This window comes from Haemorhous mexicanus, chromosome 5, assembly GCF_027477595.1.
Source record: "Haemorhous mexicanus isolate bHaeMex1 chromosome 5, bHaeMex1.pri, whole genome shotgun sequence".
In the NCBI taxonomy this organism is placed as follows: domain Eukaryota; kingdom Metazoa; phylum Chordata; class Aves; order Passeriformes; family Fringillidae; genus Haemorhous; species Haemorhous mexicanus.
The window spans coordinates 61,731,580-62,291,359 of NC_082345.1; the positions used below are offsets into that span (position 1 = coordinate 61,731,580).

Sequence of the window (559,780 nt, forward strand, 5' to 3'; positions counted from 1 at the left end):
GTCCTATGTGCTGAGCACTCTACAACTAGACAATCTTATGGCAAAATCCACTCTCACCTTGTAATTACAGGAAAATTTTCAAGGGTAAAACCCAACAACCTCAAACTCTTTCAGTTCCATTTTTGTGGCTATTACAGCTAAACCCAGCAAGAGACACAACCACCTGGGCTCTGCAGGGACTCAGAAGCAGCTGCTGCAGAGCAACTGGTGCTGCTGAGTGAGTCTGAAATCTGCTTTGCTGGCCAGCCTGGCCAGCAGCTGTTTGCCATGGCCTCCTGTCCCCAGACCACACCAGGGTCCTCCTGACCCCAAACCAGTCTGGCTTTCTTTTCATTCTTTCACAAATAAAATTACTGGTCCTGCAACTCTGCATATTTCTATATGCAGGGCATAACAAAAAAACCACGAACCAAGCCACAACGACATTTTGCTTGAATTTTGGTAAGTGGAAGCCCCACAGAGACATATGTTTTCCGAGCATGCCTTCAGCTCTCACCCAGGGGAGGCTACGCTACCCAGCCTTGAAGATTCATATTTTGATTAATTCATGTACCAGCTCTCACAAAACTCCTCTGGAAGGCAGGGAAAGGTGACACTGCCTTTCTCCTGGGCCAGCAGCAATCAGAAATGCTTTGGAAATTATGCTAAGCTATGGCAGAAAATATGAAGTATTTCACATGCTTTTATCTAAGCCAGCTCAAATGCATGCCAGTGCTCTAGCAAGCACTGTGTGGAAGAGCAGATGGTGGACAGACCTGCACCATCAAACCCTTGCCAGTGCACAAAAGGCAGCAGGCAAAATCCCTTAAGGCTCCTTGAAGCATTAATTGCTAAACATTAACTTTATATTGCAAGCATGGACATTTTCTCTAACCAGCAGGTCCACTGCCAAGGCCAAATATCAGACACAATTTGCATTCACTGAACACTGGCAGAAAAATAATGTCTTTACAAGAATGTCTTTATCTTTGCACCAATCTGAGTAAGGAAGGTGCAAATAAACCCCAGCTTCAGGGGTGCCTTTTAGAAACAGGGGTCTTAGAAAGTATCCCCAAACTAGTTGTTCTCCTTCCCTATCTTCCCAGAAGAAAGCTGCAGCACTTGGCTGCCTCTGAAGAAACAGGGAGCAAAGAGCTTTATTATCATCAGTGCCACTGGAGATGTGACAAGGTGATCACATCCTCCTGCTTCAGTGTCACTGCATCATTACACAAGACATCCTTAGCAACAGATCCTCTCCCAGAGAACTCAACAGCAAAAAGACAAGGCAACAGCTGCCTCCCTGACCTTGGTTTGGTCTGTTCAGTTAATCACAGATGCATGAACACACCAAATATAATCTGCCTCTAACCCTTCCTAAGCAACTACGCCCTCTACTTAGGGCTTGGTTTGTGAAATCAGTCTCTGAAAAAATCAAAAAGATCCTGCACAGGGCAGGAAGGAAGGTCATTGCTCAGTTCCATGCAGACTGATTCCATCAGCACATGTCCCTGTACTGCCATGGGCCACCCCAAACAGCCACCCCAGGCAGAGCCAGCGGCTGCAGAGAAAGGCTGAGCCCCATACCTGCAGTACAGGTCCTCACCACAGAGCTTTTGAGAGGGAAAGAGGTGAATTTTTTTTCAAATTACTTCCCTGTTTCTAGGATAAGAATGTCAGGGGAAAGCAGGTTGGGTTTGCTTTTTTAAAAAATGGCTGCTACATCTCAACCTAATCCCCTTCCAGCTACAGACAGACATTCATTTCCTCCCCATCTCTCTACTAGCAAGAGTTCCAGAACATCTGCTAGAAAAGTCAGGGACAAGAAGGAAAAGAGCCAGATGTAGAGAAATTTCCATTCCTATACCCACTTCACTGTGTTCTTGTGGTGTGTCCTGCAGCAGGCACCAATGCACAAAACAAAGGAGGTAAGAAAGATGGCAGCTATAAAGTACAGTGGCATTCATGCCAGCCTGACTCCCACAGCCTCTCCATCACACTGCCCACCCACACCCACTGCAGCCCCTCATACACAACTCAAGAGCACAGCACACTCATCTAGAAGCACTATTATTATTATACATTAATTTACCCCTTCTCTCAGCTCACAATTGATTTTTCCCCCTGATGTTCTCTCTCACAGCTGCAGGTTTGGATCAGTCTGCCTCTGCCCTGCCAGTTTGCTTTTTCTGACTTGTCAACGGAGCAAGTACCTGCCCCCAACAGCCTCCCTGCACACTGAAATCTCAACCCATCTTCTGCTGTACCATAAAGCAGCAAGCCCTTACTGAGGGACTCCTGGAGTGCCAGGGATGGATGGCTACAGTCTTGCCTTTTCCCTTCTCTAATCAGAAACCTTTTGCCAAGATACTTCCACACCCAGGAAGTATCGTCATAATTCAGATTTTATAGTAACTTCTTGTCAATGCTGTGTGGTGCTGGCTTGCAGGTGACATGGCCAAAGATGGTCTGTTCTGTTAAAAACCCAGATTGGTGCTTCCCCTAGAGCCATAAAACTGTCACTGGAGCAAAATCTGCTCCCATCCCCTGCCCATCCCTTGGGTCTGGCACAGGCTTCCCACAGCACTGGGGTGCACTGGAGGGCCCCAGGGGACACCCCACAGGCACACACTCCAGGTCTGAGAGGCAGGCATGGTGACAGGGCTCTGCCAACAGCCTCTCCCTGGGGGAGCAGGGCAGCAGCAGGACACAACCCAAACCACACTGGCTGGGCGTGAGGAAGAGTTGTTGGCCAGACAGACACTGGTGTGCAAATCGTGAGCTGTGAACACACCTGATAAAGGTTAAAACTGTCTTCCCCTGGGCTCTCTCTCCTCACCATCGTGTAAGAGGCAAAGGATAAAAATACATAATTTTGACCATCTTTCTAAACCCCAAAAAAGGTATTTTCATCTGCTATCCCCCTTTCAGAAAATACACATCACATTAACCTCTGGGCTTCTCTTTCCATTGGGACACCCATTCCTCCCATTTTTTCATCCTACACTCACTTTTGCATAATGCAAATTAATGTTACCCAAAAGAAAGTCCCTGCAATAAACTATTATTTTCTCCAGGACTTCCCTGCACATGCTGGTTAAGGTGCTGATAACACATGGTACCAGGGTCAGCAGTACTGCTCCAACTACCAAACTAGCTGTGCAGAGAAAGCAAACAGCACAGGGTCAAACTGATCCTGCATTCACTTTGCAACGCAGCAGCTCACATCTGATCATAAATTTTCTTCCATTAGCAACCAGCCCTCACACAAGCTTTTTTTAGATAAAACAACATGAATATGCCACAGAAGGATTTAAGACACATCAAGCTGCTTTGCTTTTTTATGTGAGAATAGAAAACATTTAAAGTTCTGCTACAGAAAGTCAACTGAGATCAGTCTCTCCCACCAGTACAGTCTGTTCCAGGCAGATAAGAAACAAGTGTTAGGAAAAGCCCAAAGCAGAACCAGTCTCAGCAGAAGTAGGGAAGAAACCTCAGAAGGAAATCCCAAAGAGAAATGTGAACCAAAGAGTTTCTCAAGCTGCTGGAGTTCGATTAATCAATGTTAAAAAAACAAAGCACAAAATAGAAAACCTCAAACCTGGCTGTCATCCCCAAGGACCCAGCTTCCTTGAACTTTCTTCTCAATAGCCAAATTCAACAGTTTTTCCTTATTTCCCACATTTTATTAACTATTTCATTTCTTTTTAGGAAGCCCTTCACTTTGCATAGCAAATCAGCTATGTTATTAACACCATGCTCATCAACAAAGTCCAAGTGTCCTAGAAAGTACATTAATGAAAGTCAGCAAAATCTGACAATTCAACAGATATTTTTATTTTTCTGTAATTAGTCCTCTTAATTAAAATATTAATTCCATGGTGAGTAAGGCCAGGATCAGCATCATCTTCTAACATATTATTAAATCAGTTTTACTGAGAAGGAATCATATTAATAATTTTTTACACTGGTGGAGTAACTGTTCAACCACAGGTGTACACCAGTATTTCAGCAGTAACATGATGTTCCATTTCCCAAAGCACCATTTGCATTAATAACATTCTTTCTCAGTAACCTATTTACAATACAATATTGCTCTCTCCGTTTGATTTACCAAAACCTTAATGAACAGCAAGGATTCATTCTGCAGATCCTGTCTCATCACCTGTCTGCAGCAATATGATTCAGATTCCCTGAAGTCACCTACTACCAGCTCACATCCCGTGCCTGGCCCAGCAGACTTCCCAACCAGCCTGAACTGGCAGCTTCTTGCCCCCTTCTCCCTTCCCCTCTCCATTTCCAGGATGTGGATGCTCCCACGGCTCCCACATGAGCAGCACAGCTACAACAAAGACTCCATCAGAGCAATTTCTTTACCAAGAAAGAGGCCTACAAAGATTTCCTGACTTTTTTACTAGGGAGTCTTGGCTTCTATCAAGATCACAGTCAAAAGCCTTACTTAAAGGGCTTCTTATTCCAAGTCCAAAAGCTGTCCAGGCTGGAGCACATTCTTGGAGTCCTTGGGCGCTTCTGCACCAATGCCAGCAGTGACACTCTCACTGTTGGCACAGTGGCTGTGTGGAAACACAGAGGCACTCCTCTGCTCCACGTTTCTTCCACTAAGGAATGGTGGGGCTGCACAAAGGCAGTGGTTGTGACCAACATCACAGCTTGGGCTCCTCCTTACTTACTCTCTTATTCCCATCTTCTTCAGGATTTTCTAGGACCACTCCCTAGCTGTATAAAAGACATCTGAGCCCTCAGCCCCAGCATTATAAAAAAACAAGAAAAGCCAATCCCCCATTTGCACACTTAAGAGAAACTCCAGCTCTGCTACTGTCCATCTGTGGCTGCTACCAGCCCTTCCACACATCCCACTTGTACTCTTTTCTCCTTGAGGCCTGCAGCCTTCCCAGGCATCACTAAGATCATTTCAGTGGTTACGGGCAGCCTCCACAAAGATGTTCAGCTCGACCACGAATACTGTATTGGCAGCAACACTCCTTCGCTCTCCAGAAGATCATCCACCTCACAGGTCTCACAATTTCCTATGTCTCCATGTGCACTCAAAGACAAAAATTACACAAATTGTTTTGTTGGAGATTTTTTTTTTTGTAAAGGCTCCAATTTTTGCTGCCCATCAGCACTGTCTCGGGATATTGCACAATGTTTTTTTTATTATAAAAAAAGTCTGTATCAGGCAGGAAGAAAAAAATTTTCTCAGGAGGCTAATGTGTATTATTGTCTGTAATTAGAGGTAAGTGGTTGCTTGTGTGGCCATCAGGAAGGGGAACCTGGTGAAAGAAAAACAAGGTGTTATTAATGGCTTGACCAGAAACAGAATCTCCATCCTCCCTCCTCAAAAGTATGCATGTCTTTATCCTTGCACATTTCCTGGATGCCTTTTATCCAGCCTCTCACAGAAATATTACAAAAATTTGGTTGCCTTCTTTCCTCTCTCCCCTCTCACATAACCTTGCCAGCTGGCAAACTTCAACCAAATTTGAGAGAAAGGCAGAGGTCTCACAGGTATCTACAGGCTTAAATGGGAAAAATAAAAGTAATGTAAAATCAAGTAGTTGCTAGAGAAGTAATTCTCTTATAGCCTAAAGAAGGGAAAGGTGAAGGCTCAGCTCTTTCACACTGCTTGGCAGTAGCCTGCAGAGCAATAAGGAGCACCACTGAACCCCACCAGCACACAGTGCCTCTTCTCCAGTGTGCAGATCAAGCAAAAGGAGATGTGAAACCAAAACCAGGACAGGGAGATCAACCAGACCTGGGAAACATGTAATTTTTGGAGCAATATGAAAATAAAAAGAAGACAGTAAGGACAGTGAAGGGAATGTAAGACATCTAAGAGACTCAGCTGCATTAATTCAGTTTGTTAGAGAACTCTACTTCCTTATGTTTTAAGTTTTCCAGCTATTTTTAAAAGCTGTTGAATCTCTGCTAATATGAATGTCAAGGGGAGGGTCTATTGCAAATATCTTAAATTCTACTGGGACCAAGTCCCAAAGCTGTCCTTATCATCCATCCTCAGCTGTACAACTTAGAGAAATACTTAGAGGAAGTTCTCCTTACCGATGTGGATCTGTAAGAGCCCAGTCTGAAACGGCAAAAAATAATTTCTGCTACAAATCTTCCAAAGCCATGTAAAATTCCTGCAACATCAAACAAGATTTAAACAAACAAGGAGTAAAAATGTATTATTTATGGAAGCATTGCAAGAAAGCTATGTACCATACTTAGATAGGACACAGTACAGTAAACCCATACATAAACCACTGAGAAATTAACATGAAGAACGGATATATCAAGGACAGGGCAGGGCAAAATTCTAACATTCAGAAATGCATCAAGAAAGCAAAGCTACCAAGTAAATGTAATTCCCTCTGCCAGCTTTCATGGGTGAAAATACATTGTGTGGGACAGAAATATCTACTTTGAAAAGCAGCTCTTAGTTTGAACCTCTTTACTGAGCTCTCTTCCAATGAGAGCCAAGGAAAGAAATAACTCATAATGCAGACTCTCTATTATATCTTGACCAGTAAGTGAATTGTGCCTTTTCAACTTAGTTTACTTTCTTTGATGAAGTAAATCCAGCAGTATACTGACAAGGAAAATCTTCCCAATTACTTCAGATGGAAATTTTATCTCAACTTTTGTCACTGATTTAATTCCTGGATCCCAGCAATAGGAAATACACAGAATATCAGTATGTGTGTGTGTGTACACACATATACATAGATATCTGTGTATCTATAGACAGATATAGCCTTCCTGTTCCAGAAGTAAATTAACTTTGCTATAGTTACCAAAAGGGAAACAACCGGCCCTCACAACACCAGAAATGCCATACTGGGACACCAAAACTGAGTAGCATTCATGGCATATTTCAATGCACACAAACGAGCACTTTGTCTTAAACCTATTAATAGGACTCCCTGTAATTCATCCATAGCAATCACCACAATAAAAAAAAGGCAATAGAACATAAGAAGGAAGGCACTGATAATCACCTGTAGTTGAAAAAATTCCCCCAATAATGCCACAGAGCCTCACTAAGAACTGCCAAAAAGGCATGTGTTCTTCTGTCACCGTCACCATAAGTGAACTGATGTCGTATTTCATGAATATTCCTGACACTCCATGGCTGCCAGCTGCATGGTTAATTACTCTTTCCTGAAAGAAAAGACAGAAACACTTGTTAGTCACACTTGTTATTAGTAATAAGAAAATCAGTGTTACAAGATGGGATGACTGAGTTATTTAATCATAGTTAGGAATGAACAGAAGATTGGGGAGTATCAAGGCCACTTTGATCAGTACCTTCTAAAAGTCAAACATCATGAACTAAAAATTTACTTTCCTGGTCACTGGTCTGCTGTGCTGCATATCAATATTCACTATTGTGTTTTGGTACCATTCTCTCAATACTTGCTCACGTGGTCCTTTAAACAGGAATTTATAACTGGATTGGTGTTGATACCTATGAGGAAAATGCCACAGTCTTGGCCTAGCCTGTGAACTCAGGGGAGTGCACTGGTGTAATACTTGCCACAGCTCTTCCTACCTCATCAGCCACTATGAATCACTTAACTCAGTGTGAGACCTTAATGACATTTACTTTGTTCAACAGCTTTAGCAATGACAGAATCCCCAGAGGATTTATATAAATCATAGAATACCAGGTTGGAAGGCACCTTGAGGAACACTTGATTCAACCTTTCTTGGCAAAAGCCTCTTTTCAAACTCTTCGTCAGTTACATCATATCACACAGCAAGAAATACACAACAATAAATAAACACCCCAAACTCATTATGACTACCCAGCACCTCAGCCCTAATCTGAGAAATTTCTAGTTTCTTTTCATTTGCCAAATTCTCAAACCAAAAGATACCAAGGAGGAGAGTGTGGCTGCTATAAATACCTACTTTTTAAAAAAGGTTTCAGGGCAGAACACACCTCAACACAAGCTTCTTTCAAAAGTCTGCTGTCATTTTATTGTTAGTGAAAGGTGCTGATAAATGCGCTGCCAGGTAAGTCTGGCTGAAAATACATAAGGACAGCAGAAAAGAACATAATGGATTGAAGACAAACTCAGCCATGCCTAAGCAAGTAAAAACCAAAAAGACAAGATAAACAGGACTAAACAGAAAAGCAATATATCACAGCTCCACTTCTCTGTATATTTAATAGTTTGTGCTCAAAAAACACACAGAATATGGTACAAAATAAAAAGCAGAACACCACTTTGGAAATTGCAGATTAAGAAACTTCTTCAGTTAGCTAACATTGTCAAAAACCATATTCCTCTTTATGCTACCACACCAAAATTAAAAGGATGCCAAAATAATGTATCAGTAATGATAACAGGTCCCAAAAACTTTGCAGTGGTTAAATAAAACAGACCAATAGGAAATATTTCCATATTTCAAAGCATGACAACTGTCAGCATTTGGACATGCATGATCAGTCATACTAAAAAGGAAGAGAAGACTAAAGGTAGTTAAACAGAACCTCGCCACTGGCAAAGTACAAAACAGTACTTTTGTTTGTTTTTCCTCTGTTATTTCCCTAAGCCTTACTGGTCTTTTGAGGTCAAATGGTGGAAAAAGAATACGAAGTTAAATAGAAAACCCTACCCTTAAAAGAAACAGAATTTTTTTTTTCTGCAAACCATTTTGACCTGCTTCCAGTTTCTACTGCTGCAGAAGATTTAACTTCTAAAAGTCTTGCTAAAATCTGCTAAAAATTAACTAAACTTGCATCACAAAGCTCAGTGAAGCATTGCTAGAATTAAATCTTTTTAACATAAATAACTACAGTATCTCAACCATCAAGAATAGTGGAGAAGATTCGGCCCACACTTCTCAAACTCTGCTTCCTGATGTGCCCAACACTGGTAATTAAACCTCAATGCATTTCAGTTTGAGCCATGGCTGCCTCACCACCTTTTTCCATATCTGCATATGTGGCTACACTTTCAAAATAAGTGCACTAAGGTGTTCAGTGAATTGTTCTTCTTTGTAACTTTCTCAGCTCATCTAACAGAAGTATTTGGTTCCCTAAGAGTAAACACAAATAAACTTTGGAAGCAACAGGGTTGCCTACTGAGGTAGCAAGAGCAAACAAGTACATAATGGACACTTTATCTCCATTATTTACAAGATCTTCTCCAAAATCATGTGTGGTTGTAGCAATTTTTATAAAAATACATCCCCACTAAAAACTGAACAGCTAACTTAGACTGGACAGTTAATTGAAAGAACCACTGTTACATTAGAAGAGAAAAAAAATGAACACAAGACATAAAGGAACAATAAGACAAGCTGTTGACTGGCTTGCAGAAGTCTAAGGGATGCCTTAGTTGTTGCAGATTGTGCAGAGAAAACACAAAGCAGATTGCTAAACCAGCAGGAGGTGGGAGTATACTGCATGATGAAATTCCTCTTCATTCTCTCCTTAGTCCAGCTTTCATGAGTTCTGGAGCAAACCTTTCCCTTCCCTGCATGTCTGAAGCTGAACACCAAGACATCGCCTCTATCCTACTTCTCCTACCTCAGTATTTTTCAGAAGCACAACATGGAATTTTGAGGAAATAAAAAATTATTCTCCCTTGGAGAACATCACAAGCAGTAAATACAGTGAATTTCCATCCTACTAATACCCACATTTTCTTTCAGCCCAAGGCTCTCTTCTCACCTCTCACTTTATTTGTCATTTTTAATTAAACTTTTCACAAAGATTTTTCTTCTTTGACTTTTGAATAAAAGATGAAAACAGAGTTCAGTATCTGAAAATAAGACATCTAGCCAGCACATGGAAGGCTTTATTCCTATTCACAGCAGTCTTTAAATTAGTACTTTATGATATATACTATGCTGCATTAACAACCCTTGTTATGGATTCAGAATTAAAAGCCTCTCAAAACTCAGAAGTGGAAGCTCTCTAGTCTTGATAGTAATTAAATTTGGTGGTTCAACAAAGGTTAAACAAGACAGCTGAGACACTTACTGTGTGATCGGTTTTTCATACAAACTACCTGTTTCTGTTTTTTATGCCCCACAACCAAGTTCAGGGTATTCAAGCAAGCTGCATGTTTGTTGGCTTCTCACATGGATAAAAAGCTAAAGGTGAATTAACCTACACACTAGGTTACACACCTTAAATATTGGAGGATTTCACCACTACTGCTATTCCAGTGAAGTGGAAATTACTGTCTACCATCAATTCTAATATCAGACTCCAGATTTATAGACACAAAACATAATTAGAAGAAGTTTGCATGTGTCAACAAGCATATATATATATATTTCTTTTTTCTACCATTACTGCTGTATGATTTACAGATGAATCTAGTGTATTAGAATGTTCTACAAACAGTCTATTCATGCTAGAGTACTTTTCAAATCCATGGTACTATGTTCACATTTGAACTTTTGTTATGAACAATCACTTTTAGATTTTTTATCTCTGTTTTTTTTCTTTCTTCTACTTACCCTTTCTGTCACTGAAAATTGATGAGTTTCTGCTGAAATTTTGTATGTATGGAGTTTGGTTGGCACAACTGTGATAAAATATTGGAACATCTGATTATCTAGAAGAAAAAAAAAATCTTAGACTGTTGAATCAGGAATAGAGTCAAAGGCCATCTGAGATATTCACAAAAACATCATAGAAATAATAAATCAGCTAAGCCATTTGCACTAGGGACATTCTTCAAGGAATGCCAGCACTGCCAAAACTGCTTCAGCACTATCTGCACAAAGTTAGTTTCCATGGAAAAGACATATAGCCCATTTATACTCAGAAATTTACATTTTTTCCATGTAATGAAAAAACTCACTAAGGTCAGGCCACTCAAAGCTTCAAATGAAACACACAAATAGTGTTTTCCAGAGCTCTAGAACAAGTTTCACACTGTCACATGTTTCATGATGTATACAAATCTCAAAGTGGTCTGAATAGATTTTGGCCATTGAATTGTATCTACAGTGCAGGAAGCCTTTCTAAACTGGTTACATATTTTCTCTCCATTCTAGTGCCATCAGCATGCTCATCCATTTGCTCTTTGTGCAATTCCCTTAAGGAACAAACACCATAGACTGAAGCAATATATTTCAACTACACTAAACCATTCTGGCTGTAAGAGCCAAGGAACTGATTGGCTTTTAGACAACAGTGGCTGTAGAAGCTTCTGGGCTTCACTCTCACAGGGAATGCCAGTGGTGGGATGAAGCAGGTTACTACTCTCCTTAATTTATACATGAGGAAACAAAGTGCTACACAAACCCATCGTGTTTCATCACAAAACACACTTTGGAAAGGACAACCAAATACAGGAATGGAATCCAAGACTCTGGTGCTATTTTTAAGCCAAATCAGGCTTATTTTTTCCCCATCATGACAACAATCAGATCTATGATTCTCCACTGTAACATACTGCTGCAATATGGCCAGACATAGTGCAACTTCAACATAACAAAGCTGGAAAAAACCACAAATCACCTTCAAGGAAACAGCACAGAACAGCAGTTCAGGTATAAGAAAGAAATGACATTTAAGATGCCATGTAGGTAACTGAACAGGGCATTGCTCACTACCAAATTTAGCCTGACACACTGCTTGTCAATCACAACATTTATGAAAAATGATAATACTTTAAATGTAACTATTGGAAAATTCAACAAAGCAAGATGTTTTTTTAAACACACAACACTTACGATCTGATGCAATTTTTTCTGTTCCATCCAACGGATTAATAATTCCTGGAATAAGCTCTCCAAATGACAAATGATCTATTCTATGGGAGAAGTTATAGGCTGAAAGACAATACAGAGAAATGAAGCATTTTTAAATGATGAAATTCTGTACTTAGAGAAAAAGATACACCCATTTCCAACACTGAAATATTCTAATTAATGCATTTACCAAAAAACACTGTACTCATCATTGGATCTACCCCCACTTCAAAGAAAACTCAAATCCAAAATATTTAACACAAAAGTTAAATTTTTCTAGAAAAAAGCTTCTGAACCAAATTGTAACTATATTTGAATAAATGGTGAAGATGAACAGAGTTATAATTTTATAACAGAGAATTTCTAGTTGGCCAAATACTTATATTATTCTGCAGTTCATTTTCTTGTAAGCAATTGCATTAAAAAGATGAAAGTTAAGTAAATCAATTGTACAGAGGAAGAATAAGGCAGCTGCCAAGTCACTACACTGCCTGTTTGGCAGGTACTTAAGACGTATAAAATTATTAAAGTTGTGTTAAAATAAATTCATGGGCAGACATTTGGACGGTTAACCAACCGTAACTGTTTTATTCAAGTTAATTTTTCACAGTAAGTCATCTTTGCTTCACATTAAGTAAGGCAGCAAAACACATTTAATATCTAGACTCATAATACAAAAATGAAGTTTCTAAGGAAGAAGGTTAGAAATTTTTAACCTTTTAAAAAGGTCTTCAAGGAAAGAGGTAGTTTGGACTGAAATACAGGAATTTCAAATGGTATCTATGTTACACCAAAGTACATCTGAAATTCCAGTGTTATCATTACTACAGAAGCAACCTAAAGACAATCTTAATAATGTCAAATGTATGAAAGCGAATTGTTATGGAGTCAGATCATTGCAAAGAATATTCTTCACTTAGGTTTTGCAATGCAATTGCACAGCTAGAGCATCTTTAAAACAGCAACCTAACATAAACTAGGAGACAGCACTCTGACTGAAATGAATCATGTTGGTATGGAAATGACAGAAGGAACTTACACTCATGGCTTACAAGGGCTGCCAAGTGTGCATGGCCTCGAGGGTGTGGTATTGCCCTGAAGAAAGCAACAAATGTTTTATGAATCCACAGAGGACCATGTAGAAAAATTGCCTTCCTCCTCTATTTCAATAAATACTTTATAAAATATGTACATATTTTCATATGTATAACATAATATATATATGCTTAAGTATATTTAACATACATATATTTATATATAAATAGATATAGATATAGATATAGATATAGATATAGATATAGATATAGATATGTATGTATGTTTTAAAGACTGATACCTATTGTGTATATCTATATAAAACCTAAATATGACATTTTTATTACTGTCAATTACAGACAGACTGAACAGTAAGGTCAGGAATCTTGGACTCACCAAAACCCTCTTACACAAAACTAGCGTCTTGAATTTTTAGAAATATCAAGAACTCATCAAGTCACTACACTTCTGGAAGAGTCACCAAGTCCTATGATATGAAAAGCTGCAGAATTGCTCAAGTGACTAACAAATGTTTGACCATATTTGTTCACTCTGTATTTGCTCTCTGACAAAGCATTTCAAGAGTTTCCATCCTATAAAACACTGAAATTCGTAATGACCAATTACATGCAACAATGCACTGCACTGCATGGTTTTGGCAATTTATGAAGAAAATTAACAGTGCAAGAATAGGTATTACATAGGAAAAAATACTAAGCATGAGTACAGAAAGATCAATAAAATCCAGTTATTAAATGAAGCATAAAAGCACACACACATATACATACATGCACTAAACAGAATATAGAAGTTAAGGGATTTTTTTATTTTCAGGAATTGGACAGAACATACTTGCCCACAGTTATGTGAAAGTTCCCTGCCACTTTATTGACATAGAGATGACCATGAATTCTGCATGCATCTGGAGACTGTAATGAATTATCTTCCCTGTTTAAATAAAAAGAACATTGGAAGTACTTGAGAATATCCACTGTCTTGCAGAAATAACAGCAGCACAGTTAGACCTCTAAAAAAGATACAGCATTATCATCTATCTGTCCTTATTGCATTCTTCTGGATCTATAGCATAGATGTGTGAAGGGAAGGAAACTAGTAAAGGTCAGTTTGATGAAATCAATGAGCTTTCATTCATACTTGTATTCAGAGATCTGGCCTACAAGGCTGGCTTATGATATCTGAACACGCAAACAGAGAACATCAGACCATCCCAGGGATTTCTATCTTTCTACTTCCTTCTACCAAAAATGGCTCCTTGGGAAAATTTTCATGCTACAATGAACAGAACCAAACACGTTTTGGTCACATGAACAGCACTGTAGCAAGAAGAGCTTTCAACTTTATTCTTTACAAAAGCTTCCACTCTTTACTCACGTTGTGATGTCCACAACACAAAATCTATTTCCAAATCTGCTCTTTAGAGGGAGATGAAAACCAAACTTTTTTTTAAACACATCTCCAGCATAAATACCATTTAAAATACTGCAATAACAAGCAAGAGAGAGGCACAGAAGGATTTAATTAATCTAAAGACATCAAGCAAATGAGAAAAAAAGATTTTTTGAGCCATCTTCAGGCTTGCCTTAGGAAGGAGGAACACATTTGATCCTCAGAAGGGAGATTACAACACAGGAAGTGTGTACGGCAGCTTTGGTGTTTGCTTTTATTCAGTATTTTTTTGTTAAGTGCTGTTTCTAAGCAGAGAGAATTTCAGCTTTCATGTAGAAAGTGTTTTTCCCTTGGGGGGAAAAATAAAATCACATAGCATCTAGATTCAGCAGACCAAACATTCTGTGCACTAATCTCTTAACATTTCTGAGTAGCTAGAATTAAGTCTTAACAGCAAGCTTTCTCCACACAATCTTAAAAGTGTTATGTTAGACACAGGAATTAATTAACAAAACACATGTGTATTCAAAGGCTGGTTCTTTTAAATGTATGAAGCATTATGACAGGGGTAATAGCAGCACTACTTACAGAAAGGTAGTTTTAAAAAAAGACTCTTGTTTAGTATTGCTGTGGCATTACTAATTCCCATTAAGAAGGAGGCATCAAATCACATGGAATAAAAAGGTGTGTGCCTGTATTGACTTATGTCTATATCAGTACATGTAAGCACACACACAACCTGGAATCCTTCTCCAGTTTGGAAACCCCAGAGGTTTTCATAAAACAACAACTCACCAAAGCAAGTATCAAGTACACTATTTTAAAATTCATTAAAAAGCAGCGAGATCTTTTCTTACAACCTTGTCTTCTGCGGGTAGGTGGAATCATAACCACAATAAAATGTTGAGTCTAATTCACAGGGTTGGAAGAAAGGGCAATAATTTCACAATTTTACAAAATCCCAGTTTTTCTTACCGTGGTGGCAGTGCTGTAGAAGCACTTTTAAATGCACTTTTGAATATCACATCTTGAAGAGAGTGTTCTTCCTGCAGCCTACTCTGAATTAGTTGCAGCATCCTAAAGATTAGAGACAAGTGTAAAAGCAACAGTAAAACAAAATCTAGCTACACAATTCATCATTGGCTTCAACTGCAGGTTGCAAGTCAGAAACTTTGCAAAATTGACTACAGTAATAAAGCATTATATTAAACTTTGGGAATAGTACTTTATACAGAATTTAAAGTTCAAGTGTTCAGAGAAGTGTTATACCAAAATACTAAAACTAGGCAGACACCCAAATAAGCGTCAGTACTATTACAAGATTACCACTATAGCGGGCACACACAACACCAAGATATTAAAGTGATAAACACTGTATCAATTAAGTTACAGGAAATAATTAATTTGTTTTTGCAAGAATGTGCCAATTTGTTACAATGGCTCAGCCTTGACATTTAGATAAATTTTAACACATTTGATTCCTTGATTTTAACTTGTGCTATCAAGAGTTCATTTGGAAACAGAAGCTGAGCGAGTTGATACATCTTGGCTTGCAGCTACATGATCCCATTGAACAGTTAAGTCCTAAGCCAATCTTCTTTTTCCATAGCAGAGATCTTAAATGATGAGGAAAGCAAAGTAACTTAGTATCTTTTTGCAGGTCCGCATTCTTAAATTACAAGCGGGAGCTATTAGACTCAAGACAGAGCTGTGTCATATACTTCTGGCGTACTTGAAAGTCACTTCCAGTACAAATAATACAAACCATAAACATGCCTCTCAGTGATTTACCTTTGCAATTCTTTTTGTTGTGGTGTGAGCTCAAACGGTACCTGAAACAAAAATAACACATCTAATAAAACACACAGAATGCATCCCTTCCATGAAACCCAGAAGAGAATTAGGGTGTGGGTATAGAGCTATAATCAATTTCACACTTGGTACCACAGAATAGTTTATGAAAGGACTTTGCAGTTTAAATAATACATTTTGTGCTCAAGTATAAAAAGTTCTGTCCCTTCCCAACCAGAATTGCGAAGGAGCAATCTTTGAAAGACAAGGGTCCAGGTGCAGATTGCATATTTCTAGGCTCATCCCACATGAAGCACTAGAGACAAGCCACCAGATCTGCTATGTTTCATCAGCATTACAGGATTCCTAGTACCATCTGCTCACCAAGTTCAAACCCAAATATTGGTTAACACAAATGTACTCAGTAAATTCATTTGCAATTAATGCTAGAAGCTGAGATGGCCAACAGAGATCAACTACAGAATGTTCCTCTAAGAGGTTGGTGGAGAAAAAAAAACACAAGCAAGCAAACCAGCCCAGTAGTGCTTTGCACCAAGAGGAATTAAATTTTTAAATAAAAAGGTCAGAATCAACTTACTGGTTCATAGATTAACCCATCTGCAGAGGCAACCATTGTTTCTGCTAAATCCAGAACATCAGCCCCCACATCTATTTTAAACAGAGAGAAATATTAAGTCACACAGACAATCAAGGACAAGCAAAAAAAATTCAAGTTGAAATGAAGTTTCACAGTGATAAACTTCAGCATATGTTATTGTTCCTTCAACCTATTTAACCTTCAGTATCAGCTGATGGACATTGACTAAAAACTCTTCATATCTGCAGTATTTTCTCACTGATTTAACACCTACAGAGAAGTTGTATGAACCACACATACAAGCTTTCTAGGATCTGCTATGCATAAATATTCTCTCCTGCTTTACAAGCACTGAACAGAGAACAAGACTAGTCAAATCAGAAGATAAAAGTTTGTTTGCAAAAAATAACAAAAAAAACCACTAACATACAATTAATGCTAATTACACTAATTAAAATTAATGCAAGATTTAAGCTAGGCAATAAAAGTACGTCCTGAAAATTTGCTTGCATTCCTGGTAGAAGTAGTATTCTCTCTTCTCTCAGGACAAGCAAGAATGAACACAATTTAAGCTCATTACCTAAATTATGTCAAAATAATACTGACTATTGCCTTTAATAAGGAAGGCATCCCTCTTATGTTCACTAGCAGGATGAAATAATTACGTGATGGTTTCAGTGCTGTTAAACAGCAGGCCAGCTTAATACATCCCAAGTTCATAAATAAATAGAAATTGTTAAAAACTTCTGCTGCTGATTTGTGTCTCACAATGAGCTTTTAGAATTTTTCAGCTAATGAGACACTGAACAACAGATCCTGTTCTTGCTAAAACACAAAGCAAGGCTCTGCAAGATAAGAATGAGATGGCACAGATACTCTTCTTTACATTTCTTACATTTCTTCAATGAGTCACATGCCATCAAGATCACTACATGCCATTAAGATCAGAAGAAATGACACTGGTAAAACATTCTGAACAATATCCAATTATATTGTGAGCAAGTGTGCTCTCTGAAGAGGATTTAAAGTGTTTAAAAACTTTCATTGATGGAATACTTACATTGACACCTCATGGCAACTGTAATATCAATATTGATCCTTAATTTACTGGAAAGAAAAAAAAAAAGGCAAAAATACATTAAGCAACACTGAATACAAGTATCAAGAAAAAAATCTCAGACTACTTGCAGAAATACAGTAAAGTATCAAAATTTATACTAATAAATATAAAGCTGTTTAAAATTTGGGTGAAGCAACATGGATTTTTAGAGCACCTTAAAGCACTTGTGACTTAAAGAGATAACCTCCATCACACCAAAAGTCTGAGTGTGTGGCATTCCCCAATATTCTGGGCATTTCCTATTGGTTTTCATGTTAGTTTCACAAAAGTAATTTAAACTATAAGGAATAAACTCCCTCACTATAGTCACAGGGTTCTGTTCTCAGGGAGCTTCCTCCAGGACTTAGCTGACCTCAAGCAAATCACATAAGCAAGGGCTTCAACACTGACTCAATTCGGATCAGACAGGGTCAGCAGAGAGGAGAAAAGCAGTTAAAATTATACCAGTCTCCATTGGCTCAAACTGTGAAGAACCATAGGCTGAATGATTAGCCCACAATCAAACTGGGGAATCTGTAGTAGGACATACCCCAAACCCCGTAAAAGCCTCTTAACTGATAGACTACCCTTCCCATGTGATGGCTTCACTTGGGATATAACCTACATTAGCAAAGACCTAAATGTGAAATCCTAGCTGTCTGAATGGATTTACTATCATCTGAGTTTTTGATTCAGCTCCTTCAAATTTTTTCTTTTTTGTTTTTCATTACAGAAACCTTCTTTATTTCTGATGTGCAAGACATCCAATCAATATATGTATCTTTAGCCTGTTACCACAACAACTACCTAAATGGCTCTAAAGGTTATTTCAGTTCAGTTTCAGTCAGTTCAGTTCGTGGGTGCCAGTGTCAAACCATGACACTGACACATAACATTTAAAGGTGTTCAGAGCACAAAATCTGCATTAACTACACAGGGACTCCAGGGTGCCTGACCAGCTCTGGAAGAAAGGCAAACAAGTTCCGACAGGCACATGAAACCAAGAGCAAACACATCTTCAGGGGGGCTGTATCTGGAAACAAAATTAGTAGCAACCTCTAGATAATACGGCAAAGTTCTGAGCGCCTCAGGCTCACCTCGAACAGCACAAAGTACAATGGCAACATACTAACCACATGAACTGGAGAAAGCCACAAGGGGTGGGTTTACCTACCTGATGCAGAGTTACATCTTACAGCGATCTCTGAATTGTTACCAAGTAATTCCCAAGGGAGCTCCTCCAATAACCCATACTACTTTGACTTCTTCATAGCAGAAATATAAATTTATCTTTTTTATATATTACATGGAAGAAAAAGCCCCAAAACAATCGACACACGAAAAATCAAATCCTTGCAGTATTTAATTTGAAATTTCAATTATTAATTGCTTTCAAGTCACATGAACATTTTAAATCTATTCTTTCCTGAAATGCAGGCAATTAACATTTTAAAAAGAATTATAAAAAATAATGTTACCTAGTAAAATCCTTGTCTACTTCATATTCATATTTCATCCATGTGTCCCGGTACACCATGAACTCCATTATAGTCAGGAAAGCTATCGTTGTAAATGCTATCAGAGAAACTGGTGAGAGGAAAAAGAAGTAGAAATTCAGACTGAGAGAAATATTATTCAGAAACATAAGCAGAACAAAATTCTAACAATTCCAGAAGTTGAACATTACCAGTACAACACTGGTCGCTTTGATTTAAAAACCCAAAACCTGCTCTTAGAAAGTTGCTTTCATAATTATAGTATTTGTTTTTCGACAGGAGTGGAAAAGAGTAAGTCCTACCTTTGCATCAAGAAAGTACTTTTAAAGCACAGTCAAATACTGGAATGATTAGAAAGCTGTGAAATCTCTGTATGGAAAATCTAAGAACAGGCTAGATTGTCCTCCACATATAAAGTACACACAAATCACTCTCAGGGATGGTCTAGGAAAACTCAATCCTAACTTCCAATGAAAGAAGAAGGTAGTGCATCTTGAAATTCCTTCAAGCATCCACTTGTCTACAAGTTAAGTTTTTATAACAATTTTTTTATATCAAGTTTTAGACTCAATAAGCTAGCAGACAACAGAAATAAGATGCATTATATTATTTGTGTATTGCAGCATAGTCATGACTCCCACCCCAATATTTCAAACAAGTCTCTCTCTGGCAACAAGCAACAGAGAGAGAGTTCTTCCACCAATGAGTGAAGAACTTGAAATTATTTTTAGGATGAAAACTAATTGGTGTATTTTAGCGGTACATGCGCTTCACTTATCTCCAAGGCAGCCTACTCATCGCATTTGCAAAGTTGTAAAGTGCAAGGGGAAGATCGCCCTGCTGCACAGTCAGAAACACAGTAATAGATGCACAGAAGCACCTGCTATGCCCTTTTTATTAAATCATGGCTTTTACAAGCTTGAAAACACTTCAATTATGGCGCATAGTAGCAATCTGTACAGCTACTGGCAGTGTAGGCTTTTTCATTTACATTCCGTGGAATATCTCTATGGAATCCGTGAAGGGCAAAAAACAAGACAATTGTTGATAGGCTTCAACTCCCTACACAGTGGTCCCCAACCCAGAGGTGGGAGCAGAGAATAAAGGTACTGTCCTTGGGGATCAGGAAAGAAGCTATTGGCTGTTATATGGATCAGCAATGTTTCCAGTTCCAGCTTTCAGCTGGCACTATGTAACAATCACACACATGAAACCTTTCATGTCAACTGCACTAATCAGTTAATTATTCTGGCTCTCAATTGCCTTCTGGGACCAGTAGGCCAGGCTCACCCCGGCTATGCAGCAATAGGACAGCTGGAGCCATATCAGCTATCCAGAGCCACACAAACACAGTAAGAGCCATAGCTGCTTTCTGGATAATTCTGAGCAATTGTATGTGTGGATGCGAACAGGAAAAGAAAGTCTTGCAGAATTTTCTTTCCTGAAGGGTCTCCGAGCCCCAGAGCTGGAGTCTCAGCCTGTTTGAGAGACCAGTACTCCTTCTGCAATGGGTTTGAAGGCCGTGAAAGTCTGAGAATAGAGTCTTGGAATGTTTTAGATCCCTATCACATCAGAAAGTAAGCCTGACACTTTAATCCTGAATAAAGGAGGAATACTATACTCAGATTTCACAACAGCACAGAAAAAGACAATCCTATATTGTCATTTATATGGTAACTGGGATAAAACCAAAGAATGTTAAAGTAACTTCTGGTGTTGAGAAATCCTTAAGGCATCATTCACCAAAGCAAAGGTCTCATGAAGGATGGTGCTGTACTACAAAAAAGGATTCTCTAAGCATTTGGTGTCTTTATGCAAAATACAACATAGAAACAATACACCTGTTTCCTCAGGAACTGGGACTGACATTAACATAGAATTATTTAAATACTTCTTAGACATTATTTAATATACAATAATCATGTAATTATTAACAGTGCACTTGAGGAAACAGCAAAGTAATATAGAACCTTCTGATATTTCCTTCTACACTATAAGAGGCATAACAACTTCAAAGGCTTATCTGTGGGTTGCAATTGCTTCCTCAACTTTTTTATTTAACTGAGTTTCAGGCATAGTCACACACAAGAGAGATTTTTGTCCTCCACTTCTAAGTGCTATCAGTTTCCTATCTGCAAATAATTCCAATAGTCCAAGAGATTAAGTCACTATTTTCAAATCAGGCTACCTCTAACTCAGCTCAACTTAAAGACAGAATTTTATGATCAGATACATAAAGAAAGGTCTTTTTTACAGCTTCAGCTTTTTCAGAGAAGCTCAAGTGACTAAAAGGGAAAGTACAAGCACATGTCCTGGATTAAAGTGTTTAGTTCTTCAAAGGGCTTTCCTTACTCTTAAAATCTAGTACACCTTCAAGAGAAAAGCTTTAGAAAACTGCTCTTCATCCTGATGCTCAACTTGTCTCTGGAGAATATTTTTCTACTGTTGCAAAAGCATAGTGTTGAATCCCACCATCATTTCAGGTCAGGTTCACTCAGTCTCACACAGAAACCTGACACCAAGAAAAGAGCTTGGTGAGACAACAAATGAGAAAGTTTTATTACAGCCTTGGCACAGTGCACTTCCAGTTGCAACTGGTTAGAAGTTTTTATTTCTAACTTTTACATTGGGTTCAGTCTCACCAGCTTTATACAAAAATCTCCCTTCAGAGAGCTTGGATGAACAGATGGATGCATCAGCTTGCATAAGATACTATGCCTTTACTTGAAGGGATGAGCTCAGTCAGTCCACCAAAGCATTCAAGAAACGAATTTTGGCTAGTTCAAGTGAACAGAGATGCCTGTCTTCCTCATGCTGAACTTTCTATCAGTATCAGCATCTCAACAAGGCCTACCTGTGCCTCCACTGGCTGAAGTCTCCACATAGCTCTCAGGAACCTTTGGAAAGGCATCCAATTCTTTCATCAAATTCAAGGTCTTCTTCCGATTCAGTCGCCTCATCTTCAGCACACTCCTCCACCTCTTCCTTCATATATTCCCTCTAATGTCAGAATAAATTGTGATTAAAAGACACAAGCAAGATTGCTCAAACTGACTGGCTTTAACATAAAGCCATTCAAACCCCAGAAATATGTTTTCAAGAAATACATGCTAGTCAACTGGATGGTCACTCTAAGTTCAAGAAAATTGTTAAGACTGGCCTGGACACTGCTGCTTACAGTCCAGCCACATCCAGCACATTCACCATTTAATTATTAATTTCCTTCTCAATTAAGTTCTTATTGGTAGTATATATCACATAGATATATATCACATTTCAAGTTAAAAAAAATCAAACTCAGTCCTGAAGTAAATTTGCTAAACAGACCTGACGGTGCACAGAAGTCAATGACTTAGGAGGAAATATCTAACAGGCTGCATAAACTTCAGAGGATGTCAGACAGCTCTGGGCTCCTACATTTGGCCAATGCAGGCACAAATTATATCTTAACAGAAAAGAAGAATGTGCATTTCACATTTTTACAGGTGTAGAATATTATGATTGTAAAATGACCTTTTTTTTCCCTCTATAAAAATACTTCCCAAAGCAAGTCATGGATCAAATCCTAACTCCATCCTTCAGAATAATGTCGGTACATGATATGATCTCTGCTTAGAGTCATGTTAAGCAGCAAGATGCTGAGAAAAGCAGCTTGCCCTGGAAATACTGTCTAAAACCACTTCCAAATCATACAAATATGCTCACAGCCTGGTCCTGCCAATACACTGCAAGTTTTAACAAGTTGACACTGTTGTTTTTCTTCTGGGGAACTGCTGAACTTCACCCTGAATTTCTGAAGCTATGAAAACCATCATGCATTTACTGAGAATATGTCTTCTTATTGTTCATTATTTAAACACAATAAGGTGGGCAAGCTAACCTACACCGCCAACACATGAGACAGCTCTCATCATCATCTTGTAGAAAAGTCTGAACCCATCTACCCTGTTTCAAGAGAACATCAAGTCTCTGGCATGTCCTAGTGAAATTACTCAAGATCTATTCCCTGCTCTGCCCCTTCTGGTGCTGAGCAGTCTCTGTACCATGCAATAACAAAGCAATGGGCTCTACTGGAAATGAAAGTTCATACAAGAAAAATCATCTATGCCTGTAACTTTCTCATTACACAAATTGACTTCAGACACAGACTCTGCACTTGGTCAGGCTACAGAGATCAACAAAATCGTACCGTGTGTGTTGCACAGGATTCAAAGAAACACCAACTGGAGTGGGCAGAGAAGATAAGTGCTGGAACAGGCTTTAAGTTATATAGCATTTAAAAAATAATCAGGAAGCTCAGATAAGGCAAAGCAGCTGCTTGGACACAACTGAAGTCATAACATGAGTTAGCACAGAGGAAACACCAGCGGGGCTTGCCTGTTATCCTACACATATAGCAAGAAAGCCAACATAGCACCCTTTCATCTTCTGCATATCTTCCCTGCTATCGCATGTGTATGAGCACACCGTAAAGAGGCACAAGATAAACACAGGGAATCTGAGAGCACTTTACTAAAAAACTTTCTAAATCACCCTGCATCGGCAAGTATGTGGATTTTTGTAACCCAGCTAGAAATATGCAATCTGTTCATTGGTTTCTTTAATCCCACACAGACTCACTTTACACAGACTCACTTTCAGCTACAAACCGAGGTGGAGACCTGATGCCTTCCCCCTGCCCATCTCCACACATGTACTACAGACACAACAAAAATATGAAGTCCATCGCTATGAAAGTAAGGTATTATGAATCCAAGAGCCAATTGCGTTAAGAAACATCATTAGTATTATTATTCACGATAAATAAGGGACAAAGCACAGCACAAATGCCACTCAAGACCAGAGGCCCGCTCGAAGCCACGGCAACTCCGTCCCAGCTAACGGGCACGGGCAGTTTTCTCTTTCCCAGACAACTTGGCAGCAAAGCCGCCCCGGCGCGTCCCAAAATCCGCTCCCACGGGCGCGGAGCGGACCCACGCCTGAAGCCCCTGCCGGGGGCTCGGGCCCAGCTTCCCACGCCGAGGGAGGCCCCGGCCGCCAGCTCGGAGCCTTCACACCTGTGCGGGCCGCGGGCGCTCCCCGCCGCCGCCACGCACCGGGCAGCCGCGGAACGGGACAGGCCGCGCCCCCGCCCTCCCCTACCTCTCGCTTCTGCCGCCGCTGCCCAGCGCCGCGGGCGAGGCCAGACGGGTGAGACGAGCCGCAACGCGCTGCCCGACGCCCGCCCCGCTGAGCATGGCACCGCCGGCCGGGGCGGGCTCGGTCCGCCGCCGACGCCCGGCGGGAGCCGCGGGCCGACGGGAGCGGCGGAGCGCCCCGCCCGCCCCCGCGCGCATGCTCGCAGCCCCCGGGCATGCGCCGACCGCCGCGGCCCGGGACGCGCTGGGACGAGCGGGAGCAGGCGCACATGGACACGGCGGGGCTGGGCGCTGCCGGGGAGCGGAGTCGGCAGCAGCCGCTAGCTGAGCCCCAGGAGCCGCAGGGAGTGCGGCCCCGCGCCGCTCGCAGGGCTCCCTGCACAGCCCAGCAGCCGGTCCCGCAGGCGCGTGGGCTCCCGGGCGTGACAGTGCCACCCCGACGTGACAGTGCCACCCCGACGTGCTGCTCCGGAAAATCTGTGACCGCGCGAGGTACTTAGTGATCTTTTAAAGAGATGGATGACAAGTACCTTCCAAAGCTAACCGCTGTCACGCGGCTTGCACTGTTAATACTGGTTTGGCCACTGGATATAGAAACAGGCAGCCTTTGAAAAGAGGCAGCATCTTGGATTAAGTAGAAAAAGACTTTAAAATAGTGGCCTGTAACAGTGGAGAAGGAAAGATTTTAAGCCCACAAGCCAGTCTTCAGACTTTAAGTGAAAAAATTAAGAGGGCTCACGTATACCCAAAATCTCAGTCCTTTTCCCTGTGCTAGTGGAATTAACTAATAGGCACTGCCTCTCCACAAGCTTTATGCCTTAGTAACTGCAGCATTAGTTTATCTCCAGATTTTTCCTTACAATCCTAGCAAGTCATATCATGCTACTGCCACCCTGCCCACAAGTAGCTAACCCAACCTAGACACAGCCAAAAAGGGAGCTCTCCCAATATGTTCCAGGGCATAATGAGATCTTAGATTATATCAAAATGATTTTAAAAAGTTGCTCAATATAAGGTGTTAAAGAAAAAGAAATTATACTGGACATCTATCTTCATAGATCTGAAAAAATAGACTGAAGACTCCAGTGGTTTTGATAGCATGGCAAGCAAATAAAACCCACACCCTAGAAACACAAATAGTGGTGAATTCCACAGCATTAATTCAGATTTGCTCTTTTTAATGATTTAGAGGAAAAAGTAGATCAATGACAAAGGAGTTTCAATAGCATGTCAAAGTATACACAATTTAAATTAATTCTTTGGGTATCTACAGCATCTGAGAATAAAAGGAGCCTGAAATAAGAAAGAAGTATGAACAGATTCAGAGTATTTTGTGCTTTTTAGGGGTAGGCAGGAAGAAAGGAAACAAACATGCAGCAACATGCCAGTGTTCTCACTGAATTGTGATCAGTCTGTTTCCATCATTTTAGGAACTATAATAACAACTGGATCAGACAGTCAAAAAGAAAAAAAAAGAGGAGGGGGGAAGTATGATATTAAAGAGATAAATAACCAGGCTAAAAATATGTTTACTGTACATTTGTTCCCTCATCTCAGAAAGAGCAAGCAGCTTTAGGCACGTAAAGCTCTTATTTTGACATGGCTAGGTCCTAGGGTATAAAATCCTTTAGCTAGGGATTTTTCTGGCTAAGCTCTATTTTCCCTTGAAATGCTCTCGGCACTGAGGCTTGGAAGGAGAAACTGATAGATCTGGTTATTAGCTCTGCAGCAGAGATGCTCAACAGATGTTTTCACAGGCAAACAATCTCATCTGCTCACAGACAAACATGGGCTCAGCCCATGTTGCTCAACATCACACTGAGATGCTTCTTACAGAGCAATGGCACTTCTGCCACAAAACTGCTTGCAGCTTTGCACCACTGTAGTCTTATTCATCACTACAGATGTCTCCATGAGATTTTATGAGGGAAAACACAGGGAAAAAAAATCAGAATTTAGAAAAATCAGAGAAAGTTTATATAATGATAACATTGTCCATTACACTAACGCTATGTATTTGACTGCACTGTGCTAAAGAGACACAACAGTAATTGCACTGCACCCATCAAGTACCAGACTACTTTAATTCAAGCCTTGCTCCTTTCCCTACACCCGAATGTTTTCTGCTCTCCTGATCACACCTAAGTCGTGGCAGCCTATAAGTATCTGCCAAATAACCTCAGGGAGCCTGACAAGGAAGAAGAAATTCAGCTGACAAGAGCAAACCATGCAGGTAAGCCAACAGGCTGCCCCTCTGCTGCTGCTTTACACGTTTGATTCAGTTCAGTATTTAACAAGATCCAAAGCACCCCCAGACTTAAATGCAGCCACCTATGCAAAAATACGACTGTCTTCCCAAAAACCCCAGCACTTCTTAACACTGGTGATTTATGAAGTCCCTTGATGTGTGTAAAGAGAGGAAATCACATCTCACGCCTATATGGTTTAGCAAACCACAAATTACGTAGGACAGAAAAAATATTCGCAGGAGTATGGGCTATGAAGAACATTGATATCAAAGACAATAACAAAGAGGGTGGTAGTAGACCAAACAAGAGAAACAAATGTAAACATGCACAGAAATCGCCCACCTGTGCTTCAACCCACTTCAGCATTAGTTAAAAAGCTGGAAACCATGTGCGGGATATAAAACTAAAATCAAAACCTGAATAAAGCGTGTCGAGACTACCATGACCCCATCGTTTACTGCTGCTACAGTTGCCTGCACAGGCGGTTCATGATAGCTGAAAAAGCATTTTGTTAGCGGGAAAGGGCGAGAGAAAGGCTGGATAGCAGGAGTGGGATCGGCCAGGAGCGCCTGCAGGGCGTGAGGCGAGGCAGGGATTCAGAGAGAGAGCAGCCGCTTTACCGGAACGTGGAGGCACCGAGGTGGCATTAGGAAGGAAAAGGAGGGGCAGCGGAAACAGGTGCAAAAGAACGAATATGGAGATGAACGGTGGGAGTGGCTGGAAAGGGGGTGGAGGAGAAGAAAGTCCTGGAGGTTGAGAGATGAGGGCTGGGAAGATTGGAAAGGATTTGGCATGAGGGAGGGGCAGCAAAGGGACGACGAGGGCGGACAGCGGCGGCCGCAGTGTCTGTGAGGGCGGCCGTGAGGGCCGCGGGCCGCGGTGCCCTGGAGCGGGCTGGGGCGGGAGCGCCCTCGGCCAATGAGGAGGATCCACGCTCCAGGAACCTGGAGAAGGCGAAGGGAGCTCCGGCCGCCCGCGGGCTCGCCCGGGGCACGCCCGCTGCCCGCGGCTGAGGCGGCGTGTGCCGGCCCGGAGCCGAGCCGTGCCGTGCCGTGCCGTACCGAGGGTGGTCACTGCCGGGGGGTTTACTCATGGGCTGCCATGTTCTTCGTCTGTCGAGCTGCTATCAATAAAAATAAGCTGTGTATGGAAGACTTGGTCTTTCTGTAACATCAGTTTTCCAACTCAACCCGACTTCTGGTCTTCTGAGAGATCCTTTTTTAAGTTATCCTAGTGAAGATTTCTTGTCATAGGGCCTCAGAAGAAGACCAGTCCTGCTCACTGAAAGGAGGACGATGTTAAAACTACTGAGGCAACCTGAAGCAATCCCACTCCCCATTGTGTAAACAGAATGGCTTTGTTCTACATAGTGGCCACTGTTTTCATACATAATTACTTACTACTACAATTTTTTTTAAGATAAATAATCCCAATTCTTATATAGAATATTTCTGTGACTTAGCTAACATTTAAGATGCAATTATATATTTCAAATATACAGCTGGATTGCATATATACAGCATATAAATATATATTGCATATTATATATTGCAGCAAATACAGCTGTTTCATGACGCTCGTGGGGAGCTCACAAGTGAGCTGAGGTAAGAACTGTGCTGTGTTACAGCGAAGTACTGTGAAATCTGTGGTTGAAAAATGTTACAGCGTAGTCTTCCTGGGTTTTTTGTCCTTTTCCTAACAGTTTAAATTGTTTAGTGCAGACAGATAGCCCTCTCGAAGTTGAGTCTTTCATTCAGCAGAGATTTGCTGTATGCTGTTGATAGATTGTATGGTATCTGTGGGGAGGAAAAGAGCATTGCTCACTGAATTGAATTCCTGTCCAGATTACAAATGTCAGGTTGTAATAAACCCGATCTTTCACTGCTTGGCTATTTTTAGTAATTAGATCATTATTACAAAACAGAAACATTTTGATAATTGATTAAGTTACATAAAAACGCTAATCCTTCCACATAATGTTCTTGAGTTGTCTAAATATAGCACAAGGCCATGAGGAGACCAAGACACACTAGCATATGTTGTGACCTTCAGTATTTCTTTTATTTTAATGTTCTATTTTCTGTTCTTTGGAACACTGTTTTCCTGAAAAAAACCACATGACCATTAATAAGTAGGTTTCCGAAAATTTCTTTGAAGCTGTATTCGCAAATATACTGTATTTTACTCCTTTGCTACAAGCTTGTGTTCAGTTTCAGCATAAACTTATTATTGAAAAATATCACTAGTCTTAAAAACATGTATGGTAGGAGGTATTTGGCCTTCTGCAGGATTAGCTGTTTGGGAATGGTGTTAGCTGGCATAGTGGAGGGACAAGAACCGTTTGCCTTGATAGAGGAAAGACATTGCTATTTATTAACTGCATTAAAGACACTAAAGTCTTTCTCAGGGTTTGGGAGAGGTCTGGATAAGCTGTATGTGAGGTGATAGTGATACTAGTATATTCATAAATAGTAGGACATGGTTTTACTAGTATTTTATAAAAAAAAATACAAGTTGTAGTGACACTTGTGGTGTTAGAATTCTATACTAGTAGTATTCATATGAGGTGATGCTTAGTCAGCAGAAATCAGCATATTTCCCCCAAGTTATTGTTAACTCTGTGTACTATGCACATTTTTCTGTTTGGGCTCTGTAAGTGTCGTAGACAGGTAGGATTATAAACAAAGGCCTTATGAAATCAGGCCTCACTCTGCTAAAATTGCCAAAGCTGGCCTGTCATTTCTTCTAAGTGCAGCTAACAAGCAATTTGCAAGTTCCCATGTGAAGCTATGTCGAGAATGAGAAGTTCATTTAACACAACAATCTGTTCTGAGGGTGAAAAACAAATACACCTGTGTGAACAATAAGATTTGTCCCATGGGAACCCACAAAGGAAAAATGTAAACATATCTAGGATAGGACATTTGATAGACATATGCAATAGCCCCTAGTGAACAATGAACTGAGTTTCACTGTATTGCTGACCAATTAGGTTGAACACCTAACAGTGCCTTCTGATATTTCCTATATATATGAGCTTTGTAAATAAAGAATTGTCTTTCTCCATGAAGAATCTCGGCTGATTTATTCCAAGATATAAGAAATTAGACTTTAGAGTTTTCTTGTGAGTTTGTCTCACAATATTCCAGCAGGCCACATGGATTATAAGGAACTCTTGACAAACTGGGACAAAGGTTTTGCTTTATAAGAATATTATTTTGATTTTTATAATAAAGAACATGAACTCCATATATTGCTGAGGGATTTAAAAATTTATTTTATCATGCTTGTTGCTTTCTGTAACAATTTGGATATGACTGGTAAGACCTGAACCTTGCAATAACAAGAACTGGTTGTTAAGCTTTATCTAGCCAAGGCGTAATCTGGCAATTACAAGGGTTTCAGTTAATTTTCAGGACATTTCTGCAAGGCAATCTGAAGGGGAAGGATACTCTTAAGTGAGCAATTCATCATGGGCCTCAGTAGCTCCAATGCATTCTAACTCTTCAAATAGCCACTGTATTTCTGACTTGTCCTCTCTGGGAATGGAGATCTTGTAGCCGTGTGGGTGGATTGCCCTGGTGCATTTTTAGCCTCTGTTCCTGCATGGCAATACACTTTTATGAACTGCTAGCACATGGCACTTTCATGCCCATCTGTCTAAACAACAACTTTCAGCTACAACTTTGAACATATTCTCTGTAAACTCCTGCCCAACTTTCTTCACATCTTTCTTGCCCAGTCTATGTCTCTATGATTGCCTGTGGACTTTTTCAAAACATTAAATCTTTTTGCTACCAGGGTACCTGAATCAGCTGCTTGTCTTCCCTCTCCCCAACTTCAAATTGATCCACACTTCCCCAAAGCTCTGGTCCTTTTCTGTTTTCTGTTTCAGGCTACTTACCCTGTGAGATATACCAGAGACCCTGAAGTGCCATCTGGCTCAGGGTTCACAGACATTGACTCCCTTGACCCTGCTGCCAGGACCTTGGGGTAATGGTCACAAACTATCTGGTGAGAAAGGACAGGAAGCATGAGCAAACCAATTGTTGTTGAAATGTCCTCCATGTAGGTGGTCAGCGGGGGAAAGATTGCTTCCTGCCTTCTTCTGATGAAAAGGAACTGCCTCAATAATGGCTTTTGAAAGTAAGAGGCATTTCCTGCTCCAGCTTTGCTGCTGGCATTTTCTGTGCTTGGCTGGGTTTCCATCATACCCAGCTGCTCCTTCCTGGTCATGACAACACTTTCCTTCCATTTGACAAGAGCAGATCAGCAAAGTGAAGTAAGACAAATTTTTTCCACTTTCTTCCATCTGGTATAATTAAATACTTGAGAGAAAGCAGGGCTTATATATTCTTGATCCTCAGGAAAATATATGGTCCACCAGTTCCCATCTTACTTGCATGCCATGTTCTGGGTGTGCTACTGTTATGTTGGTTATATGGTTAGGGTCCATGACAAAATCTAATTATTCTTCTCACTTATGTGTGACTTCTGTGTAATGCTGCCTGTGTTTGTACAGATTTGGGTGTTACAGGATAGACACAGTTAACACTAAACAGCTGATAGTCAGCCAGCTATCATTCTGTCATGCTTTTGGGTAATTAGCATGCACATGTTGGGAGATTTCACAGAATCTCAAAATAGTCTGAGTTGGAAGGGACCTAGAAGGATCATCAAGTCCATCTTTTAACTGGATGGCCCATATGGAGATTGAACCACAACTTTGGCATTATCAGCACCATGCTCCCACCAACTGATACCTCTGGAAGCCTTTGTATCAAAGCTCATTTGGGACTGAAAATGAAGAATCTCCAAAATGTCAGTTTAGCTGTTTATATTGCCAGGATATTTATATTTACAGGATCATCTGACTCCTGTCTGCTCTGTTCTCATTCTTCTGCAACCAGGAATCTTGTGGGTGACCACGGGAGAGGGGCTGTGTAAGAATGCTGTAGTGGTGCTCAGCCAGACACCATGCCTCTAACAGGTGTTGGTAACATCACATTTACCAGTTATTTCTCCATGAAGACAGATCTTTCTGAAGATTATTCATCTCAGCCTAAATGTGCTTTAGTGATATGCGACTTCTAGTGATATGTGCTACTTTTATTTTTCCTATTATATAAGAAAGACACCATTTCTTACAGCCAGTGAAGTAAGGAGAAAAGTGGTTTCAGTCCATCTCACATTTACTAACCAAAATGAATGTAAATGAACCAAAATTGTTGTATTCCATGTCAATCTGAAACAAAATATTTAATTTTGAAGTCCTTGTAAAAAATAAACAGAAACTATGAGGGCAGATTTCTTTCATTTCAGAGACCAGTAGTTCAGGTGCTTCCCAGGAGGGTGGAAAAGGTGATTTCACTTTGTGCTTCTGACTTAAGGACTAGAGCCAGTGGCTCCCATGGGAACTCTTTAATCACTGAGATCTGGTAGCTCTCAGTGAATGCTTTTGATGCTGCTGTCACTGCTGTTGTCCTCCAGTGGACATGATCTCTCTGCTCTTTGTACTTCCCAAACCGAAGCTGTCATCCTCCTGTCTTCCAGGTTCTTTACCTGTTTATCTAAATTTCCTAGGTTTGTTTGAGGGAACTTGTGGAATTGACTGCTTTTCCTTTGATTAATTTTTAAATTGTGGCCTTTTGGCTTCTTAGTTTTTGTTTATTCACTCCCCCCACCTCCACCAATAAAACCCCCCAAACATACATCTGACTTCCCAAACAGACCATAGTGTGAAAGTTTGTTGCATTAGTAAGAAAATCTCTCTATGCCCGTGGGCCAGGGCTTCCTCAGGGGCCAGAGAGATTTTCTGAGCTCAAGATAATTTCTAAACAACATCAATTCAACATTTGCAGAAGAATTTACTTTTACCTAGAGAAAAATAGGACAATTTAGGCTGATATGCATGAAAAATCTAATAATAGGGACATAAAACAGGACATGGCCATAAATTTGGACAAATAAAAATAGAACAATCTTTTCTTAGCATTTTCAGCAGTACAAAGACCATTAGCAGAATAAGGACACTGTTATGCCCTAATAACAGATACTGTGGTGCAACAAGCTTGCTGGTGAGACGCTTCTTGTTTAAGGCTGCAGCCACATATTCCTTTTCACTTTTCTTTCTAGTTTGCTCTTCCAGATTTCATGCGCAGTAATCCATTTTTTCCTTCTTAAATTTAGGGAGAATAACTATATCTGACTAACAGGCCAGCAAAGCAATGAAAAAGTTAAAGTTTCAAGCCATTGTTTATTGAAATGAGAAGGTTCTTAGGAGTCCTGTTGTACTGCATGGCCTCACTGAGAAAACTTAATACGAGACTGCCTTTGGGTATGTGACAGATTTCTCATCCTCCCAGCCCCTACTACCAGCAGAGAAATATCAGGACCTTAGGAAATAACGTGAAACTTTTATCTTAAATATACATAGCTTGACTATGACTTTTAAAATCACACTGGTATTTTAGAATAAATACACTGTCTTTATTGTGCTTCAGGAACGTTATTCTTCAGTTTAGTACTCCTGCCAAAACCACACTGCTGCTTCTCCCGCCCACCCCTCCAGCTGGAGGCGCAAAAGGCAAGGCTCACAGGTTGAGATAAGAGCAATTTACTGGAAACAGCAATGAGATAAGACAGCCGACAGTAAGAGCAACAATAATAACAACAGAGGTATACAAAGGAGGGAGTGATTCACCTGCAGAAATGCTCCCCATTAACTCCTTGACAAATAAACAATGCTGGAAGGATTCCCCCTGCCATGTTTACTGCACTGAAGAAAAGAGAATCCTCGCCTCCTGCCCCGACCTGAGCTGGTATTGAATAGTATCGGGGTCCTGGCCACTCCCCTCCCATCTACTGCAAAAGATTAACCTGTCCTGGCTGAAACCAGGACAGTCTTTAGGGTTGATTGCTACTATCAATGCTGTGCCTGCCTGGGAGATAATATGCAAGTTGAAGCTACATTTCTTGTTTTTGGTGGAGAAATCAAAGACTTCAAACTTGCACACTAAAGGTGAAGGGCACTGTGGGGTGCTGTGACTGTAAGAAAAAGAGGAAACTTCTCATAAATTACAAATAGACTTGACATCCTTTTGAATTGTGAAAAAGCTCTTTAACAATATTTATTAAATACAAGTTTTAAAGTAGTTGTTTCCTTCAGAGTACACAAAATGGAGCAGAAGCCAGCCAGTCGGATGTGGAGGTGAGGAGGTTGAGGTGTAGGATAGCCTTTCTCTCCTGTCACATCTAAGTTCTGTAGCCTATCTCTTTGCTGTCCTTAGCTCTCTCCTGGTCAAATTTTATTAGAAAAGGCCCTAATCTTACCTGGTTGCAAATTTTCTGAAGTAAACAGGGCAAGAGGTCTTACCCCTTTTAATGTCGTTACTAAAAGTGATCAGCTCGGGGAGGTGGATAGGTCCCATATTCCCTGCCTCTGCTCCCAAAGGTGACTCAGAAAAGAAATAAGTGTAGGTACTGCCCCCCATCCCCTAGAGAGCAGAGCTGACAGTCCCGTCGTCATTAAGGCGATAGAGCTACATCCCGGGTTCAATTCGAGAGTGCTGGTCCAGGGGGTCCTGGATCCAACTGACATCTTCTTAAGCGGGCCGAGGGACGACCGAGGTTTTCAGCGTCTCTGCTGGCTTCGGACCTCGCCCCTGCTGTCCAAACACTACTTTGATCTCTTAATTCTGTTTTGGCTCATTTCTTTTGGGGCATTTTCCGGGATTTGGTGGGGGTCCCATCCCGTTGCGTTCTGGGTTTTTGAGACTATATTTGCATGTCTCCTGAGATCTCCTCCCTTCCCCCCTGTCATCCTCTTGGCAGCAGGCAAGGGTGGTACTGAAAGAAGAATTCTCCACAATAGAGGGTTAACGACTTGATACTTAACAGGTGGTTACAACATTCAGCTAACAAAAGAACTCTCTTGGCCAGTGATCAGCTCCCAGCTCAACTTCAAACTCTGCAACCCTTTTTTAAAAAAATGGGTAACTCTTTTTTACTCATAACACTTACAATTCATTCTGGTTTTATTATTCAGTGCTACATTCTCTCAATATGTAAACCCACAAAAAGCTCAGTCTTTGACTTTGAGAAATTGTACTTTAGGCATAAGATATAGTCTTGAAGAAATGAAGGCAGAAACAAAAGAGGCGAGAGAGACTGTAGGAAGATAATTTTGATTTTCACAACGTTAGATTTTGTTCAAGATTTTGGCCATGGATGGGATTCTTCTCAGTACATTTTAGTTGCTTAAAGTACAAACATCTGTCCTAAACTAAGGAGCTGGGCTGCTCATGACCAAAGGAGAGCAGCAGATACCTTCAAAAGGGGATTTACCTGTTCCTAAAGATGGTGGTAGGATGAACTCTGTGGGTTTCCCTGTCTTTCTCCATTGACATGAAGGAAGCCCAAGTGATTTGTTTAGATTAAATACTTACTTTTCACACAGCAAGAATAGTCCTAGGCTCAAATAATTTAATTTCTTGAAAAAAAGTATTGAAATTTTAAAGTGGTGGCTCTACTCCTGCCTCTTCCCTCACTGCCGGCTGGTATCTGTGCAGGGAATACATGCTGCAGTGCTGACAATTCCCATCCTTTGTGTGTACTGAGGATATGCCTTGGGCCTAAGCAATGACAACCCTCAGACCTGTGATAACTTGAAAAATCACACACCAGTGCTATCTACCCTCCAGCCAGCATGGGACGAATGATGCATTATAAATCCAGATCCTTTACCTGTGCAGAGATTAAAGAAGCAAGAAAAAAGTTTCTTAATCCCTGCCTCAAGCAGTTTAAAACCTCCTTCTTGCTTGGGGTCCTACATAAATCAGAACAGAGGACTGGCTATATTCTGCCAATAAATCTTCCTTGATATTTATTTCTTGCATAAATTCTCTGTAACAAATTCTGAATTCCCCATGAAATATGTTAATAAAATGTCAACCAGTTTATAATTTAGTAGCATCATAGTAGTAATACTTTCTTCAGTTATGTATGTCTCTTTCAGGCAACATTTGACATATTGTGTGCACATAGAAAGAGAAATTAATATCTTAATATATCATTTAGTCTTTTTCCTAATACCAAAACCCACTAAGTATAAACCATCTGTACAATAATTAATCATGCATAAGTGCAAACCAAATGCAGATTAAATCAGCCTGAAAAAAGTCTCTCACAAGTAATTTCCACATGCATTTGAGGAAAATAATTTCAAAAAAATTAAATGTATGAATTATTTCCGCTAGAGTTAATAATTGTAATAGTGGCAGAGGACACTTAATACAGAGAATTGCAATAGGATTAAAGAACACACCTTTCTTTTTTTCCAAAAGAATAGGAACAACCAAAACAAAATGCAGTGATTAATTTATAAAACATATTTTGCTCATATAGAGAACCTCCTGTTTAAGGATGTGTGATGATACTTGACAGACTATCATGAATTAAGCCTTACAAACAGTCAGAGAAGAACTGATAACATATACGTCACCTCTAAAATTGTGTATCAAGGCAAACTGCTATGGTGAAAACTGGAATCACAGTGCTACATGTTTCAACAAAGACACCAGAAAACTGTAGCCAGTTCTGCACATGAGCTGTTGAACACTATTTCAGAGCTGCTCCATCACCGTGTTGCCCGTGACTGTGCTGTACCCCACACATCAGTGCTGTCCTGTGCTTGCTGCTGGGGACAGTTACAGGCAAAACTTGGGCTGAAATGCAAAGCCATGACTCAAGTTGCCATGTTGTCTTCAGCTTTAAATTGAGAAAAACCTAGTGCTCACACTGATGATCCAGAGTTTGAACTATTGCAGATTTGGCTCAGTATGTCCACATAAGTGCAATCACAGCTGTCTGCCAGGCAAGTTTACAGTCACCTCAGAACCCCAAACAGCCCTCCAGACCATTCACACTCCTGCTTAAACTCCTCCCAGGAGTTAAAGGATAACTCCTAGAAGGAGTTATCCTTTTTAGCCCACGGTCAGATAATCCAGAGCCACTAGACTTCTGATATTAACTAGTTATAAAGACTTTGATATTTGATTTCAAACCAGATCAACTGAACAGATGTTTAATTAATCAACAGACAAGATGTTGTTCGCCAGCACTTTAAGAATCCCAACCTTCTGTTTTCAGTTGCATGAACTTTTTCTGCCATGAGCTTAACCTGTCACAATTGTCTTTCAGTGAATATATTTGCTGATGCCAGAAGCAGAAGGAGTTCACAAATCAAGCTTTTGACAGGTTGCAGGCTGGGTCTCATTCTCACCTACACCTTGGTGCCTCGGGGGACATGCTGTCTTCTCCAGCTGAAGTGCACAGGTATGCCTTTGCTTGCTTCCCTCACTCAGCTCTGTTCATTCCCAGCTGAGACACTTGGCTGCCTGGAACCCAGGTAAGATCTCTTCAGTATTTAATTTTCCTGTAAAGCATGGAATCAAAATTTGTTGGGGTTTTTCTAGTCCTTGTTTGTCCATTACAGGGAGTGAGGTTTAGAGAGTTTGTGTTATGTGTCTCAGTATTAAGGTAGGAATTGGATGTGTAACTGCCAAGATTGCTCACCAGGGGCACCTGTATTTTACTACAGTGCTGTCACAGTGGTTGCAGCTTAAATCATCTCTGAGTCTGTACATTATTCTGACAGAGTATAAAATTTGAAGTCCAACACAGGGGAAAACATTTTCTCAGTTTTGCCTCGGATAGTGGATCTGTGGCCAGGTCTCTCTGTAGCCAGGCACAGCAGCATGGATGCTCACCAGCATTCCTGTCACATGCGAGGCTCTCTGTGGTTGTGGTAGGTGAGAATAGCTACAGCAGGTGAAAGCCTGGTGACCCTTGCTAGCTTTCCCTGCCTGTGGTTGCTGAAGTACTCATTAAGGCACAGCTGTGGTGTCAGGTGCTGCATAGAGCTGGGTGCACCAAGCCCACATGGAGCCTGTAACACCTGAAGTGCTTTTGTTTATGTTCCCACTCCTCTGGGGGTGTATTTCATTTAAGCTCACTCTGTACAGTGAAGGCTGTGTGAAGGTGAGGAACAAGAACACAGCTGGGTAAGCGGTGCTTGGGGCATGCTCATACAGGGCTGCCCCAGCAGCTGGAACTGTTTCAGGGCACACCAGCCTCCCTGGTTCCTACAGGTGGAGAAAGGTGGAAGATGCAAAGATGGGGGCAGGTTTGGTTTGGGAGTTCTACTTGGTGGTAGTATAATGGATTGTCTTTTATACCCATGGCTGCCTTTTGTTTTTCCAACAGTTTTGTGTTGGCAAGTTTCACTTTCTTCCAGGTAAATAGGAAGAGGAAGGGTGTCATAATGCCACAATCAACCTCTCTTGGACTCATGCTGAGTTTCCCCTGTACATTATTTTTTGCACTGATGCTGGCATTACTTGGTTTTCTTCACTACCCCTTAAGATGCACTTATATCAGGTTTCTGACAAAATTCATAGCACCTGAAATCAGGCACTTCTCAGTGGCATCTTCATTAGGACCTCTGACTGTCTTTTAAATTAATGAAAAAAAACCTAGAACCTCCAGAGAGAGAGCTAGATCTCTGCAAACAGCCCTGCTGAATCCACTTGTTTTTTTTGTTTTTGTTTTTTTTTTTTAATTTGAATACTATAGTATTTTAGCTGATAGCATTCTGGTTATATTTTATACTAAGTGTGAATGTGTTTTCAAGGTCTTCTCTGGAAGCCTTTGTGAAGTGCTTCTCTGCTTTCATTCAAGATTTTTTTTTTTTTTACAACTAAATCAAACCCAGGGCTTCCTTTTAGTCTTTATATTTTTATTATGTCTCTGTCACTTCACTAAAGGCTGGTTCTGGGTATACCTGTGTGCCCTGGTGAGTGAGAGAACCAAGTGATGGACCAGTTTTTCTCTTGCAGCAGTACCAGTCAGAGTTTGATGGGGAGGCATGATGAGGCTGGGGCTGGCCATCCTATTACACCTCAGTAAGTACAGATGCTACAGTGACTCAGGCCAATTTTGAAATATTATCATGTGATTTACACACCTTTCCAAGATTTTGTTAAAGCACTTCTTTTAAGAAAATGCTACTGAGAAACACGTGACAGTGAATCTTTATTCCCCACTCTCCTGCCAGTGGGGGACCTATGAGATATGATATCTTCAAGTACAAAGAAAACATACATGTTGTAATTGAGTCTAATTCAGGTCCTGAAAGGGGCAATCAACATCTGCTAATGAATAATCAGCATGGATTTGTATAACTAAAAAGAGCAGGCTAACTAAACATAGGCATTGCTTTACATCTGAAGAGTCGTGTCACTCATCATCTGAATTATAGCCTGAGCCATAGAGTGAAATCTGTCTATAAATTGCTGTATTTTTACTGTTGTAGTTGTATTTCTAATGTTTTGTGAGATCTTCAAGTATCAGTTGTAGGGATTTTTTAACTGCACCTTTTCTAACAAGTTGAGCCAAGTAAAGCTGAATGGATATAGCCTCCAAGGTACCCATTCCTTTGCAGAGTTTCAGGACAGAACTTGTTTAAAAGGAAAAGCCCTGTAAGGGAAGTCTTAATATAATAGGGAAAATACTGAAAGTTGTTTCAGGCAAAACAAAGAAATCCTGCAATTATTCAGAGAATTCAGAATTACTCTTTTAATTTATTAATGACCACTTCATGGGGTCTGACAGGGCTCTGATATTGGACTAGGGATTCATTGCAAATTAAAAGAAAATCTGGGGGACCCCTGATATCAATTCTGATCTCAATCCTGGTCTCATTTCCACCATTATAACTTGGAACACTTATTTCAACAGAAATAAGAGGAATTAATTAAAATCTGTTTCTATTCACAGAGTCAGTTGAAATGATCTTTTGTAGGATTCCTGGCAATGGGTATGTCAGGGTGGGAAGCATAATAAATTATTGCTCATGGCACATTACTTTTCAGTAAAAATGCCAATGTGCTGAAAATTAAAGTTTTAGCATAGATTTGCAATATGGTAGCTATATTTTTTATTATTATTTTACAGCTATTGTGTTCATTACTGAAGTTCTTTAAAAAATGTATAACTAAGGACAAAAAGGGTGCAGGCAAAGGATAATTGAGTTTTCTGCTTGTGTTGGGATTTGACTGATTTTGTCTGGAGAATACTGCTGGTTACACAAAAAAAATTAATCTTTCTTTGATCTTCTGTTCTGCTCAGTGCTGATAAGACCCCAGCATGCACAGCATGACTGTGGTGCTGGGTCCTGCCACCCAGCCCTTGGTGACCTTCTCCAGGGCCGTGGCAAGCAACTGACAGCCTCATCAACCTGTGGGATGAGCAGCCCTCAGAAGTACTGCATTATAGGCTACCTAGAGGTTGGTTTGCTCTTTCTTTTTTAATAAACTGAACTCTCTTACTAACCATATTCTCACTCTTCCTACTAACCTTATTCTCATCTGTATAGGGAATTTGCCCAGACTGGGAAGTTCCTGTGGGAGTTATCTGAATAATTATCAGACAGTGTGACACTAAGTCTGGTGGAAGGCTGTGCCTCACTGCAGCACATATGGAGGGTTTGGCAGCAAACAGCCTCCACAGTGATGTATCTTCTCAAGGGGGAGAAACATCCCTGAGATGCACAGGGATTGAGCACAGGAATTTCTGAAGGGGCTTTGCTCTGCAAGTCTTCTTCCCCCTCAGGCTCCAGAGGTGAAGCCCATGGTCTGTGTGTGTGAGTACAGGGGGAGTGGGGTCCCACAGGCTGCAGGACCTTCTCCAGAGGACATGTCCATATGGTGTTGAGACCTGAGGCAGCCTGTTAAGAGATTTACACCATACACTCTCCTCTCTTTTGATCTGAAATGAGGCCAATGTTGCTGAGAGCTGAAAGCTGCCTCTGAAAAGGAAAGACCTAATGCTGTGGTCCAGGCTTTGGCCATGTGGGTGGGTCAGCAGATCCAAAATGGGGCTGCCCAGAGGGATGCCTCTCACTCCATGGCTGCAGTGAGGAGGGGAAACCACTGGGTATATGGAAGGTGTGCAGAAATGAGGACTCCCCTCTTGTACATCCTGGAGGACTTGGCCCCACTGAGCTAATGAATTGTCACAAATAGAAATATTGTCACTATATAACAGTCTAGGCTGAAGAGGAAGTTAAAATACAGCTTAATTTATAATCAATTGAAAATAATTACAGTTTATGATCTTCTAGCTTAACGTTGTGACACATTTGCAGAGTAAAGTATGGACATACAAGCCCTGATTCAAGTTGCACATTGTATCCAGTTTTCTACAAAATGTAAATATCTCTTTCCTTTGCTAAAATAGTCTGAATCCTCTTTCTGGTCCTAAAGCTGGATGATTGCCTTTTATTCTTGCTTTTTAGGAGGAGATCAAAAAGCAATAAAAAAATTCATATTTTCACTTGCCTGTACTTATCCTTTGAATTATGTAAATACAGACTCATGAAAAGGAGCAGCTGTTCTGCAATAATCCCTGTGATTTAATGCTGCTTCAACATATCTTGACCCCTGGTGGCTGTCTCCTCAAGAGGGTGAAAACGACAAACTGCTGCTTTGCAGAGCTTGAGAGAGAGAGGGACCCTTTGTCAATGTGTTCTGCTCCATCAGCTTGCCTTAAATGTGTTGTCACCTACAGTGCATCAGAGTACCACTTCACTTTCAATTTGTTTTCTCACCAGCCCATCTTGAATTCTTTGCTGGAGGCAGACCAGGAAGTTTTGCATCTTACATCTTGTAAACCAAAGTTCTTCCTCTCCTTTCCTCATGACCTGTGCCAGATTTCTTAAGAGCAAACCTTACTCATGAAAGTGGGTATTAGTCACTGTGGCAAGCTACCAAGAACAAGGATTTAGCTGGGATTCAGATGGGGAAAAAATAAAATTCAACTGCTTTGTGTTTGGAAAGAAGCACTGCAAGTAATGTTTCATCTTTAATATGTCTTACTGTTTTTAAAATGTAGGTTAAGTGGGTTTTAGCTCAATGATTGGATTTACTACTTACATATGTTTTGAAAGGAAAAGACAGGGCACTCAGTGTTGAGGAGAGTATAAAGCTGCACAATTCAGAGGCAAATAGGATCTGCCAGACATGGACGTGCACATGCTTCTCCTTTGGAGCAGATTTTTATGGAGCAAACTTAAATATAAGTTGCCCCAGTGTCATATTGTTTGTCTATAAAAACCAGAGTATGAGAGTGCATGGTCCTTCCAACTGCTTCAACAACCTGAGCTCTCCTTACCAGAGCTTTGTGAAATGAGATGACAGAGTGTGTTTTTTTTTTTTTTAATTTCTCGCTCATCTGCTAAAATGTGCATTCATGCATTTGTCGAGTGTAGTATAGAGTGACTGAATATCATACATAATTACCATGTTTAAAATACATTAATTATACCTGTAAATCTATTTCTCTTCATTTATTTAAATGCAAATAATTCCCAGGTGATTTCATAATGCAAAGATATTAAAACCATTCCCAATTCTTTGTGGATCCTGAGTGTGCCACCCATCTCCTTCTGGGTCATTTCCAGTCTCCCAGCCATGGGCACTGAACTCATGCCTCCTCGTTCAGTTCCCTCTGGGAACTGTGTCATCCCCTCTTCCTCCTGCCACTGTCCCCATGAGCCAGGCACACAGCTTGGGCATCACCTTCTGCTGTGGCTTATTCCTGCATCCTCCCACTATGCTCTGCCCAAATCTCCTGGAGTCAGTCTGCGCAGTGCATCCACCCCTGCCCACCCTGCTGAACACTTCCCTGGGACCCTGCTGGCTGTGATGGCTGCTCAGGCTCTCCACATGGCCCAGCACAGGCCATCTCCCAGCCCAGCATCTTAACCTTGTCACCTCTTCTTTCTCTCCTGCTCAATCCCCATTTTATCACCTTAAACAGGAACTTCTTGCCTCACTATCAAAGCCTCTCATTCAGAACTGAGATATATCAGTTAATCATCACTCCCTTCATCTTTTGCTTGTAACATCTTCAAATGTTATCCTTGTATCCTATTGATATCCTGATTTTCCTTTTTGGCATTGGCTTTAAACTTTCACTTTAAAGTTCCCCTATGCTTCAAAAGACACTGACAGCAGTCAGGGTGGTGGTGTCATCCCAAAGCAACTACTTATCTGGAACCTGGTCTTTCTGAGATCCCTTCTCCACAACTGAAAAAGTGTAATGTTTATAAAGTGTAATTTTTAAGGAAGACCATGACCAACACTTACTATGTGCATGCTTCGTGCATATGATGGTTCTCTTGGGCTTGTATGTGAAAAGCCTGAGTGATTAAAAGCACAGGCATCCAAAGCAACAAGACAGGTTCTAGCCTTGCGATGGCATAAATATATGTAGATCCACTTATTTTTTAGTGAAGAATCCAAGTTAAGCTTTTATTCTGCTCATTTTGTTTTCCAGGCTGAAGAGAAGTGCTTTCTCTGTGATTCCAGATACCCATATAATCCCTATACCCAGCACAACAGTCACATGGTCGAAAATGTTATCACAACGTTTGAGCCCGAAAGGAAAAAAAAGTGGTGGCAGTCAGAAAATGGTAAGTTCCTTAGAGAAAATATTACTGCAAAATGTTTCTGTGGGGTTTCTTTACATAATGGGCTTTCACAAAGTTGCCTTCATGAAGAGATGAAAAAGAAACACTTGCTTCTCTTCTTTGATTAGGTAATACTGAGTGATTTAAACCCATTTGTGTGTAGCAAGATAAGATTTCAGGAAGTTTGTGTTTCTATGGACAGGTTTTAAACTCAGCACCTCCAAGAGCTGACCAGAGGATGTGTGGCAATGCTGGGTTATACATGAAAGCCATATATTTTCCACAGGGTGTCTTCCCTGACAGAAAATTTTCATTTGGGGCAAAATATACAGATTGAATGTAAAGACAGTCTGTAAAACACAAATACTTATTTTAAAAAACTATTTTTAAAGAACTAATAGTTTAGGAAAAAAACTAAATTAAGCCTGGCTATCAGCTCCCTTATTCTGATATTCTCAAGTTCCTTTTCTGCAGGGCTGTTCTTGATCCATTCATCCCCCAGCTTGTATTGATTCTGGGGATTGTCCTAACCCAGGTGTAGCACCTTGCACTTGGATTTGACAGATCTCATCAGACTGCCAGAGGCCCACATCTTGAGCTTTTCCAGGTCCCTCTGGATGGTCACTGATCCTTCACATGTGTCAGCAGCACCACTAGGCTTGGTGTCCTCTGCAACTTGCTGAGGATGTGTGCAATCCCAGAATTGATGAAGAGAGTATCCTTACAGCTTCTCTGGGAAGACATGCTAGGAGGAATAACATTTACTCTGTCTTATTTGACCTACAGTGATTATGTGAAAAGCATTTGACTGGTTGGAAACTAAGACATAGAAAAATAAGATAACATATTATCTCTATTTTGAGTATCCAATTGAAAATCCATAAGCCTTGTTTTTTCATGGAGTTTAGCAAGGATCTGTCACCAGCTTTATTGGACACCACAGCCAACAAAGCTGTGGGCCAGCTGTGAGAGCTTTCCTTGTAGTTTCTATTTTTCTTCTTGGGATGGTGTCTCATGCACAGCCTGGTCAGGAGGAGTCCTCAGATGGTGGATGCAGATGTGAACAATGGGGTATCAGCTGAGCTCCTGGAACTCTCTACAGAGAGTGGTGACTTCTGGAATTTCTTTCCGTATTTGTTGCAGTTTTGGAAGATGCCTGGTGCAGTAGTTCTGCTCATAACAAATTTCATATCTGGAAGTATAGAAGGGTTTAACAGTTCTGTTTAGCATTAAGAAAACACCTCATTTTTTTAGTTCTCTTTTTCTTTCTTAGCAATAAGTGAATTATTTGAATGGATTTAAAAAAATAAACCTAACTGGATATAGAAACACACAAACCCAGAATCCTACCATGCCCATCATTTACAGTCTGAATTATGTGAGCAGGACCTTCAGCCGCCTCCTGCAGTCTCAGTGACATGCAGCATTGCTGGTGACAGAGCCAGGAGGGCAGCACATTGTATTGCCCCAGAGAGAGAGGTCCAGCTGCACGGGTTTGGGCAAATAGGATGCCCTAAAGGGTCTGGCCACTCTGTTGGAAAAGGTATCTTTAAATCATCCATGGGAAAACTGTCAGCAACCCCTTCAATGTACACCTTGTGCACTTCATTGTCATTCTCTTTTCAGGCATTGACCATGTCAGCATTAGATTGGACCTAGAAACTTTGTTCCAATTCAGCCATCTTATCCTGACCTTTAAGGTACATCTTTTACCAGAGTTTTATGTAATACTATACACTAATTAACCACAGGAATAAATTGCTTAGAGAGGCAATGAAAGCTCCATTCTTAGAGGTTTGTAAGAACAGGTTAGATAAACACCTGTCAAGTATTGTTAAATTATAGTTGATCCTGCCTTAGGGGAGGAGGATAGACTGAACAGCTTCCTATTTTTGTGCCTTCTGAATCAATTTTCTATAAATTCAAGAATTAAAACTGAAAAAATACTTTGCAAAATTACACTCTAAAAATGTAGGACATATCTGAACTGCAGTTGTTCTTTCAATTTAGTTCCGTTCATGCATATCAATTATGATCCAGATTATTACAATTTTTTTTACTAAATTCCTAATTGTTATGGTAAACTTCCTTACTTAGAAACTAATCACATATCTGTATGAAATGTTACCTTTCCCTTTTGCTAGAGAGAGGTTCTAATGAGCTTTTTCAGAGACGCCTGTAACCATCACAGTACCTGTAATGAGCCTATAAACTCTCAAATACAAAATTTTAGCATCCTCCAAAGAGAAATATCAATGTTACAACCCCTGAGGTGTCTTATTAATGCTGGCTTAGGGAATTCTTGAAATGTTTCTTGCAGACATTTCGGCCTGCAGCGATGCTGGTTGAGCGCTCTACTGATTTTGGTCAGACCTGGAAAGTGTTTAGATATTTTGCACATGATTGTGCAGCTTCTTTCCCCAACATCTCTTCTGGTCCAGCAAAAAGTGTTGGAGATGTTGTTTGTGATTCAAGATATTCAGACATCGAGCCCTCCACTGAAGGCGAGGTACTGTCAAGTGTCTGTTTGTATGAGTTCAAATAATTTGTGGAACTGAAGTTCTCTTGTCTGTGTCTGCTAAAAGCAGAGGCCTGTCCTTTGATCCCTTTGGTGGCTGCTCATCCCATCTCTAGAGCTTTATTGATTTGTTTTGCAGGTTGTTTTAAAAGCTTTGGATCCCAGCTTTGAAATAGAAAATCCATATGTGCCATATATCCAAGGTATGGACACTACATGTTTTGTCCAGAGACGCTTTGCTGGTATTTCTTGTTTTGTACACTGAAAGGGTCAACAGCTCAGCTGGTGTAAGTCAATGATGTTGAAAATTAGCTACCTAAAGATCTTAGGGACACATTGTATTAATAAATTAAATGGGCCAGTCTTGTTGTCTAGTCCTGGGGGCAAACAGCAAAGCTCTGCAGAGCATATCCATGAAGCTAAACTTCTTTCCCTCTGGATTTAGGCCCAATCCACACTGCTTTTTGAGAGCAGTCCCAGAGGTACACATGAACCCATGAAGACAGTGGCTGGGAAAGTGCAGAGCAATACCAAGTAGGATGGCACACACTTACACAGCTGTGTGCCAGGAGTGGGTCCCTGCACTGCATTGCCACTGTAGGCATTACTGATCTTGGCCAATAGTGGATCATTTTCATTATTTCTTCACTATAGGAAAATTCTTGGATGACTGATTCAAGCTTAAGATTTCATACTGTACATTTTAGACTGAACTCAGGCTCCTGATCTCTCTTCTTTCCTTCCAGATCTCATTACACTGACAAACCTAAGGATCAATTTTACTAAACTCCACACCCTTGGAGATGCTCTGCTTGGGAGGAGACACAATGATCCCCTTGAGAAGTACTACTATGCCATCTATGAGATGGTTGTAAGGGGCAGCTGCTTTTGCAATGGCCATGCCAGCCAGTGTGATTCCATGCAGAACCTACGAGGAGATGTTTTCCATCAGTCTGGGATGGTGCGTCCTTAATGCTGTCTCCAAAAAGAGGAGTCTCAATTGGGTGTTTTGTGGGAAGGAAGAGATGGAGGGAGGGAGCTGAAGGAAGATCTCTGATAATCTTTGGATTGGCCATTTGCAACTGCTAGTTGTTAAATGTTTCAATGCAGACTCTTCCTTTGAAACCCGGGGTTGGAATGCACAGAAGCTGTCTTTGTTGACACTACTGTGGTGTTTCAAAAGCAGCTGGGACAAGACATGTTGATAATAGCAGCAGAATTCCAGAGCTGTAATGGTGCAAATGTAATGCAGTAAGTAGCCTATGGCATGTGCAGACTTGAATGGCCACTTGTTGGGTGCATTCCAAACTCCAGCTGGGCTTTGAGGCTCTGCAGTGGGAGAGGAGACATTGGCACAAAGAATAGTTGATAATGCAAAGCTAACCCATGAAAAATGGATTATTGAAAATTCCAGTAATGTGATTGCAAGTTTTTTCCCTCTGGGAAAAAGAGTTTTTTCTCCTGGAAAATATGTATCACAATATGAAGACATAGGGAGAGAGAGAAATAATCTAAAATGTTGATGTCTCCTTTGATATCTCTATAAGTAATTTTTTTCTAAATGTTGCTCAGTGGCTTTAAAACTATTTGGTTAATGTTTGGAGGTATTCTCCAGATCTTTTACTCAAATAATTGAAAATTATGTCAGCTGAGGGAGCCAAAGAGCTTCAAATTTTCCTGATCTTGCTGACATAACTTAAGCAAATACTTCTCCCTCTCCCTCTCCCTCTCCCTCTCCCTCTCCCTCTCCCTCTCCCTCTCCCTCTCCCTCTCCCTCTCCCTCTCCCTCTCCCTCTCCTCCCCTCTTTTTTTGTCACCTTATCTGCTCTCTGTTCTCACCACATTACAGGTCCATGGGAGATGTATCTGCCACCATAACACTGAAGGTTTCTCTTGTGAAAGATGCAAAGATTTCTACAATGATGCTCCCTGGAGGCCCGCTGAAGGGACACAAGATAATGCTTGCAAACGTAATATTTTCCTCAAACATGATATTTTCCTTTTTAATAGCCAGGAGTGGGTGTGGCACAATCCTAGTCCAATCCATAATGGGATGGCCAGGTTTCTGGGAGGGAGACTTTTTCATGCCTCCTCCAGAAAAACAGATTCCTGCATTCACAGGTGCAGTGTTATCCTATAAAAGGAAGAGCACTGTTTCATGTTCTTATTCTTCATACAGGGAAAAAAAAAAACCACCAACAAAGAGGGGAAAAAGCAGCTAATGCAAAAAAGATCATTCATTGGTTTGCATGGTGTTTTTCATGTGAGTGAAAGAATTTAGACAAGGCTAAATTATTCATTTCCACAGTAATGAGTAATGCAGTATACACAAGGATAATATATTAGGATCTGTAACAAGTATTCAGCTAGAGATTTCTTCAGCAGAGCAGTGTTCTCCACTGCATATCAGACACACTCACCTGCATTTCCAAGTTTAGGATACAGTTCAATCTGAAGACTCCAATTTTTTCCCCCTAGCTGTACAACACAAGGCCTGGGAATAATCTTGCTGGGCTCTGAAATCATACAAGTAACCAGTAACCCTGTGTTAAGTGTAGACAGCAATGTGGTCAGAGCACGGCATTTCCATGGTGTGAAAAGCCCACTTGTTTGCTTTGGTTTCAGGTTGTAACTGCAACAGCCACTCCAGCAGGTGTCACTTTGACATGGCCGTGTACCAGGCCAGCGGTGGGGTCAGTGGTGGCGTTTGTGAGGACTGCCAGGACAACACCACCGGCCAGCACTGCCACAGGTGCAAACCTTCCTTCTACCAGGATCCACTCAAAGCCATCTCAGATCCTCAGCCGTGCCTCCGTAAGCTTCCCTTTTTAACCTCTGTATGAGTGACTTAAAGAAGGGCTGTTCTGTTAGTGCTCAGGAGCTCTTAACCACGGAATGATTGTATGCAGGGGCTTTTATTGAAGAGCTCTGGGTGTCAGGGTACAGACCCAAATCTGACTCCGACATGGCTTCAGGATAAACATGTGTTTATACCCTTATCATTATATAACTACATATTAATTATTAAACTTATATTATTCTATTGTATGCACTGATTTTATCCAAGCACAGATTCTTGTAATTTCCATCAAAACCCCCAAACATACATTCTCATGATTCTTGTTACAATTAAACAATAATTATATCCAATTACCAAACAATCATTGTACTTAACAATGATATCATATCATATAACAATCATATAATTTATCATAGTCATTAAATGATTATACAGGTGCAGTTTTGCATGATCCAGTAAAGCCTAACATTTCCCCAGGGCCTACCAGGCCCAACCTTTCTTTCCAACTCTCCTGAATATCCCATGATTCTAGAAATATTTTATCCCTATATATCAGTTCTGGTTCCCTTTGCTCTGAGCCCTACAGCCATCCCCATGCTTAAATGTCCACATGGTTGTAAAAATGTTACCAAACCTATAACACCCAAACTGCCTTACTAAGTAGCTGCATGACAGTATCCTCCAACCAGCATTGTGAAAAGAGCTGCATATTCCAACTCCTTGCTAAACAGAGCTTAGAAATCCAGCAAAGCTATCATTTTTCTTGACCAAGGTCAATATAAATATGAATAGCAGTAGTGATGTTACTTCTGTGACCTTCAGCAATTACAGAAGAGGCTCCAAAATGATGGGAGGAGTAAATAACTTTTGCTAGATACCTGTCATATGCACGAAAAATAATCTTTCAGACATGAAAACTCTTCTTCTGAAAGATGACCTAAATTCATTATTAATAGGATGGAGAAAACACTCTGAGTATTATTTAATTGTAGCAATTGATAGGCCTGAAAAGTCCTTAAGGAGGCAAGGGCAGATCACCAGTAGCTCTGTAATTGCATTTTCATGCTCACATCTACATATGCTTTTTTTTGTGTGTCTCCCTGACCCTGCCTGCAGCATGCAACTGTGCCCCCGAGGGCACCTTGCCCGAGGGCGTGTGCGAGAGCCGCACGGACCCCGCGCTGGGCACGGTGGCAGGGCGCTGCCCTTGCAAGGAGAACGTGGAGGGCGCTCGCTGCGACAAGTGCAAGGCAAACTACTACGGGCTGAGCAGCAGCGACCCCCTGGGCTGCCAGCGTATGTAAAACACCTCTTCTAGTCTCCTTTCCAAAGCGTTTGTAAGGCATGGAGGTAGTTGAATGCACAGATCCACACACTAGTGCTCTTGTGACTTGAGTCACAAAATAGCCGCTTGCCTACTGTAATTGAACATCTACAAAATTCAAGTTTTCTGGTGCAGCATCCAAGACTGAAACAATGCAAAATCACTTTCAGAATGCACAGTATAATATAACAGATCAGGCTATTGTTAATAGAAAGGTTATTAAATATGCATCTTAATTGAAAAGGGATATTGAGATGGCAGGAGCGCTGCCTTGCCAAGAGAACTTCCAGCCAACCATTCCTCTGAGAAAGGCTTGGTGAAAGCATGTCCCACCCCTGCCCAGGTGCACTGTGGGTTTGTGAGCACATTATGCCCACACCAGGTGCTCAGCCACACACAAGGACTGCAGTGCAGATCAGCACACAGCCCTTGGCAAACCACTGCTGAGGCCTTCTGCCAGTGCCTCTGCTCCCCCCAGAGAGGGACCCACCGAGGAAATTGTCCATTTCCAGGGCAGTCTGAGGGCTGGAGGGTGCAGGGGCACATTCATCTGCAGAGTGTCTATGTGGAGGATGGAGTCTGCCTGTCATGCTGATGCCACATCTAATGTCAATGCCAGTCCTGGGCTGTCACTGGGCCCTGCAGAGGTAACTGCACTTTTCTGTCTCTGCAGCCTGCAACTGCGATCCCTTGGGCACTTTGCCCTTCTCCGTCTGTGATCCTGCCACGGGAAAGTGCCTCTGCCAGAGGTTCACCACAGGGCAGCGCTGTGAAAGATGCCTTGTATGTACTCAGTTTTTGGGTTTGCTTCTGCATGTTGTTGTGGAAGTCTCTTCACCCATCTCACACCTTTTCATTGCCACAAAAGTAAACAATTAGTCAAAATTCAAAATAATTTTATAGCTGTATGCTCCCAATTTGCATTGACACATCTGCTTTTCTTTCACTGCTCCCAAATATTTGTGTAATTAAATTGCAGGGGAGGAGCACTCCCAGGAAGGAAAGGAAATGCAAAATTATGTCCTTGATCCATTTTAGCTGTTTACAGAGCAATTTGCTTGTACAAGTGGGTAAATATCTGGCTCTTGCAGTGGCTGAGCACCCCTGGTATCCGGTAAGAGGAGCAATCTCCCATGGCCAAGCGCAGTAGCGCTCCATTGTTCATCCAGCAGAACAAGTTTTGTTTTGCTTTGCATACTTAAACATTTGCCATAAAAGAACTTTTCTTTTTATACCAGGCAGGATACTGGGGTCTTGGCAACAACTTGTATGGCTGTTCTCCATGTGACTGTGATATTGGTGGATCCCAGAGTAATTTGTAAGTTAAAGTTCTTCAAGTTATTTCTTGGCTTTAATTTTTGTAAACTCTTAGGCTAGATTTTCTGGTTAGGTTAATACAGCCACAGTTCAGATAGGAAAAGAGAATGTAGATGGAATTTCATCATATACAAACAGTGTAAACTTGGGTGGAGATCTTGGAAATTTATTTGTGGTAAAGGGATTTACCTATTTCCTTTGAAGCCAACCTTAAATCTGGTTGAGCCTAGATGTGTTTAATATGAAATATAAAACATATGCCTCGAGAGAACCAGAGGCCCTAATATTATTAGAAATTAGAAGTCGGAGATGAGATTTTTAACTTGGCCTCCTACTTTAAATTCTAGAATTTTTTTTCTGGGTCCTATTTGAAATGTATGATTTAGAAGCAAGGTTGGTTTTAGTTAGGCTCCTCCAAAAATCTGTTGGGCAGGGTTCTTCACTACTGCTGTTAGGCTTCAGACAGAGGAGCACACAGTCCCATGCTGTAGAGCAGCTCCTTGTGGCCGAGTAAATCACTTGGTGTGTTAAATATACATGTAAGCATATGAAAACATTCAATATCACATCAAAGGTCCTTCTGATCTCATGTCCTGCCTCCATAATTGTGGGTGACAGATTATTAAGAATCGTGATATAGTGATTCTTATAGAAAAAGATACAATAAATGATACAAGAATAGAAAGTAACAGATGCTCAGGAAACAAAAGGATCAGTGCTTCAGGTATGGAACAAAGACAAAGGAGGCTGTGAACTCTGAAGTCATGGAAAATAGCATTGAATAAATCCAGCATCAGAAACAGAGGAGGTGGGTGATAGGAAGAAGTTTAGTAATGGAGGTAATCCAGCAATGGGAGAAATTAAGCAAAGGTGGAACAAGGGTGGGTGTGAGCTGCCCTCATGCTGTGAGGACCCAGCTGTGCCACTCTGATGTCCTCCCTTTTCCAACCCCTCCCGTAGGTGCTCACTGAAGGACGGTCAGTGCCAGTGTCTGCCCAACATTGTGAGCCGCCAGTGCAACGAGCCGGCTCCAGGATTCTTCTTTCTACCCCTGGACTATTATATTTATGAAGCTGAGCATGCAAGGCCCCTTTCTGGCTCTGCACCCCTGGTAGGTGTTTGGCTTTCTAGGTGTTGTACTGAGAGGGGATCATTGCAGTGGTGACATGGGAGCTGAGGCTGAGGAGGAGAGCGCTTGCTTGGGGAGCAGCTCTTTAGCAGGAAAATGCAAAACAAGCCCCATGGCCATTGTCAGTTTGTTTTTCATGGACATGACTATCCCATAACTGTGGCTGTTAAAAAGGTACAGTCACTGCAGTGTGGTATGGCCTGCAAAGCTGCCCTTGCTTCTTCTTAAGTGCAGGCTGGTCTAGCATGAATTAGAGAAATAAATTTAATTATTTAAATTAGAGGAAAGTATCTGAGTTGCCAATAGCTCTCATGAAATGTTTTATTTCTGGAAATCTCCAGCAAGGGAAGAAACAAATTACTCTCTGCTCCATTGGACTAATTCCTGCTGCCTTATATAACAGCATTGATTGTAGCCTAATTTCCTCAAGAATTTGGCTTCCATCTGTAAAGTTTTTAGAAAAATTAATTTTTTCCCTCCCCTTCAACATGGGGGTAGTTGTTCTCCATGGTGAGTGCAAGCCTGGAATGCATCCCTTCCTCTGTCTATGCTTTTGCTAACATTTTTTCTCTGACATGTGTAGAAACTATAGATAAAGAATAATAAAAAAATGTTTATTTGCATGTCGCATCCACAAATATTTAGCTATAATCACAATCAGTAATTATCCTACAGTCCAATAATTAAATGGAAAGCAGATGTCTGGGACATAGCTTATGAGGGAAAAGTGCAAGTTAATTTTAAAGGAGTGAGGGAAAAAGATTTCCAGCAGCTGCTGGGCCACAGTTTAGAGTTTCTCCCAGCGAGACTAGATCTTGTTTTAAGAATGTGGACTTTCATTTACTTGCTTACCACCCTTCAACATTGTTGAGACAGTGCTGCTCCTCTTTTATTACTCCATAGATTCAGCCAAGCACTCTTCCAAGGTGTGACATCTACTTCCAGAAAAGAGGCTATGAGTTCATGATTGAAAATGGAAAGATTGTGTTAAACAAGAACAAGAAACGAACTGTAAGGAAATCTGGACTGGAACAGGTAAATTAGTAGTTGAGTAGTTACTTAAGTTTACACCAAATAATAAAATTTTATTTTGTAACAAAGGGCAAGGAAATGTCTGAGCACATTGGATTTGCAGTCTTAGACATTTCAATCCTGACACAAATCAACTTTTTGGTACACAGTTGGGTTGGACATTTTATTATTCATACTGACAGTCTTGCTCTGCTATATCCAGTGCCTTTGTATACTCAAGTTCCATTAATTTTTGGAAGAGAAAAGTCCTTAAGAAAGGTAAACTTTTTCTTTGGTTGCAAGACATTTTCAGCAAGTTTACCAAGACATTAGTGTGATACTTCCTGCACTTAAGTGCAGCCATTGTAAGTACTGATATTTATGTATCTAGCTTATAATGGAAAGGTCCAGGCATGTATGAAATCGGGCTTACTCAGTTTATGGTTTGCAATGTGAATGTTTGGAGATGCCAGATATTCAGAGGTGAGTGTATTATTCTAGTCCCTCTTATTGCTGTTGCTGCAAAGTTATAGGAAGCTTCCTTTACATATGTGCCTAAATATCCTACCTTTGGGAGAGTTCTTAGATTGTCAATCTCAAGCTTGTTCAGAAAATGAGATTGATGGCTAAAATAAGCAAACAATGTGGCAAAAATATTTCCTTTCTTTTTTCTGACTTTGTATTTGTTGTAATTTGACTCTGTGTGTATTTAAAATGCTGATGTGTCTCTGCAGGGTGCGATGCAGTTTGGACAGGACTCAGATTTGGCAGTGGTGTTCCGGCAGCCCAGCGCTGGCCGGGCTGTCACCTGGACAGGACACGGCTTTGCCCGTGTTCCCAGGGGAGCTGGGCTGAGATTTGCCATCAGCAATGTTCCCTTTGCTATGGACTTTGATATCACAATTCGCTATGAGCCTGAGGTATTTGTGATGTCTTGTGTGTCTTGTGATGTTGTGATCAGGGGTCTATTTTGTGAATATTAGGATGAGCAACTTGTCCTATTCTTTATATCAAAAATTAAAATTGCTTGGTTTTTCACCCAGTAACAAATTGCCTTGCCAACCAAGTAATATGTTCTCCACTGACCCCCTTAACCCTTTCTACTCAAATACGACAAATCTGCACTAAAAGCGTTTTCTAAGCATTGGCCAAAATTTCATCTTCTGAGTGTTTCTATTTTGGCAGCTTTACTTGGACTGGACTTTTACTCAAAAATCAAACACATGGAAAATGCAGTTCGTTTTAGACAAGCATCATGTATTCCTAGCTGGGTTTTTTGGGCAGTTAAATGTGTACAGACAGGAGTCATCTGCATAGATATTTATCCAGGCCCTTTGCAGGCCTCCTGCTTCCCAGTTGTTCCATCTGGACTCTGAGATGTGTGAAAATTGTAGGAAAATAGCCAAATTATTATTTTTTTGCCTGGAGAAGATTTCTTAATGATGATGGCATGTCTAGGGACATTGTTAATCCAAATCTGGTTAAACTCAGGCCCTTACCCATGTTTTCAAAAACACACGCAAGTGTTTTATTGGTACCAGCTTTTGTAAACTCCTTACTCTTTTGCAATTCTCTGGGACAGTCCCCCAACTCAAGATTTTCCTGCTGTCTATTGTGTTCTGTTCTCTGACTGGCACTCTGAGGCAAAACAATCTCCCAGTGTCTTAAAACATGGGAACAATTTTTCAGTGGGCTAGTTTGAGGTAGCTTTTTCTGAATAAGGATTGAAGAGTTGGGTTTTAAATATGTTTGATACAAAGTCTTTTATGTTTACTATTTCTTATTAGATGTGTGAGAAGGCAGCTAATGAAGGATATCTCTAGAAAAACACTATGCTAAGAAAAGAAACAACTCCGATGACTCTAACAGAGCTGTTTCCATTTGAACCAGCTGAGGTCTCATTTCCGTCTCTGCTTTTCATTATCTATTGCAAATACAATGAATTTTTCACAAATAACACTGTTTTTCAGTGCTGTAAAGAATAAAGAGAAAGTCTGTCTCGTCACTGCAGTGTGCAGTGATTCAGATGGCTTTCATTTACACTTTCAAAGAGGAAGCAGGTTTTTCAGATACAAAATATAGCCATAATTTTTGTCTTTTGTTTATAGCTCTTGGAAGACTGGCTTGCAAGTGTTGCCATCCAGCCTGCTGGTATCTTGTCAGGTCAACACTGCAAAAACAAGGTCCTTTCACAGGAGCCACATGAGTTGCCTCTCCCAGCTACAAAGAGGTCTGACTGTTGCTGACTTTTTGCCTGCAGATCTTCTGTGTACAAATCATTTACTGAAGCACTGCACAGCAACACATGTGTGGGATAGTGGGAATATCAGAAACACATGTGTGGCCTTTTCTGTTGCTGGCACGCCACAATACTACAGAGGGTCTAAGGAAGAGTCTGATGCCCCAGTCCTTGGTTTGCCACACCCAAGAGAGCAGCCTGAGATCCAGCTAGGGTTGGTTGCTCTGGTGAAAATCCAACTGCAGCTGCTTCAGAATAGAAAGGAAATATTGACTTAAACTCACTGTCCTAGTCTACTTTCAAAACCAGCTTTTCAGCTTGGACCTGTGTAAAGAATAGAGAGAAGCTAAGAGGATGTGACCAATGTCTTGATCAAATAGGGACAGGAGAGGATGAATTTGAAGAGTGAGTTGCAAACCCCCTTGCTAGAAGCAGTAAAACCTGCCATTTTCAGTTTAATCTCCCCAGGATTAAATGGCTTTTAGTGAATCATCTGGCAGAAGTCCTGCAGCTTTCCCAACGCCGTCAAGCATGGGGCTGGCTGGGTGTGCTCCTCACTGCAGCAGGGCTTGCTCCAGGCTGCATGCATCAGTTTGCAGGCACAGAGGGAAGGGAGAGCTCACAACATTCAGTAAACTTGCCTTGTCCTGACTCCTGGCTATAACTGTGCTTCATTTCTGCTAAACAGGATTGCAATTCTGCAAACTCCAGTCTGCCTGGAGCCGGGAACAGAATATTTTGTGGATGTGTATTTTTCCCAGCCCTCTGCCTCTGACAAAAATTCAAAATCATTCATCTTGATTGACTCAGTGAGTAGTTCTGTCACAAGTCCCTTGGGGTTGTATTTATACACAGTGGTATTTTTTTATTTTTTACAGACTTACTAGAAGTATTTTTAAATAAGATATAATGTGTTTTAATAGAAATTCAGCTTCTGTTTTTCTCCATTGGCATTGTTTGCATATTTTTGTATGGAAAGGCAGAATTGTATCTGGTTAAATTTTCATGGAGCAATTTAAGTCATACTTGTTACATACGTGGCATGTATCTCTATCTGTTGCTCATTGATCATGAGCACAGTCCATATGTATTTACTGATAAGATGCTGTGGCTATGAATATAAATTTGTACAGCTCCTCATCACTTAAGTTTTTTAAAATATCTCTAATTTGTTGGGATCATGGATATTTTTAAAGATTATATTGGAAAAGTAAAATTAGTCTTGTACTTCCTGGGAATCAGGTCTAGATATTTCCCAAATTTCCATCAAGTCAGGAACCGGGTGTTAGTTTTGGGTCCTTCTCTTGAGAAAAATATTTTTAGGTCTGTTTCTCTAATTATTCCTGTAGAACTGGACCAGGCAAGGGCTGGCTATACTTGGACATAGAACCTTCAGCTGATTTTTCCCTATCACAGTAATAAAAGTAAAAATTTTGGCCAGACACTGCTTTTGGAGTCACTAACACAGCACAGCAAGACCAGTTCTGAGCATATATCAGAGGTCTTATTATAATTTTATTTTTTTAAACACAGTCTCTCTTATTTGAAGAACTCAGGGAATGTTTAGACCTTGAGAATAAATGTGAATTTAGATGACAGAATGGCACAACTGCAGATTTGGAAAGCAATGCTCCAGGCCTCTGTTGCTGCAATGGGAAGCACATTAAGAGAATGTGGGAAATTCTGGTTTTCAATATATCTAAGCAAAAATATTTTCTTTTCTCTCTTAACGACAAAGCTTGGACTTATTCCCAGAATCGGGTCTGTGGAGAACTTATGCAGTGAAAAGGATTTAGATGAGTACCAGAAGTATCACTGCATTGAAATTGCATCTGAAGTTGGGCCTCACGTCCTGCCCGAAGCATGCGCGCGGCTCATAGCGAGCCTGTCAGCCCGAATCCACAACGGCGCTGTCGGTAAGGACCAGCCTGCACAGGCAGCTCTTCTGGGCAGCTGCTGGCTTTCCCTTGAGTTTGTAGGATGTGTTGACTGTAGAGCTCTGAGCCTGCAGTGGTGTAGAAATGAAGCTGTCCAGCATGCAATATCCATGGATGTGCAGGGTATATCCTGCTGAACCCTGCGTGGCCTGCAAACATTTGGTGGCATCAATCTCAGAGTTCATCACTCCTGATGGGCTTCATGAGCAGCATGAGAGGGACCGTGGCAGTGTTTTTGTGTCTTCTGAAAAGCATTTGAATCAGATGCCTTTACCATACGGCCAAGGCAATAATTGTCCTTCTTTTCTGGCTGCTCTTAAACGACAGAGAAGTTTCTAAGCTCTCTCTCTAGATGCTGTAGGCTAGCTGAATGCCTTAGTAAGATTCCAGACATGATGATACATAAGTTGGTGTCCTGGAAGAGATTCACCAAGAAAACCTTGATGATATTGCAGCACAAAGGCAGTGGCAGGTGGGGTTTGAAATTCCTAGGCAGCCTCCTGGACCCATCATTAGCTGGGCTCAGTAGCTCAGGGAACTTCCAAAGTGTTTGGCCCAGAGAAATGGAACTTCTCTGCACTTCCAGAAACAGAAGAGGCCTTTCTGGGCTACTTTGGTGGCCAGCTTCTTTCAGGGAGCCTAGCAGCAATGCCTCCAAAGTGATAGCATCTGCTTGGATTGGACAATTTTTAGCATTGATGCCTCACTCTAATATCAAGCAATGAGGTCACAGCTGTGCAACCAGTGAACCCTTCATTTAGGCTTGGGCTGTGATAACTTCCTATCAGCCTGATTCCTAAAGTGACAAGATTCTCCCAGTGAAATGTGGCACTTTGGTTTTCTAGTGCTTTCCAGAGCATCCTGGGCAAACCTCTGTGGGTTAGTGGAGCATTTTCACCCAACAAGTTAGTCCAAGCTGTCCAGAAGGAAACAAACAGTACACAGATGCAAACTAAATACAGCTTGTAAGTTATGTCCAGTGCTTCAGCTAGATGCAGATTTATAGCAAATCTTTCTAGACTTCACAATGTCTTTATTTGGATCTATGCTTTGCTACTCCCTTTCTGTCCTACCCCAAATGTGTGCTGAAAGCAATGCCTTGAATGTGGCAATGGCAACACCAAGACTTGTGCTGGCGCCTGATATACCATCACCACTGGTGCTACACCATCAAATGATCTAAACTGTGGCATCATCAGTTTAGTGAACCATGAGAAGAATAATCAAGCTCTTTCCTACCTATTTTAAAGTGTGAAACCTGCAAGCTGATGAGAGCAGTAGAGCTCCTTGACAACCAAACATGTTTTGATTTTCTTTCCCCTTGACAGCATGCAAGTGCAATCCCCAAGGGTCACTGAATGCCAGCTGTAGTAAGCTGGGGGGCCAGTGTCAGTGCAAAGCCAACGTCGTGGGACGCTGCTGTGACACCTGCTCTGCAGGCAGCTATGGCTTCGGCTTCCATGGCTGCTATGGTGAGTGCCTTGCAGCCAGCACCACTACCAGTACCACCAGCACACCCCAATGTTTTAGGGCTTTGAATCCCGGATTATGTGTGAAGCAATATAAAAAATGTTCCCACGAATAACAAATTTTCCATCGCTGCTGCCTTTGAGCAGCGTCAGTGATGATTTGGGTTGGCAGGAATGCTTTAAGGACCCAGCTTTGCTTTCGGTGTTTTCCAGCGTGCGAGTGCCACCCGCAAGGCTCGCTGAGCACGCTGTGTGACCAGGTGACGGGGCAGTGCTCCTGCCGCCGAGAGGTGGATGGGCAACGCTGCAGCCGCTGCCTGCCTGGCTACTTTGGCTTTCCCCACTGCCGCCCCTGCCCCTGTCATGGCCACACGGAGCTGTGCGACCCTCTGACCGGAGAGTGCCTCAACTGCCGCGGCTTCACCGCTGGAAGCCACTGCGAGAGGTCAGTTCATGGGCACTGCTGCACAGCTCCAACAGACACTCGTGGTCTCCAAAGCCCCTGTGTAGCTGAGGGCCTGCAAATGCACCAACGACCTTCACAGGTCTTTGACATCAATAACCTTAACAGGCCATTGACATGTAAACATGGAACTGGGCCTGGCTGCTGAATGTCAGGTACCTATTTCATTACTATTGCCTATTGCATGTGGGAATGTGCATGCAATGCCTGTGGCTGGACTGCAGGCGGGGCATGCACCCAGCATTGCAGTGGTGAGACATGGACGCCATGGCACCATGTACTTGGAGACATGCACAAAACACTGTGTGTGGGATAAACTGACTCTTGCCAGGTTCCAAATTGCCAGCTTTCAAATTTAAAATTCAGCATGAGGCTAGCCAAGAGGGTGAATATTGTGCTGAATACTCATTTTAATACCTGCAATTACCTTCAAGGAGTTTAAGTAAACGTGCCCTCTTTGCTGGTGATATTAGTTCCGTGTCACCAGAAAATTACTTTTCCCACATGTTCCAGCTCCATTCAGAGCACTGCTCCTCTTTTTTGTTTTGTACACTGGCAGCAGTATCACAGTTCAACATGGACATCGAAATTAAGTGTGTTTAGTTTGGTTTGGCTGGACTGTACCTTGTCATTAATTTTTAAGAGATTTTCCTCATGAAACCTGTTGAGCTTTTCCTGCAGTGCTTTTAGATGATAGAGTCTTTGGCTGTTCTACATCTACTTGTAGATGGCAAACAGATTAAAAATGGGAGACTGAAACACTTTTTGCCCCGTGGTTTTGCAGGATCTCCAGACCCCAGGGGAAGGATAATCAGATAGCCAAGTCTTTTAGCCTTGCCTGTATACAAGTCTTTTAGCCTTGCCTATAGGGAGAGCTGTGTTCCCACTTGCCATAGTAGAACAGATCAAAGACTGAGGATGCTCCAGAAGCCTCTGTGTAGTCGTTGCTGCAGCTGCAGGACTGCAGGGTGTTGGGATGTAGAGACAGCGGTGGTGGGCAGGGTGGTTGAGCCCCCAGAGAGCAGTTACCAGTTCGGGTAACAGCACAGGCACCAACACCTTGAAAGAGCCATTACTCCAGGTTTGCAGAACATGTCAGAGCATGGCTTAATACATATGTTGCATCTAAAATATGCAGTATTCTCTGAGTACTCTTGAGGATTCATTGCTTTTTTTGCCTGTGCCAGCACTTTTTACTGTCATGCCAACCACTCTGTGCATGTGTGGATGGAAGTAGATGAATATATGTGCTGATAGGTAAATATACAGAATTTTTATATGGCAGCTTTTAGCTGCCTATGCAGAGCATGTGTGATATGCCATAATCTGAGGAGAATCAGGAACGGGACATCATGCCATGATCAATATGATCAAGAGAAGCCAATTTATTGCAAAAAGCAAGATATATTTGTACTGTGTTCTACTGTTCACGCCTCAAGCTAATACATGTTTGGTTAAATCCTTCTGTTAACGCGTTTTAAGCTTTCAGTTAATTTTAGTTAGGTTTTCTTCTTCATGCGTCTCGCTGTGGTTTTCTTGTCTGCCTTTACATCCTGAACCGTCTGCTGCTGAGTGTGTTCTTCTTCTTTCGTGTCCTCCAAGGGCATTGTGACCTTACTCAGTTTCTATGAAGACTGCATTGTGCATATATATATATATCCATTGCAAAAACCCCTCAACAATAATCATTCAGTTTAAAATTGTTCCAGAGTAGGTGAAAGTCTTCACAAACATTTATTGAAAGGAAAACATATGTCTTTTTCCTTTTGCTTAAGATTTTGAGAATGCAGCTCTGATTTTCCATTTTAGAACACCTTTGAAGCTTGATATATCTCTACCAATTGATGGAGATAGCATTACAATGATCTGGAATACTAATTTCAAAATATACATGTATATTGATTCACCTGCACGAAGCACTTGACAATTTGTCCTGCTTTGTGTTGACTGCTTTGGCAGGTGCATGGATGGCTATTATGGAAACCCTCTGGATGGAGAACCCTGCCACCCATGCATGTGCCCAGGGGCACCTACGAGCAATAGGTATTTTGCACGTTCCTGTTACCAGGACTCCCAGTCTGCACAGCTTGTCTGTAATTGTCTCGAGGGATATTCAGGTATGAAGCAAAATAAGGATTGGTTTTGATACTACTTAAATTAATGTAAGAGAAAAAAATTATCATCCTCCACCTGTCACATGTTCAGAAATGACAATGAGGTAATGCTAATAAAACAGCTAAGAAGAGTTAGCACTCAAGTTTACTGAAATTATGTGGCTAAGTTCTGACTAGGAAGAATGGGAATTGTGCAGTTAGCGTTTTCAAAAGGGATTCACTTATGTGGATACAGTAATTTAATGTTCTGATGTCACTCTCTGGAAATCTCCTCCTTTCCAGGGGCATTACGCTAATCTGGTGGGGAGAGGGAGGGAGAACTGCAGTTGCTTGTTACCTGAAAAAGAAGCATTGCAAGCCCAAATGGGAATGATTAGGGCAAAAAGAGCTGGTAAGATTTCCTAATTAGAGAAAGTTTTTCTCCATATAGAGGAAATTCTTTGACATTAGGCCTTAAAGTAACTGTTTCATGGTTCAAATAGTCATTTTAGAAATGGGGTTTCTGTTCTCAGCTGTATGAAATGCAGATATTTTTGCAGCAAACTGATTCCTTATTTCCTAAGATCTTGTTGACTTAGGTTGAATTCCTGAAGGGAAAGCTGAAGGTATTTCCCTTCCCTTGGGCATTAGAAAGATCTCTGGTGGAAGCAAAGCTTAATGGGAATCACTGCTGAAAATTAAACCAATGTTGTCATCTTTACTTAGGCAAGGTTTCTTTATAAGTCAAGAGTGGTTTTGCTTGAGTAATTGCTGTAGGGTCAAAATTATTCATGTTGGTGTTCACCCAGGGGACTTCTGTCCTCAGAAATCACTGCACTCCTCACTTTTGGACTTTATTGCTCCTGCTCCTTTCCAGCAAGACTTGGTCACCTCTGTAGCAGTGTTCTCACTTTCTCAGAGATTGAGAAAGGCTCTGGGTCCTGAGGAGCACAGTGAAGGAAGAGAGTCCTTGGCTGAAGATGAACCAGTGGATGTAGTTTCAGAAACACCAGTCTGCCCAGAATGGTTTCTGAGATGCAGAGGATGCACCCAAATCAGGGCAGGCATTGAGACAAAATGCAGTACTAGTTGTAATGCCAGCAAGCAAGGACAGAGCATCAGAGTTCATCTGAACTCCTGGGTATCCCCCACCCTCCAATGCTGCTGTTGGAGTGAAGGGCCAAGGAAAATCCTGCAAATATGGATAACCCTGTCTACTGCCATTGAATGGGTTTTGATGGGAAAAGGTGCTTGGAGGTATTGTATGATGTGGCACCTAATTGCTCTTACTGAAAGGGCTTCCTTGGTATAAACAACTTGGGATGAGAAGGGTGTCTTACCATCAGACTTCAGTGAGGAAGATATAATTTAAACTGTTCAGAGAATTAAAGTGCAATGATCTCAAACAGGTGGATATTTTCCACTGAAAACGTGCATTTGAACAGACAGTGAATCTTTTAATAATATTACTGGAAATTGCATGTTTCACTTGAATTCCATCAGCCAGCAATATTCTTACCTTCCTCTGGCAGGCAATCAGTGTGACAAGTGTCCTAGTGGGTTCTACAAAAACCCCAGCAGCCCTGGGCTTGACTGTGCACCGTGTCCCTGCAATAACAACATTGATTTGACAGACCCAGAGTCCTGTAACAGGGTCACTGGGGAATGCACCAAGTGTTTACACAACACCCATGGACCAAACTGCCAGTTCTGCAAACCAGGTTATTTTGGCTCAGCCCTCAATCAAAGCTGTCAAAGTAAGTAACAGCACTGCAACTATGTTTTACTACCAATAAAATGTTTTTAAAAAATGGGCTATAGGGAAAGGCTAGACCTTGGAAGGAGGACAAAAAGCAGATAAATAGAGCAAAACATAAGAATCACAAATATATTTCTCTATTTACTAAATATAAATATATCAGTGATACAAATAACTTAATATGGCATTTATTAAATTCTTTGTCATCCAAGTCTCACTAGCTCTCATACTGAATATCACTCCTAGGAAATACTCGTTTGTGAAATGAAAGCAGTACTCTCTGTTAGAAAAATAAATATGCATTCAGCTTCTTCAGGAAGGAATCAAAAGTAAAGGAATCAGTGATAATTGTTTATCCATGTTGCTGGCTGACACCAGCTAAGCTCAGAGCTCAGTTAACCAGATGATCCCTTGCTGAACTTCCTGCCTTGCCAGCTGTTTTCATTAAGTGGCTAGAGTGAGAGCATTCAGGCAATTGAATGGATTCCATGAGGACACAACAGTAATTCAGCTCTTTGAACAGAAGAGTAGGAGTGTAAGGAAAAGCAAGGCACAAGCTTCTTCCCAGTTTTTCTCTAAACTCATTTTCACAGAAGATTGAAAGATTTCATTTTTATGGCCAAGATAACTATAAGCATAGTCAAGAAACAATTTTTCTGGGAATCTCTAAAATTCAGTCCAAGCCTATCCCTTGTTCATTCTTGGAAGATGTCTGTCAGAAATTGTTAAGCAAGAACTTTTGGCTCTTCACAAGGAGGGCTTCTTATCTTACTTGGCTTACTGGGGATTCCCACGCTGGATAATGCCTACTGTAAATCAACTTATCCTTGCCCAACATATTTAACATTGCATTCTAATAAGATTCAAAATACACTGAGTCTTCATTTTCTGTGCCTGTATTCAAAGGGTTGAACATTCACAGTAAGTTTTCTCAAAGCCATATATAAATTATTACAGAAAGACAGGTAATGTGTATGAGACTAAACATGTTCAAGGTCACTAAAAGTGAACCTGCAGCATGGGCTTTATATCCAGCTCTGACTGTCCATCAGCTGTCTGTATTTCTGTCTGCTGTAGTAATTGTCCCTCTTTTTCCAGGCTGCAGGTGCAATCTGGCAGGTGTTCAGCCTGCCATGTGCCCGGGGGGGGATGCAGCCTGCCTGTGTGACCCAGCCACAGGAGCTTGTCCTTGCCTGCCCAATGTGCTGGGTGCCACGTGTGACCAGTGTGCCTCTGGCTACTGGGACCTGGCTAGTGGAAAAGGATGTCAGACGTGTGACTGTGATCCAAAAAACTCCCAAAGCAACCAGTGCAACCAGGCAAGAAAATTACTCTGTTTTCCAGGAACCAGGGTGCTGGTGTTCTGACATGGCAAAGTGGGGACCCTCTTATATATGAAGATTGCTTTTTTGCCAAATACCCTGAAACAAAAAAATTCTTTGGAAATTTGTGGTTGGTGCAATCCCACAGTGAGTCATTAAATCAAAAGTGTTGTTCTGATAACGTGGCTTTGCGATTTCTCTTTGCATGTTGTTTCTTTGTCAAGTGGATCTTAGAAATACATTGTAAAAAGATGTCACAGGAAAAAGCTACCTCATAACTGTGTATATAGGGAAGAAGGAAATCCAAGCTTGGACCCAAGAGTCTGATGAGTATTTTTTAAGTGTTTATTTTCATAAAGTAGCAGCTGTGGCCATTACATTAATCAAGCCTCATCTATCGTACTACTAGAGTACCTTTTCTCATCTTTAATTCCTGTGCATATTTCAGGGCTAGAATGTAGAAAAAATTAAAAAGCATTTCAGAATATAGAGATGAAATTGTGGTCCCATGGAGTCAACAGCAATTTTGCCATTGACTTCAGAGCACCAGGACCTTATCCTCAAATCTTGCTGATGTGTTTGCACATTTTTCTTTCAATATGCTCTCTGTTTGTTCCAGTTTATTAGATTTATTATTTTTTTTATATCAAATTTAGTTCTTGACCTCAAAGAACTACTAGCAGTTATCAAAGTTGTAATTCCCTGGGAATAAATTTAATAGCTGAATTTCAAAATATTTTTTCTAGGGCAACATGCATAATATACCCTCAAGGTTTTCAGTTACAATTGATATATTGTGTAGTTTACGTTGAAATGTTATGATGAGTTCTTAAATCTAGCAAAAATAAAAAATAATTGTTTTGCAAAGGAAAAGAATCCTCTCAGATCATTGTCAGAGGATGAACTCTCAAACAGCATCAGTAGAGGAACATACAAAATCTCTGACATTAGTGAAGCAAAGCCATTTCTCAGAGTGCATTTTGTTTTCAGGACCTTCAGGAGGAAGGTAGGAAAGCTGGGCCAATACTGTGTAAACCATGGTGTTCAAAGACTGTGGGCAAGCAGTGTTGGTGCAGTCCTTGTACAGCTGAAATAATGTGTATTCAGCCCTATGGCTCTGCTGGAAGTTATTCCACCCTATCTGTCTTTACAGCTTACAGGTCAGTGTCCATGTAAGCCAGGTTACAGTGGAAGATGCTGTAATGAATGTGAGGAAAACTACTTTGGCAATCCCCAGATGCATTGTGTTTGTAAGTATTATTGTGTGGGACAACTGCAGTAGAAATTGCCTCAACATAAAGGCTTACCTTTTATATTCACAGAGGAAACAGGGCATTCATATGTTTGTGTGTATGAGATGGACAAGTGTTTATATGATTTATCTATATTGCTATTTCAATGGTTAAGATGGAAATCAGAGATGAAGAAGAGCCACTACTGTGCAGCCCACCTTGCTCTAACTCAAACACTGCTTTGCTTTTATTATCTTGAAATGGGACTTTTTCATGCATTAATCCCACAGAAAAGGAACAACTGGATGTAACCTGCTGTTCCTTTCTTGCAGCATGTGAGTGTAACCTGGAGGGGACCCGCCAGCCCACGTGTGACAAAGCCACCGGCGTGTGTAACTGCCGTGCTGGTGTCACCGGCCGGCTCTGCGACCAGTGTGGCCGCGGCTTTGAGAAGGACTTTCCCTCCTGCCCTCAGTGTCATCTTTGTTTTGATCAGTGGGATGCTGAAATTGCTGCTCTTCTTCAGACTGTGCAGAGCTTAATGAGGTTTGCAGCAAAGCTGGAAGACAAAGGAGGACGGATGCCCAGCTGTGACATGCGCTTCAAAGCCTTCGAAGATGCCATTTCTGAAACTGAACACATTTTGAGACATCCTGTCCTTTCACTGGAGGCCCTTTCAGGCATCAGGGATTTTCAGGGCTACCTTCAGTAAGGGCTAGGTTGCTCCTAGAAAAGTCCCTTTGCTGAGAAACTGTCTTTCCCCCAGACTCCACCAGCCATCCCTACATATCAAGTTACACTTCTGATCAGCACACAGATGCTGGTCTACTAAGTCACTGTTTTCAATAGATCTGTGGACAAAATAATTCTTAATATATCCCTAACCCATAGAGACATATACTTAAATGCTGGAATTTTCCAGTTCATACTAAAGGTTTTCTAAATAAGTCATAATTAAATGGTTTTGCTTATTTATAAATGTATCTCTTGCCCTCTAAAATATTGTGTCACTCAGTTCTAGTTTAAGAACAATCTGGTCTGACTTCTGCATAACTGTCTTATCCCCTTCAGACAAAAAGTAGCACAGATGGATCCCCTTCACAGTTCACCCTTTGAGTTTCCTGACCTCAACAAGAGCATAGAAGATATAGCAGAAGAAGCCAACCTAGTGTTTGAACTTCTACAACAAAAAATACATCTGCACCAAAGTTTTCAGTACTTGAACTTCAAAGGTAAGTCAACAATTAATTAAAATGGGTGGACATTTTCCCTGAAATTTTGGAATGCTTTCTCATCATTAAACCATACAACATTTCAAAGATCCCTTAGCTTCCTATGGTAGCACAAAAATGTTGACATTAATAACATTTTATACTGACTTTCCAAATTCTCTTTTGTCTTAAAATGCTGTGATTTCTGGCATCCCAAATCTCAGATGCATGTGCCAGGGTCACATCTGTCAGAAGTCTCATAAATCCGAATGCTTACATCAGGATATAAAAGAAATCCACTTTCACAGTACAGACTCACATGTAATGGAACAGCAAAGTATTCCACCACCAAGTTTGACTCCTCTTGCTCATAGGAATACTCAAAGAATCTTGTACAGGAACAGTTTATTTAATTAAAGCATAGTGTCACAGTGCAGCTTCTTAGTGTTCCCATGGGAAAATACTTGACTTTATGTGGGACAGAAGTAGCTCTCCATCATCAAAAAATGTGAAAGCAGAACTGAGCTCCTTGGCATTTTTGAAAGAATTACATCCTCTCTGCTTGAGCTAAGTATAATCTCCATCAGCTGCTAATAGCTGTGATGATGATGTCCCACACTGGTTTCTGGAGAAAAATGGGGCTGCATCAAGCAGGGATCTTGAACAGATGCTACATTACCCACAATGGCAGGAGATGGTCAGCAGAATCCTCTCCAAAGAGATGGCTGCCAAGATATGAACCCCCAGAAGACAGGGTGCTCACCACAGAAGACACAAGCTTAAAGCAATGCACTCCCACTTACAGTTCCTCTGTGTTTCATTCAGGCAAGAAAAACTTGGCCCAGGCAAGTTGGTTCTTTGTTTTGGTTTGGTTTGGGGTTTTTTTTTTTTTTTGTTTGTTTTTTAAATAAAAACAAAGGAAAAAGAAAAAATAAGGAAAAGTCAACAAAAATGCGAAGTGGAGGGAATGGGAGAGGGGAAAAGAGGGATTAACTAAGATTTAGGGCTCCTGTGCCCTGTTGTAGTTGGCAGTCCCCTGGGGCAGCTCCTGGGCCCAGGTCCCTCTGCAAGCAGCCAGCACAGCTGTCCCAGGCTCCACTTCTCCATTCAACTGAGTCTTGCACAGGCAGAAGGGCAGAAAGGCAAATAAATAATAAATCCCAGGGAGGTCAGTGGACACAGACCTGAAACATCCATGGTGCTCTCTGGTCACATTCCAAACCCACTTCATCTTTGGCCTCTGGAGACAGATAAACAGCCCTATAAAAAGCACATGGGAGTGTGGGAGGGGAAGACCTTGAATTTAAGATGAATTTCCTATCAAGGCCACAAATATTCATTGGTTCTGCTACCAAGCATATAATAGCACAAGAATAACATTTCCCTCAAGATAAACAGCTTTTCTGATACCCAGGAGAGAGACTGGCTCCTCAGCCCATCTTCCTTTCGGACCAGCAGCATATCCTAGCTATGGCTCTGTCTGCCTTTTCCTCTCCTTTTTGCTGGGGTAGATGCACCATCTGGGGCACATCTGGCACTTGTGCCCTAGACACACACAGAGAATGAGCTCCTGCCTATGTCTCTGTGCAGAGGATCAGGAGTTGGAGTCCTCCTCACAGGCATACATTCAGCTAGATGACCTGGAAACATCAATATCTAATGATAAATTAAAACAACTGGAAAAACCAAGATGCAGCTGCCCTTAAAAGAATGTTTGCAGTCTATGAGATTGGCCCCTGGCTTTGCAGCAGCTGAGGTGCCATAATGCAGTGAGACAATCTTCCTAGGCTGTAAATCAAACCTGTGCTAAGACGCTGTGTTTAATGAAAAGGAACTTGGAATCTCTACAGCTCCATCAAAAACCAAATGTGGAAAATGCATTTAGGCCACTTAATGGAGAGCTGAACCACTGTGAAATATTCCTGCAATGGAATTGTTGCACAGAAAAAATCTCTGGCTTAGAAGAGACGTAGCAGTCTCTTGCCAGGTATTTTGTATTAAGAGCTAACTTTAAACTGTGTATTGTTTCCAAGAATTACAAGATAAATAAATAGCCCTGGTTCCACATGATAACTAAACATTGTTCAGCTTCAATCAAAGCACAGCCAAGGGCTTTAGAGCCTGAATCAAAGCACACAGGACTTGAGTGTCTTGTCTTTAACTTCAGCTCGTAACTGAGTCAATTACCAGCACAAAGAGGGATGTTAATCAGAGACCTCTAATACTTTTTCACTGCTGACACATCAATTCTGGCTCTGGACATATTTCTCCTAGGAATGTGGGCACAAATCTGGGCTCTCCAGAGATATGGGAAACCTCGACAGCAGCAGTAACAGCTTTAAATTATGTATGTTGCAAAGGGTCTGAATCCTTTTCTCAGGCTATTAATCTCCAAAAAATGTAATATTCTCCAACCCTTTTGAGCCTACTTAAGGAAAAGTTTTCACTAACTAAACAAGATTCCTGCTGGAAAGCATTTTTACCCTGGCCTATTAGCTTATCACAGAAGTGCTTTTTTTAAATTCATCAGTTCTGAAACTGGATTTTCCAGAGAGAAAAAAGCCCTCATATATTCCCATTTGTAATGTCAGTTTTGGTCTCACTCTAGCAGACCACTTACCTGCTGGGTGCTATGCTGAGCAGAAAGGATGGTTGCTTTCCTGACTCACAATCAGGCAGCTGATCATTTCATGACAACTGGCAGAAAGAATTTTCCCGCCTAAAACATAATAAATGTCAGGAGCTTTTATCCAATTAACAATGGCAGCTACTGATGAATGCAGATCAGCAGCAGTTAGTGTCAGTAATGGCATTTCCTTTATACTTCTGTCTCTTCTGTTGCCTTCTCAAAACACCTTGGCATCCTGAGGCTGACATAGGATCCACCCGTTTTTCATCTAGTTTAGCAGGTTTTGTGAGCATTGATAACTACTTCTATCTGGCAACTGGATAAGTAAAGGATTAAAAGGCTTGGTTGAGGAAAGGCAGTTCCTGCCCTTCTCTGCTTCCCAAATCAAATGCCAGTGAATCACCTGTCACTCAGCAATTGTCCAGAATTGAAGTAAACGCACAAACTGAATGCAACCAATTGCAGTTGGTACTAAACCCTATTTCTGTTGGTACAGAGGCCATCAGCAACATTAGGAAACACTCTGAAGTATCTTTGCTGGCAGAACAGAGGACCAGGGGGACAACCCCTGTTGTAAGACACTCAGAGTACATCAGGAACGACGCCCTCACTATGTTGGACCATCAGGTCTTAAACACAAGCAGTGTGCTGCAACAGCTCAGAATGATCAAGAGCCCTGACATCCAAAACCTGAATGAAAAGGTAGGTGCTGTGGATTTTGAATGAAAGCTAAAGTAAACCCAAAACACTCCTTTTTTGATGTTGTAGTAGATTTTATTTTAAAAGGGTGCTTACATGCATTTTTAAATCTGGAAAATGGCACTTCCTTGCCACAGCCAATCACATCAGAACAACTGCACTTCTCAGCTGTAGTTATTTCCAACCTTCTGGAAGCCATTGTTCCCAGCATTAGGAACTGTTTAAGCACTCTCTAGTCTCAAGAGGTCATCAGAGTAATTTCAGAAAGACTAAGGCAAACCTCCTCCATGAGTAAGTTAAACTAACCAGAGACAACTAACTTTGTCCTGGAGTGGTTAGGGAGTGCTCACATATCCTTTGTGTCACCTCTGGGAAAGAAGGGGATTTCTGTTCTTCTGCAGGGCAGCAGTAAATACCTGATAGCACCAAATCATGACAAATCTGGAAGACATCATCCACCTAAGCCTATAGGTTCCATATCTGTGCCAAAATACATGGAAGACTAGACATGGCACCTTGTTCTGTTAGAGGTTACTTGGATCCTTTAGAAGAGGCCATTGACCCATGGGCTGGATATAGTTAGGGAATGGTTTCAGCCCTTTTGCTAAAGAAGAGTGAAGCAAGGGTTTCGCTGCAACACTTGGAGCCTAACAAATGGCTCCTCAAGGATGCTCAGAGCCATGGATGCTGCCATTGCATCCTTCAAATCAGAGGAGAGGGACCTCTAACTGGCAGTGACACCCATCTTCATAAAGACCAGATGCTGTGTCTTAGGGAATATCCTATCCTGTATTCAATGCTCATATGATGTCAAACATCTTCCTTCCCTCAGGAGTGTATCTGAGGCCCCCAGAGGAGTCCTGACATAAGCATCTTCCCTCTTGCAGATCTGTGGTGTTCCAGGAGACCAGCCATGTGCCACAGCAGCCTGTGGGGGAGCTTTGTGCCAGGACAGTCATGGACTAAGGCAGTGTGGTGGCCCAGACTGCAATGGAGCTCTTCCTCTCTCCTCTGAGGCCTTCAGGAAAGCTGAGGAGACTGCTGTGATGCTAAATAACTTGACTACTCAGCTACAGGAACCTGAGAATCAGGTGCTGTATATCAAACCTAAATTTGTTCAGTGAAATGGATGGAGGATGAGATTTGGGAGGTCTCAAATCTACAAAAACTCACCTGCTCTTTGGACAAAGAGTGGTGATAGAGTGGTGACTCTGTCCCAGCATCATAGGCCTATCATGATTGAGTACCAGGTGCAAGCCCCACAAAGCGATTGGCTTTATCTAGATCTTCCTCATAGCTGCTGATTTGAAAAGTCATGGTGCCCTGTGTCTATGGCAGTAGGTGGCTTCAGGCTAGAATTGTCTAAATTTTTACTGAGAAAGATACAAATGGCACCATTTGTCAGTAGCCTGACATGCTTATTGCAATGAGATTACTGCTGTGCATGGTGTTAAGCTCTATTTATACAACTTCATACTATTCTTATGTTTGCCAATAAATTACTTTTGAAAATAATTTCAAGATGAAGCATTTCTGCCCCCAGTAATGTTTAAGAGGGCATCAAATAGTCGGCTGTACTGCACAGTAGCAGTGAAAAGTAATTCAAATAAAGTGTGGCCAATGCAACATATGCCAAGGAAACAAAACAGACAAATCCCAAAGCAGCAGTAAGGAGTTTGTTCTTATTAACAGTCAGAGATGATGCCTGTTACAGTTATAGGCAAAGCACATTTTCCAGCAGAAATTACATTCTGCTGTGGCTTTGTCCTGTCCCTGCAGGATGCCTGGGCATCCATTTCCTCTTTTTAAACTTCCCTCGACGCTGCATCCCAGCCAGCCGGCCTGGAAATGAGCAACTGGGGCACCGCCCTGGGGCCGCGGGACACGGAGCGGCGGCAGCCAAAGGCATCGCCGAGCCCGGGGCGCCTGCCGGGCTGCCGGGACATCGCCTGGGCTGCGCACAAGCCTCAGGCACCTCCGTGAGAATCTGAGTGAACCATTCTGAGACATTTCAGAAATAAAAACATCAGCATTTTTCTCTTTGCATGGGGAAAGACCAAAGCTCTTCTCTCTGCAGACCACAGATATACCTGGGCCATTCTTGAAGGCAAAGCACCTACCAAAGTAAAATACCATTGAAATTTGATAATTAGTCTAAAGTTATTGTTTAAATTATCAAGAATACTAATTTAGTGGTGAAACAATTTTTAAAGACAAGCCTTGAATTCTACCTTCCTTGTGTCCTCTTTAACTGTTTTTTTAACAGCAAGTCCAGTATGAAATGACAAATGAAATTACCTTTTCTCTAATCAGATCTACATTTGATAAGATTTGCTTTGATCTGAATCTGATCACTGACAAGCTACAATACTGCAATAACTGTCAGTATTCTTTTTTTAGAAACAGGAGGGGGATGTGGTTTAGCAGTGGTTGCAGAGAGGAAAAAATGCTTGATTTAGGCTATTTCTGAGGCCAGATGAAGCCCAGGTTGTAGCAGCTTCTGGAGTTCCCCAAAGAGATCTCCTACTACTTTTCAAAGCCACATCAAGTGATTCCAGCTGAGGCCTGATCAAAATTACCTTTGTGTCAGAGCCCAACTTGTAAAGCAGAGGCAGATAACCTCCAGAAAATGGCACTGCTGTTTCTAATAATATTTCCAGGTTAAAAGCTTTAGAAAAATGGCAGAAGACAGCAAACTGAAAGGCTCACAATTTAATGGGCAACTGGAGACTGTTATGAATCAAATTGAAGTTGATGGAGAGATCATTAAGGAGTTCATCCAAAAAGTGAAAGACTTCTTGTTAGGTAAATATGCAATGTTCTTCTTGACTCATTTTTCATAAATATGTTCCAATATAATACAGCGTAATGGACGGCCAGAAGATGATCTAGCTGTGTGTGCATGAAATTTCTCATCTGCATCCTGAGCTGTGCAAACTTTTTCAATCCCTTTTTTCTAGTGCTCCTTTCTCCCAGGTGACAGTACTTTGTATCAATTTTACAATACATCTGTTACATTCTGATTATCATGTTTTATTACTGAGTTTAATTCCAATAAACTCTCTCTGTTCCAAGTTTATCTGGGTAAAGGACTACTAAGATAATTTAGTACAATATATAATGGCCAGGCATGTCCAATGCACCCTCAAATTGTTATTCCCCCCCCTTCTTCCAGGCCCATAAATACAGGGTCTCGGTAGGGAGCGTGGGAATTAGGACACATCCCACTCCATCCTCTCCATAAAGCTCGAGGAATCAAAGGATTCTGGTAGAACTTCACAGCTCTCCTAAAAAAAAAATAACAAAACAACCGTATCTACCCCAAAAAATTTCCACTCTCAGGATTGCAGAAAAATGCTGTAGGAAACAGATCCAAGGTTTTTTTTAGCAGATGCACATCAAGGCGTTCAAATGTGACAGGATTTTCTTTAATCTCTTCAATGTAGCTGATCTCATAAATTTCTACGGATTGCAGTCTTTTGGCATTCATATCTCTCCGTCCAAATGGGAGCAAGGGCAGAGGACAGAGGACTTCTTTTGTTCAGAAAAATTTACATTATTTTATTGATTTAGAAGATTTAGGTCCATTTGATTGCCTAAGAGTCTCAGATTTTTTAATGATAGCCACTGAAAATTCCATCTTTCACTCTTCTTTATGTTTCTTAGTAGATATACAGCATTTATTAACAATTTTAGAAGAATTTTTTCAAATCTTTGTTTTGTTAATTGAAGTTTAAGAACAGAAATAGCTGAGAAGCATACAGTTAAACACTAAAAATACATTAAATCTGCTGTACTTGACATTAATGTGAATGGTGATACTGGATGAATATATTTCTACAGAAAATAGCTCTCAAGAATGCACTATTGTTTGCACACTAAATGTCTTCTATTTAATTCTTGCTGTCTTACTCTGGAGATTAACACAACTATTTAACATATCCCAACTGCTTTATCATACAAGGTCTTGTATAAAAAGAAGTGAACAGAAGACAAAACTGATGATGTGACTTCTCGAGACATTGACTACACTGTGTGTGCCTCTGCCTCTTAGCAAAAAGCTAGGACAAACTCATTTGTAATGGGAATTGTCAAAATATGGTTTTTTCTATGGTAAATTCCCATCCTATGCAAGTCTGACCCAAGTTCCCTCTGCAGCTTAGCCTTTCTCATTAACCAGCAAAGGAACCACTTTCTCAATATTGTGGCAACTCCAGGTTAGGGATTACACCCACTGGCCAGCCTGGAAATCTCCATTCACATCCCAGCCTCACCAGCACCTCTTTGATCTGTGGGCCAAGGGAGAAATGGGCTCTGACACATCTAGCTGTGCTGGGCACTGATTTAAAGCCCTCCACAGGCTCTGTCCTACATCAGAATTTTAATAACTCAGTTCAAAGTAGGTTCAAATCCTCATTTCAGCCAGTTCTGACAACACTAACAGCAGTATCTGGAAGCATAATATTAAATTACAAAATGTTGGAGATAATTCTCTTACCCCCTTGCTGTGCCTGTCAGCTTTATTCTCCCACATAACTCAAAGGGTAGGCAGCCATAATGACCATTTACTGGGAGGAAGGAGCTACTTCAGGATACTCTCAGCTCCATTTCTGTTGCAGATGAGAGTGCACCTCCAGAAGACATTGAGAAGGTGGCAAATTATGTTCTGCAAATAAACCTTCCCCTGACTCCACAAGAGCTTGCAGGCATGCTTGGCAAGCTCCAAAGCGTTATGAACCACTGTGAGAAGTACAAACTGAATAATAAGAGAAACAAAAGAAGGAAGGATGCTCAGACACTGCTGGTGGAGGCACAAGAAGCTGAGTAAGTAGAGTATTCTCATGCTGGTGTGTCATCCCCAGCTGGGGTGGCACTGTGCACAGTAGGACTGCTCCATTCCCCTGGCAGTAGCACTGGAAGGAGGGTTCAGATGGAAATTCCACCTTGCCTTTTCCACAGGGCCTCTCCAGCAGGAAGGAGCCACTGCCACTCAGGCTGCAGCAGCCAACATGCTGAAAGGAGCCAGCTCCTGACAGCTCTTGGCTCCTCTGCCTGCTGAGTCAGAGGGGCCAAAGCAGCTCCTTAACTCCACTTTGAACCTGGTGGAGCATTACATCTGGCTCACTGGGTGGTTTGAATAAGGGTGAGAAAAACCCAACAAGAGAAAAAACTTTTTCACCCATGAGTCTTCCCTACTAGCTGTGCACCACCAGGCAGCCAGCAGCATCCAACCTCACCCTGAGTACAGCAACTCAGGTGCCCCCCCACAAAGTCCTTTTCTGAGGTTTTGCTTTACCAATTTACCACAATTTTAATGGTTGTTGTTGGACTTGAGGAAACATTCCTGTATGTCAGCATGGGTGCATGTGAAATGTGTTCTTGCTTTGCTCACCACACCACGATACTACATATACTTCCCTTTTTCCATTTTAGCAAAGCAGCTAAAGCTCTTCTGCCAGTGGATGAAATTAATAATAAACTAAAAAATGTTGTGAAGTCTCAAGGAGACTCCAAAAGCACCATCATAAAGTCAAATGAAGAGATACAAGGCATCAGAACACAAATCTCTCAGGTATCTTGCTGCAAATATTTTAATTTATTTGCTAGATTTATTAGAAAGAGATACTTCATTCTAAAGTTTCCTTAAGATAAATAAACAAAACCAGAATGTGACACAGATTCCATACTGCGTAAGTGTCTCTTAGTCCATTGACAGTCCCTCATTACCACGCTCCACAAGCTGGATGGACATTGCATAAGAAATCACAGCCTTCAATTGCTCTGTTTTAGGCTGAGAACCAAGTGAACAAGACAAACAATAAACTAAATGACTTGTCAGCCAAACAGACTGAGGTGGAAGATGAAAGTGCCACATGGCAGGCAAAAATGCTGATGAACAAGAATCAAGCTACAAAGGCAAGAGCAGAGGCAGAAGCAGCTCACAAGCAAGCCCAGAAAATGAAAATTGTAAGCCCTTCTGTCACATGTTAAGGGGAAATAAACCTTCCTCCATATATAACAGTATTTTTGCTTCAGAAGCATTGCCATGCTGTCATACAAACTTAACATTTTCCTTATGCCATACAGTGTAAAATGCCATGGTTAGGAAGAATTTGTGTTTTATTTTAAGGTTTCTGGCATACACTTCTGTTTGCTTGAATGACAGAAAACATACACATTTCTCTGGCTACTTCATGACATTTTTTTCTTGCACTGTGTATAAGACTTGTAGTCACCATGGGCACCAATAAACACAACAGAACAAATCACAAAACCAGATATTAAAATACATGAGTGATGGAAGCACCCTGACAATTCATCCTGTGGCATTCTCCTTCAGAGAAAATTGCTGTGGGAGTTACTCGGAGTTTTTGATTGGCTTGGTGCTTTCCAGTAGTTCAGTTTTTTTAAAATGCAGCTAGAAATTTGCTACAATGGCAAGAACCAAGTACCCACACCACAAGCTTGGAACATGGCCATACTTCCAAGTTATAAGAACCATAGGCAAAATCTAAACTGCAGCCTCAACAGCAACCTAGATCAGCAGGTAACAGATTAGCCAGTAAATATTACTGCAATTGAAAATGTAAAAACCTCAATGCTGTTACAGATAAGTCATCAAATTTTAATTAAGCCTTATGGCAAAATGAAATTTACAGAAAAGCCCTATCAACCGGAGCAAAACCAGCATAAACTTAAATATCTTAAATAATATTTTCTTTATATCCTTACCACTCCCTCTCCTTTACATTACTTCACTGGCAGTTTGTTTTAATTGATTTCTATCATGTTTTGCAAAGCATTTTTCAATGTCTACAAATTAGGATATATTTTTTAATATTTAAGAGAATGGGGAATCTAAACTTTGGTTCAAGAAGGACGTTAAAAAAACTAAAAACTTCCTTCTGTACACCAGATTAATTATGAGATGCTCTTAAACTAAGTAATGACATTTTGTTACAGGAATTTACTGATGTTAAAAGAAAGTACACCATTCTTCAAGAAAAGCTAAAAACCCAAGGACCTCCAAAAGTAACACTAGAAAAAGCGAAGCAGTTGAAAGAAGAAGCAGAAAAACTGGCTGAAGAGACTGAAAGGAAGATAAAAAGAATAACAGGTGATGTTCTCACTTCCACAGTGAGTGGTAAACACTGTATAGTCATGAATTCAAGGCTAAAGTCCTTGCCCACAGACACTAACACACTAAGTTCACCCAAAATTAGGTTCAAAACAATTTACCTGGTGAAAATCCCTGCCTGAAGCTTCTAATTTTAAAAGCAATTGAATTGATTTGGCTTATATACTTTTTCTGACTTCAATAGATTGCTAGGAGCAAGGGTTAAGAACTGTCCACACAGGGACTTGCAGTGATTTTCTTCAGTTTAAAAACAGGGCTAATGCAAAACCTGCATAAAACCTGGCTGCAGATTTAGCTGGAGGCCCTGATTTATGCATTTGCTTTGGGCACTCTGACCTTCTATCCTTCCTCGATGCTATGTCTTTCCCCACATCACCCAGGCGAGGGCTCATGTGACAGAGCTGTAGGGCAGCTGTTTTCCATCAGTCCGTACTTGTTCCCCTTCAGACATTATCTCTGAGCAATGGCAGAGCAAACCAGCTACAATTACAGCTTGTGGAGACTGAAGCTGACGTGCCCTGAATCAGGGGGGCCATGACTGTCAGGCAGAGGGGTCATGGGCACTGCAGACAGAGCTGCTGTGGCTGTCCCGGCACCTCTGCTCACACAGGCTCAGAGGGTCAGCAAAAAGGAGGAGCACATCTCATGTCCCTGCACACAGGGAACCTAATTCTCCTTGTAGTGGAGATCTGGGCATTCCCACTGGGAACCCTTAGGCCTAGGATCCTGCCAGGCTCAATATCAGAAAATACCACATAACATCAGCAAAACTGAAGCAGAAACTCTATCCCAGGAGAAAACTCTTCAGGACAGGGTCCAAATAAATATTTTGAGCACATACCTTGAGGAAAGGCATTAAGATCATCCAAGTCACCCCAAATGCCTGAACGATAAGGACATTAGAAACAGGCAGTGAATCCTGTGGGTTTAACTCATTACCAATATGTTTATATTGGTGTAGCTTCACAGGAACCAGCAGAAAACAGTTACACAAGTGAGGGAGACCTAAGCCAATCACACCCAAATTGTCTAGGCTTTACACACATCAGTGGACATGCTGTTCCTCTGAATGCTTCCATTTAAACCCAGTCCTGTCCCATCCTAGCTGATGGACAAAAGCACATGCTGAGAAATTAATTTCTTCAAGGCTATCATGCTCCTCTTGCTATCCAGAAGCCTGACTTTTCCCTCCAGTTGCACATTTAACATTCCCCATTCAAAATGGGCTTATTGCCTCTAAAACTTATGGGAAAAGAAATGCCGCTAATCACTGGATTTTACTTACACAACAAATGTGAGCATCATTGCTCACATCATTGCATGTCTCTGCTTTTCCAGATTTGGAGAAGAAGCTTCAGGAACTGAATCAAACCAAACAAGATAAAGCAGAGCAACTGAGACAACTAGAGGAACAAGTGATAGCCATTAAAAATGAAATCATGGAGCAGGAAAGCAAGTATGCAACATGCAAGAGTTAGGGTCTGAACAGACCATCAGGTAAAATGAAGCTGAAATCATGGTGATTACCACATCCTGAGCATCCTGGCACAGGCCACTGTCCCCTGGAAATACATCTGAAGTGGCCTAGAGAATAATGTAATTTTATCTTTTTGTCTTTTTCTTCTTTGGTCCAGTTGAGTTTATATGGAAATAGGAAATACCTTGTAATAAACCATCTGATTTAGTAATCAGGTGTAGTCTTTGAGGGAGCTCTACAATATACTCCTGTGCACAGTCTAGGGCTTCTTGTGGTGGGGAGGGTTGCAAAAGGAGGATTGCTCAGGGAGCAGCTTGTAGCTGTCTCAAAGACAGACTCCCAACACCCTGTGTCTTCTGCCAACCCCTACAAACCGAGGTTGTGCCACGACCCTGCACGGGGCTGCTCAGACTCGGATGGGGCGATGCAGGTGAAACCCTGCGGGCTCCTGCAGCCGCCCCTGCTGACAACCAGCAGCACCCCCAGGCACTGTAACTGCTCCAGCCCCACCTCCTCACTGAGGCAGAGCAGGGTTCCCCCACCAGAGCCCTGAGGATGCGAGGGTCCCGCTGTGCTTGGAAATGCGGCGGGCAGCAGCTCCATGCAGCGCGGGGCCGTGGGCGGTGGGCCACAGAGCCGATCCCCCGCTGCCCACTGGATGGCAGTGCTCTGCTTATCGCAGAAAACAACTTAAAAATCTTTTCTCTGGCATTGGCGCTCCTGCAATGCACGTTTTTCTTATGCTTATAAGGGGTTTCACGCGTTTTTCATTAATGTAACCAGCAACTGGAGAATAACTCCAGCTCTTAGGTATAAGCTGTGAGTCTAGAGGGCCAGAAAGGTCGAAAACCAGTTTATCTGCTCTCGTTGAACTATGCAGCACTTCACAGAAGTCAGGGTTCACTCAGCAATTTCTTTTAGCCATCAAGAACACACGAATTGGCCTAAATTTTAGTCTGTAATTATTTTTTTATATATTAATAAATAAGGACTCTGTGGCTAAGCAAGTGTTACAGACGTGCCAGAGTTTAAAAAAGACTGAAGTGAGCTACGCCACAGTTTCAAACTCCCACCCAAGGTATACATACTCCTGCAGGTCGCAGAGCAGACTAATGATGGGTTTTCCTCAGTCAAAACCAATCGTGTCATTCCTGGCTCGACTGTCCCACAGCGAGGGACTTCATTCAGCACGGTGCTGTTTCAGAGCTCGGATGCAGCCCAGACCACATCTGTAAAACTCAGGAATGCTCTGCGGGAACACAGGGCTCTTAACACGCCAGCGGCACCCGTGAAACAATCTTATCGATCCAACGGAGATAAACACTGCATAGCTATCACCCTGTGTTTACAAGAGCTAAAGTAGCATTGGTATGCGCTGGGGGCTTGGGTGGGAATTGCTGGCAGATGAGATTTCAGAGATACTCCTCTAACTCGAACCAGCTGTGCTCCAGGGCAATGTGCAACATGCATTACATTGTGACACGTTCTATTGTGAAAATAATGGGATCGAATTATAATTTTGATATAATCTGACAATGCCACCTGAACGCAGGAATGCATGGAATTTGTGGGTTAGCACTTTCTGAATTTTAGCAGTTAGGAAAAATCACCTGTGAGGTGTGAGGCTTCTTTCTAAGTTACTAGGCTGTAATAAGATTACTGTATTTAGGCTGACTTTGACGTAATGAAATCAAACATCTCTGTTTTACTCGGAGCACTCAGAGCACCAAGCTGCTCACATGCGTGTCTCCAGGAAACGAAGGATTTTTCTGCAGGTTTCAATGCATCTGGACTGCACTTGGAAGAGGCAAACTGAAGCTCTTTGACAGAAATTCCCAATTGCATATAAACCAAAATTAATTTCGTTCATGGCTTTAAAAATCTGAATTCACAAGCAAAAAGCTGAAAGAGAACTTCCTCCTAAAATCCACTGTTGACTATGAGAATTGCTGAATGGCTGCACGGATGAGAAATCTGTAAACACAAGGCAGTTAAACAGGGCTGGAGAGGAGATGTATCCATGGGGGGAAACAGAAATTGCTGGAAGGAAAGCGGAAGCAGGAACAAGAAATTCAGCACAGAGTCTAACCTCCCCTCCCTGCCCCCAAGCATGTTCAGACACACAAAGGAAGCAGATCCGATGGAACCAGTGGCCACAGAACTCCCAATCCATCCTGTGACATCTCCAGAAGTTTACAGCAGTGCAGCATTTCCCATTGGAAGTGATGCAAAAATTTCTAAGTGTTTTTTCAAAGTTAATTTGTGGGGAAAATGCTGTCTTTAGATAAAAAGTACCTATTTTTAGTTCCCCCTGGACCTCTTCCTTGAGGGCAGAAATTGCTTCATAAAACTGTTTCTTGAAAAAGAATTGAAACAAGTTTCTTGCTGTAGAGCATTTTTACTTCAATAGCATTAATCAAAATGCAAACAACACAACCAAACTGACATATAAAGTGTCTATATTTTTAAATATAAAAATATATTTAATCAAAATCATATAATCAGCTCTGTCTACCAGGCATTTGACCACTGCAGTGTTTTTAGAACATGGGTGATCAAGTGGGTCCCACTGGGGTCAAATTCTGAAATTTTGTCTTTTGAGACTTCCAACCACGCACAAACACAGACACTCCAGGGAGGTGAAGGTGGTTCACCAACCACAAGGGCAGGGCACAAGACCAAACTGAATTTATATCATTTGAAGAATCAAATTAAAATACTCCCACTCACTATTTGTCACGAGCTCTGCAGAGAGGGAGGGACACAAGTCCCCTGTTCCTAATTACTCACACACTGAGTGTGGTGGTTTCTGTTATGTCTGAAAGAACACCACAGTTATGGGTGATGGTGGCCACCCCAGGCTGTGGCTGAAGCTCCAGCTCAACCCCTTGGGTCGCACGGCAGGGTCACCCCCAGGCTGGAACAAAGCACGTTTTCATGCTCTCTGTGCCAAGGCACAAAGGAGGCTATAGGGGAGGACAGGACTTCTACAAGGCTATGAAACAAGAAAAAAAAAACCAAAAGGAGAAAACTTCAATCAAAGTTGGAAAAATATGGGACAGAAAAAGTCCAGAGGCAATGAAAGAGTTGCACATGGGATGATGCTGCTGCCCATCTGCCATGGGCCAGAGGAGGCTCTACCAGCAGCAAAGTAAAACATTTTCTGTTAGTGGGGAGACAAAAATGTTTGGTGTACTGAAGCTTAAAAAATATAACAGGGCTATGAAACTGAATTTGTTTTCTGAATTTAGAAGACCACATTGCAGAAGAAATTTAGAATATTACAATTCCTGCCCTGTCAGTATAGAATGATTTAATTTTATGGATTTCTTTAATGAAACAGCTCCACAAAGTTCTTTAATCCAGAGTCTTGGGTTATGTTTCAAACCTGGTGTTTAACCTTTAGGGCAAGTCACTTGGTATCTCTCTGTTTCTGCTTATCCATCTGTAAAATGAGAATGAACATATTTACCTACCTCGGCAGGGTAGGCCAGACAGACCATGGTGTGTTTTCATTCTGGCACTGCAAACAGTGAGGGCAAAGTGTTCTTGGGGGGCACTGGTACCTGGTAAAGATTTACACAAGTACACGTGTTGCACGTGTGCAAGCAAAACCTGGGTATATAAACTCAGGCATTTGTCCCAGCCACATCCATCCTTCATACACACTCCTAGGCGTTTATTTAACAGCAAACATTTTCCCTGGGTGCTGAGGGAAGTCTGCCACCAGCCAATGAAGCCCCCATGTTCTCCAGCAGAGGCCAGGGCACTGTCGTGGGAGGCTGGGGCGCAGAGGCAGCTCCAGCACAGCCATTCATTCCTTGCAGCTGCCCCAGTGCCCGGGAGGGCAACAGTGCTATGTGCTCCCAGGGAATGTGACACAGCCTGGCAGCATCTAGTCTAGGCTTGCTGGGCCTCTCTGCCTGTGCCAGAGCCAGACCTGGCTATGCATGGCAGCCACCATCCCCGGGAACGGCACTCCTGAGCCATGTGTGCTGGCACCACAGCACCAGGCAGAGTGGGGCTACTGAGCCTTGTGTGGGACAGCTGTCAACTCCCCAGTGCTTTGCTGGGTTTTGGGCCTACCACACAAGTATGCATCACTGTCCGTCCGTCCGTCCGTCCGTCCATTCATCCATCCATCCATCCATCCATCCATCCATCCATCCATCCATCCATCCATCCATCCATCCATCCATCCATCCATCCATCCTTTCTTTCATCGCAGGGGCCCGGCTCCATCCACGCTAGCGGCAGGAGGCAGGATTAGGTCAATAATCCCGTTCCTTCATTGTTTCTCCACGGACAGGGGCAGAGAGGAGGGGTACCCGATTGGTGATTCCCCCCACCTATCCGCCACCCCCTTCCGATTGTCGCACGCGGCCCAGAGCCCGCTCCCGACACTGGAAAGAGCACAGCCTGCGGGCCGGGGGGCTGGAGTCCCCGGTGCCCCGCTCGGGGCTCCCTGTCTACAGCGGGACAGCATCTCTCCTCGCCTCCCACCTCGACTGAGCCGCCCTTCCTCGACGGCGGCAGTCCCTGCCCCGGCTGAGGGCCGGGCTGCCCCAGAGCAGGGGGCCGGGCGGGAGGGGCTCGGCCCGGCCCCGCGGATGCGGAGGGGCGGAGGAGGAGGAGGAGGAGGAGGAGGGCCGGGGGGCACCCGGCGGCGCGGGCCGCGGTCGGGAACGGCGGCGCCTGCGTGGAGCGGCCGGAGCAGCGGCTTTCGGCGGCGCGTGGAGGGGCAGCCGCGTCCCGTCCCGTCGTGTCCCGTCCCGTCGTGTCCCGTCCCGTCTTGCCGCCCGCCATGGGCCGCCTCCTGCTGTACCTCTGCTGCTGCCTCGGTAACTCCCGCTCCGCTCCGGCCGCCGTCGGGGCACGGCGGGCTGGGCGCGCCTCTGCAGCGCCCGCCGGGGCGGCGCGGGGCGCCCAGCCCGGCCGCGCTCCCGCTTCCCTCTCTCACCGTGTCCCCCTCTCTCCCTCCGCGGCCGCGCAGCGCTGTGGCCCGCGGCGGCACAGGAGCCCGAGTACAGCTATGGCTGCGCCGAGGGCAGCTGCTACCCCGCCACCGGCGACCTGCTCATCGGCCGCGCCGCCCGCCTCTCTGCCTCCTCCACCTGCGGCCTCCGCCAGCCCGAGCCCTACTGCATCGTCAGCCACCTCCAGGTGAGCGCCGGGCGCGGGCGGGCAGCGCTCCCGGGCACCGCGCCGGCCGCCGCGCTCGGTGCCGGCGCTGGGGCGGACATCGCTTCCTGCGGGGGCTGCGCGGGGGCTGCGCGGGGTGCACGCCCGCGGGCAGCGCCCGGGCCGGCGGGACGGGACGAGCACCGCCCGCGGGTGGGAAGCGCGGGCAGCGGTGCCCGGCGGGGCAGCATCGTGCCCCGTGCGGGACCCCGCACCCTGGGTCCAGGGAGTCCCCCGCGACTTTCGGCTCCGACCCCCCTTTCCCGATCGAGGCCAATAAGCAAGAATGTGCCGCAGTAAGTTCAGTTAATGCTTTATTTCCCGGCTCACTCGGAGCCGTCTAGACAGCTTCCTAAAGAGAGTGGGCTGTAGGGCCCGGCAATGTTTTGTCCACAGTCCCCGTAATGTAATTACATGTGTATGGTTTCGGTGTAAAAGGATGCAAAGAAGGTTGTCTCAGCACATCTGGTGAGCTGCTGCTTTTTAAAGCCAGAAGCAGCTCACCAAACTTAAAACCTCTGAGAGAGAAGGGATGGTGGAGAAGAATAAACTATCAGTTATACGTGGAACTCTGTTGAACTGAAAGTAAGGGGATAATCTCCGGACGAATTACTGTGGAGACAATAGGGCCGGATTCTGGCACTTGGAAGGAAAACCACAGGAAGCAGGGGAGGCTGTAGCACTTGACTCATTTGTGCCCTGAAATTACCAAGTCTCCCTTCATGCTTTCCCCACCTTTCGTTTTACCATATAAGTTCTGTCTAATAGCGTTAATACTTTATTTGACGTGGGATTTAGCTTCACTGAACATTTTCAGTGTATGTTGGGATTGACTTTAACAACATAAGCATCCCTGGTAGAACAAAATAACAAAGGTACTTTGTTACATTTTCTTGTCTCAAAAAATGTTGATGTGCCGTTGTAAAAAGCATCACTTCAGAAGTTCACATGTGCCCATATTCCTGATCTCCCAGCCCCGGTTCAGCATTTGGGATGTCCCTGGTTATTGTGAACCATAGTGTGTGGTATTGAAGAAATCGTGGAAGTTGCCAGTATCCTCTCAGTAACATGGGGCATGTCCACATTGAGTGCTTGGCAGAATTAGGTCTTCTAGGATTCAGTTTTGGTCAGAGAAGGTGCATGACGTGTGGGGGGAGAGAGGCCTGGAGCAGACGGTAGAGAATGTTCTCCCTGAGACCCCTGCTCTTGCCATTCTTTCTGCTGGAGCGGTGTTCGAGGGCTCGTGGGAGGTGAAGCCCTGAGCTTGGGAGGAGCCACTGAAGCCAGAACTGGTGAAATGGAAAGCCTGTGTGGTGCAGACCTGCCAGCTGTCACATTCTTGGCTGATAAAGAATAGCATTTGTCTCCATAAACGTGCTGGAGGAATGATGCCGGTGTAGCTTTGGGCAGGGATGACTTGTTGGTGTGTTGGGGCTCCTTCACTGCCATCCAATGAGCTCCCCTCTTCATCTGCCCCTTCCCGTTGGTCTGGGCAGGAGCCCTCCCTTTTGGTTCAGTTTGCACCCTGCCTTGCAATCAGAAAGTGGTGATTTTAGGCAGAAGGACACTGCAAAAATAGCACTGTTTGTAGTAATAGCCATGATGGGGTTTTGTCCCCTGGTGAAGAAGCTTCTGGCTTTCCCAACCAGCACATCCCAGACTTGTTCTGAGCTGGTTTTGCTTGGGCAGACCTTGTAATGTGTGCAAATGGACCTTATGTACACAGTTCGGGTAGCAATACCAGCCGAAGACGCAAGGTTTGGGTAGGACTTAGACAAGCTGAATTCAGAGAAAAGTGCTAATTTACTGAGGGCCCCTTGATGTGCACTGAATCTCAAGGCAGGTATCCCTAATGTAGGCAGCTTGCATCTCCAAGCCAGCTTCCAAAAGCCAGAGTTATTTCTCACGAGTTGTTAAGATGCAGTTTTGCATGTGTGCATTTTTACAGAAGCAATTCAGCAATTTTCTGGCTGCCATTGGTTTTGAATTCCACTGGAGAATACGTGCCCTGGAAGAGATCTCCTGAAACTGCAATTTTCATTGAAAGCATGCTTCCCATAAAAACGAAGTTTATGGAATTCCTGGCATATTTTCCATTTGGCAATTTGCATTAATTCATAGAAGTAAAAACACTTAGCATTTCAACAGAAAAAAAAATCTTTGATGACTCCAGGCAAAATGAGTGGAATGTGATATGGATGGAAAATACCCTTATCTGCAGGAAGCAACTATTGCCCCATGGATGAAATCAGTAATGCTGATTTATCGTGTTGTTTCAGGAGGACAAAAAATGTTTCATATGTGATTCAGAGGATCCCTTCCACGATATTTTCAATCCCGACAGCCATCGCATTGAAAATGTGGTCACCACCTTCGACCCAAATCGCCTGAAGCTCTGGTGGCAGTCGGAAAATGGTATGTGGTTTGTCCAGAGCAATTTCCGGCGCTGGGAGCTGTTTTCCCTCCTTTTGTTTAAGGGTACCTGTGGGTTTACTCTTCTCTCTGGCCTGGTGATTACTGCCCTGTGAAGGATCATGCTGTGTGAGGAGCCATGAGTAAAACTGGCTGGTTTTGTGTGTCCTGGAGCGCTCCTTAATCTGTAACAAAACCCCTCGAGTCCTCCAGGAGTGTTGGAAACAGCCGTCCAAGCACTCTGCAAGAGTCCTTTCCTAAAGAGAAGAGTTTCCCACACTAGCCTCATATTCTCCCTCATATTTGGGCAGGAAGAGTGGAGCAGCCTTCCAGGAGTAAATATCCCAGGGCTTCCCCACGCCTCGGGCTGGAGGCTGTGCAAGGAGGGGGTTTGGGCGCAGAGCTGGCTCTGCCTGCAGATCTCCAATTTCCTTTTCCTACCCTAGGACAGTAAAGCCAGGGATATCTCTTACCCTACAAGCTGCCTTCTCCCTCCTGAGCTCCCTGAATTTCTGTACCATTTGCCAAACAATAAAATGAACTGCAGAAACAAGCCAGCTCGTTAAAAAGAAAAATTGCATATTAGTTTGGTGGGGCTTTTGTTTTTTCTTTTAATCCTTCCTCTGCCTGTTTTACTTTTCTGGTTATGCTTTTGCCATGCCTTCATGCACAAAACAAGGCAGAGAGGGTTTCTCAAACAGCAGTCCTACCCCGAAACCTTAAAGCCAGCTGGACAGGGTGGGATTTCTGCAAATTCGTTGGCAGCAGCTGCCTTATTGTATATGAGGAAAAGAAGGTAATATTTGTAACAGTTCTGCTGCCTGTTAAAGAAAGATTTTCACTTAATCCTTTTTAACCATTTAGATCAACTGCTTGCCGCCAGCAGTTCTCTTCCAGCATTCCAGATAATTCATGTTTTTTGCAACAGGCTTGGCAGCATTCACACAAAAAAAGTTTCTTAGCTCATAAGGTCATGAAAATGTCCTTCAACAATAAAAAACAAATGATTCTTTCTGTCCAATTCATGTTTTCAGGCATACAGCATAAGGAACCATTGCTGCATGCTTCACAGAAGGTTACAGCTGGTCAAAAATTTAAGTGCCTTATTGTTTTATTATTTTCATTTCTTACCCTTTCTCCTCTCTGTAAATCTTGATTTTATTTTTTATTTCCAACTGCAGTATAATTAGTATCCAGCTGCTTTGAGAGCCCTTTTCACAAGGCAAAATAATATTTCTGGCTGTTCCCAAACAGCAGTTTGGAAAACCTTTTTCTACTCACCATTTTCTTAACCCTTGGAACTGCAAAGCAGGGCTGTGATAGTTGCTTTAGGAGTGTCTCAAAACCAGGTTATAAAGGAGCTGTCCTTGTGGACAGGAGAGTCCAGATTGAGTGAAAATGGTGAGTGAGTGAGTGAGTGAGTGAGTGAGTGAGTGAGTGAGTGAGTGAGTGAGTGAGTGGCCCCCTCCAGACATCAGTGAGACTGGGGGTGTTAGGGCTGCAGAATCTTGTGCTGCTGCTGCTGCCAGAGAGGCTGGGGTGTGGGAGAACAGCCTGTGACTACCACACAGGTCTGGGCTCAGCATCCCCAGCTGGGCTGGGGGCTTTGGTGCCAGGGCCCAGCTTGTGGTGGTGCCATGCTTGCCCCAAGTGCAGCAATGCCAGCCATGCCTCTGTCTCAAATAGCACTGCGGGCTCACGCTCCGGGTGTAGCGCTTTCGGTGCTGATCGTGCACAGGAATTCCATATGTGATACTCTTTAGCAGGCTCTTGGTGTCTCCCCCTCTACCTCAGGCACAACTAAACCATCATATTCCTTTTCCACAACATAACCAAGTGGTAAAGAAAATAGTCTCATGCCAGCAGAGCAAAGAGCTTTGGCAAAATTTACATGTAGGGACTGGCAGGTGTCCTTGTTCGCTGAGCACCTTCTTTTCTCTGCCCCTGCAGGTTTGGAAAATGTGACTATCCAGCTGGACCTGGAGGCTGAGTTTCATTTCACTCATCTCATTATGACCTTCAAGGTAAGGAAGCCACAGCCTTACCCTGAACCCTAAAACATCAGGAAATGGAAGGTCTCATAGTCCTTCACATCTATTTGGTATTTGGGATTAGGGCTTTGTCTGAACTGTTTGGCTTGAATTTTTCAGAGCTGCCAACCATTAACCAGTGCTGAAGTCATGCAGAAAGGCTGAGTTCTGATTTGTGTTAGAACTGCAGTGAGGCTGCAGAAGGAGTCACGCTGAAGCTGGGTTTTGTATTGGCGTGTCTCTGGTGGCTGTATTCTAGAAGATTGTTAGCTAAGTCATATAGTAGCAAGGGGTTTTTTTCCTGAAAAAAGTTGGCCATGGTATCAGTTTTCATTTGGCAAATGGAAAGGTCTTCAGGAAGAAGGAACATCTGTACACAAAGTGTCTTTGTTTTTTTACAAACAGATGTTTTGGAATGGTAGCTTATGTCCTGTACATTCTAAATGTTCTTCCCATGTGGACAAATTAATCTCTTAATTTTTACGCATCAGCTTTCTAGGACAGCTGGTTCCTCTTTCCTGTGGCAACAACAAGGATTTCTCCCTGTGACTTAAGGTGGTGGCTGAGGTGGAAGGTGGTCATTTTTACTGAAGCCAGCAGTCAGAGACCCCCAAAAAGCCCTGACACTGCAGTGCTGGGGCTTGGCCTGCTGTCAGGAGGAAGACTGTAGGGGAAGGATAATTTTAATGATGCCTTGTGGACTTTGTGTGGTAGACAGTTGAGCTGCCTGACTTCTGGGTTGCTAAATTTTCTTGTTGGGCGAGATGCTACTTTCTAAGTTGGGTGATATTTTCAGCCAGGAAGCAGAGAGAAAATTTCTTTCCAGCTGTGACTGAAATGCTTTTGTGCTTGGCTTTGGGAGGTCCTCCACTGAATACATAGAACTGAGGAAGAGATTGTTGGCATTTCTTGGTAGATACAAGCTAGGGTTAAAAAATATCTGGTTTTTGAAAGGCAGCACAGAAATGAAAACGTGACTTTATTTAGGTCAGAGAGATTAAAAATCTTTTCAAAACTTCATTAGTTTGTTCTAGAGTTGGATATGTGTAGGTAAGAAGGACTCTGGTTTGCATGAAGCAAATGCAGCCTGCCAGAGTCTGGGCAAGGCCAGCTGGAGGAGGGTTCTGGGGACTGGGGCTGTCAAATGCAGCATGAGTGGATGAAGCTGAACCTCTCCATCTCCATAAAGAAGGTTTTCTTAAGGCAGCACAGAGGACAGCTGGCACTGAACGTCAGACATGCTGCAAAAGGTCATATAGTCAGGCAAAGAGAGGAAACGCTGGGGCTTCTCTGAGCATCAGAGGTACCTGCTCAGCAGTAACTTCTGGGCATCAGAGCTGGATGGGAAGCACTGGCAGTGACCTCCTGCTCCCTACAGTAGGAGAGGAGGCCCATTAGGTCTTTTGTAAAAGATCAGGCAAAGAGGTACAGCAAGAAAGAAGGCTCTGCTGCTTTCCACAAGCTGTGGAAAAAAAATCTTTTAGTCTCCAAAACCCTACTTTAACCCCTACTCTTCTTCAAAAGATGGCCACTGAGTGCTATCTTTTGAAGATGGGTAGTAGTCTATGGTTTGATGAGTGTTATTTCATGTATCTGCATCTGAGAAGAAAGTGAAATATCATCAGAAAAGTATTTCCAATATTTCCACATATGGGAAATAGTCAGTGCAGGGAGAGAGACTAAAATTCCAGACATGTGGATTGCTCACACTAATTAGATTTAATGTAAATGCAAATAATAATTAACCAAATGAAATCTCCTGCTTTTCTTACCGTTAGACATTCCGTCCTGCTGCAATGTTGATTGAAAGATCATCTGACTTTGGACAGACTTGGCACGTTTACAGGTATTTTGCATATGACTGTGAGAGCTCATTTCCTGGGATTTCAACTGGACCCATGAAGAAAGTGGATGATATAATCTGTGATTCCCGATACTCTGACATTGAACCTTCAACAGAGGGAGAGGTCAGAGACAATTTTTCTAATATGTTTATTGTGGTGACTTTTTCCTTACAAATTCAGATTCTCCTATTTTTGAAGCTGAATCTTTTGTTGTTTGATTTTTCCTCCAGGTAATATATCGTGTTCTAGATCCTGCTTTTCGGATTGAAGATCCGTACAGTCCAAGGATTCAGAGTATGTATGCAGTTGCCTTTCAGGCTGATTTGAGAGCATTTCAGTACTTACTTGCTTAGAAAAAACAGTAATCCACTGAGTCATGCATCAGCCCCAGCAGCAGTTTTGAAGTCGTATGAATACCTTTGTGTATGGCTCCTTTTCCTGACTCAGACAGTGATGTGCAGGGAAATAAAGACCAGTGTTGTGAACTCAAGAGACTGCTCTTGCACACTTCTTTGTATTTGGTCCTTTTCTTAATTGATCAGGGATTTATTTTCATTAAAGACCCCCTTTCCCCAAAATACATGCAGTTGCCAAGAGAAACCTTGGAATTTGATCCTATAATTTTACAATATTCAGAAAGCAAATGAAGAGAGCTAGAAAGGTTGTTATTTCATTGTGCATTTCTAGCTAAAATCAATGGGGCCATATTTTATTTTTCAGAACAAAGTCGTGACTTTGGAGCAGTTGGCCATGGTAGCACTGCATGGCTGGACCACTCAGATAAACCACAACTTGCTGTAGTGTTCGTGCATGGCAATACATGGGAGATCTGTTGCTCAGTGTGGCTCTAAGAGAAACCTTGTGGGGTGTTTGGCCTGAGGAAACTGCAGTGCTCGGCCTTAACCTGACCTCTGATTTAATATGCATTCTCAGGCTGGGTTCATGTCCTTTAGTGTAAAGCTACCTGGAGCAAAAGGAAATATGTGAAGTAGAGGAGTGTCTGCTCGTTGCTATGAGTTTAATGTTGGTTTTTTTCTTTACTCAGCATTTTAAAGGAGAAACTGCTTTCATGGGCTTGAAGTACTTTGTCAAGCCTAGTTCAAGGCTATAAGAAATTACATAGGATTCACAATATCAAAATAGACATGTGGATGGTATTAATTACTGCAATATTGTATTCCCATGGATTATCCCTCAAGAAATTCTTTGTATTTGGTCAGTGATGGGGTGTTACTTCTTTCCACAAAATGTAACTACTTACATTTCCTAGGAAACTTGGGTGTGTACAAAAGAAGAATTATTTGTCTTTGTTTCCAGCTAAGACTTTTTCCAAAAGTCTCATAACTCTATTGACTCCTGGTCCACTTGGCAGCAGTTTCTTGATATCAAGTCCTTACCCATCTTATATTTTAAAACCCCAAAGAACCACTGTCTTTTAGGTAGTGCTTTTCTCCTTGTCTTTAACATTTGGGTATATGCCTCTGCATGTCTCAAATAAAATAGACCATTATTTTAAATTATGCTTAAACTTACTTATACAGTTATCAACTTGTAGTAAAATAATGTAATTTCTTTTTTTTTTTTTTTTTAATTTGGGGGGTATGAAGTGATGTGTAGGTGCTGAAATCAAATCTGATCTAATCTGCCCATAGGAAGCATGCTTGGGAAGTCACCCCTGGCTTCCTCCCATTCAAAATATTATCTGGTAAATAATTCCAAAACGGGCTTGCTGGTTAGGTATTTTGTGTGTGTCCCCTGCAGACCTACTGAAGATCACAAATCTGAGAGTCAAATTTGTCAAGCTGCACACTCTGGGAGATAACCTCTTGGACTCCAGGATGGAGATCCGAGAGAAGTACTACTATGCCATCTACGACATGGTGGTCCGTGGGAACTGCTTCTGCTACGGGCATGCCAGCGAGTGTGCGCCCGTGGAGGGCTTGGGTGAGGAAGTGGAAGGAATGGTAAATATTCACACTCTTCTGCATGTCTGTGCCTCTTTTAAGTGATTTGAATGCAAATGTAAAGATGACACTCTGTCCCTCACTTCTGCATGCTTGATTTTCAAACAGCAAAGCTGTTATAATTATTCCTCCGTGGCAAACACATCTGTCATTATTGGTATTAACCAAACACGTATCTCAGATTAGGTGATAATTGGTTTAACATTCCTTTTCTGATTATGTTACAGAGCTGATGAAACTGAAAGGTAGGAATGAAGAAAGGGAATGTAACCTTATTAGGTCAGAGGCCGATGTGTGAGTTGACTTGGTTACCTTAAAATTGAAGTGGAATAGAGGCATCAAAGGCTGAAACACTTGTGAATCAAACATAACCGGTCTTTGTATTAGTTGTTACCAGCTGGGAAGTCGAGGTTGTAGCCCTAATAAACACCAGCCCTGAAGGAAAACCCTGATTGCCTCCATGGTATGCTGCTGCACAAGTGCCACATCCCTTCTGGGGTCTGCTTTTCCCCATGCTTTTTGCATGACAAGCCGTAATAGCACCCTGTTAATGGATGAGTTATTAACTGGTTGGAGATGTGGGATGGGGCTGTGGGTTGTCCAGGGCTGCAGGATGCCATCAAGCCGGGTACATTCCACTGCCCTGTGTTTGGATCAATGTCTCCACTCAAGCTTTGCCTTTAGTATCATGGCTACAGTGCTAGTAGTGCCAGTGGTCTGTGGCAGCAGCTGTCCCACAACCCTCTTGGTCTGCTTGGTGCTTGTTCTGTACACAAGGAAAGGCAAAGCCTGGGGCTGATGGATAAATGCCATCCAAACTGGCTGTTATCTTTGCTCTGAGAACCAAGGCAGGGCTGGAAAGAGGGCACTGGGCTAGTGACCTGCTGATGTAAATAGATGCATGTTAATAGCTAATTAACAGCTAAAAAGCAGCTAACTTTTAGTTCCAAGAGGCTTCTGTGATTATTGGGGCAGAAATGTGCTCTCCTTGTTTATTTCTGAAAGCATTTATTCTGGCGCTAGTTCCAGTAAGGAAAGAAGGACAAATTTGTATGAGGACACCTGGGCAGGTGAAGGACATTCCTATGGCCCTTTATGCCTTTTCTAAATGCAGTTACATGGATTAAAGTCTCCAAAAGTATATGTCCATTATGTGCTAGCTTTATTTTGCATTCATTGTAGAACGGTTTTTTCCTTTTTTGTTTATAACCAACTCTTTTTTTCATTTTTTTCTTCCTCTCCTTTTTTTTCAATTACAGGTTCATGGTCACTGCATGTGCAGACATAATACCAAAGGATTAAACTGTGAGCAGTGTTTGGATTTCTACCATGACCTACCCTGGCGCCCCGCTGAAGGTCGCAACAGTAATGCATGCAAGAGTGAGTTGGAGTAAAATGCAGAGCCGTGAGCGTTATTGTGTGTAAAATCCTTCATGTTCCTTGGTTGACACTGCTGTGTCTTTTCTGCAGAGTTGCACTTCCCCCAGGACTCTTACTGTGCTTTCTGTCTTTGTCACAGAGTGCAACTGCAATGGCCACTCCAGCCAGTGCCACTTTGACATGGCTGTGTACATGACGACGGGGAACACCAGCGGGGGAGTGTGCGACGACTGCCAGCACAACACCGTGGGACACAACTGCGAGCAGTGCAAGCCCTTCTACTTCCAGCACCCTGAGAGAGACCTGCGGGACCCCGACATCTGTGAGCGTAAGTGCAGCCACTCCACAGGGTGGGAATGGCCTTGGGATCCCTGAGGAAATCCCAGGTGGGCCTTGGGATCCCTGAAGAGGCCTCGAAGTGGCTCTCTTGGAGGTCTCGAGGGAGCCTGGCTGGGTTTTGTTTTCTCTTTGAGAATCTGGGAATTTACCTGGTCCTTGTGTGTCCAGCCCACATCATGTCTAATACTTGCAGGAGTGACAGTCTTTGTACACAGCAGTTGAATTTCAGTAATTCAGTGTGAGACTTGGCCTTTCATTTTGTAGCAGTTAATAAAACACGTGTGATGCTTCCTTCTTAGCTTGCAACTGTGACCCAGCTGGCTCCCAAAATGGTGGGATCTGCGACCGCTACACTGATTTCTCCACCGGCCTCATTGCTGGACAGTGCCGCTGTAAATTATTTGTCGAGGGGGAGCGTTGTGACCTCTGCAAAGAAGGTTTCTATGGCCTGAGTGCTGATGACCCAGCGGGCTGTCAGTGTGAGTAAAAACATATGTTCCTTTATGTGTGATCAAAAGCTCTTTGAAGAGATGTTAGTGCCAAGAGAAGTTGGTTTGTGGGATGGATTTTTTTTTTTTCCTTTTTTTTTCATGTTTTGGCTAAAGGAAAAACATTACTGTAGATTTGATGTAGCTCAGAGTCCACCAGAACCTAAAATGCAGTTCACCATTTGATCCTTCTAGTTAATTCAGTGGAAATAGCATAATCCTTTCTTTTCAATTATGAGTCTCTAGGCCAGGGAGGTTTTACTGGGATGGGTGGTGGGCAAATAATGAAATTAATTTCTGTAATGGGGAATTCAGGGAAAATTTATTGTATATATTTAAGTTGAACAGTGTCTAAAATATGACTCCAGTCCTGCTTTTGACCTTCCCATTTGTATTTCCATGTAGCCTGTGCCTGTAATCCTCTGGGTACCCACCCTGGGGGCAACCCTTGTGATTCGGAGACAGGAAACTGCTATTGTAAGCGTCTGGTGACAGGAAAGCAGTGCAATCAATGTCTGGCAAGTAGTTCACTGTAAAATCAATTAGGAGACACTGGGGTGAGGGAGGCTGGAGTGTGGGAAACATGGAGCAAGGTGCTGGCCACTGTCTCTGACTGCCTACTAGCCCATGCCTGGCATTCAGGATGTAGAGGACACCTTGAGATGTCAGGAGCTATGAAGTGTGCTGTGTTTTGGGGAGCTGGGATGCATGTCAAGGCAAACAGGAGCATCCAGTCTAATTCCTGGGACCATAAGGAGTGAGAGATTAGGATACCTGTGGTTGCTCTCAAAATGAGAGATCTAGGGCAGTTCTGCTGAAGTCCTTGCTGGAGTGAAAGGCAAAATGGTGGGAAACAGGGAAACAGTGTCACCAAAAAAATTGCTTTCTAAACAGGCCATTATTTTAGGCAGGGATTATTTCACACACATACATTTCCATGTAGTGTTTATGCATGCTGGAGTGTTATAGAAACACACTGTCAGATAACTGGATGTGTTTGTACAAACACTAAGAAACTCTTATCTAGCAGTGAACTGTGTGGAAAAACCAAACAAGTCTGTCTGTCTACCCAGCAAGCAAGTTGCAGAGTAGCAGCCCTGCAAGGGTAGTGCCCTACACAAATACCCACTGCCCCATGTGCGGCTCTCTTGCCCTTGAAATGGTCAGCGAGGTGGGAGGAGAGCAGGTGGTGCTTGTTCGGGTAGACCCACAACCAGGGGAGCAGGATCCGTGGGTTGTGGGGCAGCCTGGGACAGCTTGTGCTGAGTGTTTAAAAATGTTCTTTGGGTTAGATGGAACGAAGTCAGCGCCAGGTTACAGTGCTGGTGGTGTTTCCTCCTGCAGCCCGAGCACTGGGGCCTGAGCAATGACATGGACGGGTGTCGGCCGTGCGACTGCGACCAGGGCGGAGCGCTGAACAACAAGTGAGTCTCAGCCCAGTTTCTCTCCTGTGATCACCCAGTTCACCCAGCTTCATGTTTGTGTAACCACAGCATCCAGGGCTCAATGGGCTCGGGAGGAGGATGTTTGATACCCATCTTGCTGCTTCAGAAGGTGGTAGATCTTGATTGCAGCAAGGGTGGCAGGGGCATCTGCATCTTTTCTGTGCTGAGCAACCTCTGTTTGTGCCACTGGTGCAAGTGAACATGTAAAACTGTTTTTGGTGTAGCTCTGCCTTTGTCAGCCAGGGTAGGAACCAGGTGTGGATTAAACTCTGCCTTGACTGTATCATGGTCCATGTCAAAGCTTTGCTCCCACAGGATGAAAGCAGGACTCGGGCATGACATGGACATGGACAGTGACATGGACAGGCTTGTCTTACTATCCTCTCAAATCACCCTTTGGCCAGTCTGTCTGCCCACTGGTGCTAAGGGAAGCATGCTAGCTGCACAGTACTGCTCTGTTGCCCCAGTGGTGCTCCATGGAGTAGGATGTGGACCTGGGTGTGCCCGCTGGGGAGATGGACAATTTTAGAGAAAATTGTAAGTTTTGAATATGCATCCATCGGCGTCAGCATGGAAAGTCATAGCTCAGATGCCTTGTCAGTGGAGTGCTGGGCAGCCTGCTCCCCTGACCAGAGCAGTTCTCTGTGTAATAGGTGTGTTCAGCCCCTGGCTTGTTAACAGCAGCATGTTCTTTTGCTTTTTTTTTTTTTCCCTCTCCCCTTCCTTCCACAAACCCTTTGAAATGCCATGCTTCCATGCTTTTGTCTAAAGCCACGGAAGTTTCCCAAGGGGGTCAGGGAACTGTTTCCCACTGAAGCCCATGGGACCACACTGTGGGGGAGTGTGGGACTCATCTTGGTGTGTCTCCCATAGGTCATCACAGCCTACAGACACCCATCTGCATCAGGGATTGCCGTGGGAATGTCCCACAGGCCGCCTCTCCCGTCTGCTCCCGAGTGAATTATTAGCCCTTGGCAGACAGCAGTGTGGATGTTAGGGATTATTTACTCCCCCGTGCTTGCTGCCTGCACACAGATGGGTTACACCACACAGCTCAGAGCAGCTCCCCCAGCACAGCTGCTTCCAGGGCTTTGGGGTAACAGCCCAGCCGTGGCCCAGCCTGTTTCCCATGCACTGAGCCCAGCAATTGCAAAACCCTGTGGGAAGGGGACGTGCAGCATCCTGGCAGGGGCAGGCAGCAGCTGTGCTTCCCTCCGGCCGCAGGAGCACCGCAGAGCCCAGCTCTGGCTCCTGGCTTCGCTCTCTCACGTCATCGGGAAGGGGAGCTTTGCTCTCCTCGGGGCTCCTCTCCTCAGCTGCTGAATTGCTGCTTTTTGGCTCCCTGTCAGGGTGTGGGATGCTGTGCCTCACCCAAAATTCATCCCTGTGGTATAACCCAGGTGGTGGACTTATTGCCTCCCCAGAGGGGAAGCTTCCCAGCTCCTCTTCTGGGACAGTTAAGGCACTTCTGGCATCTCAAAGTGAACATACAAGAGAATCTCTGCAACTTCAAAAACAGTTTAAGTTAAAAATTACTCTTTGTCCAGAGGCTTGAGGAGTCTGGATATTGTTCATGGAAACCAGAGGCATTTACCTTTAGAAAATGTTTCTAAATCCCACTCAAATTTAGGGAAAGAGGTGTATTTTGGTGGACCGACCAAAAAACCTTCCTTTTAAGAAGCGTGATTGGGTGTGTGCAAAATTGCAACGTGCTCAAGGGTTCTTTATGATGCAGGACAGACTCTCTAGGGACAACAAAACAGCCGAAGGCAGTTTGGGGTTAGAGCTGTATTGCGTAAAGAAAATTGTGAAAGAAGGGGAAATCTGTGTGTCACTCTGGGCAGACCTTCTGGTGATGGCCCTGACTGCCCCAGGTCACTGGTTATGTCTGTCCTACTCTAAAGCAGCCAGGGGTGGTTTTCCTTCCTGTGTAGCTGCTGATGGTGACCTGTCTGGGTGCTTGGCAGCAAGTGAGTGCAGCTCAGCATCCTGGGGCACGTAGGGTCATGCATGTTCTTGTTCTGCCTGAGAGCATACAAACAGATACACTGCCTGTGTGCCTTGCAAGCTTGGAGCCAAAGGCTGCCCTCGGCTTCAGGGCAGAGGTGTCTGTTGGCTAGGTCTGGCAGCAAGTAAAGCTCCCAGAACTCCTGTGTCCCAGGGAATCACTGCATCCATAGCATGAAATCCTCTTGCCATCCAAACAGAGGAAACTACTTGCAAACTGCCTACTGGAAATATTCCTGGTCCATGCTTGCTTCCAGCCTGAGCCTGCATGTTGTTTTGGAGAGTGATAGTTGGGTTGAGCCAGCTCTGTACCTGTGACTGTGCTGCCGTGTTAGTAGTGTTAGGTGGCCCAGCTGCAGAGCCCAGGAGCCTCTCCTGTGTGCTGTGTTCAGAGGTGCTTCTTCACCTGTGTCATTTAAAATGTCATAGCTCCTTTGCTGTCTCAGCATTGCCAAGATCTGTTGTAAATTCATTGCTCTTCCATTCCAGCTGCTCAAGTGAGTCTGGGCAATGCGAATGCCGGCCCCACATGTTTGGACGTCAGTGCAACCAGGTGGAGCCTGGCTATTACTTCATTTCTCTGGATCATTACATCTACGAGGCAGAGGAAGCCAACTTGGGCCCTGTGAGTAGCAGTTTCAGTGGGCTGGAGTGTCTGGAGAGCTGGGGGAAAGTTGTTTCACCAGTGGGCTCTTGGAAGTGTCTTTTATGCTCCGTGTGTTTTGCAGTTAAAATGTGGAAAACACAAAACTGAAATGTATGAGAAAACCACTAACCTGTAGCTTTTCAATCTTAGTATCAATAAATAATGGAGTAATTGAGGGGGGAAGAATTGTAATTTTTCTTTTTAAACCTGTTTTTTTGATCATGACTGTACAGTTAGTTTTCTGTCATCATCCCTCTCTGTACCTCACCACATCCACTTCTCCTCTTATCTCAAGAGAGGTGGAACACAGACACTGGCTCTTCTCTTTGCTGCCACTTCACTGGGAGTGAACAAACCACAGGTTTAAGCACATTGCCACAGTTTTTATAGTTTCTGTACATCAGTAACATATTATGTTAACAACTAAAACCATATTGGTTGTGCAAAAAACTGTTTTTGTTAGTGAGGTTGCCTCTAGCTTGTTTTGCCTGCTGGCATGGTACAGCAGGGTCTCTGGCTCTTTCTGTTGCCCATCACACAGCCTTGCTTTCAATTCATTAACAGCAGCTAGGTGATGATATCAATCACTTTTGCCTCCAGCAAGGAGACTGGGAGATAGAAATAATGTGTTCTCTAAAGCAACAGATCCTACAATCAGGGCACTTGTTGCCCTAATTTATTTATTTTGAGCAAAATGCAGCCACTTTGCAGTTTCAGCCAAGGCACAGGAGTTTTTGCTTTCCTATAACTGCAGAAAGTGAAGGCAGCACAGAGCAGTTGTACCACAGCAGAGGGCACCATGAGCTGGCCCAGGGTTTTTGGTGCATTTGTGTCTGCCCAACTGGACAGGTGGTACCTGAGGCCCTTCCAAAGCTCAGGGATGGAGAAGCCCAGCACAAAAATCCACCCTGCCAAACAGAGCAAGGGGCTGTGCTGCTGGTTTGCCTTTTGAAACCTTGAGAACAAACAATTTTAAAAAACACCAGTATTGAAAAGCTTTCTCACAAATCTGATGATAGAATAAAACTCTGAATTCCCACATAGGGGCCCAACACAAGACAAAATGCAGTGGGACAGAGTTGCAGGGATTGACAGGCAGTGCCAAGCCCCTGTGCTCCTGCAGCAGCATGCCCTTGCTCACATCCTGCCTGCCATCCTTTCTGGAGAGCTCTGATCTTTGTGCAAAGCCAAAGGCTAATAACTTACAGCCAGGCTCTATTCAAAGAGTGTGAGAATACATGAGGGGACATCCTGGAGTGATACGTATATATGAAGACATTTCCTTGTGTTTTATCCCTTTCTACTGAAGCAGCTTCCTTAGGAATGCACAGGATGTTGTTCAATGGAGAGAACTATTTGTGGCTACAGATACATTTGAAACAGGAAATTTGAGCACCATGTTTCTATTTTCTGTTACCTTTTTCCTCTTCTTTGCTTTATATAAAAAAACAGATAAAAAACCTGACACCTCAGACTGAAAAAGGTGACCATGTGTTGATTTGGCTAGGAAATATCTATCAATGATTAGGATCTCTGTTCTTTAGTGACACCCAGCTCATTAAAGCCATGATCTGCTTTTCCAGTGTTATTTTGAGCAGTGGTTTGGTTTGAACCAGCCTGGTGTAGTCAGGCTTGGGTGGTTAATGGAGCAGTGATGTGCCACTGCAGTAAATCCTACTGCCACAAGTGCAGTGTGGAAATCTATATGGTGAATGAGATGTCATAGCTGGTGCATTAGTTACTCTTAGCAAGTTTTTAAATTTAATTCTGCACCATAGCAGAGAAGTAAATGAAGAGTTGTGCAGTCTTGCTTTGCTTTATCTCTCTTGCATTTGTAATGTTGTTAAGTGAAAGGGCAATGGTGTGCACGCGTATGGATTTAAAAGAGAATTTGTGTTGTCTGGGATGCCAGCAGTGGATGCTGCAATCCAGAAGTCATCCATCAGCAGAACCCCACACTTCATAGACTCCCATGGGACTTGCAAATTGAATGGATCAGTACTGAAATATCTGTTCCCTCTTTTGTAGGGAGTGAACATAATAGAGCGGCAGTACACGCCAGACCGCACACCGTCATGGACAGGCATAGGATTTGTGAGAGTCCCTGAGGGGGCATACCTGGAATTCCACATCGACAACATCCCCTACTCCATGGAGTATGATGTTCTGATCCGCTACGAGCCTCAGGTGGGTCTGTGAGTATGGGCACTGCTGCCTCCCAGCAGGTGCTGGCTGTCCTGGTGCACAACTGACATGAGCCTGGCACTTCAGGGAGTCATCAGAGCCCAAAGAAAGGACAGGTGCTCAGTTAAATGTCTGAGATGTGTGAATATCCAAAATGACATTGACTATTTCTAGTACTATTTGCTTTAGAGGTTGTTTCACTATTGCATAGTTTCAGCACCTGTTTAATGAGTAAATTAAAAAGCGACAAGTCCCATCAGGGCAGATTAGGCTATAAATTTGTTACTGGCCAGATCAGATGGGCATTGTGTGCCTTAGGAAGCAAATTGCCCATCTTGGATGTTGAATGCCTGCAGCCAAGGGTTTGCAAGCAGTTGGCTTTGGTAATTCACAGAGTGAAGGGAAAGAGAAAAATCCCTCCATCTCCTTGCCTGTTGGCAGCAGCTAACTGCAGTGAATACTCAGATACAGGACGCAGAGGTGAGGAGAGAGGAGTCACCAAACCCCCTGGTGATGCCATGATGCAGCTGGGGCTGCTGGCCACCTGCAGCTTGCTCTCTGCCCACACCTGCAGCTGGGAGATGCCCCATTGATGCTGCAGCTGCAGCCCCATCCTCCCTGAAGCACCATGACCACCATGTCTGTGCTCATGCTTTTCCTGGCCTGAGCTCTGGATGCTTCCAGGAGTTTATGATTATTACTTAATCCTGATGAGCCTTTTTTTTCCCTAGTTGCCTGATCAGTGGGAAAAAGCTGTGATCAATGTCTCACGCCCAGGCAAGATTCCCACAGGCAGTCGGTGTGGCAACACAGTTCCTGATGATGATAATCAAGTGGTCTCACTGTCACCTGGATCCAGGTTGGTATAACTGGATGGGCAAAAGGAGAGGAAAAAATAAAGCATTTAAAATTTGAAGTACAATAATGTCACATTCACATTTTCAGTTTGCTGTAACATCTGTGAAAATAGGTGAAAATTAATTTCCAGTGGGTTACAAAAACCACATTTAGTAGTGTGTATGTAGACTCAAAGCTTTTAAGTTTATTCTCATATTCTGATACCATTTGTTCACTGAATGGAGGGAGGGGGAGGTGTTTGCACAGCCTGTGAGTGAACATTGGTTTGACTCTTTACCTTGCTGATAACCTTTTCCGGTTCTGACTTCCACAAGCCTCCAAGCCGCCTCTCTCACGTCACAGCTTTTGTTCTGTCGGGTCTTGGCTGCTTTCTGTTATCTTGATTGCTCTATAGGGGCACCTGAAATGCTTTATGGTGCCTTTGAAGTAAGGACTGTTCCTGCTCCTCCTTCAGATACGTTGTTCTCCCGCGGCCTGTGTGCTTCGAGAAGGGGCTGAATTACACCATCCGCCTGGAGCTGCCCCAGTACTCCTCGGTGGACACGGAGACTGAGAACCCATACACACTCATTGACTCTGTGAGCAGAATTTATTTCAGGGATGCTCTGAAAAGCCTGGAAGTTTGCATCTCCCCTGCCATGTGTCTGTGTAAATTCAGATTAGTATTTTGCAGCGTTGTTCCTTACAGCTGAAGTCAGATTTCAACTGAACAATGTAATGCAGCATAGGTTTTTTCAAAAGTTCCTCCAAGTATGTGAGCTGTTTTTTGGCTAAGAGGCTTTTGAGGTATTTTGCAGGACTGCAGCTAGTCCACAGACCTATAGTTTCTTTGGGGAAGCTAATGTGTGTCATGTAGGTCATGAAAATCAATGTCAGTGTCAATCTTCTTCTTTAGAATAGATAGAATTTGGTAGATTTGATAAGAATTTGTCAGATATCAGAAGTAATCCACCGAAACTAGAGAAGTACTGTCATTTACCTTCCAAATTCTGTCTGGCTGTTTGCTTTTCAGCAAAAAAAAGGCTAGAAACTGGGATAATACTGAATTTTCACAATTTTGGTGGAGGCTATTTATAAGTAGCAACACTTTGTCATTGTAAAATTGTTTTGTAGCTTGTTCTCATGCCATACTGCAAATCGCTGGACCTATTCACAGTGGGAGGCTCAGGCGAAGACGTGGTCACGAACAGCGCTTGGGAAACTTTCCAAAGATACCGGTGTTTGGAAAACAGCAGGAGTGTTGTGAAAACTCCCATGACAGATGTCTGCAAGAACATCATATTCAGCATTTCTGCACTACTGCATGAGACTGCCTTATGTACGTAACCATCTATTGTAGGGCAAACTGTGCCTGGGGGCTGGATGGCGCTTGCAGGCAGAGCAGGTTGCATGGGGAAGGCATGTGCGTGGGACGAGGCAGGGGGTTCGTGTCCTGTGCCACAGCGCTCACTTTCTCCAATGTTTTTCTCTGCTCAGCATGCCAGTGTGACCCGCAGGGCTCCCTGAGTTCGGTGTGCGACCCCAATGGAGGCCAGTGCCAGTGTCGTCCCAACGTTGTTGGAAGACAGTGCGACAGATGTGCCCCTGGCACCTTCGGGTTTGGGCCAAGCGGATGCCGACGTATGTTAAACCCTTGGCTCTGGGCTGTGCTGTGCTGGGGCCCTGAGGTTATGGCTTGTCATGGAAACTCAGCCCCTCTCCTGCTCTCCTTGCAGCGTGCGAGTGCCACGCCCGAGGCTCTTACAACGCCTTCTGCGACGTGGAGACGGGCCAGTGCCACTGCTTCCCTGGGGTGTACGGGCGGCAGTGCGACCGCTGCCTGCCCAGCTTCTGGGGCTTCCCCAGCTGCCAGCCCTGCCACTGCAATGGCCACGCTGATGACTGCAACCCCTACACCGGGGAGTGCCTCAGCTGCAGGGACCACACAGCCGGGCACAACTGTGAGAGGTATGGCACCTGTGCCCTTGCCCTGGCCCCTCTCCTTCCCCACAGCAGTGTGGGCGCAGCAGCTCAGCTGTTCCTCTCTGGTGTTAAGCTGCAGCAAAAGTCTCTGGGCTCAGGTAGTCAGAGAAGCTTTTGTGGTCCTGGAGATTGAGGGGAGTGGGGATCCTTTCTTCCCTGCCCGCAGCCTTGTGTCTGCCTAAGTGACCAAGAGCACGCTGCAGGACCCCAGGCCTTTAGCGAGCCATTGCAAGCCTTCTGAGAGGTGTTGCAGTGGCAGAGCTGATGTCCAGCCTTCAGTGTCCTGCTTCTTTGCTGATGTAAACCAGGCAAGTTTGTGTCTGTTTGTCTGTGGACACAGCTGCTAGGACTGAGTGGTAAGGGAGAGCCACAAGGATGTTTCTATCCTCTGCTCCTTCACAGTGGTAGAAAATCTGAGCTTATTTTACAGCAAGGCTGCAGTGTGTTTGCCTGCAGTCCCTGCATGCTGTGTACTCTGTTGTGCAGGTGCCAGGCTGGTTATTATGGAGACCCCATCCTGGGATCAGGTGACCACTGCCGGCCCTGCCCTTGCCCTGATGGCCCTGAGAGTGGACGCCAGTTTGCCAGTGGCTGTTACCAGGATCCAGTCACACTGCAAGTCGTGTGTGTCTGTAGCGTGGGATACATAGGTACTTGGTGGGACTATGGAGGGATGGCTGGTTGGATTGAGCCTCTCAGGGAGAGGATATGTTCATGTGGGTTAGATGTGACCACAGCACCAGTGGGTTGTTCCAGGGGGTTGCCTCACTTGGAAGGTGCCAGGACAGAGTGTTTGCTGTGGGTGGTGCCAGCATGACCATGAACCTCATCTGCAGCAGTGAGGGGTGACTGGTGCTGAGCAAAGGGTTGACAGGACAGCACAGGAACTGAGGGGATAAGCAGCATGCCTTGGTGCCCTGGGTGGTACCATCCATGCTCTGCACCGAATTACCGTGGTCTCACCAAGTGCTGTCTCTGTTTCTTTAAACATGATCCAGTTCATGCCCCCCCAGTAATAGTCTATTGCCTTGCTGGTTGCGGGGCTGCGCCAGGGAGCTGTGATGGCCATTCGCACTGTGCCTGTTTGTTCAAACAGGCAGTCGCTGTGATGAATGCGCGTCTGGCTTCTTTGGGAGCCCCGATGAGGTCGGTGGCGCCTGCCAGCCGTGCCAGTGCAACAACAACATCGACACCACTGACCCAGAGGCCTGCGACAAGAGGAGCGGAGCGTGTGTGAAGTGCCTCTATCACACCGAGGGTGAAAACTGCCACCTCTGCAGAGAGGGCTACTACGGGAGTGCCCTGCAGCAGGACTGCAGAAGTGAGTGGAGACACGGCTGCAGCCCCAGCACCAGCCTTGTCAGGGGCAGCAGTGGACAGCTGAATGCTTTTTACCTGGGAGCATTTGGGGTGGAGGAAAAACCTTATTAATTCCAGCTGGAGTTGCCTGCAGCTGCCTTGCAGCTGGGTGGGTCTCCTGGTTCTCTGTGTTTGAGAGGGAGCTCAGAGACAGCATTTACATTTGCTGAAAGGAGGGAGGATTTTGCAGGAGTGGGGCTTCTTACCCTCTTGATACTGGTGGTATCTGTTTGTATCTTGATACTGGTGGTATCTCTGTTTGTATCTTCTCCAGAGATAAGGTGGTGGGGGGCGGGTTTGGCTTTTGTTTACACCAGGTCCCTGCAGGTGTGGTTTGGCAGTGGGAATGAGGGCTGTGACAGGAAGCTGAAATGGGTGGTGGGGAGGCAGACCCCCCTCATGTGGCATCAGGCATAGCCTAGCAGGACAGGCGGGTCACTGAGCAGGTGAGCTCGCTGTTGGCCAGTTGACCACTTCGAGCAGATCTGTCACCATAGCTGCCTGAGGAGAGCTGGGCACCCCTGGGCTTTGGTTGTACAGAGGGAGGAATGGAGAGGAGCAGGGAGTGTTGGGCTGGTTGAATGAGGAGGGCTGGGACATGAGGAGGGCTCTTGAGCAGTGCTGGATGTCATTCAGTGTTGGGTCAGCCAGATGTGGCCACTGGCATTGCCAGCATCTGCCCACACCTCTGCGGACTCTGAGAATAAACTAGATATGAAGTCAGGGCAGTCTGGTAGCGGGGTGCAGGTTGACGTGGAGGTGCCGTGCTCTTTCCCTCACAGAGTGCGTCTGCAACTACCTGGGCACTGTCCGGGAGGACTGCGAGGGCTCGGAGAGCTGCCGCTGCGCGGCGGCCACGGGGCAGTGCCGGTGCCTGCCGAACGTGGTGGGGCAGACGTGTGACCGCTGCGCCCCGCACACCTGGCGCCTGGCCAGCGGCAGCGGCTGCGAGCCCTGCGACTGCGACCCCGCGCGCTCCCTCGGCCCCGCCTGCAACGAGGTGAGGCAGCACGGCCCTGTGCCCCGGGCTCAGCCCTGCTCTGGTGTGGGGCTGAGCTGCTGAGGGGCTCACTGATGGGTTTGCTTTTTGGCTTTGACAGTTCACAGGGCAGTGCCACTGCATGCCGGGTTTCGGAGGCCGGACCTGCCGGGAGTGCCAGGAGCTCTTCTGGGGTGACCCGGCCGTGGAGTGCTTAGGTGAGTCCAACCCTGGTGCCTGCTCCGCCTGCTCCTTTTGGGAATGTCTGTGTGGCTGGGCACACCATCACACCCCGGTTCACTGGGACACCCCTGCCAGGAGCAGCCCATTTCAGCCTTGGAAAAGAGGGACATAGGCATGGTGTGGTCTGCCCTGGGGTTTTGGTGCCTTGCAGGATGGGACATGTGGCAGGAGCCCAGGCCCGTGCTTGTCTGTGTTTTTCTTGTCTGACCTTTATTTAGAAACAAACCTCCCTGTTTAGAAGCAACTCTTCCTTAAGGGTAAGACTGCAATGCTGTCAGGTAAGCCAGCATGATAAGAAAACATATCACAGGCATTTGAGTTTGAGAATTGTTCTGGAAACCAGTTTCCTTTGCCTTTCAATTGTACGTAGCTGAAGACCCCTGTCTCTTGTGCCTTCTTACAGAGACTGGAGATTTTTTGTTTAGTAAGAGACTTTCCTTATATTTCAGATAAAAATAAAGGAGAAAGCAGAAACCATGCAGTGGGTTAGTCATAGCTACATGCTGCAAAACAGAGCACCATGAAGTAGGTTGTTTAGAAAACTGGATGGCCTCTGTCCTTTCATTATAAACAAGTCTGTTCATTAGCTGGAAAAGAAACTTCAAACATTGTCCAGACCAGAACAAACTTGTATCTCTGATCTGTTCAAATAGAAGCCCTTGCCAGGAGGGTTTGCAATAGATTTAAGGTATTTTTTCCTGCAGGGAGGAATGTGCTTGCTGTGGTCTTTAATAAATCCCTTACAATAGAGATACCTTAGAGCCCATTATCTTGATAGATAGGCAGGTCACAGCTACTTGGTTACTGCAGCAGATGAAAGGACTGGGGAGTTGTCCCAGTTCCTGAGTACATATTGGGTTTCTTGGGGGAAAGGCTGCCTTTTGAGAGGCGCTGTGTGTTCTGACATGGTAAGGGGTGTGCTGACCCTGCTGGCTCCAGGGCAGGGATTGTCTTTTGCTATCAGTTGTCTCCATCAGGGTTTATTGATGGAGTCCTTCTGCATACCTTATCAGCAGGATTTTGCAGTGTAGCATCATTTCTGATCTCTCGTGGAGTTCCTGCTGTCTTTTGAACATGTGAAAACCTGTTTTAATTTTTATGAAGTAAAGAAAGAATATATTCTTCAGAGCCCGTTTTTACCATGTGAGATCTACACTCCCCTTCCAGTCCGTCATCCCTTCTGTGCCCTAGTGACAGAGGAGACTTCCTCGGGTGGAAAGGCAGCTTTTCCTTCATGATTACATCCAACAGGAGGTCTCTCTGGCAGGTGGGGAGAGCTGCTGCCCAGGGCTGAGCAGTGGCAGCCTGTGGCGTGATGCTCTGGACAGGCTCCAGGCGTGTGCTGGCTCGTGGAACACATCCAGCCGGGTGGTGCTGCAGGCTCTCCCTAGTGTGCCGGGGTCAGTGCCTCCTGCCTGTCTCCTGTCTTTCCTTGGCAAGAAGACAATTGACTTCTCAGCCCTCATTTAGCCCCGGGGAGTGAGTGGTGATGTTCAGGCTGGCAGACCTGAGCTGCTGCGTGGGCAGGCAGCAGTTCTCTGGGATAAGCAGGTTGCAAGCAGAAAACCGTGCCGTTAAGGAGCTGCTGAGCAGCGTCCCTGGAAAATAGCAGAGATCTGGCCTGCAGCCAGTGAAGCTGGAACTGATACAAGGCTTTGTCACAAAGACATCTGCTCCAGTTGCAGGGAACCTGCGGATTCCTGCCGTGGCATTTGCCACCTGGCGTGTTCTTGCTGGCCCTAGCAGCCAGTATGGCCACATTTTGTGCTGCATTCAGGAGCAAAATAGGAACCAATCTGGATGGGGAGGAGCAAAAATTGAACCACGTGATTGTTGATGCAGTCTTCACCAAGCTGGTGCAGAGGTGTGGACATTGCTCCCAAGGACTCCAGCGTGGGATCCTCCACTCTCTAGGGCAAGTGGGTTCTGCTCAAGGTTGGAAACCACAGGGTGAATCAATTACTCCAAGGACAGTGATGTGTGATCTCTTCACTGAAGACCTCTTCAAGATCTTCAGGTTGCTGGCATCAAGAAACACAAGCTCCTGATGAGAAATGGGGACCATACTGCTCATGTTTGACAAGCTTTACAATACTAAAAAATCCCAAGAGCCTGCAAATAAGCTCTGGACATAGCTGCGTGGAGATGTGCAAAATGGCCCATTTAGGACAGGCTGGGGCTGCAGCTCTCCATGGGTTCTCAGGCACTTGCAGCAGCAGTGAGCTGTCAGTGTGGCCCAGGGTCCCAATACACTCCAGGGGATACCAGGCTCTAGGGCACTCTTCCCTGCCATCCCCATTGCCAGGTGCTGCCTATGATGTCTCTTCTAGAAACCTTGGTGAGCTCAGACATGGTGAAGCAGAAGCCAGGGAAGGCAGGTTTTTGTACCTGGTCTGGGTGCTGCAGTCTGTGCCCCCTGCTGTGGAGAGAAAATGTCATCTGATGTCTCCTCTCTGCACGTCCACAGAGATCACACTGGCACCACCCTGCTGGGGCCAGCTGAGGTGGGTGCCTGTGTTTGGACAGCATTGTGAGCCCACAGCACTGGCTGCACTTCAGCACCCACACATGTCCACTGGGGATTACACACCACAGAGAGCCTGTGGCTGGGTCTTCAGAGACTGCTTACTCCCTGTGCTTTGAAAAAGCACAACATTCTCTTCCTGAATTCAACATAATGCCTGAAACAAGCACAGCAGAGGCATAGAGGGTGGGGAAGAGCCCAGCATTTCTCTCTTGGCCTCGTGCAGGTCCCTGGGAGGATTACAGTGGGCAGGAGCTGTGCTCTGAGCATCACCTGCTCTGGAGGCAGTGCCAGCCCCTTGGCAGGACTCTTCTGCCATTGCTCCAGCCTCGAGCTGGCTGCAGCTCTGCATGAACCTGCATGTGAACGTGTGTATGTGCATAAAAATCCTACCTAAGGTAGTAAATAATAGCACTACAGAGTTCATCAAATTCAGGTCTCCCAGGCATTCTGCTGGAGCTTTTCCAAAGCCTGGCAACTAAAGGGCAGGACTCGACATGCCGAGTTCTGCACCAGCTTCAACCCACAAAGCACATCTCCAGCAGAAGGCTGCAGGCTCCTGGGAAGCCTGAGATGTGGAGTGGCTGCAGATGCAGCTCAAACAATGCCTTTGCACAGTAGATACTTAAAGTTTTTGTTTCATCTAATAAGAAGGAGATGACAATTTTACTGTCATTACTGTTGTAATAAGTTGAACAAGCAGACCAGAGTGCAGTTAGTAGGAGGCACTGTGTGAGATTAAAAGTTAGATGGTGTTGCTGTAGCCCCTTCACTAGAAGCATGTCCTGTGTTGGACATGAGTCTTACTGTAAAATCTTACAAGTCTTACTGTAAAATCACAGAATTTATTGAACTGCAATGAAAAAAAAATCATGTTTTTTGTAAAGTACACAATGCATACATTGACAAGAAAGTTGTTTTTCTCAGTTTTTAGTCTATGTTATATGGCTGGTACGGGAACAGCAGTTCACTGAAAATTACCTTATTGCCATTTAAGAATAAGTTTTTAGTCTTAAAATTTTAACACCTGGATCTTAAACTAGTCACATAGGCTGCTTTTGTAGGAGATGGTTTTGGTGTTCAGAGGTGTTTTGTTTCCTTCTGTGACAAGTGCCTAAAGGAAGTCAGACAAATTCTGTGCTAAAGAAAATAGAATTTTCACTTCAAGTTTCATAATTTTAATTGACCTAGGGTCATAAAATACTGTAATGTGTATTGATTATTTCCATAAAATTACCTTTTGGCATGGTCTGCTAGCATGTTAAGATGTAGCACAACTCCAGTAATTTTAGGCTGGGATCTTATATTAACATTCCTACTGAAAATCATATTGCTGAGGAGTTAGCACTATGCTTGCAGGGTAACTTGAATCAATAGCTGATTATTTAGAAGAAATTTGCTAGCTCTGCAAAACTTGCAACCTTAAAAATTGAATGGTTTTCTTATCACAGTGCCTCACTACCACTGGGAAATTATGCCAGGAAATCATGTTTGAACAAAACCTTTGTGTTTTTTCTGTGGAGGAGTTAAACATTTGGTGCTTGCCGCCCTCAGTCTCAAGCAGTAAAAAAAATATTTCTGGAAAAATCGTTTCTATTCAGCGTAGGGTGATGTACAACACTTGTTTGTTCCTGGCATCCCTCAGTAAAGAATTGGACACTGATACTGGTCTTCACACAGCCCATTCAGTATCCATCCTGTCACCTCTGCTGTAGTGTCAAGTGCTTTGACACACCTGAGTTTAAATTAAGTGATGTTACTGCATATTGAATTACAGTAGTTAAAATGAAAGTGAGTGCTAAATAGTTAAAATCAGAGGAAAAGATAGCAGGGCTGTCAGAGTAGGTAAAAGATAAGGCAATTCACAGATCCTTTTGAGCTTAAAGCAAACCTCTCAAGCTAGTTACTTGCTTCTTTTGGATTTCTCCTCTTAGGTTTTTACATGACTGCATTTGGTATACATGTTTGAGTGTTACTTCTATCTTTAGGATCAGGAAAAAGGAGGAGGAGAAATGCACTGATGAAGGTGATACAGAAATTACCCATGGATATTCAGTGTGTACATGCACATGTGTGCAGATGCATTGGTAAACAGATACAGCTACAATCCTCATAATCTGCTAATCAGCAGATCCTGACTGAAGAATTTGGCTAAAACTTTTCCAAAAATATGGTTTCTCTGAAGCTGAAGTATGCCACAAAAGAATCGCTGATTGAGTTACACACTCAGTTAAAGAAAACAATACGCCCAGTTCCAAAATGACATTTCAGAACAGAAACCTATTGTTTAATTTACTAAATGCTCCTTTGAAAACCCTTAAATCTTGGGCCAATGATTTCAAAAGACTTCTTTTCCTCCACTGTGTTTTCCACGGGAGTTACTGCAATGTCCTGCTCTGCTTGCAGATTTGAAGCCTGTCTAATCACTGATCTTAATCAAAAGTTAATGCCGTGTCTGCATTAACTTTCAGCCCTCCACCTTGGCTTTGGGCCATCTGTCTGCTTGAAGGGAGAGTAGTCCACCATTTGTCTTGAAGGCATTTCCAACTACAAGTGGTCAAGGCATCCAAATATCTTGAAGTAAACTCAACATCTGTTTGATTTTGCAGTGCAAAATGAACTACTTTTCCAGTTGCTTGTCATGTAAGCATAGTGACATAAAAGGAGTTTACAGGACTTTGTCTTTCCCTATACCACATATAAGTAGAGTATAAAGCTGTTGGTAGCTACTAATCCACATCTGAAACATCTGCTGGCACATCTGCATCCCTAGATGTGCCTGTGTGTTTCTTATTCTTGAAAAAGTTCTGATTAACATGCTAACATTGGATATGTTGTGTTACTCAGGTCTTACATCAGATTTAGGAGTGTGCTGGTTGGAGCCAAAATCTCCTGAGTAAAGCAATACTTTGAAGGTCATGTTTGAATTAGCCTGCCAGGTACAGGACTGCTTCTGAATCCCACCATGGCCATAGGAATAGTTGGACATAACAAAGGAGGTGTTTGGGGAGCAAACACCTCCTTTGTTATGTGGCTAGAAGTGATGGTGGGTACTTTGGTCAAATAGCGGGTAATAGGAATCAAGGTATTTCTGATGTTCACATCCCAGTTCATTGGCAGTGATATGAGAATTTCACAATTTCTTATGGTCCTGCAAAGCTTGGTTTGGGAGTTTTGTAGGATTGTATTCTTCCAGCTGTTGCTCCTCATTTAGAATAAATTACTTCTTTGCTTTTACCATCCCCCGACAGGCAGCTGTGGAGTTTGGGTTTTCACTTTCCAAACAGTATGTTAGTACCTAAATTATTTTCTCTTCTTCCCTAGTATTTTCTGGCTCCAGAGATTTTGGAATCCACTTTACCATGTAAATGCTACTAAAGCCATGTCATCTGGCTTTCCTGAACATGCAGGTATTCAGGAGTAGAATTACCAATATGGGGTTATGGGGTTTTTTTGACATTAAGCCTTTTAAATCTGCAAGTAAATATAGTGATCTGATTTGCCAGCAGCAAGTATTCATGTAACTTGATCAGACCTCAGGATCTTTGAGAAAAACCACATGCCATTTAGCCTCTTTCTATACAGAGGAATTTGGACAATTCATCATTATACCAAGGGCCTTATTAATTGACAGAAGGGTTAACTGACCTTCAAACAGGAACTCAACGGTTTGCCTGCAGGGAACATATTCCATGGTGAGTTGACTACTTAAGCACTTTCGATGTAAAGTAAAAACAATCTCTTGTGTCAGGGTATAGTTCAAAGAACAAAAGACCATTTTGCTCAATTGTGCAGGCAGCAGAAGTTATTTTTGTCTCTTGCCTATCATATTCACGTTGTACAAGAAAGTCGTTTTGTTGAGGAGCGATTTGTTCTGCTGGGGCTCTTTGTGTAATTTTTGAACTGAAGACCACCACTGTGTTCTGGCATTGAAGCAAACAATGTACAGTCTTGAAAACAGCTTTGTGTTTTGCCCTGTTTTCAAGGGGGCATTTGCTTTGGGTGTGTGAATTGATTTATGGGCTTTTTTGGGCCATTTAACCTCCTGTGAGAATGCCTGGTAAATGGATGTGTAAGTGAGGGGTTTTATCAGGTATGCCAGTCCTTTTCCTGTTTAGGGAACGTGTGCTTGACCTGTTTCAAGTGCACTCTGCCATAATGATAAGTAGATGATGTGCATATTTTCAAAGCCTCTCTTTTTGCTGCTTGCTGCCATCTCTTTATTAAAAAGCTTTGCATGTTGGTGATGTCCTCTGCTGCTGCCTCCTGTGTAATTAAGGAGGTCAAGTGGCAGCCTTGCTGCATGGAAACGCTTCTCCTGATAGCATTGTTGTGTACAGAGCGTGTCTGTGCTTTCAGCAGTGACAGTGCATCACTGAGTTAAGTGAGTAACTTCTCTCTGTGATGGCTTAGTCCCAAAGAAATGCATTTCATGAAGGTGTGAATACTAACTCCAAAGTTGGTGCTCAGTGTGAAATGATTTTAAAAAATTTATAAATCTGTTAAGTGTCCTCAATTCCACTGAGGGTGACATTGAGGGTGACAGACAGTGTGTAGGCTCTTGGTCCTTAACACCTCAAACACTACAGAGCTGCTCATGACCAAATTCTTTGTTCTATTCTAATTTTCACTGCCAGATTTTTTTTCTGACTTTCTGTATACCCAAAATGTCAGCCCAGTGCCAGGCTCCTCAGTGTGTCTTGTGAATGTTTTCCCACTATCCATGGCAGGGACATGTTCTGAGCCAGTCCCTGTACCTCTGCCTAGAAGATCTCACTAGGGCTTTTGGCTCCATAGATTTGTCCTGTTCTTGGAAGCCCATTCCACTCTTAGCACCCACAGTGCCTTACAGAAGAGAGCTCCTCCACTTAACCAAGTTCTGTGTAATCAGTTATCTCCTTTTAGTGTGCTGTTTGTGGGAGGTGCAGGGGAAGGTGGCTGGGTTATGATTTGCAGGATTCCTCACCTGAGTGTTTCTCCTGTGCTGGAGGAGACAGTAAATGGCTGTTCCTAGTTCAATTTCCTTTTTCTCTCATGGTTTGCTCTTAAACCCTCTGCTATGTGTCTGCCTGCCACTTCTTTTCCTGTCCTGAGAGCCTTGCTGTACTCACCCTTCATTGCAGGAGAGGAACTGGGATCTTTGTTTTCAGTTGCTATTCAGATGACATCTGAACATGGCAACAAGTGGTGTCCATCCTTGCTCTATTATTGTTCCTATTTCCAAGATGTGCAAATCTGGATCTCCCCTTGAGTTATTTCCCCATCTCTCTCCCCTTTCTCACTCACACTTGCTTCCTCCATATACGTAAGTGATACAACCATAATTAGCTTTTTAAATGAGACACTGATCACATCTGTATTCATTTCACCACTTTTATAATAATTGATTTTTTCCCACCCTGCCAACATCCATGGCCTTCACATGTGTCTTTTTCTCCTCCCAGCATGTGACTGCAACCCTCGTGGCATCCAGACCCCCCAGTGTGACCGTGCCACAGGGCAGTGCATCTGCAATGAGGGGGTGGAAGGGCTGCACTGTGACAAGTGCTCCCGGGGCTACTCGGGCTTCTTCCCTGACTGCGTGCCCTGCCACCAGTGCTTTGCCCTCTGGGATGTGATCATCAGCGAGCTGGCTAATAGGACCCAGCAGTTCTTGGACAGGGCTAATACCCTCAAAATCACTGGAGTCACTGGCCCATACCAGCAGACGCTCAACACACTGGAGGAGAAGCTCACTGAAATTAAAACCATCATCGCTCAAAATCCAGCAGCTGAGCCCCTGAAGAACATTGGGAATCTCTTCGAGGAAGCAGAGTGAGTAGATTTGTAGTTACATGGATAAGTCTGTCTTGGGAAGAAGTGGGAGTTCCAGTGAGCTGGGATTTACTTGAGTGACTGGTGTCCCCATGCTGGGCTGAGGGCACTCTGGCTGGGTGAGGGTGCTGTGGCTGCTGGAGCACCTTGCCATGCTCAGCACTGGCAGTGAGTGCCCTTCCCACTGGGCAGAAACCGGGGAGCAGAAACGTGGTGGGGCATGCAGGAGCAGTGCAGCTGCCACGTGCTGGGCTGGGTTGTCCTGCTCCCACTGCTCTCCAGGCAGCTAATTACCAGGGAGCCACTCATGCTTGCCTTGTGCTGCCCCAGGGCAAAGGACAAACACTGCTGTTATGTGAGAGAATGAAGAGGGGGAGAGATTAAGTTCCTGGATTTCCACCTGTAGCTGATGAGTTGGAAACTTGGGCTTCTTTCTGCACTCTGAGCACGTGTTGGGGAAAGCACCAGGTTTATAACAAGGATTGTTTCCTTTTTTCTGAGAGTAGAAGCCTTGTATTTTCTTTTAGGGCTAAGCATACCAAAGATGGTAGTCTGGAGATGGGGCAGTCTAAGTAGGATTACAGAGGCTTTCTAACCCTGTCTGCAACTGCTCCAACTTGCTTGTGCATTGTGAAAGGAACTGCACAAAGCAAAGGGGTGAGGATTAAAGCACAAATGTCTCAATTAGGAATAGTTTGTGTCCTACAGCTCCCCTCCCTCCTGCTGGAGAGCTGAAGGTTGCTGCTGCTTCTGGACGCTGTGTGTATTGAGGGAGATGAGAGCAGCTGAAGAGCTGCTTCTCCCTAACATTCCTTAGGTGTATCTGTTCTTGCTCCTCTCTGGCTGTATAGAAAGTACTGGGCTTTGGAGGAGTCCTGGAAAACAGCATGCTGTTGGGCTGTTGGGCTGTTGAGAGAGCTGTAAATTGATCTTAGATCTTAAATACTGCCTTGATTCTTTCAGAATGAGGAAAGGCTTGGCTTGATGGGAATAGCTTCCTATAACCACTTCTGTTCCACAGCAGCCTTGACATGTAACTCACTTGCTCTTCCTTTTAGGGTTATCCCACTAGCTAAAGCCTGCTCTGTGGCTCACTGAGTGACTGCTTAGAGCAGGAGGTTTTCCTTCAAAACTCTGGTGAGGAGGGATCTGTACAGAAGAGTTTAAAGAATCCATTGTGTTAAAACTAAGGCTCCCCCCTCCCTGCTTCCTGAAGTTCAATTCTGTCTGATGAGCTCGTAGTAATCAAAACTACATTTGAGCTGTGTGGGATGGGAAGCAAATTATGTATGGATCATAGTAGTCAACTCTGACCTATGCAGTTGCCATGATACAAGAGCATTACTCCAGTGCTCTGGAATCTCCCTCCAGTTAATCTTACACAATGCAGCTGTTTTCTGAGCAATTTGGCGCTTTGGGTTTATAAATGTGCTGTAGATTAAAAAGTAGGTTTGTATAATAAAGGAACCATAACAGTATTCTAGGTAGGCATGTTTTACAAATCACTTGGAGCTCCACTGAAGAAGGACAGGTCCTGCCATGGGAGAAGCTGGGTACATCTTTAGCCACCATGCTCCGGTGAAGTATGAGGCATATGACCCTTCTTCCTCCCCATGCTGAGTCCTGTGCCTGTTTTACAGAAAGCTGACAGCAGATGTTACAGTTAAGATAGCTGACATAGAAGAAAACCTATCAGCCTTATCAGCAAAGAGCAATAGCACCGACATGGACCTGAGTGCACTGGAGACAGATGCCAAAAGTCTCGACCACGTCGTGAAAGAGCTTGCAGAGCAGCTGGAGTTCATCAAGATCTCTGATGTTCGGGGTAAGTGTCACAGGGTGGGGGAGAAAGCAGCAGGGTGGACAAAAATTTCATTAGTGCATAGGTTTAAGTACCAGATTAATCTCCTAACTTGTAATAAAACACAGTTCCTCAGGGACAGGTTCTTTCTGTGCATAGCAGAGTTGCTGATGCAGCAGGAATTTTTGCCCCCCTCATCCGGTCTCTCTTCCTCTGCACATTGCAAAGCTGGCTCAAATTGTTGGGGCACAGAATCGTCTTAAGGTATCATGCTGAGCACGTTGTAGATGAGACACAATAGAAGAAAGTGCACCACAGATTTCAAGATGTGCCCCTTGCTCCCTTCAGTCTGTTAAATTGCTATTTCTGGGTGAAAAAAAAAGAGCTTGTGGTAAAAGGTCCAGTTCTCCTGACCCACCCAAGCCTGGCATGTCCATTGGTACACTGAAATGGGCCAAAAATCATCATTTGCTGGCGGAAGGGGAATGTCACCAAATTATTTGCAAATCTAGAAAGTATTTTTAATTTTTGTTATATGTTGCCTGGTTTGCAGCAAGTCTGAGATTGTTTCTAGTGAACATGGGAGATTTCAGACTGAGGCGAGTAACATGTGGAATAGGAGAGTCCCTGACTTTTGGCATTCTGCAAAAGAAAACTGCCCCAAGGTGCAGAGTGTAGCCACCCCCGTAGGGTCCCTCACACCCACACAAGGCCTCTCCAGGAGTTGTCCAAAATCAACAGTTCCATAAATCAGCATCTTTCATCAAGCAGTTGTTTCTTAGGAAAGCTCTGACCAGTTTCCAAGCAGTGACTCCATAAGCCAGACATCCCAGGGCAAACAGTAAGAACTGGGGGGATAAGGGAATCTTTAGAAAACAGACTGTTCCCCTAAAAACCTTCAAAGGCCGTATCTCCTTTTGCCCTTAGTATAAGCAGAATTCAGTCACTAGAGTCAGAGAAAGGCTTAACTTCAAAGACCAGCTTGACACTCTCCACTAAGCAAAGAAGCAAACTTTTTTTTCTACAAGAGGCCAAATTCTGTCATCCTTGCAAGGGCACAGCTGCCAAGGCCAGCGTTTCCTTTAATGTGAATATCACTAGCCCTGATGTTAGCCCTGATCCGCTAACATCTGTAGTATGCATTACTTTGGGTTACTCAACAGAGCTCTCATCAGCTCCCTCTGATTTCTGCAGGAGCCTTGGATAGTATCACCAAGTATTTCCAGATGTCCCTGGAGGCAGAGGAGAGGGTCAATGCCTCCACTGTTCATCCCGATAGCGCCGTGGAGCTGTCAGCGCGAACGCGGCAGGAAGTGGAAGACTTAATCAATGAGAAGGAGGCCCAGTTCAAGGCTAAACAAGAGGAGCAGTCTCGCCTTCTGGATGAACTCGCTGGAAAGCTGCAGAGCCTGGATCTCTCTGAGGTGGCTGAGAAGGTACACAGCTGAGAATGGCTGGGATAAACCTGTAGCAGAAAGAGAGTTTGGTTTGTGGCGAAGCAACGGGCGGGGAGGAGCTGGAGGGCGTGGCAGTGTGAGATGCGTGGTTGTGTCATGAGAAATGCACCTTGCTTGGCTGAGCAACCCCTTGGTTTTGTGGGCTAGAACTGGGTTGTTTAACTGGTGGGCTCTGACACTACCGGCTTTCAAAGACCAGCTTTTCATGTTGGTCTTCCTCCCACTCTTCCCAGCCCCAGCAGAGCACCTGTTTTTGCATCACCCCTGTTCTAATCCAATGTTCTTTGCTAGGGATGGAGTTCACAAGTGCAGAAAAGTGTGGCAAATCTGCTGGGCTGAGAGCCATCCTCTTCAGCCTATCCCGAGTTCAGTGCTTGCTTTCCCCAGGGTCCCCTCTTCCCTTCTGCAGCTCCACCAGATACACTCTGTGCCTGTACAGTGCCTGCCCAGGCTGCATCCTGCACATACCCACGGGCCTCAGCATCCCCCCAGGCTCATCCTCCTGCTCGAGACACAGCAGAATTTACAGGGAGCTGGAGTCAAAAGGGCATTTTCTCTGTTGAAGATGCCTGCTCATCTGTAAATATGATTAAGGATGGCTTTTTCTTCGGAGAGGCTGGGTGTTCCCTCAGTTTCTCTTTGAAGTTGGCCAGCTGCATTCAGTGAACAATCCCTGAACAACCCTGGGTGAAGGCAGGCTGCAGGGCACTGCTCATTAACTCCCCCAGGCAGGCCAGGCCTGTGGTAGAGTGAGTTCTTCACAAGCTGATTGTCCCTTGTCCTTTACAACCAGTCATCCCTCCCACTCCCTCAGCCCTCCTTTTTTCTCTGAAGGGAAGAAAGAGACATCTTTCTGTTTAGTTTCCCTTCCCCTACATTCCTGCCTTGACTGTTCTTAAGAACTGAAATCTTGGTAGATGTTTATCAAGGCAGTAAATATTGAGTTGCTTGGAGGTGTAATCATGAGACACACACACACCTTTCTGCTTTCTAGCTACTGCTGGCTTACGTGCCAAACAGGTAAGAGGGACTTATTTGCACTTCACAGGAGACAGCTGCAGCTAACTTGGCTCAGCCCCTAGGTTTTCCCAGGGAGGTTTTTTGGCTGCAAAACCTGAGTTAGTGACTATCATTTGGCAAAAAGAGAGTTTGGGGAGGGCATGAAAAGGTAAAAGAGCCTCACAAGAACAGGGAAATTTCTAATTTTCCCTCTGGTTAAACCAACTCCTGTGTTATCTCGTTACCAAACAATTGACCAAGCAGTGGATAACTCTCAGCACAGTGTTGCTGATAGAAATAGTTTGCTTCTTGAAAATAAAGTTTATTCTGAAATTTTGTGATAGAACAGTGTCCTACTCCAGCCCCCAGGCAATGGAATGGAAATCAGGCTGTGACTGCTTCCCCTGTGTCCCTGCAGACGTGTGGCACTGCTCCGGGAGCCTCGTGTGCCGAGTCCGAGTGCGGGGGGCTGAGCTGCCGGACAGACGAGGGGAGGAAGAAGTGTGGAGGCCCCGGCTGCGACGGGCTGGTGACCGTGGCTCACAATGCCTGGCAGAAGGCTATGGATTTTGACAGAGACATCCTCAGTGCATTAGCAGAAGTGGAGCAACTCTCCAAAATGGTAATATGCCAAATCAATTGTTAAGATAGTAAAAAAGAAAAGGGAAAATCTGTCTGTTGTAGCACAGACACTAATTGATAAAGTATGTGCTGGTTTTCTGCAGAAAATACTTCTTTTGGGTTGTGTAACTTCATCATGTTTGTAAATATCTTCAGAAGGGGAGCTTGCTAGAGTGAACCTTCATGGATAACTAAACATCAGCCTGAGTTGTTTAAACTAGCACTGGTGGTATGGATCAGGGCCAGCTTCCAAGTGTTCTGTGAGTTTTATGAGAAGAAGCATTCCTTGTTAGTATTACTTCTGACTCCAGATGAATTGTTTTATAACAAGCCCTAAAGCATAAGAAGATAAGCAAGCAAGCCTTCCATTTTCCTTTCTTTAGGTTTCTGAGGCAAAACAGAGAGCGGATGAAGCAAAACAAAATGCACAAGCGGTTTTGCTTAAAACCAATGCTACAAAAGAGCAAGTGGACAGAAGCAATGAAGATCTGAGAAATCTTATTAAACAGATTAGAGACTTCCTAATGCGTAAGAACGTTACATTTTAATTATATTTTAATTCTGAGTTTGTGAAAACCAGCTTTACATCTGTATTATCTTCCAAGAGTTAGCTCAACAGTTGTCATCATTCCCCCCACCTCCCTTAGACAGACAGTGTGTATGATGAAATCTGGAAACATGAGGAAAAACAAGAGAAAACCAAGATAATAAGAAAGTGAGAGCAAACTGTGACATGTTCTTGTGTGCATTTCAGCTGAGGCTTTTGTACTGCTGTACTTTGCCAAGTGTGTCTGAAAGTTCTGGCTAGAAAGACAAAGTAGTATTAAAGGGGAAGAAAGTCAGAAACTGCATTTCTCTCTCTGTAAGAAAGCAAGTAAAGGTTAAGTGAGAGCCTTGTTTGCCAGCAGCCCATTCCTTGCCTGTTTGCTCAGGGCTGACTATGCTGGGAGCACAAATACATCTACGTGCAGCTGTTGGTTTTTGTTTCCTGTGGGCTCGGGTCCTCCCCAGAATGGTGCAGCTGAGCACCAAGATCTTCAAATGGCTTCCAGGAGAGCTGTGCCAGCAGGGCCTATACACCTGCTGGGCCTCTCCGAGAGGGAATTTTCACCTTGGGCAGTAGCTTTAACACCTTGATTTTCCATAAATCTGGGGGAGGAAGTTTTCTCATGATTTTCCTTCTTAAGGAAGCAGCTGAATAAGAATTTGAATGCTGAGATGTGACAGAGAGAAGCTTTTACTCACATCTCTGTCATTTGTGTCCATCTGCTAGAAGACAGTGCTGACCTGGATAGCATTGAGGCAGTGGCTAATGAAGTGCTGAACATGGAGATGCCAAGCACTCCCCAGCAGCTGCAGGCCCTGACAGAAGATATTCGTGAGCGTGTAGAAAGCCTTTCTGATGTTGAGGTCATTCTGCAGCAGAGCGCTGGAGATATTGCCAGAGCAGAAATGCTACTGGAAGAAGCTAAAAGAGCAAGGTATGCAGCCCTGTTCAATCTCATTGCATCAGAAAATGCAGTTTAACTTTCCCTGATGTAAATTCTTATTCCTTCAGTAAGGGGGAAAACCAGCCCCCTTGTAGCATATGCTCTTTTTCCAGTTCCAAAGAGCATTTTTAGCATTAACAATCTTGCTCCACAGCAAAGGTGCAACAGATGTTAAAGTCACTGCAGACATGGTGAAAGCAGCACTGGAAGAAGCTGAAAAAGCCCAAAATGCAGCTGAAAAAGCCATCAAACAAGCTGATGAAGATATTAAAGGAACTCAAGACTTGCTGACTTCGGTGAGTTCCTTATGAGTATTTCTTAACATAATAGAAACAGCACCAAGTCTGATGCTTAGAAATTGCTGTAAAAGGCATCTAAACAGCATCATTCCTGCCTTCACATCAACTCTTGAGTGAGTGGGACAGATGCTAGGAGACTTTTTGCTACAAACCAGGCCAGACAGCAACAACAACAAAAAAAAACCACCAAAAGGCTTTTCCCACCCCATATCTTGCCCAGCCAAGTTAAATGAGCAGGACTGTAGCCCTCTAAACCAGCAGGTCTGACAAGACCCCTGGCAAGCCACACCTGTCAGCCACACTGGTTGTGTATTGGTGTGCTCAGCGTCATCCACACTGCAGCACCAGACTAAAATAAACAAATGCTAGATTGAAGTGCCAAGTGCTTGCAGACTTCATCTCAAAGCCCTTATGAGACCACAGTGCTATCTATACTTATGAAGCTTGGCCACTTTAGAAGCTTCACATGTCCATTATCACATGATGGAGTCAAATGTCTGAACTTTTGTCAATGGATTAGTCAACTCTTGCGTGTATAATGCAATCAAACACTTTTTGACAATATTCCTTAATGCTTGTGCAGCCCCATATGTACCATTCTCAAGCACTGAGCTTTTTCACCCTGACTGCAATGGGCCATTTTTAGTAAAACTAAAACACTGCTTTTAACTCAGATATATGGACACAAACTAGTTAGTTGAGCAAGGTTTATGGAGAAAGTTTAGTGTTATATCCATTGTCTTTTGAAAGTCTAACTCTCATTCTTCTTTCTCTTAGATTGAATCTGAAAATGCAGCATCTGCAGAAACTCTCAACAATGCTACCTTACGTCTGTTTGAGCTAGAGAAGAGTGTTGAAGACCTTAGGCAAAAGGCTGCTACAAATTCAGGGAATGTGGAAAATATAGAAGAAAAAATTAATAGTGCAAAACAAAATGCTGAAGAAGTTCAAAAGGTGAGAAGCTCAGAAACAATCCTAAAGAGAAGCCAGCAAAACTCCCCCCAGTTTGGCTAAAGGGAGATCAATGAATACACGTGATCCATCACATTTATCGTTCATTTTCTGGGGGTAGAAAATACTCTAACATTTATGCTCTTAACAAAGATAGCAACTTTTTACTTTGGTATCAGATCCTGAGAGAGATTTATTGGGAAGTTTTTGGGCTCTGAAATAGCTGCAGGAAAGCTGTCAGCCTTTCACAGATAGGTTTCTGTTCCTTAGCTTTACTCTATGTCACAGGAGAACTGAAAATATTTTTTTTCCACCTGTATAGAGTATTTATGGTTCTATGACAATGACAGGTTCAGGACAAACAAACCAGAATTTGGTATATACAGAATCAAGCAACAGGAAAAATAATTATCTTTACATAAAACTGAAGTAATTGCTAAATATCAGAGATGCAAGACTTTTCTCTGTGAACATATGGCATTACTCCCAAAGTTTGCTACACACAATTTTGTAATAGCAAAAGAATGTTCATTAACAAAACAATCAACCAATCTGCCAAAGGAAGTTTCATTGCTCCCATCTCTTGTCTGTAGGCTAACTAACTCTCCAGAGAGCCATTTTCTGACAGGAGAGCTGCATTATCCATCAACTCAACAATATCCAAACACTAAGTAGAATTTCAGGTGCTGTCAAGTAAACACAAGAGAATTCCAGTGCTGCTATGTTTGTTATCTTGCTCAATGGTTGAATTTAGTTGGGCCATTGGACTTCTTAATGTTAACCCCACAACAAAAGCACAGCTGAGAAACCAACCTCACGACTTTCCCAGCACCTTCACTACCACCAGCTGGGCAGCTAGTTCAGTTCTTGTTGCTGAAAGGGTAGCAAGGGTATTCCTCCCCAGATGCAAGCACTCAGCCAGGAGCAGTGCCAGGTGTAGCTTTCCAGCAGTTCTAGGGGCCATGGCTTCCATTAGTTACAGAACCCTGTAACTGAATCCCATAAATCTCTGCCAAGTGCCAGTATTGAAGCTGTAAAACAGCCACAGATCTGCGAAAGAGCAACTGATGAGTCTTCACCACAGCTCTTAGTCTTGGACAGAAAGTAGGAAATATCCTGACACCGTTTCTGCTTTTGTTAAGTGAGCTCCCAGCTCCCAGTCTCTCCTGGCAGCCGGACTAGTACAGGACAGAGGAGGAAAGGCCAACTCCCGCTGTATTGGCTTTGTGTGAGCTCCATCTTGTGCTTGAATTCGGAACAGGTGCTCAACAGCGAGCTCAGCGGCAAGTACAGAACCGTGGAAGAGCTCATTGCCAGGAAGACAGAGGAGTCAGCTGAGGCCAGGAGGAAAGCAGGCGTGTTGCAAGATGAAGCTAAAGCCTTGTTGGCTCAAGCAAACAGCAAACTCCAGCTGCTCAAAGGTAAGCCTGTTCTGAGGAGGTAATTTGGCACCTTAGAACGTGAAGCAATTTCATGCTGTTAAACCAGCTATTCACTAGCAGAAGGGGAAAAGAAAAGGTACTTTTTTGTTACTGAGGCTTGATCTGCTTTCCTTATTCTTATGGACATAATAGCGTCTTTTGAAGCAAAGATTTCTATAGAATAAGCTGAAACTTACAGGTGAGACAAACTTCTGGTGGGGCACCTCTCACTGTCCTCAGAACCACCACAGGGAAGGAACAAAATTACTCTGCTCAGGACAAGGACTCGTCTGTTCCAGCAAGACCCCCGTCTCCAAACAGTACTCCCCTCACCCCACCCTGGAAAGCTCTTAAAACAAAAGTTAAATCAGGACACGGGAGTTCCAGTTCACAGATTAATTTAACATTTACTGTTGACAAAGTTGATTGAACCAGAACAAGGCAATCTGCCCCTTGCTACCAGAGACAGAATTAAATTTTCCTTCTGTTTTTGCGAGGCCAGGAATTAATTCTTCCCCTCTTTGCTACTCCTGCACAGTTACTGTGACTTGCTGAGTAGTCTTAATCATCACAAGCCAAAACATTTCACGGTTCTGTAAAAGCCACCATAGAGCAAAGAATGACAATTATTTTAATACTCAAAATACACTTTTGGATTTTCACCTTTGGAAAATAATTTCCTTGTTCCTTTACATCCCTATGTTAAGGAAACGAAAATGTGCCATTCCAGCCTTTCTTGATTTTTAGGGGTTTGTTTGTTTTTTGGCCTTTTCCTCCAATCAGAATATGTTCCACAATAGAAATAAATTTGAATAGTAGTTTATCTGTAACAATCATGATTTACATGCAAGAAAACAACACCAATTAAGCTGGTTTTTTCAACTTCCTTTGCCTACAGATTTGGAAAATACATATGAAAACAATCAGAAAGTTCTGGAAGACAAAGCCAAGCAATTGGTGGAGCTGGAAGAGACAGTTCGCTCCCTCTTACAGACAATCAGCCAGAAGGTTGCTGTTTACAGCACTTGCTTATAAACAGGAGTGGGAAGTGCTTGTGTTCAGGATGGGTTTTACAAGTATTATACTAGTTCTTTTTGACATTACACTAAGGCCTGATAAGGTGAACAGGTTTTATATTGACTTTAAAGCCACAGAACCAAAGAAAAGTAACTTTTTGATGTTTAAAATAAACAGTACTTTTGTATCACTGTATGTACCTAGTATGACTCATTAAGTTCCTGCCTATTTTCAGTAGCTGCAATGGTACATCAATTAATCCTTTAGCAAGTCTTGTTCTTACACTGGTTAGAGATCTAATAAAATATTGGCTTGAGCTATGTAATTCTAAAGAAGGGTTACTATTACTATAGAACATAATATGGTGACTCAGACCAAATTACCAGTGAATGAAGAAATACCATCCACGTGTAATTAGTTATGCCACGGCGCTCAAAAATAATTGTGTACCCCCCTGCACAATACTCAGTTAGGCCTAAGACTACTTTCATGTCACTGATTATGAAACATATGATATGTAGAGTGAAAACAGAGGTCAGCACTGAAAGTATGAATGCACCAAGTTTATGAGATAATCCAAGCTTGGCCTCACAAAATAAGCAGAGTTGGAAGGGCCCCAAAGGGCCATCAAGTCCGACTCCTGGCCCTACACAGGACACGCCAAGAGTCACAGCATGATCCTGAGAGCACTGTCCAAAGCCTCCTTGAACTCTGTCAGGTTTGGTGCCGTGACCACTGCTCTGGGGAGCCTGTTCCTGTGCCCAACCACTCTCTGAGTGAAAAACCTTTTTCCAATATCCAACATCAACCTCCCCTGACACTTCAGGCCACTCCCTCAGCACTGGTCACCAGAGAAATCCGTGTCTGCTCCTCTTCTTCCCCTCATGAGGAAGTTGTAACTGCAGTGAGGTCTCCCCTCAGTCTCTTCCAGGCTGAACAGACCAAGTGACCTCAGCCACTCCTCATACAGCTTCACCTCAAGGTCCTTCACCATCTTTGTTGTCCTCCTTTGGGCACTCTCTAATAGTTTAATGTCTTTTCTATATTGTAGTGCCCAAAACTGACCCCAGCACTCGAGATGAGGCCACCCCATTGCAGAGCAGAGCAGCACAATCCCCTCCCTTGCCCAGCTGGTGATGCTGTGCCTGATGCCCCCACATCATGGGTAGCCCTCCTGGCTGCCAGGGCACTGCTGACTCATAATTCAACTTTCCATTGACCAGGACGCCCAGGTCCCTTTCCACAGTGCTGCTTTCCAGCCTCTCATTCCCCAGTCTGTCCATACATCCAGGTGTAGAATCTGGCCCTTTCCCCTTGGTGATTGCCCAGTTCTGTAATTTGTCAAGGTCTCTGTGCAGGGCCTCTCTGCCTTAGAGGAACTCAACAGCTCCTCCCTGTTTTGTATCACCTGCAAACATGCTTAGTAGCCCTTCCTGTCCTGCCTCCAAGTCATTAATGAGGATGAAGAGCTCAGGACTGAAGCTGGAACCCTGTGGATCCCCACTAGAGACAGGTCACCACTCTGATGCCACCCATTCACTGTAACCCTTTGTGCCCCACCTGAGTCAATGATCCAGCCCTGTGCTGGACATCCTGTGCAGAAGGATCCTTAGAGAGACAGTATCAAAAGCTTTGCTGAAATTCAAAAAGGGTATATCAACTGGCTTCCCAGACCAGATTTGTGGGTTATCTTGTGATAAAAGGAAATCAGGTTTGATAAGCAGGTGTGATCATCAAAATCAGGACAATTACAGCAGGATACAGCACCACCTGAGCAAACTGAAGGGCATTATGATTAAATAAATAATTACCCCTAAGCTCCAGAGATTATAAAGAGCACAACAAAAAAATTCTTTGAAGGAATTGATCATCACAGCAGTATCAGGCACTGTTCACTGCCAGTACACTCAGCAGCTGCTACTAAGTGCCAGTTTGGCAGCACTCAGGCCTAACTGCCATGAGAGGATTGACAGGTGGCTCAACAGCTCATTTTACTTTTACACCTTTTTGTACACTTAACTAGAATGGGAATGACAGCAAGAGAAGTAACAAAAATTATTTTAAGGCCTTGATTTTTATTTTGAAATGTCTGGAAAACTCAGTCTCCAGTACAAACTTAGAAGTATTATTGGTTATGTTTCACTGGCTTTTCAAACTTCATTTAACATTAAAAGAGATACAAACTTTTCTAACTGATTCATTCAAGAATGAATTGCAGTAAGACTGCTACAAGTATTCAGGGGGTGGTGGGAATAGACACAAAACTGTTTCTGAAAGAGCAAGGCTTCTGTAAAGAACAACTTGCAAATCACATGATTAAAACTTAACATTTACTTTTGTTAAGTTAGAAGTGATTCTGAAATGCCAAGATCTCTTGGAAGAATCAAGCTTTTCTGCTCTGTTGTCTCACCTTCATGTTTCATTCGGCAGCTTCCTACTAACACCTGAAAGCAGATCCACATTAATTCACTAACCCAGCATACCCATGAATCAGATGGTGATAAGCTCAACGAGGTGGTATGGTTTAACCTCATCTACATTTAAAGTAGGAGCTAAAATAAATCACAATGAACAAGAATATCACTGCTGTTTTGCTGATTAACTGATATGGTAATGCTGGCATCCATTGCTATCACTCACTATGGATAATGGATCAATACTTGAATAAGAAGCTATAAAGCAAGCTAGAAAGATATAACCATCTTGTCTATACAAAAAACCAAAAAAAGCACTACCTTCTGAATGTGCACTTCTCTTTCCATTGGCATAATGAAAAAGGAAATGCACAATACCAGCAGGTATTAAGGTTTTCTTCAAGGCAGAAGAGCCTGGCAAATGAAGAAATGGCACCTTGGAAAAGAAGTTAAAATTAACTACTGGATTTGGGCATGCTCCATATACAGGATTAAGATCTTCCAACAATGCCATCTGTTTGTGAGTTTGCTCACATAATCAACAACCTAGACACTACAAGGATCCAATCAACAAACAAAATCCAAGAAGACCCTCGAGCCATGTCAAGTATTTATTAAGCTCTCTTGCTACAGAAGAGACAGAGAGAACAAAATAGAAAACGGAAGAAAGTATGTCTTAATTGTGTGGAGAGCTGACACTGCAGCCCTTACGTGTGGAAGGTGCAGAATAACCCTCATGTCATAGCATTTAACAGCAAACACTGCTTCACTACCCAGTTTTAGCATTTCAAGTTTAAGAGAGCTGGACAATAGAAGCTTTAAAACCAAGAAGGATTAGGTAGCAGTACAATGAATTTGTCTTCAATTTTTCATTTCTCAATCAGCAATCAGTTTTTCCCCTTAAGAGTTTTCAATATGAAAACCTGATGTGGAGAATCACACAGACAGTAATTTTCTCTTTAAAAAGTGAGTATACTTTTAATTGATCTACACAAGCCCCTCTTCTCCCAACATCCCAACACTACCAGGTCAAAAGAAGTTTTGGTACTCATATGTAAGAAGTAGGTTAAATACCAAAGTTAATCCCTTCAGAAGGAAACACATTTTTGTGCGGAAGTGACAGTGGCCTTTTAAGTGCCAGTGGCCTTTTAAGTGCCAGTATTCAACTGGTTTATTGTAACACTACTTCAAATAAGAAAATACAAGGTATGCTGGACAATCATCCAGAGTTCTGACCAGCACACCTGATAATCCCATGCAGCAGCAAAATGTTTGGTTTCCAAAAAGAAAAGAGTTCTGTCAGGCTGCTTTTCTGCAACATTCATTGTGTAAATAAACATGTAATTTTAAGTATTTAATTTACAGAGACTGGATAATTCCACTTGTTCCAAACTCTACTTGTTTAAATATCTGATGTTTAAAATTAAGATATTCACTTAAGTCAGTCCTAAAATCCTCAGACTCAGCCTTCCGTAAGGGCCCACAGTCCATTTTCAGAGATGTACTATATATGTACAAAGATCTGCTCTTTCATTTTAGAAGTTGATAGCTTTGCCAAAGGATGCTGCTAGGTTTGCTTCCCTGAAGGCTTCTGACACCGTCTGTAGGGAGCAAACACAAAAAGAAGTTACAAGTCATTAATAGCTACATGGAGTAACAGCATGTTTGTGTAAAGGTGTTCAACAGCCCCCTCAGAAAACACTTACTGGATGGGCATGGCAAACTCTGGCTACATCTTCACATGATGCTCCATATTCCATAGCAAGGGCAGCTTCATTCACCATTTCACCAGCACCCTGTAATTTAATGGTACTTGCAATTAGCACAAATTCTTATGCAGTTGTCCAGGCTCTGCTGCAGCAGTAGCAGCTTATAAATAAGCATGTTCTGCTAAAAAAGAGAAGTTATGTTTTAACTAGCACTTCATCTGTGCTATAATGTAAGTAATGTACTCTATTTGGTGATTGTGGTCAAACCTAGCATAAATCCAAACATTAATGAGAGTATTTGTTCTCTCATTCCTGAGAGTTGTGCAAAAGCTAGGTATTTTTCCATGAAAGGAAGCCTACCCAAAACTTCAATGCTTCCCTGAAAAGTTAAAGAGATAACTAGATCAAAAAAAAGGCATGTTACTACACCTACACCTTCCTACACCTTCATTTTTATTTGTTGTATTTATGCATATTTACTAAGAGAATATATATTTGAGGAGTGAAAAATAATTAAATCTCCTCTTATATTTTTAGCACTCAGATCCACAACCATAAGATTTTTCTCCCAGTCCTTTCCCAATAAAGAAAATTAGATCTGCTGGTATGAGACAAAGTTGTGCTTCCCTTAAGGCATGTAGGTTTCTAAATTCCTACAACTGCAAGAGAAAGTAAGTAGCATAGAATCTTATTGAGAACAGTTTGGTGTTTCTCTTAAAGAAAGCTGTACACAAAAATGTATAGAAGTGTTTCTGCAAACATATTTTGAAAAAAAAAAATATTTACAGTTAAGAAACAAAACAGAAAAACTAGGGTCTAACTTTGACCAAAAAAACTCAGAAACCTCCTAGACAGGGGACATCCCAAAGGTTTTTTCACTCTAAGTTCCATAAATTACTGACCCCAGATTTGGTGACTGCAGCATAAGATCACCACCCTTGCTGAGGTCTTTAGTTGGAAAGAAGGGAAAAAAGAAAACACCAATGAAAAAGACAGTCTTTTCAGCTCCTTCAACTTCTAAAAGTTGAATCAACAATTTCTGCTGTTCTCTCAAGTATTTAGCAGTATTCATAAAAACAAAATGAAAAAAAAACCACAACAAACACCATCACTAAAAACCTCACCACACAGAATTTGTCAAAGAAACCAAATAAGTAACTATAGCAATTCAAGAGAAAAAAAAAAAAAAAAGCTGGGCCTTTTTTTTTAGTTACACCTAAGTAACTAAAAAGTGGGATGGAGGTCAGGGGTGCAGAACAGAACTGTAAAAGAAAAATAAGTATGGTGAACTCAAACCTTCCTGTTTACAAACACCACTTCTAACTCAACAACTATGCAACACTAAATAAAAAGAATGTTACAAGGCTAAGAAAGCACAATTGATGATACTTACTGAGCCTAAAATGTGAGCACCCAACATCCTGTCTGTCGACTTGTGACTAAGTATCTTCACCATGCCATCTGTGTCAGCATTTGTCTTTGCTCTACTGTTCGCAGCAAATGGAAATTTCCCAATTTTGTATTCCACACCCTGCAAAACAGATGTGTTACTGAGTTAATGACCAACAAGAACAATGTAACCAACTGTTACATACATGAGGAGAAGCAATGCAGAACTAAAACAGGAGACACAGGAATTTACATGAACTATCATTGTAAATGGTGTAAGAGTGTACAGAAAAAAGATTAATTTGCAAATAAACAATATTAATCTCACAGAATTCAAGTAATTAAAGAGAACTGTGGTTCTTGGGAGAGTGACATGCACAAGAGCATCATTCACTCACATCCCCTAAGCAATAAATTCAAATGCAGAAATTTGGATAAAGTAGCTAGATAAACAACTAGAGAAACCAAGCTCAAAGTGGAAAACCAGTTTTTGCTGGAAAAGAAAACAAACAGTACCTCTTCTTTCAGCTGTTCTTCTGACTTGCCCACCCAGGCCACTTCAGGGTGAGTGTAGATCACAGAGGGAACGCAGTTGTAGTCAATGTGAACCGCTCCCCCAGCCATGCCTTCTACACAAAGAATGCCTTCATCCTCAGCTTTGTGGGCCAGCATAGGTCCAGCAACTACATCACCAATAGCATAGATGCTATCAGACCAATGAAACAGAATAAGACACTGTTTAAAAACATCCTAGCACACCTGGGCTACCTTACATAACAGTCTGTTTGAAACATGTTACTGAAAACTAATCAAAACAGATTTAAATACTTCATTTTAGCAGTTTCCACAGAATGACCACACTTCAAGAGGTACTTAGTGACATGAAATAGATAGTGACTTTTAAATTACTAAACTTCAAAGGCTGACTAAAAATTTTTATGTACTGAAATGATACAGATATCTTGAGTTTTTTTTTTCAGAAAAGGAAAATATGTTCTGTTATTAAAAAGTGCTTTATTAAATTAAACCTTAAAAGTAAGTGTCCTGCATTAAAAAAAAAGAAAAAAATAGTCTTACTTACTTTGGAATCTTGGTTTGGAATCTGTTGTTGACTGGAATTCTACCCCTCTTATCAAGTTCTATTCCAATTTCCTCAAGACCTAGATTTTTTGTAAAAGGACGCCTACCGATGCAAACTAGGAGCACATCACAAGTTATTACTTCTGCATTGCCACCAGCAGCAGCTTCAACACTACAGCAAAACAAGAAGCAAAAATGCTAAGCTGTAAACTTGTAGCCTTATCTCTCTCTGGCTAGTAACTAATATGACCCAAGATGGTGATCTCCTGGCTGGGTCTGGCACCCAATGCATTTCATTCAGCCTGCCCCATGCCTCCTCCTTGCAAGAGTTCAGCAGTGGAAGAGGGAGGAAGGGGCAACACCTCTTACTACATTTCCTAACAATTGTCAGGGAGAAAATCAGGGTGTATTTTCAACAACAAACAGCATGATCTGATAGGATCAAATCTGTACAGCAAAGTCATTGCTGCCGAGTACTTGCCACCCCAAGTATATATACTCTGTATATAGTATATATACTTTGGGGTGGGGTAGGGCCATGTATTCTGAGCAAGCTTTCTTCTGCCCCAGGAACCAAACACCTGTTAGCAGCTGCCATGCATCCCATGCATCCTTTAAGTGCATCTTGTCTTTAATTGCACCCAGAACAAGTTCAGTTCACATACTCAGAGCACAAAAACCAAAGCAGGGGAAGTGAGGATAATTGGAATTGTGTTTCAAAAGCATACTCTGAACCAAAATGATACCCTAAAAGTAGAAACAGACTACTTGAGACATCCAACCAGCATCAGCATGGCTTGCAAAGAAGCCCAAATCCTGGACCTTTAGAGTGACAGATGACAGGCTGTCCCAAGCTACAGTGATACAGCAAGTAAAAGTCACCCTAGTAAGTCTCCAGTGAAAAAACATTTAAGTTTGTTTTTGTGAAGTAACATCAAGCAATTTTTTAAACAACAGTTTCTGCACAGAGAATCCATTAACACAAAGGGAACTAGTGCATACTTAGCAACTTTTACAAAGCAAATTTGCTTTATGTGTTTCTATATTGACTGTTCATGTATAAAACTTCAAAGCTCTTGAGGAAGACCATTAAAATAAACTCTCTGGGTAGTTTCATTTATTTCCATTCAAGAACAATAATATCTCTGCCAGGCTTACCCTAAGACAAGATGACCTTCAAGTACATAGTCAAGAATTAATGGCTGGGAAATGACTGTATGAACAATCATGGTATTTATGCTAGTTATACCAGAAGCAAATATCTTCCACGAAATAATGATTTAGAGTTCTGCTTTTATTACTGATCTCACTGTAACAGTGGTTTTATGCCAGCAAGCCCTCAATCCAAGTCAATGGAACCTCTCCTGTATAAGCAACTTAGGACTTAATTAACCCAAAATTATGAGCTCTGTAAGTTGTTAAAGAAGGATAAACATTTAATTTCCTTAACTAATAATCTTCTTTAACTAAAGAATTCATTTTCATTCCTGTTTAAAAAATAATATCAGACTGTATTTTTAAATAGGTTTGATGGATTGGGAGAAAAAACCATAAAACTAAAGGAATGCAAAATATATTCTATGTTAAACACTTACGCTACATCTATTTTTCCATCTGGTGTCTTGGTAGCACCAGTAACTTTGGTGTTCAGTTTAAACTTGAATCCCTGCTTCTGAAGAATACGTTGGAAGTTTTTAGAGATCTCCATGTCAATTCCCATTCCCCCAACATGGCCCATGAACTCAACAGCTGTCACATCTGCACCGAGGCGCTGCCAAACTGAACCCTGCAGGTAAACAATACAGGTAAAAAGAGTTTTTGAAAAGGAAACTTCAGATACTTTTACTTTAATATTTACAACAGACTGCAAACTCTTCTAAAGCAGGATAACATGTAACAACAAACTAATCAGTTTCTACAAACATGATGTAAAATAAAATAAGCTAAACTTTCCCCACCTTTCCAGGAAAATACTTATCATTGCTTACTTGCAGACTCAAAACTTCCATGATTGAAATCAGGGAATTTGGCTTTTACAGAAATAGCTAACAAAATCACTAAATATAACTCATGTATGTTTTATACTATAGGTATAGAAGAAATTCAAAATCAAAGAATCTGAAAGGAAATCCCAAAAGGATTGTGGTGCTCTAATAACACTACTAATTAATCAAAACAATACCACATTAAGGAAGTTTTACACAACAAAATGGAGCCTCTGCTGGTCCTGTCTGTATTTATAACCTTAACCATGATCATCAGCCTCAATAACAAAACCCATGTACACCCTATTTACCTACAGTTACTCACATCAACCCAATACAGAATTTCACTTTGCTTACTCTTTCCCAGCTTAATGGTCAGCAGGTTAAGCAACCACTTGGCAGATGGGCACAGCTTCAAGCAGCTGCAAGACCAGCAAATATAAATTCTTTTTGAAATATGTAGGTGTGAGGTAAAAGGACTCAGACCACAATAAACTACAAAGTCTCCACCCTTCTGGCTGATTGTACATGTTTTATGTGATCTGGTGGTACATCTATTGAGCTTAACTACTAAACACAGGAATTCATCCTGACTATTCTGGCATTCCCTCACATCCCTACTCCTCCAAAAGAAAAAAATAAATACGTAAGGCCCTGGATGTTGCTCTCTAATATCTTTGCTTATCTAACCAGCTGCAGAAGTACTGACCCAACAAACACTTATCCCAGCTTTTCTGGTAAAAAAATGCAGCTAGCAGGCAATGAAGTCTGAAGAGATTGACTACAACTCACTAAACTGTTAAAGCATAGCAAAACCATCAAATACAACCAAAAAAACCCACCCTTTTCCTTTACAAATTAAAGGTCAAGTGGTTTAAATATCCTCTCACCAGTTCTACACCAATGACTCCTGCACCAATGACAACCATCTTTTCAGGAACTTTTTTCAGTGACAGTGCACCAGTGGATGACACAATGTTATCTTCATCAATCTAATGACAAAGAAATGCACAAAGGGAGGTTTGCAATCTCTTTTACATATTATTTTTTACATATTATTATATGTATTTTGTATCTTTTACATATTATTACAAAACACACAGAACGTGAAGTGCAATTAGGTGCAAACCATTATTATTACACATTAAATTGTGTGGCTATGAGACACTGAAAAGGAAGAACAATTCAGTTCAAATACGTACAGTAATTCCAGGGAAGGGAGCAACTTCTGAGCCTGTGGCTATGAGTATGTTCTTTGTGTTGATAACTTGTGTGCTGCCATCTTCTTTAGTTGCAGTGACTTGGTTTTTGCCAGTTATTTTTCCAAACCCAGATACATGTACAACCTTTAGTAAACAGAACACAGTGGAGTCAGGTTCAAATAAGGCTACATTTCACCTGATTCTCACAAATGCTTAGAGATGCTGCTAAAACATCTCTCTGCATCACTACCTAGTACAAATCACAAATTAACTGTATACTAGTAGGAACAGGAATGGTATACTATTCCCTTAAGCAGATTAAGAATGAAGGCACTAGGCATTTAAAAGTTTTCTGGAAGATAAGCATTCAAATTCTGCCCTTGTCACATCAGTCACTCTAATTTATGTGGCAATGTGAAAATGTAAAAAGTAAGAAATTCAGATAAAAAAAATTTATATACCTCAGTATATAATCCAAACTAACCTTGTTTTGTTTAAATAAATGAGCAATTCCACCTGTTAAGGCCTTCACTGCACTACTCTTCTGTTCCATCATCTTCTCTAGATTCAAACGGAGTCCTGTAACTAAAATTAAAGCAAAACAACTTGCATCAAGCATTAAAACAAGTTGCATCAAGCATTGCAGAGTGGTAATGTTAAACGAGCTATAACCTCAACACAGTTAACAGCTGGTACAGAAAGATGTGTTGAATGGCCCTATTAAATGCTAAAGGTTACATTCATCAACTGCTACGCTGAAAATCAATACTGCACTTTTCAACTATAACCAATCCATCCATTATCCAGAGTTCAAAGAGCAGACATGCTCCTAAGCCTCCAAATGACAGATAAAGAATATTATTTATAACTCAAAAAACTTTTGGACCAGAAAACCATACTAATCAGATTTGAAAGATTAAATTTACTTCTTGGTGGAAACCACTTATGTAACAGGCAGTGAGAGCTCTTCACTCACTTTCAATTCCTCTATTAGCGAAATCTTTTCCATGGGCCAAGTGATACAGATGTGAGTTGTTCAGCAAGGCCTAAAACAGACACACAAAAATGTGAATTTGGACATACATTCACAAGAATATTTATTATGAGGAAAAAGAGTTATACTATTTGCAAAATGTTCTCACTATTGTTTGACATTTATATATTCGAAAAGGTGTATTTCAGTCACAGAAATTGTACACAGTAGCTCCTACTGAAACATTCAATGAAGTTACATACTTTACATAGAAATAGAAAACAGTTAAATCAACACCTATCCTTTTTGCTCATTTCACCATAGAAAGGGGTAACAGATTAAAAAAAAAAAAAAAAAAAAAAAGGAACAGACCAAGTAGAGGAAGAAAAAGATAACTGATGGCCAAAGAGAAGATACAGAATAACTGGATGAGGAATATCTACACTAAAATGCTTGTTAAGATTTTAGCCTGTGTAGATATATATGAGTAAATTTTGAGGTTTTGTGCTGAAGTTTCTATAACTGCACAGCCAGCCGAGCTGAAGCTGGATGGCTTGAAGCTAGCTCAGGTACATGGATCTCCTAAATTCACAAATAAAATTAGAATAGTTTTTATATGCCTGGCTAAAAATTAGTAGCTTCAAATTCAGAAGCTTGATAATTGTATTTTGATTAGAAATAACAATATAGTTAAGGCAGAATCTTACTAAGAAAATTGATTCTTTTGTTACAGCCATCCCAAATATGAAATTATCTGTATCTTTGCAAGGACAGCAGTGTGAGTTTGCACAGACTTAAATCTAAAGCAGGCACAGTAAAAGATTCAAAGGGCATTTTGAAATACTTGCCTTATCTACATATGTTTGTGTAAACTAATACTATCAAAATAAGATAATTCCATTTTTATAATTTTTATCAACTGTCTTTAAAAGTAATTTCTCTACTTCATGTAACTGTCACAGCCCCAAATCTGTAACATTCACATTACTTAAAAGATGTAAGCACTGCTTAAGACTTTAGCAACTAGAAAGGAAAAAAAAAATCCCTGCCAAGGTATTATTTTGGGTGGTTTTCTGGAAAGGAATATTTGAATAATTTGTTACTGCCTTGGTGTACACAGCCTACATATCCTCTTCTTAAGTTTACTGCAATTCAAATGAATTCTAGATAGCATTCAAGTTTAGCCATGGGTTCAATAGTATTTTCATAAGAAATCCAAAGGATAAAAAAATAAAAGGGTACTTGAGAAGTTAGTTAAGTAGATCCCTAGCAGAGTTTCAAACTTTCAAGGTAACACCGTGTGGATTGTTTCAGTGGTGCTTCAATATACTAAGACACTCTGAACCTCATTAAAATGATTACGAAAGTGCTTAGACAAATGAATATAAATTTTTTTAAAACTTAGTATTTATACTGTATTTTCTCCTCTCATGCTAATGGAGCCTCTAGTGCAAAAGAATTAGAAACAGCAACACAGTTAGGAGGGATCTTGTTAAGAATATTATGTCTGTAACTACAGCCACCATAAACCTGGCCTTAGCACGGTCTTCCTCCACCTGCTGGGTGCTATTGAGGCAGATTCCCCAGCAAGAGCACTGTTCTTACAAAGGCCAAGGTCTGAAATTACTTTAAACTAGATTCACCATGTCAAATAGGAAGCTCTTATTAATTTCTTCTTGCTTCTCCTTTCTTTCAGAGTGCATGTGTTGAACTCACTTTTCTCTCCACATCTGTATTACTCCACACAAGCAGCACCAGCCTCCCCCTCCATGCCATTCTTACATCTACATCCATCTTGAAAAACTCCTTCCTAATTGCCTTCCAAGTGAAGCACACCATGTCAGCTGCTTTTAATGAAAACTCCTTCCTAATCTCCTTCCAAGCGAAGCACATCATGTCAGCTGCTTTTAATGAAGCTATGACAAACACGCACACTTACCTTGGATGGAATACATCCAACATTCAAACAGGTTCCCCCTAATGTTGCATTTTTTTCTACACAGACAGTCTGATGAAAAAGAACAGAGGAAAAAAAAAAAAAGAATTTTTTAGTAAGCCTGTAAGGAAATGGTGGCAGAGTATTTCTCACAAATTAAAATTGATGACAAAGACATTTGTCTATTTGTCTAGTAATTCTACCTCTACAAGTGTCCCATTAATTTAATTCCTAGATTTATTTTACACCTCATGTTTCCCTTCTGTCATTTTTTGTTAACTTAAAACCCACAAAATAGCTCTTTGCAACCAAATTCTCTACCAAACTGCATCAGTTTACTGTCTGCATATGACAGCCACTGCACCATTCATATAAGTGCTACTTTATGTATTTTTGTAGTCTTACCACAAAAATCTACAAAGTAAATAATAAATTCAAGACTCAGTGCAGTGAAAGATGTTTCCCTAACAATTACAGAAAAGACTGCTAGAAGTAAAACATGTAAATCATGTGAAGATTCATAAAAACAAGAAAACAACTGGTAAGTGAACTGGCATAGTCTAAAAACCTATGAAAGCATCTTTTCTTCCAAGAAAACAAAACAGAACAAAACCACCAAGCCACAAACAACACTTCCTACTGCTGCTATAAAGTTGTACCAACAGCTATAAAGAAAGGAAAAACAAAAATGAAGTACAGCAAAAACAAACAAAAATAAGGTCAATAACTACAGGGATGGAAAATATTTCATCTCCTTCTCATTAAGCTGACAACATCAAAGTGTGCAAATTACAAAAACAACTGCCAAAACTTCATTTAAAAAGAGATCACTGGGAGACAATGAAGGAGAGAGTATCCTAAACCATTTTTGCAGAAGCAAAGGAATTGGCATCTCCTTCTTTGGAAGGCACACACATATTCAAAATAATTGTAACCTTGGTTCACACTCTTGGGAGTTCCAGTCCACTGAGAGGCAACTACCTAGGTGAAAGCCTTTCGTAATTTCTTTAAATTGCTGCTTTTGTGGTAAGGTAGGTGATGGTAACACAAAGAGCAGAATTCACCAAATCAAATCACAGGAACATTCTGAGACATGCTTATCCCCTACCTCCCCTTACTCTTGTTTTAAGCACATGAATACATGAAACAACACAAGGGCTTTAAAAGGTGCACCATGAAACAAACAACACCAGACTGCTCCTCCTTTGCCCAATAAGGATGGTCTGCCTCATCCATTTTACATAAACTTCACTGACAAGGCCAAGCAAAGCTTTTGGAAAGCCAATATCCAGAGAACACAACTGCCAATAACACAGGATGCTGTAGTGCTGATACAAGGACTCAATGCTTGTGCTAGTAGAAATAGTATTAGCATTGAAATTTAAGTAATTCAGTAGAGAAGAATAAGGTTCTTCCATGGATGGTGGAACTATACAATCTTTTTGCCAGTCTACTAAAAGCATGTCCCAAAAACAATCTACATGCTTATTCAGTGATAATGGTGACATGCACAAATATGTCCAAGCATCTCCCCCTCTCCAACTAGCTGTGAAACAGTGTAATAGAATTACTTTTTACTGTGATGAAATACAGAATCCAGGGCACTTTTTAACCCCCTTGTGCATGGTATCCTACTGTTAATCACAGATATGAAGGACTCAAGGACAGTACTGTTCCAAGAAAAGCTGCTCTATAGCCAGCCACACAAAAATAGCTTTGAAATAATCAAACATGAACTCACATGGCAGAAGGCCACAATCTTTATTAAAACCTGCATCACTGGACAACTTTTTTTTTTCTCAGGTTACTAGCTAAGAAACAACATACATCCAGAAGGAAGAGTACTTATTATGACAAAATAGTAATTCACAAAGATGTGCAAAGACAATTCAGTTATTTTGCTCTAGGTCACAGGCAGATGTACAACTTAATGGAATCTCAAACACTTACATTTTGATAGTTACATATTAGAAGGCTAAAAGATACCCAAAAAGATGTTACTGACACCCAGCTGTGGGAGTACTGACCACTGAGGACAACACTCAGAATTACAGACAAATTCAGTTTGAAGGGACCTCCTTAGGAGGCCATCGACTTAAACCTCCTTCTCCAAAGTCAACACCAAAGACACTGAGGGAGGTGACTCTCCCCCTCTATTCTACTCTCATGACACCCCACCTGGAGTACGGTGTCCAGCTCTGGAGACCCCTACACAACACTGATCTGGACCTGTTGGAGCAAGTCTGGAGGAGGCCACCAAGTTGATCACAGTGCTGGAGCAGCCGTCCCATGAAGACAGGCTGAGAAGGCTCTGGCCAGACCTCACAGCAGCCTTCCAGTACCTAAAGGGGGCTTGCCAGAAGTCTGGAGAGGGACTTTTCACAAGGACATTTGGTGACAGAAACATTTAGTGACATTTAGTGACTTTTCACAAGGACATTTGTGACACTTGTGACAGAAATCTATGCCCTTAAGCTGAAGGGCATAGATTAGATCACCTCTTAGGAAGGAATTCTTTACTGTGAGGGTGGTGAGGCACAGAAACAGGTTGCCCAGAGAAGGTGTGGATGCCCCACCCTTGAATGTTCAAGGCTAGGCTGGATGGGTGTCTGAGTAATGTGGTCTAGTGGAAAGTGTCCCTGTCCATGGCAGGGAAGTTGGAACAAGGCCAGCTTTAACATCCCTTCCAACCAAAACTATTCTGTGATTCCATGATGTATCAGATGGCTCAGGGCCTTGTACAGCCAAGTTCTGAAAATACTGAAAGATGAAGACTACACACTGTGTGGGCCCCTCATTCCTGTGCTTCACTGGAACTCATCACCAAGAGTTTATTTTAGTCATAAAATCTATTTTAGGTAATTCAGAAACATTGTGATATACCAAACAGCAAAAACTTGCTCAAGACTGCTAGCACCACCTTCTCAGAGCTCCAGATAATTATGAGAACAATAATGCAGTGCCAAGAGTGTCAGTTGGTCTCATATGAAGAAGTGAAGGCAAAAAAATATCCTGAAGTCATATTCTGTATTTTTGTAAGTTCAAAAACATCTGAAATATATTATACACATATAACTCTCACAATACTTAAATTACAAACCACTAATACATATCAGACACAAACTGCCTCTTTTGAAAGGCATTCAAAGACAACACAGAAAACAACAGAGATGAACACAAATAAATGTAACTAAGATACTACAGTATTTCTACACAAAATTCTCACATGGCAGTAGAATTCCACTAATCACATTCAAAAAGCACATCAGTTGAATACGGCTTTTTCTCCTTCTGAGCTCCCTCAGTCTGTTCTTCAGAATAGTTTTCCACCAGTCTTTTTGTCAGTCAAGATCTCTTTATTTTTCCTTTTGTTGAGAGAAAAATTCCTTCCTAGCACTGTTTTCCCACCTTCTCTTTCACAAGAGTATAAGCTCACCTCAATTATCAGTTCCAACCAAAAGTAAGCTGTCCTAAGCAGCTCTGTCAGTAGCAGGGCTATAGAAAGTAATACAGTCAGACCTCCATTTCAAATTCTGCATAATGCAGGTAAGCAAGGTAAGGAAAGATTAGCAAAAGATGTCTACATCATCTGGTGGCCCAAGATGTGACAGAAGGATTTCAGTATCACATAGACACCTTTCAGGTTCACCTAGATGAGTATTGTGCTATCTGAGTGAGGTCTCACCTTAAACCCAAGCTGAGCTGCTTTGATAGCAGCAACATATCCTCCAGGGCCAGAGCCAATAACTGTGACATCAGCATCAACTGAAACAGAGAACAGCTGAGTTACTGCTTTTTCAACAAAATAATTGTGTATTAAGAATTATGCAAGTTAATGAAATAGGATTAGATAAGGAGCTACAGCTCATATCTGAAAGTAACCTTCTGGACACAGGGAAAGGTTGTCTAAAGGTATTCATTCCACAAGAAAAATAACCAGTCTTAAATTTCACATGTAAAACAATGTAAAATGACATCAAGAAAATGAATTTCCCATCCCTCTTCCTCTAAAGACTTAAAGAACTTAACTCAAGATATCTCCATAGTTTATTGTAACATTTTTGCCAACACAGCTTCTACTGATGTTTAGCACCAAACATAAATGCTTACTGAATGCCACAAATTTATAAAGGGAAAAAATGTGGATGCAATAGGTATCTGTGCAAATTCTATTGATTATAAAGCAGTGGAAGCTATGACCTTTGTACCTAGCTCATATCTTGTAACCACCATCTCTTTCAGAATATTAATTAACGTAAGAACAGTGATGGTGAAGTTCAACTTCTATTTACAGCTTTAGCTTGAAATCAAGTTATGCACAGAAACCACAGTTCTCATCTAAATCTCCACCCCGACATAGATTTCATCTGGAAGGCTGATTTCTGAGTTTGAAGTATTGTTTTTTGTGGTGGTTTGGGTTGGTGGGGGTTGTTTTGTCCAAAAAAGGTTTCTCACAAGAATTTACCTTGATCAGCATAGGACCTTTGTGGCACTGCACAAACTCCCTGAAGACCATGATGAATTCGATCAAAATGGCTTCTCTAGAAAGGAAAAAAAAAAAAAAAAAAGAACCCCTTGGTGTTACAAGTTTATGTCTATCCCTGAGGGAAAATAAGCATTTAGCCACATACAGACAAGCACACAGTTACGGTCACTAGCTAACCAAAACAAAAACAGCACGACTGAAGCACAGAGGGCACTGACCGGAACAAGAGGCAGAAGTTGCTCTGCCACTTACCTGCTCTGTCACCTCAGTCTGTCATCACACTTGTTCTCAGGTCAGTCTCACCTCAGGCTCACCTCTAACTACAAAACTTTCAACTCTCAAACCACATAATGACATAAATTAGATATCCACAGGAATTTAAGAAGAGTCTTGTTCTGTAACCAACCCCTTCAGCCACCTCCTATGAACAGGCAGCTGTATCTCATAGGAGGTTCGGGTGGGCAAGTTTTTTTAACCTTTACGAAAAAGTAATAGGACAGCACACAACAGCTGCTACAAACACATCGAGGGCCGATCACCCTGTAACTGGAGTAGAGGATGTCTCTGGAAGCATTTGCGAGGTCCCCAGCACCGCAGCCCAAAAGCCGGGGCCGGCTGACGGCGGCGCTTTCTGCAGCCACCACGGCCGCGGCCTCCCGCGGGCCGGCACAGCGAGGGACCGGCGCCGACAACGCACACGACAGCTGGTCCCTGCCGCTCACGGACCCTGAGGGCCGCCACAGCCGCCGCGTCCCCTCCGCCCGCCCGAGCGGCGAAGGAAGGGGACAGCGGAGCAGGGAGGGGAGCGCGGCCAAGGCCCGCGCCTGCCTCAAGGCGCCACTCCGGCCCCGCCCGCCCTCACGCACGCCCCCGGAGGGCTGAGGGGTCTGAAGACAGCCCAGGCCCGAGCTGCCCGACGCGGCTTCCATCCCTTGTCCCCTCCCTTGCCCTCGCCTCGTCGCCCCGCCGGTGCCGTACCCGAGCAAGCGCGCAGGAGACGCGGCCCCAACGCTGCATGTCGGCGGTGCCGCCGCGCCCCGGCCGCTCAAGGACTCCGCGGACGCGCGCAGGCGCAGTGCCGGGCGGGGCGGGGCCAGGCGGGCGCGGGGGCCTCAGGGCCGGGAGCGAGCTCTGGGCACGGTCCCGGCCGGCCTCGCTGCCGAGGCAGGGTCACCTGCCGCCGGTGACACGGGAGCACATCCAGGCGGGTTCGAAATGTCTCCAGAGAGGGAGGCTCCGCGACCGCCCTGGGCAGCCTGTTCCAGTGCTCTGCACCCTCAACGTAAACAAGTTCTTCCTCACGTTGAGGTGGGACTTCTTGTGTTTCACTTTATGGCCCTTGCTCCTCTTCTTGTCGCCACTAAAAAGAATCTGGCACATCCTCTTGGCACCAGTTTTTGGGATATTTCTAGAATCAGAGACTCATAGAATATGCTGAGTTGGAAGGGGCCCATCAGGATCCAGCTCCTGGCCCTGCACAGGACAGCCCAAGAATCACACCCTGTGCCCAAGAGCATTTTTCAAGCACTTCTGTAACTCTGCCAGGCTGTGACTGCTTCTCTGGGGAGCCTGTTCCAGTGCCCAAACACCCTCTGGGTGCAAAAACTTTTTCTAATATCCAATCTAAACCTCCCCTGACTCAGCTTCATAATGTTTCCTCGAGTCATGTCACTGATAATGAGAATGAAGAGATTGGCACCTGCCTGTCTACTTCCCCTCATAAGGATGTTCAAGACCACAATATGATCTCCCCTCAGTCTCCTCCAGGCTGCACAGACCAAATGGCATCATAAGTCTCATAAATCTCCTCATAAGGCTTCTCCTTCAGACCCTTCACCATCCTCACGACTTCCTTTGGATGCTCTTTAATAACTCAATGTCTTTTTTATATTGTGATGCCCAAAACTGCTCCCAGGATTTGAAGTGACACCAGCCCAGTGCAGAGCAGGGTGGGACAATCCCCTCCCTGGCTGAGCTGGTGATGCCCTCCAGGACATGGTTGGCCCTCCTGGCTGCCAGGGCAGTGCTAATTAATATTCAACTGCCCATTTGTATGTATTGATGAGATCCCTTCTCAGTCTTCTCTTGACTAAGCAGGCCCAGCTCCCTCTTAAGACAGGTGTTGCACTCCCATCATCATCTTTGTGGCTTCTGCTGGACCTTCTCCAACAGCTCCTCTGTGCTGAGGAGCCCAGAACTGCACACAGCACTCCAGATGCGGCCAAATAGAAGAGGCGCCCCCACTAGGGCCAAAAAGAAGAGGAGGGCCACCTCCCTGGGCCTGCTGGCTACACTGTTCCTGATGCACCCCAGGATACCACTGGTCAGCCGTCCTGGCCACAAGGGCACGCTGCCAGGTCCAAATCAACTTGTCACCCACCAAAACTCGCAGGTCCTTCTCCGTAGAGCTGCTCTCAAGTAGGTCACACCCCAATCTGTGCTGGACTTGGGAGCTCACAGACCCACCTAGCACCAATATGAACCTCGGGGTGAGCAAAGCAGCTCCCAGTCCCAGATTGACTGTCCTGAACAACATCTGGGCACAAGCAGAGAAAGGGAATTTACATGTTTCAGACAGAAACCTCTTCCATCTAATTAACAATGAAATACCCATACATCTTTTTATATTAAAAAATGTAAAATCTAAGACAATTTGGAAAGACTTTGAATAATTGTTTTCTATTTATTTAATCATGAAAAAAATTGAACTAGAATATTCTTGAAAATATTCTAGAGCTAGAACATTCTCTAGGAGAAAATTCTCCTCAAGAAGATGTGACTAAGAGAGGACCTCATCAATGTATACAAGTATCTAAAGGGGGGGGTGCCATGAAATTGGAGCCAGGCAATGGCTCAGTGGTGCCAAGCAATAGGACAAGAGGCAATGGGCAGAAAGTGATGCACAGAAAATTCCACTTGAATCTGAGGAAGAATGTCTTTACTGTGCAGGTAACTGTTCACTGTAACAGAGTGCCCAGGGAGGTTTTGGAGTCTCCCTCACTGGAGATATTCAAGAACCTTCTGGATGCAATCCTGTGCAGTTTGCTCTGGGATGACCCTGCTTGAGCAGGGATTTTGGACTAGATGACCTACTGTGGGCCCTTCCAACCTGACCAGTTCTGTGATTCTGTGGCTGTGAAATACAAATAAATTCAATTTTTAAATAATTCAAAAATATAAAATCTAAAATATTTAATTTTGAAAATATTTTCAAGTGTCTTGTAACAACAATTGTTTCCAATTTATTTAATCAAGAAAAGAAATTAACTAGAATATTGACACATTTTTATAATTAGTGTGGTATAATTTAATGCTCTCTATATTTTCGCAGAACTTATATTTTCTTCTGGAAAATAGATTGTCTTTTCTTCTAGAATAACAGATAGCACACTCTACATTCGTCTGTTATTTGCACTTCAGCACATCAGTATTTTAAAACTTAAATCCTTCATTGCCTGTGGGAGAGCAACAATGGGCCAGAATAATTTTCTTTCTATAGTGAATTCTACCTAATTTAGGATATACATAACATTCTGTTCAATTTAAGATAAAAACACCTAAATGTGGCTTTCGGTAAGTGATATGCAATATAGATCATACTATTGATATCCCACCTTGCCTGAAATTAAAAATATTTTAGATGTACTAATTTCTTGCACACGTCAGTATTTCCATCAGGGGGCGGCGTTCGGCTACTTCCCGCCCAGCCAGGGAAAAAGGCCCTCTTTAGCAGGCAGAATTCCTCTTCTATCTTTCTCCGTAACGATTTCTCTGATCGGCCCTTCAGCATTGCTGGAGACTGTATGTGCCCAATATATTTAGGTATTTTATATTTAATCCCTTGTTGATTAGAGCATGGTGCTAATAATGCCAAGATTGTGGGTTTGATCCCCATATTGGCCCTTCACTCAAGGTGGACATGATGATTCTTGAGGGTCCCTTCCAACTTAGAATATTCTGTGATTCTAATGAAAAAGCATCCCAGAGTTATCCTGGATAGTGCAGTGTCCCCATCATTTCCTCCCACCCTCACTAATGAGCCAACCGAAGGGAATAAAACCCAAAACTGCTCCAGCTGTAGCTAACTCAAAGTACTCAGCCAACATGTTTTAATTCTCCCTGGCCTCCCAGCCTTGGTGCACGTTGGGGTAGTGGAGCTCTCCCCACTGCAGAGGCAGTACATGAGTATTTCTAGGGAAATTACAGGTTTTTTCAGACACAAATCTGAATGCCATGAGAATGTGTTTACTGCAAGCAATGAACAGGACCATCTCCTGCAACAAGAAATGACTGAAGGCTCTGAATGACGCCTCCAGTTACTGTGGTCAGTACAGATGGTTACTGTGGCCACCAAAGGGAAGGCAGCTTGTGTGGTTATTGCTTCATTACCCAGGCAAGAGGGTGTAGGGGGCTTGGGGGAATGCAGGAAGCATTAAAGTGTGTATTAGTGGATGGGGACAGTGGTAAAGCAAAGAGCCACACGGGGAATGCAGGGTTACATCCCTCCATCCCATTCACCTTAGCCCTGGTAGTCATCTCTGAACAGCCTTGCCCTTAACTACATATCCCTTGGGGTCATGGTGTCTGGGACAAATGTTCTGAACCTTCCTGGGTACTCTGCTGAAGTTTGGAGATTGTTTAAATTCTTTTTTGAGGTTTTACCTCTCTGAGTAATAAAGATCATAAAGACAGTGTACTGTCTGTAGAACTGTGGTACTTGTAAACCTTTGTTCCTTTCCTCCTGGCATGACTCTACCTCACCTTGCTTTGGTTGTGGCACTCCTTTCATTAACACTGAGGTTATAGTATCTGTTTACACTTTTTTTTTCGTCCATGACTACTCATGAAATGTCTCCTGGCAGCAAAGCAGGCTCCCAGGATTCCAGCTGCATGAGGAGGAATCTTGTCAGCAAGAGGAGGCAGGTGATCCTTCCCTTCTGCTCAGCACTAGGGAAACATAGCTGGGGTTCTAGGTCCAGCTCTAGGCTGTCCATTACAGGGAAGATACAGACATACTGGGGACAGTCTAGCAAAGAGCCATGGAGATGGCAGAGGGGCTGGAGCACCTCTGCTGTAAGGAAAGGCTGAGTGAGCTGGGACTGTTCAGCCTGGAGAAGAGAAGGCTCAGGGGGATCTCATCAGGATATACAGATATCTGAAGGGAGGGTGCAGAGAGTATGGAGCTGGGCTCTTCTCAGCAGTGCCCAGTGACAGAGTCAGAGGCAATGGGCACAAACTGAAACACAGGAGGTTCCTTCCAAACACTTATTTTCCTATGAGGTTGACTGAGCACTGGTACAGGCTGTCCAGAGGGGTTGTGGAGTCTCTCTCCTTGGAGCTTCTTGAAAGTCATCCAGACATGACACTAGGACACCAGTTCTAGGCAGCCCTGCTTGAGAAGGGGGTTGGATCAGATACCTCCAGAGGTCCCTTCCAGCCTCAACCATTCTGCAAGTCTGTGTCAGGAAAAAACCTGCATCATGGTTATTTGCTCTGAGAATGAGAGTCACCTCTGACTTGGAGCCAGAGGAAAGCTGCCAGGACAGGCTGAAATCAGCAGAGGCCAATATGGCTGCATAGGCTGACAGAGCTGCAAGGATGTGTTAGAGAGAAGTAGCGCATTCCATTTCTTTGAAATACTGAGTATTTTCTTGCATTAAACATTGAAATTTTATGAAATGCATATGTACATATGCATATGTTTATTTGTACACATCAAGATTTTCAATCTAGACAGACTATAACACTGGATCTGACTTGAGAAAACGGAACAAAAATACCTACCACATTCCATTCAAGTTTTGGATGGTGGCCATCAGTGTCTTGTACCTTGCAAAGCTGTTATTAGGAAAACACATTTTCAGATTATTCCTCCTCTCTTTGGTAAATCCTTTTGGTAAACTCCTCTTTTTGTGAGAGGCAGGGCAAAGTGTATCCAGAAAGAGACAGGGATGGCATTTTGTTTTGCGTCCTTGTTCAAAGCAGCGCACTGCTTTTCAGACTGCTCAGCTTACTGCTCTGCATAGAAAAGCTTCCTATCACTCAACCAGTAAAGCAAGATGAGAAGTGCAGAGAAAACTACAGCAAGTCAATGATCTTGGCTTGAGGTTCTGCATAAATATGTAGAATAAATAGGAAAGAACGTGAATGAAACTGAGCCAGATGCAAAATAGCAGCATACCTCAGATTCATTGAAAAGGCAGGACAGAGCATATCAGGAGACCTGGTATTTGCTCTGTTGTGCAGGTATTTTACAAAGATCTGCAGCTCCCAGGTGCTAGCAGGAGAGTTAAGCAGTCAGGACATTCCTCTACCAGTTAGAGCTCTAAAGAAGCACACGTAGGCAAGAAGGGGTTGGGAAGCTTGAAGCATTTTCAAGCCAAAGAGAAGATCAGAGTCACAAACTCTGCAAAGGGCACCACAGCTGGTGCTAGTGACAGGACATGTTTGGGTTCTCTCATACCACCTGGTGAGCCCAGAAAAGGGCACAGGTCCAAGTGAACCATTAGACTTTGCCACATACCGTGGTTAAACACCCAGCACCCTGCTCCTGGCAGTGGTTTGTGTGTGAGGTGGAATCCAGCTGCCTCACCTGAGGGAGTGATACTGCTTTGCATTTAAATGTTAGGCACCTAGAGGAGCCATCCCCCTAAGCAAGTATCCAAATTCCCTGCATGGTCAGCAGGTGTCTTTGAAAATAAGCACCCAGGAGATTCTATCTGCCTGTCTTACATGCATTCACCAAGGCCAAGGCAATCTTCCTTGGGGCCTTCAAGGATTCCTGCTTCTGCTTTTACTATGCAGAGAAAGCGAGCAATCATTGCAGGACTTACTGCAGCACTCGGGGTTGGACATCTGGTTTAGCAGGTCTGATAGGAAACTTGTCTTCTGGGCTCCTATGGGAGAAAAGAAAGAATAACCTGAAAATGTGTTTTCCTAATAACATGCAGAAAGATTGGCAAATTGAGAGAGTCACTCATCCTATCCCAAGGTGGGTGTTAAGGATTGTCGTCCAATGGCCAGCTCTACTGCTGCCATATGCTAAGCAGAGGGGGGACACAAGTGACTGACACTAAACATCTAATTTGACACAGTCAAAGCTGATGAGAAAGAAAACCTCACCCCATTAATGAAGGAGGGTCTCCAGAGGCCTGGAGAACTCAGGCATCTCAGGCTGTTTGATTGAGTCCTGCCCTCAGCATCCCTGGGACACAACTGTGTTGCTGCCCCTCAAAGGAGGCAGAGATGAACCTCCCTTTAGTCATCAGTTTGCTTAACTTAATATATCAAGTTTGTATTGCAGAAAGACAGTGGGAGGTCCGTGCCTGATGTCCTTCCCTCCAATTTCCTTCCATGTGACTTTCTTCTGGGTAGCAATTACTTTGCAATAGCAGTGGGTGGCTTTGCATATCAGTAACATGTTGTACCCTGTAAAATTCTGTTCCCTGCACATTACACTTGTGAAAAGTGACTTAATTAGAAAGGAGATTATGGATGAGGCCAGTGCAGTATATGAAAGCCCGGTTTGTTCACGGGAAAAAGTCAGTGTTCTTCCTAGAAGGTAATGCAATATATTATTCACTGTAGTATAAAATTGCCCAGCGCCTATAATTCAAGGTCTTTGCAATGAGAATTAGAAAGATACGTGATTGTTGTTTCCCTTTTTCTGTGCTGAATATGTCATGCCAATTTAAAGTTCTTTATAAGCATTCATACCAGAGCTGATCATGAAGTGCCAGGTAATTTTCACATGTAAAGCAAAAACACCCCACTTTCATTTGTTTTAAACTTCCAGTTACATTTTCAGTTTTGCAATAAAAATCAAACCAAAAACTACAAATATTTTCTATTTCTTAGATAGCTGTAAAATCAATTTGTTCCATTGTTGGAAAACATGTAAATGTAAACTGAGGTGGAAAGTTTCCACAAAAGTTTTCATGTTAACTAAAATCTCAACTTGTCTTCAAACAAGGCCATTAAAAATGCAGCAACTCTGCAGTATTTCATTTTCTTCAATTCCAAAAGATACGCAATTCACTCACAGACACCCTCAAGAGATATGTATTACATCAAAGAAATGGTACACTTCTCCTCTGAGGTTAGGTTTCCTCATGCTCTGCTCTCCTAATTCCTGACCTGACCTTTAGATCCTCTGAGCAACAGGGAGAATTGTGGCTAGCAGGAAATATTGCACCAGAAACCAGTGACATTTTCTTTGCACCTACAGAGAATCTCTGAAGTAATACATTCCCATTGTTATGTCACCTTGGCTTTATGAAAGTCAAAGTTCTCCCTGAAGCATAATGACATTGTGCAGTTTGGAAGTTTCTCAGTGATAAAAGGGTGATAAACACAGGGTAATTTCTGCACCCTAGTTCACTGCAGTGTTGAGGTTGTAGGCACTGTACAGCACCTAGATGGGAGAATGTCCTGATCTAGCACAATAAATTAACTGACACTGAAAACCAAAGTACACGCCCCATGCTGATCTGCAGTTTGCCCTTTAAGAACTGTAATTGATAAAGATTAGGGGAGAGGAGTTTCTTCATTGTAGCTTGTATGGGGCTATGTTTTGGATTTGTGCTCAAAACAGTGCTGATAACACAAGGACATTTTCTTCATCCAGTTCAGGTATGCCTACGTGAGTGGAAGTGAAGTGCTGCCATACTCCTAAACATAGCTTCAGGGAGATAGGAATGCCTGGATAAGCTCAGCAAGGTTCAGCTTCTTTAGGATGAGAAAGTCTGAGGGTCTGTGAGGAATCTTTGATCTGATTTCAAGTAGAATCCAAGAAGCAGTACCCAGGAAGGTAATGCTCCTGTACCAGCTGCTGGGCAGGTTTGTCCTTGCTGCCCTGCTGGGATACCAGATGCTTCAAAATCCCAATGTCACCAAGCAGTAGCCTAAAGTACGCTGTAAGACTATGTGAGGGCTCGAGATCTACTGCTTCTGCAGGCTTAAGGAATCTATTTCCAAGATTTTTTTCTCCCCTAATGCCCTTATAAACATGGCAATATTCAGACACTAATTCAGCATGGGTTAAAATCAATCCAGCTTCTCCACCTGTTTGTTCTAGAGGGATGTTTTCATGGCTCACTGGACGTATTACTACAATTATTTCTCTTGCTGCAGCAGCCTCTAAGGTGACTTGCCTCTTTTTGCATTTAGAACTAAATTTAGACTAACTATGCTGTAGCTCAGTGCCAGATTGTCCATGCCCATGGATGAAACATAGTTACTCTGCTTCACTCTAAAATTTCTCTCCCTCCAGCAGGAGCCGAGAGAACTTGAAAATCCTAAAAGGCAGTTCCTTTTCCAGCTGTTCCTCAGTCCAGCTACACATTAGCACCTCTGCTGCAAGGCACAAACCAGATGTGCTATGCACAGTAGAAATGTCAGGGTGCTGGAGGGGGAAGCAGGACCTCCCTGTGGGCACCCATGGCCCCTTAGACCACCCCAGCTTCCCTGACTGAGCTCAACTAGGAACCCCCTTTCAGCTCAGCAAAAACTGTGTCAGAATTCACAGTGCTCTGTCACAACTCAAAGCAGACACATTGGAAATTTGTCTTCTAGTTCTGAAGCCCTCTAAATTTTTCAAACTTCCCAGTGGCAGCCCCTACCATTACACGCCAAGGACAGGAGTCAAATCACTAGACTTTGAATGTCTTGAAAGTCAATACCTGCATCTGTGAGACTTCAGTGGAGTGGCTTTGCAGACCATTGGAGCAACAGATACAAGGCACCTCCAGCAGGCAGCGCCATGGGAAGGTGGGCTCTTCACAGCCTGGAACTTTTTCATATAGTCATCTCTTTTGTAAAGACAGCTGACTGTGACCAGTTCAGCTATGGGCATCCACATCAGCTTTCTTCAATGAGCCACCCAATTAATCTCTCCTTTTGATCTGGAAGAGGCGAGGCTCCCATGGGGCACAGACATGACATCCTGCAGTTATTGCCTATATCCAATATATATGCACATAAAACATTCAAATTCTGTCATGTCCTAATTTGGGATGCTTTTGCAATCTTAACAGTTTGCTTTAACTAGTGTTTATCTTCTGGGTGCTTTCATAAAGTGATGATAAGAAATCACGAGATCAAATACCTGACTTATTTTTGGTTTCTCCTCAGCCGGTCTGCAGCCTTGAGGCTCACAGCATGGAGCAAGTGAGGTAAGTTGAATTGTGGACATTTAGCTCATAAAATCTGGAAAAAAACTTGTCATACTCTTAGAAATACCCGAACCATTTAGTCTGAAACCATCCCAGAGTACATCCTGAAGCAGATTTTATATGTTGGATTTTATTGTAAAGACCTGCAGCACAGCATGGAGAAGTGCAGCTGTGGTAGTGTGGTAGTCAATATTTGCGCGCTAAATTCCTGTTGGAGTAGTGGCCTCGCTGACACTGTAGGGCAGGAACATCACCTTGTGTTGGGCACTCAGAGAAAAAGGACTCCCCTTTTTATTTTGAATTTTGTTCTCTCTAGTAGTTTAATTTACATTTATTTGCTTCTAATATTTGTCACTCTTGCGCAGAGGTCAGGACAGGAACAGGCGAGAGGCAGGATCATAGCAAAGGCAAAGGAGGCTTTATTCAAAAGAACTGCACGGTTTTTATAGAGTGGTACAATAGATTCTGTTCTATTGGCTACCAGAAAGATCTTTCTCATGCACTGTGTTTGAGAGGAACAGAAAAATAAAGTAGAAAAACACCACTTGCAAATTGTTTACAGTCAAAAGGTTATTACATCTTTCTAGCTCTCTAAAACTTCTCACAAGCTGCCGTGAGAAACACTTGCTGTTTCTCTCTCTCTGTCCCATGGCATCCACATATATTGAGAGCCTGAGAGACCAAGAACTGCTCCTCAAAGTGTCCTTTGCACAGAGATATATGAGCCTTTTCTTTGGCTGCATTCTTAACATATTTGTGGAACAGAGTCATATTAATGTCTAACAAGCTAATAACCAATACCTGCAATGCCCCTCTCAGGCCTCCCAAACAATGTCAACCACAGTTCTTGAAGTTCTGCTATTCTTGCTGGTGGCCTAGTCAATAACTAAAATGGATTAAAGAGACATTGTTGGAAAACAATTAAGGAAGACATGTGACAAGACATCCTTGTGAACAGCGGCACACAAACAATAGGACCTGAACTCTCAGGTCATCCAGGTGAGGCACAGCCCACACAAGGACATGGCTGCCTGCCCTGTGCCAGCTAATTGGTCACAGAGCAAATCAGTGTGGACTCCTGAGGGACACAGTGGTGATTTTGTGCTGGTTGGTGGTGAGGATGATGGAAAATCATGTCAGTAATCCAGCCCCACTATGACTGTGGCATCGGAGCAACACCTCTTAGGCCAGCAAGAGCCAGCAACATCCCCATTCTTCTTTTCACAGCTTGTTTCCCAGCCTGAAGGAAGGATCAGATTTCTAGGGAAAGGCTTTTCAGTCCACAAACTTTAAGACCTAGAATAATCTCAAGGATCTGCCACAGACTCGAAGCAGAAGTAAGAGAAAATACAAGGACAATATTTTTCCCCTTGAAATAATTTGAAGTTTGGTTGGGCTTTCAGAAGGCTTCTCCCAGTCCAGGTCATTTTAATTCCAGAATAATGAAGAATGAGGAATTGCCATGAGCTGATATCTGCCTTTAATAAGAGTTACATTGGGCTGTCAGAGGACAAGATATACTTGCAAAGGAAGTTTCAAAAATATCTTTCAATTCAACATCCTTTGATATGGCACTGACTAAATTTTACACGTGTCAGTTTATTTTAAGTAAAGCAAATATCAGATGTTTGTGTACTAAGGAAAAGGTCACACTGACAGTCATAAAGCAATTAAAGAATCTTGAGTGGAAGGTTCTATAAAGTGACAAGTGTTCTTACATCATTAATACAGTAGTAGTGAGATATTTCAGGTAATTTTTAACTGTTGAATGAGGATTTAATATTAAAAATAGCACTCAAGTAAGCATTAAATATTCTAGTCAAGTAACTGTTCCTCTAATTGAAGTATTATCTTCAAAAATTGGAGTGATTAAATAAGGGGCATATTTGCAAACACTTTGTCTTAAGAGAGTCTAAGGGTTATTAGCATAGATATACATTAACAAATAATGGTTGAGTAAAAAGTGTATCTTGGATCAGTTTTCAAATAACCAGGAATAAAGGAGTTCAATGGCATTTCATATCCTGTATTCTTAGACTGTCAGGGGAAAATGAACATTTTTGTGTATGACCGGACCAGTCTAATCATTGTGTTTGCATTGTTGCTAATTTTGATTTGAATTTTTTTTTGGTATTCATTTGCATACATATCTACATAAATACTGTGTCATAGGCAGACATAGGTACATGTGTGTCCTATGTCTGAGGAACTGAGGGGAGAGTTTTATATATTCATTCCTAAGAAAAACAGGGTTTTGTAGCTGCATCAGTTAGAGTAGGGTGCCTGGGGTACTCATCCTCAATCTCTCCTGGTGAAAATTTAGACATGAATTTGTTGGTGCCTTGAGGAGACAGCCCCTACTCTGCACATGTCATTTATCCTTTCTACACATTTTGCTGGCACCTCATTCCTCTGGCACAAACATCACACTCTCATCCTCTCCGACTTGCTTTCAGAATACTAAAACTATACAAGTTGTTTGGGTTTTTTGTTTTGGTTTGGTTTTTTGTTTGTTTGTTTTGGTTTGGTTTTTTTTTGAGTACAAGGTACATGTGGGCATAGGACCTCGCACAGGGTCTTCCACAACCAGGTGTGATCTTAACACTCCACTCTTAGCACTCCATCAAGTTGTTCCCTTCTGCACCACCAGCTCAGTCTCTGGCTCCCCATGCTACTCCCACTGCTCCCTCATCGTGGGGACAAAGACAAGCAGGTTGCAGCCATGGTACAGCGTGTGCTGGGCTCCTGTTTGCAGCCCAGTGCTCCTTCCTGGCAAGGCTCTCCTCACTCTCCTGGGGAGGCTGTGAAGGTCGGTTCTCATGTGACAGCTTCACCAGACTGCTGTGCTGACTGCAGCTCACTGGGACACGCCCCCTTCACCTGCTGTGACTTCACTCCCTGGACCTTCCCAGCCCCTGGCTGGCAGCGTGTGCGAGTGCTGCCGTTCTACAGCTCACACCCACCAGGGTCTCGCTTACACAACCTGCCCAAATCCAAGCCCTACCACGGCTTCTGGGATAAGACTCAAAAGACTGAGTTTAAATATTAACAAAATGCCCTGTGGTGCACCAGGCAGTCAAGGCTGAGCACAATGTTCAGCAATTGGGTTACACCAGTTTGGAAAAATCTTGCCTTTCAATGGCCTCATGTATACACAACGAAGTTTCATTTTCCAGTGTGTAAGCAGGTAGCAAGAGAAGACATCTGCTGTCCTGAAGAATTTTTTTAAGCTCATAAGGCTAAATGAAGCCCAGAACCATCTCTTTACAGCCCAGAACACGTGCTCAGCTGTTTCTGCTCCCCTGTGGGTTGATAAGAGGAGGGGAAAGGCTGGGAGCAGCGTGGTGGGGACATCTCCCTGCTCCTCTTCCTCAGCAAGACTGATTGCTGAGGCCTCCAAAGGAGACTTGCAGAATGGTCACCCTTTCACAAGAGCACACAGGCAGCCCTCTGTGCCAGGGTGAGACCTCCACAGGTTAATTTGTATTTTCTGGCATCCTATCAGTCTCCCCAGTAAAGGGGCTCTCCTGATTACTTCAGCCATCTAACCCATCTGCAGTTGGGCATTTCCACCTGTGCTCTCCTAAACCTGCCCTGTCTCCTTTGCTTCACCCTGATAATGTCCATCAATTGCTGGTATGATTCATTATAGAGAGCTGGAGTTTAGCCATTGGAACAAAACCCAATTGCGTAGCATTAACTAATACTTACCTCCAGGTGGAAGAAAATTGTTCTAGAAACTTAAAGAACATCTTAAAGTACACGAGGAAGGTAGAGTGGTTCTTGTGGAGGTGGCAATCCTTTTGGCAAAGCCTCACTTCACACCCAAGAGATGAGGCAGGATGCTTTTCAGGCTTGCCAGCACTAACAACGGGAGGTCTCTTCCCACCATCGGCTGCTCAGAGCCCATCAGGAGCCAGGGTAGTCTGGGTGGTGCAGCCTTTGCAATCCAAACTGAAGCAATGCAGCACTTTAGAATTTCATGAGTGTCTGCAAAATTTTGTGTGTATCTTTTATTTCTTGTGCTTGTTAATTAGAAGCTTGTGCCAATGGGACCAGCAGTGCTGCACCATACCTTGCATCCATAACTCAGGCAACAGTCCTTGCCCACCTTGTCCTGATGGTGAAGCCTGCCAGTCAAAAAGAAGCTGTAATCTGACTCCCCAGTGCCGAGTCAATCAGGCTCTGAGAGCAGTTGAGTAAAGGGCTGGATTGGCTAAATGATTCAACAAAAGGAGGGAATGCACACATTTGCGTGGTTGTTTTTCTAGGAGACAGGATATGTAATTGGGGTTGTCCTGATTATGACTTAGACTGCAATCAACTCGTCTTTATTACATGTACTTAGATACATGGGTTTTATTTTAGGCCCATCCCAAGTTATAAATTAAAAAGCCTTTCCAGGAGACCTTGGAAAATATTACATTGTGCAAGTGCAGCCAATAGGTAAAAGATAATTAAATTTTTACCACAAAGGCAGATAATAAAATACTAATAAAATTGAATACTATAATATTTTATAGAATACTAGAATATTCAAAAGCATTTTTCATGAAAGCCACTACAATATGAAAGCATACTACAGTATTTATAAAGCTTTAAAAGTTAGTTGTAATTATTATTGTAAACTTACAATACCTTTGTAAGGGATATGACAGGAATATCCTCAGACTTGGGGGTAGTTTGTAATATTGTTTCAGGACTGAACTCTAAGCCCCAGAAACACAAAAGCGTATGGCATTATGATGAGCAAGTATTAAACTTCCATTGACAACTAGACTGGATAGTCCAAATACACTCACTCCAAATACATGGACTACATTACTTTTTTTTTCATACAAACATCTTGAGAAATGAGACAGGCAAGACAGTTTAAAGATGTGAAGGAGAGTTTGATAAGGACTGTTTACTTGTCTGTCCTTTCTTTGCAAAAGCACCTCCCCAGAGCTCCAGCTACAGGTTTCCACCCAGCAGACTCTGTTTGCCCCAGCTAGGATAACGACATGGCTGTGCTTGTGGAGACTGCCAGGTGCTGCTCTGTCCCATCTCAAGGAGCCTTTGCCTCCTCACCCTTCCAGGAAGAGCCCTGCAGGCCCTGCTGCTCTTATTTTATCCTCCTCTTGTTTGCTCTAAATTACTTTCCTCATAGACTTTGGTAACTGGCTGGAAAGAATGGGTAACTCCCCTTTCCCCTCCTCCAATCCCTCAAGTGCTTGTTTTCAAGGGACTTGTGTCCAGGATTATGGTTGTTTTCCCCAATCCCAGTGCTGCCCTTCAGACTGACCAGTTTCTTATTGCCTTATTTTTAAGTGTTTTTGCGTGAAGCTTAGCATGGGTGAGATTCCCTCTTTAATTTCATCCGAAGGACTCTTTTTTTTCACTTCTGTAGCCCAGTGCTCAGAGCCCTGTTGGTGGTTCACTGGGAATGATGCCAGCTATTGAGAAAGAAGCTCATTTCCTGGAGCAGCTATTTTTTCTGAGATGGCCTTTATCCTAAACTGATTAGTCATAGTATTTTTGGCTTCTTTGGTCTGGTATGATTACAGCCAGAAGCAGCCTTTTGAGGAGCCGAGGGGAGCACCAGCCCTGGCAGTAGGTGCTGTGGCCAGGATCTGTTCCCCAGAGTCTGCTGCGAGAGAAGGTGCCACCACCCAAGCACTGGAGGGTTTTCCCATTGCTGTTACTGCCCATGGTTTGTGAAATGACTTTGCACACCTGGCTTTGGGATTTGCGGTTTTGCGGTTTTTTTATCCCAGCTGGAGGAAGTGCAGCTCTTTTTATTAATAATTGTAGTATATGATAGAGATAATTCATGCTTTGTAACTGTATAAAAATTATAAAGATCCAACCATGCCTCTGACCCCCATGGCCAGAAGCAGGGCTTTCCTTTCTATTCAAAAGATTTCCCAGACTCGCCCAGATAAAATCATGACTATTAACGAATGAATGAGTCCTTCCTGGGTGATCATCGACCATTTCCCAGGAATGTCCAGAACATTCACAGAACGCACCTGGAAGAGATTACATCGAGGAACAGCTACAGTCCTGGCTACAGCTGAAAAGAAGACTATCTCAAGGAGCCCAGACAGCCATCCAAACCTATGGACTGACTTTGTACGGTCTGAATTTGTATAGTTCCCGTTATACATAGGTAGGGACTTACAGAAATCTTAGGTCATTTCTGCTCCAGGCAGAATAAACTGTATATAAGCTGGATACCTGGAGCAGTTGGTGTGACACTCTGGGGAGACGCTGACACTACGTCGGTTCGACCCAAGTTCACCCAGCGTCAAAGTCCGGGGTTGACGCTGTCTTGGCTGTGCTGGTTTTATAATATTCTATTTTTTGGTTGTCGATCTAATAAATTTATAAATTTTTTTATAAATTTGGCTGCTGATTTGATCATTTACAACAATAATTTTGTAGGTCTCTCTGGATCCCAGAGACAACTGTGGGCCTGATCACAGTTCCAAGTGGCCACATTTCCTTCAGATTTGGCACAGTGAGCAAATAAATCTATTTACTAAAAAAACAAAAAAAAAGGCTGAAACCACTGGCTGTATGTAAATCACAGCCAAGCCCCATGAGCACCGAGGCTTCCCCTTATACAAGTAGAGGCCAAAGTATGAGCCAAGCATTGTGTGGGGCAAGAAAAAGCTGGGGTCAAGGCTGGGCTGAAATGAGAGATGTTGTGGATAAGCCCAGGAGCCCCAGAACTGGTGGGTTTGGGACTGTGAGCATGGAAATTCACATTGCTTCAACAAGTGGGAAATGAAAAATTGTTCAAATGCTGTATTTGTTGTTGTTTTGTGGTGTTGTTTTTGTTTCCCTGCATCTCTCACTTGTCATACTTGTAAACCTCCTCAAATTAGCAGTTAACAAGGAGTGCTATAGCTGGGATTATGTTATGTTATGTTATGTTATGTTATGTTATGTTATGTTATGTTATGTTATGTTATATTATCAATTATATTATATATTATAACCACTTTCCTACTTCTGCCTTCTCCTGAGCAGACAGCATGCCAGGTCCGGCCACCTGCTGATCTGCATGAAGATTTCATCATCTTCCTGTGTCAATCTGCAGACAAGCAGATGGGAAGAATATTCAGGGGTGTGGGTGCAACAGAGGGTACTGTGGGGCTTTTCAGCAGCATGAGACAGTTCTCATTTGTAGATTAAGAATAAGAGGGACAAACAGATATATGTCTAACTTCTTACAGCTGAACTCAGCTCTTGAATTTTAATTTGTCCTACTTGTATTTATTATAATAGTTTCAAAATATATATATATTTAAGATTTCATTTGCTGCTTAATGTATTTTAATATGGTTTTAAAGAATGCTGTACCTGTATGACGTAGGGAAGCAAACTTTAAAGAAGTGAAAGTTTACTAGCACTAATCTGGAAATTAATCTAAGCCACTGATATTCAGCATGTGGTCTTTGAACCTAGTGTTTTGCTTCCAAGGATCTTTGTGACATGAGTAAGAAAAACAGACTTCTCTATGATAGACTTCAATGTATGCTTGAAAGATCTGTATGGAAATGTTTATGAGCCCACAAATGGAAGAAGTTAAGTATGTTAACAGTATGTTGAGAAATAACAAGAATTTCAAAGAGTTCTAGCAGCAAATCATTGTAATGTAGGAACTCTTAATATTTACCAAAATATTCAGGAAAGTTGCAGTGTAGGAACTCTCGACAATTACCAAAATATTCAGGAAAGTGAGGCTCCTTAAACAATCTGAAACTATCCAGATGTAAGATCAAAAGAGAAAATACTCCATATCCTGTGGCAACTTGTTTTGCCACAATTCCAGGGGAAGAGCAGGCTGTTACTAAAAGCAAGTTCAGCTTAAAATTCCATAATCCAGATCTGATTTCAAAGGCACTATGCACACCTGGATAGCTCTGGAACCAACACTTGGCAATGAAGTGGGGGATTGTAGACCCCAGAGTTGTGGAGCCTGCAGGTGGGTGAATCCCTCTGCTAGATGAACACAGCAATGTTGCTCCATGAGCAAAACCCCAAACAATTTCATTTTGCACATTCTTGCAAAACAAGCTGACACTGATAGGAACGCAGGAACTGATAAGAGACCTGGTGAAATATTAGGAAAGACATTTTTCCATGTCACTGTTACCCGAGGGAAACTCCAGGCATAATTCACACAGTTTTAGGAATGGCACAGTCTAAAGTATCTGGAGATAGTGGAGAATTTTATTGCAGTGGTATCTGCAAAGGTACATCACACAGGCAGACCTAGAGCACACACATAAATGATTACTAGATGTCTCTGACAGTGTTTGTATATATTCTAATGTTCCACCAGCTACCTAGAAATATATTATTTGTTTAGGTTATTTTTAACAGTATATTTTAAGGCTATTTCAAAATGGATAAGCAAGTAAAAGTGTGATCAGATGGACTTTAGGAAAGAAACTGGGAACAGTGGCCAGCGCTCACCTGTGAAATACGGTGCTGACACCCATGCATGGAAGTTTCTTGTCGTATTCTGCCAGGCAGCATTTTGGCCATTTACAATTATTTTGGTTTTGCTTTTGCTTTCATGACAGTTTGACTTTGTTCCAATGTAACAGAAATATTTTTGGATTAATTGAAATTCAGGTAACCACTGTTGTGGTCTTCAAGGGCCATTATCTTGACCCTGACTTCCCAGAGATGGGATATGCCTAGAGGTAGAATATGTATGGACACTGATTGCAAGTCTGAGGTGGACAGGACTACCTACAATGCTTCTCCTTGGGCCTGATGGAACACAGAATGTTTTTACATTCTCACACGGCTGAAAACCCCTTGCAAATGGGGGTCCCAAAAACATTTCTGGCGTGGGTGTCCCTGTTGCCAGCAGACAGGACATCAGGGTGGAGTGGCAAGGTTGAGCCTCCCATTCCAGCACAGCACAAAAAGACAATCCCCATCTCTGTTTTATTTCAGATATCTGAACACTCACTTCAGTCTGTGTTAAACACAGCTCCATGCTCTTGTTGCAGTCCCCTGTAGCTGTATCTGTGTGTCACTTACTGTGACACTGCAAATTCCCTGACTCACCCATCACCAGATCTGTGATTGTGCTCTCTCCCATCCCTGTGATTCCCAGCCTGACTGAGTCTCAATGTATGGCTAGATTCAGCAACTGTGAAAGTAGAGTCAAATGCTCAATTGACAAGTCTAATTGGTTGGTTGTCTCTGATGTGAGAGAATGCTTAATTATTTTCTTAATTAAGTTAAAATAGACAGCTTTAAATGAAAATAAATTACTTACATCTTAAGCAAAATAAGGAAAGTTCATAAGAGTGAAAATAATATTGGATTATAATGTGATACTTTTGAAGAATCAAGCACTATTTTTAATGTTGACAGAGCAGGATGTCAAAACTTGTTCTGAAAAGCAATGTGCAGGATTTTGTGTTTGTGCTCTTCATTATGGTATAATGGAATCTAAGAAACACCCAATACTGATGCCATGGTTGCTGGCTTTCAGGGCACAATAACTGTGAAGTCCATAAAAAGATAATAAAATCAAAGAAGTATAATAAAAGAAGTGTGAATAAAAAGTGAGAGGTATGTGAATATGGCACCAATCTTTAATTGGAAATTTCCAGTTGCACTTCACCATACAGTGCAATAACTGCACTGGAGCTGCTCCTGCTTATAGTGTGCTCTGTAGGAAGGAGTGATAGCTTTCAATGACTCACATCCTGGCAGGGTGTCAGCTCTTCTGGAGGCACTCAGCAAAATTCCAACCCTCTTTTTCCACAAGTCTCAATAAACATGAGCAACCAAGAAATATCATTGTTAATGGAACTCATCTCTTCCCACCCAACCTCACTGCCCTTTCCTTTCTTATGTCGTTGGCCTGATATTTGCATCTTGACTAAACTTACTCATCCTCATCCTAGTTTTAGGTGTCACAAGTGGATTTGACACAGTAATGTGACTGATTTGAGTTGGGCTTCAGGGTGCTAGTAAAAGAAATTTGCTGTAAAAAACCTGAGGTACTAGAGTCTATAAGAAGTGGAAAGTGAAATGACATTATGCTTCCTTCTGACACCAGTGTCCTGAGTCTGTGAGTACAAGTCATATCTCTGCTTTCTATGAAGGCCTCTCAGGGCCAAGCATTTTTCCATTTCTTTCTTGGATGTCCCCAGTGGAAGCTTCAAGTCTTCCTAAGGATGCCATGCAGAGGGAGGGTCCTTCCTCAAAAAGGAGAGAGGAACTGGCACTTACAAGAGCTGCATGCCCAAACTGCCTGCTGCACTTACCACTGATCAAAATGCATTTATGTGCTAAACTGCCCAAGTAGAACTTGGGTGTCATTTTTTAAATGGTTGGAAGAACTTGAGTTTTGGGTGTTTTGCACCTCTAGCACCACAGCAGATGGTATTGTGAACAAATTTTCTTCAAGGCTTTGGGCAGAACCTGGCCAGAAGACAGGGTGTTACCAGAAAGCTATGCAGGAGAACAGAAGTTTTATACAGCACATCGTGAAGGACAACATTGGGAAACACTAGAAATCTGTATGGGCTGGTGCTGTTATCCATGTTCTCAGCCAGCTAATCTCCCAGTATCAATACTGGTGTTTGTTTAACGCTGACCAAAGATGTGGAGCGCTTCACAAGACAAATCCTGTGTCTCCAGCAGAACTGTTTTCTTCTTCCTCTGTGAAGAATAGCTTCTCTATGCAGTAAGTCACTGAATTTGTTGCTGCTCTGTCTCACTCCAGTCACTTGTTCTTCCCTCTCCATCCTGACCAGCATGAGAGGCAGCACACTTAAAGCCCTTCACCGAGGGGCTTTCAGGAGCTGTGGGTGGCTTTCAACTCCCATGAAAACAAAGGGAAGCTGAGAGTGCTTGAGGCTTGGCAAAGGATCAGGCTGTGACTGATTTACATCTCTGAACTCTCTGTGTTTATGGGGCTACCTGAGAGACAGAACAATCAGGAATTTTCATTTCCGCCTCCTCCTCTGCTCTGCCTAGGTAGAAAAGGCCACACTTTCCCAGCTAGTTAGTTTAGCTGGATTTTGAGTATCTGCTACAAGGACAATAAAGTGTTTGCACAGCTGAACTTCTGCAGTGTGGGTCACAGGCAAGCAGCCTCCTGATGGCCTTTGTGCATGAAAGCTCTTCTGCACCATCAGGGGAAAATCATGTTTTTAATATTACTGCTGTAAACAGAAAAGTCAAAGTGTTTATTCCCTTTGTCACTTCACATTCCACCTTATTGCTTCAGTGAATTAGTGGAAATAATCCAAGAGTAAGGCACTTACAGGTAGATGTAATGAAGCCAAGGACAGGACCCTACTGACTTCTTTAGAGCCAAGGGTCCCTCCTGCATTTAAACCTAGTATTTAAAAATCTGTTCTCTGGTTTATGTTGCAGATTCTTGTGATGTATCCTGGATATAAAGAATTTAAAATTTTAAAGTACTTATATAATCACACCATGTGACTAGGGAAGCCAAAAGCTGTTAAACTGTTTTATGGGGGTTTTTTTATGGGGCTTTTTATAGTTTATGGTTCTACAGCTTTTTAAATGTTTGTTATTTTAATGGTATAAGTAAAAAACAAAATTGTATCAGTTTCACAAACTGCAGTTAATCCCTTAAGCCAACAGCAGGTACCAAAACAGGGTCTTGCTGATGCAGAGAAGGTACTCAAAACATTTTGGGAAGTGACCTTTGATCTCTACTGACTAGACAAGCTTGTGGTCTTGGTTAGAAGTGTAGCTTAAACTTTCAAAAGAACCTGAGGTCTGTGGAACCTCTCAGGGGGCTAAAGCACAAGAAAGAAATCCTGCTGAATGGTCTAATAGAGCTCACAGCTTGTGAGATTGGATACTGGGGTCCTGCTTGCTTCATCATATCTTGGTGTAATAATTGACTGAAATGTGGGCAAACCACCTGAGGACAGAATTCCAGGCTCCTCCTGCCTCTTCTCCTCAACCCATGTGTGTGACTGATCCCGCAGAGTGTGAAGGGTACCCATCCTCATGTTGTGACCTTTCACTAGATAAAGAAAACTTTCTTCAGGGGCAGAGTCTGTGACTTCAAATCTCCAGAGGCTGCGTCAAGCTCTGACTTCCAGAGCAGAGGAGTACCCTAAGGAGCCTGGCAAACCATGGTCTTCATGATAACATGGGTATCAACAACTAGAGTTAGTCTTCATGTCAGTGTGACTTAAGCAAAGGCTTGTAAGGATGGTTTTCATCAGGGCACATCAATGCTGGAGTGTTCTCACCTCAGCTCACTCCTGTCATGAACACAGGCACCCAGAACTGAAGTTGCAACCTGAGGCCTCCAAATGCTATTTCATGTATCTCCTTAGGAGGTTTTAGGTGTCTCAGGGAAATGTTTATCAAAGGTTCACTTTGGCCTAGGGAGGATGATCCCCCCTGGTTGCTCTGTGGGCAGTGGAGGGCAGCAGGAACCTGCAGTTCAGTCCCACCCACCCATGCCACAGCACGTGGCCAGACACATGGTCTGTGCCTTTCCACTGTCTGTCATGGGGTGCCATGGAGCTCCCAGGTCCACCAAGTCACAGCTGCCCTTTGGAAATCCCTGCAAAGATCACTTTTGGCAATAATCTGAGAATCCAGAACTTGCCTTTGGAAAGACAATTTAGGGTCTGTTAATCATGCTTTGGAGGAAGGTCTGGGGAAGCAAGCTTTGCTCAGAGCTGGCATGCCCAGCAACCCATCTCACTCATCAATGACTTAGGCCTCTTCAGAAATTAAGGGTACCATAGCTGAGCTCTGTCCCACTTTCCACTTCAGCTCAGCAACAGCACAGGATTGCAACAGACAGTCCTTCTTATTCATCTCTATTTTCCCATATGATCTCTGCAGACCAATCAGAAACAGTTCACTAAACAAAGATAAGCAATATCCCAGAGAACTTTAAGAAATTACTCCTTATCACCCTCCTGAGGATAGGCTCAATGGTCAAGGCCACAGTTAAATCTTCCTTTTCTTGTAAAAGTTAACTGAAGTTAGTTATTAAAGTGCTGGCAGTATTTAGGGAGGTTCTGAAGTGAAGAAGAACACAAGATACCTGCACTGCCTGTGAAAATTTCAGGGGCATCTTAATCCAAAAAATCTTGGTGTAGTTTCTCCTGAAGAGCTTCCTGGAAGATATATCAGGTACAACTTAAAATTGTCCTTTTAGGTATGGGATATGTGAAGTGATGCTTGTAAATGGAATGCTTCTAGTCATGTGTTTGATTTTTTGTAAAATGTAAAAGTTTTCTTTGTGGAATTTTCTTGTATTTTTCAATTGTTTCTATTGCAGAGAATTTCAATTTGTGAGTGATATGCATAGATTTAAAAGTGAGACGGACCATGTTAATATTTAATTTTTCTATTAAAATTACATATTTTTGTGTACTTCTTAGTCAATATTTAGGATAAATTAGTAAAGGAAAAGAAATATTCTTTTGTTAATCCTCTCAACCAAATGGCACACTGAAAATACACATTTCCAAGATTTCACAGAGCTGAGGGATTAGCAGTGGAGCTGGAGGTTTTTACATCTGAGAAATGCCAGTGCTGTGAGTTGCCGACCATGAGAACAGGATCAGAGGCTATATGGATTAAAACTGAACCAGAATGTTGTCTCTGGAGTTCTATTTCAGATCTAGTCTTGGTCAGTAGTGACTGTTAATTGTAACCACTCAATAGCTGTGCAGTGTGAGCTTGGTCTGTGCTGGTGCTCCTCATGAGTGGGTGGGCATATAATAGAAGTCATCAGAAGAATTGGTCTTGTCCCCCAAGGAGCCCAAGGCACTCTAGAGAGGCAGTGTGAGTTACTGGAGTACAGACTTCTCTTTTAAGTAATTTGTGAAGGACATTGGCCTTCACCATGCTGGTACTTTTCACTATATTCTCCTTTTCTTTAAAACATCTAAAATAAGTAATGTCTAACTGATAAAAAACCTCCCTATTCTGAGAGCATCCCATCTTTTTAAAGATATATGGGAAGAAAATGAGAGTGAGCAAGAGGAAGGCAATACTGGCTGCAGTTGTGGTATCTGACAGCTGCTGACAGAGCCTTGGGAGAGGGAATGAGACAGGAGAAGCTTGCCTAGCAGCAGTGGTCATCTGTCTGCAGCAAGGTAGCTCCTTGTGGTGCTGTTTACCTGCCAGGGAGCAGGCTGAAGGCAACTTCCACTGCACTGCAGGTGCTTGGGCTGGCTGGTTAAACCTCGCTGAAGCACAGCACTGTGGTTTAATGCAGACTTCAGCTTGGCTCCTGGTCTCCCCTGCAGCTCTAAGCCATCAGCACCTGAGGGAGTCTGTAAATTGGGGGGACATTCAGGAGGTAAAAACACATCTTCAATAAGACCAGCACTAGTAAACCAAAGGATGTTTAGAGAATTGTAAAGAAGATATTGTATGCTCCCTGAGATTGGGGCAGTTAATTTGGCCTGAAGAAAGAAGAATAGCTGGGCAAGGGGCAGGAGGGACAACTGAAGTGCTCTCAAAAGCTACAGCAGCTACAGCACTGAGGAAAATCTGAAATTAAAAAGTCACCCATACACTTCTTTGATTTTTATGGCTTATAAACTTTTCAAAGGGTACAAATAGTACATCTTGTGCCCTATAATGTAATGGACAAAACTATTCCACAGGACTTTCAGCAATATCCCTTTTTGTGACATGAAGGCTAAAAGGCAGACACCCAGACTAAGAAACAGAGAAATTTTAAAACCTTTAATAGATAAAACAACTTCTTGCAAATCTCAGTAACTACGATTTATCAGGGAATAAACTGAACTAACTAATTTTTTCATTGAAATTTTATCAGACTCAGTTTTGGAGCTCTGATCCCAACAGAGGGAGGGACAGCAGTGTAAAATTACAGATCAGAGTATTTTTTTTTACTGGCTTTGGATTGATGTTTTGAATGAGCTTAGATTTTGAGCATTTGCCTGCTAGAATAATTGCCTGCCAGTTTTTGGAAAATATTACAAATCAAATTTTTTATGTTAAAACAAGGAGTAAAAATGTTTAACCTATTGCCAAAATAGTTAATCCTTTGTGCAAGAATAGTATGTCAACAAGATGTTGATCAAAATATCTAAGATGTTCATCAACATTGTTTGGACTTCTACATGTCTATGAATTTCCACAGAATGAACAACAAGGAAACTAAAATGAAATTACTTCAAGCAGGTCAATAATAGGCTCTGAGCTGAGCAAAGTTTCAAGATGGGATTCACATTTTAATGCCAAAATTGTCATAGATTAAAAGCTTTTCTTCTGTTCGTAACTATGCAAACAGCTTTGTTCCACATTAAAATCTGTGCTGTGATATCTCCAAATATTGAGTACTCATAGGTCTGAATTAGAAATGCATGTAGGTTATTTCAACAAGAGTCAGATGATAGATGTGGGCAAGGAACTGGTGCTGGTCAGGCATCTGTCAAGAGACCACCAGCCAGCACCAAGGCACCATGGAGCATTTTCATTAAGGGAGAGAAAATAAATGTAAAAAACTCTATTATCAGTGTCCCAAAAGACTACTTGCTTCCTACAGCACATCTTCATCTCTGAGCCAAAACAAAATAGAACAGGATCAAACAGATTAGTTCCAGTTGCAAGGATCTTACAATGATCATCTAGTCCAACTGTTGCTACAAAGAGCAAGTTCCACAGCTTCTGTCTGGGACTAGTACTATATTAAACATTTAATGGTGGCTTCAACTGAGAGAAATATTTTTAGACATTACAGGTTTAAGGTGAATTTAATGTGGGAAGGATGTGTGGCATAATGAGAAACATGACAGCACAGTGAGCAGCACAGTGATGGCATCAATTAATTGCTGCAAAATACCCAGTGGCATTGACTGAAGTGAGTGTTGAGCAGATTCATTCTCATATGTAATGTGGGCTCCAAGGGTCATTTCTGGAGTGACCCAGGACAGTTTCTCTTCAGCACAAACATGCAAATGTGGGGTGGGACAAGGCAGAAAATAGCATTCAGGTAAGACATTGCAACAACTGTTTGTGAACATGAAGCAGAGGAGAAGCAGTCCAGACAATCTGTGGAAATAAATCTTACAAATAACAAGCAGCAATATTATGCTTTTTTACTCCTGAGCCTGATCTCCTTGTCACACAGATCCAGCCCAATACCTTCAGCCTTGTCTCTGAATCCAAGAGAGGATGGCTGAGCCCTGCCTGGGCTCTGCCTCTCCCCTCACATGTGGGTTACAGTGAGCTCCCAGCCCTCCCAGCAGTGCCACAAAGAGAAACTGCCTGGCATCTGCTTGTTTGTTCTTTAGGAAATTAATTTCCTTTGAGGGAGGAAGTTTTTGATTGTACACAGCTGAGTGAGAGATAAATTAATCTCGTCCACTTTTTGGCTGCATCTTTAGAAAGAAATACTTCATGCTCCAGTGAAACACTGCTCTGCAGTGGGAGGAGGAGCAGGGCAGGAGATTACCTTGGCAAAGTGAAGTGGGTGTCTCAACCATCCCTCTTTTGATCTTCAAAGTTGGTAACGCTCAGTTTGGAGCTCACTCAGCTATGCTATGGCTACCCGCCCCACAGTACATAAAGAGCTAACCCTGTTCTTAATTTCAGGTTTTTAAGTGCCTGGAGGAGAAAGAAGCACACAGAAGTAACTATCCTATCCTGACACTTCAGGAAAAATGGTTGAACCTGTGGGTAACCATTATGTTATAGCCAGACCTGTATACTCAGAGAATGCATTCAATGAAGAGCATGAGAAATTGCACAGATACCATAAAACCTTTTGGGATCACCTGAAACTCTATTTTAGGTAAGGAGATTTTTTTTGTTTAAATTAGATCTAAGAAACAGTCCTTACTGCTCTTGGACAGCATGAACTGCATCTTGTCAGTGTCCATCTCCCATTCCAACATAGCAAGAGAAAATTCATTAACTAAATTCAATGTCAGATTTTTCTAATGGATTTTGACTGCTGTTACCCTTAGAAGTCTTTCTACAGCTGTATCTAAGGTAGCTTCTCTTTTTCTGGGCCCTTGGCAGCAGACTCTAGGAAGACCTTACAGCACCCTTTCAGTACTTAAAGGGGTCTTATAAGAAAGACATACTCAGGCTTATTACCATGGCCTGTTGCAGCAGGACAAGGGATGATAGTTTTAAACTAAAAGAAGATATATTTGGACTGGATATCAAGAATAATTTTTTTATTATGAGGGTGGTGAGGTACTGGCATAGGTTGCCCAGAGACATGGTGGACGCCCTCTCCTTGGAAATGTTCAAGGTTAGATTGGACAGGGCTCTGAAAAACCTGACCCAGTGGGTGGCATGCCTGCTTACTGGGGTGGGGGTTTGGATTAGATGGCCACAGAGGTTCCTTTCCAGCCCAAGCCATTCTAGGAGTCTATGAGACTTTGGTTTGGAAAAACCACGACACCTCTGAAGGCCACTGGATGTACCTTGAAGCACAGATGGCAGTGCAGGTTGATCAGGGCTGTGTCTGGGTGAGATTTTGACTTCTAGCAGCCAGAAGCTGAATCCTCCCCATTTCCTAACCTCTCTGCAACAGACTGCAATTCAAAGCTGTTCACTGACAAAATTTTGTTCCCTTGTGCCTTTGCAGCTGCTCCCCAGAAAGGGCCAAAAAGTTTGCTTTGCGTTTGTTCCCAGTCATTTCCTGGCTGCCGGCGTACCGCTTCAGGGAGTGGATCCTGAGTGACATCATCTCCGGCATCAACACGGGGCTCGTGGCTGTGCTGCAAGGTACCTGGGGGAAATGTGTGTCCTGACACAGCCTGCTGAGCCAGGTGCCAGGGCACTGCTGGCTTCAGCCTGCCACACACGTCACCTTCCCCGGGCCTCTGTCTCCACAGGTCTGGCCTTTGCTTTGCTGGTGAATGTCCCCCCCAGTTATGGACTCTATGCAGCATTCTTCCCTGTCCTGGTCTATTTTATCTTTGGCACATCCAGACATATCTCAGTGGGTAAGTTCAGGCACACCACTTACCCTCCTCACTGATGAAGAGCTACATGCTGCCTCTTCAGATCCTTTAACAAGTTCCTTGTGCTGCTCAGGTCCCTTCCCTGTCCTGAGCCTCATGGTGGGAGGGGTCGTCACCAGGCTGGTGCCCGATGACAGCACTGGAAATGGCAATTCCACAAATACCTCAGCAATAGATGATGAGAGGGTGATGGTGGCTGCATCTGTAACCTTCCTTTCTGGGATTGTTCAGGTTGGTAAATGTATGTGTGTGTGCACACCTATGTGAATAGATGGAGGGTGGCCTGACCTTCCTCTCTGGTTTCTGCTGTTGTAGTCACCAAAGTAATCCTCTTCCACTTTCCGTGTAGCCAACTCGGGCTCACTGATTAGGAGACATCTCTTCCCTCCAGTGACCAGGCACTCACATGTGCTGTGAAATCCTTGGTTTTGCACAGGCCTGAGCCCACAGCCTACACAGCTGCAGCCAACACCTACAGCAAAAAACAATCTGCTGGATAGGAAAAAAAATAGCTGTGAAAGTAATGTGAATGATGCAGATGCACCAAGGCGAGTAAAAGCTCTGCCTTGCAGTAGTAAAATATTTGGATTTGTTTTTTTAAAAAAATCCTTTATCCTTACTCCTTTATAAAGAATTCCTTCCTGCCACACTAGTATATTTGCTGCTTCATGAAACACTTGTACCATGTGAAAATATAGGAACTGAAAACCCTAGAAATAAGGATATATATTTTAGCTATAAAATAAAAAGAATTGGTTTTAACTGCTCTAGCAGTTACTCTTACTGTTTTTATACCCTCTGTTTCTAAATGTCAACTTTTGTTGCAAGACTGGTGATAGTACATTCCTTAATCTCTGGATGGATGGGATTAGGTGAAAATCTTTGCTTTCATTAAATATGGTGGTCTAACTTTCAAAGATTGCTTAAAATCACAAATGAATCCCACTGACCTATGCTCATTTTGTGTTTCAGTTGCTTCTGGGAATTTTTCAGTTTGGATTCATCGTTATTTATCTATCTCAATCATTAATCAGTGGTTTCACAACTGCTGCAGCTATCCACGTTTTGGTATCTCAACTGAAATTCATGTTTCAGCTACCTGTCCCTGGATTTAATAAACCATTTGGCATCATCTATGTAAGTGCTAGGTGTTCATTATTTGCTAATGCTATTGATGTACCTGGGATGTATTTCTGACTGTGTATCACAAGGCAGTAATAACAACTCAGCAAAAAAAATGCAAAACAGGAGGAAAAACAAGAGAAAAATGAGAATATATTATTAATATCTAGCCAATTTTTAAATTTATTACCAAGCACCAAGTCACACCCCATTGAGATAATTAGATAATATTTACTATTTTGTGTTGGCATATTTCAATTAAGCATTCAACTCTGCCTTAAGGATTTAATTATTCATTTTTACTGGACAGATGTTATACATATTTAATTTGCATATGACTCTGTGAGGGCTGTTGGATGAGAAAGGAGAGACAAGAAGAACCTGAAGGAAGGAGTGGAGAAAGGCACCTGCCTGGCAATGCCATTGCTCACATTTCCTATCACGGACTTGCCTGTTGTTCCAACCCTCCCTCAGGGGCAAATCTGGAGGAGAGGGTCACAAGTTAGTGGAAAAGGTCTTTTGCAGGTGCTTCTATCATTTGGCAGAGGCACATACATTCAGGGGGACTTGCAGTCCACATGATACCACAGGGAATAAATCCCAAACAGCACAGTCCTTAGAGCCGTTCAGATACAGGTTCTTCCAGAAGGGAAAGTACTTCTGTGCCAGGGCACAACTGTTTCTAAAGTACCACATGTTTCTTCCTGATTCTGCAGACTCTGGAGAGCGTTTTCAGCCAGATCACAGACGCAAACATTGCTGACCTTGTCACATCACTGATTGTCTTGCTTATCGTGTTTGTGGTAAAAGAAATGAACGATCGATACAAGGAAAAGTTACCAGCTCCCATCCCGATCGAACTCCTTGTGGTGAGTCACTTCCTTTGATTTTGCAATTGCTCCATGTTACGACATGGGAAGCAGAGTTTTAACTATTTCTTCACCTGTTATCCACTAAATGATGCATTATCATTTTACCTATAAAGAAAAAATTACAGCATTCAGGGGCTATTGTGAGATGTTTTACTTCCACATAGGTGTTTTTAACTGAACATATATGTGGTGTTATAAACTATGAAATTTTTCCTTGGATAGAATTGGCTCTGACACCAGCCAGCTGCAGTCTCACAGCTGAGGCCCCTCTGAACCACACCTGCACGCAGCCACTGAAGTCCTGGATATCTATGGCCACACACAAAATTATTTTGCCTTCCAGCAGCAGGTTTTGCCCACTCTGAGCAGCAGAGGAGTGGAGGAAGCTTCACAGGGGCAGCAAGCCCCTAAGATCCTGGAGGATATATAGACTCAAGCAGGATCTGTTTTTCCCCAGAATCATTACAGCACCTTGTTAGAACATACCTGGTTTACTGGGTGGATGATCTCTGCTGTTAGTAAGATATTCTGTTACAATCTTTGTGATTTATGAATGTAAACCCATACCTGTAAGGTCATTTGGGAATGACATCTGAACAGCAAAGGGATGGGAAAACTTGGGACATAAGTCTGCTGCTAGTGATGAGGCTGGACAGTGTGTAAGAGAAGGAAGGTAATGGTGTTTAATAGATTCTTTACACTCTTGCTTTAATGTGCCTAATAGAGGTGTGGTTTATTATCTTTCAGACAATCGTAGCAGCACTGATTTCCTATTTTGTCAACTTTGAAGAAAAATTTGGTGTAGCTGTTGTTGGAAAACTAGAGGACGGGTAAGTGATTTACAATTCACCAGTGGAGCAGGACGTTCTCTTTAGTTGGGCCGTGTTGAACGAGTTCAGCTATGTTTCTGATTAAAATTATCTGCTTCATCTTCTTCAGTAGGTAAATAAACATTTTTTCTCAATGATATGACACACTTTCAGGACACAAAAATTACACTCTAGAGCACATCTCCTACTTATCAAGGAGTACACTGAGACATGAAATAATTGTGTCCTTCACTTTCTGAGATAGCTGGTGAGCAGGAGGTTGATGTTTGTCCTTTTAATTGAACTACTCACTCCTGAACTCCTCCATTTCTCTCACAGCACATGCATAGTTCACCAGCTACCACCAGCCCTGGGAAGCCACCAGGACCCTGCACAATTATCCTCCCTGGTCCCATGACCAGCCATCAGCATCTCTTCAGCACCATTATCCTCCAGAGGCCTCAACATCCGCCCATCCAGGACTATATCCACATAAAGATTATTTCTCCACATATAGAATATATAGCCTTCATCTAGCTATGCCAGAATTTTGGCATAAAGAATCAGGTGGCACATGTCAAGTTAAAAAGAAGGAGAAAGACATTTACTGGGACAGCAGAGTGAGTCTGGGGTGGTCTCTGTAGCCCCAGGGGTGTTAGTAGGTGAAGCTTGCAGAGCAACAGCTCTTTCTGCTCATGAGTCTCCTTTCTTCAGATTTCAGTTCACTGGAAAAAAAAAGAAGGGGAAAAAGAAGTTCCGAAAGGAATTCTCCCTAGGATCTGCAAAAGACCTTTAGGCATCTCCCTAATGAGTTGAGTTTTTTTGTCTTACAGGTTTCATACACCTGTTGCACCTGATGTAGGCATCCTCCAGAAGTGTATTGGTGACGGCATTTCCATCGCGATCGTTGGGTTTGCAGTAGCCTTCTCTGTGGCTAAAGTGTATTCCATCAAGCATGACTACCCAATAGATGGCAACCAGGTAGGCAAATAACACAGAGATCAATGTACTACATTTATCAATGGGAAATATGTCATTTTAGGAAAGCTTTTAGGAAAGCTTTGCCTTGAGAATAACTGTCACAAACCATCTCTTAAGAACAATCTCTTTTATTTTTATTTCAGGAACTAATTGCTTTTGGGCTGGGTAATATAGTTGGTGGATCATTCAAGGGATTTGCCTCCAGCACTGCTCTTTCAAGATCAGGTGTGCAGGAGAGCACAGGAGGCAAAACACAGGTACAGAAGACGACAAGTCATGATGACATTTAATGAAAGACAGCTCTTTTTTTCCTAGCTAACCATCATGCCTGTGGGCACTTATTCATTGTGGAATTGTTCTCTCATGCAGATTGCTGGCATTATCTCATCTGTCATTGTTTTGCTCGTGATCTTGGCTGTTGGGTTTCTCCTGGCACCATTACAGAAGGTATTCACTGGTTTCATCTACTGCTTCCTCCTGCTCCCCAAAGACGGCTGCTCTCTGAGCACACTGAGAGTGTTCATAGACTTCAGTGGGAGCCAAAAAGGTTTGAAAAGCTTGGTTCTTCTTCCCACGTTATGCCAGAAAGGACCCCTACATCTGGTCCTTCAAAGGGAACACAAGTACCCCAACACCAAAAACCAACTTTCAGGTGCCAAAAATAAGTGAGATTTACAGCCTCAATCAGACACCTGCACTGCACCGTAGTGCAGTGTTGGGTGTGCCAACATCAGTGTGCACTGGGAGCAGCTCCCTGGCCTTTCAACTGCACTTTGGCCCTATTTGTATGATCTTTTAATTCCTAATGTTTTACATTTTCTTTGCTTACTTAAACAAGGAACATGTGTTTTGGTCTTTTTAACAGTCAGTCCTTGCATCTTTGGCTCTTGGCAATTTGAAAGGAATGCTCATGCAGTTCAAGGAAATAGGCATGCTCTGGAGAAAGGACAAGTGTGACTGTGTAAGTTCAGTTTGACAAGCATCAGAAGTTAAATGCTCTGAAAAAGTAATCTATCATACAAATGTTCTTTTTTTTATCCCTGTTTTACTTCACTAAACAGAAAGTACAGTATTTGCATGCCTTTTTTACTGGTATATCCCTTGTTAATGTTTTCCATTTTGTCCCACTTATTTGGAGTCAATTCTCACTCTAACTTCATTTTCATCCATTTCATCAAAATCTATTAAAATAGTGCATTATATTAAGTCAAATATAAAGTCAAAATATAGAATCAAATAAATTACAGAAAATATCCAAATATCTACTGCATTGACTAAGCATTCAGGGACATTTCTCACAATCACACAATGTGTCATATGAAAGATACACAGCAACAAACAAATGAAAACGGGGACTTGAAGGGTTTGCTCCAAATGGTAAAGCTTGTGGCTAGAGGGCAGGACTCATTACCTCTCAGAAAATTTAGGCTCACAAATGGTTTCAGACCTCAGTTTTGCCAGCTATTAAACAGTTATTTGCCCTATGAGATTGCATTGAACTCTGTGACTAAAAGTTATTCAGTTTTATCTAGTAATTTAACAGTTGTGTACACTCACAGCACCTATATTTGCACATTTACAACTCTCAGCTTTACCAGATTTCTGATTCCCTTCTCATCTTGCCTTTCTGCTGGATTTTCATTAAGCATTTAGTGAACAACCTATGCCATTTTAAGCCTTAATTGCCTAGAAATTGTAGTCCCTAGAAACACTCCCTGGTGCTGGTTGGTGACTCTGACCCTAGTTTACAAGAAAAAAGGCTCACCAAAAGCAGATGGACATGCTGGTCCAGATCTGAGATCTATTCCTGCTCCTATCCTGAACTCATGACCCAGGTTCTTGACATAATGTTTATAATGTTGCCATCCACTGTGTCCTTACAGGTTATATGGGTGGTGACTTTCTTAGCTGCCATCTTTCTTGGCCTGGACATTGGACTAGCAGCAGCAGTGGCATTCCAGCTGCTGACTGTGGTGATCCGCTCCCAGTTGTGAGTACTTGATGAATGCAATGGTATCCCAGGGCCTCCCATTATAAGCTTTCTCCCTCTGTACAGAGAAGGGCAACAGCCCTGTCTGTGCCTTGGTCTGTCCAGCAACTGTGCATGGAAAAATAATTTACAGGCATAAACCTTTGGATGTGGGGCTTGCCTCAGTGTGCCACCCCAGCTGAAATGGTTTCATTTGATCCTTCCCATCCCCCAAATTCCAATGTGGGACACAAATAATTTGTGTGTGTGTTGTTCACAGTCCAAGCTGCACTGTTTTGGCCAATGTTGGGAGAAGTAACATCTACAGAAACAGGAAGGATTACACTGATGTAAGAAATGTCTCATTTCTTTAACCACCTGCTGCACTTGTGCTTCTATGGCAAACATTGCCACTGACGCTTTTGCTTCGTTTTACAGATCTATGAGCCAGAGGGAGTGAAGATTTTCAGATGCTCCTCTCCAATTTTCTTTGCTAATATTGAATTCTTCAGAGAGAAACTCATCACTGCTGTAAGTGTCTGAGGCTGTTCTGAACATATTAATTGTGTGACACTTTTTAAGGTGGATATAGTTTCCCAATAATTAATCTGTATGCTGTCATTCCACAGTTCAAGGGTGAACTTTTTTATACTGTTGCCATTTCTGTGATATAACATACATGCACACACCTCTGAGAAGGAGAAGAGCCTGACTCATGCTGAACTTACACCATAACAATGTTTATACCATAGATACATATATACTTATACCATAACAATATATATTTCAAGAAGAATAGAGTGTAAACATAGATAAAGGAAATTTTTAAAATTTTATTTTATTTGCTCTTGTACTATTTACACACAATAAATTCTGGTTTACTCATCTTGCCCCAAGAATGTAACCACAACCAGTCAGTAGAATGCCAAATGGAATCATCCTCTCAAAGAGTCTTAACATCTTTCATAACAAACTGGTGAATGCAGCCAGTGTTTCCATAGCCAGCACAGAGATCCAGGACCCCTGAGCCCCCACTGTGTGAATGAGGCCCACCATCCCCAGCCCAAACACAACTTGTACCATAACCTCCCCTTCCTGCTGCTCTTAGTGGGGAGTTGATAAGCAGTGACTCCCCTGAGCACTCGTAATGAGCAGTTTGTTCTTCACGTGACGGACTGACACTAGCAGAGGAATGAGAGAATCTGACACATTTGGTTCTCCATGTGCTTGGCTTTCACCTCAGAAGAGCCTGAAGCTTTTTTTCTGTGAGTGCAGATGTTCACACCACTCTTTCTGTACAAATACAGATACTTCTAACACCTTTCTCCTCGACACACTAGAATGATAAGGCAGTAGACTTAGTATTTTAGCCAAATTGTGTTATTAGCCTAATTCACCTGCCATCTAATTCTGTTAAAACCAGCTCAGAGTTTCATGAGACATATGAAGGCAACATGATAAAATCTGACTTTCTTCTTCAGGAAAAAGGGTGGGTGAATCACCCAGGCTGCAGTCAGAAGGCACAAAGCAGATACAAATCATGAGCTCTCAGATCTTGGCCACCTGGGTGACCACCTCATAATGCAGATGAGTAGCAGATGCCAGCACTGTGCCAGCCTGCTGGAGTTACTGGCCTGTGCTAAGCACTGGCACTGCTATAATGCTGTCCATGCTGGTGTCCTAAAGCACTACAGATAGCCCTGCCTCATTTGCAGCCATTCCTGTAGAAATCCTTCCAACCTGGAAAGAGCCCTTGCTTGAATTTGTGAAAAGGGGTAGACAGCATCAAGTTCAAACTATGGTCATAATGACTGTAACGAAAAACCTTATGAGGTGCTTTGTCCTTCCCCTGCTGTCACCGAGGTGGTTTTTTTGTTTAATTATTCAAAGTGATGGTTTTGCAGGTTGGCTTCAACCCGCTGAGAGTCCTGAGGAAACGCAATAAAGCTCTGAGGAAGATTAGGAAGATGCTGAAGAAAGGAGAGCTGCAAGTGACCCCGGTATGTAAGGCAACCCCCTATAGTATTCTAGGGATCCCCAAGGAGGGGAGAGAATGATCCATCTGACTCCATTCATGTCAGAAGCCTAATTAATTACTTTATTACACTATATTATTCTATACTATATTACACTATATTACATTACATCTAAACTGAATGTGCCAAGCACTCCATTGCACACCCTGCACAGAATCTCATGACTGTCAGCCAACAGTCCCAACACACACACACTTGGCCCTGATAGGCCAAGGAAACAAAACACCATCACTTTGGGTAAACAATCTCCATATTGCGTTCTACTTTTGCGCAAGCACAGGCACAGCAAATAAGATAAGAACTATTTTCCCTTTTTCTGAGGTTCAGAGAATGTGAAACCCAGAAATATTTTTGGGAAGAATTGTGCCTTGCTTTTCTCTGTGAAGAGAAATGTGGCAATAACCCCCTGGGGTGAGGGGGGAGTTAAGCAACCAAGCTCCCTGTTTTACATGGCAGAGAAGGACCGCTTTGCCTCCCTTCTTAATTAGATACACTATTCCCCAAGTTGCCGCTTCATGACATAAACACATTTAAAACCCAAGATTTTAAATGGCTCTCACAGTTAGAGACCTACAGATTTACCATGGGCAGAGCTTGTGCATGTCCACTGCAGCTTTGTTTGGCAACAAATAGCAGGATCAGATCCCATAGAAGTGAATATCTTTCTGCATTAATGGTGGGATAAAGCTGGTTTTCTCCCAGCTCAAATCCTGCATGCCTTTTGTTGACTTGTTCCAAAATTACTGAATTAAAATATGTCTGGCAACTGGCTTCAGGAAACAATAAAAAGCCATCATTAAGCGGTTATGATGATGAATAAATAATTTCCATATTTCTCCAGACGAGGGAGAGACAGAAATTTCCAGGTAGGTCCTGCTCTCATGGGAAGATCAGTTGTGCATTGCCATTACTCTTGCCCTTGTGTGAGAAGTACCACTACCCTGGCTGGGTGTTAAAGAAGAAAACTAATTTTGACATTTTTCCATGTCAACACAGAAAGGCTTGATTTGCATGGCTAACCCTACATATGAGTCAGAGGAAGAGTTGGACAACAACAAGATAGAGGAGCTGGACCAGCCCACCATCATGACAGACTTGCCCATTCAGATCAACTGGGGCACTGACCTCCCCCCTGGCATCAGTGTGCCCCAGGTCAACCTCCACAGCATCATTCTGGATTTCTCATCAGTGTCCTTCCTTGATTTTTCTGCCATGACAATCCTCCGAAAGGTAATCACAATTCATTAGACAAACAGTGATCATATGAGAGAAAATCTTACAAATGCAGTTACGCTTGAGGGATGCACATGAGTGAAAGGATGGTGCCCAGAGGGACCTGGACAGGAGTGGGCCCCCCTGAACCTCATGAAGTTCAACAAGGCCAAGTGCAAGGTGCTGCAGGTGGATCAGGGCAATCCCCAATATCGATACAGACTGGGGAATAAATGGATGGAGAACAGTCCTTCAGTGGAGGAGATGGGGATTCTGGTGGATGAAAAGTTGGACATGGACCAGCAATGTGCACTCACAGGCCAGAAAGCAAATCATATCCTGGGCTGCATAAAAAAAAATGTGACCAGCAGGTAATTCTTCCCCACCCTCATGAGAGATTCTACTCCACTCCCATGAGACCTCACCTGAGGTAGGTGACCATCTGTGGGGTCACCAACACAGGAATGACATGGACATCTTAGAACACGTCCAGACGAGAGCCATGGAAAGGAGCAGAGGGCTGGAGCATCTCTCCTATGAGGAAAGGCTGAGAGAGTTGGAGTTGTTCAGCCTAGAGAGGAGAAGGCTATGAAGGCTATACTATCAAGTATGATCTTTCCATACTTAAAGGGAGCCTATGAAAAAGCATAGAGAGGGATTTCTTACAGGGGTATACGGTGATAGGACAAGAGGCAATGGCTTTAAAATGAAAGAGGACAGGTCCAGATTAGAAGAAATCTTTTACTGTGAGTGTGGTGAAATACTGGAACAGGTTGTCCAGAGAAGCTGCAGATGCTCCATCCCTGAAATTGTTATATGGCAAGTTGGATGATGCTCTGAGCAACCTGCTCCAGTGTCAAGTGTCCCTGTCCAGGGCAGGGGTTTGGCTCCCTTCCAACCAAAACCATTCTATGATTCTATTCTGTGTTTGTAATTTGCTTCTTAAAGGCATTGCTACATGGACTGGAAGGCCAGTGGCAAACCTTGAGTTTATGTGAATTTGAATGTACATTTTCTATAGAAAATGTTTAGGAAATAGTTTAAATAATCAATATAAGTTGTCTTGGAATGGAAGTGTTAGCTGTGGTACCCTTTCTTCTTCACCTGGTAAGATTTTGGGAAGCTTTGCAGAAATGTAGATACGAAATATAGCTTTGAACACCCAGCTGGAGTTCTGGAGTTGGAACATTGGATTTCCATTTCTGCTCCTGTTTTGCTTGCCCAGACGACCTTGAACAAAGCAAAAGGCACAACATTTTCAACAGCAGCAGCTGCAGTTAACTGTCTGGAGACACAGATCCATAGGAACTAAAGACCCACCATGACAGTGGGAATTATAGTTCTGCTCAAGTTCCAAGTTACAAAAATCTCCCCCACAAGATTGTGAAGTAATTTTTTTTAGCTTCATCATATATCATGTAGATACAACAAAGCCATACAACTAATGAAAGATCACCTACTTCTTTGTGAGCTAAACCTTTTCAATAGGCTCTTTTCAAAAGGCTTGGCCACCCCTGTCTGCAGCCATGTGAAGAGATTGCCTCTATGTGCAACAGAGTGTTAGTCTAGATCCACTTACCATCATAGATCTTAAATATCATAGAGAGGTCAGTATATTTGCTGTGGCTAATCACTATAATGGTATCAGCAAGCCCAGCAGAATCTAAATGGTGCCTCCTTCTGGTTTAACAGACTTTGAAAGAATTTGTCCGGCTCGACATTGACATTTACATTGCTGGGGCGTACGGTGAGTATTTGCCTTTGCCTTGGCATCACCACAGATGCCTCGTCCCACTGCCTCCCCTGCTGACCACTGAGCATGGCTGTGGAGGATCACACAGTTTTACCTTCCAGTCTTGGATAGCAAACAGCAAACACCACCCACTAAATGGAGGTGTTGTCCCTCCCATGCTGTCCACAAAAGGCTGGGGCCATGTGTGATGGCTCCTTTTACCTACGGCCACTGCTGTGTTGTACAGCTCTGGGCTGCAGGACCCACCATAATGCACCCTGGGCTAGGCTTTAAATAAGAAAAGGGGCTCAAATTCCTTCCTGCCTGGCACAGAGCAGGGAACTACTAATGGGCATTTATGTTCCATCCTCTTGATATCCATACAGCCATCTGCTCTAATAAATAAAACAGTGCATCATACGAGCAGCTCCTGTGTTCACTCAGTGGGCATGCTCAGGATACACAATTTCTTCCTTTTTAAGGCCTGAAGGTCACTTGTGCTTTGATTTTGTTCACTCACAGAGGGCCTCCTGGACAAACTGGAGAGAAGTGCATTTTTTGATGAAGAGATTAAGCCATCCATGTTTTTCCTCACCATTCATGATGCAGTTTTACACATTTTGCTGAAGAAGGACATAGCCAACTCACCCAAATTAAAGCTTGCTGAGGTAAAAATACAGTGTTCATCTTTCATTACTTTTGTGCCTTTCAAGCATTGCCAGGCTCCCAGCAGTGCCCTGCACAGCTATAGCTGTGTGTGCTACACTGTCTCTAGTTTCAAAAATACAGTCATTAAAACTCAGCTGGTCTCCAATCAAATTGAAGAACAAGAGTGGCTCCTGGTTCAGGTGTGTGGAAAACCATTTGTGAAAGGAGTGAATAATTCCCACTGGTGGCTGGCCTGGCTGAGGACTTTGAGTCACCTCTTTGGGAAGAACACAGTCCCCGTCCAACATCCACCTCTGCGGTCACCCACCCAGCAGAGACTGCTCAATTTGCTGCAGTGGCTCTTGAAAGGCAGACTTTATGCTGCTTGCATATAGGCTTTCCAGCCCTGTCTCTCCTCAAAAGGGCTGCTAAAGTAGTGTGGGCAAATTAGTACTGCCAGATTTGGTAGTGGCCTTTCTGGGAGTGCTCTTAAACCAGGAGCAAGAAAGGATCCAGTATACAATAAATGTGTTTAAAGGTACCAGACCCAGAATGCTGCTCATGTGGAAACTGTCTAATCCCACTTAACTGAGCTGGTCCAGATCTTCTGCACTGGCCCAGAGATGCAGTGGAGGTCATAAAACCCTGACAAGTGAGAGCTTGCTTTCTTCTATGTCAGCATTCCGGGCATGTTCCAGAGATCTAAAAATCAAGACCTTCTTTAACGTGAAAAATGATAAACAGAAAAAGAAAAGCAATCCATTTGCTAACCCACAACTTCTTGTGCTCGTTGCAGGAGAAGGGCAGAAGCAATGACTATGTCATCATCCCCAGGAACGGACTGCGCAGCCGCGAGTGCACAGTAAGGCTCTGGCTATGGCCCTCCAGCTGTAGACAATGCAGCCCAAAAAAGCTGCTCATGGGAACAGCTGGGTCAGATAACAAAAGCTTCTCCATACCTGAGCTCTTGTGTCAGCCCAGGCAGAAAGCCACCAGAGAGTTTACTGATGGGATTTGGCTTAGGGCAAAGCCTTACCGGGGTCAGAGGGATGGGGTCGGCTCACGAGCCTTGCGGTGCGCACGGGGCAGAGGGAAGGCAGGCAAAGGCTGCCTCATCTGTCCACCACAGCTCCTCCATGATAAAGTCACTGGTAGAATGGCCCTGTGGCAGAGAAGTCAACATTAGACCAGTTCATCTAAATGTCTCAGGCAGAAGGGGAGTTGGAGACCGAGATAAGGAAGGGACACTTGCAGGTTTTCAGCACAGACATAGAGAGAAGGGCAGTATCCAGCACAGAGCAACCCTGTAAGGAGGAAATGTCAGGCCCCAGTCTTCCCACTCAAATGCTTTAGGGGATCAAATACTTACACATCATTTACCAGATGACACCTACCCTGGCTATTCTTTCCAGAATGTGGAATTTTTTTTTTTTTTAATTCCCTACAGATTCCAACAGAAACAAAATTTTAAACTTAACTTCCTAAGAATAATATCCTCCAGCAACACAATGTCACAGAAGATGAATGTGTGATGAGCATGAAGACAGAAGGATACTTTTAAATACCTTAAGAAGGATTTACTACATATGGTTATGTTTCAGGTTTTGAAATGGTCCTGTTAGTCTTTATATGTCTCTGTATATATAAATGTATTTATATATACGTATATATATATATTTTATATGGAGAGGCTAAAATCACACAGATTTTCTTATTTCATATCACAGTTTGTAGACAACATGTACAGTTACTTGAGAATCTATAAATATTTGAAATCTTGTATTGGATACCACAGAATAATAGTTAGAACTGATTTTTTATCTTCAGCATGTATATATAACTTGAATAAAGTTCTCTTGATGGTTTGTAAGATATTTAGTAGACTGAGTTAAACTTGCTTTCAGCTTACTACCACAAGCATAAGCACAGTGTACATAGTGACTAATGTATCTAATTATGAAGATTGTTCAGGAAAGACACAGGATTTTCAGATCAAAACAAGATTCATTGATTTGCATTGGGCTTGTGTAAAGTGCACAAGGGAGGATACATTTATAGTGAACCACTGTATATACACAGAGAGTGAACCACAATGGTTTTAGTGACTGTATGGCTGCGTTTGTCCATGCACCATCAGAGTAGCTCACAGTCAGTGAGACCAGCCTGTGACAGACACTGGCCCCAGAACTTGGCTGGAGGAGCTGTGGGTGTGGAGCTCCAGGTGGGCAGGCTGAATTGCCTGGATCTATGGACACATGGGCAGAGGGCTTCAGCTTAAAGAGTCTGCTCTGATATTCTGCACAACTGCTGACAATTAACCCCTGCTGGAAGTCTAAGGCTTGAAGATGAGCTACATCACAACTTTCAGAGAAGAACTGAGAAGAATTCTGACAGACAGTGACAGAACGTTTAATTTCTCATAGCAAGTGCCAGAGGTATAAAAATACCTTCAGCCTAGAGGAAAATGGAACTATTCCTGGAGCCTAGAGGAAAATGGAACCATTCCTGGAGTCTGAAAGAAACAGCACTCTGAAAACGAAAAACTCTTGAGATTTCAAAGACTTGTTTTGACTTTCAGTCAAGCTGGGGTGGTCAGAAATGTGCATTTGGACTTGAAGAAGGGCAGAAGGGAAGGTAAAAGTGTTCTGCACTACAGTTTTTATCTTCAGAGTATGCAGGTGTAAAAAACAAAATCTGTTAAATATTTTCTTTTTTTTTTTTTTAAGCTGGGAGTCAGTATTAAAATTGAGGAGATTTTGAATATAGAAAGAATTAGGTGAGCTTGAAGACAGAAGTAGACAAGTTCAGGTTTCAGGAAACACTCATGCATTTGCAGATGAATAACATGCTGTGCTTCTGTGGCGGGTGATCATGTGCCTGACATGGTGTGGGAGACGTGGCCCTTGGTGGCATCACTGGGATGCTGTTTCCTGCAGACACCAGAGGGATGGTGAGCAGCTGCTCATACCAACCACTGCTCTTCTGAGCTTGCCACGGCAGATTCACTGTCGAGTACGTGTCATGTGCCAGATAATCAGCACGGCAGTACCTGAAGACAGGTACAATTAGCACACTACCACAGTGCCCTTCCAATGCAGCCTTCCAAAAAACATAGAACACCATAGATCTTTCCAGAAAAAGAAAGTTATTTGGTCACCACAACATAAAAAAGACATTAAACTATTAGAGAGTGCCAAAAGGAGGACAATGAAGATGGTGAAGGACCTTGGGGAGAAGCCATATGAGGAGTGGCTGAGGTCACTTGTTCTGTTCAGCCTGGAGGAGACTGAGGGGACACCTCACTGCAGTTACAACTTCCTCATGAGGGGAAGAGGAGGGACAGACCCTGATCTCTTCTCTGTGGTGAGCAGTGACAGGACCTGAGGGAGTGGCCTGAAGTTGTGTTGGGAGAGGTTTAGATTGGATATTAGAAAAAGTTTCTTCACTCAGAGGGTGGTTGGGCACTGGAACAGGCTCCTCAGGGAGGTGGTCACAGCACCAGCCTGGTAGAGTTCTAAAAGTGTTTGGACAATGCTCTCAGGCACCTGGGGTGACTCTTGGGAATGATGCTGTTTGTTGTGGGTGTCTTCCAACTCAGCACATTCTTGTGATACTGTGCAATGCACAGGGGAAATTTCACTCTAAATAGACTGAACTTCAGGACTGAGCTCTCCAGTTCAAGAAAGACAAAATCAAATGTAAAGGAAGAAAATTGTTATGAGGATCTTTGTAAAATGGAGAGCCTGTATCTAAGGACTGGCAAAAAGAGGAATAGATATGGGGATTTAACCTAGCGTAGAGGAAAAGTTATGCAAGATAGAAAAATAATATTGTCCTGTAAGGGGAAAAAACCAAACTGGACAAACTTAAACATGAACATGATATTAGAAGATGGTTCCTCATTTTCATGCTGGTGAGATCCTTTCCAGCTGGAACAAGAGGAGCAAAGAACTAAACTGCTTTTAGGATGAGACAATAACATCTTCCTGAAAATCATGATACCACATCATACCAGTGTAATCTCAACTGTCAGACTCAAGCTGCTCTTTTCAGTCCTGTGCTCACAAGCACCTACACAGACCCAGGCAAACATCCCTATCAAAAGCAATATATGAAGGGCAGTATCTGGTGGAATACCACATACTGCACTTCAAAACCATATGGGATTTTTTGACAGGCTTCAGGTTAATAAAAAAAGATTACTTTCTAAATTGTGCATCTCTGAACAATTAATTTCTATACTAATGACTTTTCTGACAGAGCACAGTGTCACAGAGGATAAATCCCCCTTCCAAACCTATTCACCTTTTCTTAAATGGACATGGTACATGGACAGCCTTGGCCAGAGAGCTTTGCACTCCCATGTCACACATCCCTACCAGCTACTTGCCATGTTCTCAAATCACCCGACTCCTTATTTTTCAATGTTGATACCAGCAGCAAATGTACTTCTGATGCTTTATGAGATATTTTCTCCAGGTACTGGTTGTTTCTGCAAATCTGTAATTCCAATAGTAGCATTTTTCTGGGTTGTTTACTCTCATGCAGATTATAACATCTTGTGGGATGCTGTGCTGATGCAGATTTATTGCTTTATTTTTGAGACAGGGACTTTCAGAAACCCAACTATTTAGGTTTCTAAACATCCTGCACTGGGTGCTGTTGCTACTCAGTTAGAACACCACCATATACTGAGTTTTAGTATTTTACTCAGGAATTAAGCAAAAAGGCAAAATCCATACCTGCTTTTTGGAGAGCTGACAGGTATTATGTTAATTCCTCATCACATATCCTGAGCCTATCTCTCTTCAGCACAGTACAGAGACTTTGTAACTAACTAACAATTTTACAGCCAGAAGAGGGCTGGAAAATGGAGAAGCCACAGAGCCAGTGATGCTCAAGCCTACTCTCAAACCTGATTATCACTTTGTGCTACACCGTGAAACACAGAAACAAAAATTAGAAGTGTTTATTCAAGGTCAGGCCCAATGGAGAGTGGATTACAACATCCAAACCTGATTTTTTTCAATTTCAAACTGAGTTCCTATTAAGGAAGAAGTATCCTTAAGTACTTCTTTACTGAAATGCTCTCACAGTTCCCTATTCCTCATTCCTGTGCTGAATGTGGAGAATTTGTTTTCTCAGTCTGTATGCATTGCTCCCTTCTGCTTCCTAAGAAGATGCCTGAAAGTTTACTTGGCCCAAAAATGGCAAAGAACAAGTTGAGCAACAATCATCAGCACTTATGTGATTTTATTTAGTGGAAGAAATAATTCACCATAAATTATCTTGGAGGTGTGTTCAAGCATTGGCTTTCACAAATCAAACTGAAGAAAACCCTTGACGACTGACACATACTTACTTCTATTTAGTTACTCATTTGGGGTTTTTTCCCTAAGCAGTTCTGCTGAAGTTCTTTTGTGACACATTACTACACAAAAATGGAAACATTCCTGCCTGCCCGCAGACATTAGCACTCTTCCCATTGCCAGAAGTGTATTACAAAGAGTCCTACTGGCACTCAAGAATCACTTCAATTGTATTATCAAAATTGCTCACTCAAGTTTCATAATGACTGAGCTAATTTACCAGCTTTGTGCTGCTATTTCACCCTCACACTTCTGGATGTATGCTGCATTTTTTAATACTTTAATCTCTTGCACTCATGAACTGAGTCTACACTGAAAATAAATTTTAAAAAAGAAGAAAAATCACCAACAAATTAATGTCTCATACTCAAGAGAATCAAGAGACCCCATTTAGAGTAGGGAAAGTTTCTAAAGTTGTTGTCTCATGACTAAGTCAAGACTAAAAGGGGATTTAAACATCATTACTTTCACTCACATTGCCCAAAAAATTAAGCCAGTTCAGCTTGCAAACTGGTCAGTGTGAATCACTAGTGTGAGTATAATACACCTGAACACAGTACAAAAGCTCACAATTGTGAAGGGACAATTACTGTATCAAGAAGATTTATGATTCACTAAGAATTGTTTTTAACACCATAAATACAAAGGGAAATACAACTTGTATAATACTGATATTTACTTTAGAAATGTAATCAGGATGAAAAGGAATCCAAACCTTGCACACTTCTCTGCTGTACTGTGTCATACATACAAAAAGTTCAAACTTATTTCCCATACATTCAATATTCCATTGGAGCTCCAATCCAATGATTAGTGCTCCTCCAGTTTCCCAGGTTTGACAGGACCTTCTGCTGTGAACCTGGGCCTGCTTTTGTCAGCAGCCCAGCAACGCACACAGAGAGAAACAACTCAAAATCAGACACAAGTTTTATGGAGCAGAAAACAGTTTAAGAGAGGGGTGTGTTCAGACTTGATCCATAGGGAAGGCATATCCACAAATGTGATTTTGAGAACACCTACCTTCCACTAAGGGGAAGACAGTTTTCTCCCTTGCTAAGTGTGCAAATTCAAAAGTGGAGTTAGGTAATAGTGGAGTTACTTCCACTTCAGTTTGTAACAAACAGTTTTTGACAGTCTTTGAGAGCAGGAAGTGAAAAGAAGTGGAAAATTCATCCAGTAAGGTTTTATAATTCTCTTGGATCAGATTTTTTAAAAATAGTTCAGTTTTAATTCTTCTTTTTAGAAGAAAAATATGACTTATCACATGTAGGTAACCAGTCTTTAAGTTAACAGTATTAAAAAAAACCCACCACAAACAGAAAGTATAGTTCACACAATGGTCCCCTAGTTATAAAGTATGCATGGCTGCAGGCAACTCTGGAAGCAAAGTTAGAGATAGAATCAAGGATAGAGTGTAAGGAGACAAGCATCTGAAGCACAGATGTTTTCAGGCCATCTGCTGGTGTCCTTTCATTCTTTCCATGGTGAACACAAACCATCTCAAGCTCTTTTTTGTTGCTTATGTGACATTGTTAGAGGAACCTGCAATGGCTGACAAATTTAAATGTCAGAGTTCTCTTTAAAACCTGAGATCTGCTTGGCAATGCTTCGGGAAGGAGATCACTGCCACAGACAAGGATATTTATTCAAAATAAACATAATTAATTAAATTCAAATGTTTGTCTTTACAGTAAGAAGGAATCCAAAGAATCACATCTCACCATTTTTAACTCTGTCAATTGCACAGTTAAATACAACACATGAATTTTGTAACCTCCCGGTAAAATAACCAGTTATTTATAAAAAAAACAACCCAACCAACAAATCAAGGGAAAAAACACCCTAAAACATAAACAAAACCCATAAACAAATTGAAAAGACAGTTAACACAGGATTTCAAGCAGAGGAAGCATTTTTAAACTTTGTAAATATGGAAACATCAACAGTGCCCTTAGTTACATAGGTAATAGATTTATATTTATAATCTAATCCAGACTTAATAATTTAAAAAAATATATTTAAATTTTCCTCTTACAAGACGATATAGAAATTTGACTCAAATCCAAGATCTGCCTATACAGGATGACTTTTCAGCTAAGTTCTCTATCACAGACTTTTGGTCCATGGTCATTAACCAGCTCAAGGGATCCCACTGATTTTTTGGGCAATACATCATTATCCCTATGACATATGTCACCTTTGTTTCAAATACAGAGAAAAAAATTCTCACACACTGTCTACAGTGACAATGGTAGAGATACATTCATCTTCTGTGCTTCTTGATGGAGCAAAACCTGCTGTTTTCTCTCCATCACTTCATCTGCCTCAGCATTTTCAGGAAAGCACTTTAACAGTAACTCCAAGAATAGCTTTGGACACAGAACTATTTTGAACTCTTCATCTGGGTCAAGAGATGGGTGAACATGTAACAGAAGCTTGCAACCTGACTTACTTTAAAAACCCAGCACGATGGAGAGAGTGGCCTCATCTCCTCACCACCTGTGACTGTGGGTAGCAGCTCATTGCAGAATGTCTGATTTTCCCAAACCCAGAGCAGGGGTGAAGTGGAGCACAGCCCTCCCTGGGGAAGCCACGTGTGCCCCAGCACAGCCAGAGGGCAGCTGGAGCCCTCTGAGTCCCTGCAGCACAGCTGTGCTGGGCTCAGCTTGGCTTGGCACAGACCAAGGACAAGAATCAGACATGCAGCTTTCCTCACAGATGAAGTCACGTGCTGTAACACAAATGTCCCAGTCAACTTCACAGTGACAGAAGGGGTCCTCAAAAGTTCCTCATGTGTTTGTCAGTTACTGAAAGAAAAGAATGCTGGCAGAGCCATTTTTGCCTTCACATGCATAGAAACAGTAAATTTTCAACCAGCCCATTTCATAGCACACTATCACAATCAGCCTCTTTTTCTTCACCACTGTATTTTATTTAAAATTACTTAGTTTTCAGAGCAACCAAACCAAATAACTCTCTCTTAGAAAGAAGTATGTTACAGCTAAGCAGATTTGCAAGCAGTTGACACTTACTGGCCATTTGCATACCCCAGAATTTATTTGAATCCTGTCTCTAAAGAAGTATTTACTCGAAAGGCAGTCTAAAAAATTTGGCTGTGGTCACAAGGAAATCAATGGCAGTCAAGAACAGAATAAATCTAAAGAGCCCTTGCTCTACCAATTAAAAATATGAAGTTTAGACATAAAAATTCAAAATTTGGAATGTTGCACTGTCACAGCTCTTTCATAAATTTAACACTTATGATTCTGGAAAATAATTTTTACAAAATAAAAAGTTACACTGAGGCTTTAAGATGGCTCAGATTATTTGAGAACAGTAGGAAACTACAAACTTTAAAAAAATCCCAAAGGACTTAATCTAAAAGCACCACTGCCAAAAACGTGGCATTTGGAAAAACAATGGTTCAGTGCAAATACTGATATGAAATGGAAAGATAAACACTCCAATCAACAGACAGTACTGTCTTGTTAGTGACTGCTTCTGCTACCAGCTGCACTAAAAAAGAACCTTCTCATTTTATATTATGTTTCTCTTTAAATGTATTCTCATAAAACAAAAATTTTGGACAAAATCAGACCTAAAAGCCTGCTTATATTACTAGTTTTTGAGAAAAGCAAAACACCTAATGACTGACTGCTCAACTAAACCTGTATCACAAAATCAAAGCAGATAAATAATGTGTACCTTCTTATTTCTTCACATGGGATTTCAGACCACTTTTCTCACATTATCCAAATGGGAAGTTCTCCTACTGTACACATTATATAAAGCAAGAGAGGCAAACGTGACTTCCCTGCCTAAAAGAAGCTGCTTTTCATGGACATGGCAAGCCAGTTCACAGCCACTTCCACACAAACACAGCCATAGGTAAACACAGTAGTTTGAATTCAACTCCACTGAGTAGCTTACATGTAAACAGAACCTTCTGAATCAAAAATAGCTTTAAAACAAACTCCAAAAACTCAAACAAAAAAATCCCACAATACATGGTTTCATGTCATGCCCAAAGCTCTATCTTTGATAGATTCATTTTGATGCATAAAGGAAAAAATGGAAAAGCTGGAATGTGGTAAATGCAGAATTCTGCATGTCTGATTTCTAGGGCCAAGAATTCATTACAGCCTGAAATCCTCATGAGTAACGGTAAATGGCAGTAGGAGAAATATTAAAGTTCCTTTAATATTTCACTAGACTGCTGTTTGGAAGGTATATGTGTTGCAATGGTGTCCCAGAACTATGTGTATGTTAACTTCATATAAAAACTCACCACATTTACAACCATATTTCAATTTAATTATTGTACACAGGTTAACAAAAACACCGGGTTTAACAAAAACAATATTCAGAATGGTACAACACGTGTTCATCTTCTCCAGGAAATAATATTACAAGTGATCATCTTAGGACAATTTAGCCACACTAGCAACAGGAGTTCTGTTAAAATGCAACTGTGGTCTACTAAGCCACTTATTTTAGCACTACAGAGTATTTGAAGTTAAGAGTCCTACGGCCAAGGCTTAAAAATCACTTAAGATTCAAACCTCAAAATGTCTTACAGTCAAAATGACAGTATTCTTAAAAAACCACAACAAAATAACCCCAAAACAATTAATTAAAAGGCTTCTGTATTTAGTTTTATCCTCTTCATGGCATTCTCTATTCATATAGTTGCTTGTATCATTGGTAATAGGGTCTGTATCTGGCTTGATCAGGGTGATGTGGTCCAGGAAGGGGGGCCTGAGCAGGAGGCCCTTGCATCCTCGGAGGTGGAGGCGGCCCCCTTGGAGCTGGCCATATCCCTGGACTCATTCCCCCAGGTTGTGTGAAAGGGGGACTAAGAGTTCCTTGATCTTCACTGAACTGTGGCAAAGAGTTGGGATTATAGTGATGGGGAGGGGGAGCATTTACATTTACAGGTGGGCCTCCATGCTGAGGAGGGGGAGGTCCCGGAGGAGGATGGTTCATGTAGGGTGGCATCTGGGCAATGATGTGTCCGGGCGGCGGGGTTATGGGCGGAGGGGCAGAGGTCATGGGCGGCGGCGGAGCCTGGCTGTACACCATGTGGGGGGTGCCTGCCGCCTGCGGAGGGTGCTGCAGAGGGTGGCTGATGGGCGGAGGCGGCGGCGGGGGCGGCGCATAGTGCTGCTGGGGAGGCATAATGTGATGAGGGTGTGACACCACTGGCTGACCCTGGTACTCAGGATGATGGTGAGCAGGTGCGGGCGCTGGTGGAGGCGGTTCTCGAGCGCCTGAATTGGAATCATCCTGGATGGGGACAGTTATTAAGTTGCTGTGTTTCCTCGTTGAGATGCGGAAGGTGTCCTGACTGACGGGGCGGGGGGGCGGCGGAGCCATGGACATCTCTGCGGGAGGAGCACGGATGTCTTCGTGGGGCTGGTTATAGTGCTCGTGTGGCACGTGCTGCAAAGGAGGCGGAGGCATCATGATGTGCTGCTTGGGCGGAATGTGGCTCATGTGATGCTTCTCGGGGGGCATTATGAAACGCTCGGGAATTTCAGCCGGCGGTGGGGCGATAGGAGGATGTACGGGTTCAATGGGAGGACGAGTAACGGGCTTGCCAGCTCTCATGTGACGGTGGTTGATGTGAGCTTGTAAGTCCCTCTGTGACAGGTAAGTTCTCTTGCATCCTTGAACAATGCTACACATGAAGAGAGATCCTCGAACACACTGCTCAATTCTCTGCACTGGTTCATTACAGCTAAATTAAAAGAGAATATTGATTTATTGTCATCACAGAGAGCTCGACGTGCAATCTTCCTTGTTAATGTAATTAGCCAAATTAAAACTGACAACTTTGCCCTACTGTAGCAATGAAAGAAACTTGTCAATGATTCTGAATTTCACCTAGTTTATAAATATCAAAATGTAACTATTACAGAACATAAAAATGTCATGACGTAGAATTTTTAAGTAGCATCTCCCAAATTCTTCTGTGCATTAAAACATAACACAAGTAATTTTCACTAAGTAAAACAAACTGTCATTAATTCCTTTTCAAATTACAGCAATAACAACTTTGTTGTTTTTGGGTTACCTACCCAAAACCAACAAAGCAAACACTGATCTCTTACAATCCCAAAATATTGAATAGGAACTAGAAAATTTTGAGTACTCTACTGCCTCTGCTAAATGTACATAAAAAAGAGTCATGTTAATAGAGTATCTGAAATGAGATATTTAAGTTACTTTCTTACATTTCCTTTAATAACAAATCTTGAGATAACTTACCCTGGACACATCTTGTCTCCCTTTTTCTCATGTAGTATAGCACAGTCATAGCAGAAAACATGCTTGCAAGGTATCTAGAAATAAAGCATTTCTGTTAAGATACCATATATAAATATCTATGTCATTCTGCAGAATACAGTTCCTCCCTCCAGTACAGAGTTTATAATAATTAAAGTAACTAAGTTACCTATGAGGTGAACACGCATAGCACTGGTTAACAATTTACAGCATCTTTGCACAGAAACCTTCTAGAACAGTTTATGCTGAGTTTGGGGAATTTTGGGGTAGTGTCGTTTGGGGTTAAGTGATGGTAAAAAACACTGGCAGAAGTCTGAGTCTTTCACTATTACCATCACTGAACTTTCACAGAAGCTGCATATGCAATCTGATTACACTTGTCTTGCTGGCAAGGAAGGAAAGTTTTAAAAGCATTAACTGTGATTAAGTCAGATGCTGAAGCCTGTTATATCACACTTAGAAATCTAAATTAATCTCAGGAACTCTTAAGGGTACATAAAAGTGAACAGTGTTTTCTAACTTCACTGCAAGTCTTCAACTGAGATAAAAAAGCTTCTTTTCAAACGTAAGCGGTGTAAGGTCAAAACCCCAGAACCTGAAGGTTTTTTCCTTTGTGATGGTGTTCTGTTTTTTGTTTAACATGTTCAGGCTTCCTTTATTGAATCAGGGGGGTAAAGCAGAATCAGTCAGACAGATGGAACAAAAACACTTGAGCAGTGAAGGCCTCCAGCTCCATCCTGGAATATTCTGCTGTTTATTCAGATGCCTGTTGAAATCAGTAATCTCTAGAAGCCTCATAGAGACACAGTAAAACCTCATTTTATCTAAAGGGAAACCATGGCTGCATCTTCCACCGGTAATTTCACTCACCATGCGTCCATACATTTTGATGGGCAATCCACACTTATCACAGAAATGGACTGGTGTATCATCCTTTTCCCCCAGCAAGTTTATCTGGTAGGACAGAGAAGGGGGTGAGAAAACAAACCCCAACATCACTAAAGCGTCTCATTTCAATTATCATCAACATGCCCATTATTTCTGAACTAGATGAAAAGGAAGCAAGAACAGCACAAACAGGAGAAAGCAGAGGATGAATTTTTAGTCAGACAAAAATAACTGAAAACCTTTCAATTAACAAAGTATCTACCAGGACTATCTACAACTTGGTATGAAACACAGGCAAAGATTCGTGACTTTACCTTATAATCCCAAAAAATGGGTCCCGGAAATCTCCTTTGATTGCCAAACATTTCACCTCCTTTACATTCGTATCGCTCCTCCTTGTTATAATCAAATTCTTCTGTGGAAAGGAGAAAGAGAAGAAAGACACAAGCCAACCACAACAGTTTCGTAATTGACACCAGCTGCTATTAAGAGCATGGGTCATTTTTACTGAAATCATCAAAAAATGCCACAGCACTTGCAATCTGCTGAGCCCATTCTACAGAAAGGTAGAGCCAAAGTAGTAAGAGAGCCTGTTTGGAAATGGGCACTACTTGATGCCCTACACTGCAGCAGTACTTGGAGACTTGAAACTTGTTTTGTGTTTGGACTGAATCCTGGACTCTTAAGTCTCTGAGTGAGTCTGGAACAATGCTGTAGAATAATACACTTCCCTACTACAGGGAATTTACATGAATTTACCTTCATCACCAGCTTGTGTCTTCGCAGGCATCCTGTTCATATTTCTTGGAGTTCGAGGTGCAGGTTTGGTTTTATTGGTCTGTTTTGAAATAAGCTTTATAGGGATTCTTCTACGGACATCAAGACCACCCAATGATCCTGAACTATTTGTTCCTTGCAAATCATTGTCTGTGAAAGAAAATTTTAAAAAGTATAGATTTTTTTCATTTGTCTAATAGTCTCTAAAGAGGCTAAATATTAACAGAAATGTTTTAAGAAAAAATAATTTTTAAAGCTTACTTAAGACTCCTACAACATATCAAAATTTAATCACTACAAATAGGTATCTTCACAGACAATTTATTCCAGAAGTCATGTCAAAAAACTGTATTGTGATCAGCAACGAATTTAGGAAATCTAGTTTAAAAATAAAGCTATTAAAATAACCCAGCTAGTCACACATTTTTCCACAACAGAAACATTAACCTTATAGCTCTTCTCACAGTGTGAAGAGCACTGGAGAGTCAAATCTTTGTATAACCTTGATTACACAGAATTTCTTACGTGAAAAGAAAATTTTTACAATTTATGTATATTGTTTATTGCATTAGGAAGGAAACTATTCATATATTCATATTAACTGTTCATATATTAACTCAACATCTGGACATATCACTTAGAAGTTTATTATAGTATCACAAAAATACTGTTACTTAGGAATACATAGTTGTATCCTTCCTAAACTGAAAATTACTGTTCCTGGCTATATACAAAATTCTCCTTAACCAGATTTACATCTAAGTACCAGGGTGAGCAAAGCAAGAAATAGCCTGACACATGCATCAGCAGGTATGGACTCCAAGAGATAGACCAGGTAATGCAAAAGCAACACCAATGAGGAGACATAACTCCCTCAACCTCCAGCAAGTTTATCTGAAACCACCACACAGCATCTCATTCATACAAAAATGAAGTTACATCCTTCACAAATCTTCCCATCTCACTGGGATTTTAACTGAAAATGCCACAGGTGTTTCAAAGCAGGGCATGCTCTGTCTGGAAGGGGTGAGCCCAGAGCAGGTACAGCCCTGCAGTTCCACAGGGTAGGGAACTCCAGGCTTTGGGACTGCAGATGTCCCAAAGGACTGAAGTGCAGGATGCTGAAATTAGGGTTCATTAGTGTAATTCTGCACAATGCCTCACCAACTGCTGCCTCTCAAAGCCTGTAACCACCACACACAATGCAACAAGTAGAAGCAAAACCAAGAAAAAACGGGATTGCTCTCAGTTTTTCAGCAGCTACCAGCAAAGCTAGGAAATGTGTCAGTTTCAAACTGGGACTGTGACCTGACAGTCCTGTACCTCCAAATCAAAAGCCCTCAGTTTCCTCAGATAGATCAAACTCCTCTTAGAACTATGGTTGACAGTTTCACTCTAAAAGGCAATAAACAAAAAGGCAAAAGCAATAAAGCTTGTTTTTACTTCTGGTCATTTGTTATTTCTTTCAGCTGTCCAGATGAACCTGCAAACACTCAAGTATGTCATCAGGCTTCCCCAGGGAGTGCTCGACCAAGGCATCAGAGGTAAAGCTGCTTGTTTTCCACATGTTGGGAAATTCTGTTTTCTACCAGAATACACAAAACCACAGCACCATAAACCACAAGGAGCCTCTGCAACGACTCAATCCATTTGCAAACGGGATAGCTAAAAAGAATTTTAAAAATCAAAAACCTATTTATTAGTTAATCCACTGAACTGCCAATAGGTTCTGTCACTTTTCCTCCTTATATCCTTTCAAGGCAGGAATAGTTACATGAGTTAGCTGCTTAACTAACCCAAACTAGCAAGTTTATTAGTCACTCATGCTTCACGGAAGGATAATAAATTCTACTCTGCAGGAGCATAATTTGCAGGATTATGTCCAGAAAAAACTATGACAAACATACCAAACTTGTTGAGACTACTTAAACAAGCTCTAAGTAGAAGTAATGCAACCTACTGAAATGTCACCTTCATCAACTTAAGTTTTATTTTTGCATTTCAAGCTTTATTAAAATTCACAAATACAGCCCAAATACTTTATACAGATAGAGTCATAATGCAGTCTTTTGTAGGGGAAAGGAAAAAAACCTCCAAAACCACTCTAGCGCAAAGCCCACGTCCATTCATTTATTCACTGCACTACGCCAGCGCATTAACTAGCAAAGGATCCCAGCTACGCCAGCGCGCTCACCGGCAAACGACACGTAAACCACGAAACCGAATTTAAGCACAGGAGAGGAAGTTTCCTCTCGGGCCACAAACAAACACGGAATCAGGAAACACATTATGGGCACAGATGCCGGGAAACGCCGCGGGCAAACGAGCGTCTCTCCCCCACCTCCGGGACGTCACGGGCTGCATCCGGTGCTGCCGGGCCCGGCCACCCCGGCCCGGCCGGCGCAACCCGCGGCCGCCGCTCCGCCCGGGACCGGGCGTCCCACCGGCAGCGGCCCCTCGGCCCGGCCGAGCGCCCTCGGGGCGGGGGCAGCGCCGGGCGCCGCCGAGCCACAGGTAGCACCGGGGCCGCCGCGCCTGCCCGGGCAGGGAGCAGGCCCCGCGGCGCACCCGAGCCCCGCCGGCGCTCCCGGGGGCCGGGCCGGGCCCGCCGCCGCCGCCCCTGCGCCGCCCCGCGCCCGCTGGCCCCGCTTGGCCGCTCCCCGTCCCGCGGCGGGCGCGGGCCCCGCGGGCCGGGCACGGACGGGCCCCCGGCCTCCCCCTGCTCACCATTGTGGTCCATGATGCGGCGCGGGGCGCTGTGGGAGCGGAAGGGCGCGGCCGGAAGCGGCGGCGGCGCGGGCGGGGCGCGGGCGGCGGGGCCGCGCTGGCCGAGGCCGGGCTGAGCGCTCCGGGCCGGGCCGGGCGCGGCGGAGCCGGAACGCGGCGGCCCTGGAGTGCAGCGCCGCGACTCGTTGGGATTGGGAGGGGTCCTCCCTGGGTTTGGGGGGAAGGATGGAGTGAAAACATGAGCGGGGTCTCTCAGTTCAGGAGCCGCGGAGGCCCCGGCCCGCCGTTGTGCGGTGCGGGCCTCAAACACTGGGAAGGTGTGACGCCGCATCGCGCTCTCGGCTGCTGCTGGTCAGCCTTACGTTGTAGCCTGGAAACGGCATATTGCTGACACCCTGCAAGTGATGGAACGGTGAATCTCCAGAGCACTCAGAAGCTTCACAGCAATAGAGTTCACTAGTTCAGGAGAGGACTTCGTGTTAAATTTAGCATTTTGTAATTCCTGTGTAATTCAGTGCGATGCTGAAGAATAGCAGTGAAGAAAGGAAAGAAAAATAAAACGAAGTCATGATTTTAACTAGAAAATGGCCTTGAGCAGTCCTTCCACAGCCCTCAAGTACGGGTAACTCTACTCCATACGCTTCACATTGGTGATTGTCTCACTAAAAGCCTCCCGGGTTGGGATCTTGTGCCCCCACAATGTCTGTCATTATCTTTATAGCCTTAACATTTAAAAGCTACCATTAAAGTCTAACGTTTCTTGTCTTACCCACACAAGGCAGAGGGAACAGGTTTTCCCTTTTGTCTCTGTTGATCTTCAAAACAGACCCAAGGGAAGCATGACACTGATCCTTTCATAATATGCTTTATCTCCCCATAACGGGTGTTCACAAAGACTTAAAAACCCCAAAACTAAAGAAGAAACCCCCAGGCATACAGACGCAAGGAGCACGTTTTCAGTATGCACAACTTTATTTACTAATTAATGGGTACAATTACTTTTCAAATGCAGCTTTTTAAAAGTGTAAAAAAACTTAAAATACATCTCCAAATTTGCTATCTGACATGCAAAGACAGAACAGTAATACTCAAAATGCATACAAAAATACCACTTCTTCATCCTACTGGAAAAAGATAAGCACATCTAGTTACACTTCTTAAACATATTTTAATTAATACAAAACTGTAGAGAATTTTAGCTTCATCACAAAATCCATTATTTTGGTATCCTTAATTTTGATGGATACATAGAAAATTAAGCACATAACCACTGGGAAAGGCATTTGAATGCATTCTGCATACTGCTTCTTACTCGTCTGTGCCACTGAAGGCTTTGAGAGAAATGCTGTTTTTCAGAAAAAGTTTAATATTTTGTGCCTGTTAAATTAAGAACAACCATGCCTAGAAGAAATACACAGGGCAAGAATAAGTGCATTTTATAATATTTTATCACAATTAATCCCAGATCAGATGTCCTATTTGGAAAAGAACTGGAAGACTGTTGAGTATTTAATTGCTTTTTAAATACCTGTACAGACAAGAACTAGAGAAAGTTCAAAAAATAATGTCATGACATCTCTGTCATGTATTACTCTGTACTCAAACTTCACAGTGCAGATGTTGCCTTGAGGGGAAAAAAAAAAAATCATTGCTACCATTTTTTTACCATCTTTCTGTAGACTGTGTCCTGCATATCAATTAGCTGAAAGCTCACTTACCAGGTAGATAATTTTACTTTTTACTTAAAATGTACATCTGTTTCAGAAAAGCAGTACAGCTTCTAAAAAACATGTCACTGGCCTTGTGCACTGGCAACTGTTCCAGTAGTCAGGTTAATGGGAGTTGGGGCCATGGCCTGATGGGGACTTCAGGCCAGTAAGGTGGGCTGAAGTGCCAACCTCCTGTGAGAGGGGGACAGGTAGAGTTAAAAGCACAGGCTTTTAACTCTATTGTCAAATCACAGGCTGGGCTGAAGCACTGGTGCCAGTAGAAATTAATGGTTCCATCTGCAGAGGTGCAGAGTGGTCTGATTTGCCTCTTGAACACTTGCCCCATTCTCAGACGGTGGAGATGCCCACCCCACAGCCCATGTCCATTGTGAATACAGTCCTGCTGTTTGCTGGCTTGGACTGGAGCACCAACATCACCTAAATTCAAGTGTCTGGACTGAGAAACTTCACTGTTGTGAGGGCTGAAGTCTGTGCCTTAACGAGAGAATACAGATTTTTGTTTGGTGCTGTTACCTGTTGTGTAAGAAACTGGCCAAAGTTTATAGGATTTTTTTTTCAGAGTTCACTCGGGTCCTGAAGCCAGAATAATTTATTTAGTGCTTAGCTTTTCCATTGCTACCTGCAGCAGAAATCCCTGTTCAGTGTAATGTGAGAAAATTTCTCTGATGTAATCAGGTAAGGAAAATTAAATATACTGAAGGTAATTTTCCACATTGCTGAACTTAAAGGCATTTTATACCTGGACATTTCTTACACTTCAGTTTTTATCTGTTTCCTTACAATGCAGGGGTTTTTCCCACTTAAAAAATAATGTAATTCAAAAAAAATTAAGGTAGCAGTCTGTTTTCCATCAAAATACATTTCTTCTTCATGAAAACTAAAAACATTAGTTAAGGATTAAAATTTTGCTGCTCAAATCTTTCTTTTGTAAATTATTGCACTTCTGCATTATGAACTTTCATATGTAAAAGAACAGCAGCAATTTGATGTAGACTATTAAAAGAAAAAATCTCTATAAAAATATAACTATTCATTAAACAAAAAATACACCTATATTTTATTAAAAAAATCCAGATGTCAATACTAGGTCACATCCTGACTTTCTTGCTTACACTCAGTATCAGCCTGTTTTACAGATTAAGTACCCAGGGACTAAGGTTTTCCTTAATTCATGTCATGATCTGCCTCTTGATGAAGATTATGTAACCTAGCCAAAATAATCTTCTATCTGTTCTTCCTTTAAGGTAAAATCATTAATACTAGTGCAAGACTTGTTACAATGGGATTAATGCAGAACTAATGAACCCATATCCAAGGGTCTTTAGAAACTTTTTCTATTTGAAGTATTACTGTAGTTCAGTGCTGTTTCCTGTTCATGTGACAGTTTCACCTGTCATCTCTTTCAGTGATCTAACTACCTGTAGCAATTAAAGGAATTGCTTGAAAAAAATTATGATGATACATTTTTCAAGGCGTGTCAGCACATATTCTCACACTAATGTTCTAGAATTCAAAGCCTTGGCAGCTAGAACTCCAGCATTTCACTGGGCTTCGTAGAAATACTGAACAAAAGGCTTGCCATCCAAAGATTTTGGTCTCTTCCACTCTCCTGGGCAGACCACAGAGCAGCTTTTCATCCTGTGCACACTGATAAAAGTGTAGTGCAAATTCTGCCTGACTAGTCCCAAAACTGAGTACATCTTTCACAATAGTCTTCTGATTTTCTTTTTTATTAATATATATCACAGCAGAAAGTGCTTGCAGAATCAAGGTCCAGAATATTTCTGGGATAATGCTAGCTAAAATTTGGAGAGTTATAGAGATCTGTATCATTCAGATAAACAATCAGGGTTTTCTTCAAGTGCAAAGATTGGTTTCATAGCAGAAAATGCTGGTATGGATAGTACTGGTGTGTGGATATTGCTGTGTGCTCACAGGCAGGACAGTACCAGCAGTCCTTCAGGAGGCAAGTCGGCGCATAGCCTGGAGAAATGGGTTTTGAAAGGTGGAGAGAAACAGGCCGTGGTTAGTTCTCGTGATACATACACCATCTGGGAAAATTACATGTTTGTGTAAACTAAAAGCTCAGTGAAAGTACAAAGAAAGTAACTTCTGTAAACTGTGCAAGTTGTGCAGGAAGCTGTCTGCTGTGTCAAAAGGAGGAATGAAAGGAGAAGGTTGATCATCATTTTGGACCCTGGTGCCTCAAGCCTTACAAAGTCTTCTTTTAGGCACACTTTTCTTGTGTTTTGATCTATTGATAAGCCTGTGTAGCCTAAAGCAAGAGAGATGAGGAGATCCTTAAGCAGATATAATCTACTACCATCTCAAGAAAAATGTGACTTCTTCCACCTAGCAGTGGCATTCAGTATCCAGAGAGGGTATGTATTTCTGGAGAAGGTATGGCCCTGCTGAGGGCCATTCTCTCACAGCCTGACTCAAGGCTACAGGCAGAGGGATAGACACATTCAGTTCTAAAGTTCTTACCTCTTCCTGAACATCAAGTTCATCATCAGGCTGGCTGGCTTCTGTGAACTCTATGGGTTCTTTAGACTCCTGCATGAGTGAAATCTTGGTAGAAAGAAATTAAGAAATACGATGAGTTACATGTTGTCCATATAATTGAAATTTATTTTTTTATTCCAAAGTACCTTAAAATAACTTCCACAACTTAGAATAGTCTGTTGTTTACTGTTCCTTGACAAAGATGATGATTTACTTCAGCTGAGGGGAAATTGCAGAGCTTTTGGGCCTGTCTCTGCTCACATGACTAGTTATGGCTTTGTAAAAATAATAAAATCTATCTTTAAATTGCTGTATAGCATTATGAAAATGTTAATGTCTTGCATAAAGATTAGTATGAAAAAGTTATAAAAATAAGAGTCCTAGCCTAGTTAATTATCAGTAATATTAATTTTAATTGTTATTTATTCATAATACTGTAATAGTGATTGCTAGGAAAGTAATTGTGGTGAAAAGAAGGAGGACATTATATGACCGTTTTCCTAATGAGGGCCTTTAAATGCTACAGAGCATAGCAAATCTGGAAATGCTATGGAGTGTTCTGGCTATGTGAAAAAAACACAGAATACAACAACAAAATGCACAGAGAAGGGCAGCAGGAATTAACACCAGTGTGGAACAGCTTCTGTACACATCCATGCCAAACAGAGTGAGACTATGGCTTTGATTAGAAGTCTATGGAGCATTGGGAAAGGGAGCAGAAAATGATTATTCATTGCAGCTAATAATCCACAAGTCCAGCAGGCCTAAACCAGGCAGGAAATATTTGTCATATGATTGAAAATTAGAGAACCCATCTCCACAGGATAGTGTCACAGGTTCCAAAGGAAGGAGTACAGACACATTGAAGAAAACTCCATCTGTAGCAATTAAATATAATGTTCCAAATGCAACCTCCAGCTGATGAGGTTCTTGAGATGCCAGTAGTCAGAAATTAGAAAATGTGTCTTAGGATGAAGTGTTTTCCATATGTTCTGTTTCTCATGTTCTTTTCACTAACAAGCTCCTGGAGCTGACAGACCCTTCCTTTAATCTACAAAAATATTCATGTACTACAGAAGCTCCCCAATTTAATACATTCCCACTTTTTTTTGTACTACAGTTCTAGGTCTAGTTTTCAAATGTGCCACAGAAACTTCAAGAATGATTGCTAGATGATGGAAGGAAGGGGAATGTACTGCTGGATATCCTTACCTTCTCAAATATGGGATCCTGGTTGTCCCTGTATGTCATTTGATTCCTTATGTAGAGCACAGCATCATGGACAGTCAAGAAAAATATGTCTTTTCTGACAGTGTCATCAAAGAAGGCACCCCGTTCCAGCTGAGATATAAGGTTGTCTGAATAAAAGAAATAACAGGTTTATACAATATGAAGTATTTAAGAAATAAAAGTTAAAATACATGGTTGCAATTGTCAGAAATCAAGTGAATCCAAATGAATCCATCAATTACAGTTTAGTTTTGACTTTTACTTTCCATATTTCCTTTGCACCCCACAATTTTTTTATGTCCCAATGGAGCCAGCAATGCTTATCAGTGTTACAGTTCACATATTTACTAGTGTGGATGCTACACAGGCACATCTAGAGATCCCTTCTCACCTTCATTTTATTTTTTGCATGAGTGAAAGTAGAAATACTTGGATATTTACCTTGATATGAAGCAAAGTATACTCTCACATCAATTCTCTCAAACTCTTTAATTATCTAAAAAAAAAAAGTTTGCAACAAAGACATCAATAAATAAAGTCTGTAAGGAGAAAATACATATATGTCTGTATGTCTGGGTAATGTATAGGAACATGCACTTCATTTTTTTCTGATTGTCTTCATCCACATAGTACATTTTGTTTGTTCACCATAATTAAGGTACTGCTATACTTTGCTATACTTAAAGACCCACCAGTCAAGTAGCTGGTTGCTGAAGTGGCCTATCTTCAACTATGTCAGTGGAACTGCCCATTTTACATGCACAAGCATCACTGCCAATTAAGGTTGTCATTCTGTTCTCAAAATTCAAATAATCATCTCTCCAAGAGAGACCACATGGGCCTGAGTGAGCTTTGTTTCCCTCATGTATGATACACTCATTCACTGGCACATGCAGATTCTTTCACACAGATTTTTCCCTCATGCAGTGCACAGATGGCCTGTCCTTGGATGAAAAGGCTACACGTGGAGAGAGTCATGTCACTGAACCCTGTATTCCCAAGTAACTAGGCAGGAGGCTGGTGCAAGGCACACACTGCTCCTGTATTTCACTTAGTTAAGGCAGGGGACTAAAATCTACCCTTGGCTCCCTGGTGGCAGGCAAGTCTCTTAGATTAGTGTTTTCAGAGGTGGTTATTAATTCTGTTTCTGTTAACTGACAAACTTGAGTCATGGAAAAGACCTGGTTTTATAGATAGGCTAAGTACTCCCAATTGCAGAATTAAGTTAGTGAAAGCATTAATCTGAACATACAAAATATCAGAAGAAAATGAAGACTGAACAATCTGGTCTACACACTTGTATCTGGTCTACACACTTGTAACCAAAAAATAATGGAAATACTTGTCCTTAATCATTACATCTTATTTCCTTCTTCCTAGGAAGAAATATAATCTCCTTATTATGCACTGTGAGTTTGAAGATTAATTAATGAATGTTGATGAAGTACTTGATACTAGCCACAGAAAACACTATGAAGAAATGAGTCATTCTTCCTTCATAATTAAAATAAATAAATAAATAAATGAAGAAATGAAGAAATAAATCTTGTGGCTAAAAACTGAACTGGGATGGTAAGATGAAAGTTTTACTACCTCTGTGTTGAGTGAGCATCATCCTGTGCCCAGATTAAAGCAGGAGGCATGTGGAAGAAAAATATATAACTAGAATATTTCATAACATATGCATATAAGGGGACCACATTTTGCAGTTAACTATTTTGAGTACTTGACTATGCACCCTTTATATTGTTTTTTAATGCATTTTTTCCCACTTAAAATACACACACCACCAGTATTCTACTTCTTTCTGATATTTTTCATATTTATATTTTCATGGTATTTTTCAACAACATACTTTTTAAAACTCAGAAATTAATTTCAGCTAACAGCTCTGGATTTACATACTACTGACTAGTTTCATTTTCGTAGAACATCAGAAAAAAAAGCTCTTACCGTTTTTATTGATCTCACAGCTACAATATCCAAGAAGGTTACTGCTCCAAAATCAAGAATGAGACTGTGAATGGGCACCTTGGGGATGTTTACTTTGACTGGGAGTTCTGAATTCCAGTCCACCTGGATCTCTACTTCTTTGGTGGGAACTTGAGGATCCTGGTTGTCTTCAGGTTCCTCATCAGTCTCAAAAGCTTCATTATTAATACCAGGCTCACTGATGATGCCATTCTATTGCCAGACAAGATATGGAATATAGAATTTAATCATGGGTAAAGTTTGGGAGTTACAGAAAATACCACCCTGTGGGTACCTTCTGTTGAAGGAATTGACAAGACAGCCACTTGTGACAAGTATCCCCTGCTCCCAGTCCTGGTACTGTGGTTAGCATAACTAATGCCATTTCATAAGGCAAGAAGCCATTCTCTGTGGTTGAGCAGGTTGTGGATTTGTTCCCTTTTCCTTCATTCTCAGGCCCTGAAAGTCCTGTGAACCAATCAGACAAACCAAACTGATTTCTTCTTCTTCCCCCTGCCAGCCTCAAGGTTCCTGGGCACCAGGCTGATCTCTCACTTCCTTGCTGGCCTTGAAGGTCCCAGGCATGTGGGCAACCAGATGTAGTTGGTGACCCCATCAGAGAAAAGGGAAGTGTAACACAGGACTTGCCATAACAGAGCACTGTCCATGGCAAGTCCTGTGTGGGAAATTTGGACCAAAACTGCTACTAACCGTGAGACACCCCCAGGGGCCAGGGATGCCTGCACTGTATTTTGTTTTTTTCTGAGTACTGGTGACTCAACTTCTTTCATATCATTTTTAAGTCTAATTATGATTGTTATATTGATACATTAAACCATGTATTAAGATCTCACCTGATCTGCAGGGGGACCAGGTAGTCAGAAACTCTAAGTTAGGGTTTAGGTGATTAAAACTGTAAGCTAAGTTGTATTATAAATTCTGTATACTACTTATAAACTGTACTACCATGTAGTAAGTCACACTTTTCATCTCTATTTTAAAGATGACTACAGAGTAATTAATAATTAAACCTTAACTAAAAAGCTCCAACAGTAACCCTTTGAGAAAAAATAGACATAAATATTTTTAAAAAGGCCTACCTTAGTAGCTTTTAATTTTCCCTTCTTGATTAGCTTTTGTATTTTCCTCAGTGCTTTGAGTCTCTTATTATATACCTTGACTGCATCAAATCCCACCTACAGAAAACAGAGCAAAATTATTTAACTTAACTCAGTATAATTCTGAGGAAATCTCAAGGACAGTTAAGAAGCTTCCAAACCCATAACTTATCACTTACAGTGGATTTGAGGCTGCTTTTCAGTCCATCAATGTTAGCATAAAAAATTGGACTCGAAAACTTAAGAATCTTGACACCTTCTGGTTCTATAACCTGTTGCCAAAGAATATAAGGTTAAACAGCAACAGCCACATTTTGACAATAAGAAGCAGTTTATTTTAATTACATATCTAATTTAAAAGAAAGCATGGATTCGTTGATGATTGAGGGAATTCCATTTTTAGAAGCTTACAACCCCAGCATGCAGGATGGACCAACCAGCTGGATGAAGAGGGTGCTGAAATTTGTCATCTTTGAAGACCCCACTTCCAAATTCAAGTTGTGTACAGTATGCAAGGCTGTATACCACCTTTTCTTACACTGACATGTAGACTGAAGGAAAACAATTCAGCCATGACTTACATTTTTGTAGTCCTTGACCTTCTTGTAGATGTCTGTGCCAGGAATGTTTCCGAAGCCTCCCCATGAAGGACTAACAGAAATAAAGACAGTGAAGGTTAATGTCATACATGGGCACTCAGAGATTTGAAGGGATTGCTGCATACAAGTGTCTTTGACTCCTCTAATTTGCTTTCTAATGCCAAACTAACAGACTTGCAAAAGTGTTGAAGCTATTTTGCATCAATGTAGTAAACAAGCCTTTATAAAAACAAGGTACTTTGGTCTCAGCCTACTTAATGCCCCATTTTGATTTAAAAGCTGACTGAACAACTTGTTCAATTGGTTTCTCAAACCAGAATATTTTAAAAGCAGATAAGTTTAAAAAAACAATTTTTTTACACTGAAAAAAGAATTGATGTCTTTTTTTCATTTCAAATCAACTGAAATGCATTTACATTATTTTCAGATTATGTAAATCTTTTTGTCCAACCTTTAAAATTTTTATTTTAGTCAATAACAAAACCAAAATGTTTTGCAGTCTCCAGATATATATTTAACAGCTGAAGCAAATTGTTTTGAAGTTTATAAGGCTTCATCTCTCCTTTATATTTTGGTAACATTATCTGAGTTGAACTTGGGAATGCTTTTTTGAGGCTCTTCAAATTTCATTTTTTTACAATCTACTATTGTGTAACAATTTTTACAAGGCTTTATTTTTATGCATTTAATGACAGTGCAACTATACCTTAGTAATGCTAGTTACCATACTCTCTGAACTCCAAGCTGAAGGAAAGAAGTTATGTAGTATTTTCAGATAAAAGGTCAATGAAAAATAACAAGATGTCCAAATAAGATTCTTCAAATCCACCTTTCTCACCATTCCACTCCCATATATTCTTTAAGCAGCAACAAATCAACCAGAAGCACAATTTTTTTTTCTTATCCTCATGCTTTCTCTTGCTCTTCTTTTACAGCCATACAATCAGTCTTGTATAAGCAATAAGTGAAAAGGTTATTGGCATGTGCAACATACTGTTGTAGTACTACCTGCTGAGAGTTACCAACATACTGTTGTAGTATTACCTGCTGAGAGTTACTGTAATGATCAATTCACTACAAAAGCCAAACATCTGTTTATATTTGATCTAGAATGTTCCTGTCCCTTTTCAGAACTCAGTTATGTGGGTGCATATCAAACATATGGCTAAGTACCATCAGAGTGGCCAACATGACATGAAATACTGATCAAATAATGCAGTTTCTCTTTTATCAGTGTAATTAAATGATAGCACACAAAGAGTGTCTTGTTCTAAAAGAAATGGATTTTTTTTCATTTCAAAATTTTTGTAAACCCAAGCTGATATTCTGCCACAAATCATCTTGCATTTCAGCATATTATCTTCCTTTTTTATAATATAAAACTAAGAATTATTTCTGATTCTGTATTACTTACAACTGAACTCTCAGCACAACTGTCAGCAATCCAAACAGAAGTCCAGCAAGTAATCCCAAATCGAGTCCCAGAATGATGGATGCTATACATGTAAAAACCCAGATCATCTGGAAAAGAAATAGCAAACATAAAGTATTTTCATTTTAACATACAACTCCTGGTCACACTAAAGAAACACTAGACCAGGTAATATGAGAAGCATATTTTAACTTTGGAACTGATTGTAGCACACTAGCAATCTGCTGACTTCCATACAGAAGTCTTCTTCCTCCAAGATGCTTTCATCCATCATATTATTAGGCATAGTTAGCTTTTTAGGAAATAAGGGGGTTTTCAACATAACAATATTTTTTAAGGATCTGATTCCTTTGATGAAATTAAAGGAGATACAGTTAAACATTGCATTTGCTTATTTCTGATGATGGCAATCTTTGTTAATCTTTCTTAAAACTGGAAAGTGTTTTATTTTACCAAGGTGTAAAATGCTGTGAGGTGCCCCCCCATGCACATATAGGGAAGGAAGGGGATTCCTCAGTGACATTCAAGAAGCAGAAAGCACTGTTGCAAAGAGAGGTATTTCATATTAACAGGTTGATGGCAGTTCTCTAAGATCTCCACCGAATATTCAGGCAGAACAGTTGAAGTGCACTCCTCAGTTCTCTCCTACATCACTGCCCATGCAGTAGACTCATTTTTTTTAAAAGCTGAGTGCTTGCACTTCTCACTGAAGTCAGCAGGATCTTTTGTCTATAAATCAGTAAATGATTGACTAAAATATCTGAGATCTGTCTAAGACAGGTACTGCCCAATGACACTTAACTGTAAAATCTAAGCACAGTAATGGGACAAATATCTTTCATGCAATCTTTTCCTGCCCTAAGAGGCACAGTGAAGATCTGTTCCACACAATACACACTGGGAGATGTGAGCAAGTACCCTGAGATATGGTTATAGTGGTTCATAAGAAAAGTCTCTTCAGACACCCCTTAGCATGCCAAATGAATCCACATCCTAGCTTGGATTAGTCTCACCACAACAACAACAACAACAACAACAACAACAACAACAACAACAACAACAACAACAACAAAATTCCTGAGGACTATCTGAGATTATTCAGGCAAATGGGATGTTCATGTGGTAACAACAGAAATATATGTACATGAATTAAAGAAAGGTCTCTGACTCATTTAACAGTGCAAAAGATAAAACCAGAATGGTAAAGGTGGCAACAGGCCATCTGCTTTCCAAGCCATATCAACACAAGATTACAGTATACTATGGGAATGGCTGTGAAGGAGTTATCAATGCACACAAATACCCTGACTGGCACCCTTACAGCAGGGTTAGGAAATAAAGAAGATTAGCAGAATACTGACCTAAAAATGGGGAATTTTTTACTGACCTCGTGGCATTTGCATTTTGAGGACACACATAAAAGTTTTCTGATGTTAACCCCACGAAATCCTGCTTATGTGGTAGTTAAGAGAAACTTGGATGGCATTAAAAGGTAAAAAACCCCAAAAATGGACAAAAACATTCAGGAGGAAAAAAAATTGGGTTACTTACAGCATCCACTTTATTCTGTCTCCATAGACGGGGAACATCAAACACTTGCATGAACATCCCTTTCAAGTTAGCTATGACTACAGCTGCCAACACAGACTGTCAAGAAAAATAATGAAAAAGTGGTATTCAGAAGCAAAGACACATATTAAGATAGTGCTCAACATGACACACTATAAACCACAGCCCTGTCTGGAATCAGACACCACAGTTTAAAGAGGGATATTAATCTTGCCCATCATAGTTGAACATTTGGATCTGATGTGGCTGTGCTGCAGAAGAGTACAGTACCTTTTGTAAGGGCTCTAGCAATTTCCCCAGGGCAACAATAGAAATCAAAACGATCCCAGCTGAGATTATACCAGCAACCTGCAAAGAACAGTGGTTATAGGAAATGAACTTGCTGTGATTCTATCATCTGTTTCTAGGATTACAAAGAGAAAACTACAAACAGTTGCACATTGCATTTCTTTAGGAACAGGGAGACCTGCCAAAGTGCCCTTGTGTTTAGGCATATGTGGGCAACCATTATTCACTTCAGCTAACACAGAGGGAATTCAATTAAGCAGGAAGTCTAAACAAGCACAAGGTAGTAGCTCTGGAGGGGTTATGTTACAAAGACAGATGAATGGAGCAGTCTGTGTGTAAGCTGGAAAAGCAGCTGCTGGATAACCTGTAGCTGTGGTTAAGAACCACACAGCTATAGTTTGGTAGAACAAAGTAGTTCACTCAACATGATGTTCCATGGCTGATGGTGAATGGCAAATGGCAGAGCTGCTCAGGCCAGCACATGGGAGCTTAAAGATATCCTAGCCCAGTAGGATGTGGGAGGAAATCTCTCATCCACTGGGAGAGATTTCCTCCCACATCCTACTGGGATAAACTCAGTCCTTTAATTGGAAATGAAATTCTGGGGAACTAGAGTTAAAAGATTTCTGACCCCTAAGGTAACTCATGCTATGTAAAACTTGATTGCCCTCTTCTGGCAGAGCTACAAAAATCATTCACTGCTAGAGCTGAGCTGCTAAGACAGCCGTGGCTTTCCATGTGCCAGCAATGCAATCATTTCAGGACTATTTTCATCTCATGGTGAAATCTGTGCACTACACAAAATTAAATTTACCTCTGCACAATACTAGTAAGAAGAGGACATTACCTGAGTCTTTCCACCAGTACTTTCTTGGACAGCAGTCCGTGAAAGAGCAGTAGTTGCAACAAAACAAGAAAAGGCACCTGAAAAAATGTTGCTGAACCCAAAGGCAATAAATTCCTGAAAGACAATTGAATAATGCTGTAAATAAAGATGCCTGAGTATAGTTTTTCAATGGAGAAAGACAACAGCTTCTGCAGTAGTTGATAAAGTAGGTAGCACAATAATATTAAGAAGAGTATGAACTAGTAATAGCTGTTAAATGTTTACACAAATGCCTCTTGTGCCAGTGCAGCTCCCTCTGTTTGGAAACCAAGACAAAGAAGTTGGTGGGCTCCCCCTGAAGTGGACATACTTGTCTGAGTACAAAGGTGTTTAAAGCTTACTTCCTTCAATGTTACCAAACCTAACATTTCAAGAATTACACTGGAATAATTGCATCAAGAAATGGGTACTAGAATAAATTTAACTCCCAGGTATCACAAGCTAAAGAAGTTTATTGTACTAAACTCAGTACAACAGTCTGAGTTTAGACAAGACTTTAACTAATGCATAGCATTGTAATAGTAGTAGAACTATTAAGGAACTTTGCAATTTCACTGAAAACTTCTAGTTTGTGAAGTCAGAAGTTTTTCACTCAAAGCATCCCAATGAACTCAGGCTGAGTCTCAGGCAGCATTTTCAGATTTGCCCCAGGGTCACAGATGCCAGCACCTACTGATGCTGGTTTTCCTGCTCAAGTGACAAGGACCCTGGGAGCACTGTGTCCTGGGATCTGGGCCATTCCTCTGCTGGGAAATAAAGAATTTGGGAGCTGTCTGCAACCAACCCCATATAATTGACAGAAACATTGTTTTCACCAAGCTGACACAGGCACAAGAAATTTTCACTTATGTGCAAACTTTTTAAAATATAATTTAAGATTTGATTTTGGCCGTCTCCCTTCTTTAATACAAAATTAAATTTCCTGTAAATTTTCATTTAGCTCCTATCACAAGAGCAGGAACAGACCTAAATGATTCATGCCTATTCCCATGTAACCACTGTGATTGATGAGAAAATATTGGAGGTATAGTTCCTAGTGTTCTTAGGTGCTAATGATCTGGATCTAGGAAGACAATATAGACACTGGTAGATAATAGTATCAACCTGTCCTTCAAAATTATTTTACTACCTGCTTTTATGATGTTATTTTAACTTCTCCAGATCAACTAAACTGTTTGCCCATCATCCTGAGCTGCATTTAACCTTTGCTACAGATTAAATTCATACCATAGTACTGAAAGGAAGGCACTCTGCTTTTATAAACCAATTCTTCTACTACAATATTTAATCAGAATCTTTGAAGCACAGCACTGCTGGCAGAACAACATATTCAACAACAGAACAGCATAAACAGCACTTCTGGATTATGTATGATTCTTTGAGATTTATTAAACTGAAAGTTAGTGCATTTTGGTCAACTTTAACACTGTTACCAGATATGACCTTTGAGGATTGTAAACTGACAAACAGAAGCATAATTTTCTTATATACAGCAAAACAGTGTTTCTAAAGTCAAACTTTATGTAATCCATTAGTATTAAAATAAAGGACTCATTAAACAAAGTACTCATCTATTTGTTGTAGTGAGGGCATTTTCTAATATGCTCAGAGGATAAAATTAAAAATTAGCATAGATGCAGGATGAGGAAGCTTTCTGACATTTTAATTCCACACCATGGGCAAGTAACATAACCCCTGGTGAAGACATTGAAGAAATGCAGGAATCCTGTAAGAGCTTGTGATGCACAGCTCGTGTCACATTCTAGCTCTGTGCCCCTAGAAACCAATGCCTAAAGCAGTTCAGCCATTTAGTGCACACAGCTACTCCAGCACGTTCATATGCTGGTAGGCACTTGTGTGTAACTTGTGTGAAGCTGCAGGACTGATCTATTAGGTTACAAGTGTACTTATATTGATGTAACTGGTGTCATGCTGAGAAGTACAATCATTTATTAACTGTAAAGTTCAGCTGATTCAAATCCTGCATGAAGGCTAAGCCTAAATAAAGCTGTCCAGAGCAACTTCTTAGCTTGACATTGCCTTCATCTGCCGAAGCAACCCACCTCAAAACATGCCTTACAAGTGGAAATGGAAAGTAGGTTGCTAGGCCACATCAACTTGGTATCACCAGAAAATTCCCCTATACAGTGCTCAGCCCTTTCAGAGCTACTGCAGTCACTAGACCAATGCAGAAGGAATGAAACAGTATGAAAAGCCCATGCTGCAGCTGGATCTGGCTCATCTCTATGTGGCCATTTCAGCTAATTTTTTTTTCAGGAGTTGAAAGAATTTCTCCTATCAGACTTCAGTGCTTATCTGAAAAATGTGTGTGAATGGCGTTTCTTTCATTTGGCTACATAAGTCAGCATGTTTTACATTATAAACATCACTGTGTTTGTAAACTACTTTGGTTATACATACCTGGTTTCCATCAATAGCATAGTCATACTTGGTGGCATATACCTTCCCCACAGACACGGCAATAGCATAGGCAACAATAGCAATGGAAAAGGAGGCTGCAATCATCTGGGAAAACAGGCTGACATTTGGAGGCTCAGGAGGCAAAAATCTAGCATTTAGAAAATATATTGGTGTTACCAGCTTTGATTGAATTCTATTCTTACCAGAACTATCAAGGAGTTTGAGGCAGAGGCATACAGGTTGCTTATAATATGAAGTGTAATGTTTCAAGTTAATAAAAAGGTGGAAACAGCCCATTGACATACAGAACACGCTTATCTAGCTCACCCCAGCCCAAATCCTGATGCTATTAGTCAGCAACAAAGCTCCCATTGTTCTCAGCATGACTGAGATTTGGCCTTATGATAGCAAAGTGAAAAACTACATTTTTTGAAGCATCGAATAAAGAATGTATTGAAGAGTATGATGAATTACATAAATATGTTAATGCCACCTCATACTATTGTTAACATACTTCTTCAGTAAGATCTCAGAAGCATTTTATCCCCTACTGTGTTTCCACAAATTTTCATTAATTAAGCCCTGAATACTAAATGGAATGTGAAGGTTACTACTGTGAAGTGCTCTGAATCTTTCAAGTGGAAGTCTCTACAAGTGTAATCCTCAACATCCTTGCTCCTATGAGTATGGAAGTGACGAAGTTGATTGGGATAACAGTAGCAGCAGGATTATGAACCGTGGTGGGATAACTCAGGATTGCAGAAATTAAATCTGTGCAGAATTTCTTTATTAAAAATTGTTATTTTTTAAAACCATTTACCATAGTCTGATAGCAGTTCCTGAGCAGGAAGCAATTAATTTTCAGATGGACTTCATGAATTAGACAGACATTCCTAAGGCCATTTTACAGAAGGAAAGCTAGGCAACACATTTGGGTGGCATAACTGATAGAGACAGATGTAAAACTCAGAAAATTTCCAGATTTGAGTTCTAAACTCAGGTTAGAGCTCTCAATGTTTCTTTTATGCATTTTCTCTTACTACAGTCATTTCTAGCCAATTAAAATAATACCTTTTTCCCACAAAACAAAGACACTCACCCTCTTGGAATGCTCCTAACAATGCCTGCATTGTATTTTTTTTCCAAGTCGGCAGCATATGAAATGCCAGTGGCTACTATTGTCTGTAACAAAATAAAACAACAGTTTTAAGACTTAAAAAGAGTTCCTGTCTTCCTGTAGCTAGACCCATCGATTTTATCTGTTTTCAGCTTTTGCTATGCCCCCTTGCTTACCACAATCACTTCTATTGGTATAGGTATAGGTATCTTGTGTTTGAACCGATCGTTTATTTCTTTGACTACCATACAAACAAAAATGGTGAGGAGTCCAGCAACAAGATCTGCAATGTTGGTGGTCCCAATTTTTTCAAATGTTTCAACAAGAGTCTGAAAAATAAAAATGACAGCATAAAACATGTCCATGTCTACTTGAAGGCAAATACTCATGAGATGATCCAGATGCATAGGGTTTTGGAGAAGGCCAAGTAACTTCATTCAAGCCCAGAGAAGCCCAAGGAAAATGTATTGTCAAGGTGCTACAGAATCAATAAATGGATTTAATAGTGAATTTAATGGAAAAAGCATAACTGCAAAAATTGTCCTCATAGGGGGCTTCTGCTTCCCAATTTTTAGTCAATTAGTACTAAGTAAAAAGAGCTAACTCTCCATCTGTGTTTTACCTCTACCTGTATCAGAGCAAGGAAGGGAAGATCTGGAGCTTCTTCACTTTGACAAATAGCAAGGGAGATCCTCATTTTTCTAAAGAGAGCTAGCAGACCCATGGGCAAAGCTCTGGTTCACTTCATGCCCAGTTCATGTGGTCTGTGCCTCACTTGTTTCCTATTTCCACTGCTGACAAACAGAGAATGATTGTGAACACACAGGTCATACCAGGCTGCGGAGAATCCTGCACTTCAGAAAAGGAGCAGAAAACCTCACTCTACAGTAAATTAACCCTCCCAGCAGAGTTTAGCCCCAGACTGGAGCACTCAAACTGGGCTGCAATAGGCAGCTCCCTTCTCTACCCTTCCTGTGCCCTTGCTTGGTCGTATTGTTTATTACAAGTTATTGTACAGAGAAAACATGAAGGGATGATTACAGAAAAAATCACAAATACTCTTCTGTCCCACTCCTAAGCATCAGGGTAGTTGTCACTTGCCTCCTGTCTCCAAGAAAATATAACTATCCCATGCATAGTGAAGTAGCTGTAGCAGAACAATCTGGTAGAAAAGGGGCTAGAAACAGACTTCTTGCATCCTGGTTATCTCCCCCAGTAATGAGATTTTGGTTTAAACAGAAGAGAAGGTTTGCAGCAGCAGCACTCCCACCCTTCTGAACAGACTTTGGTTTGGACATACAGCTAAGTGCTTACCTGGCTATGTTTTCTAAGCTAAAGAAGCCTTCCTGAAACACTAAATCAGATGCCCTCCCTTGGTTGACTGAAGCCATTTCTTGCCCATTCTCCTGTTTAGCACAGATCCCATAAGAATGGCTGAGAACCTCTTGCACTGCCTCACTCCTCAGGAAAACAGTAACTTCCTAACTTTGGTTTCAGATTCTGTTGGATGCTTGGTGTTGCAGTTTGTTAAACACCACTGAAGCAAGTCCAAAAATTGCTGAAGCAGACACAGCAAATCATTGGTTGAGCAGACCAGAAATAACAATTTCTTTGCTCAACATGCACCTGCAAACACGTTGACCTGGCTCACCTGCAAGAACACAGAGGCTCTGAACTTTAACCTAAAAAGTCAGCATCCCAATCAGCCTTGCTGGAGCTGGAAGAACCATGCAGTCCTTTCAAAAAGTGTATTATACTAAATACCATTCATTCAATAAACAAACAGATGGAAAAAAAAAAAGCTGGATTAACAAGTCCATCATTCTGCCAGGTCTGCTGTAAGGTATATTATACAGTAAGTACTTTGTCTCATCTAGCTTTCCTTGTTCTGAGGGGAAGAGTTTTCATTAGTTCTGAAAAGGCCCATAAGATGATAATTTTTTTACCCACACAAACAGTCCTTCAGATCTCTTTTTAAATTTTTACCTTGCTGTTTATATTTATATACATCCTATTATTGTTAATCTAGATGTCTGCTGTATTTTTCCTAGTCTGGTTGCCAGAACTGGCATGTAAAATCTCCAAATACCATTTTCTCCCCCTAGAACAGCCTCTTTTAGAAATCTGCTATTCTAATATGAAGTGCTGTGGAACATCTAAAATACTGTGAACCTGGACAGTTTCATGCTGAAGTCAGTGACACAACTGTGAATAGTTTTCCTGGGAAAGGATACTATTCTGTAGTACAAGACCTCTAGGAATTGAGTTTTTCTGTAATGCAGCCAAAACATTTCTCCCTTTGAGCATTTTCTATAAAACCAACAAATGGAGTTGTACCAGTAGCAGTCAGCCTCACTCACATTTGCTAACCAATAGGTACCTGGCCAAAGGGTGGGAATCTGTATCCTTCAGGAATTCACAGGCATAGCTACAGGATGAAATGGAGAACTATGCACTTTACAGAATGACCTGCTGGTTTAAGTGTAAAGAGCCTTGGGAGTGGCCAGCTTTGGGAGATGACCTGACAGGGTTAAAAAATGATCAAATGTCCTTCACAATAAATCAGAAAGCAAGGGATGGGACAAACTGTAGTCTCTAGAAGTGTTAAACTGTTTTGCTTGGCATTTAAACTTTATGTGAAAAAGCGCTCTGTCTGAAAAAGACTTCAGGATGGCAATTTCTGTCTGAGGAACCCCAAAGGCAGCTGTTTTGAACCCCACAGCTAAAAATAAACAGCTGCAGATCTCCATGAAAGTGAGAACTAAAGGAATGCCCTATACTTACCACCATATATGTGAACCATCCCTGTGTGAAATGGAAGCAGAAGATAAGCAATCATATAAAAATACCTATCATAAAACCAAAGCAGATTAGAAGGGCATACTTACATATATTATGGAAAGGACACCATTATAACTTTTAGTTGAAATGTTCAGAACTATATTCAGTTGTGACACAAGCACTTGAAAAGCAGCTGCAGTTGTGAATCCCCCAACTAATGGATCTGCAAGGTACCTCACAATGAAACCAATCTGGAGAACTCCAAATATAACCTAGAAAAATCATTAAGAATATCAGCTTGTTAAATAACAAAAAGGTACACTTTTATTTGGAGATTTCTTATGCTTTTTCTCTTGATGCAGAGTCTTAGGACAATATTTCCCCCTTTTCAGCTTAGTGTAGCTTAGTATTGTCCATCCAAGGAAATAAAGGAGATCTGAAGCAATGTGTGAAAGGAAGCTCCAGGACATGCACCATTAATAGTAAGTTTCATGCAGGTCTTTTGGTCTGCAATGGCAAGGCTATTCTGCTCTCTGTGCTCCCAGTCATGCTGTCAGAGACTCCACACAGGACATGAAGCTCTTAAAAGTTTGTGATAACTTTCCTTCATTTTTGTGTTTCACTACAGGAAAATGTCTGACTGCCGTAGTAGGTATTTGCCGTTAACATTAAAGCAGTGTCAACCTTGTGTCTTCAAGTCAACTATTTTACCTGTAGAATTCCAACCAGGAATGTGAGAGTACTTGCAATCAGCACTCTCTGTGCATCTCTGGATTCAGTGTCTATCAGTGCCCCTGTGACATTAGTCCCTGTAGCATTACTGCCTTCTATGAGAAAGTTCTCATCCGGGGCCATGCTCAACACAACAGATCCCACCATCAAACTGACTACTGGGAATGGACCTGTAATGACAAACAGAGCACACTGAAATTTAACACACACCAAATAAAAAACCATTTAACAGACTAGACAAGGAACTCAAGGTCAAAAACCCCATGCAATACTGTAATTGGGGTGCACTGGTAGTATTAGGGGGCCAAGAACCACAGGCACTGCATACATGAGACAAAAATACTGCACCTTCTTTAAATACTCTTCCTTCTTTAAATAACCTATGTTGTACATACAGACACAAGTGCAGTTTCATGCTTTGCTTGAGCCAATTTAGGGCTGTACCAAGGCCAAAAGGGGCAACATGTTCAACACACTCCAACCATCTCCCACAAATCAGCATCATAACCAGACAATACAGATCACCAATCCAGGTGAAAGAAATGTTTATTTCTTTAAATTTTAGGGCTTCTTTGTTTGCTTGTGTTTTTTTGGTTGGTTGGTTTTTTGTTTTTCTTTGTCATGGTAAGTTTTCAGCTGACCAGCATGCCACATGATCAGGGTTCCCAAGAACACACACGTGGCAGGAACATGATCCAATGGGTAGGACCACATCTTTTGGCAGTATTGTGCTATTACATTGGCTAAAGATGACTGAAACTATACTTTGGGCAAGATACAGAGAAAGTGATCATTGTGTCAGCAAAACACAATCTAAAAGTAACTATATTTGTTGCAGTTATTTACTAAAATTATGCAGAAAAGGAAAATGGCACAAAATGTCTTAAAGAAGGTTAAGTTAATTTTACAGACACCTTAAAGGACACCTCATGAATAAGAGCATCAGGAAAAGCATAAAAAAGGAGTGTTTGATAATCTATAAAGTAGGAATGCCACCACAAGTTGACATAACAAGTCAGATCTGGATAGCAAATGTGAGCTGCTTGGTAGGGTAGGAAGAGGCTAATAAAGCTGAGAAAACAGAAAGACTTTTGATGCAGCAGAGAAGAAAGCTGATGAAAAAACATAGTATCATGCCAAAGCTCTGGGAGGGGAAAACAGTGTGTTTGCTCTTGAAGAAAAAGGCACTTCAGTGATCAAGCTGTAACAAGAATTTTAAATGTGAGAACTGACAGGAAACAAACCTCCTATTCTAAAGAAAGTATTCAGAAAGAATCAAGAGTTTACCCATAGCCTTGATGTGAGGACCTACAGTGAGGCTGGAGTAGATACACAAGTTCTGGGTCTCCACGACAGGCAAGAAGATACTGTCCACAGTAATGAAAAAAGGAGGCAGCAAATAAGGCTTGTAGAGAAGACTGAAAGAGCTCTGTTTTAGCCATCTTGAGCTTTAGCTGATAGACAAAATGTTTGTCATTCATACTGCCTACTGAGGCCTTGATCTTGTAATTTCTTGCACAGAGTGTAGCCAAAGACAAGATTTAAACTCCAGCACAAATTCAAGCAAGAAGCAGTGGCATACCTAAAGTCAGCTATTATGCACAATTGCCTGTATAAAGAAGAAATAAGCCTTAATTTCCCGAGATTCACCATAGCCAGTTTGTTTCAGAAAGTAGTTATATTGTATGAAATATGAATGTCTGCAGTAAGGATTAATTAACACTGAAACAGATAATTCACTGTAACTTGAACACATGCAGTTACCAACTGAGATGTGCCTTGATGTTCCCAGGAAAAAGTATATCAGGATGGGGAAAAAAGCAGAATAGAGACCAAATCCAACAGGGACTGCAACCAGCAAAGCATATGCCAAACCTGAAATGATAGATCATCAAAATATCATATTTAAAATCTCTCAGCAATCTACTATCTTGTCTAGATTAGACTTTCAGAAAGATCTACTGCTGTGGTCCAGATGCAATTTAGAATATGTTTTGTCTTGTAAGTCAGTTGCAGGCACACATGTGAGTATCAATGACCGTATACCCCATGCTGGTAGCTGAGTGAGTAAGTACTGAAAGATGTTCCAATGTTTGCACAATGTTGTTCCAATGGTAGCCCAATACACAGGCTGAGATAGAAACCTAAGTGGATAACATTGTTGCAAGAGTAAGAAAAGGAGGATATGTGAAGGTTCTAGTTTCAGACAGAAATTTCAAGCACATGTCTCTGACTTATTGCACAACAAATACCCCTCAGTATCTTCAGCTCTTGTGAAAATAGGGCCACTTATTTCCCAGTAAAAATTGATCTACCAATAGTAAGTCACACAAATTTGAGAGTCTTGGTTCTTCTTCCTTTGCATACCTGTGCAAGCTGTCAAATCCAGCAAGCAATAAAAAATATTGCCTTCAAAATCATATCCCAGTTAGCCAGAGTTCTCCTTCAAAGATTCTCCAAAACCTGTCAGAGTATGACAAGTCCCGAAGTCCTGGTCATACTCCTGTGACTGATTGAAGGACTGCAAGCAACACACTTAGTTGCTGGGAATTGAGGATTTCAGGGACCTCAAGATCCCCAAATTTTTTTGCAAATATTTTGTCCAATTTTTCCTGTAATTTATGTTCTAAAATTTCAGATTTTTTAAATTACAGCTAGGTGTAGATTTTGCATTAATTTGGGTTTTTTCAATTTTTTTCTACTTTTTTTTTTTTTTTTATGTATAGGTGGGAGACCAGACAGTATATTTAAAAATTGGTTACACAAGTAGATTCTAATTAGGATAAAATAAGGGCACTGGAAAAAAAAAAAAAGGAGGTTATAGTATGAGCCCAAGAGCTGTTATAAGTAATATGAAAGGTCTATCTAGCCCAGTCCATTTTTAAAAGGCACAGGGATCCTGTAACTGTGCCACTACCTTCAGCAAAGATCTTCCAGCTCTGACACTCTTCTTTGGGAAAGAATAACTTTTTTTATTTCTCAGGTCACCCCCTGCCTGGGGCAGAAATTTGTAATGCTTTTTTTCTGCCAGTCTCTGCCTTCCTAGCATGCTCCAAGGGAACAGACGGGAGAGAATACTTGTGTCTAATCGGGAATGCGTTAAGTGCTTCCTTTGTTCCCGATGTAAATCTTTGTCCTCTTCCGCAAATGTTAATTTCCATTGAGGGAAAGTGTGGGGTTCACACAGCTAGTTTTGCCTGCTGCAGTCCCGAGAAAACTGTGAAAATAGTGTAAGAACTCTATTGAGATTAAATTACTGGATGTATCAGCGTTATAGTCAGTCTTGTCGTAGTCGGATGCTGCCTCAGGCAGGATGGTTCTGCCCTCTGACTCTTCCTTAAGTAGCTTATTTGAACTAATTTCTGCTTATTTCTGACACTTTCCTATTTGTTCATTCACTGAAAGCTCTACCAACAAATGGAATAAGGAAGTAAGGAAAACTTAATATTGCAAGCCATGTACTCTAAATATCCATCAAGATTATTTTTTAAAAAATGTGAATACATCACTACCTCCTTGAGGGCTGTCTTCTCCAGAGACCTGAACAACCTTATGAGATTAATTTTAAAGAGGAGTAGATATCGAGGTTGCATTATTTTAGGGGAATAACTAGAGTTTTGTAGGCAGTTGCCGAAGAACCATAGGCTTAGACTACCAAGAAAGAGAAATAAGACCACACAACCTATCTGATGTATCACAATGTAATTAAAATTTTAAATATCAAAATAAATACTCTCTGAGTAAAACGCCTAGAAGAAAAGTTAAATACATCCTTATAGCACATCACAGGAAATTGAAATCTTCCAGCCAAGGAAATAAAAAGGAATAAATTAAGACCATAAATTATTTATTGCAAAATAATACCTAATATCTAGTATTAAATAACAAGCCTCAGATTTGTAATTCCATCTGCATAACGTCCCGCTGCTCGGCCGGCTCCCTTATAGGGACGCCCCGGGGAGCGGAGCGCGGGCGTGCCCAGCTTTACCTTGCAGGGTGGCAACGAGGCCGGTGCTGATCCCCGAGATGATGTCGCTGATCAGCCACTCTTTCACCCGGTAGTTGGGCAGCCACTCCAGGATGGGCAGAAAGGACTTGGCAATCTGAAAGGCCCTTTTCCTTGAACATCTGCGAGAAAACAAGTGATGGACGCACCCCACGGAGCTGCAATCGGAGCGCCCCAAGAACCCCAAAGTGACAGAGAGCTGAGCTGATGCACATTTAAATTTAAGGGGCAGTGGCTGTCACTGCCCTGTCTTCCAGAAAGGGAAGCACGTAGTGGTGTCAAAAGCGCGCTCCCTGAAGAAGCACGCCTGGGCAGCTGCGACACGCAGGGGAGTAGGGATGTGTCCTCTCGCAGTCCGGCGTGTGGGGCTCTCCATCCCTCGGCGGGTGGAGTTTGCGGGCGCCGGGACAGCGCGCCCTCCGGCGCCCCCGGCTCCCTCCCGCCGCTCGGACCCACCTGCAGGCCGCCTGCGCCCGCTCGCGGAGCGTGGGCGGCAGCGGCGGCCGCCGCTCGTTCTCCTCCTGGAAGCCGGGCTCGCTGTAGATGGGCCGCGCCACCACGTAGTGGCTGAGCTCGGCCAGCGGCTCGCTCGCCCGCCCGCCCGCGGCCATGGCCCCGCCTGAGCCGGCGGGCGGCGAGCGCGGCCCCCCCTGCCGGCCCCGCCGCGCCCGCGGCCCCGCAGCGCTGTCCGCGTCCTGAACCGCGGCTCCGACGGCTCTGCCTGCGCCCGCTCCCCGGCCTGGGGCAGGGCGAGCCGGCCCCGCCGCAGCCGCATTTATACGGCCGCCCACGGCCCGACGCTTTATTTACGGGGAAACAGAGAGACCCGGCTCCGGGCCGGCCCGGGCGACGCCTCCGTCCGCCCTCCCCCCGCCGCCCCGGTGCCCCCGGTCAGCCCGGCTCCGGCCGGCGCTCCCGAGCGACCGCCCCGACAGCGCCCGGCCCCTCGGGCGGGGGCTGCACTTCAAAGGCGGCGGCCCGCCGGATGACTCCGGGGCGTGCGGAGCGGGGCTTGCCGCACGCACACGAACCCCACCGACAGGTGATGGCCTCTGCCCCTCAGCAGCTGCCCCGCAGAGCCACCTGCCCGCCGGCGGCCGGCCGAAGTGCTCGCTGTTAAGGCGAGCCTGAGGGAGTGAGATAGGACCAGGCACTCTCGCACACTGCTTGGCCCGCACGGAAGCCTCCTTGGAGTTCCCAAAGCCTTGCTGCGTCCCATGACCCAAGTTTTGGGAGTCGTCTCCATGCATAGATAGAAATGCCTAATAAACAGCACCTGCTCTCCAAACCATCCCGAGCTCACGCAGCAGCCTCGGTGGGGAGAAGTGGCTCAGGCCCCACAGGCTCTTTTCGTCACACCTGAAAGGAGAGAAGGTGGCCCAGGGCTGCAGCTTCTGGTTTGCTGAAGGAGGCTCGCAGGGAATGAGTTTCTTGGCAGTCCTCCTGTAATTTAGGATTACAGATTGGACTGGGGCTGAAAAAGTCAGTCCTGCCTGCTGAATACTGCTGGCTACATTTCAGCTCTTCTACCTTATGTACAGACGACAACCTAGCACAGATCTTGCAGGAGTGAAGCAAATCACATGTTCTCCTCACCTAGGAGACTTCCTGAAGTAAGAATCAGTGCCAGTGTTTCAGCCAACACCAAAGAGGTGCTGAGGGCACACAGAGGGTACAGCATCAAGCAAAGTATAGATTCAATGAACTACTCAAGAATGGAGTTGGTTTCAAAGCAATTAAGTACAGTCCTAACTTCATTTTAGTAAGTATTCCATTTAATAAGTGTTCCATTACTAAAATGGAAAGAAGCTATTTGCTGAAGTATTTTCTGTAGGGTTAACACAATTCAAGTTTCTTAATTCTGCAACTGGCTTCCCCTCGCTGCAGTGTAAGGAAATCTGGGTAAACTGCTGAACTGTTTTGATCTGAGCAATGTTGTATCCAGCAGTGAAGCAGCCAGCCTCCCAAAACAAGTCCCAGCGTTTTGTAGAAACCTTAAGCATGGCACTTGAGTCAGTAAAAGCTGCCTTGTTCCAGAGGAGCAAGGAAAGTGGTCTGATGTAAATGTTACTTAATCCAGGGTAGGAAAGCTTTCAGATTTTCTCATTAGCAGATAACAGTATGGGGAAATAGATGTCATATTGGAAAAGACATATTAGACATATTCTAAAGCACATCCTGAAAACTGAGCTAGCATCAAACCTGAGTAATGTATTAGGTTAGAATCCACTCCAGATAAAAATGGAGCACCATGAAAAGCAGTTTTGAAAATTAACTTTAAAAAGGTGTTGTGATAACCTTATCTTAGTTCTAAAAGTAATACAAGTTAGTATTAATTAGTTAATAAATACTTAGTTCTAAATTAGTTAATAAATACTTAGCTCTAAAATCAATACAATTAATAAAAAATTAATACAATACAAAGACAATGAAATTACTCCAGCAGGTATAATGGCTTCTAGGCTAATCATAGAAGCAAAGAGCAACAGTAAAATCATTGGCAGGAACCCGATGTAGATGCTCTACACTTACCACATAAACTCAGTTTTCAGGACTGGCTGTGTATTACATATTACTTTCTCCTAGAATATCCACAAAACTACTTTTATCTTGTTACTTATATAACCAGGATTTTAGAGGAGAAGTGCTTGATATCAAGAGGAAAAGACATAGTAGTCAACAAGTAATTGACACAGGAAGGGTACAGTCAGAAGAATCTGAATTGACTCTAACTCATACTCCTTGCAAATTTGTTTCCTGCAGCACATCTGCCTGAACAGTACTCCAAGCTTCAGCACCTCGGGTGATGAGATGTGGTAGGAGCACCTGCAGATGTTGTATAGATGAGAACTCTGTAGCACCATGAATCTTTGCAGGGCAGAAGTATGCAAGTTCGAGGACAAAAGGTTTCAAGGAAAAATAAAAATCTCCATCTGTGTAACACAATGCATTTACCAGAATTTGAAAAGACAATTATTTGAGGAAAAAGCTAAAGACTGTAAACCCTAGCTCAGAACAGATCCCATACACAGAGACACATCTGTGTCAAATCAGCTGCAACATGTTTCTGAACTGTGATGTTGCTGACCCCACTCAGGATGCATCTCCTTTTCTTTTACCTTTCAAGCCAGAAGGCAGGCTCTTAGTTTTTCATTTTTCAACTTCAGCTTTTTTATTTGGTTGGTTGTTTTGTTTGTTTGTTTGGTTTGTTTTTTTTTTTTGTTTGGTTGGGTTTTTTTTGGGGGGTTTTTTTGTTGGACGGTCGTTTGTTGTTTTTTGGGGGGAAGGGTGTTCAGGGTGTTTTTAGCTTAAAATCTGCATCAGTCTTCTGAATCCTTTTGTTTACCTTATTATTTGTTATTATTTTCTAATTAGTTCATGTTCACTTTGTACTTGGTATGAAACAAACAACTTAGGGACAGACACACAGCCTGTTTCCAAGACCTCTACTTCACTGTATGCTCTGTTTCCTTGACCTCTAATGCCCAAGTCATGTCTGGAGAAGAATCAAAGCCTAAGATTTTGTCCTTACTGGCCAAGAATAACAATTCCTCTCTTCCTTCCTTTCACATTGTCCATTCCATACCCTGTTAAACTCACAAAGAAAGGAGTAGTTTAGCACCTTCTTCTTCCACAGTCACAGGAACAGGGATTTAAACCTCATGCTTAGTAAGATGTAGCATATGGACTCACCACCTAGGTGAGAAGTTATTACATTATCTGCAAAACACAATTATCACCAAAGCTACTGCCTCTTCTGGCTGTGTTTTCAAAACCAAGAAACAAATCAAATCAGGCTACACCGACAGTCTGACCTCAAGCAGCAGGATAAAGGGTTAAAGCAACAGCTGTTTATGTCGAGAGTCTTGCAGACATGCTTTTATGATAGCAGTAATTGGTGTCCAATTTCCAGATGAGTTTGAAAGATTTTTCCCATATTCATGTTCCCTGGTAGCTGGTTTTGACATCTCCTCCCTTCCAACAGACACACTAAAACTAATATCTAACTCCTACTAGTCACTAAATATAGTGGGGAGGTTCCCACTCACTTAACCCAGGTGCACCCAAATATGTCTGAGAATCCAAGGATCCCAGATATGCTTCATGCAGACCAAGACCACCTTCAGGGAATCTTTTAGCATGTATAGTCCTGCGCTGTATAGCCTGCTTCCCTCTCTGCTTAGCTCTCCTAAAGCTAGAGACAGAACAGCAAAATCTTTTCAGGGTACTTGCCCTCGCAGGTGGTACAAAAACTTCCTTTGGACCACAGCTGCATTTCAGAGTGGACACAAAACTAGAGGGACTCTTGTTTTCCTCACAAACACACTTTGCAATGCCTGCTCCTATTTCTACATTACCTCATAAACAAACCACAAGTGTTAAATTTTATAATAGAAAATAAAACATTCCATATTATTCCTGAACTGAGAACTGTTTTCAGACATTCCACAATTAATGCACACAGCAATAGGCAGCACAGAGTACTGACGGACAGGAATGACCTGAGAGCTGATTTTCCAACTTATCTGTAAAATGACTTGTATTAGGTTGTAACAGGATCCAGATTATAGCTGACAGGGGGATAAGCACTGTCCAAAGGCAAAATGAGGGCTTCCATCCTAAAGAGTAAATTCAGAGTTTCAAGGAACACTTGAGAACTGAAGCAGCCATGTAGTACTTTTACAGTAACTTCACATTTGGAAAAACAAATGTTATTTTAATGCTGAGAGAAAAGCTGAGCTTTCACCGTTTACAAGAAGCTAGGAAAGCACAGTGTCTTTTCAATGAGGCTATGTAGCCAGGGACTACTGTGGCAGCAAACACACAGGGAGTGCTAATGCAAGGCTGCATTTTCAGAAAAGACTGTGCACAATTTATGTTAAGGAAGATGTATTGTTGCATGTTTGTTGCAAAAGTGAAAACAGGGAAAAACATCCTGCCTAGATACAGGTGCTTTTATTTAAGGTAACACCAAAGCATGCAGCCAGGTCTATTAATATTCAGGTCAGCTCTCATGCACCCACCATGACCTCACTGGTTTCTTGACTCAGCAGAAAAGGGGTTTATGAAAAAAATATGGAAACACCCCTCAAATTTTTTTTTTTTTTGAAAGCTACTGTCAAGTTAAACCTGTGCAAATATTTTTAGAATAATCTCTCCCATGCTTCCTCATTGAAGTATGGAAAATGCTCATTTCTACTTTTGTAAAGAGGGAAAAAAGGCTCTGAAACAACCAGGCAATTATTTTGACATTATTTAGAGTACAAAGAGCTCCAAATTCTTACTTCTGGAGACATACTCAGAATAAATTACTGTCCAAAAGTATAAAAGTTATTTTGATTCCACCAGTATCAGTGAAGATTTAACTTTTTTCCACTTCTTTCGCACAACACAGGCACATGTGACCAAAATGTGACCCAACAGCCTGAAAGATGAGGAGATAAAAGCATGAAATTTTGATTCATTCTTTCCCTGTATATCAACCATAACTTAAAACATTATCAGTGACAGAACTATAGTTAAAGTTGATCAACCCAGACTCTCACAAGCCCTGAAAGCAAATAATACAAAACAATGCAAATGCAAAGTATTCATAAGGATTTGCCATCTACTAGAATTTCCAGATATACTATTTAGACTTATAATTTTACAAAATCCAAATTCTTTCCAAGAATAGAGTTCTACATAGCAGAATCTACAAAATAATTTTAATCTGAATAAGAGAAGTTTATTTTCCTGTCAAGGACTCCAAAGAGCTGGAAGTGTGATAATGCAACTCAGTCCAACATGTGTGACCATCCACAACAGACAATTACAAAAATGATGATAGTCATAATCTGAGACAGGGAAACCTGACAAAGGATCCAAGTAATGGACATGACAGAAGAAGTGAAGGGAGACAAAATACATTCTGTGTGTTTAAGGAATCTCCAATGCAGGGAACACTTCCCTGTAGCCTGATGTCAAGGTTTTCTGTGTAATCTATTACAGCATGGATCTATTGTGTGTTGAATGCACATTGCATGTCTGAAAACACCCAGCCTCATTCCAGCTCCAAGGAAACAGTGCCTAACCACCCTGTATTCCTTCACACTTCAGTCATGCTCTACAGCAAAACACTGTGTAAACTATTCAGAGCTCCTTCTCAAGGAGAAATAGCAGTACTATCACTGCATTCACAGCCCTCTGGTTTTTATTCCATGCTATTTTAAGATAAATTTTTAAGGATGAAAAGCACAGTGCACAACATCATGTATAATAAGCTTCTAATTTTCTACCTCATTGTCTACTTATACTAACAGAAGAAGAGTTTGAAATTTGAGTAGATAACAGTAAACAATAAGCAAGAGTTATTTGCTTTTGTTCAGTGTCTTGAAGAAACATATGTGAGTTTTTTTGTTCTGTTATTAAAACCAGCACTTCTTGTTATACCTCCGAAGCTTCCAACCACAGCCTTTGGATCTGACTGGAGATAACATTCCACCACAATTTAAAATATTTCAGAAAGGGGTGGGGAAGAAAGAAACAAAGATGCATTCAACTACATCTTCAAAACATGTGTATGCAGGTATGAAAAACCTGTAACTTTTCCTGGAAGTTTTTATACGAATTAAAAAAAAAAAAAATCTTGAGTGTCACAGAATCTCTGAAAACACAGTCTGTATTACTTCAGCAAGGCTAAAGTATTTTTAAAAAACATATGCCTTCTTATTTAATATGGTATGTTATTATGCCTTATACTACTTGATAAGCTGTGTTTAAATTCCAAGCGAAATAAATAGTATTTCCAGAGCAAGCAAAACCACCACTATGAAGACTGTATTTTCAAGAAGAGTTAAACATCAGCAAGTTAGAAGTATATTTTGTTCCTAGTGCATATAACTATTAACAGTGATGAGACAGCATACTGGGAGAGATTTACAAGAATAAATCCAGAAAACATGAACTTAAACAATCCCTTTAATATAACAAACATATCCAACTTTCAAATATAAACTGAAACCAACTAACAAATAAACTCAAAACAACTTTCTGAATACCAAAAAGGTCTTATGCAAAACAGTGCACATTTATTTGAGGTATCGTATCCATGAAAACAAAACAAAACAAACCAAACTATCTACATTTAAAAAGATTTTTACTTAGCGAGGCTAAAGAAGTTAGGTGGTACATAAGGAGTAAACCAACGTAAACAGTGTAAAAATAAAAACTGCTAATACCAGCCAACCCAAAACTGAAATATCCCAATACATCAAAGAAAAATAAACCAGAGGCATGCAAAATATCGTTTGTTAAAATACACTCAAATCCATGTGGCTAAAGCTAGTGAGGTGGATTTAGAAACGCAATGTTTCTTTCTTTATTTTCCTTAGACTGATTGCCATTCAGTTTTCCACTGATAAAAAGCTTTCAGCCTTCTTCAACCCACTGGGAACTGAATTTTTAAGATTACAAACAGGTGCTGCAAGGAGGTTTAAGTAATTGTTTTTATGATCTAGTGTGATATATAACCCCACTCAAATGCTACTAGCAATGGTGATCTGTTACCATTATGGAGGAAAAAGCTTGGTAAACAGGTTGCTCCAGGTGGAGTAGAAAGATTTGAGTTTCTCCTCACAAGAGCAGTGACAAACTCCATGGTGAATCCGGAAAGCCACTTAACATTTTATTTGCAACACAGAATGTTTTGGCAACCGATATATTAGAGGAATCTGAACAGTGACCTGCAATGCATGTGCTTTTCAGAAAAATCAAGTTTTGTTTCAGGTATGCATCAGGAACATCAACAGCACAAGCCTTTTCTCATTCAAGCAACTGTGGTGATGCCATCCGTCTTAGATGTGTTTACAGGTCTTTCTTATCTTCTGTTTTATTTAAACTTTGCTGAAAAGAGACAGATGAAAAATAATTTCAGTTTGGCAAGATCAGAAACCACTGACTGTAGATGCCGAATTTTGCCCCTTTGCAGTCACACCTGATTTGTTCATCATACACCTTTCTAAGCTGTAGTCCCATCAACACTACCCCACAGAACACCTGAGCTTCTGCTGCCAGCAGTCAAGGCTCTGCAGCCTAGTTCTGTTCCCTTTGGTTTTACAGCTGAGCAGCAAACTCAGCAGAAAACATTTTCTGCTATCAACTCATTTATCCCTGGGAGCTGCATCTACTGTGTGCTCAGTACCTTCTGTTCCTTCTACTCAGAGGTAAACAGAGATGGTAAGGATGTGTGTTTTAGACCACAAGTCTGTTAGAAATGCAGCAGGACTACTATGGCTCATTACACAGGGAAGCACAACAAGGACAGACCATGCATGGTGGTCTTGAACTGAACACAGAGATCAGTTGAGCAATCTGTAGAAGTACAGGGTGAGGCTGGGAATGAGTAAGTGGTTTCACAGAATACAGGAAAAAATATTATAACCAGGTCAAAACTGCCTTTTTAAAATGAATACAGGGCTGAACAATTCTTCTTGAAAAGCAGGTAACTATAATTTTAATAATTATTTATTTTCTCCTAAGACCACTATTTGTAAATAGGCAAACTTTAATTTTTACTGAATTTTGCTCAAGACAGATGTTAGTTATGGAGTATATGAACACCAGTCAGACAACTTCAAAATACAAACTCCCAGTTCCATTTACTGATACTTACTGTGTATGTTATGGGTATTATAGGCACGTACATAAGAAACTCCATCAAACAGCTAATTGAACTTTTGCTTAATATGGTTTGGTTTTTAAAAATTATTTTGTACTTTAGTTTGAATTTTATAGTAGCCTGTTTTTTATCTACGCTGTTTGTTGGGTTTTTATCCTTGTGTATCAACAGTATTGCAGCATTTATAATCCAGGATTGCAAAAGCATGTTTTAAGAGCAAACAAAATAAAATTACTATTGTAAATCGTGTATATACTCCCCCCGCCACACACCCACACCCACCCCCCTACAGTTTTCTTACAGTATTTCAGAGATCATCACATGCAAAACCATCTGAATCTTATTTTCCAAGTAACAGTAAAATTGAAGCTAATGATAACCTGAGCTTTGTCAACCAAAGTGCAAAAAATAAAATGCTACTAACTCTGCAAAACAAAATTCTACTATTTTGAAGAAGTTTAAAGAATGCTGCCTGTTGTAACTTTATGCTATCCTAAAGATTTTGGTAAATTCTCTCAAAACAGAATTTTACTGGTACAATTTCAAAACAGTGTTTGTATGGCAATCCAGAGCCACCTACCTGAAGCTGTTCAAATTCTTTCATCAGATGCTCATATTCTCTTCGAAGGCCTTCAGACTGCTTTTTAACTGCAGCCACTTCAGTTTTTGCCTTATGGAAAGCTGTAAAATACCAGAATTGGTGTTTTAATTATTACTTGTATTCCTGCAGTTCCTCAGAGCCCTAGATGTGCATCAGGGCTCCACTGCAGTAGACAGTCCTTCCTCTAAAATAGCTTAGAATTTAAAACACAGCATCACAGATGGACACAGGAACCTGAGAAGTTGAGGACAGGGAGCAGCAAGAGAATGGCCAATGTTCAGAAAGATCAGCACGAGGAACAGGAAGGGCCTGTAAGAAAGGTAAGGGTGAGACCGATAAACTCCTGAAACAGGGGACTAGTTAGTGATGACTACAGTGATCTGTCACATTGCAGGAGACAGTTCTAGAAAAAAAACAACTCAGCAACTCCAAAACTGTCAGACCTCTTAAGGAGAGGAGGGAACTCAAACACTGGGCAAGATTTTCACACAGCAACTGAGACCATCTGCAAAGCACAGTAAGGAGAAAGATGATGCATGATTATAGGAGCACAGACCTCACCTTCCCACCCTGTTCTGAATTTTAACATTCATGAATTAACTGATTAGCAGCATCGGTTTACAGATGAAAAGGCAGAAATGGTGGTGGGTGGATAAACAACTCTGAACAGGATTTTAACATTAGAATAAAGTAATTATTACTCCACTCCATCTCAACACAAACTGAGAGCATGTCTATGCTGCAGTACCAAACAGCCTAAGACTCCACTGGGGCTATTTTACAATGCAGGATAAAACAGCACAAAGTGCCATAAAGCCATTAGTCCTAAGCTGTTATGTAAGGTCTTTTAGACATTTTCATATTCCTCTGCTATAGGTATCTTAGGGATCGTTATATTTCTCTGATTCAGCACCACAGGCATAGTCTAAATCTTGATCTGTTCATGTGAAAAAAAAGAAATGTTGTTAATGACCTAGTAAGGCCTCCTCACATGGCCACTTAAAAACCCCAAACAACCAACCAAAAATTTTTTTACAAAGAAAAAAAGAACATTAGCAAATTTCCTTGTTCCAAAAGTCTGAATCTATCCTTTGATTGTGAACTCCCTGAGAGAGACTTCTTTCCCAGAGACCTCCACTGCACTCAAGAATTGCAGCACCTCTAAAAGCCTGTTCTAAAATGATGAGGAGCTAGATGTGGTTTTTGTTAAGCACTGACTTACAAGCAGTCTGGTATGAAGCAGATTTCTCTTTGGGTGCTAGTTCCTGAAACATCAGGAAATGAGATTCGACCACTCTCCTACATGCAAGGAGGAGAACTCCCTCACCCAGAATTTCAGTTATTTTTAAATAATTAATTTGAATGTACAGATGAAAAATAATTCTCATTTCAGAACTCTGCAAGTGGCTTTCCTGTAACAGGATTTTTACCTACCCTGAAATTCTGATTCATTAGAGTCAATAACACTTCGGTCTATTGATTCCAACATGATTTAATTTTAATTTCTCCTTTAATTTCTCCTTTTTTTCATTTCCATACTTTTACACAGTTTTCCTTCATCCTTTCAGCCATTCTTGACAGCATCATTATGGATTTTCTGAAGGTTCTGGTATTTGGAGTAGCTTTGATTTCCACACATGTGACCAGTCAAACCCCACTGCATTTACTCTCTCTCTCTGATCTCAGTACTGTTTAACATTTTCAATAGTAAAATTTTGATATCAATAAAATAAACTTGTGACAATTTGACAGACTTCTGAATTTTAGGTTGTAGACAAAAAAAAATATATATGCTATTTCACTTCTCCAAGAGTCTGCTAATTAGAAAGATAAATCTTGCTTTTGTTTGAACATTCTTGTACATAGTATAGTAAAAATTAATAAGATCTCACTTCTGAAGAAGTTGTAACTCAATGTTATTGATCGAACACTATTTACTTATTTATAAATAGCAGCACAGTACTTTAGTTTCAACTAAAAACTACTTTATCTTTAAAACATGAACAAAATTTCTAGACGTATCTACAAGTCAAGAAAGCGAACAAGCTAGTGCATTGTTTTAGTGTTTTGACCAAAACAGATGTATGACAGAAATACCTTGCCTAACCCTAGAAGAAGAAAAAGCAAAGAACAGATTGTCCTTTCCACCTGTGCTGGCTATGGACAAAAACCCCAAAACATCAATAAACCACCAAATCCAGACTCATTCCTGTTGGGGCCACACAATTAAAAGAAGCATCATGTTCTTTGACAACGTGAATTCCTCAGTGCACCAATTTCCCTGGATGCCTTGTGAAGCACCAGAGTGTCCCCACACCAGTGCCCAGCTCCTCTGCTGGGAGCAGGAGCGCTGCAGTGCAGCCCAGTTCATCAGGCACACTGTTTGGCATATGGATCCTATCATACGAACAGAGATCCAGCAGGAAACAGGAGATCCTTTGTGTGCACAATACACTCAGTTATTATTTCTGGCTTCCATCTGGCCTGTTACTTTGTCTCACAGGAGCACAACAGCTGGACTGGCAGCAAGCAAGCTCCCACAGCTGACACCTCCCACCAAGTCAATGCATGAGCAGGCAGATGAGGATGCTGTTTCCACATTAATGCAGCCATTGAGAGGAATAGTCAGTAAGTTCCAAACACAGAATCCAGCCACAGTACTCTAAGAGGTAGACTATCCTTTTCCATTCCGTCTCCTACCAAGAAAAATCAGCAAACTATTCCTAGGGCAGTGTTTCAATGGAAGACATTTGTGGAAAACTTTACACTTTTGTGTGACTGAAGGTCCATGAACTAATGTGAGAAATATAGTTTGGGAAAAGTAGAGAACATGTCCTTTCACAACATTCTCTGAATCCTATTCCAGGAGAGACACTTTATTTCAGATTGCTCTGAATTCTAAGGGTGAGGAATAAAACTGCTCTGAGGAGCTACATTTCCAGAGCCTAGTAGCTGTAGCATTTCTATGATCTTCCCATTTCAACAACGATGGAGAACCTAACACTAAAACCAAACAGCAACAAAAATAACTAATAATTCCTTGGGCATTTCCTTGCACAACTACTAGTCCTGGTCTGACTACATCACTTGACTTACAGTGCTTGCTACTAAGGAAACGATCTGGAACTTACATTAGCATTGCTCACAATACAAGCCTACAACCCAAATGATTTGGACTAGCTGAAGAGTAAAAAAGAGCCCTCTCTTTTAAGAGTTTTCAAGTTAAAAAAGAGCTATTCACATTTAAGAATTTAGGCACTGACGGCACAAGAGATTTGCCAACAAATACACTGTAAGGCTGGGAACACAACTCCAGTCAAGTAACATCATGCTAATTCTGAATTCTTTTCTTAAGATATAATGGTCAGAATTTAAAATGAGAAGGCAGGGCCAAAAAATTTACGAATTTGCTTCAAGTACCTTTTGCAACCTCAAACAAAATTTTGTTACAAAAGGGATGTTATAGCATCGTTGGATGGCATAGAAAGCCTCATATAATAAACCCACGCTTGCTGTATGCAGCCATCTCTTCCAGCCAACAAATATGAGTATCAGCTCTTGCTGCATGTGACAATGCAATGGCTCCCACCCTCGGTTATCATCCCACAGTCTTGTAAAAAGTAAGGTTAAATAAGACAGACCTTGTTCCTTAACTTCCCTTTGCCACTGGCCAATTAACAAGACTGTGGCCAATTCTTTAAACTTGTTTGTTTTTAAAAACTGGAGTGCATCAGAGAAGCTCAGTGTAGTTTTCATACATTGCACTAGCCTATCCAGTAACACCTCCCCAAACTGAACTCTCCCTAGTAGCAGTTTTATGAAATGTATTCCCAATGTCTGTATTTTTTAACAGGTTTTGAACATGTAGCAATCTTCACATTTAAATGAGAGCTGTACATCTGTACATGCATACTTTCTAGAATAGCCAACAGCCAGAAGTTATTCCAAAACCAGACCTCCACATGAATTGTTGCTTTCCTCCTGTCTCCTACACGCAGCCATGAAACAAAGAACACTTGTGTCAGTCTGTACACAAAACAAACCTCTTTTAATGATCCATTAGAATTTTCTCCTGCCCCACCATGTATGACACCAATATATAAACAGAGTATTTTCAGAAAAAGTTGAACTGAAGTTCAAAAGCACCTAAATGACTTTGATGAGCCAGTACATATTTAATGAAGCCCTGTTCCTGCCCCAACACAAGGACCACTGTAAGGACAAAAGGCTTTATGAAACTTCTCTCAGGTCTAACCTCATGCCCAGTTGCAGGTAATTTGTTTTGTTGTGGTTTTTTGAATAGTCTTCCAAACCATCAAAATGAAACAATATCATGGCATGCCTTGTTTCCCCAGTAAATTCCTATTGTTCCTAGGCCAGTAGTCATACTGAGAAGTTTTAATTATCTGAAGCAATATTTTGTTAGAAATATGGCTCATGTGTAGCAGGAGAAACATTCTCACTCCTGTACTCGGTATTGCTGCAAGTATGTACATTTATTTCTAGGTATCAATGAGACATTTTCTTAATATATATGTGTATCAATAAAATACCATCTCAGAAGGTTTCTAACCAGTCATGTTATTACATGTCTAGGTATGTTAAAAATGGATTTAGGCTCTCAAAGTGCTCGCCCCACTGCTGGGTGCCTATAAAACCCTGACAACAATATGTAGGTCTGCAATAGAGCTGTGAGGAACTAGCCTTCTTTGCTTCATTTCCAAAATAAAGCATCAAGTGTAATAGAAAAGTCAAGCCTGGAAAGAAAGCAAATGTGGTCAAAAACCTTAAAATTAATTTCCAACCTTTCCTCACATGTTACTAATTTCACTGCTCAGTCTTGTATTTTGATTCTTCCCCCCAACCTGTTCAGAGCATAGGAAAAAGCTCTTCTAAACTTAGGATTTCACTGTTAAGTGAGAGAAAAAAAAAGTAGTCTATGTTTTCTGTAAAAGGTAGAAAGCTGAAGAACTAGAGATAAGTCTCCTGAAAGTCTGCAGTAATCTGTCTACACTATGATGTTAGTCAGTATTCTCAGGAAGAGGAGACATACAGTATTCCCTCTTCCAGTTGTAAATACTGATTCAAAACTTTACAGGAAATTTGCATGACCTTTGAAGACACAGCACCAATCTGATATTAAACTGTTTTCTTAAATGTGAAGCAGGTGTACATTTAGAACTCCTCCTGGCTGCCACTATACTAACTTAACCCACTTTTCAACTCATAGCCTACTCTAAAATAATATATTACCAAGCATCAACAGCTTATTAATGGTCCCAGACCAGAGCAATGGATATTTGAAACTGCATTTGAAAAAAACCCCAGGTTTTTCCTTTCAAGCAGCAAAAAACCACCCAAACACAAACCCCCAACCAACCACAAACAATATCCAAATTTATGACTCTTACTAATACTATAGCTGAAAAACAAACAATAAGAAAACCTCAAAAATCAAAACCAGTACAGTTTTCATTTTTATGCTAGTTTTGTCTTGTTTCATGATTAGATGACACCCTTTACACTCTTCACTCTTCCCCCACAATTTCACGGATTGGACTTTACAGACACAAAGAAAAAGTTACTTTAGTCATGGGAGCTCAGTAGCATGAAACAAATTGCTTAGAAGAGGCAAAACAAAAACTTTCCAATCTCAGCTTTCATTTTGTGTAACTCATTGCTCACACTTAGTGAACATGACAGCCAACATTCACCTACCCAGCTGCAGGAATTTCAAAAAAACCAGTAAATTCACATCCTCTAACACTCTATGAAAAGCTGTGTCTAAGGATGTGGTTGTTCTTATCAAGTACTTCAAGCTTTCTGGCTATCAATTTGCTCAAAATAACATATAAGAAAACTTACAAGAAGGTAAGACAGACATACCCCAACACCACCTGGCTGCTCATACTAATTCCCATACCACCCATGGGGTTATTGGCAATGAGGGGGGGTAGCATTAGGAGAAGGGCTGTAAATATTTTTGTATTCACTCCTCAGAAAGATCCTCTCTCCCACTTTTGCCCTAACAAAAGATTCAAGCATGCCTTAATTTATACATCTCTTGGATGGACAACATCTCACAGGGAGAATGAAGCTGAAGCAGCATGAGGTAAATCTATTTATTCCTTAGCTTTCTCTAGCATTCCTGACTGAAAAGCTTACATTATATTAGTGTTACATACCACCAGTTAGTTTAAATACAGCATAAGCATTTAAATTTTCCATTGATCCTGTCACTTCAAAGGCACTTTCCCCCCCTTTCTTCAAGAAAACAGCAGGAGAGGGAAAACCCACCATCAAACATGCCTGAGAATGTGAACTAATGAGACTCTCAATTTAAAGATTCTTGTTGCTTCAAGCCCAGTTGAAAACAGCTGGTTTACATTTTTTATTCGAATTCCCAGTGGACAGTGAAAAAGGATCCATGAAACATTTCTGAAAAATTTATTCTTGCAGTCCCAGGCAATATGAAAGTGGGGCTATGTTTTGATGATAACATACTGTCTTGTACCAAGAAAATTTGTATTTTTGTTACAGTCTGAACATCTGATTAATGTTTACAACATCGCAGGCTGTGTTATCTTAAAAACACTGATTTCAGATCAGCAGGTGCTCACAGGCATCACACACCTTGAGAGATCTCAGTAAGACAGAACCAAACAGGTAAAATCTGCTTCTATCTCAATTTGGGCTGCCTATAAAGCAGTTTTGACAACCTAAACCTTAAACACGGAAGCTGCTAACAAAAGTATTATGTTACAAATTGTAAGGTATGTTTCCCTGTAAACCAAAAAAAATATTAAAAAGCTAACATCTTAACACCTCAGCTGCAGAACATATATAAATTTAAAATACTAGTCAAGGACTTTCCTGCTGTCTGACAGAAACCCTATGGTAGTAAAAAGCCTCAATCACAATAGATCCCCCATTTTATACAGGGAGAGTGGCTGCTATGTATGACATGAAAGATCAAACTGATGCCTATTAGCCACCTGCAAACGATTCCACATTGCAGTCATGTCATTGATGAAGACAAGTCAACAACACTTAAATACATCAGTCCAACTTGTTAATAATTACAACTTAACTAAGGTGTTCCAATTACACCTTACATATTTTCATAATGAACACATTTACTAAAATATTGGGATGGCAATGGCATGTTTTATCAGTTCCTAGTCACATGTAAAGAAACCCCATGCCAAGTGTTCTGGAAACAGATGAAGTTAGTTCATACTATACCTAGAATATTTTTTTGACACTCAGTGTTGAAACAATCTTTTTCTTCTTTGCAAAAAGGTCCTAACTAATACTCACCATTTGATGTCTTCTGTAGCTCTGCTTTCAAATGTTCAACTTCCTTCTTCAACTTTTCCTCAGTGGCATCTGTTGACTCCTTCTTTTTACTATCTCCTTTTCCACTCAAAGCCTATTAAAAACCACAGTTGTTACAATTAATTTTATTTTCATTAGTGGGATATAAATGTAAAATATCCAGGGAATGTCAGCCCTGATCTTGCAAACCATAAGGTTTTATCAAATGTCAACCTGACACAGGCAGATAGTCATTCTAGACAAAAATCTTCCCTAACGAAAAAAAAAAAAGGAAATAAACAAGCTCAGTGTTTTAGGTAATGGCATACTTGTAATAGAATGGTGTTATCTCCTGTGTAAGAACACTTTTCATGTCTGCATCAAGTGTACAACTTTGATTTAGATTATAAAATGGATTTTTCAGAAGATACACACTGGGACGGTCAGTGACAGAATGCTGCCATGTTTACGTGCAACTGGTTCTAATTCTCTCCTTGTAGGTTTGCAGCTACTTCAATCTTCCGAATAGTTCCAATATCCAGATTTGATTTCCAGTGAAATTCAGAACAAAAACTAGGAAAGGATCCAGGAAGAGCCCTGTAAACACTTGACAGAAAAGCAATATATTCACTGTACACCAAAAATGTTGGGACCACTGTACTTATGCACTCTTTTAAGGCGTAAGATTATATCCCATAACAAGATCCTTTTCTCATAAAGCTTCTACTATCAAACCAATCATCATCTCTGCAACAGGAAAAAAAAAGTAAAACAACTGAGAGAAACAGCTGTTAGGTGAACTAGAAATATCAGAGCTTACCAGGCACAGGCAGGAGTAAAGGGGAAAGATTATTTTAGGAAGAAGAAAAAGAACTGTTTATAAAGACTGGTAAACAATCCAAGGAAAAGAACTGGAAAAAAAATTTATAGAAGCTATTTAATCAAAGAGCTGAGATAACATTTAATTGCTTGTAACAAAACCATAGCCAATTGTCTTCTTTGCTTTGTGCTCACCTCTTTCTATTAGTATGCAAATAGCTATTTCTGTAAACTTTTATCTGAAGTCCTGTGCTCCATGGAACCTCTGAACAGGTGACAGTGCAGACCTTGCACACCAGAGTAAACTCACAGTATTTATACTTCCAGCCAGTGCCTTATGCACAATTGCTCTCACTTCTCTCCAATGGTGGAACGAAACACACTCATAAATAAACACAAATGCAGGGGCCAAGCCACAAAAAAGCCTAAACCATAGGATGTCTATAAAGGTAAAATATTCCAACCCTCAGCATTTCCCATGTCCATCACAACGGAGATCCAGCCTCAGTATGTTGCCTGTACCTGTGGCTACCTGTGTTTTTGCAAACCACACAATCAAACACACAAATAAAACCAGATAGGACTACAGTTTCCAATTTCTGGCTATCATTTACAAGTGGCTAAGAGAATGTGTTGCTAAGAGAATGTGAAAGCTGAACAAAAAAGAGCACTTTTGGCAAAATCTCAACAGGACGCAGAAGAAAAAAAACATACCCGTAAGCAGTAAAAAGACAAATTCCATGGCTGAGGGAAGAATTTGGATCACTTTGACAAAATACCAAATCCCAAAATTTTGGAATAATTTTAAATTTGGGAAACACCTAATGATCCTTGTTTTACAATACCTCTCAATTGTATTTTTTGTATCCCTTCTAGTACTTTCTGTCCAGAGTCTTCGTAGGAAGATTTATTACAAAATTGACAGTGCCAGTAACCATAGACACTGCTTTAGACAAACTGGAAGGGAACCTGTACACACCCGCAGCGAATTTAGTTCTGACAATGTGCTGGACTCTAAAAGCCTTCCTATGTCTAGATGTCTGAGCTCAGCTTAGGGTTCAGTCTCTTCAAACAGAAGTCAAACTGTCACGAAAAGATTTCATACATTTATCTTGATTATATCTTTGATGCCTTTCCTTCCTGAATAGTTATGTACTGAACCACAGCCTAATCACTCTTTGCATATAAATAACACCTCTCCAGTCTGCTGGTGGTTCTTTAAGTAAGAAATTTTTGGTAGTATTCTCATTACTACTACAACAGTGTCCTACTAAGAAATGGAAATATTCTGAAATTGGCTGACCTACAATAAAAAGATAGAAGAATACAAAACACATAAAATACAAAAGATTAATTTTACAAGTTAGAAAAACACATTCAGGACTGGAGAAAATCCTATCAAGAAGAAACAGTCACCATGAAAACAGTTATATAGTAGACTTTTTCAACCTGGACTGCTACAGCCTTGACCTAAACAGGCAACTGTTTGTCATAAAAGAAATAAAATTAGTGTCTCCCACTGTTATGACTAAATTCAGAGAGATATTACTATAACCTATTACTACTTTAATGAAATTTGTACTGGAAAGACAGAACTTCATTTATTTGGTTTATTTCAGTTTCCTTTGTTAATAAGACGCTACTATAATTTGTTTTCAGTATTCTGAATTAAATATTATAAAAATATTTTTCTTCTATTTTCAACCAGAACAAATAAAATGAACAAGCATTCTGTAGCTAACCATCCTCAGAGTACACTGCACTAACTACTTGCTGTATAAGAAAGTTACTGAAGAAGCTCAGATACCTCCTGCAGCCTTTCGTTCTCGGCCATGTATTTTTTGGCTGCTTCAGTAGCATCATTTACTTGTGTTTCCAGAGCTGCATGAGATGCCATCTCTTTTGCCAGCTGAGTGAGAAGGGTAACAGTACGTCTCAATACACTGGTGAAGAAAAACAGTGAATAGAACTGTAATTTACAGCACAAATAATAAAAAAACCCGAAATCACAAGTAAAAACCAAAACCACAAAAATCAAACCAAACAAAAAAATCCAACAAACCAAAACAAGCCCTTTTCTCTCTCAGTAGTAGATGCAAAAAATAAAACAAGAAGAGGGAAACATCCAGGCCCACTGATGACAAATAACAGCAACAAGAGAGACAGAAAATATTTTCATCCATTGACATTCTGATTTTTACTTGATACAGAACCTCCCTCCTCCTAAATGCCCACAGATATTAAGGGGTCAGAGACCCAATTGCTTAAAGGCTGTTTAAATACTGTTATATGACCCAGTATTTTTAACAGGATTGATCTCCAAACGCAAGAGCCAAACAACAAGTTATGGTAGTGAGTATAGTGAGGAAAAAAAATAAAAATCACACAACTTCATAAACAGCCTTGCAAGAAGAAAATTAGCAGTATAAGCATAATAATCTTCCAAGTACTGTCAATACAGTTAAATCAGAACACGTATGGATGTCAGCACTGATATGGCACCTCAATTCTAAGCTTTGCAAATACCTCGTTTGATTCTTTGCATCACTACTTTCATTACTCATCCTGAAGTCTTTCTAATGTTGCTGAATCAAGGCAACATGACACTGAATTAAATTAATGCCTATAATATAACCTACTATGCAGCTGCTCTTCAAAGAAATTTGAAAATCTAAGTAATTGGCTTTTGCATAACTGGAAGAGCATTAACAGATCTTTTCAAGTTAAGCCTCCCTCCACCCCTTGCTTCTTCATTGAAAGCTCCTTTTCTTACTTTTTTGGGGGGGGTAATATAAAAGCTAAGGTCCTCACATCACTACTTTTCCACAAGTTAGCAAATTTACTATTGCTTATTAACTTACAAATGCAGGAGTCATTAAAACATCAAAACTAAAATAGAATCACAAAATCATGTAGGTTGAAAGAAGCTTCCATCTCATGAAAAGCAGAACAGGTTAAGCAGATTGCTCAGAGGTTTGCACAGTTGAGTTCCTACCATCTTCAGTGATGGGAGATTCCACCATCCTTCAGGGTCCTTGTTCGAATGCTTAACTGCTCTTGACAGCAGCAGCACTTTTCTACCACAAGGCAGAACACCCCAGGCTCCTGTTACCTCTTGTCATTCCTTTTTGCATCCACTGAGATGAGCTGCATCCCTCTTTTTTACTACTAGACAGACATAGAAACCAATAGGATTTTCCCTTCAAAGTCTCTTTTGGCTGAAAGCAAAGCTCCTTTATCATCTCCTCACTGGTCACATATTTCAGCCTCCAACTTTCTCTGTACCCCACTGCAGTACTCCAGTATTTTGGGGAATTAAAACTAGACACAATCCTGCAGCTGCAGCATTCCATGTGTCATACAAAGCAGAATAACCATTTTCTTTGACCTGCTAACTGCATCCTTGCTATCACAGCTCAATACACGATTGGCTCTCTACCAGGATCCCCTGTTTTTTTCCTGCAAAACTTCTTCCAACCCACCAATGCAGCCAGTCTCCAGCCTGGATGCTGTATATGATTATCCAATAAAATGTCAGACTTTGCATTTGTCTTTGCTGAGCTTCATGAGATTTCTGTCAGCACATTTCTTCAATCTTTCTGGCTTTCTCTGAAAAGCAGCACTGCTCTCCAAGGTGTCAACCACTCTGAATTGGAACCATGAGCAGCTTGCTGAGAGCACACTCAATCCTATCATCCATGCTGTTAATAAAGACATTAAACAATACTGAGCCCAGTACGTACCCTTGAGAAGTACCAGCTGAAATTCACATTTACTATCCTTTGAGCCCAAAGGTCCAGGGAACTTCCCACCTGCTTTTTTTCCAGCCTGTGTCCCTCCACAGTTGGGCTATCAGGATACTAAAAGACACTATATCAAAGGCCTTGCAAAAAGGATATTCTGCTCTTTATCCACAGAGCCATTCACCTCACTGCAGAAGGCAACAAGGATGTTCAGGCATCATCTTCCCTAAGTAAATCTGATGGCTGTTCCATGTCATCGTGTCCTTCATGTCCCTGAAGATGTCTCTGAGTAAGATTTGCTTCATAACCTTTCCAGGGAGGCAAGTCTCTAGTTTCTTACATCCTGTTTTCTGTCCTTGAAGACAAGTGCAGGGTTTGCCTTTTTGCAGTCACCAGGATTCTCCCCAGAATTGAGATCTTTCAAACTAAGCCTTGCAATGACATTGGCCAACTCCCTCTGCCACCCTAGGACGCCACAGACTTTTGTATGTCCAAATGGCCTATGCACTCCCTAGCTGCATCTTCCACTACTGGGATGATGTTACATACCCTGCTGACTCTCGTAGAAAGCACCAGTGAGCAGTGGGCTCATGTTTTCTTGAGATCTTCTTTAGTTTTCAGCCCTTTTTATCCCTCTCTGTTTCAGCATGGGCTAAGAGAGGACCAGGTCAGACTAGCAGATGGGTGTCTCTGTTCCACCCAGGGGACAGTCTCCAGCGTCTATGACCCTCCTCTTTCCTGCACAGTTTGCAGACCAGAAGCTCAGCTGGCCCCAGTACCCTCACTGACAGGTAATTTTCCTCACCTGTACCCAGTGCTCTGCAATCACTGAACCCCACAACTGCTGTTGTGTTGCCAGAAGTGACAAGCTCCCGGCCTCCTCCATTTTATGAATTTCCATATACCATTCTTGTGGAATTCTCCTATTGGCTGATGTGCTAAAATGAACCAAAACTGACCCTAAATTTCTCCTAAACCTTGATGAAAGGCCAGCAGCTCAAAAAAACCTCAAGCAAACCTATTCAAGAGCAGAGCTTTTATACAAAATAATCTTTTAGGGTCACTTGACAAGTTTTCTTCTTTGGAAGCTGCATATAAGTAGGATCCTGAGAGATCAGCTTCCAATTCTTTTGTAGGATGCAATCTAGCTATTCCTCTTGGAGCAGAGATTAAAAACATATTTGTGCATATTTACTTAACCTTTCCGTAGGAAGATAAAGAACTTGATGTATTCCTACAACTGAACAAGGCTTACAGCCACATTTTTTTTTCCAAAGCTTTTCTGCTCAAGCTTTGTATTCATTTTTCCTTGACACTTTTTATGCTCAATGGTCTGCTAAAATGGCCACACATCACTCAAAGGGGAAGAAGTTTGACATAAGTCTGTGATTCTCTTGTTCTGCGTTAGTCTTGAGTATTGAGGCAATGTCAAGCAGCTCACTGAAGGAACTCCTAAGAGGACCAACACTTGTTGTCCAGCCACCAGAAAAATGTACAAATGGAAATCATCAGACCCACATGTCTGTTTCTGTTTGTTCACAATATCTGTGTCCAGTGACTTCATGTGCTCCCAGCCCAGCTGATAAGATCTGCAGTTTGTTGTGCCTACTGACTCACAGGTAGTCTTGGTTGCTACAGGTGGGCAGTACAGAACTGCACTTTCCTTTACCCTGTTTTAATAGCTGAACTTAGACATCCTGAAAGAGATACCAGACTTAAGATCATAACAGCATAACAGGCAAGTTGCCACAAAGCGTTTCATCTGAAATACAACTGAAACTTTCCTTGAAAGCTGGAATATTATCCTACAGCTCTTAACTTCAAGCTTGAGCTGAAGTAGCTCAGGTCAGTCTCAAGCTTTGCTTCTAAACACAGCAGGGTGCAATGACACCAGCTTGCCAGACAATAACATTATTTAACAGTACTTCAGTTTTTTAGCAGTTTTTTATTCCAGTTTTCCATGTGCAAAACAAAGGGTGTAAGTTTAAGGAAGGAAATGAGTGAGTATTCCCCAAAGAAGCTTCTGCAAAATACATATTTTCTCCAGCACTCAAAATGTTTCTTTCCATGTGTTGCTCACATACTCTTCCAATCTTCAAACAGTTGTAAGGTATTATTTTCCCTGATCTTACTTGCCTTGTAGCCAACCTGGTCACAATTAATTCTTTAATCTCTTGAAATTGTCCTTCTGACCTTTATTTTACAATTACTTTGTGCAATAGTTCCTGTAATAAACATACTATGTAAACATTCAAAAATGTTATACTTACAGCCAAAGAAATAAGGAAAAACCTGAGAGATACAGGTTTCTTTGCGACCGAAAGAGTTTCATCTGAATATGATCAAAGGCACTGCTGTTGACATTTGCAGCCTTTTCATTCACATGAACAGATGAGTATTTCCTGACTTCTCTAACAGCATCTGCAAACAAAAACAGTCTGTTCTTATTCACATCTGTGGGTGTGCATCCATGTTAAACCAGACTTTAGTACTAGAAATATATACTTTGATTTTCTGCTCAGCAAACAGTAATAGGACAAATAGTGACATCAGTTATGTTATCCATACATTTCAAAGACTGGTCTTGATAAATCATTAAGTTCTCTAGCACATTCCCAGGAATACGACAAACCATTGCTGAAAATACGCTTGAACAGGTATTTCAAACTCTTGTACCTAGCCACGAGGGATCAGGCCAGAGAAACTCACTCTAAAGATGTTACCAAAAACCCTACGGTGTCAAAATGTCACTACTGACAACTGAGCTAAAATTCCCCAGTGGAGAAACAGCGAGAAAAGAGAAAGAGAAGTGAAAAGAAGCAGTATTTTCTCAGGTATTTGTCTTACATGGAGTTTTTTAAAGATATGCATGTGTTTTAGTAATGATAGAAGGGTCTACTTTATACTTCAATCATAGACGGAAAAAATTATTTAACATCCATTAAAATAGGAATACTGTAGCAACACAGCAGTAGTAACATCAGTAGTAACTACTAACTGTAAAATTATCACAACAAGAATGGAGAAGGAAAGCTACAACTCAGATTTCTTTCATCTGCCTTTCATACATCTTTCAGTTTCCTTTCATCCATCTGATAGTTCCGCAAAAGGGCCAGTGCATTACAAACACCTTTCAAAGGACAACATAATTAATTAGGACTTACATCCACATAAACCCCAAACCTAACCCAGTTAAGAGTCCATATTACTATCTTTAAACGTAAGGCCATCAGACATTCCTACAACCAATACAGCACTTTAAATCTCCTCCTGCACATCAATAAACACACACATTTTGTGACGTGTTCTTGCAGAATATTTTGGCCAGATGTTATTAAATTGCTGCTGCATTTGTCTAAGCAGGCAAAATCAACTCTAAAGAAAGCACGAGTGACTATCATCACTCATGACTGTCTCTCTCATATGTCTGAGTTATTTGGACATTAACAAAAAAAACCCCTAAAGTGAAGATTCAAACAATGCCTCAAAGACTAGGAGCAAACAAATGCATGTCCCTGTGCTATAGGAAGAGTCTAGGCCTGCAGTAACCTGTCACTTCATGCTATGGGGCAGGTATCTCATCACTGCTTCCCCTTAGCCCGGTTCTCTCTTTCCACAAAATCAATGACCATCACCAAGTCAAAAGCAAACTTTGGTCAAAGTTTTCAACAGCAGTTCAACAGAGTAAATGAAATACATTAGTTCTCAATCTTAACCCATTCACTGAAGACCTACTTTTAAGAATAATACTAAACATAATCTTAAAAAAATAATAAAACAGTCTATTTGAATTTCTGGTACTTTAAATATTAAGAATATAGTCCTATAGCCTAATCTGGCATAGTTATATATGTCAGGTATCAGTGCATCTGTATGTTTCCCTCAGCAGAAAATAAAACCGTGCATTTCTTCTTTCTATTTCAAGTAGCCTGGAATTAAGTAGCATGTATATTCTAAGGCACTGGAAACACTTAACCATGGAGAACTACTTAATACCCTCAAAACACAGGAGAACGGCTTTCATCACTGAAATACAGGAGATGCCTACCACACAACAGTCAGGACAGACATTAAATGAAATCAGTCAAGCATATGGTAACAATTAAAGCTTTACTCTTACTTCACAGATCTACCCATAACAAATGAAGCCAGCTCTTTTGTATCTGTGCTGAGCAAAAGTATTCAAGCACCCCAGTGCTTTGATATATTCTGGTCTTCTATTTCAACAGCATCCAAAAGAAAGAGTGCCATCTGCTGTATGAGGTACAGCTCAGCCAAATTCTGGTGTCAAACAAGTTCATTTACCTGTGTGAGAAAGTCTAAGCTGCTGTTTGGTTTCCCTAAGCTCCATTTTTCCCTCTCATTCACTCAGTATAATACGATTGCATTTGGATTCCTAATGTGGATGCAGCATTAGCCCTCTCCTCTCTCATTCCACTGTATAATTTTTCAATAAATTAGCTGACTTACACTAGGCTTGAATCCTTTCCATTAGTTTAGTGATATAAACTCAATGTACCAGGTTTCTTATACCCATTTTTTAAGAAATTATCTAACACTTACCAAGAAACAAGACGATCAACAAAACTATTATTGTAAGGAACATCTTGTTCCAAAATACTGCCATTTTGCTCCATAGAGGAAACATAAAAATCTTCTGCCATCTGTAAAATAGAATTGTGTTATTCAAGAATAATTAAGTACTAAAAGAAGAGCATTAGAACCCCACAGAAGAGAGCCTTGTTATTGATAAGAGACTTGAATAAGGTCTCTAAACAGCTGCTTTAACTGCAATAATTTAGGTATATGTTAACTTTTCCAGGAATCTAACTTCTCTTTTTTTTGTTGTTAATACTTGTACAATTTTTTGCATGATAGCAGATACTCTACAGATGTGTTTTATTTTAGCTTATACTTCGGCTATCATTACATTGTATTCAGTCCTGACTATAACAAGGGATAGGGCAAAGACTGTAAAACACATTCCATTATTTTTGGTTTTTATCCACTAATACCTCTATTAACTCTGAAGTACAAGGATTGTTATTACATTCTAACTTGTGATGACAACAAAAAAGACAAGTCTTGTCTTCATATTTTGTTAAGAGTTAAAACCTCTTTCCCAATAATAAATTTGCTGGCTACAGAAGTGACTTCTGGTGAGGCCGATGGTGGTGTAGACTACTTCTTTTTTTGAACAATTAGTTGTCTATTTGATATTGCTGCATGAAGGGCTGTAGCAGAAGTCACACTCGCAGCACAAACAAAAAGCTTCTGATGTGCTCAAATGAACTGAAACAAGTGATAGCAGAGCACCTACTTGTCCTTTGCTGCAGGTTAGAATCAGTGCTACTGCACAAATGAAATAATACCTGGTCATGCCATAGGGATTTAACACAGACATACTACTCACCATCTGATTATACGAGGTAAAATTTCCTACTTTTGTTAAGACTATTTACACTTACCAGAGACTATAAAAAATTTACCCTCTAACAGTGGTTTCCAACCTACTATGGATTTAATTTAAATGAAACTGTAGCATCATCTTCTATAGCTCTTTCCAGCTCTCCACCAAAAAGAATTAAAATGTTTTTGCACTGTGCATGCAAAAACCTCATTTAAGTCCTCTAGTATAATCTGAATTCTTTACAGCAGACAGCCTCAGTCTGTATCAAACTAAAAGCTTATTTCAAGCTACAACTCAAACAAAGCCAATTCACTAACTTTTTAAACATGCAATTTTCTAAGCTCCATACTGACCTTCATTTAAGAAGTGATTCTTTGAGGTATGACCTTAAATAAACTACACTGCCAAGTTATAATCAGGCTAAAAATATGGATCGCTTTACTGGAGAATCTTCCTGTGTTTTATTTTCACATTTATTTTTCCCTCAACAAGAATTGACATTCACATTGACTAACACTCCTCTTCCTTTGGTGACAAAAGTCATATAAACACTCCTCTTCCTTTGGTGACAAAAGTCATATAAATATAAAACTTCCATACTATAACACTAGCCACCATTATAGATGTACTACACCTCATAGAACAGATCTGATCTGTCTCTGCGTATTTGCATTTTTATACTGTCAATTTACTCATTCCCCAGGAACTTAAAAACTTCTTAGCAAATTAAAAAAAAAAAAAAATTTAAAAAGCGCACACTCAAGAGAGAAAAGGAATCCATCTGAAGACTGACAACTGAGTAAATCAAAACTTCCAAGAACAGCAGTTTCCCACCTGTCAGTAACCATGCATGCCTTACTGCTGACAGAACCAGCTCCCAGGCCACCAAGATGTGTCAGGCAGAGCTGCTGCCCCCTGGTACTGTCACAACAGCTAAATCTGATTTTTAACCCCACAAGATTCCTGCAAGTTTTGTTAAGAAGTTAATTGCATATACCACGCAGGGGATAAAGTGATTTCACTCTTTCAGAAACCACTGTTCAGAGGAATAGCTGAATGCTCCAAACAAAGCATACAAATCTATCCTTTCTGTAGAATTAAAAGCAACGTGTTTAATACTTGAATAAATTTTGGTAAAGCTGCACATTACGAATTTGCTTTTCAGCCACAAACACTGGACTCTGTTTGCATAGTAACTGAAACATATTTCAATACTCCCAAAGTATTTTGCTTGTGACATCAGCCTGCAGAAATTCTTGCAGCTAGTTTCCTCACATAAGCCATTAATAATCTGATGATTATGACTCCCATAATACTTCTCTCCTCTTACACAGTTGCACTTTTGCTTAGAGAACAATAAGAAATACCACAACTCAATAGTCTATGTTGAAATGTTGAACTCCTTGCAAGCCAACTTGTAAAAAACCAGAAGTTGAATTAGATTTCAGAACAGTTTCCATTTCTCAAGCTGAGGAAACATGCCTAATCATTGGTATCAGCTGTGGAGGAGCCAGTCATTGTCAAAACTCCTCCACAGGTTTAAGTAGTTAATACAGACTTTCCACAACAACTCTTGGTCCTTAAGAGGGCAATAAAAGCTACATCATTCTAAATACATCTAAAGATGCAGGAAACAATCATGCAACAGTTTTTACAGAGCACTGCTGAGACAGCTTTAAATTTTCATTCTGCTTGTTGTGTTGGGGGGTTGTGGGTTCTTCTTTTAAGACTTCTTTTGTAGGTTTGGTTCTTCTTTTCAGACTTCCTGATATTCGGAAAAGAAAGCAGAAGTCTGCTCCTCTGCCTCCTGCACAGAATCTAGCTTTATTTCCTGTAGGGAAATAATATTACCAAATTTGAAGAGCGACTTACAGGAAACGAGATAATGCAGTAAGTCAGGCCTCTGCAAACAGTAAAGATAATAAATTAATTTTGTTTCTTTCCCTTACTGTGTGCATTTATTTTACAAGAATTTATCATTTTCTTAATATTTGTGTTGTGTTCCAGAAGTAGTACTATTTTCTTAATCTATATATGAGTTTTTATAGAGTTTTACAGAGGTCTTTATTCCAGTAGTCCTGAACCTTCAGCTTCAAACTCAGCTCGTTTTTTCACACAAGTGATCACAAACTTCTTGCAGCCGTTACACACAGTTTGCCATTTGCTTTGAATATCTGACGTCTTATCTCTTCAACACCCTACAATGCCTAGTGTACACGAAAACATAAAATGACTAACTGCCGAAAAAACCGCACTCTCCTCTCATTAATTACTGCCGGATGCCTTTCTCTCTGCTGCCTGCTCCACAGCTCTGGGAGAAGCCGTCCCACCTGCTGAAGCAAAGCGGGTGGCTCCTCTGGACACCCCGACCGCTGCTCTCGGATGAATCAGCACTGCGTAGAAACGTAAAGCTCCTTACAGAGGCTGCGATTCTTGCAGCTCCTGATACTCGAGTCCCAAGCAGCATTCCTTCGGCTTTGTTTACAACTAGTTTAGGATGCAGCAAAGCTCCGTGTTTATGAAAAAAGAGGCGTAAAATAAACCCAAACTGGTGAGAAGAGCAAGATGTGTCGTTCAGCACACCCAAGTCCTCCTACCTCAGCGGAGAAATGAACGGCAGGCAGAGCACGAGAATTACTCCGATTTCGCCATACAGGAAGGCAGCCACTGCCGTCCACTGGAAAGTCATCGTCCCGGAGGCCTGCGGGGGAACGGGCGGCTCTGACTTGCCCTCCCGAACGACACCGGGGACAGGGAGATGGGGACCGGGACAGCCCGGGGCCGCGCCGGCCTAGCGGGCAGAGCCCCCGCGGGTTCCTCCCGCCGCCTCCCGCCCCCCAGCGCTGCCGGCGCCCCCTGCGCGGCCGCGGAGCCCCGGGGCCGCCTCATTCCCGCTCCCTCCCGCCCGGCCGGCAGGCCTGCCTTCGAACCTCGTCAGCGCCGGCACCCGGCGGAGCTGATGGCGCCCAAAGGGCGGGAGCGGGGCCTCACCGGCCGGGGCTGCGGAAGCGCGGGCCGGTCTCTCTGCCGGCACAGGGCGGGGAACCGGGGTGTCTGTACGGACACGGTGCCGCCTCCGCCCTGCCCGGGAGATGTGGGCCGGGACGGGGCTGAGTGACACGGCGGGGGCGGCGCGGAGCTGCCGCCGGCCCGGCCGGGGAAAGGTGCAGGCGGGGGAGGGATGCAGAGTGCAGCCCGGGCCTCCTCGAACGCGGAGGCCGCGCTCGGCCCGGCCCGGCCGCCCGGGCACACGTGCGGTACCTCCTGCGGAGCGGGGACCGAGAGCTACGGCGGGCGCGGAGCTACCAAGGGGCCGCACCTCTGTTGGGAAACGCGTAGATCTACGCGCTGAGAAGGGTTCAAATGAGCATCATCTTTCTCCTATCTAGGGAATGGTTGTAAGCATTTTGCTGCGGAATCCTGCTGTGATCATCCCACCGCTCCATGATTCCAGCTTAAATCGACTGGGGAGTCAACTCTGCTCTCCAACATTGTCACGAATTTCTAAAGTTCAATTAAAATACTGCGTGTGTCCATCCATTCCCTCCTCCATGTGTTACACGACATTAGTGTATTAAGACCTAGTAAACAGTTTTCTCAAGGAATACAGGTCCAGTATTTATAAAGACAGCACAAATAACAACCAAACAAGAGTCTCAAACACGGTCCAACAGGCCTGTTTGGGCCTCATGAATAAAACAGCATTCCTTCAGAAAACCCTGTTCTATCCTATGGTCCTCCTCAATGCTTTTTATCAGCAACCCAAGGCTCCAAGCACATTATTTCAATGCAACTCTCCTTCTTTGCCCCTGCATAAGAAGGACGTGCTCTGATCACTTTTTCCTTTTGATCCTAACAGATGCTGAGGTGCTGTCAGTGGAAGAGGTCACCTTGTCTACCTGGGCATCACCAGCACTCTTTGACACAACTACTTGCTTTGGGGAATTCTTTCCCAATTAAGTTTCATCAACATGAGACAGATAAAATGCTGTGAATAGTAGTTCTTTGTTACTCTAATCCATTGGAACTGACATGGGGTGGGAAGTTCTTGCATAAGCAGTTTTGAGCAGAGCTGTTTGCAGCTGCTCACAATCTGAAATTGTTTACTTAAAATTTCCCAGGTCTGCAGCCTGGGGATGGAGCCAGTGTGTCAACATTTTTCTAGTTGCTGCCAAGCAATGTCTGGATGAAAGGTTACATCCCAAATAATTGTTTAGGAACAACAAATAGTGGAGAGAACTATAAAGAGTCATTTCAATCCAATCTACACAGTAGGAATAGCCCCAGTTTTAAGTAGTATTTCTAACACATTTTCATAAACATATTTAATCAGCACTATAGACAAAACACAACGTCTTAGAATGTTCTGGTTATTACATTTTAGCTAGTGGCCTAGAGCCAGTATACTTCACTGAAGCTGTTAAAACGTGAATAAAGACTTTCCTTTAACTACAGAGCAGTTTCCATTTCTGAGCTGCTTACTCACCTTTCTAGCACTGTAAGCTGCTCTCCTACTAGCATAGCCTCATACTGATAGGACTGTATTCACTTGTCCCCAATGCCAGAGACTTGGAGCCACTTTTTCACTTGAGAGGCTCTGTAAATCTCAGAAAGGCTCACTGTGAGTGTGATTGCTGTGCACTTCCCTGCAGCTGATGCGTGTTCCCCACCAACCCAAAATGAGATCTGAAGAAAAGAGACATCTCCTGCAAACCTCTGTGAGACCTCTCTTCTCCTGTTGAGTGCACTCTGCTGCTCCTGGAAGGAATTCTAACTGAAGCTGTAGAAGGATTGTTGATCTAAGGCTGTCTCTCATATACTGAACTACCATATGATGAATATGATGCCATACTAAATACACACACACACACACACACACACACACATATATATATATAAAATGGCTGGCTGCTTTAGTGAAAAAAATTCACAAACCTTCAAGCATCACAGTTAAAAGGAATACCTTCCTCTTCCATCAGGGAGGTGACAAAGTATTCAGAAGCAGAAATAGGAAATGCCCATATACTAACAGCTGGTTAGAGGACTGAAATCAACTAATTCTCTTTTGTAACAAAAGTAAAGTTTAAACTTGTTCTGTTCTATTTTGACTTCTGTGACAGCCTTATCATCACACACAGCTTTTGCCCAACCATCAACCCAACAGACCTAAAAAATTTAACAATAGGCAATAGAAAAAATGGAATTGTATAGGCTGTGTGAGAGTGCTGGGGCTACTGTAGCAAGATAAAAGTTGCAAAAGCATAGAGGTATTATGAGAATATGGTATTGTTGTGCAGGGGGGTTTAACATAAAGAATAGGATCAGTTACAGGAGCAAAGAAACTAAAATAGGAAACAATGCTTTTTATCTTATGCCACTTACTTTGTACTTATGTTACAACATTTAAAAACTAGAAAATAGAAAGACTGACCACCTGGTGACATTAAAAGTAACATATACAGGAGAAGGACTAAAATCCAGTGATTTTAAACTGCATTAGTATTTTTTCATGTTCAAATATCTTATAATGAGAAGTATGACCATATTCTAAAAACAACACTGGTAGCTGAATAACTCTCATCCTTAGCAATTTATGTATATTGGTGCAGTATGGTGTTCAACATCTGGCTTAATGACTCCAACTTTGCAATTTATTCTGTGGAAACACAGTGAACCATGTTCACATGCATACAAAATTCAGAATGGAAGGTGAACAGTTCATTTCACCCTTGAAAAGGGATGATGAACTTCCATTGACTTTTATGATAGGCCAGATCAAGCACTCCATAATTACTACCAATATTAACAACAACCTAGGTCTTGTACTTCAGGCAGAAATCTCTGTGATTAATCTCACACAGGCACAACAACTGCTGCCTTCAAAATCATCAAGTACTCAGTTCCTAAGTAGGTCAAGGTATTTCCAGTCCTCTAAAATTCAATTTTCCCAATACTACAGAAAAAAATAAAGCCTTTGTGTTGATTATATATAGTAAATTATTCTTCTCTGCTCCTTGAGGCTAATGGGACAGTTTGCTATATATAGTAGTTGCTAGCCAAATCATAAAACTCTTAAGAAGATGGCAACAAAGGGCTTAGTTAATACTTTCACAAATCCTTCTCTTCTACAATTCAGTTGCATAGTTTTAGTTCAGGGGACGCTGGAGGTGTTTCAGAACTGAGAACAGTGTTGCAACATACCTGGATGAACTTGATACTGGAAATTTGGTAGTACAAAATACCTAGTCATACAATTGGGAAGTAAGAACTTCTGCTCTAAAACTGGGAACTCATAATTTACATGATAAATATTAGATGAGGAAAAGTGAAGTATTAGAAGTAGTAATTAACTGTAGAGGACACAGCTGGGAATTTACCTGGAATGCTATACAGAACTGTGCCCAACTAACATCAAGAAAACATTACAATCCAGAAGAGTGAAAAGATAGTTGTCTGAAGGAATGGAGACACACCAAAAATGGCTGCAGAGGTTGTCTCAATTAGCCTAGGAGAGCAAAGCATGTCTGTAGTTTTCCATTTGTTAGCACATCGGGAAGGTGATCATATCAAAAGAGTTATGTAACTTTGCTGCCTTAAATAGTGAACTGGACTTGATGCCTTGGGTCATGCCTTTCAAACTTTTGTTTATATGCCTAAATCAGAGGTCCTGCCTTTCAAACTTTTCTTTATATGCCTAAACATTCACTAAGAAAAATAATCACATATTTTATGCTATTGCATTAAAAAATGGTGATAATTTAGGATACCTGAACTATGAAAAGATTTGGAGAGTAACATCAAAAGCAAGCTTCCCTTCTCCAGATTGCTGTCTAATAAAAAAAATTACAACAGCATACAAAACGAAGTAATTTATTTAGAAAATCTGGAACTATTCACATGTATATTCATAGAACAATCACAGTCAGAAAACTCGGCAATTTTTGGTATGAATTTCTGTGTAAACATATAAAGAAAAAATTTATTTGATTACAAATAATTGTACTGTATAGTTTTGTGAAATTTCCCTTGCAGAACAAATGCAGCTGGTGTGTAATGTTATTATCTTGTTCTAATTTTCACTATTTTGCCCCTATATAATGATTCAAAACCAAGTGGCTGTCATGCTTTGGTAAGCAACATGCCAGCAGGCAGAAAGGACTGCAAGAGCCCCACTGAGAGAATCTGTCAGCTTTTCTTTGACCTAAAAAGTTGTGGTTTGAGAGATGATAGGGATTTTATCTTGTATACAATTATTCAACAGTAGATAAAGAAAACTGAATTTAGTTAGATTTAACTTAAAAGTCTTGTTCTTTAGATTCAGCTAAGTTTGTACTTAAACTCTCTCTTCCTTTTTTCTTCTTTCCCTCTTCCTTTTCCTTCGTCCTTCTTTCCATAATTGTTTATCTATTCTGTGTTTCTTTTGCTATAAGAAGTATTAAATTTTTCTAAGTTATAAATAAGTTACAAAGTTTTAAGCTGCAAAAGATACATCAAATTTAAAAAAGGATGGCATGATGGGCTTTAAGCTTATGTTATCTAAAGCAAAAACTTCTGCAGTTGCTTCCTTTGTATTCTTTTGGTCTGAAACTACCATCACTATCTATAAGTAGTCCTGATTTTAGGAGGTTTAATGTAAGAAAGTCCTTAGTTTTGTAATGATATTGCTGTGAGCAATTATCTGGTGAAAAATTAAATTACTGGGGCCTTACAATAATCAGTCCTCTCTGTAGTAATGCACTGTAAATAGAATTCCACATTTGTAGAATCTTGAATATTCTTCAGAGTGAAAAATGGAGACATAAAAATATAAAGTATCATTCAAATAATAATGTTCTGCTGTGTTGAAAATACTTACACAATATACAAATGTGACTAAAAAGTAAAAAACCCAGTGAAAACTTTTACAGTTTATCAACAACTGCAAAGTACAAATTGACATAGGACTAACATACTTTCATTTACCCCAAACCATAATGGTCATTCAGATAATCTAGTACTGCTGAAGTACTTGATAAAACATTAAAAACTTTTTTTTCTTGTTTTGAAGTGATGCGCTCCATCATGTACATCAAGTGGTGGTGAAAACACGTAAAAGGAGTTCCGTGCTCAAGAGCAATGTCAACCCAGTCCTGGATGCACTGAAAAGGTGTCTCTTCATATCCTGCAAACATAGCTGGATTTGCCAAAAGTCCTCTAGCCACCATTATACCTTCAAATCGGAAATTAAAGCAGTAAGTTACATTCTAGTTTCAGTTTTATGCTAAATCTTCCTGTTGATTTTGTACAACACCCCTTAGGACACCCACCCAAAGCTTACAGATAGTAATGGGAGAACAACGGGGATGAGTATTAGAGCTGTATCAGAGAAATCCATTAAACAAGACAAACCTCAGAGGATCTACAACACCTACCAACACATTCCAGAAATTTTGAAACAAAACACAGGTCACAGAAGCATTTCTTCCCTTCTTTTGAAACTGCAACTAATTAGTACTTTGTTCTTTTTTGTTACACGCATTTATTGCTTTTGTAACATAAAATTACAATGGAAAGACACAAGAGGACCAATAATTTTCTGTGTAACTCATTCTATTCACTGTCCTTCTTCCACTAAGAGCTCAATGCTCAATTAAGTACATTTTAGGACTCTTGATATGCAGTAAATATTTCTGAACAAGCATGGAGTGTATTTGCAACTCTAATCCAATACTGTCAGATAAACCCATACAAGTTCTATTGTAATTTTTCTGTGATTAAGGGATTCTGGTTTTCTGCACTATCAAGATACAATCTATCACACTCAGTCTTTTCTTAAAAAATAGGATGATCAAAAATGAAAAATTTCTTTTGTCATTGTCCGTGACAGAAAAAAACGGAATGCTTACTATTTTTACTACTGAAGAAGGTCAGCTGGACTGTGAGAACATTTTTTTGTATTATGCATTTCCTTTTTGCTCTGTATTTGGGGGGAAAGTCACTGTAAGCAGCATGGCAGCTCGGTTCAATTTCTGTTGTAGTTTTTAAACAGCAACAGTGTCAGCAGAAACCTGCCACATGTACTGTTTCCTGGAAGACACAAGGTCTGTAGATACAGATTACCTTTTCAGAACATATACCAAATTTCCATACTGTCTTGAAACCACAGAGAGTTGCAGGAATCTATTGTGACTTAATAACTACAAAAAATCCCCGAATTCTATGACTGAAATGAAAGTGCAATGCCTCACTGTGTCCTTGAAGTTAACTATCAGGCTTAACAACATATCCCTTTTCCACTGTGGTCTCACTGTAAGAAATCTGCTCCCATGTGCAGGAAGTAGAGATTTCCAAGTGGAAGTTTACAGTTCTTTAAAATGATCAGAGAAAGAGAATAAAAAAGAGAATGTCTGAAGGTCCCCCTGAACTCCACTACTGAGTGATGAGATAGCATAATTAATCACAGAGCTTTTGTAATTTGCCTCAGAAATAATTATTTGAATAGCAGTGCTCTAGTGTTCTGATGATCACCAGTGATTCTGCTTATGAGTTTTTTAAGGCATCTAAAATATCCTCTTTCATTTGTCTCCTCAAGAAGAGAAAGCACTCAAATCATGTCCTACTTACATGCAAAATAAATACCTTGAAACCTGGTAGGTTTACATAGAAAATAGAGTATGTTTAATCTTACCATCTGCTTCTGTCAAGTGATGAACATTTTCAGCATCTTTTAAAGATTTTATGTCTCCATTAGCCACAATAGGTATAGACATGCTTTGTTTAATTATTTTAATTGCATCGTAATGTACAGGTTGATGCCTTTCTTCTATACTTCTCCCATGTACTGTAATCCATGAAACTCCAGCTGCTTCAGCTTTCTGACACAGGTCAACTGTTCTTTTTAAATCCTCATGGATCCTAAAATTGCAAGGAATGAAAGCAGCAGGTAGTAAATTTCCTGGCCTATATAAAAAGCACTCCTCCATAAGGAGGAATTACCACAGATTTCCATAAATAACAGTAGAAAGACAATATTACAGTTGGAAAAGAGTGTTTGATTTTTGGGGTGTTTTTAAGATATATGAGTTTAGTGTATGGAAACTGGTATTTAATTTAACATTTCCCAATTATATCACATCTCCGTAATACACATGGTAAATTTTATAGAGATTGAGCAAGGGTACCCAAAAAATCTAAAATCAATGCCAGGATTTTGCATATTTTGTGGGGGAAAAAAAATACCGAATTTATAATAGTTCCCTTTTCTAGAAGGACTGGAAACTGAGCTGCAACTTAAATGACAAATAACAAAAGGCACATAGAATATATGGTGAAATAATGGATCAAGAATGGTCATAGAATCATAGAATGGTTCAATGGGGAAGCAACCTTAAAGATCATCCAGTTCCAATTCCCCTGCTATGGGGAGGTAGTGGATCTTCCACAACACCAGGTTGCTCAGAGCTCATCCACCTTGGTCTTACAAACTTGCAGGGATGGGCATTCACAACTTCTCTGGGCAACTTGCTCCAGGGCTTCACCACCTCCACAATAAAGAACGTCTTTCTAATATCTAATCTAAACCTGCCCTCTTTCAGTTTGACGCCATGCCCCTTGGTCCTGTCACATCATGCCTTTGTACAAAGTCTCCCTCCGTCTTTCTTGTGGACTCCCTTTAGGTACTGGAAGACTGCTGTAAGGTCTCCCTGGAGCCTTCTGTTCTCTGGGCTGTACACAAAGCAATAAAAAACAAGTCTAAAGAAGTTTAGATGCTGATGTAGGGAAGCAGAATGTATTCCTTACAGCAGCTGTGGGACCAGTTCTCAGTTTTGTTACCCATCCCTTTAGACCCAACCACAAGTGTGGCTCTGCTCTCTAATAGCTCACAAAGCAAATCCTTGTGATGATACAGACTATGTATTGCTTTTCTTTTATAAAAGCCCTAATCTTTAACTTGTACTTCCATGTTGTTTGGATTGCAAGAGAACTCTAGCTTACAGTGTGTTATCTGGGTAAGTAGTCAAAGGCTGTGCTGGTTTTAAGTTTTCTATTACTTGCCCCAGACATCTGAGTCAAAAAATCTCAGCAGTCTTCACATGTAAGGAAATTACTATGTGTAGTATTGCATTAACAGAATTATAAATATTATTAGTATTACACTAAATTCTTTAAGGGAATAAAAAGGATTCTTCCATGTACCAGAAAGAGCACTTAAGTTAGACCTACCTTATTTTAATAGATACTGAAAATTTAGGGTTGTCGATCTGACTCCGTACATGTCTCACCATATCTTTAACAAGCTCAGGTTTATTTATTAAGCAAGCACCATAACCTTCTGAAATCGCCCATCTTTAAAAGAAAAAGAACACTCATAATCTACATCTGAAGAGATGCAGATGAATATCAGTTACATACATCAGTTTCTTTCCTTATGACCTTCAGAGTGTGTGGTTAAATGAACAGAGATAGTACTGGCTGTAGATCAATTATTTGTTTGCAGTTTGGTACAGCTTTTAGATCCTAGTTCAGTCTCCATTGTGCTACTAGAATTTTGGACAGGTTACTAATCTCTTTAAGTTCCATTTTCTGTCCACAGAATGGACTCATAAGGAAAATAAATTAAAATTTAATCTACAGTGAAAGAAATAATTTGATGTTTCCCCTTCCCCCGTCACAGATTTCTTTTAAATGCATGACAACTTCATATTGAAGAGGAGGATTTTTTGAAGTGCAAGTGAGGATATTATTTTAGTGATATTCTGGTCTCACCATTTTGACTGGCAAGAATAACCTTTGCTTCCACATAATAGCAGCAGTTTTTAAAATAATTTTTCTTATAGAGGCACATAAAGTACACCAACTTTTGTTATTTTGGAACTAATTTGCACAAGAAACAAACAATTCAAATGTAAGCATGTATTTTTGGCCTAAAAGGAACAGACAGTTCGACATACTTAACAGTAGTTAGCTTAAAAAAACCCCAATACTTCCATGCACAAGCCTCACATCTTTCCAGAAAGGCTTTCTCAAATTCTATAGTTTTAGGTCAAGAAAACCTTATTAGAATAGAGAAATTAAATTTATTTGCACCGTAATATTATCTTTTATTTTCCTACATTTTTCAGGCCTTTATTTAGAAAAAGACTGCCTGACACACATGTAACACATGGTTCTCAACTGAACCAGTTAGGAAGACTCTTACTACTCTGTCTTTCACTGTCAAGACAAAATCTTTATCAATTTAAGTCAGAAGTACATCACTAATTCACTATACTTATAAATGTAATAAAAGATGGAAGAAATTATTTTCACTACTTTATCTGTATAATTTTATTTTAAAGACTATCCTTCACTTGCAGCAAGTTTGAGACATCATGGACTTGCCTCATTATTCTGGAAATTGCTACATCATGATTCAAAACACTTGCAAATTATTTGCAGCAAGCTCTTTTTGGCAGTGCACATTTAACAGTTGCTGAGAAGGGATGGACACTTCAGAGCCAACACTCAGTATGACAGAAATTAAAAAAGGCAAGTTGGCAAATACATATAGTTTTCCCAGTCTCACCATGGTGACAGGCAGCTGGGAGCAGTCAGAACAGTGCCTTGCCACATAGACATTTCTGACAGGTTAAAAAGCTCTTACTCTCCTGAAATATATTTTTAGGCTAAGATAGAAATTATTATGAAAAGGAAGACCAGCATTCTTTAGTCTCTTAATTATTTTCCCATATCTACCCAGCTTGTTCAAACCTTTACCTCTGAGGACAGCCACAGTTTAGGTCTATTCCATCTGCAAAAGGACAGATGATACGGGCAGCATCACACAAAACCTGTGCTTCTTTAGCAGCGAACTGAACAATCAGTGGGTGATCACCTATGAAAAGATATTTAGAGATTTAAAAATTCCCAGAAAATAAAAATAACAGGTTCTAAATTTTGAATGCTATTTTTGTATATTGTACAGCTGTCTGACCATGGTCCTGGCAACCAAGTATAGGTGACCCTGCATGAGCAGGGTGGCTGGATAACATGACCTACAGAGGTCCTTCCAAGCTCATCTATTTTGTGATTCTGTAAGCCCTCAGTCCCAAATAAACAAAGGTAGCTGGCCAGCGGTTACTTACTAAGTGAGTATGTCTATTAACAGAGGTGGAAATTCAGACAAATATAGGTGTACTACACAGTTGCTTAACATACACTTTCTGACTGACACTGGTCAGTTGCTAAACTTTCACAAAGACCATCCATGATACTTGGCATTCTCTAATTTTCAGCAGCGTTCATGCTTCCCCTCTTAGCCTGCCCCTTCTTCTCTGCATGCTGCCCCTTTGCTGTGCTGACTGTCTGTCTTGCCAGGTCTGAAACTTGCTTACAGAACCAATCCTTCAGGAAGGAACTAAGACACCCACAAGCTTTGCCCTTCCTCACCCCAGCCCATCATTCTCCTTTTCTGTGCCAACATGGCTGGTTTTTGTCCACAACGTGAAAAAAACGTGAATTGGAATTGGAATGAGCAGATGTGCAGAATGAGCACATGTGTGCAGAAGCAGCTCTAGCAGCTTTGTTTCTAGTGAGAAACCAAAGTGCCAGGGCTCCTCAGCTTGGGTCTGCTGAACTACTTGTGATTTACTAAGTCCCTGCAGAGAGCCAGATGGTCATTTGGAACATGAGTTCCTCTTTTACGGCTACTGCATTACATTAAAGGCATCTCAAATATCTCAAACAGTCTCAGCACTCACTTTCCATATAAACAATTGCTGTAGTTAAGAAGAAACAGTGTGGTATCTGAGCACTGATAGAAAGAGATGATCCAACAAATGCACAAAACAAGTGCACTTCTCGTACTGAAGAGACCACAAGTGCTCTCTGAACATTTTTCTGTTTTAGAGAAAAGTAAGTAGTTATTGAAATGGTAGAGGTAAAGTAAGGAATGCCACCACTACCCTCTCAATCAAGCTGAGACACTTCTAGAAGTTACCTAAAAATCCAGCAAGCAAAAAAAAAAATTGCACGCATATTTTCAAAACTGTTCTTTTAATACAGTGCTCTAGCTGAAGAGATTTACATTGCTATACCTAATATTTTAGAATAAGCCCACGTGGCTATTTTCTCTTTGTTGAGTATTAAGTAACAAAAATACTGAGTCTAGCCACATAAATTTTTTTAGCAGCAGCCACAAAGAACACCTACCTCTGAGAAATACAAAACAAAGAAACATTAATGCAGAAGAAAATGTGAAACATAAATTTCAAACCTACTCCACTAATTAGAAGACAAAATTCCCAAACAGCCAGCAAGTTAAACACAAAACCACACAAAAATATAAATGCCAATAATGTAAATACAATAATCTGATCAAAGCATGAGGCAGAATGTTTTACAGGCCTGTAAAATTAAGGACAGCATAGAAGAACCGAGGAGAGAAAATATGTTGTTTACAACACTAAAACATTTCATCTCCTCTTTCCCTGTCCCAGCAGTCCCCAGAATACACTTCATTTCTGACCTGTAGAACTTCAATGCCACTGTACTTTGTGTAGATAAGAAGTGTAAGTAAATTCAAGGGGGGCAAACTAGTAACTGTTGAGCTTTGAACCATATGTACTTGAGTCAGTTATGTTCTTACTCATTTATTTTTGCATACAGTGAGTTATTAATGGATTTTTTGAAGTTGCATTCCAATCATAAGAGAGTATACCTTTGCAATGTGAATCTTCTCTGTAATTGCTCTGTTCTATTTGGATAATGCACCATAATACTGGGCGCACTACTACCATAATACATAGCCAATGCTAAAACAGTGAAATACACTTTCCCTATTACATATACACTTATGAAGCCACAAATTCTGTGGTCTGAATAGACTAAATCATCCCAATTTATAGACCCTAGACTGATCTTACTTGCATGTTAGTGGTGCTTTCCATCCTCCAGCTGCAGCCTATGCTCGTACATTCCTTGTCACATTGTTGTGCTGCAGCCACTTCATGCCAACAGATCTGTATCGTTCTTGTCACCTCTTCCCACATACTTCAGATCTCTTTATAGCCATGAAACTGTATAAGTCCTCATACTTCTTTTTATAGGTGTTCTGGTTATGTTTCTGTACCATGCCTGAAGCCTTGCTTCTCTCCCTCAACCCCAGCCGTGCTTAAATATCCAGTCTCTTTTTGTGCTTTCTTGCGCTCGTTTCTCGAGTCATCCACCAACAGCCCATTCCACCTTCCAGTCTGGCTAATATGAAACCTTTCTTCTTTTGTCAGTCCTTGACCCCACTGCATCAATGCCTGCTCTATTACTTTTTTCACCTTTATTAACAGGTTTCTTATTTTTGCTAGAGACTAGAAAATTTTCCTGGATGAGTTAAATGTTCGTCTCTGAAACAAACATGAAACAAATGCTAGAAAAAGAATCTTATTGCTGTCTTGTACCTGGCCTAACTGTGATGGATGGAATTACTTGTCAAATTTATTTGAAGTTCATTTATAGTAGCCTATGTGGTGCTGCATTTTGAATTTTGTGATAAAGCCAGTGTTGATAATTCACAAAACAGTTGTTTTGGCTGTTGTTGCAAAGTACATACACAGTGTCAAAACTTCTTGTTTTTTTCACTTTGCTTCCCCTTACCCCCAACAAACAGACCTGTGGGCAAGAAGTTTGTAGCAGACAAAGCTATGATAGCTGACCCAAATAGGAACAAGGAGTATTCCATACTGTATAACATCAAGCTCAGCAAGGAAACTGGAATGATAGGGAAAGAAAAAAGTGGTCTGGGACAAGGAATTTTACTTCCCTTTTTCTTCCCTTTACATATTAAGCTGCCTTTATTTTGAAAAATTAATTTTGCTTTCATTTGCTCTTCCTATTCTCCCCTTGTGCTGCTGGGAGAATGAAGGAAGAATGAGTGAGCAGCTATGTGTGGCCAACCCCCAGAGATATAAATCACTTTGGAGGCCTTGATTTCAGGTGGAGACAAGGTTTTCCACTGTCATTGGACTGTGCTTACTCTCACTTATTTTTGTGGTTTTATAATCAGACAGTATACCAAAATTGTTAATAGATGTCAAGTTGTATAACCCACTTCATTCACCTGGTCAATTTGGCTTATGACCACAGAAAACATTCTGATGAGGCAATGGTTTATTAAAAATAATACCTTTGTTTGTTGTGAATTCGCTGTCTCTGGCTTTTGCAGATCTCACAAAATCAGCTGCCACTATCATTGGTGTGTAACACAAATCACAACTGTACTTCCTAACCAAGGTTCTGAAAGCCAACCTGCAGACACATGAAGATTAAGAGGTAAATAGTTCAGGCATTTTTCTGATTAGCTCCCCTAAAATGCTGTTCTAACATGCAGTATTGTGGGGATGTTTGAGTATTTTATGTGTAGATCTGTGATGAAAATATGTAAAATAAAACACGTCCCACATCTACCTCTGTCTTAAATAAAAGAGAAGACGGTAATCACCCATTTTTAGTCACAATAAATTTGAGAAACAAGGTTCTAAACAGAGAAAATGACAGTGCTGACATGACAGTTACTTACTTTGAATAGCGGACCATTGGAGCACATATTTTTACAACTTGCCCAGAATGAAACAAATCCATGGGATCTTTTAGTTGGCATTCTTTAGTTTCTCTGATGTCATCAATCATGTATAACTAACAGTCCTTTCAGCATCTGGAAAAACAAACAGCGTCTGAAACCTTCGTCATTCAGCTACTTCTCAGAGGCCGTGCTGCAGAGCAGCAGTTTACACAGCACTTGCGTTCTGGGGAAGCGTCCGGCCAGAAGCTGCTCCCCGCAGGGTGCCGGGGACAGCCCATTCGGGCACGGCTCCCCCAGCACAGCCTCCCCCTGCACGGTTCCCCCAGCATAGCCTCCCCACGCACGGCTCCTCACGGCACGGCTCCTCCCGGCACAGCCCATTCGGGCACGGCTTCCCTCGGAATGGCCTATCCTTGCATGGCCCCTCATGGCCCGGCTCCCCCCAGCACAGCCCAATCGGGCACGGCCCATCCCGGCCCGGGCCGCGCTCGCTCCCGGCACCCCCGCTCACCACGTGCCGCCGCCGCCGCCCGCTCCGTCGCGCGTCTTCGCCATCATCGCCGCGCGCCGCGTCCGGGAGTGACGCGCGGGCTCCGGCACCGCCAGCATGGAGGAGGCGGGGGCCGCCCCCGCCCCGGCCCCAGCGCTCGCCGAGCTGCGGGCGGACGGTGAGGCGCGGCCGCGGGCTCGGGGGGCAGCGCCGGGCACAGCCCCCGCCGGCACGACAGCGCCGGGGGCCCGTCCGCGGCGGCCCGGAGGGTCCCCTGGGAGGGCGGCGCTGGGCCGGGCGGGCGGGGGAGCTCCGCGCCGGCGGGGGAGCTCCGCGCCGGCGAGTCGCGGGAGTTCGGGCGGAGGAGCGAGTGCCCCGGCGCGGGGAGGGACCCCGGCGCTGCGGTGCGCGGAGTGTGCGCTGAGCATCGCTTGCTCCCAAAGAAAAAAAATTGCACTGGAAGGAGAGGCGAAGGTGCTTGGTTGAGTTAGGAGTGGCTGTCTGGGAACTCTGGTCCTGCATGATCCAGAGTCATAATTGCAGTATCATTTCATAATTGTTTTATAAACTCACACCGTTGTCGAAATCCGGTGTGATTTCATGAAGTTTTGTCTCATGCTACTTGTCAGTGATCTGCAGCTGACTGGTGTGTTTGGTTATGGGTACAGGCTCAACAGCTTCACCCTGGTTACACTGTAAAGTTTGAGAAAATAAAGTATTGATACTTTTTAGTGTATTCTGCTCAAGAGAAGGGTGTCGGGAATAAAGAAACATGTGACTTTATCTCCATTTGCAAAAAAAAATCCCCAAAACAAACACGAACCTCAGTTACCAGTTCCAGACTTGTTTCTCAGTATTGTGCCCTCTTCTGGCGTTTGTACTATGTGATGTAGAGAACATTCACTGCTATGTTGAAGAAATTGAAGGTCAGAGAACTGTACACTGCAGGGCTATAATTATTATTTAATTCTTCCGAACCATGAAAAAAAACCCCTAAAATCCTAAATTCTTTTTCAGAATGTTATGCTGACTTCTTCAGAGAAGACTTTGATGTGAAAGCTTACACTTCCCAGTCCATCCATCAGGCTGTGATAGCTGAGCAGCTGGCCAAACTTGCTCAAGGCATTAGTCAGTTGGATAAAGAGCTGCATTTACAAGTAAGTTTAAAGCATACCTGTTATTCTGGGGTGATTGGTATAAACTAGTAAAAAACTTAGTATTCTTCTAAGCTTGTAACTTGTGAGATTGCCCAGTGTCCTCTGCAAGCAGTTACTAAAGGTACAGCTTGCAGCTAAACTAGTAGTGAGTTTGACAACTCAGTTAAGCCCACACTCAGTACTCCTACCAGGCTGCCATGTACTGTTTCAGTTTTTGTAGTCTTACCACTGTGTACTGTTTTATTCTTCCTTGTAAGAAGGAAGACTCTTTCCAAATGATTGTGGCAACTGTCATAAACACTTGAGGCCATGTTTCAGCATGGTGTTGTGAGAAGACAGGGAGAACTTGCACCCTTACATCATATGCTGTAGAGTAGCATAAGCTCTAAGACTTACCTTTAGCTAGGGGAATTAACCTATGTTAACACACCTCTACACTTTCAGAAAAGCTTTTGAGTTAAGATAGAAGAAGACTTTTTCTATGCAGAAATCATAAATCCACTGTAGACATTGCAATGAGAACACTTGCTAAGTTTGTCTGTACTATCAAAACTTTCTTACTCCCTCCCCCTGCCCCAGTTAGTAAGTTCTTTGGGAAATAGTTTAAAAATGTCATAAATTGAAAAAAAAAAGAATATGCATTATTATGATGTGATTAGTAAGTTCACATTTACAATTGATGTGTTGAAATGTGATTGCTCTGCTGGCTTTAATTAAGATATCAGCTCTGCTGCACATCTTAATTACTGACCCTCTTCTCATTCTGAACTTGCTGCTTTTGTGAGTTAAAACACCTTGTGTTCTTACAACCCTTTCTCCTGTAAGATGTACCTGCTTTTTCCTGTATCTGGCTAATGTAGGGATGCTGATACTTAAGTTCCTAATGTAGGAATGATTGTGATATGTTTAATACTTCTTTTAGGCTCATGACCCCATTTTTCTCTATTGATTTCTATTTTGGTTTTTTAAGGTTGTTGCAAGACATGAAGATCTGTTGGCCCAAGCAACTGGAATTGAATCTCTGGAAGGTAAATGTTGTTATATTATGTTGGCTATCCTTACAGTGAAGGAAGCACTTTTAGGCTCCGTGCAGGGAACGCATTTGCTGCCAACTTTGGCCCCTAATGTTAAAGCTCCAGAACTAATTTCTGGGGAGGAATGTGTGGCAGCTTTTTTATTTTAGTTTTTTTCCCTTACGTCAGTAGATGGAGCTCCAAGGAGAAGATTTGGCTGATACTTCTCTGGAGTAGCTTCATCATTGGAAAATGTATTTTGGTAATGTTCTGGGCAACTTTAGCAATAAAGCCTCATTTTACCTTTTAATATATTTTTCTAAATAAGCCTAGTTTTGTTGCAACATTGGTAGGTATCTGTTGCCATAAGCACCAATTTTCTGTTGCACATGCATGTGTTGCAAAGTTTGCACATCTTAACCAAAGAGGCTATAACACATAATCTAAACCACGTTGAGATTGCGTGCTACAGCCTCTTTGGTTAAGATGTGCAAACTATGTTCCCTTTTACTAGGGAAGGGCTCCTAAGTTAAATACATACCTTTGTTTTATTCCACTCCTTGAAATGTGGATTTTAGCATAAACTGTTGATTTTCAAAGGCTTGCTTAGGAACCATTGTCTCTGATAGAAGATCGTTGTAGTACATTGTTCTTGTGCCAGGAGCTCATTAAACCTGCCATTCTGCTCTTTGTCACTTTGCTGAGAGTGTCATATAGTTTGGTGTTGTGGTGGGTTTTTTGGTGCAGACAGATATTTACCTCTGTAACAAGCTAGAATCTCTATAGCATGCCCCCTTTTCTCCTTTGTAACTTAATAAGTAATTTAACTTTGTTCCTTTTTCTGCTTTCAGGTTTTGGCATAACCAGAGTTTCTGGTTACTGATAGTTATATCCTTAGTGTTTGGAGCTGCTTGGCTTCACTGTTTTGTGTCAGCAATAGCATATAGCTGTAAAATTAAAGAAATGGCTCTTTAATCTAGTCACGGTAGCTCCTGAATAACTTTTTAAACAGTTGGAGAATCAAGTATAAAAGACTGAAATATGTGTCATTCTCCAAACAAGAAGGAGACAGGAATGTGTGGTCACTGATAAATACCTCCTGGTAACAATCTTCAGCAATTTGTGCTCAATGGAATTCTGGCCCTGAAATGATGTCTGTTTCTGAAGTAATTTCTTCCTAAAATTGCTCTGAAGAAAGAATGATGTACTTTAAAACAACTATCAGTTAGGAAACATTTCTATAAGGCAGGTGTGGTGAATAATGCATGTTTTACAACTAATACGGCAAAGTAAAAATAAAATTAAATTCACAACAGATGTGTTGAAATTTTTCCATTTTCTTAGGGTTATGCTCTTAGAGGAAGCACTGAGTCGAGATTCATAAGAAAAAGAAAATATAAATGCCAATGGATTTTTAAATTGTGAAGTTATAAATGCATAGCTCTTGGTATATTTATCAAGTATGTTAGCAAGTGAGGATTATGGAGCTAATTCACAGCATGCACAGTCATTTGGATGTGTGAAAGTGAATCTCATTAAACATTTCAAATTGGTATACTCAGCTTGTAGAGTCTTTTCTTTTTTAGGCCTGTGCACTTTTTTTTTAATGGTACACAGCTCTGCTCTACATATTCTTTTCTGTCTGTAGGTAGTTCAGTAGGTATCTTGAGCTACCTCTTTAGATTAGGCTGAATTGTATCATCATGTATCTTCCATAGCAGGTGGAGAGGAGAGAGTGCCTTTTCACCCATCCTTATTCTGTCCTCTGGGAAGAGGGCTGTTGGATGCTTAATAGCACTGTTACAGCCATAGATGCAGCAATGTTGTGCCACTGGCCCTCCCCCATTATTGCAATGTAGGGTAGGCAATGCAGCCTATTTTGCCAGCTTTTCACTGTATCTCATATCTTCATCCTCATGGTCTGTTGCATGCCATACCATACCATACCATACCATACCATACCATACCATACCATACCATACCATACCATACCATACCATACCATACCATACCATACCATACCATACCATACCATGTATAAATAACAGTGAACACACGAGCCTGTCACTAAGCTAATAGTTTTGAAATATGGAGAAGATGAGCATTCACATATCTATATAAAATGAGTGAGATACAGTCATAGTACAGGACAACCTCAATGTAACTACAGTAATAGTTTTGTTTATCTTCCATATTACTGTATCATGCTGCAGTTTTAAGTTAATGATGTCATGCTTGTAAACATGCTTTACTAAAATGTAGTGTGTTTTAGAATGCCAGCAGTAACTGAAACAAAAATAATTTCTTAGGCCTGGGTTTGTCTAACTTAATTAAATGCTCAGCAGGCTGATTCTGTATTGCAAAAATGACTCCTGTCCCCTACTACTTTGTAATTTACCAAGAAAAGAACAGGCACGCTTGTTGGCTTTCCTTGTGCTGCTTTGCCAAACTAATGTGGAACAAACATGATTAGGGTAGTTTGCTCTGCTTGTAATCTAAATTAGATGACCTTACAATGACATTGATACCTTACTTTTTGCTGAAGATCCTTATGCACAGGATGAAAACCTTGAAATAGAATAATTTATCTTCACAGTCCCATTTGTACTATTCACTATGTTAAATAAATAGTGTTAAGTATGTTATGCCACTTTTATATATCATGTTCAGGTGTTTATACCAGGTTATATAATTTGAACTGCAGTCCAAATCAACATTCTGTTAGAAAGTAGCATCCTCTAAATAGTATTTGAAATTTCACAAATGACGGATTTTGGAGTGATATTTATTCTGCAGGTTTATATTCTCTACCAATACATTTTCCATAACATTCAGTAAGTGACCTGCTCATTTTATTTTCCAATATGCTTACTAATTTTGGTTTCTCTGATGCTCTTTTATAAAAGGGCAACTGTTTTTGGTTTATGCTAAAGTAGTTACTGTGATTTGAAGAAAAACTCTTTCTATAATTTTCTGATGTTTCTATGATTGATGAATGATGTAAAAAAATCTGCTTTATTTTGCAGGTGTCCTCCAAATGATGCAAACTAGAATTGGTGCTCTACAAAGCACTGTTGATAGGTATGACATTCATCATGCAATTAGAAAGTATAAATCCTTATGTTCTATAATGCTATTTATTAACACTGCTATAAATAATTTTCTCCTCTTGTTTTTAGAATTAGAGTCAAAATTGTTGACCCCTACAACAAAATAGTGTCTCGCACAGCTCAGCTTGCAAAACTTCAAGTAAGTTGCATTAAAAACAGATTTTAAAAAAATTCTTTTTGAATGTGTGTTACTTCACAATTGTCAGACATGAGTGCAGTTTTTCTATTCCAGTAGCCTGTAGTTCATTGTCAGTATTTTTCTGAAAATCAGTATTTGTTTCTCTTCAAGAGCTATTGAGAAGTGCTTAGTAGGAAAGTAGGAAATTGACCTTTGTTCTAGCTAATTGAGTTTTTGTAGAGATGGAGGGAAGAGAAAAGGGTTATCTGAGTATAGATTAATTAAATTCTTGTAACTGTTTGTGTTATTTTGGTATTTAATGTTATGGTGCTGTTGTGTAGAAGATGCTTTTCACCCCTAAGTTAGTGCAGGCTTTGCTGCAGTTTATTAAAGAGTTTGAGAATTAATTCTTTCAAAATTCTTTCAAATTTCTTCAACAGTCAAGATGCAACTTAAAGAGCTATTTTATGGTTGTAGAGTTTTGGAAGCCCAGGTGCATAGCTGTACCTGCCTTTTAAATATAAGTGGAGTCTACAGTAGGATGTAGATGTCTGTTAGAGGGTAGCAGTGGGAGAGAGCTTATCACAATGATGGTGAGATAAGTGTCAAACACTTCACTGATAATTTTATAGTAGTTGAAAACTTTTCCATAGATCTTCAGGAGTCGTGTATCTGCATTCTATTAAGTTTATGGTTTGAAATGCAACACAGCTCTGGCTCCACAAGTGTTTAATGAGTTACTGTTTGAACTGTTTGTCTTTGCAAGTTTACCTGAATTTTGAGCTCTGGATATACACTCTAGTAGATTGCCATCTGCAAGTGGCTGCTGCTGTAGAGCAGATGAAGCTGCAGACTCATGCTTTTTCTAATCTGGGGACTGGTGGAGCAGCTGCACTGTCTCTTGGCTGAACTTCTATTTTCTATGTTACTTTCAGTAGAAGTGAAGTTCAGCAGGGAGCTGAGCTTCTGTGCAGCCAGCTTGGCCAGATGCTACTGTTGTTTTCAGCTCCAGCTGTTACTCTTTTTGCCACTGGCCAAAAGTCCCATGACTTCCATGTGGCAGGTTAGGTGCAGATTTTTTTGTGGTTTTCTGATGTGTGTTGTGCGTGTAGAAGAAGTTGTGGGAATGTGGGGCTAAAGATGAAGATCTTTTGTACCCTGCCCTTACACAAAGTCAGACTGCAGAAGGATGTCTGAGGAGAACGAGTCCCTGAACTTAGGAAATGTTTCTTGAATGCTTCCTCTTGGCTGTTACATGGCTACACAGGTTTTCCTGTGGTGTAAAAGCAGCATCCATCCGGAGTCAGCATTATTCAGGCTGTGCCAGGGGATTTGTAAGATCTGACTTTTTTTGTTGTAAGTCAGGAAAAAGAGGTGGAGAGTGGGAGTCTGGTAGGCTGCTTTTTTACCATCAGTGTAGAAAGAGGAATGATGATTCCAGATTCTCTGCCAGTGAGTCTCATCACAAGAGCTTCTGTCCCTTCTTGTGTTGGCAGATAGTTTGTGAGTGCTTTATGTTACACTGTACTGCTGGGAAGAGTTGAGGGTCAGGACACCTGAATTAATAAATGAAGCTGAATTTATGGAAAGCTCAACTCTCCAGCCTCCTAAAAATGCACTGCTGGGCTGTCCTTTACCTGGGGGACTCGTTTGTTGAGGAAGGAAGGGCACAGCACAGCAAACAATTAACTTCTTGGTGATGGCAGGGCTTATGACATGAAATTGCTCTCAAATACAAGACTTGTGGTTTGGGACATTGTCAGACTTCCTAATTTTATCAGCTGATCTACAATTGGTAGATCTAGATGGCTGGTAAAAGAGGTTGCCTTCTGTCAAAATATGTAGAGTTGGCAGGTATGTTTTGCTGGAATGCATGATGTTTCAGTGCCTCCTGTAGTTGTGATGGTGTTGTTTTAATACCTCTGCATTGATTGCTGTGGGACTGCTCACTAACTGAAGGAATATTTTACTTGCATAAAACTAGATTTTGCCATCCTTAATTGTTTTTAATATAGTCTGGCTTTTTCATAAACATTCTCACTCCATGTTTGTTGTTAAACTTCAAATCTAGTCCTGAATTCTGAATCTCTGCTATGTTCTTGTACATATTTTGTCTTGCTCTGCTTAGAGCTTCATGGCATCCCAAGGCAGCAGCAGACACTGAAAGCTCACTTCCTGCTCTAAATCCTACTGTCCACTTCTGACTCTTTCCATAGTCCATCACAAGCTAAGTGGGAGTGATTAACAGCTGAAATGTGTAGACAGGGAGTTTGTCCTTCAGAGGATTCTTTTCTGGGAAGCTCTGTTTAACTGAGTGTTTTTGCATTTTCTCTTGTTTCAGTGTCTTGGTGTTTGAAAAGCTTTATAAGAGCAAAACATTTCAAAAAAACTCAATAATTCTGTATTTTAAAGTTATTCTTACTTGAAATATTTACCAGTAGCAGATTTTTTTTGTGATGCTACTGTAAATAAATAGTAAATGTAGTCTAAAGATAGTGGACTGTCTCCTCTTTCTTCAGGCTTTATAAACAACAAAATATATACATTTAGTTACCTGCATATATGAGCTACACACTGGCACATTTTCAAGTGACTCTCTCTTTGTAATTAACTCTTCTTTCAGTAATTTCTTAAAATTAATTTGAGATTAAAAGTAAGAAGCTTTTCATTGGCTCAAATTATAGCAATAATTTCTGTTAATTTTGGCGCGTTGTTTTAAAATTCAGGAGAGAGCTAATTATGTAATCTCAAAAATTTGGGGTTTATTTTTAGTTTTACTTTAAGTTACTTGGACTAACTGGGGCCACTGGTCTTTTCCAAATTAATTCTTGCTTGAACAGTAGAATTTGTTCCTTCTTGGATGAAAGTGTCTCCTTTAGAAAAGCATACTTGATCAACTCAGGGAGGGAATGTTTCCTGAATTAATTCAGACTTCTTTTATGTGGGTAGTCAGGTTAGAGGATCTGGCATCTGTGAACAGCTCCACCATTAGATACAGTTTTTTGTGTCTGTTACATATCCTCACATATAACATTCTTTTGCTGTGACTGGGAGTTTTATTAAGTTGGACAGCTCACATAAATGAAAATACTTGAGTGAAACAGGATCTTTGTCAAGGGTACAATGCAATAGAAGTCACTACAAAATTTAGAGTGCATCTTTATGTGTTTAGATTTTTTTCCTCCTACTAATTCCCAGGGCTAGAAATTAAAACCTTTTTTTTGCTCTTGTATCTAAATGTAACTTCTCCCAACTCTTACTCTCTTTGATAAGATTGTTCCTTGGGACAGGAAGTAATAAGCAACAATTCAACAAAAAATAAATACTCTTTTGGCATGTAAAATAAAAGATGGTATGAAAATAACAGAATGAGACTTCCCAGGGAAAAACATTAGCCAGAGGTGTACAACTGGGTTAGAGAGTAATTAATTTTGAAAGCAAAGTAGTAATACTATGCCCTCTCTTTTGGTGAAGCATAGTGCACTATACTAGAAGCTATTTTTGATTAATCTTGCAGAAATTGAGTTCACAGATATGAAAGTGATATGCAGATCAAAATTTTTCTAATTAAAGAAATGAATTAATAACAATTAATACATTAATCTCTCAAAGCAGGATGAGCCCCACTTAGCTCTCACAAAGTATAATAGAAATCACATGGTTAACTTATCACAGAAGGCATAGAAAACTTGCACTTCAGACTGTGATAGAAAGCCCAAAGCACCAAGAGTGCCTCAATGGGGTTTTTTCTAATTTTTCCTTTTTTTTTTTTTGTCTGAAAAGTTAGATGTTTAATAAAATTAAACTATAAATATTTGTGGATTTGTTAGTTTGTGTTGGCATAGGGAAGAGACTGCCAGGTTGTACAAGTTAGCTGTGGATATTGGTTGAAATTACTCACTGGTATAATTTTTTATATGTGCACTTCAGCTTCACTTTTCAATTAAATGAATTTGAGTCTGAAAAAGAGATTCTAAGTCTTGTTGGATACTAAATGTTTTTTTAAGTAATTTAAAATTATTTTGATATCCCAAAGGTTAATACTTAAGAAGACTTTGCCTTCAATACCAGGGAAAATAGCTCCAACTATTCCAAAACAACTACGTCATACTTATTCAAAATTTCTCACTTGCCACCCTTGTTAATCTGATTGCAGATTTTGGACTGTATCTATGACTGTACTAAAATCTGAGTTGCATTTCTGAATTCTATTTTAGTTGTTAACTACTCCAGAATGTTGCTATTCCCATAGCATGTATTTCAAGATATTAGTTGAGTGAAAAGTTATAAAACTATTATATTTGATTCAGATGTCAAATATAGCAATGCCTGTTATTCTAATTTGTTGCTTATAAAAGCACACGTGAATATGGTCCCTAAAAATTTATGTATATGTCCATATTCCTAATTTTTAACCAAGAATGCCATGTATTTTAATAAGCATATGAAAGAATGTGAACTAACAGTTGGCTGAATGAAGGTAACTGGCCTTCTGAAAGTTTTGCTGAGAATTAGTTTTTACATATATGCCTACCATAAGAGTCAATATCTGTAATAACAATTTAGTCTTTAAGTTCTGTTGTCTTCTGAAGTAAGTGCTGCCGTTTTGCTTCTTTTGGATGAGTATTTGATTGGCAAAGCCAACTTCTTAACTTTGCTAAAGCTTTAAGAAGGGAGGAGTATTGAGGAGAGATGCACAAGGTAAAATAAAACTCACTTCTAATTAGAAATAGAACATGCCACTGTCATGGGATTCTGAGTTTCCTTTGTTTTCTGCGTGGGTAGTGACAGAATAATCTCAGTAGCCCCATGAATATAATTACCAGCTTCTGGAAATCTTCGTCTCTATAACATAGAACCATATTAAAAGATTCTGGAAAAAAGGAATTTCAGTCCTCTAAAGTTCCTTGTTTTTTTTTCACATTCACATTTCCTTTTTTGGTTAAGATGTTTCCACATTTGAGTAGTGGTATTATGTGATGGTAATGTACTGATAATATCCCCTAATGCCACAATTTCCCTGCAGGCTGCCTGTGACTTGCTGAGGAGGATAATACGCATCTTGTATCTCAGTAAGAGACTTCAAGGACAGCTGCAAGGAGGAAGCAGAGAGATAACAAAAGCTGCCCAGAGTCTCAATGAACTTGGTGAGTCCTTCTTAATTACTTTTAGATACATTTTTAGCTTGTGCTCACATGACTCACGCTAGTGTTTGAGGTAAAGAAACCCAAAACTTTTTACTGTGGTTCTTGCTTTCTGCTTCCTGGTTTAAATTGAGAAATGGGATGGACAGAACTTATTCGTCCTTTACATTTTTTGGTATGACTTCTCTAGATACAGGTATTTAGTAACATGAAAATTCTGTGATAATAATCTGTGTTCTTTTGGGCAACAATTTTTTTGTGAAGCAATTTCGTACTGGTTTATGTTTCTATAAAACACCCTCAGAGGCAGCAGATATATATTTAGTGTTTGGGAGACATTGCACTATAATAAGGCATAGTTTGAATTACAGTTTATGTCCTAAAAGAAAGATATTGGCCATGTGACTTTTATGAAAGCCGTAGGTGATATGTTATACACATACCCAACCTAGTTCAGATACTGGAAGTGTTCTGCTGCCTAGTGACTAATTTACCCTTTATTTTATTGGCTTGTGTGGAGAATAATGAGGTAGTTCTCATGAAGGCTCATGTGACATTGCTAGAATGTTTTCTATACTTGAGCTAGCTTGGGAAATTCCACACTGTGCTGCAGAATACAGTGAGGAGCATCCCATTAGTCTTGGAGATCAGTTGGTGGTGTTGTCTATGGTATCTTGCCAACTGTTTCTCCTCTGATTTAATGGTATTCAAATTCCAACTTCCAGAAATAGGTTGTAGGAGGGCTAAACTGTCAAACATTTAGAATCATCCTGAAGTTTATTTTGCATATTTGTCCCTACTGCGCTTTTTATAGTGTGTGATCAAAAAATTATTAGCCAATGGTTTAGTCCTATAACTGGCAGATGCTGTGTTGCAAGCAGAGTGTTTATATATTTATTTAGTATATCAGCTTGATTGGAGCACTTAAGCACCAGTTGTATCATTGTAAAGTAGAATATTTTTTCTGATTATTTTTACCTTTCTTTCCATTTTGCTTTACCATTATATCTTCAGAATATGGAAAATAATACTGTCTGTTAACTACCTGGATTGCAGGTGTTGTGGGATTAATTGGAGTGCTAGATCCTATTAAACAAATTAGTACAATTTAGTGGTAAAATCTGAGATGTTTAGTGTAGTTTTTAGGATTTCTTTGTTTCATAGAAAATACTTTTTACTACCCATCTTCCTCTTTTTTTGTTTCACCATTAAAAAAAAAAGACCTTGCACTTTCTTTTGTCAAAGTGCCACAGTCTTTTGAGTTTCTTGTTCTCAAATATTTGTGTTTTCCTGAAGCTTAGCAAAGTCTGAGTAATTATTGTTGAATGTGAAGGGAAATGTGTCCCCTTAGGCGACCCTTTTGAATTTGATCCTACAGTCCATGGGGGTAGCCAAGGCTTGTGGTCCTTAATTTGTTCCTTCATCCTTAATTCTGGATGGTTTATGGCCATCCATACTTGTCTACTGTCATTTCTCTCTCCATCTTCTTTCCTGGCATTTCTTCCGTTCTCTTACCTCTCCATCTGCATCTTTGTCACCCTCTGCTGCCCACCTTGGCTGGTTTGCCTTCTTCCTGCTTCCCAGCTGGCCATGCCTCTCAGCACCAGTGTGGGTGGATGGGAGCACCCCCCTGAGGAGATGCTGGTGCAGGGAATTGGAGGTGTCTGTCCTCTCTCCCACTGGTGGAGGGGCAGTGACTGCTTCGTGTGGGGTAGCTCTGTTCCAAGGGGAGGAGAGCTCAGGGGGCTGCAGGCAGCGTGGGTCAGGGTACTGCTGTGGGGGTCAGCAGGGAGTGTGGGGTGTGGGGTATGGCTGGGGAGGTGCTGTGCTGGGCTTCTGGACTTGGGAAGGACTGGGATGGGTAGGAGATCTCTTGCACAGAGGTGGTGGTGTGTGGCAGGAGAGCACTGGGGTGTGTGGCTTGGGGTGAGGCTGTGGAAGTGCTGTGCTTCAGGAAGATGGGAATGTGATGTAGTGCTCTGGGGGTGGGAAGCATGGGAGCAGCACTGGGCACTGGCTGTTCAGCTGGTGAGATCTGAAAGCTTTGGGAGGCCTGGGGAAATAGTGCAACATCTGATGGTAGTAAATAGGTGGTAGACTTGTGTGGTGTGAAAGCCTGGTATTGGAATGGGACCTCTGTGTCACAGAGGTTTGCTTTCATGTCCAAGATGAATACTGATCTGTGATTTTAGCCAGATACTCCTGAATATCCCTTTCATCTCTTGTTCAAGGAAAAAATCATTCCATTGTTTATTACATTTCTGTTGTACAAAGCAGAGTAATTTCTGCTTTGTCAAACTCAGCGCTGTGATATTACTGTGAAAGGTTTGCACTTGCTGTGGTAAAAGATACCTTCCATTGCTTGTAAGGTATTCTGTGCAGGATCTTGAGGTAACTGTCAGTTTTTTTTAATGAACTGCTACATTACGTGTGTATGTTTGGGGGACACAAATGTATGTGTTTAGGTATGTATTTAACATATATTCCTGTAGCTAATCTATGTTAGTTCAATTACAACTTTTCCTTAGTTGTGTATTGAAGTTTATTTTGCAGTGATGAGAAAGGCCATGATAAATATATAAAATATGTGAATTAGGTAGAAATATGTGTCAATTGGAGAAACTACAAGAAACAGTAGCTTTTACTGAGAAGCAGTTTTTTTCTGACCTGACTTCCTTAAGCAAAGGAACTCTAGAACAAACAAACAATTTGTTGGAGTCTGTATAAGAGTGCTGTTAAATAGTAGGACACACAGATTTATCAAGAATGAATCCTGTTTAACCAACCGTATTTTCTTTGTTGGCAGCATAACAGGCCTTGGGATTAGAGGGATCAATGACTGTCTTGTAGTTTGATTTAAATAGGGCTCTTGACACTATTGATTTAAATAGGGCTCTTGACACCATGTCACACTACAGGATTGGCAAGAGAATCCAGATGAAAATGTCATGCAGTGAATGCAGAAGTTCAGAGAAAGCTGTACCCCAAAAGCCTTCATCTGTTGTTCACTTACCCAGCAATATATGAAGCAGGGTGTTGTTAAAACGTGTTCTGTAGCTGGCTTGTATTTTCATTAATGATTTGAGTGATGTAATATGGCATATATCCTTATTAAATTTACTACCAATAATCAAGCAGAGAAGAATGGGAGGTATGTTGGGAAACAGGATTAGAATGAAAAATATTCTTAGCAAATTGGAGATACGTCTTACCTGAACTGATTTTATTTCTCTTTGAGACAAGTGCTAAGTCGTCACAATAAATAGTTCTAGTTAAGAGGGGGAACAGGAGAAATGACTGTATGGATTACAGTTCTGCTGAGAGGGTTGATAGTTCCTCAAATATTGAGTGCAAGCCACTTGTTCTTTTATTTTGTAGCAGTGTGACATTGTTGGCAATAAAATTTGTGCTGATATTTGTAAGGAAGGGTGTTGTGTGCAAGGCACTTGAAAATAATCTTTTGTTCATGCTTCAAGCAGAGTATCAAGCCCCTTTTGAGGCACCTCATTGAAGGAAGATGTATGTTAATTAGAGAAACTCCTAAGCACAGCAGCAATGGTGGCTGAAGGTCTTGAGGATAGTCAGTGGGGGAAGGAGCTGGAAGTCTGTGGCTGTGTTTTGGAGAAGAGGGGAGTGAGAGGGAAAGTAATGTTCTTCACATAAACAAAGGTTTTTCAGATGGAAAGGGATTAAATAGCTCTCCATATGCACTGTGATTTAAACAGTAAGTAATGGGCCTGAAATGAAGCAAAGGAATTTTTTTTCTGAAATGTTAGGAAAGAGTTCTGCCAGAAATTATAATTTCAGAGGAGCTGTGACGCAGTATTTGAAGCCTTTTAAAAGTGTTTTAGACAAAGCATATACTGGGAATGAAATCACATAGGCATGGAATAGCTTGGTTTGGAAGGATCCTTTAAAGCTGATCTAGTTCAACAGCTCTGCAATAAGCAGGGATAATTAGATCGAGATGATTTTGCCTTGAAGTGGGAGGACTCAGTGAGGTGATCTGCTCCCATTCCTTTGTGTCTCTTGGAAATATTCCCCTCCTTCCCCATTTTTTTGTTTGGCTGGTTTTGCTTTTTTTTTTTTCAATTGGAATGCTTCATATAAAATGTTCTTCACAAGTTGGTTTGTTGGGCATTGTTCCCAGACACCACCTGGAATATTATTAGGACAGTGTGACAGGAAATATCATGCCATCACTTCAGCCTCTTCTTATCATTCCTTTAGATGAGATAGAAAAATTTCCTCAAAGACCTTCATCTCAACCCTCTGACACAATTACTTCTCTTCTGGTTTTGACTGACATTCACATAAACTCACATAGTTCATTGTGTTACTTGAGTGCTGCAAAAACTGACCCTCAAAATCTATTATGTCAGTCTGGTCTAGGAGAATGCAGTGAGCAGGAAAAGGAAGGTGATACTGACTGTGTGAGTGTGAGTGTCCTGTATCTATTTTTTTTTCCCCTTTTCTGGGAAAGAAGGAAAGCTGTCTGACTGTTTTTAAGAAAGATGTTACTTTATTTCTCTTTTTTTTTTAGTATTTGGCATGAGTGATGAATATTGGTATGTGTTTATCAAAATACTAAGCACTACTAGTTAGTATTCAGGAAACAACAATTTTACTTTGTGGTTTTAGTGGTAAGTATTAAGCTAATTTATTTTATACTAATTAGTCCTATTTATTGCAAGGTGGCAATACCTTTTCCAGTGGTTTCCATGGTACCATTACCTTATTAATTGAGTGTTAAATAGCATAAGTAGTCTAGCTAATACACAGTGACTTATTCTGAAATGATTGCAGATTGGCTGACTGCAATATTTGTTCTTCAGGTTAAATATTGTTGTCTAAAAGCTGTTTCATTTTAGCTGCTACAGTTTTAGCAGTAACATTCAATATGTGTTATGTGTCTGTACACAAGTATTACTAAACTTGCAATGGTAAACTGTGTGAACACCTGCCATGGATATTGTGGCAGCTCTCTTTCACTGCCGCCTTCTTCCTGTATCCTGTTCAGTCATGGACTCCTTTTTTTTAATTCTGTTCCAAGCAATAATTTACAGTGTATGATTGCCAAACCAGATCTTGTGTTGACTGCTGTTAAAGTTAGGATGGACTTGGCTACTGTCATGTCAGTGAAGTCTCTCACTGCTAGTACACAGAGCAGACAGATTTGGTGATGCTAATACTGCTGTACACAGTTTCTCGTAAGAATCAACACTCATCAAACTTGAGGGAAGTGTTCTTTCATGGTACTTTTGCTTTGGGACTTAGATGCCTTACAGTTTGCTGCCTTGTGCAGTATCTAGTGTCCCCCAAAATAATATAGCATATGTCTGTAGCACGATACAGTGTTCTGTAGGGGTAAGTGAACTGATTTGGTTAATAGAAATTACATGGCTTGGATTGCATGACTCTTTGCCTGGGGTAATTAGTCTTGCTGAGAATGACTGAATTATGTTACTGGCTCAGAGCCATCTGCATTAGTGCCACTGCTTCAGATGGTGCATCTGCATCCATAGGAAGTGCAAATATCCTGCTAAAACATTTTTCTTCTGTCCCCAGTGGTGTTGACAGTAACACTGCCAGACCTTGACTGAAGTGGTCTGGACTAAAAAATACTGTGCCTTTCTGTAGCTGAATGTAATCTCCATGTTCTTCAATTTCATGTTGTTCCTTTCAGTTGAGTTGTTTTTTATTTTGCTTTATGTTTTTTGTGAGATTCTGTTACCATAAGATGGAAGATAATGCAAAAATTTGATGTGCAAATTTTTATTTGTAGTATTCCAAGCCAAAAAAATCCCTTTCTGGTGGGAAAGTTAATTTTTTTTTCTTGTTGGCTTTTGAAATAAAGTACATTCTTGGTAGTATGTAACCAGTTCATTAATTTGAAACATTAATGTAAGATACCAAATTCATGTGCATGTAATAAATGATTTTCAAAATTTAATGCAGTTTTTCATTATTAAGAGGCTAATAGTGTAAGACCTCTTTGAGCCAGACAGACAGAGCATACAGATTTTACCATCAAATTATGTTTTGCTGGGACTAGGATTTCTAGCTTCAAAACCTGATGTTAGACTAAGCATTTTATGTCAATATTTCACATGTTTTACCTAATCTCTGGCATGCATTCTTCTTCTAACCATTTCAGCAGAACTCACTAAACAGTTAAAGGCACATGAAAAAGACTTAAGCTTGAATTGATGTAAGAAAAAAATCCTGTTGCAATTTTGTTTTTCAACATATCCTTTAAATTACCAGGGTTTTGAATTTAATTTTCTTTATGCATGCAGTTCAAGAAAAAGAATCCAAGTATGTTTGTAATTCTGGGATTTCTTCATGCCTAGTTTCCATTAAACAACTGTAAACAAGTTTCAAGTTTGCTGTATTAAGTGAAACTATTTTTTCATGTAAGCATTCTCTGGTATTGGTGAGAATAATCTTTTAGCTGTAACTACTCAAAAAATTTGATTTGGCCATACTATTAAGTGTTTGGTAATTTTAGTCTCAAGCACGTAGGCCTTGTTGGAGGGCTGTGTGTCAGATGTTTTAAAATGGGTTTACTATTCTGCTTTCTGTCATGGTGTTAACCTGTTCCTAAGTGATATGTTTCTGACAGCCAGGTGGTAAGGCTGTGTCAGAAGTTACTTATGGTGTGTTCAAGTTGCTTTTGCTGTAGCATGTGGAGTATTTCTAAAAGATTTTATCCGTATTCCAGGCCCATCAAAGACTATTTGTTTTTTGCTTTTTTCTTTTTACAGATGTCCACACTTTTTGTTCCTTATATTTCTGAAAAGCATTACTCTTTCCAGCTCCCTGTCATCTGTTCCCTAAATCTGATTTCTACTATTTTATTATTAAGATCAGTTATGACTTTTATTGTATGATCTAATGTATAGAAGTTTTGGTTGTAGGCCAGTATTACATTAAGCTAGGCTTCAGCAGGTACAGAGTAAAATCGAGGGCCTGACAGCTCTTGGTTTATTCACTTCTAACAGTTCAGAGGACTCCAGTGGGAAAGAAATGATAGTGGACAATAACGAAGGAAGGGGAGGGGGAAGGTAATGGACTGCCACAAAGTGTTTTCTGTTTGGAGATGAATTATTGTCAGGACAGCAGAATAACTGCACCCATCATGCAGTTGATAAATTATTATGCATTTAAACTGTCTGTGGACAGGCACATAAGGCACAAAGAGTGTTTGCATTGGTAGCACATTCAGTTCAGTGTTTGAGATTAAGCCAGTACTTCTTATTTCTTAAAATTACTGTGACTGCAGTGTTTTCCATTTGCTTTGGTAATACATCAGTTGATCTGGGGTTTTGTGGTGTAGAGGCTGTATCTGAGGTTTGTAGTGTCACCCAATGGTGTAATAAAGGGAATAGGGAATTTTGAAAGAAGAACTGATTGGAAAGGAAGAATAGAAGGAGTGATGAAAAGGGAAATTGTGGAAGATGATCTTGGCAATTTCACCATCCTATCTTTTTTTCATTAATAGGTTTAAATGTAAGGGGCAGGTCTCATAGTTCTTTTTTTTCCAGGTTTTGTTTGTTTATTTTGAAATTAGTGAATTTAAATGAGTAACTCTAAAATCTGAAAACTGCACTTATATTCTGTTTCTCTAATTACAAAATTCTCCTTCTCCTGTCAAAGAGCAGTAAGGAGTTATACCAAACCTGTTTCTGTTTTGCTGTTAAGGCATATTTGTTCCCCACCGGAAGGATGGCATTGCAACAAGGTTTGGACCTTGTTTTTGCTTTACCCATTGATCTTTTGAAGTGTTTGAACAGTAAGTATTTTTGTATTTGCTAGCTCAGGTGTGTCATAAGAGTGGAGATATAAAAGGATATGAGAGAACCAGCAACACAAATTGGCTTGTATTTATGAATGTTTGTGTTCAGCCAAATACAGGGTAAATAATAATACAGAGGATTATTTTTGTTTTTAATTGGTTTCGAGCAATTATGACTGTGTAATTAGTACAGATCTTATGACATCTTTGAGTTTTGAGGCAAAATATTGTTACTGGATAGTCATACTTATTCAGTAGAACTAAATAATTAAAAGTAGAAAGAAAAGCTCTGGGTTTCTGATCCAGGTGACATACAAAAGCTAGCAAGACCAAAAGATGTCTGCAAACTCTGTCTGCCTTTGAATCTAGTAATTTTTGTGCACTGACTATAAAAACTCCATATTAGTTTAAAAAAAAAAAAAAGACCAGACCAAAGATGAAAAAGAAGATTAAAAGAAGTACTTTTGACTGGGAAAACGGAAGGGTCATAGAGGTTAGCAGTGAGTCTGTGAGAGATTATCCTTTTGCAACTTGTAAATTAGAAATACATTGTAGAGGGTATGAGTTAGATGGCAAGACTTTGAAAATAATTTGCATTATCTCTTACATATTACATAAACAAAGCAAAAGCTGTGTGTATGGGGTCATGAAGAGAAAGGCAAGCTGAGTGACCTAATTCCAAACAGTAAATGAATGCAGGCATATCAACAACACAGAGTGATGTCATCGCTAAATTTGTGATACATTCTTACTCTATTTCAACAGGCATTAAAGTTCATGTAAACGGCAAAGAGCTAGGGCTCTTAAATTGGTGAGACAAATTACTAGAATGGAAAAATTTAGTTCTCTAGTTCCATTTACAGCTGGAATAATACATCTGAAACAGTATGGCTCCAGTTGTCTGCTCTGCTCTGGGTGGAAGTTTTCCAAGGAAATTGCAGTTTTATGTTTCTGGCTAAGTATACATAGGCACTGTCTGAAGCTCGGTAGGAACTGGCATTTATAGCTTTCTCTGTTCCCTCTTTCTGAGCATTTATATACTTGGAGATTCAATAGTAAACTGCAGGTTAGTTCTCCCAGAACTGGAGTAGTGGTCTCTAAGGTGATCACATTGGTGGTTTGGGTTCAGTAGATGATCACTTGTCCGTGGGAAGGTGTGGAGAAATGTCACACATATTTTTTCTAGGGATGCTGGCTGAGGGTAGCTGAGTTTTGTTTTTCTATGGCTGATGGTGAAATCAGTTGTTTAGTGGTCAAATAAATAACACTGAGAAGCAATTTCTAATATTGATCTTTTTCTTTCTGCTGGGACTGAAGCATTTATTAGTAGTTGAACAGAAGAAGAGCACAGTTCATTCAGAAATAACACTTCAATATTGAATGCCTGACAAAACAGAGTGGTTTTTATTTCTTTTTGAACAAACAGATTCAGCAGTAGAGTGAGAGAGAATAGAAATGGATAAAATGGACAGGTGACTTGTGGCCAAGGAAAGAAATGAGCATTGGATTTGAACAATTACTAGAAGATCAAATAATGGTGGTAGCAAATAATTTTCAGAAAATTCCATTGAAGATCATAGAAAGAGAAGTTTCAGTAGAAGTAACTGTAAATGGATATAGATCTGAAAGTCAGCTAACAAAGCCCAAAAGATGTTACTTTCACAGCTCACTGAATTAAACCAGAAAAACCGAATTGTTGCATGTTTCTGAAATGTGTGCAGGAACAGTGTTGGGAGCCTAGACTGCTTGTTCTCTGCAGCCAGTGCTTTACAGTCACCCATTTCTAACACAGGAAATGTTATTTTGTGTTCTTTTATAGTAAACAAACTTACTGGATTTGGAAGACATTTGTTGCCAGAGTGGCAAGTTGTGATGCATAGGGCAAACTGAGAATAGACCCAGTGTTCAGTGTTCCATTTTGGAAAGAGTTGATTTCCCATTGCAGAGGATCTTCTGTTCAGTAGGTGGGGCACATGTATTTAGGCAAACTTGAAAGCTGAAGGCTTGCTGAGAAGATGATATTAGGTTGAGAAATTCTGGCTGTTTAGCAATCAAGAAAGAGAGTACTTCTGACTGGAGGCCTGTTCTAATGTAGTGACAAAGGAAAGACAACAACTACAATTGGAAAACAATGTATAAATGCCACTGAATGTATTGCAAATATAGATTATAGGTATGAAAAATCTAAAATTTTGCAAAAAAAAATCCATGATAGACTGGAAGCAGAAAGACACCTGTCATGGAAAAAACTTATTAATATACTAGTTTCCAGATTGTTCATAAAGATGGAGAATATGAGGACTTTTCAGGAAGTACTCTTGTTTTCTGTTTGAAGACAGGGTAATTTGTTCTTCCATAGAGTAAGGCTGCCAACAATTAACAGGGGTGTTACACAAAAGTGCTAGGTTCCCAGAGATATTAGTTTGTAATTCTTTACTGAATAGTGAAGGAGAAAGTCCAACTTGTGTTGTTTCAGCATTCAAAAGGAGATGGTATTTCTGTTGATATCAGTGTCAAGTAGATAGAAAGCTACTCTAAAAAAATAGTAGGCAAGTTGAATTAATTTGAAAGAAGAATTTGGGGCTGTAAATCTGGATTAATGATAGTCAATTACCTTTTTATGGAAAATACATGTTGTCAAACAAATTTTTGTGTTTTGCTTACTGAATTGATTAAAGAAATTGTGTAGATGCATTATAGATTTATGTGCATAAATTCAGATGACTTAAACCTCCCTTTAAGTTATTTTTTCCCAAAGCAGGTATTTAAATAAACCATATTCTCCTCACCTCACAGTTGCTCTACATTCTTAGTAGATGATTTTGTTACTAGGGGAGCTGGAAGAGAGAAACAGGGGTAACTAAACTGAAAAGCTTTGGAATTGGACCGTGTCCTTGCTGGGATTGCTTTACCAGTGTTGTTTCTGTTCTTGCATTCATGCTACTATGTCAAACAAATCTGTACTTGTGCAAATGGTGTAGGGAATTGTGCTCTACAGATAAAAACAGTTTTGTGGTTACCTGTGAATAAATGCAATTATACGTGTCACAGTGGGTGATTAAGTGGGCCTTTTTCATGAAGATTAAGACTGTAGAGGTGCATTCATGGGGAGAAAATAAAGGACTGCAGAAGGGCTCTTGGATTAGCAGGGAAAGAAATGGCAAGAGCTAAGGTCTGGAAAATGAGGCCTGGCAAATTCAGAAGTATAAAATAATTGAAAAATTGGATTATATACACAATTTTGCTGTAATTCTTCAAGTAAATACTGTTTTTTTCAAATCTTAAACATAATAACCAATTTTATTCTGTTAATTTCTAATTAAAGTATAGCCAGTTCTGGTTAAAAAGTGTAACCAAATAGCAATGAAAAGTAGACTGAAGACTAATCTTTGTTCAGGCCCTGGATAGGAGCCAGTATCCCTATAACTATTGTTACTAGTTATCCCTGTAACTATTGTTACTATTGTCTTGCCTGAAAGATCAGTGAAGGTGTTACTGTATGTAACACAAAGTAATGAGAAGTGTAGAGTAAGATTTCATTCTTCATAGGAAACAGCTTTAAAAACAGGCTGTTTTCACAGGAGTAGTTTTTTCTCTTTGTCGCCCAACTCGTACACATAATTTTCAAATATTGTCTAAGCATTTTATCATCTCTGCTCAGTTATTGTTTGAAACATAAAATAGTCCAGTTGTCTTGTGTGTTTACCTTTCAGGTCCAACCTTCAGTTATTCACAGGCATTAAGTCTAATTACTGGCTTCGTTGTCTTAAAGTTAGACCTTCTTCAGCTGAAAACCAGCAGGATCTCATACCTTTTTTCCTGTAATCTCAGGGAAAAATGTGGAAACTTAACCTCATTAAAAGAAGGAACTTCCTATTATTTTGAGAACATACTGTTTCTCTGCCAGGTTGTCTACAGCTTCAGAGATTCCCCCCTTGCCCAGTTTTAGCAGATCTGATTAGCAAACTAGAGTTGCAGAAGCTTTTGACTGGAAAAAAATTTGGGACACAAGAAAAAATCAGTGACTGAATCAAAAGTTTCCCACTTTAGTTTATTTAAACTGCTCTGGAATCTTCACTGTATGCTGTAAAACTGAGGCAAGATTTATTACAAGCTTCTGAATATATTACTCTTTTAAAAGATATCTTTAACTTGTCTTCATGTGCACTTTTCTGTACTTTGTTGCTGTTTGATGCAAGTGCAGATGAGCTGTATACCTCCATTTTAATAATTTTAATAAAGAAGGTTATATGTCCAGAATGTAATCTTTACCCACAGATTTTCTTCATAGAATCACAGAGGGGTTTAGTTTGGAAGGGGATCTTAAAGACCATCTGCTTCCACACCCCTGCTGTGAGCTTAGACACCTTCCACTAGCACAGGCTGATCAAAGCCCCATTCAACCTGGCCTTGAATACTTCCAGGGATGGAGGTTCCACAGTTTCTCTGGGCAGCCTCTTCCTGTGCCTCACCACCCTCACACTTAAGAATTAATTCCCAATATCTAATCTAGACTTGTCCTGTTTCAGTTTGAAGCCATTCCCCTTTGTCCTGTCGTTACATGCTCTTGTAAAAAAGCCTTCTTGTAGGTCCCATTGATACTGGAAGGTGCTCTGAAGTCTCCTGAGAGCTTTATCTTCTCCAGGCTGAACAACCCCAACTCTCAGCTGTCTTCACTTGAGAGTTGCTCCAGCCCTCTGATGTCTCCATGGCCCTCTGGGCTCGCTCCAACAGGTCAACATGTTTGATGGGTTGGGGCCCCAGAGCTGGACACAGCAGTCCAGGTGGGGTCTCCTGAGAGAAGAGGAGAGGGAGCATCACCTGCCTCTTCCTGCTGGCCAGATTCCTTTGATGCTGATGGGGCCAAGGATGCAGTTGACTTTCTGGGCTTCAGGTGCACATTTCTGGGTCATATCAAGCTTCTCCTCAACCGATTTTCACATCTTTTGTTTTGTTTGTTCTTTTTCACTGATAGGTCTCATTTACTAGCTGTTAGAGCTCTTAGCAGGAGTAATAACCTTCCTCAATATAATCAAGATGTTTTACGACAGCAGTTCTCACACTCACCTTTTGTTTTGTGATGATGCATACACGGCAGATAGTGTTCCTTTTCCTTTTCTTTTTTGCCTTAAGCGTGTTTTCAGCCTGTTGTGAATGCAGCCTAGTACACAAATTATCACTGGTATTTGTAATAACTTACTAATGTGGGAAGATGTCCTTTTCTCCTCCTTATCCCTTCTCTCTATTTGTGACAGGGATTTATGAAAAATATCTTGAAATAAAATTTGAAAGAAAACTGTGGTGTAGAGTAGCAATAAGTTACTGTGCTTTTTGCCCTCCCTACTAATTGAGTTGAATTGAATTTAATTTGAAGTAAAATCTCACAGCAGATTGTGAGAGTTCCTGGTACAGTTAAAAGTAAAACTGTGCTAATACAGCTATGCTAATAGCAGTCTGACATAGCCAGAGTGACAGATTTTACAGCAATGTTGTTTCAGCAGTGACACTGATTTGTTTATTAGATATGGTATCAGGTTAAACTGCTACAATGTATGGTAGGAAGTTAGAGATTGTATCAGGGTAACAGAAACCAAAAGTATATTTCCAAAATCCCGTCTTGGAAAGGAAACGAGAGTGTGCTGTGTGCCAACAGCTTTGTGCTCTCAGCCTGCCTGCCTGCTTGCCTGGCTGCAGTGTCAGGAATCACAATGTGGATATAGAAATGCTTATATGCAAAGGATACAATTCATTCAAATCATAAAAAGAATTGATTTAATCATTTCAGGTTGTGTACCTATCACACAACTTTCACTGTAAATCTCCTGTTTTTTCATTTCAAGTAGATTTCTTTTCATTGTGTGAGAATTTTTTTGTAAAATAGGAAAACAAGATGATACAGAAATCTATAAAGTAAATACACAAGAAGATATTTCTCCCATTCTGTTTCAATTTATAATAATCACTGAAGTATAATTTTAGCAAAGAATATAAAGATGACTAGTGAAATATCTCCTTCAATTTATTACTCTACAAGAATAATTAAATTGTGATAAAGAAGCAGTAGTTAAAAACATACTGTGGTAGTGAAACACTCTAAGCATCCAGCTGAACTGAAGTTATCTGACTGGCTAAAGGAAAATTCAATAGCATATTTTAAAATGTATCACTGGGAGCACATGCTTAACCTTTCAGGTCTTTTCTTGTAATGCTTGTACTCTGTGTGTAATTTGTACTTTATCTGTAGGAAAAGAGGTAATAGAATTGTGCATGCTTTTGGTTTGTCGGTTGTTCTGTGTATGCTTTGTGAAATCAAAAGCCTTTTCTGGAATTGCTATTAATCTTGCTCCCCCCTCTCCTCCCAGTAATTTTGGCACAACCACATATCACACTCAATGATTCAAAGACAAGTTCTTATTTTTTTGGCTGTTACAACCTAAAAATTAAAGTTAGCATTTTTCCCACAGCAAGTGCATGTTGGCCTCTGCCTTTCTGTGGTCCTGATGGCTGTAGCTGCCTTAGCGTGCTTCCTTCTGCCTTCTGCCCTTTTCCACTGGACCTGTACTCTTCACCTTCTTCACATCCTTCTTTAACACTTACTGGCTCTGAGTGATTCTGATTTTCCTGTTAGTATGTGGTTTTTTTCCTTTTTTTTTTTTTTTTTTTACCTTCCCCCACCAAAACAAAACCCAAACCCTGGATTTCATTTTGCTTCTTGAATTGCACAAGTGTTCTATGAAGTAGAAAAAGGAGATGGTAATTACAGAGTCAGATTCTTCTTTCCTCTCGGTGTAAGACAACTAAATTCAGTGATATAATGGCAGAATGTGTGAAGTAGGAGTGGAATTTGGCTCTTATAAGGCTGGAAAATTTTAAGACAGAAGCTGATTGTTCTTAGCTGTATGTTGGAGGTATTTTGTCTGAATAATGGGTAACAGAAGAGTAATTTAGCATATTCTAGATTTTTTTAATACTGCACTGAAACTTTGCTAAAGAATGCTGTATTCTCTCCTTTCAAAAGAGTTTGATGGCAATTGGCAACTGAAACTTTTTTCGTAGGAAACAAACATAAGTCTAGAATATTCAGCTATCAAAGAAGTTTGATGGTTAGCACATACATCGCTTTAAAAAGAAGTGCTGCAATATAGTATATTTAATGGTTAACACAATGGAAATTTTGTTCTTCTGCCTGGGCAAATTCTGTAGCCTTTCATTGTACTATTTAATTTTAAATGGAAAAAAATCCAACAAGGGTGGGGAAGATAGGATGTTTAAATTTATGTGTGGTGGGACATAGTGCCTGTCAGTCACTTCAATGATACTCTCACCAAACCTCCTTCATATAAATAAAAAATAGATGCTGATGTTAAACCCCCTTTTTGGTATATACAAATAAATAATAATTATGTATGACATACATGTGTGTATTTATGTAACAATGAAGGAAGAGAGGTGAATTGATCTGGTGTGTATCCAGCTGCATACATTTTTAATCTGATATATTTAGAAAGTAGAGAAGTGACTGCTATTCCCTTGGCACTAATAAAGTAAACAGAACTTCTGACCATGTGTGGATTACATGCCTTGTAATCTATAAAAATTGTTGTGTACTAGAAACTAGATGTTTGTGATGTATTTACATTTCAGTTTCACAGGTTTGTGATGTACTAGTGTGTGAAGGTATGCTTCTTGAATATCCTAATAGATCCTGGCACTGCACTTTGCTTATTTTGGTGTTTTTCGTGTGGGATAACCTCATTTTACAATGTAAAATTGAATGGAAATGCATTTACAGTTAAAAAAAACAACATAGTCAGATACCAGCTAATACTTTAGAGACAGAGAACGTGTGGAAACTGGCAGTGCTTGCTTGTGTTTCTGAGATGTGTTTGCTGGAATTAATATTTTTGGCGTCCTGTACAATTCTGCTTGCCTTAGGCTGAGTGGTGTGAAATGTAATTGAACTAATGATTCACTGTGGTGAGATCATTTTAAAGAATGTAGTGGGCTTCTTATTGTACAATACTATGGCATGAATTTGCCCTTTTTTCTTCAGCGATGCTGCCTCTTTGCATTCTGTTTTAGTCTATCTGTCAAGCACCCACACCGTCATATCACTCCTGAAATCCTCTTGTGTCTGTAGGATATGTAGTGTGTCTTCACAATTTACTTTTGATTTTGTCCTGTGTTAAATTTGTCATGCCATAATGTATGGTTCTGTTTTATGATGGCTTCTGGGTATATGTAGGATGGCACATATTCTTACTTGTATTCCTTCCTGCTGTATGTAGAATTTTCTTCTGCAGCCCTCAAAGTGTACTCCAATGTATAAGTCCCCTTTTTAAAAATTTATTGAAGATGAAGAATAGTAAAAATGAAGCTGCTTATATTCGTAAAGGCAATCAATGAGTGTGATCGACACAGCCTTTAAAACTGGGCTTAATCTCTTTGGGCAATTCCTAGGCTGCTCTTTCTCTGTTATGAAGTGCTGCTTCACTGCATCTGATTTTCTAATGAATGAGCTTTTAACACTAAATGTGTAATTCTTGAGGTTTTATTTAATTTTAAGAAGTAAGGTTATGTTGTCAAGAAACCTTTCAAGTCTGAAAGCTTTTCTAAATGCTTTTTTCAGATAAGGACATGATGTAGACTTATTAATCTGTTCATTATCATTTCTCCTTTCCTTCTTTTTAAATGAATGAGTAGTATCTTTCATTTAAGAATGCTTTACTGGAAGATTAGTAATCACTGAAATCATGTTATTATATTAACCCTACACATCCCAGCTTCTCCTGCTTCTAGTGTTCAAAATACAGAGGATAGCTAGAAAGGGAAATGAAGAAGGGGTACAAAAAAGAAAAAATAATAGTTTTCTGCTCAAATATTTTGGGTGCATTTCTTTTCAGAAATTATTCCCAAAAGATTTTTTTAAATGGTAAGTATAGAGGATATGGGATTAAAAAAAAAAAACAAAAAAAAAAAACAAACAAAAAAAAAACCAAAAAAACCAGAGATTGTTACATTTACTTCTCTCTTCAGCCTCTCAATTAAGATGTAGGATTTCAAATCTTGTAGGAAATCAGAGATAACTTGGATAAAAAAATGCTTTAAATGCAGTTGAATTTAGGTATTTTTGGGCCAGTTTCCACAAAAAACCCCAGTAAAAATATGAAAGTATGTTTGAATATATGTTACACAGTAATTTCAAATAATTTCACATCAGTCAGATAATAACATTTCTAGGTAGAATTTGCATGATTATAAATTGCTATTGTTTGTGGAATATGGAGCTGTAGTACTATATTTTGAGTCTTCGGTTCTGGTAAGCTATGGCATGAGCTCAAGTAAACTAAGTACATTACAGGTAATTTTTTTTTAAGCACAAAACCAGTTTTGGCAATACACACATGATTAATAATTTAGCTATGTGGTGGGAAAGAACTTTTTGTTCCCTTAAAACTGCGCCTTTTTTTATACACAACTTCAGAAAAGTGCTTTAGAAATCCTAATTTTTTATGTAATGTTTTAGTCAAACTAGCTCTTGTATTCAAGGGTATGATCTGCTTTTTTATATAAGATAGTAGTTATTGAGAATTAGCATTTTAAATATACTGGTAGCTGGTGACACACTGATCACTTTATGTAACAAGAGGAGTGAAATCATGCTCATTGATTTTGCAGCTTTTTGTTTTGTTTCCCCCTCCCCACCAGGGTTTCATTGAAATTAAATTTTAAAGCATGGCACGGTGCAAACAACTTGACAAACTTATGTTTGGATAAATATCTCAATTCTTGCTTACAGTGCTGTGGATGATGATAACTTCATAAGGCTTCTTGATACTTCAATGCATGTTTAAGATGAAATTGAAGAAGACAATGTAGAACAAAGGTATGCCATGGCTGCCTAGGAAATGCAGGAATGCGGTAGCTGGCAGTATTGGTGATTGGTTTGTGACAAGGCAATTGCATGGCTAGAGCTGAACACAGTGGAAAATAATGAAGTTATCAAGGGCAGGGGAAAAAAATCTACTTTAGCTGAGGCATTTAACAATCATATCTGTGTAGATAGATGGTATGAATGAAAAATTCCTGTATGAAAGGTCCTTGTGTCACACTACAGGTCAGTGTGAAAAATCTAAGCCTTTGAACAGGATTGACTCGGTTGGTTGTCTTATAGCATTAGCCAAATAATTTTCTCATCCATGCTTTTTTCCTTCATTTAGCCTTTTACCCCTGCCCTGTCCTTTGTAATTATTCAAAGTTGTGTATTTTCCATGTAGAATTTGTGGATCTGAGATTGTATATGCAAAACTTCTTATTTTTCTTAAGAGTACTGTCAATTTTTGGACCAGCATGATTTTTTTTCCCCATATCAAAAGTTTCTGCACCATTAACTGAAGGCTATAATGTAAATGGCTTTTTCTGTGCATGGTAGCTGCATGCTGGAGAAGATTGAAATAAGTGGGATATCTAAATATGAGGTCAAAACACATCCAGGTTGTAGTTGCATAATATTCAGAATACTCTGATCAGTATTGTTTATGAATTAAATTTTAAAACACCATATCATACAAAATGGTGAATTTGTGCTACAGAAAAGTATTCCCAAGTGCAATTTTTGCTTAAAAATTATTTTATATTTACAGAGAAACTGAGCCATACAAATATTTTTAAAAGTTTGCACTTCTTTAAGGCTATTTATTTTCTAAAAAAAGAGGACTTGAATATTTTTGACAAATATACACATGGTGTTACGCTAACAAACAGCCATGCAACATATATCTTACATAATGAAGAAATTGAATATACAAGACCTACTCTATTTAACATATATATTGAAAATATACAGTCTCGCCAATAGTTAAAAAAGTTTTTCTTATTTGGCAGTATTTTTTTTTACAATTTGTTCAAATATTCCGTTTGATGTGTTTTGGTGAATACTGAAATCTAGTCAGTGACAACCTGAGGTACTAAACATTTCTGTCTTACTTCGCTGTCTTCAAAGGTAATCTTTTTGTTCCTTTTAGGCTCTATCCATGAGTTGTGTATTACAGCGTTATTTGGCATGGGATCTGCTTCCACTATTGAAACAACTCGCTTTTTCATCTTACTTTTCAGAACTTTCTGAAACTTTTGCCTCGTGAATGCGTAAAGTAGAGGGTGAAATATAGTCGTTCCGTATGCCATTACTAGAAAACATAATCTCAACTTTACCAAAAGGTCACTTGGGCCCAAACATAGGATAGTGGTGTTTAAAACAGAGATGGGTGTCCAGCAGAGAAGGAACGTTGAGATAATCAGAAGGGACATTCTGAAGACTCTCTTTTGCCGTTCTCGTCGCTCCCGGTGCCGTTTTACAGCTCGGCGCAGGGCAATTATGACGGACACGGAAGTCCTTACACCAAAGACAACATTTTTTCCTGCACCGCTGTGGGACACATCCGTAGTCTCGTGCTGCGTGGTCAAAGAAATAGTTTTTTTCTTTCTGTTTTTCTTCTTTTGTCCCGTTGTAAATCTTGTACCAATCCGAATATTTAGGGCCTGGAGTATTTTGGTGTATGTAATTAGCATTACTATAACAGTGAAGAAAAATATTGGGATCTGAACGAGAATGTGGTAGTACATTCCTAGTTCAGTGTGGTACTCGTTTGTACTCACGCACAGAAGTGTCTTATTTTCCCAAGTACTTGCACTTTGAAGACTGAAAAAGTTGACTTCAATGAAAGGAATCAGGAAGGAAAAAAGTGAAATGATCCATATTGATGTCATTAATATCACAGCCCTTCCCATGGTCAGGATTCGATTAGCAGGTTTTACGGAGATGTCGTATCGGTCCAGCGTGATAGCGAAGACGTTGATTGCGGTTGAAACGCTTGCAAAAGAGACACAAGCCTCATGGAAGCAGCAGATGAGAGCAGTGTTACTCTCCAGTGAAAGCAGAAGGATAACTATAGTTAGAGGAATACATCCCACACAAATTATTACATCAAGTACATGAAGGTTCATTGTAATTATGTTACTGACAGAATTGATTAAGTTGGATTTCATACAGTAAAGTACCAGAACGGTGAGGTTGCTGCCAAGTCCCAAAACAATTTCTAACATCAAAAATCCAGTGAGAGAAACTTGAAAGCTTAATGGATATGACAGTGGTTGGTACATGTTGGTATCGATGTCATCAATGGCATCTCGAACTGTAATGTTAGATTCGGACTGCATGTTGACTTCCAGAATGGGGGACAAACACATTCTTTTGTTGCAGCTGGTTTTTCTCCTGAAAGGTGAAATAAAATATGGAACTATTTGATTTCTTTTTTTAACACTTATTGGAGATAAATGCTGGGGAAGGAGGAGGGGGGAAAAGCAATATTCTTACCAAACTCTTCATTTACAGTATATTTAGAGCTTTAATTGGCATGGACTCAAAAGCCTGAAGATCTAGAATAAGGTCTTTGCCTTTTGAAAGAAAGCAGGATTTGTTTGAAGAAAGAAAAAATAGTGAAAAGCCTCCACTTAGGGAGGCAAGCCTTTGTTTATAGTGATGTGGTTTTTCACAAAGGGCTCATTTGTTGAATAAACCATACTTTGTGCATAGCCTTTGTATTGCTTTGAGGGTCATTTTAGAAGAATCATGTTACGTATTAACAAATTAGTGATCAAGATCATTTTAAAAAGCTCTTGTGGAAAAAGAAGTGATAGGAACATGGAGCACTGTTGCTTATGTATCATAAAAAGGTGTTTAAATTATTTATGGCAATTTATCCACCTCTTTCTTGTAAGGTTTACAGTAGTGCTGTGGACTGAAATGTGATGTTCTGTAATTCACCAGATCTTTACAGAGTTTAAACCTTCTGTTCATTTTCTTTAAGCCTTTCTGTTCATTAATCTTTTGTGCATCTATGTGTCTATAAGTATATATAATTTCAAATGCAAAACTTACGTGGGTTTGGGAAATTGAGTTTATTGCAAAATACTACATTTCCTTTTTCTGATTTGAATTTTCAATTTCTTCAAGAAATCTATGCCTACATGGAATGGAAGAGTATTAGATTTTATTCCAGAATATATTAAAGGGAATAATTTCAGGAAATAATATTTAAAAAGAAAATTGTCTCTTTCAGGTTTGGATTTTGGTTTGGTTTTTTTTTTTAATACAAACTGCAATTAAACCAAACAGATTTACATACATAGCATGTTTCTCTTAGGAATAAGTAAGGATCAAAAAGGTATTTATTTTATCTAGCAGATTTTTTATTTTGTGTTTCATCTGCTTAGTTTTACACATGCAGGTAAGTTCTACATATAGCATTTGCATGTAATACCTGATGTTTGTATGATTTATATTGTCACTCAGCTCTTGAGTTTGTAATTGATTGAATACATAAGAGAGAGGTTATTCAATGTCTTGTTATGATACTGGAGGGGTTTTTTTCTAGGTAGCGTTAAATTTAAGAGGGGACATATTTGGCATGAAAATAAATTTGAATGTCGACCTTTGTTCTGTTCTGAATACATTAAAATGGATAGCACTAAGGTGAACAAAACTGAGCTCTTTTAAAATGAAAGTATGAATTAAGCACACTTGGGATACAGTATGCAAATGGATTTCATCTGCAGTTCTGAAAAGCTTCAGTTGAACAATACTATTAATTGCAAATTGTATGATGAAAATTCTTGGTATTCAACAGCTATTTCACATGTACCTCTTAAATAAAAAAGATGTAAATTAGAACGTATTACTCTCAGGTGTGAAATGAAACAAGAAATATTTCAAAAGCTTTGTTTCATTTCTAATTTAGGCAACCTCTATCTGTCTTACATTAACCCTCAGGGATATGATCTCCTTTTGCATGCTGTCCTGGCTGTGAATGGGTTTCAAGAAACCATTCCAAATGCATTGTTGAATAAATGAAGTTCTTTTGTATTAGCAAAAGCCAGGAAGAAATCAAAAGCAGATCTGCTAAAACAAATGACAGTCTCACCCTAACATTACAGCAACCGAGGATTTGTGAAAACAGAAAACCTCAGATGTGCTAGGTCGCCATGAATAGATTAAGCATCACCTCCTGGGTGCATTGCCTGGGTTTCAGGAGGCAGAGCTGTGTGGACAGGAGCTCGTTCACCCAGCGCCGCGCGGGCAGCACGGGGCACCTACCTGTTCTCTGTGCCTCAGGGGCCTGGCACAGCGTGGCAGCAGCTTGGCAGAAACTGACACATGGTGTCACTGAGAGATTTCTGACATGCACTGTAACCTGGAAATCAAGTGGTAGCTGAGCTCTTATTTCATTTCTTGCAGGTTTTGTTTGTTTTCCTTTTTTTTGTTCCTGCAGTTCAGCAGCAAAAAGTTCTGATTAAACATGGGGACTTCTTAATTGCCTCAGATACTTCTACAGACCAGGGCATATTCTGTGTGTCTGTTCTGAGTTTCAAGTCAGCAATAACAAATAAACCTTCTTTTAAGTGATGTTAATTTCCTTCCCCTGTTGCATTTTGTAGAAGCCTGTTTTTATTTTCCAGGTTTAAAGAATAATATTTTCTGATCTCTGTTTTCAGAGTGTGTGTAGACATCCTTAGTTTATGGTTGCGTATTTCTTTCTGTAATATTCCTGCTCATTACTTTTGAGTGATGGCTTAGTAAAAGAAGTTGCTATACATCATAAAATCCAGTTCATGTGCTTTGAGGGTAACCATGGGTTACCTAATTTGGTTTATTTTGGTTTAAGGAGAATACATAACATCATAAAATTGAGAGAAAAATATCCATTAGTCATTATGACAAGTAAGTTATTTAATGAGTAGTATAGAAAAAGCTTGGTTAAACCTTTATTCAGCTTGCTGATGAAGTATGCATATTCTCCTTTTGGGATTTCATGTTTCATTGTCTCTTCATGCATCAGTAGTTTCCACAATTCTGGTTTTAAATTATAAATCCCTCTTTAAGAAATGCTCCCCATTTTAAGAATCAATCATTGCACTCTTCTTTTAATGAAAATCTGAGCAGATGTGTTAGTCTTCCGTGTATATTGTTGAAGTGTCATGCACGTAAATGGTAATGCAAGTGTATTCCATGTTTTGTTTTTAATTCCTTTATGTCTTAAGAATACATTTTAGGGATGCATCCTGCTGCTCGTAGGTCATACAGCTACAAAGATACCCGGTCAACTGCATTCTTCATATTGTCAGTAGTAAAACTGAATTAGTTGCTGCATGCCCTTGTGAAGGGGAGGAAAAAAAAGGTTAAAAGTAGGGCTTATAATTTCAAAAAATAAAGTAATGCAAGAATGTATTTTCTAATATCACTTATTTAATGAATAAAGGATCTCTAAAATTGGACCGTATAAATTACATAGAAAATCAGTTTGCCTGCTCTCTATTTGCTAGTAAAATCATATTCTTCTGTCAGCTTACATGAATTTAGGTTTTTTGGACAAGTTTCCTGTTCTCCAGGTAGTATAGGTTACAAAAAATCCCGGCTAGAAGCAATAATTGTTGGATGCAGAGTGTCTGTGACTAAAGCTAGAAAATGTAGTTTTATAGCTCTGGTGAGCAGGTAGTTTATACATACAACTCTCTTGTCTTTTAATGAGAAACTGATCAGAGTTAATGAGCCTTTTAAAAAATACGCTTTTGTTTAATTTGCACACTGTTATACTTTCCTTTCTTGAAATAGATGTTTAGCAAATCCATGCTTCTAATAAATGGCTTGTATGTACAGGATAACGAAAGAAATAAGTTTTTTAAAAAAAAACAACAAAAAAGGGGGATTTCTTGAGCAATCGGAGATTAGTCATATGAGCCAACCTTCATAAAGCAATAAGTATGCACTAATTACAGACTGTCTGATCCTTCGAAGAGTAACTGAATAAATCTGAAACATATTTAACTGCCAATATTTGGAAATACTGCTGAGGGAGGAAAAGCATATTCCCGGTTGCTTTATGTGGTTGTTTTCCCCAGTACTGTATGAGCTTAAACTGTACTATCTTCATGTTGCACAAACAAAACAGGTTCTTAATATTCTATAAGACTTTCATACAGAATAACATTTTTCTATCATTATATTTTTAATGAGGAAGGGGAAATAGCATTTAAATATTTCCTGGTCTCAAATATAATAATATATTACTGCTTAATATAAGTTGAATCTGATCTCTTGCCTTTTTTCTCCAATTTTTAATTTGGTTTAATGTTGCTTATTCTGCATATCATAATAAGGAACAGGTCTTACCTCCACTAAAGATTTGGTAAATTCTCGATGCAGGTGAAGCAGTTCCAGGTTGGAGGGATTCATTTTGTTCACTTGTTAGCAGAGTAGAAGGGAAAGAGGGTAATAAGCATATCTTCAAAAAATGACCTTAATGAAAATTTGTGCCTGTACTGTGCCATTGTTTCAGCATACTGCTCATGTATACAATTGCTTTAGTTCTGGTTTACAGGCTGCTGCAGTCTCCCACTCTTCCTACCGTAGAATCAATAAGCATCTGAAAATACATAATGAAAGTAATTTAACATACTGAAGGCTTCTTGTCTCCAGAGACACCACTGAGATTCAGGCTTTCTAAAAAAGAAGAGCAGTGCTTCTGTGAGGAAAGCTTGCGATGGGCAGCTTTTGCAGAATGACAGCCTACCTTGTCGCTTCTCCTCACTGCAGAGAGATGCAGTGCATTCACTAATTTTGATTGGTCAGTGATGTTGGGCTTTAATTGTGCTTCATATATGGGATTGATGCCCTCCCTCCCCCCAATTTATATAAGGATTCTTTTATAAAAGGACTAAATTTACAAATGATTTATGAATTCTGGAATATATTAAGGGTATGCCTGTTTTATTTTTACCTTTTCACTCTTTACTTTGTGTACACTGGAAACCACATGGCACTGAGGGAAAAAAAAAGGGATTAAATGGTTATTACTTTAAAAGCTTACTACAGTCTATATTTGCCTACTTTCCATTTCTGAGCCTTTTAGGTGTTTGAGTTTTTTGTTTGATTTTTTGTTTGTTTATTTGTTTTGGTTGCTTGATTTTTCTTGTCTTAAGAACATTCTGAAATAATACTGCCTCTTTAAGCCATGCTGAATTTCCCCGTGCCTGTTTACATGCAAGTGGTCATCTAGGTTTTGTAGCAATAAGTTACATTCAGGATAACTTGATACCCACATGTATATTAGGAAAATTTATGCTAGGATGCACCGAGATTATTCAGTCCCTGATAATTATTCAGACGTGATAATTTGGTTGATTCATGATCAGAAAAAAATTATTTTTAGGATCCATCACTATGTACAATGTATGTATAGTTGTGGACGTTATTAATTTTGGTGAAATGTAAACTTCTAAAAAAACTTGCGTGTTCCACATGAATTTTGCTAGAGACTTGACAGGTTTTTGTAAGGATGTCTTTCTTGCATGCTGTTCTTGACCTTCACTTTGTAAGGGATGTCTTTGTTTTCACTTTTTGTTTTGTCACCTATTTCTGAATCTGCTCTATCAGTATAAGCAATGCTCGCAACCATGTAATGAGAAGTGTAGCACAATACTTGTTTTAATTAGTACTGGTGCTAAATAAACCTTGGACATCATTTCAGTATAAACCCCAAAATAATATTTTTCAAAATTGTTTTGCTGAAACAAATAGTTTAAGAATATCTGAGTATAAAATGTCCTATAGGTAGTTTATAATCTCAAATGAGTGTGGGGCTTTTTTTCACCATGATTTAAAAGATTTTTAAGGTTTTTTTGTAAGGTGGATAAAATACTAAATGTTAAAGTAGAGTTCTTACATAAGTAACTATGTTGAGACGGTAGTTTGGGTCAAATTTTGATGGAGTCCTCTGTTTTTAGGTGTTAATGCAAATACAGAATGCAGTTGTGTAACTCAGATATCTTTATTTCTTTTCTTTACTTTTTTTTTTCAGCCAGACATCAAATATATTATTTATCTTTAGGTAACATCATGCTTTATTTATTTTTTAAAATGGCTTCATATCCATCCAGCATGCTTCCCGTTCCGTACTCTTTTGCATTCAGAAACCATGTAAATAAAGATTGCAGAAACTTTGAGCAGAGATCACTAGGTACCAGCTGGCTATGCTGAGTAGCAGCTGATTGAGCCCTTTGAGCTGCCTCTGTATCATCTGCCTCCCAAGAGCTTGAAACCAGCGATACCAGCATAGCTCTTAAAGGTGATGTGATAAAGAGGATTCCTGAAATGAAAGCATAAATACTAATATATTAAAGAGATTTACTCGCTTCACTTTCAGTATGACTAAGGATAAGTAAGGAAGCCTGTCTAAATTTAAACAGATGAATCTCCATCTCCCTTTCTAATTCTTCAGTTGTGCCTGAACAAAGATGGAGGTATTGGATGAGCTGTTCTGTTAGAAAAAGATGTACACACGGAGGAAGATTGTAACAGGATTTTGGGTATATCATGAATATATGGTTCAAATGCAGGCAAAGGGGTCACAAAAGACTACCTATATGACAGGAGGTGATATTGGCAGAAGTTTTATCTGCAAAAAGTGTTTGAGAGGAGTGATAAGGAGCTGAGTTGTGAACATATATTAAGCTTAAGTTTTCTGGAGACAAAATCAGGAAAAGAAGCAGTACCATATGGAGGCAATCAGGAGTAGGTGGATGGATAGACATGCTTATAAGCCATTGCTGTGCAGATGCTAGTTAAGATGGTGTGAACAGATGACTTCATCCTCAAAGGGTAGATAGGGAAGAGTGGGCAAAAGGAGCCATGTGCAGGCACCCAGCATAAACAGAAAATGTGCTGTTCTTATACCTGTTTCTATATCAGTACAGATGGGAGAAAGAATTTGACTGGTATTTTGGCTTTGAGGGTAGTGAAAAGTGGGGTGAAAAGGTAATGAGAAGGTAGAAGTATCAGGGAACAGCAGGAATCCTAAACCAGGAGGCTGATGATGAAGTGTCTTAGGATTGAGAATGGCAGCACAAGGGGAGAGGGAGATCCAGATGGTAACAGAGAATAGGCTGTGAAGGGTTGAGGCTGCTGGGTCTGATGTGGGGGGAAAAGAAATGCAGAGAGGCAGGAGCTTGAATGAGAGTGGAGCACAAAGGTGTAGAGGCATGTGCGCGTAAAGGACACTGGATGCACAGGGGTGGAGATAATGGCAATTGCCATAACACACACCTCTGTAGTACTTCTTAATTCAATTCAGGAGTCATAGGTGTATGTGAGAATATATTTTTCTGGTTTGCTGAGAGGAGGAAGTCCAGAAATTTGCAAGTTGTAGTGTATTTTTTGGTCCTCTTCCGTCTTTTATCCGCTGCCTTACTTTCTACACAGAGAAGTAATGTCCCAACATTGACTGTTACTGCATTCACTAACCATGGGAGGTCATCCCTAGGACTGAAGGTCAAAGCTCTGCTGTTGAGTTTATAAGATCACCTTGAATCAGTTTCTTGAACTGCAGTGATTTAAATAAGCTTAGTTTGATTAAAAAGACTCATTAGGCTCGAAAGGTCCAGCAGGGCCAAATGAAGTACCCAGTTCTGATGTTTTTCTATCAGAGTCCTTGCTTTTGGAGCTTTAGAATTCTTTTAATGTGTTTTAGAGTTTAACTTTACATAAACCTACTGCAGACTATTTTAACATCCAGATGTCGTGGATCTTCATGAAGATCTTTATTGGCACAGTTGTGACACTGCGTCTGCTCACTTCCCCTTGTTCTCTGCATTATTCTTTTTTTCATCCTCACTGTTTCAGCAACACTTTCTTTCTTTGTACTGCACATCTTTTTTCCTAGTCTGAATCTTGTTGCTCATTTAGTGACTATTTAGAATTTTACTGTGTCTTGAGCACAGGTCTAAAAATGTCATCTGTTTTCATAATAGCAAGAGACTTGAGATCCTAAGTCATACAATTTTTTTTTTGTGCCACATAGTGTCTTTAGAGCTCAAGTTGCTTTAGAAAGTGAATATTGTGTGGTTTTGGATATCCTGCCCTGAGATTGTTGTTCAGCATTATTTACATGGTGCATCTGCACAATTCCAGCTAGATAGCTCCTCTGTACCTTTCATTTACCTACTCTGAGGAGGGTCATGCCAATTCTAACCTAGCTCTTTTGCATATTTTGTGATTTGTATCTATTCTAGCAGTTTGTGATCTATATCTAAAATTGTTTCTTACCTTGTTGTATCTCAGTTTCCTCAATAGTCAGTTGCAAAGAATTTTGTTAGAATATTCATGAAAATCCAGTAATTTCTATAGTATCAAGGGAAAAGAAGCAATGGATAGTAGCTGTTTGAGTGTGGGAGTTGTACCGATGTGCCCTTGTTATGCTGAATTTGTCAATGTGTTCTGCTTTCTACCTGATACTGACATTACTGCTTGCTGCTCTGGATCATGCTGTATCATGCTTTTATGTAAATGCTGACTCTTGACCCATACACAAGATCTAGTCATAAGGGTTTTTATTATTATTTAAGAGTGATATGCTGAATAGATGACAAAAATTTTGTTAGAATTTGTAGATAGCACCATTCTGACTCCGATGGTAACATGGTCTTTTCTTTCTTTTGGCTCAAGTACTTTATTCTCATCTCTTTAATTTATAGAGAACTGTTCTAAGGCTATTATTGCTTTTTTGCAGTGTGGACTGACATCCAAAAAATTAATTTTCCATTTGGTGTCTTAGCCTTAAAGTTTATTTCTTTTTCTCCCTTACTATTGATTGCCATCTTGCTTTGTTTTGTTATTTTTGTAATGACTTATTTAGGCTGGGTTTGGTGAGGGGTTTTTTTCCCACTTTTCTAATATTCATGTTTCCCTTGACAGAAAACAGTCCTGCACATGGGACATTGTTGATCTTGGTTCCACTGCTGTAGAATTGTATCCCTGGAAAAATCTGGATTTTCCAGATTAATTGTATGTTGTTTCACTGTGCTTCCTCTTGTATCTACAAAGATGAATACTTTTGGAAGCTGCACAAAGACAAGTATTTTAAAATAGGGATAGAATAGATAATATAACAATGATATGATATAATAGTATATGTATTTTACATGTTTATGTATTTTTATATATAATGTGTACATATTAATTTTCAAGATTCAGAGTTAATGATGGCATAGCAGCTTAAGTATGGAAAAATTAACTACTTTTGCCATGGAATAAGAATGTCTTATAAGATTCCTTTGGGTTTGTATAACTATTAGGCATAGGTTATTTGTTCAGTAGTATTCCATGTTAGAACAATTATTGACCTTTTCAGCACTGGAAGGTCCTGTACTTATGAGATGTGTAAGTTAGAGAATTTCCTTTAGCTATTAATACCAAACATGTTTTTTGTTTCAGTTTTACACAATGAGGTGATAGCAAAGAAGAATTGCAAAACCATTGCTGGCTATCACTCACATGTAGGGAAGTAATCCTTTTTGTATCATAACAATAAATTTGGATAAGTAGTCCAGGTAAATCATGGTCCTAGTGCATTATTGCACAATTATTTAAACATTTTAGTAGAAAGAAAAAACAAAGCAGTATCAGTTATGCTCAGGAGGGAAGTATGGCTGGTAAATTTAACAGTAATTTAAATAACATCAGTCTCACTCTGGCTTTTCTCCATGGAGGTGGTTTGTCCTCTAGTATAAACATTCATAATGAGTGGTGCTGTATGTTGTAGTAGTTTTTGGCAAAATTTTAATTAGTGACTACAAATTTAAAGATATTTTTTATTTTTTCTTTAAAAATTGTAATATTGCTATGAATTTGGTTTCTCCTTCATTAAAATTGTGCTTTGACTATTCTGAGAGGTTTCTGCTTTTGTCAAATATTCTTAGTTCTAAGTTGGTAATTGTTACTGAATTTTAGTGAGGATTTTCATTATTATGGAAAGGCTTTGGAATTCTGACATAATATCTTTTGTATTGCTTTGAACATACAAATAATAAAGGCACCTGCTCACATTGTGTGAGCCTTGTGGAAGCGTGCCTGAAAGAACATTTGTTCCCGAAGTTGCAAAGTGGTTTAGCTGGAATATTCTGGAGCTGGAGTCCTGATGCTGTGTGGCTGAAGAATGAGGACATACTACCTTGTGGTTTGAAGTCCCCTTGGATTGCTTACCTTTCTTTCACGAAGGTATTTTGTATGTTGGAGGAAGTTTTCAGTGCTGTTCCCCACTGTTGGTTGGTTGTGCTGCCCAGCACCTCCAAGTGCCAGCTCCTGGCAGCTCTGTGTTTGTGCATTGCACAGCAGCCTCAGTGTAGACCTGTCAGGAAGTGTTCTGCCTGGCTGATTATGTTGCTTTGGATTGGGAGGCAGCTGAAGTTAACATGCAGGGTTGAAACTTTAGGATCTGGTTCAGGACTCTTTGTCAGATATCCTTGTTATGAAAGTCATGAGTGGCCAGGTATGCAGGATGGGCAGCAGCAGGAGCAGCACTAGCTGTCATGTTACAATCCCCTGATGCAGAGGTTTGGTTACAGACCTTCCTGCTGTAATATCCTTTAAGTGAAATTGCTAATTTAAAACAAAATGAGAAAACAGGAAGATTTTCTCTAGAGTTGTTTATTCAGCAGAGATCATGGATAGACTTTGTTTCTAGTAATTTTGTAAACTAGAAAGGCGGTACCATTGTCTCTTAATTTAAAAAAAGTGTTCAGATGGTGTGCCTAGTAGTGAGCATTGTTCTAGCTGAAATTAAGAGACAAATCTTATGATCTTAATTGCCCTATAAGTAAAGAGTGAACACAACATGAATAGGTATCAACTGTCATGTCCCTTCAATTTTTTCAAGGCTAACACAACAGTGTAAGGGTTACCACAAGGGTGACTTCATATGTGTCAGTCTCAATCAAGTAGCTGCCTGGGCTTGGCTGATTCAGTTTGGAAAGACTACAAAAAGTGTGTGAAAAGGAACCAGCAGGCTTACTACCCTTAAAATCAAAGTTCAGTAACTCTGCATGCGACAGGAACATACTTTGCCTTCTTCAGACAACAAAATAAAACATAAGGACAGTAGATAGATTCCCCCCCTTGTTGTGAATGCCTGATATAAGCAGTTAAAATAATGTCAGCCTCTGTGTTCACTTCAAATGTAGGAAGTTCTCATCAGTCTAACAGTGGTGATATTTCACAAATTAAATTCTCAAAATCTGAAAAATTATATGCAGTACGTTTTCTTGTCTGATTTTTTAAATGATAGATTCTCAGTTGTTCCCTCTTTGCCACCTTGGTTCTTCAGTTGTTTTTACAAGGTTGTTCAGGGAAACTGATAGAAAATCTGTTTATGTGGTGCCATAAAAAGACATGTGAAAGAAGTTTAAATAGTTTAATAAGCTATAATGACAAATGCATAATAACATGGAAATTGAACTAATTTAGTTCAGTGTGTTGGCTTCACATTTCCTCTACTAAAAAAAATATTCATTTGATTGATGTGCATGTTGATCTAAATTTAGATTTGTGTTGGTATCATATTCAGTTTATTTTCGTTCTTCCTCTGTTGTTTGGTTTCATTCATTTTCATAATTTGTATCCATAATATAGTTTAATTTTTTATTGATTATTGAAAAACATCCTCTTACTTTCTTAAGTGGATAAATGAAAGAGAAATATAAACCCCTTCATATTTTCTGGATTTTAAAAAAACCCATGTCTATTGTAGGTGTAGAAGCTAAAATAAATACCTAAACTGAGTTAAAATGCATGCATACGCATGCATATCAAGAACTAATTTTGTCTGTGAAGCTCTCAAATATCAAGGATTTTTGTGCCTAAACCATAGTTACAGTTTTTTTCCATCTTCTAAAGTATTTTTAACCTCACTGCATAATTGTTGTCTTTGAAATCACTTACTGTAATACTGAAGCAAACCACAGCTTGTATGAAAAATGCTTTCATTTGCTGTTTTTTGGGAGAAGGCTGAGAGCAGTAGTGTCAGTGGTATGTCTGAGGAAGGGAATACTGTTTTGCATTGTATATGGTTGATGCCTGGAGCTGGCTTTGCAGTCAGTAGGCTTGAAGCCTAATGTTTTATTTTACTAATAAAATCTTGTGAAATTTAAAATGGTTGTTCAAGACATTTTTATTGCACCGATGGATGATGAGCAAATACAGGTTTATGGAGAAAAAGCTTGTCAAATTCTTCAGCAGCCTTCACTGATGATCTGTGTAATCAATTAAAACATATAGGTAGCATGAGTTGCAGTGGTAGGAGCTATGAAGTGTAGTTGGAATAGAAAAAAGAAAAAAAGTTATGTGCATTATTTCTGGTAGCTTTCAAAGTGAGAAGCTTCACTATTTCTAGGTAGGCTAGCAGCTCTGCAAAAGAATGCCTTGGATTAGGAGCTCCTGGAGGAAATGTGGAAGACAAAGAATAGCTACAGCAACAACCCATGGACAGGAAAGCCTTGTGAGCTATTACCTACTGACTGCCTGTTACCATGCTGCCTTTCTAAAAGAGAAATTGCCGTTCTGACACAAGTGGAGGTCTTTTCTAGTTCTCATTCTTTCCACAGTAGATACGGTGCCCAGTGAGAATTTATTCCCTCTGAGATGCCTGGGTATGGAGAACATTATTAATCAAGCAAATTGGTTTTAATGCGAGGAAGGAATGAAAGGAGAGGAGAGCCTGCCCTTTAAAAGTAGTTACTACATTAAACTTGCTGGTAGTTAGGCTTGAAATGTTTTTCTTTGAAGTTGCTTTATGTTGTAATACCTTTTCTGTGGCCTTGCTGTTGAAGTAAAAGGAAAACTCAGTGCGCTCGTTCCCCCCAGGGCAGTTGGTTTTTTTTCCCTGCAAATTTGGTATATATTCTTCAGAAACTTATTTTGTTTGCCACCATCAAAAAATTCCAGGCATCTACCTGTTTATTGGACTCTTGCTAATACCCTCTTCAATACTCCCACTCTGAAATCTTGAAGCTGGCCTTATCTCAAGAAGCAATACAGGTCTAGGCTAGAATACTTCAACAGGGGTTTTCCTATGCTGTTTATGTGTATCTGTATGTAACAACTCAGTGGCTCTTGGACTGTTGGTTGAGTGCAAGCCGTGATAAATGTTGAAGGCTGTGTTGATAGCATTTGTGAGAGTATAAAAGCCACTCTCAGTAATCTTGAAGCCTGTAGGCAAAGCAGTTTTACAGTATACTTTGGGGCAATAAAGATTGATAATAGGCAGAATTTTAGTTTGTAGTCAGTACCCTTAATCTAGAGGAAATTTATATGGACAGTTAGAGATAGTATGGATTAACATTTATACTAAGGATTTTAGCATCTTGTGCAATGTCCATGACCACAATGCCTGAGCATCCTGTGTCTGCTTCATAGTTTCTGTTCACATTATTGTGTTTTGTAGAACAACAGTTTGGTTATGTCCTAGATGCCTAGTGCAGATCTGAAAAGGCTTTCTGTATTTCAATAATCTGTCCAGTCTCTGTAATACAAAATAATTTTATTTTTGAAGAATGGATGGACTGTAGAAATTTTCCACATTTATTCTCTTTGCAGATCTTTAAGCACAGATTTTTAATGACTAACTAGACTTGACACAGTTAAACCAAGGAAATACTTTGGAGTAGTAAGGAGAGAATTGGGGTTTGAGTGGAAAAAATAGTTCATGTATCTATCTCTCAAGACATGATTTTTTTTTTCTAAAATTAAGTAATGTATTGGCAAAGTCAGAATATAAATTATTTCTTGTGCTAACTTTACTTTTATCTAAATTGCTTTAAGCCCTCAACTGCATTGGAAGAGGGGTGGGGGAGCAAAACAAACCTTCAGAAGATGCAAATAATAAATGAGATTTTAAAAAATGTATTGATGCAACACTATAGAACTCTCTACTTCATCATCAGTCTTTTCAAAATTAAACACTCCCCCAAACTCTAAAGAAACAGGCCTTGTAGCATGCATAGAAGATATTAAACACAGGGCAAAAATGCAAAACTGTGTTTCACCTGTAATTTGACATTGAGAAGTTGTTGCTTCTGACATCAACTAGGAGGTTAAATTAAGTGTAAAGATGCTTCATAAATGAAGCCTATAACAAACAGTACCATGCAGTTTAACAACAGTCAACCAAATCAATATTACAAGTAGAACAAACTGGACATAATGTTTTTATGTGTGGTACTTTGAGTTCTGCCATTCTAAAGAGAAACTGTCATCAATATATTAGGTGCCTTGTATTGGTGCACTTCTCTCATTCTTCCCCGTGCCACCTTAGGTGTGCGTGGTGTGGCAGGAGGAAGAAGAGAAGACGCCTGTTGAGGATGAGCCAGGCATGGAGTTAGTCGTATGAATATTTGATGAGAACTAAAGGAGTCACACACAAGGACAGGGAAATGGTGAGAATTGCTGCAAGGGTGACTGAGCTGCTCTTCAGATTTATTTATATAGGTTTCTTCATTTTCTTAATGATCTTTTGCTATAAATAGGCAGAGAATGTTGAGTGTTGAATTTCACGGTCGCTTTTGTACGAAGCTGCTAAGAGCTTGACTTGTAACCTTGCTTTAAGTTTTGGGTGCTTTGAAAAAATTCTTCAGCAATATCAGTATTTCTTCACTTTGGTACCACAATATAATTCTGTTGTGTACAATTGCCATGTATGGCAGTTGGCTGAATGGCATCCTGTGATCAGCTGGGCACAAAATTGCCTTGAGTAGATTTGATCCACAACACAAGGAAATGAGAATGGAAATGGGATTGATCCCATAAATTCCATGAACCAGCAGCTGCAGAGGGAACTGTGGATTGTAGAGAGTCCACATAAAATTGCTAATCTGTAATTTTAAATCTTTGTTTAAATCTGTGATTACGATGCAAAGTTTTTCTTTCTGTGCTAGCCTGGAAGCATCTATATTTTCAAAGCATATTTGAAGATTGCTGAGAGTTGCTAGATGTAGACACTGAAGAAATGAATTCACCAAATCACTAATCTTTTTAATTTTTTAGATTCTTTTTAGAAATACATCCAGCTGATACAATTTAATATTCTGGTTTTGTGCAGTCTTGGCTAATGCATCTGTTGAATGAATGAATAAATAAATGGAAAGAAATGCAGTTTTAATTCTGTGAAAACCTATTTTTATTTTTTTGCTTGTAAAATTGGCAGCAATATTCTACTCTAGGATAGCGTTATTGGTTACTGACACAGTGGAATAATAGTAGCAGTTAGAACTACATGTGAATGTTGCTGAGTTTTGTAGCTTGAGCTTTTATTATTTTCAAGTAATTTTAGCACCTGCAAAATAATGCAAGAAGCTGGATTGTCTTTTGACAAGTATTACACATTCACAGGTTAATGTATAGCTTCCAGTTTCCCTTGATTACTGTTGTCTAGATATCAAAGCAGTGAACAGTGTGAGCAGGTCACAGATTAGGTCAGCCTGTTCTTTGACAGGCTCAAGAAGGCAGCCAGGCAGCTATTGTTTTACCCTCTGAACAGAAAAATTTATTCCTTTGACTGTGTTTTGGCTTTTGAATTCCCACTGAGTTAGTAATTTATTTATTTGTTTTGCTATTTGAATTATATTTGAACTTCAAATGAGAAAATTCTGTTATGCTGCTTCTGGGAGAAGAAAATCATATCCAAATAGTTTTAATTACTATTAAAACCCAACTCTTTGCTGTTCAGTTTAGCTGATACATACAGGGCTACTCAAAATGCCTGCCATGTCCACCACCCAAGGCATTCTCAGCACTGTTCCAGGTCCTCTACCAAACCTGGGATTTTGGGGTGCTGGCTCAGCTGGCACAAGACAGCTCTTGGTGCTCTTGAGGAAATCTGTGATTGCTCAGCTTGATTAAAACCACTGTCACCACTGCCATGACAAGCAGTGCTCCATGTGAGCCTGACATGTGCAGCAGAGCACTGTGTACAGAGTATTCTGTAACTCTTGAGATAGAAGTACCATAGCTATATTTTGTAGGGATGCATGTGCATGTATAAAAAGTATTAAATGGTTATAAAAATTACTTGATTCACCCAAGTGCTATGAATTACACTCTTTCTGGCAACAGAAACAATGTAATTTTTGAATTCTTCAAATGGAGATTCTCCAATGCATAGTGCATTCTTCAAAGTGGAATTCTGCTTTGAAAAGGTACCAAGAAAGAATGGTGAATTTGAATTTAATCTCCTTAGCCCAGAGGCTTTCCAAAATAACCTTTTTACCAAAGATGGGCCTGCTGCAATGGCATGGAAAAATAAGTTCAAGCTGTAGTTTGAATGGACATTTTTAGTTTGAATGGGCATTTTGACCCTTGTTTTATTAATTTTGATAGTGGAAATAATTTTCGCCCTCTCTTCCATTTAACAAAAGTTTTTCTTTTAACATTTTTTTCTGCTTAAAAGTATCAGAGTAGTATTATTATCTTTGTGGGCATTGGGAAGGAGAGAAGATGGACACAGATCTACTTAAAATCTCAATCTCTGATAAAATTTAGATTTTTGTACAAATGAAGGAATAGCATTCCTGTCTTCTTTGATATTTTTAATAGAATCATAGAATCATAAAGTTGGGAAAGAACTCCAAGATCATCAAGTTCAACCTTTGACCTAACACCACCATGTCAACTAAACCATAGCACTAAGTGCCATGTCCAGTTTTTTCTTGAGCACTTCCAGGGTTTTTGATTTTACCACTTCCTTGGGCAGCCTATTGCAATGCCTGATCACCTTTTCAGTGAATAAATTCTTCATGACTTGTGATTTTCCTTTGTGTAACCAAACCAGTTCCTAAAGTTTAAAGAAATTATAATTTATAGTTGAAGGTGTAAGAAAGTTCTTTTCTTCATTTCTCCCACTTTGGTAGATTGCCTGACTCTCCATTTCTACTCATGGGTAGAAATAAATCAAAGGGAAAAACAAACTGGGGCAAAAAGAATTAATCAGCTGGGAATGGATGAAACATTGGACAAAATCCTAAGGTGGTGTTAGGTAGGAGACAAAGAATGATATTTCTCTTATGGCGCTGTTTGCAGGACTTGTGTGGTCACTGGGTTTAGGTGTAAATTTGTTTCTCAGACAAGTTGCTTTGTATTCAACTTCTTCCCTTTATAAAAATGCTTAAAATGGTAGCCAAAAATGCTGTGAGATCTTAAGATTTGAACTGTAGACAAGTGCTACCTTCTAAAAGTTATTTTAAAAATATAATTTTTTAAAATAACTTTTTAAAGTGATTTAAAAAATTTGTGAGCAATTTTACAAACTGCAGCTTTGCATGGTGATTGAAAAGCAGTAGGGAAACTGATTTTGCTTCCAAGCTTCATGCATCAAATGCATTTTTAAATATGAGAAAGGGCTGTAGCAATTGCATCTGAATATAGTATTTTCCTTTCCTTAACTGTTTAAAGCTGAGCATCATTGGCTGTGTAAATATTGATAGCTTTAAAGACCAGAAGAAAAATTACTGTGAAAAACATAATCTGGATAGACTCAAAATACTGCAATTTCAAGATAAGATTTTAAACAAATTATGCTCAAACTAATTTGAAGTAATTCTCCCTTAATAATAATAAAATACACAAGTCTCCATGGTGCCCCATCACCTTTGTGCAGAAAATGGCAGCAAGAAAAAACTGCCACTGCTCAGAGGATCTTTTACAATTACATTTGATTGAAAAAATTAACAGTGCATATAACACATAAAATTTCTTTGATAAAATATGAACTTGTTTGAAACATAGACTGTAGTCCTTCATCAGTGCCTGCAGAGTAATACTTTACTCATACTTGAAGAAGGAAACCTCTTAGTGCAAACCATTGTGTGTTGGTTGCACAACCATTGCAGTTGTGCATGGGTTTAAAATTATCTGAAAAATTGTATCTTCTCAGGCTCTTTTTAGGATTTCCTTGCTTGAACTTCCATTAAAGTAAGCACAATTGAAGAAATGGTGGTGAAGTTACGCTCTCCTTTCTGTTAGTAATCTAGATGTGATCTTTGATGCCTTAAAAAATATTAATTAATGTACTAGTTCCCATAGCTACTAGAATGACTTCCCTGATGTCTGCATTAAGGTGATGCTTATTATAAAAAAACCTGGTTTTGTACTTGATCATAGTAATATAAGAGACAAAATTATAATTCTGCACTTGTGAATATAATAAATACTGCTCCTATCTGTGTTACTAAGGCACACACATCTATCTCTGGTGAAATGTAAAGCACCATGTTGGCTTTCTAGTAAAATATTATGTATTCAAAGTAAGTATTTTCTTACTGGTGATTGCTGAACATGTGAAAAAAACAGATTTATGGATGGTAGGGTTTTCTGTATGTTTATGTTGCAGTTAGAATAACACCTGCAGTAAGAATAGTTATGCATTGAGTTCTTAGTAGAGTGATCTGGATCTCAGACTGAACAAGCCAGGCTGGATTTTGAATCAGTTAGAGCATTTTTAAGTCTGGAGTTTATTTTTAGTCTTGAAGGGAGTTCAACAGGCAAAGATGTTTTACAGTTTCTACTTTATAACTATGTGTCATCTTGGACAAATCCTTTTTACCTTCATTCGTGGATGGCTTAAATAAATTGGCAGCTTGCTTAGACAGAACCTAAGAAAAGCACAAAGAAAAGGCAATTCTGTCTTGGAACATTACACTGCAGCCCTTTCACCTGCCTCTGAATTGCAGTGAATGACACTTCCTTCTTTCTTTTGGTCTGAAGCTTGATTTATAAAATAATAGTTTACTGTTCTATAGTAGCACAGAAATCAGGGTTATGAGGTTGGTTCAGAAAGAGGGTAAATGAAAAAAAGGACTGCTATACATACCTGTAGAAGGAAAATAGTTACGCTGCTTGGTTTCCCTGCATAAGTGATCCCACTTGAGAAGGTACAAGTGTAGTGATCCCATTCTTAGAGAAGTTCTCTGAATTCTTGCTCAGAGAATAGGAAGTCATTGAAATCTTGAAGTTTATGGACTTGTGCTTCTGTTTCTACCCCCAGTTTCAGGTTTGAAAGTCTGAGCTGTGAAAGTTTTGGTTCATCAGTTTCACAAATTCTGAAGTGTTACTTAAAGCAAGTTGAAGTAGTTGCACCAGTGTATTATGTAATGTTATACTCAAAAACATTCCCCCTAACAAGGTAGTCAGAAGAAGTTGGTTTATATTGCTCTGTTGTAATGTATAACAGGTGACCTACTTTCATACTTTCTACATGGGAACACAAAGAACAACACTATATTTATGTACTTTGAGATCTTCTTACACATTTCTCCATCCTTTCTTTCTTTAGGTTTTCCCTCCTTTTTTGTATTCTATGCTCAGAAATTAGAGATTCAATGAAATAAAATGACTTAAGTTTTTTCATTTGACCAGGTTATAAAATATTAATAAATTTCTATTAAATGTAATCCTAAATGTATATTTTCACATTTCTTTGAAAATAAGGATTTTTTTTTTCTCACGTGTCTTTCATATACCTCTGTATTTGTCTGAAATTTAGGTTTTTGTATATGTGTCACATAATTTTTTTGTTTTAAGAAACTCTTCAGTCTTTTTATTTAGTTTTTAGTGGGTTTTTTTCTTGGTAAGAGGGCAACTCAACTGTTGCATAATTGACTGTGAAAAATGTATTATTAAAATTGATGTAAGGAAAATGCTGTTAGATGTATAGCTTAAACTAGACTCTTCTCCTTGCACTGACCTTTTCTACTGTATAATAAAACATACTATTCTGACCAAGTCAGATAGCAGAAAATTTTCCAGCAGTAATGTTTTTCAGATTTGTGGCATCTGTTCAATTGGCATTTATGAAGCACTTGGAGATACTCATATGAATGAGGCTCTGTTATTGTATGTGTTAGAGGGCACCGTTAGTAGTAGCAGCATGTCTAAATAATTGCATCTTGGACTTTTATAAATTTAGTTGTATAGAAACCATCCTAAGTAAAACAGCCTATGAAAGGCTAAACATAAGCATTAAATTCCTTGGATGCCTTTTATTGGGAAAGCAGGATTCATAAAAGCACAGTATGTTGCAGGCTTTATTTCACAGTTCTGCCAACACGAATCCAATCTGAGCTCGAGCACAGCTGCTATTCCTGCCAGTCCTCACTCTCCTGATGGAGCTTGATCAGCTCTCTTTGTTTTCTCTATTTGCTTAAAATGAACGCTGTTTAATGATCTTCACTAATGAATTTGTGATGTCCTGTTCAGGGACTTTTATCTATGGAGTGCTTCCCCCCAGCATTAAAATATCCTTTACTGACATAGTATAGGTAATGAGAAAAAAATAGATGTGAAGTTCAGGATGGATTGTGATGGATAGAAATACATAGAGAAAACTAGATGTTCTTACAACAATTGTGCTATTCTTTTTATCCCTGTAACACAGTTACTCCTCCTCCGCCCCCCACACAACAGATTTGTAATGAAAGAATAGAATCTTGTGCAGGCTGCAACTCCCAAAGGTAAAACCCACAGTACTAGACTTCCATCTGTATAGCCTATTTTATTTCAGGGAGATTTCATTTAGTTTTCCTTGGTTAAATTTGTCTGAAATACTGTCTTTGCAAGTTCATTAAAATTATCCTATAATGGGTGTCTACCGTAATTTTTGAAGTTTTATATTCAGTTTCTTGGTGGTGGTGCTCGCTTGGTAAATCTGATGTTCTTGTCATCCTTTCTGCCATGTTCCAATGTTTGTCGTCCTCTCTTGCCTTTGCACTCACCTTCATGGCCGGTAGTGTTATTCCTGACCTGTTCTCCATAGAAGTCTTTTGACCTGTCCTCTTCCACCCTTATAGTAAAAAAAAAAAAAGTCATCTGTGTTAGTTATGTGTAGTTGGAGTGGAGAAGGGAATCCTCTTTTTTTGAATAATTTATTTTTATAGAATTTAAGAAGAGTATTTCACCTGAATACTTACCTGTAATGTTTACATTTACCCAATGTAGCCCTTACTGATTAGTAAGGACTTTTATCTGCTTGAAGAAACTAAAGCTATACATGTACAAAAAAAAAGCTCCCCAGGGAAGGGGATAGTGCTGGGTTTTGTTTTTACTCTGCAACCAGCATGCTAAAATGTACCGAATCGATACTTGGAATCAATACTGGATAGTTTCTTAGGAGCAGTTAGGATCACAGAAGGCCTAATCCTGATGAGATCTGCACGCTTGGATCATTTTATAACCTGCACAGCTACAGGGGCAAGTGAAGCCTCAGTGCTGAGTGTAGGACTGGGCACAGGCTGCTGAGAGCTTGGCTCACCTGGTGGGGAGTGAGTGCTGATCACTGCTCCACGGACTGGGAGTGCTCCAGGGGTTACTGACCACTGCTCTTCACTGGCTTGTAAGACACTATTGTTATCCCTCTCCTTTGCCAAGTAATCAATCCTTCTTCCTCTAGAACATGAGCAAATAGCTGAATTAAGTAAGTGAATTACTATGAATATACATAGGGTCCACCCTAAGTTCTTTCAGAAAGGGCAGTGATTGAACATTTGAAAAAAGCTGATACCAATTATTAGCTGAATAATCTGAACTTGTCTAATTGCCATTGGAAAACTTTCCCCACAGTTTTGTCCTCATTGAAGGTACTGGTTTCAATACCAGATAATCTGACACTTTTTTTCCCCAAGTTTGTCGCTCTGCTCAACTCTGTTCTCTAAAGAATTTCTATTTGTGCTTTGAAATTTTTCAGTGTTTTTGCCACAACTAATTTGTGCATTTACTGCTTTATATGTTGAAGGCATGTGCTAATTAGTGCTAATGAGTTACTGAGTAAATGGAAATCAGAATAGATACTAATTGCTGAGTAAAACGGTGGAAACTTGGTGTCTGTACAAACCAAAACTTTACAGATTCAGATAGAGAATTTACAGAGTTCTGTTTCTTATTGCTTTAATGTGAAGCTTCCTACACACAGTGGATTAAAGACTGATTTCCATCTCTGGTTAAGTGATATAAATTGTTCTCCTGTGATTCTTTTCTCCTTGCATCTCTGCCATGCACAGGTACTTGTTCCTTGCATAGGTGTATCCAGAGGAGTGAGGAGCTGATGCTGAGCAGTGGCTAAAAGCTCCTGGGGTCATTTTCAGCAGAGTGCTTGTGTGGGTGCACAGGTGGGGAGGAGATGACACGGTTGGGAGATGTGGAAGGGAGGGAGCAATGGCAGCTGGAATAAAAATTGATAGCATAAACTGATCTGGAACTGAAGCACAAGAGACTTGGGGTCTGGTACCAGATCAGAATCTTCCCTTTCTTAAAATCTATAGTATGGTCATATTATATACGAGTAGGTGTCTGAATTATTATCTTTCCATAGAGATCCCTGAAGTCTCAGCAAAAGAGGGCTAGGAGAAAGGGACATTATGGAAGAGCTCAGAATGAGTAAATGGAATGACTCATAACCTGGACCAGTTGAATATTTGATTATGACAGAATAATTTTGAATATGGCACATATCAAGTAAAAGGGACAATCAGAAGTCTAAGCAGTACTTCTGGAAACAAGTTTTGCCAATTAATTTTTATGTTATCTCCATTGCAATAGCATTCCTTTGACATTGCACAGAGCTATTGGTGTGATCTGCATGCTGTGGATTGAGATTGCCATGGTATCTGTGATGGTTTTAAATACATTTTTCTAAATGTGGATGAGAAAATTAAAATAATTAATTTTGCATGGACTCTGAGACAAGAATTGACCACAGCTATTTTGCTAGCAAGCTTTGCACATTCTTTTTATCATCCTTTATAACTGATTTTCTGTAACTACTAATGGAAACAGTTTAATAAAAGGTGATAAACTCAGATGATTTTTTAAATAAGGTTACAAGTCTGATAAAGCATAGATGTGTTAACACTATTGAATTCTGTAGGCCTTTTAATACATTTTAATTTTAAAAACGAAGTAAAAGGTAAAATGCAAACCACAAACCTTGAGCAACTGGAATGATAACAGCCAATGGCAGAGCAGCTTTCCCATGTAAAAGAATGGTTCATCTTTGTTTTCTCTCTTTGTAGATTTTATTCCGTCCCAAGATCTGCAGAGTCCTTAAGCCTTCCAACCATTTTCATGTTTGAGCTGGAACTCTTCTGCAAACATAATATGTTGAAGAAATTTTGATAACATTTTTTTCCCAAACACCTCTAATTTTTATTGTGATTTCCTTATTCTGTATTTTTAAAACTCTTTTATACTTCATGAGCTGTTTTAGCAGCGCAAAATATCCCCTTTCTGTCAGAATCTGACTTAAAATTCCGTCCTTCATCCATCCACCAAGCACCTATTGTTACTTTTTGAATTTAAAATTAGGGCTTAATGTCATAAACCAGTAGAAATACAGTACATCTAATATAAGTATTAATGCTATTTTTAAAACTTACAGGATGGGAGAAGAACAAAAGTGAGTGGCAGTTGGTATAGTTGCTGGGACAGAGTGTGAGGGATTCATGGAGAGGAGCCCTCCTGTGTGAGCAGAAGAAGTGAATTGGGGTGAAGCATCAGACAATTATCTGCAGTTTTGTTCCTCGATCAATATGAAGTTGTTTCTTTGTCTTATTGATCTTTTCTGCTTATTTAATGTTCTTCCATTTTATGAGACCTATGCAATCATTTAATGGAGTAATTTGAATTGGCTTTGAATTATTTTCACTTGTTGTGACATTGTTTTTAACATACTGAGTTCATTTACTGGATATCTGTACTGTTACTGCCATTAAGAGAAGAATAGCTCATCTACAGAACCAGGCAACTGTCTATAACCAAGTGTCCCATGTTAAATAATTTGACCTTCTTGAGAAAGTTGCACACACTCAGTATCTCTGAGTGTACAGGTATTGTTCAGTAGTTTATTTGGAGGTTTTGCTGGTTTTCTTCTGTTGTTTGTTCGCTTGTTTACTCGGAGAACTGGGGAAATACTAATTCACAGCAGAGCAGTTTGATCACAGTGTGAGCAGTGCTGAAGATCAGCTTGCTTATAATAGCCTTTGCTGAGCAGCAACCCGTGCAGTGCTGTGTGACAGCATCATTCTGAATTCTCAGCTCGCTCTGTGCCTGCTGCTGTGTGCTCGGGGCGCCGGCTGCAAGCCCAAGTGAGTGCCTCCTGCAGAGCCTCGCACTGCAGTGCCCTGGCCCTGTGCTCTTTCAGTGCTCAGGTGATTGGGTGGCTTCAGTCTGGGCTGCACTACAGAAGTTTTGCTGTCATAGCTCTTCCAGATACTCCCTTCAGCATACGCGGAATGATGTAAATGCATTTTTGCCAAGTCAGGCTAAGTTAGCTCTGGAGTGAATTGCACCAGCAGAAGCCCTTTTCTACTTAGGCTTTTTTTGGCATAAAAATGCAGTAGACCTTTCACTTCATCCCAGGATGGTGCACTAAGAAAAGTTCTTTATCTAGAGCCGGACTTAATATGTATTAAGAATAGAATATAGAATCAGTGTTGTTACACTTAAGTAAGCAAAGCTAGTGAAAAATACTGGGTGAGTCATGATGAACGCCGTGAGCCTTTTTTTTCTATCCCCCTTTTTTTGTCCTCAAAACGTTTTGATGGGGCTGGTTTAACAGATGGGCAGAAAACCTATCACTGTGTGTTGGAAAACCATTTCCAGATGAACAACAGTTTTCTTAAGTCATTTGTACTCTTTTTTCTTTGTTCAACATTGACTGAACTAGTCAAAACATTTTAAGCACATTAAGCAATAACATATTAAGTAAGTCTATAAAGTAATTAAATTGGAACTAGAAACTAAGAGTTCTTGGAAATATTTACATTAATATTTGACTTAGTATAGATCTTACAATAACTACTTTTGTATCTTCTAGGAAACTTGTGCTGTAGATAAAGAAAATACTTGTTAGGGTTGATGTGCTGTTTCATTCTGAAATATTTAGGATTATCTGATAAATTTATTTCTGAATCAACAAAGAGCTGTGCTTTCCCTTTGTTGTAAGTGCTCAGCTATGATGATGAAGCACAGAGATTTAAAGTTTATGTCTCTCCTGCCAGAAGAGCTTGTGTAGAGTTATTAAGGTGTTGCAGCACCCTTTGTTTTTCATGGACTTTTTTTCAGTACATTTTCTTCTACAGGAAATGCACAGCATTGCTGTACCTGAATTCAGGTGAAGTTTTAATGGTTCTTCCTTGGCTGTTTTGGTCCCGGTCACTGCTCTGATGAACTTTTATGAGTCTGCCCTCTACACGTTCTTTGGGAAGACCCAGACTTCTAAAATTTATGTACGGTTAATAGTCTGCATAATATTGCAGAGTATGAGCAAGTACTTGGCAGGAAGTGCCAAAAAGCTGTGGCAGATTTATGTTGTGCTCTGTAGTCTCAAACTGGGTTCAAAGGACACTGCTGATAACAGGTGACAAGTAATACACCATTAAATAGCTCTTCTGTGGTGGAGATGAGTCAGGTAGTTATAAATTTCTAAAGAAATTTGCAAAGCAGAATCCTTCTAACAAGAGATGTTTGCAAGTATTTTGGACCTGCAATTTGGTGGAATGCTGGTGAAAGGTGTATGCAGATTTGGGGTTCTTTTTTTCCCTGTCCTCGGTGTGTGAAAAGGTATAGGAGAATCCTGTAATTTAATCCTCCACTGTCCAGTAATTCTCAAGTCCCTTCAGTGTATGTTTTACCTTACGTGAGAGAAATCTCTGATCTGCAGTTTTTTCCTCATTAAGATGCTCTCTGTCTTACCTCTGCCTGCAGGCTCTCTGTGCAGTTCTCACCACTGAATCGTTTGATTCCTCTCAAGCCCTTGCTGGAGGGGAGCCAGCAGCAATCACTTTCAGGAAGAGGCAGTGAGGGAAGTGTAGCTGAAAAACAGCTCCTTAACCTTTCTCCATAAAGCATGTCACTTGAAAGTGGGGATACTATAGCATCCTTTGTTACCAGGCCCAGACTCTTCACACCATGTCCCTGTTATTTCAAAAAATACCTTTGAAGATCTGTCTCAGCTGCTGCATGTTCTCTGGAAAGGGAAAGTCAGTACTGTGCCTCCATGACTGTGTTGCTGGCTTGTGCAATGTAGGACTGAAAAATCTCATCCTATTTTTATGTATATCCATTTTTAGATGTTATTATCACAATAAAGTTTGAGAATCTGAACTTTAGATCCTGTTTAGTTTTCAGGACTCTGAAAACCTAGGAAGTGCAGAGAAAGAGTTCTGTAGAAGTTCAGGAATAAGTGCAGAGAAACACAGTAAAACATGCATCCCGATGTTATTTGAAACAGAGCTATGCCTTGGTTTCTTGAGGACTGACTCAATTTTCAGCTCTTAACTCTATTGTTGGTGATGCTTCCCTTTATTGTTTTCTAGGGAAGGAAAGAGGGGTTAGATCCTTCTTTCCCCCTCTCCATGTTTTGCTTCCTCTTTCCTGACTATGCATCATATTTTCCGGTTTTACTTGGGGGAAAGGGTGAGGGAGACTGAGACTCACAGCAGCATGCCTGGTTACTTGGAGAGTGAAGGTAGAATGAAGAGCATATGTGCAAACAATACTTTGACTCCTCAAAGACATGAAGCATGTAGAAGTATTCTGAAATGTTCTGCTTTATCAAGAACCAAGGAGATCTTTTCTTTTCCTGTTTTTTCTTTTCTCAGAAATGTACTTTTGGTGGCTTGTGTATTTTATTAACTTTAAATGATTCCCTCTGTCAGCCCACACAGGCATCCCTCCTCTTAGTTGCTGCAGGGCCTTTGATACTCAATTTCTTTTTTTTTTTTTTTGCCTCATTCCATTTCTAAAATGAGAATTGTGTTCTACTTATTTTTACCCTTGCAACAGACTTCATACAGAATTTTGCCGTCATTTCTTGTAACGTATGAACTTTGAGCGATTATTTTTAAATACTCACCCATCAACCCCTCTTCTATTTTCCTTTCTTCTTACAAGCCAGTACTTGTATATGACATGATGGAAAACTGGTATTCTCTAAATGAGCCAATGAAATTATTTTCCTATTTCCTGTTATCAAATACGAAATTTTATTATTGAAGCGTTATGCTCCTAAGGAGTGCTCTGTCTTACCTAGAATGACTTTGAAGACCTGTCTGATTTCCCCTTACTCCAGCAATTTGCCTTGATCCCTAACACTGCTCAACTGAATTCAGATCAAACATAATTAACTTTGTGGTTGAAAATGAATCTTCAGGAGAGCTAGAAGATGAGACTTGAAGTTGTTGCTTTCTGGGAAGGTTTGACATTTTGAAGACCAGTTTTCATCCAATTTGTGACAAATAGGCTTTACTTGCTTTTCCCTCTGAAATTATTTCGTAACATAATATGAAATAATTAAAATATATTTTTTCTTTAAAGATGAAGCAATAGCTGCTTCCAAGCAGTCACTGAAATATCTTATAAAATGCATTTAATTTTGAATTCCCATTTATGATATCATAAATATGTGGATTTTTGAAGTCAGTGCCTTGCAGAGACTACACTTTTCATTGTTAGATCATTTGTATAAATCAAATGGAAGTTCTGTTAAAACTGGAGCACTTGTACTCTTGTAGTCCCAGAGCTTTATTCCCTTTTCGGTGCTTGCTTTTGAAGGAGCTGAGGTCCATGGGAGCTGTCCCAGCAGCCTGCTGGTGGCTGTGCTGGCCATCACAGGAGGACCCAGGGCTGCTGATCTGATGGGTGACTCTGCCTCTCAAAGATCGCTGCTAACTCCTGAAAGGCAGCTGCCTTTTTAGTTACTTGCAATGACTTTAATTGAATCAGAAAACAGAAAGAACTAAAAAGTAGTGATGTCATAGGGTTCATATGGTGGGAGGAGTCCTGCTGCAAGCAGCAATTTGGGGTGGTTGTCACCAAGCTCTGTCCATTCTGCCATGCTGCAAATCTTCTGTGGTGCAAGTACCAAGACCGCCTTGTTCATTTAAGATGCTCAATAGCTGGAATTTTTCAGTATTTCAGGCTCTCAAGCCTTGAAAAAAGCTTTTTGTACTGAGAATGATTGACTATTGTTGACCCCACTGTGCTGCCGTGTCTTGCTGGTTCTTTTGGAGTAGTTACACCTTATGGCCCTTCTGATACTCCCTTTTTGCCACCTTATCACCGTTTCAGCAATCCAATAAGTACACAAGCATCCAGAACCAAAGTGCTTCCTCTTCTAAAGGGCACTGCAGTCAAGCCAAATTTCATACTGAAACTGTCTGTTTACTGGTGCCTCTGGCTGCTTCAGTGAAAGTTGGTTTTGGGGAGCCACTATCCTGGAGCAACTCTTACTGCTCTTTACTTTCTGGCCATTTCCAGCCACAAAAGCAAGGCAGCTTACATGTGTCTCTGTGTGATGCACTTACGAATTTAGGACTTCTAACTTTTCCTGACTGGCTGTTTCTGATTTTTCTTTTAACTTTTTTTTTTTTTTTAAGAGAGTCCAACACACAGAAAGTAAGTGTTGCAGCTGTTCCCGAAGTACCCAAGACTTCATAAGATTCTACAGATGTTCATCTTACAATGCTTTCCTTGTGTATTTTTTTCTAACAAAAAAGTCTTTTTTCATATACTTCATTTGCAAATAATATGGCAAAGAAGGTCATAAGATCAATTAAGTGAATCAAAAGTTGTGCTTGATAGAATGGTCGTGGACTTGTTTTTCTCACATGATAGAACTTAAGACTTTTTTCGTTGCATGGTATTTGGGGTCATTAAGTACCCAGAGGGGTCAGGCTCAGGCTCAGCACTGTACTGGCTCTGCTGTGGTTAGGGAGTGTGCCTGCTGTTCATCAGTAACTCTTTGTTGGGATTCTTGTGCCAGAGATGTAATTATGTAGTGTTAGATAAATCCATTACTTGATAACCCCAAGATCCAGTGAAGGAATACATGGCAAACGCTCCTGTGATACTGTGAGGGTGGAGATGTCAGTCAGCTGTCAGTGGCCACCCCCTAGAAATGAGCTTTAAATGGCTGAGGGGCAATTATGATGGAGGTACATGGCATCATGAATGCTGCAGGAGGAGCAAAGGAACACAATGAACAGTCACCCTCTTCCATTACAAGCCCAAAAAAGCGCTGAATGAAACTGTCAGGTGGCAGGTTCACAGCCCAAAGTTGCTGCCCCATGCAGTGCATGTTTCAGTTGCCATGGGGAGCAGTGATTGCAAAATGTTTCCATGAGTTCTAGAAGTTATTTTATAATTAATGGAAAAGAAACAGAAAGTGAGGATTGTTGAACATGATAGTACTTACAATACTTGTGGCTCATAATATTGCTGAACTGTGAACTGTTGCTCGGTGGAGTGTCTGCTTTCCAAGTTGTCCGTGCTTTGTGCTCTGCCCCCCATGCTGGAAGGAGCTGGAGCTTGGCAGGAGCTTGGCTAAGGAGCTGAGGGTGAAATCAAGTCATGGAAGCTAACAGCCACGACCACAGCTCATCTAGCAGCTTCTCTCTTAGGATCTGTCAATAGAGATTATGTACTGCTGGCTGAGATAGCACAGAGATATGTATTTGACAGTAATAAGTTTTACATATTAGAATTGCATGTGTTGTCACGTTTCCAGTCAAGACTCTTCACTGCTTCTGCCTTTTGATTTTCAGAGTTTCGATAATGAATAGTTCTGAGTATATCAATATCATTAATTTTGAACACCCTTGATAATCTTCATTTAATTTTCTTCTTAAGTAATTTTCTGGTTTTGATTTTTTTTTTTTTTTTTTTTTTTTTTTGCTTGGCAAAACACACTTTCTGTCTTAATTGTGATGCAGTGTAATAATATCTTCAGGACTAGGTTCCTAATAGAAAGTTCAGTATATGCTGTTGAAAAATTGGTTTTTTCCTGTTTTTTTTTCTTCTGAAAGAAAAGGTGTTTAATTTAAACAGTATTAATGTTTTAGAGAAGATTCTGTTTCTTTCCTGATCTTGAAATTATTCATAACTAACAGCAGTAAATGTCACAAAATATGCTTTGTAAGGGTTAAGAAGAATTTGTTATCAGACTAAATATTATTTAGAATTAGAACTGTAATAAAAATTATGATAGAATCATAAGAGTACACAGTACATCTCTATGTTTTCTCAATTTTATTTTTAAGTATTAAATTGCTAAACATATTTTATTCTTCAAGCAGCACATTTTTTTGTCCATTCAATTCTTTTGTGTTAATTATTAGATACAATTGGCTGACAGATGTAGGTAATAAGAATTGGCTCATAGATTATTATGAAATTCTACAAAGAAAATAACCGCATTATTTATTTAATAACTGTTACTTGCTAAATTAAATGTTTTCCCCCATCTGTTAACAATTTGTGCCTTTAATGACTGAAAGACTTGCCTGAACTTATTGTTTGCTTCCTTGGATATGCAAACTTTTAAAAAAAGGGATTTATATTTTTAGCGTTTAGCTCATTACTTTGAACTCAGCTACAATAGATACTGATTTTTAATTTTATGTCTCTGTGACATTAATGATAGTAGAACTCAAATGTGTCATCTGTACTGTATTAAAGAAGACTTAGCTTTTCGATTTTATCAATTTCGAAATAAAAGAATAAAAACAATGGCTTTTCTCTCTGTTTACACTGATATTTAGTCATTTTGAGAAGACAAGTACATTTTTGTGAACTCTTAATCTATGGTAATTTTAAACCTTCATACATGCATGTGCTTCCTAATTTTAGCACTATGTGTTTTTTGTAGAAAATCATGGTCAGTGTACATGAAAAATTAATAGTGATGGATCATACTATTTTAGGTTTCGAAAGAACTTTGGCAGGTAGCAGCAAAGGTCTGTGCCACAGCTGTGTAATGGCAGTCCAGGAGTGTGCTGTAGGTGATTGTTCCCTTTTGTTCCGTGTTTGAGGGGCAGCTGTGCAGGTGGGCTGCTCCAATTCCTTCCACTGGTGTTTGCAGCTGGGCGATGAGTTGAGTGTGTAGGGATTGGAGGCTGTGGGGAGCGCTGTGGAGCAGCTCCTGTGGGCTAGGTTGGGAGGGATGGGACATTTCCTTCAGCTTCCTCGTGTTCTTCTTAGAGCAGGTACAGCTAAACATTACAGTAAGTGCTAAGGGTGACAGTAATAGTTTATCAATTTGTGTCAAGATAACTTCTTTATCAAATTGCAATGAATGTTGTAGAGGGGATAAGAAAGGTTTTAAAACTTTTTTTGTGATTTCAATGTACAAACTGTACAAAATAGAAGGTATTAAAGAATCATCAGAGGCAACTGCTGTCAGTCTGTCAATCCTGTTGAAAGGTCAAAAGGCAGGCATCTGTGCAGGCTAACTTCAAATGCAAGTGTTTGCAATATGAACACTGTTAGGTTCAGTTTGGCTTTCAAACAACATTATTTTCTTGCCTATTTTTTTTAGTACCCTTGCTAAGTTCTATTATTGCTAGAAGAATTGGCAAGAATTCTGGCAGACTGGGCAGATTTCTGCCATAGGCTGATCTCTAAATTTCAAAAAAGATTTTGCTGTAGGAGATTAGATAAATTTCAAGAAGTTTTTAAAATCTTGCTGTTACGTTCAAGTTGTCTACAGAAACACTCTGTATAACACAAGGTTCACTTTGTTCTCCTACAAACTCTCTGAGGTACATAAAGCCTGTGTGATTTATAACCTGTGCAACATCTGTTGACTCTAAAGATGATAAAAACAGGTAAATCTGCAGCCAGTTGCAGGAAGTTATTGATGATATGACAAGTGAGGGGTGGGAGGAATTAAATATGCGTTTATTGAAGACAAAAATTACATATATTCTAGAGTACTGAGGGAGTTAACATAGCTGTTACTAAAGAAAATGCAGTTCTGCTTTTGCAGAAGTGTTTTCCTGAAGGTGTAAGTAGGAAAGGGTGAATAGTGGGTGTTGAAAAGAGGCAGGAGAGACCCATAAGAAGAGATGAATATGAAAGAAATATTTGCAGCTTATATCTATATATGTAGTAAAGAAAAAAAGTAGTGTTCCCCCTTATGCAGGGGCCTAGATAGCATGATTTTTTTTATTACTTAGATTATATAGCACTGTAGTACTACTGATTCTAGTGTCTCCTGGCATTTAGAAGTCTATGTTAGAAACTACCTGTGTTCTCTCATGGGCAATCTGCATTTTTGGATGCACATGTTAGTGCAAAAATAATGATATAAACTCAAAAAATGTGGGATATATCTCACCAAAAAGAAAAGAAAAATTAATGCCAACTAGCTAGTTCAGGATGGTACTTGTAGACTTGTAGACCTGTAAGTCTGTAGCTGTCCATGTGTACCTTTATCCAGGTGTAAAGTATTCAAAAATTAGGTCAATAGCCATTGACATCATTAATTAAAACTCACAAATGAACCAAAATCTCCCCTGCCCTCCTTCGAAGGCAGTGATTCAGCCAAGAGTCAGCCATCTTTGCCTTCTCTGCAACTGGTGGGATGTTTGAAAGAAGTTATTTCTGACTAAGGTTCTTGAGACACATCATCATTTTCCTTCATTCTTTTTTATCATTGCATGGTCTATTGCAACATGGGATAGTACTGATGGAAACTGAATCATCACACGTTTACATAATGCTCTATATTGAGGAATTCTACTTAGCTATTGAACGATAATGTATTAATAAGATGTAAAAGCTGCCTGGTGTTTTCAGGCCAACATGTAAATTTAGGTTATATTTTGCATCTCTCTGCTCATAACTATTTTGCTGGCTTTCATGGCTTTAGTTGCAATGCTAACTTAGGCAAACAAGAGACAGCCAAAGTCACATACCTTCATTTAGGTGAGTCCTTATCTCAATTTCTAGTTCAGAAAAGAGATGGTTTACTTCATCTACTCCATTTGGAAGAGCATAATTCTTTTACATGGGTTTATGGTGCAGTTGCAATATATTTTCAATGCAGTTATCTCTGATAAATATGAGAGTACATTCTTTTCATCCTGCTTCATTTTATATACTGATATGAAGCTCCATTTCAAGGACTGCTTATTGTTCACCTGCTGAGATTTCAAGAAATATTTTGGAGACAAAAATCCTGATTACTGTCTCCATGAAATGTGTTAAAAACAAGCTTTATTCACCTCTTTGTTTTCCAATTTTGGATGCTCTCCTGAAATATGAGCAGAAATGAGCATTACCATTGGCCTTGCTAATGAACAAGCAGTGCAAAGCTGTGGGCTTAGGTGGGGAGGAAGTTGTCAAGGTGGAAAGCATGTGATGGCACTGAATTACTCTTACAGATTAATAAAACTAAATTGTGTGAAAGTCTCTGTATTTGTATCCTTTCACTACATTCCTTCATAATTTTCTGTCTGCTATTTTTCACCATTCTGTTATTCTCAGCTCTTTCAAAGCTGAAGTTCATTTGTTCTGTAATGCCCCACTTGGGCTAAATCTCTCTCCTGTTCCATATTCTACCTTTCTGTCCCCCTTTCTGTTTTTGTCTCTTTCACACATGCTGTACATTTGCTTTGCATCTGTGATGCTATGAAGTCTGTTCAAAACCGAAATAGGACAAGTAGATTTTTACTGGCAACATGTTTTATTTTTACTTTGCTCCAAAAAAAGCCCAAGAGGAGTATTGACTTGTAGAGGTATTATTGCATTGTTGCCAGAATAAATTTATTTTGAAAGTCCATTTTGAAATTTTCTTTTGAATATTTTCTGATTCCTAGGCCATAGCTCTGATAGAATACATAGGGTGAAATTGGTTTCAGTTTCACCCAAGTACTATTGATGAATGGCATGAATGTTACAGTTCTTCGTGAGTATTTTATCACAGAGAATTTAGAAAAAAAATGCAGTTTTAGTTACTGAAAATGTTTTGGGAGCTCTTGAGGGAGTTTTCTCAAACCAGCCTATTTTAAGAAGCTTACAGTGATTTTTAGAGTTCTAGATCCTAATGTTTCACAGTTTATCAATTTTAATTATATTAAAATACAGTGTGTGCATTCCTGCAGGTTAATATCCTCCGTGGGTGAGGTGTATGGAACCATAAGTACAGTGTTCTGCCCCCATGGCTAACTAGAATTCCTCATGCTGTAGCCTGTATCTCCTACCTGTTGTGCACCTCTGAGAAAGGTCTGTCTGTCAGGCAGCAGGAGATGCAGTTAGATCTGTTCTTAACCATTTCTGTTCAAGGTTAACAGACTCTGTTCTCTCAGCCTCTCCTCACACTCACATGCTTCAGTCCCCTGTCGTGGTGGTTCTCTATTGGACTCGTTTGTCAATGTCTCTGTTTTCTTGGGAGGTGTGGAGTACAGTGGCTTTACAAGTGCCAAATAAGAAGAGTAATGATTTCCCTCAACCTTCTGGGTACACCCAGTCTGGTCCACAGCTGTCAGCCTTTGCCACAAGGTTGTACTACTGGTTTAAGTTAAATTTTCTGTCCACTGGGTCTGTTTCTGAAAGCTTCTTTCCAGCCAGTGAGCACCCAACCTGCTTGTGTGGACAGGGCTGTGCCATCCCAGGTGAACAGGCTTAACTCACTTCTGTTGACCTTCATGATGTTTCTTTCTGTCCTACCTCAAGGTTGCTCTTGTTCTTCAGGATGGCAGCCCTGAGCACTTTGTCACACTGCTGTCACCCGTAAGCTCACAGAGGGTTAATTCTGTCCTGTCACCCAGGTTACTACAATGGCATTAAGCAGCCACCAGCTGGATGTGGGGCTGCTGCCTGCTTCCCTTGGAGGGCACAATAGAAAGCAGCAGGTTTAGTAGGTCGTGGTGAAGTAAGGTTGTGAGTCTGTATTCAAGGGTGAGGAGGAGGGATGGGGGAGATCTAATGGTGTGTGGGAGGGGGAACCTTAAAGGAGTTCAACAACTCTTGCTTTAGGCCTAAGTGAGTGTGGGAGTCGTGTGGTATAACTTGTGATTAGACCTAAGTAGTGTTTGTCTTGGTGTGTTAAGCTATTTTCTGAATCATGGCATTTTCACAGGAATGTCTCCAAAATTTGGTGCTCATTGTTAAGTCAGTGATGATGATAAAAATAGATATCAAACTCATTTCCATCAGTTCCAGATCCTGCGTGGCATCTGATTTCCAGCCCAGAGAGCAGTAGGAATTAACTCTTCCATCAAGACAACTTAAATGCAGCTTTAATTTAATTTAAAAATAGCTAGTCAGTCTTCCTCACTGCTCCCCCATAATTGTTCTCAATTCAAGGTGTTTTTTATATTTTTGCATGCAGTCTGGAGAGAAGCAGCAGGCTTCCTCTGTAGATAGGATTGGACATAGATGATTATTACAGCACTACTAAATATTTTAACATAAACCATATTCTATTAAAAAAACCAGGAACAATTTTTTGGAGGAAACAAAGCTGTTCCTGAGTGCAGGATGGCAACCCATTCTTTCTTATTCCAACCTGCCTTTACACTTAAAACTTCCTGCTTTTTTTTTAACATGCTTGATAGAAAATGTTCAATTTTTTCATACCTACATGGTGTCTGAATTAGAGTGTTGAATTCTCAGTTTTTTTCTGAAGTAAAGCTTTGATCAGGTAAGATGATGCTCCATCATTGGAAGTGTTCGAGGTCAGGCTTAACAGGGCTTTGAGCAGTATGGTATCATGGAAGTGTCCCTGCCCCTGCAGAGGGGTTGGGCTACATTTTCTGTAAAGGAACCTTCTGACCAAACCATTGTGGAATGATACAATGTGCATGGCAGGTCTGTTTTACAGTACAAGATAATTGTCTCTGTTTAAATGAGCAGGTAAAGTTTTCCTTTCTTTGACTTGTATGCTTTCCACCAGTTTGGTTTTCGTACTGTTGACCTGATTTCTTTAAAATGAAACCAGTCTTGGATTGAAATGAAGAGCTGATAAGTGCTTTGCTCCATTTTTATTTTTCATTTTTATTTCTCCTTCACTAGGGACATCTATCAGAGACTATACCTGGTTGTCTAATATTTCCTTTTCTGGACTTAAACAGAAAGAGTGTGTTGGAGTGCTCTCTGAGAAAACAAGCAAACACAGAGCCAAGGGGCCCCACTCAGTTTCTGTCTCCAGCAGGACAGTTTTCATTCACTTAATGTTGCTCAAACAGCAGAAAACCAAAATCTTATGTATTATGCATGCAAATAGCAAATTTTTAAGATGTTAGAAATTGCTTAAATAAGGACCAGATTTCGTAGGAACTTAATGGCACTCCAGTGACACAGACAGATTTTATTCTCTGTTGTTTCAGTGAAGAAATGTTTGCAGGAATTTTGCCATATAGGAAAAGAAAAGAAAGATACCAAGAGTTTTGGAAATAAGTGGCATTTTAGTAAAATAATTTTTTCTTCCTCTTTAATAATGAATTGATAATACCTGCAGAAAGAAATCTCAAAATTAATAATTTAATATTCAAAATTAAAATTTTTTAAAGTATATTCAAAATATATGACATTGTGTATGTCACCTAGTATAGAGCAATTACATTCTTATTTTGAACACTTTACAAGGCATGGTAATCTATGCAGTTTTGATAGGAATTAACATATTTTTCTGAAGAGCTCAAGTTGCATAAGATAGCTGTAAGATATTGTTTAATAGTACCAGCAGTGGAATTGCTTTCACTTGATTTAAAGGCTTAATATGAGGCTTGCTTCAGCAAGTACTTTGGTGCCTGGTGCAGAGTGTGGGGCAGTCATTTCTGCTTAAGTGGAGAATTTGTCTGGTTAAAACAGAGCATAAGCAAAGGTTCTTTTTGGAGGCATCAGATTTCAGTTTGAACACTTAGAAATTTGCCTGCCCTTGCTATTCCCCACCATCAATTGTGTGGCAAATTTGTCTCCAAGCAGCAAACCACTGCTCTTTAAGGTAGGGTGTTTGCTTATTCCACCTAGAGACTAGAGATATAATGTAAAACCCTAGGCTGCTTTCACCAAAGGGTGAGCATTGGTCTGCTGCTGAGGTATTGGGATCTCAGGCTCTCTTCTCAGGGCTTTGATTTTAAATTAGCTGCATTGACAAAACCAAATATGACAGTATTGACAGCTGACATATTTGGGCCAAGTAGCATCCTGGGCTGTTGGTTCAGATACAGGTGAGGCAAACAGGATGTCCTTCCTGTCCAGTCGCTACTGCTGTAACTAACAGTTCCCTTAACAATGTAGAAGGTAACAGAAACAAATATTGTCAATAGCAGTTTAGCTTCAGTTTCATGAACATCTTCTACCAATGCACACGAGTCTTCTGTAATAATTCTTGATAAATCATGTACCCTCTCATCTTCTGCGTAGTTCAATCCCAGCAGAACTCTTCAGTATCATTTAAACCTGTAGACTTTTTGGAATTTAAATTTGTAATTTCTTCAAAAACTGTAATTTTTCTTCACTGTGGAAGAACAGCAGTATATCCTTAGGATACAGATATTACCGACATTATCTGCAGCTAAGACTGCAGAATCAAGTGAAACAGATGACCAATGCAAGAGAAATACACCTCAAACCTTCCTCAAGTAGGGAAACAAAGATCTGTGATTTTATCATTCTATGATTTTATTTAAAATTTCAGGAATGGGTTATGTTCCATTAATGTCCCCTTCCCCCATTCCCAATCTCCCATGGAACACCTCTTAATTTGTCATTGGATTCTTGCATTTGAGGGGAGTTACATGTCTGCAGACCTTAGGAGTTCGCTCCTGGGGAATCCACTTTGGATGTTCTAATTTCCTCTTTTCCCCCTCTTTATTAGTGTCGCTGAGGTTGGTTCTCAGAGCACAGAAGGGTTTCTCTTTTGACTCAAGTAGCCTCTTGAGTCATGCAGCTTAATCACATTGGTTTATTACTGTCTTTTGTTTCCTCTTTGTTAGTGCACCTGATTGTTCTCAGTAGTCTTCTGTTGATTCTTTAATTTCTAGCAAAAGCTTAGAATCAATTCAGTCTATATAAAGAATGTAATACAGTTTTTATGGAGCTCATAAGGGTGCTAGCGTCATAGTTATCTCTGTTCCAAAACATATTTCAATCCTTACAGAAAGTTGCAATTTCTAATCTTGATTCTGTATTATCACAAAGAATATTTGAGGTTAAAAAATGAGATCACATAACAGAAAGGATCTGTGTTGGTGAGTCATTTAGATTAAGGAAAGCTAACTGTGTTGCTCAAAGTACTGTTTTTCTGCCTGATGTTCTATCTGCATATTGGATTTGTCTGTCTATGAAACTCCTCTTACATAACTACCTTGGAAATACTGCTTTAAAAAAATGCATTTTCAAGCAGTATCTTAACCAGTAGATAGAAAAGTCATTCAGGATTAGTAAATCAAGAAAATTCAGTATTTTAGTCACAAAAATACTTGTTTTAATAAAAAATACAGCCTTGGTAGGCTGAAGTAGATTATATATGTCACTTATTGCTAGGTCTTAGTGTATTCTGTCTTGACATAAAGTATTTTTGTTCAAGAAAATACTCTATGTCAAGGCATAATTCAGCAGGCAGTCTGTATTTAAAGTTCTTGGAAAGTAAGTTCCAGCTGTGCTTTCCAAGCTTAATAGGATGTGATAGAGGGGAAGCAGTACCAACACCCAGTGAGAGTTAAGGATTTGCCTTTACGTTCTTGAACCTATATAAAGAGGTAGAATTGAGAGGTAAAGGAATGTTTGTAGGACTGGAGCTCCTTCTGCTAATTTGCTCCCTGGCTGTGCTGAGAAGTGGCTGGAGAAGCCTGTGGTGCTGCTGAGAGCCTTGGTGACTGCTCCACCCCTGGCACGTGGTGGTACAAGATACTTAGATTCTAATTTGTTAAAAACACAAATCTTCCCAAAGATAAGAAAATGTTATACATACGCTTTCAAAATCTCTTATGGGAGAGATGTCAGTCATAAATATATGCTCACTAAATCTTTCAGAGTTAATACAGTAATAGTTTCACTGCAGAGCTGTAAGGTTAAAGCAGATGAAAAGCTGACTGGACATTAAACTGGACACCAGTCCCAACAGTCTGTGCTAGCTGAGGGGTGAGCCATTGTTTCTGGTTAATTCCTGATGAGTAGACACAAGTTCCTTACAGCCCATGTCCCACTCACCTCTGATCATGACCAGAGTGTTACTGACTGTGCACTGCAAGAAATAGAAAAACGATCTCATGAGTAAGTGCCTGAAACAAAATCCTGCATTTGCTACTCCCTGAGTTAATAATCCATAGCATTTTTGTTGTGTTCACTTGACAGGGTTTCTGTACTAACTAAAACTGACCGGTTGGAGTGTGAGAGTTCCTCTGCAATATTTTAAATAAATCAGATCTTAAATGCACAGGTATTCTGGGAATGATCTGGCTGCTCTTACATCAACTGTCCTTGTGCTTGGTTTCATCATGCTGTCCAGGGTGGCAACATCACTCTTGAGAGTACACAACTGTAGGGATTTCTAATATTATTTTGTCTGCATAGATGACAAAAACTATCAAAAGGTACATGGCCTGCCTGTGCTACAGCTTCTGCTCTCACATAAGAATGGCAGGAAAGCACTTTCGGGTGTTTCTGACATAGACCTGCTGTCCTTATGAAAACTGCTTTTCTTTTGAAAACTGTGTAATTTCTAGAGCTTCCTTACTGTCAGAATAGCAGCTAGGAGCATCTGCAGTAGTAGCCACTGAACCTACAGGAAGGCCCTCTGTTTTCAAGTCCTGCTGAAATGCATTGTCCCAAGATATTTTGTTAGGATTGCAGAAAATTTGGAACAAAGTTGCAGATTTTAACAGATTGGCGGGAGGTGGCTGCCAGTCAGAGACACAGATGGAGGTTTTTGGAAAAGCCAAAGCAGCAAGGTCTTTCTGTTCATTTCTTAAAACCATCAGAAGGATTCGATTTTTAGCACGTGAAGTGACTTAAGTTAGATTTTGAGATGAAACACAACAGGAAGAAATAGTATCGTTTTTTGTAATCTTCCTCAGATTCTCTGTGGATTTAGGAGATCATGACCATATTTTAATTTTGTTTAGTTTAGGCAGCCTGGGCTTCCAGATTATGACTTTTTGCTATAAGTGAACTACACAGCAGTTCTTGTGTTTGTGATATATGTAAATATTTTGTAATATTTGCATCTTTTATAATCTCATGTTACCAAGAAACTTTTTTAGAGTTTCCTATGGCGGTAGAGTGAATCTGTGATGGTGTTTTCCTCCTTTTTTTTTTTTCTGTGCAGCTAAAAGAAAGGGGTCAGAAAATTAGCCTTCACATTCAAGACATTTGCTCATTGGAGCTTGTTGGGAATTCAATATTAGTGGGTTCATATGCCAGACCACCTGTAGAGATGCAGCTTAGTCACAGCAAAATGTTGCATGGAAATAAGGGGCAAGTGTGGCTGCTCTGGCCCGTGGCAAAAGCAGCTCTGTAAACACGCCAGCACACAGGGCTTCATGAATTGCCTCTGCTGGCCTGCTGCTCAGCTGACCTTTGACCCCTCTGATCCATTTTTAAACAAGTGCATGCAGGGAAAAGCATTTGCAGGCCTATTCTTAGTAGACTAAAACCTTTTTGACATACTATACAGTTAAGAGAGATGATTTCCTTGATGCCTTTTCTAAGCTTTATGCAGTATTTCAGTAAGCTTTTTGTTTTGATTTCTTATATGGTGTTTTTCATGTGCAGGTACAGGGGTGTTCTCTACATCGCTGTGAAATTATTCACTTGGAATTTTGTGTTCAGTTGTGAACATGTCATTGCTGAAATTCATCTGAGAATTAGGTTAGTTTATCATGAATAAACAAAAATAAGTGGCTACTAAAGTGAAAGGTTATTTGGCAAAGATTTAAAAGTTCAGTTAGCTTAGTTAAAATGTTCAAGTCTTTGCCTTAATAAACTTATTGTGACAACTAAAAGGAAGATAACTTAATTAGGAAGTCATAGAGGAGTGGTTATAAATGGAAGGAGTGAAACATCATCTTATGAAGGAAGAATCTCATACTGTGTGTGAAATGCCTTGGCCATTATTTTGTTAGTTTTATTTGTTCTTTCCAAAAAAGCAGTGGAAAACCTGTTTCGTTAAGCTAAATATTGAAAACTGTGTAAATGAGAGTAGTCCTGCATTATCTTGGTGATAAGCAGTAGTGTAAAGGTCTAGGCTACCTGGACGTGGAGAATTGGATTAATTTAAATCCTGGAAGATAAAAAAGGAGGGGAAAAAAATCATTGAGAAAAGTTGAATTTGAATAGATTTTATTGCAGCAGTTTCCAGTCTAGCCCAGTAATCTCTAGCTACCCGGCTGATGGAGATTTCTACGATGGTAATGATTTTTGTGATCATTCTGTAATTAAAAAGGAAAAGAAATATTAATTTTTTTCTTTTTGTAGCATTCTTTTGTCTTTGATCCCAAATGTTTAGTAGTGCAACTTAAATATATGAAGTATAATTTGAACCTTTTAACGCATCTTTAATTTCAGATGTTAGAGCAAATTACGCTTATTCGAACATCTGGTTAGACAAGTTTAATGATCCAGGTGTAGAGAAGTGTGTTGAAGTACATTCAAAGTATACAGTATCCAGGTTTTCTTAGTAATAGTCCTCTGATTTTCAGTTTTCCTGGTATAAGACATTACTTTGATGTACTGTATTGTCAAGTGTTGTATAAAAACGTCCCTTGGAACTGACTGTAACTTTGAAATGTTTTAACATGCTTAAAATGTTCCATTATCCTATGTCATGCTTATCAATGTTTTGTTGCTTTTACAGATTATCTTTCTCAAGGGATAGATCTGTCTGGAATAGAAGTAATTGAAAATGATCTGCTTTTTATTGCAAGAGCTCGTCTTGAGGTGGAAAACCAGGCTAAAAGGTTGCTTGAGCAAGGTGTGGAGACTCAGGTAAAATACACTTTTTTCTTTCCTTACTTTCAAAAGTTTAAAAGAATTTGAGCTTGATTTCTTTTGCTTAGTGTGGCAATGTCCAGTGTCAATAAAACAAAAAAAGTCCTATGTGAGAAATTCTCTCACATGACTATATTCAAATAAATTGACAAAACTGGTCTTGCACAGTATTTGCAAGAATAAAATTTTGCAGGATCTGACCCTGTAATTTGGAAGAAAGTAGGTAAACTGTAAACACTGTCATAAAAGCTTGATGCATTCAACACCATATACAGCACAGCCAATGTTGCCAAGCTTTATAGTGAAGTATGAAAAATGCAGTTTCTTAAAACTGTAAGAAGATTCTGCATTTTAGCTGTGCAGAAATATATTGAAAGATTTGAAAGATTTGCATTAAAACTTCAAAGAGCAGTTTAAACTTTGAGGTAAATATTCACTGTAGGGAAATAAAAATGAATATATGTAATTGCATTCATTCATATTAAATGTAATTATTGACATCTTAATAACCTGGCTCCATCTATTAACTATTTGCATTATCTTTCGTGCTATTTTCTTGCCTTTGTAAAATTTAATGTTCCTTTGTCTATACTTCTTTATATTATTCAAAACCAAAAATATTTTGCATCTTCATTGCCAGAGTGAGAGGAGAAATCTGGTACAAGTTTCTATCAAATTTGGATCTTAAATTAGAGAACAAAGAGGCTTTGAACAAGACATTTTTATCCTGTTTCTTACCAAGTGTTAAACTTCTCTCTAAGTCAAGGTAGTATTTGTTTATACTCTTGTAGATTGACGTGAAAATAGAATGTATACAGAATAGGAAACCTACTGAATAAATTGGCTTAATTAAACAATTGAGGATTAAAATTTTTGGTATGTCTCTAACTTTTACTTAGATCTGCCATTTCATCTAATTTTCTGCAGTAGGAAGTCATGGCTGTGGTAAATACCTTTGACTATTTGATGATAACAAAGTACTAGGAAAAAACCACCCCATTTTTCACTTGATTACTATTCCAGTGTTGAAACTTCTGGCTATTTGAGCATGTTGCCAAGCTGTGATTGCACTTTTTGCAAGCTATGAAGCATATAGGTTATTAAATAAAGATTGACGAAAGACAGGGCCTAAGAAAAAGCAAGTGGACATTTATTTTAAATGTAGCAAAAGTCTTCATCAGTGTGAACTCGTTCTAGTTTTTCATGTCAGATTTGACCTTCTCTGATAATTTTCTCTTCATATTAAGTACTAAAACGGAACTGACAAAGAAACCCCGGGGAAATCAATCCCACTCCACCTGAAAAATAGACAGATTTATTAGGTGTTCCAGGCTGTCTCCAGGCAATCAAGAGATTATTAAAGTATATGCCTGTTGTGCTTTAGCCAGAGGCCTGTTTCCAACAAATGGAGGAGTGTTTGGAAGAAAATTATTGGTGCTTAGTCATATCAGAAATGGGGATGTTTTCATGAGGAGGTGTTGGGTTATGCATCACAGGTTTGTTGTTGGATATGATTTGTGAATTTAATGTTGAGAACAATAGTTTGCTTTAGAAAATACATACGCAGGCATTGCCCAAGAAATCTAGAATTTGAAATGTGACTAGTGAATAGCATGTCCTTGGTTCCTGTTGTTGTGTTTTACTGACAAGCTGATTTACATATAAACCTTCAAGCCCTGAAACTTCCTTAAAGATGACATGGGACCTTCATCTTTTCTCCTGTATTAGGTACTAAAGAATTCCTCAGATGAACTGTCTTCCTGCCAGTATGTATTCTGGTGGCTGTCTGTACCTTTGAGAATAGTGCATCTGTATTTATCCAGGTGTTTCTTCAGTTATTTGATATGCATATTTGCAAATGCAGTTTTAGTTTCCACCCTTGTTTTCATCTGCAGTGTAAATAATACGAGATCAGTTGCCTACGTAAGAGCAAGCTGTATTTCTGTATTTCATGTAGCACTTTTCAGCAACACCTTAAGAGAAAAATTACCCTTATGTCTCCATTTTAGAGTATTTCAGTGTCCACCTAGAGGAGAAGCAGGAAGTGGAAATAAATTTTAAAAAGTAGGACTGGAAGTATTTGTTTTTAAACAAAAGTTGTTAGAATTTGGTGAATGTGCTCTCTAGAATTCAGCTTTTTTTTCAGAGATACTGCTAGAAGTTACTCTCACATAAAGAACAGAGCTAAAAATTCTAAACTGCTCCATTTAACATTTTTTATATATCCCCTTTGATTTGGACAGAGACTTTTTTTGTTATTTTTAATGTTTATTTAATGTTGTATAAGTCACATGCTAGTGAGCTGTGCACAGATTCCCCCAAATACTGTCCAGCAGTAGCACATGGAAGCAGATACTTATACCTAAATAATACATTGTCTTTTTCTGTTCATTTTAATTCATGTCTTTATGGCATGTCCACCACCATGGGGTTTGTGTATTTCTCAAAAAAAATGAAACCTTGTCCCCCTTTGGAAATGTGGCATTAGCCATTGACTGCTTTAGAAGTGAAGCCTTCCACTCCTGTTCCTGGTGGAATCTTAAAGCTGCTATCTGGGTATAGACTAGAAGTTTCTGTCAGTGTGTCTAAACAGGCTCTCATAGAGCTGCAAACCACACTTGCCTTCCTAATCCTTTTAGAAAGCTCTCTTTGCTGTTGTTGGCAAAAGTACTACAAATAATAGCAAACCCAAGCACATGGGTACCAGGGGCTACAGGCAGGTTTTTTTTGTTCTGTGTCCTTTGTTAGGCACTCCTAGTGTACATAGCACAGGTAGACAGTCTTTCATGACCCACAGAACAATTTAAAGAAAATGGCTTCTAACCCAATCTTTATTTCTAGTCCTAAGCTCCTTGCTAGCTTTCCTTCATACTGTAAGCAGGCTAATGGCAGATAGCATAGGAAGCAGGAAAGACAGCTTTAGCAGAGATGCATCAAGAACTTGATTGAAAGCTACCCTCCTAACAGAAGGGCCAGGAATATTTTCTGCTTTAAAATTTTAAAAAAGAGAAAATTTTTAAAAAGAAATATATCTGCATCTTGCAACCACCTGAAACATCCCCATCATTTCTTTTGCTCCCATTGAACCCTAGGCTGAAGAATCTAGATTTGCTCTTGGCAACACTTCACCCCTGTTTTCAACAGCAATATTGTTTAAAGTAGATCTGAATAATAAGAAATTACTGGAGAAAAGAAAAATTTGTTAAGATTACCACAGCTCAATTCCAGGTAGAGCAGTTTTTCCAGACACAGTTTTATGTCTGCTATATTTAAAAATGAGAAAAATTTCTCTACAACTTAGCTCATGCTTCAAACCCTTCCTGCTGTGTATTGCCATGCTTGCTGTGGGATTTACAGCCAGGGATAAGCAAACTTAGCTCCACCTGGTAATGACAATATTGGTAGCTTTAGGAGCCAGGCCATGTGTGTGCAGAAAAGAGCTGCATTTCCATCTCCTCCATCCTCTTAAAAGGTAGCCTTAGTTCTGAGCTAGGTTCAGTGCTTTAAGCAGCAGCTGTGGGTCTCTGTGTAGGAAGGATGGATTTTTGCATGTGTGAAATACATTAGGGACCTATGTTCTTACTAGTGACTTTACTGATACCAGTTGTAATAATTAGGATATAGGTTGTAAGGTATCAATGGTATCATTAAAGACTGAATAAAATATAGCAGGATGTGGTGTAGAAATGAGAGCAGAAATCAGAGTTCCCTGGGTTTGCACTTTAAACAGTTTGTCCTTTTGTGTGTTACAGAAACATTCTGTATGTTTGACCACAGAATAAAAAATTTTCCTTCCTTGTCTCCTGGAAGAATCTGTAGCTGTCTGACTAGTTTGGTTTTGGCTTTTTTTTTAGTTGGTTGGTTGGTGAAGTTTTTAACATTTTTTTTTTAGGTTTTAGAGAAATTATGTGATGTTTTATTGTCCACTTTCCTGTATATAAGACATAGGTGTAAGCCTAATAAGTATCCTTCATTAAACTGAGTGTGCTGTTTTTTAAAAAATACCCAGATTTATTTTTCTCCAGAATGAAGAGCTTTGCTAATAATAACCTTGCAGAATAAAGAAGAGGTGAAAATAACATAGATAAACAAATCCTAAACTCTACTTCTGACACTTGTTCAAATGCTGGATTTTTATACATGGGATAAATAGGTAAACAACATGATCTGAACAAAAATTTCTCAGTTATTCACATTTTAGCATCTTTGTACTGTTGTTATTTTGGGCATGTTTGGGGGCATTTGAGTTTTCTTATAGTAATTCATTGAGAAGAACTTGTTTTGTGAATTATTCTGTTTTGCATTCTTTTTCTTACTGAACCTTTCCTCTCAGTTGTCTGTGGAACAAGTACAGCTTTTTTTTTTTACATTAAAAAATTACTAACTAGATGTATATGCATAAGTGTTCTTGACTAATGCTGTTTAGTGCCTGAGAAAAGTGATGGGAGGATGAAGTGCCTGCATAATTAACCAGTTGTCTGGAGGTGATTATCCAGGAGTTGCTCAATTTATCTCAGTTCAGTCCCTAAGCTAGGTGCTTGTGTAGTACATCTTGAAGTGTTATGGCAAAATTGGTGAAATTAATCTGAGATCTCTCATAGACCAGCATTTAATCTCTTGTCGAGGATCTCTAATAGGTCTCGTTTCTTATACCCCAAGGGGTTGGAGGGGAAAGTATGTACATGACCAGTTATCATCATTCAGACACAATCATCAAGAAATTGCATAATATATTTCATTTCAGGGTCCTCTGAGCTGAGTGTTTATCTACCACAGCTTGCAGGGTTATGGCAAGATTGGTGAAATTGTTCTTAAATTGGTCATTGGTCAGTGTTCATTCTAATGTCAAGGATCTTAAGCAATACATGCACTTACTATCCTGTGGCAGCATTTTCCAGTCATGCAAATGCACTTCAAGGTGTTTGAGATATTCAGATATTAAGAATGGTTGGTATTGAGCTCCATTTTTCACTTTTTTGATGAAACATGGAAAAATATAATAGTGTTGTGTTTTCTAATCCCTTCTAATTATTACTGCCAAAAGTGTGGATGGCTCTTGGAGCGTGACTGTCTGGGCAGGGTCCTGTGATTTTTGAGTTTCTCAGTTTCTTTCAATCTTGTTTACTTTAGCAAGAGTATGTGTTACACTGAAACATCCCTTTTTCTAGATTAGTTCATGATATTTAAACACTTTGATTTAAATCAAAGTCTGTCTGCTGTTTTTTGCTGGTTTAGTGTCATCCTCAGATGAATGCTTCATTGTGAAATGGACTGTGCAAGTGCATGAATATGCTTTTCCAAAGTTGTCAGCCCTGTGAAGATGTGCTTGACTGTAGAGCAAAGTCTAATGTTGTAGCAGGATGTCATTTCGTGTGCCCTGTGGTTGTGTAGGGGTTTTTTAATGTTCAGCTTTAGTTCATTTAGTTTAGAGTCTGTTACATTACCCACACTGATGTACTATGCTAGTCAAAAGCACAATTTTTAGTTTCCACATGTTTTTGCTTACACTTTGCTGCTTTTATGTATTAGCTATCATATTTTGTCATACCTTTTAAATAATAGAAGCCCTTATGCACTTCAGCACGTCAGTGGGATTGATTGCTCTTATGCAGATGTACATAACTGCATAGGTGTGCATATTTACAAGATGATCATTAGAATAGCAAATAAAGTAGGGGAAAAAAAAAGAAAAAAGAAAAAAGAAGCCATCCAATCTGGCTCATAGCCATTCTTCTTTTTATCCAAATACTGTTGGTTGCCCTCCTAAAAAGCCTGGAATAAGTAGAGTTGAAATGCTACTAGAGTATGCTTTTTAAAGTAAAAAAGTAATCATTGCTTCTTTCTTTTTTTTTTTTTCTTTTATTTTTATTCTGACATTTATTTCTATCTTGAAAGCTAGTAGTTGGAATTTAACCTCATTGCTGTCAAAAGTTTAACCAATATAGTACACTTTAGGCAGTAGTTGTTATATTTCCCTATTATACCACAATCTTGATTCCCTGCAGGAGATCCTGATGGAAACTAGACTGAGGCAGTTATTTTGTAATGGAGTGATTGACTACAGTATGATATAGAAATAGAAGGCATTTCTGATTATTCAGTTTGAAGTCAATTATTTGAATCTAGAGTAAGAAGACTGAAGTCTTAACTGTAAAGAGGAAAACTTGAACCTGCTTGCTACTTTTGGCATAAGATGAAGGTGGTAGCTATAGTTGACTTTAAATCATATAGTTTTGTTTAGTGGAAATGGAGTATGAAATCCAAAGCTTTTTATTTAAATTCATGTTAACCACCCATTTTACTGCTTATTCTAATTCTAATGTAGACAGAGAAGACTTCTTCCAACATGTTATAGCTGTCATATTGGCTCTTGTTGTGAAAGATCACAATGGCATTTTGGTCTGTTTAATTAAAATCCTACTAACTACACTATTTCTATCCCTTCTTTTAGAGTAGCTCTGTATACATATGGAGAATTTTCACTTAATGTGTTTAAATGTCTTCACAAGTTTTATTCTATCCTAACCTTTAAGTTTCTTTGTCGTAGAAATATACTCATGTTGCATTATTCAATTTTATTTTTCATCTTTAGTCTTATGGTTATGGTTTTCATGATCTTGTTAACTTGCTAAATCAGATTCCTTCATCTGGCCATCTGGTGCATGGCACTACTGAAGCAGTTTTCTATAAGTCTAAATTATTTTTTCCTTGAACTATTCTATTACAATGTCATGCAGCAACGTATGGCTCATCTAACAACCAAAAAATATCTTCTAAGTATATATTAGTTATATCCTACATCTGAACAGTAAACTTCATGGGGATTAACTGAGCCTTATAACATTTTCCCTTTACTATTCTGGTCTAAAAGGAGTTTGTTTTATCTTAAAGTATGATCTAATGGAACTGAAGTGTTCCACGCCTCAATAATTCAAAATCACCAAGCTAAACACTAAGCATGAATTTATACCTCTGAACTATGGATTAAAATAAACCACAGATTTCTCGGCAACATAATCGGCTGGTACTGATATAACCTAGAATATCCTTTCAGTTTCCATAGGAACAGATGATAGAATGTTTTGAATCTTGGAATAGCTAAAATGAATGTCTGACTTCAATATAGTTCACTTTTACTTTGCTGCTTGCAACCTCTGCATGTAAGGGCTAAAAATGTGCATTAAAAAAGGATGGTGGAATAATGGCATAATACAAATTAAAGTGGTTTTAGGAGCAGTAGTAGCAACAATAGCAAAAAATAGTATTGGAAGTAAAAATGTTTCTACGCATAATTCTTTAGGTGTTAGCTCTGTATTTTATTATGCAGGTGCAAAAGGTGTTCTCAGTTCCATAGGAAAAGGGAGCCATTAATTATTCCTCTCTGTTAATGGTTCATTTATTAAATGTTTTACAAAAAAATCATCTGTCTTGTTGGTTGTCTTGAAATTTCATGTCCAGCCGTTGTTTAATCTCACTGTGTTGCATTGTATTAGGTGTATTTTCTGATTGAAATCATTCGTAGAACAGGTGAACAAGAAAACTTCATGTAGCCAGAAAGAGAAGATCAGCAAAATTTAAATGGAATATGTAGCGTGTTATTTAGGTGACTGTAGCAAAAAGTAATTATTGAAGAACGGGCTAGGAAACATGCCAGCTGCAGTAGTACCTGTTTTATTAGATGTTTGACCTTGCTTTAACAGGTCATGTAAATCAGAGGAGATATGCTTTAAGAGTAAAAACATTAGCAATATTTATTTATTTATCTCTTTGAGATAAATGGGTATGTAACTCCAGTATTGATGTGGAGGGAAAATATGGAGATCTTGTTAACAAACCATTAGGAATCTGAGTGCCCACAACCTGAAACATTGTGCATGCAGGTAAAAATGATAGTGTGTGACTGATTGTTCAGTACTTGGGCTCTTTTCGTTTTCTGTACCTCATTTAAGGTACAACATGTTCTCCGTTTAAGATACTTGGTGCTTCAACATTTTGTATGGGGAAATTAGAATGGTACTGAAAGTAAAAAAAAAAAAAAAAAGAAAGAAAGAAGCAAAATAGCAAAGAGGTAACAAGTTTCTTTTTTCAGTGAAACGGGGTTTTGAGAGAATGGAGCTGCACTGTGCTAATATAGTTCAAATAGTAACTTTTTTCAAGTATCTGTATTCCAAGACTAATTTAACTACCATTAATATAGAAAACTCATGAGAGCTGTAGTTATTGGAACATATGGGCAAGTTCAATAGCAACATTTTGAAGATAGAAGGATTTTAAAATAAAAGTGAGATGTAGGGCTTTCCTGTTCAGTATGAGAATATTGTTTGCTGTTGCAAATGTATGGAAGACCCTCTGTCACATGTTACTTTCTGCATCTTGATCCTTTTTCAATTATGACTTAGTTAGCAATTTTGCAACATCCTTTAGAAAATTCCTCACCAGGTGTGTAGTAGGTATTTTAGGCAAGTATTAGCAAACCTCATTCCACAAGTGGGCAAATACAGAGAAGTTCTGAATGACAAGAAGTAAACAGGTAGGTTTGAGTTTGCAAGTTTCTAGGCTTTAATGATTAGGCAACACTGGCCCTTTTTAACAACACTGGCCTTGTTTCATGAAAACGCTTTTTTCTCCTGAATGAAAATAACATTTTTTCTTAAGTCCTGGAAGCTTCTATTTTCTCACCCAGTAATATCTTCAACTGAAGTTATCCGTTTGTTGAAATATTTTCAGGTTGAGTAGAAAAAACATTGTAAAATAAATGTAAGTTTTGATTCTTTAATTTATGTTCAGCAGAAAGTTTTCAGGTGTGGGGGTGAGCACAGGGGACTCGCTAATTGGGCATGGAAGGTCCCCTTGCCTCCCATCCACCACATTTCCCAGTTAGCAGCTCTTACTGGGAGCCTGCCTCCCCAGCTCTGGGCTGTCCCATGGCCATGCAGCTGTGCACCATTCTCACCTGCGTTCCACTCCACAGCCAGCTCTGATGAACTCCTGCAATATTCAGGGTCAGGTTCAGGCTTTAAAAATGTAAAGACTTTTATGCTCCAAATATTGAAGTTATGAAGTGTCTATTAGTAGATCAAAATGCACAGGTTTTCCCTTTTGTGATGAGGCAATATGGGGAGGTACTGAGTTACAATATATTAGCAGCTATTGTTTGGTAAAACCTTCAAATTCAATTAGTTTGAGGTTAGAGAACATTTTCTTCCTGTTCTTTGGATTTTTTTTTTTTTAATCAAATCATAATAAAACAGAGAACTGAGATATGAAGTGGTCATTGTTTCCCAGATTTGGATTGCCTGACTGTCTCCACTGGTGTGGTGGCAATGGCAGCAGCTTCCTCTGCAGTACCCACGTGTCCATGGTTAGGGCATACAGCTGTCCTGCCTTCCTCCATCCTTCAGCTGGATGCCATTACACTGCCATTTCCCTAGGCTTCAAAATGCCTTCAAAAGCATCCAGATTAAGAATTCCTCTCACACTGGATATCTTGCTGTATTACCTCTGTTGATTCCCAGTCTGTGACCCCAGCTGAGCCCACCAGCTTCGGAGAACCCTATGCTTGTGTCTGAGAGCCCTGTATTTGTATCTGAAATGCTACTGCACATCAGCCCATGGCCCAGGCGAGCCCAGCAGACATGGGAACTGCCACCTCCTTTGCTGTTAGTGTCCCCTGCAGCTGCTGGAGGAGGTGTTGGCTCAGGGCTTTGGGTGGCTCGGCCAAGGGCGTGATATTTCTTGTTGATCGTCTGTTAGCACTCCTGACTATTAATTGTACGTCTGCTGGACACATGTTCCACAGAGTAGTCTGCAAAGCAGACAGCCCCGGTGAGATATTGTCAACAGCAAATGGAGCATGAAACACTTGCTTTTCCCTTCCCTCCGTGGCAAGTAGTACACCGTGGTATAAGGAATTCATAATTAGTTGACATGAGGACAGACTCAAATGTACTGCCTTTAAGCAAATATTGAAAATAGAAGAAAGCAAGAGACTGCATTTTGAGGAGAAACCTGCTTGGACAGACACATGTATATTTAATCAGTCTTCAATAATTCATGTAATATTAATGTGAAGCATATGGTAATACAAGTGTTTATGTAAAATGGTTTTGGCTGAAATTTTAATACCGAATTGGGAGTTGTTGCCTTTTATATCTTACAATTCTTTGGGAAAAGGTAGAATTAGCTTAAGTAAATTATTTAATATTACTACAACTATGTGTGTTATACATATTTAACTGAAAATAGTTTAGTCCTTAAAGTCACTAGGCTTCTTTAAGTAAAACTGTGTCTGATTTTTCACAATAATTTTGTGTCATGACCTCTTTCAGTGCCTTTCCCAGAGAATCTACCGCTATCTAAACTGTCGTTTTTTTCCTTTACTGTTTTTCTTCTGACAGGGTATTGCTTTATGTTTGCTAGTCTGATTTTTTTTTAAAAAAGACAGCTGGAACAAATAGCATAGAATACAGATTAATGTTACAAAAACAGTGAAAAAAGAGAGACATTGGTATTGCTGCTCAGTTTTCTAGGTTTCATGACAGTTTATATGATAGTGATACTTTATTAAAATTATGAAGTTGAATCTGTATCTTTTTAACTTGACCTTGTTTTGTAATGCTGTAAAATTCATCAAGTTTTCATTTTACAGACTTCAAAAAATTTTGGTAGCAACTCTTTTATAAGCGCTTTAACCAAGCATGGTATTTCTTTGTGTACAGTAAAGATTGTTTGAGCAATTACTTGAATTATCAGTAATTTACATCTTGAAGCATGCCCAGGATTTCTGCTGGGTAAACATGTTGGAACTGCAGAAGAAAGGAAAACACAGTCATCTTTGGAGACATCTCATGCCAAAAATCAATCCAGATGTGCAGGTCCAGCTCATTTGTTTTTCAGAGCTGTAGTTTTTCCCCATACACAATGGGCTTTCCAGAATTAAAGTCTTTTGAAAGAGGAAGGAGTGATGAATTCCTCAGTGAACACTGTTGGGAAAATGGGGCTTCTTGAGAATCACCTGGGCATGCATTTTTAGAAGCCCGTATTTTAAGGTAATAGAGATAACATAGTAGCAGAAATAGTCATGAGAGTGTTTTGTCTATCTAGGGAGAATTAGTTCATACCAAAATCTGTCCCTGGTACTGTTTGCTGAGCCATGCTGAGGCTGCACTGCTGCTCTGCCTCTGTCGCTCTGACGGAACGCGAGTGCGGCGAGTGCCCACGCCAGGGGCGACGGGGGCAGTGTGTCCGTGTTTCATCCTGCTCCTCCTGGTCACAGAGCACACCTGTAACAGGGTAGTGGGTGCTGACACACAGTCCCCCTCCAGAGCTCAGATGGAGCTTTGTGCAACTCTTCTTCTCCAGGAGTGGGGAGGAAGGGAGGGTGGAAGATGAACTCCTTTCAGTCTTCTCCCCTCCCTCCTCCAGCACTGTATATGAGCAAAGCTAAAATCCATATGCATTTGGGAAGGAATGTGTGCTGTAGTAGGAGTTACCAGAAAGGAGGATGGGAGAGTGCCATATGTTCTCCTGCACTGCAGGTTTTACTCTTTCCTGGAGATTTGTTCTAAAATCCTATTGATTTCTTGTCAAAAACTGTAGTTGTCTTTTGTACTTGATCAGTATTGTAGAAAATCTGGCTATTCCTGCTTAGTGTTGCTATTCTTGTGTTTATTGGGATGTAAGTATTGACTTATTTGAGAAAAGCCTGAGACACCTTGTTCTTTGTTATTAATGTTAGATGAAGGATTTTTCTGAATTCAGATCTAGGTCAGTATTTATTATTACTGTTGTGGTTTTTGTGTAGTGCATATTGGAAACCAAACCTCAAGCACATATGTTTTACCCAGTAGAAACTTGTGGTGTGACAGTGCTGGTTGCATTTTGCTGTGGGTTTGTGGTTTTTTCTGCCTAAGGAGATGTTAATGCATGAAGCCTTTTCATTGTCTTTCTACTTGACTCTTGTTTTAGCCCCCTTTAAAGTGCTCACTAGGAATCTGAATTTCAAAGTTGTCTGCAAATACAAGCAACTTTTCCACAGACTTAAGACTTTTTCATTTGCTGTGCAGCTACAGCCTGTTCTTCTGTCCTTTTGGGGAATTCACTCCCCTTGATTTAGGATCAGCATTCTGCCACACCTTAGAATTACATTTAATATACCTCACAATTAAGGATATTTTTCTCCTTAATAGATGATACCATTCTTCATAGAGACCCTCTGACAGTATTTTCAGATATGGCACAGTGGGAAAGCATCGCTGTGTCAAGTATTGTTGCTTCAGTGCAGGTTATAAAAATAAAATAGTGTAATTAATAAATTCACAGAGTTCCACAGTGAGCTAAGAAACCTTGTGCTGGTGTAGTTTGCCTTGCATAGTGCTGGATATAGACTTAAATTCATTAGATGGTGAGCTGTATGTTGTAAAAACTAACAAGTATTATGAGCTGAAAATTGTATTCTAAAGCAGGGGATTTGATAATTAGTTAACTTTCATTGGACTGAACAGTACTGAATCTTAAATTGTATAGCTGTGTAAATAAAATAGTCTTTGCTCTGAGATTAGACATGGCAAAACTGCTGACAAAAATAAAGAGTATCATTGAAGTAATGGCCTGGCCTGTAAACATCTGAAAATCGATCTCATGCATATTTTTTTAAATGGAAATGAGGTCTACATTTATACTTTATATTCTCTATTCACATTTAAAAATCTTACATTGTTACAGAATATCTTTGGGATTTTCTTTTCAGAAAAGATAAACTTCAGCATAGTTTTCAGTTCTGTTCAGAGGCTTTCAGTCTTAATTCTAGGACAAGTGATAATTTAAAAAAGATGTTAGGCAGTTGGCTTTAACTAGATCTCAGACTAGTTTTTTAATCCACAACTGAAATATTTTTTCTCTCTTTTTTCCCTATACTGAGAGTAGCTCATACTTTCTGCCTTTATAGTGGTATGTGGAAGAGCAAACTTAATCCTACATCTTGATAAATAACTGCACCTACATATAATTTCTCTTGCACATTAAGCTTCTCCTGTAAAGACTTTTTCCATTGCATCTGTATACAATTTTTATGAACAAGTGATTCACTCCCTTTTTTCCTTGAAACCTATACTAGTAAATTATGCCTCAGGTAAAAGTGCTAAATGTTCTGAAACACTTTTGTTTTTTACACATCATACTATTATGTATTCCAGTTTCCATAAGAGATTTTTGCATGCTGAAAAATTTATTTTCCGTACCACTCTTATTTATATTTCATGGTAGTTAAGTTCACAGTTTATGTGTCATTCATACAAGAGAAAATACTTGGGGTGTTAAACAGCTGAATGTTAATAATGGATGAGGAATTACTTCGGTGCAGTAGTTTTCCTAAGGCCCTTTTAGTTAAGGATCTCTGTCAACAATCCCTTTGAATCTTTTATATATACTCAAGGGTTTTACCTTGGCTGTGAGTATGCAGAGGAGGTCTGGCAAAGTTGGTAATACTGTTCATAATTTAAGTATTCATTTCTACTTCTATGTTTTTGGTTTTCTTGGGATGGGGGAGAAGCTGGGCTAAATTAAAGATTCTAGTTATTGTCCTTAGCTTGTACATTAGACCAGAATTGTTCTTTGATGTCAAGTAGCTCATCTCTTCTGTAGACAAAAACTGCTGTTCATACAAGTAGAGACTTTAACACAGAATTTGTGAAAACATGTCATGGTGTGTAATTGTACATTTGTGTTAGGAATATTATTTCAACTTCATATTATTGAATTTTGTCTCTGAGTATCATTATCATTGTTTTGAAATCACAGGGTATTTTCACACTAGCTAGTATCCTTGAAGAACCCTTCCAACCCAAGCTGTTCTGTGCTACACTTTACAGAGCATCCAGTTATGCTGCAGCATGAGATGAAAAGTTTAGACTGGAGCACAAGGCACATTGTCACAGTCAGGCAGTACTGCTGAGAGGCAGCCTTTTTGTCCCTGAGCTGGGAATTACAAAATTACACACCTGTGATACAGGAACTTCATTAATGTTTGCAATTAAAGATGGAGTTTGGGGTTTTTTTAGATATGTAGGAGCCACAGACACCTCGTGGTTATTGTGAGTGGAATTCATATTCCATATGCCTTAATATGAGATTTCTGTTTGTCCAGACTACATTGTGTTTGCCTTGTGAATTTGAAACCTGTATAAATCGTGTACCATGATGGTTTGCTGTCCTCTTTTCTGCCTTTTTTAGGTCCATGAGAATGCTGAATAGAACCATTAGGACAGTCAATGAGAGACACAAGTGTTAGAGTGTCACACACTTGGGTTATCCCACCCTTTTCTTTATGTTCATCGTTAGACCACGTTTGCTTGGCTTACTTAGGAAAGTCACTTAAATAGTGTCAGCCTTGCTTCAAATCAAAACACGTTACATCTCTTATTCAAAGGTACGTTTTCTCTGTCACAGAAATAAATTACTCTGGTTTGGCATGAGTTGTTTCTGACAAAGCCATCTTGGCTATTATTTAGCACCATATTAAAATTTCCTTGTGCATATCAAAAGGTAATTTAGCTGTGCAGTCAAATGTAAACAAGTTATTACTTTGTGGCAGTAAGACTTAAAATATTACTGTGCTGTTTGATGGTCCATTTTTGAAGAACAGAAATGTATGAGATGCTAATTTCAGACCATGCAACATACCTCCAGTGTTAATCACTTTTTTCTAGGAGAGCTTTAAACTTCATGTATTGTTTGAATTTCAACTCAAATTCTGGGAATTTTCTCACATAGATTGGTATTTAAGGTACTTTCTGGACGTAATTAGTGCAGCATTCTGTAATTAATAAACTTGCAGTCACAAAATGTAGATGTATTCTTAAAGTACTACAACTTGGTTAATGAAAACATTTGCAGCCTGTATCATTCATGGAAAACAATAGTACTCCTTAATATAATTTGCAATGAATCAGTGAACTCCTTTTCTCCTTCTTCAGCCCCCGCTGCTGATAGTTATTTTAAGATCAGAATTAACACTTACGTATATACAGCTCCTGTAAATCAGATAGATATAAAAAAAGTACATTTTTGACAATGCTGAAGCTGAAGTACCTTTCCTAGGGTGGGTCACACATCAGCTGTTAATATGTGGCAGAATTCTTCTGTAATAAAGTGTTCATGAAAAACCTTATGTTTATGAAAGCCTATTATTCTAATCATTCCAGATTTTTACTTCTGTAGATAGCTGTACACATCCATTTAAGAGGTAGGATGAGACATTTTTGTGGGCTACTATAGTTGATTCTCTTGACAGCCAAATGAGATGATTAAATGGGACTAACATCATCTACTCTGAAACTTTTAGAAAAATGTCACATAGTTGAAGACAGTTTCTGACCAGCTGTTAAATTAGATGTCAAAGTTTGTGCATCTAAAAGTTTCATGTTACCTCTCATCCCCTCTGTTCTCCTCCCAAGATGTTGGAGAAAATAACTCTGCTTTTCAAAAAAACAAAAGGATGTAGAAAATGTAAAGATGTAAATTTGGAATATGGCCAAATTCACAATACTCTAAACTGTGCTCATTCTGTCTCAGTAGTAGGATTTAGAAGAATTTAAGAGCACAAGAAATTTTAGGAATATAAGCCCACTGTCACAAGAATAAATATTTAAATACTGAGGTTATTTAGTATATAAGGTAAACAAATTTTCCAGATAATATACATGTTAGCATATAAGACAGTGACTGATACAGAGAGGAGAAAATGGAGTCCTTGAGACTTTGCAGTTTTCTAACCAGGTCACACACTTGCTGTCCAACAGAGAGGTTTCAGAGTAGTATACAATTTCTACAGCAGTAAGAAAAAGTATTTGTTAGGTATTAACTTCAGACCAATGAAGGTGCTAATAAAGAACATCTCTGAAACAGTCACATTTAAAATATAAATTTTAAGAATTTAATGTGTGTCATTTATGGGCAGTATTTCCATTTAAAATCTGAGAAATCTCTGAAGGGGTCTCTATGTCTCTGAAAAGGTGCAGGCATCTGTCTCTCTAAAGAAAGATGGAACTTTGTTCCTTTTAGTTTTCAGCATTAATTCACACACAAGTTAACATTAAATCACTGGTGTGTTGTAGAGTCATGACAACACAGTCAAGACTCCTTCTCATGAGGAGCTTTGGGTAATCATTTTACCCTTAGGTCTAAAAATAAAGTTCACTCAGTCATGATACTCATGTGCTTTGCTTTCTCAGTAATGCCAGAGAATGCAAAAAAGAAAGAGAGTAACCAAAACTGCATTACCATTATTTTTGTAATAAATGTTAGAGGAAAAATTGTTAACCACTAGCAACTTCTTTACTTGTGGGAATATTAGACTGCATGTGCTTGAATTTAGGAGAGAGGATGTGCTAGGATGTGTTTAGTCTCTTGCAAATAGGGAAGTCTAGAAAGTCCAAGTGGTGTTATTGTGGTATAGATGGTAATATTTGCATGGAAGTATTCTTATATATTCTGCAATATACTTTTTTTTTTCAAGGGGATCTTCAGCAACATTTCAGTGCTTATTACCTGTTTCATAGGCATTGATGACCTTTACAACAGTGGGAAGGCGTATTTGTATATGACAACTGATTAGGCTGGAGCAAAATAATAGATTTTGATCAGGAGTTTATAAAGGTCTGCTTTGCTAACTTCTGACACAATTTATTATGTAAGGTAACAATATTTTAACAATGGCATTATGTTAAAGTTAAAACTCTTTGTTATGCTTTAGTATGATCATAATGTCAAGACTTGGCTGGCATACCTGTTGTCAAGAGGTCAGTAATAAATTACCTTTGGGTATGGCTTTAGTGTGCAAAGATTACAGTTTAACTAAGTAATGTGATAATTCTGTGATATTCTGCAAGTGGGCTCTCTTTCTTAGCTCTCATTGTGGACTCAGATAAATAGAGAAACTCTAAAGTTTTCAAATTTGAGTTCTGAAATTCATTATCTTCTTGGCGGTTTTGTTCACATGAAAAACAAGCATTAAAAGACACTTAAATATGTGCATATTTGTAAAATTCATCCTCAGTTGCTGACTGCTGCAAGTTAACCTCAGCAGTGTGCTTATATATGACATAAGTGATGTCACAGTGTTTATCCAAATGACATTGTCACAGGAAATAGCTATTATTAGCCCAAATGTTTCCCTTTTAGGAATCCTTTCAAACTTGATCTGCCTCTTTGAGTTTATTTTGATACAAGTCCCTGAAAAGGTCATGCTCTTTTATTACAAAATCTTTTGCCTCTCTTTTTTTTTGATTGAAAAAGCAAGCTAACAACTCTTGACCATAATTAGATCCTCTGTCTTGCAAATGACCCAGACAAGTATTTATCTCCCAGGAAAGTTCTTGATCTAGAGGTTTTGTAAAAGTGATATCATGTTAGGTGTCAGAACAGTTCAGAGGTGTTCTGAGGAATTATAAGAAAGTTTGTATAGGGTTAAGCTGGGGTTCATTTAGCTTGTCCCCAGCCATATTGAGCTCTGAAGTAAGATATTCCTGCAAGAGTCAAAAATCTGTGTGGTAAACATACGGTTAACCACAATTTACAGTTTACAATCATCAGATTGTTTTTGTGAGGATAGGTTATCTGACAGAATGAAATGTAAGCAAATAGATATTCTTTTGTCTATAGCCATATAATAGAATGAATATGACTCTGAATGCAATTTTTTTTTGTTTTACATGAGGTATAGATTTTTTTTACCCTCTTGAACTCTTTTAAATGCAATGTTAAGACTTAAAACACATTTTAGAAACAAGACTTAGCATTGAAAATGCTGGGTTTAGTTTTCTTTAATGAAAAGCATCCTGTGTTTTAGGGTGTAAATCCATGTTTAAATTACATCTTCTTAGAGAGTCATCTTAATGCCTACTCATGAAATTCAGTACTTTAGTGATGCTGGAGCCAACCAAGATCATTTATTACAAGATTTGTTCAATCATCATCATCCCTGCTGGGTGACAGATGATACCCTCTGTAGTACAGTTTACCATACCTAGATCAGGATTAGAGGTAGGCCTTTAGTTCTCATTGCCACTTTGGAGTGGATGCATAGGACTGTGTAGCACTTAGGCCTGGGGAAGAAACTGATGCATTTTAGGATTTATTATAAAATCATTATAAAATCATCCTTTGATCCCTTAGAAGGTTATAGAATATTTTATTGCCCTTGAGATTTTGTATGCAGGCAGACACAAGCATTTTCACTGATGTAATGATTCAACAAGCAAAGTTCAAATGATCAATAAGAAACCATAATTTCTGCAATGCCGCTATGTTCTTTGTCAGCAAACAAGGAGGGTGAACAAGGAGTCATCATCTCTCTAGAGAAACAGCACAAGTCAATAAGGCAAGTGGAGGATTCATCACAAGAACACTTGCAATAGCTTGTCTTAAGTTTGAAAAAAAAAATTGAAGTCTATCATTCTAGAATGGTATATATTTGGATGCTTTACAGATTGTGTACTTTGTCTCTTCAAAATAAACCCTTTAAAAAAAATTCTGTTTCTCTGACACTCTATTTTAAATCACAGGGGTGAACAGAAGTGCCAGCAATTCAGTGTATTTTGCTGAAAGAACCCTCTCCAGGGAAGAGGCTCATGAACCAGGATCTAATTCAGAAAACAAGTCTAAATTACTATAATCAGTGAATTTTTGTTTAGATCGATGATAAAGAGTTGATCCTCTAGATGTTTAATATTTGTATCAGTGTCAGTAAGGATATTAAGGGTCTGATGGGTAAAGACTAAGCAAAATAAATAAGGCTTTTTGATAACTGCCCATTAGGAACAAATATACATAATTTTATTCCAGCCAGTGAAGCACTGCTTCTGAGCCTGTCCTGAGCATGTGAATGATGTGGTAAAATTTTTCTCCAGGCTTAGTCAGCAGATAGAAGACCCGTAGGTGAGATGCTATTTTTAAATCAAAATCTCGATCTAGAATGTACCAAAATGGTCAGAAGGTGTACCTGGGGTGGCTGGGAACTGTGGGAGATTCCAGATGATGGTATGGTTACAGTGTGTTACTGCCCTCTGTAAGGTGGAGGTTAGAGGGGTGTAGTGTTTGTGTAACAAAGAAACCTTTATATGCTCGTTAATCTTACAACTTGAAAAGCTAAACTGTATGTAGCTGTTTATTTGGCTTAAAGCTACCTCTGTGTTTCTGCATAAAATGAGATGTTACAAGACAGCTTGCTGAGGAGTGCCAAAAGGCTGACACGTTTCTGCACTTCATTTATTCTCCATGTTCTGTATAGCTCCTAGAGTGCTCTTCCCTATTTGACCCTTTCACAGCTTGCTGTGAATGTTTTGACTGTGTTTTGGGGTTAAATAGTTGTTGATAGTTGCTTTTCAGTAAACCTCTTGTGTTCTAAATATTCAGAATTTGCCTCACTTGGTCTGATAGTAGACCAACTGGTGCTTTGTTGTTTCTTGTAATTGTTCAAAGTTTATGAATATCCCACATATTTCCACCCCCAAAGAACTAACTGTGCAAAAGCAGTACTCAGTAGCAAAGCTTTTAGTGGGCTGTGCTTAACCATGCTGTGTTAACAGCTGTTTTAAGTTGATTCAACTACTGATGATTTGTGTGTTAACCTTTCCCTCCAGAACTCTGCCAAAACATAATACTTTGACACAAATTGAAAATACTCTGGCTGCTGTTTGCTTATTATTTGGCTATATCTAACTTCAGAATCATACACTTAGGCCACCTTTGAGATTGTTTCTTCCTGGCCAAAAAAACCCACCCCAGCTGTGCATTGGAGGAGAATATTACTTATGATCTGCTGCAGGAAGAATATCCTGAGTTTGAGAACTGATTTAACTATTGGTCTCCCACATACCTGCACGTGGTATGAGGATGTGGAAAGCAAAGCAGAGATGCCTATTTTCTCAAAATCTGCAAAAGAAGATTTGTGAAATATATAGTTTCAGATATATACATACATGAAGGCTAAAAAGATCCACTAAAACCACAGTACTCTTCCTCACATTTGGGACCTTCCCACCTGTTACTCACTATTGCTGTAGGAAGCATGTTTTTCTCAGGAAGCATGTTTTTTACATGGCCTTCAGAAGTATTTCATAGTACACTCTCTTTGAAATCCAGTCCCTGTTGAAGAAATGTTGATAAGTAATGAAGACTCCATAAACAAAAAGTAATCTTGAATTTTCACTGGAATAATTGGGAGTTGTTTTGTACCTGTTAGTTGAGTATTAGTAAAAATAAACTAGAGGAGAGAGAGGGCAAGGAAGGTAGAAATAGCTGAAAATAGAGTTGAATATAACCTATGGTTATAGTGAATATCTCTAGAAAGCTTTTCAGTGGAAAAAAGACCAATTTTTATTTCCAAGGAATAAAGCACATAGCTTGAATTTAATTTTGTGGATTTTATGTTGTGTTAGTCCAGCCCTGTAACAAGCATCAATGTGTCATCAGAATTACTACATAAATTACAATTATTTCAATTATTTTTTCTTTGTTTTGCCCTTTTTCTATCAAGCCAGAGAGAGAGTAAGGCATTCTTTTTACCTTTTCTCAATCCATGGCTCATCTCTTTCAGTTTGGCTTTTAGGATGCTGTTGTTTGCTTCCTCCTTCCCAGCAGTTCACTAGAAAATTCAGGACTGAAGCCAATTCATTTGCTTTCCTACTTTATTACCAAAAATGGCAAAATTTTGCCAATGTTGTCATTTTCCCATCTCAATAATAGATAATAAAGTTGCACATGGGAGTTTTTGCATTTCTTCAATTTTTTGAGTGTGGGTGGAATACTATTTCAGGCTCTTACTCTGAAATGCTAAAACATGAAAGACTGTATTATGTTTTTTTTTCCATGATAACCAATATTTTTAGCTTATTTCTGATTCATCTGAATCTGAGATAAGATATGAAAGGCACAGATACAATGCTTTAAACACCTTGGGAAGACCAAATGTTTCAGCCACTTGCTTTGTAGAGAAGAGGGGACAACCCCCCCTAAACTTTTGGAAATGTGTGGTTTTTGTTTTTGCATTTTACCAGAGGACAAAGTCTCTTGACATCAGCTGTAATTGAGTTTGATGGGAACTAGTGTGGAAGACAAATTCTGTTGAATTTAAGGACATCTAAATGCTTCATTGGACAGGGTGTTTTTGTTTTGTTGCATTTTTAAATGCTGAATAGCTTTACTAAAAAAATGCTTGGACGAAAATTTTTTAGAAGACTAGTGAAGAGCAAAAACCTCTTCAAAACTTTTTATAATATCCAGGGGCAGACACAGACATTGTGAGGAATTACTAACATTACTTAACTGGAAGTAGTAAATTCTGGCACACCTTGTTGCTGATGTGAAGGGATCTGCAGTTTTCACCTGCTCCAACTTTGCAATGAAATCATATGAGTAACACCGTTCATCCCTTAGTTTAAGGTTGGCTCTCTTCTTACTAATGAAAACATAGGTGGCCATCAAACAATTTTGCTTAAGAAAGACTCTGAATTGTGAGTTATTATAGATGTTAAGATGAAAGGGGAGTATGGCATATATGACTCAAGAATCAGTATGAATACATACAGATAATCTCTTATGTAAGTAAGATTGTATAATCTTTAAGAACTGATGAACATTTTAATAGAGGAGATGGAATTTGATTTAAAGGATTAAAAACACCCCCAAAAATTAGCTAACTTATCCATGAATGTATCTGTTAGGTGGTTGGTTTTTTAACTGAGAAAATGTACTCCTGAAAAAATGCAGTGCTGATGTTTCAACAGATAGCAAAGCAATTTTCCCCTATTAAAGCCAATGTAACAAAGTGTAGATGCATGTGGGACAATACCTGTGTACAGGTACTGTATAGACATGCAATGGCAGGATTTTCAGGATTACCAGCTGGAGGAGGTACTGGTTTCACAGCAGCAGCAACTGATTTTCTGACCAAGCTATCACTCTGAAAAAAAGAGCTCAGCTGCTTTCTACATGAGATTATTTGCCCAATTTAATTTATTACTGTGGGCATTATAGAATTCTTTTACATCTTCTTTGTGCAAATCATCTTCCTTAGAATAATCAAGATCAATTAAAGAAGTCAGTAATGAAAAACTGAAAACTGGGGGTTATTACAATGATTAGCAGCAATATGTGATATTAGATGATGGGCGACAGAAGTCCAAAACTAAAAATATTAATGAAACAGCTATTGAAGTGTTCCTTTATCACTAAGCAGTCATGTTACTGGCAGTGTCAGCAGTTAGAAATTAGGCTAATAGGGAGCAAGTACAGCACCTATAATTTTGGAACACATCTTGAAGGGTAAAATAATCTTTCAGATACTTCTCTTGGCATTCCCAGTCATGTTGCTGTATTAATATTTTATAGTTCTGAAAGCAAATGCCTTTCTGAGGTAACAAATCTTTTGGTTTCCAAATGTATTGACTGAATTTAAGTTTTCCTTCTAACATTGCTGTTAAAATACATTAGATACTATTTAAAAATGGTAATGTGTCATAGGAATATGTAATACTAGAAGAAGACTTGTACCAACTGACAGTTAAAGATTTAACCATTGTTTGTAAAACTTCTCACCTACCACCTTTAATCTTTAAAAGGCAAATTTTAGAGGGTATCTAGTTTGGATTTCAAAAAAGGAATTGGATGCTGAAGGAGTGAATGTAACTTATTCTCGCCTGGAAGAGCAAATACTCTTCTGGTAATTTTATGCAGTGTTCAAAAGAGAACATTCTCCTTTTACAGAATATTTTGCTTCAACATAGTTCTTCAGGTTACATTTTAAGCAGCTGATATCTGTGCTTAGGATGATGTGCTGTAGTGGCAATCAACTTTTAGTCTGTGAGCCACATGTAGCCCCTGGGGACAGTGGCCCAGACTGGTGTGTGCCTCTGAGAGCTCCCTGTGTGCCAGGCCATGTGGCAGGTGCCTTCCATGATGCTCCCCCAAGTCATTCCTGTGCACAGGCTTAAAATTGTTGCATGTATGAACACAGCCCACATTCACCCACTTTCTTGGTGTCCCAGCACTTCCTGATAACCACATGTGCTGAGTCAGCCTCATGACCAGCACAGGTTTCTCAAGAGTGAGTTCTGTCAGACCAGAGGATGGAAGTGTGAAAGGTGGGGTCTGATATTTTGTCTGTAAGAGTTCTTTACCTGAGGCATTTTCAAATTCAAGGTGAGGAGGGATAATCTAGACTTAATAATAGCGAGGATAATCTTAAACTGTTACAAGATCAATGCAGAAGAGTTTGGAAAACTGTACATGGTGTTGATTCTCTTCCAATATTGTTGTCTCAGGCCCCCGGTCATCATTAGCATTGACTCCATGATTCACAGAAGGCTGATCAACCACTTCATTATCCTATACTTGTTAAGAAACCCACTGCTCTTATAGACAGTTTTGATACAGGTGGACCTAATTGGTCTTCCAGTCCAAACACCATCACCATTACCCAATGAAGAAATCACCCTTTGGTAAACAAATCTCCATAACACATTCCACATGTTCACAACAACGGGTGCAGCAAGTGAAGATAAGAATTATTTATCATTCTTTTCTCTGATCTTCTCACAGCCTTTCCCAGCAAGGCTTGATAAAGTTAAGTGTTGCTCTCTGTGGCCAGAGAGCTGCTGCCACGCAATATGGAAGGATTGTACCCAGTGAAGTTCTGCAGGGATTTGCCCCAGGGCTAGCACTATTCAGTGCTTGCATTAATGCTCTGGATGATGGAATACAGAATATACTTATTAAATTTGCAGGCTACACTTGTCTAAGAAGGATTAAGAGGTCTTGTAAGGACAGAATTAAAATGATCTTGTGAAATTGATTTGAAAAAAATAGGATGCTATTAAAAAGGAACAGTGTAAGGTACTGCATGGAGAAAAGGAGCAAGGGAAGAAAAGCATGGCTCTATAGCAGAACCAGCTGTGTGGATAGGAGACCTGCAGAAGGGTATTTTGATAGTGGATTACAAGCTGAATGTCAGCCATGTCAAGTAGTTACAAAGGAGAAAAATATTGTAGTGGGAGGTGTAAGCAAAAGTCTACTTGGAGTAATTTCTTAGCTCTACACAGTAGAGTGACCTTTATACTCTACTCAGCCCTGGGGGCTCTAGCAGTGAATTCAACATGTCAAGAAGGATGTGGACTAACCTGAGAGGTAGTCAAGTGAGGAGCAATGAAAGCTGGACTTATGAATAACAGTTTGGGTAAATTTCTGCTAGGTGGTTTGTATTTTCATTTGTAGACAACTGTTGTTTTATAGAAGGAAAGCAGACTTGAACTCCTTCTAAAGATCTTTTCAATCTGTGAGGTGAATTTAGACATGGTGTTCTAGGACTGACACCAGCACTGATCATCCATCCTGATTGCAGTGGGTGCTCACATAAGAGCCCAGCTGAGGGCCAACTCCCCAGCAAGTGTCACATCTCTGGCACACACAGCACCACTGGTGTGTGTTTACTGTAATCTTTTCACAGGGTAGGGAATGTGGCCCATGGCCCTTCTTTGCACCTGCACAAAGGCAAGTGGCCTCCCCAGCCACAAGGGTTGGGCATCCCTGCCTTTGCTTTGTGGTTTACAGTTGACAAGACACATTTTTAATGGATTTCAGATTTAACTAATGGAAAATATTTGCTGCTGTAAACAAAGTGAATCACCTTGTTGATAATTCAATACTGTATTTCACACACTGATAAGTTTGTAAATCTATTGGCACACTACTTGATAGGGTTGAAAGGCTTTCAATACCAGCAGTTTGCTCTCTCATGTATATAGAGCAGCAGCATGCTTTGCAGGTGACAAAAAAAAGAAGAAGGAATCTTTGTGGCTTGTCAGAATGCATAAAATCTGAATAATGACATTTTTAGGTAACTCTTACCTGGAGCCCTCTTACCTGCAAGGACATCAGTAGCTGGTTGTGATAACCCCAAGAAAAACAAAGAAACTTTTAAAAATAACTAACAAATAATAAAATAATAAAAATTGATGAAGAAAAAAAAGTATCAACTTTCAAATTAGGAAAGCACAAATAGTGAAATAACTGCTTGTTGGACAGGTGAAATGAGTATAACGTTTGTTAAATAGAGCAGGGAGGAATTTAGTATTTTGTCCCAAGTAAAAGTGTATGCTTTAATAATACTAGATCTTCAGAAATACATGTAAATGTGTATGCTTAAACTATCTGTTGGTATTTACTAAAGCTTTTAAATTACAGCATGAGGTTGAAATGGAGTGCATATGTTTGTGGTCTGCTGGGACTCTCTGTATGTCTCAGAAATGCTCTACACACAACGTCAGAAATAATCACAGGAATTCTGTTGGCCTTTTGAGGGGTAATGTTCTTCTTAGATACTGCAAATAATTTGAAAGGATCCAGTCAGGAATTTCTCTGAAAATATTTGTGCTGTACTCACTGCACCCACTCAATTGCTTAATATAAGATGGTGTTGAAAAGCTTGTGTGCAGATGTAGAGATAATAGTCATGTAAAGAAATGGTGGAGTATGGCTCACATCTTAGGAATTTAAATGCACATTATGGATCGATAGTATTTGTGTACAGTAGTTAACACAGGTATCCTAATAGGTTTTGAGTTTCTTTCTATATTGTTTCTTGAAAATTAGTTATACTTCAGGTTAGTGAAGATGGACACAGGACTTGTATAGATTAAGTGGAGCTGCAGGACTTAAGCAGTAAGGCACAATGTAAATTTATACATAAAAACCCCAGTGCACTGCAGAACTTGGCACTTGCCATAACACGGCATCATACTATATTAATAAACTGGAAGGGACAGTAGACAATTTCCTTCAGTTGTCTCTCCCCCAAATCTGTCCCTTCTATCAGCTATACCTTTTCTCTACTGGAGATAGTGTCATTATATTCAAACTGGAATTCTGTGGTTTTCATCTTAACTTGGTTAGCGTGTGACAGCGCTATTAAAAATGTTGTACAACATACTAGTGATCCTAGTATGAACCTGTCTGAATACAGATAAAGTACAGTATTACATACTGAAGGTCTGTTTCTGGGAATTCCTCAGAATGTCAATTAAAAAAAAAAAATTGTGATTTTCAGTCACTAGACATTTTGGCAACAGTCCATGATTTAAATGACATTTCTTTATTTAGGATATCTGTTTGACCAGAGAATGATGACAACTTTTTTATATTTAGCTTGGTAACTGGAGGTACTAAATTATGTATGTATGATGTAAAAGCTAAAATAATAATTTAATTTTCTCAAAAAGGGATCTAACATCACATGAAACTTTCCCAATGCCTACAGAGATCTCGTGCATAGTTCTGTGTATCATTTAATGTGTTTACTTTTTGTCAGTCCGTGAGGCTTAATTTACTGGTACATAGCTAGGAAAATACAATTTCTAGCTGACATGCTCAGCTGTCATCTTTTGTTTAAGTCTGTTGCAAGCTGTTACAAATATCTGTGTGTTTTTTAATGGGCCAGTTAAGTCAGAGAAAGTACTAAATTGCAACATTTAATCAGATTAATTCTTGGTATTAATGTTAAATCAATAAGCATCTCTTCTGATAATGTATGTTGCCCAGGTTTCCCGTAGAAGGAAACCAGCTCCAAGGTTGAGAAACTTTTTGGCATCTTCCAGAAATTCCCTGTGGCAAGTTTAACATTTACTCCACATTGTTTCCAGGTGTGCATAGAAAAATTGGAGCTGCTGTTCTCTGGTATTCTGTATTTTACGTTTTGAGTTGAGTGAGTAGCATTTTCAGTAAAAGTTTACCTGAATTTGGTCTCTCTCTCTACTTTAGATGACTCTATAATCTGTGTTACCAGGATTCCTTACTGTTGCTGTTGCTGTTACCCCTCCAGCAGCTTTGTGAGAGGGGAAGTGCCAGCATCAGTGTTCTGTAGGGAAGAACAGAAGCTGAGAGAGTGAGAGGTCATGCACAGATTGATAGTGTGGCAGACTCCAAGGTCTTGCTGTGCACAGTACGGGTTGTAGTGGTGGGGAGTGTGGTGAGAGCTACAGGAGTGGAGTTCACAAAACCTCTTCAGTCTTCTGGGTGAGCTGAGTGAGCTGAATTAAGCACTTGGTGAATTAAGCACTGAAGGTTTGAGATTTGCAGCAGAGATTTGATACACAGATATGCAGTCAGTGTATCAAAACTGAACCTCAGCACACATTTACAGCTCTTCTAGGGCTGGTTTTGCTGGGATTCACCAGCCCCTACCTTTCCTGAGCATAAGTACCTGGGGCTTCCTTCTAGGCATGGATGACTTTCCTTAACTGCACAAGTGATGAAAACAATGAAAGTGCTGGAGAAGAAGTGTTAACACACTGCAGGAAGTTAGAAGGAACGCCAGGGTCATCCTTAGCCTGAAGGGCTTTGCCTTGTGTCTCATCTGGGAGAGAGTGACCTGCCCTTGAGCACCAGGCAGGGCTGGGGTGGTCACTGCTGTGGCTGCCAAGGGGCTCAGGACTAGGGCATGGCACTGGTGGTCTTTTACATACTTATAATTTCCTGGTGCAAACAAGAAATTCATTTGTGCTTAGGAGTTGGATCGACATAATAAAGATGGTGTAGACCCAAGGGATGTGATATTTGTGGGGCAAAGGGAGGAATATTTGTAGTCCAGTGTGGACAGAGTATTTGGGAATTTCTGCTCCTGGCTCATTTTGTAAGTTTAGGCCTCAGTGACCTGCTAAAAATCATGTCTTACACGACTGAGTCTGAACTCTAGTAAACAGATTTTTTTTTTCTCTCTATAATTTAAAACCAGGCTCAAGTCCTTGCAAGAACTGCTGTTTCACAGGCTGTTCCTTAACTGTGCTGCTATTACTTCTTACCCAGAAATTCACATGGTTGAAACTGATGTTAAAAATAAGCTTTCCCATTCTCTGGTGATTTAAACCTACAAAGGGAGAAGAGACAGCAAACAGCATCTTTTAGTAGATCATTTCCTTGCTGCTGCTGCTCTGGCTGTGATGCAGAGGCAGTTCAGTTAGGCATTCCCCCCATCCCTGCCTTTTTTTTTTTTTTTCCAATCTCCCCTTCTTTTGCTACTCAAAGTATTTTTTAAAATAGAAATATAGGGGGCAGAAGCAGTGATTGCTGCAAGAAGGTACTATGGAAACCTGTCACGACAACAGTTTCAAATGAAAGTGAATCTTTAGCTGCCTAAGAAGTCCATGCATTTGTCAGACTCTAGTGTCTCCTCTGCAGTCAGAGTTGAAGAGGAAGGAAGTGAATAGAGCAGTGTTGAAGGGAAAATATATATTCTTGCCTTTCGCTTGGGGAAAATGCATTTCTGGGCTCAGCCTTGCAATTAGATATCCTGCAATGAACTTCTAATCTGGGACTAAAATTTCTCAGTTATGTAATGTATTATAATGCTGTGGTAGCAATATTGTCCTTTATGGTTGGTGAGATATGTTTGCTATAAAATCTAGCTTGTAAGTGCTTCCAGATGTTTCTGTTTGTTTTAGTGGGTTTTTTTAAGAAGACATAGGCAGATGAATTATTCACAAAGCTCAAAAGAAGGTGTTGCAGAGAGAATAGCTAAATAAATATATCTTTAGCCTACATTTCAGTTGTGAATGTTGGTGCATATTTTTCAGATGGAAAATCAAAGCATGATGTGAATGTATTAGATCCCAAGTCACTTGATATTTGTTCTCTGTGCCCTTGCTAAAGAATACACCATCAAATAAGTTTTGTTATTATTAGTATAGCATGCAGAAGATAAAAAATGACACAAATCTGGTAGTGCTAGTAATATTACGACTGATGGATTCACTTTGGTCTGTTTCAGCACTATGCTGGTGCATAATAGTGTACATACATCTATATACCTATATGAAGATTAATGTTTCTGGGTTAAAATAAATATTTGGAATGCCAGTGATTAATCATTTAAATATGGCACTTCCTGGGGATATTCCAAAAATGTGAATTGAAATGCTGAAGTATTTAATCTTTCTATGGTCACTGAAGTTTCTGGACATATTTTATAATGTTTAGTGGTCATATTTGTTGCTGCTAGAAGTATTGGAAAGCAGTGTCTAATAAACAGAGAATACATAAGGAAGACCTCTCTTTTTTTTTTTTAATTTAATAAATACTGCTGTTCTTAAAGGATTATAAAGGCAGAAAAAGACTTTTTTGGTGGAGAAATCGCTCTGAACTAGTAAATTAATATTTCATAGTGTGTGAATTTAGAAAAACAGGGTTTTTTTACATTGACAAAGGTTTTATTTTCACATTTTGTCTTAAAACTTTTTACTGCGGAGTTATGAAGCCTTGACAATAATAGACCTGGTGGTAGTCTCTTTTGTCCTGTGAGATCCTGATCTTCCAGATTTTGATGAGTCTGTGCACATTTATTAAAAGATATATACTGAATTAGAAACAGATTATGGGATTGTGCAGACTTTGTCTGCTCTGTGATGTAGAAAGCTTTATATCACTTTGCCATTGTGCACTTGCCCTATATAGAGGTAATTTAGGAAGCCTAATGCAATTGGTGTCCAACTGTGACACGGTATTTTTATAAAAGTAAAACTCTTCACTGCTCCCAGCCTTTCTAAATGGTTAATCAAAGTGGATTGACAGATTATGTGTCTGGGTTTTTTTTCTTTCTTTTTCTTTTTTTTTTTTTTTTTCCTGTGTAGGTGTTTGTGACTCATAAATGCAGAATTAGACCGAAAATCTGTGACTGGATAATGGAGTATTTGCAAGTACTTTATTGCATGTTTCAGTGCTGCACAACATATAGCCTTCACTTTCCAGTGTTTTTTTGTAAGGATTTATTATTGTGTGGCCCTGCTAATCTCATAATTTCTGCTTCTGTTTTTCTGATAGTGCAAGAAAGTGGTTTATAAATAGTTTCTATAAATGGGTATTCCTGAAAGTGCATCTGATCTGAACAATATTTTTATATAACTGTCTTTTATGGTAAAGTAATAGGTGAAAATTGAGAAGTCATTAATGTTTTATATCCCTTCACTCTGCTATGAATCACCACTTAGCTGTTTGCCAAAAACTTTGTATTCTGTTTAGTGACAATTTTATGTGAGGATCAGCTGGATAATTTTTAAATTCACTTCTGGTCCTTTTCTTTGGAAATTCATATCAATTAATTTGACCTGTTGTCAACTAAACATGAAAACTTAATCTTCTATTGTAGATGATGTTTTGAATACATATTAACTTAGAGTTAGATGATGCTTTTTGAAGAATTCAGATGGCATTACTGTTCCAAATATTTTAGGTATTAATAAGTTCTAAGGAATTACTAGCTATGCAGTGTGTGTGTGAGTGGAAAAAAGTCAGAATACCTTAGAAAGCTATTTAAAATGTTTTTGATCTCCCCATTGAGACTAGTTATTTTGAAATATGAAACATTTAGGTTGGTTTCATACCAATTAGTAAATGTCATTTGTGATCACTAAAAAATTACTCCTCATAGAATATCCGTCATGAAAATACAAGAATGTTTAATAATATTGAATTTAGCTTTCTTTGCAGGCAGAAATTATTTTAAATTAGAGGCTGTTGCATAGTCTGTTTCTGTGTTCTGGTTGTCCATCTGTTTAGGTGTTTTCCCTGGACTGGAAAACTGTCAACCATTATGTGTTGGACAACTCTGACCACAATGAGAAACTGAAACCGCACTAAGACTAGATAATACCTACAGGGGCAGGAATGTATCTGATTTTAGTACTTTTAAGGTAATTAATGCAAATATGATGATTGATTCATCTATTTATTTGCACAGAGGCCTGGGTCACTTCTATGAACTACTCAGCTGTGAAAAGCTTTGTAAATAAACTATACTGTAGGGGTGGAATGAAGGAGACTGGGGATGCTGTGTCAGTAAGGAAACTGGAAAGGAAGATTGGGTCTTGAGGGTAACTCCAAAGAGAAGGATATGAATGGAAAGAGCTGTTCTGAGAACAAGACTGCAGAAGGGCTGGAGGATGGACTGGGACATGGATAAGGTAGAGCAGTGAAATAAGGAGGTGGTGTTTGCATTGCTACACATGCAGAAAGGTAGGCTAAGACTAGATCCTGTTGAAAACAGCTGAAGTAAGACTGGAACGGGAACCATGAAGGTTTTTCTTTATCAGACATTGCGGTGTTTTAGTCACATGAGTCTAATCTTTATAGAATGAGGTTAAATAAAGGTGTCTTCCAACGTCCTAGTCCGTGTAAGGACTAGGAATAATTATTACCATTAATTAATTGATTAAAATATTTCTGATTTGCTTTAGATACTGAAAGGTGAACAGCATATATGAAATTCTGGTAAATTCCAGGGATGCACTGAGCAGAGACTGACGTGGGCTTTGGCTAGATCTCTGTATAATACATCCCAACCTTTTGAATTTTTACTTTGTGTATCTGTCTCTCTTCAAAACTAAAGCTACACTGAGGTTCTTTCTCTCCAGATAAGATAGTATGTTATTGTTAAACGCCTCTCCCAGACTGTAATTCTATTTGTGGTTTGTACTGTTGACTGTTGATTGTTAACAGGTTCTGCAGTAATGCAATTAGGTGAACCAAGGAGAACATACAAAGCATTAATAAGCCACATCTGCATAGAGCAGAGTGAAAAATATGATCGACTAGCCATGATACTCATCTAAATAAGATAATATAATTCATTTTGCCTCTTTCTCAGGTTAAAAATCTGCTCTGTCTTAATCCTCTCAGAAAAAAAAAATCAGTGCTTCATCGTGTTCTTGATCTGCTACTCAGTGCCACGTGAAATTCTGCATTATCGTACATTGTTACATTTATGGTAACAAAAAGATTTAAAGCTTTGGATAAGCTTGAGATGACATAGGGAACTGAACAGTATATGGCATTAGAGAGGAAAAATCTTGGATCAAAATACTGCAGTTCTTGGGTGATGAATAATGTCATCTGTGTGGAAGAAGAGGTGCACTCAGCTGCTTATTCTCTTTCACCTCCCTTCTGTCCTTCTGCAGGCAGCACCCCAGCAGGTTCCCATTTGTGTGAAGGTTTCAGAATGCACTGCTGGCTGACAGCTGAAGTGAGGGATGGGTACTGCCTTTTTTCAGTGCCCAAACTGGATCCCAGTGTCTGTGTTAGTTGCAGGCAAAGCTAGACACAGTATTTCTTTTTCTGCAGAGGACTTCAGATTTTTTTCCTTCATAGTAAACTTTTTGTATGATACAGCTTTGCCCACTTAATTTTATGGAGACAAACCTTATTTAAAAAAAAAAAAACAAACCAAACCAACTAGAAATATAAACTCTATTTCTATCAATGTTGGATCTGTAACAAAAAGAGGTCAGTTTTGCCATGCCAGTAGACAATTTACAAGAGAACTTGGAAGACTTAGACTGCTGTCAGAGTGTGGATAACACTGCCAGCACTGAAGACATGTTTGGGTGTATACATGGGCTCGCTCTCTTTCAAGCTGGCCTCAGCAAAACTTGATGAAAATGACTGCACAAATCCATTGTTGCATTCTCTGGGAGCTGTAAGAAGAACTAGGAAGGGAAAATGGAGCAGAAAGAGTGTTTTCTGGCTTATTCCTGAGCAGCCTGGTGTGGTAAACCCTCCTTTGAGCAAGCCAGTGGATTAGGGCATCTCCAGCAGTCCTGGCAACCTACAATTCTTCACCAAATTATCTTTACCAAATTATGCATTTCCTGTAGGTGTGCAACACAATGAACTTGAACTTTGTATTAAGAAGAAAAAAATTGTTTTAAAATTCTGTCCAACAGCAAATTTGACCATGATGGAGGTCTGTCTGTAGTTGAGTATGAAAATATTAGCTAAAAAAGAATTTAAAATAAAATAGCTTCTTTAAGTTCATTCCTTTTAAGTACATAAGGGCACTTCAGGGCTGTTGACAATATATGCACAGATTCCAGAAATGAGATGTTGTCACTTGCATAGGTAATTATTGTCTTGTTGCAAAGACTAGCAGGAGAACAAGAAAACCCAGATGGCTTTTGGTAGATATTTAAATCATTCAGAACACACCATTTAAAAGATATTTTTTCTCAGATAGAAATAATTTTTTTTCTTTTTTTTTGTAAAGAGAGAAAAACATGTTAAAACCCTTCAGCAGCTAATTCCTAATGTTGATTGTTAAGACTGAGTTAAAAGTGAAACTTGACATTTCAGTTTTTTAATGGCTTTGTTGAACCATCTAATATAGAGTGAGCATGTATGTACATAATGATATTGTGAGGTGGAAGAAAACATCTGGTCACAAGCTTTTGTCCAAATACTAAAATTAGTAATGAGATTTTGTGTCCTTAACTTCTGTTCTTCAGTAATGGGACTTGAATCAGCAGGTGCAAGTCAGGGTTGCTCAAAGACAGGAGAGGTGCTGCAATCTCACCTTCTGCTCTCTAAACTTCATCAGCTTTGTTTTTAATAGGGAAGCTACATCTTCAGATGTGAACTGGTTTGTTATCAGTAAGGGCTTTAGAGATTGGTCAAATTGTGTAAGAGGTAAGAGAAGCATTTTAAGAAGCTTGATTTGGCTCAGAAGCCCCCATTTCCATGTTGCCTGACTAATTTTTTTAATTTTGTATCATTTCTACTCTTTAAAGGCTTTATACTCTTCCTACACTCAAATAGTGCATTGTAGGATAAAATTTGTAATTGTTATGGGCTAGTCAGTGTAGCTGATCTGTCCTAAGAGGTGCCAGATACTTTCTTTGAAATTGCTGTCACGTTGATAGCCTGAGGCTTGGTAAACTTTGGAACATTGCTTGATGTTTCATGAGATAATTCTTTACAACAGTTCCTGATGCCTTTCTGTCCCATTAGCTCTCAGCCATCTGTTGCTTTGATTACACTATTATGGTGAATAAGTGTTTTGGCAAGCTATTTAGCTGTGTTGAAAAATCTTGTTTCTTTGCTTTCTAGTATTTTATTGCTACTGTTTCTTTTTTTTTTTTTTTTTCCCTCCTCAACCTTTGTAGTGCAATGCTTCTTGCTATTTCCTTCTTGTTATTCTAAGAAACAAAAGGCTGACCTAGTTTGAGGACATGATGAGGTTTGTAACTGTGCTTTGTGGCTGTTCTCCTTTCATGTGAAAGTCCTTCTACCAAGAGAGGTTGTGTGTTTCAAACATGGGCTCACAGAAGGTAGGTGTTGTAACCTAACCATATTTAAATATTTGGCTTTGGGACTCTTGCCTCTTAAGGCTTAAAATATTCTCTTCTAATCTAGCCAGTGTGTTTACATCCATATTACCTATGATATTTCTATAGCAAATAATAATATTTTAACCTCTCTCTCCTCTCAACACTGCAAAGACCAAACCAGGAAGATCTGGGATACCATTAGAAAGAAGCCTGTATTCTCTGGCTTTACAATGTCAATTTGGCCTTTTCATTTATTGCTCAGGTTTTAGAGATGAACAGAGTAAAAGACAGATGGGATGATAATGAACATAGAGATGAGCTTCCCTAAGTAGGTTCATTTTTAGGAGTAGTGATATATCAATTAATTTTTTTTTAGGCATGGATATTTGGAAATGGAATAAAATACTGTTTTTAGACTGAAACTGAATTTCATTGGCATTTAACTTCTACTTTTAGTTTTTTGTTACTTTTTCTACAATTAAAATAGCTGAGTTATACCTCAAAGCAAGAATTCCAATCCTTCTTACTAAGGTATTAATTCTGCTCAATAGGTTATTTTGCCTTGGCTGCAATTAGGTGGCCAAGTTTTCTTCCCTGATTACCTTCTTGAGCTCTTTAAGTTGAACTGCAGCTTTTCCTGGAGTAACTTTTCATTTTTTGCATTTCTGGTGTCTGTAAGAGATGACTAAGAACTGGGTAGCTGCAAGTGCTTGCAAAACTTGAAATCACTTGGTCTTTGAGTAGTACTTGTCATTAGGGATAGTAATGTTATTTATGGGAAAATTATTGGAAGGAGGCAGCATGTTGTAATGTTGTAATGGTAGTGAGAGGGGAGAAGGGGCAAACCCTGTAAAGGAACATCTGACTGGGGATTTTTAGCCTCTCAGAGGGGTCTTTTTTGGACCTTCTAAAGCTGTGCTGTGTTGGAAATTACAGCTGTTAACTCCTACAAACAAAAGGAGCAGTAAACTTTAAAAAGTAAGTGAAATAGCTCCCAATTTAGCAAATCTTCTGTCAAATAAAATTAGTTATTACTAAATGTCAGTCAAAGATACTCAGAAGTTTAATCTAGAAACTGTAAGGACTGCAAGAGTCTTTTGTATTCATTGTCAGAAAATATACATTAGTTTACAAGTTTGGTTATTTCAGTGTGCATCCTGGTCTGGGATTGTTGTGGTTTAGGGCTGATTATTTCTTGATGGGTAGGGAATGTTGTGGTATTCCTTGCTCGCCACGTTGTCAGACCACTCTGTTTAAGTGATTCCTGGACTAATCAGTAATTATGAATCTTCCTTCAACTAAGCAATGTATGTAATTATTTTTAAGCTGTGTTATTTACATTTTTACTGCTTGTTTATGGGGCATGGTGTATGTTTTGCATAAGAGGGAATGATGTGACAGCACACTGAAATCACAGCTCTTGAGTTTTCTATCTATCTGTCTGTCTGTCTGTCTGCCTGCCTGCCTGCCACAGCCTCTCCTGAACAGGGTTATCTGTTCTCTGTAGAATGATAAAGATTTTCAGTCAGAGCCACTGTTCTGATTTTAGTAAGTGAAATAGAAATGTCCTTTTATGCATTAGTAAATATAATTTCTAAGTGAGGGACTAGTCCAAGTTTGACTTCTCCTTCTAAACTATACTGTAAAAGAGCATTTCCTTGGCGAGCTGTTCTGATTATTGGTGATGCAAGTACTTGTAAAATTTAACTGCATGAAAGTTAACAATTACATTTGTAACACTGCTTCTTTGTGTAAGTAGTAGCAATTGTCTCAGATAAACCTTAAATTGTCTCAGATTGACCATAAATATTGTTGCAAATTAACACCTTTTCATTTGAGAAGGAAGTTGATAGTCCACACAGGTGAAAATCCTGTGGCATGGGATCTTTGGGACAGGTTTGTACTGGATAAATAAATAATGATGTGAAGTTCCCTAAGACAGAACTGGGTAGAGAATAATGATCCACATAGAGAATCCTGTACCCTGAGAAGGTGGAGTGTGAGTTTGGAAGCTGTGTTTGTAGCACTTGAGCCATTAGTTTTGCCTGTTATGCAAGTTTTTTTGTTTATGGTTCAGCCTTATGCTAGGAATTTTCCTGTCCCCAAATTTGCTCAGTGTCATCACCACTCTCCCTTGTGAGGAGCAGGTTTGCTTGTCCAAGCTGCATTTCTAATGATGAGAAAGATTATTGCTCTTTCCTTAGCCATGCTTTCAGAAGATTATTCTGATAATACTAGTGGCAATCATAAAATAAAAGACTACAATCTTGGCCCTTATAAAATAATTGCAATATGGGCAGTTGACGAAACAAAGTCGTTCTGTTCCATCCTAGGAGATACTTTCAAATTAGAAATGTGATATATATATTTATTTAAGTCTTTAATGACATTTCTGTTTAGTCTTCTCAGGGTTATTATCTTTGTAGGAAAGGAAGTGACCAAATGGGGTTGTGCTCTGAGAATTACTGTAGCTGCCATGCTGGCCTGGTCAGCATCTGCTGGGTTATTAAATCCAGTCACCTGCTCTTTGAAACAACCACATGATGTAATTGTGAAAAAACCCCACATTCATACTAATGACTGCATGACACTTATTTTTCTACTTGTCTATGATTGTCTACAGAACCAAATGGAATGGGATGGGATAAAATTAATCAGAAATTATGTCAATATAATGAATGGTTCTCATTCATAGAGAAAATTAGCAAATACATCTGGTGTGAACATCTCCTCATAGTTTCTGCTGAATGAGTATCTGTTTTGCAAAAACAGGAATTGAAATACCTGTACCTTTTTTTCAAGTGGTGACTGGTATCAACCTTCTGACCAAGCTATTAAAACTATTGTCTGATGGATACTGAGAAACTTAAGTGTTTCAAAATATTTGTGAGACTTGTTTCATGGTAGAACTAGCTTTTGAGCATGTTCATTTTTTATTTTCTTCATATGTTGAACTGATGACTCACTGAGTCTTCTTAAGCTCTTACATTTGTGGAATTTAGTTTCCATGTATCTGTAACCTACTATGTTGTGACTTGCCAGATGGAGGAGTGCTTTGAATGGAGAAGGATATTATTGGTGGACTTAATGCCATCTCTCCTTAACTCCCAGATGCATAATAATTTTTGCAATCTGAAGATCACTGTAGTTAATTTTTGAGTAGGTAGTGTTGTTGCCCTACACTTTGCGGGGTCATGTTTTTACTTCACTTATGTCTGCTTGTGTTTATGCACTTGGATTATACTGTATTGCTAACATATTCCTAAATGCTCTTCTGTTTTTCTTTGCCCTCTACTCTTTTGATTGCCATAGCTTCAAGTTTATGGCAAATGTACAAATTTTTTACAGACGGAGATTCTAAGGGGAGCACTTTAAAACTGCTAAGTGTGGTTGCCTGCAGTGGCAGACAAGTGGGTTATAGAATACTGCTGATTAACTCATTAAATTCCATCTCAAAGGTAGTTATATTATTTTCCATATTGTTCCTGTTGGATAGCTATTCTGAATATTATTTTCTGATGTGATTCCCTTTTCCTTTGTAGATCACTGTTGTAGTCAGTTCTTTTTAAAGGCAGTTCTTTTTCAAAGGCATGCTTTTCTCTTGATAAAAATTATGGCAGCTTTTCAAATCTCAGAACCGTTTAGCCTTAAGCTTTCTCAGGTAGAAGAAAAATATTGAGGAAAAATTCTAATCAATACCATCTATTAGTAGTAGCAAATTCTGAAATACTGGCTCTCAACTTTTTGTCCAGTGTGTATAATGATGAACAGTTTAATTTTGAGATGTATATGCAAGCCTTAAAGTATAGTAATTCATTTCCATCCTGCTTTTCAGCATTTTCTTTTCACATAATTTTTGTCCTAAGGGAGGCTTCATTTTTTTTAACAATTGTCTAAACCTATGCACTACACAGTAGCTGTGCATAAAAATTTCCATTCTCTTAGGATTAGTCATAAACCAGCAATGGACTGTTACATAGCCTGTCTGGGGCATATGAAACAATAACTGCTTCCTGAGGTGAGAAAATTACTGTAAATGAATCAAATAAAATAATACACTTTGTACTACCTTGTCAGGGATTTGATATGTCTCTAATTCCATACAAGATGAATACATGAGTAGGAGCCCTCTGTCTGTGGCTATGTCCACAATTTAAAGCAAATAAGAAATAGGCCACCTGCATAATCTTTGTTCCATTCTGATTTTAATTTTGGTACTAGATTTGGAAGATACTTTGATTGACTAGAAGGTTTCCATGATTTTGTATTTTGGTTTGAAACTTCTGGCTAAAACCATTTCTCGTGAAATATAGCTCAGGCTCTCTTGGAGTTTGTTTTAGTGTCTTTCTTGCCCAGTAGCCACAGAGTTAGTTTGCTAAACTGTGATGTGGTAGTTCTAAGATTGATTTTTTTGCCTGCAGTTATTTGTTCCTGTATTGCCTGTTTGTCAGGAAGGTAAGTATCTGGCCATTGATTATTTAAGGGTGGAAAGTGCCCAGCTCACCTTTTGATGCTGTTCTATTTTTTTACTATTTAATATATAAACATTAGAGCCTGACTGAAATCTAGTTGAGCACCCTTACAGTAATAGTAAGGTATTGATTTTGTATTACTGACTCTCTACCTGGTTTCATAATTGTGTAAGTATTCTGTAAAAATTACAACAATTTAGGAAAGGCTGGTAAATGAGGTGTGTCTTTTCTATCTTTTTTTCCTTTCAATTTTATTCTCTTTCTTTCTGCCAGAGTCTGTTCATTCTATTCCCCATCCTCTTCCCATTTATATTTTCTTTCTCTTGTTCATTCTGTCCCCAAATTCCCTCCTTGCATTATAGTACTCTTCATTTTCTGACATCCCATTAATCTTCCAGTCTTTATGGCTTACTTTCCCACCTCCACAAGCACACCCACAGGATGCTTAGAAATTTTACAGCATACCCAGTTGTCAAAAAACTAAACCTACAAGTCCCAGACCCGTAATACTATGCTGGGAATGCTCATTAACTCCCACACTGTTTGGAAAAAGAAACTGGTATAGTTAGTATAAGGTCTGCAAACCATAATACATGCCTAATATTCCTTTGCTTTCCACTAAACTTGGGAATTCCTCATGGGAAAGAAGATGGTATCTGGCTTTTTTTGCTTTAACTATGGTTTTGATCTTGTAGGAACCCTAGAAAATATGGCACAAATGTGCAGCTGTAGGGGTGTGACCTCTGAAACATTGGGTTTGAGGGGAGCACATTGTTTGCCAACAGATCAGAAAACCTGGTGCCATAGGTGGATGTACCAGAAGTGCATCCTCAGCACAGCAGCTGCACCATGGCCAAAGCCAAAGTGGGCTTTGCAGTGGGCAGTGCTGGTGGTCTCACAGAATCACAGAATTCTCAGATGCTTCTGTCCAGTCTGACTGCCAGCATTTCTGTCAGACCATGTTATTTACTGCTGGCAGAAGTGACTAAGAAAAATGACAAAAGTCTGCATCTCTAATGTGTATATGATCAACTGATTGCCCCCTCCACTAATTGCCTGTAAATGCTAATTAAAAAAGCTGTATTCAGTGTATGGATGACTGTGGTTAGTTTCCAAAGGCAATAATTTGAGGCTTTTCTCTTGCTAAATAGCACCCATGCCAGTGTTTAGTGTTGCTAAGTGGAATTATCATTAGATTTCATCTTTATCAGAGGTCTCTTAAACAGTGGACCTGGACAGTTTTTGGACAGTTGGACAGTTTTTCACTCCCCTGTGTTGAGCAGTTGTTTTTCCTTTTTTTTTTTTTTTTTTTTTTTTTTTTTTTTTTTTTAATTCTGCTGTGAGGAAAAATGAAGATATTTTCAACATTAGAACTAGAAATGTAGAAATACAAGCTTAAACTTTGCAGTAGTCAGTAGTAGGGGCTTGACCTGCTTGCTTCTTCTTATCCTTCATTAGTACTTTTTAAAAGCCTGTTTCACATTTAATTAACAATTTGGGACATAACTGACAGTGGTGTAACAAGCACTGCATGTTAAAGCAATATTACCAGCTACACCATAGCTGAATACAGCAGTACTGTAATTAACCCCAGAATGACTGGGTCAGTCACTGATAACCCACCCCAGGTTGGATACTGCCAGCAGTGCTTCCAGTTCCTTTCTTTCCATTCATATTCAGAGGATAGCACCAAAAGGAGCTAAGAAAGCATTGCTCAGAGAGCAGAGGAAATCAGTCCTCTCCTCTACCCTCTGTTCTCTGTTATGCAGCAAGGATGCCAGTAACTTAAACAGAATGAATTAGCAAACTGAACTTAAAAGATTAATTTGCCCACTAAAATGATGTCTCATCAGGGATAAAACATCTCAATAGTGCAGTTAAAGATAATTGTTCTTTTTTAATATCTTCTTTCCTCAGAATCCTACTCAAGTGGGAACTGCTCTTCAGGTTTTCCATAATCTTGGGACTTTGAAGGATACTATTGCTAATGTGGTGGATGGATACTGCACAGTGCTGGAAGAGAACATAAAAAATGCTTTGGATATCAAAGTGCTGACCCAACCATCTCAAACAGTCACAAGAGGTATGATACTTGTTTTACAGAGAATGATAACTGATTATTTTTTATAGGAGTATGGTATGTTATGAAATGGAAGAAACTCTCACATCCAAGCCTGTTCTAGAAATGTTTCCCTGCTTGCTTTAACCAGTAGAGGGGTGGAGTAGGCATAACTCAGAAAACAATTCATTTAAAAACATTTAATTTGACAAAATCAGGTCTATCTGATATTTGGCTCAGAGGTTTTGCTTTATTCCTCGCTGCCACTCCTTCCTAAGTTGCCCAGAAAATTGTCCTCATTAGGTTACAATTTGTAGCATTTTCTTAGTTCTTTCTCATGGAAACATGAGCTGTTTCTCTTTGGAACGATGACTCCAAATTCTTCTTTCTTTTTATTGGTGGGAGAATTATGGGTTGAAATTATTTGCAATCATTGGAAGAAGCCTGCAACTACATTGTTATGCTTTTGTCAGGTGAAAATTTTTTCAAAGCAGACAATTCAATATGAAGAAATGTTGCATTATTAAACATTTAGTTCCCACTTAGCTCAGATACCAAAAAATACAGAGGAATTGAGTGGACAGGCAAATTTGAACTTTGGTGTTGGAAACATTCAATTTTTTTTCAAAAGTTTTGCAACAAGGTGGGGATCCAGACCCATAATCAGCAGAATAATACAGAAATGCATCCTCTCTCAAGTGAAGTGACTGTTGAGAAGCTGCATGCCCTTCAGCTGGAATATCACTTTTTTTAGCAGTCTGTGTATGCATTTAAGTCCTGAGCTGGTAATAGCTATATTTTTCACAGCTACCCTCTCTCCCATTTCCCTTTGTTCTTAAATCCTGGAAAACTGGCCATTGGCATTACTGTGGTGTTTCTGTGGAAATCTGAATTGGTAGAGCTTGTAACAGTCATGAGCATGAAGTATCCCCAAAGAACTTCAGAGCTTAGTCAACTTCTCAGTTGAGACAACTGAAGCCATTCACAAAGCTCTGTTCTGGATGTATTTTAGGCTGCGTTGGCTTAAAAAAAGTATCTGTCAATGTGCATAAAGATCTATTTTTCCAGTATTTTAATTTTCATTTGTGGAAGCTGAAATGTGCTGCTGTGTATGTTTAAAACCATTTAGGTGGCCCTGGTCGAGCTGCTATGCCAACACCTGGGAACACAGCAGCTTTTCGAGCAGCCCTCTGGACAAACATGGAGAAACTCATGGATCAGATCTGTGCTGCTTGTGGACAGGTACTCTGCAGCTAAGTCCTCTTTGTCTCATCTTGCAATTTTGGATGCAAGAATTTAGATGTTACTTTCCCTCTCAATAAATTCTCTCTTACAGGTGCAGCATTTGCAGAAAGTATTGGCAAAGAAAAGAGATCCTGTGTCACATGTCTGCTTCATAGAGGAGATAGTTAAGGTAAAGTTGTAATTTAGTTGAATACACTTTAGTAAATCTCCTTAGAAAACTGTGATGAGAGAATGAGTTTGTTTACACTTTTACAGTTCCATAATTTTTTTTTACTTAAATTGATGGGAAGGTGTTGAAACTGAAACTAATATTGAAGGATATATTTGTGGTCTGTGGGTTATATCTGTAGGATGTAAACATGTTCATTTTGTTGTAATTTCTTTTGTTTTCTTTAAAAGGGAGCTGATAAGGCACCACTGTATGGATCATTAATGTCATTCCATAATAACATGTGATTTGAGTAATTAATTAAATCTGTTAGTTTGCATAGGAGAATGTGTCTTCATCTATCATTTTCAGCCATCTGTTTCTCACTTCTTGACAATTTCTCTCTTGAAAAATAATCATGGCTGTTCTTTTCAATACCTATTATTTTCCATTCATTTGCATTGTTTTTTATTCATATTTGGAATAATTTGATTAATGGTCTCCTTCAGTGGTAGGAACAGAATTACTGAAACTGTCTCATCTACGTTAGTAGAAGAGAGGGAAAACAAAAGACATGTTCCTGCTGACATCTCTCTCCAAGTGTGTAACTGGATTTTTAATTTGCATGGACTTAATAGTTGAAATAACTTGGGGAAGCTCTTCATATGCAAACGTGGTCTTCTCAACAATGAAAGCAAATAATGAAGGTTAAATACAGCCTTTATCTGTCTCTTTAGCCTGTCTCTAGAAGGTGTTGCACAGAGCATCACTTTTCTATGAGGCGCTTCAAGCTTCTCTTTCTGTGTTAAAACAAGCAAACAAAAGCAAACCACAGCAACAACAAAACAACCCAACCAAAAAAAAAAAAAAAATTCACAACCCCCCCTTAGTTTATGAATTTTTAGCATATTTTCTTAATTAAAAAATGTTTAATCTGGCAAAAAAAAATCTGTTGCTGCCTGGGTGGATCAGCCCTTCAGTGGATCAGCATGTTTAGGGAGAAACATAGAAACCTGGAGACAGACCAGAAATGCTGAAAGGAAGAGTTTGTATGGAAAAGGGGCTTAGGTAAATGATCTGTTGGTGTTCATTAGTGGCTCCCACCCTGTGCCCATGCTTCTGACCTTCACTCTTCCCTCTTGTAAAGCATCAATTGAAAAAGAGTTTTTCAACAACTAAAAAGAGAGTTTTTTCTGTTTTTTGAGGCCGATAATAGAGGGAAGTCAAAGAAAATATTTTATCCTCCTGGAGACTAAACAAACAGGGAAAATGAATTTCAATGGAAGCAGAGTAAGGAAAAACTCATTAGAAAATAAAAGGCTTACTGGGCTGTCTTATGCTAAGCATGTTCCATGATTTCTCTGATTACTCTTCCTTCCCTTAACATTCATACTGCAGGATTGCATCCAAGTGAAAAGTTTTATTTCCCAAATAAAATCCATCTATTTATTTTTCTGCCGTTTTCACTTTTCCGATTACTTTGCTCTTTGGTGGGTGTTTTGGTGTAGTAAAGTGCCAGGCTGGACATTGTCATTCTCAGTGGGGCAGCTAAGGAGGGGTGGTACATCCTTATCTCCTGTTCTGCTAGCAGAATTCTCTCAGCATGGCACAGTACTGCTGGTGGCACCGACGCCTGACTTACTTCTTGCCTGAAATGGTTCAGTATAGCATCATGTTTTCCTTGGATATTCTCACAGTTAGACCATTTCTTCTGGTGTCTCTTGAAAAAGGTGTGGCACCAGGCTGCAGATGGGTGAGGTCTAACCAAAGAGTAGAGCTGTTCAGACAAAACCAGACACGTACTGCATGCTGCTGAAATTCAGCAGTGTAAGTACAGATGGCTGTATGGGAGAGTATGATTGTTTTAGATATAAATAAGAAATTGGTATTTTGCCAGTTACTAATGAAGATTCCATCTCGAGTTAAACCAAACTGAAATGTGCTTTCCTCAGCAAGTGTTCTGGAGAGGAAGAGAAGTTGGATTTTCTGTATTGTATTCAATTTCATTAATAAACTGAGCAAATTAACAAAACAAGCCAAAGGTACTAACGTTGTACCCGTTTGCTAGAGCAGCATGCCCACTCCAGAAGATAGGAAAACGAATCATCCACTCTACAGTCTGTGCACTAATTACTGTTACTGATGTCAACATTATTATTATAGTCATCTTCTGCAGCAGCTGCAGTGCCACTTTGCCTGTCCATCTGCTTCCTTGTTTTGATTACTGCAGTGCAAGTATCATCCTAGGAAGCATGGGAGAGGAGGAGATCCAGCCTTTTTAAAGCACAAGTCCTTTAATAGCAAGGAAGCTACTTGCCTTTTTTTTTAAGTCATCATTCTCTTTTTCCATTGGGGATTTTTTGTGTCTTTCTCTTCACAGATAGCACAGCCTGCAGTTTTTCTAATTTTGTATGATGATCTCAAACATATGCCTTCCGGCTTTCTAATTACCTTTTACCATAATAATATTTAGGAGTGTTGTATCATGTTGTATCCAAAAATGTAGTTTTAAAAGCACTAGCTAATTGATTCAAAGATTCACAAAAACTCTCTGGTTTTGTTTTGTTTTGTTTTTTTGAAAAGGAAACAAAACCTGACAGATGAAGAAGCTGAGGTACGGAACTTGGAAAATTTTAAATTCTGCAGTTCAGCATGAGGGCAGTGACAACACCTGCATCTTTACTACCCTATGCTTTCTCCTAGAGCATTCCCTTCCAATTTTTACCAACTTTAGATGTGGCCAAGAGTTAATTAACAGTATCAGGCTTACATGAGGATCATGGAAGAATCTGAACATTAAATTTATACTGCACATTTTTTCACTCCTTCCCATTGCAGATCTAGATTTTTGGTGTTTTTCTTTTCATGCAATAGGAAATTAATGCAATTCTAAAAAGAAATCATGTACTCATAGTACCTTCTAAAAACTTCTTCATTTCATACTAGTCATGAACTATAGATTCATTATTAATGTTTACATATTTAAATTGCAGATTTAATTTTTTAACAAATCTGTTAGCTGTTTAAAGGAGAAATACGATTGAATGAACATTTTGTGGGTTTTATGTAAGAAAAAAAGGCCTTTAATGACTAGATTTAAGTTACAGAGGGCTAAGAGAATTCAGAACTCATAACTTCAGAACTCAGTTTTGGGGAAAATGAATACAGCTTTCACTGTATACATTTTTTAAAAAATAGGGTTAATGCTGTCATAATTTTAAGAGCAAAAATTAAAATTACAAATTTGAACAATGTAAATTTGATATTTTTGTTCACCTAATGACTGCTTATTTATATCACTTCTTTCAATTACTTAATTCACCTTCAGAGAGCTAATAGGTTACTTCAGTTTATTTTGCTTTATTGCTTCTCTCTTTCAATGTGTAGTGACTAATCCTTCCTCGGCTGTTGTAATGCCTAAACTACAATTGACTTCAGTGTAAATCACAGCCAAACACATCTTTCTGTGACAGCCACCTTCCTAATTAGAGTCCCTCTTAGCCCCTTGTAAAAGAGTTGAAAATGATCTTTGATCCTCATCTATTTTGGGTCCTTCACTCCTACATAGGCATCAGGGAACAGTTCTGCCAAGAGAGAAGCAGCCTGAAAGCAACAAATCATTTTTCAGAGGTGTTGGGGTGGTCAGTAGAAAGGATGAACTGGGTGTCTCTGCTGGGCAGAAGGTGCAGGCAGAGCTGCCCTTGCTCACCTCTGGGTGTCCTCTTTGCAACCAAGGCACATCACAAGCCCTGTGGTTTACGTAAGCCTCGGGGTAAAAAAGTGAGCTGAGAGTTCTAGGGAGTGTCATTATGCACTTTCTGGAGGGCTCTTATCATTGCTTCTGCTGATGAATGTTTGGTGAGTAAGCAGGCTTTTTTCCTGAGTTGTCAACACTGGCAATATGAGGTGTTAATGATACAGAAAGAAATGTCCTCAGCATTACATAAGATAAGGAAAATAAAAGGAAAATATAGATATTTATTGACAGAGTGTACTTATATTTCACCTTCTCATTTCTGCTCCCCATCCAAACTTGTTAAAAAATGTTGCTGCTTTGAAATTATTCACATCTACCATTACATATTCACATTCAGTTGACCCAATTAAAAAATAATCCCAAGTGGAAAATATTGAAAAATAATCTAATTATTGTCTTATGGGAATTCAGAATAGTATGGTTTTCACCAATTATTACAAGTATATGATTTATTTTTCAGTATTTTTTGTAAATGCAGAATTGGATTACTTGCACATTATTTCTACTGTGATTTCTGTTTGTTATTTAAGCCATAATGAGGTACTTTGTGAAGATCTAAACCCAGGTGGATGAGCAGGTTTTTGGTTCCCAAAATATCGAAGACAATTTTTGTTTCAGATCTACAAATTGCCCTGCTGAATTCGCTTGCAGGAGTTTTGAAGACTCTTAAAGAGCCAAGAAGATCATACCAATTAAAAGTTCCAACTCTCATTTTGAATGGATCTGTGTGCCCAGGCACCCATACTAAAAGTAATTTGATTCTAATTCACATGGGAGGGTCAGAGTCTGTGCAATGGTTTTCTAATGACACTACTACTCCTGTAGAACTTTAATTCCGTTTCTCTGACAGAAATATGCAGCTTTGAAGAAAAGGGATGGTGTGGAGGTTGTGTGGGTTGGTAGGTGATAATGACTTTTGTTCTTTTTCACTTCTGGTTTAGTGGTGTTTGTGCAAATTGCAGATCACTGATGACTGCAAATTACTGAGTCAGTTGGTTTTCAGTCAGCTTGCCATTGGAAAAGAAATACATTTACCAGAAGTGCCGCCTCTTATCATCATTCTTGTCAATCTTACCTGAACAGCTCCGGGCTGAGTGGACCTGGTAACAAACCATCCTTTCATCCTTGGAGGGGATATGAAGTAGTCAAGGTGAAAGCTTGGTTGGAATTGAAGCTGTACATACTAAATCACTTCTCTGGGTAGAAGAAAGCTGTCAAATCCCTGAGGTAGTTACTGGCTCTTGAATACTAAGTTCATTTATTTCCAGTTGATGCATATCTTGCAAGAATATGGAAGGATTAATTAATGTTTTAAGTAGTTTTGAAGATATAGGGCACTGTTTAATATCTAGGTATTTTTGTTCCTTACAAATTGGTTTTTCTGAGGAATCACTTAAGAATTCCAATATTCCATGAAATCCACAGTCTTAACTTTATTTTCTAGTCAAGAAGGTTTTTGAGAAATAAAGCAAACCAGCTTTTGTTTCTTTTGTCACCTGCCTAAAGAGACCTTTTTTCAAACGTTGCACTACTGCTGGAAGTCTAGAAACTATTACACCTTGGATATAAACTGATCAACCCAGTGTAATGAAATTCTGTGCCCTGCAGTAAAACAAAAAAAAATCAAGGTCATTTTTAAAATCAGTGTCATTTATTGACAGCTCTGCACCTGTAATGTATAATATAAACAACATTAGAAATTTAAATTCACTCTTATTTGAAGAAATTTAATCCTGACTACTTTAAGGATATAGAAAAGGGTTATTGAGAACATACTCAGAATTTGTCTTTTCTTTACTGATTAATTGCACTACTGAGGATGATGGCTTTTTGTTCACAGTCTAACATTTGGCAATTATGTTGCTATAGAAATAGTGCAAATAGATTTCCTTATTTCTGTCCCATAAGATCTTGTTGTACAAAATTACTAAATCATTTGCATTGTTGCTTTATTGGTGGAAAAAATATTTAGACTGTCCTTTAAACGTCTTCTGTTTTTAGAGCAACATTCACAAGTCCTGTATTTCTCCATGGCGGAGCGTTTGATTACAGATAGAAAACACTGTATATGTTAGTATGCAAAGCCTCATTTCAGGAGCCTGCAGCAACTAGCTGCATGCTAATATTCACCATATTGTTTTACATTTCAAAGAGGCTTCACAATAAAGATGTTTTTCACATTCTGCTCAAAGTATCAAAATTTCTACAGGGAAAAATAAGTTCGAAGTGGTTGTCATGAAGGGGGAGCCAGTTTAGAATCAGTGGGTCAGATTTATTATTTGAATGTTAAAATAGCTATTTTAGACAGATACAAATATGTTAATTCACAGATGGAAAATTATACTCATTAAGTTCTAAATTTACAGTGTGGAGGAAATAGAGACATTTGTAAAAATAAATATATGTCCTTTCAGCATCTTCTTGCATTCTTGTCTAATACTGAAGAAAGGGGCTACTTTCATCCTCATTCCTTGAATTTAGATTTAATGTCAGATACTAAATAGTTATAACAAGAACAGAGCTAAAGAGATATAATTTCATTTCAGTAAAAGTTAATTAGTAGTTTGATACGGGTTTTTTAAAGGAGGTAAGCTGTTTTTATGTTTGAGGGGATTTGAAATTAGTTTTCCAGGCTTTAGCATGAATATTATTATACAGTACCAGTGAATACAGATCTTCTAATATCTATCCTTTGATGATACTGGTACTCAGCCCACTATTGTTCAGTGGTTTATTAACTTAGTAGTAGCTGTTAGTGAAAATGGGTTATATTTTTTCAACTGGGCAAACGAGTCATTTTCATGTGAGTGAGAAGGGGTTTAGCACATGAATTGTGTCAGTCTGTAGTTTCTTCTGTAATCTTGCGAGCAGGCAGCGTCCAATCTAAATTTCAAATCTATGCAGTCAATGCATCAATCTGAGTAATAGTGGTGCTTCACACTATTAACGAGTCTGCTTAGGTGCTGTAATACCATGCACTAAAGATTAAAGGACTACTGAAAAAAAAAGTTAATAGACAAGTATAAATCCCTCCTCCCCTGTACCAGTAGAAGAGTACTGATCTAAATCCTTTCCTTACCACCAGTCATTGTATAAAAGGTGATTGAGTCTGCAGGCTCTCCCAGTTGAACTGTGAGAGCTTTTTATCAATGTGGGATTAATCATGAATGGCCCAGCTGAATGGCCAGGCCCAGAAAGTGGTGATCAGTGGTACAAAATCTTGCAGCTGGTCAGTAGTGTACCCCCACAATGGGTCAATACAAGGTCCAGTTCTATTTTAAGACTTTATTAGTGCTCGGGATGATGGGCCAGAGTGTACCCTCGGCAGGTTTGCTGATGACACAAAACTGGGAGTAGTGGTTGATGCTGCAGAGAGTCATGCTGCCATCAAGAGCAACCTCAAGAGAATGAAGGAATGTAGAGGACTGGTTTGACAGGAACCTTATGGAATTCCTGGGACAGAGAGCAGGAAGAACTAACACCGTCCGAATGTCTCCTGGCGCTGGCCTTATGCAGTGTTATTAAGCTGCATTGGGGGAAATTTAGGTTGTACATTGGAAAAAAGTTCTTTACAGGAAGAGTGATTGACCATTGGAATGGGCTGCCAGGGAGGTGGTGGAGTCAGCATCCCTGGGGGTGTTTAAAAAAAAGACTGTATGTGGCACTCGGTGCCGTGGTTTAGTTGACAAGGTGGTGTTAGGTCATAGGGTGGACTTGGTGATCTCAGAGGTCTTTTCCAACCTAGTTCCAACCATTCTGTGACTCTGTGGTTCTATTATACAACCTTAGATGTTTTATCTAAAACCTGCTCTATTATGGGAAAGTTGCACAGTGCTATTCTTTGTGCCAAGTATCGACAGTAGTGATTTTATAGTAATAGTTGAAATGAAATAGTTACACAAAGGGAAAATTATTTTAGTGGATTGCTGGTTCTGGCCCTGATTCAGCAAATTGGATGCAGTTCGTTACTCGAAAAAAGAAAGTTAAGCACATTTTTAATTTTGCATAAATAATATTTCCCATGGAAGTCAAACTACCTCCATCTATGATTTTAATAAGGATAAGCTTTGTCCCATTCACATAGACAATATAGTGAGCCTCACTGTTGAGAAAATGCATCACCATTTGTGGTCTAGCCTGCTGGACATATTTTGTCTGATTTATGGGTATAATTTTCATGAGCAAGTAATTCCTCTGTGAATAGTATGTGTGACTGTGTACCAAATTCTTAAATAGTGTGAAAAAGGGGGAAGACTACAGTGGCTGGGCCAGAGTACAGTCTGCTTGTTGTGGTTTTCTATTTTACTCCACACAGATGCAAGTGGGGTTACCTAGAAATAACATATTTTAAAGTAGCTAAGTGCTAATAGTCCATACATCTTTCAAAATTATCTTTCCATTCCTTGATTGTGGCCAGCTGTCCAGCATGTCAGAATGACAGAGGGTTGCCCTAGTGTATGTTACTGGGCAGTTCGGTTTATTTCTGAAAATAAAGAATTAACAAGAAGAGGACAGATCTAAATTGTCTTGCACTGCCTAAGGAATTGCATAGGGGCTACTAAATCATGTAAGTGCCTGCTCAGTTGTTCAGTTTTGGGGAATAAAGTGGTCACTGGTCACAGGAACAACAGTAACATTATTTTTAATTTACAATTTGGGTTGGTAGATATTAGTTTATGTAAGTGTGTTTTAGGCATTGGAGCATTTTCACAACAGATTTTTATTAGAAAATAGCCAGTTCTGTGGCTGATCTTACTTCCCCCCCATTTTGTAGTGGTACAAAGTATGATTTATGTGCAGATTTTCTGTGCTGTGAGATCAAAATAAAGCTGCGAGCAGACAGTACCATTCATTCTATAATGCTGCATTAAATGGATCTGCTTTGGAAGGAAAGTTCTGTTTTGACGTTATAGTCTTACAATTGCTTGCAATTAATGTTTATAGTTTTAATTTGGTATATTTCATGATGGGGAAAATATGTGTATGTCAACCTGAATCTTGCCTATCATGAGTTTTAGATACCATCAGTTACAGTTAAGGTTCTTTTGTTGAAGGAAAAACATAGCGCATGACAAGAGGAAATAACATTTCATTTTATGCTAAAGTGCAATAATTTACTTCTGGAGATTTTCAATTATGTATGGATGTTTTATGTAAGCTTTCTATGTGCACAGTATGCACCTGAAACAGCTTTGTGCCAGATAATAACACCTCTTAGCTTCCAAAGGTTTATGTGTTCTCTGTGTTGTTAAACATGTACACTGGGAGGGGGGACAGTGTGACAGAACGGTGACCTTTTCCCAGTGTTGTTGGTTATGGCATAGGAAGCTGTTGGAAAATGATTGCTACAGAGCTGAAAAGATAATCGGATGCAGTTCATTACTCATCTTGTCAGCTGCTCCTGCTACAAGGGATTGTATCACAAGATGTTAATCTGCTTGTGACTAGATTTCAAAGCAAGCATTTTTATTTTGGAGGGGGTGTAAATAATTTAACATCTTCCAATTCTATTTCATTTTCAGAAGCAAGAGAAATGGAAAATTCCTCATTTAAAGGCTTAGAATATTAATTGATAGAAATATTAGTACATCCTTGTGGATTATTTTACAACTATATGATGATATGCTGCAAAAAGCTATTTAATTGCAGAAGTGGTTCTTTTAAAACTTAATTATTTGGTACTGTATTCCTTGAATAGCAGAAGTTACTCTGCTAGCACACTTCAGTGTGTTCTGCAAGACAAGTACTAGGCAAAAGACAGATTTGGACCAAAGAGGGCCCTATCTACACACTGAATCACTAATGTGGATGTACCCCATGCTCCCATACATTGTCTGAGGATATTTGGTGTAAGTGTAGAGGAGGACTATATTCATTATTTGCAGATGGGAAGATGAGAAGGTAGTTTTAGCTAGCTGACTTCAGTTTTCTGAAAGCGAAAGGCCCAGAAGAGCAGTTACTTTCTGATACTGTGGTTTGCTGCTCACAATGCTGTATGTGAAGCATAGGGAAGGCTTATAAACTTTCCATTGCATTAAGATGAGCCAGTAGATTTGCTGTGTACATTTCAAGCAAGCAGAACTGCCTTTTCCAGCTTCATCCTGCCTATCTTTTAAGTCCTTGAAGAAGTTGTCCAGTACAAGGGACATTCCTTTAATTTCCTGCTGGAGAAAAACACTCCTTTTGCTACCCTTTCCTTGTAATTTTCTAGTATTGATTATTGTCAGATGGAATTGCATGCTACATTTTAAGCAGTTAAATTATAATTCTCATAAATCTAATAAATCTAATCCTTATTAGAATACATAATTTAAAAAACGAGCAGTGAGAGACTCAAATGTACCTTCAAAAGTAATATATCAAATAATGTGTAAGCAAAAGAAATTACAGATTTAAACAAATTAAATTGTTTCTGGATGCTCATGGTTGCATATGGCCCTTTTTTACTCCCTCTGGAGTATCTAATGCTAATGCCTTGCTGTATTCCAGTTTTGGTAGCTACAGTCACCCACTTAAATACCCCCTGGTGTATGTGTAGGCAACAGGATTCTCTAGTTTCTGCCACAGACTTTTACATGGTCTTCTCTGTGCTATTAATCAGCAGCTATATTTCACCTCCAGACAGACTGCATCTCAGCACTGGACAAACTGAAATCTCGTGTCATATGTTATAGAATCAACCAGCACTCTGTAGGTAGTATTTTAGTTAGTTAGAAAACAGGGCATTTGTTTTTTCCCCTGAACATTTTTGACTGAGTAGTCAGTCAGTAGGAAATAGACTTTTTCATGGAGCTTTTCCCTTGTGTCTCTCCTCATCCATAATGCAGTTGGCTAGCTGAGCCATGAGGGCCTTCTTCCCTACAAAATTCTGATACAGTTAATATTCACCCTTTGCCCAGGTTAGAAGACACACAACATACAGGGTCATCCCCTGTTACTGTTACTTGTCACCGTGTTGAATCTGACAATTAAGATAGCAATGTTGATGGGGAGGGGTACATGCATATTTGTTTTCTGGAGCCTTTAATCACTGTGTTTTCCGCTGAGACAGTGACAGAGATGTAGATGGTAATTATAGAAAAAAAAAGTTTGACAGTTCTCTCTAAGTATTTTTCCACCTCCATTCGATTATTTAGAATTTGAATTGAGTGACCATGCTCAATAGGCAACCATTGTTCCAGGCTGGGATAGAGAATGTGAAAGCCAATTAATTTATACTTGATGTGAAAGGCCGTTTGTTTTATAGTAGTCTTCATGGTCTAAATTTGAAACTGTGAAATAGAGTTAAGTAATTTCATGTTTATGCTATCGCAATAAATTTATCAAAGAAAAGAGATTTTATGCAGTGAACCTTCTAAATAATTTTCTGATATTCTAATTTTACTTTGTCTATTTGTGAAAGTCAAGTACAATTTTACAGAAAATACAAACATAGCTATGAAATAAATTAGTTCTGTTTCTAAATCCATCATTGTCCTCAAGCAGTCAAAAATGAGATTCTGTAATCCCGGTTTATTTTAGCATTCAGTGTTAATTATCATACATTTTATGAGTCCAACAGCATAAAAGATGTCCTCTCTCAATTCTTAACACATGACCCATAAACTTTGCCTTTCTTTATCTTTAGAGATAAGGAGTAGAGTTGGATTAATTCCTCATCTAATTGCAGAGTTTGTGATGATAATCCTATTTTTTATCATTACATTTAGATTTATCACAATACCTTAGACTGATTTTTAGATTTTAAATTCATTCTTTAAGATGTTTTTTTTTTTAACTGAAACTTGAGCTTGAACTTGCAGTCTTTTAATGAACAGATCTTCAAGAGGGATGCAGTGGTACTTGTTAAGGAATGACATTGTAAAGACATTTGTTGCTTTGCCCATTATTGCCACTGCTAGTGAAAAAGGACCGTTTTTTTCCTTTATCATCTTAAGTAGTAGTAATTCATTTTGGAGTAGCGAGACTCTTAAATATAATTATCTCCACCTTTTTGTGGTACTGCTGGGCAGTGCAGAAGTGAAAGTGACATGCTTTTTCTTTTCTAATTATCATTCTTGTAGTGATCTGGTCAAACTGGTTAATGCAGCAGTTGGGTCAAGGGATGACATGTACACCATGCAAGGAAGAAAACCCTTCTGTTCAGAGTGGGTTTTCTCTTCCCAGGACAACACTGAACAGTCTTCAAAGTATCTTAACAAGCCGGCAGGACAGGATACCCATCCTCATCTCCTGGAATTTTTTTTCTACCTCAAACAGAAGGGATCAAAAATCACACTTTAATGCTTGACTCTAAGTGCCAGATGTTGGGGGCAGGAGGGAAGGAGCCTGCCCCGGCGCATTCCCTTCGGTGTGCTCCCTTGGTTCCACTTCTGACTGCAAGCCCTGTTGGCACCACATAGTGAAGAGTCAGCTGTAAGGTTCACTGTATTTTTGTGTGGTGTATGTTTTTGGGAATCAGAGCTGCTCTGTGTGCAGTGGTTTGGTCCCTGGTTGAAGTCTGCCAGTGCGTGGTAATGGCAGTGAATGATTGCTGTGGTGTAGCCGGAGAACTCCACGGAATGGGAAGGTCACTGCAGTGCAGGGAGGTTTTCTAACATGTCTCCTGAGGTGTGCTGCTTTGGGCTGCACTCACACCCCTAGAGAGCTGGGAGAATTCTGCTCAGACTTGGAGGAAAATATTTAATTTGAGACAAGACTGAATCTTTTCCTTTGTTTTTTCCAATAGTTTTTCTAGCTCTAAACCTGTGGAAAACTTCTCAGATTTCACTTTGTTTTTATTTTCAGTGTTGAGGAGCAGCTTTGACTGGAAGCATTTGCATTGCTTGATATTCTTTGGAAAGAGCATGTTTTGAAACTTGTATTCCTTTTGTCCCTTGCTCTTAGGATGGCCAGTCTGATATTTTGTACAAATTTTGGACTGCAGTAACCCAGACGCTTTCTTCTCAGTTTCAGTCAGCAACAGACTGTAAGTATTCAGTATAAATGATTTGTAATGTGTTCTGTAATTACTTTGAATCTCACTTTTCAGGAAGTCCTTTGCTTGGTATCTCCTCTACCAGAACTATAGCAGTGGTTCACTCAGCACAAAGTCTGTGCATTTATAACTTCTGGGTTTGTAACCAGACAGGATCCTCTTAAAGTATGGTTGAACTTTCAAAAAGAAGTATTTTCTGTTTCATTAAGTAGTTGTTACCTAATAACAAAAAGTATTTTTCTGACTGTGAGTGGAGGTAAAAATGTTTGGAATTGTACATTATGCTCCCTAAAGCAAGTGGGTTTGCCAAATTGAAAATTAGTAATTTGATTTTAAAGATAAATTCTTAGTCTTTTCTTGTTAAACACTGGTTGGTTGTAAAAATCAGATTTCAGTCATTTTTTGGATTCCATTATAAACTGGATTTTAGTTACCTCAAAATTGTTTTATATAAATACAGGTGAACAGCTGGTGTTCTGACTATACACAATTTTCTCTACATGTGTAATCTGCAAATAGCCAATACAGTCAGGGGATATTAAATATAAATCATGTGTTAACATAAGACTGTTCTATTACCAGAACATGCTAATGCAGCATGCAGTTGGATCATAGGTGAGTTTGGTACTTTCATAAAATATATCATTCATGTTTGCATAGAGTGTTTCAATTTAATCTTTTGCTCATAAAGGTGAAGGGCATAAGATGCACATTTATCTTTGTGATCTCAGCTATTGCACTGGTCCTTCAAAATTTGGTCCTTCCAGGCTTTATAGCAGCAATATAATTTTGAGGAACTAGCTGGTGGATTCATACTCAGTGGTTGCTAAGTAACTAGATGATCCCAAAAGAAAATGTATGCATCTTGTGTTAAAACATATTAATTTTACTGTTTGTCTTATGCATTGCTGTAAGGGCAGCATGTACATACCCCCAGCCTCCTGTGCTCACACTGAACACGTGCTGCCTGTTCTCAGCACTCACACTGAAGATTGTAAATTTATGACATCAGTTAACAGGACCAACCAACACTGCAGAACTGAGGGAACTCTTACATTTTGGCAGCTGTACTTTTTCTAACAGCTATTCAAAACTATTTTATTACTTACAGTTTTTATTAATGTATTTCATATAAACATTTATGAGGGGGTTTGATGTGAATGTTTTTACCTTGCTACAGATGAGTTTTGGGGAGACAGATTTTTTCATTTCAGCAAGGCATCTAAATGAAAATGTTCATTTTTAGCATAAATTTCTGGTGACTGAATCCACTGACATCAGTCAGGTTCTGGATCATATAGATCAGAGGAAGACAAGATATCAGAAAAATAGTGTAAAAATAGAAATTTATAGCAGTTGAAAAGGTTTGATATTAGATAATGATCTGCTTGTGTGAGGTTGGGACAGTTTTTTGTAAACATAGCTTCATGACCTAAAATAACCCTGTGTTTGATAATAAATGTGAATCCTCCATTATTTAAAATTATATATTTGAGTTAAAAGCACAGGCTGGGTGAAATGGGGCAGATGTCTGGAACCTGAAAAACCTATGAATGAATGGAACAGTGTTAATCTCCTAATGTAATGGGAAATCTCTACAGTATGAGTGATGTTAGATCAAGATTAACAGTTGCTAAAGCAGTTGTACATTTGTTTAATTTCCTGTTACTTGTGGCAAGCCTTTCAAGGCTGAAAATAATGCTGCTTTTTCTACTGGCTTTATCATTCTTTGATAAGTTTAGGAATTGCATATTAAGTACCTTGTTTTAAGAAGTGTGCATAGAACATATGCTTCCCTCATCACATTTCTGAAGACTTTGGTTCAGAGGAGTTATCTTTGTCTGTTTGAAATTTTTATATTCAAAGTTGCACAGCCCCACACTTATCCTCCATCAAGATATTGTTAGCAAATCTCTAGATTTAGAGAGTTCCAATTACCCTTTGGTCTTAAATGGATGATAATAATTAAGTTTGATACCAAACATTTATTGTGCAAAATAAAGTAATTTTTTCATATCTAGTCTTCCAGTTGTGGGTTTTCTACTGGTGCTTTACATCCTTTGTCAAGTGCATTTAATGTTATAGTTATGTCACTTTGAAATGAATTGTAAATATTACATTATTTATATTAAACTTAGGATAACATTGTGTAACATTGATATAAATGCAAGGATAGAGGTTGTTCATAGGAATAAAAAAATTAGTTTGAACTTAGCATTGTGTGTTGCTTACTGCTTTATTTTACAGCCTCTATGTTTTTGAAACAAGCATTTGAAGGAGAATACCCGAAATTACTGAGGCTTTATAATGACTTGTGGAAGCGCCTCCAACAGTATAGTCAAAATATTCAGAGGAATTTTAACACAAGTGGAACTACTGATCTTTTTGCTGAGCTACAACAAATGGAAGAAGATGCACAGGATATATTCATGCAAAAAAATGAAGATTATGAGTATGTATTATGAAGTGTATGACTATAAAATATAAATCTTTGCACTCTGCAAAAAACCAATATTTTTTTAAACTCACTGTTATTCAAATTGTCACTGCAGGAGAATTTGAAAGGCTTTTTTCCCCTCTTGCAGTTACTGCTGTAATGCTATTTTAGAGCTCTAGGCTTTTCATTAAGCTATATGTCTAACAGTGTTGGGTTGTCTTGTCTTTCACAAAGTCTCTGACTTCTGAACAAGTTCTATGTTTTTGTCTCTTTGGGTGAAAAATGGTGAAAATTCAGTTTTGTATGTATTGTGATTACAGCACTAGCTTTCTCCTGATGACACTGCAATCATTTGAGTGTGACAAATGCTCAGTTGTTATGATTCACAGTTTTTAGTTTATACATCATAGAATAAACATGATCTAAGTGATATCAGAAAGATCAAACTGAAACAGGCTTATCAAACCTATTATGACTTCTAGACTTATGTAAGATAAAATGAATATTTTATATGAGAATTGTATTGACTTAAATATGTTCTTGAGCAGTCAGTGGGAGACTTCCAGACAGAAGAATGTTTTTCATATGCATATGTTTATAAAGCAGAAAGGAAAAACAGGTTCAGTACTGCAAAGTTTATATGTCTGGAAAGACTTAATGCTATTGTGTATTTTAATTTAAAGTGTAGTAACTTTTTCTTATGTGCACAGTCCAGAAAAGGCCTTGAAAGATTCACTGCAACAATATGAAGCTGCCTATTTGTCAAAATCCTTGTCTCGACTGTTTGACCCCATCAATCTTGTCTTTCCTCCTGGAGGTCGGAATCCTCCCTCTTCTGATGAGCTTGACAGCATCATTAAAACCATAGCCAGGTATGCACATATGAGACATTGGAAATGTATATTGGAAATACTCCACATGTATTTTTTCATAACTTACAGTTTTAGAAAGGAGACTTCCTTAGCGGTAAAAGGTTGATTACTCTTTAATTAGTGCAAAAATCAAGTCAGAGTTTAGGATGGGATAGGACAGGATAGGATAGGACAGGACAGGACAGGACAGGACAGGACAGGACAGGACAGGACAGGACAGGACAGGATAGGATAGGATAGGATAGGATAGGATAGGATAGGATAGGATAGGATAGGATAGGATAGGATAGGATAGGATAGGATAGGATAGGATAGGATAGGATGGGATAGGATAAAATAGAGTAACACACAATAGAACAGAATATTTCAGTTGGAGGGGACCTACAATGATAAATCCAGTCCAACTGCATGAATACTTCAGAGCTGGCCAAAAGCTAAAACATGTTAAGGGCATTTTCCAAATGCCTCTTAAATACGACAGGCTTGGAGCTTCTCTCAGAAGCCTGTTCCAGGGTTTGACCACTCTCTTGTTAAGGAAGTGATTCCTTAATGCTGAGTTGGAACCTCACCTCATGCAGCTTTGAACCAAGGAGTGCTCAGCACCTCCTTCTCCACTTCCCCTGCTTAGGAAGCTGTAGAGGGCAATGAGGCTGCCCCTCCTTTTCTCCAAACTTGACAAACCCACACCCTTCACTGTCCCTCACAGGACATTCCTTCCAGTCCTTTCACCTGATCTCTTGCCTTCCTCTGGGCACATGCAGAAAACACCACATTCTTCCTAAGTTGTGGGACCTTGAACTACACATGATGTTCAAGGTGAGGCTGCACCAATGCTGAATACAGCAAGATAGGCATCTCTTTGTTATTATTTATAATGAATATATTTTATTATTTATTTTCTGTATTTTGTTTTTCTGGAATAAGTTTTAATGTTTAAGCTTACAGAAGATCAGGAAGAGAAACTTTACATGCTGTCAATGTCTGGTATCTTAATTATCCTGACTGTGTCAGTGGTAGTTGCTTGGCTGGAAGTGATAATACCTGGTGTAAGTACTTGTTAGAGTAAAACAGCAAGATGATAGGTAAAGATGACTATTCCAGGTGGAATTCGTAGAATGAGATACTTAAATTACCAATGGTGCATTTTCCCTCATAAAGTTTTGGTAACGACTACTCTGTTTAATAAGGTCTGAAAAAAGATGGGCAGTATTCACAGTATGTGTGTGTATAAAATATTAAATATTGACACAGTACTTGTGACTGGGAGTTACAGGTGCTCAGAACATATATGTTGGTGTGGTGACTGATACTGTTTTGCTCCATGCAAAATAGAAAGGAAAACAACATGAAAATTGTGAAATTTCAGCTGAGTATTCTAGAGTGACCTTCAGTTTAGGATATTTGGGGCCCTAGAGAGTTCTCAGAGAAGATTATTCCAAGGTGGGGTGCCTAATGATTCTCCAGCTCTTGAGAGAGGTTAAACTCACCATTAGCAACATAATGGTTCTTGTGCTTGCCTGTCTTCAGCAGAGCAGTTTTGAACGCAGCCCCAGCCGATGGAGATCTGGGGACGTTAATGAACAAGAAATACTGGAAGCGATTTAGAAATCTTTTCCTTCTTCGTTTGTTCCCTGTCATTCCTTGGGGGCCTCTTTTACTATAAAGGATTGCCTAAAACACAGCTTATTAGTTGTGTCAAGCTAAGGCATCCCCTGGGTATTTCTGCACAGCTCATGTAATTCCAGAGTTGAATGACTGTGTATTCACCTGTAATGTTTGAAGGCTGCTGCCAAAGCTTGAATGTAGTTAATTGCTGTCAATATTTTTGAATGGCTTACTAATAGTGATTTCATACTGAAGTGTCATTCCTAAACTTTGCTCATTTCTACTAGAATAGGAACACTGCACATAAAATTCCCAAATGACTTGTTAAATTGTAAACTGAATTACGGTGCGTGGAAAGACTTGGTTGTATGTGTTACTCTCTCTAAATTGACGTGCCACGTACTGTGTATTCATAGTTAATTCTTTATTGATCCAATACAGCATTCAATACAGCACTGTTTAGTTGTTAATTAAGATTTGTAATCTTGGCTTCCAGTGAGCTAAATGTGGCTGCTGTTGATCCAGACCTGAGTTTAGCTGTGGCTAAAAATGTGGCGAAGACCATCCAGCTATTCGGTGTAAAATCAGAGCAGCTTGTAAGTATTTTAAATTTCTGAGTAGCAATGTTTTTTCATGTGCAGTGTTTTGTAGATTTAGAACATTAGAGTTAAGCAATCCAGATAGACAAAACCTTCCAATTAACTCTCCGTTGTATTTATGAACATGATCAATTAAATTCTGCCTTCAGACAAAGTCAGTCTATTGATAGCAGTAAAATTTATCTGTGTAACTCCAAACTGAACTTGCCATATTAATTTCTAAAACCTCAGAATTGTAGCTGTCATTAAACAAAATCAAGACTGTTAAATTAAGTTCTTTATTAACCAACATTTGATACTACATCAGTTCATGGTATTAAAATATAGACTATTCAAATCTTTCACTACCTGCAAGAAATTTTGGGTGTTTTTTGCATATATGTATTATTCGACATATATTTAACTGACCTTTGATTTGCTTGTATTTGTCATATATTTCCAATCATTTACCATGCAGTGGTATCTAGTGTTAATCTGAATAGAAGAAGGATCCCCAAAGCCTTATCCTTTTGGTAAGAGCCTCCAAAAAGCCTATGGTACAGTCAATATTGTCATCATACAAAAAAAAATTTAGATGAACAATTTTCTCCTAAGGACTGTTGCTGAAATTATAATAGTTTTTTTATGAAGAGATGAAAACAAGTTTTTGCAATATGCAGACCCACCAGAAATGACTAACTACTTGTATTTGTAAACAAGATTTTCACTTAATAAACAACATTAATTCTGACAGCAGACTCAGATTCCAGTAACATTCATTTACTATATGTTTTGTTTAAAGAAAGATGCTTGCTAATATTTTTTGTTACCAATTGGCTACAAAACATTGCAGCAATTTAGTTAGTATGGTTTCTGTTTACCTTTTACATTTCTGCCATCTCAGAATAGCTTTGAAAAAATTGAAATTCAGTAACACATACTTTGTTTACCTTGTCTATTGGATGAATTGTCTTGGAAGTTTGCTGACTTGCTGAATGGAAAAGGAAGGTAGGTGAAGCAGTCATGAAGGCCATAAAGAATAATTTAGACTTTAAAATAAAAACAAATGTTAGCATTATTTTGTTAGCTATTTAAAGCATAGTGCTTAAGTTGAGTCTGCTTTAATCATGGCTTCATATTTTCAGAATGAAATTTGCTCATGACAGAAATGAGAATTTTTAGTAGGTTGTGAGAGTCATCATAGGTAAAAAAAATACATTGTTGTCTGTGTGTCATGGAGTGTGGTGTCAAATAGTGGCATTCAACTGGGGAAAAAAAAGAGCTTTCAGCTGTAACTGTGCAAGTATCAGGGTTGTGCTCATTGTCTCTGTTACAGTCTGGCCAGTGGATTCTTGGGAAGTGAACATCATTTTGTGATCAGACAGCTGGAAAATTCATAAGAAACCCTGAAAAAAACCAAGATACTTAGAAATAAGCTGATAAGTATATGATTTGTGGCTTTGTGTTAGCTAACCTTAAAGTAAAAGAATGTGGGAGGAAAGAGGGAGTGTGAGCCCTTGAACTTCTTGATTTTGACAACTGGAAATGCAAACTTGAAACACTAAAAAGCTAAGTGATGGGATTAGCCAAGCTGGCAGGATGAACATCAGTATCCTTGAGGCACATACCTACAAATTGTAAAATAATATTGCACAGCTACCCTTTTTTTTAAACTTCTTTCTTTCCTTGCTGATACATGTTACAAATTTAAAAGCCAGAAGTGCTCAACACAGTTGCCAAGATGTAAGTGTCAGAGTCATCTTTGAAGTGCTGAAATATCATTCCTAGCCTCCAGCTGCCTCTCCAGCAGGGCATGGCTCTCCCACTTGTCCTGTGCCATGCTTGCCAGCCCTCTGGATATAATCTGGAACAATTTAGCCTTTTTTTGGTGCCTATTTTTGGGCAGACAGATTGAGCCTGGAATGTGCACCTCATGTAGAATAGGAGCTATGTTAGACAGCACTGTTTCATTATGTTTTAGTGGTTTAACCAAGAATGCAATCTTAATTCAATCTTGCTATCCAGCCTCCAACAATAGCTTGGAGTCAACAATAGTCCTCCTCTCCCAGCTGAGAAGGGGACCATGGAACATATCCGCTCAGATGCCTCATGGCTGATAGCTGTAGCAGAGCAGTGCCAGAGATGGACATTTAATTTCCTGGAGGAATTTGAAATTGAGTTCTCTTCCAAATTAAAAGTAAACAAAACCATCTCAGAATTCTCAGTGAAGGAAGATGGGGTCAGGAGACTTTAAAAAGTAATTCATTTTCTTTTTTTAAATGTTGTAATATTGCAGGTGGATTTGACAGGTGAAAAACTGAAATGTGGAGTTCTAAAAAGGTTGAGACATTCTGCTGTCGATGTCAGGGGTTTTATTTACTCAGTTTCACAAAACAAGGAATTCACTGAGATTTCAGGTTGTTTCTCCAGGTATCCCTAAATAGAAAAATAACAAGAAAAATGTTACTCAAGATTCAAAGGTTACCTTTGAGCAAAAGCAGCATCTGTCAGTCTGTACATACAGTCCTAAAGCAAAAATGACTAAGAATAAATGGCCTCTTCCTGTAAATCCAACACACTTTTTTATGCTACTTGTGGCTTTGTACCCTTTTCAACTTTCCTCACATCAAGAACTTGCTGCACCTGAGACCTGTTCTTTTATTAACCAGTTCAAAGAAGATAATAATGTCTGGAAGCAGCAGTATGTAGATACATTCTGCTGTTGGGTGAATCTTTAGTCAATCCCTTGCTGATGCTTGGTGTGGTTGGTGTATGCCATGCAGCATTCAGAATTATTGTCCTAATTTCACTCAGTGTAATTGCAGATGTTCTTACTATACAGAGTTTGAAGGGCTAATTAGACATTGCACTAGATTTAAAAAATATTTCTGTTAATTTAAGAGTATTAGCTTTCATCTTCACCACCTGTCCTGTGTTTTGTGGTGCTGAGAAAGTGTGCTTGGTATATTTTATGCCATTATAATTTTATTTCTTCTTATTCATGTTTTCCTTAAAACAGAGAGGCCAGACATCTTCATAATGATTACAGACACCACCAGATTTCTGTTTAGTCACCATTTCCACATCCTTCCCATTCCACATTGGAAAAGATATTAACAAATCTGAACATCATGTTTTGGATGAGAACAAAATTTTCCTCTTCTGCATTTGCACCTTGTAATCCAGTGCATAGATTTTAATGAAAGGTCTATTTACTGAGCCAGATTTTGTTCACTGGCCACTTTTTCTTGCAAGTGAGGTAGCCTAGATGAAAAAGAACCCTAACTTTTCTCCTCTATTCAGTTCCAGGGGAATCATCCATTCCCATTTTCAAATACCTTTAATCATCTGTCTTGATTGATAAATACAATGTGTTGTGCTCTTCTTTAATTGGCCACGTCAGGAAAATTAGCTCTTCCATCAAATACTTACAATAAGTACAGTGAAGGGAAGAGATTTGTGAGAAGAAGTTGCATTTCCTGAAAACAAAAAAAAAGTTGAGTAATTTGGGGTGTTTATGAGAATTCATGCTCCTTAACAAAAGATAGGAGCTCATAAATCTGCTTCCTAGAGATATTTCTACCCATTTGTTTAACTGATAGTTGAGAAGTGCAAAAGAGAACTTAAAACTCACCTGCATCTTTATTACATGCCTTTGACATGGCAGTAGTAATTGTGTGGCAGGATCCTCTAGTGCAGTGATCTTAACATTTTTGGTTATGCATTCCTATCAGTATAAACTTTTGGAACATGCACCCTCATTATATGAATACTTGTTTATTTATAACTTTTATACATGTACTGTTGAAGTTCTGATATTTTTGTCATGCACCTCATTTTGTTTTGCCTAATCCTTGTGGTGCATGTACCCCACTTGAAAGACCACTGCTCTAGAGTTATACTCTGCAGTAATCTTCCTAAATAAGGAAATAGACTCGGTCTGTTAATTTTTGGAAAAGATGCCTCCTTGATTGCAGTCTTCAGAACTCATGTTTGGTTTTGTAAATATGCTACTTTGTAACAGATTTTTCATTTATTTATAGAAAAAATTAAAAATGGTAGTCTAGTGATTGAAAGTGATACAAAACTGTGTTTCCCCAGTTGATTACCTGTATTTTTTCGTTTACTGAGCTGAATTTTGGATGTACTTGAAATGTTGTCTTTTCTCTTATAATTAAAAATCTCTTCATTGCAACTTTGCAATCTCTATATTTTTGTTTGCTGTTGATAGAGAAGTCATGAAACATTGAGGGTTAATAGCTCTGGAAGTTGACAAGATATGTAATTTTGCCAACAAGCAGAAAAATAAATTGTAAGATCAATAAATTTTATGACTGGAGATGGAAAAGCACTCTTTGGTCCTCTAGTCTATTCCCTTCCCAGCACAGGACTGGTGGAAACAATATTTGTTGTTGGGGCTTTTGGTGCATTCTTTCCGGTTTTAGAGTGATGATTTCAGTTACCTGAATGTAAGTACTGCATGTTCTCTTACTTTTGTGCTGTTTCTATTCAGCTTGTCAAGTGGGTGGATTGAAATACACTAACACACCCACCAAGTGCACATAGATGAAATGTGTTGTGCTGTGAACATGAAAATGCAGTTGTTTAGAGAAGGTGTGATTCTCCTACTTTGTGAACCTGGAGACCTCTACCAGTTTCCTCCCTAGAGTTACAGTCATCCTGTCAGACCATCTTTATGAATTTTGATCAGAGTCCCAGAGCAATCATTCCTGCCTTGTCTGATGGAGGCTGTGTCTTCTCACTCCTCCCATCACAGGGCATCACTAGAGGCATCATCAGAGACAACGTTATCCTTTGGCCAATAAACAAGCAAAGAGTCATTTGAAGAGGCAGGATTGTAAAAATGAGATTGCCCACTTACTTTTCAGAGCAAGTGGGGGCGATTATGCTGGCAAATTCTGGTGGATTAAGTGTCTTAAAAACATTTCTGTATAAGGATATTGTGTGCTTACATGATTTAGGCAGACACAAACTCACTCTACTGTGTTGCCAGATGGCAGAGCACATTTTAGCTCCACTCCAGTCCATGCTGACCAGTTCAGCTGTGGCACCTTGCTGAACACAGCACTCCCTCAGCCTGAAGCACAAGCAGAGAAAGTTCATGTCTGCTTGAAATACAGACAAAGCAAGAACCTGCATGGCCATACTAAACTAGGCAGACTTTTTTCTAAGGTTGGGGTAGAAAAGGCTAAAATCAGTGGGAGTTGTGATTGCCTATAATTGGAGTGTTTCCTAAATATGGAATATTGTATTTTATGGAGTAATAAGTTTATCTAAAAAAAGGGATCTTTCCAGCAGACAAGAGGCTGCAGGCAGATGATATAATGGAGATCTTTCCCGCTGTCAGACTTGTAAGCAATCATGGAGAGGAAGCCCTCAAAATGTGGAGATGGAGAGTGGGTGTAATGAGGGAGGAAGGAAGTAGAGAATTTGAATAATTTTTGAAATTCTCTTAACTCAATGTGGTTGAGCTGATGCCACATATATCACAAAAGCAGATGAATGAGGCAGAGGTTCAAAATACAGGCTGAGGACAGTGCTCTGGGAGAGCTGTAACCTTTGCCCTCAGCTACACTAAACTGTCCTTTATAGCTCGTGGTAGAGGCTTGGCTTCTCATCAGGATTTTAGCCTGGGCAATGGTTATGGTGTTTGTGATTACCATGTTTACCCCTTGGAAATTTTGAAGCACTGTGTAGAGAGCACAGTCCTTCCTGGCATTCTGAAAAATTCTTCCCCAGTCTTCTTAAGAAAACATAAGACAATGTATGGTGTATTTTACGTATTTCAAAGTTAAAATGCTAAAAACCCAGGAAGAGAAGCACATTTTGAGATTAAAGAGAATACATAAGTGTCTCAAAAATTAGTCACTGCTCCAAGGTTCAAATAGTTGTCATGTATCCTCAAAGGGCAGGACATTGAATTACTTATTGGTGACCTCTACTATTAGACATGCCAGGAGACAAAATGAGAGAAAATTTGTAATTCTGATCCCAAAAGTGATAGATGACTGTACACTTCAGACATAAGAATATTTGTATGGAACATTTGGGTGAATGACATTTTAAGATTCTGGATTGTTTTGAGGGAAAAGTCAGCATCAGCTGATGATATCTGTGATATAGAGTAGGCAGCCTCTTTCTGACTGTCCTGGATCTCAGTAGTATACTATCAAAGTTTATTTATATTTACTGAAGTAAATATTTGAGTTGTGTAATGTTATGCATGGTTCTAGAATGTGCATCGGTTGCAGAGCACTGGAGCAGTAATATGAGCAGTAATATGTTGGCACAAAAGGTTTCTCAGGAATAAGTGGGAAGCTTTGATTTAGCCTGATCTTGTTTTTGAATACAATGGTGAAACTGGATTTCAGATGTTGTGAAACAATTCTGAATATTTAACTGGCTTAATGTTTAAATGCAAAGTGACTCTAACATAAAAATTCTGTGATTAAAATTAATATACATTATTTCTAAACTTCTGAGCATTTACTGAGATCTACTTTTCAATTAACTGGTACTAGATTGGGTAACTAGGACTATGTAAATATTATTATCTGTCATAATGATTTGAAGCATGTGCCTGATGACAGATTTTTTTTTTTTAGTGGATTATAGTTCAAGAAAGCAAATACCAAAAAAAAAAAAAAGCAGAAGTAGAAAAGTGTACCAATTAATTGTTTTGTCAACCCCTTCTTCAGAGGCAAACACTATATACATGTATACCCCAATCACTGTCTGCTTGTCCCCAGATGGTCTGGGTTTGTTTTTCAAAGAGAGTATGGGTGTTGAAAACACGTAACTATCCTTAGAACAGTAAATGTAAGTAAGTAGATGAGCTTGGTCTCATTGTGTGAAGGCAAATTTGTATTATCGAGGTTTGTTCCGATTCGTGTTTGCCTCACTTCAGGGATCAGCAGGACGTGTTTGTTTTTGCTGCAGAAGGGCTGCCTATTGAATGGCTCCACGCTGTCACCCTGGTGTTTGTGTCAATGTCTGCCACTCTCACTTGGCAGCACAAGGTCAGTCAGGGTTTGTGACAGACACCCAGGAATTTAGCCGCCATCCCAGCTGTGAACATCTCTCTGAGGTGGGAGGGTAACAGCACCCCTGGGCCCTGTGGCCAGTGGGCCAGGCAGTGCCTCGTGGCTGGGGAGGGCTCCCCTTCCCCAAAGCAGTGCCTGGCTGCCAGAGCCCTCCTGGCCTTGGTGTCTGCAGGGCTGCCTCTCCTGAGCTGCAGCTGGAGGCTGGGCAAGGTCGCTGTTGGCCCAGGCCAAGAACTTGCTGATGAGTGTCCTACCAGAGTAGTGGTGCAGACAATCATGGGCCAGATCCAGGGACCTTTCCTGGCACCCTTGAATTTACAGCTGTGGGTGTGGCCAATATGTGACTGAGACTGAACAAAGGAGAGATGCAAAATCTGTTCAAGAGGAAGCTTAAAATGCTGACAGATTGGAGTAATTTTTTTCTTGCATCTGGAATTCATACTTCCTCCTGCTGTAAATAAATCTCTAAGGCAAAAGTTAGGAGATGTGATTTTCTTCTTATTGCTTTTGGTGTTAAGATTTTCTTAGATTGCCAGAACTTCAAAATATATACTTTCCACAACATGTTTTTCTATCTGCAGAGCTTGTCAGCTGTACTTGACTTATTTTCATATAGCATTTGGTGTTTCTACCAGAGTTTTAGACCTTGAAAAGAGTACAGTTGTCTGTGGCATTGTGGGTAATTTGCAACTTAAAATACTGCTGGATGGGTGCAAGAAAACTCTTGGATATTAACTCTTCAGTGTTCAGCCCTTTCTTCAAGTAGCCAAGTATTTCTTTGAGCCAACTCAGATGACACCTTTTTGCATGCCAGTACAATCAAGCCCTTCTGTAATTTAATATTCTATTTTTAGTGAATGTAATGGATGGAGATACAGGCTGAAGACTATCTATCTATCTGTCATGTTCAGATATTTTTAGAGCACTGATCTTTGTAATGCTGATCAGCACCAAATGTATTACATAAGATTAGCATCAAAATATATACAATGGAAAGTCAGCTCTGCTGCAGTTGTTCTTAAATTATTTTTAGTATTGCCCACAATATAGCTCAGTGCATTGCCCTGCCATTGTGCTCAGTCTCTGTAGGAAACATTTTAAAAGATAAATTTTATCTTTTCGCAGACCTTTTCAGTCACAAGTCTCCTTCCTGAGGCTTCAGGTAAGATAGTCAGTGATGCACATGATGAAGATTTTAATAAATGTCCACTTTCCATCAGGACTGAAACTGAGACAAATTGTCTCTTCTTGTCCTTCAATCCAGTTAATATTTGAACTTGTGATTTGTAGGTGCAAAATTCCAAATTCTCATTTACTTACATTCCTAGCTGCTGTTGTGGTCTTTATTGGTGCTCAGGTGGCTTCGTCTTTTGCAATTACCCATAATGATATTTTCAATTTTCAAATTTTAGTGGATACTCAGAACTAATATCTTCTCATTAAATATATCTGGTTCACTAGCTAACCATTTAGAATGGATTGGATTAGGGTACTTGGGAGAGTTTTTGAGTTTAGAGGCAGACTGTAAGAAAACGACCATATTCTTCTCACACCACTCTAGAAGAAGTATTTTTGTGCTTCAAATTTTCTGAAAAAAGCTGATCCTTTCCTTTGAATGTTTTTAAAAACTACTTTGTAATTACTGATGTTTAAAATAGATCTCAACTTTCTGCATATCCATCCCATCACCATAACTATTTGTAGCAGATGAATCTTGATTTTTTTCATAACTTCTTTCTTAGTGGGTTTATGCTACATCTGATATCATATAGTCAATAGAAGAAAGTTTGCTGTTTGTTTTTGGTGATGTAGTGTTGGAGGTGTAATGCTGTCATGCCATGGCTTTACAGATCTTCCAGGATCTCTCTTCCTGAGAATGCAATTAAATGTGCTCTGATCTTGGCTTATATTACTACTGTTAAAAACAATCTCTACTTTATTAATGCTTGTCCTTGGTGGCTTGTAAACATTGTTGCAATAAAGAGAATGAGGAAAGACAAGGCTAGAATGCCAGGTGGAATAAAACCCCAACAATTAATTCAGCTTAAAACAGCAAGCTGAGAAAGAGACAGTCTTTACAAGGAATTTTGTAGTGTCATTTGTAGAAGAGAAAGTGTCTGTCGTGCTTGATCACAGCAATGAAGATTTAAATAAGCTGTTTTCAGGGGGTTATTTAGATGAGAAGCAATATGAATGGCATATTTTTGTCCAGAATCTAAAAGGCTAAGTGTGTTATAACTGATTCAGGGACTATATTGGAACATCTTGGCTTAATCAATGAAATTGTGAAAAGCAGAAGCACAAAGGAGGATGGGATTTAAAAGTTAAAATATTGCAATGAGAAAACACTTGGATGAGAAGGATTGATTCTTAGTTTTCTCTGAGTATTCATGGAGATAGGATTTTTTTTTTCTCAACCTTTCAGTCTGTCCTTAGTGGTTGACTAGGAGAAGGCAGAGAGCAGCTGGACTAAACAAGTTCTCCATTGATTTTGTCCCAGTCTGTCTAGTCTGGCGAGACAAATATCCATAACATGTTGCAAGAAAAAAGAAAGTTGATTCTGGTTTCTTTTAGGGAAATGAAAAGAATAAAGACCTCATGATGGAGGAAAGCATTCATTGAGTTAGCATTAGTCATATATATTTCAAGGTACCTTACACTACCCAAAATCATTTTTTTGGCCCAGTTAATTTATACAAATTGCTCAAATGAAATATGCTGGAGTAGCCAGAAATTGGATGTGAGCTGCATCTCTATTAGGATGTTTACTGATGTTTATTGACATAACTGTGTGGTTTAGGGTAGCTCTGTTGGATTTTTTTCCCACCCATCCTCTTATGTGACATAGTTAAATTCATCTAGCTGAATAATTCAATCAAGTAGGGGAGAGCAGGGTGGAGAGGGAGAGAGAAAAGATTTCCTGGAACCAAATTCTTCCAGTGAAGGGATAAAAATGCGCTGGAATTCTGGCAACAGATTTAAACCCCAGCAAATTTATGAGGCCTGTGATGGTTTTGAATTGAAAAGCATGATGAATCCTTATTGTAATGCCACAAAGTGAATTTCTGATTGCCTTTTTTATTATGTGATCTTATAAGAATTAATCCATGTCTCCTCTTAGATAGTGTTATATTGAATTGTAAGCTTTCATTTGCGGGTGAATCACTAGTCAGGACATATTCCAACAATGAGATTTGTCTGACAGTTCCAGGGAAATGTATCTCGTCCTCCTGTCTAAATGTCGAATATTGCGAACTTCGGAGGGAAGTATGAAATCTAATAAGCTCACAAATCTTCAGGAACAGGAGTGAAATGACACCTCAGGAAGGGTTTATGTAAATAACGGGTCAGTAACAATGGTGTAAGTAATGTGAAAGATTATATTTTCCCCACTTCTCTTTTGAGATGCATGAATTAATTGTATTGTGCCAGTACCTTGAAGACATGGTATTACTGTCAATGAAAAACTTGTATCCATGCTATTTAAATGAGAGAACACAAAAATATGAATTCAATGTTTGGCACATTAAAAGAATTCATTAATAGGTATTTAAATAGAATATGTGGGAGGCTATTATATAATAAAATAATTTCAGAATAATTGCTATTTCACTGTACAGTAATAAAAGCTAAAGATGGCAGTAGGTCTAATTTAAAAATAATCAAAAGTCAGGTAAGGTTTTGTAATTTATTTTTTTGATGGAAAGATGAGAAGAGCCTTGTTGAAACAGTCATTAGAAAGTACTTATATTGGTCAGAGAATACTTAGAAATATCTATCTGATAAATCATTTTAAAAAGCATTTAAACTTTTAAAACTGTAATTAAAAATCTGGAGGAGAGAGTTACATTAAAAAACTTCATGAAGAATTTTCTATTTTCTCATGTTGTCTTTTGCTGGTTAGATCGTGACTCACATAACAAATGTGTGATTTTTTTTAAACTTTTTTTTTTTAAGATATACTGGCTAAACTCCAGGAAAAAATCATCCTGGATTTTGGGAGTCTTTTTATCTTGTGAGGAAATTGGTTAAAAAGACTTCTTTAAGTCCAGTATGTTATTTTGCTAGCATGTAGTAAAAGAATGTGATTGCACAATCCTTACAATATTTTGTTATAGTAAGCTCTAAATTATTTCTTAGCAAACTAAATTCTGTGATTCAGAAAAGGACTTGGTTAAATGTTGATATATATATATATGTATATATGGTAAAGGATTTGGAAGTTTTCAGTTTTGGAACAGCTCTAATGAGAGTTGGACCATGTAAAGTTCAATTATAAACTTGCGTGGGGTGGTGAAATTCTGATCTCAGTTAATGCTGGACTCGATACTACAAGAGGCAGATGGCAATTAAACGAGTTGATTGTATTTTTTATGTGTAGGTGAATATCACCCAATCATGTTGAACCTCTCATGTGTCTTGGGGATGGACGTGTCTGCTCTCCACCTCTGGAGGGGCATTCTCAGTAGCTGGTTGAAACCAGGAGCTAATGGGATTACATATAAGATATGATTAATCATTCAGTCATTAATTTGGCAAGCATGAAAAATGCAATAAATTGTTACTGTCAGAGGTATGAGGATCAACACACATTGTCCTTGAAATCCTCCTCAGACTTGGGCTGGCTGGATAATAGAAGGGGCATAATTTTCTGTAGTTGGGAAATTATTCCAAGTGTTTCAGGTTTAGGATTCTCTGAGGTTCCTTAAAGGAACGGGTTTCATAAGTGCTTTCTGATATCACAGTTGTTTTAAAGCAGCTCATTGTTTAAACACCATGAGCCATTAGTCACTTTTGGTTACTTGTACAGTGCTTTTCTTCTCAGATGATTCAAAGACTTGGAGATAAATCCTGTCTTTTCTGTTACAGAAAGACCATTTGCTGTTTTTCTTCCATTTCTTTGGCTTTTGAAAATATTAAGGAAGAAGAACCAAAACAAAGCAGAAATATGCCTGAGGAAATGGTTCAATGATTGCTGCTTCTTTTAACATGAATAGTATGAGCATGATGTTCGGTCTTTTTCCTGGTCAAGGATGTAACAGTCCCTTCAGTTTTTTCTTTCCAAAGTAATGATTATATTTTCTATAAGATTTTTCATTTCTTCACCATAGACCTCCTTTTCTATATTTCTAGAATATTAAATTTTAATTTTTCTGAGCAAGCTAAAAAATAATATTCTGGAAGCTACAAGAATGTCCTGAAGGTGCCATATGCATGGTATTATGTGCATTTTAAATTATTGCCTGAATTCACAGCTTATTCCTTTCCTCATGTCTTGAAATATTTCTTCTTTGCAAAATTAGAAGCCACTCCAAGAACATAAATTCTTACTTATTATTTATTCTTAAATTTTAGGGGTTTTTTTAAGAAAGCAGAGCATTTATATTAGTTTATCGTTATCAGTCAAGGATCTTACTTCCACTGACACTTTCATTCAAATCCTGCACTTCAAAACTCTAAATTATGTCTCTTCTTTTTGCAAATTATCTTCTAAGTAACTAATATTTAAGTGGAATAGCTAACAGAGTTCAAATTCTTCTGTGTTTTTCTGCTGAGTGGTGCTTTTTTTACAATAAGTAGAAAACTGATTCTACTAAACCTTTGTGGTTTTTAGGTGTGGAAAGAGATTGTAAAAGGTTCCTTCTGCAGTATGGAAAACATTAAACCTAAGAGTAAATCATCCCAATTATTTGTAGTTTATGGGCGAAATCCTAGGGCCAAGCCCTATTGACTCAGAAACTCTCTAAATGGATTCTGTGCTTTATAATAAGTTGTTGTGATCAGGCAGGAGGCCAAGTAGCAGATGGATTGATTGCCTTCTGCCAGAGGTATGGCAACATCAGCTGCATCTATTAGGAATGCATTTATTGTTGAGAATGTCAGCTTGACAACTGCAGTTCAGTTTGTGCTATCAAAACACTCTTTAGTCTCGTGATCCTGGACTTAGATTGAATGATTTGTTGAGAAGCCCTACTTCAGTCTTATTTTAGGATCTTCTCCATGCTCCAAAATTATGATGATGTTTCCTGCTCTAAAGAAAATGGGTTTGCTGAGGCTGTTTCAGAGAAATCAAATAAATGGAGCTTTCCAAAACTGTCAATAAGGATGCATAGGAGATCTTAGTTGCTAAGTGTGAAACTGAAGTTTTTCACAAGATATTAGTCTATGAAGAGAATAGTGGCAAACCAGCTCACACATCAGTGTCTCTTCTGAGCTGCCACCTGTTGAAAGAGGGGAGCGTTAGTCACTTTGAAGCGCTAAAAAAAATTACAGGAAAAGATGTATCAATAGTCTGAGCTTTCCTACAAGAAAAGACAAACTCAGTTAGCTTTTCATTTATAACCCAAGCGAGAACTGATGATTTGATTCATGGCCTAATCTAAATTCTACTTTCATTGCTTCATGGTGAAAACAAGAATTTAATCCCAAAGCAATCTTATCATTGCACATGTCTCAACATGAGAGATCAAATCCATGCTGTCAAATGGCATGTCTGTTCTAAAGCATCAAACACAGAAAAGTGTCAAATCCAGAGCACTTAATCTGGTTATTTCCAAGACATATTTCCAAAGTAGGTCTATGCAAAGGGGTGCAAATACATTTAAAGGGTGAGAATGTATCTGGGGATCTGTGCTACTGCTTTAAATTCCCTTTATAGATAGTGAAGGGAAATAGGTGCATACAGGGTGCATGTACCATCTTCCCAAAGCAGGGGTTTTAAAATAACCTAGGTAAATTACTCAAGGAAGTTCTTACTTCTCTGCTTCATGGTTTTCCATGTGGTCAGGTGAATCATTCCTGAAATTTTCTGTACTGGGCAGACTGACCCAAGATGAGGCACCTGCTCTCTCTGGAGGTGAAGCAGTGTAACTGTGTAGGTGTACTGAGGGATACAAACTAAAATAAACTATTTTTAGGAAGAACTTCTGAATTCGTTGAGAGCACACTGCCAGTCATGGCTTACAGCTTCTTGACCTTGTCAGGCTGAAGTAAGACAGAGGGCCTGAAGTCAGCTTGCTCCTCTTTGTGACACATTTTTTGTGTATTGGCTTCTACAAGTGTCCTTTTTGGTTCAGCAGGCTACCTGATATCAGTCTGCTGCTTAGGTCTCAGATTCAGTTGAATTAGATTTAAAAACCCCCAAAATTCTTCTATGCAGCTTCCTCCAGCTAGTCAGCTGCTGGATTGAACCTGCACATTTCAACCTCCTACTTTAGAGAAAACACTCATATATGTCAGAAAGGCACAGTCTCCCAGTGTTCCTTTCTCATTTCAGTTTAACAGCTGCCCTTGCTGTTTTTAAATGCTGCGTGGGACAGAAGCTCACATTCACATTTTTAAGGGCACCACGAGGCACAGCCTTTGTCCCAGTGCCTGGATGCATGGTAGAACAGTCCTGGCTAATATTTCCTGGTGGGTCGCCTCTCTGCCTCACTGTTCCTCACGAGCATCCCTTGTTGGCAGTGTGCTCCTAGCTCCTGTTGGCAAAGGGAGCTCCCACTGACGTGTCACCCCTGGTAGAATTGATGCTTGCTGGGGAATGGGTGCCTGTGCTACTGCCCATGAAATTACTGTAAATAGTAGACAGGCTTGAGGTAAAAGCAGAAACAATTTAACCAACTGAAGTGAGGAGTGTAAGAAATCGATTGCTGTGCTTCAGGCAGATACAGAAATGTGGAACAATTGCAGTCCTTGTTGCTGCTGCTCATTCAGGTCTGGCTTCAACGTCGTTTCTTTTCCTTTATTTTCAGCTAGCAGGCTTAAACCAGACTAACTCCCAGGGTGACTGACAGCTCCCTGGAGATGGGATCTGGCCTTCAGCTGCACTTGGTCTTTCACTTGTTTCCCAAAATAGATTCTGATTTGGGATGAAGTCACCCCTTCTGTCCCCCCTGTTTCTGCTGAGCGTAATTCACCCTTCCTGTCCTTCTGCATTTCAGGATATATCTGACTGATTAAAAAAGCATCTGATTTTTTTCTCCAGGGCCCTCATCATGAAGAAGGCCTGTGGACTGTGTCTTTCAGGCAGCCTGAGCAGACGTGCGTGGCCTTCATACTTATTTGACTTAACCTATTTACACAGTGCAATCCCCAGTGGCCAGATAACAGAGGAAAACTTGCACTACCACTGGGTTTCAATGCATAACCTGTGTCTAGCACAGAACTTTCAAAGTGCTTTCTGTATAAAAGAGCATCATAAATGTGAATTGTTGGTAAAAGCCTGTATGTTGGAAAAGAAACTGAGGGGTGGTTTTTGTCTGTAGAAAAAGGGCCATAAGCCTGGCTTCTGGGAGCCAGGGAGACACAATAATGACATTTTTCCTAACTGGCTGCATGATTGTATAATGGATATAAGGGGTGTCTAGAATTCAGTCTGGGGCATTAGAGTACTGGAGTAATGGTAAACTGTCTGAAATCCAGACTCATGCCAGTGACACAGTGTTGGTACATGAACCAAACTGGACAGAGTGCAGAACTTTCTTGCCTTGAGGCAAAGTCAGAGAAACCATTGTGGTGGCAGCAAGAGAGACTTCTGTAAATGCTAGGACACAGAACACACCTGCCCATGTAGATTCCAGGTGTCCTCATAGCACACCTTCAGGAGAAACAGTCCTAGAGAGCCCTGGGCTGCCCAGTTCCAATTGCTAGTTACAAGAGTCAAGTTTTTCAGGCCTCTTTAGACCAGGGATTTTAGGATGTACAAGGGATCAGCACATCTAACTGTCAAAGTTCAAGTGGATTAGTTAAAGGAAATCTAATATGGTAAAAGGATTAGTTGGTTTTAAGGTATTTTCAGATTTTGCCTGTGAAGCTGTTGTGCACTTGCTGACTGTAAGAATTTCTTGTTATTGCTGCAGGGTTATGTTTGTACTCATTAATGGTTTTACTTACCAGTTAGGCTTTTTCACCAGCAGGAGAGATAGAGTCCAATGTCTAAGAAATTGTGAATCCTTTACAGCTCTGAGGAACTGAAATTTAAGTGACTGGAATGCAAAATTTTACAGGTTTAATAGCATCTTTTATGTAATAGTTGTAAATGTGCAAAACTGTCAATTAGTCTGTACAGTACTTTAAAAAGTGTGGAGAAGAAGGTTGTTTGTGTCTGGGAGGGTGGTCAGCAGGGTGGACAGGGTCTTTCTTTGCACAGCTGTTTTGTTATTAATCTGTGAAGCTGTAAATGTGAGAAGCAGAATTCTAAAAATCAGTAGGGTCTGTCAAAAAGAAGTATCTAGAAGGAAACAGGGATGTTATTGCTCACATGGCTGTTCTCATCGGGGAGGCAGATAAATACTGACACAGCAATATGTTTGTCAACCAGTTTAAGGATACATTTTGATATCAAATAATTGAAGGTACATTGGAAAAGATATTTCCTTCTACAAAGGCCTCAGAAACCTACTTGTCCTGAAATAATCCCTAAATTTGAAGAAGGAGAAATTAACAGATATTGTCACCATAGTGCTGTGAATAAATCAGAGGTCCTGGGTGCTTTCAAAAACCTGTCTAAAACTTCATCATTAGCAATGCTGGAAAATACTAGATAACTGTGCTTGTATGCTGTCTGTCTTTATGCTGTGTGGAATCTGTGGGAAGTATGGGAATAGTCTTTCAGTAGTAAAGATTCACTGTTTCTCATAAGTTCAAAATTTTCATACTATGTTTGTTTCTAATGTTATTCAACGATTATTATTGTATGCTCAGTTTTAGTTTAGGAGCTTTCTGTGGGACCTACAACTGTGTTTAGACACATTCCATGAAAGCCTCTTTACCATTTGCTCAGTGAGTTGAATATATTTTTACTGAGAGACTTTTGGGGCTAGATATCTTCAGGGATTTCCTGGAAGATAATTCTGTATCCTGAAACGTAGATAACTAGTTGGGTAATTATATCTCAGTAAATCCTTCTATTAATAGGCATTCTTGCTTTAATGTTTAGATGTACTTCTAGAATTCACATCACCATTTTTCAGTTCTTTGTATTTCTGCAGCTTTGAGTGCACAAGAAAAAATTTGTTTGTTTACCAATTGCAGTTTATTATATTTTAAATTATAAATATATGCTATGGTGTCCTTACAAGACTGTTCCATAGTTAATGGCTATTTATGTATCATCCTGGAACTTCCATTTCTGTCATAATAATAAAAAATACATGCTTTGTGCAGTTTAAAAATGAAGAAATATTTCTTTGATTTTTGCTAAAAGATTCATAGATAAAACTCCTTAGTGACAGGTCTAGCAGTTTTGGTCCTTGTAGTTCTATTTTTCTGTTGACTTATAAGCCTGTAATATATACAAAGCTCTAAGCCATCTATTTGAAAAAGCAGAGCTTTTAAGGAGAGGCTGGAATAGTTGTCAGAAGGACAGACTGAGGGCATACAGAAAAATGTATGCTGCTCATAGAGAAAAGCTGCTGGGAGCTTATTGGGCTTTGTCAGGTAGGTGATTTCACCTGACTCTGAGATTACAGAGTTGAAGTTTTGCTGGGACTAGGTATCTCCAGGAGATCTGGGTCTCAGTGCTGGTTTGGGAGCTGAGACAGTCTCACAAGGTTCCTGTTGCTGTTGTTCAGGCTGTTTAATCTGAAGATGGAAATTCTATGAATCAAGACAAGAGTTAAGTGGAAGAACATTGGGTAGTGAGGGCCTGTGGCTTTTTGTTGTGTCATGGTTAACTTTGGGGAGACACACTGTTTAAAGAGTTGGTACCAACAATTTCTGTGATCCCTGCAGCTGTCCACTCAAGGAGATGCCAGCCAGGTGATTGGGCCACTGACAGAGGGCCAGAGGAGGAACGTGGCTGCGGTCAATTCTCTGTACAAACTGCACCAGGCAGTTCTGAAGGTAGGCTTCTTTTGGCATTCCTCTTCTTGCCATAATGTTACCTTCTTACCCTATCCTGTGCTTATGCTCCATTCAGTGGATGAGAACTCCTGACAAGTAGAGCCCAATTTTGTGTTAAGAGCTGTGCATTTGTCCAGCTCTTTGAGACTGGGCTGGCCCTTGTAAGCACCACTGTATGACAAATGTCAATATTAGAAGAATAAAAAATACATTTCTAGAGAATAATCACATCCGACAGCCATTACTTTGTGAGCATAAACAATTGAACTCTGTTTTTTCTTATCTGTCTTTGTACTAATCAGGCTGATAGCCCCCTTGCTGCATCTGCTTCAGCCCAAGCTTACGTTTTTCAGGAGACCTTCAATGCTTTCCCACAATTGTGGCCAAACTGAAAAGAGGAAGGAAAGGGTGAAATCAAGAAAAGCAATAGCTCACAAATATCTGCATACATTATTACTATGACTAAAGTCTGGCCTGGAAATTTTTCAGGACTAAGCACAGTTATGAATAATTCCAATTTACTGATTTAGTGATGGCAGTTGTTACACAGTCTTTGTAAACTGAACCAAACAGATATATTGGTAGTTGCAGTTAATCATATTTAAATCCTAGCCTGATTAGAAAAAAGATCATGAGTACTTCTGATGTTCAAAGAATTTTAAAAAATGCTAAAAAGCCTATAAAATTTCTTTGGATTTTGCAAACAGATGGTAGATCAACTTTTAAGTCTGCTTCTTCTGTTGTACTTAGTAATGAACCTCATGTGTCTTAGTGTTGGAGGGAGATCTGATATGATTCAGTCTTTGAGTTCAGTACTTTTCTGGCTTAAAAATACTATTGTGTAGCATGTTCAAGACTGTAAGGAAATTGGTAGAATAGTCCTTCAGATCATTCCTTGACTCTCAATTTTAATATTGTTTTAGCTGTACATAAACAACTATTTAACATGTACTGCTGTAATAGTCATAATACTGAGAAAGAACAACCATTCCTTCAAACGTTTGCCACAGAGCTGCTTGTATAGTTCTCCATGAATTCTATACTTAGCAGTGGGAGAATACACCAGTTATTTTTATTCTGATTCTCTTAGCCCTTCAGCTAAATTTCAGCTTAACTCCATTGAGTCATTTCTTTGCCAAGGCAGAAGCAGAGTCCATAGGAAATCTGAGAGCAAAGGATTGATGATGCACTGAAAATTCTGTCTGTATAAAGCACACTTGATAGTTATCTGTAAACACTCATTGCTAAGGATAACTCAGTATGTTTTTAAATGATGGTGACTATTATGAATTCTTATAATTTGTTGAATGCTGACTATTAACAATTACTTCACAATTTTTAGGTTATTACCAGTCAGAGCTCATTTCCAGCAGCTGCTGAGCAAACTGTCACAACTGCCTTAAAGGTAATTGAATGTCCATATGCTTCAGGGATAAGGCTGAGCTTGGCTTTGTTTGTAACACTTAAAATGGGCACTTATTTCCCACCTATTATTTTACATCAGTATATTCAGTAACAGGTATACAAATACTCTGACATTTCTCATTTATTGTGTCTGCAGCTACATATGTGTTGCCTGTGCCAAATCTCTGCTTGAGTCCTGCTTGTATTCAGAATATTCTCATAACGGTCAGGACATAGATGTCATCTGACTGTGAAAATAAATGTCTTTCTCTGCAGCATTCACACAGCAAGAGCTGGATCCTTCATCACCCCCTTCCTCCCCTGACAGATATCAAATTATAATTTTTATGTGACCTGGTACTTTCCTGGAGGGGGATGTGGATGGCAGTGCAGCCTCTGTGGCTGACAGCTCTCCAAGTCTGTCCTGCTGGGCACTGACCTGGGAGGGGTTGTGTGCAGGGGAATGAAGGGCAGCATGTGTCTGGGGAATGAACAGCTGAGCCAAATGTGCCCCAAAACATGTACATGTACAAACCAGAGATGCCAGATTGCTCTGCACCTTTTTGAAGGAAGGCTTTGCACAGAAGCAGCAAGCAGCCTTATTTCTGTCCTTTACTGGTAAAATCAGTTAAAGAAAAAATGTTATCTTCAGGTTCGGTTCTCCTATTTAGCATTTTCTAATGCAAAATAATAAAAAGCACTGATAAAATGAACTTTCCTAAGGTATTTTTGAGGTGTCAAAATGCAAATGCTTCTAGTTTTTGTTTCCTTACTTCTGCTTTTTTCTTATTCTATTTTAGGCAGTCCATGATCTAATGGGTAGTGCTGTTCAGCCGCTACTGAACTCTGTAGGAGACTCAGTGGAAGCTATTATCATCACTATGCACCAGGAAGATTTTTCTGGGTAACTAGAAATATCTTTGAAATTTACCATTGCTCGAGTAAGATGCCCTGCCATGTGTGTAATAGATTGTTATTGCCACAATGCCCTTGAAGCAAGAGTGCTTGTTTGTTGAGGGGAAGGTGATGCTTTATGGTTAATGAACACAGGAAGCAGAATTACACCGATCTGTTGAAACAAATTAATCAGGTAACATCTGTCTTCTCTCCCTCCCCCTTTTTTTATTCCTATCTGTTGAGTAAAATTCATTTCAAATAGAAAAGGAAAGCTGACAAGAGGCCATTTTTGTGCTTAAAAAAGCTCTTTTGCTTAGAAAATGGTTTTTTTTTGGACAGTCTTCAGAACTGTCAGTATTCCTGTTTCTCAAAGTGTATAGCCTGTGATGTAATAGTTAAAATTAACTTTTTTAAAAATTTAAATCTCAGGTTCAATATGTTATTCCATTTTCCCAGTGTGTTTTCATTAGAATTTCCAGGATTCTTTACATGCCAAGATCTTGAGTCTGATGTATAATTGAGACTTCCTTCCTAAATTTTATTTTGGTTGTCATGTCTGTTCTGACATTACTTGTACCATCATCAATTGTCCTGTTTTCTGTCTTGGAAATTAACTGAAAATACTGTATTTTCAGAGGCAGTTGAATTTTCTTTTGAATTTTTTTTAAACAACATTTTACCCTTACCCTCTTTTGGCACCAGTAGCACAATACCTCTCTAGGTGGGCAAACAGTTTCCGGCCAAAGGCTAAGTTTTGTTAGATAGCCTGTGTGTTCTTCTAAGTTTGGAAGAGCTCTTTGACCCGACTGTCAGTCAAAGAAAGAGAAAGAGGATTGGTTTGCATCCAGGGGCTTCTGTGCTGCTTCTGTGATACTGACTTTGTAATCCTGGTTTGGGGGAATCTTAGAGATTTATTCTATACAGAGAACAGGTTTGGGGTTGACCAGCTAAATTACTAACCCTGTGACATATGTTTATATTTTATGCTCCTATTAGACTTTTGAGTCAACAAGTGGGACATTGAAATTTAGGATCTGGATTTCAGGTGTAGGCTCCAAATGGAAGAAGGCTCTGCAAGTTGGGTAGGAGTGGGGTGTTGCCCTTTATCTTTTTATTTCTTGTTTCGTCTTTTAATTCTTCATGGGCATGGCTGATAAAGAGATATCTTCTCACTATAGTTTCAGAGAGAGTTACATGCTCCGTATTCTGAGTAGAAATGAGACTCTACAATTCATGTCATGACTTGATGGGGTAGGAAAAAAGTATAAAAGAATCCAGTAGGCTTTGGTTGTGTTTTAAAGATGAATTTAGCTGCCCCTATTTCTTTTTCTTCTCTTGTTTTTTTTCAGATCATTATCCAACTCAGGAAAACCAGATGTCCCTTGTTCTCTCTACATGAAAGAGCTTCAGGGTTTCATAGCAAGAGTCATGAGCGACTACTTCAGACATTTTGAGTGTTTTGACTTTGTCTTTGATAACACTGAAGCCATGGCTCAAAGAGCAATTGAGCTTTTCATTCGCAATGCCAGTCTGATCAGGCCCCTCGGAGAAGGTGGGAAGATGCGCCTGGCAGCGGATTTTGCACAGGTACCCCCCTCAGTGCTGGTTTCTGCTTTTTAGTGTCATTTCCCTGATTTCACTGAAAAGTGTCAATGCTTTTGTCCCCATTGAAGTGTAAACAGGCAGTTGTAGAGATTGGTACATTCCAGGTCTAAACATTCTCTCTAAGATACTGGATCCTGAGACATGCATCCACTAAGTCATTGAAGATCCCTCATCACTGTAAGGCACATTCAGGGAGGTCTGACAGCTTCCTGTCCAGGTGACTGTTGCATTTAAATTCGGCTGCATCTTGGCATGTTGTCCCACTTGGCCCACCTCAGTGGCACGTCCGTCATTTGCCACCATTCATTCACTTCATTCTTTCTCTCTCTTCTAATGGAATATTGTGTGTCACTTCCTTAATCACTCTATATATCACAGAGCCCACAGTGGTTAATGGCTAGCTCAGCTGCTCTGCAGTGAAGGAGACAAGCTAAAGAAACATCAATATCCTGGGCAAGAGCTGCCTATGGAAAACAGAAGGGCAGTTGTCCTGTGAGATTGTCTTCGTGACCCAATTGACTGACCTGCATCTCAGCTTTGCTTAACTCCCGTTAAGCAAAGGGAGTTAAGCAGGACTAAACCACAAAAGAAGTTGCCAGATTCATATCCACTACCTGTGGATATATAACACTATCTGTGTTATCTACTATATCCAAATTTAATTTGTCTGCAGTACCACTGTATGGTTAATGTGCCAAAGAATCAGGCATCCACGGATCAATCTGAGGCTGCCATTTATGATTATCCAAGTGGAAAAGGGAATTAGCACCAGCTGTCTGCATACTGAGTGCTGATTTTGGCTGGTAGGTAAGTGAGGTAGGAGAGGAAGGCAGGGAGGGAGGAATTGCTGCCACCTCCACTCCTTCATCTGGCTGCTTTGTATCATTTGCCTGTGAGTTACATACTCCTGAATAAAATTTTTTTATTCATTACTCAAAAATAGCAAATCAGCCCTTAACCACAGAAATGAAGGGGAAGTTTTCAATTGCTTTCAGCCCGAAGGTTCCATTCCCTTCTCTATTTTGGAGACAATTGCATAAAATTGGAAGCAAAAAAAGGACACTTGACTCTTCCTGTGGAAGTAATAGAGATAATTTTTGTAATTTATGCTAATTTTAACTAAAGTAAGTCATATAAATTTGGAAAATATTTTCACCTGATTGTACAGTAAAAGCATCTGATCTAAGCACCTGTTATAATCTAAAAATATAACTTGTTAATAATTTTTAAACACTGATTTTTCTCATTCTGACATGGGTTACCTTTTAAGTGAAAAATGAAGATATGTTTCTGTACAGTGTCGAGGAATTTGCTGGTCTTCCCCACTGTGATGAGTATAACTCCTCAAAGGACAGCTGTGTAGAGATAAATATTCTGATTTCTTTTGTACCACAGTATCAAAATAGGGTTTGAATTCATTCCTATCTCTTGCCTTCAACTGTTGCTGCATCTGGGGGCTTGTGTTTTTCTTTTCTTCACATTGCACCATGTTCTTGGCTTGTTTGAAAATGGGCTTAAGACAATAAATCCGTGTCCAACCAGCTGCAGGAGCCAGCTCAGTGCTCCCTCTGTGCCTTGAGCATCTCTGCTCGGAGCTCCTCTGGGTGTCCCAGGCTGCACAGGGGCTGTAGTGTCCAGAATGGCCTGGACACTCAATCCTCTTGCTCAGGATAGAAGGAAGAGGACTGAAACCTTTTGAAAGTGGACACTGCCTTCTGTCCATGTTTTCTGGGATGTTTGTGCTCCTCCCAAAAACCTGGTGGATTTTGTGGATGTGCCCACCATGCCAGCTCCTGGGAGCCTGGCAGGAAGGTGGTTGTTGCTCTGACCCAGCCAGGAGCCCTGGTGTAAAGGGCAGCTTTCATGAGGGCTAGGAGAGGTTGCTGCTGCTTTTGGCTGAGGAGGGCAGGGAGCAGGTATTTAGCTGGGCTGCTGGCTTGCTGAGAAGGATAAATTTTTCCAAATGGCCATAAGTGCCATGTGCAGGGTTTTTTTAGTCCCAGAAAGGCACTGCATTGTTGGACTAAAGCCAAACCCAAAGGAAACAACCTGCCTGGAAAGATACTGTGTGTAGGAGTAGGTTTGTTTATAAACTGGTTTTACTTGTCTTGTCTTGTAAAGTAATTTTTAATTTTCTCTACACAAAAAAGGGTTACATATTCCTGCTCAGAACTGACTTTTGACATCTAAAACCCCTTCTGGTGTTTTGGGGTTGCTTGCAAGCAAAAGACCTGGGCAGAAATCTGTCCAAAAGCTTTGATTAATTTGAGTTCTTATTATAAACACACATGCAATGAATCAAGTAACCTTTGATTGCATCAGATTTTGGGTATCTCATGCTTCTTCACATTCCTTCAGGGCACTCACAGAGTTACAGCTGCCTTATACTCAGCAAGAATAGCTTTGGCTGAGAGTCTGATTTGAAAATTTTTGCGCTGAAAACGTGTTTTACTGATAAGTTGCCTCAAAACAACAGGTGTCCACACAGAAGGGAGAAAATGGATTTCAAGTTCTCTTCATTCAGAACTGGGTTTGCTGAGGTGCATAACAGCCAATTTTCTGGAGTGAGCCTCAGCTACTCATACATTAGGTATTACTGCTGTAGCTCTGTTGAATTCTGTGTCTTGCCCTGTTTGCAGTGTCAGTATGGCATTGGGCTGCCCTGTGCATTGCAGATTTCTCAGCAGTGAGACCAGGTGTGTGCTACTGTGGCAGCTGTAAAGAGAGCTATGATAGGCTAGAAATATGCCTGAATATCAGTAATGTGATTGCATGTAAATCAGTGCTTACAGGAACGTTGCAAGCCCTAGGAAATGTGCACAGCACTGCAAGGTTGTTATCAGTGCCACAGTTCCTTGGGAGTCTCATTTGAAACATTCCAGGCTGAGTTTAGCTCTTTTCATGCTCTCAGTTTTTATGCAAGAAATTGCACAAGATTACTTTTCAGCTCACTCCTGTATACACCCAAATCAGCTTGTTTTATTTGGTGTTGTATTTTCAAGGTGCCCATAATTCAATATTCACATATTTAATACCAAATTTCACTTTTTAATTCAGTACTTGTCAGACTGAAAAAAAAATGTTCTCCTAGAGGCAAGCAAGCCAGCAAGCCCTGATGGTTTTCAACACTTCTGTTTCTGGGGAGTGCCAGTTCTTCTCCAGAGGACCTTTTAACTTGCTTGCTGTTCAGAGTTTTGGCACACTTTTGGGATTGTGGCTTGTAGTTCAGGCCTTCCTAAAACCTGCTGGAAGTGCTGGAAAATGCAGCAAAGAGTGAACTATGTTTATTGGTCCTGTTAGAGTTGATACTATTCTCTATATGCTGTTCTGTGTTTCTTATCTAGGCATGATTTATGGTTGGGATTTTTGGCATTGTTCAGTACTGTGGTCAGACTGTTTTGACAGGGTACAGTTAATGCTGCCACTAATTCTTCAAGTCTTTCTCAGAAAATTACTGCAAAATATTTGGGTTTTATTGAATTTTCCTAGAAAAATGTTTTTATGGTAGAAGTTTACAATGTAAATTCTAGTGTAGAAGAGCTGTTCCTAGCTGCTGGCTAGACTAGGGTCAGAATCTGGTTTTCTGATTCAATATGTGACATGAAGAAAAAAAAAAGCAAGAATATTAGGCATTTGGATTTTTTAAAATGTAGACAGATTTGCTCATTTGATCAAACATGATGATACAAGTGTAAAAATGCTTTTTATAATTTTCCTAAAAAATTTGCTTTCTAGTTTCTTACAGAGAAATGAGAGCAGCAGGATGCTGTAATCACAGTTGTGGTCATAAAGACAGAAACTACTAAAGCTAAAATACATGTAATGTTTAGTGCTAATTATCTTCCTGGAAAGAGGGAATTATTTGCTGATGTGTATTATTTTAGAGGTGTTCCAGCTGGAGGGTTTACTTAAACATCAACCGTTTTGGGATTGCTGCACTGGGGAGAAATCAAATTGCACATCCCTTCAAGGCCAGCTTCTTTCATATAATAGTTCAGCTCTTCTGCTCCCTTGCTTGTTAAAGCATTCTGTCCTGGTGAATGGCTAGAAAAAAACATTTTGAGGTAACATTTAAAAACTTGGAATTCATCTTGGCCAGGAGGAAATGTAATTGCTAAAAATTTAATGTTAAGATTTTCCAGCTGAAAAAACAGCTGTTTAAGTAATGAGAGGTCTTGAAAATACCACAATAGGCACTAAAAAATAACTGCACTATGGGTTTTTTTAAAGCACTCTTCAATATATCTGCATTATCTGTATCTAGACTACTATCAACTTCACCCTTGGGTTGCTGAACATAATCCAATTAGAGAAGCCAGGCATGTGATGTATTTTTTTCAATATGGCCAGCCAGTGAATAGTTCAACAGATAATTGACCACCTAGCCATGGGCTATGGCAGAGTCATATGAGAAGAAAAGATAATATTGCCTTTCTGGGCTTAGACAGCATTAACCATTGAAAAGAAGCACATGTTGGCCAGTGTGTCCTGCAAAGCACAGCAAACTAGCATGAATAAATCATGGAAAAGCAATGGGTTTTGAACAAAGCTAAAAGAAACAAGTCATTAGGCCTTCTTCTCTTCTATCTGCTGCTTGCTTTTTGGCAAGCACATTCATCTCCTAATGCTCCCCTTGGATTCTGTGCTAATGACAATATCACATCAAGCCTCTGTGGTTGCAAATTACTGCTTGAACACCTGATTTATCACTGAATTTAACCTGGATGTTTGAATTTTCAAATTCGCAGTTTGGAAGGGAAATTTGGAAAAGAAACAGGAAATGCTACTTACCCTTTTACATGGAAAGTCCACAGGACGTGGCTGAGTGAAAGGCCTTGCACACATAATACAAACACTGGCTGCCAACAGCCAAAAGCATGCCCTGATGTCAGAGCTCCCTGGCAGGCTTTGAAACCATTGCTGTGTGTCACAGCAGAGGCTGCTGCAGCAGAACTCACTGTGTGAATCAACAGTTGATGCCGTTTCAGGTGATGACAGGTAACACAAGCAGAAGTGATGCACGCTCAGTTCTCTGCCCAATTCCAGCACCTTGAAAACAGCAGCTGTTCCAGCTGAGTGGTTCCTCCCCAGCACTTGCTCCTGGGCTGGCACAGTGCTCAGCAGAGACACTAAACCCCTCAAGGTGGCCTCAGAAATGATTGTGACAGCAGAAGGATGCCGTAGCATCCCACCGTGTCTCTGGGCTCAGATAAACACCTAAAATTCAAGGAAAGAAAACAATCTTAGTTTTTATGTGAATTATACTGTTTATTGGAGAGAGATTGGGTTATAACACAAAGACTAGTATTGTAAAGTTTAAAAAAAAAAGATTTTCTGTGGTTTATGTACATTTTTACCACATTAGTTTTCACTCATTCCCACTCTTCATGAGTCAATGTGAGATAGTATAGTATGCTGCAAAGCTTAAAAACAATATTTTTCTTTGGCAGCTATTACTTCACGAATCCACCATCTGCTGCCATTAAATCTATCTAGTTCTAGCAATACTAATAATTTCCTACAGCGAATAAAGGTTGAAGATGAAGTAACAGAATTTTCCAAGTAATTTTTCTTCTTTAGTACTTAAAACAAAAAATTTTAATTTATGGAAACTACAAAGTATATTCATGAGAATTCATTTAAATTTGTTTTAATAAGGAATTGGTTTAGCTGTAGAAAGTTTCACTTAACGTCTCATTGCTTCATATTATGTTCCAGGAGCAAAACAATCTTTTAAAACTTATTAAGCAAAATTATATTTTGCTATGCTGTTATTTCTTCCCCCCCCCTTGAGTACCGTTTGATCTGCACATCTCTGTTTGCACAAGTCAGACTGGCAGTTTGCTGCCTGTTATCAAAGTCTCTAAAGAACCTAAAGGAATTATCATCTCCCTGGTCCCTCACAGCTACAAGCCCCCAGCTCCCACCAGAGTTAGGACACCAGCTCCTGCAGGATATCAGTTGCTTCCAGCTGCCCCCAGCCAACACTGACGCCTGAAACGAAGCTCTGGAGAAATCAGAGTCTTGCTCCCATTTGTTTTTCAGGATCTGTAGGGCTCTTGTATCATGATGCAGCAAGGCATACTTGGTTAGCTCCTAATTTTGGCTGCTTGCTCCTGATCCTGTGTGGCACAGCAGCCTCTTGGCTCCCACCTGTGCTCCTGGGGCACCTGGGGGAACAACATGCTGAACTTGCTGTAAGCTTAATTGCAGCTTGGAGTTGGAGCCCCTCCCTGCAGCGGTTCCTGCAGAGCCTGCCTTCCCTGGGAGCATGCCCTCACTCCCTTGTGCCAGCAGATTCAGCACAGCAGCTGGTGGCCCCTGAGCCACAGGGACACTGACCTCCCACCTGCTGGCAGGAGAGGTGACCTCATCCTCAGGGTGTAGAGAGGGGCCATTTCATAGCCTAAAGATTTGGGGACCAAACAGGGCAGCAGGCAAGAGGAAGCCAGGCTGTTACTCAGGTCTGGAGCCTTATTTCCTTACATCCTATATTTTTATTCACTTTATTCTTCTTTCTATCTCCATAAAATGCAGATTTCAAGTGGCCTGGAAGTGCCTGAGGTAGGCAGGTACACAGAGGTCCCTGGGCTCAGGCAGTGGCTGTGCACACCCCATGGGAAAGCTCTGTGAGGCATTCCCCATTGCTTTTCAGAGCTACCCACCTCTCCTGGTCTGCAGGGGAAGCCAAGATGTTGGGTTGGACCCTGTGGCTTTCCCAGCTTTGCCTGAGTGTCATGTAGGGGGTTACTCCTACCAACTTGGTCCACCTGACCTAATTTAGGTGTCCACCTTGGGGAAAGGTGCATCATCCCCCCCAGGAGTGGCTGTTTCTTGCCACTGCCTTTGAAGAGAACTTGTAGATATTGAGAAGCAGGTGAGATGACTCCTATCCTGCCAACTGCTTTTAAAGAGGGATGCCTGAAGTATATAACCTTGATTTGCATTATTCAGTTTCAGTTCTTCTGGGTTTAGATGAACTATGGCATCATAGTTCACTGCACCCTGTTCCTTGTTTATGCTGGAACCCCAGCATAGTTACGTGCCCTTGGTGAAGCTGGTGGCCCAGCAGCCATCTCTGTCTGAGGAAATGCTGCTGCTGCTGGAAAGAATAATAAAATACTATTAAAGACTTCACTGTAAATAGTGTCATAGCACAAACACTTTGAAACTCGTTCAGCAATATTACTTACAAGGGAAACTCATTGTATGGTGGTTTTGTTCCTGTTACTTATTTTAGCTGTCATCCTTTGAAACTTAGTTTAATTGTGTATTATATGGAAATCAAAGTCTGAATAGTCTTTCAAGTTGGGGATTTTAAAAAACAGAGAATAAAGCTTGAAAGCTTGATCCGTTATTTGGCTGACACTTCAGGAATGCAAAAAGTAAAGACTTCATCCATGTCTGAGTAAAATTACCTGCAGGGTTTTCTTAGTGGTGGTGTTTGTGCTGGTGTGCACATTAACTGAAATTTTGCTGTGTAATGTTCATGTTCAGTCTGGGATCCAGAAGGGCAACAGTTCTTTCTCCCTTCTGTGTCCTCACTGTTAATGAAGAGCCTGTGACAGAATTTAGATGTAAAAACCCAAGTGGAGCCTGGCTCTTCTTCAAGAAAGCTGAACTCTCATGCTTCTACAACAGAAAGTGTTTTAAACTTGTTTGTTTTTAAGGATGGCTGCTCTAACTCAGAAACCCAACAGTATGAAAATAAGTATGAAAATAATGGTCTTACTCTTTAACCATGATTCCATATGACCCTTTGGCCAGCTGCCTTCTATCTAATCTGTATAGGTTTTGTGCCCCAAAATTTGGGACCCACTGTTCAAGAAAGAATCATTTTAACCTTGTCCTTCACCAGAGGAAAGGGAGGAGAGGGTACCCAGCTGAAATGTGCCTGCAGTTTTACTACTTTAGCAGTGGTTTGTGGAGACCTGCCTAGATTTGCTTTCTTCCCAGGCTGAGGTCAGATTGTTGGGGTGTTGACACAAGTGCTTCATTAGGAAACTCATCACCAACAAAATTAACCTGCTGCAAGAAACAAAGCTTTAGTCTCAGAAAGCTCACGAGGCCCCTTCTGTTGTTATGCACAGACTGTCTCTATCATTTGTCACGAAATGCTTACTGTGTTGCCAAGAATAAGGCAGAAGTCTTGGCTTGGGCAACATAGTATGAAAGGAAAAGACAGCTTCTTGTCTTAATTCAGCCACCAGATAGAAGTCACTGACTAAGTCTGTAAGTTTGGATTATTGCTTAAAGACAGGGTACTTCAGTGCCAGGTGTTATGTTTTGGGAGACTCTTAATTCAAATGGACCTGTTTGCTTTTGTAGATGGAGTTAGCAGTAGCACCGCTGTGTCGGCGAGTCTCTGACTTGGGGAAGTCCTACAGACAGCTGAGGTCATTCAGGTGAGGTGCAGTCACAGCATGACTAAACTGTATTGCAAAACTGATTTATTACCTTCTGTTAGTTCTGATTGAACTGAGAGCTTTTTTGGCAACACCCACCTGCAAATTAGAAATAGATTAAAGTTCTTTTAAATTTTATGCAGAGTATAACTATGATTTAACAATCTTTGTCATGCAAATGTTGGCCAAATTGTACTTTTTTGTATTGCTTTCAGTACATCTTCTGTATGACAGTGAATTCTGTAGTTACCTCAAATGTTTTCACTGAAATACAAAATTTACGGTCCTGAGTTGTTTAATTACAATAGGCAACTGCTCTAAATTTTTGCAAACTGGACCTGTGTTGGAAACCCAAGATGCAGAGTAGGGGAAAAAACTCGATAGTTCTATCCTAACACAATACTGCCACCACATAGAGGCACTTTTCTAATGCATAAGATAAGTTTTTTCTTCATTTAATGAGTGTATTGTTACATTTTTCCAGACCACTGCTGTTCCAGACCAGTGAGCATATTGCCAGTAGCCCAGCTCTGGGAGAGGTTATTCCATTCAGCATTATTCTTCAGTTCTTATTTACAAGAGGACCACCAGAGCTAAAATCACCCTTCCAGGTAATAAGATCAACCTGTCTTTTATTTTCAGATGTCCTAAGGTGCAATGAGCATTGTAGTTTGCCCTAGCTGTTTTAGTTAAAAATTATTCAAATGCATATTTTATATAATTTTTGGCTTTGTTTCTATTGTGGTAAAGGTATTATAATAATTGGTTTACTAAATTGATTGATTGATTGGTTGATTGATAGTAGGGATACAATAACCTAATATTAAATAGACTCTCAATTCTTTATTATTCTCTCAGCTCATAGTAGAAGTTTCAGACCTTTCCCCAGGCTGCAAATTGCCTGGATCCTTCTCTTGTAAGATGCAGGAAATCCAGATAAAAACCCTGCCAGAAATGGGCTAACAGCTGATGTAGGAGATGACCTCTGAGCTCCCAAATAACATACTGGGCTATTCCTGTTAATTGTCTTTGATTTCTTAATTCATTCTGCATCACTGCAGTATTGAGAGCCTCATGTGGCTTTCATTTATGTCATCTATGATTCTGAAATTGGTGTGTGTTTCCTTTTTTGCATTTTGTGTAATTGGTGTTGTGTTTCTCTGTACCAGAGGGCTGAGTGGTCCATTGCCCGCTACTCCCAGTGGCTCGATGATCATCCATCTGAGAAAGACAGGCTTGCTCTCATACGGTAAAAATGGTGCTTCTTTCTCCTCTACATTTATGCTAATGGAGCAGTAACTTGTCTGCACACTAGGACTCTTGAAAAGTAAAAAAAATGTGCCTCAGGGGATGTATCACAAATACCATTACATTCTCTCCACTCATGGGACAAGTTGCAAAGTGGCAGAAATATAAACTGAACTCTCCCCTCCACTGCCCTGTACTCAAACTCTCCAGTGCCTTTGGAAGGAGCACATAATCCTCTTGTAAAGGAAATAAACCGTGCACAGTGATGGCTTAAATTAATAATGAGTTTTTGGAAACTGCCCCTCTCTCCTGACGGCTGGAAAGTCAAGACTGCAGCTGTCCGGTCATCTTTATCAGGAAAGAGAAGCTCTGAAAGCTTAACCAATATAAATGTAGGTAGAAATCTATAACTGGAAAACCCTTGTTACACACCTGGAATGTTACTCTTCAGGAAATCAGCCCATGATCTTTAGAAAGTAAAAATTACATCAGATTTTTGAATTCTTGCTAGGGTAGATGACTTCATAGCTAAATATTATTTTGCATCTTAAGATGTTAGGAAAAGTTATGAAGAGTCTTGTTTTTCAAATCAAGCAAAGTTTTAAAGTATGTTAGAGAGAGCAGATTTGTATGACCATGAGGAAACCAACCTGGGGATCCTCAGGATTCAAGACTCAGATGATCATTTGGCTCCTAAAGCCCTAAACTTTCCAGCCATCTTCTCAGTGACCTTGGTGTCCCCCCAGCAGTGACCTGGGACACATGTGGCTGTGCCGGGCTCCATCTGGCCTGGGAGCCAGCTCTGTCCTTGAACCACCATGCATGGATGTTGCCAGCTTTTGCTGGAGTGATAAAAGCTGACTTTTACTTTCCAGCCAACAGTGATTGTGCCTCAGAAATTCAACTGTTTTCTGTCCACACTTCTAAAGCAGCCAAGAGGAGTCTGCTATAAATATTTACACTTCCTGAAGCTGATAGCACCACACAGTCCCATGTAGTGATCAGGCCAGTTAAGGAGATACTAGTTGATCACCAGTAGATGTTAATAGGATTTATTTCTGAAATACTGAAATACAATCTGTGTCTCTTCATATTTTTGTGTATTTTTCGAAAATCATACTTGTGATAAGTCTAGTTTGTCTAGAAATCCAGCTTTTCTTGAATTTCAAGCCATGACACTGAATTACAGGGACATAGGTGACAGGTGTATATGTAATCAGCTATGAATATTTTGATTGTAATTTCTGTCCTGATAGTACTAGCAACTGGCAGTGTTGAATCTCACGTATAGTAGGGAAAGCAGGGAATGCAAATCTTTTGAGAACTGGTGGGATTTTTTTCTCTTCAATTTGTTTTCCCAAGTTTGAAAATGCCATCCTTAAACTACAACACATTTTTGTCTTTGTCTGCAATTAAATTTCTTCCTGACTGATTCAGTTAATGGGAGTGCTGGTGGTCATGTTCAGACACTGATAAATTGTTCTAACCATGGAGGCATTAAGGAACAAACCTTGGGATGAGGCTTTTGGGCTGAGACAGTGTCATCCATTAGACCAAGTAGAGAAGCTGGAATACTGAAGTTTTCCTTTCAATCCTTTCATTGACTCCTTTATTCATTTTTCATGGCTGGTTTTCCATATGTAACGCAGGCAAGCAGACATCAGTCACTAGTATGACCACGAATCACTCATATTTTCTTTAATACTCTATTGGAAGATTTCTGAGCCAGCTCTTTGTGTGTCTCATATGAACCCAAGTTGAGCAGCAGCCCAAACTGCTCTTCTCTCAGTCACCCTCTTCAGGCTTTTTCCACCTGTAGTTGTTCAGCTGTGTGAGTTGAGCTTTGGATGTTTGGAGCCCTCAGATCCCTGCACTGGCTTACATCAAGATATTATCTTTTTGTTTGCTGCAGCCTTGCAAATGGCAATTTTGTGCAACTTCCCTTTGTAACAACTGTGCAATTACTCTAGGGACCTGCTGCCTAGATATTAATTTCCTTGTGTTACCAGGATCCTTCTAGCCTCATATTAAAGCTAATTGGAGTGCTGCTTCCGCTCTGTAGGTCTTAAATGCTTTGCTTGCAACGTGGTGTGAATGGTATGAATTAGTCCCATTCTGAGCATTTCTGTGCATTTCCTTCTGCTTGTATTCAGCGTGGGGGTGGTATTTACCTGGCCAGAGGTATATTTGCCAGACTCCCTTTATAGACAGCAGAGAGAAGCAGGTGCTGCTGGGGCTGATTCATCTCATCCTGAAGCAGGTACCTAAAATAGGTCAGTTGCATTGTGTCCTGAAAGCTCCCATTTTCTCTGTTCAGTGAATGGAGTGTGGGCTGGGATGCAGGAGCTCTCTCAGGCAGCCAGCTGCCCTGCAGACATTTAAAGTTAGGTGAGATGACCCTGCTGCAGGTGTCCTTCATGAGCAGGGATTGTGTTGAAAGGAGCACTTCTTTAAGTGGCTGGGGCAATTTTTTTCTTTTTCTTTTTAAATTAAGCTTGAAAATTTAACTTTTCTTCCATAAAAGAAGCCCTATTAGACATGACAGGATTTGAGCCAGCCTGAAGGACAGTTCATCCATTCAAGGGCCAAATTCTTACCTTTACCATTAGACTGTGTGTAAAATCCCCTTATTCAAGCTCGCCCTTGCTGAAGCAGAGTTGAAATCCAGGCCCAGTGAAGGGTTCATTTCCATAAGGAGCTGCTGTCCTGAGCTGGGCAATTGCTCTGCCCACTCACCTGCCCGGGGCAGGGACAAATGGCAGCTCGGGGAGCGCCGTGAGAGCCCCATCTGTGCTGAGCTCAGCCAGGCTGGGCAGATCTGTGTGCTGGGCTCAGCCTGGCTGGGCAGATCTGTGTGCTGGGCTCAGCCTGGCTGGGCAGATCTGTGTGCTGGGCTCAGCCTGGCTGGGCAGATCTGTGTGCTGGGCTCAGCCAGGCTGGGCAGCTCTGTGTGCTGGGCTCAGCCTGGCTGGGCAGATCTGTGTGCTGGGCTCAGCCTGGCTGGGCAGATCTGTGTGCTGGGCTCAGCCAGGCTGGGCAGCTCTGTGTGCTGGGCTCAGCCTGGCTGGGCAGATCTGTGTGCTGGGCTCAGCCTGGCTGGGCAGGTCTGTGTGCCGGGCTCAGCCAGGCTGGGCAGAGCCGGCAGATCTGTGTGCTGGGCTCAGCCTGGCTGGGCAGATCTGTGTGCTGGGCTCAGCCAGGCTGGGCAGAGCCGGCAGCCCTGCCGGGGCCGCGCTGAGTGAGCGCTGCCCCTGCTGGGGCAGGAGCGCAGCCGGAGGAGCTGCGGCGCCGCCGGCCACTCATCCACCCGAGGGGTGCTCAGGCGTCTGTGACAGCGCACGGCTGCAATAACCCTGCTCCTCTCTCGTCCTACAGGTGATGCTGCTGGAGGTTCTGCTGTTCGGTTTTACAGTGATTTTTATAGCACTGGATTAAATAGACCTGGTGTCACACAGATGTGCCCTTACACAGCAGATTTTTCATTTTGTGCTTTGCCCCAAAGTTTGCAGAGCAAACAGATTTTGCCAAAATACTAAAGAAAAGTCTGGCCCCAGCGTCCTGCAGCTGCCCTGCTGATTGCAGTGCACAGGGTGCAGTCCCAGTACTGAGCAGAAAGATGATCCCTGCCTCTTCTGAAGCTCACCATGTAAATCTGACTCCATTTGACCAAAGGCAGAGCCCAGGAGGATAGCACTAGGATTCACAATTCCATATAAGATTAATTAATTAGAGTCATTGTAAGGGATCCACATTAAGATCCCTTAAGAACCACAACCCAAATTATACTTTTTTTTTCCCCTTTTAACTCTAGACATAAATCTTCATGGGTTCAAATAACATTTTAAAGAAGAACTATCAGGGTCTTATATAATCAGCTTGTCCTGATTTCCAAGAAAGCTCATGGTTTTGCTCATGCAAGTGAAGTAATTTAATAAGTGCTTTAAAATCCTTTTCCTTATGTGGGAGGGCATCTTAAACTTAGGGCTTTTTTTTTCCCTTACTTCTTATGGCATTTTTAATGAAGCATTAATATATGCAGAACATCCCACCAACCCTCCTTCCATAGCTCTCTTTTACAAAAAATATTTGTAATGTATACCATAGCTTGTCTTTTGAAATAGAAACAGATTGCTGAACAGGTTTTATGTCCTTTATTAGACTGGAAGATGCTGAATTTAGGGCATTATTTAGTCTAATCCCTTCAAGACTATGTTTTGTTTATTACATAAACAGGTTTTCTTCCATCTTAAAACAATAATACAACTATATTTTACATCTTTTTATATGATAACAGCTGTGATCTCCTCTATGCTGGAGACTTCATGATAGTGCTGTTTATTTTTCCACAACTACTTTGGCACTGGTATTTTTGCAGTGTCCTCAACAGGAGTGAGCCTGCCTTTCTAAAGACAAGATTTTAATGGTAAACTGGTGCATCTGAATTGAGTCCTGTACCGCCAGCATAAGCTCATTTGAGCTAGGTCTGCTAAAGTTTACCAAAATGTCATGGAAAATTCTGCATTTCAAGTGTTAACAAAGCCCCTGAATTAATTAATCTTCCCAAATAAGAGTCAGGTAGGCTTCCCAGCAGCTCCTGTGATGGTCCAAGTTGCCCAGCTCAGGCAGCCTGCACTGAAGTCTGGCTGCATGCAGCAGCAATCATCTTGTTTTGCCACGAGCAACTTCCTGCACTGTCCATGTTCTGTATGCTGCAGTCCCCTGAAGACTTCTTGACTGTCTTCAGCATAACAAAATTCCCATCCCAAATGAACTTCTGGAACCATGTCTACTCTATGACCATTGGTGCTTTTAGTTACCTCTTCCAGCCCATTCCTCCCTCTCACTCTGGAGCAATCTCACCATTACTCTCTGGACTCCAAACAACCTTCCTCCCTGGGTTCATGGTTTGTGCCATTTTGCTACCTGGACCTTTCCTTACCAGGAATGGACAGACTTCCTGGCATGTCTCCGTGCTGTCATTCCCACAGGCAGCAATGCAAAGGAGTTTTCTGAGCTTGACCATGATTCCCTTGTCAGCTGGTAACGTGTGGAGCCCCAGGAGACTGTGGCTGCCTCTTTGCTACCAGCCTTTAGCAGCTGCAGCAGCTTTTCATCCTCCCCTTGGCTGCTTTCCTGCACCTGCCTGTGTGGAGCAGGCTCCCAGCCTTCCCTGGGTGGGCACAGGGAGCAGGGAGTTCTCCAGGCCACTTTGCTTTACCTGTTCTTTCTCTGCTTCAGGTGAAACAGTGAAATTATGAATTATGAATGGCTTTTTAAAAAAACCATTCAGCTTCAGAGCATTTAAATACTTCTATTGGAGATGCAGGTGTGGGATACAGGAAAACTGAATGCAGTTGGAGTATCCAGAAAGTTTTTGTTTTCATTGTTTAGTGTAAAGCTGTAAAAGGTCTCTTCTAGAAAAATGCCTGAGAATTCACTTAGAGTATTGACATCACTGATTGTCTTTGGAGTGGATAAGAGTTGTGATGCTCTTCAGGTTGCTTGTATTTGTGAAGTTTGACTCCATCTCTTTGAAACAATGCAAGCAAAGCCACAGTAAAAGAGCAAGTGCAGCAGAAGGGACCTACAAAACGCCTTTTAGCTGCCTCTGGAGTTGGTTTTGTGAGTTAAATCAGATTCTTTTGGGGCAGGAGAGAAGGAAAAATGATAAAAGCTTTTAGAAGATGTGACAGTGGGACTGTAATACTGCAGCATGGCACTTAGCATAGCCTAAATCTCATTCCATCTTGTTTGATCTGATGGGAATAACAGTCTGGCAAAGGATTATCAAGGGCTCACATTGAGTGGTTTTGGGTGCTGCTTTTAGGGTAAAGCTTCTCCCTTTCATCTATCTGGTTATCTCTGTAATCTTTTTCAAGGGCTTTTTCAAAGCAAGGAGATAAATCAGTTAAGGGGTAGCAGTGTTACCAGCTGGGTAATGATGCCAACCCACAATTTCACCAAGAGGTGTTAGAGCTTCCTAAGTTAAGCAGGTCAATATGGTTTTTTTTCTATTTTCAGCTTGTGATGATTTCAGAAAACTATTTGGGCCCACAACAAACTTTGAGGAGTGTATAGGATGGAAAAGACAGGGATACTGCTGAGTGGAAGGGGAGAGATTTATCAAAATAAATGACAGTTACAGTAAGAAAACTCACAGGAGTTTCTCAACTGTCTTTTTAATACAAGGGACAATTCTTTGTAGCAGCTAACAAACATCTAACATGTCTAATAATTCCTGCTGACCAGAGCACTTGAGTGCTGACCTGAGTGGAAATGTGAGACATTTCTGACTCTTCTGAAGCATCTCCACTCATCAGGATGGCATCCTTGATGGCATCCTTGACCCTTCCCTGCCTGCACTTCTCATCTGCTGCTCAGTCTGCTCATCACATGTGGGCCCCTCATTGCTACAAGAGGCCAGTTTATCTAAAAAGCACAATTTCCTGCTGTCCCATTCCCCCAGTTTTTCTCTCTAAATCTTGGGATTTAAAATAAACCTGTGGATATGCCTAATCTCTCTACAGTTCATGATGCTGATGGCCTTTGCTGGGAATGAAGTGAGCTGCTCCCAAAGCATTTTGTGGCTGCAGAAAGCAGTGTTTTAGTTGCCTTTTTCCCTGTAGACCCTGTGCTGCTCCCCAGGGACCATTGGGAAGGAGCAGGCTGAAGGTTTTCAGGGAGCTGACCAGGTGCAAAATGTCAGGTTTACTTTAGCTGGATAAAATAAATATTCTTTCCCTGTCTTTCTGCCTGTAACAGATTGCTTCTCTGTTGTGGTTTGTTGCTGTGCAAAAAATTCAGAGTGATTCCTTACAGTGTATTTGTACCTGCTGGGTACCCCACAGCAGTAGCTCACAAGGAAGTTGTTATCAAAATTTAAGAGCTCTCTAGTGCACCAAGGCCAGCATGAGGAACTGTTTCTGTGCTCAGTAACTTTATATCTCTGAAGCATCTCAACTCTCCAGTCTTCCAGTCCATCCTTCTTTTATCTCCCTCCAGACAACATGTCCTGGGCTTCAGCAAAGAGGGACTGTAAGTCTGGATACTGCACAGGGACATGGGGAGCTGTGGTGGAAATCCCCTTGTGCTGTGCTGTTCCATTCCCACCCTGTGCTCAGAGCTGAAGCTGCCTCAGGTTCTTTGGTTGCACAGTTGCACGCTTCACTCTCTCCCTGTCAAACTCTGTGAGCAGGGACTGCAGGTGGGGACAGCCAGCTCCTCCTGGTGCTCCCTGCCAGCGAGGCTGACGGATCAGCGCCGGCGGGAGCAGCCCCAGGACCAGCTCGTGGGGCCAGGCTGCCATGGCTGTCATTGGCTTCCAGGAACCCAAAGCTCAGACTCCTCTCTCCAGAGGAGTCTGAGGCTCTTGGCCTCAGGAGCATCTTCCATTTGCTAATAAAATGAACTTTGCTGGAAGTTCTCAGCCACACTCCGACACAAGTTATTGAGGAAGGGCCAAGCACTTGTTGTTTACTCACAGGCACCCAAGTGTACTACGACCCTGCATCTTCCTATCATGTCCCCTGGTTTGTCAGTTGTGGTGGGCTCATCTGAGGCTTCCCAGAGCTGCAGCATCAGACAGGGATCTTGGCTGCTCCTCTGTTATCATCTTACACCAGGAGAAGCCTCTGTGTGTGAAACATGGGCTGAATATCACTCTTCAGTACTTTTGCTTTCCTTAAGCCTTGCCTGATTCACTGCCTACTGCTGCCAGCTGCCAGCAGGCACGTAGCAGTGCTGCCTTCAAATCCATGAACTCTTTGTGCAGGAACGCAGGGTTCCACCAAAGGCTTGTTTGTTGGAAGGAGCAGCAAACATAAATACAGCTCTGCCTCCCCAGCCCACCAGCCTACAGCAGTGGGTGTGTATTTATAGGCACAACTTTGCAGATGCTCTGTGTTACAGTCTCCCTTGACCCCTGTGCCCCCCCACCCCTTCACCAGATGTGCACAACAACCATCTGCCTTCTCCCGGTGGGACTGGGAATGTTCCTGCCATGTAACTAAAAGCCAGCGGGCTCCCTCGCTGGCAGAGCAGCTGTGCTGGTTCACCCTGCACTCCCCGAAAGGAAGGCATGAGACAAAACCCAGACCCACTCCCTGCTCAGTGACCCTGCTGCCCTGGGGGCTGGTGCTTGCGCAATGCGGGAAGCGCTGTGGTGACAATCTGTGTTAGAAAAGGAACAGCCACATACCAGGAGCTCTATTAGTCTCCACTTGAAATGGGGTCTGTTGTTTGTGCATTTTCCTAATGTCACAGTTTTGCTGTAAATAGCACAAATATAAGCGAATTTTAGAAGGAAACTCCAAGATGATCGTATCAGTTACATGAAGAAATAGAAGCAGAAAAGGAGAAGAAAATTATATTCAAAGCTATATTTAAGTGTGGCAGCTCTAGCTTGGCCTACTTAATGAATTAGTAAGTTGGAATCTCAACAGATGAGCACTTACAGTGTTTGTTTTACAAATATGCTGTCACTCAACAATGCTGTGTACTAGAATGTTGGCTGAAAGGTGACCCTGTGTTGTAAAGCATCAGCACAGTTGCCCCTTCTAGCTTTGCAATGTTTATTTGTGGAGTTCCCACATGATGACTCCATGTGTGACATCCTGTGACAATGTGTAAGAGAGCCAGGCCGTGCCTTGCCAAAGCCCTCTCTGGGGTTAGTTTCCCGAGGACCAAGATGGGAGTTGCAAAGGCTGTGCCAGGAATCACCTCAGGGCATGGTGGGTGTTCACCAGTGCCCCACCTTTCATGCTGGAAGTTGCACTCAGCGTCTGCAGCAGCTGGAGATTATTCTCTCCCTTTCTAAAGGTTACCAGTGCAGCACTGAGCCCGAGTCTGTGCGTCAGAGCTGTCATTTCAAGCCATCTGCAACATGCTGCTTCTTATTTAAATGTTAACTCATTTGCTCCTCAAAAATGCAAGAAAGGAGATGAAGATCGTGGAACAATTATACAGAGCTTTGCAAGGCCTTCCTTGTTCACTTCCTTCTTCAGACAAGTAGGACCATCTGAGGAAAATTTTGCAGGAGGGAAGAAGGCAATTAATTTCTGTTGCAGATCCTGAATTTACAGTATTTAATTGCTTTAGCTACTTTACTTTTTTTTTTTTTTTTTTAGTGGTGCACTGGAAGCTTATGTTCAATCAGTGAGAACAAGAGAGGGAAAGGAGTTTGCACCAGTCTATCCCATAATGGTTCAGCTGCTGCAGAAGGCCATGTCAACCCTTCAGTGAACACACCTGGACAATGCTCTCACACCAGGGAATGGATGGTAACACAGCTGGGGGCTTTGGTGCCACATAGGTACTCACTGTACATGTAAATTATCCCCAAGTACATCAGCTTTACAATGAAAGGTTTACCTACTTCTTGTCTGAAACTTCTGTCTTCTTGCTTTATGTTCACATTACAGGAACTTACTTATACAGAAATAATATAAGGAAATTGTACAGCTTTTATGTGCTTTAAGTCTACATCTAATTGAAACATTCTTAAGCATTCCTTTTGAATCTAGAAAAGTATAAAATTAGAACTCAAATATTACAGTGCAATTGCTGAATATCTCAAATAAGGAAGCAGCTCTTTTCCTACAAGTAGAGTTTTAAACAGTTGAATACATTTTAGCCGTATTCAGAAAATTGTACTTTTGAAATGTTTGAATCATCAGTTTCCATCTAAAAATCACTAATTTTAACACAGGGAAAAATATTTATAACTAACCTAAATGCTTCTCTATTGCACTGCTATTTGCTTAGAAATAATTTATATTGATTTCAACTCTTCTTGCTTAAACTGTAATAAAGAACATAAACTATCCAATCCTGAAAATAGTATTTGAATTTCTTCACTAGCTTCCTAATGGCAGAGCATTAAAATATACTTTGGGTGGGTTCATGTAAAGACTTCCATGCAGAATGTGCTCATTGCTGCAGGGCTGACTTCATGATTACTCTTCTTCATTTTATAAAATACACAACACCAAATTTTAATGTATTTATTTGAAATAATATACAAGAATATAGTGTGCAAAAATCTTAGGGGCAACATCATGTAGACGTGTCTTAAACTGAAATTTACAGTTGTGATTCTTAAAAAAAACCCAACGCACAGCTGTTTAGTACAGGAAAAGCCATGATTGTAAATGTTCACAGCAGAAGCAATTGTAATCCTAACGCAGCCGCTCTAATTTTAGACAGTTGGAGGAGAAAAAAAAGTAAAGTGCAAGTGTTGCACATATAGTTAAGTGCAAAGTCTGCCCCCACCATAAAGATGTCTTATGGCAAAATAAAATATTGTAGAATATGTGGCAAAGACAAAACACAGAGTTATAACTATGATGGTGATGATATTAACAGCACCACTTTTCTTGAGATAACGCTATTTATTTGTTTCATCCTGTCCGGGCCATTGTTTCCACCACAAAATGACAGCTCTAACTAGTGCCAGCTGATGCAAAAATATCTCCCTTGTGGCTACAAGTTTTCTAAGTGGCATCCCAAGCAGCAGCACCCTTGCTACATCACACCACACCCTCCATTCCCACGTTCTGGTAACTTGCTGGCAGCAGGGCAGGCTGGGAAGCTGGAAGCTGATAATACACTTTGCCATTTCAGAAAATCCCAGGCCCCAGAATTGCAATTAATAATACAGTTGTGCAATACATATTAATCAGCAATAAGAATCATTGTATATAAACAGCTGTTACATATTTTAAAATTCCCCTTTTTGTACATTTTCTTTAAAAATAAACATTTATACATATCTCCTTCGCCTCTTTCTAAAGTACTTTAGCACCACAGGATATCCATTTTCAAGCCTATATTACCTGATACATAATGAAGTTTGGAAGAAAAATAAGGCAATTTGGTTTAAAATGCTGATAGCTTTTAGCTTACTTAATGTTCTATTGTAAAAAGCAAATCTGCACTCAGATCATTTCCATGAAGGTGCCAGTATTTTATGGTCACACACAGTCACAACAAATAGTAAGACCTTGATCTTGCATCTTCTCGCCATCAAGCAACAGCCATTTTGTAAATACAGAGTTAACAGGAAAATTCTGGCTTAATGCTGTTGTGAGCCCTGAGAAAAGAGAAGAGAAAACCAGGTTAGTGATTACCAAGCAAAGGGCCCTACACTTGTTTTCAAAGCCACAAGTATTTCTAATCATTGGTCAGTTATTCAGAAGAAAACAAAAAGGCCAGAGCAGACCGCTTTATTCCCTGATCATCAAAAGACCATCAGGACTTCTATGTCACAGCCTGGAGCCCACTGTCATTACAGAGTAAGGTTTCCAGACTGCAAACAGCTCAGTTCACTGAACTGGAACAATTATAAAGGGTATTTCCTGCTGTAACACTGAGGTAATGGGTTCTACAGATCCTGTTCTCTTGGCCTGAAGACTGTAGGGACAAGGAAAATCCTACTACAAGGCAGGACAAGAAAGCCTTACTGAGGCAAACCCATCACTTCTCAACTACACACAAACACCCCTCCAAGTTGCTTGAGGCTCATAGGTGAGCCTGTGATCTCACCACCCAAAGCTCAAAACTGCAGTAGTGTAAGAGCAGAATAAATAAATAATATTATTTTAACTAAACCCACAAGGAAATGTAACAGAAGCTGTCACTGTTGATTAGACTAGAATGCAGTGAACAGAATAACAGCTTGTTCCTAGCAGCTGGGATTTGGTGGAACCTTCTGCAACAAGGGACTGGAAACTGCACAAAGTATATGCAGCAGAAAGAAGTAACTCAGTGTTGGAGCATTTCTTATTCAGTCTTAAGGCAACACTTGCATATGCTCTTGAGAAAAAAGCCTCATTTACACATCAAAGGAAAGGGGTAACTTGAGGATGAAATATTGCACCACTTGGATGGTGTCACCAGCCATGTAGATGAAGTCCACATCAAGCTCCTACCCAGCCATTAAATGGAAGAACTTGGCAAGCACTCTGTGCCCCTCAGTGGATCTTTCCTTCCAATCTACTTTTCTAGTTGAACAAGCAGAATCTCCTTTTTTTTGATGTTTGCTTTACATGATGTTTCAGCTTTAAAGCCCTTCTCTTTCTTAATACATCCCCCACCTACTGATACATTGCTGCAGACTCTTATATTGATGGCTTTCTACAAAGTGGAAAACAATTTCTTTTCCTACAGAAGTAGTGTTATCTACTGTATTTATTTTACAGTTGAACAGACTAATAAATGAAAGGGATTCACGGAGAAAAATTATTTTGCTCCTTCAATATCTTTGTATATGCTGATACAAATTATCAGTAAGAAAACTAGAAAAAGGTAAAGAAAAAGCTTTTACGGAAGATAAAAAAGTTCAGGTACAACTTTATGCACTCACTTCAAAGCAAAAGACCATGTGCCCTTCCTTTGCATTTCACAAGCACACTAACTTTCAGTACAACAGAATCCTCAGAACTCTCATAAAATATTCAGACAGACCCTCTCCTGATCTGTCTCCTGCCAAACTGCCAAAAGCAGGTTACACAACACAGGGGAGTAAATGAAGGTTTCAGCTACTAAGAAAGCAGCTTATTCTCAACGAAACACACTGTAGCCACCCCTCTGAACACATGTAACAGCATGATGAAAAAGACTGCTTCACAAACATACAGAATTAGTTCGTTTTCTTTTCCAACAGTCAGGATTTAAACGCTTCTGCTCCTCTGCCAAGGCCTTGGCTTCTAGTGTGTACATCCTTCTTTCCTCATTTTTCATTTTCTTCCACCTGTCGCCAAGTATCACACTTATGGCTCTGCAAGATAAATGTTTACAGTACAGTCAGGACAGTGCTAAGACATACCAGGATATTTTTTTTTGTTTTTATCTGAGCACTTTAAAAAAAATGTGAGTTAAATGTGGAATTAACACACAAGGGAGAAATCAGCTATATGTTAAAAATTGAAATAATCATATTTGTGATTATCTTTTCATAGTTCTTTCAGTAGTTAAACAGCTGAGACTTCTGTATTAGCTGAGCATGGGTCAATGCACATTTTAACATTTCAAAGGGTGTACATACAGCAACTGGCATAAACCAGCAAAATAGAGATGTTACAAAAATCACCACCAAATGGTAACTCACATTTGTTTTGCTCTACTTTCATACTAGAAGATCATATGACAGATTTGCTGAAAATATGTTCTCTAATAATTAGAGCAATGAACTGAATATGACCTCAGCCAAATATTTGATTAACTGCATGTCCCCATGTCTATTTAATCAATATCTGTAGCTTCTTCCACCTTTAATCCATCCTGGCTGGAACATACTGATAAGTTCCAATTCCTGTGCAAATGGAACCATTTGTTCTCATACATCTATCACCATTTCCAGAAACTGAATTAATTCCTTTCCTTACAAACTCTAGGTCTTTTGACAACATTTCCCTGTACTAGCCTGCCATATTGCTTAACTTCACTCCCAAATGTTGGATCAATATCCCATTAAAGCTTTAACTCCGTCTTTTAGCTGAATGAAAATCTCTAAACAACAGCTCTTTTATTCAATGACTGTTCAAGCTACAAAGTGGCTTGCACTTTGGCTTCAGATTACAGAAATGAGAGTTCTGTGACTGGCTCTAAGAAAAAGGTGGACACAACTAAGTCCTTTTCTTTCTCCTGTTAATAAAGTTCCTTGCTGGCAGCAAAGATATTCAAAGAGAATCAAGGCAATTAGAGTGTCATCAGCTGTTTCCATAACATGGCACACACAGCAATCCTGAATGTTGTTATGCACAACAGAAAAAAATGGATTTGACTCCTGCAAGGCCGTGTGGTGCCATTCAGGTTTCTGTGAGCTGCAGAGTGCTCAGAGACCACATCCCAAAGCACCCAATACAGCCCTTGAGCCTGCACTGCCCTGTGCTCTGATGACTCCTTAGAGCAAACTCCTCCAGGGAGTTTCCCATCCCATCACCATCAAACCCATTTGCACAGCCTGTCTCTTTGGCAGTGGAATTTCTGTTTTTCTATCCAAACTGAGAACCAGTATCTTTGGTCTGTCATCAGAAGCAAACATACCCAGTTTAATTAACAGATTTTTCATCTTCTGACAGTATCCAGAGGCTTATCACCAGAAACGTGCCTGCTCTGGGTCACCAGCTTGTACTGGATCACTCACGCCCTCAGGAAAGAACACGGTGACCCAGAGAGAACAGGTCTGCTGTAAAAGCCATTGCCTTCCCAAATAAAGATGCACCATGAAATCTTTTAAATGAAAATGTAATTTCCCTCACCTCTAGAAGGTTCACTACTCAGAGAATTTCTGAACACTCAACCAAGTTCAACTGCAGTAACAGTGTTACAGTTACAGAAAATAAACAAGTGCAGCCCTAACACCAGCTTTTCAAACATGATCTTGCAGTCCATTTAAGTAGCGTGTGACTCTTGACTTGTGCTTTAAATGTTTACAAGCTCACTGTCTTGCTGACATGCCTTGAGCTGTTTTGTCTCAGAATAGGCCATTTACCTCAGAATACCTCAAGTTCTGTACTTTCTTACTCCCATAAGGAAATAAAAACAGTAAGCATAAGAACTCCACTGTACAGAAGTGGCTTCTATGTTGTAAGATCTACACAGTAATCTGAAAATGACACAAACTTACATTTTAAAAACATGAGAGTTGCCTCCCAGCAGCTAAATTAATGAATGCCTCAACAACACTCGAGTGACGGTAGCTGAATGCCTGTATCAATTATCAGTAATGCTATTTCTGCCACCCAGTGTTTCATAGATGCCATGGAACTGCAGCCAAAAACTGCACTGCCTCCCAAGCAGGAAAGTGAGCAGTGCATTTTGAACCATACTTGTAACTTTGTCATCTCTTTCCTTCAAGGTAAACCTGCTCACTGTCCTGCTTGCTCACTGAAATATTCAATTCATTTTCACATCCATGCAGCCACAGCTCCAGTTCACTGCATCCATTTGAAATCAGCATTTTCAACTAAATTTATAACCATCATAAACTTTCCTGGCTGACATTCTGTTCCATTTCTCTTTGATAGTTGCATCAATGTGAAGGCAGCAGATCTGCTTCACTGAACTTACTATAAACATTACACAACATCATTGTCAGGATACACAAGACTGGCTGGGATTTGTTTGGCAGGATTTTGTATTTCAGCACCAGTTACAGCCTCCTTATTAGAACATTATAAAATAGTAAAACTCCTTTCAAAGCTCTGCCAGCCTTATTTTTTACCAGATTTAGTTCAAGAATTTTTATGTCACAATGCAATTTTTACAGTAACAGTATTTATAAAACTACATACAGTAAAAAATGTGATTGTAAGATCAGTCCATGTTTGTATGTTTCGGTTTCCATTTACATATGCACAATTAGCACCAAATGTTACTTAAAATATATGTAATGGAAATCTTAATTAAAAAATGGTTAAAAGCAAATATGCTAGAGATTAAGAACAAAAGAACAAACTAACAAACATCCCCAAAACACAGCCATACAATTCTTCCTGCAAGTTTCAACAGATCGTTGAATGCCTTTAGGGCAAGAAAAATTTGGCAATGTGCTGTCTGGATGCTGATCTTTGAGATATCCTAACTGATCAGTACTCCACTCCTCAACAGGATATACAGACTGGAAATAAATGCTTGTAACTTCAGGACCAATTTGCAATAATATGTCAAGACTTAATTAGGAGAACCAGAAACACCCTTTTTTCCATTACAGCACACGAGCAGAGCACTTCATCACTGTAAACAACAACGGCTCTGTATTTGTGCCTTTGCCAGTGCACACACACATGGATCAGTTGCTTTACCCCAATGTTTTATCAGAAGGTAAGTTTGCCAAAAATGGTTTGTATCGAGTTCACCGAGTACTGAAAATATTCACAGTCCACCCATAAACCACCCTTTACGTTAACATCTTTCAAAATTTATTCTTAAAACAATACACACATTTTATTTCAAATGCAACATTTAGCCTATTTAAATCTTAAAGTGGGACACAGATATTCTTCTAACTCACCAGTAACAGAAAAACTACAGTTTGTATCATTACCTGTTGTCTTTCCCTGGATACATCTGAGTGTATTCAACTCTGTATTTTTTGGCAAAAAGCATGAAGGCATTCATTGGTCTTTTGCACTTGTTTGGAGAAGTGGCACTCACAGTACTTGCAGTCCCTGAGCTGTGGCTTTTGCCAGCTTTGCTGTACAAAGGATTGGAGGAAAGATGTGATGATGCAGCAGAGGCACAGTTTTTACTACTGCATTCTGATCTCTCAGCATCTTGATTGTTTGCTCCCCCACAGGACAGCGAAGCGCGACGCTGGCGAGCCATGCTGCTGAGCACATACACTGCAGAGGAGTCCATCGGGGTAAAATCGTAACTGCAGGGGAAAGACAGATCATAAAGCCATCCAGTAGTTTTCATGTAAAACCCCTAAATGTCTGTTCACTCTTCAGTTTTACTACAATTCTAGTATTTTGTCCTTTTTTGTATGACAAAATGATTTGTGCTCCATGTGGATGTTAGTGTGAAAAACAAAAAACTACAAGACTTTGACAGGTAAGTCAGTATCTTCTTCAGTGTGATGAAGACTACAACTTTCCATGTTCTGCTATGTCTTCTCCTCAGCTATGTATCTGTTAACTATACTGTATCTTAAAACTTCATTCTCTTTTTAAACACACTTTTTTCTTTCTGCTTCTGTCCTTACCATAAATCAAACCTGATCAGTGATTGACAGGTACAGAAAGGAAAGAAATGCAAAGAGTTCACTTGCACTAATGGCAAATATGACACCACTAGATTACAATCAATTATATTCACTTCTGTACAAATCCCTTCTCTGGGCAGTTGAATACAGACTATTTTACACACAAACCTTCCAGGGAGGTTATAGCCCGGCGCAGAGCCCCGCGACTTGGCACTATTTGATGCTGTGCTGACAAACGCCTGCCCTCTAGTGACAAAACCGCGACATTCCTCCTCGAGGTATTTGAACGGCGTATGGACTGGTTTTCATAAAATTCAACCAAATACAACAAACTCTTGCAATTTTTAGCTGACCAACAACTGCAAATAACTTCTAATCACTAAAGAAGTACTTTTACTCCACAGACTGTTACCATCTCCAGGTGGGAAAAACACTTTTGGAAAGGGGCTACTCAATCATAAATCTAAACCACAAGATAAACATAGAAGGTATATATGCTAAGGCTCCTCTTGCTCAGTGTGGCTATAGCTGCAGGATTTATGGCCAAAGTAAGGGCTTTGAATAGTTTTTTTGTGAACACCAAGTAGAACTACTAGCAAGGAAATACTGCATGTGGCAGTCCAGCCTCTCTCTGCAAAGGGAGCTCCTCTGTGGGACAGAACCACACAGAAGAGTGGAGCCCAACGAGTGGCCTCCACCATCCCTCATCAGGAAAGTACAAAGCTGCAAAGAAGGGATAATGCTGACCATCTTGCAGGCTATCACAAGATAAGGAGAAAGGACCTCTGTTCTACAACAGGCCAGCACCCTTCCTATTCCTAATCTCCTTCCCATAACACAGAAACAGAATTTTGTTTTTAGTTCTTCTGTCCTGTTATCACAGCTGCAGCTGCTGCATGCTCCTTACTCAGTCACTCCCCTCTGCCCAGAAAGACAAGGAATTTGAAGTCAGCTGGGCTGCAAATTAGTAAGGAGCTAGAAATCCAGATTTTTCAGTGAGATGTAGTTACCACGATTCTAACAGCTAACTTGGAGTAACCAAGAGTTAAGAAAAACACCCAGACAGCAAATGAGTGAAGCAAAGCAATCTGAACTTGTTCTATGCCAGACTGAAATCATACAAGAGCTACCAGGGCTTGACCTGCAAAAGAGCATCTTCAATTCTTTTTTTTCTGTTCTAAAAAACCGAAGTGCAACTAGATTAAAAACAGATGCTAAAAAGACACTAACATCATAGGAAAAGATGGATTTTACTAAACCTTAAAATCTCAACATAGTATGGAAAAATCTTTATTATTTCCTTAGATTCAGAGTAATTTATGTTGAACAGGATCTCAGAAGGTAATCTGGTTGAAGTAAACTCAGGTAAACCCCAAAGTGAACCAAACTCTGAAGTAAGGTAAGTTTGATCTAAGAAAAAGAATGGCAAAAAACAGAATACACAAAAATAGTAAGATTATGAACATATTGCATTCTAGAGCCACTGCACATGCATTTACCACTAAGAAACTACTCAGATAATTCAGATGTATTGTTGCATATGAAGCATGAGATAACAGCTGCTGGCAGACATACTATTGTCAGAAAATTGTACTAGGTTTTTCAAACATAATCCACTTTACCTGGAGAATTTATAAAGACAATATATATATTTTTACTGCTTTATCTAATCTGCTTTAAACTATCATAAAAAGAGGCTAAAAAGTTATTTCACTCCAAGGCACTACTTTGCAGTTTAGCAGAGCACATGATTACACAGCTTTCCTAGTACTAATTTTTCCCTATCATTTATCTCGTATTGCCAAAACTATTCTCTCCTCTATATAATGCTTCAAATTCTTCCAGACTTAAAGTGCCTGCTCATTAAATACAAGAACCACTGAGGCCACTTTATCCAAAAATTACCTTTTAAATGTATCAAAAACACCTGAATCATCAAAGTTAATGGCATCAGGGTGTCCAGGAGGTAGACACAGATCTCCAAGATGCATTTCACAGCATGGAATGCCATGCTGTACCACAGTCAAGCTTGGATAAAAAGATGACCAACCTGAAGTGGTAAAGAGTTAAATTAGACAAACGGCCAGACAATCTCTCCAGTTCTTTATTGGAGCAATCCTATATCTTGAAATCACATAATTTTATAAAAATGTTCTGATGTAGTTTCTTTCACACAAAAGAAAAATCAGAAACTCTTACTTAGGGAATTCTTATTGCAAACAGTTTCTTTTTATCTCAAATAGAATCTCACTCTAGCAAAAAAAGGAATCAAATCCTGGAGACTTTTACCATCAGAAGTTCCATTTTTAGCAAGTGAGAAAAGCCTCCCTTATTTGCCTCCCAGTTTTCCTGTCTCCCCCCATCCCAGTCTTTCTGCTTTCCAGAGTTCCATTGATATATTCAATGAAGTATTTTCTTATGAGATAGGCAGTATTCCAGGAGCTTTATGGCTTTACAAGTTTTTTTATTTGTTCATATCCCGGATTTCTTTACAAAGATAGTAAACTGTTTCTACACCACAACTTTTATCACTTTCATGAACAGTATGGGATGCCAACAAAATCTGCAGTCTCTTTCTGAGAATATTTTAATACGCAACCAAATGTACTTGAGGTATTTCATACCTTTATTTTTAACATAAAATGGATGATCGAGTCTGCATTCTACAGTAAGCAAGCCATCCTCCACTGTGCCAGGATCAAAAGTCAGCTTCAGCACTGACTCACCACAGGAAATGCTTTCTTCATGAGAAATCAACTTCAAACCATTGGAACCATAGTCCTGTTAACACACATAAAGTTCAAAAAATTTCCCCCAAGAAAAGCATATACCTGTGCATACTGTAGGTGTATACTCATCATCATACACTGTATTAAAAAATAACAATATTCTAATTTGTGTTTCTATCTAGCTAGAAATTAATAAAGCTGACATACATTCAAAACATACATAAATTAATTCAGTTCAAGTGCCTTTCTGTGAGATCCACAAACAGCACAGTGATCAGCTCTAAACAACATTAATGTCAACCTATTTTCCTGAGACAGTAATTAAAGGCACAGGAGTAATGTAAGAAACAAAGTATTTGCTACAGGTATTGCAGTGAGTTTGTTAGAACTAACAACTACCTTGTAAGGACTGACTGGGAGGTTTTCCTCTTTTCCACAGCTTTCAGATCTTGCAAACTCTTCAACATCCTGCCATTCTTTATTGCGTCCTTTATGAAAGCACAAGCGAGAGCCTAACAGATTTTTTCAAGGAAAAAAGAACATTAGTGTTAGGTGAAAAAGTCTGTGCTACAAGATAAATACTTATTTCATGACACATGTTATTTTACCTTTTAGAAAACAATGCCAGACAGTTGAGGGCCAGGAATGGCACCATCCTAAATCATCATCATCTGAAAGTGATGACATGCAGAAAATGCCAGATTCTGATTCACTATTTGCCTATAAAAAAAAAAAGCAAAATGGTGTTGGTATTCTACAGCAGAGCATTTTAGGGCTGGTCTTTTATCTCTTAAGACAGTCTCTAATTTGCACTTGTGACATTATTTTGCCTTAAATACTAATAGGAATGTAACATGAAGACAAAGATTAAAGGAATGCAATAAATGTGAATGGATTGTTTTCATCTCCTTTTCTGAGATGCATCCTGACATTTTTGGGTTTCATTCTCTGAGATTCATTTCATCTCAATGGATTATCTTATGCTCATTTTTAAGCATTTTACACCTCATCATTCCTTAGTCATCTACAGAGTCATTTAAAGCACATTACTCTATGGTCCAGTTACTGGAAAGCTGCAGGCTCAAGGCAGTTGTAGATAAATCCCTGGAGAAAATTCACTGTTGTTAACAGACAAATTTCAGATACCAATTAACGTATGGGAAAAAGAGACACAGGACTGACAGGTTTTGTGCATCTCAAAGGAGAGGGATCTATATTTCCTTTTGAGGCATCAAAAGAGATAACAGTTTTTTAAAGCTTGCCTTAGAAGGAATCACTACAGAAGCAGAGCTTTCTTAGAAAGTGATCTCATCATAAAAAATACTAAGTAGCATTACAAGCCTACCCTGTGTGGTAAAAAGAAAAGTAACAGAAAATTTAGCTTAAATAGCTAAATAGCAGTAGTATTAAAACTAAACAGATTTTTTTAATTTCCCTTGTAAAAAAACTTAACTCATTGCTCATACATGTTTATTTTAAAATGTTTCAGAACAACTCACCCTTTCATGTCTGACTGGTGTTTCATCCACATCATTCTTGGAGAAGTTAGGATCACTGTTTGAAGATCCTGGTGGAGGACGTGCATAGGAATGTAAACTTTTGCTTGTTGCTATTATGCGAACAGGAGATGATCTACAACAGAAACATGTATTTTAAAATATCTCAGATTAAGATAACATGAGACTTTGCTGCCATTACTCTAAAATGCTTTTATTGCAAATATTTCTGTTTGCATGAGCTGAACACCAAACAAACCTCCCACACACTAGTATTCCAACAGGATGATTAAAGGGCACAAGCTCAGGCAAAGAGAATACTTAGCATTACTCCTGCATCGGTTCTATATAGCACCCAAATTACAGTATTACTTCCACAGTGGCATCTCCTTAGCACAATGCTGAAGTTTTTACAAATTTTCTGATTAAAAACCTAAGAAAAGCTGTACAACAAAAATTGAAGCCCAGAAATTTCCAAGATCCCATACTTGCTTCTCACAGCCTTACAGAATTTAAGATCACAAACCTGAGACAGTTTTCACTAAAATACACATTGCATTAGATTTCCGACTAGCTGTTTAAAAAAACCCAACAAATCTGAAGTCTGTGCACTAGAAAGCTTTAAGAATTTAATGTAAGAAATTCCTCTTAGTTTTTATCTGCTACTTCACATGAGGTAAATGTCCATAATTTTGAGCCTGCTGTGGACAGGCAATGTCTTTACATCATCCTATGTCATTCACGGCTGGAAACTAAGCAGTTTTTGCACGAGGCTCTGAGATGAGTTCTGTGCATACTTTCACAGAATGAATAAAAAGACCAAACAACAGGGCTCCAGTTCAAAGTCAGAGGGTGTAAAGAGTGAAGGAAATATTTTGGAGACAGGATTATAAATCTCTATAGTTCAAAACTGAAATGAGTGTCAGTACCTGTTATAAAAAGCGCACTGCATCAAAGGACTCTGAGGACTTGTGGCTATATTTGCTAATTCTGTCAACCAGTTCACCCCATTCTCACAAGAATAAGCATTTTCTGGATTGCTGTTTGAGGTATGTTGGCTCCATGAAGGCCTTGAACATTCCTGATGTGAAACATCAGCACCAAGCTGAAAAAGTGCAGGTGGGGTAGAATCTGTCTGCACAGCCTGTAATTCAGGAAGATCATCTACAAAAAAAATGCACAAATTACCATAATTATACTCAATTCTTTGCTGTCTACTCAATTTGACACTAAATCTTGCAAATTTGGTGAAAAAAAAGCAACCACAATAAAGTAATTTTATTTTCTCATATGACAACTACCAACATTTCACAAACTCAGTTCATAAAAATGGACACAGAAACAGTAACATCTCTAGTCGATTATATATTCACACAAGAAATTTAAGAAAAAATAAGGTAACTAAATAAAAATGTAGCTCTGATTTTAAAGTTTTTACTAGATTGACCAGTTTACACAGAACTATACTGCAGTATTATTCAAAAACAACATGCTTCACTAAAATACAAAAACATTCCAGAACAGACAACTAAATTAATCTGTCCTTGAAGGTATAACACTAAAAAAATTTAACATCAGACCATTTACCTTGAACCATGTGTAAAAGGTTTCCACCAGGGACCAAAGTTAAATAACTCAGATTAAATAAATCATGAAAGCTGGGTATACAGCCTGGTAGGGTGAATTCCCATCAACAATATACACCTTTCCTATCCCATACAAAGTAACAGAAGAGACCCCAGCTTGTTAACAGAAGTCTGTGCTATGTGCTGTCATGTAACTAAGTATCATCATTCTTAATCACGCCATAATTTAAATGAAATGTGTTAATATTTTACAGATTATATTGATACTTTCTAAGGTATATGCTGTTTTTCTCCAGTCCGTAAGAACTGAAATAATCTTCCTCTATCCCAGAATCTTTATTTGCAGATCTAAAGCAACATGATTCCTTTAGGAGGAGCTCTTGAGCTTTCTGTTTGTTTTTCTTGTGCCAAAAACCCTGCTCCTCTGGGGATTAGAAGCAGAAATTTGTGGCTCGGAGTTCAACAACATATTTGAGTCAACAGGCCAGTGTGTCAGAACTGGAAATAGGTTGAAGGGAAAAGTGACTGCAAATACCTTCAGATGTCACAATTCCCTGCCCTACCCAAGTTAAAAATCAGCAATTTCATTCAATCAGCTTCCAATAATTTCAGTATAGGAAATCTAAAACAAACTTCAGAATTCAGTTTCCTGTGAAAAAATCTTGTTATTTACCAAGTTCCATGTGCTCATCACTGGATGCATATCCAGGAGAAGAGGGCAGGTTTTCATTACACTTCAGCAACTCCAGTGACTCGTTCATCCCTGAAGTTCTCTTGTCCACTACCAGAAGGAGTTTCTGAACTGCATTAGGCATCTGATTTGTCTTCACTTCCCACACCATGTTAGGATGCTCCAAAGTATCTGACTTTAGAAAGACAGAGGTTAGAAATTTCTATACATGTGAACTGTTTTAAGTTACATCTGATATAGTACTTGATTACCAGGGCCCTAAATCCTCATTAGTCTGTTGAATATCACAGCATATTTTAGGGGTGTCTAGACACAATTTTGTACAATCCTTACAGAAAACAGAGCTAACACTGAAGTCAAGAGGCTACCTGGGGCCCTGGCCACTTGAGTTTCTAGTATCTTTAAGAATGGAGACTCCCTGGCACTTCCCCAGTTCCAGTAACCACTCCTTCTGTAAAGAAGCTGTTCCTCATGCAGGTTTGAACTTCCCACAGCCTGTGCCCACTGCCTTCAAGAGCCTGGAGTTACCTCAACCATCATTCAAGCTAAGATAAACAATATTCACTTGGTACCCTAAGCCACTCAGCCCATCACAAAAGGCAACCAGATGGGTCAGACAAGATCTGATTTTGGTTCATCTGTCCTGGCTATTCCAGACAACTTCTTGCCTTACAAAGAGGGTGGACATGGCTGTCAGGAGAATTTGCCCCATAAAATACCTGAAGGCTAAGGCTGACTAGTCAGTCTGTAGTTTCCCCACATCTTTCTCCTTGAAGCCTGGTGTGACATTTTCTTTCTTCCAGTTACTGGGAGCCATCAGGCCACCAAATCCAATGCTTTTTGGAGACCATCCTCACAATACGTCCCTGCCCACAGCAGGGGGCTTGGAACCAGGTGACCTTTAAGGTCCCTTCAAACCCAAAACATTCTGTGACTCACAACTGATACTGGCCTGGAGGGATCCCATCTGGTCCCACTGCCTCAAGCACAGATGCCTCACAGAACTGGCCTGCCCCTCACTTGCTCCATGTCTACCACAGACAAAGAAGTGTCTTGCTCTCTCAGAGGCAAGTTGCTACACCCAGGGACTTGAGGAACCTGGGAACAGGCCTGGAAAATGAAGATCAAAGTAAAAATGCTGTCCTCAACCTTGTGAGATCAGGCCTCCTCTGCCATTTAGGATCAGGCCCACATTTTCCCCAGCTGCCCTTTCAGCACCTAAAGGTCTCTGCAGAAGCCTTTTCCACTACCCTTTCCATCTCTGGCCTCCAGGAAGAGTCTCAAACACACTGGACTCCTAACATCTTTCACTGTGTTGCAAATGGAAAAATAAAGATACCTCTACTGGAAGATTTCACTTCAGTTTCATTTCCCCAAATCCTAGTAAAGTAATGTTTATACCAAACCCACTATGTTAGATCATCTTCAGCAGAGAACTGTGTGCTTATTCTACACAACCATTGTCTCTAAAACCTGGTAAACAATGTTATTCCAACCTTTAGTAATTTGGTTATCTACTTTTTTTTTAAGAAGAGGATGAATCAAAGCTACCATAATATGATTAGCTTGTACTTTAATGAAGTGTCCTTGAAAAAATAATAATGATCTCTCCCAAAAGAGCAGAAGACAGCTTGTAAGAAAGAAAACCTGAGAAGTCTACCATATGTATGTGCACTAAGTAAGTTAGAGAAATACCAACAATAGCTTAAACGAATACAATATTTTCATATCATAGAAGTCATGGGTTGGAAGGGACCTCTGGAAGTCATCTTGTCCAGCCCCCCTCTACTCTAAAGCAGGTTCACCTACAGCAGGTTGCACAGGATCACATCCAGGAAGGTTTTGACTGGAAAATTTCTACCCTTCTGATCTCCTAGTCTTTCAAATATATGCAAAACTTATATAAACTTGCATGCTAAACATAAAAAGATGTCTGATTCTACTCAAATGGCACTACTACAAAGCTACATCAGCTTATTCTGATTTTAAGGTGGAGAAGAAAGTTTGAGTCATATATTCTCATTTCTGTGACCTATCAGTGACATTATTTTCACCTCCAGAAAACATCTTTAACAAAATTTATACCCTTGTCATCCATGAGGGACAGTAAAATTACAGAACACCACAAGAGCAGATAGCTCAGTTATTTCTGAACAGAAAAACTAGACCTCAGTAGTACAGGTCAGGACCTTGAAGATTATCTCCAACTAATCAACTCTGAAAAGCCACTCCTTGTTTTTCTGGCTTATCTACGTCTTTCCTTTCCCTCCTTCTGCCCTGTTGTTTGTTTTATTTTTCCCTCTATTTTTTCCTCTCTTCCTTTCCCATTTTCCTTCCAAAATGAAGAAGTAAACTTATTTCTAGAATGTTACCTTCTCCTTCCTTCCTGCCAGGTGCCAAGACTTGAAAGCCCATGTGCTAGTATCCCAACACTCTGAAGGTCAGAGATAAGGTACAGATGCAAAATGCTAGTCTGACAAGAAAGATACTTGTTTGAGAAATGAATTATTCCTCCAAGTCACAACAATTTCTCCAAACCAAAGCCATCTGGGTACAAAAGCCAAAAAATCCTCTAACAAATGAATTACAAAGAAAGATAATTACAAAGAAAAACAAAGTGCCCCACTTTACTTTTCAATTTTTTTATTCTACTTGATTAAAGCCTGCTTTGGACATCATGTCCTTCTCTTCTCCTCAGCCTTTCAGTGGTTTGAACATGAAGGGGATTGGTCATTGACTAGCTTATAAAGATTTTTTTAAAATTAAACTTTATGCTGAAAATTTGTTGTGTCAGATGTTGTCTGGAACCATGCTCCACAGGACTCTAATTACTGCGGCTCTCCTTGGAGGCTAAATGAAATATTTACTTTGTGCTTTAAAGTAAGTGAATTTGTCATGCTAAAACAAATGGCAACAGTAACAAAAAGTTCATTAATTGAACCACGTCTATTTCTGAGGGACAAAAATAAACTTGGGAGAAAAGTAAATAAAGATCGTGGCTGAAAAAGGGTTCAGCAGGAACTGGGCAGCATCCACCCAAACCACACTGCGCAGGAATGCCTGGGTGGAAGTGGTTCCCGTGGCTTTTTTCCTTCTGCTATTTGCCTTTCTTCCCCCAACCTACTGACGAAGTTTCAGGCTAGGTCTACGCCTGAGCAATAAGCTGGACGGAGTTTAATTTGGAGAACTGCTTCTCCAAGCAAAACACAACATACTGGCAAGACTGGATCTACACCAGGGACTTTTCCTGGCGCAGCTGCTTTGATCAGGAATCCTCGCTGCACATCCCCGGCCGTGCCAGAGCGCGCAGCCGAGGCAGAGCGTGATTCACCATGTTTTCGAAGCCCGGGCGGCCTGTTCGCTGACGCAGGGCGGGCCGCGCTGCCCCCGCCGCCCTAGCAGCACCGCGGGCCCCTGAGGACGCCGTTCCCCGGGCGGCTGGGGGCCGGCGGAGCCCCGGGAGGAGCCCCCAGGGAGCCCCGGGAGGCGCCCCCCGAGCCCCCCTCACCCGCAGCCCCTCAGGGGCTCCCCCCGCCCGTCACGTGACCTTGTTTACACCCGCGGCCGCACGGCGCACGCGCGCTCGGCCCCATTCATTCGAACTGCGTAACACCGGCCCGGGGGGGCCCCCCCGCGCCCCGGCCGCCGCTCCCCCCCGCGGGGCTCGCCCGCACCCACGGGCACCCCAAACACTCCCCGTCCTGCACAGCCGCTGCTCCCGCAGCGGGCACGGCGCCCTCGCTCTGACACACCGGGGCGGGCAGCTGCTCCCCGGGAAAAACAAAGGGGGGACAGACCCCCTCTGCCCCTTGTTTTCATGGTTTGAGAGGGCACAAAGCGGGCCGGCACACCCCGTGAGTTTCAACCCAGCGGTGCGGCAGGGTGGCGGCTCCGCGGGGCCGGTCAGGGAAGGCGCACAGTAAACAATGTCCGATGTTCCCGTCGCCGTCAAAAGACTGGACCCCGCGACCTCCTCGGCTCGACCTGCGGCAGCTACCACTGCTTTCTGACCTACCGAACCCCTCCCGTCCCCCACCGGAGCCTCGCAGCCCCCAAAAGCGGCAGCTCGAAACTTTGTAGCACTTACCGAACCCGTCGCCATTACCGAGCTCCCCTCGGCTGCCCCCCCGCCCCGTTCTCTCGGCGGGTCCCGCCTCCTACAGGCACTACTCGGCCGCTGAGTGGCCAGAGGCTACGTTGCTCAATTCGCACCCGCTTTCTATTGGCTGGCTGGCCTGCCTGTCAGGACTCCTCCCGGAGGGCGGGCATGTTTTGCCTCTCCTGCACAGCGGATTGCACCGCGCCGTACATCAATCACCCCCATCCGGCGCTCCGATTGGCCGATGCCTCGGCCAGAGCGCGCAGAAGCACTCTGGGAGCTGTAGTCACCACTGCCGCCCGCGCCTGCCCACGGGTCAGCAATAAGACGACAGCCCCCAGGATGCCCCGCGCGGCCCCGGCGATAGTAAACAAGCGGCGCGGGACACGTGTACCCGGCCCGGCCGCTGCCCGCCCGCGCCCCCCGCCCCGCGCGGCCCGCACGGCCCCGCACGGCCCCGCCGCCCCGGCCCAACCTCGGTAGCGCTGTGCGGAACGGGCCCGCGCTGGGCCCGAGCCACGGCGGCGGCGCCGAGGGCAAAGGAGGTTGCTAAAGGTCAGGGAGTGAGTCAGCAGCTGCGCTCGGCCTCCGCGCTTGCCTCGGCCCTCGCCGCTCTTTCATTGAAAAAGCACTGGTGGGAGCTTAGGCCCAAAATACAAGTTGGGGTTGGGAGGAGAAAATAAATTAGATCCATGCAAGTTTATCGGTCCAGTAGTGTTTCCCAGACAGTCCCATACATTTATTGCCAAAATAACTGTGGTTTACTTAAACATTACTATTAAAACGTTTTCCCACTTTTACCCATTAACTCCAGGAGATCAGAGAGACACAACTCCTCCAGAGACCACATCTTCGTCACAAAATATATTAATTACTATGCATGATGTGATACAAGGCAGGTACATGCACAATTCAGAAGTAGACAATATCTTAGAAACTGAGGACAGTTATAGTATTTTGCAACTGCTGGGATTTTTCCAACAAATGCACTTCTTTCTTAGCCTGATGGAATAATGTCAAAACATCATTCCAGAAATGAGAACGTGTCTTAAATCCTGTCTCAGAACCTTTGCCGTAATTTGGTATCTGTGACAGTTTTGCCTTTCATGGATGCTAACAGCACAGCATGAAAATAAGAAAAAAAGAAAAAAAAAAAAGCACAAGTTAGCGAACTGGTTCCCTGTTTGCTTAGTGGCCACTAGAGGGAATGTTGGATTGCTGTTTCCACAGGCCTACAAGGCCTACAAAGGTAACAATGAAAAAGAAAATTAGACCATCTTTGTACTTGGCATCATGACAGACAGTCTGCAGATGTCGTTGGCACATCAGTTTGAGTTTTGCCTTTTCCACGAAGTAATAGTTTGCCTCTCAGTAAAGTCACTGCCAGCTGTAGGTACTGTTTGAAGACAGATGTTACTCTGAAAAACGCTCAGTATCTCCTTCAGCGTGAACTGGAAACTATTACTATCTGTAAGCAAGCTTAGCTTTAAAGGGAAGTAGAAAAGTGAATCCCATGGAATTTAACTCAAAATCTTCTGTGCCTAATGACCAAACAAACGTGCTTAATGACCTTTACATATTCCCAATTTGAAAATATTATTTAAATAAGTACCTTGAGGAAAATAATCTTGAAAGTAATACTGAGATTCAAATATTAAATTACTAGACAACTTATTGTAATATCAGCTGTCTACCCCACATCCCACAAGCTCACATTTCCCCTATATTAACAGTTCAGGCTTTTTCTAAATAACTGATACATCTTTATATAAGAAAGCTTTCTTGACATTCCATCTCTAAATACATTAAATACATTCTTTTAATAAATAAATAAAAAGCTGGTAAACCAGGAACCATCTTTTTTACACCACTCAACAATAAAATTAATTTTAAGGCTGTGTTTCTTCCCCCTCTCTTTTGATCTCCCTTACACATCTAAACAGCCTTTAGGCTCTTTGGGGAGACATCTAAGCTTCTTGGGCATTTTAATGCGTTTCAGCCAGATTGAGGTGGGGCAGGAGACCAGGGCATGCAGATGTCTCCACTCTGCAAACTGCCTTCTGTGCCTGTGGTACAGCCCTTGCCACGTAAAACTCACCATGTGCTCTTCTGAAAGCTCCCCCTGCCACAGTGTAGGACATGGAAATGGCAGAGGCCTGATCCAGCAGCTACAGAAAATACAAAATCCTGTCTCAAGTCCCATCTTTCTTCAGAAGAAGTCTGTTGGCCTAAAGGATATGAATGTTCTCATGGAGCACATTTCCACCCTGCTACGTACTTTCTGGACACAAAACAAAATAGCTTCACAGCTATTTACTGTAAAGATTCACAGTTCTCTACAAGAGCTTCATGCATAAGTGTTAGCTGTGAAGCCCAGTCCTCTGAGATCCACTGGCCCAGATTCCAGACACAGGTCTAGACAAGTAAATACCACTGCTGAATTAGAGCCTCAATATCACACTGGAATCTATGACATACCCAGCAAGCACCAAAATATGAATCCTACCTCAGACTGAGATTAAAATCTTGTAAAGATGAATGTCTGAACTGTTTTGAAATTCTAAAAAGAGACATGTAACAGCTTTCTTGTGTCAAATCTACCTCTCCTTGGCATACAGTAAGTTAGCATTTATTCAGTGAGGATGTAAGGGAAAATAAGTCAAGGGACAGGTAGTCCATGCAAGTAGATGACAACAAGACACACAAAACTAACAAAGTTTGCTCATTAACCCATGGCTTAAGGCAAGTATGTATCATATAAATTTCAGAATTAAGATTATGTCAATGTCATACTCCTTGCTCTGAATGCCTGGTCTCTAATTAAATCATTACTCCCCCTCCACACACCCTACCATGCCTTACTCCATGCCCAAATGAATGGGTGCTCAGAGAATGAATCAATACTGTGTAACACAGGCACCCTTGGTAGCTTTGCTGATTCAGTTGCTTCTGCTGTTGTAAGAGGTAGAAAATAAGGTGGGGGATTGGGAAGTGTTATTCTTGAGTTATTGTTACGTTACGTGAGGCTACCAAGAAGCACTAAAGAAACAGGAGACTACAATTAGAAAATACTAATTAATTTGCATCTTAGCTATTTGCCTCTTAAAATTGCCAGGCACAAAGTTAAGAAGCCACAAAGCAGATTTTTAAAATTAGTAATATTTCAGTCAAAGTTATATTAGTAAAATATATGTTATATATTGGGTTTGTGCCTATCTCCACTTTTAATCCCTCCTGTCCCAAGTCAATCCTGCCCTTATGACATGGCTGTTACTGCTGACTCTCTGAAATACAACATATCATTATTTTAATCCTGCTGCAGGAGCTTTCACATCACCATGTAGGCATCCACCCTCAGTAATTAACTAAACAGTCCCCAGACATCAGAACTCCACTCACCAGAGCTTCTACTCCTAGCCAACATGGCAGCCTCTCTTCTGCAGCCATTCTGCCTCTCAATCAAGTTTTCTCCTCACACAGTGACTTGTGTATCTCCTAAAGCTATTTGTACTCATTCCCTCTTCCAATGGCCATTTGTGACTTGCTGCAATGATGGCTGGCTCTGTCCACCTTCCAACAGACATCCCACACTTCACCTCAGTCTCCTCACAGAAGATGCTCTGGGAATGAAGAGCAAAAGAAAAGAAAACTTGCTGCTCCCAGGAAAGAAGTTATCTCTTGAGTGCTAGAAGAGAAATTTCACTTGCCTCCTGCAGTGACTCAAATTGAGGAGAAACAGAATAAATAACAGGGCAGAGATTATTTTTTTCCCCCTTCCAAGACAAGTCAGGAATCAATGAGAAATTTATTTCCTGTCATTATGGCACAGATTCCAGTTTCAGCTAAAATTTTACCTCTAAAAATAGAGCAAGACTAAAACTGACAATAGTTATAGGGAAAAAATAAAGGCTTCACATATCACAAAACAAACTGGAAGAGTGATAAATAAAAAACTCATCTGTCTCAGCTTAAAGCTTGCAGAAAAACAAATCAAGAAGATATTGCAGAAAAACTGTAGGTTTCTTCTATGCTGCTTGGTAAATTAAAATGCCAGTGAGTGTTTCTGGGCACTGGGATACAATCATCTGTACTGTATAGAATTCATTTTAGAATAGCCCTTGTGGAGTTTTCGCACAGGCCAATAGCTAATAATTTTAAAATATGATTTGAGAACCACCATAGGCCAAGGACTATTCTCAGTTGGCCATCTGTATATGGCCACCCCATATGGAAAGCTGAAAAAAAGCTTCCTAGACAGCCCAGAGAAATCGTGGAAAATAGTATGAATGCTGGCCATTCAGTACTAGCAAATAGTCTCAGGCACATAAAATTTCCTATGATAGGTACAGCCATAGACATGCAGCCCAAAACCAGTGGTACAGTCTAGCTAAGGTTGCTCAAGAAGGCACACCACCTGATCCCACAAGGACAAAGCAACAAAGAGAAAAAGAATACAGAGCTTCTTGGTAAGTTGGATGGATTTTTCTAGATAAACCATTTATCCGAACTGAGCTTCCAGCACTTTCAGAGATGTGAGGGAGCAGGTCCCAAAGGCTCACTTGGCTGCCAGGAAATAAGTCATCCACAGAGACCTGCACAGAGCATTATCCTCTCCCAAAACTTCACAGCTGCTCAGCTGAAATAATTCAATACCTTCAAAGAAGACCTGACAAAGTATTCATATCATGAATTAGGCTATTTTTAGACCATCCTAATTTGATTTACCTCAGCAAGAAAAGGCTGAGTCAGCAGATACCATCACAATGACCTAGTAGAACCTAATGGCAGAATTTTTATATGGTCTTGATTGGGCAGCTTCATTTATGTAATAGCTTGGTCTTCATCTTTTCCCTGTTTTGCCATACACACCTAGGCCTCTACCAGTTCTCTGGAAGGAACACAACCCTACCCATGGTATTCACACAGCCTTGGCAATGCCAGAACTGCACTCCAGCTCGTTTTGATTTGCCATCAGAGAAGGTGCAGGGCTGGGACAAAGGGGATGAGGAAGGGAAAGTGGCTGCCCAGTCAACCAGAGCACTGTGTCCCAGCACAGACCTGGCCAGTCACTCCACTTGCCTTATACCCCCCTACTGCCACTGGCTCTTCACCTGGCTGCCATGAGAAAGATCATTTCGAGGGAAAGAAATGGTGTGAAGGAAAAGACAATGTTAAAATCTAATTTTCTTTGGGCTTTTCATACCCTACCAAGATTATTCAGCTTCCTTTCAGTCCATGAAGTGAGAGTGTCCAGCCTGCTAAGCATCTCTCTGAGCCAAAAAGTAGATTAAGAACTTGGAAACAGCTTTGGTATATATCTGAAGGAAATACAACTCTCAGAACAATTTGAAAATAATCCTAAATTTTGTAAGATAGTCAACAGCACAGATCTGTACAGACTCAGCATAGAAACAGGCAGTTCCTCCCTGGAGTCATAGTTGACAACTGCAGACACAGGAAAGTATCTTAGAAACGAAAAAAAAATACAGACCCTATAATCATCACATGTATGATTGGACAAAAAGAGCTTTGAGCTAACATAAAATCTTTAGCAAGAACATATAAAAATGTCTATGCTGTGGCAAAATGACTTCCAGCAAGCAAATGCTATCAGATGCAGTAAACATCTGATAGAAGACTAAGAATTGTCAGGTCTGTGGAGGATGACCAGAAGATACTGATTTTGCACATCTGGTAACTCTTGATACTGAGTAAACAGTAATGTTTGTCAGGGCAAGTGTGCCATGGACTACAAAGTGGTACAGTCATGACATAACTGTCACAGGGGCACCTTACAGAAAGCTTAAAGCACCAAACATTTCAAGCAAAACAAAACGAAATCACCAAAAACAAAAACAAAAACAAAAAACCTAAGCCCACCATTCCAGCAAGGAGCAGAACAGTCTTTACTGAACAGAAAAGACAACATAAGGGAAGAAAATGGAGTGGTAGTGGTTTAGGCTGCAAATGGTTACACAGTACTCTTCAGAGGTTTCCCTCAAGACTTCAACAGTTGGTCACTTCTGGACCTTAAACAGGAAATCCAGAAGGGAAAGATTTCAGAAATGTTTATTTCAGATGAATTTGAATTAAATCTCATGGAGCACAATGTCATTTGACATTTAAAAAGTGATGGCATCAGCAGTAGGATCAAGGAAATCTTGCTCGCCTCTGGGTTTGTGTCTTGTGATCAACTTCAGGGCTGCAATCAGATTGTTTTCCCCATGGTTAAGGCATTTATAAAAACCATTTGCTGTCATGTGGATTGTCTTCTGGTTAGTAAAACATATAAACCCATGAATGCCTCTCAAACAGGATTTCTCTCAGGATTTTCTCTCTTCACAAGTGGGGAATATTTTCAACAAACTCAAAAATCTTAAATAACAGAAGCATCCGGTAGCTTAAGCATGGACACAGTCTAATAAGGTAAACCCAACACAGTGCTGTTTAAAATTATTAGAATTGTCTACTTTTTATTGAAAGGTCTGTAAAAAAAAAAAAATCAGTAACTTGATACGATTTAATTCTTAGGATTAACACTCACCACATTTATGACATAAAGCCTGGCACATTTGAAGCGTACATATGAAGAGATCTAGGAGAAATCCCAAGATGCTGACAGATGAAGGATATAATGATTTGGATAAAACTTAAAAAGTGGTAACGTTACTATTGGTTAAGCCCCCCTGAATTTACCAACAAAGAAAATTCCAGAAATCATCCAGTGCCCAAGAGCAACACAATAAAACTGCTGCAACATGAAGCTGTATTTTGGGAATCAGAAAACCCAGAGTCTCTGATTATCCTAAATTTGTTACTCCACAGCTTTTTCCCACCTATAAACTACAAGCAAATCATCAAATAAAGTAATTATGACAATTACTGCATCAACATGTTGTCTGAATAGACAGAGCATACACATAATGTCATTTATGAAAAACAGCATGAAAGTGTTAAGAATTATGATTTTTTTAATAAATGAGCATAAATAGGTCACTTGTAACTTTAAGGTAATAGAATTAAAAGACAACAAGAATATCAACAAACATAGATTTTTATATATAAAAGTGTTGTTTATTGTAAGGAAACTTTAAATATAACCAACAATATTGAAAATATCATGACTGGCATTTATGGCCTTGATTGTAGTTTACTGCCATACAAGTAATTTTTAGCATTTTTCTTAATCACATCAAGCCAGTGCAAAATATAGGTAGCTTTTAGAGATTAAGCATACAGAATGACAAGAGTGTAGATCTTGGTTACCTGATATTTCCTTCTAGTATAACAGGCTTCTCTTTTTCCCATAAATCAAAAGTACAAAGGCAAGTTATCATATGTGCAATTATTCATACCAGGTTTCTAAGTAAAAAAAAAATTACATTTGTAAATTTTGTTCAGATTGTATTTTTTTAGAAATCTGATTTATAATTTATACCATACTATATGATATAAATTATATATTGTTATCATCTTATATAATCATAATTTCATATACATGTATGATTATATTAATTGTCAGAACATATCACTAACTGTAGCATAATGATTACATCAACATACACAAATATATGGCATTAGAAAAGTCATTATCTAAGAAGGAAAGATGGTATAATTCAGGTGTTTGGTAAAGATGGTATAATTCAGGGCACAAGCAGCCTTCCTACTACTCTTGCAGTGTCATTTTGGCAGAGCTGCCCATCACCAGTACACACACTGGCTGTCCATGAACACCAACAGACAGGTCAGTAAGCAGGACTCAAACTGGACTGTGCCTGAAATTTCCAGTCACAGACCCTCATAGGCAATGAGCCCTGTGCTCATAATTAAGATGATATTCTCTCTCTCCTCAGTCTCAGAAGTTATCCCATGCTATTATGGCTGAACACATTATTTCTCGATGATTATTTCATGTTTTTGAAAGCAAGACATGTTACCTTTAACAATGACAGATGTGTGCAAAGCTTTGGAAGTACCGATCTTTCAAATTAAAAATACTTTTGCACTTCCTGTTAAGGATTTTCAAGGACAAGCTTAGTTTAGCATGGCTTTTGATATCAATCACTTCAGTAATTGACTCTGACCTTTGATAGCTAAGATTAGACTGCAGGAAGAGAGATATACAGAGATCATTTCACTTGAAACAGATTTAACAATAAAAAAGGTGAGATCTAAAAAAAATTAACTGGAGAACAAGCATAAATAGAGAAGACAAAATGCATAAATATAAAACAAGGGAGAAGGAAAACAATATAGGTTATGTATGATTAGGTAGAACATGACAATGACCCATGCCTTTGCTTTAAAAGCATTAAGGTTAATTTGTCAGCTGTCCTCATTCATGTACAGAATTCATATAACTAATAAAAAAATGCAGTTTATTGCAAAAATATGCAAGTCCTCTAAATTGCATAAGATATTACAATGTCGTGCTGAAACATGACACATTAAACAAAGAGGACTTTAAAACAATTACGAAATGTTAAAAACCAGATTTGGGTCATGAGCGTTACACAAAACGCATTGTCATGCTTTATCTTCTGATTAATCGTGTGGTTCACTACATCTGTGATAAATGCAACATAAAATCATGACAACTGTAATAGTCAAAAAGTAGTATCTACTGTATATCTTCTGTAGTAATACATATAAACACTTTGTGTGCACTAATACTTTCAACATATCACACTCAAACTAACAGTCTTTCCAGAAAAGATGTAACCTTTTTGAAGAACAGAAGCTGGTTTAACAAGTTCATCACATGTGGGGTTTTTTAAAAAATCTATTCTTTAGGAAATGCTGTGTTAAAGGACTTGATTTTCAAAGGTGCTGTGCTACTACAGGCCGTCCTTGCATCAGATGGAACCATCAATACTGAGCACTTTTAAAAATCAAGACCTCAATTTATTGAATTGCTATTTTCTTTACTAGTATTTCCACTGTCATAATTAAGAAAAAAAAACAACAAAAAAACCCCAACAAAACAAACAAAAACAAAATAATCACCCAACCAAAAGCAAACCAAACCAAAAAACCCCAATCCCATTCTTAAAATCACAGAAAATGCTTGGCATCTATAGGAAGAGAGACAATTTTTCAGTGGACTAACCACTACTGTGCTATATTCTCATAACAGATCTTGTTGCTCCAATGTTTAGTTCATGCACTGGTGTCAGCAATGTCCATGTTTGTTCCAAACAGAGCAACTAGCTGCTCTTCATAGTTTGCAATGTTTCTTTTCAGAATTTCCATACAAGGTCCCAAAAGCCTTTCGAATGCCTGCACATCCATAACTAAGATAAAAAGGGAGAGAAAGAGAAAGGATATTATGTGCTCATCAGTAACACACACTCATCCTGGAATTTATGATATTCCAGTGTAACATTTTAAATGACAACAGATACTACTGAGGCATGTACATTGTTCACCCAGGAGGGAACTGCTTACCTTAGCAAAACCAAGATCAACCAACACACTGCTATCTTGAAACTTCAAAAATAAACTTGAACTTCTTCTGTTCCTTATTTTGAAAATATTTTCATATTAAGATATATGTTACCCGAGAGCTTGTGAAGAAGTCTGAAGGGGCCTGGATTCCTCCACAAAATAAAGTTTTAAGACCCCTGATATTTCAAAAAGCCACAACATTAAGTTTTGTTGTTGGCTATATCTGGGCTCTAACAGTCTATTTCCTTGCTCTTTTTACTTGCTTCCTCCCAGAGTGAAAATGGTAATGAATACTTATTTTTGCAGCAAATGTACAAAAAGTTGAAGACTGTAATTCACACACAATGTCAGTGAACAGCCAACCAGAATATTTTCTTTATCTGATCACATAACGTGAACCTCTTTAGTTCCAGCCAATAGGCCAGGGAGGAAACTTCATATACCTCCAAGCTGCTGGCCAGTAATCTCTTGCCTCCTGAGAAATGTTCAAGATCTCTGCTGTTTGGGAAGTGCCAGTGCTTTGTTATTCAGCCATAATGGATAACAACACTCTTCCTGACCACTGCCTGTTATTCTTTCCTATCTGTCATGTCTTTGACCTCTATTGCCTGATGATCTCTGTGTGTTTCGAGTCAGGATTTTTAAAAATTAGAGAAACTTTTTGGTTACTTGGTCATCAAATCGTTATGCAGGAATGCCAAATCTATCTTGGCAGTTTACAGTTTTCCCATAGTTAGGAGCTTAACATCAGACCATGAAAAGCAATGGATGTGAAGGGTTGTCTATGAGCACAACTCCTACAGTCTTCCCTCTTCCTGTGCCTGAGACTACAGTGTGATGGGATGACTACATTAACAGCTAGTGAAGACAAAAGAATTTTTTAAGAGCTTAAGTCATGGGGATAAAAAGGCCCATGATTTTTAACAGAATTATTTCTTAGATGAGTCAGTCTACTGAGAAAAGAAACGCCTCACCTTTCTGCAGAGTATTAGACATTTATCTGATGGCTATAAGCAGTTTGCAGCAATATTCTGTACTGTCCCAAAAGAATTTTTACTTCCATACAATCAGAGAAATACTGGAGAAATTGTGTGTAATAGTATTTATCAATTGTGAGTGATTTTTGCAGATAAATAACACAAATAGTAATGCACAATAATAGGTGATTATAGAAACAGCCTTAAATCTTATATTCTGAGGAAAGACAGAGTCACAACAGAAACAACCAAACAGATTAAATATCATTTTATATTAGATATAAAATGGTATTGACTAATACCTAAACATTTGACAGTGCCAAGAGCAAATGCAGAAGCAGCTCGGGGTTTGTTAGTTACAAGAGCAAGTTCTCCAAAATACTGTCCTCTTGAGCATCGAGCTATTTCTACTGCTCCATTCTCTTCTAGATCCTGTTTACCCTGAAATATCATGTAAAGAAAGAAAGAGAAAGAAAGAGTATTAGAGGAGAGATTTGCTGAATTCAGGATTTCATAAGCAAAGTTAGTGACAATGGTGAAAAAAAAAGGTTGTTGTTTTAGGGATGTTTACCTTCCTTGTCATTATAATCCTTACTTCTCCAGATTCCACAATAAAGAAAGAATCAGCCAAGTCACCCTGCACAAGGAAAAAAAAGTGAGTAAAAAAAGTGTAAAATTTCCCTTTTAGTTTCATGGCAACATCAAAATATTTGCAACCAGGGCCTTGAAGCTCCTCTTTTTGATCCCTGTTGCAAAAGAAACCACTTTTAATTTGAAAACCATACTCTAGACACATAACAATCGAAATATCTATACAGAACTAACAGCAAGACCTTTTCATGAAAAGACAGAGCTGACTGTAACTTACACAAAAAGCAGAGAAAACCAATGTTGTGGAAGACATTTAGGATCCTTACTACCATTCATCCACTTCTGTGTTCCTCCCAAATTATTTCCCTTAGCACGTTTCAGTATAAAAAGCCTCCAGGGGCTATGTGATATCCACTAATTATCCTGGGGCACAATCACAGTGGCCTATCCTGAAGAGTTTAACTTTTGTCTTCTTGAAAAGTTGACCTTATTTTAACAAGACCAAGGTGAGTCTTCAGTGCTCCTCCTTGGAAGCACACTTATAAAATTTTGAATTTCTAAGTGTACTAAAAATGTTGATTATTTTATTTATACCAACAAAGAGGCTTGTTCTTTAAAGTATCATATGTGAAAAGTGAGCTTTTGAAACAAAATAATCACCTCTTACATTTAAGACTCATTGGTTTTGTTTATGTGAGAAAGAAAAACAGGGCTTAAAAGTATGCACTGACTATAAATAACATGATTACTGTTACCTATCATGAAAGAAAAACTAAAACTAAGGAAGAAACTGTACCTGAGCAATGATTTGTTCTCCATCTTTGTACACTTTGGTACCAATCACATCAACCACTTTTAAACGCTCAGATACCTTCATTTAAAAAAGAAAATGTAAGAAATATTTGGTTAACATTATGATAGCATATATTTAGAAAGCCCTTTCATATTTCTGTGAATCTTTGCACAGAACAGTGTATCTTTATTTTCCTGTTTGGATTACCAATAAAAAATGAAATGCTGAATAGTGTTCCAAAGGGTATATTACAGTTTTAAGAGCTATTTTGATAAGCTTCCATTTTTGTTAGAAGCCTTCAAAAATTATGTTCAGAAAAGCAGGCATGTAAAATATAACCGATAAATGAAAATATTTTTAAATTTCCCAAGTGATTGTTTAATTTTGTTGGCTAATATCTAGTAAAACTAAGCTTTGGGAAACTGAAAGTAAAGTTATGTTTTAAAACACAATATGAACAATAATAATTTATCCTAAATTTAAAAAAAAAATTTAGTCTTTCTCTGAAACAAGAGAATGTAAACTTCTATTGTGGAGACACTTTGAATGCCAAATTTAAAGTCTTCAAGACCAGAATCTTATCAGGTACCACTGACACAGCCATTAAAATAATGCAATAGAAATCTTACTTCTAAAGATTTAAGGAATGGCAATGACTCAATAAAACTTTCATACATTCTTCTCTTTTTGGCATTATTTTTTACAATGATTCTTCGGAATGTTACCCTATCCTGTAAACAAAAAGAGAAAAAGACAGTTAATTAACTGAAAGTATGTGCTAGAAAACACTTTAGACCTGGCTGTGTATGATCAAATGACGCAATGTTAGTCACTCTGTAGCTGCCAGCCGAGCTGCTCTCTCCCTACTGTCAGTTGAGAAAGATTCCTCTAGAGGTCAATCAGGAGCTCTTCAAGTTAACCTGAAAATCGCTATGAAAATCCCTGCAGGGTACATACTGAGCTCACCTACAGAGGGAAGAGCTTACAGCAGTGAACACTGAGTGGGTAATTCAGGATATTCAAGACATCCTCAATATTGAAATGTTAAATTTGCAAAGTTTATTTATTACCCTGAGGTTCTATACAAATTGATGTGTACTCAAAGAGGCTTTTAGGGTTTTGTAAAAACCAAAATACATGAGTCTGGGGCTTAGGTCACAGTCCACTTTCTGCTGTTTCAGCAGAACAAAGCTCACCGCTGTCCTAAACAGCCAACTGGACATCCTTAAGATTTGGCCATGAAAGTGAACCAGACAGACAGGAAAACTACACTTATGGTGTTTTCTTCTCTTGACTTTGTGTGGCTGTGCCCTGGTGACAAGCAGAGGGAAAATGCACTGCAAGCCTTCACTGCCCCCGGGGGCACTTACTGGCCAACACAACCCAATTTAATTTAAAGCCATTCTTACAGCGTCCTAAACAACCCCAGAAGTCACATGGATTAAGCTGGTGAACAACCACGTTTCATTCCAGTCCTGGGATCAGTCATTAGATCAATACAGAAGTCTTGAAGATGAGTAAGTCTCAGCTTCCTTTTGGGGTAAACTCGATTACCCTTGTCAAAGATGCAGGTAGCATCTTTGAAATTAGTAATTTACACTAGTAAATAATCTCATATTGGAATTTTACTCTGGAAACAAAGGCATTCCAATCAAGGCATGGGGGGAAAAATTAATATGTAATTATCAGTGGTTTTCAATTTGGGAAATTGCAATTAAAATAAAATAAAACAAAATTATTTTAAAAAAATCCCAGTGTTTTATTAAACCTCAGATTTTCATCTGTGGATTCTGGAAAAAGATAGCACTGTGTTGGGATTTCTCAGGATTTCTAGAATTAAACTTTCTGAAATTATAAGGTTTTTTTTTTTAATGCTGATACAGCATGCCAGCAAAATCTATACAAAATACAGATTTTTTAAAAAATAGCTTAAAAGAAGTACTCTACTTACCAAACCCCAGATGGAACCAGGAGAGGTAGCTATAATTGTAGCTGCTCTGGGTGTATTGTACATTAAGGCCAACTCACCAAAACATCCTCGGTTATCATAGGTTCCAACACACCTCCCAACACCATCACATTTTACATAAATATCATATGTACCTCTGTTAATAAAATACACAAGTACAATGAGTAGAATCCAGCCCTGGCCTTTGCTAAGCAGCCTCTCACTATATTTTTTTATACCATGAATTCCAAAGATAAAACATTTGAAATACATGTTTGCTTGATTAAATGGTGTTAAAACACCTTGTAAAGACATCTCAATGATTTCTATAAATAACAAAAGTGGTCCCTCTTTAAAGGGAAGGATAGGGTTATTAGTTTTTACATTAACTCAGTTTAAAAATAGAATGGATGTACAGAGATCTATTTATTACCAGAACTTATTAAAAATTAAAATCTTACTTAGAATCTGTTTCTTAATTTCCTTTTAACCACACTAGATACAAATGTCAAGTCTTTGCAGATATTGCTATGATAGGAGCACTGAAATAATTATATAAGTTATTTAATATTTTACATATTCAAAGTAGTAATTTCTAATGAAAACAACCGAGATGCAAGAAACAGAAGGAATGTATCTGAAAAGCAACATAAAACCATGAAATAAATATATGCATTTTTCTAATATATTGTGAATTTCTTCTCTCCATCATTAATTTAAAAGCTTTTTTTTTTTTTTTTTTTTTTTTTTTTTTTTTTTTTTTTTGCTTTGGGAATGCAGTAAAATCTGGTATCTTGTAAAACACAAATTTGCTAAGCCCATTGATGCTGAGCCATCATTTTCCTCTGTGCTGAATATTTTTATGGTGTGCATTGATAAATCATGTGAAAGTAAAGCAAAAATCTGTGCAGTTATTTCATTGATAAGGGACACAGAGGTGATACCCTCCACCTAAAAACCACAAGGATGACAGAATATTAAGTTCCTGCAGCCTTTTGGACAAGAGATGACAAACTGTAACCTCACAAGGTTGAAAAATATTGTCTTTCCAGCACAGAATCTGGACATGCTTTCATGATCATCTGATTTAATATTTCAGTTAGAAGGGACCTAAAACAATTGTTTGGTTCACCTACCTGACCACTTCAGGGCTGCCCAAAAGTGAAAGAATTTGGTTAATAGAATTGTCCCAAAGCCCCTTCAGCACTGACAGGCCTGGGCCATCAACCTCTAGGAAGGCTCTCGCAGTGCTTGACCACTCAGGTAAAGAAATGGTTCCTAATGTCAAATCTGAACCTCTCCTGGCACAGCTTTGAACCATTCCCATGAGTCCTGTCACTGAATACCAAGAGAAAAGCTGGAATGCAAGCATTAAACACAAGTTCATAGAAGACAGACTGTTCTCAATGGACTTTTGCAAAGTACTTTGTGCTATAATAAGACACAGCAATTCACCTGTCAATGACGTAGAAGTTGTCACCATCATCCCCTTGATCAATTACGTGTTCCCCTCCTTCAACCATCTTTTCAAACATTGCATCTAACACCTGAGACATCTGTTCCTGTTTAAAATAACACAAAGACAAGAAATTATCATCTGCTTCTACAATTTTACTCTTTGAATTAACTGACTGGCCAGCTTCCCAATATGCAGATAAAAGATGTTAATGGTGGAAAATATTCGTGCTACAGAAATGTGTGGATCAATAATAGAAAGACAGCTCTATTTAGTATTCAGTGTTAGCTTTTCCAGTGTTCAGAGCACAGCTTCCCACTTGTCACTGCAAATGACAAAAGAGATCTCCTTTGCAACATAAATTGCTCATGACCATCCAAAAAGAGAATTTCACCCTTCCCAACTGAGCAATGTTACACCCTTGCAAAAAACCCCCTGTATCCATTATTCTAAATCATGCATTTACCTGATTTTGTCCTTAGAATTTCCGTACAGAATTTAGTTTCAAAATGATTGTGAAGTATTTTGAAAGTCTAAATTATGCAAATGCCCGCAAAATGTTGGGCCAGATGTAGCCATAAAGGTTTGCAGTGCTTTGGCTGAGTAAGAAAATGCTGGATTCTTTGGAAAGCAGGAACTTACACATGGCTGCAAAACCACTTTGTTGACAGAGAAATATTTACAAACTAACAAAATGTGATCATTTGAATTATGACAGTATAATAACAAAAAAACCCACCCACTAATTACTTAATTTGTCTTATTTGATGTATATTTGACTATTCACATCTAAAAAACCCAAACACAGCTCATTGTGGATTAAGAATTGTAAAAAGTTAACTTAAAATTTTAAATTTTATTTTTTGTTTATCCTGCAATATGCCTAAAACTCTCTACTTCTTGAAACTTACAGAGCATGTTTCATACTGGAACAAGCAGATCTAGTGAAAAGCATGGTAAAAAAAGCCTCTAGATATGCATTTTGCAATGGTTCCATTCACAGCATTTCCAGCCACTGAAAGGTGGATGGCATCTGCCTTTCCAGACAACACCAGTCTGAGTCCTCCAGAGTCCTTCTGCAGCCCATGGACAGAGATAACCACACAAGATAGCTCAGAATCATTCTCTAGAGATTTCCCTTTCTTTCCTCTGAGGACAGAGAGATCCACTGTAACTGCCAGTTACACACAATTTTTAGACAGATAAATTAGTTGTAATGAATTCCATCCTTATGCTGCTGAATTTTTTTACTTACTGAAAGCTTTTAAAAATACCAGCAGTACCATGTTATCCAAGCCTTTTTGAAAAATGGAAGCTAAATACAAATTTTCCTTCATAGAGTTGGCTGTGTGTGGGCACAAAGAACAACAGAATGGCAGTATCCATCCTTAGCACAGCTGCTCATGGTCAAGTACAGGGAGACATCCTGCAGCCCTCCTAGGCCAGCAGAGTCATTTACCTGTGCCTCTACTTAGTACCTTTGTTAGCATAGACAGGTACGTGAGTGAAAAAAGATGGATCATTTCAGGTATCAGTGAATGTGTTATAGCTCATTTCAGAGAAAGAAAAGTGTGAGTGGGTGCCATTGGAAGAGACTGAAAATTATGTACAGGTGTTGCCTTTTAAAAACTTCCCTGCTTGAATGAATAGGTATTATTACTTAATTCTTTTCAGCCCTCTCTATGTAAACAAAAAGAAATTCCTACAGAATCTGCAAAACTGACCTAATATCAGCTTGTCTAAGGCAATTGAAGCAGCACCTTCCCTTCCTCTGGCTTTGCATCTGAACTGGCAAAGTGGCTCCCCAGCCAACAGTCCTGGTCTGCCTTCTGAAAACAAGTGAGAACATACAGAATGCTCCCCACTTCATGGGAGGCTAGAGGCCATGTTATCATCCTGGTGCAAACAATGCAAGAAAAATCTATTATTTGTGCAGCAAACCCCAGGACTAAAAACACTTTCAAGATATCTTGGGAAAAAAGATTAAACCAAAAAGATGTATCTCCTGTAATGGAGGAGTAATACATAAAATTAAAATCTCTATTCAGTGTGCTTCATCTTGGATTTCTGGGTAAAACATTTTCAGCTTATAACTATGAATCAAGCTCACCAAACCACAACTTTTCCAATATGTAAATCTACAATTTTTTAAAGCAACAGAGTAGAATTCACAAATCCAATTCCCTTTTAAAAATGTTCAAAATACTTTAAGATATTTAATACATCTGAGAGCAGAAGCATAATTGCTGAAGCACTGCACACTTATTTTAATTTCCTAAATAAACTGCAACTAACTTAAAGACAAGTGGTCCCTTTTCTAAAACGTTCCACTTTAAATTAAGACAAAGTGGACTGCAATAACCAAACCAGGAATATGGTTTTTGCTTTTACCATGAGAATTACATAACTTGCTTGCCCAGTTTGTGTGAATCCTCTGGAATCTCTGCCAAACTGAGGCTCAATTTACTGGCACCCTCTGTGGTTATTTTGAAAAGACAAAGATAGGTAATTTTAGAATTAAAAAGCAGCTCTGTTTCATAAACAGAATTAATTCTAGTATTTTGTAAAATGGTGCAGTCTAAATGTTTTTCTTCCTTAAAGCAGTTCTACCTTCAAAAATACATGTAAAATGAAATCAGGATGAAGGGAGTTTTTTGTGACTGACTGGCCTGTACTTCCCTGTCTCATATGACTTCTAAAAACATTAGAATATTACCATGTGAACAAAGCAAATTCACAGTTCTTCTATGGTCCCTGAGTTCATAAAATGAGTCCCAGTTAAAATGGCATCCTGCTGCCCACCTTGTCCTCACTTTGTGCAATTTGAAACATCAACAAATTAATATTCAACATGATATTAAGAAGTCAATGCAGCAGACAATACCAGAAAAGGAAGGGGGCTGGGTGTGGGGAAGGGGAGAGGGGTAGAAAATGTTAGCAAAACACAGGCAAGGAAACCATGGGAAGCAAATTACTTCTTAAATCAACAACTCTGAACCTTGCAGAGGAAGATAAATTACAGAATTCATGTCTACACCTCTCCACATTTGTTTTTCACAACAAAACCATGAACATATACTCCAGGGGAACTCTTGACAAAAATGTTAGCAGCAATATTGATCCAGTTCAAAATATTTAGTTCCCTTGTGTTATATCCACTTGTAAACTAATGAAAAGGCATTAATTTCTTCACCATCAAAGACTCTAATTTGTATTTCTATGTACAATCAATATTTTTAAGCAATAGTATTTTCCTTGAGAATGTACCTTAACCTTCATCCACACAGTTACATGCTAAATTAGGACTCTGCCTCCCAAATACCAAGCACATGCCCATCAGTTAGGCTCAGTAACACATTTCATGGTTTGTAACGACCCCAAGAGCCACCACAGCACATCTTTTCAATACCTCCAGGGATGGTGACCCAAACATTTTCCTGAGCAGTCTCTTCCAATGCTTGACAACACTGTCAGTGAAGAAATTTTTCCTAATATCCAATGTGTACCTCCCCTAGGTCAATTTGAGGCCATTTCCTCTGGTCCTGGAACGTGGGAGAAGAGACCAACACCCACCTGCTCACAGCCTCCTGTCAGGCAGTACCAGAGTGACAAGGTCCCCCCTGAGCCCCCTTTTCTCCAGGCTGAACACCCCCAGCTGCTCCTGAAAGGAATTGTGCTCCAGACCCTTCCCCAGCTCCACTGCCCTTCTCTGGAAGGGCACCTCAGTGTCACCACCTTTGTGTCATCTAAGAGGGCAGAGTATTAACATGTTCAGGCATTCTGGGCTCAGTTACATACATTATACACACATTTGATATATCTATAAATGTGTATGTGTGTGTGTATGGGTGTGTATATATATATGGATGGATGGATGGATGGATGGATGGATGGATGGATGGATGGATGGATGGATGGTGTGGGGGTGGGATGTATATTTCCATTAATTGCTCCAAAATCTGTAGTTTTAATTCTTCACCCAAATTCTTAAGAACCTGAGAGCAGCATGAAACTCTTCTGTTAGTGGTTTCAAGAAATGATTTGACCTTAAGTATAAGATACCACTAGTCATAAAACAGTTACATTATGTTCTCTTTCATCTTCCTTCAAGTTGATCAATTCTAATTGATTAATCAATATTTGTGCTCTCTTACATTAATTCTCCAGGTACATAAGTGGCAATATGCCCAGAAATTGCTTTTGCATTTTTGTGAACAAATTGCATAATTTATTACTTTTTAGAAAAGGGTCAAGACTTATTTTATATATTCTGTACAAGCATTAGCAGGGTAAAGCTCCCCAATATTAAACTTCTCTGAAAGAGAATAGATGATCTAACACTGCTTGTGAATTTTTGCCAAAGAAAGGATTTAGACTTCACGTGCAAGGACACAGCCTGGCTTTGATGGTATCAGCCCCTTGAGCCAGCCTTTGCTCTGATAAAAGGTTCATCAGGTTTTTTAACTGCTACCTTATGGGCTGTAATTTCCAAACCAAACAGCCTGTTGTTAATCATCCCAGCACATTTTCCTCTTAAGAGACAAAACCAAAAGAACAACTCTGAATTGTATTGTAAAAAGTGTAGAAGGCTTCCTTGGCCAGTAGATGAGGAGCTGCTGCTCTTTTTCCTGGTGATAAAACAGTTGTTAGGCTGAACAGAGAGAAATTTCAGTGATAGCAGCTTCAGGCTTGTTCTCTGTAAGGGCTGAAGACATTTGGTCATCATCTTGTTTTCTCCTTGCTGGCTTACACAAAGTGAAAGTGGAAGGGAAAGGGAGCAGCTTCAGAGCCCACTGTAGTAACCTCCAGCACCTGGAGCACAAAAGAGGGTGCAGGCAGAGTAACCAGTCTGGCACATCATGACAATCCTGGGAGCAAAACAGTATTATCATGGTTTCTGGCAACAGGGAGGCAGGCAACTGAGAAGGACAATAAACAATACTCTAAGAGGAAAAGGTTTTCCTGGGAAGAAGAACAGGAAGAGATACGTTAAAAGAGGAATTAGTTATTGTAATATAGCAAAGGAAGAAGGAAACAAACATCTGAATAGACCTGTCTCCTGATTCTTTCCTGATCTGGTCCTCTAAAAAGTAACCAAGTACCTCTGCAAAACCTCCTTCCCTGATCTTGTTGTAAATTCATGTTTCAATTCATATTCTTCTTTTGAAGTAATTTTTCCAAAACTGTAACACACTATGAAAAACTGAAATTGAGTGACAGCAACTAGATGGCAAATGCTTAAGCCCCCAGAAAGGCAAAAAATTGCTACAATGTCAATTCTTTAAAAGTATTTTTTATTTACGGGCCTTAACTAAGGAATACATTGCTGAACTCACATTCACAGACTGGTCACATCCTTATCCATCTACAAAGTTAAAGAAAGTTTCCATAAAATTGGAGTAACTTCACAGACTTTAGGCTATAAGAGTTGGCCTTTAAAACATAAGAATGTTGCTCAGGGAAATGTATAGAACTGGTGTTTCTTTACATTGTTATATTTTTAATCACCGACAATATGTGAAATATTGATATTTATAAATATATATGTGCAAATTTACCTGTTATTCAAAAACTACTATAAGTTAAACAAGGGCTCAAGACAGTGTTGTGTATGTACAGCAAGTCCTAAGTTGTCTCAAAGACTGAAGGTTGTCTTTTTCTCCTCTCTCATTTAGCCTTACATTCAAATGGTTCTGCTGGGTTTTAATTTTATGTGATGAATTTTTGTAATTTCAAATGGCCTCTTCAATTAACACCCTGAGCAGAGAACTGTAAGTCACTCCCAACTACTGCAACTTCTCCTTTGGCTTTAGTGATAGCCTTATCTTATCCTTCCATTCCAATTAAAATACAGTGTGTGAAGGTGGGATAAAATGTTAAGAAAAGGTGGACTTCACTGAGCATCATGGACTGAAAGCAATTCTGGTCACACTGTAAGACATGTTATTCTGTATTTGAAAATGCCCTAAAAGGCCACTGGGGAAAAGCCATTAAGCCTTTTACATCTGTTCCCCTCCAAGTGATCTTTGAAATAGTGACTTTCATACATGAACTACAGAAGAAAGAAGCTGAAGTTCAATACCAGGGAAAAAACAACAAAAACCCACAACAGTGCTAGCAGGAGATGCTATCAATACAAAGCTTAACTTTTGTTCCAGAGACTTAAGCTTTAGCAGCAGAAGATATTATCTCTCTTCAAGATGAATGAGGTTTTTGCTAATACACCACTCTGTAAACTGCAGCATCTCTCATGGAGAGGAAGAGAGCTGGCACAGGAATATTTAATTACTGCAACTACAGTGGCAGAGCCCTTGAGTCGCTGCTCAGGAGCAGAACAAGAAGGAGGAGTGGGAGAAGTTCCCCAGGGACTACAGATCCTGGCTCCACAGAAGGAACAAGCCAGATTTAAGAAGGCTACATTTTAATATCTTTGCTCCCTTCAGAGCTCAGTAGTTTTCCAGTGTTTTTATGAATAAAATTATTGTAATGGAAAACTCTTTTACAAAAATTATCTTATTTAACTTTCCAGAATGCTGCCTGTAAAGGATTTCAAGCAGGAGGAAGTGTTCTTAATCCACTGGACAATCTGAGCAAAAGGGGGGCAACAAGACTTGGGAGATCCCTAGAGCACATTTCAAGGCTATGGATTGCAGACCTCAAAGAAAACTCAGCTAAGAAGTCTTCTGCTAAATGCCTGGAACAGATTGTGGGAACTATTAGCAATTACAAGTAACTGATTCAAAAGAAGAATTTAAAAAAATAGTTCAAAACATCAGTATCAAGACAGCAAGAACAGTCTTGAGAAGAGCTTCATAAACAGAGGAAATAATCCCTCAGTATTCCTTGGAAGAATTCATCCTTGGAAAAAGCCCATCAGGTGCTCACACTGGAGCAGTTTCATGCTCTGTGTCTACACAGCATTACAATACAGCCAACAGACCCCTATCCTGCAGACCAAGGGGCTGATGACTATTGAGACAGAAGATCTAGCTCTTGCTGTAATGCAAAGCAGATCCCATCCAGGGGATTGATGCAGTAAGCACTATTATCATCACAGCAGGTTCTAGGAGCACACAACAATCCATCGTGTTGCAGGGCTCACAAGAGAGAAATGCTCAGAGCTTAACCAAGAGGGGTCTGCCAAAATGCCATTGGCAAGCTAATGTAACAATGGTCCAGCCAAGTGGAAGCCAGAACACTCCAACAATAAGGAAAATATATAATAAAGGAGTTTCATATCCAGAGCAGATGCTCACAAATGACTTTGATTCCCTGAAGCTATTCAGAAGAATAATTGAGGAGCAGAAGGGTAAATGAGTGCATGGCTTTAGCTTGAACAATTATAGTGGAACAGCTGATGAACTACCTATTAAACAGACAGCATGAGGGAGTGAGGAACCTTCTGTGTCAGGATCCCCACTGCCCCAAGAATGCAGATGTATGAGCACTCATGTTGAGACCTGATGCCCTTCCATAACAGTAACTCCAGGCTTCTGCTAAGCTGGGGCTTTGTGGCTCACTGCTCCTCAGGGCTTCTAAGGGAGCAGTACCCAGGGCCAGGGTTCAGTCTTTGTGCAGACAGAAACAGGAGCTGGAAACCTGCAGCACAAATTAATGTGCATTTTCTGTAATAGCACCTGACTCCCAAACAGAGCTGCAGGCTGGTCTTTCCATTAGCTCCCTCTTGAATCAAATTTAAAACTTTCTGTTCTCATACTTAAAAATCTACATAATTGTTTCTCTTTCCCTCATGCTCCCTCCCTTGACAGCACTGAATCAAATCTCTTGAGAAAGCATTTGGGATGCTGTGAGTCATCCCAACCTCAGTATGCATGTTTTGATTGATACACTCACCTTTTCCCTAAAACAATCCTGCGTGCTTTTTTGGTAGCATTATCACCTTTGTCTGATCCAGATCATTCATTCAGTACACTTAGGCTTTCTTAAAAGCTCACAGTTGTTTTTATATGAAACAGAAAGAAATTATTTGCATGGAAGAAAATTACCTGAAGCTTTTTTATGGTATCTACATTAAGCAAAATAATAATGTAAACACATCACTGGTACCTTTCTCTTTCCCTCCACTTCATAATTCACTTGTTCAATTACATCCATAGCTAAACTAAAGGCTTTGGGGGTAATTTTCTGTTTTGATGGAGCACTCAGCACCTTTTGATGCTAAAAAGTAACTAATACAAAAAACTTACACATTCCAGATAACTGATGTGTTTATAGACATCAGTGCACAGGAAGATTTAAAACAAGAAAATACAATAATTAATACAATTCATGTATCCATTTTTATGAATGTACAGATTCATATTAATGTATTTCAGTATTAGCACTTGTGGAGGTAAACAAAAGACTCTATATGTGACGTATCAGTTTAAAAAAATGGCATTTCTGGAAATTATTAAATGGCCAAGAAAGCATACATAAGAGGTTACAGAAGTCAAATCTGTAAATTTCTGCTCCAAAGCTCAAAAGAAACAATTCTTAGCAGCACTGCTAAATGCTGTTCATTGTCAAGAGTTTCTTACCGGGTCTAGGTTCTTAAAAAGAAGAATGTCCTTGCACGCCTCCTGCAGTCTGTTCCTCTGATCATCTGTTTTGGGGTGAATAATCTGAGGGATATAATACAAAAGCTCTTAGAGTGATTATCATATAGTAGCCTAGCTGAAGGACTGAGCTAATTCAACTAAGCATTTTACACAATATTTTGGCCACGATTCATAACTCTCTCATTTCAAAACCTTCAGGATTTGAATAAACACTCAATGATAAAATGGTATCCCCAAAGCATTAGCAAATGAAACACTGCTATATTTAAGCTCACAGATCTTTACACCTGTGGAATCCAGTTCATTTCTGCAAGCCATTCTAGACACCTTTATCTACACTATTGCTACCAATCTCCAATCATATTTGGGGCATGCATGTTTTATAAAAAGCACCACTGTTACATTCAGCCATTTGCCATGACTACTTCCTAAAGAATATTGTGTGAAATAGTATCTGTCTTAAATTTATATCAGAAGTTTCACAGAGTAAACAACAGATTTGACACTATCTGAGTGAGCCAGAGATTCACTAAATTACCAGTGTCTGGTTCATCTGAGTGTCAATCAAGTTGTTCAACTCATATTCTTCCCAAGATATGCCATGTATAGCTGTAATAGCATAGGGTAGCCTTTTGGACAGTGTTATAAGCCAGAAAATTAGGTAGAATATAAACAATTAAAATTCTCTTGAAACTCATGCTATTTCATCTTAAAAGCCAGGTAGTGATACAAATAAAAGAAATAAATACAGTTCATTATTTGTCACATTGCACCTTGAAAAATCTTAGTAATTTTACAGTTTAACTTTTTTCTGCCTTTTGAAAAAGGAAACTACTGCAGGATTATGAGGACACCAAGTAAGAGTTTTTATAAGCAGGTGCTCACTGGGTAAATATAATTGCACAAAAACGTTTCCTTAACCATGTACCACAGGTTTGGTAATTAAGAATAATACATCGAGTTCTACATGGGTGACTATTACAGAGAACTTTTAAATGTTCCTTTAACATAAACTCCCAAGAGATTACTAAAGTATATTAGAGTAACAATGTTTTTGGAAAGAAATGGTAAAGCTGTTACATTTTTCCTCCTAAATTTAATGCCTAAGAATTGAAAAAGTATTTTTCAATTAATTTTTCAAATAATTGAAAAGACTCTAAGCATGAAGTACCCTAGATTCTGCGTCGTCCTCTTCCTCATCAGGGTTGTAAGCTTCTGCACACACTGAAATAAAAGAAAAAGCACAATCTTAATTCCAATTACAGTGGTGTTTCACAAGATTTACAGAACAGAAAATGCATTGTGTGGCACAGCAATAATACACAGTAATGTAAAACATTCATACTGCTGAGAGGGTCCAGAGCAAGTCAACTCCAAACTGCAGATGAAACAAAGCTACACTTTTGTATCATTTTTGGATGTGCTTGCCCTGTTTTGAAAGATTGCTAATATACTTACCAATTTCTCACCTAACTTGTTCTAAGTATCTCATCTTACGGTCAGGAATTTTTTTTTTTAATATCTAAATTAATTCATTCTCTTACAATTTAAACTATCCATAAAGGAGGCAGAGATTAGATCATTCCCTTCATCTGTGTGGTTCAAGGTGGTTTAGGGTGTGTTTCTTTGGATGGTTGGTTGGTTGGCTCAAGGTGCTTTGCTGGGGTTTTTCACATACTTGAAAACTTTTTGTTCCTACCTACCCTTTACGTTCAAAGATGTTTCTTCATTCTTTTTCCTTACAAGTCCTGTTTTTTAGCTTTCTAACCATCTTTATTGCCATTCCCTGAACTCCCTCTGATTAGCTATATCCTCATTGAAATGTGATGCTCAAACTGGTCCCAGTATTCGAACCAAGCAGAGTACTGAGTACATCAGATGAATTACTCCTTACATTTTACAAGCTATATGTCTTTTTCATCCATCCATGCCTTCTTCAATACCATGACTATGTCTATTCATGTAATATTTATGACATATATAATTTTCAAAATCCACTGCTTAACCATCTGTCCTGTGCCTGTCTATGGCTATTCTGCCAAAGTAGAATACAACACCCTTACACCTCCTAAATATTACTTTATTTTCAAAGCCATTTCAAGATCAATTTCAATTCTAATCCTGTTCTCTGGCATCCTTCCAATTCATTCTCAACTTTGTGACAACTGCAAATTTAATAAGCATATTCTCTAAAACATAATCCAGATTACTGCTGAAAAAACATATTAGTGTCTAAAATAAACTCTTGTGGAATACATGAGTGAAACAGCAGTAACTGCTTAGGGTTTACCTTATCCAGCCAGTTGTGCAACAATATCTCATGCAACTTACATATAAATATTGCTTGATGTTCCCTAGCTTGTTTATAAGGGACTCTTGTAAAACAGCATTCAGAAGTTTTTCAGAATTAAAATGTAGGGCATCTGCTCCTTTTCTTTTATCCACAAATTTTAATCTTTGTTACAGAGTATTAGATACTTCCAACAAATCCATATTAATTGCTGTTTGTTACTTCTCTCCAGTTATTTACAAAATTAATACTTGTCTGTAATTTTTCTAGGAACAAAAATGATCTGCAAATCTGTGACAGGACTCTTCCATCCATAGCTCCTGCCTCCTTTTAAGGATGTGTTTTTCTGTTTCTCACACTCATTTTTCCTCTTCAGATTCTCAATGGTAACTGCTAACAGGGCTGAGACTAATTTAGAAAATTCTTCCAGTTTCCAAGTATAGCAAATCTGAGGCACAGCTAACCTGGGAACACCTAACACATTAAGTACTGTCTGATTTGTCCTCACTCTGTTCTAGGCTGTTTTCCATATACTCAAAATAACACTAGTGAGGACCAATGTGCTTCTGTTAATCAGCAGAGCAACACTTTCCTCGAACATGCTCCTACTAAAAATAAAATTCCAGAACCATTTCTGTTACTCCTCATGTACTTACTGTACACAATCTTCTTTTGTACACATTTTTGGTCTTAGTTTTTTTTATGTGTTTTGGTTTGGTTTTTTTCTCTGCATCTTTTGTTATTCTTTTGTATTTGTTCTAAATAATCCAAACTAGTTTTAATTTTGTACATGGTTCCTTCCTGTGCTTGACATAAATGAGCTTCTAATATCTCAGACAGATTTATTTTACTATGCTTTTTGTCCTTCTCCTGTGCTGTCTGCATTTTTTCTCTTTATAATTTTTCCTTGGGGAACAAACAATTCTTTAACTTCTTTTCATGAGACTCTTTACAAGGAGGTTTTGCCCACTGTCCTCTCATAGTCCCTTGAAACCTGTTGTTCTAATTCTTTTACCTCTTTCCCTTCCTGAAATCTGCAAGTCCTGACATTGCAGGGTAAATCTCACTCAACCTGCCTTTTCTCTCCCAGTTCTTTAACAGTTTCTCCCTTAGAGCTGGTATGAAATATCAAAGCTCCCCTTTAGATTACATCTCCCACTGTCTCAAATTCGGTTGCAAGTCCATGGCAAAGCACATTGGTATTTTCCTTCACTGGCTTCCAGCAGGTGACTGTTTATTAAAATCGCTCATTTTCACCATCACCTGTACCCTGACAATAAAAATCCCCAACTACCTGAGCTTGAGTTTGGTGGTCTGTGCAATGCCAGCATAACAATGGAGCCCAAGAGCTTTTTCCTCTTATTATAATTATTCATAGAACATCTGCATGTCCAACTCCCTCTACAGCTGGGTCCCAGCACAAATATCTGAACCAAAATATACATCAGCCTCTTCCTCCTCCCTGTCCTCCCACCACGTCTTTGCTATGCCAGTTCAGTCACAGTGTTGCTCATGGATTAACATTTGGTGTCCTCTTGTTTATTCCCCATACTTCCTATGTGATTATACAAACAACTTATAAACTAGTAACCAGGTAGACCCATCAACCTCCTCATTACCACATCCAATTAAAAAGATTTCATGGTAAAGTACAAATCATTGCACATATTAAGCAAAGTCTTGGTCCCCCCTTGTATGAAGCCAGCCACTTAACTAAAATCTCAATTCTGTAAAACTTGGCATCTTCAAAAACCAAAAGAAATTTGACACAAGTCCCTCTGGAACTGAGTGAGATTCCTGTCCAGTTTACTGGAAACTGGATTTGGTCCCAAATAATTACAAATGCCCACAAAAGGAAATCTGCAATCTCTTGAACAACTATAATATTTTAATTCTACATAAACAAAATGTTCCTAAGGACTATTTAATGGTACTACAGTTACTACAATCTTGTCAGAAATAAACTTTGGGGGATTTTATTTGAAGAGCAACAATAATAACATGCCAAGTAAGCACCATATAACCCATCATAATGTAAACAGCTATTTGGTTTCAGCCGTGCCCTAGTGCATGTATGTGTGCGTGGGAGCCCACAATCTGTGTTACAGTGCTGTGTGCTGCTGGGAGTGAGCTTCAACCTCAGGTACAGGCACCTCCTGTCCTTACCTCCATGTGAAAAGAGTTAAAGCAAATCAGGAATTTAATTTAATAGCTTTGATACTGTTATGCCAGAACTGACAGGTCTCAGAGGGCCTAGCTGAACATCTAAGTCTTCCAGAACACACAAAAGAAACAGTTTTTTTTCTCATACATGCCCATCCTGAATCACCTTATGTCCCCTTTCATGTAGCAGGATCAGTCCAGAAAGAGAGTATTTATTCCTGAGGTATTTATTCTGGGTCAGCTTGTGTCTCTGCACATCACTCTTGGCTAGAAATGCATTTCAGTCAGTCTCAGTAGCTACTATCAGCAAGTTCCTTCATTAAATATTTCTTGTTTATCAGTGGTTATGGATACAATATTTAAGAACTGCAGTTTCTCCTGACTAGTGCCCATAGGCCCAAATTCTAAATGGAATTTGAAATTTCTAATTTATTCTTATCATCTATGATAAGAAACTTACTTTTCTGGTTACAAATCTGTACTTATTTTGCCTTCATTTGGGTCACAAAGAAAATACCAATGCTGTGAATCTGCTGTTTGAAATATAAAATTTCCTTTCCTTTATTTCTTATTTCAGTAACACATTTATTTCTAAGTGTATACCACTAGAGGTCTCATGGAAAAACTTGATACATTTTATTTTGCTTCTTAAAATACCATTACTGACATTACTATGGTTCACTGAATTTTATTACATGAACACTGGGGTTTGGGACACCAGAATCATCTAGAACTGAGATGCCTTTCACACAGCCATGCATCACCTGCACAAGTCATCTGGATTCCAGTTCCAGTCAACAGAGAGAAACAGGCACTTTTACACAGTGATTCTTCTGACCTCTATTACATGCCCAGACTAAAATGAGATTAATTAAAAAGATGCTTTATTGGCTGAGGCAATTCCTATCCCTTCTGAGACGAGTCCTAGTAGTTACGACAGGCTGCAAGACTGGTTTCCCCCTCTTCTCCATTTAGTATGTGTTTCCTGGAAAACAAAGGAATTCATGCTCTGATGATGATGACAGGCTGCTCATGCAATAGCATGCCTTCTGTACTCATTTCATGTATTCCAAGGAGAGTCTGTGGTCCCCATCTCTTTTGCCTAAGGCACCATGACCACGACTAATGACTGGCACCACAGACATTAATTATTCTGAATGACTGCACACTGCTGGTGGCTGAAATACTCAGTGTTCAATATTTTATTTTTTTACCTCTTTAGCTCATTCCACATCCCAACAGTACTCAGTACATGCTACTTTACCATGCTCAGATGCCCTGCCATGTTTTGCTATGTGCCACTGCTGAATGCAATATTCACATCATTGCTCAAAAAGCAGTCCTACTGCTATTCTTAGGGACATATTTCAACCCACACATAACTGTGGCATTAAAAAATAGTGGTACAAACACTGTACATACTTCTCCACTGGTTGCTAAGCTCAGCCAAGTGAAATTAATTTTTTGTTTCAGTTTTTCCAGCAGTGTTATGTTTCACATATAGTTCCCCAAGATGGGCACAAATACCAACAAACCCAAATACATCAAGACAAAGTATTTGTAAGAAAAATGAACTGTCAAAGACAGTGTATTATGAAAATACACATGCACTGAAATATGTGCACTACTCTAGATGGATTGCTTTGTCAGCAAGACAGAGGTAAACTTTGATAATTTCTAACTCATCACTCCAAGTAAAGTCAATTTTCTAGTTTTCACCTGGTAAATATGCTTTACATTCAAAATCAGCAGTACAGTCACTCCAGCCATGAATGAATTCTAAAAGGAAAATTAACATACAGTTGGCAATTGTAAGATCAGAAAATATGTTAGTCATGCTCTCTTGTTCCCTTGATGCAACTGGAAATGAAGCTATCAATAAAGAAATCAGTGAAAATTCATATATAATCACTGAATAATGTATTTTAATCAAAACATGGCAAGGAAACCAATCAATAGATGTGTATTTTTTCCTAGCTACAGAACTCCCAAGTAATAAATTGTATTTTCAAGAGAAGAAGAGCTGTGAAAATATTTTTTCATCACATTCACATCAAGACTACAGTTTTGCCAGCACGACTATCAGGCTGGAGCACGGAAACAGGCCAAGACAATCTCCAGCTGCTGTAGCTACACCAGCATGTCATACAAACATCCCTACAAACATCCCTCTCTATGGCAGCTATGCCCATTCCCTCATGCAGTAAAAACATCACTTCCCCTGTTAAACTGTATGGAAATTGCTAAGGTGACTTAATGACAGTGTGAGATTTTTCCTGGTTTGTTGGGATTTACTTCTCTTGCATGAGAAATGTGGTACACAGACACTCCTTGCAGAGCAGGCAGTAGTTCTAAACTAAACTAGACAAATACTACTGGACCTCCAAAGTTTCTGACATGGAAGTCTATTTTCTGACATCTCACCAGTTCCTACCACTAGAAGAATTAGAAAGACAGCCCTGCACCCCAGATCTCCAATTCCATAAGGAGTTTTTATTCAAACAAAAGCAACCCTTTGGGGGTGGTAGCAGTGAGAAATAACCAGTCATAGTCTCAACTTCAAATCTTACAGCTATCAAGTACCATTATTATTTCTGTCTTCCTGGTTTTGACTGGGAAGATCTTCCACAAGGAAGATGCAATTGAAGAGCTGTGAGCAAACATAAGGGCTGAAGAACAGCCCAGAGAAAGGCTGCTCAACCCTCTCATCTATCTGCGTGTACAATGAAATGAGACAGATAAAACTTATCTGATTTCCACACATGATATAAGGCAATACCAAATGGCTCTGTTGCTGAGACCCATTGGGCCAAACCCTGGAACTCTTTCAAGAATTTTAGATTACTTTGAATATAAACTAATTTGGAACAAAGCATGCTCGCTGGGGCTATCACTTCCCATGATACTGTCAAAAAAGTCTGTGAAGTGCCTACTTCTGAGGGGGTCACTAAACTGAAACTTTATCTAGGCATAATCAGGTGAATACACAGAATGCCTGATACCTTGCAATTCTGTATTAGCCTTTCAGACATAGAACTTTTACACTAGAGATGCTATCCAAGCTGGAATAAAAGTAGGTACACTCAGAAAAAGTGGTCTGGCAATCAGAGAGACATGCATATTGTAGAGATTTCCTCATACACAACAACTCAAAAATAAATTTCCCCTCCAATCCACATGACTTAGGGGATAGTGACTTTTGAGCAGTCAACTACCTAGCACAAATAACTAAGTGCTCAGAATGTCAGTGTAAAAATCTGAAGCTGGATAAAACCCAGGCAGCTTGTTTCTTCTTAATTATCAGGAAAGTGGTCTTCAGTTCATTAGGCAGGAACTGACTGAATCAGTCTTGGGAGTCCTGCCAAGACAGTCTGTTTCAGGATCAGCTGCTCGTGAAGGACAGTCACCTACTCTTGCTGTCAGTGCTCAGACTGCAATTCTCCAAACACTGCCTTCATAGTCTTCACCTACCAAATACCAGGGCTGTGCTCAGCTACACAGCTCAGTAGCAAAACCCACATTTTGCCAGAGCTGGAAGACCTTGCCCAGCCTGCACTACACACTTGTGAGAAATCAGAGTCACACAATCAACTTTTCTACAGCATTTTCTCGTGGCCATCTGCTACCAGTGCTATTTCTAATGTGTTGAACGACAAGCTATTTCCTCAAGCATTCTGAAAAAGTATCTAACATAACATGTAGCATCTTGGATGAGGTCCATGCCAATAGTGAGTCATAAAACCTCCCAAGGATTCTCTTTAAAAGTCCACATGGGGTTTATTCATATTTTAAAATTTCTTGCAATGAAGCAGAAGTTTCATCAAGATTCTACTAATCACTATGAAAGCCCATTTGAAGAAACGTGAGAACCCCCAAAAAGACATTTTTGGATAACTTTATCCCAGCTGAGTTATTCACGTGTGGACACCTCTGCACAAGTGTCTGAACATTATCTAGCATGTAAAAGTGATAATTGCGACGTGTGGTACACGTCACAATCCCACAGTACCTTCCTCTGCTTCAAAGCACTCTGGATCACAGCTAGCACACTCATGGTTGGGCCAAAGATGCACACTACTCCCTGAAGTCATAGGGGTTTGAATCACTAAGCAGGCTCCTTCACAGAAACCATCTATTCAAACTTCAGCACAAGGAGCTGAAAGAATTCCCTATTTTTAAATAGGGCACCAAAAAGGAGCTTTAACTGAATTTCCCTAAGGACTTCCACAGTACTTAGTCCTCTTTCTAGTCCTATTTCAGTTCTTTCAATATCTGTGTAATTTATCATGATGGAGCTGAAAAAAACAACCCCATCCAGGCTTCTGGCTCATGGTAGGAGACAGTTTTGCTTGGTGTCTCAGGAAATGCTTGGTCTCATCCGTCTGGCTAGTGAAAACCAGCACAAACATGCATTACAGTGTCCAGAACACTGCAGGAAGTTATTAAACAATAAAATCATCACAAAAGTAGATTTACTTCCACTAGAAGAGTTTGAAATTATATATCATGCACTACAGTACTTCCTGCATAAGCTTTCCCACTACAGCATAAGGAGCAGCACAACATATAGCAACATACTGTACTCTGATGTTGACTTGTGTAACCTTCTGTTCCCATTCTCATACAAGCCCAGCAGTTCACAGTGCTACAGTGTGTTATTTGGGATATATATAAAACATGCATAAATATTTGACAAGGTCTGAGCAGACACAGAGCTCTCTGCATACATTTCAACTTTATATTTGCTAATACTACAGAATAGAAACAGAACACAGAACTGCACCCAGCTCTTCCTGCCATATTTAGTATTTCATATCAAACCATACAGTGATGTGATTACATAGTACCTCAATCACAGATATTTTTTCTTATTGAGAAGTCAGCATGAGGAAGAGATCAGAAAGACAATTATTTTCCCACTACAAAAGTCATCTCTTATGTACAATGTGAGCAAATATAAATTGCATCTGTTAAAGAAACACAATCTGAACAATGCAACCTAATATTTGCTCACTTTTGGTAGCCCATGTAAAGAGGGTTAAAAACAAAAATGTATTTAAGGGAAAAGAACCTGCTATGTAGACAACAGCTGGAAGACAGGAGTGGAAATACACAAGAAATTCTGTGTCAAGGATCTGCAGAGAGTTACAAAGACTAATGACACAAAAAGGTGGTGGTTGTTCTATGAAATCACATATTTATGGCTATTTTTTGTGCTAGTGTTTAAAGACAAAAACAAGATCTGATATCTATAAAAACGATGTAGTGAGGGGAAGAAAATGGTTACAAAGAAAATAATCACTGGTCACTGGAGACTTTAAGATACTAAAAGATTCAAAAATGCAGAAAAATATTTCATTAGGGGAGACAACAGAAGGTGACCTCCAAGACTCATGTAAAGAGTGGCTGTAGGGAGAGTAGAGACAAATCCAAAACTATTGACTCTGACAAGCTTGTCTCAGTGTCCTGCCAGGGGATTTGACCAGTTTAAAACTTATTTAAACAGATAAGGTGAAAAACCTGCCAGTAGTAGGTATTACAGTGTGATAGTATGGTACACAGAACAATCTATCATCCAGCAAAAGGGAGAAGGTACACACAATTCCAAACCTAGAACACACCTATGACCCTTTGGAATGATGCCTGAGTCATGAGTTCAAGAGTTCTTCAGCACCACGTGTCAAAGCCTGTGATCCCACACACAGTGAAGATTTGGTCTGGGCAGCTAAGGGAGGGCAAAATTCAATCTCAAACAGGCTTCACAGAAAATCCTGCAGCCATATGGGATTTCAAACAGCAAGCTGAGAATAGGCACCTAAAAAAGAGGTGGAATCGTCTTTTTTGAAAGAATGGTTGCTATAGCAAAGTTACCTTTGGTTTTCACCCTGTGGGACCAAGGGAAGGAAGCTTAAACCCACCTTTCCCATTTTCCAGAAGTGCCCTACATTCTGCATTCCCAAGTACTCTGTAATGAGATGCTCCTCATTCCTCCTGGGCCCAGGCTGCTAGGCAAAATGAAACGAGAATAAGCTAACGGAGCTTGTCTCCTGGAATTTTAGCATGCTGATTTTAGCTATGTTGGCTTTGGTTGAATGGGTAAGTCATGCTCACATAATCCTCTACAAGAAATATGATAAACCAAACTTACTAAACAGGTTCCAGATATAACAGGAAGACAGGTAGACAAAAAACATCAGGGAAAATATTTCTGCCAAGTTTTGAAACGGTTGATTTTGAACATCTGTTTTCTCAACAATTCCAAAAAATAAAGTCAATACTTTGTGCTGACAGGGTTCTTTTCAAATAGCCAAAGGAAGTTCAGAAGACAAATGAAAACTATGAAATAATATATATGCTGTTTTACTTTGTCATAGTCAAAATATAAAGTGCTGTAATGAAATAATACTGGTAACTACACCCCAAGGTAAAAAAGCAAGTCCCACATAGCCATCAGTACTTGCTCACCTGCACCTGCAACACCAGACAGACAACTGTAACAAGCCAAAAAATGGGCTACAAGTATTATCACTCCAAGAGCAGGGACAATAATCACCCTGAAAACACAGATTTCCACAATTATATTTTAATAATAGAAGTTGTCTGTAACTGCATGACTACTTAACACTCAGAACAAGAAAAAAGGCATCGAGGTCTCACAGAACTAATCTTTTTCTAAGAGGAAAAGAAACCCAAGCCTCCACTCATTCAGCTAATGACCTGTCACTACTTGAAACAAGTATTTCTCAGAAAGTTCTTAGTCAATGGTAAATGCAGATAGTGCACTCTGAGGACTTAAAAAAAGGGGCATTTTTTTTATTTTCAGGTTTCTAAACACCCTCCACCCCTCCCACACATAAACATTTGGCACTATTATGAACTAAATACTACTGTATTCAAAAGACTAAATGGGTAACACACAAACATACCTATCTTTTTCCTGCATATTGTGAAACCAGTTTTATTTCTTCTTCTATCTATGGACCTTGCAGAATTCCACAGTTTCACTCCATTTTGTTTTATACTATTGTAAGAGGATGCAGAATGGCTGGATGAAGTGTCATCAGCACACACAGGATGCTCCAAGGTGTATTACTATTTTATGATGTTCACTATCCCTTAACTCAATTTTCTCAGTACTTACTTAAAACCACTCTGCACTTGAGGAAAAGATAAACCCCAGGAAAATAACGTTTGTGCTGGAGGAGTTCACTGGTGAATACTTGACAATATGACCTCAGACAGCATTAGACTGACAAGACAGTTGGTTTGGACTTCCCAGTCTATTCCATACCTAAATGACTGTGATGACAAAAGCATCCTTCTCCACCTGCAGCTGATCAAGAAAGACTGAGCTTTTTCCCCCAAAAAAGAAATTACTGAATTGCATGAATGGCCTCTTGACTTCTGCAGCAAATTTTTAATAATTACATCATATTATTTGGAAAAAGCTGAGCACATCTCCACAAATACTTTCCTGCTATATTCCAGTATTCTCCATTTTCTGCAGACTTTCTTGTTTTACACAAACCTCAACTCCTAGTCTCTTGCCTTAATACACAGGATCTCCACTGGAACCAGCTCTTGCAATCTCCTACACAACCAAGACCTCACACCATTTCAGCAGAAAATTAAACTGTAAGGCAACAGGAAAAAGCACATGAGTGCAAATACAGCAAATTTCTCAGCAAATGAATCCGTATCAGAAAACCTCTGAAAAAAGTGCACTTGCCATTTTGAAAACTAAACATAAAATATGTGCTTCTATCTTAGTTTCCTCTTGAAATTGTGCTGTGCATGCAAAAGAGATTCATACTTTCAGGAAAACCATACACATGTGAAAATATTTCTGCTGAATGGAAGGGAGGAAATATTTTTATTTCTAGTTTTACTTCCTGAGAGAAGAGATGTAAGCTACAATTCCTTTAAATTTGAAAGGGCAAAATACTGAAGATCCTAACCTGAGCCAAACACTTCACATTTACTGAAACCAATATTCTAAGAAATCCTGTATCCCAGGCAACCACTTCTCACAAAATTAGAATTACAGCACAAATTAAAGAGTTAACATCACACTTTGCCAGGTGCTAGAATTCAGGTTTATAGCTCTTTTCTCCCAGGAAATGAAGTACCTACAGCTGCTTTTCAGCAAAAACTCTGTTAATTACCAAAGAATAAATGAACCCTTATTGTAAGACAGAGTGGCATCTAGCTTCTTTGGCCAAAACAATTATTTGTTACAGAATGTTCTCTTAGAGATCAAACTTAGAGGGAATAATGAAGGCCATAGAGAAAGATGAAGGAACCCCAAGGAAATCGTATTCTTTTACCAATGTCCCATCTGTAAGCAGCAGTGCTAAAAAACTTCTTGATTTAATTTGTATACAATTCCCTCCAGACTTCTGGAAATTTCAGGTTTAATGATTAAATAATCAATCAGTGTAAAAGTTACCAAGATAACAGCACAACTAGGAGATAGCAAAAATATTCTGGCTGAATGAACCACACTGAGTTGAATGGATCAGGCTGTTGAGGTACTCACTGCTGGTATGCTAAATAAAGCTATTTTAATTATAAAGAAATAGAAAACAATAAAAAGCAATAAAAAGTGAAAGTTACAAGTGTTGAAAATAAGCAGTGCCATGCTTAGAATACTGTGACAAATAAATTTGAAGGTACTACACTTAGTGCAAACACTTATAAATCAGTGTGGGTTTTTTTATACTCAGGGGCCTTTCAGTGGGCCAACCTGTAAAGCAAAGGGAAAGTTATTTACAACTAGTTGAAGCTCTCAAAGTTGCACAATACATAAAGGCCAGTGTATAGATGATTCAGGTCTGGTGAATATTTTCCATCTTAGACATGCACAAAGAGAAATCAAGAATGTGAAGAAACTGAAAAGTCTGGATAATAATGGAATATACAGAAAAATGGTCATCAAAATATGGAAAAGCTCGAGGAACTGCAAACAGCCAGATGCATAAAAGACAAAAATGCTACTGATTGTAGCTCTGAGCATGCTATTGGTGTTTGTATCCCAATGCCCCCAGTATCAGAGGGACCAGAGGTCATTACTGCTTTATGGTAAAAAAACTTCTTCTATGTAGCTCATTTGAAACTATTTTCACAGAAACAGTTAGATTGGAAAAGACTTCTGAGATCATCAAGTCCAGCCTCTGACTGGTCACTACCTCTTCAACTAGACCATGGCACCAAGTTTCATGTTCCTCTTTTCTTGAACACCTCCAGGGATGGTGACTCCACCACCTCCCTGAGCAGCCCATTCCAGTGTTTAATAACCCATTCTGTGAAGAAATCCCTCCTGATGTCCAAACAAAACTGTGTCCACTGGCACAGCCTGAGGCTAGCCCTCTTTTCTTGTTGCTAGCTGCCTGGGAGAAGAGGCTGATCCCTTCCTGGCTACAGCCTCCTTCAGGCAGTTGTAGAGATCAGTAAGGTCTCCCCTGAGCCCCCTTTTCTCCAGGCTGAACACCCCCAGCCCCCTCAGCTCCTCCCTCCCAGGACTTGTGCTCCAGACCCTTCACCAGCTCCGTTGCCCTTCTCTGGACACACTCCAGCACCTGGAGTAGAGAGTAACCCAACACCGAAAGCTGCTTAATATCTCAGAGCTTAATATCTTGGTGCAGATTTGGTAAGCCAGCGCTACAAAGTGTCAACACAGAAGTTTCATCCATATTACAAGACTTGGAGCTCCATGGGTTCCACTGGTCTCATCTTAATCATGACAAGTGCGGACAAAGACCCTTTCTCGAGGAGTCATCTTAGGAACCACATCCCAATCAGTTCTGTCCCAGAGATGCACAGATGGTGCTTGCCCCTGGCAGTGACCAAGAGGGTCACTGAAACCTCAGGCACCTGAACCAGGTGAGGCCTTGGTGGCTTTCCCTGCTCCACTCCCACGCAACACTTGATGCCTCCCCTTGCTGAATTTAAGAGAACAGCAAATAGAGCATTCATCAGGAATGCATCACTTTCTAAGCAATAAAAATAGTTCTCATATGGATCAAAGATGGAATTTAAACTTCTCAAGTCTCACAGCAACAGACATAAATTATAAAGACATTTCTGCTGTAAACAAAAAGAATGGGATCCACCATGCAGAAGAAAATCTGTGTAAGCAGAAAGTGGTTCACTCTGCAGAGTGGCTGCAGGATCTGACACCTCTCTGAACTTGTTACAGCTTGTGCTGTAACCCACTCCTCCCTCCAAGGACAAGAGAGGGTCAGGTATGGAGTCCCTCCAGGGACTGCCATGGGAAAATAATGTGTGATCTGCAGTAAGGAGGAGGATGTATAGAGACACTGTCAACAGTCACCTAGAGTACTGCCCACAGAAAAACACAATAATTTATTGATGATAACAAAACTATCTAAAATAGGCATGAATTCCTTCTGTAACACACCTAGTAAGAAACAGGCTTTTCATATTTTCTTTTATTCTTTCTCAAGAACAGTTAAAAATAAAATGTTTCTTATTATGCTGTCACCACTGAAAACCTAAGAAAAGGCTCAGTGTAAGAGGAAAGATAAAAAAATTCAGTGAATTGTTGATGAAATTTTAAGACCTTCCTCATCATATAAACCCATTCATAACTTCTCAGCAAAATACACTCACCTTTGAAAACTAAAAATTTTTTTAAATCAGTCAAACCCTCATTAAAAAAGGATAAATATTGCAACAGGTTTCAGTGGGTACAGCAGAAGGCCCCCAGCATATTTTTAAGCCCTCGTGAAGTTAAATGCTTTTAACATAATACACCCATAAGAGTGAAGCCTGATAATGATTCTGTGACTCTTAAAGACTTAGAGACACCACATAAAAGCACTGTACAGAGAGCATGGTAGCCTGTGGGACACAGAGAAGGGCAGATATACCAGAGATAAAGACTTTGCTCCGTCATGCTGGTGCATCTGTCCCCCCCAGTATCTCTGCTAGAAGGTAAAGAGATACAACAGACAGTTCCCAATACATGTCTGTGTCTGCCAGCTAAAGGATCAATGACTCAGCTGTAAAACAGAATAGCAGGTCTTCATTGGACACAATCCTGCCCAAAAATAAGAGGACAACATGAATCATGCCACTCCCATTCATTTTGTGCAGAACACAAAATGAAAACGTAGGTTAAAACCCCCCAAAAATTATGATGTTAAACACTTGGTTGTTAGAGAAGTTGTACATGCACATCCCTGATGGCTGGTAACAAATTGCTTCCATTAATCCAGCCAGCCCAGGGTTATTCCTTCCCAGCCCATTATTCCTTTCCATTAAAAGCTTACGTACACTGTCCCCACCTGCACCACTGTGCAATTTCACAACCCAGTCATTAAAGTGTGTTGATTTTACCCTCAGGAAGGAAGGACAGTGGTAGTTTTAACACTGAGTCACGAAACCAACACCAGGAAGAAAAATAGAGAAGTTTCACAAAAAGAAGTATTTGTTAAAAATGGCAGATTGGGAAGTAAATACAGAATTCCTGCTGGCACCACTCGTATGATAAATGCACTAAGAAACCCAGTGGTTGGATGTGATTGCAACCAGTCTATAAATAGGGACAATTCCAACTGCTCATATAAATAATGCCTTTGCAAACGTGTGTTTTGATTAAAGAGCCCTGCATGAGAAGTGTGAAATGAACAGAAATGCCCCTGAAATTTGCTTCCTCTCTTGCACAATACAACCACTTGCCACCTCAACCTCCACCCAACTGAGCACCTCCTTTCTCATTCAAATTGATGGGACATATTTAGTGCTTGTAAAAAATAAGGCCTAGTCTGGAATACAAAGGCCTAAAAATTCATGATAGAAAAGGTAATTCATGGTCAGTCAATTATAACTTCCGGTGTAGAGGGTTTTTTCCTACTTAATAATTTAACCCTAATGCAAAGCTTTTAAAGATAAATTTTAAAGCCATTTTGTCACATATACAGTTCTTAAACTAAAAGTCACCCAACATTGAAACTGATTTTGCTCCAGCTTTGAGAATGTCACAGATATTGAAAAAGCTTCCTCCAACTCCAAATAAGAATGACATTATGGTCAGAGGTGAACCACAAAATAGTGCATCCTAAGAATTATTTGCCAGAAATTTATGGATATGCCAGAATTTTGGCTATTATTGGCATTTTTAAGTAATCAAAATTATATAAGTCCAGTTACCTAAAGAATCATAGAATCATTACAGTTGGAAAAGACCTCCAAGATCATCAAGTCCAACCTTTGACCTAATACCACCATACCCACTAAACATATCAGTGTCCCACATCAATTCATTCTTTGAACACTTACAGGGACTCCATCACTTCCCTGAGCAGCCTCTTCCAATGCTTCACCACTCTTTAGGTGAATCCATTTTTCCCAATATCCAATGTATAATTCCCCTGGTGCAACTGAAGGTCATTTCTCTTCATCATTTGTGACCTGGGAGAAGACATTGACCCCCACCTGGCCACAGCCTCCTTTCAGGCAGTTGTAGAGATCAATAAGGTTTCCCCTGAGCTCTCTTTTCTCCAGGCTGAACACCCCCAGCTCCCTCAGCTGCTCCTTGCAGAGCCTGTGCTCCAGACCCTTCCCCAGCTGGGCTGCCCTTCTCTGGACATGCTCCAGCACCTCCATGCCATTGCTGTAGTGAGGGGCCCAAAACTGACCACTAGTGTGTCCTTGCCAGTGCCAAGTACAGGAGAAAAGAGTTTTTTCATAGAATAAAAACATTCTGTACCTTGATAAATGTTACTCCTTTTTTTTTTTTGTGAAAAGTCAGCACACTCTTGAAAAATATGCAATTCAAACCAAGCACTTCAAACAAGTGCCAGTGCACTATATCACCATTTCAATTGTTTCCCCCCACCAATTTGATTAAAAAAAAAAAAAAAAAAAAAAAAAAAAAAAAAAAAAAAAAAACCCAAAAAAATTTAAAAATAATTTGGGAAATCATCACCACAACAACTGACAAAGAAAGCCATTTGGCACCCCTGGGACTTTGTTTGCACAAGGTCTACCCAGAAAGAAAACATGTAAGAAATTCTACTTAGAAAGTCAGAATACATAAATGAATGATAGTATGTGACAAAATGGTTTATGGCTTTTAGGCAAGTATAGGAAATACCATTACTCAGTGGGTTGTATCTACTGTCATATTTTTTCCAAATTAATACTCTTTTTAACAAAATCATGAACATAGTGTTCCACTTAAAGCATCTCTCTACACCAACAGTTACACACTATATTTTGCTAGCTTTTCCTTGTTTAAAAAGTTGGAAAACATAAACCATAAGGTTGTGTGCCATTCAATTAAGTGCTTTATATGTAAATTTCTCAGGACAGCTTTTTGTTCTACGTTAGGTGACAGTAATATTCCACTGTTGTGGGGGCCAGAGCATCTACAGGAATTAAATTATACCTGTTCCTTTTAACTTTAAATTTAAATTTCTTGACCATTCCACAGTCAAGTTCTGTGCAGAAGGTTTTAAGCAACTGGCTGCAGAGGCAGGTGAGAGGATTCCATGAGCTGCACGACAGCATCAGCAGGTACAGAGTGCTAGCATGGAGACATACACAGCTAACATCTGTGTCAGACTGCAGCAAAGCAGCCTCTAATAGCAGGCAGCCTTTGTCTCCTTTATGCAGCACAGCTTTTGTACCATCACATGTCTTAATCTTCCTTCCCTTTCAGGGCAGGTTTTCTGCAGAGATGGGAATGTGCACAGTGCAGGCAGTGAGGGTGTCACGCCCAACAAGCACTGCTGCTGGGCACTTGGTGGTGGGCGTACCACAAAGGATCTGAAATCCCACTTAATTGTTCTTTTTGACTGCATCAAGCATAGGCTTCCCACTCCTCTCTTCCAGGCCCTTGCTAACCCAGTGTATCAGCTATTGTCACACTGTCACTCCTGCCTCTGCTGTGCTACTGTGACAGCTGCATGACCGCAGCTCTCCAACAGTATTTCAGTATTTTTTGCTCGTGGACTGCATTTCTTGAACTGACCCATAAGAACCGTACCACTTTCCCTTCCTCATTCTTGCAACAGACCAATTTCCTGGATGGCATATCAAAGAAGCCAACTGTGTTGGTCTAATAAGCCCCATACATATGAGGATGAGTTATGGGGCACTCCATACTTGTTCTTCCTACACGGTTTGACTTGCACAGCTAAGAAATTCAATTAACAAAATGTACAGCCTTCCCCAACATGCAATGACATATTCGTGTCGCTGGGCACTACTGAACCACAATGACAGCTCAGATTCTCCCCTGTAATTACTCACGAACAAACTGATCCCAGGAGCACACCTCAAGAAGATCTTTTAGATTAGGATCTCATCTTTTTCAGTGTAATTATGCCGCACAGTAGGCGTAAGTATTTCTCTTTTTCCTTCTCAGCTATTTCGCATTTGAAACATTCCTTCACTAACCATGAGAAAATATGACTGAGTCTGTGATATGCCTCAAAATCCTACAGAACAGTAGGGAAGCATTATATAGGGAGACATTTCTCCTGTGTTCTTTATAAATACATAGACACATTTTTGTCTGCTGTTGGCTGATTCTTTGAGTTCATCTATTTGAGCCTAAACCTCAAAGTCGTGATGGCTGGCATTCCCCAGGAACTTATTCCCAAATGGACAGCATAAATGGAGCAGTATTTTTTAAAACAAAGAATAAGATTAGTGCTTATCTTCTCAGTAAGGAAAATGCCTGAAAAAATTAAATTGTGTCCTACACAACTATCCTTCATATTAGTACATTACTATGATGATATATTGCTATAAGTAATATATTACTGTGACGGGATAGACAAAAAAAAATTAACAAAAGAGTAAGTGTACTCAGCTCTGGACCAGTGAGAATAGGGTGAAAGTAGTCTCCAAATCAACACTAGCAGAAAAAAATGTCTCTTCCTGTTGCACACTGGCTAGGATATAAGAGACTAGAAAGTAATTATTATTTAGGACTTCCCCCTTTCAGTGTTTCCAGTGCCCAGCTCAGAGAGCAGTTTTGCTACAGTATTGTTCCAATCAGAAGCTGTATTTCCAAAACTCAGACTGTGATAGCAGGAGTGAAAAGGCTGACAAGTAGGCATTGAATTTGTGCCTTAAAAGATGCACTCATCACTTACTAGACTGCAAGTAAAACAATGTTAAGGATATAAACTCCCATTTTTTTTTGCAGTGTGTAGATGATGTTCAGAGGAAAGATGGTTTCAAAGACTGACTGAAACTTTGACTTTAGGCTGATGGGGGTTCCTCTTCTATTACTGGTTTTTTGAAAGTGAATCTCCACATTCTCATTATTTTCTCATGTATCTAGAGGGAAAGAGTTAGTGTTTCCATGCAATCTCAGGTTTAACAAGAAAACTAAACAAGGCTTTAACATTTCAATTTAATATTCCCTCTGACAAGTTCATTTTTCTTTATTTTCTCATGGAGTTCTGTTTCCTATTCTACGTAATAAATACATACAATTTTCCTCATGAATGGATTGTGGCATTGTAGCAAAGAAAAATTGTAGCAATTTTTCATTCTGGCATGCTCATTATAATTCTTCACAATAATTGTGAAGACACCAGAAATCAATCTTTTTCACTTTCACACAAAATTGTTATTAGAACAAGAAAAGGAATTATTCACCTTAACCTCTTAAGGATGCATTCACATTAATACAACAAATACTGTAATTCCATTTTGAACAACTTGCTATGTAAAACATGCCTTGTCTTACTCATCTTTTATCCTTCAGAATAAATCTTCTATAGCATGAAGGTCAAACCACATGAAGTCACAGATGGAATGGAATTGTTTTGGAAAACTGGTAAGCAGATACAACAGCCTACAGATTCATGCTCGATCAGTTACAGTGGAGGGAGCATATCTCCCTAACCTAACAACACAAGTGTGGAAGAACAATATAGCACAGCAGCCAAAGAGGAGATTATCATAGACACAGATATTGAAATATTTTAGAGAAAAATGATCCGAACTATTAAATAATGACTATCAATACACATCTGCTCTAAATTTATTTTTAAATCCTTTCTCTTTCCTTTAGCAACATGGATACATTCTCATTCAAGAAAAAAACCAAAAAAACCCATTACTTTATTTGTTTCAAAATCATGAGTTATGAGCATCCTGTGAAACCCATTTGAAGATTATTAACTTCTCTGATCATGTGTTATTTGGATCTCTGAGATTATCAATAATGAATGCAAACTCAGAAGCAGGTTAAAATAGAAAACACAGAATGGCTGTTGAGGTTTAAGAATTTAGTGCTCCCACTGAGACTCTCCAAACCAACATGCCACTCACTCATTTCTCTTCTCCCTGCAGGGGGCCAGAGAGGAGAACTGGAGGCAAAAAAGGTAAAGATCATGGGTTGAGATTAGAGAAATTTACTGGAAAGAGAAAAAAGATAAGGAAAGAACAGTAACAGCAACAATATTAATAACAAAAGTGCGCAAAAAAGAGGGAGTGAATCACATGCAAAAAGTGCTCAGCATGGAGCTCAACTTGACTGCAGTTGCCCTGACCATTGCCTCCGGCTCCAAACCAGCATTATCCAACCATTGCCTCCGGCTCAGAACCAGTGTTATCCAAGCGCTCCCACCAGCTCAGAACCGGCGCTATCCAAGCGCTCCCTCCGGCTCAGAACCGGCGCTATCCAAGCACTCCCTCCAGCTCAGAACCGGCGCTATCCAAGCGCTCCCTCCAGCTCAGAACTGGCGCTATCCAAGCGCTCCCTCCAGCTCAGAACCGGTGTTATCCAAGCGTTCCCTCCTGCTCAGAACTGGCGCTATCCCAGCGCTCCCTCCTGCTCAGAACCAGCGCTATCCAAGCGCTCCCTCCAGCTCAGAACCGGCGTTATCCAAGCGCTCCCTCCAGCTCAGAACCAGTGTTATCCAAGCGCTCCCTCCAGCTCAGAACCGGTGTTATCCAAGCGCTCCCTCCAGCTCAGAACCGGTGTTATCCAAGCGCTCCCTCCAGCTCAGAACCGGCGCTATCCAAGCGCTCCCTCCGGCTCAGAACCAGCGCTATCCAAGCGCTCCCTCCAGCTCAGAACCGGCGCTATCCAAGCGCTCCCTCCAGCTCAGAACCAGTGCTATCCAAGCGCTCCCTCCAGCTCAGAACCAGTGCTATCCAAGCGCTCCCTCCTGCTCAGAACCAGCGCTATCCAAGCGCTCCCTCCAGCTCAGAACCAGCATTATCCAAGCGCTCCCTCCGGCTCAGAACCAGCATTATCCAAGCGCTCCCTCCGGCTCAGAACCAGCATTATCCAAGCGCTCCCTCCGGCTCAGAACCAGCGTTATCCAAGCGTTCCCTCCAGCTCAGAACCGGCGCTATCCAAGCGCTCCCTCCGGCTCAGAACCAGCGTTATCCAAGCGTTCCCTCCGGCTCAGAACCAGCGTTATCCAAGCGCTCCCTCCGGCTCAGAACCGGCGCTATCCAAGCGCTCCCTCCAGCTCAGAACCAGCGCTATCCAAGCGCTCCCTCCAGCTCAGAACAGAGCCACCACGCTGCTCCCTTCACCACACTCACTCACCCAGACCAGGCTCCAGCACAGCCCACAGCACAATCCCAAACAGGACCATTCCCAAACAGCGCTATGGGTGAGGCCACGCTGCTGGCTGCAGGTAGGGCTGATGTATAAACACACCTTCCCACACTCATCTTACGTACCAGTTACATACAAAAATGAATTTAAAGGTATTGGACAATCAGTCTGACAACTTGATACCTTGCTTGGTTGCCTGAGCTCTTCCTCAAACAGGCTGGGCAACAGTCCCTAAAGACAAACTTGATTCGAATTTCAACACCAATATCTGGTTTATGTTTCATAGGTGTAAAACAAGACCAGGCCAAAGAGCTGAAAAAACTACAATGATTAATTTTATTGATGCAAAACCACATGCAGAATGCTTTTCAAAGGTTATACTAGGACAACAGGAAAAACTACAATTTCCCATAAAGAGGGATACACAGTAATTTGTGAACTCAAAACACAACTCCCCTATTTTCTAAAGAAACAGTTGCTATCTAGCTTTACCAACTTGTGCAATTTAAAAATGATTACTCTGCACATTTTAGTCAGTGTATAAATGCAGTCAAGAAATATGTGATTGCAAAGACATCTAAACAAACAAGGAAATACAGATAAAACTTCAATAAATCATCTAAACCATCTATCTAAATCATCTATGCAGTCCTGCAGTATGAACTGCACCTCTATTCCTTCAAGAAAATGTGTTACCTTTCTTTGAAACTTCTGAGATAACACAACATTCCTGTGCAGTTTTCCTCAAGACATAGTGTAAATAGTTGTGTGTGTAAAAACTAGGCCAATTGCTATTTGTTTACTTCCTTCATTCCCTGCCACCTCCTTGGGACAAATATTGAGAGCCCTCTCTATAGCAACCTATCACAGAGCACAAGGTTTATGTACTTATTCCCACCATCTCCCTCTTCTCCTTTCCTTGCCTTTTTTCCTCCCTTCCTCCACCACCTCAAACTTTGCCCTGGAGTATGCATCTACAAAATCTCTTCTTTTATTAAACCTTAAGTGTTATGACAAAAACAGCTTAAACATATCTGTATCTAAAACCTGGCATGCATTGATTTGCAACAGTTTGCCTATTTCTGTAACTCAGCTCCATCAATGGGCTCTGAAAAATTCATATTCAACCTCTGCTCATCCTATATACAAGAAAACACTTTGATACAACCAGCTAGAACCTTCAAGTTTTGGAGTTTTAAAAGAATAAATGAAAGTTGAATATGAACTACTTAAAAACTTCCTGAAGTAATGCAGATAGCCTAAACTTTCTTTTGAACAAGAATACTACTGTCCAACTATACACTGTAGTATGGAAGAGTTTTTTGTATACAGGCAATGCAACTGAGAGAAGAAAAAGTTTCATGGGCAGAATCTGTCACTAGAACAGCCAAAACAACTGAACCTGGAAGGAGGCAGAAGAGCTTCCAAGCACACAGCCTCTTCTTCAGATCTGCATGAAAAGCAACAAACCTCAAGGTAACAACAGGACAGGAACAAGCACTCCCCAGTTTAACATTATGATATTATTTATCAACCATTCTGAATGAAAACAGTGGTTAGGAGTGGAGGCAAATGTGCGTGTTAAGCATCTCTAGGCCTATGTTAATACTTCATTTTTCTACAGGAACTTTTCTCAAATTTCCAGAAAATATAAGAGGAAACAAGAACAAATTAAACTCCTGTTTCTGTGACTGTCTCATTTGCAGAGGAAATGCACAACAAATAGTCTATGCAAGAAGAACTAAAGAAAGGAAGCTAGATCAATTAATTATGGATTGCATGGGAAACAGCCTTTATCACTAACTTTCCACAGACCCACAAGTGTTGTGGGGCAGATCACTGAGATCAGTTCTTCATTCCCAAGAGCCAGAGTCAGCAGTGTCCAGGCAGCCAGGAGGGCCAAGCATGTCCTGAGGGCATCAGGCACAGCATCAGCAGCCAGGCAAGGAAGGGATTGTCCTGCTCTGCTCTGCTCTGAGGTGGCAGCCTCACCCCCAGTGCTGGGGGCAGGTTTGGGTGTCTCAACACTATAAAGTTCTAAAGCTATTATTCCAAAGGGGGGCTATGAAGACGGTGAAGGGTCTGAAGGAGAAAGCCAAGGAGTGGATGAGGTCACTTGACTTACTGAGCCTGGAGGAGACTGAGGGGAGACTTCACAGCTCTCTACAGCTTCCTAACAAGGGGAAAGGGAGGGGCAGCCACTGATATCTTCATTCGGGTGACCACTAACAGGATCCAAAGGATCAGCATGAAGCTGTGCCAGGGAGGTAGGTTTAGCTTGGACTTTAGGAAAACTTTCTTCACCCAGAGGGTGGCTGGGCACTGGAACAGGTGAACAGGTGCCCCAGGGAAATGTCCACAGCACCAGATGTGATGGAGCTCAAAAAGCATTTGGACAATGCTCTTGGGCACATGGGGTGACTCTTGGGACAGGAGTTGTACTTTCCTGCCAGCTTAGGATATTCTATGACATATGTGCTTTAAGCAGGACCAGGACCAGCCTGAAACACAGCATTCTCCCTGATCCAGTGGCTCTGAGGTGCCTACAGCTCAGTGCACCACAGCCTTGCTGTTCTTCAGCAAAGGATTTGAGTGTTACAGTGATGGTAATTGTCAGAAGGACCCTGACAAGGCACAATATGCCTTCTTTACTGCACTCTGCTCATGCAATGTAGATAGAGTCTCAAACTCTGACAGCACTTTTTCTTCTGGTTTTCCTCACCATGACAATGGCAGCCTCAGTGCTTAATTGAGTTTTAGTATTGGATACCACTGCATGTCAGCTGTGTCCTTGCTTCTCTCAGAAATGTGACATATTGGACATTTCAAATTTGGGATTAACTACATGTGTGTAATGAACAAAGGTGAATCCAACATCTCTTGAATTCTGTTTGGGGAATATTCATCAATCAGAAGAAGCAGAACCAGTGATTCTTCTTGGAGAACTGGAATTACTGGTTCATCAATAAAGTTCTTCACTCTTCTTTCTTCTGTCACTTGATATGCTTCTACAACACTGCATCCTACCTGAGCATTTCAGAGGGGACTTCACAGTTATTTAATTCCACACCATTATTTTTGGTACAACCCCAGCTTCTGCCTTACTCAATAAAAGGGAACAGCACTTCATTTCAGTATGCTGCTTTTCTCTGACAATTTTTAATACGCCACAGGAAAGTGGGTGCCAATCTTTTTAAGAAAAACTCAATATAGTTGAGATGATTGAAAATCACAAGTGAAATATTGTTCCTAGGGATATTTTCTATTCTTGGCTAGCAATGTCAATTTGCTCTTCCTAAATACTACTTTATATTTAACCATTTAATTTGACATCACCTATGCTCTTCCATAATTTCAGAAAGCAATTAGCCATTCTTTCACTAAAAGGACTCCTGTAGTCTAAATGCAGTAAAATTCACTATGTTACTTAAGTACATTGCCATGCTTCCTGTAGGAATTATTAAATAGAAAAGTAGCAGTAATAGATATAAATGCTACTCTGGGCATGACTAATCCAGTCCACACAATGGTTCAGGATACTGCAGACCAAAACTCTCATTTTGTCACTTTCTTCCTAATGGCAACTTGCACAAAAAAGAAGAATAAATTGTTCTGGCATACTTGCTCCCAGACTTTCCCCAGTATGACGCTGCACAGAACCTCCCACATCCTGTCTGAAGGACAAAGGGGTGCCCTTCATGCTCCCATTTTTTTCCCCCACCCAAGTCTCTTGATCGCCTCAACAGTTGTTTTCCTTTCTCTTCATCTTAGTGCCACCAGATTTGAAAAGAAAAATAAAGGATTAACTACTTGCAGCTGTCTCATTGTTCATTCTAGCTCTATGAAGTATTTTTAATCTCCTCTTCTTACTAAACTCCTCTTGTTAAGAGTGTGATATCTATTATTCTTTGTGCACAGCCTAGAACAATGGAGTGCATTATTAACTAGCCCATGAGTGGCTGTCACTAGCACTGTAAGGGTATTTTTTATGTATAAGCCCACATTGCATATATACACATTCATATGAATAAACACACATCAGAGGTATCTAGTTAGGTAGCTCAATAAATTTTAAGAACTGGAATTCCAGAACAGCTAATTTATCCTAGCTTACTTCTGCTTTTTTCCTCTACATACCAGTGGCAGTTCATTAATACATTCTCAGCATGTTAACAGGAACAGCTGTTAAATAATAAATGCTGGGCTGTATTATTTTCAGTAGGTGCTTCAGCAATTAAGCTCTGGGTGCCTAATTTCTAGCTCAGTTAGGAAAAATAACTATATCTTATGCAACAAAGCAAAATACTAGGCATTACCCAAAGAGTAACAGAAATATCAAAATACCCATTGCAGAGAATTACTGTTCTCTGTTAGGAAATGTTGGAAACCCAATGCAAATCAACACACCAGAACCTCCTGTATTTCTGCTTTATTTAAATCAATCCACCCTCAGGCAGCACAACTCCTAGGTCTGTGCAAGAGAAGTACAGAGAACCTATGGGCAGAGGCATGACAAAAAGGCACCCTGAAGTCACACACTCCCAGAATCAGTGTGCAGCATCATTAATCAGATGCAACATGAAACCACATTCTAGAGCTAACTCTCCTAATATTCACCACTAGCTTGGAGAAATATTCACCAGGAAAAAATCTTCAAAAGCAGTTAAGAATCTACAATATTGCACATTTCAAATTTTAAAATAACTCTTAGCCAAACAGCCTAAAATTAGGAGAAGCTCTTATTTGAGGAGAAAAAAAAAAAAAACCCTACATTTCATTTGGTCTGCCTACGTAATACATATGGCATTTCCTAAACATGAGAATCAGCTTTGACTACAGAAGGCCATTAAGTTACCAAGCATTAAAAAAAACCCAAACCCAACAGCTACTAGCTAGCTTTTCCCCTTGCAAGGTGTCTTGATTGCCTTAATCTACACAGACAACTGTTCAGTTAAAAACAAGGTATTTAAAAACATGGTTAGGACTGCAAGCATCCCTGTGAAATGTTTATATTATCAGCATATTCTGATTTATGTTTTAATTTTATATTTTAACAATCAAGTTTCTTAAATGTACTGTACTTCTCTGACAGCAATTTATCACTTAAGAAGAAAAGTAAGAACTATCACCTTTCACAGGCTTTCTTGTTTGAAAAAATAGTCATTTTAACTATGAAAGCTACCACTAACTTAATAAAATAGTACACATAGTGGACTGCAGCATTTCCTTGTTCTAGCTTGAAATGTATTCACATGATTTACATCTGATTTACTACACCACCTGACTCATTATTCTGAATAAGATAACTGCTCTATCTCTCCACAACAAGACCAAAATACGTGAAATATTCGTTCCCCACAGAAATTATTTCTCCAATAATTGCACAAAAATTTCAGACTTATAACATGCTTTTAGTTTCCTTTTGAAAATAGATGTTAATTTAATATTAAATAAACATTAAGAATAACTGATTGGGGGCTTTTTTTGTGCAAGTACAAGCTTTTCAAACAATCAAACTCTCTGAATGCAAAAGCTTATCACACATCTGTTAGAAGGACTGCATTCATTACTGTCAGCTATCAATCAGTCACAGCAGAACTCTCCTTAAAACATGAAATGTCATTTGCATAGAGCCCTGCTCACTGTTGCTGAGCACTAGTTAACAAATCATTCCTTTCATTTCAAGCTACAGTACCTCATGAAGTATTATCATAACTTAAAGCATCAGAATATTTGGAATTAATTACATTTTCTTGCTTTGTGCTACATATGTGAAGGTGGTCAGGCACTGGCACAGGTTGCCCAGAGCAGCTGTGGATGGCCCATCCCTGGAGCTGTCCAAGGCCAGGCTGGCAGGGCTCTGAGGAACCTGGGATAGTGGAAGGTGTCCCTGCTCATGGCAGGAGGTTGGATCTGGGTGACCTTTAAGGTCCCTTCCAACCCAAACCATTGTGTGATTCTATTAGATGCTATGCACCAACCCTGCAAACCTCCTTTTTTCTCTGCAGTTCCTCAATAATCCTGAGGATTTTCACTAGTATTTTTACATTGACAAGGGACTACCTGGCTGAGGTTGTAAATAGCAAAACTAGAAGTCTGGATAGAATTGCTGCATTATGAAATACATTTATTAAAAATGACCTGAAGTTGAAAACAAAGAGCATTTTATACTGAATATGGCATACTGAAATGACTAGGAATAGCTCACATCTCCTGCTCTCCTGACTCTTATGAGTCAGCCACGAGTCTCATTACATTTCATGGTGACTTTTATGCCACATTTTCAGATTCACAGTACTTCAAACAAGTAAGATCCAGATTCTGGGGCTCACAATTCAGGAAAAAAAAGCCCTCAAAAATTAAGCCTAAAGGACATGACACAGCAGAACAACAAGGAAAGGCCAAGAATATTAACTTTAAATGATACATAATGTGGAGGGATCTGTTACATGCAATGGAAATAAGGTAAAGAGTCCTCTGAGCCAGCAAGAACCAAGTTAACTTGAAGAATGCACAAGCCAGCACCAGGTGAGGCAGGTGCACACCCAACACAACCACACAGCACCGCCACAGGAACGGTGCCCCCAGACCCAATGTGCCAGCTCTGCACAGCACAACAACACAGCCTGGGTTTGGAAAACACAGATTTCCAACACAGCTCAACATTTCTTCATGCATAGCTGATCATGAAATTGCAGTTTCAGGCTGTCTGTGGGGTAAAACCTGCTGACATTCAGGTTACATTCAGTTCTTGCTTTCAGCCTTCAGATCTGCTAGAACTGAAATTATTTTCTTTGGAGGGGGGGGGTGGAGTTTAAAAAAAAGCTTAGGTTTTTAATAAATTCCACAGCAACAAGAAGGGCTCCTGCAAGTTCCATGACCTGAAACCTTGGCTACATTTTTCAGAGAAGCAGGTAACAAATTAGAGGTTAGCCCAAGTCCAACATCTTTAAAGAACTTTGACAAATGTCATATTCCATTTTACAGGGCAATCACTGTCAGCATAATGTATCAACTATTACGTAGACAAATGGAGCTTCATTCAGCTTACCTGATGCACGTCTGGTGAATCGGTTTACCGCTGGAGCTGAAAGAAAACAACATTCTGATTATTTTTCTAGTAATCAACTTGCTTTAAACATAACAATGTTATATTTCATTCAAAGTGTGACAACTACAAACACCAGATAAGCTTTATTTTTGTATCTTTATAGGAACCCATTCCTATTCCCTTTAAGTAGATTTGCAGGAGATGGTACCATTTTCAGCTTTTTAAGAGTTACTGTTACCTACTGCTGCTCATGAGTGGATGTGAAACATTTAGATCTGCATCTCCATTATTTATTGAGTGCACAGAAATTGGCATCTTGCAAACAATAATGCAAGCAGGATATGTAAAAAAAAAAAATTACTTCATTTTTACAAAATATACCTATTGGAAATCTGGCACTAAAGATACTCCTATAGAGAAAAAGACTAATTTATAGTCCCATTAAAAGATCAACTTTTGTTTTGACTAACCTTTAAAACTCCTTAGGTAAGTCAATAACAATGCCAACCCCCACCAAAACCCCAGTGCAAATGTTTCATAGTGGCATCCTGGCACATCTCCAACTGCGAGCTGCAAACATTTGTAATCAGACTCCTGTCTTGTTTCCAACTGGGAGAGACTGCAAAACACGACTTAAAACACAGGGCTTTCCTCTACTTCATTTCTAGGCTTCTTCAAGAGTTACTAGAGATAAAATAGATAAATAGTTTGATGTTTTGCCTTCCAAATACAATCTTCAGACTTCTAATTAGTAAAAACCACTGGTCTTGAACTCTACTTTCATGTGATGTATTAACTGCTGGAATAAAGAGCAAGAAGAAAATCTGAATGACCTAATTTCAAATGTGGGCAGCAGCCACATTAAAAATGTATGCCCTTACAGTGCTTATTAATATTCAACCTTAAAAACTGCTCTTCATGTTTACACAGAACTGAAAAATGAAAAATATTAACCTCTTTTATTTTAACCCACTAAATTTTACATGGGAGTTATGCATCATGTCTTGAACACCTAAGCCAAGAGAAAAAAAATTGCTTAGAGAAGAGAAGAGACAGTTACAACAGCCTGAGATGCAAACTGACTTCTTATTCCTTTGGGGACAAAAACCCAGAGCAAAGCTACAACTTCTGAACCACAGACAGAGATGGTTTGTACAAGGACATACAGGAGGGACAGGTCAAAGTGGCAAAAAAATACACTGGGAAACCCAACTACAGTGGTTTGGAGTGCTAGCCACAAGGAGGGAAACCTCTGGTTAATAAGCTGTTACAAATCCCAAACACATACACAGATGAGCACAAGAGTAACAGAACCAGCAAAATTATTCTGAAACATGAATTCTAATTCCCCCAAACAATTTTTCTTTCTTTAATAAAAAGACAAAAAATGTAGACACATTTTTATCAAAACAGCATATTTTATGCAACTGCTGTTTTGTAATATGGGGGCTGTTTGATTCCTCAGAAATGCTTGTTTTGTCACTACTGTTCTGGGCCAAATTCATTTCAGGACATCAGTCACGACTGTCACCATCAGATGGCTGAGTTGTTTCCTCAAGCAAGTAAATTTGCAGCAGGTCTCAGCAGATGTGCTCATATTTAAAAAAATTGGAGTCTGACATATTTCTAACAAGAAAGCATAAAATAATGTTTTGCTCCCATTTAGAAGCTGTCCCCAAACTCAGGGAGGGCTTTGGCTGTCAGTTCTGTATATAATCTGTAGATATGAAGATTTAGCTCCTCTAGACAGCTACCTCAGCACATTCAAAAAAAAAAAAAAAAGGAACATGTAGCACAAAACTAAAATAATTTGAAACAAGTTACTGGGATTGTCAAAGAAAAAGTTTCTTTTTCAGCTACATAATTCTAAATTCACTCTTCTATTTGGCTACAAGAAGTTTAGTTTATTGTGCAACAGATTTTACAAATTATTTACTGTTAGAAAAAAAAATAGCAAGAATGTCAGAACCTTGATCAGCAATTATTTTTGAGCTTATGTGAATAATCAGTGTTTCAGCAGCAACCAGACAAAGCCTTCCTGCCCAGACTGGGATTTCATGGAGGTCATCCAAATGTGTTACTGGGAGATTTAAAACAGAGCCCACAGTTCTTTGTTATGGAGCAAGTTGAATTAATCTCTATTTTTCTGGTAGCAAATCACAATATACTTCTGTTGTCCAGAAAGGTGGAAGCATTAGCATACAAGAAAGTCTCAGATAATAATCAGCCCTACAGGAATTTAGGTGTTTTCAGTACAAAGTAGATGAGTGGTCAACCAGGTCATGTCTGGCAGGATAAGCATAGTAAGGTGGGCAAAAGAAAGTCCAAGATGCATTTTTCTTGAGGCATAAAACAAATACTAAATTATCTTTCAAACATGTCAGAAGTGGAAAGTCTTGTCTCAGAAACAAATGGACAAATCATTGGCAGAAAAAGTCAATGAGGGATATTAAATGCTCCTCCTGGAGCCACACTGCTTCAGGAACTGCAGAGAGATTTCCAGGGAAGAAACACTACTTATTCTGCCTGTGATTACCACCTTTCCTGGATGTCTATTTTTAGCCACCATCCTCACTGAGACCTGAGTTAGGCTGACTCTTCGGTTTGGACTGAGATGACTGTCCTGATTCACACAGCTCAAGTGGAAGCGGTACCCAGAGAGACAGGGATGCCAAGAGACAGTCTTGGAATCCAGGCTGAATTATGAGGGCAGCTTTGAAACCCCACTCACAGGACACAGGAATACTGTACTTAAACCCACAGGTTCAAGCCCCGAGCTACACACACACAGAAGTGGTGCTTAGGCATTGTGATTTCCACCCTGCTGCTGCTCCAGCTGCTTCCCAACACTCTGCTCCCCTCTCTCCTCTCCGCCATGGGCACACACAGGTTCCCAGGACTCTCAGAGCAGGCACAGCAGAGAGCAGCTGGCCTTGTGCTCTGCAGGCTGCCCAAGGACTGCTCCCTACAAGGTGAAATCCAGGCAGCCTTGTGGGAGTGTTGCCCCATCCCAAACACCAGGCCAGATGCAGCACTGCCGACGCAGGCAGCTCAGCGCTCCGGCTTCCCAGCAGGAGTACACCTGGAAGGGAATGAGGCAATACCCACGGGGCTACTGAAGGGAACTCTACAGCAAAAATATACTTCATCTTAAAGGTTGTAGTGACATCATGCTGAGGGCTGGTTGTTCAAAATGATTCAATTCAAACAACTTGCTAGAAAAACAACGCAGTAACTCAAGAGTGCCACACACATCCCCACTAACCTGTGCAAATACAGAAGGAACAAAACTCTTGGATTGCAAAACCTCACCCTTGCAAAAGGCAGGATTTTTCCCAATGAAAGGCATAAACAGACACACAGATAAATTCAGAACATGTCCAGTGACAATTAATATTTTTTTCAGTATTAGAAAGAGTGCAGCATCACAACAAATAATGTACAGCTGCACACAGAGAATCTTGTTTACAAGTATGATGTCACTTCAATATTGAATGTGGCTTTTCATGTTCTACTTAGTTTCAACCAAAATCTATTACAAACTTCACAGGGGAAAATTATCAGGGGGTGGGGTGAGTGTGTATGAGAGAGAGATGACAGAGGTCTGTATCCTGATAAGTTCTGATTAAATTACCATTTGAAAGTGCACAAACTTATGTGACATATTCCAGTAGTTTGATTCTTATCACTACATAAGAGAGAATTCCACAATCTGTCACTTGTTAGCAACTGAAATTCATGTTTGAAAATCCTTGCTCAGAGAAGTGTATGGAAGGACAGCTTCTAAAGTATTTTGGCAATACAGATCAAGCAAGTAAATATAAATAATTGGTAAATGATCAAGAGCAGCCTAACTTTGTAAGTAGATGAGGAAATGGGAGTCCGTGGGGTGGTTTGTAGAGAATCAAGACTAAGGAGATAATGCTATGAAAGGATCCTAACTGGGCATCCTCTAGATGGTTAACTTGTTCTGATAGCCTGAGCTGTCTCTTTTTGCAAACCCACAATTTAAATGTTTTTGCTTCAGAAACTGCCAGAGATTCTTGTGCCATTAATGTCACCTGGAAAAAGAAGCTAAAGACAGCACAAACATTCGATATGCAGCCTTCCTAAGAAGTCAGGGACTGTAAGCCTGGGATTCAAGAAGAGGCTCTGCCTATCAGGGGCTGTAAAGGACATGCCTGAGCACTCTGACAACCAGCCTGCAAACGGGGGCTTCCTGCAGGTCTGCAAACCACAGCAAAGACACATCCCCAGGTGTGCTGCAGAGAGCAGGGAACCCTGCATGTGCCCAAGCCAGGGAGAGCACACCCCACTCCCTGCAGCTGCCCTGGGGGACAGAGGCCAACAGGAGACTGCTCACTCTCCTGCCACACTTACAGCAACTCAAGGTAATACTCTTTTACAGAAAAACACACAAAGCCAAAATGCCTGCTCAAAGTGAAAAAGGCTGGCAGGGGATTTGTGATTAATCTTCAGTGTCAGTAAAAATCAGAACACTTTCCACAAGCCTCACTTTGAATTAACCACTGCAATTTCTTCATATGGCAAAGGACTAAACCCCCTTAAAAAAAAAAAAAAAAGAAAAACTAATAAATAAAAAACCCCTCAAAAATTACACTCAGCTATTACATGTTTAAAATCTTCAATTTAGCAGCCCATAGCTCCCCAGACCCCATCCTTATTTATAAAGCAGGAATACTGCTAATGTAGCTTAATGGATAGACAAAGAGAAACATCCACACCATAGTGTGTTTTCCTTGTGTGGAAAGTGCAAATGCCCCAGGTGAGCTTCGGAAACAAATGTCATATCCAAATAATTCTTTTTTTTTTTTTTTTTTTTCTATTCTACTGAGGGCAAAACTGTGTTAAAGTTCTCAACACCACTGAGGTCACTGGGTCAAACCTAGACCAAATTTGAACAATAGGCTGAGAACCTGCTCTCAACACACTGTCTGATTTTATTCCATTTAACTCTACTGTTTTCAGTAGAGTTATTCTTGATTTACCTATGGTCCTTTCATCATAAACCTCAAAATCCCAGGCTAAATTTTAACTGATGAGGCTCATGGGTAGTATATGTTCCACCTTTTCAGTTCCAAGCTTACCTATTTCTCAAAGGTCTCACCTTTCAGAAAATTTTGAATTATGCTTATTGCAATATTATGCTAACTTACATTCACTTGTCTTCTTTCACAAACAGATTATTAACTAGAATGACCTAATCAGAACAAAGACAAATCAAATCTGAATTAATGCCTCTCTAAAATACATGCTTTAGTCAGATGCATGTTTTTATGTCCCAAGTGGAGGAAATAGAGTTAACTCCCCATTACCCAGGACACTGATAGGCTGGGACACCACAGACAATAACAGTAATTTGGAGCACTTCTAATTTCCCTCCATCACAGAAAACTTTCATTTTAGTTCAGGATTAATCCAGGTAGAATAATTGTTTCAGAGGCTGAGACCAACACAAGACAGCACAGTTATGTTAATGTACCTTCACACTGATAAGACCTCACAAAATCTCAAGGAAAGCATGACAAACTCACTGACAGTCTGAAGAAATGACTCTGACAAAGAAGTTGCCAGGTCTATGGAGAATGGTTCTTGTCTTTTCTCTGTGAAAGGCTATGACAACTGTGAGGCAGGAGAAGAAGGAATGAGCACAGCAAATACACAGCTATTATCTGGAAGACAAACAGCCCCTGCAATACAATAGTTAGAGCATAGCTTTCAAAATATTTGTATTTCAATCTGGAAATTTAACAGCAATGGTAATATTTCAATAATTAAATACATGAGCTATTATTTTTTATTATTTCCCTCACCAAATAAGTCAGTCTCAGAAGAGGATTTCTTTTTAAACTAAAAACAAAATGTAGGAACAGCAGCACATAGGCTTGGCCTTTACACAGAGAGAAAAGGCAAATCATAGCCACAGGTATGTACCTAGCTTCCTGTATGTACCAGTCAGCCAAAGAACCTGACAGGTTAGACAGCAACACTGCCACCAAATTTCCCAATAAACAAATCTTAACATCTCAAGAATATCTGAAGCCCACTCCAAAACTCTGACTAACCTCAGTGAAGAACTCCCACAGCTCCTAACAGGGCAGGATCTGCACACAGAGGGATCTGGCTCCATCCAAAGAAAGGTGTGCTGCTGGAAGGCAATGCAAGTACACACTTTCAGGAAGAAAGGGCTCCCTAAGGAGTTGAGTCTGCTCTGTAGCCTGGGAGACAGAGTGCACACGGACATGTGCATTCCCATACAGAGCAGAATGCAGGCAGTGAGGCATGAAGGTATCACAGGCTTTCAGGGAACCCTGTAGACTGACTGAGAAGCCAAAGATGAAGGAGAAACAACACTATAGTGGTAGGATTTATGTGCTACTGGGAGAAAAAGAGAGAGAGAATAATTTGGCTGTTGCAAGAAAAGTAGATGTTGGCAAGAAAAGATGGCTTCATCTCATGGGATGCCCTAAATTTTATTTTTTTTTTAAATTAAAAATTACATCTACAGATTTTAAAACCATCTGTACCAAAACAAATACATACATAATTATTGCTGTCTTTGCAGACATCAATACATCTATAAAGGGATTGAAATACACAGAAACCAGAATATCTCACTGTATGCATCTACTGAGGTACAACTGACTAGCCTGTAGTTCCCCCAGGTCTTCCTTTTTATACCATTTTTAGAAAAGGGGCTTATGTTTTCCTTTTTCCAGTAAGTGAAACTTCATTGACTGCCATGACTTCTCAAATTTGATGGATAGTGGCCTATCCACTTCCCGGGACAGCTCCCTTGGAGTCCATGGATGCATCTCATCAGGTCCCCTGTACACATTCAGGTTCCTCAGAAAATATTGAGCCTGACCTCCTGCAGCAGGTGGTTCTTCATTCTCCCAGTCCCTTCTGGTACTTGGAAGTCTTCTGTAACTTGGGTGCTGTGGCTGGAGCATTTGCCAGCAAAGACTGAAGCAAAAAAATTGTTATGTACCTTGTCCTTCTTCATATACAGATAATCAGGTCCCCCCTTTCCTTCTGGAGGAGGCCCACATTTTCCCTGGTCTTACTTTTATCACAAACATATCCATAGAAGCTTTCCTTGCTGCCCTTGACATCCCTGATCAGACTTACTTCTTTCAAGGCTTTACCTTTCCTAACCTGACTCCTGGCAGCTCAGACAATCTCTCTGTATTCTTCTCAGGCTACCTGTCCTTGCTTCCACCTACTGTAGGCTTCTTTTTTGTCTTTGAGTTTGTCCAGGAGCTCTTTGTTCATCCATAGAGGCCTCCCAGCATTTTTACCCGACTTCCTCTTTGTTAGGATGTATCACTCCTCAGCTTGAAGGAGGTAATTCTTGAATATTAACCACCTTTCTCAGGCTTCTCTTCCCTCCAGGATTTTCTCCCATGGCACTCTATCAAGCAGATCCCTGAATAGGCCAAAATCTGCTCTGCTGAAGTCCAGGGTACTGAGCTTGCAGTGCACCCTGATCACCACCCTGAGGATCTCAAACTCCACCACTTCATGGTCACTGCAGCCCAGGCTGCCCTGGAGATTCACATTCCCCACCAGATCCTGCTTATTGGTGAGAACAAAGTCCAGCACAGAACCTCTCCTTGTTGGCTCCCCTATCCTTGGAGGAGTTACCATCAATGCATTCCAGGCATCTCCTGGATTGCTTGTGCTCTGCTCTGTTGTCCTTCCAGCAGATATTGGGGTGGATGAAGTTCCCCATGAACACCAGGAGTTCTGAATGTGAGAGCACCCACAGAGGACCTCATGTGCTTCCTGGGCTGGCAGCAGGAGCAGACCCCCCTACAATGTCCCCTGTCATCCCTTTAATCCTGACCCACAGGCTCCCAGCTGGCTCCTCTCTCCCCCCAGACTTTGCTCCATGCCCTCCAGCTGGTCACTGCCATGAGGGCAACACCCCCCCACCCCATCTCTCCTGCCTGTCCTTCCTAAAGAGCTCTGTCCTTCCATGGCAGCACTCCAGGCCCAGCAGCCATGCCAGGACAGGAGATCACAGCCCTGCAGGTGTGTGCCCCTCTCTGCCTCCTCCTGCTGATCCCCTGTGCTGTGTGTGCTTGCACAGGGGCAGTGAAGCTGGCCCCAGTGAAACCAGCTCTGGCTGGAGTCACTCTGCAGTTTCTGTCAGAACACAGAACCTTGAAAGTGATGCAAATAAGTCTCTCCTACTTACATCAGTTAAAGAGATTTCAGCTCTCATGAATAATTGATGCTGTATGTAATTACAAACACTGAAAATAAAAAAATTAAATGGCTGCCTGATATGTTAGACCAATGACCCAACACAGTGAAATGGGCTGTCACAGCTCATTATTGGGAATCAAATGCTGATCTTTTCCCACCCAAACAGCTTGATCAAGATTTTAGGCTTTTTTTTTTAAATTTATTTTTACATCTATCCTTTCAGATTAATGTCCCGTGTTAAAGCAACAAAGCAAAGATGTTGATGACATCATTTTTCCATCTTAAATATGTATCCTGTTACTTAGCATGTTTTTCCTTAGAAATTCATCCTCGTTATTGCTTGTGACCAGTACACTTGGTCATTATCTGATTAAAAGCAATCGGTGATCTAGATAAGAGGAAATAAATATACATAATTTACAGCAATATTTCTCATCTTCTGTAATATCACAGGGCAAAAAAGTTAATTTGTGTTAGAATTTGTCTGTGTACAAGCAGAAGATGCATACGTGTGTGGAGATCTTGGTTTGGAGCACTTGCTGCCCTCAACCCTGGATTGCTCAGGATATGTGATGAACAGTAGTAGTGTCAGAGACAATACCTTTTGAAAGCAAAACTGAGCCTAAAAGTACCAATGGAATAAATGTATGAGGGAGGTCAGCTTTCCTGGGCCATGCCCTGGGCTACAAACCCCAGTCCTTCCCACAGGGCCAAGACCCGAGACCTGCAGCCCTGCTTCAGCAGGGGGTCACCACCTAGAGATTCTGTCTTTACTGAACTGCCAGTTTCTGCCCTAGCAGAGAGGGTTGGCCTCTGTTGAGTTTTTTTTAACACGATCACTACACCCAATGTCATGTGCAGTAACATCCTGCTTTGCTAATGTATTACCATCTCCAAGGGATATTCTGCTATAGGCAGAGCACAGCTTACAATTGCTACCAGACAATCTGACTTCAAACGTCAGTAATGCTTACCTCCTTACCATCTCTAAATGGCTTCCTCTCACTTGAAATTTCACAAGCTATTTTAAGAATATTGTGCTTATTTGCTTTCTAACACTGCTGCATAGGCATTTAGATCCATTTCATGTTCTTTTCTGCTTTCTAATTTTGCTGCCTGGAGCGTATATACTAATGTATGCATGTTCCCTATCAGAACACAAGAAAAACTGGTCATTCTGCCAAGGCTCTACCAGCAATGCCCAGATCAGCTGGGATCCTGTAAAGGATCAAACTGCCATAATTGCTTCAGGTTCACCATCTCATGAAATAAAAAATCTGTACCTGTCCTTGAAACAATAGTTCTGTCAAACTGAAAACTAGAGCACTGAAGATTTTACATGAATGACTTGTTCTCCTGATTTCCCTCTCTTAGCCATTACATAACAGTGCTTTAGGTCCTTTGGAGGGGGGGGTTGGTCTGTTTGATTGGTTTATTTTTTCCAAAATTTTGGCCTATGTCTTTTGTCTCTTGACAAGATATATTTATTACAAAGGAATAACATTGCAATCTCACTGGTGGAAGTGGGCTGGAGAAGATGTCAGTATTCTTCTCTGAAGGAGTGCACTTTTGTGTAGAGTTTATAATTATCTCATCTATTTTATATCATTTGACAATGGTGAACATAACTGCTTTCTCCCATACACATTCATAGTACCCATGTTTAATCTAAAGCCTCAAAGCTTTTGAGACTCAGGTTTTCCTACAATTTTTCATGTTTTCGTCACTTTGCTATCAGGTTATTACAACAAATCCTACATGGGCAAACACCATTAAAACTTTCCAAAGCAAAGATTTTATACAAAGACTCTGCTTGGTTCCTAGGACTGCCTTGGCAGAAATGTGTGGTACAAAATACCTTGATGAAGAAGTATATGAATATGTATAATCTGCAATCTGCATTGCCTGCTTATTCACTTCCTGGTGAAATCCAAGATTTTGGATTTGATGCATATTTTAAAGTTTGCATATTTTAAGAACATTACGTACTTAAAGGGAGTTTCTCTTGCATTCATGATAATGAGTTCTCAGCTATTCAGTTCTAAAATAGACAATTTTGTTAGCTTTCAGATAATGAGGCAAAGCACATTTTCCACACTTGTTTTTAGAGACAGCCTGAGAGATGTACTTCATCAGAAAGCACAGTGACTGGAAAGAAAAAAATTTTTAAAAGCCCAAACCTCAAGTGTTATTGCTTTAATATAATGAGAAAAATGGCTGTTTCAGAAAATAAATTTGAAGAAAACCCTAACCAAACAATATAAATATAAGCATCCAACTAGAAAATCCATGGCCAAAAAGAGCAGCTATGAAGAAATATCTTGTCCTCACTCCTACCACAGAGAAGAAGCTTGTGGATGATACTGATGGCAGGACAGTGCTTCCTTGAATCCAGCATGCTGATTAACAACACCTAACAGTCCACAGGCAAAGCCAACCACATTTCCTAATCAGATGTTCCACTGGTTAGACTACAAATAACATAATTCCCACGTTAGACCAACTGTCCCATATCTGGCAGTCAACCAAAGCAGTTAGGGAAACAACACCAAAACAAGCAAGTCCCAGTATCCTCACAGCAGCTAGGAACACACCTACTGAAGTCACTTAACTTGGTGGCTGACACCCTCCCCAAGCTCAGATCCCACAGGTCTGACTGAGGGTTCTGAGAACAGGTTTGGGATATTTCTGGGTTTTGTTTTTCTGTTCCTAGTTAATGCCTGTGCTCTTAGGCTACAGACCTGGGCAACACCAGCAATAAAAGCCTGGGCTACAAAAAACTTGTGTAGAGATCTGAGAGTTTGAGTCAAAGGTAGAAGAGAGAGGAGGGAAGAGAAAAGACAAAACTCAAAATATTTCACTGTTTCCTTCCCATATCCATGCAGTGCTAAATTATTGCAAGCAGCTACAGGGGATTGCAGTGAAGCTGCTGGCCAAAGCACCCTCTGTGATTTGGCCTTTACAGTTCTCAGGGCCAGTGAATGAAGCACAGCTGGGGCTGGCAGCTGCACTCACTTCAACACAGGCCTTGGATACCATGGCAGCCTCTGCTCCCACCTACCCCTGCACGTGTGGGACAACAGGAGTCCAAGGAAAAGGTGAGATATAGATTCAGCTTGAGTAATACAAGCATCTACCTCCCTTTCCAACAGTCAGAACCACGATCCATATCCTCAAGACCATTGATGATGCCCCAGTTGTGGTTCAGGTTGACTTTAATGAATGCCTGTATGAGCCATAGAAGGGCATGGAGAAATTCACCAAAGAATCCCTGGTGACAGTGATACCTAAGTGACTCCACAATCTTCACAGGCGTAATTTTTGAGTTAGCTGCATGCTGGCCTGTTGACATTGCTTCAGCAGCAATGCAATCAGCTGCTGCTGAAGACATGTGAGATCTCCCAGAGCAACTGAAGGACTGCAAATAACAAGAAAAATCATCAACAGTGAGCTACTGTGACTTAAAATAAAACAAATTTTTGTTCTCTCTATTGATAAAGAATGACGCAAAGGAGCACCACATCGACATATCATGCTGTCAACACTGAACTGAGGATCTTACAAATGGCACCTCCAAAACTGAACAGCTGGGAGTTGTTCTCCCCTGAACTGGGCAGGTAAAGATTGGTGACAATCAGGGATAGCTACTTTCCAAGGGACCAGGCAGGACTTAGACCCACTCCCTTGTGAGGACCCATTGTGATGGTTGGGAACAGACCAGAGCATGGGCCTCATCTCCATGATCACACCATCCTGATCCTGAAATTCCCCCTCAAATGTGTAGCTCTCAGTTTTCAAACATGCTATTCTGTTGCTGTTCTCTCTCTTCTAGCAAATGCAGACATGCAGAACATGTTGCAACTCACAGCACAGTATGTTGCACAGCCCAGTTTCTGTCTCCTACTCAGTCATGATACTTTTGTTGTATCATGATACACACATTTATATGACCATGACCAAACACAGACCCAAGCTGCTGCATGTGACTGTCTCAGTGCCAAGAGCTGCAAGAGACTGTCCCAGCAGCTAACACAGCACATATATGGTACAATGCCTTCATTTAGCATCTTTTTCCAGGCCTACTCGTAACAGACTGTTTTTCTCTTCCACAGTAACAACACAGAATGTCCCCAGAACATTCCATGACTATACCCTGACTTGGTGAGGAGATTTTTGTGCCCCAAAGGTGTAATTTGTGCATAATGATGCCAAATATTGCCACTTAAGCCCCTTTATGTAGCTAGTCTTTATTCTCAAACTGCTTCCTACCTGTGCCTCAATTATGGAATCTTTGAGGGCAAATAACTCATTTTTTCAAGAGAATGGAGAGGTCAAAAAGATCCCAACAGCTGAACAGACCTTATGGACAGATTGATAGGACATGACTTTGTCTATCCTGAGCAAATCAACTCATTCAGGTGAGCTGAGGAGTGGCAAAGGAAACTGCAGACACCAATTTATTTCAGTACCTTCTGTTGTGTTAATGTGAAACAGAGATTACTGGCAGCACCTGAACAAGATTCCCTGGGAAAAAGGGTAGTCAAAGTACAGATACAGAGATGTACCTTCTGTAATTTCTTTTCTTGATACTGCAGTAATGTTAAAAGCACTCCACAATGTAAACTAAATCCCATTATGTCTTTCAGCTCCATTACTTGTGGATCACATTCAGAAATGTCTAGTAATATCAAGTAGTGGATTTTTCAGCACTTCTCCATTTTGCTCAACAGTTTGGGCAGCACTTGAAAAGTTGCATCTCTTGTAAGTAAACTTCAGCATCACAGTCACTTTCACACCTATTTTGTTCTTTCCCTGGCTAGGGATGCTTGAGAACATGGTCCTGACTTCCTTCAGTAACTATCTGCGAGATTCCTAGCAGAGGCCAACTTTCCATGACTCTAGATAGCAAAACTCTCCAATAGGCTGATTAGTCATCAGGCAATGAAATAATTCTTGGCATAAAATAATGGTCTTCCAACAGAGGGCTCAAAAAAAAAAAAAAAAAAAACCACACACACAAAAAAACCAACCAAACAAACCCTCCCTCCAAAAAAAACCAAAAAAAAAAAAATCACCAAAAAAACCTACTATACTTCCATTTCAGATTCCATAGCAAAATTACATGTGATCATGACAACATTACCTGAAATACAGCTACAACCAACCATAGCAAATGTCATGGATTATGATCCAAAGACTCCTTTCCTATAGACCCATCCAAGAAGTCCAACACACATTTTCATATTGTCTATTTACATTTACCCACCTGGGAAAATGATCCAAGATTTGGGTACTGAACAGGAATATACAGAGCCAGAATAAAGGCAGACTAGCAGATGCAGATAATCTGGAATATTGCTCAGACTCTCTGCTTTGGGAAATGGCAGAAATGCTTTAATCTGTGTATGACAAAGTGCTACTTGTCCTGATAGTCTTCCCACAACCTACACTGCCTTTCAAGAAATTCTATTTCTTTTAGAGCAGGTAAACAGAGAATGTCCAGAGTGCAATAAAAAATGAAAACAAAACACTGCCCGACTGGGTACATGGCAGACTAGCAACCCACACCTTTGGAAAAAAAAAATGCCCTACTTTCCAGGCTATGCCATATTCCAAGGGCAAGCACTAAAAATTCTTCTCTTGAAGCCAAGACAATGTTCAAACAAGCATGCTAAAAGGCAGACTGGCCTAGTGATCTGGATATTCAAGTATCCACAAAGATACACTAGTTTCTTCTTTAACTTACTGGAAGATGCGTGCTTTACATTAAATCCTCAGCAGAAAAAAAACCCCAATCCATTTTTGTAAATTAAATTGGAATTTTCTAACATTTCTGTCTTGCTTTCTCAAAAAACAGGGGAAAAAAAAAAACCAACAAAACTCACACAGACTGCTTTAGGAAGTTTCTGAAATTAGAGGAATTAAAGGACACTCAATTCATAAATCAGGATAAATATTGCTTTTCAGTTACATTCCCAGCATTCATATTAGGTTACTACAAGAGAAGATGAGGAGATTATTTTGGGCAAGAAAAAAATAGATTTTTTTTGTCCTAATAGTGGATTTTTTAAAAAACCCATGAAGTTACAAAACCAGACAACTTTTTTTTTTAAGAAAAGATGGTGACTTAAGACTAAAAATTAATTCACCTTTTACAGGCAGAGTCAATGCATAACCTTTATGTTAAATGTGACTTGAAGAGCACATGGCTGAAGGTGGGATTCTGTAACACTTATCTGGCAGGAGCCCATACTAACAGCCACAAGCACCTTTTGTATAAACAACTTGGTAAATGACAAAATGAGTAAGGAATATCAAGTAATGCAATCTCAGGTTTATTACACTTTTAAGGGCAATCTTTGTAGCCTAAACAAACCCTGTAGGTCTCCTCTGTTAAAAGGGCTTTGCTGATTGCTCAGGTATTCCTGCACCTTTCAATCAAAGATAAACCCATCATTTCCTACATGTGGCCAGAAAAAAAATGATGCATCAGATAAAAATTTCTTAAATTCTAGTATCAATTGGGCCCTAGATTCTAAGATACTCTAAGAAATGTTTTTAAGTATTGTAAGCAAACAATGACACAAGAGCCCTTCACAATGCTTCACATACACACTGCTACAAGATCCCAGCAAGCTGGGAATGGCAAACATTACATTTCACCAATTTACAGCCACTAGTGCAAACTACTCAAAGGCACACAGCAAGACTGGGACACACAAGAGCATTTAACCTAATTTATCTTAACTCTCAGAGCCCTATTTTTAATTTGTGGATCATTCTTCTTCCTTAAAGGATAGTCATCAAGGGATGAGATTGGAATAGACAAAAACTCAGCCTTCAGTCCAAATTCCTTTGTCTTGTGGATTTCATCCAGACCCACAGAGTATTAAAATAATTTTTCCCCACAATCTTTAAGTACTTCTTATGACTGGTAGGATATGGGAAGTTACCCTCGGTAACTATACTACACCCTATATAATCATTTAAAGAATGTTTTTATCACTAATTTGATGGACTACAAGAGCTTCAACAGGCCAGTCTCTTAAAAACAGACAAATATGTATTTCCTATAGCATATAGTTTTATAGGTACAGTAGGTGTTCCTGTATCATGACCCTAAAATTTCTGTAAGTATTATAGATTATCCCTATCCAGTTTTACAGACATGCCAGTAATTCTGATTAACATGCCTCTTTCATTTCTTTCACACCTCCAGTTCAAAGCTCTCCTTTTTGCTTTTAAAATAAAAAGTTACTTAGAAATCAAACTACTTCCCTAAAATATGAGGGATCTGACAACAGAAAATGCAGTCAAATAAAAGTAATATGTATTCTCTTAGATATCAAAACAACTGAGCACCAAAATCACTTTTTTAAAACTGAGAAGTATGATTAAAATTTCTTCTGATAGAAACAGGAAAAGAGTGACAGTTTTGTATCCAGGGCTAAGTTTCACCTCACATTCTCACTGGAATTTCTGTAACTTTCTGACTACAGACTACAAAACTTCAAGCTCCTTTCCGCTCCTTTAAGCACAATCAGTTACATCCATCTGATCCTCACTCTAGGAACACAGAAGCCCATATCAAACGATAACTACACAGGGAGAAGTTATCCTTAGAAAAGCTTGCAACTGCTCAATCTCTAAAACACAATTTGGGCAAGAAAGGCATGAGGGTAGTTTTAGAGGGAGAAAAAATTATACCTAAAATATACTGCATTAAAGGCTTTTGCTAAAAGGAAAGCTAAATTCATCCCTTCATCTGGAAAAAAAAGCAGTTCTACAGCTCTATAAACTGTTTTGTCCTGGAATGCAGAGCACAAGTTAAACAGTGTCAGTTCCTAGCCAGAAGTAAATATAAAGTAGGTTTTCCGGAATAAATGTGTACATCTTATTGGATCAGTCTTTACATTTTTAAAGCAGCACATGTGTTTGTACTCTGACCTCTGTACATTTTCCAAATTAAAAAAAAAAAAAAATCTAAGCAATACATCTAAGTCTTTTCAGCATTAACCAGGTTCCTGTTACTTTCTGAGCATCAGTCACAGTGAGGTAACTCCTCCAAGTATCACAGCAATTACATTTCTATTCTTGATATTTAGGAAGATAAGAGTGTTGTTCCACAGAACCTTGCCTGTCAATTTTAAATTGGTTTCAGCAGAAGCCATTCAAACACTGGAAACAAGCAAGGGCAATTTCATTTTGCAAATGATACACAAATTCCTTAACAAAAGATAAAACATATTTTGTGAAAACCAGAAGCTGATACCAAACTAGTACTACCATGAAGGACAGGTCACATAAATTCAGTCTTGGCCTGCCAGCTGATCAGCACTAGACATTCTCACTATCAGTACTAGATGGCTCCGAACCAGACACTCAGGTGTTTCCCCCACCTGAACACTGTACTGCACCTTTAGGAATCCACTGCTTCCTGAATCAGACAGCACTGCAAGGGTATAATACAGTACAATACACACTCCATGCCATGAACCCACTGCCTCTTACAGGCCATCAAGCTGAATTGTTTTCACCCCAGCTGAACTGAACCCATATGTCCTGATTTAGGGCAAATTTGGGAGAAAACTCCAAAAGGGCTTCCTCTAGAAAGCAGATTCAAGCCATTACCCCTACTGGTTCAGGAAAACATTTCCTTGGAGAAAAGTGGAAAAAACCTGTTTATGTAACAAGTAAAGCATTCACAAGCATAAGAAATGAATAATATTAAACAATAAAGCCTCTCGCTGTTCTGAAGAGATGGCAAGCTCAGCAAGTCCTGGCTGTGGCTGTGGCTCAGCTGGCTCAGTCTCTCCCCAGTCCCTCCTGAGCTGGAAATGCCCCGGCCCCGGCCCAGGTGAGCCCCAGGTGAGAGCTCCGCAGCTCTGCTGGCTGGTCAGTCCAGAGCAGGGCTGAACAGCTCCAAGGAACAGAAAAGCCACTCTCCAGGGAACTGCTCTGCCTCAGCTAGCCAAACCTAACTGGAAGCAAAGGAGAGCCCTGTCCTGCTGTCTGTCCGTGCTGCAGAGGGAATGTGGAGCAGCGAGAGCAGCTCCTGAGCACAAACCGCGCTTCTGTTTCCCCGCCTCGCCCTTGGAACCAGCCTGAAAGGTGCAGAACTCAACATCCAGCACAGACAGAGACAACTGGGGATACAAGCATCATAAAGTCACCCCAGGACACCAGACCAACCAGCCAGTGCTGGAATAAATGCACACCATGATTTAAAGAAACAAAGAAGGCTTGTGCCAGTAGAGCTGTGTAGTCAGTTTTATTAGTTCTTCACAAGCAACTGTACAATACCTTTAGCAAATTAAGCATCAAAACTTTAAAAAAAAAAAGGAAACTCACTGAAAAGGACATTGCAATAGATGTCAAAGGTGAGACACCAAATGGCAACATACTGACCACAGCCACAAATAATAACTGCTTTCTCAGAAGCTAAACACATCTTCACAAGCAAAGAAAACTCCAGGCTCATAATAAGAACAAAAACAGTTTTGCTTCATGGTTAAATTACCCCATGGCAGCGGAATGATGCCCTGCTTGTGCCATGCCAGTGCCTCTTAGCAGTGCCTGCTGGGACAGATCCCTCTTGAGGACTGGGACCACAGGCCAGCTCCCAGAAAAGGGACCTTGGGTCTGTCACCTCCAAGCTGGAAGAGGCAATAAATGGCCTGCTTTATTAGGGAGAAGCACTAATACTCTCCTTAACCTGTAGGAGTCAAGGATGTCTTTCTGAAGCCCATTTGCATATTTCGTTTTGATTCTGTCAAGGATCCAGATGCTACAGTGGCAGAATTCTTCCCGAGTTAGGCATAAAAACATTCTTCTAACATGAAAAAGCTTATTTCAGTGATATGAGGTACAAGCTGACACCAAGATAACTACAATGACCTGGATCCAGGAGTACTTGTCTCCTCTTCTGAAAGGCCTCTACATGCACCTGACATCAGCTCAGTCCCAGATGATCTTATATTATCTGCTGTTACAGCTATGAAGACAGTGAGTGTCATGCTACAATTGTAAATATTAACCTGCCTCCTTTTGACTGAGAAGGGTGATAACACACATTTCTGTGATTTATCTCCCATTACTCCCAAACAGAACTGCAAGTAATTTATCTCAAAACAAGGGAAATGGATCTTAGCCCCCGACTGAGCTTCTGGATAAAGAGTAGACCAAGCAACCCTCTTAATTTCACATACTGAAAAAAACAAAAGGGCAAAAGAAGGAAAACAAAACACTTGATATCCTCTTAACAGTAGCAAAAGATGAAATTTTTCTTACTGTCTTTTGCTACCTCCTACTACCATTTGTTTCTTTTCACTGTTTGTTGTTTTTTTTTGTTTTTGCTTTTTTATTCCAATGTATGAGAAAAATCCTTCCACCAAAAAAAAGGTTGAGATGAAGAAGTAGGTTGTTACACATTGTGCTCCATATAACCTTCCCAGGAAAACTCTCTTTGGTGGAAATGGATCAATGACATCCAATTTTGGCAGTAGCATGAAACTCAGGTCTTTTTAGCATCATTTACAGAAGTTCTGTCAAGAAACGCCTCGGATTCCCAAAAACAAAGTCAGAGAAGAGGACAAACACCCACATATTTGCATGGAAAGCACAGCTTTCTCTTACAAGCTCAAACTGTTCTTTGCTTAGATTTCCCAAGACTTCCCAGCCCGCCGATGCCTCCCAAAACCTGCATCTGTGCTTAATGAAATAATTTGAAGGATGGACTCAAAGAAAGTATGACATTTTTCCTCTTCTTTTTTGCATTTTTTGAGGCCATAAACTGAAGTAATTACAGATGAGCCATGTTCATATGACAATATATTCCAGATAGACAGCAAATTATGGTGCACTTAAATCAGTGACTCCATTTTATTCCTGATACTAAGAAGGCAAAACCAGAAGAACAAATTACTTCTTTTTGCAAGGTGGATAATGGAAATTAATCTACATCTACTCCCACCTCAACTGCCAGCAGCAGCTACATTTCAATAGAAGGGGAAAACTGACAGATTAGCAAGGGAGACATGCAGAAAAATTCTGCAGATAAATTTTTTAACACAAAGTGAAGTTCGTAGTATCTAAGAATAAATAACCATTGATCTTCTTTCAAACCAATTTTTATATGTGCATTAGGCATTAAACAATATTTCCCATAGGCTGAAGCAACAGGAAGGAAGGCAGGTTGTTAACTTTGTATTTAAATTACCTCACAGGTGCTTAAATATTGTAGTGGTGAAGGCTAGATCAAAGTTTCTCATGTTTAGACTACCTATTAAAAACCAGTAGAGAGAGAAATTATCAGCTAAAAGATGAGTTTTAGAGAAAGATGCCTGAATGTTACTCAAAGTTACTGAACAAAAGGGCTGGAAAGAAAAAGCACTATGAGTTCAGAACAGAAAAATAAAAACCCCCAAAATAGAATTAAAAATAAAATGATGACTGGGTCTAGTACTAAAAAGACTCCTGAAGAAACAGATCGATAAAGCTATCGGATCCTAAATTCTCAATTTCAGCAGAAATTAGGTGTAACTGGGGACAAAAAATAAACCTCTCCCTCCAAGCTTAACATCATCAATTATTAAGAATATGCAGCTTTCAAAACTCATTCATGATGAAAAAATGGGTTTATTACAATGGTAGAAAACATTTTGTTTGAAGTCTTAATAAACTTTTGATAGATGTCTATAGCACATACTATAATTGTTTATGACTGTACATGTGACAAATATCACAAACATTGTTTTGGAAGAGAACAAGAAATCTCAGGAAAATTCCAGCCCTCTATTAGACATACTTTCTGTCATATTAACCATTGTTAAAACAGGAGGAATACTTAAACATATTTACTAGATTTTAGACATTCATTTCCAAGATATTAAATAGCAAAAGTTCTTGATCAAGGACTTGATTTCAAGGACTTGCAGTATTAGTCTGCATTTTTTAGCAAAGGCAATTATTGGCACAAAGATGGAGTTCTTCAGCATCAATGAAAAGTGTGACAGCTTCAGAGAGAGGATCTAAGGGAACAATTTCAGTGGTAAAAATAATGGGAAACAAATTGGAAGGACCAGATCAGTGCAGTGACAATATATATTCATATGTGAGGTCACCCAAAAAAGGCCACAGCAAAGCTGTCACAGACAGCTTGAGTTCAAATTAACCCATCTCCTGCAACACTTACAAATGCCTTACAACTCATGGCATTGAATTTTGGTTTTCACACTAGCATTACAAACTATCATTAAAATCAGAATGGGAAAACACACCAAGAATTTCAGCCTGTGTGCTTGGGCAGGCAAGTCTGAATGCTTACACTTGGTTCCAGCTTGTATTCATCCCAACACAAAGAATTCAGTACATCTTTTATTTAAAGTCTATACCGAGGCTTTGCAAGGAATCTTTTCTTTCCAGTGTTGGGCAAGGATGTATTTTCTTCCTATCTGGTATGCTTTGCAATGGGCATCTCTGCTAAAAAGGCACAATATGAAAACACTACCATTATTTATAAAAACATGCTTGACATCTGCATCACAAGGATTCAGAAGGGATTGACGCTGTTATAAAAATCTTTATACAAGCAGGATGGTATCTGGAATGACTGAGCAGGAAAGATCATGTTACTTCTCCTTTCAAAATCTATTTTATACAGCAATTTTCTAGACCCTCCATTCAGGAAGTCTTCATAATATTTACTAATTGTCCCTTTTAGCCCAGCTTTACAGAAACCACTTCAGTCACATAACTGAAACTGTATGTGTAAGACAGCTATTCTCATTATCAGCCTTTACCTGCTCAAGCTCTCAGCTTCAAGTTCTTGCCCTGATGATTTTTTTCTTAATCTCATTAAGCAATTTAAGAGTCAAACACATAAGTGAAAAACACTTTCTGTTGTTACAGCATGCTTTTTACAACTCCACCATCCATTATCCAGAGTGTTGTAGCACAATAAGGCAAGGCTGATTAAAATAAAATTTGGATTTTTTTTTAATTGTTCTATTCTTTATAATTTCCTTATTTTATCTGTGGTCCACAAATTATTTTTCTGAGCAGCAATGCTAAAAGGATGCCGTTTATGGAAAGGATGGCAGACTGCCATATGGCAGATGTACAGTTCATTCTGAGGATACTTTGTACCTACAATCTGCATTTACTCCTATGCACTTTAAGCACCCTTGCCTGTCTCCATCCCCCTTCATTTCAGACCTCCCACGTTTTTGTATGACATGGTATCACTGGAAATGCTGAATGAGGCACTGGACATTTGATTACCATCATCTTTTTGATGTAACCCCAAAACTACGTGTCTTCTGGGTTACTTGCTGAATTGATATAAATCTGGAATCGCTTATTACACTGCCTAGAAACTGCAAATAGACATTCTCTGTGAGTACTTCTGCTATTTTTATCACTAAGTGCACAAAAAAATTGAAACAGAGCTCCTCGTATTTTTTAATGAAAAACCAAATTGACAAACATGATGCTTTTCTACAAGGAAAAGTGTAATAATGCCAGTCAATTAGAAACGCAAAAAATGATGAGAAAACAAAGCACACTCAAAGCCAAATTTCATCCTCTTCAACAAAGTCTTGTTTAGTACTATGAGTGAAAACTGATCCACAGACCAAAAAATGTATTCAACAAAGAAAAAGATTAAATAAACCCCAAGTTTGTAATTACTTGTCATGATCAAAACATCCTGTTCCATGCAGGAAATGGGTGATCATTCCTACCCAGCCTGTGGAAGGGTTAGCCTAAAAGGGTTCCCTCAAAGGATAAGGGGTTCCAGTATAAAACCCCCATATAAAGCTATCTTGAATCACCAGTATCATCATCCAATGTCCCAAAGAAAAGGGGGGGGGAAAGTGTGTATTTCCTTTAGAAGTCTCATAAGAATACTTTCAAACAATACCCCAATTGATGGATGTTTATGGTAATATCTACTTATAGACAAGCTTATTTCCTTTGACAGGTTTATCTAGAATGTAGTAATTCATGTATACACAGAGTTCATCTTTTATGCACCCACATCCATAAAACAAGCAACAATATCAAAGAGACAATGTAATAAATGTATCATCCCTGGTAAAATCACCTCTTCTTCTTCCAACTTATGAATGTCGAGACCTATTCCAGAAGCAGAGAAAACTGAGCCATTTTTAATGGCTCTTTCTCTCAAACTCTTCTCCCTCCTTCATTCACTTTTTAAAAATTGCCAACCTTTTTAAAGCACAGAACTTCTGTATAACTACATTCACTTGAAGCTCATAATAGGAGTTCAGACCTAGGCTGGTAATAGTTACACTCCAGAGTGACTTTAAGGCATTTCCATTAAAATAACAGTTGATGAAATAACCACTGTGACTTGTATTAAGCATTAAAAGTAGGGACATTTCACCCTGTCTGTTATGCACTGTTCAACATTTCATTTCTTTATCAGCACCATCTTGGCTCTCTTAACCATGAAGGTGGCAGCTGTACTCATCTGCCTGTTGACTTTCCTCATAATGATCACTACTACTTTTTATTTTTTAAAACAGAAAATGGTTGAAACCAATCTGAATCCTCCATAAAAACCCTGAGTTGAAACTTTCACTAAAATGCAAGTGTTACAAGGCTCCAGACATGGTAATAAGAGAGATGACCATGTCAAAACATTGAATGGATCTCTCAGTATCAGATGACCAAATTCACATCCATACAATGCATTGACCACTGATTTTAGCTAAGCTCACATTTATGCTCTTCTGAAAATATTTATGAGACAAACAGAATCTCAGTAGAAAATTCAGGACATAAATTTGGGACAGCAGGGTATAGCTGGGTAGAAAAATAAGGGCGAAGAATTTCATGTGCTTTCTCAGATGTGCTGTCTATTCTTTTATCTTTCTCCCCTTACCTCAGTTCTGTATCTCCTCCATCCTCTTGTTTTTACCTTTGTATTTTCCTTACTGCACATTGACTCCTTTTCTTCTTCCGTGTCCTGCCTTCCACCTTGCCTGCTTGTTTCTTTCATCACTGTCCCAACAAATGAAATGTCCCAATCTAGAGGTCATCTTTGATATCTGAAAACCAGAAGTGCAGCAGCAGCCTGTACCTTGACTAACCTGTACCTTGTGACCTAAATGTGTGATTTCCAAACCATATGTTCCAGATTTACAGGAGCAGCTAAGGCCAGTAAGTCTGCAGAGATTTGACTGTTTAGGTACATTTCACACAGACTGAGGGAACTGGACAGAACCAGAGAACACAATGCAATACTTTTGCATAACAGACTTGGGATAAATCCTGAGATATACAGGTATTAAACCAAGCTTAACTTCCTGACAGATGCACGAAGCACCTCTGTGCAGGTTACAAGCACTAGGTCACTATGCTGGAGGAGTGCATTCTAAAAACATGCACTCCCTTAATGTCCAGAGATTAATCTTTATTCTTCACCAAGCAGAGAAATAAACAGGGAAATTCACTTAAATGCATAAACAGGAGTAAACACAAGGAACAAAAAATAAAAGGTTTCTTTAAGTCAGCAAGTGAAACAATATTCCTAGAGAGTTCCTGAGGAAGCATGTTCTCCTTTGAAACAGACATGACACAAGCAAGAAACTGAGCATTGCTGTGCAAACGTTAGCACTGACATTGCTTATAGGCTATAATTCATAATGCAATCACTACAAGTCCATGCCAGCAAAATTTTATGTCTTCCTATACATCCTGAATTGATGCTGTTCTCTTTTTCCAAGCTGAACAGTCAGCCAAAATTATCTCCACGTTGTTTCTTTAGAGAAAAAGAAGCTGAAGACAAAATTCAAATATTTTTAGCATAGTTCTACTGTCTTTCTGTCCATAGGTCTTTGGAACTTTCTCCTGCTTCTCTTCAATACACTTTAACAAACTCCAACAAAATATTAGCCAGCAGAGACACTTCCACTCATGCATGCTTAATTTTGAGCAGGGATGGATAAATACTTTTGAGTGGAGGCTGGTATCATTTCAACTAAATTATTAATATAAACATACTTTTTTTTTTAATGATTGTGTCAAAAGTATTCCTTTCATCTACAATCACAAGTAGACACATGTCTGAAAGGGAGTCATAGTCCTACCAACAAATGCTACTAAATGGTACATATTACAACTTCATATTTCTAGTTGCTTATCATTTTGTCAAACTAAGTTTTTTGATGACAAATCTCTCAACTTGAACAAAACACCTGTGTGAGATTAAAGAATTAAAAAAACAAACAAACCACAAACAACTGCCAACTTGCTTGGGTTTACTCTCTAAAACAACTGTTAGCAGAAAGAAAATATTTTAGTTTGCTCCTGTCAAAAATACTGGAAACCATTATTTCAAAAATCTGCATTTTTTTAAAGATTTATATCAAGGACAGAAAGCTTTGTGGTTTTGTGACTGTGTACTCTAATAGAGAAGAGCAGCCAGTAGCCAATCCCTGACCAAAACCCACTGGACCAGCAAGGCGCCGAATTCTTGCAGCTGGAATTCTTTTCCCTCACAGAATCCATCTTCTTCCCAAACACCCACCCTGAACACTTAATTTACACATGTTATTCTCTGAATGACAGCAGGCATAGCCTAGCAGATTGCAAGGAGATCTTGCCAAGGAGTGCTGCAAAAATGCCATGCTCCCAAGGGTCTGTGGCTGGAATCTTGTCTCTCCCAAATTGCATCCACAGCAAGGCTGTCCCAGCCTGGCTCCAACTGGGCCTGTCCTTATAACCATACAAATAATGTTTTATTTCTTTCTGTATTTCGAAAGAGTGACTGTAGAAATTATTAAAACTTCATTTCTAAGGTTGGCTAAGTACATATCAGATGGTAGTGATTTCAGCCATTACCCATCATACTGCAGATTTCAGTTTGACTATACACATTTATAAGAAATTCACATGCTTTTCTATACAGCCCCTGATTTAAGGATATCCTACTATAACTTGTATGTATTTTTATATTGCTCCTTTGTCATTACTGACCCCTTCCTCTGCTCTGATCTACCCATGACACAATTGTAGTTGTGTGCAAAGTTTTTTCTGGTTTCTACAGTTTACCTATTTTTCAAAATTTCTATGAACAGTATATCTGTAAAGCACTTCAGACTGAATAAATGACCTAAAATAAAGACATGCCTTTGTAAGGTAGAAGATGTATGTTTAACCTAAACAGTGATCTCATATTATTTGGGCACAATCAGTGGGTAAACTGAGATATAGACTTGCATTTTCTAGCTCAGGTTTTCAAAGAAGGAACTCAAAGCAACCAACACACCAACAGAAGCACACGGGGGAGGAGAGGGACAGCTGTAGTATTTTCCTGTTAAAATACACCACTATCTGAAAAAGACACCAAAACAAAAGAAAAATAAAGTAAACACAAGCTATGTCTTGCCAAATGATACATACAGCACTATAATTTTTGAGTTTAAAGAACAGCAATGTTACCTCAAAAAACTCCTCTCCTAACTCATATTAAGGCTCGATGAAATACGAATTTTTATCTATGGCAAACATTTTAAAACAACTGTCACAAACTACATAGGTTATTGCCCATCAAAATAAGTTGTAAATCAACATTAAGTAGTAAGGTCAAAAGAAAAGTATAGTCACTGTGAAAAGAACAAATAATTCAATGAGCATTTTCAAATTTTGCAGACACAGTATAATAAATCTTAATATGCACTTCAGACCTGTTAAAAGTTAGACTAATTTTCTAAAACAGGGCTCATTTTTATGTATATTTCCTATTCAATTTAGTGTTTGCTATTTTTTTAGTAGGAATTAGTTGTTGTAACTGATGAATGCCAATACACCTGTGTAGGACAATTAAATTTTTTTTTAGAAAAACTAAGCAAATGAATCAACAGAAAACCTGAAAAACATTCCCAAATTAAACTGTGTGTTCCAAAGGGGATAATCTAAATGCTCTGAACATCAGGAATGTAATTTCTGAGGTCTCCTTAACTCCAGGTGCCAGCTCAAAGCTATGACACCAATACAACAAAGTTCTCCCCCCAGACAAGGTAACTGCTTTTACCTTTATGAAATTTCTGCAGTGAGGTAATGGACACAGCAGAGAGCCAGAGTTTAATTCAAGGTTCACATATAATTCTTAATCCCAAGTACAGAGTTTTTTTCTTTTTAACACAGCTTATGCCTCAGCTCATCATTTCTGAAACAGGATAATGCTCATGTACCTTCCAAAACACATTTCAAGGACAAAACTAATACTGACAAAGAGTTCAACTGCAGTGCTTGTAGGTATTTAGAAACATGTGGTAGGGAAAAAAAATAGGTTTGGAGCATTTACAGTGAGAGCTCAACAATGCTCTGATTGAATTAACTAAGGAATACTGTCAGTTTGATATTTCAAATTTATGGCTTTAGCAAAGGACAGATACCAACACCAGGTCTGACCTCCTTCACAGAGGTTTACATTTTACATTTCCTTATCAACTTTTCAAATTTATTGCCCTCTCCTAAGGATGCAAACAGGACAAATTTGCTGTACAGAAGAAGTTTAATAATTCATGAAGGCAAAAAAAAATTTAAAACTTCCCCCAAACTTCAGTTCTTAAGAATTGCTACTTCTAGAAAAAGAAAGCAAAGGCATAGAAGAAACATTCTTTTAAACTGGTTTGTAAACCCACTAGACAAATATTTGAGTACATGCCTTTATGCATCCAGCTATTAACAAAAGACTGAGTGGATGCATTGCTATGTTACCTTAGAAGAATATATTCAGGGCAGACATAACATTTGAATTTAAAATACTCCTGCACAATGCACACATACACAAGCACATTATTAGTAATCATTTACCATGAGTTACTTCTTATTAACCTTCACAAGGCTTCACAAATATTTTCATTTTTTGTTTCCTTTAATTAATAATTATTTGAACTGACAGAATTTACAAACCATAATACAATTAAACATTCAAAATATATTAGGCTTAAAAATGTGGTATTTTAAAGGGGTTTTGTCAAACAAGAATCAATTCATCAAACTAAGAGACTCTAGCAGGTCCCTTAATGAGAATATTGACAATAATGGCTTTCTCTCTTCACAATCACAACAAAAAGACTGTCAAAATAATCTTGATTACTGGTATTTATTCAAAAAGCTTAGAAAGCTTCTTAGAGCACCCTGTCAAGTTACAGGTATGTAAAACATACACATTAATAAATAAAACTATTTTTCTGCACTTCCCTCCATACAACATTCCAGTTTTCCATTTACCAATGAGATTGTTTGGTGTTAGAATAATTAATGTTTGAAAGACCACATCTCGTGTTAGTGAATTAAGATAACTTTTTTCTTCCACATTATGACCATTTCAGATTTCAAAGACAGCAAATTTTTAAATTTCTACCAATCTCACATAATCAAGCATTGGAGTTTAAAATTGCCACATAAATCTGCAGAACCCGATTGACAGATTCAACTTCTCATTAAATACACGTGGGTATAACTGCAAAGAACAGATGAAAAGAATGGCGACTGTCTTATGGGGTAACATGAAGCATTTTGAAAACTCACCCACTTCTTAAACGCCTACTTGTTTATCTACATTTCCTGATGAAACGCACATAACACATCATTTAAAAACCCGCACATAAATTCAACTAGCAGACAACTGCCTTCTGTACTCTGCTAAGTGAATCGACCTCCAGCACGACTCGGAGGGATGACTGCTTTGATGATCTGATGAGATACACTTCAAGCTACCCTCAAAAAAAATAAGATAAAGATGCTTGGACGCTTTCCTCTTCTCCATCTAACCGTACTGACTGACCCTTCAGTCAGCCTGCTCATGACACAGAGACAAAGCACTTCAGAGGCAGCTCCTACCCGTCCCATAACCCACGCCAGCAGATGGATTGACACAGTCTCGAAATAAAACCTGTCAGCCACACAAAGATAAGGTGTCATTAGCTGCGTGTAGATCGGTGTTACCTTCAAACACAAAGATACTGCAAATGTTCTTCGCTGTCACAGCAACACTTGTTCCACAGGCCCTTCTAAATGCAGAAAATTTCACTCTGGCTTTCAGGAAGAAATTATGTTTTAAATTGTGCTCTACTTTCTAAAACACATGTAGGTGCATCTACGCAAAACGTTTAATCAAGTGCGTGAATACAGTAACATGTCCATGAGAGGTGTTTTCTGAGGCAGACATACCCTTGCACTAATTACAGAATGCAGATTTGCTCCTATAAAAAGGAAACACATAGACAGACCTTTGCTAGACCATTACAGGCTCACACGCTACAAGCGATGCAGCTGGTGATACCTGCATGCCAAACACCCAGCACCGCGAACACCGGGGGAAAGCCCGGGAGGTTAAAGTTTGCCGCGGGATACGGGAAGCCTCCCGCGGGCTCCGCTGTTTGGCGTCAGCGCGGGCGGTCCGTGCCCGCGGCGCGGCCGCTGCCAGTGTCCGCGCCCCGCGGCCAGCGCGCTCCGCCGCCCCCGCCATCCCGCGGCTCCGCACCCCGGGCGGCCCGGGCCGGGACCGCCATCCCACCTGAGCCCGGGAAGCCGCGGGAGCCTCCCCGCGCCCCCATCTCCGGGCCCGGCGAGGCGGGGGAGCCTTACCCGGGAACTGCTGCGGCGGCGGCGGCGGCGGCGGCTGCTCGTCCTCGCCGCTCTCGGAGTCGGTCTGCATGGGCTCCTCGGCGAAGTTGACCCCGCGGGCGTCGGGGGGGCCCCGGCGCGGCGGCTGAGTGCCCCTATCATGGCCGGTGCCAGCTTTGCGGCCGCTCGGTTCCTTCTCCGCCGCCTCCTTGGCCGTCGCCGCCTCCTCCTTGAGGCGCCCGAAGTACTGGAGGGCAAACTCCAGCAGGTCCCCGGGCTGACTCCGCAGCACCTCTACCGTGAAGCCCTGCAGCAGCTCCGTCAGCCCCGCCGGGATGGAGATGCTCATGCCGGGGCCGGCCGGGGGGGCGCAGCCCGGCCAGGAAGGGGGAGGGTGAGGGAAAGGGGAGAGGAGAAGGAGGAGAAGGAGGAGGAGGAGAAGGGGGGGAGAGCCCGGGGCCGGGGGTCGGCGGCCCGGGGGACGAGGCGCGCCCGACGGATCACCCGTGGGCAGCGGGAAGGGGCGGGCGGCGGCGCAGGTGGGAGCGGGCGGGGGGCGGGCCCGCGGGGGGCAGCGGCTCTGGCAGCCTCGGCGGCGGCGCCTCCTCCCCCCGCGCCGGGGGAACCTCGAGCACATGTGACCCGGGAAACCATGACAACCTCCCGCCGGGGACTGCGGCCGCCGCGCCCCGCCCGCTCAGCGCGGGAGCCGTGGGGGGCGGAGGGCACGGCGGGCAGGGCAGGGCAGAGCATCTCTGCCCCCCGCACGGGCTGCTCTGCCGGGGCACGGCCCCGCCGGGCACCGCGGCCCCCGCCACCCCCGGGCTGCCGGGGACCCAAGCCTTGAGCGCCTTCCCCCTGCGGGGTGTCCGAGCATCCGCCCTGGCGACCAGCGGGCATTCCCGATAAGCGGACACGTCCCCGCTCAGGGAAGGACCGCAGTGCATGTAGCATTTCATTGCTGATCACTGCTGTGCTTTTTCGCGGCCATGCACCTCCTTAAAGCTCTTCTCCACATCATTCATACGCATAGAAGTGCTGTCGATTTATATTCATCTATATAATTTAGGATGGGAGGGGTGATGTGGTGCTAGCAAGAATATCCTGTTTGTCAGCTGGTTGTTTAAGGTCCACGAAAAATTTAATTGGAGAAAGAAACAATTGTTTAAAAATGGGGGAAGAAGTCCAATTTAAACGCTGCTGAGTGCCAACGCTCAGCATAGACGCTCTTCCAAGCCATGCTGCAGAGACTACTTAGCACAGTGGTAAGTGGGTGCTGCTTGTCATCACCAGGAAGCTTAAATGTTTTAAGTAGAGTAAGTAGCAATTACGGGTGCCATGTTTTTCAATGCTTCACTAAACGCTTCTTGAAAATGAGGTCCGTGGAATGCATGCAAACTGCATCCCTCCCTGGTTTGTTATCACCTCTGAACAATGGCCAACGTTTAGGGGTTCCAGAAAAAATCCAGTTGGAGTCTTATTTTTATGCATCAAGCAAATTAACTGCAAAAATGTCTAAGGCTGAGACAACATGGCTGTTTGATAATTGATTTCATTAAACATTCAGCATTGCTCAAATGGCCTTGCAATGAGCTTCATAAGGACTTAGAGTAAGATGAACAGTCAAATGTGAGTTTGTAGTAGCAAGATACTGAAAGACCTGACCTCGAAAAAATAAGGTGACAGCAAAATATAGCAATCTCTGTGACACTTTTCACACAGACAGGGATATCAAAGCCAGTTTTAAATTGAATTAATTTCCAAATGGAGCCCAGCTCTGGTTGTGTATGTGTTTTCAAATGGAGCTTTGTTCACAAGTTGGATCTTCAAAGTGTTACAGACCAGGTAAAATAGTGAAGTGAGCAAACCATGCCTGCATGGGTGATGCTGCTGCCCTGTAACAGGCAGGAGACACCCCTGCAGGTTGAGTTGTGGAATACCTTTGAGCAGCATCTTGTAGCTCCATTTTACACTGCAGACCATTATAAAGTGCTTTCTTGAAGTTAAATTCATTGTTGTTTAGCACTCTCCTGCTTGAGGAACCTCTTCAAAGTCAAGCTAAGTCATCTGGGGGCAGACTACGAGTTCTCTCTGGATTGCAGAAGGTTGCTCTGTTGTCAGGCTCTAAGAACTGCTGCAGTGTCCAGGGGGCTGCCAGCCCATCCCCACTTGATGCCATGCCTCAGTGCTGGCATGCCCTGACCACAGCTGCCTGCTGGAAGCACTGCTGGTGCAGTGTGCAGCCACATACAGTAAAATGGCTGAGAATCAAGTGCAGCAGGAGAGCTGACACCTGTACATCATGGACACGTGCATAGCTTAGTCACTCTGGAGGGTGGCTTAGCTAGAAATGCCAGATGGGCTCATTCACAAGTTTGGGAGCTTAAAAACCTTCTCACACCACTGATAGGATTGATCTGTTTGTGACCAGGCTGAGACATACATAAGCTTTGAGGAAGCTCCCAGGAAGAGAAGTGTTAGCAATTAGTGCCTTCCAGGCACTAGGTGTCCTGTGAACATATAATATTCCATTTAATGGAGTCTTCCAGGATTAGAAGAGTTGTCATCCCTGAGGTTTTCTCTTACCCAGACAAGGCAGTCTTTTTTTCTAGGAATTTACCAGCAGCATAGTGTCTTTTGCCATCTAATCAAGGACTCCCCTACTTTGTCAGAGACTCTCATCCTCCCAGACTTTAAATGAGATCACTTCTCTGAAGACATCCTCAAGAGCCAGCCTTTGATGTTTTTATGCAAACTCGGGTAATTTGAATAAGAGATTCCTAAGTGGCAGAACTCTGAAAAATGCTTCTCTCTAAAAAAAGTTTCAAAACAGCCCAAAACATTTGTGTCTAGTGAAACTTACCTTGAGGTTTGCATATCTCAAAGGATGGCAGCAAACTTTGTAGTTCAAGTTGGTGTTATCTGGTTTCCTTAGATGCTTTCTGTTCCAAAGACTTTGTATTGATATTTAAATTGCTTTTAAATCCTCATAAGGAGGACAGCTGTCGAAAATATGTGTTATGTCTAGCAGAATGAACAGTTAGTTAGAGTATTGCTTCACACCTCTCCAATGAGTTTCATTAGTTACTACTAATTTTTGTGTGCCATTCTAGTTCAGCTGTAAATATCTTCTTTAAAAGAAAGAGAATATACAACCTACAGAAATCCTTCTGTACTGAAAAAGGATTAGGCAGAATATTCGCCTCACAATTCCCAAGGAAATAACCTAGAGACTTTGTTATCTCCTTTCCTCTAGCCAACAGATGCAGTTTTCATAACACCCTGCTTACCTGCTTCGCATGTCGTCCTTGTCCCTTTACCAGATTTGCAGCAGTGAAAAACTAGGTGATTAGAACTAACAGGAGAGAAATAGCAATTGTCTCCCACAGGACAATTCCAGACTGCAGGTTGGGAATACTTTGCCACAGCTCAGAGAATGAGATATTTTCTGATCACATGGAGGATAATGAACAGGGTGCAGAACAGATGAGTGTCAGATTTTCAAGCTTTGTCTTTACCAGGGGCAATGCAAATTTCGTAAATTTAGTGAACTCAACCTAACAAAGTCCATCCAATATCCAACTACAAGCCTGTTTTTTTCTGCCAGGTTTCAATGTTTTGCCTGATAAGAATATTTTTCTCCAGTCCTTCCCAAGACCTGCTGTGGAACACGCGCTGCCTCCCGATGAGCCCCGCTGAGCTGCAGTGCTGCAGGGGGCGTACAGAGGGGCAGAGGTGTGCACTTAACCTCAGGGGTGTGCACCAGCCTAAAGCCCTCTCACCCCTGAGGAAAGTGACTTCAGCAAGCACACCAGTGGAGTGCAGGCTTTTAACTCCTGCCCTTTGTCTCCTGGTGTCAGGCAAGAGGGACTGTTATTACTGTGTCCTTGGACCGGCTGCACAGCTAGCCCAGCAAGAGGAGATCCTGATCTCATCATCTGTAATAGTCTCTCTCAGCTTGGCAACCTAGTAATTTCCACAGGGTTCTCCATGGAAAGAGTTCATGTTGTACTGGAGAAACACATGGCAAAGGCAGGCCCTCTGCCTAATGCAGGATAGTAGGAAAATACTCACATTTGTGTTTGGAAGGTGTTACTCCCTAAATTTCCAGTGTTTAAAAGATCATTGATTTGTGTTATCTCAATTCTTTTGAGCAGGCTTTTGAAATTTTAGGTAAAGATGCACTTTGCATACTGCATGCTAAAAAAGCTGCTGCCCAGAAGGCATCTTCAAATCCCAGCATGTTTTATATTTACTTCAAAATCTCATCAGCTGTAAGGGAATGTTTTGTCTTCCAGGCTCTTGACTGAGCAATAGTTGGTTTGTAAGTTTAGAGCAACCACAGTTCATAAGAATAATCATGTACCAATTTCTGATTTCCCAAAATACCTTTAAAATTGACTTTTTATTGACTTTCTTTTTTTTTTTTTTCCTTCTCAGGTCCTTCTGGCTTAATAGGCAAATCTTGCTCACAGAATTTTTTAACTGTTTTTAATGGCAATCATTCAGCAATGAATTTTCCAGAAATAACAAAACTTGCAGTTGCATAGATCCATAGTTTCACACTTTTCAGTTCTCAATGGAATATGTCACCATTATTGTGTTACAAAATCCATTACCAAACCCAAGTCTATTTATCAGAAAAATGTTCAGTTCTATAAACAGTATGAGAAACTAGTGCCTGTAATGCATGAATCGAGTTCTAATATATTCCCTGTGATTCTTCCTCAACTGAATCTCCTCCCTCTCATACCCTTTATTCTGCCTGTGCTTGTTGTTCTGTGGATTCAAACCCCTTCACTCCCCCACTGCCTACTGTAAATCTAGAATGGCAAGAACCAAGTAGCCATTTACATACTCAAGTAAAATTTTTATTTCTGCCAATGAGGGTTTTCCCTGAGCAAACAGAAAGGCCAAGTTCAAAACTTGGATGGAAGGAATCCACCTGAAGAAACAGAGTAGCAGCCAAGCAGTGTAAATGAAATATCCTCTGTTACTTTCAGTATCAATTCACCATCAGTTTAACCAGGTATAGAGTTTGAGGAGTTTCCTGACACAAAATGGCACCTGCTAACCCAGGAACAAGTGTTCATTTCCTCTCCTTTGTATCACCTTTTAGGCACTTGTAGTGCTATGTAGTTAGTGAAATTAAATGCCTGATTAGAGCTGAGATGAATCATCATGCTGTCAAGGAGAAGAGAGCAGAAGTCATGGCTCAGGAGGAGGAGTATCAGATAATCAGCAATTCAAATTCTAGTTGGCTTATGTTGGTCCTGAATCCAAGTGTTCCATCCACCTCATCAACTGAGATAATATGATCAAAAGAAATGCAGAGTATCACATATTCTAACCTCAAGTCCCTTGCTTTTTCACTCACCCTAGTCCTTTTTAACCCCAAACTGTATTTTCCAGAGAGTATGAGCTTTGTGACTTATTACAAGTTCTGTTTACAAGTGTTACTATTCAGTAAATGAGCAGCTGTTGATTTCCATTGAAATCTGTTGTTTGTCGTCCTTGATATTCAGAAACTACAGGATACTGCCTCTTAGGAAAGTGCTCCTTTTTATGTGCCTCAATTTGGGCTCTCATAATCACCTGTAATTTCAGAAAAAATGTGACTAGAGTTTCTAAAGTCAATATAGTGAGTGCTGAATTTGTCATTAAAAGTAAGCCTTCTCATTTTAAAAGCAATGAAATAAAATGACAGTGTAGATGTAGTAAACTTCATCTATTTTGAGGACCTTATTTTGTTTGATGCCCTACACTTTTTATAAAAATGGCACTATACACTGTCAAGACAACCTGTTAAATGGCTAAGAGAGACATCTCTCCAAATAGCTAACAACAGAAAGTCTCATCAGATGGAGAAGTTCCCCAGGAATTGACAGTAGGCTGCTTCTGTTCAACACCTCCTGCAATCACATGGGAGCAAATATAAATGTTGCTGGTATAACTTCCAGATGACACAAAACTCAGTTTATCAAGTGATGTCCCTGAGCTCAGGGAAGCATGGAATTATCTGGATGACTTATCTATTTTAAAAAAATCGTACTCTACAAGCTCCTTATTAAGTCATTGACTTCAGAAAAAGAGTTTTCTACAGAATGGAAGGACTTTTATCTTGGAAGGCAGTGCTTCTAGAAGAGTTTGGTGATCAGAAGGGAAAAACAGCTTTACTCCAATTTCTGGTGTAATTCTGCAGACAAAGGGGCTAATGAGATTTTTGCTTGTTTCAAGAGGGAGATCAAAGATAGGAGTGGGAGATCTTCCCTCTATGAAGCACTCCTGAGACCAGTAAAAAAAAAGTACAGATATAGTGTTCATATATTCAAAAGAATATGGAGAAATGGAGATGTGCAGAAAAGAGACATAGAAATTATTCATAAGCTGAAGGAAATGTCTTGAGGTGAAAAGACTGAGAGAATTCTTAACGTTTATCTAAGCACATGTAATCATGCTCAGTAGAAGAGGCTTATATGCTCTAAGAGATGAAGGGCATCAGTCTCTATAGTCCAATAGCACCTTTATGGAAAAGAATAGCATCAGTCTTGCTTATCAGAGATGGCTCCACATCTCTTGGAAAATCAAACTATTTCATGTCACTAGAGGAACACACAAATACCCAAAGATGCAGTAATTCTTAGATCTTCTGAAATATGAAACACCAGTGAAGAAATCATAATATGTATGTGCTTTTGAAAACCTACAGTCACTGCTGTGGATGCTTGGGCTTTATTTAAATGAAAAAGACTGATAGTGAATGGATAGTTTAGCTTCATTTTCCTTGAGGGAGATGGGGAATCTGATAATTTTTGAAAAATGAACTTTCTCCCTGCAAATCTTCTTCCATTAGTCCTGTGCTTAGATCCGAAGTCTTCAGATCATTTACTTTGGGGCAAAAACTGGGAGAAAATGAGTAGAAATAGCTGTTGGATGGAGAACAACACTACAATTCCATGCCTTGAGTTTCTCATTAACTGTCAGTGTTCCTAAAAATAGTCATTAAGAGAATTAACTTCAGTTTCTTAGGAGCTAATTTCCAGAAGGAGGGAGTCAGAGCTGTGGCATCTGAAAGTGATATATTCTAGGGAAGAAACAACTTTTTCAGTGAACATGAACTGTTAGTCTTTTGGTTTGGGTTATTTTTTTGTTTCGTGAGTTTGGATTTTATTGTGTGGGGTTGTTCCAGTTTGTCTATTTTGTTGTTTTGTTTTGTTTTGCTTTTTTCTCTGATAGATTTAATTGTTACTCATTATATTCTTGAGGAAATTATTAGTTATTCTTGGCAAGAAGAATAAAGCTTCTGTAGAAGTAGTGGTTAAAGAGGGCACCAGCTGAAATATTTTCTTTGGTTTGAGCCCTAATGTAGTGGTAATGTTCCTGCAGACTTTTGTCCTGATGGAAACCAAAAATTGCATTATTGAGTAAAACCACACTCTGACCCTGACATGTTTCTCAGTTTGGGTGTCTCTGCACACCTGCACACAGCTAGGCTTGGTTGGTACTGCTGGACTGTATGACAGGCACTTTAGTGTCCCAAAGGCATCAGTCAGGAAAGGTTCAGGTGCCTTGCAGCCTAATCTGTAAGGAAAGACATGTGCCTGTATTTGGAAGAGCTACATTTGAGAAAAAAGCCTTAATTCAAACTAGCAGATCATAAAGGACAAATGTGAATGTGCCAGAGCTATGCACTAGAGTGTCAAGCCTCCAGTTTGTCTCAGGATACTTTGGTTATACAAGCTTGTGGATGTGCATTTGATTAAAAAATAATCAAAATGTAATGACCTTTACAGATTCTGGAAGAGAGAGAGACTGTGTTTTTATCTCTCTGTAAATGTATGTGTGTGCATGTGCAAATAAACACACATGCATTTTTATGACACACATGCATCTATATGACATTACTGTTTCTATTCTGGCAGAATCTAAAGATCCCATCATAAAGTTATCTGTCTATGAATGCAGTGTAAGTATCTTAACTCAGCTGACTTGCAGTGAATTGAGATTGGCCATTTAGTGTAGACTTAGGGATCATCAAAGAAAAGTATGTGATTATTTTTTATACTTCTATAAGAAACAGAAATATTTACATTTTTAAAGTAAAATTCCTAATTGCACCACATTTTCAATATTCCAACTTTAGCCCCAGGAATGGAATATAAACTGTGCCAGACATGCATTCCCATGAGCTTTTTATCGTTGTTTTCGACACAATCTATTTTTATTCAGTTCTATGGGAAATGCACACACTTTGTGCAGTTGCCAGAATACAATTTCCCAATGCCCCTTATTTATTTCAAAGTATGCTTTTTTTGGATTCAAGTGCTTTTGCAACAGCACTTTTTCATGTTTTGTCATGTAAGTACTCCTTGCTCTTACTGAACCCATTTAGTGAGGACAGTGGTTACATATGTGGAGCTGGAAGGGCAGCCACACAAATTACCAGAAGTGTCCCACAGCTGATTCTCCACCCTGTTTCAGGGTCTTCCATTATTCATGTTCACTCCACCTGAGGACTGCATGCAGGGAGCTGGGGGCAGAATTCTTGCTCTGTTCAGATTCTGCTGCATGTATCAGAGCCCAGCAGTTGTTGGGGAGATGGTGATGGCCTGCTGAAATCCCCCTCTTTGGGCCTACCTGGCAGGACAATTTGGGGGCTGCCCAAATCCACAGCAGGTTAGCCCTCAGTGACCATCTAGAAGCTGGGGCTAGCCAGAATGCATCCAGCTTCAGACTGATTTACAACACAACCATTGCCTAAGGAGCAACACAGAGGTTCAGGCTGATGATGTACCAGAGAACAGATTTGGCTATGGAACCTGCCCCAAAAGGACAACTTACCTCCATAAGGACATGGTCATTAGTCAATAGATCCACTAAAATTTGCATGGCACTTTCCAGGTCAGCAAAATTTTCTGTCCTAAGGTCACTTTCACTTGATAGAGTTTTTTGTCTCATTTACTCATTTTTGTGTTAAAATCAGCTTGACAATGTCCTTACATCCCTACAAACCATCCATTAGATCATTGCCATAAGACACAGTCAAGAGAGTTCATGTTCAGACACAGTTGCAGTCCGAGGACAGTCCTTTATAAAGTGCCACAGACACTTCTGCATATAAATAGGGCACCACTGAAGAAAACCTCTCCAAAACTTCCTTGCAGTGCTGTTTACAGGACATTTTAATACATGCCCCAGCCCTGGCTCATCTTCAGTACAACACCACAGACCATGCACCATAACATCTGCACAAATGCCCTACTCTTATCTCACAGTGTTCTCGAATACAGACTTCAAACAAACAGGGAAAGGAGGAAATGTGGTCTTGACGCCAGACATTGTGGTCAGTAGTCCTTCCTGCTTCTGCTATATCTGCCTCAATTTATACCTGGTAGCTCAAATGCGAGTTTGTTCCTGGAGGTTTGGCCTGCCTGCTCGCTCAGAGGGTTGTTAACCCCTCATGACACATATAGCTGGGATCCAGGGTCAGGGTGCTTTCCTTGCCCTGTGGATTTCTCCATCATCCTCCTGCCATCTAGATGGGGGCACAGCTTTGGAACTTGGACAAGAAGCAGATGGGTTTGGTAGCAGCTGGCAAGGCGCATGGACTACCGAGATGCAGGAAGGTGAGAAGGTTCTCCGCGGGTCTGAGCTCATGGCTACATCTTGAAACAGTGCTCCATTGCTGTGGCCCTGGGTCAGGGAGAAAGGCTGCAGGGTTACAAATGTTACACGTTTTCCTTGGCGAGTCTCCTCCGATGTTTCCATTTCCTAGGCTCTTTAATTGGCAATGGCAACAGGCAAAAATTAGCCCTCTCAAGGTCTGATAACATCACAGCCTCCCAGAGCCCTACAATTCATGAAGGAGAAACAAATATTTTGAAATTGGACACCTGTGGGGAGCCAAATGTCCACGAAGTGGCATGGAAGATGAGCCTCTCAAACTGGCAATGTCAAAAGAAGCTCCCAGTCCAGATGGTTCCACAGACTTCATTGTGACAAAAGCATCTTTCCCTGAAAGGCCAAGGACTCCCACCAAGGAAAGGAACACTGCTGCCCTTCCAGTCAGCCTTCAAAGTAATTGTTTATGAAGATCATCTACCAAGTCAATTGATAACAAGATAAATCTACATTATGCATAAACTGCAGAATGCATCCTTCCTCCCAAAGCAAAAACAAAAGGAAAAAGAAGTCAGTATAATCAATAATGCAAGGGCTGTAGGCTTGTCCCTGGTAGCATGTCTGGGCTGTCAGATATGTCTGAGTTTTGGATTCTCAGAATAAGACAAGTCTTCTTTTTCTCACAATTTGTATAGGCTGTCATGAGCAATTGGATAAGGCATCCTTACAATTCGTATGGATTGTCACGAGCAATTGGATAAGGCATCCTAAGACCCCTGGGCTCATCTGGGTCTGTGCAGACAGGACAGCTTACAAAGTCAGTATGGATCTGCATGCTTCTCAAAATCATATCTTCTCATTTTCCTGAGTTCCCTTCTCATGAGCATATGGGTGTAAAATCCACGTTTCTCTGGTAGCCCCACTGTAAACACTCTAACTATTCCTAAAACAGGCCATTAGGGCAGAAACACTAGCAGAACTTCAAAACAGCAGATTCACCTTTTCCATAGGAAAGAAGGGGAAGTGTAATTGCCCCAGAACTATCTCTCTGGAAGATAAGAGTCACCCATGAAGCATCCCTTTGTCTATCTGTAATAATTAGGTCTTTGTTTTGATATTCTTTGTCTGAAGGTGATGATGAAGTAATGTAACAGGTATGCAGACACAGAAGTGTGGGGATCTTTGGGTGAGAAAATTCCCCTTGACCAATCATTTTTCTGACAGGACCAGTCATCTTTCAAAGTAAGTCCTCAGCTTTTTATCCTTCCCTTCTCTGGAAAAACTGTAATATGGATACTTCACCCTGAGCAGAAATAGAAAAGGAAGATGCAGACAGCAGATAGACTCTTTTACTTACATTACAGAGCCAGATTGTCCTGTGGGAGCTGGCAGCAAGGTCCAGCTGATCTTATCCTTATTTTAAAATAGGATAATGATTATGGAGAACACAGAGAGATTCTCAGTGTGTGATCAGTGCCACACCACTTCCCTGGCAAGTTTCCAGTGTGACACTCACTGGGCTGAGATCTTTTACTTAATCCATAAGGTGCTAGCCTAGTTTTATGGTCCTCTCCATGGAATCAATTTCACATGGATTGAGACACATGGAGAAGCCCAGCCATCACTGCAGCTGGGGTGGCAGGGAAGGAGCACGAGCTGGGGTTGCACTGGTCTCCTTTACTGTCCTGGGAATGCCCAGATCGAGCACATCTGCAAATCTGCTCTATGCTTACAGAGATGAGACAGGTCTTTGTGAATGTCCACCATTTCTTGCACTTTCAACACAGATGCAGAGAGCAGGGAGCACCATTACACACCGGGAAGAAAGGCTGGCTCCTTGCAGACCTTTTCTTTGCCTGCACCTCTGTGTGTCACATATCTGGTGTCAGCAGCACTGTTCCCTGCTTGACATTGGCCAAGCTGGATGGCAGGTCTGGAGGGTAGGAACAGGAGGGAGGGCAGGGGAGGGCAAGCAGACAGCAGCATACTGGCTCTCCTGAGACAGAAATCCATCCTATCCCAGCAGGGGCCATCCTGGAGAACTGCAGTGAATCCTGTCCTGGGCTCTAATGCAAAGGAAATTTGGGGTTCTTAGTAACTGAGATTGTTCATGTTTAATAGCCAAAGAGCAGTGAACTTGCTGCCATGGAGATGCTCTCAGTGACATCTCTGTGTCAGCCACTTCTCCCTGTTTTGTATCTTCTGCAAACCTGCTGAGGCTTCCCTCTGTCCCACCACCCAGGCCATTAACACAGGGTGACCCCTGGGGTGTGTCACAGGTGACAGTGGCCAGGTTAAGGGAACAGGTAAGGATTTTGTGCCTGGAAGGATTCCATTTCTGCTGATCAGTACATGGAGATGTAAGAAGAGTTTTTCTAAAGGTTTATGGAAAGATGCACTTTATTGGAGACAGACTAATAAGTGTTAGAGTTTATTTTGAAATGTCCATTATTTTGAAATATCTACTACTTAGTGAAGCATGAAACATTATTTAATTTTAAATATGTGCAGCATTTTAAGACTTGAACTTTTAAAACATGTAGATATTTTAAAATAACTCCATTGTGTAAACAGATCCTTGCTCAATAGTGCAATGTCTTGTAAACATTCTAAATAATTTAATTGATGGCTTTTATTTTCTTTCTGTGTCTCAACCATTGGCATTCCTCAGTTTAGATGTCGACATTTCTATGCCTGTAAGCTGGAGAATAAAAATAGTTATGCTCTAAAAAAGGGGCAGTGCTGAAGGTGAAAGGTCCTGATCTTGCAAGTTCTTGCTCACATGGAAACTCAATGGCACTACTTGGGTGAGGAGGAATTACTCACCCAGCAGAAATTACAAAATGAGGCTGAGCTTTGCTACTAAAATGGTAATAACTCAAACAAGGAAAAGATTATTCACTCTCCAATGAAACAGAAGGAGCCTGACTGTACAAATCTGCGAGTTTTAAAAAACCAACTAGGGCTGAAACTCACTGGAAATCAGTTTTGAAAACAGATGAGAACCTCCTGCTGAGCTGTTAGACTGCAGTGATGTTTCAACAACTGGGATTTTTTAGGGTTTTGTATTGAACGCAGATGAGCTACAGGGATTTCAGGCCTATTTGGAAGCCAACTATGTGTTCATGTCAATATTAATAATGCTGTGGGCTAGACAGAAAGCTTGAAAACTATTTGTTTACATAAATAAAACCCAGTGCATTTTTGGACTTCATTCTATGGCCTTAAAAAGAGTGTCCTCGGCACAGTAAGATGACCTTATCCTTAGAAAAAATGGTATTATATGTCAGAAATGTCTTTATTTCCTGACACAGCAGGACAGAAAAGCCGCTTTTATTCCAAGGAATCCAGATTGTTCATATGAAACCTAAAGAGAAGGAACACATCATGACACCACAATACTGATTGCCTGACTCTTGAGATAAGGGTGAGTGCCTAATGGCTATTTTCCAAACAAAGAGCACTCAGTTCAGAACCAGGGTACAAGTCAAGAAAGCTTTAAAGGGGAACATTACTCACAGCTCAAGAGTAGTTAAAGAATATTAAATAGGCCACAGAACTCTATTTCTTCTTTCACTGCAACAAGTACAGGGAAAAAAAAATCCCCGAATCTATAAAACTTCCATTTTCTAACTCTTTTCTACCTGGACCACCACCTTTTCTGATTCTGATCACCTCTATTCTGATCTGCCACTGAAATTTGACAGAAATGGCAGCAGCCTACTTCCAGGATTCAGGGACAGTCCAGTTGGTGTGACCAGTCCCTGCCACACCTGGAGTTTCAAAATCATTTGCAGCAAAAGGCACAGTGGAAGGTTCATAATTCTTGATTCTTCCAAACATCTCAGCTAATGTAATTTAAGCTAGTAGTTCCCAGCCTGCAAACAGGCACTCAGATTTTTCAATTGCTGGTCCCATGGCCCTTTGTTCCTTTAAAGACATTTCTGATTTTCTCTCTGAGAAGTGCTGATCCCATGAGTAATTAAACAACTTCCTAACTTGCTTTTTCTCTGCTGTTTGTGGCAGACATTCCCCAGCTGTAGGTTGGAAATGAAAAAATTTACCCAGTCCAAAGCCCTTGGCACGTCTTGGTGGTTCTCCCATGGAGAAGGTAATGGGCAATACAGTTGCCTTTGTGCTGATTCAGTGCACTTGATTGTCCTTCTTATCCACCTTTTCAATTAAAAAAAAAAAGATTTTTTTGAATAGATCTAGTAGAGCTTCTTTCATGAGAAGCTCTGGAGAGAATCTTCCACTCTGTGTATGGGCAGGTCTACTTTTAATTAATGCTGATTTCCTTTCTTACTTTTGGTTGTGTCTGTGCATAACTGTTGAATTTGGAAGAATAGAGCAATTACCTTCTCTAGATCTCAGGGTTTCCTCTGTTGTTCTTGGTTGTTATCTTGTGAGCAGTTGTGTGCCTATGGACCTTTGTGCTTGGCCAGCTTTCACTGTTGGAGAAAGGTCTTACATTTTATTGCTCAGAAGCATTTTCATAAATAATCAGTTTCCAGTGTAGGACTGCAACTGATTAGTTTCTTTCTGGAGGGAAAGATCATAGGTCCTAAAGAAATGGAAATGTCATGTTTGTGTGTCAGTTTAAAGGCTGTTCTTGGACCTTGTTAGTGTCTAAGCTACTAAAAACTGAATCGGTCTGTCTCACTTTATGAGAATGTAATCCATCAGAAGAGATCCACAAATAAGTTGGGTTTTTCTTTTTTCTCCGGCTTAGTTCATTTTCTGAGCAAAGTATTACATTGCATTAAATATGTCTCCCACCATTGTTTATGGGCAGACCTGTTCTTTAAAGGATAAGCCAATTTCCTCTCAAATGCAGGTGATTTCTTGTGACTCACTCTGACAGCTGTGACAATCTGTTTGTCACAGAGCTACTGGCACCTACCAATTGATATGTTAAAAGTAGCCAAAGGTGGAGCAGTCTCATAGGTGGGTTTAGAAGCTTAAAACGTTGTGTGAAGGTTCATCACATTACTCTCTGCTTTTGTGGGGCTTTTTTATTGATGGTATTACTTTTTAACTTTGCACATCAGTGAGTTGTCTTACAATAGTGACTCTTACCTGGGAAAATACTGCCCTGGAATGTCCCTGTTCTGCTCCACACTCCAGGATCCAGCATGATTCTGTGGCAGAGTGGGAACACATCAGGCCAAGGCCGGTAGTGGGCTGGTTGCCATTCTGGGGTGAATTGTTTCTGGCTCTGTACCATATGCCTGAGGGTGGCATGTGTCTTCTCATGAAGGACAAATTACTCTTCTTCATGTTTGGCAAGCTCCTGCTGGCATGCCAAAGAGGGCTATATTTAGTACTGGTACTGTTTAGCCAACAAGCTGGGAAAATTGTCATGATGATATGATGAGAGATTTACCAAGGCTGTTTTCCAAGAGCTGAAGAAGACTTGGTTGAAGTGAGCTTTGAATTTCCAGCTTTGAATCTTGCTGCTTCTATTTTCTCTGGGTACAGTACATCCTGCTCCCAAACCCAGGCCCGTGGCGCTGCAGCTTGAACTGAACTCATTCACTCTGACTTGGCATTGGTGGAATTCCTACCAAGCTGGCTATTCAGATATACAGCTTGGTACCCAAAATTCTGCTCTCCTTGTTCTGGTGAATCCTGGCTGTAGCTGCTGCTGTTCCTGCTCCCCTGGTGACACGTGCTGTCCTGGCTGCCTAGATGGTCCAGATGTGCTGAGAGCAGAGATCCAGAGAGCAGTGGCAGCTGTTCCCAACACAGCCCTCTTCACCTCTCATCTGCACTGGGCACGTGCCTTACCCACAACTCAAAAAGCTCATGGGAGCAAAGGCTATATGAGCTCTGACACTCACTGCAAGAATTTCACCTCCTCTGTTCCTTTCCCTTGAAACAGCAACATCAGGAACCTCCCAAAGAAAAGGAGCAACACCATGGGGTTATCTTATTTCTTATTCATTTTATTTATCTTTTTCCCACCCCAAATTGACCACAGGGACATTCACTGTTCAACAAGAGCATCTGAAGACCATTCTCCTGGAAGGCCATGCCTATGAGAAGGTCTCAGTTATCTACTGTTTGTACTAAGCTGAAGTTACATTTTCCACTGGTAATTTACTTTATACTTAGGCTTTGCATATATAGCAGTGCTAAAAAGAGGGTAAAAGAAATTACCTCTTAAGGAAAAAAAAAGGCAAACATCCCAATGTAAATATGATTTTATTGCTTTTATTTAGGGTCTATGAAGGAATGGAAATTCAGAGGGGATAAGCTAAACTAAATAGGCTTTTTATTAACAAAATATTTTAAACTTGTGCTCTGCTCACAACTCAGCTCAAGACACATGAAAAAAAGATTGAGGACTCTAATCCTCTAATTTCATAGCTCTCCCTTAAAAAATCCATATGACTATTTAATTATGTCTTGATACAAATTCTCAAAAGCAAAGGAATTTTGGAGTGATTCTTGAAAATATTCACAAAATGTACCTTAATCTTTTGCTTGGCCATTTAAATCTTCTTTTCCATCTGAAGCAAGTGTTGCTTCTGGCTGTTGCAGCTATAGCCAAAACATGAAAAATCATCTGGACTTGGGTTGGCTGTATTGGAATTTTCTCTTTTATATGGTAAGCAGGAATTTCTCAGGGCTGGCTAATAGTGTACGTGTCTTCTCTGCATTTGCAGTTTTGGTATTTGCTGGCAGGATATTGCACAGTGAAAAGCACAGTGTTATCCTCTTTCCCCGTGTGTCCCTTCTGTGTACATAAATTAGGTTGTTCTGCTGATTTAATTACTGTGAGGACAGATCATCTCCTTAGGAGTCTCGTCACAATACTGACATTTCTTGTGGAAGTTTTAAGTGATTTGACGCTTCTTATTATAATACAATTTCTAGCTTATCTTCCAGTGAACAAGCGTTGATTAATAATTCTTGGCATTACAAACAAATCACAGCTCTTTTGCTTATTTTCAGTAGTTAAGTAAAATAGGAGAAGGTCTTGACAACCCTAATTTGCTGTGCTTGGTAGATGATTGACTATTTTTGTATATTTCTCAGCTTTCCATCCATTGGGCCAAGACAAATCTGGAGAGCAGGTTGTGCATGTCTGGGACATCCACCCTCTACAGACCTGTTAAATCCCTCAGATGTTTGTTGTTGACTATTACTTTAATAAATTCACTGCAGGTCCCTTAGGTAGCAAACACTGCCATGTGGTAACCACAGCGGTGAACATTCCTCAGGTCATAAACTCCCTCCAGTCTATTTATCTGCCAGGGAGGTATTTGTTTGCATCTTCCAATACAGCCCTTTTTCCATGAATAAAGTAGCATTAAGACAAGTGCAAGACACAAACTAGTTGTTGGAGAGCAATTCACATTCCTCCTTTTAGCTTGGTATGTGGCTTTGTAAACCATAGATTATAGGAAAAATGACATGGTAAATTAACAAGAAACATATAACTCCTGGCAATTTGTAGAGTCTAAATGGCATACAAAGATGTGAAAATGCACTCAAGATTGATGTTTCTTCACTGTACACCACTCCCCTCACAGCCTGCAAGCTTTGTGGGGCTCTGTCACAGCCTGATTTGCTGTATTGTCAGCTCCCAGGTTTGACTGAGTTTGAAGAATTACCATAGTAATCACAGGTAATGGTTTCTCTGAGTTAAGAAAGAACAGCTGCCAGCCCCTGCTGTGCTCTGTGTGCTGGGCATTGCTGCCAAGCTCCTTGGGTTCCAGCTCTGAGGTTTTAAACAAAGGAAGCAGTCTCTGGCTATTTCTGACCTTTCTTGCTGGGGAAGTGCACAGCCCACTCTCCCTGCCTGTAAATTCTGAGAGGTCTCCTGAGTATCCTACTCTGTGCCATTGAGGCGTGGTGGTTGTAATGACCACATACTGTTTCTGCAGTCCATACACCAGAGCTGACTCTGTTTCTGTCTTCCATAGTTCTTTGGTAGCCAAGAATACTTTGTTGTTCCACAAATTAACCAGAATTACTAAGTCCTCATCAAGGACTGATTGTCCTAAAAGATTCAATGTCTCCTTGATCTCATTTATCTTTTAGTAGGCACTGAACAGTTTGGGGGGATTAACAGTTTCTCCAAATGTTGTAGGGTTTTCATCTCTTTATGATATTTTTTCCCTATGGGCTTCTGTGTTCTATTGTTCATGAAATGCTTTTATGTCTTTTAAATAATTCCCTTTGTGGATTTGTGACATTTCTGACATCTACAAATATTTCTTTTCCCTTTTTGAATGGCAATGTTGCTACATGGGTGTTTGTTCCCTCATCTACACTCATGGAGCTTCTCCCTGCAGGAGTGCCAGCAAGCTGTCTACTTCCAGTGGTGTTTAAATTGTGTTTCAAGGGTTGTGGTGCCCTCTTTTTGAGGTCTTGCTCAAAGCTATGTGACATCTGGTGTATTACAGCAAATCCCAGCAAGTTGTTACGAGCTATACTCTGGTTTCTAAGCCTTTTTGACAAAATGGTGCATTTAATAATTTTTCTGTTATTCAGTTTCAGGTTATAATCCCTTGACCTTGTAAATAACACTAATAAATATTTCTTGTCGTTCATAATGGATGCGGTTTTAAATTAGGATATTGCAATTATGATAAAAACTTTTCCATATATCTTTTTTATTGGCCTATCCCTTGTGAAGATGGTAGTCCAAAGGGTGCCCTCTTTACAGAGGCACTGCTTTACAGGGAGTGCTGAAAGCAAGTAACTTGCTTCTCAGAAAGTGCAGCTGCTGATGCCACTAGCTAAACTGGTCAGTGTTGGACAGCATGCACACATGACACCAGGTGGGACAACTAGGCAGTGGCCCCACATTATTGCATTTTTTGAGTCTTGGATGTTCTGAAAAAGGGCTGTCTTTCTCTTATTATTGCACTTAACTTTCCAGTCAAATGTGTATTCACTATAAAGTTCCTTTTCTACCTTGAGCCCATTGCTAATTGTAGTCAGGAGGGTGAACATAGAACATTACACCGGGGACATTAAAGCTTAGTCTTTCAGTGCTTTGCACCTTGAAGCATATACACACACAGCTTTTCCTCATTTCTTTTGCTGTTTGTTTCCTTGTCAGAGTCAGGAGAATTTTTAGCAAGTTTCTCCCAGTGCAGGTGTTGACAGCATATCCAACTACCAGTACTTTTGACATGTGGTTCTTTTGCTGACATTCAGCTGTGCGTTTCCTGGCTGTAAGGTGCAGGCAGTTTATTCTAGTTTTAGATTCTGAGGTCCAAGAAACAGCAACAAGAGAAGAGAAATGAGGAATTAGGGTGAAGATCCTGAGCAGCAGCAGGAGCAGCAGCAGCAGAAAAACAGTCATTAATATGAAGGTTTTACCTACCAATTACAAAAAAAGAGTAAACCTAATGTTTATAAACTATTCTCACAGAATAGTCCTGATAACACCACTACTTGTGTGGCATGAATCCCATGAGAGGGCCTTTCAGTAACATACCCTGTCTGCTGAGGTCTAAACCTTGCTGAGCACACAGTTCATCCTGGCACTTAAACCCTGCCTCTACACCCATTTTTGTCTGAGCTGCTGCCACTGAGCCCCTGCTCCCCCGGGAGGGCTGCAGCTGCACCCAGTGGCCACCTCATCCTCACAAAGGTGTTACCCATCTCCACAGGACCTTCAAGTCTATGGTCTTGTTGGAGCCACTCTTTATACCCACACTTTGGTGTGGTGTTGCAATGACAGAATCCCAAAAACTGTCCTCTGAAGTGTTAATGTGTAGCTAATTAGCACCTCCCTATAATTGCCTGCCTTTGCATGAACCATCACCTTGAATCAAAAGGTCCCTGCCTGGAGTGTTTTGGTTTCAGACAACTTTAAAGTTACTGAGATCTCTAGGTATTATTTCTCTCCATATAGGCAGAATTACTGTTTTACACAATTTGGAAAATACATCATATTCTGTGGGAAGGGAACAAGTTTGTAAAACAGAGATGCTGTCATGAACATCATCAAAATGAAGAATATCTTTGGCTGGAGGGAAAGCATTTCCTGAGGAGACCTGTTTATTTCACCAAGATTTTTTCATGCAGACGTTTGACAGCTGAGCAGAGGATCTGCCATGCCACATCAGAGACAGAGTCTGTCCAGGCCAGTATCCTGTCCCTGACAGGGACCAGCTCCAAATACTTCAGAGAAAAATGCATTTCCATCATGATGGGAAATAACTTCCTCAAGTGATGAGTTTACTGCCAGTCCCAGACGCTTGCTGGTTGATTTGGGGAAGAAGCACTAGGCTAATTTTTTTTTCTTTATCTCAGGTTGTTTAACAGTAAATACATTGAGCAAAATTCAGTTCTGTCTATATCTTAAATTTCTAATTAACTCTTTATCATGAACTGCATTTGACAGTATATTTCTTAGGTTATTAAACAGTCATAGCCCTCTTAGCCTTTTGCAGGATAATTAGTTTTGATAAAGATACATTCAAAGGCAAAGGGACATCTGGTACAAACTCTGAGCTGTAGTCTTAAAACTGTTTTGTACTATGGGTCATTAACATTTTTATTTTCTTTCAATTTCTCCTTTCAGGGATCTTTTCTGGGTATTCTTCATTACAGTAAACTTGACTCTTCTTCTATATCTACTCATTGTTTATCTTACAAAGAAATGTGGCTGTCTACTGTGTATTATTTTCCTTTTTTTCTTCATGCACTTAATAAGTGGATGAGTGGCTAACTGTGACCACAGGCACTAGTCCAAAGACAGCTTTGAGAGCGAGACCAGCACTGGCACATGGTGACTCCTAATGCTGAACACCGAGTGACTGCACCCAGGTGTGGGATGTGCTTGCAATTAAAAGATACAGCACTTCTGCCATGCACAGGAATCTTTTGTTAGCTAAAATTAACTGGCACGTGTTCCTGGCAGTGCTGCTGCTGTTTCCAAAGTGACAGCCTCTTCTTTTGCATCCCCAGGAGAACACCTGAGCAATGGCACACACTGCCTTCCCCGCCTTGCCATGTCAAGTGCTGCCGGGCACCCTCTGAAACAACAAACCCCCATTCCAGGGGTAGGAAGGAACTGATCCTGTCCAGTGTCCCCTTGTTTATTATCAACAGGCAGGTCATCAGCACCTCTCCTGCTGGGTATGAGATCCAACCATGCACAAAAAGCCAGGAGAAGCCATGGCCTTGTGCCTGTCTCCTTGTGTCAGCAGACTAGAACAGGCCACCAGTGCCCCTTTTCTCTAAAGAGATAATGATGTGCACACCTCACATGGGTATAACCATGGCATTTTTATCTTTGGTCAGTCCTTGGTATTAACTGTGTAACTGCTGACAGTTTGTCTTTCTGTTTTCTCTTCTCCAGCATGAATCTTACTGTCAGTGTGTCACAAGATTTCAAATATATTAGTACCTTTTTGGGCCAATTCTAGCTTCCAAATGAAGAGTGGGGTGAGCACAGCAGGAATCTCTCTCCCTGTTGACCTCTGTCTAGGAGAATTCATTATTTCTGGAATATTGTTTTTAACATTATTACATAAGTTGCAATGAGAAGATTTATGAAAACACATGAATGTCTTCCAGAAACTTAAGTGTTGCTGGATGCTCAAAGAGCCCACCAGACCCTGCAGATGGCATCCCAAATTTTAATTTTAATAATTTTTTCTTTCCAAGGCTACTTTATACAAACTACATTATAAACTCATTAGCACAGAGTCTGAAATCTATATAATCCTTGGGACTCATGTGGATTTGCAGAATGCTGCTGGTAGTCAGGAGAAAGGTTTGTAATTAAAATACAAGAATCATAATTTCCATTGATATTTTTCTAAAGTCATTTGTTCATATTTGTATTTCTGTATCATTGATCACATTTTAGAAAAAAAATCTGCTAAACCTGTTAAGTCTTAATACTCTGCTAATGATAGATTAAGCACTTCTAACAAGTGCAACCAGTGTATTCAATGAAGATCTAAATATAATCACACTGTACACCTGAGCTCCATTTCAACTTCTCTTCCTGTCCTGGAATATAATTAGGATGGAGCCTTGGGGACACACTCACTGCTAACCAACATCTCAATGACCTTGTAGGGGTCAGAGCAGATGTCAAGTCACAACTGAGTATGAGGCACTGACTCTAAGAATAGATTCAAATTTCCACTGTTAGGTGCAGTCATGACATGAATGAAACTACCAAGA

General features: G+C 40.1%; 12 protein-coding genes and 1 long non-coding RNA gene across 24 annotated transcripts; 4 read left to right on the plus strand and 9 right to left on the minus strand.

Moving 5' to 3' along the window:
- Nucleotides 1–3,794: 3,794 nt before the first annotated feature.
- On the minus strand, nucleotides 3,795–27,251 carry ERGIC2 (ERGIC and golgi 2). 5 transcript variants are annotated; one of them, XM_059847334.1, is made up of 15 exons: nucleotides 27,158–27,251; nucleotides 23,340–23,373; nucleotides 22,005–22,150; nucleotides 19,133–19,241; nucleotides 17,616–17,662; nucleotides 16,556–16,626; nucleotides 15,958–15,998; nucleotides 15,142–15,243; nucleotides 13,612–13,707; nucleotides 12,764–12,819; nucleotides 11,707–11,805; nucleotides 10,483–10,580; nucleotides 6,999–7,161; nucleotides 6,061–6,140; nucleotides 3,795–5,273 (listed from the first exon to the last, which is right to left on the minus strand). In XM_059847334.1, the coding sequence occupies exons 3-15, from the start codon at nucleotides 22,108–22,110 to the stop codon at nucleotides 5,208–5,210; spliced, it is 1,134 nt and encodes a 377-aa protein (XP_059703317.1). In that variant the 5' UTR covers nucleotides 22,111–22,150; nucleotides 23,340–23,373; nucleotides 27,158–27,251; the 3' UTR covers nucleotides 3,795–5,207. The 5 variants fall into 5 exon arrangements, with proteins under 5 accessions (XP_059703317.1, XP_059703313.1, XP_059703316.1 ...); XM_059847330.1 differs by having other exon boundaries at nucleotides 23,340–23,398; nucleotides 27,158–27,206; XM_059847333.1 differs by lacking the exon at nucleotides 23,340–23,373 and having other exon boundaries at nucleotides 27,158–27,236.
- Nucleotides 27,252–39,410: 12,159 nt separating this feature from the next.
- LAMB4 (laminin subunit beta 4) lies at nucleotides 39,411–79,046 on the plus strand. The gene is made up of 34 exons (XM_059847935.1): nucleotides 39,411–39,414; nucleotides 39,726–39,883; nucleotides 42,936–43,071; nucleotides 44,695–44,768; nucleotides 45,389–45,577; nucleotides 45,726–45,789; nucleotides 46,333–46,547; nucleotides 47,436–47,556; nucleotides 48,212–48,400; nucleotides 49,503–49,682; nucleotides 50,384–50,493; nucleotides 50,949–51,028; nucleotides 51,988–52,138; nucleotides 53,060–53,191; nucleotides 53,902–54,087; nucleotides 55,276–55,397; nucleotides 56,095–56,215; nucleotides 57,145–57,322; nucleotides 58,672–58,815; nucleotides 59,026–59,257; nucleotides 61,235–61,392; nucleotides 62,901–63,125; nucleotides 64,226–64,446; nucleotides 65,603–65,699; nucleotides 66,014–66,389; nucleotides 66,753–66,913; nucleotides 70,018–70,223; nucleotides 71,108–71,311; nucleotides 72,881–73,025; nucleotides 74,840–75,044; nucleotides 75,654–75,792; nucleotides 76,011–76,187; nucleotides 77,184–77,337; nucleotides 78,697–79,046. The coding sequence occupies exons 1-34, from the start codon at nucleotides 39,411–39,413 to the stop codon at nucleotides 78,834–78,836; spliced, it is 5,394 nt and encodes a 1,797-aa protein (XP_059703918.1). The 3' UTR covers nucleotides 78,837–79,046.
- A 4,469-nt stretch (nucleotides 79,047–83,515) lies between these two features.
- Nucleotides 83,516–124,745, plus strand: LAMB1 (laminin subunit beta 1). The gene is made up of 33 exons (XM_059847336.1): nucleotides 83,516–83,676; nucleotides 83,829–83,998; nucleotides 86,296–86,431; nucleotides 88,379–88,452; nucleotides 90,237–90,425; nucleotides 90,533–90,596; nucleotides 92,064–92,266; nucleotides 93,526–93,646; nucleotides 93,786–93,974; nucleotides 94,285–94,464; nucleotides 94,879–94,991; nucleotides 95,818–95,897; nucleotides 98,415–98,550; nucleotides 100,600–100,758; nucleotides 101,487–101,614; nucleotides 102,068–102,191; nucleotides 102,727–102,931; nucleotides 103,090–103,233; nucleotides 103,329–103,560; nucleotides 104,062–104,225; nucleotides 104,672–104,896; nucleotides 105,717–105,934; nucleotides 106,035–106,131; nucleotides 114,125–114,494; nucleotides 116,135–116,319; nucleotides 117,490–117,731; nucleotides 119,170–119,373; nucleotides 119,756–119,900; nucleotides 120,646–120,853; nucleotides 121,017–121,158; nucleotides 121,939–122,115; nucleotides 123,374–123,533; nucleotides 124,432–124,745. Exons 1-33 carry the CDS (start codon nucleotides 83,640–83,642, stop codon nucleotides 124,566–124,568), a joined length of 5,358 nt encoding a protein of 1,785 aa, XP_059703319.1. The 5' UTR covers nucleotides 83,516–83,639; the 3' UTR covers nucleotides 124,569–124,745.
- A 2,817-nt stretch (nucleotides 124,746–127,562) lies between these two features.
- DLD (dihydrolipoamide dehydrogenase) lies at nucleotides 127,563–142,823 on the minus strand. Its single transcript, XM_059847337.1, has 14 exons — nucleotides 142,703–142,823; nucleotides 141,704–141,779; nucleotides 140,924–141,003; nucleotides 137,242–137,310; nucleotides 135,306–135,375; nucleotides 134,814–134,914; nucleotides 134,330–134,473; nucleotides 134,018–134,119; nucleotides 132,738–132,928; nucleotides 131,144–131,314; nucleotides 130,579–130,768; nucleotides 130,067–130,204; nucleotides 128,671–128,760; nucleotides 127,563–128,565 (listed from the first exon to the last, which is right to left on the minus strand). Exons 1-14 carry the CDS (start codon nucleotides 142,739–142,741, stop codon nucleotides 128,500–128,502), a joined length of 1,527 nt encoding a protein of 508 aa, XP_059703320.1. The 5' UTR covers nucleotides 142,742–142,823; the 3' UTR covers nucleotides 127,563–128,499.
- A 25,643-nt stretch (nucleotides 142,824–168,466) lies between these two features.
- Nucleotides 168,467–183,873, plus strand: SLC26A3 (solute carrier family 26 member 3). The gene is made up of 20 exons (XM_059847338.1): nucleotides 168,467–168,703; nucleotides 169,511–169,650; nucleotides 169,761–169,871; nucleotides 169,963–170,120; nucleotides 170,862–171,026; nucleotides 171,728–171,880; nucleotides 172,631–172,713; nucleotides 173,526–173,673; nucleotides 173,817–173,930; nucleotides 174,043–174,120; nucleotides 174,539–174,634; nucleotides 175,557–175,663; nucleotides 175,923–175,992; nucleotides 176,081–176,173; nucleotides 177,547–177,642; nucleotides 178,675–178,908; nucleotides 180,583–180,637; nucleotides 181,145–181,290; nucleotides 182,067–182,132; nucleotides 182,718–183,873. Exons 1-20 carry the CDS (start codon nucleotides 168,573–168,575, stop codon nucleotides 182,739–182,741), a joined length of 2,268 nt encoding a protein of 755 aa, XP_059703321.1. The 5' UTR covers nucleotides 168,467–168,572; the 3' UTR covers nucleotides 182,742–183,873.
- A 5,676-nt stretch (nucleotides 183,874–189,549) lies between these two features.
- Nucleotides 189,550–197,384, minus strand: CBLL1 (Cbl proto-oncogene like 1). Of its 2 annotated transcripts, none has more exons than XM_059847341.1 (6): nucleotides 197,320–197,384; nucleotides 194,575–194,742; nucleotides 194,130–194,227; nucleotides 193,798–193,881; nucleotides 192,910–192,983; nucleotides 189,550–192,379 (listed from the first exon to the last, which is right to left on the minus strand). In XM_059847341.1, the coding sequence occupies exons 1-6, from the start codon at nucleotides 197,330–197,332 to the stop codon at nucleotides 191,338–191,340; spliced, it is 1,479 nt and encodes a 492-aa protein (XP_059703324.1). In that variant the 5' UTR covers nucleotides 197,333–197,384; the 3' UTR covers nucleotides 189,550–191,337. The 2 variants fall into 2 exon arrangements, with proteins under 2 accessions (XP_059703324.1, XP_059703322.1); XM_059847339.1 differs by having other exon boundaries at nucleotides 194,130–194,230.
- An 888-nt stretch (nucleotides 197,385–198,272) lies between these two features.
- On the minus strand, nucleotides 198,273–222,353 carry SLC26A4 (solute carrier family 26 member 4). Its single transcript, XM_059847342.1, has 20 exons — nucleotides 222,161–222,353; nucleotides 221,687–221,826; nucleotides 219,463–219,573; nucleotides 217,678–217,868; nucleotides 217,074–217,238; nucleotides 214,362–214,514; nucleotides 214,168–214,250; nucleotides 213,069–213,216; nucleotides 210,609–210,722; nucleotides 209,744–209,821; nucleotides 209,456–209,551; nucleotides 207,887–207,993; nucleotides 206,455–206,524; nucleotides 206,053–206,145; nucleotides 205,856–205,951; nucleotides 204,738–204,968; nucleotides 203,226–203,280; nucleotides 202,767–202,912; nucleotides 201,537–201,620; nucleotides 198,273–201,032 (listed from the first exon to the last, which is right to left on the minus strand). The coding sequence occupies exons 1-20, from the start codon at nucleotides 222,313–222,315 to the stop codon at nucleotides 201,009–201,011; spliced, it is 2,340 nt and encodes a 779-aa protein (XP_059703325.1). The 5' UTR covers nucleotides 222,316–222,353; the 3' UTR covers nucleotides 198,273–201,008.
- A 6,293-nt stretch (nucleotides 222,354–228,646) lies between these two features.
- DUS4L (dihydrouridine synthase 4 like) lies at nucleotides 228,647–265,423 on the minus strand. Of its 3 annotated transcripts, XM_059847351.1 has the most exons (14): nucleotides 265,296–265,423; nucleotides 264,782–264,916; nucleotides 264,389–264,510; nucleotides 260,989–261,106; nucleotides 259,456–259,578; nucleotides 257,921–258,147; nucleotides 256,659–256,660; nucleotides 250,851–250,954; nucleotides 247,407–247,507; nucleotides 245,114–245,264; nucleotides 240,908–241,043; nucleotides 238,285–238,396; nucleotides 230,944–231,044; nucleotides 228,647–229,588 (listed from the first exon to the last, which is right to left on the minus strand). In XM_059847351.1, exons 2-14 carry the CDS (start codon nucleotides 264,889–264,891, stop codon nucleotides 229,550–229,552), a joined length of 1,446 nt encoding a protein of 481 aa, XP_059703334.1. In that variant the 5' UTR covers nucleotides 264,892–264,916; nucleotides 265,296–265,423; the 3' UTR covers nucleotides 228,647–229,549. The 3 variants fall into 3 exon arrangements, with proteins under 3 accessions (XP_059703334.1, XP_059703332.1, XP_059703333.1); XM_059847349.1 differs by lacking the exons at nucleotides 228,647–229,588; nucleotides 230,944–231,044; nucleotides 238,285–238,396; ... (3 more) ...; nucleotides 250,851–250,954; nucleotides 256,659–256,660 and adding an exon at nucleotides 255,108–256,462; XM_059847350.1 differs by lacking the exons at nucleotides 228,647–229,588; nucleotides 230,944–231,044; nucleotides 238,285–238,396; ... (3 more) ...; nucleotides 250,851–250,954; nucleotides 256,659–256,660 and adding an exon at nucleotides 255,108–256,462 and having other exon boundaries at nucleotides 264,782–264,935; nucleotides 265,296–265,411.
- COG5 (component of oligomeric golgi complex 5) lies at nucleotides 265,334–438,841 on the plus strand. The gene is made up of 22 exons (XM_059847345.1): nucleotides 265,334–265,452; nucleotides 266,292–266,431; nucleotides 267,402–267,459; nucleotides 270,471–270,525; nucleotides 270,624–270,693; nucleotides 275,699–275,819; nucleotides 337,119–337,249; nucleotides 377,781–377,946; nucleotides 379,052–379,164; nucleotides 379,259–379,336; nucleotides 391,959–392,040; nucleotides 394,297–394,501; nucleotides 395,197–395,358; nucleotides 397,460–397,559; nucleotides 415,337–415,447; nucleotides 416,790–416,852; nucleotides 417,652–417,755; nucleotides 419,098–419,335; nucleotides 427,682–427,758; nucleotides 428,243–428,369; nucleotides 428,928–429,007; nucleotides 438,132–438,841. Exons 1-22 carry the CDS (start codon nucleotides 265,392–265,394, stop codon nucleotides 438,244–438,246), a joined length of 2,457 nt encoding a protein of 818 aa, XP_059703328.1. The 5' UTR covers nucleotides 265,334–265,391; the 3' UTR covers nucleotides 438,247–438,841.
- On the minus strand, nucleotides 294,227–300,209 carry GPR22 (G protein-coupled receptor 22). Of its 2 annotated transcripts, none has more exons than XM_059847344.1 (2): nucleotides 299,840–300,209; nucleotides 294,227–295,885 (listed from the first exon to the last, which is right to left on the minus strand). In XM_059847344.1, the coding sequence occupies exon 2, from the start codon at nucleotides 295,858–295,860 to the stop codon at nucleotides 294,559–294,561; it is 1,302 nt and encodes a 433-aa protein (XP_059703327.1). In that variant the 5' UTR covers nucleotides 295,861–295,885; nucleotides 299,840–300,209; the 3' UTR covers nucleotides 294,227–294,558. The 2 variants fall into 2 exon arrangements, with proteins under 2 accessions (XP_059703327.1, XP_059703326.1); XM_059847343.1 differs by lacking the exon at nucleotides 299,840–300,209 and adding an exon at nucleotides 297,767–298,819.
- On the minus strand, nucleotides 422,265–425,751 carry LOC132327794 (uncharacterized). The gene is made up of 3 exons (XR_009486616.1): nucleotides 425,281–425,751; nucleotides 424,145–424,570; nucleotides 422,265–422,607 (listed from the first exon to the last, which is right to left on the minus strand). It is a non-coding gene; the product is annotated as an uncharacterized LOC132327794 (long non-coding RNA).
- A 152-nt stretch (nucleotides 438,842–438,993) lies between the features above and the next one.
- Nucleotides 438,994–456,442, minus strand: HBP1 (HMG-box transcription factor 1). 3 transcript variants are annotated; one of them, XM_059847347.1, is made up of 11 exons: nucleotides 456,301–456,442; nucleotides 452,196–452,384; nucleotides 450,866–451,100; nucleotides 449,940–450,072; nucleotides 449,049–449,160; nucleotides 448,840–448,952; nucleotides 448,336–448,492; nucleotides 447,617–447,761; nucleotides 445,052–445,381; nucleotides 441,640–441,781; nucleotides 438,994–440,095 (listed from the first exon to the last, which is right to left on the minus strand). In XM_059847347.1, exons 2-11 carry the CDS (start codon nucleotides 452,362–452,364, stop codon nucleotides 440,078–440,080), a joined length of 1,554 nt encoding a protein of 517 aa, XP_059703330.1. In that variant the 5' UTR covers nucleotides 452,365–452,384; nucleotides 456,301–456,442; the 3' UTR covers nucleotides 438,994–440,077. The 3 variants fall into 3 exon arrangements, with proteins under 3 accessions (XP_059703330.1, XP_059703329.1, XP_059703331.1); XM_059847346.1 differs by having other exon boundaries at nucleotides 452,196–452,388; nucleotides 456,301–456,435; XM_059847348.1 differs by lacking the exon at nucleotides 456,301–456,442 and adding an exon at nucleotides 454,586–454,606 and having other exon boundaries at nucleotides 452,196–452,388.
- Nucleotides 456,443–463,364: 6,922 nt separating this feature from the next.
- PRKAR2B (protein kinase cAMP-dependent type II regulatory subunit beta) lies at nucleotides 463,365–538,521 on the minus strand. Of its 2 annotated transcripts, XM_059847353.1 has the most exons (11): nucleotides 538,013–538,517; nucleotides 509,153–509,188; nucleotides 481,257–481,309; nucleotides 480,065–480,148; nucleotides 471,524–471,630; nucleotides 470,072–470,225; nucleotides 468,750–468,851; nucleotides 468,124–468,198; nucleotides 467,308–467,373; nucleotides 467,039–467,177; nucleotides 463,365–465,605 (listed from the first exon to the last, which is right to left on the minus strand). In XM_059847353.1, the coding sequence occupies exons 1-11, from the start codon at nucleotides 538,338–538,340 to the stop codon at nucleotides 465,472–465,474; spliced, it is 1,278 nt and encodes a 425-aa protein (XP_059703336.1). In that variant the 5' UTR covers nucleotides 538,341–538,517; the 3' UTR covers nucleotides 463,365–465,471. The 2 variants fall into 2 exon arrangements, with proteins under 2 accessions (XP_059703336.1, XP_059703337.1); XM_059847354.1 differs by lacking the exon at nucleotides 467,039–467,177 and having other exon boundaries at nucleotides 538,013–538,521.
- Nucleotides 538,522–559,780: the final 21,259 nt, after the last annotated feature.

Excerpts from the sequence above, each read along its gene's own strand:
- ERGIC2 (XM_059847334.1), bottom strand. The coding sequence starts at position 22,110 with ATGAGGCGACTGAATCGGAAGAAGACCTTGAATTTGATGAAAGAATTG. Across the intron at positions 17,663-19,132 it reads GTAGACAAGGATTTTACTAG|TAAATTAAGGATCAATATTG; the intron begins GTAACATTATTT and ends TTTTCTTTCCAG. Across the intron at positions 6,141-6,998 it reads GGGAATTTTTTCAACTACAG|GAATTTTACATGGCTTTGGA; the intron begins GTGATTATCAGT and ends TTGATGTTGCAG.
- LAMB4 (XM_059847935.1), top strand. Across the intron at positions 50,494-50,948 it reads AGCGCTGTGAAAGATGCCTT|GCAGGATACTGGGGTCTTGG; the intron begins GTATGTACTCAG and ends TTTTTATACCAG. Across the intron at positions 71,312-72,880 it reads TACAGGAACCTGAGAATCAG|GTTAAAAGCTTTAGAAAAAT; the intron begins GTGCTGTATATC and ends TAATATTTCCAG.
- LAMB1 (XM_059847336.1), top strand. The coding sequence starts at position 83,640 with ATGGGCCGCCTCCTGCTGTACCTCTGCTGCTGCCTCG. Across the intron at positions 90,426-90,532 it reads AACCTTCAACAGAGGGAGAG|GTAATATATCGTGTTCTAGA; the intron begins GTCAGAGACAAT and ends TTTTTCCTCCAG. Across the intron at positions 123,534-124,431 it reads CAAACTCCAGCTGCTCAAAG|ATTTGGAAAATACATATGAA; the intron begins GTAAGCCTGTTC and ends CTTTGCCTACAG.
- DLD (XM_059847337.1), bottom strand. The coding sequence starts at position 142,741 with ATGCAGCGTTGGGGCCGCGTCTCCTGCGCGCTTGCTCGG. Across the intron at positions 134,915-135,305 it reads CGCTAATAGAGGAATTGAAA|TTACAGGACTCCGTTTGAAT; the intron begins GTGAGTGAAGAG and ends CTTTAATTTTAG. Across the intron at positions 131,315-132,737 it reads GATGGAAAAATAGATGTAGC|TGTTGAAGCTGCTGCTGGTG; the intron begins GTAAGTGTTTAA and ends GTTTTGCTGTAG.
- SLC26A3 (XM_059847338.1), top strand. The coding sequence starts at position 168,573 with ATGGTTGAACCTGTGGGTAACCATTATGTTATAGCCAGACCTGTATAC. Across the intron at positions 168,704-169,510 it reads CACCTGAAACTCTATTTTAG|CTGCTCCCCAGAAAGGGCCA; the intron begins GTAAGGAGATTT and ends GTGCCTTTGCAG. Across the intron at positions 181,291-182,066 it reads CCAAATTAAAGCTTGCTGAG|GAGAAGGGCAGAAGCAATGA; the intron begins GTAAAAATACAG and ends TGCTCGTTGCAG.
- CBLL1 (XM_059847339.1), bottom strand. Across the intron at positions 194,231-194,574 it reads GACACAAGCTGGTGATGAAG|AAGAATTTGATTATAACAAG; the intron begins GTAAATTCATGT and ends TCCTTTCCACAG. Across the intron at positions 193,882-194,129 it reads CCATTTTTTGGGATTATAAG|ATAAACTTGCTGGGGGAAAA; the intron begins GTAAAGTCACGA and ends CTGTCCTACCAG.
- SLC26A4 (XM_059847342.1), bottom strand. The coding sequence starts at position 222,315 with ATGGCCGCGGGCGGGCGGGCGAGCGAGCCGCTGGCCGAGCTCAGCCAC. Across the intron at positions 210,723-213,068 it reads ATGCTATTGATGGAAACCAG|GAATTTATTGCCTTTGGGTT; the intron begins GTATGTATAACC and ends ATTGTCTTTCAG. Across the intron at positions 209,552-209,743 it reads TGCTAGAGCCCTTACAAAAG|TCTGTGTTGGCAGCTGTAGT; the intron begins GTACTGTACTCT and ends TTTTCTTGACAG.
- DUS4L (XM_059847351.1), bottom strand. The coding sequence starts at position 264,891 with ATGATTGATGACATCAGAGAAACTAAAGAATGCCAACTAAAAGATCCC. Across the intron at positions 258,148-259,455 it reads TCAGTATCTATTAAAATAAG|GATCCATGAGGATTTAAAAA; the intron begins GTAGGTCTAACT and ends TTGCAATTTTAG. Across the intron at positions 229,589-230,943 it reads AAGAATTTGAACAGCTTCAG|CAAAGTTTAAATAAAACAGA; the intron begins GTAGGTGGCTCT and ends GTCTCTTTTCAG.
- COG5 (XM_059847345.1), top strand. The coding sequence starts at position 265,392 with ATGGAGGAGGCGGGGGCCGCCCCCGCCCCGGCCCCAGCGCTCGCCGAG. Across the intron at positions 419,336-427,681 it reads TGGCAGCGGATTTTGCACAG|ATGGAGTTAGCAGTAGCACC; the intron begins GTACCCCCCTCA and ends TTGCTTTTGTAG. Across the intron at positions 429,008-438,131 it reads GACAGGCTTGCTCTCATACG|TGGTGCACTGGAAGCTTATG; the intron begins GTAAAAATGGTG and ends TTTTTTTTTTAG.
- GPR22 (XM_059847344.1), bottom strand. The coding sequence starts at position 295,860 with ATGTGTTTGTCCCCCATTCTGGAAGTCAACATGCAGTCCGAATCTAAC.
- HBP1 (XM_059847346.1), bottom strand. Across the intron at positions 451,101-452,195 it reads TGATGAGCACATGGAACTTG|ATGATCTTCCTGAATTACAG; the intron begins GTAAATAACAAG and ends TTTTTTTTGTAG. Across the intron at positions 441,782-445,051 it reads TATCCAGGGAAAGACAACAG|AGCCATAAGTGTGATACTTG; the intron begins GTAATGATACAA and ends TTTATCTTGCAG.
- PRKAR2B (XM_059847353.1), bottom strand. The coding sequence starts at position 538,340 with ATGAGCATCTCCATCCCGGCGGGGCTGACGGAGCTGCTGCAGGGCTTC. Across the intron at positions 481,310-509,152 it reads ATTCACCAGACGTGCATCAG|TGTGTGCAGAAGCTTACAAC; the intron begins GTAAGCTGAATG and ends CTTTTATTTCAG. Across the intron at positions 465,606-467,038 it reads TGGCACTGTCAAATGTTTAG|TTATGGATGTGCAGGCATTC; the intron begins GTATTAGTCAAT and ends TTTTTATCTTAG.